This window comes from Bos grunniens, chromosome 11 (genome assembly GCF_055505025.1).
Source record: "Bos grunniens cultivar Pamir isolate PY7600 chromosome 11, Bosgru_T2T1.0, whole genome shotgun sequence".
NCBI lineage: Eukaryota > Metazoa > Chordata > Mammalia > Artiodactyla > Bovidae > Bos > Bos grunniens.
In genome coordinates, this window is record NC_141175.1 from 11,468,456 (window position 1) to 11,956,042 (window position 487,587).

The 487,587-nt window shown below is 43.1% G+C and overlaps 10 protein-coding genes, 2 long non-coding RNA genes and 2 other non-coding genes across 80 annotated transcripts in view; 8 read left to right on the plus strand and 6 right to left on the minus strand.

Moving 5' to 3' along the window:
- Nucleotides 1-52,437, plus strand: part of MAPKAP1 (MAPK associated protein 1) — a 233,864-nt gene extending 181,427 nt beyond the window's left edge. For 35 of the 37 annotated variants that reach the window (XM_086325179.1, XM_086325173.1, XM_086325189.1 and 32 more), the window contains 4 exons: nt 7,810-7,950; nt 23,482-23,619; nt 47,191-47,288; nt 51,887-52,437. In XM_086325179.1, coding sequence (XP_086181305.1) covers nt 7,810-7,950; nt 23,482-23,619; nt 47,191-47,288; nt 51,887-52,012 — 503 coding nt within the window. In that variant the 3' untranslated portion in view covers nt 52,013-52,437. Of the gene's footprint in view, nt 1-7,809; nt 7,951-23,481; nt 23,620-25,863; nt 26,226-47,190; nt 47,289-51,886 lie in introns of those variants that run through there. The other 2 variants (XM_086325190.1, XM_086325191.1) reach the window with 1 other exon arrangement.
- Nucleotides 52,438-54,907: 2,470 nt separating this feature from the next.
- LOC147362533 (uncharacterized) lies at nt 54,908-69,699 on the minus strand. 3 transcript variants are annotated; one of them, XR_015136336.1, is made up of 5 exons: nt 69,573-69,699; nt 69,276-69,343; nt 66,781-67,078; nt 58,189-58,259; nt 54,908-56,395 (listed from the first exon to the last, which is right to left on the minus strand). It is a non-coding gene; the product is annotated as an uncharacterized LOC147362533 (long non-coding RNA). The 3 variants fall into 3 exon arrangements; XR_015136334.1 differs by lacking the exon at nt 54,908-56,395 and adding an exon at nt 56,434-56,601; XR_015136333.1 differs by lacking the exons at nt 54,908-56,395; nt 58,189-58,259 and having other exon boundaries at nt 66,556-67,078.
- LOC147362534 (U5 spliceosomal RNA) lies at nt 66,510-66,622 on the minus strand. The gene has a single exon (XR_015137476.1). It is a non-coding gene; the product is annotated as a U5 spliceosomal RNA (small nuclear RNA).
- An 18,046-nt stretch (nt 69,700-87,745) lies between the features above and the next one.
- LOC147362535 (U6 spliceosomal RNA) lies at nt 87,746-87,849 on the plus strand. The gene has a single exon (XR_015137540.1). It is a non-coding gene; the product is annotated as a U6 spliceosomal RNA (small nuclear RNA).
- A 31,094-nt stretch (nt 87,850-118,943) lies between these two features.
- Nucleotides 118,944-187,310, minus strand: GAPVD1 (GTPase activating protein and VPS9 domains 1). 11 transcript variants are annotated; one of them, XM_086325214.1, is made up of 26 exons: nt 187,175-187,310; nt 162,453-162,670; nt 160,358-161,201; nt 158,542-158,628; nt 157,460-157,594; nt 157,121-157,310; nt 154,465-154,625; nt 153,940-154,006; nt 152,652-152,777; nt 150,729-150,902; nt 148,616-148,756; nt 147,140-147,274; nt 146,536-146,655; nt 142,593-142,670; nt 142,091-142,464; nt 140,356-140,443; nt 139,285-139,365; nt 135,817-135,939; nt 134,413-134,539; nt 132,296-132,405; nt 130,365-130,524; nt 128,555-128,742; nt 127,835-128,048; nt 125,807-125,879; nt 124,428-124,625; nt 118,944-123,151 (listed from the first exon to the last, which is right to left on the minus strand). In XM_086325214.1, exons 2-26 carry the CDS (start codon nt 162,635-162,637, stop codon nt 123,011-123,013), a joined length of 4,320 nt encoding a protein of 1,439 aa, XP_086181340.1. In that variant the 5' UTR covers nt 162,638-162,670; nt 187,175-187,310; the 3' UTR covers nt 118,944-123,010. The 11 variants fall into 11 exon arrangements, 8 of the variants coding, with proteins under 8 accessions (XP_086181340.1, XP_086181339.1, XP_086181338.1 ...); XM_086325213.1 differs by having other exon boundaries at nt 134,413-134,542; XM_086325212.1 differs by having other exon boundaries at nt 153,877-154,006.
- A 23,379-nt stretch (nt 187,311-210,689) lies between these two features.
- HSPA5 (heat shock protein family A (Hsp70) member 5) lies at nt 210,690-214,987 on the plus strand. Of its 2 annotated transcripts, XM_086325228.1 has the most exons (9): nt 210,690-210,746; nt 210,828-211,053; nt 211,152-211,383; nt 211,791-211,928; nt 212,222-212,334; nt 212,429-212,819; nt 212,943-213,180; nt 213,491-213,658; nt 214,078-214,987. In XM_086325228.1, exons 2-9 carry the CDS (start codon nt 210,929-210,931, stop codon nt 214,638-214,640), a joined length of 1,968 nt encoding a protein of 655 aa, XP_086181354.1. In that variant the 5' UTR covers nt 210,690-210,746; nt 210,828-210,928; the 3' UTR covers nt 214,641-214,987. The 2 variants fall into 2 exon arrangements, with proteins under 2 accessions (XP_086181354.1, XP_086181355.1); XM_086325229.1 differs by having other exon boundaries at nt 210,690-211,053.
- A 1,230-nt stretch (nt 214,988-216,217) lies between these two features.
- RABEPK (Rab9 effector protein with kelch motifs) lies at nt 216,218-238,904 on the minus strand. Of its 2 annotated transcripts, none has more exons than XM_086325230.1 (8): nt 238,861-238,904; nt 237,626-237,684; nt 235,059-235,216; nt 226,045-226,197; nt 222,082-222,243; nt 218,837-218,986; nt 216,812-216,961; nt 216,218-216,532 (listed from the first exon to the last, which is right to left on the minus strand). In XM_086325230.1, the coding sequence occupies exons 2-8, from the start codon at nt 237,676-237,678 to the stop codon at nt 216,240-216,242; spliced, it is 1,119 nt and encodes a 372-aa protein (XP_086181356.1). In that variant the 5' UTR covers nt 237,679-237,684; nt 238,861-238,904; the 3' UTR covers nt 216,218-216,239. The 2 variants fall into 2 exon arrangements, with proteins under 2 accessions (XP_086181356.1, XP_086181357.1); XM_086325231.1 differs by having other exon boundaries at nt 238,594-238,904.
- A 13-nt stretch (nt 238,905-238,917) lies between these two features.
- LOC147362539 (uncharacterized) lies at nt 238,918-243,314 on the plus strand. Its single transcript, XR_015136349.1, has 4 exons — nt 238,918-239,036; nt 240,491-240,630; nt 241,565-241,802; nt 243,145-243,314. It is a non-coding gene; the product is annotated as an uncharacterized LOC147362539 (long non-coding RNA).
- Nucleotides 243,315-244,861: 1,547 nt separating this feature from the next.
- Nucleotides 244,862-287,807, plus strand: PPP6C (protein phosphatase 6 catalytic subunit). Its single transcript, XM_086325232.1, has 7 exons — nt 244,862-245,007; nt 269,722-269,817; nt 279,436-279,501; nt 280,534-280,675; nt 283,544-283,623; nt 283,798-284,007; nt 285,115-287,807. Exons 1-7 carry the CDS (start codon nt 244,933-244,935, stop codon nt 285,361-285,363), a joined length of 918 nt encoding a protein of 305 aa, XP_086181358.1. The 5' UTR covers nt 244,862-244,932; the 3' UTR covers nt 285,364-287,807.
- Nucleotides 287,808-288,884: 1,077 nt separating this feature from the next.
- Nucleotides 288,885-410,113, plus strand: SCAI (suppressor of cancer cell invasion). 7 transcript variants are annotated; one of them, XR_015136344.1, is made up of 19 exons: nt 288,885-291,493; nt 292,214-292,258; nt 349,929-350,060; nt 364,833-364,928; nt 365,462-365,548; nt 367,015-367,113; nt 370,291-370,387; nt 371,531-371,629; nt 371,783-371,935; nt 372,825-372,926; nt 373,847-373,948; nt 375,247-375,325; nt 377,163-377,262; nt 379,296-379,377; nt 379,516-379,642; nt 390,022-390,094; nt 393,088-393,261; nt 393,451-393,551; nt 406,370-410,113. XR_015136344.1 is itself a non-coding variant. In XM_086325227.1 (19 exons), exons 4-19 carry the CDS (start codon nt 349,954-349,956, stop codon nt 406,514-406,516), a joined length of 1,698 nt encoding a protein of 565 aa, XP_086181353.1. In that variant the 5' UTR covers nt 291,306-291,493; nt 292,214-292,258; nt 349,214-349,300; nt 349,929-349,953; the 3' UTR covers nt 406,517-410,113. The 7 variants fall into 7 exon arrangements, 3 of the variants coding, with proteins under 3 accessions (XP_086181351.1, XP_086181352.1, XP_086181353.1); XR_015136343.1 differs by lacking the exon at nt 379,516-379,642 and adding an exon at nt 390,863-391,048 and having other exon boundaries at nt 406,370-406,538; XR_015136342.1 differs by lacking the exon at nt 379,516-379,642 and adding an exon at nt 390,905-391,048 and having other exon boundaries at nt 406,370-406,538.
- Nucleotides 410,114-419,588: 9,475 nt separating this feature from the next.
- On the plus strand, nt 419,589-463,585 carry GOLGA1 (golgin A1). 6 transcript variants are annotated; one of them, XM_086325223.1, is made up of 24 exons: nt 419,610-419,766; nt 420,134-420,234; nt 420,592-420,641; nt 421,510-421,808; nt 426,967-427,057; nt 429,069-429,143; nt 430,078-430,175; nt 431,749-431,781; nt 433,890-434,018; nt 434,508-434,677; nt 435,125-435,236; nt 441,334-441,459; nt 445,762-445,857; nt 448,405-448,500; nt 449,368-449,517; nt 450,071-450,166; nt 454,607-454,696; nt 455,632-455,734; nt 455,839-455,993; nt 456,391-456,537; nt 459,561-459,620; nt 460,161-460,331; nt 460,848-460,934; nt 461,380-463,585. In XM_086325223.1, the coding sequence occupies exons 4-24, from the start codon at nt 421,674-421,676 to the stop codon at nt 461,458-461,460; spliced, it is 2,301 nt and encodes a 766-aa protein (XP_086181349.1). In that variant the 5' UTR covers nt 419,610-419,766; nt 420,134-420,234; nt 420,592-420,641; nt 421,510-421,673; the 3' UTR covers nt 461,461-463,585. The 6 variants fall into 6 exon arrangements, with proteins under 6 accessions (XP_086181345.1, XP_086181348.1, XP_086181350.1 ...); XM_086325221.1 differs by having other exon boundaries at nt 419,626-419,766; nt 420,592-420,716; XM_086325219.1 differs by lacking the exon at nt 420,134-420,234 and having other exon boundaries at nt 419,589-419,766; nt 420,592-420,716.
- Nucleotides 463,586-464,456: 871 nt separating this feature from the next.
- Nucleotides 464,457-473,144, minus strand: ARPC5L (actin related protein 2/3 complex subunit 5 like). Of its 6 annotated transcripts, none has more exons than XR_015136347.1 (4): nt 471,387-473,144; nt 467,300-469,115; nt 466,151-466,327; nt 464,457-465,010 (listed from the first exon to the last, which is right to left on the minus strand). XR_015136347.1 is itself a non-coding variant. In XM_086325234.1 (4 exons), the coding sequence occupies exons 1-4, from the start codon at nt 471,653-471,655 to the stop codon at nt 464,948-464,950; spliced, it is 462 nt and encodes a 153-aa protein (XP_086181360.1). In that variant the 5' UTR covers nt 471,656-473,144; the 3' UTR covers nt 464,457-464,947. The 6 variants fall into 6 exon arrangements, 4 of the variants coding, with proteins under 4 accessions (XP_086181360.1, XP_086181363.1, XP_086181361.1 ...); XM_086325234.1 differs by having other exon boundaries at nt 467,300-467,371; nt 471,506-473,144; XM_086325237.1 differs by lacking the exon at nt 471,387-473,144 and having other exon boundaries at nt 467,300-467,447; nt 468,656-468,704.
- A 3,743-nt stretch (nt 473,145-476,887) lies between these two features.
- Nucleotides 476,888-481,018, plus strand: RPL35 (ribosomal protein L35). Its single transcript, XM_086325239.1, has 4 exons — nt 476,888-476,932; nt 477,341-477,477; nt 478,548-478,629; nt 480,828-481,018. Exons 1-4 carry the CDS (start codon nt 476,930-476,932, stop codon nt 480,975-480,977), a joined length of 372 nt encoding a protein of 123 aa, XP_086181365.1. The 5' UTR covers nt 476,888-476,929; the 3' UTR covers nt 480,978-481,018.
- WDR38 (WD repeat domain 38) lies at nt 481,014-485,818 on the minus strand. Its single transcript, XM_086325233.1, has 7 exons — nt 485,443-485,818; nt 484,749-484,869; nt 483,080-483,196; nt 482,866-482,963; nt 482,447-482,527; nt 482,089-482,220; nt 481,014-481,966 (listed from the first exon to the last, which is right to left on the minus strand). The coding sequence occupies exons 1-7, from the start codon at nt 485,509-485,511 to the stop codon at nt 481,712-481,714; spliced, it is 873 nt and encodes a 290-aa protein (XP_086181359.1). The 5' UTR covers nt 485,512-485,818; the 3' UTR covers nt 481,014-481,711.
- Nucleotides 485,819-487,587: the final 1,769 nt, after the last annotated feature.

Here is a 487,587-nt window from a genome sequence, read left to right on the forward strand (position 1 = left end):
AGGCTTTGGAGAGATTACTACACGGGGCATGGGAGTGCGCATGTGTGTGTTACAGTATATCACCTATTGATTATTTTTTAGAGACCAGCAAAAATGACTAGTAGCCAAAGGGAAGTGTTTAATAGAAGAGAAGTTTGGGGCTTATGAGTCTTTGGGGACTTAAAAGGACTTTGGGGAAAAAATGTGATGGATATAGAATGCTAAAGGAGAGTTTTTTCTCCGTGACTCACTCGTGTACTAGCTTTGAGTCTTACCTGAGGAGAGAGAGTTAGGTTTTATCCCTGATTGTACTAGCAAAGCCAGGCATAGTTGTATTCTCCTTAGGTACTGTTATGGCCCATGAACTTGTACATTCCCAGTCCCCCTAAGGAACATTTTTTACCCAAGGGGTTATGTGGTGGTTAAGGGCACAGTTTTGCAGTTAGGGGGGTTCCTGTCCTAACTCCAGCTGATGTTAGTTGTATGACTCTACTAGCAGGATGACTTTCTGAGCCTTGTTTTTCTCACTTGTGCAAGGAGACTATTAGCCAACTTAAAGGAGCATTGAGAAAATGAAGTGAGATAATGTAAGTGCCAAGCGTAGTATCTGCCATGTAGTAAGCACTCAGTAAATGTTTGCTGCCACTGGAGTTGTTGCTGAGGCAGGGTCCCTGCCAGGTAAGGCGTCTGAGTGGAAAAGTAGGATTGGTGTATCAGGTTTTAGTAACCGAGGTAAAACTCAAGGGATGGTGTACAACTCAGATACTGTTATGGTTAATATGTGACATCAACCTCATTCAAGCCACCAACAGCATTTATTGAGCATCTGCTCTGCACTCTATAGGATGGAATGTTCTTGCCTTCAAGGAGCCCATAGTCCAGAAAGGGAGTCCAGATACTTATCATGTAAGACACTTATCATGAAAGCCTTCAGCGAAGGGTGACAGGATTTCAGGGAAAAGATCAGGGAAAGACTCCATGTGGATTAGACTTCTAAGTGTATAAATTTTAGAGTGGAAAGGACATTCTGGCCAGATAGTGTAACTGGAACAAAATCCAGTTTGGCTGAAGCTGGCATTGTTCTATCTGTGGAGTAGCAATAAGGCTACAAGATAGAATGGGGCAGAAGGTAGCTTGTTTACTCTTCAGTCATTTGCATAACAGTATTTTACTGCATGTCAGGTCCTGCTCTCTGAAGACTTTTCCCCTCCACCCACACCGTTTTATTTTCCACCACTCGCCTTCACAGACTCTTTGCACCAGCCAAGTGCGAACCCTGCTGCCATCCTCCAGTGATCCCAAAGCACGAGCACAGCTTCTGGCACACGGTTGGTGCTGGGTGACTGGGAGGAAGGGTCACCAGGGCCATCATGCTGCAGAGAGTGTACATATGAGCTACTCTGCTGCTTGGTCACTCAGTTGTGTTCAACTGCCCGCTAGCCCATAGACTGTAGCCCACCAGAGACTTCTGTCCATGGAATTCTCCAGGCAAGAATACTGGAGTAGGTTGCCATTCCCTTCTCCAGGGGATCTTCCCAACCCAGGGATCGAACCCAGGTCTCCCACACTGCAGACAGATTCCTTACCATCTGAGCCACCAGGGAAGCCCACAAGTAAGAACTTAGCAGAGGCCACTGAACTTCGGTTGAGCTCTAAAGTTGGCGAGGATCTTTTTGGAGATGAAAGATAGAAGTTGCTTTAACTTCTAACTGGATGAGGCCTTTTAGATTTGACCTGAGACTCACTGAATCATAAAACGAAGTTTGATGTTCCATGTAGTTTGTGTCCAGGAACATAAGACATCTGCTGGAGGCGTACATCAAGTTCATCTGAGCTTTAATTTAATCGTTAGTGCTCATTTGTCTGAAAGAAAGTTATGTATGTACTGCCTCTAAGTGTCTCCCTCAGCTCCAGTGAAATCATGTAGTATACGAAAACGCTTCTTAAACAATATTAGTTGTAATTAGCCTTGATCTGACACCTGGCAGGAAGCCTGTTACTCTAACAGTGTACGTACAGGCTCTCTGTTTGTGGTTGTTGTCAGGGATGTAACACAGGTACAGAGCTGTACTTGCACTTTTCTTTCCCATCATGGTTGTCCAGATGGGTGTCCAGGGACAATGAGGACGTGGCGTAAGAACCAATACAGGCAGCAATTCCCAAACTTTTTGGTCTCAGGACCTCTTTATATGCTTAAAAATTATTGAGACCCCAAAGAGCTCTTGTTTATTGGGTTATCTCTGTATTAGGAATTAAAAACTGAAAGATTTTAAATTATTTATGAATTTATTAAAAACAGTGGTAAATCCATTATGTGTTAACATAAGTAACATGTTTATTAAAATTTTTTTAAATAAAAATATTTTCTTATAAAAATGTAATGATAAAAGCAACACTTCTATTTTGGCTTGGGTTTTTTTTTTTTTTTTCCTTTTCTTTTCTCTGAAAAGCATTTATTTTTGTACCATGAGGAAGATAAGTTATTGACTAATCTTCTGAACCAATGGGCAACTGTTTTCTGTTTTTGCAAATTGCTGTAATGTTTGACTTGGAAGACACCAGGATTTTCATACCTACTTCTGCATTCAGTCTGCTACAACACGTTATTTTGGTTGAAATAGTCACAGAAAATTTGGCTAACATAGATCCATTGTTGGAAAAGAGGAGAGTATTTCAATAGCCTTTTCAATAAGGGTGCATATGAATTTTTGTTACTCTACCAAAACTCAAGTGGTAGTTACCTAAAGGTTGGTTGCAATGTGGAATCAGAAACGTTATCAATGAACTTCTTATTACCTTGTGCACTTCCAAGAAAATAGGTATAAAAGGGCAACTCATGTCTTACTGTCATTATTATGAAAATAGTATTGAGGTTATAGACCCCCGCCCCGACCCCCCCCACCCCCGCCGCTCCAACTTCCTTCACCACGCCGGGGGCCCTGAGCTGACTTAGAGGTGACAGTTACCCACACCTTAATCCCTGTCCTTGCTACTGCTCATAGGAGCGTGGTGACTCGGGAGGGGAAGAAGGGACAGGGGTCTTGACAGATCTGTCCCAGCTCTGTCTCTTCCCAACAGCGGAACCTTGGGCAAGCTTCTGGCCCGCTCCGGACCCTGAGTGCCAGAGTTCGGTTCGACTCTGTGTCTCTGAACGCAGTGTTCCGGGTTCTTTGCGGTGATGCCAAGCCCCAAGGCCACACCTTAGCCCTCGCGCGCTCTCGCCTCCTCGCTCTTCCTTTACCTTCCCTTCTCCCCTTCCTTTTGCCCCTTCTTCCCGAGCCTGGTTTTGCCTTTGAGACAAGTGCTGCTCCTTGTTTCCTCTTTCCTGGTTCCTTACTCCAGGCACCTCAGCTCCTTCCTCTCCCAGACTTTCTGCTTGTCCCTCGGTGCTTTCCGTATCCTGAAAGTGCTCTCTGTCATCCTTCCAGAGCCTGTTGTCAGTCCGTTTGAGCTCCAGTGCTCAAGTCACTTTTAGGCCCCACCCCAAAATTTGATCTATCACAATACATCTTTGAGTTATTGCAGCCCGAGCGTTTTGACACGATACATTATGGTAATCCATGGCACATAGAGACGTGAACACTCCCGACTTTGACAAAATGCGGTGTGAAGTCTTTGAAGGCACTATTACAATTTATCTTGTCATTCACGAGGAGACCCAGTTCAGCATTAATGTAGATGAACACAGTGTGGCTTTTGTTTCGTTTAATAGCTTGTGACCTTTTTAATTGCTAATTTAACAAAATACCAAAGGGTTATATTTCAATTAAATTAACAGTTTGGGGAGTGGTTTTTTAATGTTTATTTTTAACATATTTGGGTTCTATTTTTTTTTACTTCGAGTAGATAAAAATGTCTTCTCTTAACAGAAGTAGTTTTGAAATGTGAAGTTGATCATACAGTAGTATTTTTTAATATGCACATGGTGCAGTGCCAGACATCTTTCATGTGTGGTTGGACTCATGCCTTTCCAGAAGGATCCAGACAGTAAAGGTGTACATGCAAATTCAGAACTTGTCCGGCTAAAAAAAAAACTAAAACATGCTTTTGGTGTAGCAGTCTGCTTCAGATGTGTGCCTTTAGATGGTGTGTCTGCCGTGTGCATCATCGGGGACGTCTCTTGGCCTTGGCGTGTTTTCTTGGTACCCTGTAGTGAGTTTGTAAGCTCCTGAAGATCAGGAACCCTGCCTTCTCCTCAAAAGTGTCCCTTCCCAATCCAGCACGCTGCAGGCACGGGGACAGTAGTTAGAGGTTGGATGGCTGACTGATCTGTACACACACACATGCCCCCTCCAAGCACAGGCACTCCTGAGCCTACTTTGAGAAGTGGCACCAGAGTTCCAAGAACAGAGGCTGTTCTCATTCAGCAGAAAAACCTGCTTTAGGGTAAGTGCACGTGTCAGAGGTGAGTGCAGGGCTGTTCCTTCCTTCTCCACTTCTCCAGTGCAGTTACCCTTCTGATCATAAACGTAAACATGCCCCTTGTCAGCCAGGGCCAGGCTCAGAACTCACCCAGGTATCAAGAGGACTTAAACCCCCAAATGGGGTATGAATTTACACTGTCAGAGAGTAGAAGGTCAATGCGAGAAGCATTAGTGCGTTGAGCCAGCTCCAGCTATCTACGTCTTGAACAAAATTAATACGAGGAAATTGACAAGCCCTGCTGGTTATTCCATAGCTTTAAGACCTCTACTAAAATCCTATCATCTCATCTGCCCATTATTAACATTTCAGCAAAATATAAAGTTTTCATTAATCTCCCACAGCAAATTTAGGAGTGAAAACTGGCACTTGTTTGAGCTTTTAGGACTACATTAGCTGGTGTATTAAACAAAATGTGTCATTCTTCAGTAGCTTCTGCAAGAAGCTAAATCAATTTCCAGCCATATTTATGCACCACTTTATCTAAAAGCATCTGAATTATCATTTACAGCTAAGATGCTTTATTAGCAGCTGGCATTGAAATTGCTCAGTAAAAAATTATATGTCACGTTATAGTAATTTTTAAATTGGTTTTAATCCAACATCATAAAATGTAAAACTCTTAAGTATGGTTTTTTAAAAAAATAATTGGCATTTTAGCATAAATGGACTGTTACCTCTTTCCAAATCAAATACCTCCAATATTTAGAAAATACTAATTAGTAAAGAAAACAGAAGTTCTTGAGCTAGGTTGTATCTAATAATGGCATTTTTCTCAGAAAAGATGGCTTTCAGTGATTTAAAACATGAAAGGATTTTAGTATTTCTCCAAAATTCTCAATTTAGGAGGTTCTAAAATAAAAATAAACACAACTTGGCAGTTCTGTTTTAGTAAAAGGTATATTTAGAGAAAGTGAATAACTATTCAATACTTTAATTTCTCCTCTTGGCTTGCAATGTGGATATTACTAGGGAAACCATATGATCACAGCATCTCTGTCCAAAATCACAAGTGCTCCAGAGAAAGGGGGCAGGGTTACCCAATGGGCCTTGCAAAGGCTGAATGCCACTGTGCCCATCCTAGCAATGTGATGTTGGTTAAGTCGCGAAACCTCTCTGATCCCGAGGATATAGTGTTTAGTATTCATCCAGTAGATTGCTATTGAGCTCTTGCTTTATTCTGTACTTGGTAGCACTAGCAGGGTCTGGGCGATGGTGTTTAATAAAGCAATCACTCTGTCTCTGCTCTTGGGGTTACAGTCTAATGGCAGAGACGGGCGATTACTATCTGTGATAAATAACCTGAAGGGAAATGCAGGGTGCAGTGACAGGAGGAGCTGAGCTAGACTCAGGCTTCCTTGGAGTGTCGCTTGAGCTAAGCTCATCAGAGGGATGGGGAGGAGGCCTAGAGGAACAGGCCAGGAGGGAGCAGAAAGGGGAGAAGGGTGACCTGGGCAGAGAGGTCAAAATGTGGACCGTGTCCCAGGCATCCAGTGACTGGTGAGGCTTAAAGATGAGACTGCAGCCTTTCTGAGGGGAGCACGTCGTTGTAGGTGCTAGGATGGTCTAGGCTGGCAAGAGTTGTCGTGTTTGAAAATAGAACATCCAGTTCCTAATAAATCAGTTCAATGTGAAGGCATCAGAAGCCAGCTTTGACTTAAAAGCCTGCCCTGTAAACAATAACTGTGGGAAGGAAAGTGTGTAATTGGCAGGCATAATAGAATTTTCCAGTTTTATGCCCAAACCTAGAGTTTTACATCCCTCCAACCCTGTGCCAAGGAGTTCTCTGTTTCCCTGTGGACCCAGCTCTGGGTTCTCATCACAAGGCCTCGGGCGCCCCACTCTGGTTGGCCTTTTCTAGACAGGTGCGTCCTCCCCCCAGCAGCTGCGCATTCAGAGGACCACATTCCAGACTTGGGAGTAGGGGGGGGGTGACAAGAGTTCCAAAGCCTTGGCTTCTTCATCTGTACGACATGAAAATTCTAGGAACTACCTGCCAGGTTGTCTTGAGACTTGAATGCATGTGTGAAGTACTCGGCGCCATGCCTGATGCATGAGTACTCCCATGTACTATTAATAGCTGTCATCATTATTATTGATTTATTTGTTTAGCAAAATTTAATGAGAGCATGCCAGTTGCCTGTCCTGCATGCAGGAGAAGATGTAGAGATGAATAAGAAACTTCCCTGATCCTCACAAAGGTCCCAATTTAAGAGCAACCACTCAACAGTTCTAGTGCAAGGCTGGACGTGATCCACTGTGACAAGGGAATAAAAGTAACCATGACTGCTGTTTATTACGTGTGTTGTATGTTAGATTCTTTCAGTACATTTTGATATTCTATGGATGGCAGAGTCTAGGGTTCAGAGAAATAGTCACATGTCCAACATTATTCTTGGAGACAGAGCCAGAAGTTGAGCCCAGGTCTTCCTGGCTCCAGAGTCCAGTATAAACCAGCTGCTGTGGAGTTCAGGGAGAGCTGGAGTCTGACTAGCCTGGGCAGAGTTTTGACAGAAGGGATGTTCTGGGCCAAGAGCACCACATGAGCAAGGGCCCAGAAGCAGAGAAACCTGAACCTGTACACAGTCTGAGGAGTTTGAGAATTGCTTAGAGAAGGTATGTGTGAAAAGTGACAAGTGGGAAGCTTTTGTTTCAGTAAGACTGGACAGCCTTGATTGCTTGACTGAAAAGAGTGCGCTTCATTCAGGAGGCTTTGGGAAGCCAGGGAGGATTTCTGAGTTCCAGTGTTCTTACTTGTCCCCAGTATCTGAGTATTTGGTGTGCACAAAGCTCTGACTAGATGTTTGATGAGTGAATAACTGATCAAAGCTTTAGAAAGACAAACTGGAAAGTCCTGTAGGAGCTGGATTGCTGAGGAGCCTGGTGGCCAGGAGGCCACTGAGGAGACTGCCACGGCCATCTAGGTGTAAGCAGGCTCGTAGCTGAACCAGTGGAGGCTGCGGGCCACGGGCCACGGAGCTCATAAACAGACGGTTTGAGAATCTTGGAAAGGACAAGCATTCTTCAAGGAACACGGATTACTCTTATGATCAGGAAAATTATTAGAAAAAGAAGCAAGAATCTGAGTAACCATATTTTTGTGACTTTGACTTACTCTTGTGGAAACACAGCTTCTGGTGAGCAGGGGTTTTTCTGCCCTCTGTATGGCTGCTGCCCTACCAGGGGGCTGCCGTGGAACAAGGCCGTGTTTGTGGAATTAATTGTTGAGTGATTAATATGTTGCCGTGCTCTGTTTACTGGAATGGCATTATTAAGTCATCACTCAGCCTTTTCTTTTCCAAATTAAATAGCCCATATTATTTTAATTTATCCCAAAGCATTTTAAAGCAGACACCATTTGCCAAGCCTCATGTATCTTTATGTGTTAAACTGCTCTTTCCTCCCCAGGTTCAAGGGCAGACGGGGTTTTTGAGGAGGATTCGCAGATTGACATAGCTACAGTACAGGATATGTTGAGCAGCCACCACTACAAGTCGTTTAAAGTCAGCATGATCCACAGACTCCGCTTCACAACCGACGTCCAGTTAGGTAAGTGCGTGGACAAATGACGGACTTCCTGTAAGTGGTCAGAGTCGGAATGGGGAGAGAAACCGCCTGCCGCCTTTGTGTGGCCTGAATGACAAGCGGTAGTTTGTTTTCAGAGCACATGTTGAAACAATGAAATTTAAAGGCACTCCTTTTTGCCACCTGAGAGCTCTGTCTTGTCTTCTTTTTTATGAAGCGGAAGATTAGAAATAGAACTAACTCGAGACTCTTTTCAGACTGATTGACTTCTGTGGAGTTCCATGATTCCCATTCTGTAATTTGCTCACATCCTCTCCTTAGAGCTGCTTTGTAACATCACCACTTGCCTGTTCTCGTTCTGTGAATTCATTGCTAGTCATTCATGCCTTTATTCAGGAGGCTTTTTTTAATGATCTCAGAAGCTATACTTGGATCCACACCAGATAATCTGGAACTAAAATTCAGTTAATATGTGGGGTCAATTTGTTTCCATGAAGCGCTGAATTTCTATTATGACTTACACCTAACAGGAGTAGAAAAAATGCCGTGGTTGTCAGCATGATATGAACACCACACCATCCTCCTCCTCATGGCTGTTACCTAGAGATGTCCTCACGTGTGAGTGCTGTACATGCGTTACTAACCTACCTAAAATGTAGGTACTTTTACTGTCTCCATCTGGCAGAGAAGGTATGAAATAGATGAGGTGCATAGAGGTGATGTCTCATGCCCACACTTACACAGCAGGTGGTTTCAGGGAAGAATCCTGGTCTGGCTAATGTGAGTGCCCCCATTTCCTAACAGAGGATGATGGGAGGGGGGCAGTGGGTACAGGTGCCAGGCTGTCTCAGTCAAGGAGCTGGCCTCTTCCCGGGCTCTGCTGGGACCTCAGCCACACCACCCCTTCCTGGGCATCCTTTACTTCATGTGTAAAGGGAGAAAGCTTGAATTCTAACTCTAAGACTCATGAATGTTCTATTTCTCACAAAGGTTTCATATGTGTCTCATAATAAAACCTTTTCTTACATGGGCATTAGTCCAGCTAATTTGTGATAAGTTTCAAGAATCTCTCAAATATCTCTTACCAGCTTGACTGACAGGAGCTTGAAGTAAGCTGACAGTAGCTTAGTAATTAAGAGATGAGCACTGGAATCACATCTGGTTTAAATTGTGACTCTGTCAACAACCAGCCATATTAGGCAATGTCTTAATCTTTCTGAGCCTCGATTCTGTTCTGTTTAAATGAGAATGTGAGTGTGCCAGCTTCTTAGGATTACTGTGGGGAGCAAGTCAGATACTCCATCGAGCTTAGCCGAGGCCTGGCAGTTGGTAGACCCTCTTAAGCAAGATCTGTTAGTGGAGATGCCACACAGTGGAAGCTTGGAGGACAGACCCAAGAGTTAGAAGTCTCGGTTCAAACCCTGACTCATTCGTTAGCTGTATCAGCACAGGCAAGGGATGCAAAGCTACAGTCTCCTCCTTTGTAAGATGAAGATAATAGTCTCTATCTCACAGATGGGGTGATTATGGGGACCAAATGTCTTATCACACGTGGAATACTTAGAAAGGCCCTGGCACATAGCAAGTTCTCAATAAACATCAGCTTCTAAGATGATGGTTATTATGACAGACGAAATAGAGAAATTAGCACCAGTGTCTTAGAATCAGAACACACAGAACCCATCTTTTTTCCTGCTCTGTAGACCTCTTTATCCTTTATCCCTCCTCACAAAAAACCTCCAAAATGGTACAAAAGGCTTATTTAATTTTGATTGTTAAAACATAAGGTTCTTCAGTGTTTTTCTTCCTAAAGGTGCTTTTTCTGGTATCTCTCATAGAAGTAAAAATAATGAGGCTCAAAAACAAGCCAGAAAGGGGGTGAAAGCACATGCTGTACGGTTCCATCTATATAATGTTCAGAAATACACAAAGATAATCTGTAGACGTAATGATGGTGGTTATCAGGGCTGAAGAGACTACAGCGACTGGAGAGGGAGCATCTGGGGTGCTGGTAAGGTTCTGTTTCTTGGTCCGGGTGCTGATTACATGACTTCTGTAGACTTGGTGGGAAAGTCAGGTTTTATATAGTCTTAGGCTTTATGCACTTTCTGTTTGTATATCCTCAGTTAAAAGTTTGCGAAGATAAGAGTGCTACTCATACATCGTTCGTGCTTGCCTGCGATTCTTTCCCAGTAACAGAAGGTCTGCTTTTTCTGAGTGGTTCCAACTTTAAGAAGCCCAGAAATTTAAGAATTTCTAACTAGCCTGACTGCAGTCGAGATAGAGGTCCAGGGTGCAAGGCGGGGATTCTCCCAGGCGAGCATAATCAGCAAACCCATGCCTGCTGTTTCCCCAGGTGGAAAGCAGTGCCTTGGAAAGATAACCGATAGTGTGGACTTCTGTCCCAAAATTTTTTCTGAAGGGTAAAAGCCAAACTTGAATTCATCAGATTCTGATCTGTATATTTATTCAAAGGGAAAAGTTCACAAGAGGATCTGTGCCAAGACACCCAACTCTGCAGGGAACAGTGGGTTTGAATCCCAGCTTTACTGCTTACCTGCAGCTTACCTAAGCTTAGACAAGTTCCTTCCTTTTTCGGTCTTCATGTTTGTCATTTATGAAGTGGGAATTATAATGTTTACCTTTCAAGACTATGTATGAAAGTGGCCCACAGGAGTTTATCTTAGTGTTATCATTGTCTCTAATATTTATTTTATTTATTGCTTTCTCTCCTGTTCCACCATCTTGAAAGTATTTAACCAGATCACTCAGATTAGGTAGTCGCTCTATTGGCAAGGGGCTTCCCTGTGGCTCAGCTGGTAAAGAATCTGCCTGCAATGCGGGAGACCTAGGTTCGATCCCTGGGTTGGGAAGATCCTCTGGAGAAGAGAAAGGCTACCCACTCCAGTAATGTGGCCTAGAGAATTCCATGGACTGTACCGTCCATAGGGTCAGAGAGTTGGACACAACGGATTGACTTTCGCTTTCACTTTCTATTGGCAAAGTCATGGTGTGGACTTGTCAAGTAGGCATGGATGATGCTGGTAACCCAAGTATCTCTCTAGAGCATTGGTTCTCAGAAGCAAGATGACTGGGAAGCTGGTTGCAGTCAGCTCTGGATGTTTCCAGTGACACCCATAGCGCCCTCTGGTGGACAGTCACAACTGAGGCACTTCTAAAATAGGTCTCAGCATTTGTTTCCATTATGAATCTAAATTTAGTCTTTAGCATTGTAAGCAAAAGCTTCATTAATTAATCTTAAGTACAATAATTTTGTGACAGTTGGATAACCATGCCAATCAGTGCTATATCATGCAGTGAATAAGTCCACTTCCTGTTCCCATGTACGTGAATTCAGATACAGACTTCCTCCTTGGAAAGCAAATGGTAACACCCTCTTATTCTCACAACAACAAAAGCCTGCACGCAGCAGTCTGGAAATTCTTCCTTTCTGAAACAGAATCAACTGCGAAGTCCAGGGCAGCACACAGTCTTTATGAGCAGTCAAGTGAGCAGCTGGATTCTGAGATCAGTAAATAATTTATTTTATTTCAACTGACTAGCCAGGTGCTTCAGATCTTTCCTGACACTGATGGATGGTCTCCTCTGCTCGTCCATCCTGTGTCAGTCAGAGCAGAGATTTCACTTGCCCCCTGTGGCAAGTTCTTCTAAGCGGTAAGTGTCTGTGTGCGGCATTCACCCAGCAGCGCTGCCGATCCCAGAGAAGACCAGCCGTGCACTCTGAGTGAGTGGTACCTGAGAACACGTTGCCGCGGCTCAGCATCCCCGGGCTCCACGGTGCCGTCACAGCGGCCTGCCTCCCAATTGAGGAGCAGGGGCCGATGTTCCAGTTTTAACCATCTGCCACTTGTTTCTGCAAAAGTCAGGGAATAAGAGACTCAGATTTTGATCTGCAGCACCCCAGATTCAATCAATTTTCCCCAGACTTTTATGTGAATGAAAAACTTTATCGGAGGCCATTCATGAAATGTAGGGCAACGATCTAATCTTTTTAAATAGTTAACAAGAAAAATTATAATTGTTAAAGTGAAGTGAAAGTTACTCAGTCACATCTGACTCTTTGCGACCCCATGGACTATACAGCTCATGGAATTCTCCAGGCCAGAATACTGGAGTGGGTAGCCTTTCCCTTCTGCAGGGAAATCTTCCCAACCCAGGGATCGAACCCAGGTCTCCCACATTGCAGGCAGATTCTTTACCAGCTGAGCCACAAGGGAAGCTCTATAATTTTTAAAAGCAGATATAATTTATCAAATGCTTGCTATATGCCAGGCACTCTGCTGGTCATTCTTACATGCATTGTCTCCTGGATCATAGGCCTTTATTAGATAGTACTGATATTATCTCTATTTTTTTATGTGAGAAAAGTGGGGTGTAGGGGAAATCTAGTAAGTAGTGAAGCTGAGATCAGAACCCAGGACTGTCTGAGGCTGAGGTCTCTGGCTAACCACTGGATCATTCCTTGCAAGCAGATCCTCCTTGCACCAATACTCTATTCCTATAACAATGTATGGTATACAGTGAACTTTCACCCCTTTACCCTATTTAATTGACACAGCACATTGACAATGCTATTCCCATTTCATGACAGAAAACTGACATTTGGAAGCATTAATGAAATCCTGTGATGCATATAAAGCACTTAGTGCTTACTGGCACTTAGCTGTTACTTAACAAGTACTGTCTTGCCCTCCCCCTCAGTCATCACATACACAGTAGGATATCCATCCCAGTAGCAGAACTGGGACTGAAACTCAATCCTGTACACTCAGTCCAGTCCATCACATGACAGACACCTTGGTCATTAATAGTGTCCCTTCACCAAGGAAGTGATTACTTCTAGTTGGCCCATTCCAAACATGCTCTGCATCCTTTACTCTTCTCCGTCCCTTAGCATCTGGAGGTCGGTGTCAGGGTAGCGTGTGTGCTGCTAGACCCTCCTCCATTCACACTGCTGACCAATCACTGCACCTCTTCCCTCTGGCACAGACCTGACCCCTTTCCAACACAGCCCAGAAGCAGCACCCACCAATCAGTTGGTATTGGTTCTTAGGCTGAAATCTGTTTGCCATCCTTGCTCTACCAGCCCAGAAAACTCACCAGACAAGGCCATCATGCCTGACCGTTCCTATATTTCCCAAAAACGTTTTTGGATTTTGTTTTCATCTTGTCTGCTTCCCTTCCATGTTGGGCCTAAAAGCACAGATGCCCTTTAAGGGTAGACCTTGCTTGAACTTATGCTAAGTTGAAATTTTTTTCCATTAACTTGAGCTCCTGTATGCTTGACCGCAGGATCAGGCACTAAGACATGTTGCTGCTGCTGCTGCTGCTAAGTCGCTTCAGTCGTGTCCAACTTTGTGCAACCCCATAGACGGAAGCCCACCAGGCTCCCCTGTCCCTGGGATTCTCCAGGCAAGAACACTGGAGTTCTTGAGTACACTGGAGCGTACTCAAGAGTGTACTCAAGGAGCCTAAGTACACTGGAGTGGGTTGCCATTTCCTTCTCCAATGCAGGAAAGTGAAAAGTGAAAGTGAAGTCGCTCAGTTGCGCCCAACTCATAGCGACCTCATGGACTGCAGCCTACCAGGCTCCTCCATCCATGGGATTTTCCAGGCAAAAATACTGGAATGGGTTGCTAAGACATGGTTGCTACCCAAACATCCCAAGGCTGGCAGGTTGAAGTAGGTTTAGGGAAATTGACTCTACAACATCAAAAGGTAGACTTCCTTGATGGTCCAATGGTTAAGTCTGAGCCTCCACTGCAGAGGGCATGGGTTCCATCCCTGGTTGGGGAACTAAAATTGCGTTTGCCACATGATGTGGTCAAAAAGTTAAGAAAAGGATCAGATGGCGAATGCCAGCCATGATCTAAGAAGCCCATAGTATACTATCAATAAGTTCTTGTTATCTGGCTTATAGAAACTGAATTAATTATGACACACCAGCCACAGGGCTGCCAATAAACCCATGTAAGAATCAAGACAGGGAAGGCCTGTCATTTACATGCTACTGTAAAGCAGCAGTTCCTACCATGACCGTGTATCAGAATCACCAACTCCTGGCCTCGTCCCAGATCTGTTGGCTCAGAATCTCCTCTTAATTGTGCGGTTTGGGAAATGCAGTCTCACAGTATTCAAAGGACTTTCTTGCCCCTTATCTCTTTGTCCAAGGCTTGTTTTTACTGATTGGGCAGGTCAGCCTGGTTTTCCCAGCACAGGGTCTCAGGCTGAGAAGTGTTTTGATAGTCATGCCACTTGTGCTAACTTGAGCCCTTCACCTTCTCAATTGCCAGTATTGACCATCTCCACATCACTAAAAGAATATATCACTGAACATATACCATGAATTCCATCCATGTCATTATTGTGTAAAATTATAAAATAACCTCTACCAAAAGTTTCAATGGTTACCTCCGTTCTCTCTTCATAAAGCAGTCCATAGGCATAATCATAACACTTCTGATCACAGTATTTTGTTAACAGAAGTATCAAGTACAGTAGCACATACCTTAGAGAAGCAAAGAGGGCTTTGTCTTACACCAGCTCCAGTCAGGTTTGTAATGACTGCCCAGAGCATTGCGCTGAGGTAGCATCTCAGGCTGGATCTGAGAGCAACGTCAACTCGGTGATTGATTAAAAATGTCTGCCCTGGGCCTGAGCATGACGAGAGGCAGCGTGTTTGCCATTTGTTGTCATTATTTAATCCATTGGCCAGTACCTACAAGCCAGCCCTCAAGAGAAGACCTTATCACAGTGTTACTTATACATAGCATGCAAACTTAAGAACACATTACAACACAGGACTGCCTGAGTGAAATCTACATCGGTGGCCTGGGCTGATTACTCTTCAGGCTCACTCTGACACTAAAAGTAGTTCATGTGGCTGTTTGAATAAAATATATGCCCCTGTTACTTTCCGCTGGAGTACCTGTGGAGTATATAGTTCAAGTAATGACACAATCCTGAAATGTGTGGTCTTAAGAAACGGACCAATCTTCCTTCCATGTTTCCATCTCAGATTGAATACTAAGGAGATAACCCTTCTCCGTGCAGAGACACTAAAATGTTCATGGGGAGACATGCATTGTGCTTAGCTCCAAGATCCCTGGATCCGCTGAGTAATTTGGAATGCAAATTCTAGCATTCTAAGTACTCGTAACAATAAGGTAGTAAGAAATTCTAGTATTAAATGATGGTTCTCTTCCTATTGTGGCAACATTTTCTGAACCAAAAGTTGGAACAGAATTTAACAAATCCTAGTGAACCTGTGAAGTAGCAGGACAGACACTGTCAAGACTTCCTCCAGAAAATGTCTTTACCGCATTAGTGCTTAATGCAGTGATCAAGTCAAGGGAAAATCTCCTGACGGAAAATGTCAGAAGCTCGAGGGGCTTCTTCCAACTGTATGCTTTCCTCTCCACTCCCAGATCTTCTCTTTTGAGAATCCCTACTGGGTAATCCAGGATTACTAATGACAATGTGCCAGGCTCCTCAGATCGCTAAGAAAGAATTAAGAACTGGAAAAAGTGGATAACCATTGGCATAATGGAAGTTAATGGGAATCAGATAGGTGAAAGTTGACCAAGGTTCCATATTCTTTTTACCACTTCCTCATCCTTGGCACTTGAGCTCCACCAGTGTACTGAGCATGGGGAAGATCTGATGTTTCCTCATTCTGCAGGTGATTAAATATAAATTCTCTTAAGAAACAACATTACTGCTTCCTCACATTTAAGTTCACCTGAGGTATATTTGCTAAGTCGCTTCAGTCGTGTCTGACTCTTTGCAGTCCTTTGGACTGTAGCCCACCAGGCTCCTCTATCCATGGGATTCTCCAGGGAAGAGTATTGGAGTGGGTTGCCATGCCCTCCTCCAGGGGATCTTCCCCACCCAGGGAGTGAGCATTGGCAGGTTCTTTACCACTAATGCCCCCCGAGAACCATGTATTTACCAGGAGAATATTTAGTTTGGGAACCTAACTTTGCCAGTATAAAATCTTTGCAGCTGCCTTCTCTACAGCGAGAATTTAGCCCTCATCCAAGGATGGGTGTTACTGAGATTATAGTCCAGGGTCTGGTTTAGTAAGCTCCTTGTGCTGAGCACCGTGCTGAGTTCTGCTGTACAGACATGGGCTCATTTGTGGTCAGGCCACCTCTGCGTTTGCACTCCAAGGGTAATAGTCTAGTCAAGTATAGCAGACTTGTTCCCAAGTCTCTAACTAATCTTACATTGAAATTGGCCACATTTAGCTCTGGATCCCAAGTGATTTGGGGATGTTTTTCCACTTAACAGAACTAGTGATCCACTTGATCTCAAGAATGTAAGGTTCTGCTGATCTCGTTTTGGATCCCTGATAAATTGTCGGAGACTGTGCATTTTATGCTGCAATGCATTTGACCATTATAAAAGTGCATAGTGAGATACACTGGGTCTTTGTAAGCCCCAGCTTATTCGTTTGGGGATATGAATTATGTTGTAGCTCTGTCATTAATGGGTGACATCAGACAAGGCATATCCCAGCCCTGAGCTTCAATTTCTTTGTATGGAGAATGAAAGTCCCAGACTAGGTGATCTCTCAGGTCTCATTAAGCCCAAACAGCCTGTGTATCTGATCCTGTGTGTAAATTCAGAAAAGTTTCAAAGACTTCCCTGCCTGCTCTGTGGATGCTATTGATTGCTATATAGATTTAGCAAAATCCACTCTGGCAAGGAGTTGTTCAGTGGCCCTCCCAGGGGGCTTTTCCAGGCTTTCGCAGGCTGTAGGTAACCGGAAGACAAGAGGATTGTAGAACTGTGTAAAAAGAGACTCTGGGGTTTACCAGTGGTGGGGCTTTTGTCGTCTCAGACTCGCGGTTGTAGGAAAGTGATGAATGAACCACAGCTCGTGATGTCTGAGCAAATAAGCAGTAACTCAGGAAAACACTGAGGTGTGGGATGCTAAATGCTGAAACACACTGGTGTTTCAGCTTCTGGGAAGGGCGTTTTAAGTGTGCCCTGAGGGGGGCTGTGCCTTCTAAGAGCCACACATGGCCCTCGGGGACAGTAGGGAACAGCTGAGGGGTCAGAACACACACTGGACTTGGTCCCATAGACCTGGGCTTCAGCCCCAACCTCGCTGTTTACTGACATGGTTCACCCTGGGCAAGTGTGGCAGTTCACCTTCCTGCGGTCGTTTTAGTAGTAATCCTCATACTGATTGAGCCCTTACAATGTCCCAGGCGCTCTGCTCTTTTCTGCATGCTTAGGCCATTCCACCTTCATGATGCCCTGCAAGTTGGTACTGTTCCCCATTTTACAAGGGAGGAAGCTCAGGCTCACCGAGGGAGACTGCCACTTTGCCCAGGATAACATCAGCAGATCAAGATCTCCAGATTAATGACCTGGAGACCATGCAGGGCAGGGGTTCCCTAGCACCAGGGTTTCCACAGCTTCAGGTGTGAAAATGTTCTTCCTGATTTTGAATTGATCTCTTGGAGGTTGCCAGGAAGAAGTTTGCCCTCTTGGGGATAGGAGGCTATTGCCAGGATTCATGGGGTTGAGAGCATTGGTCTCCGCAATTGGACAGTCATTCTGGATCCTGGTGTTTCCCATACTGGGGTATAGAGTGGCTCCCCAAGAGAATCACCCCCCACCCTCACCCCAGACTAGAGCCTGGCAGGTCCCTCGTTCATATCCCTCCTGTGACTCTCCAAGCTCACACTCGTCCTGACCATCATCTCTTGATCTGTGTCACATCCCTTAGCCTAGTGCCTGACTCCGGATAGCAGCAGTCATGAGAAGTAGTAGTAGGTGTCCCTGTGTATGTGAATTGCTCAGTTGTGTCCAACTCTTTGCAACCCCAAGGACTGTAGCCCACCAGGCTCCTCTGCCCATGGGATTCTCCAGGCAAGAATACTGGAGTGGGTAGCCAGTCCCTTCTCCAGGGAGTCTTCCCGACCTAGGGATCAAACTGGTGTCTTGTGCATTGCAAGCAGATTCTTTACCATCTGAGCCATGACAGAAGGCCGCTAGCTATGGATTAAGCACGATGGCTGACACTTTTACAAGTCTTATTTCATTCAATCCTTATAACAAGCCCATGAGGTGGATTCTATTATTGCCAGTTTTTTAGCAAGTTTCCCAAAATCACAGCATTAGAAAATAGGGAAGCTGATCCCCAAAGTCAGGATCAGGAATGTCTGACTCCAGAGTTCCCTGTCCCTAACCTCTATGCCACTGCCTTGAAATACAAACTGGGCTGCTCCTGCCTTCCTGATAGAGATATGCTGAGCTTGTGATAAGTTGCTACACATGAAAGGACCCAGCACAGAGATTGTCCAGGGTAGGTGCCCAGTCTGTGTTAGCAGAAATAATGCACAGGGCTAATTTCCTCGTAGGGAAATCTTTCAGTTAGCTAAAACAGACACAGGTCTCCTGGTGATAACTCTAAGGCCTTGGACAAATAGTCTCCCCAGAGAGTTGTATATACGTTAGAGTTGCATTTTTGTTTATTTTGAGCTGTCTTGTTAAGGAAGGATTTATACGCTGGCGTTGATGTAGGACAGCAATCAGGCAGTGTTTTCTGCTTTGACAGTTGGTGTGATAGTTTGCTCCCAGTGAAGTTTGACTCACTGTATCTGGAAGCTGTCAGAAGTGGGAACATGAAAAGGTCATGACGGATGGCTTTGGATAAGTGGGTTGGGGAAGAGAGCTGGTAAAGGAGACAAATGGCCTCCCTTGTTTCCGAGGGAAGGGGCCAGCCTGCGTCCTGTCTTCCTCCTCACTGGCCGAGCCTGCTGAAGTGGAGCCTCCCAGGCACCGTAGGTCAGAGTGGCACCCCTGTTTGCAGCCCTGTGGGTACCGCAGGACTGCTCGGGGGAGGTCGTCTCCAGTTTAGAATCACTTCTCATCATTACCAGTTACAGAATTTAACATACTCCTGTCCTCTCATGTTTTAAAAATTGGGAAAGCGTTCTGAATTCTAAAGTAGAAACCAACCCCCACCAAAAAAGTCAACTTTTAAAATGATGTTTGTTTTTATTTTGGTGAAATTACCACTGGCCAGAGTTGACTTAACCTATGAAGCATATCCTTTTGACCTCTTTTCTATAAATATTTTCCCTGTCCTTTTCACCTAGCATCATAAGAATTTTTCCAAATCAGAGCTTTGTTTATGCTTAGTTTTTCATGGTTGCATTGTGTTCCTACATGGTTGTCTTAACTAGTCCTCTATTGTTGGCCGTTTAAGTTAGAGAAATGTAAACTTAATAGAAACCAGCTTTCCCTTCTTTTCTTGGACATAGATTTACCATTTGAATTGCCTGTTAATCATGCATAAACGACACTTCAAGGAGTGCCTCTGCCTTTCCTTTAGAAGAAAGTGAAATTGTTAGTCGCTCAGTTATGTCCAACTGACTCCGTGTGACTCCACGGACTGTAGCCCGCCAGGCTCCTCTGTCCATGAGATTCTCCAGACAAAAATACTGGAGTGGGTTGGCATTTCCTGCTCCAGGGGATCTTCCCGACCCAGGAATCGAACCTGGGTCTCCTGCAGTGCAGGTAGATTCTTTACCAGCTGAGCCACCAAGGAAGCCCTTTTCTTCAGAGACTTGACACAAAACTCTAGCCAGGGAAATCAGAACATGCTCAGCGGTTGAACAGAAGAATATTGATAGAACTTCATGCTTCAGTTTGCCACATACGAACAAAATTAAAGGTGTGCATTTATTGGCTGCTGCTGCTGCCAAGTCGCTTCAGTCATGTCCAACTCTGTGCGACCCCATAGACAGCAGCCCACGAGGCTCCCCCGTCCCTGGGATTCTCCAGGCAAGAACACTGGAGTGGGTTGCCATTGCCTTCTCCAATTTATTGGCACATTTGAAAATTATTTGTTCCTTGGTGAAAATGAAGAGAGAAGATTAAAGACTGGGTGAGGAACGATGGGGTAAGTCCCACACTCGGGACCCGGATGGCTCTGGGTATGAACACGGCTTTCCCACTTAAACACTCCCCAGCCTTAAACCAGCGCCTTCCCTTCTCCTAGCACAGGTTATATACAGCTCCTCGCACAGTTCTGGCAGAATAATGCTGGGGCTGAGAGGACACGTTCTGGAACCAGGTTACCTGGCTTTCTTCCCATTCCGGCTCTGCCCCTTGGCAGCTGTGTGAACTTGGGCAAGTTACATCTCCTCCCCGTGGTTTCGAGTTCCTCATCTATAAAATAGAAGAAAACACAGGAACCGACCTCATATGGTGGTTGTGAGATTGGCATCAGTGCACACAAGGGGTTCCTACCCTTTCTGGCACAGAGTTGGTACCAGTTAATGCCTCACCACCCTTTGCCCCCGACCTGGCCTGTAGCACCAGCCTCCAAACTGCTCTCCTCTCCACCAGGCTGCCTTGTCCTTTCAGCTCCAGGCCGGGGCCCCAAGAGGTCTGTTTGCTTCAGGCTAAATTCCGCAGTGGAGACTGGTGGGTGTGCTCAGGAAAGTGGGCTCCGATGGTGCTGCCGCTTGTCCGGCAGAAGCGAGCAGGGTCCTGTGAGGCCGTGTGCCCCGCTTTAAGAAGCCAGACTCACACATCTTAAGGAGGGGAAGATTATTTAATGTAGAAAAGGATTTTTCCCATCAGGAGAGATTCCCCTACAGGCTTCTTTAAATAGTGACTCCTCTAGGCAGGCAAGTGTTTTACAGATCATTAACTGCTTGACTGAAAGCCTGCAGGGCAGAGAAAGTTAAAACTAAAGTGTTGGGAGCCCCTGCCAATTACAGATCAATCCAAAATGAAGATAAAGTATCTCTGAAACTAGAAGTCACTGGGAAAATGTGATTTGATTCAGAAAAAATCTGATTTCCACGCAGCTGTTCTGAAATATACCGCTTGTTTCAGTGGTGTTCCACCTGCCTGCCTGTCTTGATCCTAATGCATTCAACTCCCACATCTTCATCCCCAAACCGCAGACTTGGGGGTTCCCCCTGGTGAATGGTGACTACACAATAACCCCAGGGAAGGGTGTGTTTGGGAAAGTGTTCTTGTGGTGGAACAGAGCTTAGGCTACTGATGCTAAGATACAGCCCATAATGGATGAACTCTACAGGAACAATTTGCAGATAAAAATAATAGAAGTTAAAGTGTACTTTACATGATAAAAGAAAGATGAAAGAGGACGAGAGTCTGTTACATCTGAGATGGTTACAAAAGTCCTGCTTTGTGAAGTAGGCTCTGTTGAAAAGATTGATGCAATGGGGAGTGACCTTGGCTTGGAGCAGGAGCTGGTGATGTATGTATGCGCATCCCTCTGCTAAATGGACCCAGATTTGTAGCACTAATATACATGGGAGCCCAGAACCAAACTCAGTACGGCAATAAATCAACAGCCACTTTGGGTGTCATTTCTGGTTTATATTCCACTATTGTTCTATCACTTTAATTCATGTCACTATCATCTTTTCATCTGGAACAGTTTTATATAATTTTCCAGTGGAGTTACCTGACAAATCCTATCAAATTAACAAGCTACATTAACAATATTGACTGACTACGGCTTCAGGAGTTGCAGGGCCATAGAACAAAATTTTAAAACCGTGTCTCTCTGATGATGATTTTCCCCCTCCCTTTCTGAGAAAGGAATGTGGGGCAGAGTTTATTCCACAGAAGAGATATGCACATTTATTTTGCTCTGCTCGTTTTGACTTTTATAAATGTCAAAATAAGAAGCAGAGGAAGGCAGGGAATGGGGAGCCACTTACAACCAACAATCATGGTGTAAGTACTTTTCTTCTTTCAGGGAACTATAGAAATGTCCAGATCTTTAACAATTAATGACCAAATTGGAGGGAAGAGTGTGACTGGGTAGTCATAATCTATTTTAAGTGAAATGTAATAAAATCAGTCTCCTGATGCATTCTCACCCTCCTGAAATCATCTAGACCTGAACGTCCAGAGTCAATTGGGCTGATGACATTATGCCTAATTGAAATATGGCATTCCTGAAAGATGCCTAATGACAAATTCCAGCATTCGATTAATTAAAAAAATACCAATTGCTCATCTTTTCCTGAGACCACACAGTAGTGACTGGGGTTAAGCAACTGAACTGCAGGGTCTCCTTCAGATACGGCAGGTGACACTGTGCTGCAGTCTGTCCAGCCTCCTGCCTTTGTCTGGCTGCTATCTGGGATTTCTTTATTCATAAAATAAAATGGAGACAAGTGGAGTGTGTAGCACAACTCATCACTAGGATTTTGTATTTCCGTTCTTTTTTAATTTTAAATTTGGTCTGACTGTGGTCGTTGTGATCTCTTGGTTTTTGTTTTTTAATGTAGCTATTTCTTTTATCTGCCTTATCTTTTGGCCTACCAGGTTTTCTTACATGATAGTTTAGAATTCCTGAGCGTGATCCATAGGATGAAATACGTTAACTGTGGTTGTCTTTTCTGTTGCAGAATGTACATTCGGTGATTTTACCGGTTTCTTATGTCTTCATTTTGCTTGTTCTCACTTTGACCCTGACCTTGAAACTGTGGCCTAAAAATTAATTAATTTTAAGATTCCTTCTGGGGCCTACTCTGGAAGGATATTGAAGGGTTTCGTTTCACTTCATGAACAGATTCCTCAATTTTCAGTAAAACGGAAAAGAGAGCTTCTAGCCTAGATGTTATGTGTCAGGCTGGGCACCGTCTGCTTGGAGATCCAGGAGAGCGTTGCTGTGGTTTCCAAGGTGGTCCCAGGACACCCTGCCTCCTTGGTGCTGTCATGGTCGTCCCAACAGCTTTGCTCCCGGTCACTGCGCAGTGTGTTATGTCTCTCAGGGCTCTGAAAATGAAGCCTGAAGTCCCCATAGTTAACATTCTGGTTCCCTGTTAGAAAGCCTTTGTTGCATAAAGTGCACCCAGGGCTGTCTCCCTTAGCGGAGGAGCAGTACCTCCACAGCCTGAAGCCTTGCGCTTGGAAGGTTTTGCGTGAAGCACCTTGTAGTCCTCCTGTGATTCCCTTTAGATATGCTGTGGACAGTTACTTAGTGTCAGAGGCTTCTTTAGCGAGAGAGCAACTTCTCCTGTGTTTAGTGTGGAAGATTTTTCCAGGTCAGAAGCTCTTCATTGGTAGCCTGGCTGTTTAGGCATAGGTGATTTGACAGCTCTGTCTGCCCAACCCAGATCTTCTACAACAAAACACAGCAGAGACCACTGATCAGAATTGTTTAAATGAACCTTACCTTACAGTTTATTTCACTAATGATATGTAGGTAAGCTCTATATTATATCTTTTCCAAGAAGGAAGGCTTCATAATACCTTCGTATATGGATTTTGGTTGCTGCCCCTCTCCCCACCCCGACCCTGGCTCACCCACCCAGGAGGCCAGACGGGCGGCTTCTCCTTACCATTTGGAATCTCCTTACATCTGTCTTAAGAAGCCCATGGCATTCCCCGAAGCCCTAGAGAGAGTTCATGCTCGTTCAATTTAGGATTTACAAAACAGGTCAGGTGATTCCACTGAAATCACTTACACCTCACACTTCTCGTGGCTTCTCTTCTGTCCTCCCCTCGGCCTTACAGGTATCTCTGGAGACAAAGTGGAGATAGACCCTGTCACGAGTCAGAAAGCCAGCACCAAGTTCTGGATTAAGCAGAAGCCCATCTCGATCGATTCTGACCTGCTCTGTGCCTGTGACCTTGCAGAAGAAAAAAGCCCCAGTGAGTAGTGCCTTTTATTTATGTCCCCGTTCTCTCTCCCCCCCGCTTCCCCTCTGTGTGCTGGGTTCCAGGAGAATATATTGCCACCGTGTCCTTTTTTCCTTGGGTCTCTTTAATTCATTACCAGAAATTTCTTTTAATCAAATGGGATTGTGTTGTGGTACCCAGAGCCTGACACGGGCCCCTCTTCTGCTCAGTCTTGATGGCAGTAGAGAGGCTCACAGTGGCTCCTGACCTCAGTGCCCCCCCACCGCCACCCCCGATGGGGACTAGGGGCTGGGGGCAGCTTCCCGCCAGGAATCTGCACTCCCCAGAGCCCTCATTTCACTTTGTGTTCCCTTCCTCTGCCCGTTTGGGGGGCTGGATGAGTCAGACCCGGACCTGCCTGCCTTCCTGGCCAGATCAAGGGGAGCTGGAGAATTTCCCGTGGCAGCTGAAGACTAGATTTAGATATCCATCATGCCAGAGGTGTCAACACCCTCCAGATTATTGGCAGCTGCATGACCTACCAGCTCGTAATTAAACCCCCGCCTGGTGCTGTGGAAGAGATCACTGCTGGGCTGGCACGCCTCTGGTTAAATTACCAAAGTTGACACAGTCCAAGTGTATATTGTAGCATATATATTTTTGCAGTTCAGTAATTGAGGATAGCCTTTAGATTAATCATGTTTAGGACTTCAGTCCCATGAAAAGACAGAAAGGACACAGGTCATACTGATACTCCTCCATGGAAGAAAGGATTTGTTGTTTGGCCTGGAGAAGGCTATAAGACGCTGGTTCTCACCTTCAGAGCCTGTTAGAATGGAGCCACCCAGCACGCACCCCAGTAGCGTAGCTTCCAACTCAGTAACTTGGAGCACCCGATTTGTGTTAGTCTCCTTTGTTCCAGTGTCTGCTAAACTGGGAACAAATACAAGGAACAGTAAGAAATCTAAAGGCCAGCAAGTGTCTGTAATGTGGCTCCAGTTTTTGAGATAAAACTAACTAAACAGGGACCTAAAGAACAAAACCTGGGCCTGTATACCACCTGGCCTCGTTTATGCGGGGGTGTATAATTGTTTTGTTGAATCCAGCCGTACTACATGGTCTCCTCCTGTCAGCTCCGTAGCCTACAGCTGAGCAAGAAGGGGGACCCTAGTGGTGCAGGGAAAGGAGGAAGGCCGTGCTCACCCCTACCGTCCCACCACCCTGTCGTCCCAGTGAGGCCTCGGTGGCTGCAGAGACAGCATGGCTGCCAGAAGGAGTGGTGAAAAACCGCCTGCTGCTCTGGGGCCCTTGCCCAAAGGCCACCAGAGTCCCTCCTCCTTTAGATAAACATCTTTTTCCTAATCCTCTTCCTCAAGCTAGTCAGCCAATAAAGATGTCATCATTCTAGCATCTTTCTTCCCAAGAACTCAAGATGCTTTGAAAAGTAACATTTTATAAATGCTGCATGTCTCTGAGAAATGAGAGCAGTCCACTTACATGTTACACAGGGGGTTACGCTGGAGTGGAAAGGTTAGGGAAAGAGCTAGAAACAGGATTCAGATTTCCCTTATATTCCTACCAAGACACTTTGCAAGCCAGGCTGGGCTTCAGGCATCAGAAGGTAAAGGATGTAACACACCCAACCTAATAGGGAATAAAGCAGAGATGTACAGCCACTCCTCCTGTTGCCTCTTGAGGCCACTCAGCCAAGAAGTACTTCTCACACATCTCTGAGGGTGAGGCCAAGTTCCAAAGTCTTAGGGATCCAGAGCAGACCTGGGCCCCACCATTTCAGTATTGACGGCCCAGCAGGAGAGTCTTTTGTCGTGTGCTCAGACCTACTTGATGGCTCTGTGTAAAACCTGCACGTGTAGGTCTTGTAGAAGTTCCCCCTCTCACTCTGGAACTGTGACCCTTTGTGAGCAGAGAGGCACGCTGCCTGCCCCAGTAAACACTTCCTGAATCCTTGTCTCCATCACAGCACTTTCAAACCATGTCCCTTAAAACTCTGGGTTCTCGGGAGACCGCCGGGTCCTGTGTGTGTGTCTGTGTGTTTGTGTGTATATGTATGGGTGTGTATGTGTAGGACACAGTTGGGCATGAGGCTTCCCCTTCACCCAAAGGATTCTGCATTTAACTCCAACCAGTTTGAGGATTCTGCACTTGAAAAAGTCAATTGATAAAAAGGATTTTGCTGTTTAAAAAAAAAAATATATATATATATATATTTGAAAGTTGCAGGCTCACAAAATGAAATTCAGACATTGACTGTTTCAGGCTGGTGGCCCATAATTTCCCATCGTGAATTTGGACTGTAGTCTCTGTGAACTACCAGCACACAATCACACGTGGAATTTTGTGCTTCTGCTCTCCCCTCTGCCTGGAATACACCTCCACTCTGACCCTTTCTCTCATTTATGGACACCTCCGTTTCCTCACACCCAGCCCCCTCATTTGTCAAGATCCAGCTCCCAGTGTCAAGACTCTTTCTGTAATTCTGCCCCCTGGAGTTTGCACACACCCCTGGTAAAGCAATTTATACACACTGTGTGTGTGTATTTGAACTCCCACCCCCATCTCCATGCTGAACTCACAGACTAGAGACTGGTTTCCGTAGCCTTGTCCCCTAGCTCAGCACCTTCAGGGTTGTTCTCGGTGAGTGTTCACTGTTGTGAAATAGAACTCAATGAGGCCACAGTTTAGAAATCAAAAGTTATTCAACGTCATTTATATTGTAAAGTGCCCAAAGACGTATTCAATGAATCAGCTTGATGCTGTTACTGTTTTATGATTTCCAGTATCTTCATCAAATTAATTCATTGACTTAATCTAAAAAGTTCATCTTCAAAACCATCATTAGACCACAGAATTAATCTATGGGGCTGCTGCTTCATTTTTTTAAAAGGATTAATGGTAACCCTTTTTTATCTTCTGTGTCTGTTGAACCTTAGAAAAAAGTTATTTTAACAGCACTAAAGAAATGAAAGTCAATATATTTCATAAGTTTAGCCTGTGATTTTTATCAGCATAGTGATGTATGTTTGTAGCTGAGTTTACATCAAAAATTATTCTTGGGGCCTTCTTGAATGAATTATGGCAAAGAGAGAGAGTCTAGAAGTAGATAAGGTTTTTTGATTTCTGCAATATATTTCCTTTTTCATGTTTTTATCTCTTATAACACAAGTGTCTTGCCGAAGACTGGAACGTGTGACCAACTGGAATAATTTAGTTGTGAAAACAGAGCAGACGTGCTATTAAACAGCCCTCTTTACAAAAAGGCAGTAAGTGTTGGGAGGATAATGAAGTTGTCCCCAGTCCTACTTGAGACATGTTTGTCAGAATTTTGAACAGAAAAGAAATGGTTTTTTAAAACCTTCGAGTATGGCCAGTTTGCAGTGTATATTGAGAAAGCTGCTGTCAAACCATTAATCTGGTCGTCATAAAGAACACAACTCAAGTTTAATTGATGCCGAATCCAAAATGTATGTGAACAGCTGACTTGGCAAAGGGACTGAGCGTTGAGAGCGCCTGCAGTGAAACACATCGTTACGTGCACTGTGGAGTCAGAAAGGCCCGGGCTCTGAAGCCATGCGCCGTAAATAGCCATTCTGTGACTCTCTCTGCTCCCCTCGCTTCTCCCTCTTTGGCCATGTTCTCCCAGGGATGATTTATTGCTCTGTCCCTGTGAGTGTTTAAGACTTGGAACTTAATCACTAAATAGATACATGCCTTTAAAAAAAATTGTACATGTAAATATGGACTCTTAACAAAAGTTAGTTGAGAGAAGCAGTGTGTCCACCACCCTGAGAAATTAAGAATAACTTCTGCCTTTCTGGATTTTAAAAAATGCTGTTTGCTGCTATTATTATTCAAATCAGTGATGTCTAAGTCAGATTTTGCCACTCCTTAGGGTATCTTTTGCTGTTTTGAAGGATGTCACTGACCTCTCAAAGATGAATTAATGTGAATTCATTTTAACTGAACAAAGATTTGTATACAGCGTATAGAAGAACGTTTCCAACAGAAAAAAATACAGTTGAATTGTCTCAGAAATATTTCTCTGTCCTTATAAGGTCTAGACATAGGCTTTAAATGTGGTGGGCACTCTTTTTAAGTCCTGGTTTCAAATTCCAATAGTCAAACAAAAGCAAGGACCCTTTCTGTGAAATTAGCACCCATCGGGGACTCTGAAGCTGTATTTAAATAAAGTACCAGACTCAAGGATGCCACGTCTGGTTTTATAAGAAGGTTGTGCAGGTTTAGTCTTTAAAGGAAGCAGCCTATCATTAAGAAATCAGATTTAAACTTTAATAAAGTAGCTGTCGTCTTTATAGCTGAAAAGAGCTCTGTATCTCAATTAAGTATAGATGATATAAAATCTTAAGGAAGCAACATAATAGAAGTAACCTGATTACATTCTCTTGCAATAGTATAATTTAAAGGAAATCAGATTGCATGGATGCTGGTTGTGTTGGGGGTGGATGGGGGGATTGTTTGTTTGGTTTTTTTCGGGGGGTGGGGGGCGGTGGTTCAAAACACTGGATCCAGGGCAGGAACTCTTTGAGATTGTGAGTTTACCAAACTGCAGGAGACTGTTAAGCCCTGGTGAATAGAACCTGCTGGATATTTGAGCTGAGATTCAGTTAAGGTTTTGAGTTAAATTTGCTGGGTTTATTGGTGACCTCCCACTTAAATGAATCTTTCTTTTCATAAGTACTTGACAAGATCTGTAAAGTAGTGTATTTAATTTACTAATTAAATTAAAGCTACTGAATAATGATTTGTCCACATTGATTTAGCTTAAATAGGAAAGATCAGCATTGTTGTGATCTTCAGCAACCTTAATGGCCGAGCCAGTTAAACACAAAGGCCTCTTGTGTTTTATAGGTCAGGAGTACATAGGTAAGCCCTGGCTATAATTGAATTGCCTGCACTGCACCCTGCCGTTGCAGATTTCCTCTGCCTCCGCGCTCCATTGTTGCACTGGGGCTTAAGAGAATGTTAACGCCGTAATAGGCACAGGGCCTTCCCCGTTATACGTCTTGCTATCGAGCGGTTCTGCATGACTAGTTAAAGAAGATGGCAAGAAGATTAATGAAAGCCGGGCTAATACAGAAGGGGGTACTTTTGCAAGACTTCTACCGAGGAGATATTAGAGCTGAACCAGAGCTTGGCTTTTTCTTTATCCTGTGACCTTTGAACCTGCCTGACTGTTGAGAGCTGCCAGGGAAGTCGACATTTTGATTGATGTTGGTACACGAGTCAGTCTTTCCCATTGAATTCCACATCTGCACGAAAATAGCTTTTCCAGCAGAATTCATACTGGCTCGAAGTGATAGCCCAATTGATGGCTGAACTGCTGTTACGTAGTTTTCATTTAAACCTAAAAGTATCTGATGGTTTAATTCACTATCCAGTTTTCATAGATTATAAGCCTTCACTTATATGTTCTTAATGGGTTTATCAACCCATGGTGAAAGAGCAGTATTAAGGAGTGTTCAAAGATTTGCAAACAGAGCTACAAGGAGGTTTTATGGGGGAGTAAAAGCAGTCATCAAACAAACCCTTCACCATCCTTAAAAAAGAAAAATCAGTCTGAGGGCCCAGGCAGACTGACCTTCAGGTTTTTGTAAATAAAGCAAAGTGTCTGTTTCTGGAAAGCTTTCCATGGGAGGGTCTGAAACCCTGCCTCCGCACTCCACCTGAGCCCCAGCTTAGAGCTGCTGTTGATCCAACCAGATGCTAGTTTCCCTGAACTTGACCTTGGGACACTAGCGTTCTCTCCGAAAGGGATTATTATGGTCTGCTTATAAGATGGTACAGTGCAGATAGAAACCTCTTCATTTGTTCTCACTAATTTTGTTACTTTGTTTGTGAAGCTGCACGCCTCATGTGTGTGTGTGTGCGTGCACACGCATCTGTGTGTACAGCCCCCACCCTCTCTCCCAACAAAGGCAAGTGAGGAGACTGGCAGAAGGACTCTGGTTTTGTTACTAAAATCAACTTGGGCACATTGCAGCTCATACATTGAATCCTCTGACCACCTGATTTCTTGTCTCCCTGCTTGACAGGAGTAACTCTAACAGACACACACACACACACACACACACGTTGATGTGACAAGTATCTCAACTCCTAAAAGAGGTGGGACCCAGGAATTGTGTCATATTCTTTAGAGGCCCCTGAGATTGTGGGAGGGACATGAGGGTAAGCATTCAGCTACCGCTGGGTGAAAGAGCTGCACCCCGAGGTGTGTGGGTGGGTGGGTGGGTGTCCCTGACCGTGCAGGTGGACTTCTTGCCCCAGTAAGTAAGGCGCTTGCATTTATAGCCACATCCTCAGACTCTGTTGATTCCTAGGAGGTCCAGGATACTTCAAACATCAGGTGAGCAAGCTATGTTGCGTTTTTACTCTCTGACAAGGAGTTATTTCCTAAGTTCCATATCAAATATGGTAAGTACTGCTCGATTACAAAACACAGCCGACTCTAACATATTAAATACCCCAGTTATTGAATCGCCTTTTCATAAGAGTACTCTGGAGCACAATCAGGAGCAGGCAATGCCTCGTCCTTTTAACAGATATGTTTCCTAGCCCTATTAAAAGGGGTCTTCATCTATCCTGTCAAAGGGAGTCTGCTGGGGTTTTTTAGTTTAATTACACTATCCAATTAAAACTCCTTGCTGCATTTGGATGCGCCTCTCCTTGGGCCTGAGTGGATATGACATTTACAAGGCTCGCCTTTCAAGCAGACAATAGTGTGATTGATGAGGTGCACGTTCAGTGAAGGAGGCGAGTGCCTGTGGAAGTGCTGCTTAGTGCATTTTGATTTATTTATCATCTTCTTCCAAAACAAGGGAGCTGCCGGGGAAATGGGTTTTAGGCAATCGGGGGGGACCACCTCAGTCTTTGCAAGTGTGTGGTAAGGAAAGGCCTGGAGTGTGCCATAGGATAAAGGTGGAGAAACACTGTTAAGCGTGGGCCCAGCTTGCATCATCGAATGCCAGGCTGCATTCTTAGGTTCTCTGACCCAGTTTGGTTTCCAGTACCCTCCAGCTGTGGTCTGCTGTTAAGTAGGCCATCACTGTGTTTTAGGGAACAGTTGCTGGGGGTGGATAACATTGGCCAGATCCCTGAGAACGCAGCCTGTGGGAGCCAACCCAGCATGTGCCCTGTTGACTGGCCCAGTCATCATTAACCGGAACCTGACATTTGTACTGAGCATGCCTGTTTATGTTCCCAGCTGCATCCTCCAGCAGTCCAGCAGCTTCTTTCCAGGAGTTAGCAGTCAGTAGCTCTTCCTCTAACTCTGCCTGGCCACACTGAACATTAAAAAGTTGCTTCTTGAATTTGGAATTGGCCAAGAGCAGGTGAGGCTCTTCAACAAAGACATACGGAGCCACAGTGGAGAACTTCTCAAAAGCTGCAATGACAGGGCAAACCCAGTCATGTTAAGCACCTTGTTCTTAACCTGCTCTTCTGCATACCCTCAGCATATGGTAGTCAAGACTAGTGTGCTTATCTCTGTTGTTCCTGGAAAAGAGGTATTTAGTACAGTGTGGGGCCTCTCGAAGGGTCAGCACTCCTGAATTTAGAGGCAGGTGATTCTGCTCTGAGCCCTAGACAGATGATAAGAACAGTAAACCTCTCATATCCATTACCAGGTACTACAGTTGCTCATGAGGAGCTGCTGGGGGCACGTCTGCTAAGTTTGTAACATACAAGAATGTCTGTGTTTGTGAAGAAAATTGACTGGTACTGAGATACTCAGTGGGTTTTCTTACACTCTCTGTAAACTTTCTTCATCTTTCCCTAGGACTTACTAATAAACAAGAATTTCCTTGTGATGATTGGAATATTGGTATCAGAGTAAAAGACATTTGGAGGTATCACCTTTTTTTTCCTCCTGGGAGAAGCCTCCTTTTTGCTATTAAATTTTCACTTAATTGTTGACTTGGGCCTTATGAACCTATAATTTTTTTTAAAGAGTTATATAAGTATAATGGAAGGTTTGCATGCATTTACATTCTCCTTGATTTTAATTATCATTTCCTCAAGTTTTTTTTTGATTGTAACACTAGAAGAGATCCTAATTGAGAAGAAGGTAAGGGGAGAGATTGTTTTCTACCAAAGAAATCTGTGGGAAAGATTTCTCAGCTGGATAAATGATTGGAAAAATCTGTTTCCCTTGCCTCCTGCCAAGCTCCAAACTGTGCTTTCATAATAAATAAATGGAGTGCTTAGGTTTTAAGTTATTCCTGTAGATGTGGAAAAAGTTAGGCATTCTTTCATTAAAATCAACATATGTATTGCTTACAAGACTCCCATAGGCAACTTCCAGGACAGGGTAACTGTAACCAGATTAGCCCTTCTATCATAAATGACTGGAAAACTGCACAGAATGTAAGAAACTGTTCTCAGACTTTGGAAAACAAGCAGTACAGGACTGTGAACCCCGGGAGAAGTGAAACAAATGAGGTGAGACCTACGATCACCTCAGCTTTCTTCCAGGGTTTTCCAAGGAGAGGAGAGCAGTCTCACTGAGCTAAGAGACACAGATCAGAGTTAGGAGAACTAAAATTAGCAAAATTGAGTATGGAGATTGCCTGGAGTATCCCAGAGGAACCTGGCAGGCTACAGTCCATGGACTCACAAGAGTCGGACACGACTTAGCCACTAAACCGCTGCTGCCACCAAGTACGAAGGGGAGGGAGCTATACCGAGAGAGCTCTAGGAAGAAGCCCTGTAAAGCCCTTTACTCTTCTGTTGTATACTAAGCTCTGTGTGTCTGTGGTGGATCTCACGAATCTGGTCAAAAAACAACTGCTGGGAGCTAGAAACTAACATTCTGGCCAAAACTCAAGTTTATAGCTCCCCAGTCATTGAAGCATCCAGGACATTTCGTCATGACTCTGGAAAGGCCATATCTTAGGAGTAAGGCTAAACTAGCCCTAGATTAAAGACTGCTTTAATTCTTAAGAAAGTTTTAAAAGGAGACTTGAAAGGATCAAACTGATCCACATGTAAATTAACTGACTGCCAGAACAAAGCCCAACAGTCTCAAAAGATGGTGACAAGAGGCAGGCATCACACAGAGCATAGTGTTCAGAATACCCAGCTTTCAGTCAGAAATCACATGGCGTGCAAAGAAGCAGGGAAATTGTCCCATAACCAGGAGAAAAATCAATCAATAGAAGCAGAGTCAGGAGTGGAGAGAGAACAGAATTGGCAAGTAAGTACTTAAGAATTCTTATTATTATAAGTATGTTCAAAGACTTAAAGGAAAACAGCTCAAAAAGAAGAGAAATGGAACCTTTAAAAAGAACCAAATGAAAATTCTAGAGCTGAGGAATACAATACCTGAATCAAAACACTGACTGTGGGAGCACATCAGGAAGATTAAGAGAAAAGGTCAGAATGTTGGTTATCTGTTGCCACATAACAAATTGTCTCGAAACTCAGTGGCTTAAAACAACAGTAACACTTACTGTCTTGCAGTTTCATGGGTCGGGAATCCAGCACAGCTTAGCTGGGTCCTCTCGCACAGGGCCTCTCCTCTGGCCGCAGTCACCTCGGGGTTCAGTAGGGGCAGGGTGTGCTTCCAGGCTCACTGAGTAGTTACTGGCAGAGTTCATTTCTTTGTTCACTTCAGTTCCTTACCACATGGGCCTCTCCACAGGGAGGCTCTCAAAATGGCATCTGGCTTCATCCAAATAACCAGAAGCAGGAATGTACTAGGAAGAAAGAAGTCACAGTGTTTTATAACCTAATCTCAGAAATACAGCCCAGCGCTTTTGCTATACTTTATTCATTGGAAGTAAGTCACTAGGTCTAGCCCAAAACAAGACAAGGAGGTTACACAAGGCCATGCAAAGCAAGAGGTGGGATCCTTGAAAGTCATTTCAGAATCTGCCTATTGCAATCAGTGAACTTTAAAGGACAACAGAAAATATTCAAAGTGAAGCACAGAGAAGAAATGGATGAAAAGAACAAAGGCTGTGGAATAATAGCAAATGTTCTAACATACATGTGTTATGTTATGACTCTCAGGGATGGTAGGGAAAACTGTTCCAGATTTGTTTAAAAATACCAGTCCACCAACCTTAGAAGTCCAAAGATGGCCAAATAGGATAAATATAGAGAAAACCACATCAAGGCACATCATAATCAAATTGCAGAAAACCAGTGATAAAGAGAAAACTTAATAAGCAACCAGAGAGACCAAGATAAGAATAATTTCCCACCAGAAATAATGCAGTCCAGATGATGGAATGACATTGCTTGCTAAAAGAAAATCTTGTCAACCAAGATTTCTATATTCAGTGAAAAAATCCTTCAGAAATGAAAGTGAAGACATTTCCAGACATTAAAAAAATGAAAGAATTTGTGCCATTAAACCTTCACTATAAGAAACATGGAAGGCTAGAGGGGGGAGAAAATTGCCAGATACAAACCCAGATCTACACAAAGAAATCAAGAGTACACAAAATGTCACCATTAGCAACTATACAGAATGAACAAAGAAAAAGGAAATAAGCCAGACCTCTTTGAACAGAGATTGACAAACTCTGGCCCACAGGCTAAATCCAGCCCACCGCCTATTTTTGTATGGCCTATGCACTAAGAATTGGAGAAGGCAATGGCACCCCACTCCAGTACTCTTGCCTGGAAAATCCCATGGATGGAGGAGCCTAGTAGGCGGCAGTCCATGGGGTCGCTAAGAGTCAGACACGACTGAGCGACTTCGCTTTCACTTTTCACTTTCATGCATTGGAGAAGGAAATGGCAACCCACTCCAGTGTTCTCGCCTGGAGAATCCCAGGGACGGGGGAGCCTGGTGGGCTGCCGTCTGTGGTGTCGCACAGAGTCGGACACGACTGAAGTGACTTAGCACCATGCACTAAGAATAGTTTTTAACGTGTGAATATTTGCAATTGATTTGATGATATGGAACACTAGTTTTGAATTCCATTTTTTAAGCGAAACATCATCTCCCATCAAAAAAAAAAAAATTCTGTCCTCAGGAACAGCTTGTAGTACCCCCTCAGAAGATACATTTGATTGTTACATTTTGAATTTTTTTAATTTAAAAATGTAGAATTTTTCTCTTGTTATAAAAGTGTCTGTTAAAGAGCCATACTTTGTCTGTTGGCCCACAAAGCCTAAAGTGTTTACTTTAGGAAAAGTTTATCTTGGTGAGTGAGAGTGAAAAGACAGAGAATCTACCAAGTGTCAGGCAGTGTCCCAAGTGCTTTATATGCACTGCTTAGTTCTTGCAACAACTCTCTGAGGTGTATGTACATGTGTTATAGAAATCTCAGTTGATTTTATCCTAGGATTGCTTAATCTTAGTAACAACTCTGTGAGACAGACATTATTCCCATTTTATAAGTGAGGAAACTAGGACTCAGAGAAGTTATGTAGCTTGTCTGAAGTTACGTATGAGTGGTGACAGAGACTTATTCTCTTCCCTGTGCACTCAACCAAAGCCAGGGCACTTAAACCTCTGTGCTTTTTAGATGGAAGAGTATCCCTAGGCCCCCAGCTCATAAAGTCTTTCTTTTTTTTTCTTGCAAAATACTCTCTATTGATAAATTTATTGACTATTTTGAGGACTTCGGGTTTTATTTTATTTTTAATTGGAGGATAATTACAGTACTGTGCTGGTTTCTGCCATACATCAACATGAATCAGCCATAGGTATGCGTATATCCCCTCCCTCTTGAACCTCCCTCCCACCTCTCGCCCATCCCACCCCTTTAGGTTGTGGCAGAGCACTGGATTTGAGCTCCCTGTGTCATACAGCAAATTCCCACTAGCTATTTATTTCTTAACAGATTTTAACTATGCTTCGTTATCTGGTTTCTCCTCCTAGAGGATATTAAATGCAAAAAAATATAAGGGCGAGAAAGAATTATAGAACTTAATAATAAAGACAGTGGAAAGTGAAAACTGACAAGAGCTGACCAAAAATGAAACAAAACAAAAAATGTTAAAAAGCAGTCCAAAAACAATAAGCACAGTAGTATGGCAATATCTTAACTATTTTGCAGTGAGATGTAGCCCTGAGGAAATCATGATATTCAATACTTATAAAGATGAACATGGTAACACAGTATTTATTTTCCTTATACTCTAATACAGGGCTTTCCTGCTGGCTCAGATGGTAGAGTCTCCTGCCTACAATGTAGGAGACCAGGGTTCAATCCCTGGGTCAAGAAGAACCCACTTCAGTATTCTTGCCTGGGGAATTCCATGGATAGAGGAGCCTGGCAGGCACTAGTCCATGGGGTCATAAAGAGTCGGACACGATTGAGTGACTAACACTTTCACTTTCATACTCGAACATGGGAGGAAATTTTGTAGTATGGAGTTTTTATGCTTAAGGTGGAAAAGGTATGTTTTTTGCATAAAGGTCACTCAAGCTGTCTGCTGCACGGGTTGGATAGCTTTTATCTAATTTAACCCTCCCAAGAGAACCTGCAAACTCAAACTTGCTACAAACTGAGGACAGAATTTTCAGATACAGAATTTGTTTCTTGCTTGTCTGCCTCTTTAATGCTAAAGAATGAAACTCAACCAATACTTGGTTACTGAAATGCCATATTATATTTTGTTAGAACAACTGACACATGAATCAAAGCATCAAAAGACCCCATAAATATTGTTTAATTCTTTTGCTGACATACATCTGCTGCATAGGAGGGTAGAAGACCTGTCTCAAGGAGAAGGACTTGTGAAATTGTGTGAGTTGCAAGCTGAACTAACCATTCATTTCATGGAACTCAGTTTATACTTGAAAGAGCAACTGACAAACTATAGTTATTCAAGCCTAACTATTTAGCATACATTTTCTTGAAAATGAAGTACTCCTGCCATTTCACAGAAAGTAAGTTAGTATTTGATGCCAGGGATGAAATTCAGGCTTTTGGATGAAAATTAGAGTCTCAGAAAATTTGTATCCATCACTGTGGACTTCACTTCTCATTACTTTTCTGAAGAGATCAGTGGCGATAGTTAATGAATATTGAGATTTTTTTATATTGTATAATGTGTCAACATATGGAAGACCTGTGTATTTTCTAGACTACTGCATGTTGTTACAAAACCATCCAAGAGTAAAAACGTCATTTAGGGGCTTCTCTGTTGGACTGCAAGGAGATCCAGCCAGGCCATTCTGAAGGAGATCAGCCCTGGGATTACTTTGGAAGGAATGATACTAAAGCTGAAACTCCAGTACTTTGGCCACCTCATGTGAAGAGTTGACTCGTTAGAAAAGACTCTGATGCTGGGAGGGATTGGGGGCAGGAGGAGAAGGGGACGACAGAGGATGAGACAGCTGGATGGCATCACTGACTTGATGGAGGTGAGTGTGAGTGAACTCCGGGAGTTGGTGATGGACAGGGAGGCCTGGTGTGCTGTGATTCATGGGGTAGCAGAGTTGGACACGACTGAGCAACTGAACTGAACTGAACTGATGGTCCAGTGGCTAAAACTCCACGCTCCCAATGCAGGGGGCCCAGGTTCAATCCCTAGTCAAAGAACTAGATCCTACATAGCACAACTAAGAGTTCACATACTGCAGTTAAGGTTCCAAACGCCACAACAAAGACTTGATGCAGCCACACAAATTAATATTTTTCTTTAAAAGAGTCATGCAAAGTGCAAGACAGACCAATGAATTTAAGTGTAACAATACAAAAAGTTTATTCATATGGTTTTAGATTCCACGTTGCAGCTAATCTTTAAGGAGATATCATTTATCAAGTTTTGTATAATATCAAAGAATATTTGCAGATAATATTAAAAATACTTTTTTCAAAAACATATCTATGTGAGGCTGACTTTTTCTCATATGCTTCAACCTAAGCAGTCACAACAAATCAAATGCAAAAACAGAATATAATATAGCTATACTCTGTCAAACCAAATATTGATATTTTATAATTTTCAAAACTATACAGTAATGCCAGGTTTTTCATTAAAGCTTTGTTGTTTGAGGGAATATAAGGGTTTCACCATTAAAAAATACATTGTGTTAACTTGCAATAAGTTTATTATTTTTTAATGGATTAATAGTTTTTAAATTTCTCAGTTTGAATTTCTAATATAATAATAATAGATATAATCCACATAAACAAAAGCTTTTAGGGCTCCTCAGTAATGTTTGCGTGTAAGGGGATTTGGAGCCAAAATGTTTGACAACTGCCAATCTAGGGTCTCGAAAATCATCTAAGAAGTTTGGACTTTATTCTGAAGACAATAGGGAAAGAAACACTGTAGAGTTTTACGTCGGGGAGTAATAGGACCAGATGTGTGTTATAAAAGGACGACTCCTCTAGGTAGACCTTTGGGTCTGAAGAGGACGTGACCTAAAGAAGGAAGACCAAGAAGCAGCACCAGATGGTCAGGACTGGGTGGAGGGCGGTGGTCACAGGATGAGAAGGGATGGAAGATAAATGTATGAAAACTATTTAGGGGACCAAATGCTTGGGACTTGGTGAGCCCTCCAGGTGCACTAACAGAGCTTTGAACACTTATTTTTTGCCGCGTCAGGTCTTAGTTGTGGCATGCAGGCCTAGTTGTCGCGGGGTAGGTGTGATCTTAGTTCCCTGACCAGAGATGGAACCCCCGTCCCCTGTATTGGAAGACAGGTTAACCACTGACCATCATAGAAATCCCCAGAGCTTTTGATTTAAGGGGAAACATAGACTTCAGTTCTGGATGTGCACCACTGCAGGCCATAGAGGATGGTGGATACAGTTGGCTCTGAAAGTCTGAAGAAAGGTCTCAGCCAGACACCTGCTGTGGGATCATCAACATCTGACCCTGCTAAGTCACTTCAGTCATGTCCGACTCTTTGCAACCCCTTTAAGAGTGTAAGGGGATTTGAAGCCAAAATGTTTGACAACTGCTAATCTAGGGTTAAATAGATATAAGGGACTAGATCTGATAGAGTGCCTGATGAACTATGGACAGAGGTTCGTGACATTGTACAGGAGACAGGGATTAAGACCATCCCCATGGAAAAGAAATGCAAAAAAGCAAAATGGCTGTCTGAGGAGGCCTTACAAATAGCTGTGAAAAGAAGAGAAGGGAAAAACAAAGGAGAAAAGGAAAAATATTCCCATCTGAATGCAGAGTTCCAAAGAATAGCAAGGAGAGAGAAAAAAAAGCCTTCCTCAGCAATCAATGCAAAGAAATAGAGGAAAACAACAGAATGAGAAAGATTAGAGCTCTCTTCAAGAAAATTAGAGATACCAAGGGAACATTTCATGCAAAGATGGGCTCAATAAAGGACGGAAATGGTAGGGACCTAACAGAAGCAGAAGATATTAAGAAGAGGTGGCAAGAATACACAGAAGAACTGTACAAAAAAGATCTTCACAACCCAGATAATCACGATGGTGTGATCACTCACCTAGAGCCAGACATCCTGGAATGTGGAGTCAAGTGGGCCTTAGAAAGCATCACTATGAACAAAGGTAGTGGAGGTGATGGAATTCCTGGAGCTATTTCAAATGGAGCTGTATCATTTGGAGCAGAAAGATGATGCTGTGAAAGTGCTGCACTCAATATGCCAGCAAATTTGGAAAACTCAGCAGTGGCCACAGGACTGGAAAAGATCAGTTTTCACTCCAATCCCAGAGAAAGGCAATGCAAAGAATGCTCAAACTACCGCACAATTGCACTCATCTCACCTGCCAATAAAGTAATGCTCAAAATTCTCCAAGCCAGGCTTTGGCAATACGTGAACCATGAACTTCCAGATGTTCAAGCTGGTTTTAGAAAAGGCAGAGGAACCAGAGATCAAATTGCCAACATCCACTGGATCATGGAAAAAGCGAGAGAGTTCCAGAAAAATATCTATTTCTTTTATTGACTGTGCCAAAGCCTTTGACTGTGTGGATCACAAGAAACTGTGGAGAATTCTGAAAGAGTTGGGAATACCAGACCATCTGACCTGTCTCTGAGAAACCTGTATGCAAGTCAGGAAACAACAGTTAGAACTGGACATGGAACAACAGACTGGTTCCAAATAGGAAAAGGAGTATCTCAAGGCTGTATGTTGTCACCCTGCTTATTTAACTTATATGCAGAGTACATCATGAGAAACGCTGGACTGGAAGAAGCACAAGCTGGAATCAAGATTGCCAGGAGAAATATCAATAACCTCAGATATGCAGGATATGACACCACCTTTATGGCAGACAGTGAAGAGGAATTAAAAAGCCTCTTGATGAAAGTGAAGGAGGAGAATGAAAAAATTGGCTTAAAGCTCAACATTCAGAAAACGAAGATCATGGCATCTGGTCCCATCACTTCATGAGAAATAGATGGGGAAACAGTGGAAATAGTGTCAGACTTTATTTTGGGGGGCTCCAGAATCACTGCAGATGGTAACTGCAGCCATGAAATTAAAAGACGCTTACTCCTTGGAAGGAAAGTTATGACCAACCTAGATAGCATATTCAAAAACAGAGACATTACTTTGCCAACAAAGGTCCGTCTAGTCAAGACTATTGTTTTTCCAGTAGTCATGTATGGATGTGAGAGTTGGACTGTGAAGAAAGCTAAGCACCGAAGAATTGATGCTTTTGAAGTGTGGTGTTGGAGAAGACTCTTGAGAGTCCCTTGGACTGCAAGGAGATCCAACCAGTCCATCCTAAAGGAGATCAGTCCTGGGTGTTCATTGGATGGACTGATGCTAAAGCTGAAACTCCAATACTTTGGCCACCTCATGCGAAGAGTTGACTCATTGGAAAAGACCCAATGCTGGAAAGGATTGGGGGCAGGAGGAGAGGGGGACGACAGAGGATGAGATGGCTGGATGGCATCACCGACTCGATGGACGTGGGTTTGGGTAGACTCTGGAAGTTGGTGATGGACAGGGAGGCCCGGCGTGCTGCGATTCATGGGGTCGCGAAGAGTCGGACATGACTGAGTGACTGAACTGAACTGAATCTAGGGTCTCAAAAATCATCTAAGAAGCTTGGACTTTATTCTGAATACAGTAGGAAAAGAAACACTGGAGAGTTGTAGCCCACCAGGCTCCTCTGTGCATGGGATTCTCCAGGCAAGAATACTAAAATGGATTGCCATGCCCTCCTCCAGGGGATCTTTCCGACCCAAGGATCGAACCCACATCTCTTATGTATCCTGTATTGGCAGGCAGGTTCTTTACCACTAACAGCACCTGGAAAGCACCATCAACATCTGGGTAGTAATTAAAACCCGATGAGCAAACCTGACAGGAGAAATGGAATTAGAAGTGATGAGAGTCAAGGACAGGACACTGGGGAAGACCATCATTTAAGAGAGAGAGGAAGGACAAGATGGCCACAAAGGAATATAAGAAACGGGTTGACTGGAGAAGTCAGCTGAAGAATCAATTGACTGTGGCTTCATGGGAAGAGAGGACTTCAAGAGAAGTATCAGATACAGTTGAGGAGCCAAGCAAAATAGAAGCCAAGAATTATCAACTGGATCTCTCATAGAGGTCGTAGTGACCTTAGCAAGAGTGTTTTCAGTAAATTAGAGGAAGGAGGGAAATATCATTGCCATGGGAGTTTTTATAATCAGCTTTAATTATGTTTACAGGAGCGAGCCAAAGGGGTGGGGGGGGCGGTGAATAACTCAGGCAAAAGTGTAAGTGGATCACTCTGTCCTGCTCCAGAGGTCAAGGAGCTCATTCCAGTTACTGGGGCCTCTGCCACTATAGGGGGCTCGGAAAGGAGCACCACCCTTGTGGGTTCAATTAAACTGAACTGAAGCTCGTATGGGCAGCTGGGCATGCTACTTGCAGTGGAGGGTTTTCAGCCCAGAGACCAAAGCATCCCAGGCCATCCGTTTCCCTCAAAAAATCCAATGAGAGCTTTCCACCCACTTCTAGGCCTGAGGGACCAGAAAAGGTCAGACCCTGAAAGCCCACTTCTTAAAAGTATCTGTGTCTGATGTAAAGGAATTCAGAAACAATCCAGGAGGGCAGAGATGTCCTTCATAGCCTTACCTATAATACTGTCAATATTGTAAGTAACTTAAATGCCCAGCACAAAGATGGTAGCATGAGCCATGGCACATACCTACTTAATGGAATAAAAGGCAGCCACTGAAACATATGGTTGTGGAGATGATGTCAACAAGGAAAAGGCTATCATAAAATGTTAACAGCAGAAATTATCCCCCAATTCTGGTATACCGTCTGACTACAATTGTGTAGAAACAGACATGAGGATGATTGGAAAAGAGATCTTGCCTGTCACTGTGCCGGTGTTTGTATTATGGAGGTCAAGGGTGGAAGTTTTTCCTCTGTCTTCTCAACGTCTCATGATTTTAAAATATATTTTATATTTTTTAATTTAAAAAGAAAAAAAATTCAAATTTACTTTTGGCTTTCCTGGCAAGCGATGGCCCCTGGAGGGTTTTGGACACAGGTGGGCTGCCGACTCGATTTAGAAGTCCCACTCTGACCCGTCATTGACGGCCACAGTCAGTGCCCACAGGTCGTTTAGAAGGGAGCCTCCTCTCAAACCACAATCTCAGGTCCCTTGGCAGTGGAGATCTGGGGCCCTTCTTTGAGCAGGAGTGTGTAAACTGCTGGCCCTCTGCTTCAGCTGTCCCATCTGTGACAACAGCAGCTTTTTCTGAATGGCCACTCCCCTCCATTGACCAGAAGAACCTGTTTTTCAACACAGCCTTTTGTTTAAGTTAAAACTCATAATGCCGATGATAAATTACAGCACAAAAGCTCAAAGATCTTGGTTTCTGACATCTGTGCTGCTAATTAGTTTCTGTTCAGTGTTACGTTCCATCTTCTCTGTTTTCCTTTGGGAAAAAAAAAAATACGTAAATGTAAATACATTTTCACATATCCAGACTTTCATTTCAATATTCAGAAGCAGACATATAGTTTCAGTGCCCTGAGCAAATCTGGATATGCGGCCAGGGATTGGATACTTCATTTTATATTCCATTATATTGCATTTTTATTCCTACAGCTCTGAAAGCAAGTCTGCTCAAAGAAGGCCCAATTAAAAACCAGATCTTCAAAATAATGAGGATTTTAGCTTCAAATACCAGTTCCATCACAGTTGTAACAATGATGGTCACTACCCGCCTTGAGCGCCCACTGCATCTGAGCACCATGTGAGGTGTCACGGGTGCTCCTCCCAGGCAGACCTGGGCTCTGGGGGCAGTGCCTCCCGCGGTCTCAGCACTGGAACTCAGCACACCTGGGTTTCTTCCCAAGTCTCTGCCCAGCGCTCACATTTTCCCCCTCTGCATCCCAGGCTTTTGTTATGCTTTAATTTCCAAACAATTTAACAACCCAAGCAAAATCTTTTGGACTAATTGAATATCAGGCTTTGTGTTCTCTTTTACGGCATTACTGATACCCAGGCATGCCTCAGAGGCGTTGCAAATTGGGTTCCAGGCCAACCATAGTAAAGCAAGTCAAAAGCAAGTCACGCACATTTTGGGGGGTTCCCCAATGCATATAAAAGTTATATCTACACTATATGTAGTCTGTTAAGTGTGCAATAGTAACATTATGTCTAAGAAAATAATTTATATACCTTAATTTTAAGATACTTTATTGTTGAAAAATGCTCACCATCATGACAGTGCTCGGTTGCCACAAACCTTCAATTTGTTTAAAAAAAAAAAAAAATGCAGTATCTGCAAACCACAGTAAAGGAAATAACCGTGTAACACCATCATTCTTCCTCAGCTGGCGTGTGTACAGTTTGCCCCTATGGCTCATTCCTTGCCTGTGAGAGCTGCTCATTTTCGTTGAGTTTCCAAGAGTAACCTGCCCGCCTCTTGTTCCCTGTCACATCCCAGGACATGGAAGGCTGCAGCCGAGGAGGGCACTTGAGCCCTCTTGCCCATTTACCTGAGGTGAGCCTCGAGCCGCCCGAGGCTGAGGAGGGTTTGGTAACAGACTTCTGTCACTTTGTGTCTCTGTTCTGTTCAGTCGGTGTTGAAATGCCAGTGATTCCATCTACCCAGACAGCACTGGTGGAAATTTACCACGCAGCATAAACTGCTCATGGTTACTGATAGATTCATTTCCAGAACTAGGTCAGTTAACTTGTTTCACTTTAATCTGTGGGCTTTGGATTGGGTGAAATTATACAAGTGTGAATTCTGCTTGTTAACTATTCTATTGTAAAAGCATTTCCAAGTCCTGCCACAGTTCCTTCTCTACGGTTCTCAAGTTGATCCCTTTCTCGGCATGCTTTTTGCCCCCGTCCAGCTCAAAACCGAGTGAGTATGCTCCTACCTAGAGGACTGTGGCAGTTGGTCCCCCAGCCTCTAGGCCCTGGGGAGTCAGGGTGAATGCCCCAAAGCACAATTTGACCATTTACTGCCCAACTTAGAGCCCACTAGTGGCTCCCTCCGCAGCCCTTCAGTCTGCCCTGTGTCCCATCACCTCCTGCCTGTCCACTGCTCGGAGCGCCATCTGGAAGGCCTGCTGCCTTTTGTCCTGTAGGTTGCTCTGTCCTTACCCTGTTAAATCCTTCTCCACTCCACCTCTACCCAGCTGACCCCCCTTCCTCCTCTAGGACGACTCAGACAGGCGTCAGCTTCTGTAGGAAACTGCCTCTGATGGCCCTTCTGCCTCCAGGCCAGCCTGCTCCCCTGGGGTCTCCCTGCCATCTCCCTGTGATCCCCTTCCTAATCCTGCTCATCGTCCTTGTCTCTCAGTGTTCCTGATGTCCATCCCTCTGGCCCGGGCATTCGCCTGCGCTCCTGGCAGGATCTGAGTGAGTCAACCTGCCCTTCTGGCCACCCAGCAGCACAGGGATCCCTGGAGCAAGGGGAAGAGCCGCAGAGTGAAAACTCTCATGGAACGCCTCGACCACATGCTCCAGGGCTCCAACAGGGCTGACAGCGTGATTCCAGGTTAACTCGAGCTCGCCGCGCCCCGAGTCCTCCCACTGAGCAGGAAGGGGCTGTCAGCGGGGATGTCCCCCAACCTCCTAACGCAGTTGTTGGCTCTATAAGAGTCCCTTGAGGGCCGACTTGAATTCTGATGCGGGCTCCCCAGATAGCGTTCTCTGTATCCTCCTCCCTCGGTGATGGGAATGTTTTCCTGGAAAGTCCGAGGCTTCAGCCACGTGGGGTGCACTCTTCATCACTCCCGCTTGCTTCCCTCTTCCTTGGGGGTCTGGAAAGAGCACTGGGGACAGACAAGGGATGCTCACAGCCTCCGATCTCAGCACGTTTGTAGCCTCCTGACCCAAATATGCTCCCGTCCCAGAGACTTGCCATGGGACGATAGTTTGCTTTTGCCCTGTGACTGGTGTGTAGGTGAACCACAGGCCTCTTTCCGTGAGCCCATATGATCCCAGGGGACAGTGTGGAGGCTTCCATCAGAGGCCCGAGGTCCCTGCAGACCGCGTGTCACATGTGCCGTGTGTGGGTCTGGCTCTTCCTGAAGAGCGCCTGCCAGACAGGTTTTTAATGGTGTCTCAGTTGTTCAGGCAAAACACGCTCTAGTGACTGGAGGTGTTGGTTTTGTTTTGTCAGTGACGAGTGGGAGCAGGTGGGATAGACAGTCCGTGAGATCACTTATCAGAGTGGTCAGTGAACCCCGAAGCTCCGGGTCCACGGGTCTCCCTAAGACCTTCTGGTTCTTTGCAGCCCCAGGCGCTGGAGTCTGTGTCTGTCATGGCCAGGTGTCAGCAGCAAGGCCTCCTGGAGGGGGCGTCTCTGTTTGTCCTTCACAGCCCTGTGACCTTCATAGACATCTCTGCTCGGTCACAGCATGGCCATCAGAGAGATCCGCATTGTTCTAACATGGCCGTATCACCACCAAGACTCAGATGGTTCCGAGCTGAATCCTGTGAGATCAGGAATACACACGCGCGCACCCTGACATACAGATACACCCTCTTAACATGAGATCCACTTCTCAGAAACAGGTAATTTATACATTCACAAAATGATGAACTTTCAGCTAAGAATTCTAACATTTCAGTACCACGATTGAGAACCAGGCTACATTTGTCAAGTGACCGAAAGCGAGGTTTTTCAGAAATTATTAGCTAGGTTTTTCAATATTGAATTTATAGTCATGGTGAGTATATCACCGTGATGTTTCCAGGATAAAATACCGGCACTTTCACTTTTCTGGCCCCAGACATTCAGCATATATCAGTTTATTTGGGGAGATCTGAAGAATTAGCTACTGTAAATAAAGTTTCCAAGAAGGTTTCTCCGGGAAAGAGGTGAACTTACAGTAATATGGGTGATATATTATTAATTAATAACTATGACCAGCCACTGCTTCAATTAAAAGGACAACGGATGAGAACGCCTAATAGGATATGCTGAATCTTAGTCTCAGGAGCACCAAAGTCTGCAGAGCAGACGGGGGGAGCGTTGTTTCTGAGGCTGGTTAGCAGGAGGCCTCTGGGACCGAGGTGTCACCAGCTGCCCCTTGGTCTGGGAATGTTTGCTGAGCTGTGACTGCACATCTCTCTGGAGCAATGCTCCTTTGGTTGCCAGAAGCGGAAACCCACTTCAGAACAGCTCAAGGAGAAAGAGGACTTTCTGGGAGGGCCACAGGGGTCTCCCAGAACCCAAGGACAGCGTGCCCTGATGGCCAGGGAGAGTGTCACGTGGGGCTGACACAGGCAGGCGCCTGGAGGAGGGAATCTGATTGGCACGTCTGGCCCCAAGGACAGCCACGGGGGTGTGGACACGGCTGCAGGTGGTGTGACACATAGGCGGGCTTCTCTGACAGCCGAGCACTGTGTGGGAAGACGTCTAGGAATGTGTCCCATGGAGGTGCGGGTTGAGCTGGAGGGCCAGCATGGGCAAGTCTTTTAGAGACAAGTTAACAAGCGAGGACATCCCCGGTGTGGACAGGTGGGTGTGTGCGGTGCCCCGGGCTGGTCTGTGGCACCAGAGGGTGTTGGAGTGCGATGAGGCCAGACCAGGAAGCAGTCCCAGCAATGACAGGGTTACCCTGAGGGTGGTAGGAAAGGGGTGTGGAAGAATTCAGATCTCTGGGGGTTCGAGTGTTCAGAGGATCCGGCCTCCCAAGGTCAGTCTGCTGTGTGAGGCGGCAGCTTTCAGAGCAGCCTCTCTGTGTGCTCCTCTACCCCCAGCCCACCCATCCTCCCAGGAAATGACCAGAGGCCTTGGGAGCAGCCTCCACACAGGAGGGGTCACACGACCCGGACTCCCCGCCCTCAGGAGCCAGCCCTGGAGACCCTCGTAATCGCGTTACTATCGGCCTTTCCCCTTCCTGTTGCTCATTTATTTGACTTTAAGCACAGTTATTTTATTTTTAGAGGAATAATTTGGAGTTAATTGGCCTTCTGCCTTAAAAAATACCACCATTTCCATATGATGATCGTGTTGGAGTAGTTCCATAGAACCTTGCACCCACCCTCTCTGCCATGGAGCGGGACCTGACTCTCCCCCCACCCCTCAGCCTCTGATGACGAGGTGAACCGCTCCAGGAAGAGTGGCTGCTGGGCAGCCTCCACCTGCTGTCCCAGGAACTGGACGATGAAAGGAGAATCTGGGGGGCCGCCCCCGAGGTGATCTGCCAGAGCCCCTCACTCCACCTTTTCTCTCTCCCTGCAGGTCACGCAATATTTAAACTCACGTATCTAAGCAATCACGACTATAAACACCTCTACTTCGAATCTGACGCCGCTACCGTCAATGAAATCGTGCTCAAGGTGAGTGTTCCTTCTTGGCCCAGGCCCGGGGTGTGCAGGGCTGCACGCTCCCCCCCTCGCACCCCCGTCCCACAGCACTGATGAGGCTCCCGGGCCAGTTCTGCAGAGACGCTGCACTGGCTACAGGTCGCCCGGCTGTTGCGCACCCAGGCCTGGGCCACGTCATAAGTCAGCTGCTCTGCGCTGAGGGGCTCCCACCCCTCCAGTGTGTGACTCTGGCCAGTCATATCACCTCTCTGGGCCTCTGTTTCTCCTCCTGTAAAATGGGGATCATGTTAGCTACCCTGCTCCACCCCACCAAAGGGCTGCTAGAGAGAATATTAAATGAGATGCGGTGAGCCTACCTAGCTAAGTGATCATTCATTTTCCTTTTAAGAGTAGACATCATCAAGTATTAATAATAGTAGTACAAGTACTAAGATCTACTGAAGGGTCCAAAGTGCAGGATCTGAGCCAGGCACTTGACCTGTCCCCTCTCAAGGAGCCTTCACACCTCGGTGAGGTAGTGATATAAAATCATTCCCATTCCCTAGATGAAAACCGAGGCTCAGGGGAAAACACTCAGCCAGGATTGGGACTTGGCAGAACCGCAGCCTGACCCCAGGTTTGGGGGATTCTAGAACCTGTGCTCCTAAGGCCCCAGGTGTGCATGGCATTCAGGAATTTAAACAGGAGATTTCGGTGAAATGAATTGTTTCACAGAAACATTTTGAGTTTACAAAAGATTTTCAAAAGTGGTAGATGAGAATTAAAAGGATAAAGCTGCCAGGAGGAGAATTTAGAGCCGAGACAAGAGTATTGTAACCAGTTGGATGGAAAGCAGAGGATTTGTAGACTACCCCAGGTCAGAGCCCATCAGAACAGCCAGCGGGCGGTGCCTGCCTGGAGTGCTTGAAACCAGTGATCTCAGAGTTACCTGCCCACGTCCCCAGGCCACCCAGGGAGCTCATGCCACACTCAGGGGCCAGGTAGAGAAATACTCCCATTACCCCGTCAGGGCTGGCCTTTTTTTTTATAGCCAACATTAAAATATTCAAGACTTGAGAAGGATTCTAGTAAAATTATAATCCTGTATTTGACATCAAAATAATTTTCACAACAGCAGATTGATGACAGAAACACAGGTTTATGACTTCAGTGCGAGACTGCGGAAGAACAAGTGCAGAGAAATCATTTTCCAGGACCAAATGCTCCCTGGAAGCAGATGCTTTTCTGCAAAATCCCCGAGGCCTAGCGCCTTCCCTAAATTGTCTGTTTTCATATGAAAATGCTTGTAGAAATATTGCATCGTGCTCGAGTCTCCAGGAGAGTCCCAGCCTGATTTACTTAGAGAAGCTAATGGTCGCGATCCTGATGGAAGATTAAATTTCACATCTCCAATCTCCGATTTCTAAAGCAATTTAAATACTTATCCTGATCTGCCACTGCCAGTGTTTTCGTGGGGCTTTGCACCGATACTCAGTGACTGTGGCCCCACTTGGTGGAAATGCTTCCGTCAGAGGTTCTTCTCAAGTTGGTCATAGACACCAGTAGTGTATGTGGTGGTTCTAGAATTAAGGAGTTTCACAGAAAACAAGAGCTTTAGACTGAAACTGAAAGGAGGAAACAAGGATGAGAGGCTGATGTCAGACCATTACAAATAGGCAACTTGCCATCAAATTATTTTTATCTCATTGTCTTTTTCCCCATGGGACCCATTTATTGAGCACCAACTGTCTACAAGACCTTTGATGTACATGATCTCATTTCATTCTCACAACTGCCCTGCCCCATGTAGACATTATTGTGTATGTGTGTGAGCTCAGTTGTGTCGGACTCTTTGCAGCCTCATGCACTCTAACCCGCCAGGCTTCTCTGTCCATGGGGTTTCCCAAACAAAAATACTGGAGTGGGTTGCCATTTCCTACTCCAGGGGATCATCCTGACCCAGGGATCGAACCTGTGTCTCTTGTGTCTCCTGCATTGGCAGGTGGATTCTTTACCACTGTGCCACCTGGGAAGCCTGTGGACACTATTACCCCCACTTTATAGATGAAAATATAGAGGCCCAAGGCTCCAGAGTGCACAGAGGTAGCGCACAGCTGAGCAGTCCCAGACTCCCCCACCCCCACCCAACCTGAGATAGAGTTGAGCTAAGCCACGTGTGGTCCCTAATTCTGCAGGCTTCGAGATGAATCTCAGAGGACTCATTGGTCTCTTCAGGTTGGGTTCTTCTCATGATCGAGTGATGGAGGCTGTGACTTTATTGACCATGAAAACTCCCTATATTTTTATGCCTTAAGCTGTAAAATGCATTGAAAGTGAAACACTCTATAGTGCATAAAATTGTGCAAGTTTTAAGCCACAGCATATTAACCAGCTAATGGCAGACCAAAGGGCGTTTTTATCTTTTGATTATTACATTAATCTTCCATTAAAATTATCTATGTGATTATCACAAAGCATTGAAGATAATAAATTTAGGAAATACTTGGCCTGTTAAGGATCATTTTTAAATGCTCTTGTCAAGTTACATGTGCCAAAAATACACTGAAAACAGTAGGCTGGCTGATTGTGCAAACAACTGAATCCAAAGATTGCTCTTATTAAGCATGATAAAGCCCCTTCTTTCCATGCATCGTCTGTGGTGTCCCACGTCATCACCCGGCCCTGCCGGCCTCATGATTTATTGCTCTCAGCTGGTAACTTGGCGAGGCAGCGGGCCGAGCGTGTCAAGCCTTCTGTACTCAGACACCAGCCCTTAACGCCTGCTGCTGGCGACTATCAGAGCAGAAAGTTTGGAGGGGATGCCATGACAGAGCCCCAGCCCCACACGAGCCAGGCCGTCTGAACTGCTCCCCACCCCCAGCACCTCCGTTCTTCCTCGATCAGCAGAGGCCTCTCCCCTCGGGGCAGGACACGTGGCCCCCAATGTAGAATCAACAGAAGGGGTGGCTCAGTTCTCTAGCCAGGAGTATTCAGGTTTCTTAACTTTCAGATCTTTGAGGTTGGAGAGAAACGGTGTTGGTTCACAGACAGGCCCAGCCAGAGGGCTGCTGGGGCAGTAGGACAAGGGGAGTCTGAGGAGGTGAGGGGATGGGGGGCTCTGAGAAGGTGGGGAGCCAGAGAACTGATTCAGGTTCTAACCCAAACTCTTACAAACTCCGTAACCTCAAGTAAACGGCATTACCATTCTGAGCCTCAGTTTTCTCCTCTGTACAGTGGGGATAACAATAGCAGCCACCTCCTCCTAAGGCCGTTGTTGTTGTTTAGTTGCTAAGTCATGACCGACTCTTCACGGCCCCATGGACTGCAGCACGCCAGGCCTCCCTGTCCCGCACCATCTCCTGGAGTTTGCCCAGGTCCACGTTCATTGAATCGGTGATGCCATTCAGCCACCTCATCCTCTGCCAGCCTCTTCTCCTAATGCTGTTGTGAGGGTTAAATGAGGTCATCCTTGAAAAGTGCTCCAGTCATTGCTGCTGCCCTGTGCCCCTGCCCAGCCAGGGGCTCACCCTCGCGCCGGGCGCAGGTCTGATCACAGCACTGCTGCCCTTCCCTGGCTCCTCCCTGCCTCACTGTGTCTGGCCCCTCAGCTTCTGAATGGCCGTGAACACCCCCTTGCTGTGTCCCACTGTTGTGCCTCGATGCATGCTGGTTCTCCCTATCCCTTGTACACCCCAAACTCCTATTTATCCCTCAAACCCCAGCTCCTTTATCCCCTTCCCCCACATGTTCCCATTAGTTACTGTCCCCGTTCCTTTTTGCTCCTTCTGTATCTGTTGTCACGCTTGTTCTGTTGGTCACTCACTAGGCTGTGAGCTCCTTGGGTCAGGATCCAAGTCTTAATTTTCCCTCTGCAACGTGAGCCAAGCATGGGACGAGGCTCAGACAGGACAGGAACTCAGTGCCAGAGGTGATGCTGGCAGTGGCCACCCAGCATGGGGGGATCTGAAAAGAGCCCAGGAGACCTCAGGGGTAGCAGCAAGGTTGACACTTGGGAGGCAGCCCAGCTGTGCCCCTGCCCAGGGTTCCCACGGTGCCTGTGCCAACTTTGCCCGTGACCTCTTGGTAACCCAGGGCATCTCGGTCCCCTTCTCTGAGCCTCACTTTACTTTTTATCAAATGAGCCACAGCTAGTGGGGCGCTTTTGAGCTTGGAAGTACCCCAACTGCTGGGAGGCTGAACACAGAGCCTTATTTTGGTTTGGTTTTCATCCCTGTGATGTCTTGTCTTTCAGGCAAGCTAAGCGGGGCTCGGGGAAGTTGTGTGTGAGCCCAGGGCCGCACAGCAGGCGGGGACAGAACCAGGGAGGTTCTGGGAGGCAGCACATGGTAAGGAGGGAACTCAGGCTCAGGAATCAGAAAAGCTGCACCAGAGACTCAAAGGCCTGCACAGCCACGTGTCTTCTTCAGACCTGTTTCCCCATCGTGCAGTGGGCTTTGAGCCCACCCTTCAGGGTCGTGGTGATGACCAGACTCTGTGCTCAGGGGAGCACCGGACCCAGGGGAGCACCGGACCCAGGGGCTGCCCAGCCCAGGGCCGGGCTCTTCCCTCGCTCGTCCTGGGTGAGCAGAGGGTGGCTGGAAGTGACTGGGCTGTGTCCTCTTGCTTTCTAGGTTAACTACATACTGGAATCGCGAGCAAGCACTGCCCGGGCTGACTATTTCGCTCAAAAACAAAGAAAACTGAACAGACGTACAAGCTTCAGCTTCCAGAAGGAAAAGAAATCAGGGCAGCAGTGACGGCGTTCTCCAGCTTCAGTCTGCTGCCGGAGCTCAGAGCTGCCTGCTGGGCCAGGTGGCTCTCGCCCATCCTGTGCCCTGCAGTCCTCGGAGGGGCCAGGCTCCCGGCTCACGGGGACAGGGCTGGTGGGCTCCAGGGGAAGGGGGCGCACCCCCTCGGACAGAGCTGGGGACGTTTCCACGGGACCGAAGCCTGAGTGACAGCGGCTTCGACGAGCAGTGCCCGGGGCCGGACGACACGGCACGGAGCCATGAGAGGCCCCGCCATCTTCACTGCCTGATGGCCCCACGCGAGGATGTACATAGCTGCGCCCAGACGTGTCCTTGCAGCTTGATCAAATTTCCTAAAACAAGCAAAGAACAAAAGTGTACATTTCTGTTTTTTTTTCTTCTTCCTTTTAATAAACTCTTTATCATGGTTGGTATGACGGACCATTCTTTGGGGCAGGATTGATTATGTTATTCTCTTTAAAATCTGCTCCCCATATTGAACAGGCAGATTGGAAAAGCTATGGCTCGATTTTTCAGAAGAAATGTTTAGGGTTTAGTCAATAGTTTTAACTATGCCATTTGTTTAAATGAGCGTGTTGCTCTGAGGATAGCATCTTACTGAAGTTCGGGAGGGGACGTAGTGATGTGTGTCCAGGGCTGCGCCACCCACCCCTTCAGAAGCCTTCTCTCCTCAGCTTCTCCAGCACCTCTGACTTCAGGAAGGCAGGGCTGCGCGTCAAGCTCGGGGCGCGGGGAAACGGGGGTCACGCCGAGCTGCTGTTTCCTCAGTAGCCAGGCTGAGTTTGAGCCGACGGTCAGACCCGCACGTGGGCTTGCCCTGGACTCTGAAGACTCTTCTCTCTTCACAATGCCTGCCCCCTGGTCTCAGCGGCAGGAAAGCCACTGCTTTCACTTCATCGGAGGCCTCGGGGTGGGGGAGCTGCTGCCAGAGGTCCCACTCCTGGGGGTGGGGGCAAGGGAACGGGCGTCTGCTGACACCCACCCCTCAGGCCAGCCTGCTGCCTCGGTGGTCCCTCCCAGGGTGACATCCGTTCGCTCAGTCCCCAGCCAGGGTGGCGGGACCGAGGTTTCACCGAGGAACTGCATTTCAAAAATATTTTTTTTTAACTGTCGTACAGGAAGCGACATGGCTGAAACAGCCTCTGACATTCGAGGGTCCATTTGCACAGGGGCGTCCTAGTGACTTCCGCCTTCATTCTGATATTTGTTCAGCCAACAGAAGCACCCTTTTCTAATGCCTTCCATTGCTACCCACCCCAGAAACAAAAGAAATATTATTTGTAGCTTGCTATCTGTATTTGAATTTTTAGCAATTTTATATTTAGATATCTTTGAAAAATATAAATGACTAATTTGGTCATTAAATCTTGTGACATATTCAATATTAAAATAAAAGTCATAAACACCTTCTTCTGCGTATTGCTTTGAATTCTTGAAGTCTCGAGCACATGTTGGTAAAGAACGGTGACCACCATGGATCACGCTGGGTGGTGACGTTTGCTGACAGTTGATGTACCGAGCGGCTCTGAAACCCTCCATGGGTCTCCTTTAATCCTGAGCAAGACAGGATGATCCTCTTCACTCAAGGCTGACATTGAAATCATTACCTCCTTCCATTACAGAAGCAACACCATTCTAGTATCATGGAATACAGCTCCGTACAGTTGGCACAGCACACACTTGAAGGAGTAATTTAAGAGAAACACAAACCACTGCCCAGGTCCACCGAGACTGGTAAAACTCAGTTTTTCCTCTGCTTCTCTCACAGCCCACACCTGGATTTTAAAGTAAGTCTGTGAGCATCTCTTACCTGTCTCCCAGGCTTTACCAAGCAGCTTGGCACACCCGGCTTACACTCAAGTGACCCAACAGGCCCTGCCCCCTCCTTCCAGCGTGTCCCCTGACCTGGCCCCAGGGTGCCCCTCACTAACCTGATGGTGACTCGGGACAGGGCCTTTACCGAGTCTGGATGGCTGACAGGCCCAAGCAGTGGTCCCTGGAGCCCTGGCCTCCACGGGTTACTGAGCGGCCCCCATCGTCAGGCAGGCTGTATGCCGGCCCCTTGTGAATATGCACAGGCCCAGGCGACTGCAGCCAGCCTCAGGCAGGTTCTGTCACCACCACCATTCCAGGGATGAGGACTCGGGGCTCGGAAGGGTCTCGCCTTCCATCCAGGACACAAAAGCGGATGAACAGGAGCTGTGCCCTGAGACTCCGGGCCTGCCCTCCATGGCCACGGGCTGCAGATCTGCTGGGCGCTGCCTCCTAGGGCCTCAGTTTCCTCATCTGTTAGTGCAGGTGCTGGAGTAGGTGGTCCCTGTAGACCCTTCTGGAGAATGTCTTGAATGTCTCAGAATCACAGTGAGCACAGACTTCCTTCCAGAGGTTTCTGTCCTGCACAACCTGCAGGAGCTCCACTGTGTCTGGGCAAGAATCCTAAGAGCTGAGGCTCACTGAGCGCGCTCCATCCAGCCCCTCCCTGGAGCAGCAAGTGGACGGTCCCTCCCAGGCTGTGGTCCTCGGCCTGCAGACAGCACGCTGCCCTCAGGTCAGCACTTGCCCTCGGTGGCCTCTTCGGTCTCCCCTCCCCAGGACTCCTCAGCACCCCACGCCGGGCTTCTCTCCCCACCTGGAGCAGCGGCTCCTCCTGACCCCTCTCCTCCCTGGTCCCCGGGACCAGTGTCCCCGCTGCCTTGGGAGGCCCCTCAGCTAGGTGGAGACCACGCTGATACCCCTCCGAGTCTTCTCTCCATGGGTTAAAAAACTGGAAGGGGCTTCCCTCCGCTGTCACGTCCCTCGAACCTGCCAGCTGCCCCCTGGGGTCCCCAGTTCCCCAGCTGAAGGACTGGGAGACCTCAGGATAGAAGGGAGCAGAGACCTGACCTGGTCATCATGACGCTCGCAGCCCGGTGAGGCCAAGGGATGGCGGGTGAACCCCCAGGCTGCCCCGCAGTGAGCACCGTGCGAGCCGCGTGGGGACCAGCCTGGGCCTGGCAGGTGCTAGTGGAGAGAAGAGCAGTGGGATCCACAGGGGGCTGGGGACCTGGGGACATGAGATGTGGGGGGCAGCAGACAGCGCCAGGCCAGGCCATCTCGTCAGGCCCCTTGGCAGCCCTGCTGAGCGGGACAGGGTTGGCTTCCTGAGCCGCTGCAGCTCCCAGGGGAGAAGGAAGCCCCTGCTTCCCAGTGTCCCCGGGAGGAGACGCGGTGGCTTCACCACCCGGCCCAGCGTCAGCAGCGTCTGAGCTTCCTCAACAGCGAGGATGGCGCTGCCGTGGGGGCCAGAGAAGGGGCCCTGAGACGGGAGAGGAGGCAAGGCGGGGAGGAGGGCCAGTGCCTCTGCCCCCCGCCCCCGCCGCCCCCGGTCTGCTCCCTGTGCCCACATTGGCGCCCCGAGGGACCACCGCGGCCTCCTGGCAGCCCTGGCAGGACCGTCCCAGCTCCTGGCACGGCTCCCACCACCTCCTCTGGTGCTTCCTAGGCTGTGCGCCTCCTTCCAGGAGAAGCCGCAGGAAAGGAAGGAGAAAGCAGGGGCTTCCTGGCTCGGGGTCAGGGGGCAGAGCCGGAGTCAGAGGGCTCAGGGGGCAGAGCCGGGGGCAGATCCAGCCCCCACACCCGGGCCCGTGAGCTGAGCCTCCTCACTGGGCACAAGCAGCACACCCACCCCAGAGCCTTGCAGGGACCACGGGCCGGGTGTGGGCTGGGTCACAGGCTCCACAGCCTGGCCCCAAACCCGGCCCAAATCCCAGTCCTGTACCCCGCAGCCTCGCTCCTCCAGGTACGAGGCCGGGTCCTCTGTGCCCCGTCTGTATGGTGGGGTGAGACGCCCACTTGCAGCGCTGGAAGCAAGACAGTGAGATGGCAGGTGCCCAGCGCATGGTGCGTGAACCCCTGATAAGTGGCCACACGATGTCGGCGTCCGTCATCTCACTTAGTCCAATTGCCCAGATGCCACGTACTCCTCCAGCAGTGCCTTCCCTGAGAGGGGACCTGGCCAGGCCCGAGCTGTCCCCTCCTGGAGTTGCAGAGTCCAAAGAAGCTGCCATGACAAGTGCCAAGACCAGCTTCCTTGGTGTCTGGAAGGGGGCCACGCAGGAGCCGGGCTTTAGCCCTCTGCCCTGGGGACAGACAGCTGGATCTGGGGGCCCTGCTCTGCAGGCCTGCACCCTGCCCAAGTCCCAGAGCCAGCCTTGGGGGCCCTGCCCTCCTGTCCTTCCTTGCCAACTGATTCCGTGACATGAACGCTCACTGAGCGCCCTCCTATGAAAGCAGCCCCTGGGGTCAGGCAGACAGCGCTCAGATTTCAGTTGTCTCCTGGTCAGTGTGTCCTCGGATGAGCTGCTTTACTTCTTTGAGCCTCCGTCTTCTCTTCTGTAAAATGGGACAATAAAGCCTTCTTCAAAGGAGTCTTGTGAGGACTGGATGAGTTTACTAGGCCAGACGGGCTGGGCTACAGTGACACCAACAGCCCAAAGGCCCCAGTGGCTTTAACACAGCAAAGGCTTATTTCTCGTCAAACAGAGTATGGTCCCGCCATCCTTGGTCTTCCACTGAAGCCTGGGCAGGGGACAGAAGGGCTAGAGAAGGGCAGCAACAATGAGATGCTATGGGTCAAAAGCAACCCTTCCCACCTTCGCTCACATTTCATTGAACAGAATCAGCCACCTGGGGCTGCCTCCTTCAAGGGGACAGAGGTATGTGACCACCCAAGGATGGGGAGTCACAAGTGCTTATAAGCAATTGCAATGTCTGCCACCAAAGATACCCATTCACAGGCCTCCCCCCAAGATTGCACCTCATCTGCAGTGCAATATTTTCCCTTTAAACTGATCCAGGCTAACACTGTTCTCTACCTTAAAGTGTTAGTTGCTCAGTCGTGTCCAACTCTTTGAGATCCCATGGACTGTAGTGTGCCAGGCTCCTCTATCCTGGGATTTCTCAGGCAAGAATACTGGAGTGGCCATACCCTTCTCCAAGGGATCTTCCCAATCCAGGGATCAATCCCAGGTTTCCCGCATTGCAGGCAGATTCTTTACTGCCTGAGCCACCAAGGAAGCCTTCTCCACCTTAAAGTGAAGGTTGCTCAGCCATGTCCGACTCTTTGTGACCCCATGGACTAAACAGTCCATAGAATTCTCCAGGCCAGAATACTGGAGTGGGTAGCCTTTCCCTTCTTCAGGGGATCTTCCCAACCCAGGAATTGAACATGGGTCTCCCGCATTGCAGATGGATTCTAGGGAAGCCCTAATAAAGCCAGGGAAGTTTCTCTACCTTAAACCTCATCCTGAACAAGAATGGCTGTGGAGTCATGGATTCGATGTGCAGCATGTATGCATGTTGGTGTACATTACAATAAAAACATAACTGGGACTCCCCTGGTGGTCCATTGGCTAAGACTCCAGGCTCCCAGTGCAGGGGGCCCAGGTTCAATCCCTGGTCAGGAAACTAGATCCCACATGCTACAACTACAGATCCTGTGTGCCTCAACTAGGACCCAACACCACCAAATAAATAACTAAATAATCCATATATACATAACTGTTCAAACTGAAAAATCTTCCCGTACCTACCCCTGAAATCACATGTGGGACCACAGTCACGCCTCCCATGCTGATGAACATAAGCTAATTTCACACTTTGTCAGTGCCCGCCCCCTGCCTCTTATGAGGCTCTCGACCAAGGTTAGCCGCTATTTTATTCACCATTTCCGGGGTCTAGCCTCAGGCCCACCGAATCCCCATTTTCTAGATGAGGAAACTGAGGCAAAGAGAAGCCTCAGCTGAGGCCATGCAGTTGGAAAGTGATGGAGAGGTTTCCCCACCTCCCACCGACCCCGCATGCTGTCCCCAGCCCTGTTGGGCCTCCATCTGACGCGGCCCAAGTACCCTGGATCCTGAAGTTTCCCCGAGGCCTCATGGAGAGGCCCCTGCTCTCTGGAAAGGCAGGCAGGAGATGGAAAGGGTTAAGCCTGTCACATTGTGTTCCCACCAAACACCTCTGCTTAAACGCAGAATCCCAACAGGGTGGTGTTTGCTGTAAAAGCCCTAAGAGTGATTTGTGAAGTCTCGAAGGCCCGTAATCTCGTCAGCGTAATGGGATTATATTTCAAATCACCACGGCCTGTTCATTACCCATTTAAACTCCTCTGACAGAGGAAAACTTACATAAAACGCACACGGCAGCCCTTGCCGACTTCCCCACTCTCCTTCCTGATTAGACAAACAGATGCTGAGGTCTGGAATGAAAAAATAATGTGCCCATTTATTCATTTTTCTGACAAGTCACAATAGATTTTTAACTGCCAATGAGTGACCTCCCGGAGGGGTGGCAGCTGGGAGGTGGCCGCCGGGCAGCAAGTGGTCATTTCCTGGCCTGGCTGGCAATGTCTCTCGGGATCACAGCTCAGCCAGGCTGAGCCCCACTCCTTGCCCTGTCCCAGTTGGGGTGGGGGACTGCCTGCTGGGCCGCTCAGCTGTCACCACCCAGAAGGGGCCGGGGAGCTCCTGAGGGCAACCAGGACCCAGCCATGGCCTGAAGTCACAGAGCCCAGGCAGGAATCCCAGCCCTGCCTTGATCAGCAGGGTGACTGAGGACACGTGTCATCTCTTGGAGCCTCAGTGTTCCTGTCAATAAAATGGAGACAGCAAGACAGCTCATCTCGGAGGTGCGGGCTCTGGGCGTGTGGCTTCCCAGGGACGACATCCAGCTGGCACCGCCGGCTCTGCCTGGCCTGCCTCCACCGTGACCCCTGGCAGATGGGGCTTTGCTGTCACTTGCGGAGTCTGTGTCACTCTGCTCTGAGACGGTGCCTGGAGCAGAGGTGGGCGGGCGGAGGGGCAGCTGAGTCAGGGACCCATCTCTGTCTGCCCCCCTCCTCATTCAGAAGCCGGACGCTGTCTCTGAAGACTGGTGGCCGGGCGGCCACCAGCGAGATGGGACCCTATGGCAGTGAACGGAAAACGTCTCCCTTCCATCTGTCGTTCAAGGCCTCCCGCCCTCTCCCAGGACACTGTGGGCTCAGCCTCAGCTCGATGACCCTCAAGTCACCTGGTGTCTGGTCACTGGTGCCTGCTTCTCACCCTCCCCCAGCTCCTGTCTCCGATGCCCTGACCCCGCAGACCAGTGGGGAGGGCACCAGCGTGGCTAAACAATGTGCCCCTGAGACCCGGGTTCAATCCTGGAACCTCACACACTTGAACTGTTAAAGGCACAGTCACATCTCCCAGCCCTCTTTTCCTGGCCCTCCAAAGACTCTTTCTGGAAAAAACTCAGTCACAGACTTCCTGAAGGCAAACCCCAGTACTAGGGGATAGGGTAGGCCTGAGTTATCTTTGGGTCCAGCCCAGGGCCTGGCCTGGAGGTGGTAGCAGCAAGCACTCGCTACGTGAACTGACCCTTTCAGCCCACAAACATCTGAGCCCAGGGCCTGGGCAGGGCCTGACCCTCAGGCTGCAGCAGAGACATAGGGGCTGACTCCTCCAAGCCCCCTCTCCTGGCAAGGAGGGTGCACTTTATCTGAGAGGCCTTGGACAGATGAGAGCCAGCAGCTGTAGTGGGAGTGGATTGCAGGCCAGGGCTGGTACCCAGGGAAGCCCTGCTCCACCCACTGGGAGCCACTGAGGGAGGGGGTGGCCAGGTGGGTGAGGGCCAGCCTCAAGACTGAGCTAAGAATCTGCAGAAGAAGGAATGAAAATCTGTTTTCTTGCTGTGTAACCTTGGACTCATGACTCAACCTCTCTGAGCCATCTTCTCATCTGCACAACTGGGACAAAATCTCATCTTCAGGGTCACTGACTTGGTGCACCGTAGGGGATAACAAGTAGCCAGTTGTCAACGGTCAGAGTTGGACCATTAAGAAAGTTGAAAGATGAACTGATGCTTTCGAACTGTGGCACTGGGGAGTCCCTTGGACAGCAAGGCAATCAAACCAGTCAATCTTAAAGGAAATCAACCCTGAATATTTATTGGAAGGACTGATGCTGAAGCTCCAATACTGTGGCCACCTGATGCGAAGAGCCAGCTCATTGGAAAAGACCCTGATACTGGGAAAGATTGAGGGCAGGAGGAGAAGGTGGCGACAGAGGATGAGATGGTTCGATGGCATCACCGACTCAATGGACATGAGTTTGAACAATCTCTGGGAGATAGTGAAGGACAGGGAAGCCTGATGTGCTGCAGTCCATGATCTGCAAACACAGAGAGTCAAACACAACCTTCCAACTATACGACAACAGCAACAAGTAGCCATGGAGATGGTGCCAAGTCACGTACTGGGAACATGTGTGCCAAGGCCTCCCCCTGCCAGTAGGCCTCAGGGGGCATCTCCAGAACCCCAGGGAAGTCCCTTGACCCATCCAGCTGGGGGCCTAGGCCCCCTCCCAGGGCCCTACCACCAGCCCTCTCCCCTCACCGGCACTGCCTGCCTTGCTGAGTAGCCCCGGGCAGGGTTCATATCTTCATGCATTAACTCTATGAATACGTAAGAAATACTGTGAGGCTAATTCTTTTTAAAATGATAAAATTTGTCTATATTATAGCATTCCAGCCCCCAGCTTCCTGAAAGCTAAAACTATTTTAATGTCATATTCCCATGTAAATTTCAGTTTAGAATTTAATACCCTTTTAACATACATTAAATTTTTAGCATTCTTCAAGCCCTTGGTTCTTCTAAGGGCTTAGCTGCTGTGCGTTAGAGGAAAGGGCTGGGGAAGGCTATAAATTAGGAGAGAGAGTTCTAGAATTAGGTTACCCCCAAACCTCTGTGCCCATCCCCATTGTGGGAGTTATTCCTCTGGGCTGAGGAGTATCTGAGTCAAACCCTGGAGTCCTGGGAGGTGTCAGAAGTCTCAGTTTCCTTGCTGGTGTGGCTGTGATTTTATCAAATAAACACAGGGGTGGCTTTATGGGAGGACTCCTCACAACAGCCCAGGTCAGGGTGCCAGATGGCCTGGCGCCGGCCACAGTCAGAAGCCTGAGCTCTGCAGTCCAGTTGCCCAGCTCAGATCCGACTTCCGCCACTTGCCTGAAGGTGACCTGGACGTGTTCTCTGTGCCTGTTTTCTGGCCCCAAAATGGGGCCATGTCGGAGTCAGTGCACAGACTATGTTATGAAAGGGGAGGTTATCAGCTTTGCAGAGGTGACCGCCAGGATGCACTGGCTGGCCTGGCTAAGGGCTCCAGGGTGATGACGTATGGGAGCCAGAGCAGATCATTTTAACTGATCTGTATCCCCACTCCAGCTCCTAGACTAAGACCTAATCCCCCAGCCATGGAGATGCCCAAGGGTGTCTCTGCAAAGACCCGTGATTGGCCCATGGGCTGTAGCTTCCCACTAGTCCCACCAGTTCCCTCTTGGAGCAAAGCCAAGGACAGCCAGGGGAGGCTCTGAAAATGACAGGGAGGAGTGTTCATGGCAGTCTGGGTGGAAAGCAGGGTGGGGTCGTCATGCCTCCCTGGGCTCAAGGGCTGAGGGCTGCCTGGGGCACCCAGCCCACCAGCCTTGAACTCTGGGGTCTCGGGCTGCTCTGGCCTGCCCACACCCCCTGCCATGGGTCACCATGCCAGGCTCCTGAGTGAATCCCTCCATGTCTCTGAGCACCCATCTGTGAAATGGGGTCAGAAATAACAAAGCCTTCCTGGTGAGAAGACCCAGCACAGTAGGAGTCATCACCCACAACTCGATGTGTGGTGAAAGGCTCGCCTGGCCATCCGTCCAAGCAATCATTAACCAGAATGAGAAATTTACAGTATGAAGACCTGAAATCCAGTGAGATGATGGCTCTGCTTTCTAATCACTTTCAGGGGATGATATAATGCATTGATCGAAGGAGATGAACCACACTTTGGGCTCCGACCAGTGTCTGCAATGAAAGCAGTAGGCTTGTTAACCTAGATTTACAAAGTGCATCTCCAACCTGGTGAGAAGGAAGGCCTGGCGGGAGGAAGATGCTGCCAGTGTGTGATAATGGGAGGACCCGGGGTCCAGGTAGGGATCCCCCTTGAGCCTGCCCCAGAAGAGGCCCAAGGGATCCCTCTCCAAGCAGCCACCAATGAGTTGGCTTCCTGGTGCGGAGTGAGTTCCCCGACTCTGAGGAAGGTAAGTGCTCAACCTTCAGTCAGGAAGTGTCCACTAGTGCCTACCTTGTGCCAAGCCCAGCTCCGGCCAGAAGGTACAGAAATGAGCTGACCCAGAGCCTCCCTTTGGGAACTTGTGGACAGCAGGGCCAAGAGAGTCCCTGGAGCGTGGGTGACCAGAAATGGAACAAGAGTGGAGGCAGACACCTCCTTCCCCTCATAGAGCCCTTTGCAGCTGGGGGCTGGGAACACTCCTGGATCCGGTGGATCCAACTGGAAGATGGCAAGCTGGTGGACGCCGGGGGAGGTTAGATTCTGAGGCAAGAAACCCCAAGAGGAAGAAATCAAGCAAGTGGAAGGAGAGCAGCCAGAGAGTCCAACCCCATCCGTGTGGATCAGCGTGATTGAGAAAGGGCTCCTCGGCTCCCTGTGGGCTTAGGAGTCCTCGCTGCTGGGGACCTTGAGGCCCGGGGACTCAGTGTGCACAAAGACCTCTGCCAAATGGCCGTGTTGATCATTACCCAATAAATCCTCCCTGTACTGTGGAAGGTAGGGCTCCTGAGGGCTTCTGCCCAGATCACTGTTCTCTCCCATCCGTGTTAGGAAAGGAAGCCTTTGTCTCTGGGGAGGGTCTAATCTGTGCCCCTCCCTAGGATGCTGTGAGGGGCTCTTGGGAACAAGACCGACGTCCTAGGCTCTCACAGAGCAGTGCTAAGATGACACTCGCCTCCCATAAGACCAGCCTTTCATCAGCGTGCGTGTCAGCAGCAGACAGACCTTCGGCCAATGCCTGCGTCACCCTGATCACCCGCAACTCCACTGTCCCATGTCTGGACCTCACTCTCTGCCCCAAGAAGGGCATCCTCCAGGTCAGCTCCAGACTGTTCCAGGCTTTGGAACCTCAGAAGGAGGGACTTCTTATCCCCATGCATATACACAGGACAGGACAGGGGTCTGGTTGGCCTGACGGCAGCCACATGTTTATCCTTTGGCCAATCCCTGTGGCCGGGGGCGGGCCGCTGTGAATGGCAGCGCTCCCAGGACACGGGGATCGGGGCTGGACCCCAGTCACCAGAGCAGAGGAAGTGGGGCAGGTAGAGTCCATGGATCTCTTCAGCAGTTGCCGTGTACCAACCACTGTGCTAAATACCTACTCAAACAGTATTCTCAAAATTCCCCTGAAGCAGAAGCTCATGGCATCCTTCCACAGTAACAAGACCTAAAGGCTAAAGAGGCTTTGCCCCGTGAGGAGGACCCACTTCTGACTCCAACCCCAGTGCTCCCCCTCGTGGGCCACCTCCTCCACATGGGCACGAGGGAGGCGAGGCTTCCCTCCAACCACAGCGTCTCTGGGGAATGGTGGGCTGTGTGAGGGTGTGTGTGTGTGGTGTGAGTGTGTGTGCAGTGCACGTGGTGTGTAAGGCGTGTGTGTGTGTGGTGCGAGTGAGTGTGGTGTGTGTAACATATGGTGTATGGTGTGTGTGGTGTGAGTGTCTGATGTGAGTGTGTGGGGTGAGTGTGGTGTGAGTGTGTGTGGTGTGTATAACAGGCAGTGAATCATGTGAGTGTGTGTGTGGTGTGGTATGACTGTGTAGTGTGTGTGGTGTTTGTGTATGGCGTGTGTGGCACGAGTTTCTGGTATGTGTGTGTGATATGAGTGTGTGTGGTGTACAAGGTGTGTGTGGTATGTGTGGTGTGTACGTGTGTGAGGGAGCATTTACTCCATGAGCCGCCTGCCCCTGCCCATCCCTGCTCCCCCCGTCCTCACACACCTGTGCTCGGGGCACAGCGAGCCTGGCGGCGTCTGCTCTCGAAGGAGGCCGTGAGGGTCTCTAAGCAGCCCCTTCCCTACCGCCGAACAGCTGGCCACCATCTTGGCACACATTCGCCTGTCACATCTGATTTGCAAAGTCGTGTCTGTAACAGACCCACAGGAGCGTCCAGTTGGGGCTTTTTCAGGTCAAGGAATATTTTACAGAGTCTCTAGTTCTTCAGAGGAAAAAAAAAAGTGTGAACAGCCCTCCTTCTCCATTGCCAGATTGACACTCTTAGCGGTGGAATGGTCCTCCCAGCCACCCTGGGCTAAAGCCTTGAGAATCACCTGAGGTTCTGGCATGATCCCATTTTACAGATGAGGAAATCGAGGCTCAGAGGAGTCCTGTCATTTCCCCAAGGTCACATAGTGACTAAGAGCAGAGCCAGGATTTGAACAGGGCCCCTTTGGCCCCTCAAGCCACAGCTCATCGCCATCATGTCCACAGCCTCCCTGCAGATTCCTGAGCTGAGCTGTCCTTGCTGGTGTGACTCCAGGACCTCCTCCTCCAGGAAGCTTGCCTGAGCTGTCATGGTCCTCCTTGGCCCTTCGAGCTTTTACCACTGACTACAGTCTCTGTTTTCCAGAGCATTCTGGGAGGGGCCCACCAGAGCTGAGCACTTTGATCCCTTGAAGGCATCAACTTGGCCAAGGTGCTTCCACTGCCTGGAGCAGAAGCCCAGGAGGATGCAGGCTAAGCAGGTTCTTTTCCTGCAGGAACCCCCAGAGCCCTCAATGGGTACCATGTACCATGCGCCAGGAAGGACTGACATATGCAGTGTTTCCCAAACACCATTTTTTTTTTTTTTTTGCCAGAGCCACATATGGGTCACTCAGAACTTAGAGTGACCATGCTGTTCCAGGCAGCTCAAGGTAAGCAGGGTCAGGTGCAGCCTGAGAGCAGACCAACTCTGCCACCTCTTAGCTGTGTGGCCTCAGGCAAGTTGCTTTACCTCTCTGAGCCTGTTACTCTCTACACTTCCACGTGGCTCATCAGGGCCACTCCATCTTCATCCAGGCAGCCATCATCACCATCATCCAGCAAAAGCCTCTTCCCAGGCCTCTCTCGCTCCCGTCTGTCTCTCATTCCCAGGTGTGATCTCTGGGCCTGGAGGACTGAGTTTGCCTTGCTCTGCACTCACAGTAACTCCAGCACCAGAGCAAGCCTGGCACAAAATAATGTTTGTTTAATGGATGGAAGAATGAGTATTCCTACATGAGTGCTTTGAATTTAATACGAGGCAGGCATGGCCCGGCACAGCAGCCCACAGCCACGCCCCTCTCTGACCCCCATCCCTATCCTTCTACAGTTCAGTCTGCTCTGAACCTTAAAGGAAGTCCAAGTCTCATTCAGCAAACATTTATTCAATTTGAATAATTATATCCTGTTGGGAGTTGGCAGATGGCAAAAGATGACTGGGAGAAACTCTTTGTCTTCTCGTATAAAAAACAGCCTCTCTCTCTCTAGAGGAGACGAGAGGCTCCAAGCCTGGGCTCTGCGCCCCCAGGCTTCATGGGCTCCTTGCCTCTACACTACACCACCGTGGCAGGATCATAGCACCTGTGCCCATTGCACTGATGAGGAGAGTAAGACTCAGAGTTCTCAGTAAGTCGCCAAGGTCATACAGCTAGGGGGAAGTGGGGCAAAAAATTTGACCAGGTTTCATCTGATCCCAACCCTGCAATCTCAACCCTTCATAGTTCTTGACTGAGAGGCATGTGACACTGTAAATAATGCCATTCTGTCCTAGGTTGCCTAGCTCTGCTTCACTCCCTATTTTTGTGTGACACTAAGCCAGTCATTTCACCTTGATGAGCCTCAGTTTCCCCATCTGTAAAATGGGGCTAATAATCCCTCCTCTACAGAGTCATGACAATTACATGAGCTAGTAGATGGGAGCAAGATGTCAGAGGTAGAGCCAACTTTGTGACTGTGTATGGTCAGAGGGGCAGAAACAGCTGGGAAGTGTTTGCCTCAAAGATGAAGCTCTTGGCTGAGCCTGAGGAATCAGTGCCAGTGCAGTGGCCAGCATATAACAGGTGATCGATAAACTTTGATGGAATGAATGACTACCTTCTGCTGGTGCTGCCAACTGTCCTGGAACATGGACAGAGGCACAGAGCTTGAACAAGGGTTCCCTTGGCTAGACACTTAGAATACAGGGGATGCAATGGAGCAGGACAGCCAAGACCCATTCTCCAGCCTAGGCCAGGACAGCCTAGACCCATCTTCCAGCTTCATGGGCTCTGCGTGGGCACATGAGCCTCGGTACACATGGCCAAGACAAGTGCCACACAATCAAGATGGCTGCCTCAACACTCAAGATGGCCACCACACCTGAAAAGATGGCTGCCACACAGCTGCCACAGCTGCCCCAAAAACCAGTGTCCACGGGGTACCAAGAGCCCCACTGTGACTGGATTCAAAACAAAAAAAGCATTAAGTGTTAAATTGTGACCAGACTCCAAATAGAGTGAGTCAAAACTCAGGCAGGGCAGCCTAAACTCTCTCAGGAATAAGAATCCAGTCAGCCCATCCCTGTGCCCCTGAGAATGCTGGGTAATTACTTTTTCCCTTTTGTCTGTTTTCTTTTCGAAGAACCACCAAGAAGCAGCCTCAAAAATCAGTTAAAGCTTCCAAAGTGCTTCTTTCCCCAGAAATCTTTTATAAAAGGTGAAAGATTTACAAGACCTGAAGAGCAAACCAAGCAGGATAATTGTTTTTGGAATGACCCCAATATTTTCACCCTGGCGACCCCGGCTGGGCATCTTGCCCCGTATTTATGGTTCCTGGTCCTCTGCGCACCACCGAGTGACCTTTCTGAGCCCCCTCTGTGAGCCCCCAGTCCCTTATCGGGCCTGTAACTCACCCTGACGCTATCTCTCGGGAGGGTCTTCTGCACTTTAATTTAACTCCCCTCATCGTTATTTCCCGGACTTCAAGGTTTTCTCTTTCGAATTGCCCTTCCTGGGACAAGCATAATCTGTTTGCCATCAAGCCCAATAAATATGTTTGTGCGGGAGATGGAACCGTTTGGGGAGAGTGCTCAGGCCCGGGAAGCCGCCTCCGGCTCTCAGCCCCTTCTGGGCAGCGATGGCTGGCATGTGTGTCCTTGAGCCTTGGTCCTGGCGGGAGCCACTGCCTCAATTCTGAGGCCGAGTGGCCGGCTGTAACAAATAAAGATATAAGACACCTGGTTAAATTGGAATTTCAGATAAACAATGAATTTTTTTAGTATAAGTATGCCCCCATTCAATATATGTTTTAAAAAAATTGTTCACTGTTTATCTGAAATTCCAATTTAACTGGGCATCTGGGTTTTATCTGGTATCAGCTTCTGGGGGCCATCTCTCTCACTCCCCCGAATGTAGATGAATACACTGGAGAGTGTTTATTTACCAGTGTTGCCATAACAAAGTACCAGAGACTGGGTGGCTTAAACAAAAGAAATTGTTTTTCTCATACCTCTGGGGGCTGGAAGTGCAAGATCCAGGTAGCCAAGCAGGGCTGGTTTCTTACAGTCTCTCTCCTTGGCTTGCAGATGGCCCCCTTCTCCCTGAGTTCTTACACGGTCCTCCCTCTGTGAGTGTCCTAATATCCCCTGCTGAAACAGTCCTGTTGGGTCAGAGCCCACCCTAGTGACCTCACTGTAACTTAATTACCTCTTCGAAGACCCTGCCTGCAAATACAGTCACATTCTAAGGTACAAGGGTTGGGCCTTCAACACATGAATTTTGTGGGGACACATTTCAGTCCACCACGAAGGGCGTTTAACTCCCTCCCACCAGAAAGCTCCAGAGTCTGGGCTTACTTCAGGGCAGCCCTGGAAGCCAAGAACCTTGCCTGTCCACCCACCGTAGGTTCTGCAGAGCCTGCAGGGCCCTGGCTCAGAGCAGGCCCAGCACGAAATCTGTCAGGGTCCTGTCAGATTCACCCCCACTCTCTCCCGACTTCACCATCCTGGCAATACTGAGGGGTGCCCCCACGACCCTGCAAGCAGGCACCGTCAGTCAAGGAGTGCGGAGAAGGGATGAGGCACAGGAGCACAAAGGCAACTTGAAATTATTGAAATTATCCAGCCCTAAAGTGTTCTTGCCTGGAGAATCCCAGGGACAGGGGAGCCTGGTGGGCTGCCATCTATGGGGTCGCGCAGAGTCGGACACGGCTGAAGCGACTTAGCAGCAGCAGCAGCAAAGTTGTTCAAACCTGCCTACCCTGGTGTTTTGATACTGTATCACAGCCATGAAAGATATTACCTTTGGGGATAGCTTTGGGGGAACGGTATCCCAGACTCTTCATACTATTTCCCAATTTCCTGTAAGTCTATGAACAGTGAATAGTGCGACCCCATAGCCCAAGAATTGAACCAGGGTCTCCTGCGTTGCAGGCAGATTCTTTACCAGCTGAGCTATCAGGGAAGCCCCTGTAAGTCTACAATTAATGTCAAAAATTTTTTTTTTCATTTAGAAAAATTTTAGATGAGAAATGTGTTGAAGAAATCAGAGCCAAATCTATGTTTGCCTGTGTGCGAGCCAAGTCGCTTTGGTCGTGTACAATTCTTTGTGACCCTTTGGACAATAACCCTCCAGGCTTCTCTGTCCATAGGATTCTTCAGGCAAGAATACTGGAGCGGGTTGCCATGTCTTCCTCCAAGGGATCTTCCCAACCTAGGGATCGAACCCGCTTCTCTGATGTCTGCTGCACTGAGGCAGGTTCTTTACCACTAGCATCACCTGGAAAGCCAAATCTATGTTTACATGAAGTTTATTAAACCCCAGTGAGAACAGAAAACATTCTAATGATCCAGGTTGAACTATGAAAATATGATAGATACAATTTATAAACTCAAAGAACTTGAGTGGGAAAGTTAATACATAATAAGTGGGCCGTCTCTGGGGTCACACAGAGTTGGACATGACTGAAGTGACTTAGCAGCAGCAGCAGCAGCAGCAGTGTAAAAGAGGCAACACCAAAACAAAATAGGAAAAATGCATAAATATTGGCTAATTAATGGATACATAATAAAAAATAATTTAGTAAATAAGAAATAGATAATTGGATAAAGCAATCACCTCGTATCTTAATGCTGGCTGATTTTCTCTCCTAACCCCAAGACTGACAGATTTTCTTTGCCTTTATCCAGTCATGTCTCTCTTTGATGTGAAGGTTTATTTTTACTTATTTTTAGAATAGCCCATTAGCTTCTAATATTTCTAAATATTATTAAATTAGTGTCGGCTTCTGTACTAGATAATCCACATGAAATAAAAAAACAAGTGGAAAAAAGAATGGAACTACGCCTTAGAGAAAATGGTACAAGAGCAGGAAAGTTTAATCAGGCAGTGTGATGAGACAAAGGCTTACCCCAGGAGGAGCGGCTGCCACACAGGAGGGCCTGTCTGTCTGTCTCCTCACCTTCTTATTCTCAGAGCCTGGCACAGAGAAGGCATGCAGTAAATATTTGTGGAGTGACTGACTGACTGAGTGACGTCTTGGTTGGTCGTCTGCTCTTGGCTTCCCTGGCTGATGAGCCCCCACAAGCTGGGCCCCTGAGGCCTGGTCTCCAGAAGCAAAGTACAGCCATTCCACTCCCACCAAGGCCCTGCCTGTGTCCTGTAGCCAGGGGCAGCCACCCCAGTCCCTTCCCCAGTGCCCTGGCACCTGAGCAACCACCTCTCTGGGTCCCTGGCTGCAGCAAAGGGAGGTTGCCCAGGGCAGAGAGCCAGCCTGTGCCTGCCCAGGAGGCCCGGCCCAGCTGTTTGGGGAGGCCACGGGCCTGTAAAGACACAGTGCTTCCGCGAGGTTCTCCTGATACAATAAAAGATTATCAGCTAAATAAAACAAGGAGTGACTGGGGCCACTATGCCCTGTTGGATTGAAATCGTGTGAGCAAAGTGGTTTTCTCTGAGAGATTTATTTCCTGCACTGGCTTCAGGCAGCTAGCCCAGCCGGAAAGAACAGGGTTGGTCTCCCTCCATTGGGGTTGGTGGGGAGGACACGCGTTTTTATTTAATCTTCCAATGAGCTGGAACAGTGAAGACAGCGTGAATGGACATTAATTCTGAAACAAATTATTAAAGTGCGATCTGGGATTCCGGGAAAGCCATCTACCCCCTGCCTGTCTGCCACTTCCCCTCACCCAGGCCATAAAATCCCTCCCCTCCACTCAAACCCCAACACAGGGTTTCCCATCCAGAGAAGACAGGCCTGGAAGTGACCTGAGCCCAGGGCCAGTGGAGTATCGGCCTGGCGGGATGGCCTCTGCCCTCCAGCTGACACCATCTTCCTGCTGGGCCTTGGCCCCCCAGAGGGACTCCCTACATTTTGTTCCCTCATTACCTGTATCTGTGATCAAGGATGCCCCAGGCAGAGATAGCCACCACCTCCTTCTCATGGGCTCAACCTTCATCGGCCTCCACCAGCTCTGGCCCCCTTCCTCACACCCAGCCCAGCCCCGGCCAGCAAGGACCTCACTACCATCCTAAACTGTCTGGCATTCCACACTCCACTGCTGGGCACTGCCCAGGCCCTGCTCATCTGAGAGGAAAGTGATCTGGAATTCAAGGAGGGAGCCAGAAAGCATGAGCTGGGCGATCCAAGGCCTCTGGGTGGGTCATGGACACAGAAAATGTCAAGCCCAGCATCCCCTGGTGGCCAGTCTGGGAGAAGGGAGGCAGCCAGTACTGAGTAACCTCTGTGGAGAGGGTACACCAGGCACAGGGTGGTAGACCAAGGGGCATCTCAAGTCAGTTGAGTGCTGGAGGAGTTCAGAGGGGCTTCCAGAGACAAGACCCCTGACCTGGGCATGGAAGGAGGAGGAGGGGTACAGCACCCAGACCCAGAGGAAGCAAAACTTCAGAAGGTCTGGAGGTAGAAAGAACATCTACTGCTGCATTCAAGACCTATTACAGTAATGATAATCACGATGGTTAAAATGCACGGAGCACTTCCTGTCTGCTGTGTCACATGCTTTACACGTGTTCTCAGATTCTAATCTTCCCAACAACCCTACAAGGATGCTACTGTTGTTTAGTCACTAAGTCTTCCCTGGTGGCTCAGTGGTAAAGAATCTGCCTGCCAAGCAGGAGAGGCAGGTTTCACCTGTGGGTCAGGAAGATCTCCGGGAGAAGGAAATGGCAACCAGTATTCTTGCCTGGGAAATCCCATGGACAGAGAAGCCTGGTGGGCTACAGTCCATGGGGTTGCAAAAGAGTCAGATATGACTTACCAACAAACAACAGGGAGGTAGGAACTACCAATATTCCCATTTTACAGATGAGGAGACTGAGGCTCAGAGAGGCCAGCTGCCCAAAATAGTATGTGGGAGAATTTGAACCTAGGTCTCTCTGACTCCAGAGACAAGGCCCTACCACACCCTGCCTCCCCTGGACCCCATGCAGGCTCCCCCCACTGGTCTATGTTGGGGTGGGCAGGGCAGCATGCAGATCAGCAGGCTTTGAAGCCATGTCTGCACCAGCAAGTCAGAGCATGGTCAAACCCACTTGGCCTGGCCTTCCCTCTTTCCTTCATCCCTTCCTGACTCTAACAACAGAGCCTGTGTCCGTGGGTGACAGGGGTTGGGTGGGAGTGAGAGATCCCGGCCAGGTAAGTTCTCCTGCCTGAACCCATCACAGCCATGTGCATAGACACACCTGCCCAAGACTCACCTTTTTTAATGATCACAAACACATTTTATCATTATTACTATTTTAGTTTTAATATATTTTTCAATTTTTTGGCCACAAGCAGCATACAGGATCTTAGTGCCCCAATCAAGGCTCAAACCCATGCCCCCTGCAGTGGAAGCTGCAGTGGAAGCCTCCAAGGAAGTCCCAGTAATCAGAAATCTCTTGAGGCCCACATAGCCACGTATCATACCCTACCTGTCCAAGGTAGACAGGCCGCTCTGGGCTCCTGATTCCCAGAGCCTTGCATGGATCAGGGCCGAAGGTTCAGAGGGCTCCTTCAGGCCAGGCTGGGGGCCCCACCTTCTGTTCCTCCCAGCAGCAACGCCTCCATCCACTCAGCTGTACAAAGCTGGAAGGGCCTTCCCGCCTCCCGTCCATCACCCCATAACCAATCCATCAGCAAGTGTCTGCGTTATGCTGTGCTTATTTGCTTGGTCGTGTCCGACTCTTTGCGACCCCATGGACTGTAGCCTGCCAGGCTCCTCTGTCCGTGGGATTCTCCAGGCAAGAATACTGGAGTGGATTGCCATGCCCTACTCCAGGGGATCTTCAACACCCCAACACAAAGCACACCCCCAGTCGGTCCACTTCTCCCTGCTCCACCACCTCCTCCCTGGGCCCAGCACCCCATCTCCCACCCTTCCATGACTCCCAACCACACCCTCCTCAGCAACATCTGATGGGTGTCAGCGATGGGATCGCAGACAGAAACGTTATGTGTGTGGAAAATAGATCATTCTCTTGTTCTCTGATGATGGGAAAAGGGGTACATTTTCTATCAGCCTAGACAACAAAAACGATGGAAACCAAGCATTCAGTAAGGATTTAGTTAACAATGACCCTTTAATCATGTCACCTCTCTCCAGCTAATGTCCTGCACACCCCTCTGCCCAAGCTGGTTTGCTCAGGTCAAATTTGCTCACTCAAGACTTAAATGTCTTCCTCCCTTTATCCAGGATGGGATGGGGAGTCTTTCTTGATCACTGCAATTATTTTGAAAATGCTGTCTCTTTATCCTCTGGGTCCCTCTCGGGGATCTCAGCCCCCAGGGACCAGGTGCTCCATCCTCCCTTCCCCATCGGGTCAGAGCTTCTGGGAGGGGTAGCTGGACCCACAAGCAGCCCCCATGGGTGATGACAGCCCCGCCCCAAAGATTCCGGTCCTTCCACACTTATGGGAACAAAGCCTTGAGGGATGAGGGAAGAGGGACAGCTAGTCTGGAGGGGAGACTTGGCAAGCCAGAGATTCCTGGAGGGCTGGGTTAAGAGGCTGGGATGACTTCCTTGCACAGACACCGATAATAATAATAATAGAAGCCTGCCATACACGGGTCTGGTCCTTTCCGGTGCTGGGCCCTGTGCTAACACTCTGCGTGCCCACACCTCCCCACTGAGGTGGATAATTGTGTTATTTTCCTGTAGACTGGGAAGCTGAGATGCAGAGAGGGTGGGCACACAGCTAGCAGAGTCCTGATTCAAATCCCAAAGCCTGGCCCCTCACCACTGTGCTCCAGGCCTGGCGCTCAGCAGTTGGGAGAAGCCAGCACATAAGGATGGGGAGGAGGCCAGTGAGAGGGAAGTGGAGGGGCAGGCTGGGCCCTGAAGGTGGGCCCGGGACCAAGTCAGGACTCGGTCCAAGAGCAACAGGAATTCACGTTTGGGCTTTAAACCAGAGAGGTTCATGGTCCTGTTTGGGTTTGGGTTTAAAGGCTGCTTGACTGTCCTGTGTCAAGTGGATAAGAGAGAAAGAGACTGAGGCTGTGGGGGCAGGAAGCGGAGGGGAGAGAGAGGAGTGAGAGAGAGAAGGCGGAGGAGGGAGAAATGAACAGATCTCACGGATGCCACCACTGTAGTCACTGGAGGAGCTGGTGACCCGAGCTGGCAGGGGCTCTGGGTGTCTAAGGCTCAGAGCCCCCCTGCAGCTACTGCAGCACCCCACTTTACCCCCACCCCCCCACCACCAGTGTCCCCAGTCCAGCCCAGCAACTATTCAGCCTCCTCCTTCTTTCCTGCTGGATCCTCCAAGGGTCCTTGTCCCCCCTGACTCCAGGGAAACTGTCCAGAGTCCCTCAGGGAGAAGCTGCAGAGATGGGGACCCTGAGGTCTGTCTGACTCCCGACCTCAGCTCTTGCACCTGCTCCGTGTGGCTGCTGCCAAGAATGAACCAACCTGCACACAAAGCAGGCCCTCTTGTATTTCTGAACTGCTCAGGACTTGCCCAATAGCAGAAACAGTGAAAATGCAAGCTTTCTAAAGTCAGTAACAGGTTCAAAAGCCAAGGCAAGAATAAGTGGTGACAATTCCTACAGCCTGTCCTGCGGGAAAGCCTCTGGCCAGGAGTGGGGTCCTGCGCCTGTATATGAACCAGTCACAGTGCCAGGACGGGGAACCGTGATGTGCTGGGCCTGGAAGGCACCTTCTTCCTTGTACTCAGTGGTGGGTGCTGGGTTTGCCACCACTGGGAAGGGGGAAATAGTGTGGGACCTCAAAATCAAGTTACTACAAAGCCTGTTTCACGAACATCTCAGAGAGGTTAAGCAACCCGTCAAATCAACCAGCTTCCCCTTCCGTTGCTCTGAACCTGTGTTCTGAATCCCCACCTGCAGGGGCGGGGCAGGTTTTGGAGTAGGGACAGGGCACATTGGTGGCCCCTGTGAGAGAAAATCCAGATTTCCTTTTTTCTGGCTCTAAGGTCCTGCGAGGCGACCCCACTTCCCGTTTCCCCCTCTGACCACATCCCTCCTACATGCGCTGCCAACCTTTAAGTCCTACCAGCTCTGCTGGACTGCAATGACCTGGCGGGGGCGGGGCCTCAGTCCTCTCTAAATCTCCTCTCCCTTCCCTCACCTTTCCCAGGGCAGAGCCTGGCTCAGGACAAGTGCTTCTGAAAGGTTCTGTGTGGATTCTCAAAGGTTCTGTGTGAATGAGCTGGAAAGGACCTATAGATAGTCCCTGGGCTCAAAACCTCCAGACACACAGCTCACCACCTCCAAGGCCCCCTGCTGTTGCTGGTTTCAATTCCACTTCCTCCCAAATCAAGTCTCCCTGTCAAGTCTCCAAGTCAAGACTCCCTGGCAAGTCAATTCCACTCCCTCCCAAGGCTCAGGTCCCCACCAGGGCATGCCAGGGGTGAGCCTTCTCCCTGGGACCTGGAGTGATCGAATCCCTAGAGATCAAGAGCTTTCTCCGCCCAAGATTCATGGGTCAAGAGGATACCGGAACACACACACATACACAGCTCCATTTCTTCCAGGAGGAGAGGAAACTCCCATTCAGGTCTTCTCTTTGGGGAAGGAGGCCAGGGAACCTGGAGATGGGAAGGGGAAAGGGAGGAAGAGATCTCCTCCTTCATCTGCCTGCCCTTGTGACCGTCTCCCAGGCCTGCAGATTCCGGCCTGGGACCCCCACTCCTGCTCACCCCCTCCCGGCCTGTGGGGAGGAGGGGCGCCAACAAAGGAAGGGTCCCCAGCCCGCCAGGACCCGGCGCACCCGGCCCGCCACAGCAGGTCTCCCCAAGGACACACACGCTGGACGCGTTCCCGCCCGCGGCCGCTGTCACACGCGGTGGATCCGCAAGGGCTCACACACACACACACCCCGGACCCCGCGCACACCCGCTGCCACGCGGAGCCGGACACACGCGGCGGGAAGGCCTTGCGGGGGCCACGGTGCACCGGGTGGGTCGACGATCGGATGCCCGCGCATCCGTCTGGGCCTGGGCCTCGTTCGGCGGGGGCGCGACCCCAAGCGCCCCAAACACCCGCGGGGGTCCCGGCTGCCCGACGGCGGCGAGGCGGGACGCTCGGCCTCGGGAGCTGCCGAGACTTCCGCCCCGGCCCCGCGCCGCCCCTCTCCGCCGGGCTGCGGCAGCCGCCAGGGAGGCCCAACCGCGGCCTCGTGGCGCCCCCTGCGGTCGGCACTACGCGGGCTCGGGCCGGGCGCCCGGGGGCGTCGGGGTGGGTGGTGGCTTCTCCTCTCCCGGGCTCCCCTGTGGCCGCAGACACTCTGTCGGAGCGGCCGCGTGTAAGGGCCGGCGGCTGCCGCCGCGCCGGGGCCCGGAAGCCGGGCCAGAGCCCCGCGGCCGCTGCCTGCCCGGCCGGTCCCGCTCGCACCCCAACCCGGCCACGCGCGGGGGCTGCCTCCTCCTTTGACAGAGCGGGTGACCGAGGCGGTGCGCACAGCCGGGACGCGGGGAGACCTGGCTGGGACCTTGACTCTGGGGCATGTGAATGGGGGTCTCCGAACCCGGCCGGCCACCTCTGGGTCGTATTGGTCTCATCCTGGCACTGCCTGCCTCTGCCCGCCCCAGCTCTCCTCTGAGCCCACCCACCCACACCCTGCCCATCTGTCCAGGAACTGCCGGCACCCACTTAACACTCTCCTGGAGTCTTAAAATTAAAAAAAATCACATGCGTGTGCGTGCCATGTCGCTTCAGTTGTGTCCGATTCTTTGCAACGCCATGGACTGGAGTGTGTTGCCTTGCTCTCCTCCAGGGGATCTTCCCCACCCAGGGATCAAACCTGCATCCCATGTCTCCTGCATTGGCAGGTGGGTTCTTTACTACTAGCTTTCTGGAGTCTTAAAACAAAAATCACACCAGGAAAAAACACCTTAGGAGCCCCAACCTCAGGGTCCACCTTGGGGCCAGGAAACCCATGAGAGCCCCTTAGCTTTGGCCTGGTCTCTGTGAGTCAGTCTGGTTGTCTAACTACACTGAGATCCTTTAGGACCCCCTCTGCCCCCTTCTGTGCCAGCAGGGAGGTGGCACCCAGATTTTTGCACTCATGACACATGTTCTGGGCCAGGCCCTGTGCACCTGTCCTGCGATCCTCACAGCAAATCGACCCTCTGGGGTGGTATTATTGTTACTGCATCCTACAGATGAGATCGAGGCCCATGGGGTGGGAGGCTTGCCTGAGCTCACACATAGCAGATGAGTGGCAGAGCTGAGATTGCAGCCCTGATTCAAGACTCACTTCAGAGCTCTACAAGCCCCGTCTCCCGTTACCATGTGGAACCCATGCCAGGCACCACCACTGGCTCTTTGATGTGACCCACCCTGACATGGAGAGTGGCCACCCCATCACACCCACCACAAGAGTCACAATCACACTGGTAAGGCTCCAGACCAAGCCTGGCCCTCAGAGTCCCTAAGAGTCAGATGCCTCCAGACTGCCCTCCCATTTTACAGATGGGCACACTGAGTCCACAGAGACACAGGGTCTTGCTCAGGATCACACAGAGCAGCTGTGGTCTAGGCTGCTCAATACCCCAGGCAAGAAAAGAGCTCAGGTCCCAGGCTCTGACCCATCTGTGCTTCAGGGCCGCAGTCCTCATTGTAAGATCAACGGTTTAGCTGAAGTTCTGTCTGGAGGGAGGGATGAAGAGCAGGAGACAGACACTAACACAAAACAAGGACAAACCCAGAGATCAGAGCTGAGATGAGGGCTTGGCTGGGGTTTGGGGAAGCTCAAAGGAGAGACTGGACATAGGGGTCAGTCAGGAAAGGATTCCCAAAAAAAGTGACGTCAAGTGGGCTTTAAAAGGATGCATAAGGGTTTGCCAATGGAAAAATGCAGGCAGGGATATTTCAGGAGAAGACGTGGAGCTCAGAGGCCTGTTCCATCTGGGCCTTGGTAGTGAAGAGTATGGGACTGGGTACTAGACAGTCCTGGGTTGGAGTCCCAGCCCCGCTGTGTGACTTAACCTTTCTGAGCCTCCATTTCCTAGGCTATAAAATGAGAGTGGGGATGATCTTCTCAGTAACGAGGCAGTTGCCGGGTGATCAAGGGGCACGGCACACAGGAAGACAGGGACTAGAGACTATTGTAGGGAGCAGATGGGGACTGGAGGAAAGAAAGACATGGCTGAGGCGGTCATCTGTCTTCTGAGGACAGACATGTGAGGGACCTTGAATGTCAAGCTAAGGAGCTTGGCTTCGTTCCAAAGGCAGTGGGGAGACATGGAAGGGCTTTGAGTCAAGGAGTTACAACTGTGATTTGTGTTTCAGAGGATGCCCACCCAGAGGTGCTAGGGTGTCCTTGAAGCAGGACAGGGATGAGGCTCCTGATCGCTAAGCCCACCCATGTCTTGGCACCTGGGATCCCTCCAGCCCGCCGCCTTCTCCCTCCCTCAGCTCTACAAGGCTAAGAAGTTGCCCTGCCCCAATTCCAAGGCTGGTCCAGGGCCGAGGAGGCAGGCGGCCTGCAGCCCCTACCCTCACTGCCCTGTGGTCCCAGACACCCCTCCCCAGGAACCCACAGCCTCTGTGACCAGTTCTCTGCTTTCCTCGAGCTGCCCTCCCCTCTACACACACACACACAGAGACACACTCCACAGTCCCCATTACAGAGAAAGGACGGGCAGCACCGCCATAATTTCTATTTCCTTCTAAATAGATGCTCCCGGACCTGCTCCCACAAAACCAATTAAAGCACCTGCCGAGGACGGGGCTTTGTCAGCAAATTATTTCCAGGCTTCGAGACTCGGGAATAAATCTCAGAAGGATGAAGTGAATGGAATGAGTAGGGGAGCTAGAGATAGGGGGGCTGAGCAGGCGGGGGGAGGAGGGTCACTTTGGGTCCAAGCAACTGCAGGTGGAGTCTTCATTTCTGCCACCAGACCCTCAGCCCAGGTCCCAGTACTGGCTCCCTTTACAGTCCTACCAAAGAAGCGGCCTCTAAAGAGTCGGACATCCTGGCTCCAAGTCAGGAATTCCCCTGGAAAATTGCCTGGAAACAACTTCCAGAACCACGGGGTGGGTGGCATGGCTATCTTTATGTCCTTGTCCCCTCACTGCACCCCTTGGCTGTTTCCCCACCATAAAGGAAATGGTACCAAAGCCTCGGTGGGGAAACAGTATGTCTGGGCTCCTAACTTGTCTGTGGGGACCTCAGACAAGTCCTTCTCTGATCTGAGCCTTTGTGTTTCTATCTGCAAAGTAGGGGTGGATGGAAGTTCAGCCAGCCCTCCAGCTTCAACTCTTCAGGTGCCCATGAAACTTCAGAAGGCCTCCTGGTTCAGGCCCAGCTGGCCTTCTGGGATGCCCGTGGACTCTCTCTTTGGGCAGGCAAAGGCCAGGGAGCAAGTAGAGTTCCATCCAATGCAGTCATCATGGCCCCCATCAGCTCTCAGACTGGCAGCGGGGAGCAAGGCAGTACACCCTGCCCATAGTGTGGCCTCAATAAATGTGGCCATTCTTACTGTTACTATAGCAACACTTGCCTCTCTAGACTACCAGGTCCTTCAGCTCCAGGTCACATTCCCATCACTCCACCAACACCCACCTTGGTCCAATCAACAGTAAGGACTTGCAGGACTGAGACCTCGAGGTGGGTATCATCAGAACTACCATCTTACCTGAGGAGACAAAGCCTCAGAGAGGTTAAGCCACATGCTCAGAGTTACACAGCTTGCCCAGCAGGACATGATGCCAAAATGGAGCCCAAGCTAATTCCCCAGATGAATCTGAGTTGGGAATCTGAGTTGAATGCACAAAAGGGATCAGACCTGAGAGGTGGAGATGCCAGGCACCAGAGCTACAAGCTTACCAGGAGCCTCCCAACCATCCCAGATTAGAGGCCATTCATAAGGGCTACAAATTAATTAATTAATTCAGAAAAGAATGCCCTGGAGGTCCTGTGGTCAGGACTCTATGCTTCCACTGCAGGGCACCCGGGTTCCATCCCTGGTTGCCGAATTAAAAAATAATAATTAAGGGCTGCAGACTACTTGCCTTCACAGAAGTTAGCTCCACAGAAGTTAGGGTGCCCACCCGTCATCCCAGCACCTGGCCTGGGGCACCTGAGGAGCCCTGGAATCTGGCCTTATACTTCCATAGGCCACAAGGGACCCACTCAGGCCACAGATTGCTGGCAATAATAACAAAACATTAACAAAACAATAATTATAGGTGGTACCCGTCCTCTGGACCTTTGAATTAGTTGAAGGAACCCTGATAATACCCCTGGCATAGGGACTGAGATTACAGGTAAGAAAACTGAGGCCTGTGAGAAGTCACATGTCTGGGATCACTCTGCTAACAGCAGGAGCACAGTTTTCCTGGCCCCTATCATCAATGCCTGAGTGGGCAGTGGCCCATGGGCTCCCAGGAGCATTTTTCCTCCAATAGTTACACGTTTCACTTCATATGTGTCAGGAAAAAAATAGAACCAGCCCTTCAAGCCCAAATAGTTTATGGATATGAAAAATGGACATATTTTTTGAAACAAGAAAAATCCCAAGTCAATGAGAACAGGTGGTACTTGTCCTGGGCAAAGGTGGATCAGTAACTGAAACACAGCATCCACATTCCTCCTCTGCATCCACACAGCTGGCCGAGGCCCCAGAGGAGGAGGAGATGCAGACACAAGAGCTGAATAGGCTTATCGGGGTGACTGCGCTCCAGGCTACGGGCAGCACTTTGACCACTGTGCAGTCACGCCACCGTTGCTGCCTGAGGTGTGTTCATGCTGCCTCTTCGGGGATCTGACCTTTAAACTTGACTTCTCTCCCGTAATGAGGAGAGATCTGGGCTCAGAGAGGCTCATGCCCAGGGGCTCTGAGCTCCTAAGTTGAGGCCTGAGATTCCAGGACCAGTCTCTGTGCCGTCCAGGGGCTGAGAGAGGATGGATTTGCCTGAGGGAGTTTTCCAGGCCTGAAGGGCCAATCCAGATCCTCAGGATCTTGCCCAGGATTTGTTTCTTGTTGCTTGTCTTTAATGACTTTTCTTTCTAACTATACGTGCATTCTAAGTTGCTTCAGTCGTGCCCAACTCTTTGTGACCCTATGGACTGTAGCCCACCAGGCTCCTCTGTCCATGGGGTTTTCCTGGCAAGAATACTGGAATGGCTTGCCATTTCCTCCTGCAGGGGATCTTCCCAACCTAGGGATCGAACCCACATCTCTTGTGTCTCCTGCACTGACAGGCAGGTTGTTTACCATTAGCGCCGTCTGGGAAGCCTTCATTGTAACTAACGAGGTAACTGAACACAGCAGCTCAATAGTAAGAGCTCAAAGAGCTTCTGAGCATTGTGACAAGCTGTATGACTTTGGGGTGTGTTACTTAACTTCTCTGAGCATCAGCTTCCTCATTTGCAAAGTGAGGATCCTAATATCTCCCTCAGAGGGGCATTTTGAGAGTAAAATGAGGTCATGTGCTTCCGTCAGCATTCAACCATGAAAACAGTACTTCAACAGGTGGAATTTGATACAGGCAATTAACTGCACAGGTAACCGAAATACTGAGATGCCAATAGAAATGGAACAGAGACCCAGAGATCACTGAAGCAGACAGCCACCTTGCCACTGTGTGGGCAGCACAAAAGGAGGAGATGGGGTTCACAAGGGGCCATGGGGGTGGAGCTGCAGAGACAGCATGGTCCCTATCAGAGGCTGCCAGGGCAGGACGACAGGGGGAGAAATACCCTGGCTTCTCCCTTCTCCTGCTGTCCTGTCTCCCCCAGGGCCTCCCACTGGCCATTTGAGGGGCCTGGGAAGCTCAGTTGCAGGGCAGGGCAGACCTTTGCAACACCAGGCAGGGCGGGAATAACCAGGCATGGGTCTGAAACATTTGCACAGGCCCGGGGCCGCACAGTATGCAGTGTCCTGCCCAGTCAGTAAATGACTGTGATCTCTATAGTGTTCACTATATTAGGACTATTTTGGTTCCAACAGAAATCCATTTAAGCCAGATTCAACAGGACAAAAACGGAATTTAACAGAACACTACAGTGAAATCTCCTAAAACCCAAGGGCAGGACCAGGAGAAGGCCTGGCAGGATTGTCAGGTGTCCCCAGAGCATCCCTGCTGTCTCCTGCTTCTCTTTGCGAGGGCTGCTCCGTACTCCTCGTGGCACACAGGTTCCTTAGTCCACTGGGCAGAGGATGGCCAGAAACAGTTACCAGATTCAGACAGCCCTGGGATTCCTTAGTCTCTTTTCCAAATTCCTGGGGCAGCCATTCTGACTGGCCCAGCTTGAGTACCTGTGTCCTCCTGATCCAATCAGCTGTGGCCAAAGGGGTGGAGTCACAGGTGGGGAGCACAGACCCTCCTACCAAACTGTGTAGGAATTACAGAGAGCCTTAAAATGCAATGTATTGTTTTATTTTCGGATTCTTCTATTTCGGTGTCCCTACTCTTATGTTTAGGGCTTCTCTTGTGGCTCAGCTGGTAAAGAATCCGCCTGCAATGCGGGAGACCTGGGTTCGATCCCTGGCTTGGAAAGATCCCCTGGAGAAGGGAAAGGCTACCCGCTCCAGTATTCTGGCCTGGAGAATTCCGTATAGTCCATGGGGTCGCAAAAAGTCGGACATGACCGAGTGACTTTCACTTTACTTTTATGTTTAACATAAATAATGCTGCAGCCCCACCCCCACATTTCCTGCGGATGAATTCTTAAGGGTGACTCAGCTAATACCGAGAAGGCCCTTTACTGCCCCCTTCGCATAAATGCGCAGCAGCTGGTGGGACGTCTTTAAATGATTGTTCTTGAGGGTTTCAGAAGCAAAAGACAACCAGGCCCCACTGCAGGCCATCCCCTCCGAGGTTTTATTTGGCTTTCTTACATATTTGTTTAATTAATTATTATTTGATTATCGGATTAATTATTATTCCAGACTCCAGTAATCCATAATGCAAAATCATACAGATGCTGGACTTAATTAAATGGACTTTTTGCCTCATTTGGGAGAAAAAGAGTTTATTTAACAAGAAAAGAAGGTAAAGCGGTTCAAGGCAGCCAGTTGGGACGATGTTTTTTCTTTCCAGTTTTTATTATGAGCTTTCAAAACAGGAAAGCTGAAAGGACTGCACACTGAACTCTTGCATGCCCTCCAGCAAGATTCAACAACGATTCATACTTTTCCCACTTATCTCTGTTTCTCTCTCTGGGTGTCTGTCTCTGTCTCCCTCATTCTCACTCTCTCTCTCTATATATATATGTACACACATATATATTATATATATATCATATATTATAAATTATACATATTAAAATATATAGCATTTATATATAAATATATATATATGTGCTGAATTGCTTCAGCTGTGTACAACTCTTTGCGACCCTGTGGATTGTAGCCCTCTTTGTGTGGATCACAATAAACTGCGAAAAATTCTGAAAGAGATGGAGACCACCTGACCTGCCTCTTGAGAAATTTGTATGCAGGTCAGGAAGCAACAGTTAGAACTGGACACGGAACAACAGACTGGTTCCAAATAGGAAAAGAAGTACGTCAAGGCTGTATATTGTCACCCTGCTTATTTAACTTATATGCAGAGTACATCATGAGAAATGATGGGCTGGAAGAAGCACAAGCTGGAATCAAGATTGCTGGGAGAAATATCAATAACCTCAGCTATGCAGATGACACCACCCTTATGGCAGAAAGTGAAAAGAAACTAAAAAGCCCCTTGATGAAGGTGAAAGAGGGGAGTGAAAAAGTTGACTTAAAGCTCAACATTCAGAAAACTAAGATCATGGCATCCAGTCCCATCACTTCATGGGATATAGATGGGGAAACAGTGTCAGACTTTATTTTGGGGGGCTCCAAAATCACTGAAGATGGTGACTGCAGCCATGAAATTAAAAGACACTTACTTCTTGGAAGGAAAGTTATGACCAACCTAGATTGCATATTGAAAAGCAGAGATGTTACTTTGCCAACAAAGGTCTGTCTAGTCAAGGCTATGGTTTTTCCTGTGGTCATGTATGGATGTGAGAGTTGGACTGTGAAGAAGGCTGAGCGCTGAAGAATTGATGCTTTTGAACTGTGGTGTTGGAGAAGACTCTTGGGAGTCCCTTGGACTGCAAGGAGATCCAACCAGTCCATTATGAAGGAGATCAGACCTGGGATTTCTTTGGAAGGAATGATGCTAAAGCTGTAACTCCAGTACTTTGGCCACCTCATGCGAAGAGTTGACTCATTGGAAAAGACTCTGATGCTGGGAGGGATTGGGGGCAGGAGGAGAAGGGGACGACAGAGGATGAGATGGCTGGATGGCATCACTGACTCGATGGACGTGAGTCTGAGTGAACTCCGGGAGATGGTGATGGACAGGGAGGCCTGGTGTGCTGCGATTCATGGGGTCGCAAAGAGTCCGACACAACTGAGCGACTGAGCTGACTGAACTGAACTGAGGCTCCTCTGTCCATGGGATTCTCCAGACAAGACTGGGGTGGGTTGCCATTTCCTCCAGCAGGGGATCTTCCTGACCCAAGGATTGAACCCAAGTCTCTTATGTCTCCTGCACTGGCATGGCAAGTGGGTTCTTTACCACTAGCACCACCTGAGAGAAAAAAAGAGTGTATATATAATATATGTAAATTACTTTCCTGGGCCATTTGCAAGCGAGGGACAGATATCATGACGGTTCACCCACAAATTTCTTTTCATCTCCTAAGAATAAGGACATTCTTCTACGTAACTACAATGCTATTATTATGCCAAGAAAATTAACAATGATTCCATAGTTCCATTAAACATTTCAGAAGGACTAATTCAAATTTCAGGGAGACTAATTGCCATTGATAAGCAATTTCAAGAAATAAATAATATATATGAAAGTACCCGACATAATGTCTGGCACACATAGGAACTTAGTAAATGTCAGCATCCCCTGCCCCCACCCTCTGCCACCCACACACACGAATTTCCATCACCACCATTTTTAAAACCACTGAGTAACTACAAGCAGCATGGTTCAATGTGATGCGACATCAGAAGAGCATGATCAGACCACCGGAGCCCCAGATGGGGCTCCCCCAACTCTTCCCCGCAGACACTGAAAGCAAGAGGAAAATTGCTGGAGACAAAAGACAGAGTCACAGGGCGCTGAACTTGGCCTCACCAGCCTCGTAGTAATGGCGCCAGGGAGGGGATCGGTGCCAGCCAGTGCTGCTCAGCCACGACGTGGCAGACAGAGCTGGGCTCCTGGCCGGGGTCCCTCCACTTACCAAGGCAAGAGCAGGGGTTTTTTTTTTAATTGTTTTCAAAACAGATTTCATGTGGTCCCAAAATGAGACCATGATTGTAAATTAAAGTGTAATTAGCCTTTACGCTTTTATATTCATTAACTCTTCTCTGTTAATGATGCTAGGCTGGAGCAGAAGCCCTGCATTACGAAACCACATCCAGGAAATAAAATAGTGATTTAGATAATGGCCACAATGCATTGCTACTTACACATAATTAAACAAATGCTCCATTTAAACTTGGAAACATGACTGAATGTTGATTAACCCTCGCCCAGCAATTCTGCTCGGAACTGGGGAAGGGGAGGCACCGTGAGCTCGTCCGTAACAAAGTGTCGGGACCAGTCACGTGTGCCCACTACACTGCCAGCCATGCCCACCAGCCCCACCTGTGCCGGCTGGGTGGCTACAGGTCTCATGCCAAGGACTGTGGCCGTGGATGGAGATGACCGTGAAAGTTATCCCGGGACCACTTAAGAAACCACAACACTAAGTGAAACAAGCCAGACGCAAAAAGACAAATATTGTATGATTCCAAATTTATAGAAACAGAAAGGAGAAAGGTGACCACCCAGGGGCAGAGGCTAGTGCTTAATGGATACAGCATTTCAGCTTGGGGTGGTGAAAGATGTTGAAAGATTCTGGAGATGGATGGTGGTGATGGTTACACAACAATGTGCACACACTTAATGCCACTTAACTGTATCCTTTAGAATGGTTAAATAGTAAATTTCATGTATAATTTACCACAATTTTTTAAAGCTTATTTAAAGCATTAGGAAAAAAGGGAAAAGTCACCACACCCCAACTCTACTGCCCACAAATACGAAAAGTCTGAATCTCACCTTCTCAGAGATCAATTCACATGGTTCATCACGACTCTGATAAGACCTGACTCAAAGTTAGGAAAATGGAAATTTTTTTAGGTTTTAAAAATTATAATGAAGTATTGCTTAACATATAAGCAATAATTCAGACATATAATTCAATAACATATAATTCAGACATGTATTGACTAAAAAGTAAAGTTTCTGATTCTCAGACCCACTCCCAAAAAAGAAGCACCCAATAATTTTTATGTTTGTCCTTTTTCTACATGTAGCTTTTCCACATAATGTGTTGCTCTGCTGGGTCCCCCAGAAGCAGACCCTGGGACAAGAAAGGGAGGGCAGGTGGGGGATGTGGGGGGTGATCCCAGGAGAAATAAGTAGGCAATAAGACAAGGAAAGAGAAGACTAAAAAGTGCATGACCCTATCTATTATTTATTGCTGCTAACAAGTTATTCCAAAATCTAGTCACTTCAAACAATCACCATTACTTGACTGTTGATTCCTGTGGGTCGGGAATGCAGACAGTTTGGAAGAATTGCCCCTATGCCACCAGGGTCTGAGGCCTCAAATGGAAAAGTTCAAGGCTGGGGCTGGAGTCATCACGAAGGATGCCTGCTCACACATCTGATCACTGATGCTGGTTCTCTTTGGGGGACCTAGCTGGGTGGGGAGCTGGAACACCCCAGGTAGCCTCTCCAGGTGGCCTGGGTTCCTGAAACATAGTGGCCAGGTTCTAAGAGCAACCACCATGCAAGTGAGAGAGAGAAAAGGGTGGGGGGCAGCGAGAGACAGAGAGAATGAAAGGCAGAAACCAGACTGTTAGGACCAGTCTTAGGAGTCACATTGTATCACCTCCACCACCTGTGATGAAGGTCTGCCCAGGCTCAAGCAGGCAGGAACGTCAATGACGCATTGTAACAAGAACATGCTGTTGTTTATTCTCTAAGTCGTGTCTGACTATGTTCAACCCCATGGACTGTAGCTCCTCTGTCCGTGCGATTCTCCAGGCAAGAATACTGCAATGGATTGCCATGCCCTCTTCCAGGGGATCCTTCCAACCAAGGGATTGAACCCACATTTTTATGTCTCCTGCATTGGGAAGCAGGGGTTCTTTACCACTAGCGCCACCTGGGAAGCCCAACGAGAGCATGTGGGAAATACGATCTGCCATGGCCAGGCTAAGTACATTTGCAGGCAACTGGTGCTTGATTCCAGTAGGGACCTCTGGGAGGTAGCCTGTCACCCTAATACTTATGGGGTGGTCACTATGGGTCAGGCTTCCCAGGTGGCTCAGTGGTAAAGAATCTGCCTACCAATCCCTGGGTGGGGAAGATCCCCTGGAGAAGGAACTGGCAACCCGCTCCAGTATTCTTGCCTGGGAAATGCCATGGACAGAGGAACCTGGCATGCTACACTCCATGGGGTCGCAGCAGTCAGACACGACTTAGCAACTAAGCCACACCACCGTGGGTCAGGACTGTGCTGAATGCACACACATTCTGTCATTTGCTGTGCAGTGGCTGCTGCCACTGCCCCATAATAAAGATAAGGCAACTGAGGCTTAGAGAACGCCAGGCAGAGACAGCCCATCCATCCACCAACTCCTATCTCTCCTGCTTCCCATACACACGGCTAGAGCACGTCTCCCGGTGTCTTCACGGTTAGGTGTGACCGTATGACTAAGCCGTCTGCAATGAAATATGGGCCAAAGTAAGGGGTACCCCGTCCTGGCCAGGGCCGTAGGTTGTCCCCCATGCGCCTGTGTGCTCTTTCTCCCATCTGGCCAGAATCAACATGCAGCCTTGGAAAAGCACCTGCTGAAGATGTCAGACTTTTTCTCAGTGTGGTTCCCTGAACCGCCTCCTGGAAGAGACCCCCCCCCGCCCCATCATTTATCTCATCCCCCTTCAGCCTGTGTTAAGCAACAAACAAACCTCTGTTGTGTTTGCCCATTACATGCTCGGGTCTGTTTGTCACCACAGCGCAATCTAGTCTAACACAGGTGTGTAGTATGAGATGGAATCCTCTAAAACTGCCATGACAACTTTGTAAATCAACAATGGTCAAATGTTAGTAATTCCAGATAATCAACCTCACACACGCAGTTCTTTTCACTTGTTCACTCCTGCATAGTGTTCCACTTATTATTTAACCACTTATTTAACCACTCCCCCTTTGATGAACAGCTGTGTTTTTTCCAGGTATTGTCTTTACAAACAACACTGCAAGGACCATTCTTAAATATTTATCATTATGAGTTTTATGAAGCTGTCCATCAGACAGATTCCACAAAGTAGGACTGCTGAGCAGGTGCTGCACATTAAAAAACTTTTATTTGTGTGTGCCCACTTTAGTAGCATAGATACTAAAACTGGAACAATACAGAGATTAGCATGGTCCCTGCGCGAGGAGGACACAAAAATTTGAGAAGCATTGCATATTTTTATCCTGTAATAAACCATGATAAAAGAATATGAAAAAGAATATATATGTATAATATATATTGTATAACTGAATACCTTTACTGTACATCAGAAACTAATACAGCATTGTAAATCCACTATGTTCAATAAAAAAATAAATCTTGGGACTTCCCTGGTAGTTTAATGGTTAAGACTCCAAGCTTCTGCTTTGGGGGCACAGGTTTGATCCCTGGTTTGGGAACTAAGATCCCACATGCCACACAGAGCAGTCAAAAAATAAATAAATAAAATATCTTTAAAAAATAAAATAATAGTCATGTGGCAGTTTAAATAAATAAATCTTAATGGATAACAAGGACCTACTGTATAGCACAGGGAACTCTGCTCGGTATTATGCAACAACCTAAATGGGAAAAGGATTTGAAAAAGGAAAGATACATGTATATGTATAACTCAATCACTTTGCTGTGGGCCTGAAACTATCGCAACATTGTTAACCAACTGTACTCCAATATAAAATAAAAAGTTTAAAACATAATAATATAGGACTTACTATGTGCTAGGCAGTGTTCTATGTTCTTGACAAATAGTACTTAATCCTTACCACAACCCTGTGAGGTAGATACTATTATTATCCCACTTTATGGGTGGAGAAACAGGCCAAGAAAGCTAACTTGCTCAAGGTCATGCCCCTGGTACGCGGTGGAGCTGGGATTGGAGCCCAGGCACTGGGCTCTGAGCGGCTATTCAGAAGCACTAAGTCGTCTGCATGTGAGAGTGAGGCCCGCCCTGGAGAGGCCCCTCGGACTACAATGTGGCACCTGGGCCCGCCCAGGAGCCTGCACTCGTCCCTCTAAGGAAACGTGAGCAAACAGCAGCAGGGTTGCTGCCGCCGTGAGCACTGGGCCTGCCCTGGGGAAAGGGCTGCACAGAAGTTTTTTTTTTTAATTGCTTAATCATGTCCGACTCTTTCTTTGCAACCCCACGGACTGTAGCCCACTCTCTGTCCATGGGATTCTCCAGGCAAGAATACTGGAGTGGGTTGCCATTCACTTCTCCAGGAGATCGTCCAATTGAACCTGGGTCTCCTGCACTGTAGACAGACTCTTTACCATCTGAGTCACCAGAGAAGCCCCGCATGTGCTTAATAGAAGACAGCTAATAACCTCAGATATGCGGATGACACCACCCTTATGGCAGAAAGCGAAGAAGAATAAAGAGCCTCTTGATAAAAGTGAAAGAGGAGAGTGAAAAAACTGGCTTAAAACTCAACATTCAGAAAACTAAGATCATGGCATCTGGTCCCATCACTTCATGGCAAATAGATGGGGAAACAGTGGAAACAGTGGCTGACTTTATTTTGGGGGGCTCCAAAATCACTGCAGATGGTGACTGCAGCCATGAAATTAAAAGATGCTTACTCCTTGGAAGAAAAGTTATGACCAAACTAGACAGCAAAAAAAATGTGAGGTTTGGACTATAAAGAAAGCTGGGCACTGAGGAATTGATGTTTTTGAACTGTGGTGTTGGAGAAGACTCTTGAGAGTCCCTTGGACTGCAAGGAGATCAAACCAGTCCATCCTAAAGGAAATCAGTCCTGAATATTCATTGAAAGGACTGATGCTGAAGCTGAAGTTCCAATATTTTGGCCTCCTGATGCAAAGAACTGACTCTTTAGAAAAGACCCTGATGCTGGGTAAGATTGAAGGCGGGAGGAGAAAGGGATGACAGAGGATGAGATGGTTGGATGGCATCACCGACTCTATGGACAGGAGTTTGAGTAAACTCCGGGAGCTGATCATAGACAGGGAGGCCTGGCGTGCTGCAGCCCATGGGGTCACAAAGAGTTGGACACGACTGAGCGACTGAACTGAACTGAATTGAAATCTGAGTAACTCGCAGGAGTCCTCTCCCTGATTTTCTTTATTCTCACTCAGACTCCTGGCTTTATTTGTTTATCGGTCCCTGGAATTAGACCAAGCTGAGCATAGTCAGTAGCTTTGTGCCCTTCTCTGAGCCTTTGTTCTTTTGTCTAAAAAGTGGAGATAAAAAAAGTGGGGATAATAACAGAACTTACCTTAAAGTTTTCAAAAGTAACACAAGAACAAACTAAGTGAAACACCACAATTTCAGCCACTCACTCAAGGATTTCTAGAGCCCCTACTGTGTGCCCTGCAGAGCTGTGGGTCGCTCTACCCCACAGAGAAAAGCTCCCCACACCCCCACCGAGTCCAGCCAGGATAACAAGTTGCCCCAGGAGTCCAGCTCAGGCTGCTGAGCAGGGTTCCGTGGTGAACAGTGATGATCAGGGAGGCCTCTAATGTAACAAACATGATGACTAGTAAGTTGGGGAGTTCGAGGGGATCCCTGGTCCAGGCTGGGACAGGAGAGGCTGCTCTGAGGAGGCAGCATCTAAGGGGTGAGGAGTGTTCTGGGTGGGGGGCAGGGCAGCCCGTGGGAAGATCCAGAGGTGAGAGGATGACTTTGGACTCATCTTAAGGAGGCTGCATCATATCCCAAGGGCAATGGGAAGCCATGGAGGGATTTAGAGGTTTCCCTCTGGCCCCCTTGTAGAGCATGGACCAGAGAGGCTGAGCTCGGAGACAGGAGTGAACTCAGGAACTAGGTTTCTGTTTGTGTCTCCTGTTTACACCATGAAGATTAATCTTAACATGAACAAGACCATCCTCTTTAACAGCAGAAGTCATCCGAGTGGCTTCACTGATGGTCTGTGTGAATAAGACTCTGTGCTTGTGATGCAGGGGGTGCTGGTTTGATCCCTGGTCAGGAAACTAACCACATGGCCAAGAGAAAAATGTTAATAAATAATTTTTAACAACTCAAAAAAAATTATCAGGAATCATTCTAGAAATCAAAACCTAGAAACAGCCTGAAGTGAGGGCAAAATAAAAACCTCACTCTCTCAGATGTGTGCCCTGGGTTCGCATCTGCACAAGCCTTTTCCTCCCTCTGGAAGGCACACCTAACTCCACCTGTTTCAGTCTCCCTGCTCAGCACCCCCTACAGGAAGTCCTCCAGGATTCACTGGCTGGCGGGGCCTCACTGCCTCTGAGCTCCCTGCTGGGTCTCTTCCTGGGTTCGTTCAAGGGTACTGGACACATTCACCCATGTGTGTTCTGGTCACTCACAGGTTAGCTCATCTCCACCTCCCTCCACCTCCAGCCTCTCCCCAGAGTCATGCAGAGTATAAGTGCTCAGTACCGACGGCCGCAGCTAGCCTCCTCCCTGTCTGATTTTTTCTCCCAGCTTTCCTAGAACCCAGCAACTATCATTCATTCATTCGTTTATTCACTCACCCATTTGCAAACGTATATTGAGCGCCACTCTGTTCCAAGCTTGTGCCAAGTGCTGGTCTGACCGTGATGAGTCGGGAGACTCAGCCCAGCATCTCAGAGCTCACAGTCTGCTGGGGGAGGCGGGGCAGGCATCGGGCAGGTGTGGGAGGTGCTGGGACTGGGAAGCCTGGCCTGGGAGAAGGAGACAGGGGAGATGCAGGGATGGAGTGCGCTGATGGTGCTAACGGACGTTTCTCAGGATGCCTTCCTGTATGGTGTCTGTACATGAGGCCGGAAAGCAGAGGTGAAGCAGTGATCTTTACTCTCTCAAGGTCACAGTCGTCAGATGTGGAGACGGGCAGACCCAGAGTCCCGAGGGGTCCCGCTTGTCCTCACTCCCCTCACCTCTGTGTCTAGTTCCGTGTCCTGCCTGCTGGCCCTGCTGACCATCAGCAGCCCCCTGCCCACCTCCAGAGGCTCAGCCAGGAACCCCCAGAGGCCACAACTCCCAACAGGCTCTGGACGTGCCCAGCTTCTCAGATTGCCTGTGGAGGCTCTTTCTCTGACCCTCCAGTTCCCGCTCTGGACCTTCATCTGCCTAGCTCCTCCCACTGTCATGTCAAACCTAATCCCCATGATAAATCCATATCCCATAATACTCACAGAGCTCAGCCTCCCGACCCAGTGCTGCCTGATACAGTGATTAGCGATGGTGATACTTCCAGTGGAGCAGAACTGTAAGGAGGGGAGGCTGGCATCGATGCTCTAATCTGTCGATTTAGGGGCATTTTAAGGACCTGGCTTCTGGGGTAAAGGGGTCATTGGTGGTCCATGGCATGCAATGTGAAGCCGACACTTAAGCGATCACCTTTTGACCGTTGGGGTGATGACCTACAGAAGGCTCTGGGTGACCAAGCAGCTGCTGGCATAGAGCGTACCTGGAAATAAAGAGCATCAGGACCACGGGGCTGCTCCTTTGCTTCTAAGTGCACCAGAAAACTTAGAGGGAAAAGATGAGCTCAAGGGCTTCAATTCCCAAAGTCTGCGTAAAGAGCCAGAGGTTCTCTTTGTGCCTAGAGAAGCTCTAGTGGCCAAGGGATAATGCTTCTCAGACTTAAGACCCAGCAAGTTTCAGGGTATCAGGAACACAGTGTGACCCATGAGGAGGCGTGTGTGTGTGTGTGTGTGTGTGTGTGCTCACTGGCTCAGTTGTGTCTGACTCTTTGTGACCTCATAACTGGAGCCTGTCAGGCTCCTCTCTGTCCATGGGATTTCCCAGGCAAAAATACCGGAGTGGGTTGCCATTTCCTCCTTCAGGGGATCTTCCTGACCTAGGGATCAAACTTGCCTCTTCTGTGACTCCTGCACTGGCAGACGGATTCTTTACCACTGCGCCACCTGGGCAGCCCGGAGAAGGCATAGTACACACCAAAGAGCTGCAAGATGTCTCCAGTGTATATGAGCAGGGAAATGTGTCTGGGAATGGACACTAAGTAGCGCATTATAATGAAAGGAGTATCACGTGTTGAAGTGGGTGGATGCATTAATCATAGATCCTGCATTGCTCCTGTTAGCTCAAACAGCTGGGGATGGCTCTAAAACAGTGGTCCACCCGACCAGGGACAGGTTTCATGGAAGACCATTTTTCCATGGACTGGGGGTGGGGATGGTTTCAGGATGATTCCAGGGCATGACATTTATTGTGCACTTCGTTTCTATTATTATTACGTTGTGATATATAGTGAAACAATGATATAACTCACCATAATGCAGAATCAGTGGAAGCCCTGAGCTTGTTTTCTGTAACCAGACGATCCCATCTGGGGGTGCTGAGGGACCAATGGGGAGTGGCTGTAACATGGCCTGGGGCTTGCTCTAAAGGGTTGCTTGGTTGATTCATCGAAGGCTGGTCCCAAGGCAGCCTACACTGAGTGAAGCTGAGAGGCCAGGATTCCTTTAGTAGAGTGTAGAAGGAAGGGTCCAGAAGATTCCAGAGATTGCTCAAATGCTGAGTGGACTTTTTTTTTTTACTGTGCCATTTGACTTACAGGATTCCCCACCAGGGATTGAACCCAGACCCTCGGCAGTAAAGTGCACCACCAGGGAATTCTCGGCACTAATCACTGCACCACCAGGGAATTCTCTGAATGAATTTATTTAATTTCTGCTCACCCACCTCACCACCTCACCATTGTTCTCCAGTTGTAGAGGGTGGAATGCAGGGGAATGGAATTATTAGTGATCGACTGATTGATCAACCAGTTATGGTGCTCCCAAGACCAAAGTAAGTGGGCAGCCTAATAAAATCTTGATTTGCTGAAGCAGGAAAGTTCTAGGTCTGCTGAACAGAAGTCTGAACTAAAACAGTATAACAGAGAATGTGAGTCAGTGCCCACCCACGCTAGGACCAGGCATTTCATGGACACAGAGCCCCTTGAATGAAAGAGGAGGCTGGAGTCACTTGAGGAAGGACCCTACACAGCCAAGACTATTTACTATACATTCTCCTCCCAGTGTTCCCCTATGGGACCTGAGGCCTGAGTGACTGAGTGGGCTGGAGAAGGCGAAGTGCCAGCTATTTTAGAGATTACTGGATGCTGGTTCTGAGTTGACACTAGTTCCAGGAGACCCACCATGGTTCCGTCAGAGTAAGGGCTTCTGGAGGTATTGTGGACATCATTTCTGAGTAACAAACCACAGACATTGTCTTATGCCCTATTATCTCATGGGTGAGGAGTTCAGGCAGGCCTCAGTGGGCATTCTCCTCCTTTGGGTGTCAGCTGAGATCACTCAGCGGCACTCAGCTGGCAATGGGCTCTTCTGGAGAGTCTGAGATAATATCTCACATACTCAGTGCTTTGGCTGCCATGGCTGGTGGGCAGGACTCAGCTGGGACTGTTGATGAGGCTTGGCGTGGTGGTCTCAGAGCGGTCGTGATTCTTACTCAGGGACTCTGGGTTCCATGAGCAACAGAACAAAGTCAGCAAACAAAGTGAGAGGTCCATGGCTCAGAGGCCTAGCCTTCAAGGTCCCATAGCAGCATTCCTTTATACTTTATTGGTCAAAGGAGCCGCGAGCCCCCCCAGGTTCAAGAGGAAGGGACACAGTCTGCACGTCTTGATGGGAGTAATGTTAAGAATGTATGACCGTGTTTTTGTATTGAGTTTGCATTTCTTGTTTCTTTATTTTTTAACAATTTTTATTGGAGTATAGTTGTACAATGTGTTAGTTTCAGGTGTACAGCAAAGTGAATCAGTTACACACACACATATACCCACCCTTTTTCGGATTCTCTTCCCACGTAGGTCATTACAGAGTATTAAGCAGAGGCCCCTGTGCTCTACAGCACTTCCTTATTAGTTACCCATTTGATATACAGTAGCGTGCATACGTCGACCCCAATCTCCCAATTCATCCCTCCCACCCTTCCCACTTGGTAACCCTGTTTATTTTCTACATCTGTGAATCTATTTCTGTTTTGTAAACAAGTTTGTTTGTACCATTCTTTTGGATTCCATACATAAGTGATATCACATGCTATATCTCTGGGTATGGTCATAATTTTAAAATACTCTTGGGTAACCAGGAGAGTTGGGTAACTAGGAGAGTCTTGTTCACATTCAGCTCATTTGGACCCAGTGGATCCCTGCACACAGCTCAGGGATCCTTTCCCAGTTCTGAAAGCAGCTGGGAGGAAAGGTGCATTATGGGAGAAAGGCCAGATGGAAGCCCCTCCCAATCGGGTAAACCAGGAGCAGAGCACATTCCTGTTGGTGCCTCCATCGAGGACACCACGTCGCGAGGGGCTGTCACATCCCCTTTCAGCTCACCTCCTGGGTCCGCACAGAAGACCTTGGAGAATGGCAGTGGACGATCATCAGCTCCATCACGTGGTGATTCCCACTGCAGCTATTGTTCTGACGCCATTTCTTGGCTGGAGCTCACCATCAGTACATCTTGTACCTCTTCTTTTTCAAAAAATGTTTTTTATTTATTTGGCTGGGCCAGGTCTTAGCTGCAGCACCTGGGATCATCAGTCTTCGATGAGACATGCAGGATCTTTAGTTGCAGCGTATGAACTCTTAGTTGCAGCATGTGGGATCTAGTTCTCTGACCAGGGATCGAACCTGGGGCCACCTGCATTGGGAGCTCAGAGTCTTAGCCACTGGACCACCAGGGAAGTCCCTCTTAGCAGCAGTTGTTCACGTCCAGTGGGTGGGGCCAGTAATATACCTTCAGCTTTCCAGCCCTCTTCCATAGTCCAGACCACAGGAACCTTGACTGGCGTTTCTTCCCTAAACCATCACAATAGAGCTCATGCTATGACACCACTCCCCAAGGAGACCAGAGCACCCTGGTCGCAGACAGATTACAGAGCACACACTACCGTCATAGAAGGAGCAGCACTTCGTGCTTCTTGGCATAAACTTCTCCTGAGTATAGATTTGCTTTCCCAGCCCCAAATGCTCTGCTAAAACCACCACCCATGGACTTACAGAATGCCTCATCCACCAACATGGTATTCCACAAAGCTTTGCTTCAACCAGGACATTCACTTTGTAGCAAATCAAGCCTAGCAATTGGCCCATGGGATTCCCTGATCCATGTGGAATTCCCTATCCTGCTAAAGCAGCTGGCTTTGGAGAAGGGTGGGATGGGGCCTTCCCTGATGGTCCAGAGGCTAGGACTCCGAGCTCCCCATGCAGGTGGGTAGGAAGGATGGGATTCAATCCCTGGTCAGGGAACCAGATCCCATAAGCCACAACTAAAGGTCCTGAATGCTGCAACTAAAGACCCCACATGCCACAACTAAAACCCAGCACAGCCAAATAAATAAATATTAAAAAAAAAAAGTGGGATGATCTTCTGGAGACACTGTTTTTGACACTGGGCATGCGTGCTAAGTCATTTCAGTCATGTCTGACTCTTTGCAACCCCATGGACTATAGCCTGCCAGGCTTCTCTATGGAGTGTTCCAGGCAAGAATACTGGAATGGGTTGCCATTTCCTCCTCCAGGGGATCTTCCCAACCCAGGGATTGAACCCAGGTCTCCTGACCTGCAGGTGGATTCTTTACCGTCTGAGCCACCAGAGAAGCCCTACCAACAGCCTAGCCTTTACTAACATGATACCAGACTTGGGAGAGGGGTCTCAGACTATCATTACACTGATGATGGTTAAGGGACTTCATTTGATCACAGAAAGGATCTTATGTCTCCTGTACTGGCAGGTGAGTTCTTTCCTGCTAGTGCCACCTGAGAAGCCTGAAAAATAAATTTTCACTTTTTGGCCTCATGGCATGTGGGCTCTGAGTTCCCCAACCGGAAATTGAACCCATGCCCCCTGCATTGAAAGCACTGAGTCTTAGCCACTGGGCCACTGGGGAAGGCACCAGTGTGGGGCAACACCTCACAGGCTGGGTCAGGATCCTCCAGGGTGCAGGCTGTGATCTGAGTCAGCATTCAGCACACGGGCCGTCTCTCTCACAGTCAGGATTCACGAGTGTAGGAGTCAACGCTGGATAGAACAGGGAGTAGCTCTTCTCACCATTTCCTCTCGTGGCCCACTAGCAAAGTGTTTGTTTCCCATCCCTGCAATTTTGAATTCCCAAAGGAGAAACATTCGCACTGGAGGACATAACAATAGTTCCACTAAATCGATGCTTCCTTCTGGCTATTTTGGGCTCGTTATGCTGCCAAATCAACAGCCAGAAGGGGGTGATTGGCCCTGTCTGGGGAAATAGGGCTGCTAGGTACATAATGGGGGACTTCCCTGGTGGTTCAATTGTTAAGACTCTGTGCTTCCATAGCAGGGGATGTGGGTTGGATCCCCGGTCGGGGAACTAAGATTCTGCATGCCGCGTGGTACAGCCAGATACATGCAGATACATATATACATATTAATACGATGGGAGTGAGGAGGGATATACGCACTCCAGTATTCTTGCCTGGAGAATCCCCATGGACAGAGGTGCCTGACGGGTTGCAGTCCATGGGTCAAAAGAGAGTCGGATGGGACCGAGTGACTAAGCACACAGCGCAAGGAGGGATGTAGTTGGAATGGAAATTACAGCTCAGTATGGGCAGGAACACTGACACATCTTCAGGAGGAAAGGCCTGGCTCCCTCCACCAGTTAGGAACCGCAACCAGCTGGGTGCCTGATGCAGGCAGAGAGAATGTGGAACGGATGACGGAAGAGGAATTAATGCCAACTGCAGCCCTGAGGCTTCTTGCAGAAACAAGGACTGCAGGAGCCACTGGTACGTCCCCCTTGTCCACCTATGAGCGTGTTGTTTTTGTTGTTCAGTCGCTCAGTTTCATCTGACTCTTTTGCGACCCCATGGTCTGTAGCCTGCCAGGTTCCTCTTGTCCATAGGATTTCCCAGGCAAAAATACTGGAGTAGGTTGTCATTTCCTTCTCCAGGGCATCTTCCTGACCTGGAGATTGAACCTGAGCCTCCTGTATTAGCAGGCAGGTTCTTTACTGCTGAGCCACCAAGGAAAACCACCCGTGAGTGTACTGCATAGGTAATCGATTCTTTTCCTTTTCCCTTTTCTTCCTCTCTCATTGCCCCTCACGTAACAGAGTGCACTAATAGCAGTTACACTTTCGTCAGTGCTCAAGTTCTAGGGTATCAAAGGGCAAGTGTGACACAGCTGGGAGAGGAGTTAACAGCCCCTGAGATGGATGGAAGGGACTTTGTGTGCCTTGTGGGTACACGGCTGCAGAGCCAGAGAGGTGGGAGCTACATGCAGACTTCTGGGCACCTCCTTCCCAGTCAGGGGCTGGACGGCTGGACGGACCTTCCTCCCCAGGTTGGCTGGTTGTGATTCTTGCTCTGATCCCCCAGTTCCTCCCTCAATCATCACTGTCCCAGCTCCTTCCACGACCCCATCAGACCTCATCCTAAACTACCCACCCCCATCCCACAGGACCTGGTGGCTCCAGATGGACACTGATTGGCACAAGGGGTACCTGTGCAAGGGCTTGGAGGTGACTGTGCAGGGGGAGTTCTATGGGTCCTGGAGTGAGGGGGCGGGCAGCAGGGAGTCACTCTGGGAGGGGCTGCAGACAGGAGGGTCTTGGTTCCCCCAGGCCTTGAAACCCACGCCAGTCAGCACATGCTACCAGAGGGAACGGACGAGACATGGCCTCTCACTGGCACAAAGCCCCCCAGCCCTATGGACCCAGGCCTGTCGTTCCTCTCTGTGTGGCCTTGGGATGGGCCTTGCCTGTCTCTGTGTCTGTTTCCCCAATTATACACATGGTGGGAGACTCATCTACGAAAGCTTTGCCAGCTTCCAGACTTGCTGAGTCTCTTACAGGAAGTACTGGTTTGGGAGAACAGTGCTGTTTTTAGTGGCTCAGTCATGTCCAACTCTTTGAGACGCCGTGGACTGCAGTCCACCAGGCTTCTCTGTCCATGGGGCTTCTCCAGGCAAGAATACTGGAGTGGGTTGCCATGCCCTCCTCCAGAAGATCTTCCCAACCCAGGGATTGAACCCAGGTCTCCCCCATTGCAGGCGGATTCTTTACCATCTGAGCCACCAGGGAAGCCCTGTGAGAACAGAGCCCCTCATAAAAAGACAGAAACACCAACAACAAAATGGGTGGTCCCTGACTCAAGTCTTGGGGGGCAGGGACCCAGGCCTGGGCAGCCCCACAGTGAGCCCCTGGACCCTGGGCCATGTCTGAGGCTTGGAAAGTGGTTGGCAGGCAGTAGACTCAGGATGAGCAGAAGGAAAGGATGCTTCCCGTCCAAACTTCCAGGCACATGACCCGGTGACACTGGGGGCCTGGCTTCCCAGCCCTTCCCAGTGAATGCAGTAGGCTTGATGGTGCTGTTTCCTAGGGCTGCTGTAACCAATACCATACGCTGCTGCAGCTGCTGCTAAGTCGCTTCAGTCGTGTCCGACACTGTGCGACCCCATAGACGGCAGCCCACCAGGCCCCCCCGTCCCTGGGATTCTCCAGGCAAGAACACTGGAGTGGGTTGCCATTTCCTTCTCCAATGCATGAAAGTGAGAAGTGAAAGTGAAGTCGATCAGTCGTGTCCGACTCGTAGCGACCGCATGGACTGCAGCCTACCAGGCTCCTCCATCCATGGGATTTTCCAGGCAAGAGTACTGGAGTGGGGTGCCATCGCCTTCTCCGATACCATACGCTAGGTGACTTAAAATCTAAATATAGTTTTCATAGTTTCAGGGTCCAAAAGCTTGAGGTCAAGGTGTCAGCAGGGTTGGTTCCTTTCCAGGATTGTAAGGGAGAATCCATTCCTCACTTACAGTGGTTTGGGGACAACCTTTGTGTCCCTTGGCTCTTGGAAGCACCACCGTAATCTCTGTCTCCATCTTCACAGGCCATTTTCCTGTACAGTCTCTGAGTCTAAATTTCTCCTTTTAACTGGATTCTAGGACTTACCAGGTGGCTCAGACGGTAAAGAATCCACCTACAATTCAGAAGACTTGAGTTCGATCCCTGGGTTAGGAAGATCCCCTGGAAAAGGGCATGGCAACCCACGCCAGTATTCTTGCCTGGAGAATTTCCATGGACAGAGGAGTCTGGAGGACTACAGTCCATGGAGTTACAAAGAGTGGGACCACTGAGCGACTGATAGCACACAGCATTAGATACTAGTCCCCACCAGGTGGCGCTAGTGGTAATAACTCACCTGCCAGTGCAGGAGATAGAAAAGACATGGGTTGGATCCCTGCCTGAGTCAGGAACATTCCCTGGAGAGGAGAATGGCAACCCACTCCAGTGTTCTTGCCTGGAGAATCCCAGGGACGGGGGAGCCTGGTGGGCTGCCGTCTATGGGGTCGCACAGAGTCGGACACGACTGAAGCGACTTAACAGCAGCAACAGCCACAGGAAGGACTTCCTTATTTGAAGACAGGCTCTTTAGAGAGAGAATCAGGTTTTTAACTTTACAGAGACAAGGTTTTTGTTTGGTTGGCTTTTGGGGTTTTTCTTTTGCTGCACGAAGCATGTGGGATCCTAGTTCCCCTATCAGGAACAGAACCCAGGGCCCTGCACTGGAGGTTTTTAACTTTACAGAGACAAGGTTTTTGTTTGGTTGGCTTTTGGGGTTTTTCTTTTGCTGCACGAAGCATGTGGGATCCTAGTTCCCCTATCAGGGACAGAACCCAGGGCCCTGCACTGGAAGTGCAGGGTCCCAACCTCTGGACCTCCAGGGAAGTCCCCAAGGCAATAAAATATTTGAACTTGGGGTGATGTCCCATCACTCTGTGACTCTGGGGTGAGGCATAGATGAGGGTTGGGGTTTGCGTTGATGGGTAATGTGAGCCAGACTCCTTATTGATGAGTCAGGGATAAGGGGTCTCCAGCACTGGGGCACCCAGGTGTTGCTCATCCCTGACTCCCCTGCTCTGGCCCCTTAGATCATCCAAAATCCCGCAAGACCAGGCTTCCTTGGGGAAGAGTGGTCACAGCCGCAGGGCCTCAGGCCTGGTCCCGCCCTTCTCGAAGCTGCCCCAGGGGCTCAACCTGTCCCAGCCCAGCATCTCCCAACCCCTACCCACCCCACACTTACTTCTCCCTCCCACACACAAAAAGTGTTTTAACTTAATTACTACTGAAAGATCTTGTCTCCCGATGAAGTCACGTTCTGAGGTCCCGGGGGTTAGCACTTCCACATGTGGGTTTGGTAAGGGGACAGGATTCAACTTTAACAGTGACTGAGGTTCGGATTTGCTAACCTGACCCTGCTCTGCTCCAAATCTCCCCAGGATGGTTCTCTTACTAAATTCATAGGACGCTGGTCTAACTTCCTTCAGGAGGCAGAGGGCCAGGTTGCCCTGCCTGGATGGAGTACAGTGAGCAGCCACGGGCACCCCAGGGGGCCTGACAGACCAGCACAGCAACTTCTAGGCAAAGCGGACTCCTCTTCACCCAGCTCTGCCCTTGCCAGTGGCCTGGCCCTGTAGGCACCTCACATATCCCCCCATTTGCCCCTCACAACCACCTGCAAGTTAGGGATAAACTATTCCCATTTTACAGATGAGAAAACTGAGGAGGGAATTCACCTCCCTATGGTGTCCCAGCTGATAAATGTCAACACCAGCCAACCTGGCCTCTGAGCCTGAACTCTCACACTCAGCCACACAAGTGGCTCCGTCCCCCTCCTGTGGATCTGCTGGCATGGAGTTGATCTCGGTGGCCTCGGTCTGCAGTGACTTACAGCAGGATTTCAGTTCCTGACCAGAGATTGAAGTCAGGCCGTGGCAGTGAGAGCGCTGAGTCATTGCCCCTGGACCACCAGGGACTAGTGTCCAGCGACAAGTCCCTGGCCCATCAGCTTTGCAGAAATAAGTTCCACAGAGAGACAGAAATTAGTGAAACAAGTATAGTGTTTATTTAGAGGAAAAGGAGTACGTGTGAATAGGCACACACGAGCAGACTCAGCCAGCCAGGCCTCACAGTAGTTTGAATCACTCATATGGGCCATTTCTTCTGGGTTTCCTTTGGCCAATCATCCTGTTTCTCCTGGTTCTGAGTCCGTATTAGATTTTTCTCAGGGTCCTCCCTGTGTGTGTACATGCATCTCTTAGTCAAGATGGATTCCAGGAAAGAATCCAGGAGGTTGACATCACTCCATTTTTGACCCCCAGGGAGCTTTTCTGCCCATGTACGGTGGGAAAGGTCTCCACTCGAGAACAGGAAATATGTGATCTCCATCTTTTCTCTGGGCAGGGCTCAGCTTCTCCTATTATCCTCCTGCTATTATCTTCATCTTGGAGTATCTGTCCACAGGGACAAACTGCAGCTGTTTAGCCGGGGGTCCATCTATCTCCTGCCTCAGGGTGGTGAGCAAGGTGGAGGGAAGCGGAGGCCCAGTGACTACAACCCTGGCCACCACCTCCAGGCAGGGCCCAGCTGCCAGAGGTACCTGGCAAGGAGCTGGACCCGGGCCGGAACTGCCTCTCCAGCCCTAGTGGGCTGGTCTTCCTATCCAAGCTCAGGCTTGCTACTATACAGTGGAGACCGCAGTTCCCAATGGCTCAGGGGAGACTCCAGCGAGAGCCACCAGGACAGCCCTATGTCCCAACAGGGCATGTGCTCCATGTTGTCCCCTTCTGGGCCCAGGGGAGCCTGGCACACTGAAGGCACCGACAAACACACAACACCAGACTTGTGGTTTCCAGAAAGGTGAATAATTAGTCAAAACCCTCAAACTCTGGGTGTGGGATAGAAACACATCCTGGGCGCAGACCCTTAGACCTCACCTGCCATCAGGTGAGCGGCAGGGTCACCAAGATCCAGCTCCTGCCTGTAAAACAACAATGAATGCTCCTCCCCCAGCCAGGCTAACGAGGCGCAGCTAGAGGAGGGGCAAGGCCATGGAAGTTGCAGAGCCAAGTACAGTAGGCAGACTGGAAGCTGAGAGTGGAACAGACACGGAGAAAACTCCTGTGGCAAATCAAGCCCAACCCTTAAAACACAGAAACACTGAAGGAATGTTAAGCAACCCAATTAAAAAATGGGCGAAAGATTTGAATAGACACTTCATCAAAGAAGATATGCATGCAATAAGAACATGAAATTGATGCTCAGTATTATTAGTGCAGAGGAACTCAAAAGCCTCTTGATGAAAGTGAAAGTGGAGAGTGAAAAAGTTGGCTTAAAGCTCAACATTCAGAAAATGAAGATCATGGCATCTGGTCCCGTCACTTCATGGGAAATAGATAGGGAAACAGTGGAAACAGTGTCAGACTTTATTTTTCTGGGCTCCAAAATCACCGTAGATGGTGACTGCAGCCATGAAATTAAAAGACGCTTACTCCTTGGAAGGAAAGTTATGACTGACCTAGATAGCGTATTTAAAAGCAGAGACATTACTTTGCCAACAAAGGTTCGTCTGGTCAAGGCTATGGTTTTTCCAGTGGTCACGTATGGATGTGAGAGTTGGACTGTGAGGAAAGCTGAGCACCGAAGAATTGATGCTTTTGAACTGCGGTGTTGGAGAAGACTCTTGAGAGTCCCTTGGACTGCAAGGAGATCCAACCAGTCCATTCCGAAGGAGATCAGCCCTGGGATTTCTTTGGAAGGAATGATGCTAAAGCTGAAACTCGAGTATTTGGCCACCTCATGCGAAGAGTTGACTCTCTGATGCTGGGAGGGATTGGGGGCAGGAGGAGAAGGGGACGACAGAGGATGAGATGGCTGGATGGCATCACCGACTCGATGGACGTGAGTCTGAGTGAACTCCGGGAGTTGGTGATGGACAGGGAGGCCTGGTGTGCTGTGATTCATGGGGTTGCAAAGAGTCGGACACGACTGAGTGACTGAACTGAACTGAACTATTAGTGGAGCCAGTAATGCTAGAGGGATGTGAGGGTGGCCATAACAACGTGACCCAAACTCAACTCAACTCCCAGTCAGAATGACTCAAATCCCAGAAGAAAGGCCTTGCAAAAGAGGAAATGTGTCTATTTCCAGATTAAATACCATTTACCAGATCAACAGCAATGGTGGAAAGCAGGAGACAATGGAATAAACTCTCAAAATTATCTGGGGATGTGACTTCCTACCTAGAATATCACACCCAGCCAAACCATCAATCACACAAGTGCATGGTGTAAAGCCATTTTCAGAATCACAAGATCTCTATTATACTGCATGGAAAACATACTCCAGAGGCGTTAAAGAGTTGGGGAAGAATTAACAATTGGGACATTAAAAAAACTAATCAAACGAAAACATGAGGATCCAAAAAGCTACCAGAGAAAGGAAATGTGATCAAAATTTCTTACAAGGCCCAGATGTGAACAAGACTTACATAGATGCTGAGTCCTGATTTAATATTGTTATATACCTACACTGTGAGCAAGGAAAAGAGAAAGGTGAGGGCAGATGAGTAAGAGAATTAAATTTTCATGTTCCATTGCAGGAAACGAGTAGAAAATGTCTGAAGCTGTTGGAATGAGAAATAGTGGTACAAACGAATTATTGACAAATATTAATTAAGTGCCTGTAAATTATTTAAGGTCTTCCCTTGTAGCTCATTTGGAGCAATTGCCTTTGGGGAAAGGGACTCGGGAAGGAGGCAGGAAGGGGTCAAGGGACAGCTGGCTTTTGTTAGGAGCTGTTAGTACTATTTGACTTTTTTTTTTTTAACTATGTGCTTATATAATTTGGGAGAAGGGGGATTGAAATAATTAAAATACAATGAAGAAAATGATGAGGTTGCACTGATTGGTCTCAGAAAGACTTTCCAGTTCTGCCAATCTGTGGTTCTACAACTGCCATGGAAAACGAGACCGTGAGGGCCATCAGATCTGGGCCAGCCCTTGACCTCAACATCTGAGAATCCACTCACAAATTCTGCCAATTGTACTAGTATTTGACTAATATTATCATTAATATTTTAATTACATGGATATATTTCAGAAGGTGTTATGGGTTAAAGTGTGTCCCCTAAGAAGGTATATAAATAAGGCTGAGCACCAAAGAATTGATGCTTTCAAACTGTGGTGCTAGAGAAGACTCTTGCGAGTCCCTTGAACAGCAAGAAGATCAAAGCAATCAATCCAAAAGGATATCAACCCTGAATATTCATTGGAAGAACTGATGCTGAAGATGAAGCTTCAATACTTTGGCCACCTAATGTGAAGAGCTGACTCTTTGGGAAAGACCCTGATGCTGGGAAAGATTGAGGGCAGGAGGAGAAGGGGACGACAGAGAATGAGATGGTTGGATGGCATCACTGACTCAATGGACATGAGTTTGAGCAAAATCCAGAAGACACTGGAGGACAGAGAAAGCTGGCATGCTGCAGTCCATGGGGTCGCAAAGAGTTGGACACAACTTAGCAACTGAACAACAGCAAGATACCCTGAAATCCTCTCAGCACTTGTGAATGTGGCATTTTTGGAAACAGTCTTTGCAGATGCAATCAAGTTAAGATGTCATTAGTGTGGAACCTAATCCTATACGACTGATGTCCTTATAAGAAAAAGAGACACACAGAGAGAAGAAAGCCATGTGACAAGAGAGGCAGAGGCCAGAGTGATGAAGTTACAAGCACCACCAGAAGCTGAGAGGCCAGGAAGCATTGACCCAGAGTCTCAGAGGGAGCATGGCCCTGCTAACACCTTGATTTCAGACTTGCGTACTCCAGAACAATGGAACATACTGAAGCTGAAACTCCAATACTTTGGCCACCTGATGCAAAGAGCCCACTCACTGGGAAAGAGCCTGATGCTTTGGGAAAGGAAAGATTGAAGGCAAGAGGAGCAGGGGGTGGCAGAGGATGAGTCACCGACTCAGTGGACATGAATTTGAGCCAACTCCGGCAGACAGTGGAGGACAGAGGAACCCGGCATGCCGGAGCCCGTGGAATTGCAAAAAGTCGGACACGACTTAGCAACTGAACAACGACAATCTTCCAGAACTGTGAGAGGATACCCTTCTGTTGTTTTAAGCCCCCCAGTTTGTGGTACTTACTGATGGGAGCCTTAGGGAACTAATGCAGAAGAAACCAGAATATTAGCAGGAATTTGCCATTAAATCTAAGATCACTGTAGAAAGACTGCATTTTTATTGCAATGCTTATAATGTCTGGCACCACAGATCTTGTTCCTGGAAGTGGCTCAGTTTCCTGCCTTCTAGGCCATGCCTGGCTTTGGGATACCTGAGGAACTGGGCTCACAAACGTGCCATTTCTCCAGACACCGTGCCACTGACAGGCTTGAATGTGCTCATTCTTTTCTTTTAAAAAATATATATATACGTGCATATATATTTTTTCTGTATTTCTTTCTCTTTGGCTGTGCTAGGTCTTTGCTGAGTTTCAGGCTTTCTCTAGTTTGGGCAAGCAGGGGCTACCCTGTAGTCATGGGCTTCTCATTAGGGTGGCTTCTCTCGTGGATCAAGGGCTCTAGGGCACACAATCTTCAGGAGTTGCAGCTCATGGGCTCAGTAGTTGCAGTTCGAGCGTTCTAGTAGTGCACAGGCTCAAGAGTTGTGCTTCACGGCTCAATTGCTCTGCAGCATGTTGGACCCTCCCAGACCAGGGATGGAACCCATGGAACCCATGTCTCCTGCACTGGCAGGTGGATTCTTTACCACTGAGCCACTAGGGAAGCCCTCTTTTTTTTTTTTAATTAATTTATTTGCAGCCTGTGGGATCAAACACAGGTTCCCTGCATTGGGAGCACAGAGTTTTAGCCACTGGACCATAAGGGAAGTCCCCAAAGAGTTCTTTCTGCTCAAGAACTCCTGCAGCTCAAGAGCTCTGCTCAAAGTGGGGCTCCCGCAGCTCTCAGCCCTGCTCTCTAAGTAGAAGGGCAAGATAAATGTCAAGAGGGAGGCACTTTTGCAGCCCAAGCAACTGCACACGACCATAGGTTCAGTTCAGTTCAGTCGCTCAGTCGTGTCCGACTCTTTGTGACCCCATGGACTGCAGCACGCCAGGCCTCCCTGTCCATCACCAGCTCCCAGAGTTTACTCAAACTCATATCCATTGAGTCAGTGATGCCATCCAACCATCTCATCCTCTGTCGTCCCCTTCTCCTCCCGCCTTCAATCTTTCCCAGCATCAGGGTCTTTTCCAAAGAGTCAGTTCTTCACATCAGATGGCCGAAGGATTGGAGTTTCAGCTTCAGCATTAGTCCTTCCAATGAACATTCAGGACTGATTTCCTTTAGGATGAAGTGTTGGATCTCCTTGCAGTCCAAGGGACTCTCAAGAGTCTTCTCCAACACCATAGTTCAAAAGCACCAATTTTTCAGTGCTCAACTTTCTTTATGGTCCAGCTCTCACATCCATACATGACTACTGGTAGACTCTCCCTTTATAAAATATATATATATTATTTTTTGGCTGTGCCATGTGGCATGTGGGGTCTCAGCTCCCCAACCAGAGATCAAACCCATGCCCCTCACAGTAACAGCACAGAATCTTAGCCACTGGACCACCAGAGAAATCCCATAGGTAGGCTGTCCCTTGAAGAGGTTCTCTTCTCTGTCCCTCCCCCGCCTCCCCCCAGTGTCTTCTGGCCCCCATGCCTCTGACTCAGTGAAATGAGCTCATCTGTCTGGAAGGCAGGCTTACAGAGAGTTCCAGAGCAAGGGATGGTCTGGAAGGGGGTGCAGGCCAATAGGAAAATGGAGCCTGAGGTCATGAGTAGACTCTCTGGAACTTGGCCTGTGTGTGCGTGTGTGTGCATTTGCGTGTGTGTCCTATGTGCACGTATGTGAGTGGTTATGTACGTGAGCGTGCATGCACTTGTGATTAAGCACATGTCTGTGTGTGCATGTGCATCCATGCGCCTTGTCTGAGTGTGTATCAGGCTGGAGCAGAGAAGCTCTGTAAATCCACCTAGGCCCACCCCAGAAGGCTTTCCACTGACAAACTTTTGGCCCAGGGTGTTCATTTAAACATTCTTCCACCTCCTTTCTTTCCCTCCATCACTATTGATCACGAAGATCCCAACCTCCAGGTCCTCCTTTTGGAAAGTCTTTTTCTGCCTGGTGCTCACCAGCTCCTGACCAACTTCCAGGTAGAGTAAAGGATTAAATGGAAGGCACAATAAGAAGTGAAACAATTAGAATTTCTGCCTCATTATCATGGTAATCTTATCAGTCGGATAATGAGGTATTAATGGAGATTTAATGTGCATCTCATAACAGAATCCCTTGGAGAAAACACACAGGGAAATTGCTGTAAATCCACTTAATGATGGAGAAGTCCCAAAACACCATATTCCAAAGGATGAAAAATGCAGGATGCAAATGAGAAAGAATCAAGGTCAATAACACCACGGGGACAGGCCTAATGGCAGATTTGGAGATATATGTAATAAAAATTGCATGTTGCTTTTAAACCTCACCCTCTGTTGTTTTCAAATGTGCATTCCTCGTAATGAAACACAGAAGTGCAGCCAGAATGATTTGTATGTTTTAGAAACCATAGGGGGGATGGAAACGCATCTTGCAACCCATCAGTTCCCCTGTGGGGAGCCACGGGAGAAACGGGGTGCTTCACCAAGAGGCCTCGAGAGGAGGGCAGAGGGAGAGCCCCTTGCTTAGCGGAGGGGAAGCAGCCTGCCTGAGTTCAAGGTCATTTGGGAAACACTAACAGAGAGAGCCACATTTATTCATACTTCCACTCCTTCAGTCAGTCAGCATTTGTCGGGCGCCTGCTGCGTGGCTGACCACAAGCAGCTCAGAAAGCTGAAGGACACAAAAGATACAGGCTGAAAATAAAAGCTCTAGTTTGAAGAGCACCTACTAAGAGCCAGGTATTACTGAAATGCCTGATACAAGGATGATCTCATTAATCCCAACAGCAACACCGGAACGGAGGAACTTAATTAAGAGCCCCACTTTCCTGATGAGACACTGAAGCTCAGAAATATTAAGTAAGTTGTCTCCAGTTGCTCATGGCCTGAACTTCACCGCTACTATCTGAGGTTGAACCCTAGGAAAATGATGATACTGGACTGTTGGGGATCCACAGAAAGACTATTTTCATATGGTTCAGGCTAACAGTTTACTTTCTGCCTAGGGACCCTTTCTGGATGTGGATGCCTCTAACAGAGGCAGGAGGGAGGGACAGAAACATGACCTGAGTTGAGAGTGACAGAATTCAAGGAGCCTCACAAGGGACCGGTGCCCTCCTTTCTTTGCCCCTGATAGCCTGTGTTCCCATACCAGCCCTAGGGGCTCAAGCTGTGGACGCTGAGTAAGTGGAAAGAAAGCCCTGACACACTCATCCTGCAAATTAAAAGCAGTTTGTGGATTAAAAAACACTAAGCAAATGTTGGCTATTTGGTTCTTATAATTTATTGATGATAATAAATAACCCTTGGGCTTTCCACACGTTTGCAAGCATTGAAGGTAAAGTTAGCTCAATTTTTCATTTTAGGGAACTTGGAAAAGCAGAGTTTCATGGGACTTTGAGGGCAAACTGACAGTCCCTGTTTTAGTCCTAAAAAGCCCACATCCTGGGAACATCCTGGGCAAACTGAGACTGTCAGCCGCATCATCCCAGAGGGACACTGGGATGCCCGGGGTCGTGGACAGGAAACACCAGGCCAGTTCCACCCAGCGCTGGGCAAGCAGTCCCTATGTGCCAGGCTCTGTGCTGGGTCCCCATGGTAGCAGCAGATGCAGATTTGCCTTGTTCAGGGCTGTCTGGGGGACCCTGGGGCCTGCGTCTTAATGGCAGCCCAGAATGTAGGGGGTACAGAAGGAATCTTCACCATCCAGTTTCTGACTGGGGCCTAGAAGAGCCGCTGAACACCCATCCCAACAGCCAGAGGATCACAAACCCATTATACAGATGAAGAAACTGAGTCCTTGGTGCTGGTGCTGGCACTTGCTCAGAGTCACAAGCAGTCTGTGAGTGCATAATAGCTGAAGAAGGATGACAAGACCCCACTTGAGGGTAGAAATGGCCTCCAGAGAACAGGTCCGTCTGAGCTAGGACATAAAGGCGGATGGATATTAGGCAACATTTCTGGAGTCTTGCAGCTGTGTTTCGTTTAATCACAGACTGCAAATTGAATGAAGTGAAGACAGTGTTGCCTCTTTGAATTTCCCCCAGGCCCTGTTTAATGAATAAATAGGCATGATTTGTAATTAGCTGATCCGTTGTGCCAACGCTGCGAGAACACCTGAAGCGCGTTAAACATGCCCCCTGCAATCTGGCCGACAGTATTAATACGCCCGGCAAACCTTCCCTCCTGGTCCACGGTGCATGTCACCCAATGATCACACGCATTGCTTTGAAGTGGACGTACTGAGGAAAAAAAAGGGGATTTTTTCAGCCTGGAAAGATGAAGACACAGGGTCCTCATGAGCCCTGCCTCCCCATGTGGAATTTTGGAAGCTACAAGTTCAATTTGTTGCCACCCGCAAGTGCTAGACAACCCACAAAGTCATCTCACCTCCGCACTCTCAGCCAGCCTTTCAGAACCCCACGGCTACTCTCAGGAAACCCTTCTGGGCAGGACCCCCTGGTCGAGGGGTCCACGGCTGGGCCGGGATCCTCAGCCGTGCGGGCTGCGTTTCTTTGTGCAAGCTGGCATCTGTTTGCAGGGGCCGTCTGATACCCACCCGCAGCCGCTGAGTCCACAGATTCCTGCCAAACTAACGGGCATCCTGTATCATTTATCCTCTAATTGGGGCTGCTTATCACGAGTTTTGCCTGCTTTCCGTGCTAACCATGTGGCTGGTGCTGAAATTCCGAATCCTAACATTTCCCTGCACGAAGCTGGTAGGAGGGCCCCCGGCCCAGGTAGCGTCTTGATTGCCGCCACATTTTCCAGCAAAGGGGTTTCCATTCATCTTCATCATGGGCTCAATCTGTGCGCCGAAAGGAGGCGGCTGCCCCTGTGGGTCCTCTCCACCCAGTCACCTGGAGGCTCGCTCTCATCTGTTCCTCCGCGTTCACAGGCGCATTTATATTCCGCCCGCCCTACTGCTTTCTCGGGGCCTGCGAGGGATCTCCCGCCACGAAGCCCTCTCCCTCTGGGCCCTGCGTGGGAGTCCAGGTGCCAGCCTATTGCAACCAAGGAGGAAGAGAAGGTCACCCCTTCCTCTGAATGAAGTGAATCAGGAGGCAGAGACTGACTATCCTTGCCTCGACCATGAACACTAGGAAGTGGACCTGGGCCTCATGGGGATGGGTGCGGAAGTGGGCATTTCCCTGCTCCCCAGACTGCCCATTGGGTACCAGGCTCCGTGCTGGGCCCTGAGGATGCCATGAGCATCCAGCCCTGCCCTCAAAGGGCTCACACGCACAAAGGGAAGTGCACACCAGGAGCAGGATAATAATGCACTGTCAAGGGCCCCGTCCTCTACAGTTCGCAAAGCTCTCTCCACGCCTGCTTGATATGATTCTCCCATAATCCTATGGGGCTGATATGTTGCAGAGAAGCAGACAGGGTTCCCTAGTAGCTAAAAATAAGGACTCAGGGGATTTCCCTGGTGGTCCAGTGGCTAAGACTCCACACTCCCAATGCAGGGGACCCAGGTTCCATCCCTAGTCAGGGAACTAAATCCTACATGAGCGTGCATATTAAGTCGTTCCCAAGTTTGCCACCCCACAGACTGTAGCCCACCAGGCTCCCCTATCCATGTCCATGGGATTTTCAGGCAAGAATACTGGAGTGGGTTGCCATTTTCTCCTCCAGGGAATCTTCCCAACCCAGAATCAAACCCACATCTCCTACATTGGTATGGGTGCTAGTCGGAGGGATTCTTTACCTCTGAGCCACCTGGGAATCCCATATCTCACCTGTGGCAACTGGAAAAGATCCCTCATGCCTCAACTAAAGATGCCCATGCCACAACAAAGATAGAAGATCTCACATGCCCCAACTAAGAACCAGCACAGCCAAATAAATAAAAATAAATATATATTTTTAAAGATTAATATATTAAAAAAAAAATAAGGATTTGTGAATCCTCCAGACCTGGATCAGATCCTGGCTCTGCCATTGATTTTCTGGGTGGCTTTAGATGAGCCACTTCACCTCTCTGAGCCTCAAATTCCTCACCTGTAACATGGGGCTCATAATGCTGCCCGGCTCACAGGTGAGGGTTCTGTGAGATACTGTAAAGCACACAGCTCTGTGCTCAGCACCAAAAAATGAACTCAAGGCATTCCTGTGGCCAATAATACTTCCACCCTTGGCAGCACCTCCCTGGACAGTGGGGTACACGACACCTGCGGCTCTCAGCCCTATGTCCGGCAGCATGCTGCAGCCTGACAAAGCTGGGCTCCAGTTCTGCTGTGGTTACTCAGGGCTGCTGCCTCATCTGCAAAATGGGAATAATAACCTGGTCATTGTGTGCTAGTCACTCAGTTGGGTCCAACTCTTTGCGACCCCATGAGGCTCTTTTGTCCATGGAATTCTCCAGGCAAGCATTCTGGAGTGGGTTGCCATTCCCTTCTCCAGGGAATCTTCCTGAGCCAAGGATCACCTGCATTGCAGGCAGATTCTTTACTGTCTAAGCCACCAGGTCACTAGCTTGCTATATAATGCTAATTTGCCCCAATAAGGTGTGGGCCAAGAGGAACCCAGTATATTCGTGTGTCTAGCTCAGGGGACACAAGTGAGTTTGGGGGTCTGCCTGGAGCTGTCCTAGAAAAGAGTTCGGTGAAAGGGTGGGTGCAAGGGGGCTGGTTGCGGCTTCTGAGTCCGAGAGCCTCTGGCCTCCTCCAGAGGAGCCTGAGGGGGGCCTTCGTTCTGCAGCCTTTGCCGCCGCGGGTCTGTACCCGTCCTTGGCCACAAGATGTCGCCCAAGCAACAGCAAAGCAGGGGCCTGGGCTAAACCGGCCAGTTCAGAGTCGACTCGGCGAACAGCGAGGTCCAGCCGCAGCCCTCTCCCACCGCCCCGCAGCTCTGGGACGCCTCAGGGGAGGAACCCCTGCTGCCTTGGGTTCAAATCCCAGGATTTCCTACCCAACACGATACTGCTGCCCCCAGAGAACACCGGTTTGTAGACCCCACCTAAAGTAATAAATAGAGATAATAATTACTCCTACTCCTTCACGGTGTAGGATTAACCCGTGCCTGAGGAACAAGGAGGACCTGGAGGCGGTGCAAACAGAAGACCACGTGGCCCGATTCGGGGCTGCAGCCGGGCGGCACTCCGCAGGGCACCGGAGACCCTCCATCCCCGCCCCGTGCCTCACGGGGGTGCGGAGCAGACACCGGACAGGCAACAGTGTGGCACGTCCTCGGACCCCGGGGCGGCCCCAGACGGCCCAGCAGGGCCCACACTTCTGCGTGGCGGCCACCTGGCACCGGGATCTGGGCCGCCAAGCGAGGGAGGCAGGGTGAGACCCCCGGGCTCGGCTCCCCGGAAGCAGCTTGGACCCCGAGCGCAGCCCCGGGCGCTGGAAGAGCCGTCGAGGGCCGACTGGAGCTGGAGAACCGCGTGCGTCCTGGACGGCCAGCCTGACCTCCCAAACTCTCCGCCGGCCGTCCGCCCGCCCGCCCTGGACTTGGCGCGGCTGTGCCGGCGCTTCGCTGGGTGGGGGGGCTCCTTATCCGACCCTCCATCAGCTCGAAGGACCACCTCGGTGAACCGGCCTCTCCCGCTGGGGATGCGCGGTCCCAGCAGGGTGAACCGGGGGCGGGCCTAGACACAGGCGCGCGCAGCGGGACGGGGCCGCCGGGAGCCTGTGCTCACCTCCGTCTCCCAGGTAGAGGTCCGGGGCTTGGGGCGCAGTGTCTTCCCCGAGGACAAGCAGAGCTTTCGGCCCCGGACCACGTGAAGGTGGGGGAGAGAGAGCCCCTGTCCCTGCACAGACTGAATCTGGGAGGAAAAAAGAGTGGAATCCCCGCACCCAGGGGCTACTGTCTGACTACCTACCCTCCTCCCCGGCCCCCGACACTTGGGGACACCTGCCAGCTGGTGATCGGACAGTCCCTAAGGAGAGCTCAGGTTCCAGAGAGATCACTACTTCGTAGAGAAGTGTAGGGGGATAAGCCTCCTAGGAGGGGGAGGGAAGGATGGGGACATCTGGGGAGTTGCCCGCCCAGAAGAGCTGCAGAGCCTGCTTAGGGAGAGCACTGAAACCAGAGGGCCCTGCAAAGGCGGAGGCTTGGGGGCAGGTGTTGACTGGAAAAAAGTGCACAATCTGAGGGTTGTGAGTTGTTTTATTTGGGGTCAAATGAGGACTATAGCTTGAGAGATAGCATTTCAGATGGCTCTGAGAAACTGCTTCAAAGAGGGTGGGGTGGGGGGAGGGCAGTATGTGATTTTATGCAGGGCAAGTACATGCAATCAGGCACATAATTTTTGCAGAACGTTTCTGCTAGCCACAAGGAGCAGAGGTCACCGTGAAGGAGAGGAGATGCAAGAATTGGGCTCATAAAATCATCTCCTGAAATTATCTGTCTGAAGACTCGTTCCGCCAGTTTTTCACAGAGCTCAGAGGGCCTCATTCCTCCTGATCTCCACCCTGAACTCCCTTCAGGGGGGTGTTGAAGGTCAGCAGCTGCAGTGGTTCATAATCTGATCCTTGCAGAGGTAGAGGGCCAGTGCCAATTTGTGGGTACTGCAGGTAAAGCATGATTTACTTTGAGAGGCAGGAGTGGAGCTAGACGGAAAAAAGGGACAGAGGCATGAGGATGAAAATGCAGGTTGGAAGCAAAATAGAAAATGTTCTGGAGAGAAGAGAAATCTGATCAGACTTGACTGACTCTAGGAGAAAGAGGGGAAGGGAGGCATGGAAATCCACCAGTTGTGATCATGGAGATGAAAAAAAAAGCACATTAGAGCTGTTTCCTAAGGAGACTCTTCAGGAGGTGTGAGTGATCCAGGGATTGGGGCAGTGAGGAATAGGAGAGGTGGGTGGACTGGAGCACTAAAGATTGAAATAGCCAAATGCAGAGAAGAACTGACAACTAAAAAGTCACTCGCCATCTGCTTTTAGGAGGGTTAGGTCATAGCCACTGCAGCTGCTGACCTTCAACACCCCCTGAAAGGAGTTCAGGGTGGAGATCAGGAATGAGGCACTCTTTCATCTGGAAAAACTGGCAGAGAGATATTTTCAGGAGAAAATGTCTTGAACCCAATATCTTGCATCTTCTCACATCTAGAAAAATCACTAAAATCATTCATGGAGACACCTTCTCATGACTAGCAGAAACCTTTTAGTGAGATGTATGCTTCACTGCATGCACCACCTTCACCAAAATCACATATGTATCAGCCTTCCCCTTCCTCCAGAGCAGGTCCTCAAAGCTGCTTGAGAACCATCTCCTCAGTAAGTCCCCAAATAAACTTGGACTCACAGCTCTTACGCTGCACTTTTTTTCCAGTCAACAGTATAAAGGGAAGTTTCAGAAGTTGTGTCAGTATTATTCATGACCACAGCAGCACAAGCTTAAGTGCACAAGGGAAGCTTTTAGTTAAAAACAGGTGGAGTGGTTTTTGTGTTCATAGGTCGTTCCGGTGTTCCTGGGATGTCACGACGCAGAACCAATGCTGCCCCTCGGCTCTGCTGGCTGATGTCAGAGAAAAGTGCTTCTCTAGGATTACCCAGCCTGTACCTGGTCACCCACAATACATCAGTCCTGGTTCAAGTTCATTAAACCAGATTAGAAAGAAGCTGGGTGCCTAAACTGGTGTTCACTGGCTGGAGCCTCAAGTCCCTCCTTGAATCAGCTCAGTGGGCAGCCTCTTCCATCAGGGCTTCCAAACACCCATGGTCCATGCTGGCAACCTCCGCAGTGTCACTGCACTCTACTACATCCCTCGGTTAAATGCTGGCACAGGAGAACTATTTCAAGACCATATAAATACACACACACACGTATACACATACACATGTATATACACACACATATTTATATACACCCACATATGTATATACACACATGCCTGCCTGCCTGCTAAGTTGCTTCAGTCACATCCGACTTTGCAACCCCCTGTAGTCCACCGGGCTCCTCCTCTGTCCATGGGATTCTCCAGGCAAGAATACTGGAGTGGGTTGCTGTACCCTCCTCCAGGGGATCTTCCTGACCCAAGGATCAAACCCTCATCTTCTGTGGCTCCTGCACTGCAGGAGCGGGTCCTTTACCACTGAGCCACTGGGGAAGCCCCATATACACATACATATATGCATATATATACATATTTGTATATCCATGTATAAGTCTGTGTATACATATATATTCACCAAGACTGGATGTCCAGGACCACTGAGGTAGTAGAGCCCAACTCAGGAAAAACCCTTCTAAGAGGTTTTCATTGGCCTTAGAATTGATTAGTGGCAGGTCTAAAACAAGAACCATTTTCAGGCTCCTGGACCTGACATTACAACCACATACCACTTGAAACCAGTGGCTTTCCAGGAAGTAGCAAGAATGATCTGGATGATCCCACTGGTGTGGCCCAGCTTTGCTGTGGAGGAGGTGTTTCGGGGCATCACTGTGACACTGTGCTGTGGGATGATGGCCTTAGCACCTCCCCTTCCTGTCATTTGTGACTTTCTTATGCGCCTGCCTCTCTGTCTCCCCCCACCCCACCAGGCTGGCTCACTCCCAGACTGCTACCCCTAAGCTGCTGCAGAAAGAAAGTAAAAGTCGCTCAGTCACGTCCAACTCTGTGACCCCATGGGCTATACAGTCCATAGAATTCTCCAGGCCAGAATACTGAAGTAGGTAGCCTTTCCCTTCTCCAGGGGATCTTTCCAACCCAGGGATCGAATTTGGGTCTCCTGCATTGCAGGCAGATTCTTTACCAATTGAGCTATCAGGTAAGCCCAAGCTACAGCAGACACAGCCTCAACTGTCACCATCACAGCCACAAGAGAAGGAAAAGAATGTTGTTACTGATCAAAAAGTGAGAGAGAGAGAGGAAGGGGCTGGAACTCACGTATCGACTGAGAGGATCAGAAATAGGAGGGGAAGTGGCTGCTTATAGGTTCTCTCACTTTCAGCAGAGGGCAGGCCGGGAAAAAAATCTAGTTGGGGGAAAAAATCCAGTTGGAAGCTGGGGCTGCTAGAAACAATGCTGTTACTTAACATGGGACAGCAAAGGCAACAGAAACCAAACAGCCATTTTAAAAGCTAAAACAATGAGGAAGGAAGATTAGATGATACGTTTTCACTTAGAAATTCGAACACCGTGATTATCAAATGTTTAGCAATTTGAGGTTTGAGAAAGAAACCTTTTATATAACCAGAAAATTATCAGAAAACATTTGGATTTAAGCAAAATTTTAAAAAAAGAAAAAACTGTCCTTAAAGGATATCAGCTTGGCTACTAGGTCCTTTATCCCTTTTTTTTTGGCCATGCTGTGCGGCATGAAGGCTCTTAGTTCCTTCATCAGGGACTGGACCTATGCCCCAGCAGTGCAAGCGCAGAGCCTTAACCACCGGACCGCCAGGGGAGGCCCTGCCAGGCCCCGTATCCTTTAAAAGGGGCTCTACCCACCTTGGGGATGTGGAGCCAAAACTTGAGGAATTGAACACCTTTCACAGATCACACATTTTTTAGCATCAGAGAAGGGGAGTTTGCTAGGCATGCAGATTTTTTCTCTGTTCTTCCCCCAAAATTGATTCAATGTGCCCTGTGAGGAATAATGAATCAGCAGTTTATCGTCCCAGGTGGACAGTGCACGTGGTCCTCCAGCTCATTCTCTGTGAAATGCTGACTCATGGTGCTGCTCTAAGTCCCACAAAAATAAGTCACCTGGAGTTCTTGTTTAAAGATTCCTGTCCCATCCCCTATGCACGCTGATTTATCAGCAAGAGCACCAGGTGATTCTTAACAGTGAGGTTTGAAAACAATGTTTTACAGAACTGCCTAGAGCACTTAAAAATGGACCTGTTTTGAGTACCACCCCCAGATTGTGGGCTCCCCTGGTGGTTCAGATGGTAAAGAATCTGCCTCCAATGCAGAAGACCTGGGTTTGCTCCTTGGGTCAGGCAGATCCCCTGGAGAAGGACATGGCTACCCACTCCAGTATTCCTGCCTAGAGAATTCCATGGACAGAGGAGCCTAGTGGGTTACAGTCCACGGGGTCACAAAGTGTCAGACACAACTGAGCAACTAACATTTTCATTTTCCCAAAGATTGGTTTATTTGGTCAGTGAGTCAGATCAGACAGATATCTTGACTACATTCACTAGGTATTACTGATAAGAAACATCAGCAGTTATGTATATTAACCAACAGTCTTGGTGACAAAAGTTCTGTCAAAACTGCAAATTAGTAGGGCTAAGGAGAGTTGAAGTAAAATGGTCCATGTTTAAAAATCACACTGGATACTCTTTTTTACAGGAGCATAAAATTTAATGATTTGGGCCAGCAATATGCTGAAATCCTAGTTAACAGAAATGAGATTACCATGGTTTTCATGTTCACTGTCCACAACATGTTCAATGACAGAATTGTGAGCTTTTTCCATTTTAGCACAAAATGTGGAAGATGCTTCCTGGATCCTCATAACCAGATTTTCCTGCCTCTCTGATCAATGTTTTTCCCCCCTGAAGTCTTTGTACTGTATTTTGGTAGCCTAAGAAGATGGAATAGGGTTCTTCTGGAATGAAATGACTGACTCGAAAGCCCTTCAATGAATACTTAAATCTCTAGGTAGAGACGCATTTACAGCTAAGAGGAGCTTCTGACCTGATTTCACTTTCCAGGATCGTGACATATTTTACAGGCAGCACTGCAGGGAGGCCTAGCTAAACATCACTAGCTCTGCATCCTCAGGGAAAAGCCACAGAGCCGCTTACTTAGAGAGGGCTGAGCAGGCACAAATATAACAAGAGTCCAGGTGACATAGGGAATTCCAAATTGGCAAGAAAAGTTGAATTCTATTTTCAGTTCTAGGAAAGTCATAGCATTAATTTTAATAATGAACAGACTGAGTGAAAACTGAATCCTAATCCAGTTTTTAAATGTTTCCAACCAAGTTAAGTGCAATCAATATGAACAAAGTGCTTTTCCATCAGCAAGTAGAATGAGCTGGCCTCTGCAACAAGGGCTCCTTGGCTAATAGAAACTTCCCTCAACTGAGAGGATTAATCAAGGCTCCCGTGAATACCATGATTAGGACTTCTGCGCTCAGAACTAAGGCTGATGAATAGCTAACCAAATACAGGGTTCAGACAGGAACCGTGTTAAAGGAGTGAATGTGCACCATCTCATTAGCAACTGCTGGATGATTCCAATTCCTTCCTGTACTGTAGTTAACAAGTAGATGTTCAGATGAAAAGGACGAGTGTGAATTCATGGAGAACCTTAGTTACATCTGAGAAGTCAGAGAAATTTTCAGAAATGCTTCCAAATACAAAAGAGATGATGGAAACATAAAACCCAATGAATTCAACTGCTCTCCCTTTTTAATCAATTTTACACAATGATATTGTACATGAGTAATCACATTAGGAGACAGGATGGGTTTCCTGTACATATACAAGATGGTGCAAGCTCATTCACTGAGGCTTATAGGTTTTTATCAGTTTCAAGAGGAGAGGCAGTACAAAGCTTTTTCACACAGGTGAAACACAAGACGACGGAAGACAAGACAGAACATTAACTCAGCAGAGGTGAATTCTTAAGGCGTGTGGCTCCTGCCCACAGAGTCTGCCACGAACCAGGTGTAGAGGACTTTCTTTCCCGGGGATTTAACCTTTGATGAGCACAGGCCTGTGGGACATGCAGCTTTGTGGTGATGCCACAGCTCAACCACACCAACCTTGACACTGAAGCAAAGCGTATCTTCCTTTCTCCAAGTATTCTCAAGGGTAATAAAGCAATTCCTGGTCACCCTACTCCTTGGGTAACCCCATTCTAAAATATATGATTATTAATCTGGCAACATTCTCAAGTGTTTTGGCAAAGTACCTCAAACATCTCATCACTGTGCATCTACTCAACTAAAAATTCTTTGAGCTTCAAGATCTTTCTGACTTCCCCCCTAAAGTTGGCAATTACATATAGAATAAACTTACTAGTTAAAAGAACTAAACAGAGGGCAGACTTTTCCTTACGAAATAAAGCAGGAATGGGAAGGGAGGAGAAAGTCTAGGACGCACATCAACGGAGGAAGCTAAGTCCACTAATGACTCTATCACTTCGACACAACCACTAACAATTCTGAGCAAGTGTGTTCCTACTTTCCTTTTTCACACCCAATCTCATCAGACACAGGAACTGTTAAATCTTCACGATGTTGATCTTCACTTGGCCACGGAATTCCCACGGCAGGCAATGGGGAACAGTGCCGACCGGCATGCACAGTCAGGTACAGCTTCTTGTGGCCAAAATTAGACCTTGTCACTGACTGGGACGGGTTTTAGTTCTCTCGCTTACGTACCTCAGGAACATGTAGGTTGAAAGTCTACATTAAACAAAGGCTTCCAGGACACAACAGGGAGAGAAAAACCCATGCATCTCATCCACATCTATTTTCCATCCTTCACAAAGCCCAACCCTCTTACAGTGATTTCATATCTGTATAAAATGGCTTTTATAAACAGGTTTTTAAAAAGAAAAAGGAGAAATCAGTTAACTGTGGCTGAGATTTGACCTAGAGAAAGAAAACAAAATGTTTACTAGATTTAAAAAATAACACTTTTACAAATAAAAGATAATCTTCAATCTGTAATTCTATTACTTAATCATCTCTGGAAGCAGAGTATTAATACAAAATAGGAACTGATTTTTTTCGTGAGATAATTCCACAGAATTTCAGTGAACATTTAACATTCATTTTCTTTGTAAATTCCATGTAATAATCAGTGGCTACTGAAGGTTTCCTACATGTGATTTTGTATTTTTGCACACTCCTTCATAGGACCTATGTCCTGGGAGGATCTGTGGTACGAAACAGCTGAAGGACAACTACTCCTTTCCTGAAAGAGTACAATCGGATTACTCCCTATCTCACGCCCACCGCTGCCACACACACAGGTGTTGTGTAGTCACTGAATTGTGTCTGACTCTACGTGACCCAATGGACTGTAGTCGGTCAGCCTCCTCTGTCCATGGGATTTCCCCGGCAAGAATACAGGGGCGGGTTGCCATGCCCTTCTCCTGACCCAGAGATCGAACCTGAGTTTCCTGTATTGGCACGCAGAGGCTTTACTGCTGAGCCACCTGAGAAGCCCATGCAGACAGTTACCAATTCCTAAACTCAGAACTCAACACTACTAAACCCTGTTACGACGAAACTACCAGTGACAGTTAACGCTGAAATAGTCCTTACTCCTGACCGGCTTCCCGAAGAAAACAGCTTAACCTTAAACAGCTGGGCTGTGCGCTTCTCTGCTGGCACCTGAGTCAAGACACAAGCACCCACCTCCATCTCGGACGTAACTGTGATGCCAAGTCTCTGAGGTCCTCCTCTCACAACTGTCTCAAGCCCTGCAGAGCCCTACCTCCTGCCTCTAGGAGATACAAACTCACCACCTTCTCCACAGAAAAGAGCCCCATGCAGTGTCCACATCTTCATATTTATTTCCATAGTAACAACATGGAAGTGAGTTAGGAACCACCACGGGGGTGAAAAACTGCATTGACTTCTGAGTTAAATCCCCAAACAATAAATTTCAACTATTTCAAGACTTCTGTTGACTTAACATTTATTGAATCAAATGCTGAACTGCCCCCCTCTGCCTTAGAAATCATGTTAAGACAGTTTGTTTGTCTTGTAAAGTATCTACGGTGGGATCTGACTTCTAAGACCTAAATGAGCTTGACCGTTACAGTCCATGAAGCATGACTGTACATAGATTTCTTGATCTAACGTTCAAGAGGACATTTTTCAGTACTACTTTAATTTTGATCTGCCCCTAAAAGGCAGAAACCTCATCTCAGAATCCTCTGCAACTTATCTCAGTATTTTAGAGTAAAGGAATGAGAAGAGGTCAAGGCATAAAGAAAACCCAGCTTCTTTAGGCACAGTGGAGCACAGAGCTCCTGGAGAGATAGCCTCTGTCCTTATCTGCTCAAGGCTGTTGGTCACAGTTCCCTTAAACATGCCTGGAAATGCTGCCAGCAACAAGAGACTCAAAGGAGGGGACCAATTTTCATAAAAGAAGTTAACACGTTTAGGAAACACACAGAGCGAAACCAGTCGGCGACAGCCTACGGGTAAGACTTGTGCTCGGAGCTTTGGTGGGCCTCCTTGGCCTGTTTCTCAGACACCAAAACCCATTCCTGATGAATCAGCAACACACGATCAAACCAAAATACAGAAAAACATACTTTTGTTCAGAAGAGGGAAACAAAGGCACAGAAACCTGCCAAAACAGATTTTTTCCCCCCCGTAAGAATAGTATGGTTGATTAAAATAGTTTATCACTAGTAAAACTTGTATCACTAAAGCAGACAATACAAATTAGTTTTTTAAAAAAATGACATTCACTGAATTCCTGGTCTGTGCATTCAATGTGAATCATCATTTCAAAAATATATTACAGTTAAAGGTTTGTAAGGAGTTCTGGCTGGGGTTTCTACACTATATTTAGCATTTCAGATGAGAAGTACCACAAGGGTGGGTTAGGTATCTACTGTCCCTTTGTATGCCTCGTATGGTGATTAAACAAACAGTCTATCTCCTACTGCAGGCTCAAAGACGTCCAGGGTGAGAAGGTCTAAGTGATATATTCAATAAGTTCTATACCCCTCATCAAAGGCAGCCCTGTGCATCAAATTCCATACCTAGAAAGTTCAATAAACTGTGTTACACTTTAATAAATACTTCTGCGTATTTGTTCGCCTTCTGCTTTTAAGCTCAGCTTAAATGTTGTCAAGGAAACCATTTCACAAGAGGGTACATGACAACCTACCATCAGCAATATTCCTTGTTTATTAGAATCTGAAGATGTCCATATTACATCAAATATAAATATATATCATATTTACATTTCCTTCTTAGCTTTTCAATTTAGGTGAGTGTATTTATAGATAATGCCACTAATGTCACCACTATTTTAATCCTCAGTGCAACTGGTATTTTCCTTCTGTTAGATGCTTCCAAGATTAGACAGCATCTTAAAAGAGGTGTACTGTTCTTTTTTTTTTTTAATGAAAAGAAAGAATGAGTATCCATAAACAGAGATCTAGGAATTTTCTAGATTTGGGTTTTTTTTTTTTGTATTTCAAAATACCTGAAAAATGTGGTCCCTTTTTGCAGTACTATTCTCTATGTGGGGACAAGAAATTAATGAAATATGCAACTCAGAAAGGAAAAGAACCCAAAGAAAAGAGAACCTGCTTGTTAGCTCATTAATCTGTTTAGTAAAGATCTGTTTTAAAAGGTCTGAACACTGTACAATATTATACAAAAACAATCTTCAGCCTTCAAAGCAGCTGGTACGTTTTCTGAGAGATCTGTGTGCCCCGCCAACAGTCCGCTGCCTTGCTGGGCCTTTGTCTCGGTCACTTTCGGTCATCGATAGTCTTAATGAATTCCACGGCCGCCGTGAACTGCATCCACCAATAGGACTCCTCTCCAGACAGACAGCTGGCATAAAAGCTACTGATGTACTGAACAGTGGACAGCAAACAGGGTGGATTTGCCTAGAGAAGTGAAAAACAAAGTCAACTACTCAGCCGGAAAAATCATTTATGGTAACATCTTTCAAATGTTTTCCTGTGAAAAAGAGATACCAGTCCTTTTCAAAATAATCCCCCAAATCCTTTTTGGAACTAATTTGTAAACCCAAGTTACTGTGAGGAGCAACAGTGTATTGGAAAGAAGACTCAGGTTCTAATCCTAGCTCGACTATCTAGAGCTTTCTAGCCTAACAAAGCACTTGACCTCACGGGTCCTTAGAGGGGCTGCACTAATCCCAGTGGCTTTACTCAACATCCCAGGATTCCAGATAAGGAAGGAAATGCTGCAGACAAATTGAGTTATATCTGTTTAGTAAGTAAGGATAGAGCAGAGAAAGAAAAAAAACTAAAAAAAAAAGAGTAGGCCCTCTGCTGCAGGAGGCAGCACAGAAACTCCTGCTTTTCACCTCCAGGCTCAGGTGTGTTAAATCAGGAGGGCAAGCTAAGGCCTGCTCCTTAAAAGGGGCTTAGACTGGCTCTGCATAGAGACTAAACACATCACCTGTGGAAGGGAGCTGAGCTACGGGCAATAGGAGGAGTGAAGCAGGCTCATCGCACACTGATTCAGAGTCAGGGTTCTGACTCTGAGCTAAGAGTTCAGGCTGCAGAAATACCGCAACATTAAGAATTAGTAAGCTATATGTCAAATACACTTTAGACATCACCAGAGGGCTGAGCTGACTGGAACACATACTGGCTGGCTGTTGTGCACCCAAACTGCAGGGTCCCCACCTCCAAACCAAAATGTTCAAAATAAACCATTTGAATGGTGACACTTTAAAGTCAAAAAAGGACAAGAGGTGTCAGTGCTTTTAAAAACAATATGGTACAATTAATAAAATGTGAGGTCAAAAGAGGAGAAAGATGACAGGAAAATGTAGTAGTTTATGTGATAACCACTATGAAGAATTCAACATGAAAGAAGATGGTAAAAACATGACCAGAGAACCTGCCCTCATTCATTCATTCAGTAATTACCTACTGAGCTCCAAGCAAGACCTTCAGGCACTGCTTTAAAAAGCTGAAAATGTTCATCTAGGAATCTAGCTCTTCCTTTTCTTTGGAAAACCCTAACTTCAGAACAGAACATAACTTGACGTTAACTACTTTCTTCCTGGGTATCACAGAGCTGGAAACTTGTAAAAGAGTCAAAGTCTGTTAACACCTGGCGACCCTCTGCACAACCCCCCGAATCAGGATGGCAAAGAAACTCTTCTCACGGGTGGTAGCGAGGACCTACCTTGATCAACACAAACACTAGCACAGGGACGAAGTCATCTGCCCCTGGGACGGAGTCCTCGTTGGCCAAGCTCAGGAGGTTCATGATCGTGGAGCACATTCTCAGGATGCACTGCACTTTGTCCCGGGGCGTCTTGTAAGCACTTATTGTCCTGATTTCTGACTGTGCCGAGGGCCACGGTGCCTCCTTAAGATAAACCTAAGCGAGACCACACACAGACTGTCATGCAGATGGGAAGCAGTGACCAGAGCAACCTCCACGTCAGGAGGCAGATGGGTGAAGCCGCTGCCTTTTCCCTTTTTCAGAAAAACCAAATTGCAATTCCTCCCCATCCTCCCACTTCAGGATTGAAGCCTAACTTTTAAGCTTTTAAATTATTTGCTTTGCATTTTAAAATAAAACCACCCAGAGAAATGCCCTGGCCGTTGAGTAGTTAGGACTCTGAGCTCTCACTGCCAGGGCCCCAGGTTCCATCCCCGGTCACTGGGGAACTAAGATCCCCAAGCTGCATGATGCGGCCCCAAAGGAAAAACAAACAAACACACAAACCCACCCCGAAATATAGTAATAGAGGCATTTGATAACACAGAACCTAGAATTCATAAATTTAAAACAATTATCTTTCTTAAAAGAGCTAGAATGGGACTTATCTATGTATTGCAGCTGATTCCAAAAGCACCGACAAGCTACTTTTACAATAGCTTAAAAATTAGTATGTACCTGTGTTGCAGCAGCTCTAGAAATCAAGGACAATTAAAAATTTTATGCCAATTAATATCCAGATTCTAATGAAACAACCAGAAAACTCATATACCTAAAACTTTCCTGTTTCCTGATTTTGTAAGAGGTGTAAGACAGGTAAAAATGTACTATTAGGAACTAAAAGGTAATTCTGAGGTCACATTCAGATTCAGTTCCCTCTTCTGGACAGGAGTTTCCACACTCTCTTTGAAGTTCCACCAGATCCTTTCATATGGGACATTCCTGCAGAATGTTCTGGAAAGAACACTGGCTATTGAGTGGTTAGGACTCCAAGGCTCTATATGATAATAAAAGCATCAGTGGAGTGTGTGGTTGCCGCAGGAGGAGTGAGCTGTGAGCAGGAAGCCCTGCCTACAGGGGGTGGTGTCAGGGCGGGGGCTCCCCCAGGCTGGCCCTCCCTCCACTCACCTCTCACTACTAAGGTCCCTTCTCAGGCTAGGGAATTTTAATCCACGGAAAGACCTTTGAGAATTTTATTGGCTGAAGGACATCCAGTGCAAGTGGTTTCTTTATAACTTACTATATTCTGCTTCCCTGAAAAATTGGTAACATGTACATAGCACACCAAGACACTTTTAATTGAATAATACCATCCATACTGTATAAACTGTTATTACCTCTGGTATCTGCAGAGCTCTGTGATTTGCAGTCACTACTTTAGACAATCTCTGAATATGTTCATGAAGAACCCTGAAAATGCCCCGAAACACATATGTAAATATATAATTCAGAAAAGAAGGTATGCAGGTAGTCATAATCGGTTTCCTCAAAACACATTTAAACCATTTTAGACTCACTTCCAGATACAGATTACCATTACAGTTGAGACTCTCTCTTAGCTATAAGTATTCTGTCTTGGTCAAAAACTCTCACATTTAGGATCTGCTTAGAAAGGCTCAGGGAGCCAAGGGGATGCAGGGGGAAGAGTGGGAACCCCTCCTTTCTGGACCAGGGAAGTGTCCACAGGAGAAGTGAGGGGACTCCTTAGCCTAGAAGCTACCTGGACAAGCTAACTGGTGAACAGGCTAAGAAGAAGTGGAGGGGTCAAAGGCCAGAAACTGGAGAGCACAGACGCTTTGATGGAGAAGGGATGCTGAGGACGCTCACCTCTCATTTCAGAGATGACAATGATTAGGCCTAAAAGGTGAAGGATTTCCCTAAGGCCACACAGTGGTGAGCAGCTGAGGCTACGCCCAGTCTCCTGCCTTCGAGTGTCCTTTCCAGAACACAGTGCTAACTCTCTATAAACCTGCGAAGATGACACGGAGGGGACAGAGGCATACTCGGCTTCAAAGGTGCTCTCTGCAGTAAGCAGTTTGAATGTTCCCATTCCTCATCCCACCCTGGAAGCCAAAAACTGGGGCTCTGGAGAAAAAACAGAACCCAGTTGGCAAATTGCATACAGAAACTTGGGGAGGGGTAAAAAGCCCGAGTCTAGGAACAAGTGAGGGAGGCAGGTGGGAACGATCCTAACCCACTCAAAGGAAAGTGAGCTCTCTCAAATATACAAGAGAGATCTTAAAATTTCCATGAAAAAAAAGAATCTTACAGAAACCACCAGTGTCCCACCCTGAGGTCCTATTACATGGGCCCCTCAGGGCCGCTGGCACAGTGAGTCACTGTCACTGCTCGGGGCACACGGTGGCCACTGAGCAACACACTCGGGGACAGAAACCGGGTCATAAAATGCAGAAGAGGAAAAAATTAAAATGCTGAGTCTCACTACCCCCAAATAACCACTGTTACCCTTCTAGATTGTTTTTTTCAAGATCAGTATTTTTAGGATTGTTTTTAAAAATAGGCTTTACTGAGATTTAATTCATATGCCATATACTTTTTGATATTTTGATATTCAAATACATATCATTCCCAATAAATAAAAAGAACATATCAGAAGTCACACACTGTGCTTGATGCCCCAGTGGAGAGATGAATGAAGCGTTGTGTTCCTGGACTCAAGGAAGGAACCATCCAGTGGAGGACAGAGGCGTTCATCAAACAATCACACAAACCAGTGATCCGGAACAGAGGGCGGTTCTGCCCCCAAGGGGCACTTGGCGGTGTCTGGAGACAGCGTGGTTCTCACAGCTGGTAGGGTACTACCGGCCAAGGCTAGCCATGACGCCACATGTCCCACAAGGCACAGGACAGCCTCCCACAGTAAAGAATCATCTGGCCCGAAATGTCAGCCATGCCAGCTTGAGAAACCATGACTCAAGTGTAAAACTGCAATGGTGGCAAGTGCTAAAGAAAGGTACCCAGGCCCGAGGCAGCCCTGCCCTGCCAGGGCATCTCACCCAGGCAGACAGGCTAGGAAGGGTTTCCCCCGAGGAAGTGAGGTCTGAGTCCTGATCTGAAGGGTAACAGTAGGTAGAAGAAAGAAGGGAAGAATAGCTGCGGCAGAGTAAACAGCAGTGCCTTCCACAGCGGCCAGGCCAGTGTACACAACCCTCCAACCCAACTCCCAGCATCTCTGAGAACACAGCGCTTTCCTTCTTTCCGGTCTGGTAACTCTGAGAGATGCAAAAAGGAAACACGTATCTTTTCCTTTACTACTCAGATACCACGTCTCATGAATACCTTGTCTAAACTATGGGGCTGGCTGGGATAGCCCTACTTAGTCCATCACAGGCAGGAGCACTCACTGGTCACGGAGTATGTCCCCGTCCTGATTCGGGTAGAAGGCAAGTTTGAAGATCCGGTTCATCACACTTCTCTCAATGGCCAGCTGAGCGTCCTGAAGCTGTTCCTCACTCGCGTTCTGCCATATGACGTCCTGGGCCATCGCGCCGTACAGGAACTGCAGAAAATCTTCCACTTGGGCGGTTTTATCATCAGCGGCTGTGAGTTTCTGAAAGTCTCCAATGCAAAATAATATGCTTTAAAATAGAGTATTTGAACGATTTTAAATAGGAAATTATTAGAAAGTAGTTAAAAATAGAAAACTATTAGAATCATAATCTACTACTGTGCCGCTACCATGCTCTCAAAGCCGGAAGTATCTGGGCATTGTTTCATTTGGGGAGAAAATACATCCAAATCATTAAAAACAGGGGAAAGGTAAGACACGTGCAGAAGTTTAAGAACAAGAGGTTTGTTACAAAATGATATGCTTTGTTTAAAAAAAAATAAGAAAAATTGGGTGCATCCAAAACTTTGTTAATTTTGCCAACTTTTTAATAAACCATAGATATTCAACCAGGATAAACACGACATTTATTGGTTGAACATCAAGGTTTAATTACTAAGAAATAACTGGGAATTTAAGGAACTGCTCTTAGACAGGTAGGTACTTAAAAAGTAGCAAAAGAAAACTTCCCAAATCTTCCCGCTAACATATGGCTTCACCGAGGGTCTCTGGTTACCTTGAATGAATTCCCTGATCTTCTTCTCTTTGCTCTCAAGCAGCAGCCTCACACAGACGGTGGTGAAGTACCGATTGGCCACCTCTTTGTCCCGAAGAACCCTCTGCAGTAGCCTTTCCAGGTGAGCCTGCGTGGTCTGCAGTCCTTGTCGACAGCGAGTGAGGTAAGCAATGTAGGGGGCCCGCTTCCTGAAAGGAAAGACACTGCAGGACGCCAGACACACACAGCGCACACCTTCCTTGGAGATGAAGAGTCCTGACTTTTCTCCAAAGGAAAAGAACTACCCCAAAGACTCTGGTTTTACAGATGAGCCTATCGGGCTGCAGACAACCATCCTGAGAACTGACTATTTTGCCAGGTCAAGAAACAGAGTCAGGACTTCCCTAGCGGTCCAGTAGTTACAAGTCCGCCTGCCAAAGCAGGGAACATGGGCTCGATCCGCAGTGCGGGAAGGTGTCACATGCCGAGGGGCAACTAAACGTGCGTGCCACAGCTACTGAGCCTGAGCTCTAGAGCCCGTGTGCTGCAACTCCTGAAGCCGGCACACCCTAGAGCCTGTGCTCTGCAACAAGAGAAGCCTGTGCTCTGCAACAAGAGAAGCCGCAGTGAGGAGCCCACACACCACATTAGAGAAGGCCCTCACGCAGCAATGAAGACCCAGTGCAGCCAAAACTTATGCAAGGGTAGAACGTACACTACAGAGAACAGACCCAACATTTTATAACGACTTTAACTGAAGTATAATGTTTAAAAAGCGCATCACTACGTTGTACACCTGAAACTAATTTAACACTGTAAATCAACTGTATTTCAATTAAAAAAAAAAGAAAGAAACAGAACCATTTACTGGTCCGAACACTCAGCTCCCTAACTCCCTAAACACTACCAAATCTCTTCCCATCACTGGTCTGTTCTGCACTGGAGCACAGTCTCCATGCTGGTAGAACCTCGTACTTGACAGGAAGTTGACTGCTACAAAAGACTAAAATAACAACAAAATACAGGCTGATATATCACAAGATCACTAAATATACCACCAATTATCTGCTTATAGTCTAAACGCAACAATCACTAGAGCACCCATTCCCTAAGCCTCTTTACTTCCTAAGCTTCTCAACTTAAATGTCAGCAGTGACAGGCAACAGGCAAATGGTAACAATTCCTAGGACTCCTCCTGCTTCCCTGGTCCGTGGAAGCAGTCTTTTCTATCACCACTAAAAGAGGGAAATGACATCCTAGTTATCCTGGCCCCACCTCCACCAAAGATGCTTTTGGGCAAAGCTGAAGTCAACTGTACTCTGTTACTAAGATCTGAGTGAGTGAGTGAGTGAAAGGCGCTCAGTCGTGTCTGACTCTTTGTGACCCCATGGACTATACAGTCCATGGAATTCTCCAGGCCAGAATACTGGAGTGGGTAGCCTTTCCCTTCTTCAAGGGATCTTCCCAACCCAGGGATCAAATCGCACCGCAGGCAGATTCTTTACCAGCTGAGCCACAAGAAGCCCAAGAATACTGGAGTGGGTAGCCTATCCCTTCTCCAGCAGATCTTCCCCACCCAGGAATTGAACTGAGGTCTCCTGTGTTGCAGGCAGATTCTTTACCAACTGAGCTATCAGAGAAGCCCTAGTAAGAGCTGCTCGCTTACAACTACACTTCCAGACTAAATATCCACATATGTTGCTTGGAAATCTACATCCAGGAAAGCCCAGCACTTTGCAGTGAGCCTAGATTCATTTCTGAAATAAGGGCTGAGAAGAAAATACTTGCAGCTGAAAACAGTTATACAAGTGAAACAGGCTGGGGATGTTACCTGTAGTCCTCGGCGATGGACGCCAGCAGCTTCCTACAGGTCCGGTTATCAAAGCGGCACACACAACGCATTGTTTCCTGAAGCTGAGCCATTAAGTTCTTATCTTGTAAGTTAATTGCTTCAGCTATTTGCACTTTTAAGAAGCAGACAATTTCATTGTCTAAATAAAAAAACATCAGAATTCTGTTACTGTTGAGAAGTTCCACAAGCTTTATATAAGCTGAAGGTCATCCCTCAGCCTGTGGGAAGTCAGTTATGTCTGTATCAGTAAAACTAAGCAGAACCAATCAGAGAACATTTTCACAAACCACGAGTAATCCAAGTGCCCTTCACTTCAGTTCAATTCAGTTCAGTCGCTCAGTTGTGTCCGACTCTTTGCGACCCCATGAATCGCAGCACGCCAGGCCTCCCTGTCCGTCATCAACTCCTGGAGTTCACTGAGACTCACGTCCATCGAGTCAATGATGCCATCCAGCCATCTCATCCTCTGTCGTCCCCTTCTCCTCCTGCCCCCAGTCCCTCCCAGCATCAGAGTCTTTTCCAATGAGTCAACACTTAGCATGAGGTGGCCAAAGTACTCGAGTTTCAGCTTTAGCATCATTCCTTCCAAAGAAATCCCAGGGCTGATCTCCTTCAGAATGGACTGGTTGGATCTCCTTGCAGTCCAAGGGACTCTCAAGAGTCTTCTCCAACACCACAGTTCAAAAGCATCAATTCTTCAGTGCTCAGCCTTCTTCACAGTCCAACTCTCACATCCATACATGACCATAGGAAAAACCATAGCCTTGACTAGACGAACCTTTGTTGGCAAAGTAATGTCTCTGCTTTTGAATATGCTATCTAGGTTGGTCATAACGTTCCTTCCAAGGCGTAAGCGTCTTTTAATTTCATGGCTGCAGTCACCATCTGCAGTGATTTTGGAGCCCCAAAAAATAAAGTCTGACACTGTTTCCCCATCTATTTCCCATGAAGTGATGGGACCGGATGCCATGATCTTCATTTTCTGAATGTTGAGTTTTAAGCCAACTTTTTCACTCTCCACTTTCACTTTCATCATGAGGCATTTTAGTTCCTCTTCACTTTCTGCCATAAGGGTGGTATCATCTGCATAGCTGAGGTTATTGATATTTCTCCCAGCAATCTTGATTCCAGCTTGTGTTTCTTCCAGTCCAGCGTTTCTCATGATGTACTCTGCATAGAAGTTAAATAAGCAGGGTGACAATATACAGCCTTGATGTACTCCTTTTCTTATTTGGAACCAGTCTGTTGTTCCATGTCCAGTTCTAATTGTTGCTTCCTGACCTGCATATAGGTTTCTCAAGCGGCAGATCAGGTGGTCTGGTATTCCCATCTCTTTCAGAATTTTCCACAGTTTCTTGTGATCCACACAGTCAAAGGCTTTGGCATAGTCAATAAAGCAGAAATAGATGTTTTTCTGGAACTCTCTTGCTTTTTCCATGATCCAGCGGATGTTGTCAATTTGATCTCTGGTTCCTCTGCCTTTTCTAAAACCAGCTTGAACATCAGGAAGTTCACAGTTCACGTATTGCTGAAGCCTGGCTTGGAGAATTTTGAGCATGACTTTACTAGCGTGTGAGGTGAGTGCAACTGTGCGGTAGTTTGAGCATTCTCTGGCATTGCCTTTCTTTGGGATTGGAATGAAAACTGACCTTTTCCAGTCCTGTGGCCTCTGCTGAGTTTTGCAAATTTGCTGGCATATTGAGTGCAGCACTTTCACCGCATCATCTTTCAGGATTTGAAAGAGCTCAACTGGAATTCCATCACCAAGTGCCCTTAACTGATGCTAATATAAATGTGTTACATTGAACTGCATGGAACTGCTGTATAGTTTAAACACAGTTGAATACTGGCAGTTTCATATGGTTCCTATAAAGCATAGGGAAAAAACAAACTCTCATGTAGCAACCTACCTTCTGGGTCTGTATGGTCTGGTAAACCGTTTCTTGTTGAGTGGGTTAGCACTGGGAAAGCCACAGAATCCGCAGAGCAAAGAGCGAGCCTCAGTTTCTTTTTTGCATCTCTAAAAAACAGATGAAAATACAGTCATTTCTTTGTCCAGATATGGTCACATTCTATAAACTATTATCTTATTTACTATACAAATTAATGGGCTTCCCAGGTGGTGCTCGTGGTAAAGAACCTGCCTGCCAATGCAGGAGACATAAGAAACATTTGATCCCTGGGTCGGGAAGATTCCCTGGAGGAGGTCATGGCAACCCACTCTAGTATTCTTGCCTGTAGAATCCCACGGACAGAGGAGCCTGGTGGGCTATGGTCCAGAGGGTTGCAAAGAGTCAAATACGACTGAAGCAACTTAGCACACACGCACATACACAAATTAATAGGCTAGCTCAGAACTCAAATGTTTCAAATGGTCATAAATAAAAGATAATTTTTAACTTACTGACACCTTGCTTAAGGAGTGGGCTTTCTGGTTACCTGAGAAGCAAGGTTGTAAAGGTGGCTCTGAGCAAGGACCATTTGGTAAAGTCACTAGAATCAAACAAATCCTTTCTGATGTTCCAACATCCACTGAATTCTATGCTAAACGTGATGACAAGTCAGAAAGCCAGATTTTGCCCAAGCTGGGAAGGAATCCACAGAAGTCATCAGGACCATCTCAGCACTCAAACTAAGGAAGCCTTCCACCACATTTCTCAAGAAATGTTGATCCTGCCAGAAGACAAGCTTGTGACAAGAAGACCTTTCTGTTGCCCTGTTGATCAAAACTTTGTATTGAACCAAAACCCGCTCAACTTCTGACCACTGAACCTCCTGCTACCACCTGGTAGAGCACCCTTCAGCAAGCCATCACCCTCCTCAGCAACGCAGTCCTTCATGCTGGGAGGGTCTTGGAGGGCAGGGATCAGAGCTTCTTCAGAATGGCTGAGGCTGCCTCCCAATAAAAGGAGTCAAAACACCTCTGAGAGCAAGCCAGAGTTTGCTCCTATTGCAGGATTATCACTTGTCCACCTCACCTGACTGGTTCTGAGACCCACCTTAATGGTTTGCTTCCTTGAAAATGAGTAACTTACGAATCGGCTCAATCAACTGTAATATTTGCCTACTTTGTAAAGACTCCGAAATATAAAGCAGTGACATCATGGCTGGAAAATAAAAATTGTCTCCCACTACACCCCACGCCGTTTTACCATAGGAAAAAAGTATAAACTCCATAATATTTAATGATAAAATGATATGTACAGCACAAGGAATATAGTCATTATTTTATAATAACTGTAAATGGAGTATAATCTTTTAAAATTGTGAATCACTATGTTGTACCCCTGAAACTTAAACAATATTATAAATCAACGATACCTCAATAAAAGTAAATAAAATGATATGCTATTAAGAGTTTACTTAAATTAAGTGGGGGAGGAAGTAAACATGAAACAATACTGGCCACGTATGAGTAACAGATCTGGGGAACGGGTACATCACTGTACTTTTCCGTTTTGTACAAGCTAGAAAGTTTCCAAAATAAAAAGTTTAAAAAGCTAGAAAGACAGACAGAAACGGAGAGATGGACAGATAATTAATGCTTTAAAACTGATAATCCGGGGGCTTCCCTGGAGGCTCAGTAGGAAAGAATCTGCCTGCCAATGCAGGAGACAGGAGTTCAATCCTTGATCCGGGAAGATCCCACATGCCTTGGAGCAACTAAGCCCGTGCACAACTGTTCAGGCTCCTAAAGTCATTTTCTCAAACTGTGTTAGAAATCGAGGGAATGAGGAAGATGATAAACTGGGAGGGCTCCAGTAGGCTTACTGGGGAAGTGGGTTACTCAACAATATGTGGTCCCTGTGAGCCCATGAGGTTTGCTTGGCTTTTTCATTCTCTGAATTAAAGCCTTTGTATATGACATCCACAAGGCGAGCAAAGTCTTCTCAGTGCACAGCGTTTCGTTCTTACCTCCCTGCTCTACATGTTTATTAAGGGACTCAAAGAAACACCTGACTTGAAGTGACTGCAATGGTGATGACAAATTCAAACCCAAAGATTCTAAGTCGTATACAAGAAATACCTGTAAGAGAAGGCTGAATCCTGAGGGTGAGCCGCTTGGCTCGCAGAATCTGGGAGATCGTCAGCGGAGATGTTCTGCAGGGTTTCGTCACGAGGAGAGTCGTGTGCGCTTTCACCGTCACCCATGACTTCTAAACAAATCCCACCCCCCGCAAAAAGGATAAGCAAGTTAATCCGGAATATTCTAGTACTGGTAGGTATTCAGAGCAACTCAACGATAAATTAAGCTGTGCCTTCTGAAAAGAGTTCTTTGAGAGAGAAAGGGAAAAAAAAAAAAGAAACTTCAAACATATAAATAAACTGCCTGCAACGATAATATATCAAGAGAGCAATTGAGAATAATTTTACTTCTTATCCAATTATAATCCAAAACAATGAAAACCTTTATTAACTTAATAAAGATAATACTCTGTAACCACAATCACTGAACCACAGAACTAAAAGGGGGTCTCAGAAATCATTTTATATAACACCCTCGTTTTTCAGACGTGGAATCCTGCCCAGTCAGGAAGGAGCTGGCTGTGACCCTCTCGGCCAGGCCACACTGAGACCCCTCATCCTCACTCCAAGGGACACCCCCCCAATCCTCCCCACCTGAGAATGAGCTGGGGACAAACTCACAAATGCAGCCAGCACAGACCTATGGTGCCCCCACAGTTATTTTTATGTTTCTAATTTATCCATTTAGATAATACATGCATGTATACAATCAAAAGAAATGAGAAGTTCCTTAGTGTAATAAAGATACTGTGCCTATGTGGAAAAAAAATCTCTATTCTTAGGAGATCATTTCAAATACTTCAGGAAAAAAATACATATAGAAAATGTGGCAAAACATTAACAACTGGTAAGTCTAGGCAGATGGAATATAACAGACCTTCACTGTACTATTCCAACTTTTTTGTTATTTTAAAACTTAAAAAGAGTAGGTGGTTTTCTCAGGCTCCTGTGAGTCCCCCTTGAGCCAACTCATGTTCAGTTTGTCAGACTCTTCCAGAGACGCTCTAATATTAATCTTGGGGATTATACCATGGTTTTTTGACAACTGTTTACGGGAGCTACTAAAGGGCTACTTGGAAGAATGGATACGTGTGTACGTATGGCTACGTGTGTACGTACGGCTACGTGTGTATGTATGGATATGCGTGTGTACGTATGGCTACGTGTGTACGTATGGCTACGTGTGTGTGTATGGATACGCGTGTGTACGTATGGATACGTGTGTACGTATGGATACGTGTGTATGTGGCTGGGTTGCTCTGCTGTGCATCTGAAACTACACTGTCAATTGACTAACTCCAATGTAAAAGAAAAAGTTAAAAAAGAAAGAGGCTACTTTCAGTTCAGACCACTTTCATGGCAGTGACATAAAAGTTCCTATTCCGTTCTTTATCAGGATGGTCACCTGCACTTTCGTAGTTTGCCAGAGCTCCCTCACTGGGGCTGGTGCGTTTGATGGCATTCCTGTATTTGTCCAGAATATCCTCAGCGACCTGAGCCTGTGCACTGAGTCTCGGGCTGGGATCATCTGCGGGAGGGAAAGGAGAGGAGGAGAATTAGTGCCCCTTGGTTTGCATCCACTCTGATGTTAGTACGACACCAGTAGCATAATCCCAAAGGCGGATTAGGAGGTAAGACTTTAAAAGAGCACATATCTCAGTGTTATAAGAGGCACCATGCAGCTGCCTACTCATCCCAGGTCTAGGTCTGAGAGCCTTGCCAAGGCATGAAATCGGGACGAATAGCTCCACTTTCTCATCATCGTCAGATTTCTGCATGACATTGTCAAACAGTTCAGTGCAGACTGAATGGATGATGGGATCCTACAGTGTTTACACTCAAATCACTGTTATTAGCAATGCATGCTAACAGAACTTCCAACAAGGCGTTTTTATACTCAGGCTTCATTTATTCAGACATCTCTATGCTGAAGGAGGAAAAAAACGTATTCAGACTTAAAACTTAACCCTTTTAAATACTTTTAAAATGCCTTCCTCCACTTTTCCTTCGTGAATTTTTCTCTCTACACCGTATTTAAAACCTTCAGGTAATTCATATTCTATCTCACTGAATCTCACCATGACAGTTACAGGTGCTGGACTAGAGAGCACTTTTGTGCATGCAGTGGCGTCAGAGGCACTCCCAGAGAATCTAGACATTCTGGGAGAGTGCTTGAATTGTACCTGGCGTACACAGAGAAAAGGTTTACCACCATCACAGGTACTGACAGGCCCACTATCCTGTCAGCAAAATAAGCACATCAGTTATGTTTTCCTGGAGTCAGATGGCAATGTCACTAATTAACAGTTAACAAAGCAAAGAAGTGCTACAGATCTATGGGACAAAACATAGTTCCACGGTGAGATGTGAATTCCTGAGACAGATCTAGGCCAAGCAGGTAATATCCACACTCTGGTAGAATCCCATTTTTTAAAAAAGTCTTAAAACATATATTTTTAAAAAATCACTAGAATGTATATATTCCTATGTGTTAACTGCAGCTAGTGTGAATAGCAGCTGACATTTACTGAGCTTAGCACGTGCCAGGAACTGTGCTGAACAATAACCCTACAAGGGAGGTACCATTACCACCCCTATTTTCAAGAAAAGGAAATCTAAGTAGAAAGAGGTTAAGTGGCATGCTCACAGGCTCTTCTTCTCTTTCTACAAAAAACAATATTTAGTGTTTGTGTCTCTGTAAAATTGTGGTAAAACTGTAGGGAGAAACAACTGCCAAAATAATTTAATTTCTGCTATAATAATTTCAATGCATGGTAAGAAAGTCCTAAACAAACATGATCTTCAAAATGAAAACTTACAAAACCTTTATTGTTACAAAATCTTCTTTCTGCTATTGGTTTTGAGTGCTGTTGAAAGCTCTGAAAAAAGGCTAAACATAGTGAAAGCAATAATGTCGCTTATAACCTTTATTTCTATAATGCCACTTAAAAAAAATTTATCTGAGGACAATAAACAACAAGAACAAATAACTAAAACATACAAAAAATGCTATATGTACAAGGGGATGAGTGTTCCAACTTATCTTAAGTAGTTTTTCATAGTAAAAAAAAAAAATTGCATATGATTAAATATCCAAAAGCAAGAAAATGGTTTACATTGCCATAAAATCATGATAGATGATCCAAGAGCCAATAATGATTAAAAAACCACCTATGTCTAGGAGAAACTGGGAGAGGGTTTATGAAATAACGTGTGGTAAAAGGATACAACTCTGATTTAATCATGAAAAGCCGTGTCTAGGTATGGAAAGATTCAGAGAGAATATGAAAAAAAGAAAAGGTGGCGAGATGATGGACAGACTGTTAAGAAATTCATAACATTCCAAAAAATTGATTTAATGATACTTTTCCGTGAGTCATTAATTAAGAGTGTGTAGAAATTTCTGCACCAGTCGGGCAGCTAAACTGCTTGAATCAAACACAAACAAAATGGAATATTTTATGGGAAAAACTTAGTCAACTTAGCTTCTCCTTTAGGCACCAAGAACTAATAAAAATGTATTGCCTAAAGACACGAATAAAAAATAATTTAAAACTTCTCCAAAGTTACTAATTCAAACATTTTGAAAACCTGAGATTTCTTCATTGAGTATTCCACTCTGTAAATGGTGGTGGTGTTCTAAAACGAGGAGCATGGTAAGAAAACACGGAAATCTTGCCCAAACTATGCCTTTCCAATTCTTCTCAATCAGACTAAGTGCCAAGATTCATGTGTGATTTGACTTAACACCCACAACCCTTAGCACAGTGCCTGGCATGAGTCAGATGTTCAACAAGTGTTTGCTGGTTGAATGAGGCCTGACTGCTCTCAGCAGGAAACCTGGCCTGAAAGCACAGCTACTGCTGATAAAAGCCCTTTATTCCAGGAAAGTCATTTCATTAAATAAACAGGAAGGGACGCCGGGGCATAGAACCGTCTACATGTATTTCAGAGCTAGACATGATGGGGCTATGCGGTGAAATGGGATTCTACCTGTACTATGCTGAGCTCTTTGAGGAGGATGTTCTTTTGAAACTTATCCCATTTTTAAATAAAAACCTTCTTTTTACCTGAGTAGGATAACATAATTTAAAAATCAACACAAGAAAAAGAGAGACGAGGAATTAATTTCCCTCCAGACGCTCTGCAGTCACTGGAGACAGTACACAGCTATCAAACTCATGGTTGGCTTGTCAATACTACCTCTCATACTTTTTCCTTTCAGGGTGTTCATTCATAATATGCCAAAAAGAAGCTGCAAAAATACAAATGCTGCATGAGGTAAGAACCCAACCCCTAGTTATATATTCCTTGGGTCAGATAACAATGTTAAAATGATTCAAGCTGTAAAAAAACTGGTCAAGTTTACAAATCTACTGATGTTGTTTGAACACTTCTCGGGGAAAAAAGGAAATGATTAGGTAAAACAGAATTTCAGTGATCCTGAATAATCAAGAACTATAGATGGAAATAAACTGAGACTTCTACAATCAACGTTAAAGGAAACTACCGTCAATGATCCAAAGATACGGCATGCACAACGCTGAAACCGTCACCACACTTTCCTCAAAGGCATGGGAGGTCGTCATCCCACTAAGATGTCGGGTGCTAGGGCAGGCCCAGAGGCTCAGGGTCAGGGGCCTCATCATAAATGCAAGTTATGACAATGAGGATGATGATGGTGGTGGCGGTCTGCAGGAAGAGCACACTGTGGCCGCCAACTGGAAACCACAGAGCTATGAGAACATACTCCCCACTGTACACACACAGACACACTCGTCTAAAAAGGCAACGCTTATGGCACCCAAGAGAAAGTGTTATGAAATATGTGCTCTGGGAATGAAGGAGCCAGGAAGTCCATGAGTCTACAAACCTGTGAGTGTTGAGAATCTGTCAGGCCCCAGATCATCTTTGTCTTTTTCTTGTTTTTCTTTCTTTCTAAATGGTATAGGAGCTGGAAATTAAATAAAGTCAGTAGTGTGACATATAACATACTGCACTACTCGGCAGACAGCAGTCATTCTGGAGTTAACTGGTGTGCCAACATTTCTAAGTGGAAGGAAGGTGAAAAGTTTAAAAGCTAAGAAATCCCGAGTGTCCACTGATTATCATTCTTAACATAGCATTGAAGGTTCTTAAAGAAGTTTTCAGAATCTGCTTTGAGGTCATCTGCCACAGGAAGAAGGATTTAACAGGAATCTACTGGCACTGAATCAAAACCACTGCCTCTTAACCTCTGCTCAAAAAAACACAACACGTTCAAAGCTCTGAGCCTCATTCTCTCCTCCTCTAGTGGGCCTGAGTCTGGCGTGAGAGCAGTGCTCCTCAGCTCCTGAGCACCACAGTGCCGAGAAGCGGCCTTCGGAAGCAGCCCCTCCCTTTAGTTCTGGATAATCTCTCCTTCCTAGAAGAGATGCTTTTGCCAACTCAGATTTCAATACCTATTGGAATGATGCCAGGCTATTCACACAAAAAAAGCAAACAATGTACACAACTGCCTTCCAGAATAAACACTAATATTCAGGGTATTATCATTCTCAATGATTATAAACATAAGAAGCTTAAGTTTATTCCAAGAATGTAAAGAATGAATTTTCAACGTTTATTAATAGCATCCCTTTTTCCTGCAGTAATTATTAGCAATACATATGTCAAAAGTCCTACATGTTTAACTTCAATGGAATATAATATTTAAACAACTGTGGCCTGCCTGACTTTCATTTATGAAACCATTGCCACTTCCTGCAAAGAACAGGAACTATCACTTCTAAAGCTGTACCTTAGCATTCACCTGAGTGAAAGCATTTTCTATAACCTCAAAACAGCATGAAACTCAGGCCCCACAAGAACCTCCCAGAGGAGTTGAAATTTTAGCTCTCTGAAAGAGATTTGGGGGCTTTGCTTCTTGTTGCTATTATTGCATTCTGATATCTTATAAAATTACCTTTGGGCATGGCAGAAACAAAACGTTTTCTCCACCAAGGTCTGTTCCTGTCTGATTTCTCATCATCGCTATCTTTGCGTTCTTCAGTCTGTAGAAAAAGTTTGATGTTTTATTTGTAGTTGGACAGCAGGATAAATTACTATGAAAAGGATTTTAGTTAGTCTGTAAAATACAAAAACCACTCATTTGTCTTCAAAGCAAAACTGTTCTTATTGTGGTACAGGCAGCTTCTGGAACATAGACGTATACCTTTCAAGCACTAGACTGATTGATTACTTGAGGGCAGGCATTATCTCACTACTATCAGTAAGCCAAAAGGGTAATAGAGTCCAGCATAGAGTAGGCACTCAATAAATACTCATAAGGGATGACTAAATGCAATGCAGATAAAATCTAGAGATTTGGAGAGAGGTAGCAGTAGTATTAATAATAAAACTGAGTATGTACTGTGTGCCAAACACTGAATGAAAAACATGTATTACCTCATTTAAACTTCACAGTAGCCTTGTGGGTGCTAAGTGGCTTCAGTCGTGTCTGACTCTTTGCAACCCCACGGACTATAGCCTGCAAGGCTCCTCTGTCCATGGGATTCTCCAGGCAAGAATCCTGGAATGGGTTGCCATACCCTCCTCCAGGGTATCTTCCTGACCCAGGGATCAAACCTGGGTCTCCTGCATTGCAGGCACATTCTTTACTGTCTGAGCTACCAGGGCAGCAAAAGGGCTTAACAATAATATTTATAGTCTCAGGAAATAAATATTATTACTAAGCCCTCTTTATAGATGAGAAATATGAGGCTAAAAAAGGTTATCTCCCCACGTTCCCCAAAGTTATTCAGACTGGATGTGGCACAGCTGCTCAAAGCTAGATGTGACCAATTGCAAAGTTGCTGCTTTGACCATCAATTATGAGTTATCATTAAGACTACATGTCAAAAGGCAGAGACTATAATTCCTTTACTAATCTATGATATGACCCTAGACAAATCATTTTATTTTTGTTTTCTCATCTACAAAATTGGAACTAAAAATACCTTCTCTGAGGGCATCCATGTGAATGGGATATCAGAACCTAAGAAGGGAAATGAGGGCACCCAGGGAGGGTTCAGTGGTGGGGGTGGGATATTCATTACATGAGGGAGACTCATCAATTAAGTACCTACATGAAGAATCATGAAAGCAGGCTTCTCACTGCTGGAGAAGGGAATTGCAAACACAGAATGAGAGACATGAATTCTGCTGTTCTTGAACTGGAAATGTTTCTCTACATAGAAAGATAGAGAAATATGCACTGGAGCATCGGGTTGGCACCTAAGTCTCACAAGGCTGGGGGAGGGAGGCTCTTTGTGTCTCATTCCAACTTTTTTTAGTAACCCTGTGAGTGCTGAAAAATTAAAAATAATAACTTATTGGAAAAAGAAAAAAAGCAGTTCCTCTATCCATCTCTGAAGGAAACCGTGAGGTTTAAATGAGATACAAAATCACTTGTAGAAAAGTTAAAAGTATCATAAAAATGCAAGATACTACAAAACCAAAGTAGAGGGATTTTTTTAATGGGTTAAGGTGCTGGACATACCAGACTGACAAACCACCTTTAGACATGACTACTGTCCCTCCTTCACCCTAGATTTATATATTCCGCATTAATTTCAGGTATCAAGAGAACTAGGCAGATGGAACACTAACTGTAGCTGACCATAACGAGCAAGCTCTTCTGCATGGCCTGTGTCCCGTACCTCTCCTCTTGAGGAGTCCTTACTCGGGGATGAAGATGAAGAGTGAGGCGCAGCCACCAAAGAAGTAGCACCAATGGCTGCGGCTGGAGGGAGTTCTCGCTCTTCATTCCCTGGGCGTCGGTTCCAGCTGGGGTCGCTCATCGGGCGCCGGACAGAAGACACGACGTCGGAGCTCCTGCTGCGAACTAATCTCTCGGGGTACGAGTGCCTTTGCTTAAACGCCTCCATCTCAGCTGGAGTCAGGATATGGGAACCGAAGGTAGGCAACCTGGCCTCGTTTCCTCCCACAGCTCCTTCCAGGATCGGGGGGTCTGGGGGTGGGTGCGACGGCCGGGCATAGTGAACCTTCGGCCTTACCACAGCAGAAGCTCCCCCTGCAACACAGGAAAAACGTTCTCAGCTGAGACACAACTGGTCCCAAAAGGCATGAACAAAGGGGTTGTAGTTCTGCTCTTCTGGCCGTGATAGAACAGGAGCCAGAAAGTTCACCCGACTACTTTACCTTCGTGCGAAGACAATGGATCAAACATGGCAAGCAGAGACTCTGACTGAGACGGAGGAGAGGTCAGCTGGTGGGCACCTGAAAGACACGGGCAGACGGTGTGACCAACTCAGGAGTCATGACTCAGAGGCGGTCTCCACGCAGCGAAAAAGGCTCTCTCTTCCACAGGTTTCCTTTTTGACCAATCAGAACTTGAGGGGCATACCAGAAAAAACAGTCTAATAAATAGTATATTCTGATTACGTCAAATTCACTTTAGGTTTTTATCTACATACATGGATTTTAATTATGTTTAAGTGGTCTAGTATCCATATGCCTATTACTTTTAATGGCCAAATTATATTGTGGTTATTGCAAAGAGCAGAGTCAGAAGATGAAAATCATCAAAACTTTCAGAATGTTTTAAGTTTCCTGAGTCCACTTTGCCTTCACCTATAAAAACAAATACTACCTACAGAAGGAGCATAAATTAAAAGTTCTAAAACTTGAAATTCACTATTGTTCTCAGCAACAGAGAACTCATAACAAAAGTGAGTCAAGCTACATTATACCACAAAACAAACTTGAACCTCTAAAATACGTTATTTTAAAGCTACAGAGTAAAAGATGATTCCTCTGAGCTTGAGTGCTCAGTCGCTCAGTCATGTCGGACTCTTTGCGACCCCATGGACTGTAGCCCACCAGGCTCCTCTGTCCATGGAATTTTCCAGGCAAGAATACTGGGACAGGTTGCCATTTCCTAGTCTAGAGGATCTCCCCAACCCAGGGATTGAACCCATGTCTCTTGCATATCCTGCACTGGCAGGCAGATTCTTGACGCCTGTGCCACCTAGGAAGCCCCCTCTAAGCATATGTCTAAACAATCAAAATGAGAGACTATTAAAACACATAAGTATGTAGAGACTAAAACTCACAAATATATGAAAGAAACTGTTGCTCTAAACTTTCTAGTCTGAGTTCTTTTTTGATAATGAATGATACTATGATTTTTCCAATTGATTTTCCTTTTGTTCTGTCTTATAATTACTTTCCTTTCTAAAAACTACAGAAATAGTTTATCATTAGGAAAGATAGCTTAGAATTATCAGTTTTCAAGATTTTGGTCTTAGGTCATGTAAAACATGCTTAATTTCTTTAAATTATTTTTTTATATTTTGGCTGCACCACACAGCACATGGTATCTTAGTTCTCCACCCAGGTTCCAACCCACATACCTGACAGTGGAAGTGTGGCGTCTCAACCACTGGGCTGCCAGGAAAGTCCCTTACAATTTCTTAACCCTAAAACCTTACTTATATGTAAGGTTATATATAATACTATAACTAATATAAGATATATTATAAGATATATAATAAGATATATCTTATATATCTCATATAAGGTTGGTTATATCTAATATAGTTAACCATACTAGCAATTAAAACTGAAAAGAATATATAAATAAAACATTTAAACTTTTGATAAATTTTATATTAAAATGTTACATATATTAATTCAATTGAATACACTCATTAAATGGTAACACAAATAACCTTTTTAGGTGAAAAGTAACTATATTTTCCAAAATAAAAAGCCAGAAGAGTGACACGTTTACATTTCTGCAAATTCCTTCATAGAACACAGCTAAATTCTCATATCTGCTTCTGCTTTCCATCTGTTGCACTGTGCTGTTGTGGTTGACGTATATAAGGAAAAGCTGATCACACAAAGATATGCAAGTAGAAAGGAGATAATATTTTAACAGCCTTTTCAGGAAACTGTGGATATTACTCTTCAAATACTATACCAAACCTTGGCAGTAATAACTATTTTTTAAAGGTTAGCTACAATTTGGAAGCTGAAACCAGACCAACGAACTTTTTTGTACTGTTACATTAAAATTCAAGTGGTCTGTCTTGCACTTTGAAGGAATCTTTTACCCAAGCATGATTTTGTTACATCATGTGTTGGTCATCTGGAAAATACTGGTTCAACTAGATAAATGCAGATCTTCCAAATGTTGACACCATTCATCATATAATATCCAGAAAAAATGACACTCTCAGTATCACCACCAATCTCACCAGAAAAGTTTTTAAATAGCAGTAATCTGTCATGCTCATGGAGGTAGACACAAAGCTTTCAAAAATTCTGATTTCTATCTGAAAGCCTGAATTTTATCACTGGCAACAAACTCTACCCTGTAAGTTGTTTTCCTTGAAATAACAGGCTCATTTTGTTAATTTTCAAGAAATGTCTGCCAAATACCCAAGTACCAATAACTACAGCTTATCATTCTTTCAAGTAAAAATGATGTTTCATGAAAAAACAAACAATGAAAAAAGAAAAAAAAAAGCTACTTCAGCTCATAACTCAATCATATAAGCTTTTCCTTAGACATGCCATCATATTTCAGAATGCAGCAAAAATCCATTAGGGATATTTCCTGTGTCTTCAGAATATTAGACAGATGTGTACTCAAGGGTTGAGATATAAAATTAAATAATTTTTACTGCTTTATCAAACACATTCATAAGTAAAACTTTTATTTTTTTTAACTCTGAGAAAAGAATACAGTGACTGGTAGCCTGGTCCTGCTGTCCTGCTTTGTCCTAAAGGCCTCGGCAAATTTACCCATCTTTGCTTGTGTACTATCAGTGCAACGTCAGTATGGTACAAAGGACAATAACCTTTTATTATATGAAACCAGTTTTGACCTCATACCTCCCCAACCCCTTGAGAGGTCATAAGGGCCCTCAGTGGACCATGGACACGACACTCTGAAAACTGCTGGTTTAGAACAGTGGTTCTCAACTGGGGCTTACTGTACCACCGAAGTGATCATTTGGCAATGATTTTTGGTTGTTCCCCGATAGCTCAGTTGGTAAAGAAGCTGCCTGCAATGCAGGCAATCCCAGTTCAATTCCTGGGTTAGGAAGATCTGCTGGAGAAAGGATAGGCTACCTACCCACTCCAGTATTCTTGGGTTTCCCTTGTGGATCAGCTGGTAAAGAATCCGCTTGAAATGTGGGAGACCTGGGTTCAATCCCTGGGTTGGGAAGATGCCCTGGAGAAGGGAAAGGCTACCAACTCCAGTATTCTAGCCTGGAGAATTCCATGACTGTATAGTCCATAGGGTCACAAAGAGTCAGACACGACTGAGCAACTTTTACTTTTGGTTGTCATGACTGCACAAGAAGGGGATGGTACGCTTCCAACAGAGGCCAGAGATGCTGCTAAACATGCTACAATGCACAGGACAGGCCCCACAGCAAAGAATCACCTGGCTCAAAATGCCATAGTGTTGAGGTAAGAAACCTTGGTTTAGAATAAACAAAAATGTAAAAATAAAAGTACTTCAAAACCCAGTACCCAAATCCTGTAAAGCAATTATCCTTCAATTAAAAAACAAATTAAAAAAAAAAACCATTACACAGTATATAAAATCACTACTTACTAGCACTCTGGTACTTCTTCCCAGTGCTTTCTTTAGGATAGGTTTTTTTTTTTTTACATTTTATTATCTTATATATAAAATGCTTTAAGATAAAATTTCCAAGTGATATTATGTTCTAGGTATTTCTCCAAATTATTTCATATTCTTTAAAGTATTTAAAAAACAGCTGTGCAAGTTCTAATAAGTGGTTACTTCAAAATTCACTTAGCCATTCTATTTTTCAGTTCTTAGGTTGTTTTACGTTTTCTGCCAATATAAATATTATGAAGAATATCTTGGTGCCTAAGACTTTCTCCATACATCAACTGTTTCCTTACGACTGATTCCTACAATGGATTAACTGAATGAAATTTAGTCTGTGAACCTTATTTTAAGGCCTTATACACATAATGCCCCAAAGATGTATAACAATTGATATCACCATCAGCAATGTGTTAAGGTTGACAGTTTCAGTCATGGATGTGATCATTTCTATTAATAAAAGTCATTCTCATTTCCCCTTCTTACCATGGGTGACTTCATCCATGTCTGGACTAGTGACAGAATCTTTACCCCCAAAATCAGAGCTGCACTCAGATCTCAGATCTTCAATCTTATTGGGAATATCCTCAGAGGTTGCACTTATGCCTTCAGAAAAAAAAAAAATATATATATATATGGTAAAAAAATTAACAGCAAGAACAACAAAATAACCACACAAAAAGTATATGAAGTTTGGAGAAATGTATATAGTCTCACATTCTTTTGTGTCCCAGTTCTTTACAAGGGAGTTGTTTGGTATTATATCCTTTCTCGTACTATTGCTTAAATATATTTACTTTGATTTGTACAACATAATCAGAATTACCACACGACAGCTAAATACAGTAGCAGAGGCTACCAAGAACAGATAGTTATAGAGGGAACACACACAGACTGTCTATCAACCACTCTGACAAGTTCTATAAAGGCACATAGTAACTTCTCACAGATGTCAGATCCCGAAGAAATAACTGTTTCCTGGGAGTTACTCAGATCTTAAACAAAATATATATCTTTGCTATTGACTTTATAAAGGGGGAAGTGGGAACACACCTTCAAGTCCTTATTCCTTAAAACAAGACAGACATACCCGACACAACACTGAGGCCTGGTGTGCTGGGGCGGGAACTGACCTCCCTGACATCCGTATCATCAGATGTGCTACCCAGTCCAGAACAGCTCTCCAGTTCCTGCAGTCGCTCTTCCTGCTTTAGATCTGGGGCCTCTAAGCAGAAGAAGTGAGGTACCACATTAGTGATTCTGCTAGCACATCACAGTTTCAGCTTTTGTGACCCAGATGAAGAAAGCTACTGGGGCATGAACAGACTCAGTGCAAACAGACTTCCAAGTCTGGGCCAGTTAGCAAAGCCAGTTAGATCAAGTGTTAAAGAAGTCAAGGTTGTGGTTTTTATCCCGATACAGGCCAGTTCACTGTGAACAGATGAAAACTCTGCTTCCAGATCACTAATCTCAGAGTATTTTTTCTTCTGGTTAAGTAAACTAAAGAATACAGGCGAGCCTGCCATTAAATCAACCACTTTCTAAAAAAATAACTCCAATGGTGGCTCAGATGGTAAAGCACATGTCTGCAATGCAGGAGACCCGCGTTCGATCCCTGGGTTGGGAAGGAAGATCCCCTGGAGAAAGAAATGGCAGTCCACTCCAGTAGTCTTGCCTGGAAAACCCATGGACAGAGGAGCCTGGTAGGCTACAGTCCATGGGGTCATTAAGAGTCGGACACGACTGAGCGACTTCACTTTCACTTTCCTGGATGCTTGGCAGTGAGCTAATCCTACCATCTCCTTATGGACAGGTCAGCATGTCTGAATGTGGTAAGGTTAAAAAACACATATCAAAATCACTTCATATTTTTGAGCCAAGCAGATGAAACAGAATGTAATTCAGATACCCAGTTGCTTATATTTGCATCCTGGTAGTTGATACTTAGTTGAAGCCAAGGATTTAAATTCATAAGCAGAAAAAAAGCAGAAATGCAATACATAAGAGAAAGTACAAAATACACCTAGCAGGCTACAGCCCATGGGGCTGCAAGAGTTGGACAGGACTGAGCAACTAAACCACCGCCACGTTTATAATAACCCTGCACAAAAGAATTCTTGGGATTCCAGAGTCTCAATTTCAATGCATTTCAAAAATACATTCGGTATCTTTGGGTTAAATTCTCCAAATCTAAACATGCTTATTACCAGGTATTCAACCACTCAAGGTTCAAGCTGTGCTGCTATTCTTCTCTTGCAGTAAGTTAGTAAGAGACATTGAACTCAATGTCCCACATAGAATCCTGATGAGTTACTAACAATTGCTTTCAAGATAAATGAACCAAGTTAGAAAGCACCTGTTATCAGCCTCTGCCATCCAACTACATTTTTTCTTGATGGATGCAAAACATCCTAAACTAATTTATCATTTGAAGTTTTTAGCAATGTTATTGCCTCATACTTGTCAAACGTATATCTGACAAAAGGTATACATAATATAGAAATTAGGATGCCTTACATTTAAAACTTCTGTGCAAATCAAAAGCAAACAATGACAGCATACTAACCTGAGTCACTTGGCAATACCTCTACACTCCAAGCTTCGCTTGTTGTCTCTGATATGGTGGAACCAGTGCAGGGGTCAAGAAGCACTGACCCCGAACCTGGCAGGCACAGTAAACTGCCTAACATGTTCTCTGCTGCTGCACCTGCATAACCAACGGGGAGCAAAGGGTTAACAAAGATCCTCAGGGAAAGAGCAGTGATGAAGGAAAAAGGGCAAACACGAAGCTAACAACATCTCTCTACTCACAAGAAAAAGGCCAAGGTAAGAGTAATTTCAATCAATAAAACCACTAAAAACACACATTTCCCACTTGGGTCACAATAGCACGAATGCCTTTTCATCAGTTTCCTACTATTCACCTTGGTCTCCACTGAGAAAACACAGTTCATTAGGTCAAGTCATTGCAACGAGCTTTCACTCTTGTTTTTCAGCAAATTTTGTGTCCTCAGCACTTCTCTAATAATTATAGTCCTTCAGGGATTAAAAACACTCAGAGACATTTAACCACAGAAAGTTATACTGGCCAAACGTTTTTTTCTGGCACATTAACCACATATTCAGAGCAATAAAGTATATTTGCAGGAAAATACACATCTCCTTTGTAGCATTCACTCAACTGCAAATACAACTTATTGCCCAAATACAGTTCACCTATAGGAAAAATATCACTTTGACATCTGGAACAAAATAATGCAAAACCAATTGGGAAATCTATTTATACGTCTTAAAAATACAAACAGAAAGATTAAACATTGTTGTACATCTGTGTTAAAAATAGTCAAGTTCAGAACACTCCACTACTTCTGATTAAACCTAATAAACTTCTCACTTTGACATCTGGAACAAAATAATGCAAAACCAATTGGGAAATCTATTTAAACGTCTTAAAAATACAAACAGAAAGATTAAACATTGTTGTACATCTGTGTTAAAAATAGTCAAGTTCAGAACGCTCCACTACTTCTGATTAAACCTAATAAACTTCTATTTCAGTAGATGAAGAACTTTTGGAAAAAGGTTACTGGCAAAAGTTACCTTTTAAAGATACGTCACAGTTACCAAGGGGAAAAGATGGGGGGCAGGGATGGATAAGTTAAGAGTTTGAGATTGGCATATGCACACTACCATATATGGAATATATGGTCATTAGGGACCTATCATATAGCACAGGGAACTCTGCTCAATGTTCTGTAATAATCTCCATGGGAAAAGAATCTAGAAAAGAGTAGACAGATGTGTATGTGTAACTGAATCACAACTAACAAAACACTGTAAATCAACTATACCCTGATGTAAAATTTAAAATTTTTTAAATGAAAGATATGTCATGAAATAATCACAAATAAAATAATGTCTGGAACATGCCTAAACATAATCACATAATCAGGAGAGGGGATGAAAAGGTGGGAGAAGAGATGAAACAACTGGCCAGGTGTGTATGTGTACTGTTGCATCTGGGTGACGGGTAATGGTGCTCAGTGTACTGTTCTCTCCTGTATTTGTTTGAAATGGTCCATGATTTAAAAAGAAAATAAAGATGGTGATTACAAGACTGTGTGACTCTTTCAGAAGGGACAGAACACTATCCTTAAAAAGGTAACTTTTAACATATGGAAACTGTATCTCGATAAACCTGATACTAGAAAAACAGAAAAAGAGAAAACTGTTCCTTCCTTGGAGCAGAATTAAACCTTCCAGAAGTGAATTCAGGTTTTAGAGAATCTCAATATATTACTCTGAAAGGCTTTACGGCTATAACCCATAAGAATTTTCATTTTAAGGCAAAGTGTTTAGTTTCAAAAGAATATGCTAATCATAGACTAAGAACATATCCTAGGCTCTGTAAACAAGAATTGACAAGAAGATAATTCAAAAGATTGGTTCTTCTTTTTTGTATGGGGAAGAACCCTTAAATGCAGACAGAGAAAACACTACCTATATTTCAATAAAGAGAAAAAAAAAAAATACACAAATGCCTTGTCACATACAATTATCTCAGTTTTCCAGTTATTAACATACACACCATGTTAGAGCACAGAAGCTCCCTCCCATGAGGGGTGGGTGGATACGAATAACCGAACAGCAATCTTCCAGAGACATTCACCAGCAGTTACCTGCGATTTCTTGCAAGCGATCTTCATCAATGTTAGGGTCAAAATCACTTCCCAAGACATCCGTACTCCACGTCTCACTCACTGTTTCTGATATATCCCTGTCATCCGTCAGTCCCATCATGTCACGGATTTCAAACTTCCGGAGCTTATCATCAAGATTATCCTGCGTGGTAGCTAGCAAAAGCAAAATTAAGCACTTTAAAACTCACAGCATAGCTACCATTTTTAAAATCAACTTTAAAGAACTTTATGTGTTTGAACTCCAAGTTATGTATTTGAACACGAACATTCAGCACACAGTACCAAAACACGGAATTATTCCCTCATGGATGTACTCTTTCCCTCTCTGAACCAAGCTCAACATATGTCCTCCCCCTTCTGGTCAGTTACTGTCTCCATGTCCTCAGTAGTGTGACACTGTTCAAGAATTGGGATATATGCCCCCTTCTTCGAATTTGGACGGGCCTGGTAACTTGCTCTGTCTGAAAGGATAAAGAGGAAGTGAGCCAGTTGCGAGGTTAGGCTTCAAGAGATCTCACAAGCATCTGCTCTCTCTCATCCTTGCTTCTGCCCCGAGGACAAGCTGAAACCAGCTTTTTAGGGGAGCAGGAACCACACGGAACAAAGGAAAGGTCATCCTAGACTAGCCAGCTCCCCACTGACCAATAGACGCCCAGCTAAAATTAGCAGAGCTCCCTACTTTGACTACAAGTGATCCAAGATGCATGAGGGTCCAGATTCGATCAGGGAACTGCATCCCACAAGCTGTAACTAAGGGTCCTTCGTGCTGCAACCAAGACCTGGCATAGCCAAATAAATATTTTTTAAAAAGAATACCAGAATCACCTAAAAGGTTTGTTAAAGAAGTGATATTCTTTCAACTTCCATCTTAAGCTAATATTATTTTAGGTTTCTGCTTTTTGCAGAAAATTTAATCCTAAATAACACAGTGACAAACTGATTCAGTAAAACTCAGCCTTACTTTTATTCAACCCACATGTAACCTGACTGGCAACCCTCTTTTCCCTTCTAAAAAGAGATTAAACCATGATTTCTAGAAATGAGACATGGGAAATGCCTTTTCTTTTTTTTTCCTTTTTTCCTAACTCCTCAGGTGATTTTTACACCCACTGAAGTCATTGCCTCAAATCCAGTTGAGGGCAATAAACATTCCCATAAAATCCACCAGTGATCTTTTTCTACAAGGACAACAGGGATCCATCTGCTTTTCATCCTAACCTCACATTATCACCCTACTTGACAGTTCCTGAGAGAGTACTATGGTTTCCCAGCTTGCTTATACTATTAATATTACTTTACCTAGAGTATCTCTAGTTTCAGCCAATGCCAATGCCAGCCAGGCTTCAAGGCTAGTATTTTCTCCCTATAAGCTTTTCCCTACACTTTGAACCACATGTATTTCTTACCCAGAACTGCCAATGCACTTTTATGATAATTTTAATCATTTGCCTACCATTTTCTGCCTATTCTAAGTTCCTTGAGCCCTCAGAATTTATCTTAGCACCGCTTAAAATTGTAATACTACAGAACTGAAATACCAAGTATCACACAATTCAAGCAATTCATTTTAGTTCTTCTATGTAATTTAAGCCTAAATAATCCACTTAGCAACTAAACACTTTTTTTTTTCTGACTCCACCATGCAGCTTACAGGATCTGAGTTCCCCGACCAGGGATTAAAGCAGGCCATCACAGTGAAAGTGCCAAGTCCTAACTGCTGGGCTGCCAGGGAATTCCCAACCAAACACATTTTTAAGAAATGTAGGAACTATGAATAAATGCCAGTTTAATGGTCATTATATAATCAACTGAACACAGCCAACTCACAGGAAAACAGATTGCTTATTCTGTGACCAGGTAAATTCTCTGCTACTTGAGCAACTGAATTCAACCTCACTTTACCTTGCTCATGCTCTAACAGCTGTAGAGCTTCAACTCCATTACTCCCAGAAGGTCCTGCTCCAAGCTCTGATACAGATTCCCCCTCCAGGTCTAGTGAGGACACTGAATTAGAACGATTTGAAGGACCTAGAGAGACGTTTATACTGTGAGTGAACTTTACAAGACAGTCATGAGCTGCCATGTACTGTTTCATGCCTTGATAAGAAAATAAAAGACTGATTAAAGTGCTTTTAGTGCTGTTACACCCTAAAAATAAACACACCCTTTAGCCAGAAATTCTGCTTTTAGACATTTATCCAAAGGAACTAATCAAACTCCATCTAAGGTTGCTTGTTGCAGGACTTCTTATAATGTCTAAAAAGTGGAAACAATCTACTTGTGTAGTCACAGAAGAAAGTTTAAATATATTATGAGAAATGCCCATTTGAAGTTAAAGAAAGTAGCCATTAAAAACTATGTTATTTAAGAATGTTCAATTACAAAGGGAAATGTTATTGTTACACTGTTAAACCAAAAAAGCTGCAAAACAGCATAAGCCTAATTTTGCTGTAAATAAACCAAAATGTTAACTGTTATTAATAGAAAGATAAGGTTACAGATGGTTCAATTTTTCCCCTTCATTTCATTCTCTAGAATGAATGTACATTACTTACATTTTTAAAAGTGAGGGGGGAAAAGGAAAAGTCACCACTGTTTATGTTACCCTAAAATGTCAATCAGCTTGGGACTCTTCCATTAATAAAGCCTGTCCTTGCACATGGACTCACATATTCTCACTTTACAATCTTGCCTTTTCATTTCCTTTTTAATTCCTATCCTATTTCCATTGTATCTTTCCACTTCATTAAAAGGTTAAACGGATACACACTGTCCTGAAATATTATGAGTCCATTTTTTCCATTTACACATGCATTAATCCCTCTAAAGGAGCTCTATAAGCTTTGGTATATTTTAATACTAGTGAAATAAAACTCGGTATTATTCAAGTCTCAATAAAGACATACATCTTCTCTACTTTATATGACCAAAGGTCTCTTGCCATCTTAATTTTATTCAGAGAAATCATCTTTACAGCCAACTGTTCGAGATCATTAGAGGAAAACTTCATTACTCTCCTCGGTGAGAGGCACAGATGGCATAATTATAATTTATAAGGCTCCTTTAAAGAACAGAAAACAAAATATTACTTGAATCACACAACTCCTTGAATGAAGTAACCCTTCACCTTCAGATATTCCTTCCAGATTATCACTGCACAGGGAGAAGCGCAAGGTTTTATCAGGTTTACCGTGGAGTTTGTTTTCATCAACAGGGACGTCTCCTTGTCCTCCATCCGAAAGCTGCATGTTGAGGACCTGAAAAATAAAACGCCATTAGTTTATCACAACGGAAAGATTGCTGATAAGAAAAACAAACCATGGCAAATGCATATTTAATTTCTTCTTAACATTAAATAATCGTTTTTTAACTAAAAACCCATTTACAGGGTCTAAGTGCCCCTGGGATGAAAGTACATCAAGAAGAACTGAAGAACTGAACCTATGCCTTTCCATGACCCCACTGATGTCAGTGACTCAACAGGCAATCAGCTGCCAATGGGCAGTTCAGGGCTGCAGGAATCCGAGGCTTCAGGGTCAGCGGTCTGTCCCTGATGGTTCAGAGGTTAAGACTCCCAGCTTCCATTGCAGCGGGAGTGGGTTCAATCTCAGGTTGGAGAACCAAAATCCCTCATGCTACACAGCATAGCCAAGAAAAAAAAATCTAAATTTCTTAAGGTTAATAGCTATAAGTGTGTGTAACAATACAATCATACCTCATTTTCTGACATCATCCCTGGAGTAAGCTGGGGACCTGTTCCTAAGGAAATGACCAACACCTCTTCCGGCTGCACCTCCTGGATGGTTTCTTGAGCTGATCCTTCATGGTCCATATGCAAGTCCATTAGCACGTTAGTGCGACTTCTGCTCCGAGTTGCTAACAAAACAATTTCAAGTATGATCATTTACAGAAAAAACAAAATGAAGAAAATGGCACATTAATACAAAAATATATTTTCTATTAATGTAGAACACTTGCACATGCACAAAAAAAGACTGGTGAGAATGTGAATAAGAAAAAAATATATATGTCCTCCCAGGTACTCATCTAGTGACTGACACAAACTCTCCTTCAAAACTGATCCACAGAAACAATGATCCATGTTCACCTGACAGGGAGTGACAGATTACACCTGCAGAACAGCAAACACGCCTCCATCACTTTAAGACTTGGGGGTGACAAGAAAAGCATTATTTTATTCTTTTACCTTTTCAAGATATCTTCAACTACTTCTACAACATAATGACTTAACTGCCACAGGTCTCCCATACTCATAACTACACTCACAAGCATTAGAAAATTTCGTATGGAAATCTGATAGCCATACAAAGTTATACGCATTAATTAGGCAACTGTTAATAAAACAGAATCAAAACATTGTTTTTTCTGAACTGTATTAACCTCTTTTCAAAGATACAGAAGAGTTCTCTGTTTGAATACACATTTCCTTTCTGCTTTATGGGAACAGTCTGAACTAACAAAGGATCTAATTATTTTGTGGTGCTTTTTCCTCTGTCTATAAGTAAATAAGTAATAGCTTTAGAAAGTATTCCATCCTACAGATCTTGTAAGAACTTTGGAAACTGAAAGATTTAGATGGTTTGTGACAAATTCTCTATGAGTTTCAGTCCTCTGTGATAAGCTTCAGTTTTCTTTCAGAGGCCATTACAATTCGATACAACTAGAATACTAAATAGATAATCTTTCTGTACAAAATAAAAAACACAGACAAAGCCAAAACACTCAATAATAACAAAAGCCTTTCACCTTCAGTTTGAGTGAAAGCTGACCTACTTGAAGACAGAAATATAAACAATCATGTTCTCTCCACAATGCTGTAGATCACTTCATCAATCACTCGAACTTTCAAAAACTCAAAGTACACACCAACTTCCACAAGTCTAAAACAGGTTTCACTCACACCTTTCTTCGCTGACTCTGTCTTCTCTCGAATTGTAAGCTTAAATTCAGCTTTATGAACAACTACATGAAATCTTACGGAATAAACTTTACAATTTGTAAAAATGCAAGTAATCAAAGTTCATGTAGCAATTTACATAAAGCAAAAGCAACATGCACATGGAGCACGATTTCATAAACTATTTCTTAAATAAAAGTTGTGTAAGAAGAGGAACAGCCTATTACCCACCAAACGGGGTTACTAGAGTAATATGAGCAGTAAGACTGGTGGCTGAGGAATCCCAGGCAGTGATGGCTGCTAACTGTTGTCCTGGGTTGCGAAGGCATTAAACAGAAAGAAAATCGACCCTCTGAATAACGGACATATCTCTTACAATAGGAAGTAAGTTCAACGACCAGGTCACACAACTGTACAAAATCACAACGGGCAAACATTTGAAGTTTACTTTCCATGATACTTTTCCTTTTATATAATGACACTTCTGAATGACAAGAAATGAAAGAACTAATGTACACGAGTGAATCATGGAAGAAAAAAAAATCTCTGGTTTACCAAACACCACTTGTTTCTTAATGCTAAAAAAAAAAACCCCGCAAATAAGACTATAATACTGAATGTCAAGTTTTACTTTTTTCTTTCTCTAGTTCTGAAAATTGACATTTTGGGATGACGAAAGCCAAAGACTTGAAGAATATGATGCCACATTCCTACTGATGTGTATGCTCAGTTATGTCTGATTCTTTGCGACCCCGTGGACTGTAGCCCACCAGGTTCCTCTGTCTATGGAATTTTCCAGGCAAGGATACTGGAGTGGGTTACCATTTCCTACTCCAGGGGATCTTCCTGACCCAGGGATTGAATCCATGTCTCCTGTGTCTCCTGCATTACAGGTGGATTCTTTACCACTAAGCCATCTGGGAAGCCCAGTTCTTAATATGCTTGACAAAATAAAATGAAAGTTTTGCCTTATTTCATAAAATAGCAAAGATTTTAACTCAGTCATAAAAGATTGACTATTACTAATAATGAAAAATAGTAACTATATATTTTCAACTTTACCAAGAGAAAACTTCTAAAATAATATTATTTTATTATATTATTTAGAACTTTATGGAAAGAAGAGGTCTACCTAATTCAAATAATGACCACTTAGAGCAAATCACATTTTCAAAATTGTCCAAGACACTGAAATATAAGTATACTGTAAGGGCCATGATTCCAATCAATTATGAAAAGTATGTTTAGATAAAGCTAAAGCCTACTGATGAACTTTAACTAATCTGGTGCAATATTTTTTTAATGTTAAAACCTGAATTACTCCCAGTAAAAATGAAGAGAAGAGCTTCTCCAAATTACTGAAAACTATACCCCTAATCACTAAGCAATAGCCTAGCCTAATAAAGAAACATTCAATTTAAAGGAAAGCCTCAATATGAGAAATTCTCTTTACCTATAGGCAACCGATTCTTTTTATTTGCTGGAGTGGCTGCTGGAGACAGCTGAGGAGTACTGTAGGGGGTCATTTCCAGACTGCTGCTTTTTCCCGGCTTTGCCTGCGGTAGATTTGCCAGTAAGTTGTCAAGAGCCATTCTATCTTCTCTCAGTTGATCTCCAGACATCACACTCTTCATAAAATTCACCTGGCAAAAGTAAAAAGGACATTAGCTTGTGAGATCAATTTTTCAAACAGTGTATATTTCTCACACAATGTATTCATCCATGGGTCTGCCCACGTTTAGATAAATGACTTTTGAGGAAAAAAAATTCTATTATAGAATAAAGCCATTACCAGAGTAATAAGCTGACTGTAGGTTATATAAACCACAGTTCTGCTCAACCCTTCCAGGAGATTAACGGAGGACATTGGCGGGGTCTCCACTGCACGGCCTCCAATCACAACATCAAGGAAAGCAGCAACACAGCTCTGTTCAAACAGGAGAAAAAAACCACTGTGAAACACTCTCCCTTTAAAGTAAGGGAACAGATGGGGACACATGTACACCCGTGGCGGACTCATGTCAATGTATGGCAAAACCAACACAACACTGTAATTAGCCTCCAATTAAAATAAATAAATTTAAAACAATAAAGGGAACAAAATTTCTGACTAAGACAAAGAAGCACGTAGAAAGCTTTTCTTCTTGAAAATTATATTAAACCCAATATTTGAAAAAAATTAAACTCTATAAATTGATATAAAATAATCAACAAGATAGTCTGGTATGTGAAATAAACATGAGGCACACAGTACACACAGTCCTACCACTTGTAATTAGGAAAAGATATTCCTAAAAATATATTAGGAATATACACATAGACTTCTTGAAGGACGCACAGAAGATTGGTAATATAAAGAACCTTTAGAAGAGGAAATGAAGGTTAGAGATCAGAGGTGGAAGGGAAACTTCACTACATAACCTTTGAATTTTAATCTAGGTTGAATGTACAGCCTACTAAAAATATGATAAATTTTTATTTAGTTAAATCAACTGAACAATGCCACGTTAACTTATGAAATCCATTTAAAATTATCAATCATTGCTGATTCATATATTCATAGACTTAATTTTGTAACAATTTTTAAAAATCGAACTTTAAAAAATAATCTTAACAGCTGTTTGGCTCTCATTACAATGGCATCGCCTCAACATTTCAGCAAGTGAGCATTAGTAATCTTTGATGACATCTTCCTTTAAATGCTACTGATCCAACATTGTATCCTCTACAGCCAAACCAAGCATAATTAAAAAGAATATTTAATTTATACATCACTGAGAGATAAGATTTAATAAAGAGAACAGTTAGGTTCACTAATATTTTAGCAGAACTTTCCATACAGAGTCCTTCACATGACATAGGATCCACTCTTACTTTGTCAAATTTTCCAAGGCTGCTCTTTGTCCGGGGATCTCCCTCTTCAGAGCCAGTCATTGCTAATTGCTGCAAAAGGCGGCCAACCTGCAACCCAGAACAGAGGTGGGAAGACGCAGGCTGGAGAGACAGTCCCCACTGTGAAAGCATCTCCATTCTACTCTAAACATCTGTTTCATAAGAATATTCACATCACCTAACTAAGCATACAAAATGGGATCCCCAATAAAATATGCATCTTGACTCTGTCAGCTTTTACTATATTTTAAGGACTTCTGTTTTTTACATTTTTATTTATTTATTTATTTTTGGCTAGACTGCGTCTTCATTGCCGCACAGGCTTTTTCTCTAGTTGCAATGAGCCGAGGCGTCTCTTGAGCTGCAGTGCGGTGGCTTCTCTGGAGGCAGAGCACAGGCTCTAGAGTGCAAGGGCTCAGTAGTTGAGGTGCACGCATCCAGCTGCTTCCCAGCAAGTGGGATCTTCCCAGACCAGGGATCAAACCCGTGTCTCCTACACTGGCAGGCAGATTCTTTACCACTGAGCCACCAGGGAAGCCCACTGTATTTTATTATGTTTATACTGAGCTATAATGAATAAGTAGAAAATTTTGCTTTGTCTTTAATGCATATTATATCGACAATAGGAAATGAAGGTACATGACCTTTGTTTCTGCTGCTGTACTTACCGTATCTTTAAAAACTTAATTTGTAAAAGCTGACAAACTATCTCAAGTTATTATTAAGTACTTTTTTCTATAGTTCATAAAGTACTCAAGGTAAAACATTTTTTCTAGACTTGAAAGCAAATAATTCCTACAGAACATAAGCTGTTTTGAAAGTAAATATTAACTCTCAGAGCCGGATCCTTACTGCAAAAAGTGAACTGTTAATCTACTCTCTAAAGATATTTTGCTGAAAGTTATCATATAGCATCATCTTCAAATCTGGGACAATCCCTCTTTTTACTCATTTTGAAAGCATGTGATTCTATCTCTACTGGAATGACAAAAATAAAACTATAATGATGTTATCGTAAGAATAAATTTAGTGTTTCAGAGATGACAAAGAAATTCTAATTTTATTTTAGGGATGTCTATGTAATTTCTAAACACCCCAAAATGACAGAACTAATCATGAAAAAAAAGCTTATCATTAAAAAAATAATCATCCAAAGATAAGATATATGGTATTCCAAATAAACTCTATCTTCTTCACAGTATTTTTGGGAATAACATATAATTAAAAGAATCCCTTAAGAAATAAAAACATGATTTCAGTAGTTTAGATGATTAGGGGGGAAAAAAGTGCTAACATAGATCCAAAAATCTTCTTTTGAAAACGTTTAGGTCCAGAAGAGTTTCAGATTTCAAAATCTGGAGATTTTAGAAAGGCTGGTAACATACATACGTAACATGCCCAGTATTTAGGGTGGCATCCTATAATCAGATACATTAACATTCCCGCAGCAAAACACAAATACTCATTAACACGAAATGGACTATAAACAGCCTCTTGTTAGTTCAGGATAGGTTTTGCTACCAAAGGAAGTATAAAAGACCACCTCAGTTTTTAATCATTCTGAATTGTGAAATCATGGGAAAGGGATGGTGGTCTTGTTCTAGAAAATGGAATCATCTAAATATTTAAAGTGTGTGAGGACTCCATTTAAAAATGAACACAAAACTTAAGAAGCAAATATTTGGGACACTTTGGGGAAAAGAATGTTAAGAATATACGAACAATGTCATCATACTTTCCGTTCCCACCCCAATGCCCAATCAACTGGTTTCACACTGAATGCCCAGGAAAAGCATACCTGCATCAGGTTAAATCTCGCCACCTCATTAATGGGAGCGTCGGAGATTATTCCATACTGTTCTGGATTGACGACTGCAGGACAAATGAAGCAGGCCAACAGGAGGTCAGTGCACATGGCCCTGACCTCCCCAACTTCCAGTCTGTCTACACAGGAGAGAGTTTTGTACATTTGTGACACAATCCACCTCAGACTATGTGGGAAGCAGTAAGTGTTCTGTTTGAGATAACCAATAAATTTGTTCACCAAGGCCACAAGTTTGGCCTCATTGGAATCCACCATCTCTTGAACCTTCTGCCTAAACCTGTCTGAGCCTTTCTCTCCAAAGAGTTTTTCCTGTTGAGCTGGGGAGAACCTCTCAATCAGCTTGTTTGGGTCTGTCTCCAGGTGATCTTCGTCTTCAACAAGCAGTTGCATGATCGGCTCATGTAAAGTAGCTGTGAGGAACAGTTTGGCAGAAAACAGTCCTTCAGAAAAAAGTTTAAATAAGATGCTGAAGGCACAGGTTCCTCTCCTCAAAAGTCTTCTGGGGTTGTCACTTTCTTTAAGTTCAAATTCAATCAAGTATCTCAACACCTGAAGGAGGTAGCTTTCATCTTCTTGCATAATGCAGTTGCCATAGAGAGAGGTAAAAACTGTGTAAATGACACTCTGTGTGTTCTCCTGATTAAGTTTCTCTCCAGCAACCAAGGAGGAGGCAATAAGACGAGGATTTTCCCTTAGTCGACTCAAGAATTCTCCATAAGCAGTCTCCTGAAATCCCAGTTGCTTATACCCATCAACAAACTGTGTGTCTTCCAAAATCTTAGCATGTTGGCAACATTCAGCAGGGGAAGCTTCAGCACTAAAAAAAAAAGAGCAAACAAGCAAAATAATAAAATTAACAACAATAATAATATAACACATATACTATACTGAAGCATGGAAACGTGAGTTGGTTACAGTCTCACCAATGAGATCACTAGGAATTGCTAAAATCTTTTAGACCACCAGCACCTGAATATGTACAGAAAGTCAAAACCAAAAAGTACAAAGGAGAACAGATTTCTCATATTAAATCAGGTTCCATGAAAAATATTGAGAAATAACCGTTATTCTGATTTCTATCATTGAAGATTGTTGTTGTTCAGTCGCTCAGTCATGTCCAACTCTTTGCGACCCCCATGGACTACGGCATGTCAGGCTTCCCTGTCCTTCACCATCTCCCAGAGTTTGCTCAAACTCATGTCCACTGAGTCAGTGATGCCATCCAACCGTCTCATCTTCTGTCGTCCCCTTCTCCTCCTGCCTTCTATCTTTCCCAGCACCAGGGTCTTTTCCAATGAGTCAGCTCTTTGCATCAGTATTGGCGCTTCAGCTTCAGAATCAGTCCTTCCAATGAATATTCAGGGTTGATTTCCTTTAGGAATGAAGATTAGTCCTGCATTTTTTTGAATTTCATATTTATGGAATCATAGAGTATGTACTCTTTTATGTCTGTCTTCTTTTCTAGACACTATACCACAGCGTCAGTATTTCTAAACTTAAAAACCGCTTCTTGAGGGACTTCCCTGGTGGTCCAGCGGTTAAGAATCCACACTTCCACTGCAGGGGGCATGAGTGCAATCCCTGGTTGGGGAACTAAGATCCCACATGCCCTGTGGTGCAGCCACAAAAAAAAAAATTGCTTCTTGGAACAATAGAATAATGAAGTATTAACACAGTGAAAAATGAGGTTTCTAAAACTGCAAAGTAGATACACAATAGCAAAACATGAAAATGTATATTTTAAATAATATTAGGAGAAAAGTAGGAAACAAGATAACTTACTCTCTATACAAATAAAATGTTATATAATGCCAATGTACAAAATTAAACGCTGTGGTATAAAATATTAATGCTGAAGTTGTAATTCTCTACAACAGTGCTTAGGTCAATACATTAATTAATAAACAAAATAAGCAAAGACTCACCATTGGGATGCTGATTTAAGTTATCTTAAACGATGCACTTTGTTAGAAATATATTTGTTTATTTGCAGTTAGCAGTTATGTAACTGCCATAAGCAGAATTATAGCGGTTTATAAAATTTCTGAACTCAAAACCTTTTCTTTACCTGGTGATGATAAGCCGATCCAAATTAATTCTCTGCTGCTTAGCAATCCATGCTGTACGATACAACTTTTCGGCTGTCTTAAGTACATCTGCATTAAGCCTCTGAATGAGCTGTTTCTCAGAGTTCACGTATAAGCGTTCCTGCTTGAGGTGATGGGCCAGAGTATGAATATCTAGCTTCACCATCTTCAAACGTGGAGAAGGTACAAAGGCTGATCACTAAGAGTAAAAAAGAAAAAAAAATTATTTTTATTTTCGGGTCTCTCTGCTCAAATGTCTATTGAGAAAGCTCTTCTAAAACAACTCATTCTGAAACAGAGAAAATCACTTCTTACTCCCTCTTCTGACCTTTTATTAAGCATTTGCCCCTACTCAGCATATATTACATGCATGTTCAAGATGCTTAGAGTGGGGCTTCCCCACTGAAAGGCAAGGACTGCCAAGACCAAGGCTTGTCTGCTTTGTCAACTTACAGCTGTAATTTCGGGGCTAAGGAGAGGGCTTGGCTCACGCCAGGAGGTAAAGAAGTATTTGCCACAGGAATGAATGAAATCACACAATTCTTGTTCATCTAGTAGCTAAACAAACTGATAAAAATAGCACACATATTTTAGAGCATTATTATTTAAGCTATACCCTTGAAGTTAGAATGCCTGCCAGACCACAAATGTTTGATATCAGCAATAGAAGCGTTTGTGGCCCAGATAGCAGAATACAACGTTGTGTCCAGACAGCAGTCATTAAGTTAGAAAAATGCTCCTCATTAAGAATTAAACATTAGTGGTGGGGAAGAGAAGGACTGGGAGTTCAGGATCAGCAGATGCAAACTGTTACATACAGGATGAATAAACAAGGTCCCACTGTATAGCACAGGGAACGATATTCAATGCCCTGTGATAAACCGTAATGGAAAAGAATACTTATATCTGAGTTACTTCACAACACTGTACATCAATGCGGAATTTACACTTGAATATGTTGAATTTACATTTAAATCAATGTTGAATCTATACCTGAATAAAAAATTTTTTAAAGAATTAAACATTAAGATTGTATACTTAAAAGCTGCTATGAGAGTAAAGCTTTAAATGATCTCATCATAATAACAAGAAAATGGTAATTACATGAGGTGAAGGATGCATTAACTAACTTCACTGTGGCAAACTTTTGCAATATATGTGTATCAAATCGTTATTATATAACTTAAACTTACACAATGCTATGTCAATTATACTTCAATAAAGTTGTGGAGACAGCTGTCCCCCTCCAAATAAAAACAAATTTAAAGAAAAGAAATATATTAAAAATCTTTTTAAAAATGTCCCAACCAAACAAATTCATAATGGATTTATTTGGAATTGATAAACTATAATTTGCAGTGAATTCAGCTTTGGAAAGAGGAACGTAGCCCACAGAACTCTCAATATGTTTACAGACCCAATGAAAATATGTTTATATATATGAAATAAGTATTTTTGTGCTAAGACTTAAAAAAATACCAAGAATTAAACATTATGAGAGTCAATGGAAATATATTTAAAGACACTTTTAAATTTAAAAAATGAAACAGATTCAACAATTTTTAAAATAAGTTTGATTTCAGAAATTTTTAACCTTTATTTTAATGAACTACTGATTTCTAGGGAAGTTTCTGGTATTATCATCTAACCTGAATTTAACTGCTTTCAAAAAAACACTTTCTTGTACTTTATCAATTACCTAGCAAACTATTTCGGAGAAGGAAACGGCACCCCACTCCACTGCTCTTGTCTGGAAAATCCCATGGACGGAGGAGCCTGGTGGGCTGCAGTCCATGGGGTCACTGAGGGTCGGACACGACTGAGTGACTTCACTTTCACTTTTCACTTTCATGCATTGGAGAAGGAAATGGCAACCCACTCCAGTGTTCTTGCCTGGAGAATCCCTGGGACGGGGGAGCCTGGTGGGCTGCCGTCTATGGGGTCGCACAGAGTCAGACACGACTGAAGTGACTTAGCAGCAGCAGCGGCAAACTAATTCAAGTCTCCTGTATTAAGTCCCTCAGACTGCTTTCCTCTCAAAGATTTTAAATATGTCTGCTTCACCAAGATGATTCGTTATTAAGTCACAAAAACATCCATGTACATTCAAAAAAACTGGTGCCAAACATATATAATCTTATTAACTCAGTCTAAAGAAAACACACATGACTTTGTAATCTTCCATGAGAGAATTCTGGAGAAGGCAATGGCACCCCACTCCAGTTCTCTTGCCTGGAAAATCCCATGGATGGAGGAGCCTGGTGGGCTTCAGTCCATGGGGTCACTGAGGGTCGGACACGACTGAGCAACTTCACTTTCACTTTTCACTTTCATGCATTGGAGAAGGAAATGGCAACCCACTCCAGTGTTCTTGCCTGGAGAAACCCAGGGATGGGGGAGCCTGGTGGGCTGCCGTCTATGGGGTCGCACAGAGTCGGACACGACTGAAGCGACTTAGAAGTAGTAGTTGTAGTATGAGGGAATTCTAACATCCTCTAGGGGGCTCTAAATCCACAGACTAAGAACAGAATCACTGAACAAATGGTTGTAATTATGAGAAGTATTATAGTTAATGAAAATAAAACTGAAATGGGCTCTTAAAGATATCTATGTTTCATTAATAGTTCTGTTACCTTGGGTACATAATGCATATTCTCTAAACTTCAGGTTTTTTTCTCCTAAAACGTGGACACAATACCTATATTTATTTTGTGCCTGGCATGAGCAACACATTAGGTACAAGGGATACAAAAAAAAAAAGATAAAACCTAGTCCTCAAGGACTTTCTAATTTAATAGAGCCCCCATTCTATTAGACATGCAAGTTAGTGGCTGCCCCAAAATATGGATAATATGCTGAAGGCTGTACAATGTAGAGCAGGGACAAAAGAGAAGGAGTGACGGAGAAGTTAGGTACCCGAGTCTGGTCTTCAAAGACAAGTATTTGGGCGGGGAGGCAGGGGTGGGATAAGAATTTGCCAGACAAAAAGAGGATTTCCTCAGCGATCAATGCAAAGATATAGAGGAAAACAACAGAATGGGAAAGACTAGAGCTCTCTTCAAGAAAATTAGAGATACCAAGGGAACATTTCATGCAAGGATGGGCTCGATAAAGGACAGAAATGGTATGGACCTAACAGAAGCAGAAGATATTAAGAAAAGGTGGCAGGAATACACAGAAGAACTGTACAAAAAAAATCTTCACAACCCAGAAAACCACGATGGTGTGATCACTCACCTAGGGCCAGAGATTCTGGAATGTGAAGTTAAGTGGGCCTTAGAAAGCATCACTACAAACAAAGCTAGTAGAGGTGATGGAATTCCAGTTGAGCTATTTCAAATCCTGAAAGATTATGTGGTGAAAGTGCTGCACTCAATATGCCAGCAAATTTGGAAAACTCAGCAGTGGCCACAGGACTGGAAAAGGGCAGTTTTCATTCCAATCTCAAAGAAAGGCAATGCCAAAGAACGCTCAAACTACCCCACAATTGCACTCACCTCACACGCTAGTAAAGTAATGTTCAAAATTCTCCAAGGCAGGCTTCAGCAATACGTGAACTATGAATTTCCTGATGTTCAAGCTGGTTTTAGAAAAGGCAGAGGAACCAAAGATCAAATTGCCAACATCCACTGGATCATGAAAAAAGCAAGAGAGTTCCAGAAAAACATCTATTTCTGCTTTATTGACTATGCCAAAGCCTTTGACTGTGTGGATCACAAGAAACTGTGGAAAATTGTGAAAGAGATGGGAATACCAGACCACCTGATCTGCCTCTTGAGAAATCTGTATGAAGGTCAGGAAGCAACAGTTCAAATGGACATGGAACAACAGACTGGTTCCAAATAGGAAAAGGAGTACTTCAAGGCTGTATACTGTCACCCTGCTTATTTAACTTCTATGCAGAGTACATCATGAGAAACGCTGGGCTGGAAGAAGCACAAGCTGGAATCAAGATTGCCGGGAGAAATATCAATAACCTCAGATATGCAGCTGACACCACCCTTATGGCAGAAAGTGAAGAGGAACTAAAAAGCCTCTTGATGAAGGTGAAAGTGGAGAGTGAAAAAGCTGGCTTAAAGCTCCACATTCAGAAAAAGAAGATCATGGCATGTGGTCCCATCACTTCATGGGAAATAGATGGGGAAACAGTGGAAACAGTCTCAGACTTTATTTTTTGGGGCTCCAAAATCACTGTAGATGGTGACTGCAGCCGTGAAATTAAAAGACGCTTACTCCTTGGAAGGAAAGTTATGACCAAACTAGATAGCATATTCAAAAGCAGAGACATTACGTTGCCAACAAAGGTCTGTCTAATCAAGGCTATGGTTTTTCCTGTGGTCATGTATGGATGTGAGAGTTGGACTGTGAAGGCTGAGCACCGAAGAATTCATGCTTTTGAACTGTAGTGTTGGAGAAGACTCTTGAGAGTCCCTTGGACTGCAAGGAGATCCAACCAGTTCATTCTGAAGGAGATCAGCCCTGGGATTTCTTTGGAAGGAATGATGCTAAAGCTGAAACTCCAGTAACTTTAGCCACCTCATGCGAAGAGATGACTCACTGGAAAAGACTGATGCTGGGAGGGATTGGGGGCAGGAGGAGAAGGGGATGACAGCATGAGATGTCTGATGGCATCACTGACTCGATGGACGTGAGTCTGAGTGAACTCCGGGAGTCGGTGATGGACAGGGAGGCCTGGCGTGCTGTGATTCATGGGGTCTCGAAGAGTCGGACACGACTGAGTGACTGGACTGAACTGAACTGACTTCCAGATACACAGAGCCAATCAAGCAAAAGCACAGAGGTGTGTGATATTCAGAGAACTACAAATGACTTCCTACAGTTTGGGGACATGTGTGTTTGTGTGTGTTAAGAGTGAGGCTGGAGGCAGAGGACTCAATGTATAATGAGATAAGGCTACAGACAGACTGCACACAGAACCCAGTGTTAAGAAATTGGACTGTTAAAAAGAAAAGAAAAGAAAAAGAAACTGGACTGTAGGAGATGGGGAAAGAGTTTAAATGGATTAACATAATTAAATTTATATTTGAGAACATAAACTCTAGCAGTAAGGAGAAAGAGGAGATAGGGATGGAACTAGATGAAGAAACACTACAAACTTGATAGGCAAGAAATACTGCAGTGGCAGTGGAAAGAATCGGACAGATGTGACAGACACTGGAGGCAGAAAATCCCTGCCTGCTGACACTTGTACATGGCGATGGCCAGGCAGGTGTTTCCAACTCCGGTGACAAGGGCTGGCTGTGGCGGTATACACCAGAATTGAGTATTATGTCAGAAAACCACTTCATAAACTGAAAATTGTGCCTGGTGTGGTTCTAAGAACTTTACACACTTCATCCTCATAACATCCCTCTGAGATAGGAACTTTGCAGCAAAGTGAATTAAGGCTCAGGGACGTTAAGTAACTTGCATCAGGCCAAGTGGGTGAGAGGTGACAGAGCCGGTACATTTTACTATTTCCCTGATCTCTACAAGAATGGCTCAGAAAAATCCTGTGGTTACACAGGAGAACACTGTATTTTTCAGAGATGCACGCTCAGGTATGTAGAAGTGAAGTGTCAGGATATCTGGAACTCACTTGTACATGGTCAAAAAAAAATTAAAAGATTTGTAAAACACTGCAAAATATAAACACTGTTGAATGAATCTGGTTGGTGGGTATACGGTGATCAATGTACTACTCTTCAACAGTTTCTTTATGTTAGAAGTTTTTCATAATAAAATGATAGAGGAAAATATTTTGGCGATTCTCAAACTGTACCTTTCTTGCTGCCTTAATACAACTTAACAAAATATCTTATCAACTATTGTTGGAACCTAGCCAGGCCCCCTAATCTCAAGGAGCTCACAGTCCAATTAGAACTGAAATTCTGTTCAAGATAGGACGCATAAAATGTTTCCAACGACATAGCAAAATGTGAACGAATCTATGCAATTTAGAAACCAAAACCTTCAAGCAAACCCTCACTTAAAAAAATTAACACATGTCCGCAACTGAGACCCAGCATGGCCAAATAAATAAATATTTAAAAATTAAAAAATCACATGAAGGTAATGCTTCAAATATCTGAACAAGAACTCACCTTCTAAACCCTTCGAAGGCCCAAAATGTCTTCAAAGACATTTCTGTGAACATATTTTAAATAAATCCAGAACACTAGGTAAACTTGCTAAGCATTTTCTTTCAAGTTCATCAGACTATATGACCTACTATTACCCACCCTTACTGCTATCATGTACTACAGTCTCTCTCCTTCCCCTACAACACTCAAACTCCAATGATCATTTGACCCCACCAAGAATTTCAAGCCATTAAGCCTATTTTATATATATATATATATTTTTTTTTTCTTATAACTAACCTTCAGCCTCCTTCTGTCCCTGCTTCCCTCCTTACCCAACTAGCATAAACCCCATAGTCAATCATTATGATCACTTGCCGAATGCACTCTCAACTTGCTCCGTGCACGCATGCTAAGTTCTTTCGTCGTGTCCGACTCTTTGTGACCCTATGGACTGTAGCCTGCCAGGCTCCTCTGTCCATGGGATTCTCCAGGCAAAAATACTGGAGTGGATTGTGCTCTTCCAGGGGATCTTCCCGACCCAGGGATCGAACCTGCATCTAGTACATCTCCCTGCACTGGCAGGCAGGTTCTTTATCACTAGCGCTGCCTGGGAAGCCTGCAATTTGCCCTCACTTGACTAACCCTCAATTCCAGTTGAATCTAATGCTCTCCCAACTCCTACTTTATACCTGTGAATGAGAAAACCGACATACACAACCATGCTAGCATCACTTCAAACTCACGATCACAAACCCTACACGGGCCCTCACTGACGCATGGCACACGCACTGGTACTCCCCCAAGTCCCTCCACCACTCCCCAATCCCCCAGGCAATGAATCCATACCATCCTCTCTCCTCAGATCTCCAACTTCTTCCCCTCTCCTTATTCTCAGCCCCTTGCCTCCTACTTCACTGAGAAAACCGAAGCATCGGAAGCGATTTTCCACAAGCTCCCTGCTTCGGTCTTTGCTCTCGGCCTATTCTCAACACAGTGAGCCTAAGCGAAAGCCTGTGAAAGCCTAAGTCAAATAACATCATTGTACTTAAAATCCGCCAAAAGCTTCTTTTCTTGGCTCTCCGTGGTCTACCTCTATTCCCCTTTAGCTCTCTGACTTCACCTCCTATTACCAGACCACAGAACTTACCGTCCGAACTGGGACACTACTGGGAATGAAAGCAGACACTATTAATAATTTCATCAAGACACACAAAGAAGGACATTAGATCACTCTCCTATCAACCCCCACATTCATTCTGTTTCAGCCCGATTCTCAAACCTGCCGGGCATACTTCCACTCTAGTATCTTTGCACCTGCTTCCCACCCGGGTCTCTTACTTCCTTTGGGTCTTAAGAGTCATCTTCAGTGAAGTCTTTCTCGTCCACTCTACCTAAATTCCAACCCTCACTCAGTCACATGCTCATTTTATGTCTCCCTGATTTCATTTTTCTTGTTCAGTTCAGTCACTCAGTCGTGTCCAACGCTTTGCAAACCCCATGGACTGGAGCACACCAGACTTCCCTGATCATCACCAACTCCTGGAGCTTGCTCAAACTCACGTCTCTTGAATTGGTGATGCCACCCAATCATCTCAACCTCTGCTGTCCCCTACCCCTCCTGCCTTCAATCTTTCCCAGCATCAGGGTCTTTTCCAATGAGACAGTTCTTCGCATCAGGTGGCCAAAGTACTGGAGCTTCAGCTTCAGCATCAGTCCTCCCAATGAATATTCAGGACTGATCTCAGGATTGACTTGTTAGCACTGGTTACTATACATTTCACTTATCTATCTTATGTATTCACCATCTCCCCAAGAAAATATACACTCCCTAAGAGGAGGGATTTATGCCCAATTTGTTTCCAGTTCTGTTCACACTGACTAGAATCCATCACATCATGCACATCAGTACACATCTGCTAATGAATATATGAATGAAAAAGAGGCATTTCAGTAACATATTCATGTTAGAAACCTCGTAAGCAGAGGTAGAAATAACATAGGAAGAACAAGCATGTAGTCTCTGATGGACAGGAAAAGAAGAGAGGTAAATACTATGAAAAGCATCAATACATGTTAACTACAATAAGCACACTGTACTGAAAACATTAAAAATACTACACGCTCAAAATTAACATTTATTCCTTACTTTTAGAGTATTATTTGTCTATACAAACCCTCGTATGCCTCTTCATTTTTATTTTCAACTCACCTTCATCCTATTTGCTCCTTTACATTTTCAAGGCCTAGCTCAATGAAATCTTCCTTCCCAACCATACAGTTTGCCCCACTGATAAATTCCAACTTTGAACTCCTAAAGCAGTGCTTATTCATACCATTACATTGGAACTGTTATTTTTTGTTTTCATCTTTAATGTCTATTTTCCTTCCAGCAAGAATGAAGGGTCCCCTCAAAGGATGAGAATTCTCTCTTAGACCTATGTATGCCCAGCCCCCAATACCACAGCCGAACACAGAAGTTCTCATACAGGTTTGCTAACGGCATTATCACAAGTCGCTCTGAGAAAAAGAACTTAAGTAAAAATCAAAGACTTTTTAAATTAACTTTAGGTATATCTCACAGTAACAAACTGGTTTTTTCCCCCTGAAAGCTGCAAGCATTTTCAAAGTTAGATAATCTCTTTTTGGAGGGGTCAATAACTGAACTTTGAAAATCTATATTAACCTCAGTTCCACTTACCCACATTTTCTACAAAAATAAAGTCAATTATACCTATGCATCAGAGAAGGCAATGGCACCCCACTTCAATACTCTTGCCTGGAAATCCCATGGATGGAGGGCCTGGTAGGCTGCAGTCCATGGGGTCGTGAAGAGTTGGACACGACTGAGCAACTTCACTCTCAGTCTTCACTTTCTTACATTGGAGAAGGAAATGACAACCCACTCCAGTGTTCTTGCCTGGAGAATCCCAGGGACGGGGGAGCCTGGTGGGCTACCGTCTATGGGGTCACACAGAGTCGGACACGACTGAAGCCACTTAGTAGCAGCAGCAGCAGCATACCTGTGCGTGTTAAGTCAGATTTTAACCTTTTCAACTCATGTTAGGAAGACTTATCACTGAGAGCCCAGAGGGAGATTTTAGTTGGAAGAATGAAGCACACTGGGCTTTTGTATCGTTCCTACAATTGTGTAGAGGAGAGGCTGCCAAACTACAGCCTGTGGGTCAAATTCAACCAGTTGCCTACTTGTACAAATAAAGTTTTACCAGAACACAGCCATGCACATTTGTTTATATATTATCATTGGCTGTTCTCAGGCTACAACAGCAGAGCTGAATAGTTGCCAGAGTCACCAGAGTCCATATGCCACAAAGCCTAAAACGTTCACTATCTGGCCTAAAAAGCCTGTCAACTCCTGATAAGCACGCATACCTACTCTAACACAGAGCATGGGGAAGGAAGCACAACCAGATAAAGTGAAATGCGTGGATTAGAAAATGCATTCAAAGTTCCACGGAGGAAACGCGTATCACACATGTCAGCAACTATGCCTGAACTCCCGTGACTCAAGGACTCAAAAGTAGGGGGAAATCATTTCAAATGTTTTATGGAATGAGAATCATGTCTGATTATTTCACTGATGAAAATTTTTAATCAGAAGCATCCCAAGTTAATGATATGCAGCTAAGAGTTTTAAACTTATAAGTAACAGCGAGAGTTTATCTAATCATCTCTCTCTTGTTGTTCAGTTGCTCGGCTCTTTGAGATCCCATGGACTGTAGCACGCCAGGCTTCAGGAATTTAATAAACTCAAGATCAACTCTATAAGTCAGTAACACAAAAACACTCACTACTTTATCATTTTTTATAGAAATTATTTCATACAAGACAACAGAAAGGATATTAAAAAAAAAAACAAACAAACAACTACAATAAGAAAATCTGAGGGATTTAAGACTGGGCTCTGCCTTCTACTGGCACCGTGATCTGTAGCTAGTGATTTCAGCTAAGTTTCTGCTTCCCCATCTTCAAAACTGGGATAATGCTCTTACCTCTTACCTACTTCATATGCTCAATAGTATAGTTCACATGAGAAGATTGTGAAGTATAAATAATCTATGATGTAGGACATCACTATTCTTATCAATTAAGAGGTAGGGCAGGGAATTTCCTGGTGGTCCAGTGGTTAGGACTCTCTACTTTCACAGCCAAGGGCCTCGGTCCAATCCCTGGTCAATGAGGTAAAATCCCACAGGCCATGTGGCACAGCTTGTGGGATCTTAGTTCCTCCACAAAAAAGAGGCAGAGTAATTTTTATCATTTCGCTAGGACACAATGAGACATACTCCATGTCCTTCACGTGACAGAGGCGACCAAAATGAACCTTTCCATGAAAGTAAGCGTGAAATATCAAACATTTTGCGTTAGGAGGTTTCTGTGTTTTGTTTCCGATCACAGTGAACTGAAAGAAAAAATATTCTTACCTTTTTAGTTAAAAGGTAAGACAGACTACTTGCTAACATGATGAAACCTATACTAATAAAGGCTTATTAAAGGTGAACTAGCTTCAAGCAAAGAGCATTTTTAGTAACATAATATGCCACACATAGGTATGGCTTCGAATTTTGAGAATAAAGCATGTTTTGCAAACAAATAATTTGGTTAATTAAAATGATCCAATCAAAAATTACAGAGATAATAACAACTAAATGTAACATATCCTGAATGAGATCCTGGAACAGAAAAAGGACATCAGGTAAAGACTAAAGAAATCTGAATAAAGTATGAACTTTAATTAATAATAATTATCAATACTGGTTCACTAATTATAGCAAATGTGCCATATCAACAGGAACTTGATACTGGGTGTATGGCAACTCCTTGTACCATCATCTAGGTTTTTCTGTAAATTAAACTGTTCTAAAAAGTAAAGTCTTTTAATTTTTTGTTGTATAAATAACATAATTCTAAATCTAAGCATACAATTTGGCAACTTCTCTCAGTAAGAAAAAGTGTACGAATTTGAGAACTGCACATGAACACTGTAATTTATCATCAACTGATGTCACAGAACCCACTAACATCTGGTAACATACTGCACTGTTTAAACTATCATTCTAAGAATATTTTTTCTTTCAGTTCACTGTGATCGGAAACAAAACACAGAAACCTCCTAACGCAAAAGTTCCACAGGTGTATTAACATTTTGCACTAATTCCTAGTCAAAAGAAGCAAGGCAAATCAGCCAGAATTGTTTAGGAAAAGTCAGTTTTCATATTAATTTCCACTTAATAGCAAAATTTTTAAAAAGCCATTATAAGTAGTAGTGGTTGAGCTTGAAGAGGAGAGTTTTGGCTGGTGGTAGTAAAGTGTACGTGTGCCTAGGAAACAAAAACAATAATAACCACTGGGCCTTTCAGGATTGTCATTCAGTTCAGTTCAGTCGCTCAGTCGTGTCTGACTCTTCGAGACCCCATGAATCGCAGCACGCCAGGCCTCCCTGTCCATCACCAACTCCTGGAGTTCACTCAGACTCACGTCCATCAAGTCAGTGATGCCATCCAGCCATCTCATCCTCTATCGTCCCCTTCTCCTCCTGCCCCCAATCCGTCCCAGCATCAAAGTCTTTCCCAAGGAGTCAACTCTTCCCATGAGGTGGCCAAAGTACTGGAGTTTCAGCTTTAGTATCATTCCCTCCAAAGAAATCCCAGGGCTGATCTCCTTCAGAATGGACTGGTTGGATCTCCTTGCAGTCCAAGGGACTCTCAAGAGTCTTCTCCAACACCACAGTTCAAAAGCATCAATTCTTCGGCACTCAGCCTTCTTCACAATCCAATTCTCACATCCATTCATGACCATGGGAAAGACCATAGCCTTGACTAGACGGACCTTTGTTGGCAACGTAATGTCTCCACTTTTGAATACGCTATCTAGGTTGGTCATAACTTTCCTTCCAAGGAGTAAGCGTCTTTTAATTTCATGGCTGCAGTCACCATCTGCAGTGATTTTGGAGCCCCCAAAAATAAAGTCTGACACTGTTTCCACTGTTTCCCCATCTATTTCCCATGAAGTGATGGGACCAGATGCCATGATCTTCGTTTTCTGAATGTGGAGCTTTAAGCCAACTTTTTCACTCTCCACTTTCACTTTCATCAAGAGGCTTTTTAGTTCCTCTTCACTTTCTGCCATAAGGGTGGTGTCAGCTGCATATCTGAGGTTATTGATATTTCTCCCAGCAATCTTGATTCCAGCTTGTGTTTCTGGAATGTGAGGTCAAGTGGGCCTTAGAAAGCATCACTACGAACAAAGCTAGTGGAGGTGATGGAATTCCAGTTGAGCTATTTCAAATCCTGAAAGATGATGCTGTGAAAGTGCTGCACTCAATATGCCAGCAAATTTGGAAAACTCAGTAGTGGCCACAGGACTAGAAAAGGTCAGTTTTCATTCCAATCCCAAAGAAAGGCAATGCCAAAGAATGCTTAAACTACCACACAGTTGCACTCATCTCACACGCTAGTAAAGTAATGCTCAAAATTCTCCAAGCCAGGCTCAGCAATACATGAACCGTGAACTTTCTGATGTTCAAACTGGTTTTAAAAAGGCAGAGGAACCAGAGATCAAATTGCCAATATCCTCCGGATCATGGAAAAGGCAAGAGAGTTCCAGAAAAACATCTATTTCTGCTTTATTGACTATGCCAAAGCCTTTGACTGTGTGGATCACAAGAAACTGTGGAAAATTGTGAAAGAGATGGGAATACCAGACCACCTGATCTGCCTCTTGAGAAATCTGTATGCAGGTCAGGAAGCAACAGTTCGAACTGGACATGGAACAACAGACTGGTTCTAAATAGGAAAAGGAGTACGTCAAGGCTGTATATTATCACCCTGCTTATTTAACTTCTATGCAGAGTACATCATGAGAAACGCTGGACTGGAAGAAACATAAGCTGGAATCAAGATTGCCAGGAGGATTGTCATTGCTAGGGACTAACTAGGTACTTTATATGGAAATTTGCATTTCATCTGTGTAACATTCCTGAAAGGTATTCGTACCCACCTTTTACTGATGAAGAAATTAAATATTCTGCCCAAGGTCAAATCAGTAACTAGCAAAGCTAAGACTAGAATCCAAGTGTACCTGGCTTACACAGATTTTAACCACCGTGCCATGTGCCTCCCAAAAATGAGTGCTTTAATTCACCATCAAGGTCACTTCTTCTACTCACCCCACTCTTCCAACTATTAATATGTCAGTCAGTAGCTGGACAACTCCCCTCTTCTTCGAAAGTTTCAAACTGTCTGACAAAGTTAAGTTTAGTTGGACTTCAGGACTAAATAACCTAAATCCTACTAAACAAATGGTATATGAAAGTTTTGAAAAAGTTATTAGGGACTAATCTAGATTTAGTTCAGTCACTCAGTCGTGTCCGACTCTTTTGCAACCCCATGAACTGCAGCACGACAGGCCTCCCTGTCCATCACCAACTGCCGGAGTCTACCGAAACCCATGTCCATTGAGTCGGTGATGCCATCCAACCATCTCATCCTCTGTCATCCCCTTCTCCTGCCCTCAATCTTTCCCAGCATCAGGGTCTTTTCAAATGAGTCAGCTCTTCGTATCAGGTGGTCAGTCCTTCCAATGAACATCCAGGGCTGATCTGCTTTAGGATGGACTTGTTGGATCTTCTTGCAGTCCAAGGGACTCTCAAGAGTCTTCTCCAACACCACAGTTCAAAAGCATCAATTCTTCCTTAAGTGGCACCAGAACATCTTGGTCACTTCACTCTCTTTCTCTAGAAGCTAACTGGGATTTCCTGTGGGCAAGTGACCTCAGAGAGTAATCAATATTGTCAAAGTGAGCTATGCTCTGAGTGTATCTTCTGCCTTCTTCCAATGTGAGAGAACAGAAAATCAAAATGGCCCTTTATTGGGAAAGGTTAGGAAAATTCAAGATTATCATCTTCCTCCAGTCAACCCTTCAGACTATGAAGAGTCTCATCATTTGAGTAGTCTCATTCCTGGACTCTCCTCCCTACTGCAGGAGAGACATAGGAGACATGGGTTCAATCCCTTGAGTCGGGAAGATCCCCTGATGGAGGAAATGGTAACCTGCTCCAGTTTCCTTGCCTGAAAAAAATCCCATGGACAGAAGAGCCTGGCAGGCTATAGTCAACGGGGTCGCAAAGAGTCGGACACAGCTGAGCATCCACATGCACACACGCACATATGCACACACACGAAGCCTATATCCTCCCTATCTTTAAGTGAACTCAAATTTCTCCTTTGAGGCCCAGCCCCCAAATCTCTTCCCACTGCTAAGTGCTGGGGGAACTGCCTCTAACAAATAGGGTTCGTCCTTCCTCCCTTATGACACTGAGTGGGAAAGTTACTCCATCTTAAAGTCTCTTTCAGTTCTCCTATTCACATCATGGAGAAAACCTAAGCAAGGCCCCAGTTTGTCTTCAACATTTCCCTAACACTTGCTGTGCTGTGCTTAGTCGCTCAGTGGTGTCTGACTCTTTGTGACCCCATGGACTGTAGCCTGTCAGACTCCTCTGTCCATGGGGATTCTCCGGGCAAGAATACTGGACAGGGTTGCCATGCCCTCCTCCAGGGGATCTTCCCAACCTAGGGATCAAACCCAGGTCTCCTGCATTGCAGGCAGATTCTTTACCAGCTGAGCTACCAGGGAAGCCCAACACCTGCTAATCTCTCCTTTCATTAAAGGACAGCAGATCTCAAAGTCAGTACTCTTCTACAAACAGCAGTAAGCAAAGTTTTATAACACTGCCGTGTTTTTATTATATTTAACTTGGTTTCTATTTAGGGCAAGAGATAGTAGCCTCTCATTATGGTAAGAACATAAAGCTTCTTTAAAAATATTTTTAAGGGGTCCCCAAAAAAGACATTTCAAATAAACAACAGTAAAGCAGTGTGCAGATTCAGGAAAAGTTCTGATGTTACTCGAGAATCAAGCATGGTAAACAGTTATATACTACTGCCTAGACCTTGACAGAACTGTCAGTTACTTTTTTTGTTCACTATATACGTACATTTCATCATAATATTCATGTACTATTTATACTAATGTGAAAAGGCAAAAAAATGACCGTCATTTTTAATGACCTACTACAATGTTAGCTGTATAGGATTTTAAATACCCACCACTTTTCAGGGATGTATCCAACCCATACCAGAGATGGGTGTTCACTGCAAATTTTTTTTTTAAATAAATATAATCATGTTGAATTACAATGATTTGTCTGCATGTGTTTCCCTTTGCAAGACTTACCTCTTTCGATGCAGGAATAGTTTCTTACTCATTTTATGTTTCTTTAAATTAACATACTCTAAACATCATCAGGTATTAAAAATAATGAGCTCAGCTCTTTCCAAAAAATGGACAGACAAGGACAGTAAGGCTTTATTTAACACACTCGTTTCACTCACCCAGTCAACAAATGTTTACTAAACACCTATGAAGTGCAAGGCGCTGATGAACATGACAGGTTAAGGTCTGCTCTTGAGGGACCCGCATTCTCACAGGGATACATGACATTCTGATGACAATTTTGAGTCACTGTCAGAGACTGGATTTCTACACGCCCTCTGTTTAGAATCCTCTGCCTACTCCTCTTAGTGGCCAATTAAGTCCCACTCAGGCAGCGGGGCCCAGCCCAAACTGAGAAGCCTTTACCAGCCTCTTGAGTCAGACATTTTCTCATAGACTATTTGCAACAGAACATTGTTTTCTCAACAAAACTTCAAGTGCCCTGAAACAGGGACACAGTCATCTTGGTATCTCCATTACTTGGCAGAGGAACTGATGTTTAGCAGGTACTGAATCAACATATAAATTTATAAATAATTAATAAACAAGCGACTGAATGATGAAGAGCAATGTTCCAGTTAGGAATCAGCCAAGCTGCTGCTAACTCAGTTCCAAAATGATTAAAGAACAGCAACCAAATTTAAGTTGGAGACACCTATTAACTTCCCAATGAGTATGTCTGAAATAACTATTAAGGTACCAAAAAAAAGGACATTTCTTCACAATGAAGAAACGTATATCATGAGGGAAAAATACGGAAACGACTGATACTTTCTAATATCTTTGGTTGACATTTTTGAAACAAAAGTAAAACATTGTTTAAAAAAATAGACTTGGTACCAACTATTCCTGGCACGAGCACAAGGAACTGAAAGACACACAGCTCTGAAGACGTAAGTACCTAATTCAAAGTCAGATAGTACCCAAAATTCAGAGTACAGCACTTTGTGTTATGACACCAAAACTCCAAACCCTACCAAAAGTAAATAAAATCCAAAGGTCAATTTTACCCCCCCCAGATCTATTAATTAATTTTCCAGAGCTAAAAAAGAAAAACCATGAAAACAATGAAATCCAATGCATAACAAACAGCTTGTGGATTAAGCTCAAGTTTTATTAGACCACACAACTGACAAAATAAAACACCTGGACAGCTAATATGCATTACTTAGTAAATACTAATGTAGACTCACTATTTTCATTTAAAAATCTTGACTTTTTAAAATCTTACTTGAAATCATTACTAATGAATAGTTAAACAAGATGAAGCATGAAAGACATTAAGTAAATTATGGTAACGCCTTCCATGGACTTGCATAGTTGCTAAGTCATGTTCTTTTGTGACCCCTATCAACTGTAGCCTGCCAGGCTCCTCTGTTAAAGGGATTTCCCAGGCAAGAATACTGGGATGGGTTGCCATTTCCTTCTCCATGAGATGTTCTTGACTCAGGCATCGAACCTGCGTCTCTTCTCCTGCATTGTCAGGCAGATTCTGTACCGCTGAGCCACCAGGGAAGCGGCTTTCCATGTACTACCACATCATTACTAAGAAGGAGGTAGAGGTTCATGGGACGATGCCTATCAGGTTCCACCAAGTGAAAAAAAGCAAACTGCAGGATGATATGCAAGGTAAGATCCCAGAGGCAGTCCAAGGTTAAAAGGCAAATCCCAGAGCAAGACTTCTTGAGCTCAAATCTCGGTTTTGCTGCTCACTAGTTACGCAGCCTTTTGGAGAAGGCAATGGCACCCCACTCCAGTACTCTCGCCTGGAAAATCCCATGGGCGGAGGAGCCTGGTAGGCTGTAGTCCTTGGGGTCACTACGAGTCGGACACGACTGAGCGACTTCACTTTCACTTTTCACTTTCATGCACTGGAGAAGGAAATGGCAACCCACTCCAGTGTTCTTGCCTGAAGAATCCCAGGGACAGGGGAGCCTGGTGGGCTGCCATCTATGGGGCTGCACAGAGTCGGACACGACTGAAGCGATTTAGCAGTAGCAGTAGCAGTTATGCAGCCTTTGGCTAATTACTTTTCCTTGCCTCAGTTTCTTCATATGCAAATGGATGTAAAACTGAACCTTTGACAGGTATGTTCATAAGGTTTAGAGGGTTTAATGGGTTAACATATGTAAAGCACTTAACAAGTGTTAACTATAATTCTGGGGGAAAAAAAATTCCAAATCATATAGCATGTGCATATACAGGTAGGGAAAAAATTTTTCATTTCTGCATTGTTTTTAGTTTTGTTTTTTAAACAAAGAATATTTATTACTTAAGTAATTCAAAAAAAATTTTAAGGAAAACATAATAAAAACTTGGCACTAAAAGCTCCCCTGCTTAAAGATCTGCTAGTACAATTACTTAAACACTCAGGACCTGACAAATTTTGTGAATAATTAAAACTGTGAAATTTTCAAGTCCAACAAAAAGGACACAGTACTTAATTTCTTGGTACATCTGAACAATAACACACTATACACTAATAAGCAGAATTTCAATGGTATTAAAATTATATCCCCTTTTCCTCCAAAGGCAGTAAGTAACACAAAAAATATCCACCTGATCTAGAAATGTATCAGGAACTTCCATGTTATGTAAGCCTTAATTAATTTCATTAGTCCAAAGTTATATACCACCAAATCTAATTTCCTCCTATTCACCAATCTCTAACGACAACTCACTAAGACATACAGAAATCTGTAGATCAAGGCAAACTAGTGAAAAAAATCCTAAAACCCTTAAAACACTCTACAAACCTCTGAGAGAGAGATTTCACCACCCACATGCTTTGAGGAAGCTTTCGTCCCCAGCATAAACTTAAGTTTCTTCCCTAAATACAGTGGGTGCACAAAACTACCAGATAGAAGAGCAGAAAGAGAACTTTGGGCTTCAGCTGCATTTTTGCTGAGCTGTAATACTGGTAAAGCCTGTTTCAAGATCCAAGAGTACACCCTCAAATTTAAGGAAAGCATGTAAACAGCAGACTGACATGTCTGTGTCATCACATTTACCAAAACGGTACTTCATAAAATTACAAACACTATCAAACTTCAAACAGTATTATTATCACTGTGTTCTACCTAAAAGGAACATTCTGGACCACAAAAAAAAAAAAAAAAAATCTCATTAGTCAAACAGCTTTTCAAAAATAAATGAACCATTAAGATGCCTCCATAGAATTATGGAACTTTTAACTTTAGTTTACATAATGCCTACAAAAAAAGAAGTCAATAAATGTTAGGTATTGTTGTCATTATTGCTATCATGATGTTTTGCAATGATGGAATAAAAACTTTACATGAATTTGAGCAAACTCTGGGAGTTGGTGGAGGACAGAGGAGCCTGGCCTGCTGCAGTCCATGGGGTTGAAAAGAGTCAGACTTAGCAAATGAACAGCAACAAACAGAAACTTGGAGGAAAGCTTACTTAATAAGTTACTTTCCATCAGAATCCACGTTGGCCCACCAGGCCCTTGAATAATTCGATATTAAAAAGCACTTTGTTTTAGAGAAATCAAAGTTAGATTCCTTGAGTTCTAAAGAAGGTAAAGATGAAATAAATTCTGTAAAAAGAACTAATCTATTCTTCCCTAAGCCTTTTGGACACAGAAATCCATATTTGTAAACATTTTGCAATTCTGCCATAAGTGCTATGACTTTCAGACCTAATGTATTTTTGTCAGGTAGTCAGGATTTATAAACAGTGGAAGTAAAATTAAGACATGGGTCAGAGTTCTCCATTAGAAAGTGAAAGGAGACAGTTCAGAGTGGGCTGAAAATAGATGACTTTACCCTAAGTCCTAAAAACTTTTAAAATAGATGTACTTAGATAAAATTTGAATTGCTTGGGAAGATAATTTGATTCTGATCCTGAAAAAAAGGGAATAGGCTAACATCCCTTGATTAAATATTCTGTCTTTTAAATTTCCCAATATTAATCCTTTCAAAGACTCAGAGAAAATAAATTGAAAGTATAAATTAGGAAGAGAAAAAAATAGAACTGAACACGTTTGATGACTAGTCTCCAGCGTGGGTGTACAGGCGTTACATGGGAGCAAGACCAAGCAGGCACCCTTTCAGACAGACATCTTAAATTAATGAGCAGACATCTTGCCTGTTTATACAGTTACAGTCTGCTTAAAGCCTTGTATTGTTTATCATCATTTTATTGAAGTATAGTTGATTACAATATTGTGTTAATGTCAGGTATACAGCAAAGTGACTCAGATATGTATATCTATCTATCTTTTATCTATTGGCAAAGAATCCACCTGCCAATGCAGGAGACCCAAGACACGAGGGTTTGATCCCTGGGTGGGAAAGATCCCCTGGAGTAGGAAATGGCAATCTGATCCAGTATTTCTGCCTGGAAAATTCCATGGGCAAGAGGAGCTTGGTGGGCTACAGTCCTTGGGGTCATGAAGAGTCAGACACAATTGAGCACACACACAAGTAGATACATACATATAGAAATCTATCTATATATTGATAGATATCTTTTTTAAGATTATTTTCCATTATAGGTTATTATAAGACACTGGTTATAATTCCCTGTGCCATACAGTAAATCCTTGTTGCTTATCTATTTTATGTACAGCAGTCTGTATCTGTCGATCCAATATTCCTAATTTATCCCACCAACCCCCTACCCCCTTTCCCCTTTGATAACCATAGGTTTATTTTCTATGTCTGTGTTTTTGTTTTGAATATAAAGTCATTTGCATTATTTTTAGATTCCACATATAAGTGATATCATATATTTGTCTTTCTCTGACTAAGTACAATATTTTCTAGGTCCACTCAAGTTACTGCAAACGGCAACATTTCATTCTTTTTTATGTAGTCTTGTCTTTTTTAAATGGTTTACAGAAAAGGTGAATACAAAGATAATTTTGGCTTAATATATACAATTTAATTACACTGTTAGCATTAAGTTATATTTTCCTTTTGGGTATACATACTTAACAAGTATTTAGTTTATCTTCAAACTTAGAAAAGAAAAAAGACATTATAAAGACCCTTAGGAAGTCTGTATTTTCTTAAACATTTGCTCAACCATTTATTTATTAAATATGAGAACTTGAAGTATCAATAGATATTCATCACTTTTTTTGACCTTTGAATTGCAGAGTTCAAAACTGGGTTTCAGCTTAGAAACAGTGAAGAACTTCCCTTTTGAAAATATTTTTACAAAATCGTAATACATACTGAAACATAATCCAAAAAATAAGAAAATATAGGTAAACACAAAGAAGGAAATTTTAATTATCTATAATTTTACAAGCCACAAGTCAAACAATTTGTGTCAAAAGCTTTTTCTGTACACAAAACAGAAATTGTTCCTTTACAAATGAAAATATCTTGATTAGGATTTAAGAGTTAAAGCCACAAATAATTCTATGCAAACATATAGAATTTGTGTTCTAGGCAGTTCAAATGTAAAAAATCAAAAACACAGCTAAAATCCTTTCTTACCTAAGAAAACATTAACTACAGAGAAGGAAAGCTGAAGGGGAAATTTTAATTAATCACTTGAGAAGAAATTGTTCTTCAATTATTTTTGGTCTTTCCTAAGCAAGTAAAAAGGATTCCACTTATTTTTTAAAATTTATTTTTAATTGGAGGATAATTGCTTTATAATGTCATGCTGGTTTCTGCTATACAACACTGTAACTCTGCCCTAAGTACACATATATCCCCTCCCTCTTGAACATCCTTTCCATGCCCCCAATCCACCCCAAGGATCCCACTTATATCAGACTTTTTTATTTTAAATTTATCAGACTTTTAACACCTCAAAAAAATCATACTTTATCCTGGAGAATGTGTAACCAACGCCCCAATACACTCACTACTAAAAATAATAATAATAAATAAAAGTGAAACATCTTACAATTGGGAATGTATCTACTTTCCTGCTGCAATTTTCTGCAAATATCAGGGGCAATTTTTCCAAATAAACTAATCTAAACTGAAGCACATTCCATTTAAAGAGTGGCAAATTTTGTATTGTTAGGGGCACCCAACAAAAGTTAATACATATTGTTGCCATTTCCAGAATGCCATTCTCAGGCAGTATCACCTTGTATGGTGCTAAGTGTCACCACTGGAAAATTGCTCACAAACTCACAGTAAAGCCGACTGGGTGAAGTGGGAAGTGACATCATTGTGACAGTGCCCGAGAAGGCACCAGAGAGCAGTGGCTGTTTTAAGGTCAGGGACGTGGCATGAAGGTGGAAAAGGGTGAAAGCACGTTGAAAGTTGGAATGCCAAAAGATAACTAGCAATTACTGAGTGAAAGCCATGTTCCTGAAGTTACTTCTGGGGTTAATCCTATATGACAGCTATTTATCACCTCCATTATACAGATGAGGAAATAGCTTTAGAGAAGTCAAATAACTTACTGCCTAATCATCCAGCTATTATGCAGCAGACAAGGAATTCAAGACTAGATCTGTTTGACTCCACACCCCACACTCTTCATTTCCCCAGGCTGCCTCTCTGGTTCTTCAGCATAGAGACTTCAAGTTCCCTGTGAGCAATGTCACTGTGGTGGGCTCTAGGAGGGAGAGATCCATCTGGAGGCAAATGGTCACATACTTTCATGGGGAGCCTAGATTTCTCAGCCTCTGTTCATCCCAAACTGCCTTTATACATAATCTTTTCTTCCAGTTTTCCTGTTACAGACCTAACGCGCTGGTTGGATGGATGGATGGATGGGAGTGAGGTGGGGGCGAGCTGTTGATTTAGATGTTTATTTGATTTACAAACTCCTCTGTCCTTGTCTTTGTTCAAGTTGTTCCCTGTACCCAAAGCCTTTCTCCAGTATCCCTGTAGCTAATCACATCTACGACTGAATGTCCAGTTCAAATGACATATCCACACAGCATTCCCCAATCTCCACTCTCCCATTTAGTAGTAGTAGCTCCAATCTAAATTCTCTTCATCTTTTAGGTATAAATATATACAAATATACAAATAATACGATGCCAGATAGGTACACGCTATAAATAAAATAAAGGGGCAGGGGAGAAAGAATGACGAAAGAGGCAGTGTAAGGTCACAGAAAGATCTGGCAAGACCTCCCCAAGGCAGTGATTTTAATACGGTGTGTTTAAGTCAACACAAAATATTTCAGCACCAACATCTATTTCACAAAAGACTCTTCCTCAGCTTTCCATACCCTCCCCTAATCCTTTCTAGAAAAAGTCTGCTGCACTGGTTTTTCATTATAGCTATTATTTTAGAGGGGAAAATATCTCACACAAGATGCTGACAGGTGCTTTACAAACAGGTGCAAACTTCCAGTCACACATATTCTGAAAAAATGTTAAGAGTGATTTGTCAGTGAGAAGTCTGAGGCCAAAAAGAAGCTGAACTACAAGAATTTAAAATGAAATTTCAAGAAAAAGACTTAGTAACTCTTCAACTCTAAGCTGTACTTTACTGTCTGTCATGTATGAAAAGAAGAACGGCAACAGGAAAACAGACTCGAAGAGAGATCCTGCAGTTTTTCTCTTAATGACAGAAAAATTAGTCTGGGGAATTCCCTGGCAGTCAGTACTCTCACCGCCAGGGTCCGAGTTTGATCTCTGGTCACAGAACTAAGATTCCACAATCCTCACGGTGTGGCCCACCACCCCGCATCCCAAAAAAGATAGAAAAATTAGAATATCCTCCCCCCCTTTAAAAGTCACACTACCTACATGACTTAAAGAAAAACAGCACACACTAAAATTTTCTTTCACGGACTTACACAAGAGTTTGGAGGGCTCAATTCCTTTAATCACTTAGAACCAGGAGGTGCCTTTATACAAAAATCTAAGGGCCAAAGTACTCACTTCCCTTTCTTCCTCAGATTATTTTGCTGATTCCTCAGTACCTTGAGTGAAATATCTGTGGTCCATACTATTTTTCAAAACTATTACTCTGATTACAGTCAGATTTTTTTATTTCCCTGAATACAAAAATTCCCTCTTTCATCTACACTATTGTCGTATCTGCTTTGACTTTTTTCTTATCTAATGATCCAAATATTCTTGAAAGCCAAATTACAGATCCCCAAAACTTACTTCTGCTTCAGAAATTCTTAGTCTTTTTGAGCCGTGGGTCTCTTTGGTAGTCTAGTGAAGCCTACGGACCCCCCTTTCAGATTGCTTTTAAATGCATAATTAACTATATGTGACTACAAAAGAAACTAATTATACTGAACTATTAGCAAAAGAATGAAAAAAAACCCTGATATTGTAATATATGTGCACCTTTATTATCAAATTAAATAACAAGGCCTAACAGTGGGTCTGATAATACCATAATCCAAAGAAATTATAAGCATAAATGATACTTTTTTTACTGGAGTGTATCATAAATGATATTTTGAGATACCCGCAACACCTGTAAACATGACACAAAAATACCTATTATTTATATTGGTGACAAAGTCACAGGCATCGCTAACTCTACTGTGGTTTGTTGCTTATATTCATAAGTGAAGAAATGACAATACAGTCATCAGATAATAAAGACGCGTTTTGTTCTCATTCTAGTTCAAGGAGCTCCTGAATTCTATCCACCAACTGGTGAATTCCAGGTGTAAAATCCTTTCTAGTTTAAAGCCTCGCTCAAACTGATTTTTAGCACAAATTTAAAAATAAAAACACTGAGTTCTCCTTTGACTAACCTCTCATCTGAACGGACCACCACGCCTTCCTGTTTTTACGCAGATTTACAGACAGAACTACCTGTTTATTTCTCTTCTTTGCTTAGCCAGCACTCGTTTACATTTTGCCAGTCAATGAAAGACGAAGTTGAAGGAAAGGCGATGGAAGCAACCGACAGCTTCATATTTACAGACCTCCAACAGGAAGTGGAAAGATGCCAAGTATGGTGTGTATGTTTCTGGTAGGTGGGCTGCCCCTCCACCCCCAGACCTTTGAGTCCAGCTTGACAAGAGTCTCCGAACCAAGACATCTTCACCAGCGGCACTCAGAGGACACTGCACCTTCTCGACTCCCATTCTCAGTTCTCCAGCTGCCAGGTCGCTCGCCTCTGGCTCTCCTTTCCCATCCCATCCCCCACGCGTCCCTCCCTCTTGTCCGCCCCAGGCTGCCTGGTCCCCAGCGCGCCGCCTCCTCTCCCCTCTGGACCGAACCGTGTGCCCCCGGCACCACGTTTCCCCTCGCTAGAGGGAAAGGCCCAGGGCCCAGGGGTCAGCTGGACCCGGTGGCCCGCCGTCAGGCGCAGGCTGCGGCCCTAGGCCGGAGCAGCACCGCCGCCAGGCAAGGAGCCCGCGCACTGGGCGCGGGGTGATCGGGGACGTGCACTTACCGAGAAGATCATGCGGAGGAAGGCACCGAGGTGTGCGTCGGACCGTCACTCGGCCTCGGAGCCGTCGCTCTCGCCGCGAACTGCCACCGCCGCTGCCCCTGCCGCCGCCACTCGTTAGTTGGCTTCCCTGCGTCCTGCGGCGGCGCTGCCGCCAAGTCATCGCGCTTGCGCAGAGCCGCGGGGACCTCTGGGACTAGTAGTTCGGACCCGCGACCAGCGGCGCCTCTTCCGCTTTTACCCCCCACCCCCCGACCCCGAGTCCGCCGCGGGCTGGAGCTGTCTTCAGCGGCTGGGTTACCGCGAAAGGGCTTCCAGAGACTTGTTCGCCAAAGACTCTCTCTTGCTTTCGCGTAGGGTACCGCTGAATGTTAAAAAATCCGTCTGAGCAAGTATGTGTAAAGTAAAACAATTTATAGCAGTTATGTTTTAGGTGACAAGTGTCACTTGACCAGAACACATCATTCCAAACCCATATAGCTCTCTCTTCTTCCTTTCTGTTAAAAGTGTCACTAATTGCCTTTAATGACATCTGGGTTTTCAGTCTTAAACCTGATTTCCCACTATGTTTATCAAATTTTACTTACTGTAAACTTGACCATACAGTTTTTAGGTCGATTGACAATTTAATACAATTTTTAAAAAATAACAATTCACATATATTCAAATGTCAGGTTAACTGAACACTCCTATAAACCTTAGAATTGGAAGACAGCTTAAAAGTCATTAGTCCAACTTCCTCCGGGCATGAATTCCCTCTTGTACACTCCCACCAGATAGGCGTCCGACTTCTATTTCAACAGTTCAAATTTCAGAGCGCTCACTTACTTAAGTAAGACAGCCTGCTCAACTGTTGGGCAGTGTTTAATGTTAGAAAGTTCTCCTGCTGAACCAAAATCTATTTCCCTTTTACTTCCTTCCACTTCTAGTAGTTATGCTGCTTAGAGCGATATAGAATGTTTTCCCCTTGAGTCTTTCAAAAACTTGAACACAATAATTATATCTTCCAACACTAGGCGTCTCCAGACCAAAAAAAAAAAAAGTGATAATTGTCAGTTTTGCAGCAACTTAAATATGATTCAGCTCCCAGACTGCTTTCCATTTAGTCATTCTCCTTGATGTATTATCTTTATGTCAAAATTTGCCTCGGATTTATTGCCTCTTTTTTTTTTTTTAAATCACAAGAGCATTCTGTGGTAAGCTCACCAGGTATTATTGCTATCATATTGCCATTCAACTGACTCAAGAATTAGATTAGAAATTATTCCACAGCTGTATTATAAAACATTGTCCAAAGCAACCAGAGGCTTCCCTTGTGGCTCAGATGGTAGCTGCTGCTGTTAAGTCGCTTCAGTCATGTCCGACTCTGAGCAACCCCAGGGACGGCAACCCACCAGGCTCTGCTGTCCCTGGGATTCTCCAGGCAAGAACACTGGAGTGGGTTGCCATTTCCTTCTCCAATGCATGAAAGTGAAGTCACTCAGTTGTGTCCAACTCTTTGTGACCCCATGGACTGCAGCCTACCAGGCTCCTCCATCCATGGGATTTTCCAGGCAAGAGTACTGGAGTGGGTTGCCATTGCCTTTTCCATCAGATGGTGGAGTCCGCCTGTAATGCAGGAAACCTGTGTTCAATCCCTGGGTGGAGAGGATCCTCTGGAGGAGGGCATGGCAATCCATTCCAGTATTCTTGCCTGGAGAATCCCATGGACAGAGAAGCTTGGTGGGTGCATAGAGTCAGACATGACTGAGCAACTAACACACACACACACACACGCACACAGCAACCAGTGAATGAAAAAAGCAACAGAATGTGGTTTATTATTTAGGGTAAAAGGATAATCACACAGATTAAGGATCATAAATATAAGCTGTTATAAAGTGCATTCAGATTCCTGGTGAAAATATTCATCACGTTGATGGGCCATGACTTTAGGCAGGAAGTAACACTTCAAATTTACTGAATGGTTGGATTTCAAGAAAGAAATGGCATATCACTAAGGAAGAGTCCAGCAAAATGAAATGCATTCACAGTTGGCTCTCACTTAACAATGAGTACAGTGCTATAAATGGGCTGGAGCACACAAGCCAGGTTAAAGGGGAAGGAAATAACCCCCGAAGTTGTGAAAAGTTCTTAAGGGTTGTGAAGAAATTGCAGTGTGTAGTAAGTAAAAAGAATACCGGGATGGTCAGTTAGTCATTCTGAGTCCTCTGTCAATCTATAAATGAAGAACTTGACCTAGATAAGTAGTTCTCAATATTTTCTTCCAGCTAGTACATCCAAGGAACACAACCTGCACATCAGAACAAGGGATCACCGGACTCCCTGGTGGCACAGTGGATAAGAATCCACCTGCAAATGCAGGGCACTCCGGCTCCATCCCTGGTCCAGGAAGATTCCACATGCCACAGAGCAACTAAGCCCCAGAGCCGCGACTACTGAGCTGTGCTCTAGAGCCCTGAGAGCCACAACTACTGAGCCTGTCTGCAGCCTGTACACCTAGAGCCCAGGCTCCACAACAAAAGAAAGCAGCACAATGAGAAGCCCATGCACGGCAACAAAGAGTAACCCCCACTCACCGCAACTAGCTGTGCAAAGCAGTGAAGACCCACCGCAGCCAAAAAAAAGGAGAAAAGGATCACTGTAACGGTAATTCTTATGGAATATGAAGATTATCCTGAACACTTTTTACACAAAGAAAAGTGAACTCAGGAGGTGAAAAGATGCTCAGAATCAATTAATAGTACACTTTACGGGAAGAGAGGGCTTCCCTGATAGCTCAGTTGGTAAAGAATTTGCCTGCAATGCAGGAGACCCCCAGTTTGATTCCTGGGTCAGGAAGATACCCTGGAGAAGGGATAGGCTACCCAATCCAGCATTCTTGGGCTTCCCTTGTGGCTCAGCTGGTAAAGAATACGCCTGCAATGTGGGAGACCTGGGTTTGATCCCTGGGTTGGGAAGATCCCCTGGAGAAGGAAAAGACTACGGACTCCAGTATCCTGGCCTGGAGAATTCCATGGATTACAGTCCATGGTATTGCAGAGTCGGACATGACTGAGCGACTTTCACTTCACTACAAAGGGAGAGAACCCCATTTTGTTCACCACTGTCTCTCTGGAACCTGCCATACTACCTACTTAGAATGTAATACATATTTTCTTTTTTTTTTTAATGAATGGGATGAATAAACAGTGAGCTGTGGTCAAAGCACTTTTCTTTCTACTACATCACGGAACTTTCCTTGACATACAGAGAAAATGAAATTACTTGTTCATACCCACAGAAATCATGCCAGATCTAGATTAGAGCTCAGTTCTTGAGACTCTCGACCTCATAATCCCCAGACTACTCTGCCACAGAAGCAGAGAGCAGTGACAAACTCAATCTTTTTTAAGTGTTCTCTTTCCTTTTGTTTGTGCACAGCCAGTACTTGGAGGCAAGACAAGAAAGCAGGTGCTACGTCAAGTGATTTGAGGGGCTTTTGGTATTTCCAGACAAAAATATTTTTTTCTCATGTCCATGATAGCTCCCTGAAATGTCATCATTAGTGATAGAAACATTGAATCCTGGATGTTAGAGCTGTATCAGAGATCACCTAGTCCAAAGTTGCATTCATTTGAATTTAGAGGCTGTCCCTCAAGAGATCCTGATTAAAAACTACATGCCCCTGGAAAAAGTAAAATTTACATTATTGTGCATCAATATGTAGGAGAAAAAGCAAGAGAGTTCCAGAAAAACATCTATTTCTGCTTTATTGACTATGCCAAAGCCTTTGACTGTGTGGATCACAAGAAACTGTGGAAAATTCTGAAAGAGATGGGAATACCAGACCACCTGACCTGCCTCCTGAGAAATCTGTATGCAGGTCAGGAAGCAATAGTTAGGATTGGACATGGAACAACAGACTGGTTCCAAATAGGAAAAGGAGTACATCAAGGCTGTATACTGTCACCCTGCTTATTTAACAAATGCAGAGTACATCATGAGAAACACTGGGCTGGAAGAAGCACAAGTAGGAATCAAGATTGCCTGGAGAAATATCAATCACCTCAGATATGCAGGTGACACCACCCTTATGGCAGAAAGTGAAGAGGAACTAAAAAGCCTCTTGATGAAAGTGAAAAAGTTGGCTTAAAGCTCAACATTCAGAAAACGAAGATCATGGCATCCGGTCCCATCACTTCATGGGAAATAGATGGGGAAACAGTGGAAACAGTGTCAGACTTTATTTTTGGGGGCTCCAAAATCACTGCAGATGGGGACTGCAGCCATGAAATTAAAAGACGCTTACGCCTTGGAAGGAAAGTTATGACCAACCTAGACAGCATATTCAAAAGCAGAGACATTACGTTGCCAACAAAGGTCCGTCTAGTCAAGGCTATGGTTTTTCCAGTGGTCATGTATGGATGTGAGAGTTGGACTGTGAAGAAAGCTGAGCGCCGAAGAATTGATGCTTTTGAACTGTGGTGTTGGAGAAGACTCTTGAGAGTCCCTTGGACTGCAAGGAGATCCAACCAGTCCATTCTGAAGGAGATCAGCCCTGGGATTTCTTTGGAAGGAATGATGCTAAAGCTGAAACTCCAGTACTTTGGCCACCTCATGACAAGAGTTGACTCATTGGAAAAGACTCTGATGCTCGGCGGGATTGAGGGCAGGAGGAGAAGGGGACGACAGAGGATGAGATGGCTGGATGGCATCACCGACTCAATGGACGTAAGTTTGAGTGAACTCCGGGAGTTGGTGATAGAGAGGGAGGCCTAGTGTGCTGCAATTCATGGGGTCGCAAAGAGTCGGACACGACTGAGTGACTGAACTGAACTGAACTGAACCCACTCCAGTATTCTGGCCTGGAGAAGTCCATGGATTACAGTCCATAGTGTCGCAAAGAGTCAGACACTTTCACTTTCCCACCTTTCCACTTTGGTGACCATAAGTTTGTTTTCTAAGTCTGTGAGTTTCTGTTTTGTAAATAAGCTCATTTGTATCATTTTTTAGAATCTATATATAAGCAATATCACATGATATTTGTCTTTGTATGATTTACTTCACTAAGTATGATAATCCCTAGGGCCATCCACGTTGTGTATCATATATGTATTTTATAAGAACAAGAATGAATATATTGCTTGTTGGATTGAAAGTAGACTTTATACAAGAAATGTAGTAAACAGAAAACAACTAAGTTAGCCTTTAGCATTGAATGTTTGCCAGCTGTTTGAGTTTGAATTATGTCAAAGTATAACATTTATATTTTGATTTATGATAAAAAGCTTTGACCTGCATCCTCTGGTTTTACCCTAATAACAACCAAATGGGATAGATAGGATTGGTGATGTCTCTGTTTTACAGTTTTACACCAACACCCAGAGTTTACTCAGACTCACATCCATCGAGTCAGTGATGCCATCCAGCCATCTCATCCTCTGTTGTCCCCTGCTCCTCCTGCCCCCAATCCCTCCCAGCATCAGAGTCTTTTCCAATGAGTCAACTCTTCGCACGAGGTGGCCAAAGTACTGGAGTTTCACCTTTGGCATCAGTCCTTCCAATGAACACCCAGGGCTGATCTCCTTCAGAATGGACTGGTTGGATCTCCTTGCAGTCCAAGGGACTCTCAAGAGTCTTCTCCAACACCACAGTTCAAAAGCATCAGTTCTTCAGCACTCAGCTTTCTTCACAGTCCAACTCTCACATCCATACATGACCACTGGAAAAACCATAGCCTTGACTAGACGGACCTTTGTTGGCAACGTAATGTCTCTGTTTTTCAATATGCTATCTAGGTTGGTCATGACTTTCTTCCAAGGAGTAAGCGTCTTTTAATTTCATGGCTGCAGTCACCATCTACAGTGATTTTGGAGCCCCAAAATATAAAGTCTGACACTGGTTCCACTGTTTCTCCATCTATTTCCCATAAAGTGATGGGACCAGATGCCATGATCATCGTTTTCTGAATGCTGAGTTTTAAGCCAACTTTTTCACTCTCCTCTTTTACCTTCATTAAGAGGCTTTTTAGTTCCTCTTCACTTTCTGCTATAAGGGTGGTATCAGCTGCATATCTGAGGTTATTGATATTTCTCCCGGCAATCTTGATTCCAGCTTGTGCTTCTTCCAGCCCAGCGTTTCTTATGATGTACTCTGCATATAAGTTAAACAAGCAGGGTGACAATATACAGCCTTGACGGACTCCTTTTCCTATTTGGAACCAGTCTGTTGTTCCATGTCCAGTTTGAACTGTTGCTTCCTGACCTGCATACAGATTTCTCAGGAGGCAGATCAGGTGGTCTGGTATTCCCATCTCTTTCAGAATTTTCCACAGTTTCTTGTGATCCACGCAGTCAAAGGCTTTGGCATAGTCAATAAAGCAGAAATAGATGTTTTTCTGGAACTCTCTTGCTTTTTCCAAGATCCAGCGGATGTTGACAATTTGATCTCTGGTTCCTCTGCCTTTTCTAAAACCAGCTTGAACATCAGGAATTTCACAGTTCACGTATTGCTGAAGCCTGGCTTGGAGAATTTTGAGCATTACTTTACTAGCATGTGAGATGAGTGCAATTGTGAGGTAGTTTGAGCATTCTTTGGCATTGCCTTTCTTTGGGATTGGAAGGAAAACTGACCTTTTCCAGTCCTGTGGCCGCTGCTGAGTTTTCCAAATTTGCTGGCATATTGAGTGCAGCACTTTCACAGCATCATCTTTCAGGATTTGGAATAGCTCAACTGGAATTCTATCACCTCCACTAGCTTTGTTCGTAGTGATGCTTTCTAAGGCCCACTTGACTTCACATTCCAGGATGTCTGGCTCTAAGTGAGTGATCACACCATCGTCATTATCTGGGTCATGAAGATCTTTTTTGTACAGTTCTTCTGTGTATTCTTGCCACCTCTTCTTAATATCTTCTGTTTCTGTTAGGTCCATACCACTTCTGTCCTTTATCGAGCCCATCTTTGCATGAAATGTTTCCTTGGTATCTCTAATTTTCTTGAAGAGATCTCTAGTCTTTCCCATTCTGTTGTTTTCCTGTATTTCTTTGCATTGATTGCTGAGGAAGGCTTTCTTATCTTCTTGCTATTCTTTGGAACTCTGCAGTGGGTAGCCTTTCCCTTTTCCAAGGGATCTTTCCAACCCGAGGATCAAACCTAGGTCTCCCACACTGCATGCGGATTCCTTACCAGCTGAGCCACAAGGGAAGGCCAAGAGTACTGGAGTGGCTAGCCTATCCTTTTTCCAGTGGATCTTCCTGACCCAGGAATCACACTGAGGTCTCCTGCATGGCAGGTGGATTATTTACCAACTGAACTATCAGGTAAAGGTGGGGGAGAGGGATAAATTAGGAGGTTGGGATTAACATATATACACTGCTACTGCTGCTGCTAAGTCTTTTCAGTGGTGTCCGACTCTGTGCGACCCCATAGATGGCAGCCCACCAGGCTCCCCCGTCCTGGGATTCTCCAGGCAAGAACACTGGAGTGGGTTGCCATTTCCTTCTCCAATGCATGAAAGTGAAAAGTGAAAGTGAAGTCGCTCAGTTGTGCCCGACTCTTAGCATCCCCATGGACTGCAGCCTACCAGGCTCCTCCATCCATGGGATTGTCCAGGCAACAGTACTGGAGTGGGGTGCCACTGCCTTCTCCGCCAATATATACACTACTGTACATAAAAAAGATAAGCAATAAGGACCTGCTGGATAGCACAGGGAACTCTACTCAATACTTTGTAATACAGAAAAGGAATCCAAAAAATAATAGAAGTATGTATAACTAAATCATTTTGCTGTACATCTGAAACTAACAAAACATTGTAAATGAACTATACTCCAATATAAAATGAAAAAATTTATTTTAAAAAAATGAATAAAAAAAAGAAAATCAAAAATTTTAAATGTATACAATATAAAGAGGTCAAAAATTCCTCTTGATTCCCATCCAGTTCCATCCAGGAGCCGAGCTTGTCAACTCGATAGGTATCCATCCAGATTTGGCAAATGGTGGGGTGTTTAACACAAGTAGAATCACATTGTACATATTGTTCCATGTTCTGTAATACTTTTTCCATGTAATAATAAATCCTGGCATCTTTCCATATAGATACATAAAAATCTACCTCATTGTTTTGAACCTCACACAATATTTCCATAGTATACTCTACCCTAGTTTAGTTTAGCATCTCCTATTGATAGGTCTTTAGGTTGACTCATCACACTTTGAGTGACAAAAAAATACATGTGAATTAACTATATGTTATGTCTTAATGGGAACATTTTTCTAAACCTCTGGAAAATCCAAGAAGACAGGCATGGATGCTGTCCTAATCACAGGTGGCAAAGAGTTCCTTCACAAAACCCTTTTTTGCACGTGTACAGTCCAGTTGCAAGTAGAGAACAAGATTGCAGCCATAGCCTTATTCCATGCTCTGTGCCCTTGCTTGTCCTGCACTGGCCCCCACTGGCAGGTTCAGAAATACAGATATTCAGAGGTCGATTTACTGTGAAGCTGATGTAGCTTTTGATTTAAGGCAATGTATTAATGTATTCACATAGTCATTTAGTTTGGTAACATATGCCAAGGAATTTTAAATTATTGGCTAAATTGAGAACAACAGATAAAAGCCTAAAAATTGAGACTACTGGAAATGATAAAAATGACTCCTGTAGAACAGGATCATAAATCATGCAACTCATATTTCAGGGCAATGAAATCTACTATAAAACTTATTTTTCTACCTTTGCAAGTTATGTGCAGAATGATAGGAGCTATAATGTTAATGCAACATAAAACTTTGGTGCATTATCTGTATTTGAATTTAACTGACGACTAATTACAATGTATGGGCTTCCCCTATGGCTCAGCAGTAAAGAATCCACCGGCAATGCAGGAGACACAGAACACATGGATTTGATTTGATTTCTGAGTTGGAAAGATCCCCTGGAGGAGGAAATGACATCCCACTCCAGTATTCTTGCCTGAAAACTCCCATGGACAGAGGAACCTGGAGGGCTACAGTCCAAAGGGGTGCAGAGTTGGACAGGACTGGGCGACTAAGCAAGCACTCAGTTACAATGCATGAAAAATCTTTAAAAAAAATTTTTTGTTGTTTTTATTTATTTGCCTGTGCCGAGTCTCAGTTGCAGTTGAGATTTTTACTTGTGGCATGTGAACTCCTAGTTATGGCATATAGGATCTTAGTTCCCTGAGCCAGGATCAAACCCAGGCCTCCTGCATTGGAAGCATGGAGTCTTAGCCACTGGACTACCAAGGAAGTCCCTTACAGTGTATGAAGTATCTTTAATGTAATCATATCTTATATCTTTCACTGATGACTTGTTTCACTGTCTTGTATTAATCTTAGTTTTAAGTTCTTCAGTTCAGACCAGTCGCTCAGGCATGTCCGACTCTTTGCGACCCCATGAATCGCAGCACGCCAGGCCTCCCTGTCCATCACCAACTCCCGGAGTTCACTCAGACTCACGTCCATTGAGTCAGTGATGCCATCGAGCCATCTCATCCTCTGTCGTCCCCTTCTCCTCCTGCCCCCAATCCCTCCCAGCATCAGAGTCTTTTCCAATGAATCAACTCTCGCATGAGATGGCCAAAGTACTCGAGTTTCAGCTTTAGCATCATTCCTTCCAAAGAAATCCCAGGGCTGATCTCCTTCAGAATGGACTGGTTGGATCTCCTTGCAGTCCAAGGGACTCTCAAGAGTCTTCTCCAACACCACAGTTCAAAAGCATCAATTCTTCAGCACTCAGCTTTCTTCACAGTCCAACTCTCACATCCATACATGACCACTGGAAAAACCATAGCCTTGACTAGATGGACCTTTGTTGGCAAAGTACTGTCTCTGCTTTTGAATATGCTATCTAGGTTGGTCATAACTTTCCTTCCAAGGAGTAAGCGTCTTTTAATTTCATGGCTGCAGTCACCATCTGCAGTGATTTTGGAGCCCCCAAAAATAAAGTCTGACACTGTTTCCACTGTTTCCCCATCTATTTCCCATGAAGTGATGGGACCAGATGCCATGATCTTAGTTTTCTGAATATTGATTTTTATGGCAGAAAGTGAAGAGGAACTCAAAAGCCTCTTGATGAAAGTGAAAGTGGAGAGTGAAAAAGTTGACACGACTGAGTGACTGATCTGATCTGAAGCCGACTTTTTCACTCTCCTCTTTCACCTTCATCAAGAGGCTTTTTAGTTCCTCTTCACTTTGTGCCTTAAGGGTGGTGTGATCTGCATATTTGAGGTTATTGATATTTCTCCTGGCAATCTTGATTCCAACTTGTGCTTCTTCCAGCCCAGCATTTCTCATGATGTACTCTGCATATAAGTTAAATAAGCAGGGGGACAATATACAGCCTTGACAGACTCCTTTTCCTATTTGGAACCAGTCTGTTGTTCCATGTCCAGTTCTAACTGTTGCTTCCTGACCTGCATACAGGTTTCTCAAGAGGCAGGTCAGGTGGTCTGGTATTCCCATCTCTTTCACAATTTTCCACAGTTTCTTGTGATCCACACAGTCAAAGGCTTTGGCATAGTCAATAAAGCAGAAATAGATGTTTTTCTGGAACTCTCTTGCTTTTTCCAAGATCCAGCGGATGTTGGCAATTTGATCTCTGGTTCTTCTGCCTTTTCTAAAACCAGCTTGAACACCAGGAAGTTCACGGTTCACTTACTGCTGAAGCCTGGCTTGGAGAATTTTGAGCATTACTTTACTAGCGTGTGAGATGAGTGCAATTGTGTGGTAGTTTGAGCATTCTTTGGCATTGCCTTTCCTTAGGATTGGAATGAAAACTGACCTTTTCCAGTCCTGTGGCCACTGCTGAGTTTTCCAAATTTGCTGGCATATTGAGTGCAGCACTTTCACAGCATCATCTTTCAGGATTTGGAATAGCTCAACTGGAATTCCATCACCTCCACTAGCTTTGTTCGTAGTGATGCTTTCTAAGGCCTACTTGACTTCACATTCCAGGATGTCTGGCTCTAGGTGAGTGATCACACCATCGTGATCATCTGGGTCATGAAGATCTTTTTTGTACAGTTCTTCTGTGTATTCTTGCCACCTCTTCTTAATATCTTCTGTTTCTATTAGGTCCATATCATTTCTGTCCTTTATCGAGCCCATCTTTGCATGAAATGTTTCCTTGGTATCTCTAATTTTCTTGAAGAGATCTCTAGTCTTTCCCATTCTGTTGTTTTCCTCTATTTCTTTGCATTGATGACTGAGGAAGGCTTTCTTATCTCTTCTTGCTATTCTTTGGAACTCTGCATTCAGATGCTTATATCTTTCCTTTTCTCCTTTGCTTTTTGCTTCTCTTCTTTTCACAGCTATTTGTAAGGCCTCCCCAGACAGCCATTTTGCTTTTTTGCTTTTCTTTTCCATGGGGATGGTCTTGATCCCTGTCTCCTGTACAATGTCACGAACCTCCGTCCATAGTTCATCAGGCACTCTATCAGATCTAGGCCCTTAAATATATTTCTCACTTCCACTGTATAATCATAAGGGATTGATTTAGGTCATACCTGAATGGTCTCGTGGTTTTCCCTACTTTCTTCAATTTCAGTCTGAATTTGGCAATAAGGAGTTCATGATCTGAGCCACAGTCAGCTCCTGGTCTTGTTTTTGTTGACTGTATAGAGCTTCTCCATCTTTGGCTGCAAAGAATATAATGAACCTGATTTCGGTGTTGACCATCTGGTGATGTCCATGTGAGAGTCTTCTCTTGTGTTGTTGGAAGAGGGTGTTTGCTATGACCAGTGCATTTTCTTGGCAAAACTCTATTAGTCTTTGCCCTGCTTCATTCCGTATTCCAAGGCCAAATTTGCCTGTTACTCCAGGTGCTTCTTGACTTCCTACTTTTGCATTCCAGTCCCCTATAATGAAAAGGACATCTCTTTTGGGTGTTAGTTCTAAAAGGTCTTGTAGGTCTTCACAGAACTGTTCAACTTCAGCTTCTTCAGCGTTACTGGTTGGGGCATAGACTTGGATTACTGTGATAGTGAATGGTTTGCCTTGGAAATGAACAGAGATCATTCTGTCATTTTTGAGACTGCATCCAAGTACTGCACTTCGGACTCTTTTGTTGACCATGATGGCCACTCCATTTCTTCTGAGGGATTCCTGCCCGCAGTAGTAGATATAATGGTCATCTGAGTTAAATTCACCCATTCCAGTCCATTTTAGTTCACTGATTCCTAGAATGTCTACATTCACTCTTGCCATCTCTTGTTTGACCACTTCCAATTTGCCTTGATTCATGAACCTGACATTCCAGGTTCCTATGCAATATTGCTCTTTACAGCATAGGACCTTGCTTCTATCACCAGTCACATCCACAGCTGGGTATTGTTTTTGCTTTGGCTCCATCCCTTCATTCTTTCTGGAGTTATTTCTCCACTGATCTCCAGTAGCATGTTGGGCACCTACTGACCTGGGGAGTTCCTCTTTCAGTATCCTATCATTTTGCCTTTTCATACTGTTCATGGGGTTCTCAAGGCAAGAATACTGAAGTGGTTTGCCATTCCCTTCTCCAGTGGACCACATTCTGTCAGATCCCTCCACCATGACCCACCCATCTTGGGTTGCCCCACGGGCATGGCTTAGTTTCATTGAGTTAGACGAGGCTGTGGTCCTAGTGTGATTAGATTGACTAGTTTTCTGTGAGTATGGTTTCAGTGTGTCTGCCCTCTGATGCCCTCTTGCAACACCTACTGTCTTACTTGGGTTCTCTTACCTTTGGGCATGGGGTATCTCTTCATGGCTGCTCCAGCAAAGCGCAGCCGCTGCTCCTTACCTTGGACGAGGGGTATCTCCTCACCGCCACCCCTTCTGACCTTGAACGTGGAATAGCTCCTCTAAGCCCTCCTGCTTTAAGTTCTTAAAGTTTTCCAAGTTTATTAAGCTCCTGATAGATAAATGGAGATTTTTTAATAGCAAAAGAGTCTAGACCAAAAAAGTAACATGCTTACAATTTATGTACTTTTTGAAAATCATAGATATCAACACTTTTAATGGCTACATAATATATCATACTGATAAATCATAACATCATTTCAAAATGGAAATTGTTTACTCCTGATAGCAAATTTTAAATGCAAAATTCATGCAAATTAAAGAACTCTACAATACAGAAATAAGTTAAATAGAAAATTAATACTTTATAAAGCTTATTTTAAAAATAAATGGCATAGGACTCATTGAGTAACTTAGCTTTTTTATTTAATAATTTATTTTCCTAAGTTTATAAGTTAATTCTAAAATTTTTTATGAGGGACTTCCCTGGTGGTCCAACTAATACTCCATGCTCCCAAAGCAGGGGGCCCAGGTTGGAGCCATGGTCAGGGAACTAGATCCCACATGACACAAGACCCAGTGCAGCCAAATACATAAAATTTTTTTAAATAAAAAACAAAATTTATATGGAAATACAATTACCATGATTAGCCAAGGACACTCCTGAAGAAGAGCAGTGTGGAAGGACTTGTCCTACCAGATATCAAAATTTGTTACAGTTGACTCTTGAACAATGTGTGGGGTTAGAGACACCAGCCCTCTGCATAGCAGAAAATCCAACTGTAAGTTAGCCCTCTGTATCCACAGTTCTACATCCACAAATTCAACGAACCTCGGATTCTGTACTACTGTAGTATTTCTTATTGAAAACAATCCATGCGTAAGTGGATCCATGCAGTTCAAACCTGTGTGTCGCTCAAAGTCCAGCTCTATAAAGCTATAGAAATTAAGACAGAGGCTCACAAAACACTGATATGAAAAATGGTGTTGGGACCATTGAGCATCCATATGGAAAAAAATTCATTTTACTCACAGTATGTATAACTCACATATATCAAAAAATAAATTCCAAGTAAATTATATAGATCTGAGAGAGACAGGTTTAAAAATGTAAGTTTTAGGGACTTCCCTTGTGGTCTAGTGGTTAGGACTCCGCACTATCAAAGCACCAGTTTAATACTTGGCTGAAAACTAAGATCCCACATGCTGCAGGACGGCCAATTAATTAATTAAAACAATAAAAAGTAAGTTTTTAGCAGATAATTAAGAACAATATCTTCTTGATCTCAGGATAAGGAAAGATTTCTAAAACGACATAAAAAGCACAACCATAAAAGAAAAAAAATTGATGTTTTCTGTTTGTCGAACTATCTGGCCATCAAAAATAGAATTAAGTTCTAACTTAATTTTAGTGATGGTTACATGAATCTATCCATCAGATAAAACAGCATAAGACTGCTTTCTAGCCTCTGTTCTCAGTAGGGATGTTCTTCTCCAGAGGTTCGAGTGGACTGGGGCAAGCTGCCACCAGGCCTCTGAGGGCCAGGTCCCTGGCATGCAGACTCCCTGGGTCTGGAGAGTTTCCCGTCACAACCCTGCTGGCCCGAGGTTTCTGCATCCTGAACACTGGAGGGCAGCATTCCGGTGTGGCCTCCACCACGCTGACGGTGAGAACTCAGGAGGCCCCAGGTCTGCTTTCCACGTCAGGAGATGGAACGATGGGGGTGAGTTTATTGCTCATCGATTGTATGTCATGGAATTTTGAATAGAAGAGGGGATTTCTTGGGTGTGAAAGGGAAAGGCTTCACAGGATAACTGCAGGTATGTTGACCTTGTCACAGTGTGAAATCAGGTCAACGCAGAAGTGCCACTTAGGGTGTAGATCTTGATAATGGTGTCATGGTGCAGAATTTGGCAGAAATGAGTATCACCAGCCTTGCAGGTGAAAGATGGAGGCTTGAAGCACAGATGGCTGCCAGGTGAATACTTACTATCTGGGAGCCCACAGATTATCTAAGGCTGTCCTTGGTGAGGAATTTGACAACTTGATTTCAGGAGCTGCTTAGAGTATTTAAAACTTCCAAGGTTACTAAAAATACTGCTTTGGGACAGTCCATAAATATACATATAAAACAGTGGGGCTATAAATAAAAAATAATGCTTCTTGGGGAAAAAAAACTGTATAGGATTACATGCAAACATACACACAGGCTAAAAAGATGGTAGAAACTGAATACAATGTGTGGTCTAGTTAAAAGTAATGGTCTGATGTCAACTTCCTAGTTTTTCCAACTATGTAAGATGTCACCTTACATCTTACCTCCTCCATCTTACATTGGAGGAACCTGAGTGAAGGGTACATGGGATTCTAGTATTTTGCTGTTGTTTTTGTTGTTCAGTCACTCAGTCATGTCCAATTCTTTGTGACACCATGGACCACAGCACTCCAGGCTTCCCTGTCCTCCACTATCTCCCAGAGTTTGCTCAAACTCATGTCCATTAAGTCGGTGATGCCATCCAACCTTCTCATCCTCTGTTGGCCCATCTCCTCCTACCCTCAGTCTTTCCCAGCATCAGGATCTTTTCCAGTGAGTCAGCTCTTCGCATCACATGGCCAAAGTATTGGAGCTTCAGCATCAATCCTTCTGATGAATGTTCAGAGTTGATTTTCTTTAGGATTGACTGATTTGATCTCCTTGCTGTCCAGGAGATTCTCAAGAGTCTTCCCTAACACCATAATTCAAAAACATCAGTTCTTTGGCACTCAGCCTTCTTTATGGTCCAACTCTCACATCCTTACAAGACTACTGGAAAAACCATAGCTTTGACTGTACAGACCTTTAATGGCAAAGTAACTTTCTGCAAGTCTGCAATGCTTTCACAAGTAAAAGGTTTTTAAAGACACTAGGAAGAGAGTTGAAAACAAATGCCACAGTGTAGTTAAAGGATATTTGCAATACATATAACTGAAAAAATGACTAATATGTAAATATAAAGAATTAACTAATTACAAAATAAGAAACTCTAAATAGAGAAATGGACAATTTCAGAAAATAAATCAAGAAAGACAAATATGTCATATCGTGCATGTGTGGAATCTAAAAAAAATTATACAAACGAACTTATTTATAAAAACAGAAACAGATTCACAGACTAAGAGACTGGACTTATGGTTACCAGGGGGTAGGGAGGGATAGATTGGGAGTTTGAGACTGACATGTGCACACTGTCATATTTAAAGAACCAATAAAGACCTACTGTATAGCACAGGGAACTCTGCTCAGCACTCTGTAATAACCTAAATGGGAAAGGAATTTGAAAAAGGATAGAAAAAGGAAAAAACAAGAACACATGCCTGGGGTTTTTGAGCCACATTGTACCAGTTTGTCTGGTTTATACTAACAAGTATGTATTCTCTGGTGAACATCTTCTCTCTGGATATGCACTGTATACCTGATTGACCCCCAATAAAAATCCTGGAATCCTAGGCTCAGATGAGCTTCCTTGATTGGCAACATTTTGTACATGTTGTCACACATCGTTCTGTTCAGTTCAGTTCAGTCACTCAGTCGTGTCCGACTCTTTGCGACCTCATGAATCACAGCACACCAGGCCTCCCTGTCCATCACCAACTCCCGGAGTTCACTCAGACTCATGTCCATCGAGTCGGTGATGCCATCCAGCAATCTCATCCTCTGTCATCCCCTTCTCCTCCTGCCCCCAATCCCTCCCAGCATCAGGGTCTTTTCCAATGAGTCAACTCTTTGCATCAGGTGGCCAAAGTATTGGAATTTCACCTTTAGCATCAGTCCTTCCAATGAACACCCAGGACTGATCTCCTTTAGGATGGACTGGTTGGATCTCCTTGCAGTCCAAGGGACTCTCAAGAGTCTTCTCCAACACCACAGTTCAAAAGCATCAGTTCTTAGGCGCTCAGCTTTCTTCATGGTCCAACTCTCACATCCACACATGACCACTGGAAAAACCATAGCCTTGATTAGACGGACCTTTGTTGGCAAAGTAATGTCTCTGCTTTTGAATATGCTATCTAGGTTGGTCATAACTTTCCTTCCAAGGAGTAAGCGTCTTTTAATTTCATGGCTGCAATCACCATCTGCAGTGATTTGGGAGCCCAGAAAAATAAAGTCTGACACTGTTTCCACTGTTTCCCCATCTATTTCCCATGAAGTGATGGGACCAGATGCCATGATCTTCGTTTTCTGAATGTGGAGCTTTAAGCCAACTTTTTCACTCTCCTCTTTCACTTTCATCAAGAGGCTTTTTAGTTCCTCTTCACTTTCTGCCATAAGGGTGGTGTCATCTGCATATCTGAGGTTATTGATATTTCTCCCAGCAATCTTGATTCCAGCTTGTGCTTCTTCCAGCCCAGCGTTTCTCATGATGTACTCTGCATAGGTTAAATAAGCAGGGTGACAATATACAGCTTTGACGTACTCCTTTTCCTATTTGGAACCTGGAGCAATTAAGCATGTCTTATGTTACCCCACTGAGAGCGGATTCTTGGAAACCTGGCCTTCTGATTTCCCCATGCCTATTTTGCTAATTTTATTTTGTCATGCTTGTTCAGTCGCTAAGTCGTGTCTGACTCTTTGAGACCCAGTGGACTGCAGCACACCAGGCTCCTCTGTCTTCCACTATCTCCTGGAGTTTGCTCAAATTCATGTCCATCAAGTCGGTGATGCTATCTAACCATCTCATTGCTATGTTATGTAATAAACCATAACTATGAACCCCATAAAAGAAATCAAAATGACCAATAAGTACACAACTCCATTTATGATCAGAGAAATTAAAACCATAATGAGAAGCGAGTATACATGCCTCAGACTGTCAAATAAAGTATATATCAAGTGTTGACAATGACATGAACACCTGGACTTCTTGTAAATTTCTGGTGAGAGTGTACACTTGCAAAGTAGTTCAACATGATCTACTATATTTGAAACATATTTAAACCTTTTGAAGATATTTAAACCCTAGACAGCATGTTAAAAAGCAGGGCATTACTTTGCCAACAAAGTTCCATATAGTCAAAACTATGGTTTTTCCAGGCTTTGGAAAGGAAATCGGTCCTGAATATTCATTGGAAGGACTGATGCTGAAGCTGAAGCTCCAATAGTTTGGCCACCTGATGTGAAGAACTGTCTCATTGGGAAAGACCCTGATGCTGGGAAACACTGAAGGCAGGAGGAGACGACAGAGGATGAGATGGTTGGATGGTATCACCGACTCGATGGACATGAGTTTGAGCAAGCTCTGGGAGCTGGTGATGGACAGGGAAGCCTGGTGTGCTACAGTCCTTGGGGTCACAGAGTTAGACACGACAGAGTGACTGAACTGACTGAAACCTTTTGATCCTTGTGTATACTCAGTCGCTCAGTTGTGTCGGACTCTGCAACCCAATGGACTGTAACCCATCAGGCTCCTCTGTCCATGATTTTTTCTGGCAAGAATACTGAAGCATGTTGCCATTTACTACTCCAGGGTATCTTTCCCACCCAGGGATCAAACCTGTGTCTCTTACACCTCCTGCATTGGGAGGAGGGGGCCCCTCCTCCTTCCAATGTGTAGCCTGGGAAGCCTCCATAATACACACCTGATCTTAGCCAAAACCCTGGTCACACACCCTAGAGAAATTCATATGTGTGTGTACTAACAATCATGTAGAATAATGTTCACAGTAGCATTGTCCATAATAGCCAAAATACTAAATACAACCTAAATTGTGCTGTCTTAGGGATACTAAACAATTGAAAGTGAATGAATTAGAGCTACACATAACAATAAGGATAAAACTTTAAAACAATGTGAGTGAAAGAAGCCAGACACAAGTATACATATTCTTGGATTCCATTACATCAAGTGAAAAAATACAAAGGAAACTAAACGATGATGTGTGAGGAGGTATTTTTACATGGTTAAGTTCTGAAGACTGTAACAATAAAGTCACTTAAAAAAATATATATATATATGTATTTATTTATTTATTTATTTTTGGCTGCGCTGGGTCTTCACTGCTGCGGGCAGGTTTTCTCTAGAAACAGTGAGCCTGGGCTACTTTCTAGTTGCCGTGTGCGGGCTGCTCACTGCAGTGGTTTCCCCTGTTGCAGAGCACACGCCCTAGGATGCGCAGCCTTCAGTTGCTCCAGCTCTTAGCACACAGGCTCAATAGTTGTGGGTACACAGGCTCAGCTGCCCTGTGGCATGCAGAATCTTCCCAGACCAGGGATCAAACCTGTGTCTTCTGCATTGGCAGGCAGCTTCTTAATCACTGGACCACCAGGGAAGCCCAGAAGTCACTTTTTTTTCATGGAGGAGGGGACTGTGATCAGCTAGCGGAAAAAATGAGGACTTCTGGGTACTGACAACATTCTATTTCTTGGCCTAGTTATTGAATACTTAGGGATTCACTTTATGTTTTTCATTAAACTGTACATTTGTGTTTTCTGTATCCACATTGTAATTTATAATAAAATGGTTTAAAGTGTATAAAACACTCACCATGTAGTAGATACTCAATTCAGGGCACCCAGTATGACATTAAAAAAAAATGGAGGCAGCTGATTTGTGACAATCTCCAAGAAACATAGCCAAGTGGATAAAGGAGCAGAAACCACTTGTGCACTATCCTCTACCATTGGTTTTAAAACTGGGTTGCACTCACACACATTGCATGTGAATAAAACATCTCTAGAAGGCACTATCAGAAGCAGTGACAGCAGTAACCTTCACTTGTGCAGGGTAACAGGGCTGGGGACTGGGTGGCAGGCCACCTTATTTTCACTGTATACTGTATCCGTTGAATTATACGCTATGTGTATATATTTCCTATTTTAAAAATTTAGAAGTTTAAGACATATCAAATCACTCAAAATCAATAGGCAGCTCCTTATGCTCAGGCCTTCCTCTTCTCTTTTTTACATTATTTGGCTGCCCTGGGCCTTAGTCGTGGCACGTGGGATCTAGTCCCCTGCAGACCAGGATCAAACCCAGGCCCCCAAGCCTTGTGAGGGTGGAGTCTTAGCCACGGACCACCAGGGAGGTCCCCTCCGTAGCTTACTGTACTTCAAAGGAAAACTTAAGACAGAAGAAAAATAAAAACGAACATTTTATGTATAAAGTACTTTATAATTAATCAAGTACCTCAATCATAAGTAGCTTTGTGAGGAGGCAGAATTACATCCATTTTACAGACTGAGGAGGCAGAATTACATCCATTTTACAGACTAGTAAACAGAGCTTTAGAGGGATTAAATGACTTACCCTAAGTCATAGCCAATTCGTGACAGAACTGGACCTCATTTTTATGCCTGCGAACTCCATGATCCTTCTCTATCACGCTGACACAATATACCCTCCTAAATGCCTTTCACCAAAAATATTTATGTGAAGAACAAAAAACACACCATCTGTTACTTTTCACTTGTGCGTGGGGAAGGTTCTCTATTAATTATTAAAGTCACTTTTTAAGTGAAGACAAAGAAACTTATTGAATGGCACATTGCACTATCAGAAGTACTAAGACAGCTTATAGGATTCATACTTCCTATTACTCCCGGCTTGGGTATTAGGGAGATATACTTTTCTCTCACTCTCTTGTTGTTTAATGAAGGCTGAGGAATTATCCCGTCTCTTAATCAAAAAAGACATCTTATGCAGCCAATACAAGACAGTAATTAGATGTAACACTTTTCAAAGCATTTCCAAAAATTTTTGTCAAATTCAATGAGATCACCAAATACTATTTCCCTTAGAAAGTAATTTTGAAAATTCACTCTCAAGAGGTGCTTTGCTTGAAGACTTCTAAAATTTATTGTTTATTTACGATAAATAACAGCGTTACCACTACTGTACAACTTTCACATACAATATCTCATTTGATCCTTGAAACAAGCCACCAAGACAAGGAGGGACAGAAATTTCCTGACATTCAATAGATGAAAGAAGAAACTGAGGCTCTGGGAGGTTGGGTGTTTCCACGGTCATATGCCCTCTTAGCTGAATATTCTCTCCAACAAAATATGTGAACTTACCAGGGTCTAAATATTCAACTTGTCGATTACATTGGCCTTTTCCTTCTTGCTCTATGCCTTTAATTCCCTTTCAGAAAGGAAGATTTAGGACCTAAATAACATCCAATCCTAATTAATTGTAACTCTGCTTAGCTTTCTGAGATCAGATGGGAAATAGAAATCTATTTTCTTACCCATAAGAGTAAAATGAGCTTGTTTAAATTACTGGATAAAAATTTACATTTGTCTATCACCGATATCAAAATACTTGTACTATGTAACTACTCTATATCCTAAAAACTACAGAAGTCTTATAAACTTGAAGTTCAGGATGACAACCCAGACTACAGAAATTAAAAATTAACCTGCCAAAGCTCAAATTCTGGTTCTGTATTTTCTCAGCTGTGTGATCTCCTGGCCAAATTTCTTTACCTCTTAGAGCTTCATATGCCTTATCCCCAAAGTAGGGGTTTTAAAAATATTTTCTTAAGGATTAAAAGAAATACTGCACTTACAGCATTTTGCATAGTGTTTAGCACTTAAATAATGATAACTTAGCACTGTTATTATTATTGGTATTTAACATTCAGCAAACTAGATTTATTTACTGATTTTCCTACTCAATCCATAAATGATTGCACTTTGGAATACACTATAATTTACCTAATATATTTGACTTTTAAAAATACTACGACCACCAATATGTTCAATTCTCTTTAGCAGTTAGCTAGATACCACTTTTCTAAATCTCAGAAAAGGAGAGCTGCAAAGGTTACTCCATCAATCAAGGATGAGGCTGAAATTGAGAGCTGTTTTTAATGGATATGGACTATGATACATACAGAAAATTTGCTTGAAATGATATGTAACTGCAATGTGGTGGAATGGTGATGTCTATCTTGATAATGGACTGATGTAACCTGAAGAAGGGTAGGTGTTACAGCAGTATTACAAGCCCTGTGAAAGAGATGCATGATGCAACTTCAATTGTAAGAACGGAGTCAACACTGAGTCACCAGCATAACCTTTGAGGAGCACTAAAGGAGAAAGAAAAATTCCTGAGTACTGACTCCTAGGCTCAGCATCTTAGTCAACTGTGCGTAAGATGTTTCAGTGCTATTTGGACATACTATTGCTCATACCAATGAATCTCAGGAACCCATTTAGTGCAAAAAATACTGGAGTCACTAGCTCCTGACTGTGGTAAGTCCCACAAATTTTCTGTAAGCATCTCAAAATATTTTGTATCAGGCCTTTGACCCATCTCTAGTAGGGCCTCTAAAAATTTGTTGAATAAGTGAACTTAATTTTAAAAAATTGTTGGGAGCCTCCGTGGCAGTTCAGTAGTTAAGACTCTGTGCTTCCAATGCAGGGGACATGGGTTTGATCCCTGTTTGGGGAACTAAATACCCCACATGCTCTACACAGAGGCCAAAAAATAAACAAATTAAAAAACTTATTATGAGCATTGGCTACAGAGTCAAGCTTACTTGGATATCAATAATAACTCTATCACTTAGCAGCTCTGTGACAATTAATCTCTTTGGTCTCAATTTTCTCATCTGTAAAATGGGAAATGCCAAGTATTGAACTGTAAGGACCGAAAGGTAAAAGAATAATGCTTGGCACATAGTAAGGCTAAAGTAAATAGCAGCCTTTATACTTTTTGCTACAAGAGTATGGTATTATCCAGAGGTCTTTGTCCATTAAATATGTTTAGCACAATCAGACCTTTTCCAGAAGTGAAAGTAAAAAGGTATCAATAAAGGATGAAGAAGGCATTGTAAATGATAATCTGAGCCACAAAAGGAAATGATGGCAAGGAGAGAGAAGACAAGGGGTGACAAGCTAGAAAAATGATGCATCCCAAGGTGGGAGTGATGGCATTAGCACGCTCTTAAGTGCAGGGCTGCCATATGTGTAGGGGACTCTGTATGGGAGCCAATTACTTTGGTCAGGTCTGTCCTGGGACTTACCGTGGGGCAAGGCAATGTGGGGAGACCTGGGAAACACAACGGGATAGCGGGTGCCGGGGCATGGAAGTAGAAGGAGCCATGATTCGCGACCGGGCAGTGCGCAGCCTAGGTCCCAACTCAAGAGCTGCGGCCTGATGAGCAACAAAAGACCCCAGGACACTAGTACCTGTGGCAGCTATAAAGGACAGAGAAATTTGTTCGGAGGTGATCACAACATCTACGCTGACACCTGCCTGCCAGGGACGGGATGGAGGCAGGGAGGAGAAAACAGCCGCTTCCCTCGAGAGGGACGGAGGAAGGTCACGCGGGCGGATCGTGAAGAAGGCACGGACTCAAGTCCTACTGCCTTGAGGGTATCTGGCACGCCGGACGGGCCCCGATCCCCTCAGGGCCCAGCGTGGAGGTGGGACCTCAGCTGTTACCGGCGGAAACCACCTCGGGGTGAGAGATCCCGTCACTGACAGGCAGCTGCTAAACCAACGGAGCTGGAGCCCGAGGCGGATGTTGTGTCTCATTGGTGATTGCTGTGCGCGCCCAACAGCCAATGAGTCAGCTCGGGGGGCGTAGCGATGACGTTAGCTGCGGAGGAGGCCGCTTCGAATCCGCAGCGGCCAGCTTGGTGGCCTGGACCAATCAGCGACGTCCAACGAGCTGCGCCTTCGCCAATCGGAGGCCTCCACGACGGGGCTGGGGGGAGGGTATATAAGCGGAGTAGGCGACGGCGCGGTAGACGCTGACCGAGACATCACAGACACATCAACTTAAGCTTTTCGTGCGTTTGAGAGGTAGGTGCCGCGGCCTGTCTTTTCGGACCTGCCCTTCGCATTGTCCACTGTTCTCCTGATCCCGGGCCCTGTCATCCTCAGCTCAGTAACCTCGGTGCGCTCCTGTGTTTGCGGCCTGTGGCTGGTTTTCCTGCGAAGCCCTATAGCTGCCTGCTGACCGACTGGCCGACGGCGCTGGAAAGATGAAGCTGTCCTTGGTGGCTGCGGTGCTGCTGCTGCTGCTTGGCACGGCACGCGCGGAGGAGGAGGACAAGAAGGAGGACGTGGGCACGGTGGTCGGCATCGACCTGGGTACCACCTACTCCTGGTAAGTGGGGTTTGGGGAGAGGGGAAAATGGGGCGTGGCCTCCTGGGCTGCCCAGAGCATCGTGGTGCTGATTCCTTCCGTTCGGTTTTTTCCGCCAGCGTCGGGGTGTTCAAGAACGGCCGCGTGGAGATCATCGCCAACGATCAAGGCAACCGCATCACGCCGTCTTATGTGGCTTTCACTCCTGAAGGGGAGCGTCTGATCGGCGATGCAGCCAAGAACCAGCTCACCTCCAATCCGGAGAACACAGTCTTCGACGCCAAGCGACTCATCGGCCGGACGTGGAATGACCCGTCCGTGCAGCAGGACATCAAGTTCTTGCCTTTCAAGGTTCGAACCGGTTTTTTTCTTCTAAATAGATAGTGGGTGATGGTGATGGGAGTATTTAGAATTAAAAAGTTTAGGCACAAGCAAAGGGGATATAGATGTCGTGTGTGTGTAATTTTATTTTATACTCCTAGTATATTTCAGAACTGAAGATAGTAAACTTGGCAAGGAAATTTCATGCATAACTATTCTGTCGACAATAGTTTAGAATTAAGAGACTGATTAAAACTGAAGTGGCTTGTAATTGTAAGGCACCTTCTACACCTTAAATATTTCTGCCCCAAATATTCAGCTCAAAGGGTCCAAAATAAACCCAACTTTGGAGAGGGAAGTGAGTCTCAGTCCTCTTTTAAAGTTTAAAATGTCATTGCTCCTATGTCTGAAAATAATAATTATTCTCTCAAATTTAGGTGGTTGAAAAGAAAACTAAACCATACATTCAAGTTGATGTTGGAGGTGGGCAAACAAAGACATTTGCTCCTGAAGAAATTTCTGCCATGGTTCTCACTAAAATGAAGGAAACTGCTGAGGCTTATTTGGGAAAGAAGGTAGGTATTTTCTAGAACCGTGTTGAGCAGTTTTATTATTACCGATTCTGATCGTGTCGTGTAGATGCTTTCATCATTTTAAAAGTCTGACATCCATGTATATCAGTTTTAATTACTTGCATGTTTTACTGGAGATCAAACAAAATACTAGAGTCTTTTCATTTATCACTTACTGCTTGCAAGTCCACATACATATAATTATCTTAAAAATAAAGTGATAGTTTGACTGTAACTTAAATAAAGGTTAAACTGTATGATAAAACATGTCTAACTACCTTTTGTTATCATTTTAGGTTACTCATGCAGTTGTTACTGTACCAGCATATTTCAATGATGCCCAACGCCAGGCAACCAAAGATGCTGGAACTATTGCTGGACTGAATGTCATGAGGATCATCAATGAGCCGTAAGTGTTAAATTCAAAAGTATGGCACATTTGCCAAATGTGGAAAGGTAAAAGTTAAGTAAGGTTTGTTTTTTCTTTCTCATTCCCCTAACAGTACAGCAGCTGCTATTGCTTATGGCCTGGATAAGAGGGAAGGGGAGAAGAACATCCTGGTGTTTGACCTGGGTGGTGGAACCTTTGATGTGTCTCTTCTCACCATTGATAATGGTGTCTTTGAAGTCGTGGCCACTAATGGAGATACTCATCTGGGTGGAGAAGACTTTGACCAGCGTGTCATGGAACACTTCATCAAACTCTACAAAAAGAAGACTGGCAAAGATGTTCGGAAGGACAACAGAGCTGTGCAGAAACTCCGGCGTGAGGTAGAAAAGGCCAAACGGGCCCTGTCTTCCCAACATCAAGCAAGAATTGAAATCGAGTCCTTCTATGAAGGAGAAGACTTCTCGGAGACCCTGACTCGGGCTAAATTTGAAGAGCTAAACATGGTATGTTCCTTGTTTTGCTAATGAGATCTAGTTAGACTCTGAGTATGGGACAGTGCATTTAAGGATTTCGACTATTTGTGGGTATGACAGACATCATCACAGTGATTGTGTCTCTTACTCTAGGACCTGTTCCGTTCCACCATGAAGCCTGTCCAGAAAGTGTTGGAAGATTCTGATTTAAAGAAGTCTGATATTGATGAAATTGTTCTTGTTGGTGGCTCTACTAGAATCCCAAAGATTCAACAGCTGGTTAAAGAGTTTTTTAATGGCAAGGAGCCATCCCGTGGCATAAACCCAGATGAGGCTGTGGCATATGGTGCCGCTGTCCAGGCTGGTGTGCTCTCTGGTGATCAAGATACAGGTAAGTCTGTCAGCATTGTCCACAGTGTTTCAGTAGCTGAATGGGAAAAGTATTAGCTGTTGCTTTGGAAAGCAATAGAACACAAGCAGCAAGCTCAAAGAGCTAGTGAGGGGTACAGTGATGACAAGACCTGGAAGTCTCAACATCCTTAGCAGCTGTATTTAATTCACTGCTTCTGAAATGATTTTGCATAGAACCTAACCAAGTGGCAAGATGGAGAAGATGAAGTTTTATTGATCATGGGGACTGCTTGGTATTGCTCCTATGACTCCTGAATTGGAACTTACCTCAATTAACTTACTTTTGCCAGGTGACCTGGTACTGCTTGATGTATGTCCCCTGACACTTGGTATTGAAACTGTGGGAGGTGTCATGACCAAATTGATTCCAAGGAACACTGTGGTGCCCACCAAGAAGTCTCAGATCTTTTCTACAGCCTCTGATAATCAACCAACTGTTACCATCAAGGTCTATGAAGGTAATTGCTTACATTTGTTAATATCATGGTATGTGTTTGAAGAGTTTGACTTTTTTTTTAATATACGCTGTTGAAATGACTAGGGAAAGAAGTATCTGCTGTTTTCAGGTGAGAAGACCTTAATTTAGTGTTGTTTGGTAGAGCAAGGACTAAAATCTGTTTTTTGTCTGGCACTCTTTCCCATTAAAAATGCCTTCTGAGCTGGCTTCTAAAATACAACAAGCAAAGTTCATACTGCTATAAAATAGACGAAATTCGATTAACAGTACTAGTAACTTAATTCACTGCTCTTTTCAGATCCAGTACCACCCACTTTAAGTTGATAGAGTGCCCTTGCCACTGCAGACTTAAAAGTAGAAATCCAAATGTACTAACGTTTATCAGTGACAACTAACAATTTTTGTGTGTGTGACTTCTAGGTGAACGACCCCTGACGAAAGACAATCACCTTCTGGGAACTTTCGACCTGACTGGAATTCCTCCTGCACCCCGTGGGGTCCCACAGATTGAAGTCACCTTTGAGATAGATGTGAATGGCATTCTTCGAGTGACAGCTGAAGACAAAGGTACAGGCAACAAAAATAAGATCACAATTACCAATGACCAAAATCGCCTGACACCTGAAGAAATTGAAAGAATGGTCAATGATGCTGAGAAGTTTGCTGAGGAAGACAAAAAGCTCAAGGAGCGCATCGACACAAGAAATGAATTGGAAAGCTATGCCTACTCTCTTAAGAATCAGATTGGAGATAAAGAAAAACTGGGAGGTAAACTTTCCTCAGAAGATAAAGAGACCATGGAAAAAGCTGTAGAAGAAAAGATTGAGTGGCTGGAAAGTCACCAAGATGCTGACATTGAAGATTTCAAAGCTAAAAAGAAGGAGCTAGAAGAAATTGTTCAGCCAATTATCAGCAAACTCTATGGAAGTGCAGGCCCTCCCCCAACCAATGAGGAGGAAGCAGCAGACAAAGATGAGTTGTAGACACTGCTCTGCTAGTGCTATAATATTGTAAATACTGGACTCAGGAACTTTCGCTAGGAGAAAATTGAGAGAACTTAAGTCTCGAATGTAATTGGAATCTTCACCTTGGAGTGGAGTTGAAAATGCTATAGCCCAAGTGGCTGTTTACTGCTTTTCATTAGCAGTTGCTCACATGTCTTGGGGTGGGGGGCAAGGAGGAATTGGCTATAATCAAAAGTGGGTTAAAAAAAAGCTGGGTTAGGGCGTGTGTTCACCTTGAAAATGTTCTATTTAACAATTGGGTCATGTGTATCTGGTGTAGGAACTTTTTTCTACCATAAGTGACACCAATAAATGTTTGTTATTTACACTGGTCTAATTTTTGTGATAAAGCTTCTAATTAGGTTAGTCATTTAAGGTTAGACTCTCATGTGTTGGGAGTGTTCAGGGTTTTGAGGTAAGGAAACAACATTTCTGTAAATATTCAGTCATTTTGGGAAACCTGCCTAACCTAAGAAAAGGGGTGGGAGGTTGGTTCATCCATATGCTTAACTAGGCAAGGACCATTTCAAGAGCGGAGTTTTCTTGAGCATAGTGGAAACTTCCTGCTTCCCCTTACCTTTGAAAAACTTAACAGTGGCCTTCTATTTATTCGTAACACTTTACAACTGCTTGGATTCTCTTGAGATTTGATAAGTGATGAATCACTGATAATTTTACACACCTGGATTCAATTCCTAATTTTAGGATGTGAGGGTGTATTTTTGAATCTCAGCCATGTCAATCTCTACCTCTGGTACAAGAGTGGGAACAATTAAGTATGATTAACGAAGGGCAGGCTGTCGTGCTAACATGAAATCCAGTTCAGTCCAAAGATAGACATTTTATACATGGGGCAACCAGCTGCAAGGTTAATTTGTGGAACTGAGACCTGATGTGTGATTTACTCTGAGGCCTGGACCTCTCTTGTGTTGCCCAAAGCATTTGGACAGGAGGTTCTTTCAGATCAGTTTCCATACAAACATTAAAAATGACCTGAAGTGTTGTGTGCAGAGGGGTAGGGGTTGGTGGGGAGAGACGAGAGCCAATCTTTGCCCCTGTCCCCAGTGGCTCTCCGTACCAAAAGTCAACAGTACACCTCTTTCTGAGGAGCTGCTAATATTGAAAGCACCTCCCTGGATTTCCCTGGGGGCTGGTGGCTAAGACTCCATGCTTCCAATGAAGGGAGCATGGGTTCCATCCTTGGTCAAGGAACTAGATCCTGCATGCTGCAACTAAGGCCTGGTGCAGTCAAATGTTAAAACACCAGCTTGGGAATGTCCACTCACTAATTTCTACAACTTTTGTTGTATCTTGCAATTAGGATATCTGCAACATTTTTGTGATTAGTATTCATAACCAGCCAGTTAGTTACCTGGACGTATTGCTGATAAAAAAAAACCTTTATTAAGGTTTTTGCCCTGCCTGGGCTATCCAGTTCATCTCTTCACCTACCACAGTAGGTAAGAGCCAAAGGGATACATACATAGTGCAGACAATTTTGGAGATATGAAAACAACTGTTTCACTGAACTTTTCTGCAAGTAATTGACATTTAAAAGCAGTAAAAACATGGGTTTTATTAATCAACTGCAGTCACAATACAATCGTCATAGATTTCCCCCTCTGTATTCATTCCACCGAACACAAAACAGAGCAGTGTGTCAGCCTGACTTTCCTCCCGTGAGTCACCACCTTGAGTCACTCCTTTCTCAGTGGAATCCCCTTTCTCAGCATCACGGTTTACAGTGGCAGAATTTGAATCTTCTTTCTCAGAAGTACCCGTCCCTGGCCACGGAATGATACACATGGAATGGTCCAACCGTCCAGTGGGTGGAGAATTCTCAAATTTAAGCAAGGTCCAATGCTGCTTTTCTATTTTGGGGGGAGAAAAAAAGTCTGTTAAAAATTTCCAAAAATGTTCAGTGATGTGCTATATCACCTGAGCCCTAAAAGAAACAGGAAAAGTCGGGGGCAGGGGGGTGGGGTACCCTAATGATACTCTTACAGCTTTGATGATGTCATTCCCTGAAAGTCTGGTTTTTATTCCTTCGGCCTTGGATGTGGAGTGGCCAAATTGAAAGACCGAAGCATTGTGATAGTTTCAAAGAAGGGTGATACTTGTTTAAAGACCCACAGTGAACATCTGCTCACCTATGTGATACTGGTACATTGTATTCAGGGCTCCTGTGGGAGTCATTCCTCCGAAGACATACAGGTGTTTCCCCACAGCCACAGCTGAGTGGGCAGCACAGCCTGTGGGAGCTGCCCCAGTGGGCCTTAGCTTCTGCCACTTCATGTCACCTGCCAAGAGATGGAAAGTGGGCAAAACCTGGCCTAGACAATGGTTTCAGACGGAACCTGTCAGACGTCTGCAGTTTGCAAACCAACCCCTGAACTTCACTCATAAAGAGTTCTCAAGATAATAGAGCAAGGTTTGGCGTGCACAAAAATTCCTTGGGGGAGCTTGAAATTCTGTCTGGATAGTCCAGAGAGGGACGGAGGGAGGGGGCTCAGTCATCTATAGTTGTTAACAAGCATCCCCAGGTGATTCTGATGTAGGTGGTCTTCAGAGCACACTGAGGAATGTGATCTAAGCTTTGGTGACCATCACCATTAACTCCGTAGGAGCCCAGGAGCAGGTAAGGGTGTGTGTGTGTGTGTGTGTGTGCACACACATGCATGTCTGAAACAGTAACAGTTACTTTGCAACTTTGTGAGTGCTGACTAGACACTTCAAAAATCTGGTTTACTTTATTCTCATAGCTGCATAAAATTGCTACTACTCACTTCTGCCTACTTTCTTTGTTCTTGAAGATGAAGAAACAGGATTAGAGAGGGGGAAGAAGTCCCACAGCTAGCAGGTGGCACAGCTGGAACCGCACTCAGGTCTGACTCCCAGATCTGTGTTCTCTACGCTGTAACGTGCTGCCTCAGCGCCTATTTCCTACCTATTTCTGCAGATAGTTGCAACTTTTCAGACAAGCATTTAAAGGAGGCAGGACCTCACCGGATTTTAGGTTTTAGAGAACAGCCTGGGTAGGAAAGGAGGAAAAATAGCTAGGAAATAGTTCCTCCTACAAGAGAAAAGGACTTTCTTTTTTTAAAATAAGCATTAAAACCCTGTTTGCCTGCCTGCAAGGAATGCTCCTGTGAAGATATTTTCCATCTGTCAGTTCAAGGCAGGGGTCCAGCAACTGGGTTGGAAGGGAGAATCACCGAGTCCAGCCAAATATCCTTGCCAGTGTCAGCCAGCCACCAATGTCACCAAATCAGAGAACCCACTGTTTGGCAAGGTAGCCTGATACTTGCACAGCAGTTCTCATGCCTTCTGCCCATGGTTCCAATTCCTGTAGTCTGGAGCACTGCAGATTATGTTCATTTGTTTTTCTGTCCACTTTTTTTTTTGGTTGCACCGTGTGGCAGGCAGGACCTTAGTTCTCCAGCAAGGGGTCATACCTCTGCCTCCTGCAGTGGAACCGTGAAGTCTTAACCACTGGACCACCAGGGAAGTCCCTGTCTGTCCACTCTTAACAGATATACACGCATCATCTGCGACCCGCCAGACATTGTACTCAATGATGGAAATACACTAAGGGAAAAAGAGACAAAGTCCCTGCCCTAAGGGACTTCAGAGTCTGGAAGAACGACCCCAAAAGTGTCCAGCCTCTCGGGACTTTTTTGAGGTCATTCAAACGCTTAAAGACAATACTCATGTTTATTCCTAACTTTCCTTTTCTCAGCATTTTTTAACAATTTAGCATGACAGTTCTGGTTGTCCACCTCCAGACACACTCTAAAAGTTATCCAGAGAATTAAAGGCTACAACTTGAAAGAAATCCAGTCCTTCGGGAAGCACAAAACACAATGAATTTTAATGAAAGAGAAGGGTTGTTGGAAGGATAAGAAAGAATTAATGGATAGGTCTTGGGTTGGCCAGAAAATTCATGATGAATTTTCTGTAAGATCTTACAGAAAAACTTGGACAGACTTTCTGGTCAACCCAATACATGGCAAACACTTAGGAAAGACTTGCTTTTATTATTATTATTATTCAGGTCACATTTGAGAGAATCTAGCAAAGAGTCTACTGGCTGGTTGAGAGCAAGGCTCTAGTCAAAGTATATTTTATTTAATTTTAAGCAGACAAGCAAGCCCCATGCCCCCTACCCTACTTACTGATATCAATGCAATGGAGATCATCATAGAAATTGTCCCCTGCCAAGCCACCATGGATGAAGAGCTTTGTCCCTGCTGCCACCATCACGTGACCATGTCGGGGGGATGGAGGTTTTCCATGTGTCTCTGGTTGTGACCAGGTCAGGGTGTCTGGAAAAATAAATCCCATGACATAAGGTGACAAAAGTATGAAGCAAAAATGTGAGGACTATACCTAAGCCTCACCTCCCAGCAAGTGGAGATGCGCTGAACAGAGAGCGGCCTGGGGGTCATTCACTGTGACTTGCCAGCCCAACCCAGGCCTCCCTCCATCCACAACCTTTACAGCCTCTGCTGATGTGTGTCCAGGACTAGAGAACTCACTACCTAATATGCCTACCCCTTCCACTGGGCATTAACGAACCACTTTGTGTTTTGAATTTAAAAAATACCTCCCTTAAGTTTCTTTAACCTTGAACTGCCCCAAAATTAAAAAGAGTGAGCTTCCTTCTTCTGGGACAGACCTTCAGAGTATTCTCTTTTTCAAAACACTATCCTTAATTGATTAGCTGGAAGAGTAGGGGAAAAAAATTTACTACTTTTAAAGTTAGCAGGGCCTCCTGAAGTGGTTGTATAGGATAATGATTAGAATATAGGATTTGGAGTTAAAACTGGGTTATTTCACTGAATAATTATATGGCCTTGCACGTGTTAATTTTCTAAGCTTCAGTTAGTGCAGCTATAAAATGAAGAGAAAGAGAGTACCCGGTAATACCTACCTCTCAGGGTTGAAGTGTGGATTAAATGAGATGATACATGTAAAGCACAGGCACAAAGAAAGGACTCAGTACGAGAGTTATTAATATGAGTATGATCCTAATAGAGCGGATGCATTCTACCTGTTGATAACCCTTCATATCTTCAAAATTGTACATGTATAGAATTGAGGAAAATCAATCACTTCAACATACCAGAAAAGTCTTAAAGGAGTGCTACAAAAATTACCTTAGACAAAAGCCTGACAAACAATTTATCTCTGAATTACCATTTACAACATGCCTGAAGGTTGTTCACAGAGCCCTCAGTGTTCCAAGAAATACAATTTGAAATAACCTGAGAAAGTTGATGCATATGCATACTTAAGTGGTAAGTATGTTTACCACAGTATTGTTTATATTAATAATAGGGGAGAACCAGAAATAGCCCCTAAGTCCATTAACAAGTGAATGAGTGAGTTATTGCTACAGTCATAATAGAATATTATGTGCTCATTAAAAACACTGAGAAGATTCATTTTGATATATGGCAAAACCAATACAATATTGTAAAGTTAAATAAAATAAAATAAATAAAAACACTGAGAAAACTTTGTGATTACTGGGGAAATGCTTAAGTGAAAAATACAAGACACAATAGCACATCTAGAATTATCTCTACTATTTTTAAAAAAAGGACCATAATTGCACTGAAATGTTAACAATTTTGAGGTTATAGAATTATATATATATACACACACACACACATATATGTAGGCATATATATATGTACATATATTTTTTCTCTCACAGTTTTATGTATTCAAAGCCAATATTTTTTTAAAACTGCTTTAAAAGAATCAGAGTCCATTTTTTCTGGAAAAATTCGTATTGTGACATGTATTAATTTTAATTTAAACTTTAAGTTTTCAATTTTGCTTATTGCCTTTTTTCAAAAAAGGTGTAAAAACACAGGAAAATTATTTTTGTTACATGATATTTGTAAAGCGTTATTCATAAATGCCCACTACTAAAAGAAAGAAATGTAAATAAACACTACTTAGACAAAAGATTGGCAAAAGGTCTTACAATATTAAATATATTAAATATTCATACCATTTTGACCCAGTGATTCCACTCCTCAGCATCTATTCCACATTAAATGTTGTGTGCTGTGCTAAGTCACTTCAGTCATATCTAATTCTTTGTGATCCTATGGACAGTAGCCTGCCAGGCTCCTCTGTCCATGAGATTCTTCAGGTGTGAATACTGGAGTGGATTACCATGCCCTCCTTTAGGGGATTCTCCTGACCCAGGGATTGAACCTGTATCTCTTGCATCTCCTGCATTGGCAGGCGTGTTCTCTACCATTAGCACCACCTGGGGAGCCCTAAACATTGTAACACATACATAAATTAATGTATATATTCACTGTAACACTGTCAGCAATCTATAGGAAAATGACTGAATGAATAAAGGATGCCCACAGAAAAATATGCTTTGCAAGGAAATTGTTGGCTTAGGAGAGATCCATGATGTGTGATTAAATGAAGAAATAATAATAATACAGTGAAAATTTATTAGGTGTTTCCTATGTGTCAGAATGGCTATACACTATTACATTATCTCATTTAATCTTTCCAATTCTTTGTGTTAGGCACTATTACTATCTCCATTTTGTAGCAAACTAAGGCCTAGAGAGATTAAGAAATTAGTCTAAAGTGATACAGAAAGTAGATGTCAGATCTGGTTCCAAGTCCACTTCCTGTGGCTTCAAAGTTTACGCTTTCAACTAAGATCTACCCTTGTATGCATGCGTGTTTAGTTGCTCAGTTCTGTTCGACTCTTTGCGACCCTACGGACTATAGCCCGCCAGGCTCCTCTGTCCATGGGATTCTCCAGGCAAGAACACTGGAGTGGACTGCCATTTCCTCCTCTAGGGAATCTTCCCAAACTAGGGACTGAACCCGAGTCTCCTGCACTGCAGGTGGATTCTTTACCACTGAGCCATCAGGGAAGCCCCTAAGATCTACCCTTAGACCCACAAAACTAAAAGTCAGAACAGTATTTATAATTAGTATTTTCATGTATGTGTTTTAAGTTTTCATATAATTTCAAAGTTCATAGAAAATTCATAGGTGTTCACATATACATGTGCATATGATTTATAAATGCACAGAAAAATCTGGAAGTTAGACTATTAGGAATAGCTAACAGTATTTACCTCTGTCTGGGCAGTGGGAAGGAAAGGCCTAAGGAGAAACGTTTTTCTCTTTTGCTTGATAAACTATACTGTCTACATTTTTTAAATTGATCAGTTATTCCTCTTTAAATGCAATTTTAGCTATGGGTAGAAGATACCAGCTAAGAGAAATACTGAAGAAGTCTAGAATTGAGACCCACAGCCAGGTTGTCATTTTCTAATCTGTTTCCTACATCAGGTAAGCTGCAGGCCAGGGCAGCCCTGACCAGGTAGGAGGTGGCCCCAGGGGTCTCCCACCCCATTCATACTTGCATCAAACACATGAAGCTGCACATCCTGCACGGGCTGGGCACCTCTCTCTCCGCCCCCAAAGACATACAGCTGGTCTCCAATGGCTGCCGATGACGTGTGGAAAGTTCTTGGGGATGGCGGTGGGCCGGTCACCTCTGGGGTAGTCCAAGTCCTGGTATCTGGTCCAGAGAGAAGGTAGGCATCTAAATCCCCAGGCTGAGGGCCTCAGACATTGAGGCTGGGTAGGGTCACTTGGCAAACCCCAATCCCCAAGAGGGACAGGGTAGGTCTAGGCAGGGATCTCCTGCCATCAAATTCAAGGAGGGGTAGGGGACAATACTCAGAATGTGTCCAGATAGACCCAAATTCTCACGAGTGAAAAGCCACAGGTATAATTAAGGAGGACAATTTGTTTTTGGAAGCATTAAACATCCTTTCTGCACCCTATTCCCCTTTGCTGACTATCCTGCCCTGTGCCCACCCAGAGGAGCCCAACATTGAGCAAACTCATTCCCACTGGATGCAAGAAAGCAGGATATGTTTCTCAGGATATGTGGCCATTAAAAAAAAGTGGACAATATCATTACAGTCTTAGTAGTAGTAGTAGTTGTAATAGTAGTAGTAGTAATTGTCCCCACTAAACACTATGTGCCAAATAAATATTTCTTCCCCCATTTACAGATAAGGAATTGAAGCAAAGATAGATTAAGTCACTCATTTAAGATGGCATGACCAGTAAATGGCTGAGCTGGAATTCAAATTCCATTTCAACATCAAGATCTATGTATATTCCACACTTCTGACTTGAGAATGAAGTTCTACAACCTGGGCGGGTGAACAGAAGCTCATTTTTTTTTCAAAAGGAAGCACACATTTTACAGAAACACAAGCGGTAACTGAGCACCTTCTGTGGGCAGAATCACTGCCCTGAGCACCCCACCATCTCCATCATCCTCGGGCAATCCTGGGAGCAGGTGGAAAGTATCCCCACTTGGCAGATGAAGGAACTGAAGCTCAGAAAGTTTAAATCCTTTCCCCCAGTCACAGTGTTGGTGAGTAGTAGGGCAGGGCTCTGAACACAGATCTGTCAAAACTCCTACAGTCATTCCACTACTTCTTTTCTTTCTTTCTTCCTTCCTTCCTTTCTGCCATGCTGCATGGCTTGTGGGATTTTAGTTCCCCAACCAGGGCTTAAACCCGAGCCCACGGCAGTGAAAACTCCAAGTCTTAACCACTGGACCATCAGGGAATTCCCAGGAATTATTTCTTGACTGGGAAATTCTGTGTCTCGTGTAAAGGTCTTCATTCAATATACAAAGTGGTGCATGAAGCATTTGTAGTATGTGTGGGACTCAAAACATGAACCTGGAGACCAAACAAGTCTCAGCCTATATCCAAAGGATAATGGGGACTTCCCTGACAGTCCAGTGATTAAGACTCTGGGCTTCCACTGCAGGTGTCTTGGGTTCGATCCCTGGTTGGTGAACGAATATCCCACAAACTTCATAGCCAAAAAAAACAAACAACAAAAACTAAAAGCTGAAATAACAAAGCATAATGTAATTGCCTCTATAGCTACAGATCTTGGGGAACTTTTAGATCTTAGGAGGAGTTAGAAAGCATACAACCTTCAGAATAAAAAACAAAACAAAACAGAGGAATTATGGTACTGTCATAAAATTGAGATTGTGTGGCTGCCAAGTCAAATGCTAGCACAAATAATCAGAAAGGAATCCTAAGACTGAGGAACTTGCCTTAGTAACACAAGAAATTAATGATGCACTTATATCATTCATATTTCTTGGTCATGGTGTCAAACTATACTTTCCAGGACAGGAAAGGATCTGGTGGAAAGTCACTTTCTTTGACAGAAGCTTTTCAAATTCTTACTGTATTTTATTTAAAATAGATGCCATCACTGAAAAATTGAGAGGCCAGGGCTCTGGAACTGATTTCCATCTGTCAAACCATAGCTACATCAACCACAACAATTACTGAATGTTAACTATGAGCCAGACGTGAGTTAATTCTTGCCAAACCTAACAAGACAGAAATTATTACTGTCCCAGAATGACAAAGAAGACGAACTGTCATACAAGTAAACCTATCGTTGACACAGGTAACCAGGCAAGAGCTGACTGTTACATGAAAAATGTCCAGGTTACTAGTAATGAACAAACTGCATATTTAAACAATTAGATACAATCGTTTGTGTTTTTTTACTTTTGCCCATCAAATTAGCAGTGCTTAAACATGATAAATTCAGTGCCAGTCAGGAGTGAAACAAGAACTATTAAACTCAATTGGAGAGAGGATAAGTTGAAAAAAAATCCTTCTAGAGATGGAGTCCCCTGGTAGCCTAGTGGTTAGGATTCTGGGCTTTCACTCTCTGGGACCGGATTCAATCCTGGGTCAGGGAATTGGGATTGCACAAACTGTGCAATGTGGCCAAAAAAGAAAATTAAAAAAAGTCTTCCTGGAGAACAATTTGATAGCATGTACTAAAAGCCTTAAAGTAACAAACAAACAAAAAAAAAGCAAAGTCCAGGGTTTTATCTAGTTCTTTTATTTCTGGGCATGAATTCTAAGGCAATAATTTGAAATACATTTTCAATGACTTCTGAACAAAGATATTCACTACTTTGTTATTTATAATGATAGAAATCTGAAGACAGCCTACATGTTAAAAAAAAAAAACAGAGGACTTATGGTATCATCATAAAATTGAGTGTTATACAGCCATTAAAAATGATTTTAGCAAAGCTTTGTTGATAGGGAATCATTTCTGTGCTAATTATGAAATTAAAAAGACACAACAGTGTAATGGTAAAATACAAAGATCTCAGGTTTACAAAAATGCAGAGAAAAGACAGAAAGGAAGTACACAGAACTGTTATTAATATTAATAGCCTTATATACAGGCTATAGCAATATAGCCTTATATTGATATTAATATATTGATATTAATAACCTTAATATCATAGGATTGTGGATGGCTTTTGTCCACTTATTTACACTTTTTAGACATTTTTCAATGCATATTGAAAAATTTACAAAGAGCAAAACAACAAAAAAGTGTTTCTAACTGACAGAAAGTCAGGTCCACCCCCATGGGTGGCTCAGCAACATCCTTGCAGCAGTGATGTCCCCAAACTGCTTCCTCTGTGACAAAACTGCCAGTGAGACGAGTCAGGAACTTTGTACTTTTTGGCTAAAAGAAACATACTAAGAGGATCTCGAGCAGGGTTTCTAAACTTTGGCACTATTGACATTCTAGACCAGACAATTCTTTATTGTGAGAGGCTGCCCTATGCATTATAGCAGGGGTCCTCAGCCTCCAGGGTCTAATGCCTGATGATCTGAGGTGGAGCCGATGTAATAATAATAGAAATAAAGTGACAATAAATGTAATAAGTTTGAATCATCCCCAAACCATGACCCCACCCCGCTCCCACCCCTGTCCATGGAAAATTTGTCTTCCACAAAACCAGTCCCTGGTGCCAAAAAGGTTGGGGACCACTGCATTACAGGATGTATGGTAGCATCTCTGGCCTCCACACATTAGATGCCCTGCCCCAAGGTGCAACATGCCAATTATCTCCTGGCGGGCACAATCACCCCCATTTGAGACCTCTGATAGAGTGACTCGGATTCGAGCCTGCTCACGGCTCTGATTCCCCGATGACTTTAGGAAAGTCACCCCCCGTCGCTAGACCAGGTTGCCCACTTGGCATAACTGTTTTCTGAAGTCTCTTTCAGCTTTGACTTTTCAGAAGTTGATACTTTGTGGAACTTAGGAGGAAAACAAAATATCATTTATGATTTTCAGATTCTATTCGAAGTGGAAATGTCTCTTTTTCTATGAGGTTAGCAAAGGTTAAATGGATCAGTCAGTAAAATCCAAATGGGACTTTGGTACAGGAATGGAAATTGGATTTACTTATTCATTTTTGTAAATAAAATAACCATCAGCTACTTACCAGGATTCAGAACTTGCAGGCAGTTTCGATTTCCTGACTGGTCGGCCCCTCCAAACACCCAGATGCTGTGAGGTGTGCAGGAGGGAATGAAGCTGGTGTGCTCGTACCGGGGCAGGAGGCCCTCTGAGGTGGCTAAATCCCACTGGTGTGTTCCTAGAAAACATTTCACCCAGTTCCTAGATTGGGGCTGCCAGTGGTTTATAGTGGCTGACAAACTTGGGGGAGGGTGAAAAAGGAAAAAGGGGTTAAAAGTGTAAGTGAACAACCAGCAGATCACTTAAAGGGAATGTGGTCAACCTCCAGAACATTTTACATCAGACACTTTGGGGGCTGTCGGCCTGTCCATAAACCGTATTCTATGGGGTCAAGCTGGTTTTAGAAAAGGCAGAGGAACCAGAGACCAAATTGACAACATCCGCTGGATCATAGAAAAAGCAAGAGAGTTCCAGAAAAACATCTATTTCTGCTTTATTGACTATGCCAAAGCCTTTGACTGTGTGGATCACAATAAACTGTGGAAAATTCTGAAAGAGATGGGAATACCAGACCACCTGACCTGCCTCTTGAGGAATCTGTATGCAGGTCAGGAAGCAACAGTTAGAACTGGACATGGAACAACAGACTGGTTCCAGATAGGAAAAGGAGTACTTCAAGGCTGTATATTGTCACCCTGTTTATTTAACTTATATGCAGAGTACATCATGAGAAATGCTGGACTAGAAGAAACACAAGCTGGAATCAAGATTGCCGGGAGAAATATCAATAACCTCAGATATGCAGATGACACCACCATTATGGCAGAAAGTGAAGAGGAACTCAAAAGCCTCTTGATGAAAGTGAAAGTGGAGAGTGAAAAAGTTGGCTTAAAGCTCCACATTCAGAAAACGAAGATCATGGCATCCAGTCCCACCACTTCATGGGAAATAGATGGGGAAACAGTGGAAACAGTGTCAGACTTTATTTTCTGGGGCTCCAAAATCACTACAGATGGTGACTGTAGCCATGAAATTAAAAGACGCTTACTCCTTGGAAGGAAAGTTATGACCAACCTAGATAGCATATTCAAAAGCAGAGACATTACTTTGCCAACAAAGGTCCGTCTAGTCAAGGCTATGGTTTTTCCTGTGGTCATGTATGGATGTGAGAGTTGGACTGTGAAGAAGGCTGAGCGCCGAAGAATTGATGCTTTTGAACTGTGGTGTTGGAGAAGACTCTTGAGAGTCCCTTGGACTGCAAGGAGATCCAACCAGTCCATTCTGAAGGAGATCAGCCCTGGGATTTCTTTGGAAGGAATGATGCTAAAGCTGAAACTCCAGTACTTTGGCCACTTCATGCGAAGAGTTGACTCATTGGAAAAGACTGATGCTGGGAGGGATTGGGGGCAGGAGGAGAAGGGGACGACAGAGGATGAGATGGCTGGATGGCATCACTGACTCGATGGACGTGAGTCTAAGTGAACTCCGGGAGTTGGTGATGGACAGGGAGGCCTGGCGTGCTGCGATTCATGGGGTCGCAAAGAGTCAGACATGACTGAGCGACTGATCTGATCTGATCTGATCTGATGGGACCTGCCCCATCTCCCCATCCCAGAGATAGATCCCAGGAGACTGGGTTATACTACACCTTGACTTCCTAGCTTTAGCTGACAGGGCCAAAGGTAGTCATCAGACCCAAGACGAGCCCATCAGAGCCTCTCCCCCAAGAATTTGGAATTCAAATAGATTTCTGGGTTTGGGCGCCCATCTTCTACCATATGTGGAGAAGCAGAGAAAGCCACGGTGTGGAGAAGAGAAGAATGAAACATCTACATAAAGGAGCAGATCCCCCTAGAGACTCCTCTGGTGTCCAATGACTGGGACTCTGAGCTCCCAAAGCAGGAGGCTGGGTTCGATCCCTGGTTGGGGAACTAGATCCCACATGCCACAGCCAAGAGTTTGCATGCCTCAACTAAGACCTGGTTCGGTCAAACTGAAAAAACAAACAAACAAACATATTTCCCCCATCTCCCTGCAGAATAAGGGAGAAAATAGGCAGTTTTTGTCAGCTTTCTAAGTCCCGCCTCCACTCTTTCCAGAGGCTAGGCCAAATTCCCTGCCCATGGATTCTCTCTCTAGGTTTTTTAATTTTTTTTGGTTGGTGAAGACAGTTTCTATTACCTCTAGGTAAAGGACTTCTGGCTAAAACAATTCCACAGACTATTAATACCTGACTTCTTAGTGATTTTAATTAGTAAACCACTCACATAGGGCCTTCACAGGCATTGTCTTGTTAGATCATTACAAGTGCCAAGTGCAGCGAGTTATTACGGGACACTGAACCCCAGATGGTTTAGGTGGTTTAGCCAGAGTCACAAAAGTAGTAACAAGTCGCAACAGAATTATAACTGTACTAGATGGTAAACTTCTTGAGAGATGAAAGAGATTTAATTTACCTTTGAAATCCTAGTACAGTGTGTAGAAATTCAAATGCCTACAGAGAATTGGAGGAAATTGTGGAGAATGGGAACCCGGCAGGTCAGTTGCAAAAAATTGTCACCATGCAGACATCCAGGCCTACTGATGTCAGATCTTCCAAGACTACAACAGAGGCCAAACAACTTCAAGTTTTACAAGTAGACTCCTGAACATGTGGTTGATACACAACTAAGATCAAAACAATAACACCCATGTTACAGGAACCTAATAAAACACGTTAACAACACATTTTTGAACTGTGGTTCTGAAGAAGACTCTTGAGAGTCCCTTGGAAAGCAAGGAGATCAAACCAGTCAATCCTAAAGGAAATCAACCCTGAATATTCATTGGAAGGACTGATGCTGAAGCTGAAGCTCCAGTACTTTGGCCCCCTGAAACAAAGAGCTGACTCACTGGAAAAGACTCTGATGCTGGGAAAGACAGAGGGCAGGAAGAGAAGGAGGCGACAGAGGATGAGATGGTTGGACGGCATCATCAACTCAACAGACATGAGACTGAGCAAACTCTGGGAGATAGAGAAGGACAGGGAAGCCTGGTGTGCTACAGTCCATGGGGTCACAAAGAGTCAGACACAACTTAGCAACTGAACAACACCACACCAGTTTTCTTTTGCCATTATGTAGTACACAGTAGTCACTTGTTAGTTCATTCATTCATCCAAATACTTATAAAGCACCTACTCTGTGCCGGGTGCTATGATAATGGCTGGGGATGCAATGAGAGGTAGTATAACGATGTTGAGAGTTCTCTGATAGCCTAGAGGTTAGGATGTGATGCTTTCACTGCCGTGAGCCAGGCTCAATAAGCTGCATGGCAGGGCAAAAAAAAGAAAAAAATACATATTTATAACCATGTTCCCTGTTTCCAAGGAGCTTATACTTTGGTAGGGAAGATAAACAAGGAAACAATCCCATGTGAACAGGGTTGTGAAGAGGGATAAAGATCAGAAAGTACAGGATGCTATGGAAACACAGAGAGTGATTGTGTCATTGTCATTTATGTTAGGAAATATATATTTGACCTTCATCTGTTCTAGGCAAAGAGCTCTGAAAACCTTTGTGATGACCTAAGTAATAAGACTGGTAAGTGTCTTTTGTTATTGATGACAAACCCCCTGTTAACCACACCTGAGTTTATGGGGGTTTTTTGGCCACACCATGAGGCATGTGGAATCTTATTTCTCGTACCAGAGATCCAACCCACTCCTGCTACACTGGAAGTACAAAGTCTTAACCACTGGATCACCAGGGAAGTCCCTGAGTTTATGTTAATAAGGTGACTTTTGGAAAGCCCCTAAAGATGGGGGCTGGTTGCCAGGGGAAGAAAGCGTGAGACTACAAGGTTAGAACTTTCAGCCACAGACAACCCCACCCCCAGCTCTGGGGAGAGGAGACGGATGGAGGTTGATAATCACCAACGGCCTTAATGTAATCAATTACTCCTCCAGAAAAAAGGCAGGGTTCAGAGTTTCCGGGTTGGTGAATACATGGAAGTGTTGCAAAGGTAGGGCACCTGGACGGGGCACAGGAGTGCCTTTCCCCACATACTTTGCTCTAAGCATCTCTTCTGTTTGGCTGTTTTCCTGAGCTTGGTGGCCTCTTGAGGAAATTAACCAGAAATTAATGGAAGCTGAGGAGGGTGTCTATGTACTTCTATGCGGACTACATCATGAAAAACGCTGGGCTGGAAGAAGCACAAGCTGGAATCAAGATTTCTGGGAGAAATATCAATAACCTCAGATATGCAGATGACACCACCATTATGGCAGAAAGTGAAGAGGAACTAAAAAGTCTCTTGATGAAGGTGAAAGAGGAGAGTGAAAAAGTTGGCTTAAAACTCAACATTCAGAAAACGAAGACCATGGCATCTGGTCCCATCACTTCATGGGAAATAGATGGGGAAACAGTGGAAACAGTGTCAGACTTTATTTTTGGGAGGTCCCAAATCACTGCAGATGGTGACTGTAGCCATGAAATTAAAAGACGCTTACTCCTTGGAAGAAAAGTTATGACCAACCTAGATAACATATTCAAAAGCAGAGACATTACTTTGCCAACAAAGGTCCGTCTAGTCAAGGCTATGGTTTTTCCTGTGGTCATGTATGGATGTGAGAGTTGGACTGTGAAGAAGGCTGAGTGCCGAAGAATTGATGCCTTTTTTTTTTTTTTTTGAATTGATGCTTTTGAACTGTGGTGTTGGGGAAGACTCTTGAGAGTCCCTTGGACTGCAAGGAGATCCAACCAATCCATTCTGAAGGAGATCAGCCCTGGGGTTTCTTTGGAAGGAAAGATGCTAAATCTGAAACTCCAGTACTTTGGCCACCTCATGCAAAGAGCTGACTCACTGGAAAAGACTCTGATGCTGGGAAGGATTGGGGGCAGGAGGAGAAGGAGACAACAGAGGATGAGACGGCTGGATGGCATCACTGACTCGATGGACGTGAGTCTGAGTGAACTCCGGGAGTTGGTGATGGACAGGGAGGCCTGGTGTGCTGCAATTCATGGGGTCGCAAAGAGTCAGACACGACTGAGCGACTGAACTGAACAGAGGAGGGTGTCAGGGGACCCTCCCATTTAAAGGGGTTGGTCAGAACTGCCTGTGGCCTTGTGATTGGCATCTGAAAGGGAGCAGGGAGAATCTTGTGGGTCTGAGCCCTTCACCTGTGGGCTTGGAGTCTAACCCCAGATAGAACTGAGCTGAGTTGTAGGACATCCAGCTGGTGTTGCAGAATTATCTGCTGTGGGGAAAAAATCCCCACATATTTGTCAGTCAGAAGGCAAGTACTGAAGGTGTGTCAGGAGGTGGCACAGGAATAGAGACGAAAAACAGAAGAGTTGCCCCTTTTCAGTGGCAGTACCTAAACTAGTCCAGATATACCAGGGCAAGCTTCCTAATGAAGTGACTTTTCTTTCATTCATTTTTGTTTATTTATGTACTTTGGCCGTTCCACGCTGGCATGTGGGATCTTAGTTCTCTGACCAGGGATCAAATGCGTGCTCCCTGCATTAAGAGAGCAGAGTCTCAACCACCAGGGAAGTCCCTGGAAGTGACATTTAACCTGGGGTCGGAAAGATGGAAAGCAGTCAGATGACAAGGAAAAGTGTCCCAAGCAGATGGAACAATATATGCAAAGGCTTGGAGACCAACAGAGTTCAAGAAACCAAAGGATATTCAGTGGAGCAAATGCGGTTTCGGAGAGCCAGGAGATGAAGCTGGGGAAGGCCTGAAACTGAGGAGTGACATAATCAGACTTATATTTTATCAAATACTCACCTGAGTACTGGAAATGCACTGCACAGGGGGTAAGTTTGGAAGCAGGCAGATCCGTAAGAAGGTTGTTTTAAGAGTGTAGCTGGGAGACACTGAGGCTTGGACCACAGTAGTAGCCATGCAAATGGAAAGACATGGATGAAAATAGAGATGTTTAGGATTTGGTGATGTGGATGTAAGAGGTGAAGGAATCAGTGTCTCCTAGAGAAACATCTGATAAATGAGTGGCTGGCTGTCCAGGGCTTCAAATGGACTCTTTGCCCCAAATCAAGGGCGGCTTAGTTTGGTGGATATATTCCTGGAGTCTGTTGAGTTTTTAGGGACTTTTCAGTGATGTTCAGTGAACTAAAATGGACTAGAATGGGTGAATTCAATTCAGATGACCATTATATCTACTACTGTGGGCAAGAATCCCTTAAAAGCAATGGAGTAGCCCTCATAGTCAACAAAAGAGTCCAAAATGCAGTACTTGGATATAATGTCAAAAACAACACAATCATCTCTGTTCATTTTCAAGGCAAACCTATTCAATATCACAGTAATCCAAGTCTATGCCCCAACCAGTAACGCTAAAGAAGCTGAAGCTGAATGATTTTATGAAGATCTACAAGACCTTCTAGAACTAACACCCCAAAACTATGTTCTTTTCATTATAGGGGACTGGAATGCAAAAGTAGGAAGTCAAGAGATACGTGGAGTAACAGGTAAACTTGGCCTTGGAATACAAATGAAGCAGGGCAAAGACTAACAGAGTTCTGCCAAGAGAACGCACTGGTGATAGCAAACACTCACTTCCAACAACACAAGAGAAGACTCTACACATGGACATCACCAGATGGTCAACACCGAAATCAGATTGATTATATTCTTTGCAGTCAAAGATGGAGAAGCTCTCTACAGTCAGCAAAAACAAGACAGGGAGCTGACTGTGGCTCAGATCATGAACTCCTTATTGCCAAATTCAGACTTAAATTGAAGAAAGTAGGGAAAAGCACTAAACCATTCAGGTATGACCTAAATCAAATCCCTTATGATTACACAGTGGAAGTGACAAATAGATTTAAGGGATTAGATCTGATAGACAGAGTGCCTGAAGAACTGTGGACAGGGGTTCATGACATTGTATAGGAGGTAGTGATCAAGACCATCCCCAAGAAAAAGAAATGCAAAAAGGTAAAATGGTTGTCTGAGGAGGCCTTACAAATAGCTGAGAAAAGAAGAGAAGCTAAAGGCAAAGGAGAAAAGGAAAGATATACCCATCTGAATGCAGAGTTCCAAAGAATAGTGATTAGAGATAAGAAAGCTTTCCTCAGCTATCAGTGCAAAGAAATAGAGGAAAACAATGGAATGGGAAAGACTAGAGATCTTTTCAAGAAAATTAGAGATACCAAGGAAACATTTCATGTAAAGATGGGCACAATAAAGGACAGAAATGGTATGGACCTAACAGAAGCAGAAGATATTAAGAAGAGGTGGCAACAATATACAGAAGAACTATACAAAAAAGATCTTCATGACCCAAATAACCATGATGGTGTGATCACTCATCTAGAGCCAGACATCCTGGAATGTGACGTCAAGTGGGTCTTAGGAAGCAACGCTATGAACAAAGCTAGTGGAAGTGATAGAATTCCAGTTGAGCTATTTCAAATCCTAAAAGATGATGCTGTGAAAGTGCTGCACTCAACGTGCCAGCAAATTTGGAAAACTCAGCAGTGGCCACAGGACTGGAAAAGGTTAGTTTTCGTTCCAATTCCAAAAAAAGGCAATGTCAAAGAATGTTAAAACTGCTGCACAATTGCAGTCATCTCATATGCTAGTAAAGTAATGCTCAAAATTCTCCAAGCCAGGCTTCAACAGTACGTGAACCCTGAACTTCCAGATGTTCAAGCTAGATTTCAGAAAAGGCAGAAGAACCAGAGATCAAATTGCCAGCATCCACTGGATCATGGAAAAAGCAAGAGAGTTCCAGAAAAACATCTACTTCAGCTTTATTGACTATGCCAAAGCCTTTGACTGTGTGGATCACAGCAAATGTGGAATATTCTGAAAGAGATAGGAATACCAGGCCACCTGACCTGCCTCTTGAGAAATCTGTATGCAGGTCATGAAGGGACAGGTAGAACTGGACATGGAATAACAGACTGGTCTCAAATAGGGAAAGGAGTACGTCAAGGCTGTATACTGTCACACTGTTTATTTAACTTACATGCAGAGCATGTCATGCAAAATGCCAGGCTGGATGAAGCATGAGCTGGATTCAAGATTGCCTAGAGAAATATCAATAACCTCAGATATGCAGATGAAACCACCCTTATGGCAGAAAGCAAAGCAGAACTAAAGAGCCTCTTAATGAAAGTGAAAGAGGAGAGTCAAAAAGCTGGCTTAAAACTTAGCATTCAAAAAATGAAGATCATGGCATCTGGTCCCATCACTTCATGGCAAATAGATGGGGAAACAATGGAAACAGTGAGAGACTTTATTTTTGGGGGCTCCAAAATCACTGCAGATGGTGACTGCAGCCATGAAATTAAAAGATGCTTGCACCTTGGAAGAAAGCTATGACCAACCTAGGCAAGATACTAAAATGCAGAAACATTACTTTGCCAGCAAAGGTCCATCTAGTCAAAGCTATGATTTTTCCAGTAGTCATGTAGGGATGTCAGAGTTGGACTATAACGAAAGCTGAGCGCTGAAGAATTGATGCTTTTGAATTGTGGTGTTGGAGAAGACTCTTGAGAGTCCCTTGAACTTCAAGGAGATCAAACCAGTCAATCCTAAAGGAAATCAGTCCTGAATATTCATTGGAAGGACTGATGCTGAAGCTGAAGCTCAACTACTTTGGCTACCTGATGCAAAGAACTGACTCATTTGAAAAGACCCTGATGCTGGGAAAGATTGAAGATAGGAGGAGAAGGGGATGACAGAGAATGAGATGGTTGGATGGCATCACCAACTTGATAGACATGAGTTTGAGTAAGCTCCAGGAGCTCACACACAGTAATTTCCCACTGGTTACTTATTTTATATATGGTAGTGTACATGTTTGAACTAATAATCTTAGGAATGATCATGGCCAACAGCACAAAGCCCTGCTCTCTAGCCAAAGGGCACTTGCTCTGTAGCTTCTGGTCTTTTTTTTTTTAACCATGCCACATGGCAAGGTATCCTTGTTCCCCCACCAGGGATCAAATACATGTTCCCTACAGCGGAAACTTGGAGTCCCAACCACTGGACCGCCAGGGAAGTCCCCTCCACTGCTGGTCTTACCCAGATCTATGGTGTGCACATCTGAGAAGCTTCTGTTTGGATCTGCTCCCCCAACAATGAAGACCTTCCCTCTCTCGGCATCACCAACAGGGGGTAAATATGAGCAGCTGTGACCAACCCGTGCACAGGGGCTGTCTCCAACCAGGGTCAGGGTGTACCTGCCAAAGGGAGGATATATTCAGGAGGCCTGAGCAGAGAATAAATGCAGCAGTGTGTTCTTTGCACTCCTCATGGAACAGTCACCAGAGAGAAGGGTCTTATACACACAGACTTTTAAAATAATACCTAGCAAAGCAGCATTTTTCTGATTAACAACAGTACCGTCCCTTTGCACATAACCTTTGATTTTTTACTTCTGTCCCTACTTTCATCTCACATTAACCTCCTGAGGATGCCCTGGACTAGTTATTGTCCCCATGTGGTAGAGGCAGAAACTGATACACAGAAATGTTCAATGGTATGTCCTGGCACAAGATGATACTTATGAGCACGGCTTGCCCATTCAGACAGACTTAGTTCAAGTCCTAGTTCTCATGCTTTCTCCAGGTATGCCCCTTTAGAAGTCACTTTAGTTTCCTCATTTGTAAAATGAAGACAGCAATAATTATACCTGTGAAGAATGAGATGCACTCTTGTTACACAGCAGGGAACGACTTAGTAAATGATAGCCGGAGCTTTATGTATAATCACGTGAGAACCAACAGCACCAAAGCTCCCACCACTAGCCAGTAATGCTTCCCTCTGCCAAGTAATATTCTCCATCCTTCATTGAATTTTAAGAGCTTTTCCAGATTACTCATAAAGCTTGACCTGATGGAAGCCAAAGCTAGCTCTTTGAAAAATCAAATACAGGATCCATTCATTCCATTCTGTAAAGTTATTCTGAATGCAGACACTTCAACCTTTCTGGTTGGAAAAGAAAATTCTGTAGCTGTTTTTCTGGCATTTGGGACTCTTGGCTCTTCCCTCCTTCTCGCACCTTTCTCCTGGCCTGGCTTCCCCACTCTTTCCTTTTGGTTCTCTATCCACCTGTCTGGCTGCACTTTCTGTTTCCTTCTCTGACTCCTTTCCCTCCAGCTTTCTTCCAAACCCCCATGGATTCTTTGTCTTAGTCTAGGTTTGCTTATCTGATCAATTCTATATGTACTGATGGCTTCAATTACCACCTATCTACATGTTCATCAGTGATTTCAAAGTCTGTTTCTTTTCCAGATCTCTCTTTTGATGTCCAGATTCACGTATCACATTACTGCCCGAATGACTGCTAACCATGTACCATGCCTACCGCTAACTTTGCTACAACTCTGGTTTCACTCAACTTGTACAAAACCCCTTTGAGGACAGTACCGTTATCATCAGAGTTTTACAGCTACGGACCTGAGGCTTAGAAAGGTTAAATAACTTATTCAAGGGCACACAGCCCTCCAGCTACATGGTGAATAAGACAAAAGAAGTCCCTGCTTCATAGCCCTGCCAGACTAGTTGGGAAGAAAAACACTAAACAGGTAATTTCACAAATAACCACTTCATTTCAACTGTGCTATAAAGGATAACTGGATATACAGTATGAGAACATATCACAGGGGGTCCCTCCTCTGTAAGGAGAGTTGGGTGGGGACAAGAGTGGTCACAGAAGACTTCCTAAAGGAGCCCCATTTTAACTGAGATCTGAAGTATGAGTAGAAGTTATTAATAGCTGGGTAAAGAAAGGGACAAAAGATGGGGGGAAAGGGTGATCCAGGTAGAAGGACCAGCCTGTTCAGTTCCTCAGTGGGAGAGTGCAAACCACGTTAAAGGAAGAGAAAGAGAACAAAGGGTGAGCAGGGGGTCGTAAAGTTGGAAAAGTAGGTAGGGACAGATTATGCAGGGCCCAGCGGGTCATTTTATGGACTCTGGTTTCTATTCTAAGACCAACACAGAGGAACAAAAGGCTTTTAATCCAGAGAATACCATGATCAGATTTTTGATGGGTAGAGGGCAAAAGTGAACACAGAGAAGGCAGATCAAAGGCTCTCCTCCAAGGTCCTGCAGAAGCACTGCCTCCTCTCTACAGCCCTCTATGAGCCCTGCTTCAGCACTGATCGCTTTTCATCACCATCACCACGTTAGTCTGCAGCCGCCCCCACACTGAGACTATTCATTCACCTTTGTACCTTCAGCATCTACACCGTAACTGCCCGTCAGGCCAGTGTTAGTTGTTGAATGAAGGGTGAGTTGAACAAGCACTCAAGAAACAGTGAAGCCAGTTTAATCTAATTCCCTGAAAACCTTAAAAAATGAGTCACAGCTAGGGGGAAGACACAGTGCTGGAGCTGAGGATGCCAGATGGCCAGTGTCTTACTCGTCTTGGTAAATGGATTCTAATAAAATCAACATCTGCTCTGTGATAATTATTGCCCCACTACCTTTCCTCCGAAGACCTTCTCAGACAGTTTGAGTCTAATTACCAGAAACTGCAGACAGTTTTATCTCTACTGTTTTTCATAGATGATCAAATATGTTAGTAAACTACTTATAAATGAAACAAAAACTCATGTGTTTCTCTGTCTGAATCCTTCCTTACAGACCATGTTTCTTTCCTGGGCTTGTCTCCAGGCTCCAAGACTGGCAGCTGCTTCATGATGTCCTATGCATAAGACAGAAAGGCACTCTTTAGACATTGACGATTATCTTCTACCTAACACACAGAGATTACTTCCCATTTTAAAAAATTTCCTGTTGATATACCCATTTCTAGGGCCAGAACTGAAGCACTACCAACCTTTTGATAAAAACTTACATTTGGAAGGCAACAATAACACAATTTTCTTAATCCAATTAGAGAATTTTTTTTGCTTGAAGTTTTCTGTGTCTATGGTTTTCATGGGTAAATGGCATATATCAAAATAATTTTGGAGGTCATAAGGTATTTATATTTATCAAAACATAAAACACTTTAAAAAGCTGAGAAATACCAAACTCTAGGATAACTCTTGGCCCCAGAATGACATTCAAAGCCTTCTGGTCTCAACCTTTTCAGGAGTTCAACTCTAAATTTCTTGCTATATTGAGCTGTTCTTACTATATTTGTTCCTTTGAAATGTCTTTCATAACTTGCATCTTAGGCTGCTTCCCTTACCTGAAATGTCCCTTCCCTTCTGGTCAACTAGCAAAGTCCTAGTTAACCTCCAAAGTCCAGTTCAACTGTCCCATCCTTAGTGAAACCTTCCTTTATTTGTTCCTTTCCTCTTACATTCTCAAGTTATTCTCCATCCGAAGGTATCCATTAAGCTATCGTAATTGCAGGATCACCCTTAATGTAATTATCTATTTAAAAGTCTCTAGACTAGATTCTAGACTAAATTCCAAGGGAGCTGGGCCTCTCCGATGCATTCAGAGAACCAACTAGTGCCCGGTATAGAGCAGAAGTGAGGGATGAGTGAATGATGAAAGAAAATAGATAACATTTCCGGGACGTGAATGGATAAATCCAACCTTCAGCCTAAGCCACTAACTGCTGTTCCCAAAGCCCAAAGCTCAGTGGCATAAACTTCACCTGGCCCGGGACCTCCCGCAGCAGCCCCTGCCAGTCCCATCCCCCAGTCCCATCCCCGCGTGGCAGCGATAAGCGATAGGAGACAGGGTCAGGAGAGAACCGGCTGGTTCCTGTCCGTCAGTGTGGCTGGGCCGGAGCCTGAGGAGGTCTACCCGGCGTTTTCTACCCGGCCTAGCTCCATTCCCCTAAAAGATGCAGCCGCCCCCGCCCGGGATCGCCTCCAACCGGGGTCCCGGAGCACCCCGACTCAGCTCCAGACTGCATTACCTGCGACGGTTTAGGCCAGTCCTGGGCCGTGGCTCCGCCCCAGTGGGGGCGGGTCTTAGACCTTCGCTCCTCCTCCAGACCCCGGAAGAGCGCGGCGGCCAACCGCTCCCAGCCTGGAGGACTGGGTCCCCGGGGCGCGCCCTTGGAAGGGAGCGTAAGGGGTCCTGGTGTCCCAGGTGAAGACCTGTTTGTGTATTTCTCCAGAGCTGAACTGGCCAGGTCTTCCTGCGGGCCCTACCTCCCCGGCGGAGTAAATAAGGCAGGGCTACTTGGAAACGATTTCCAAGCGAAACGCCAGGGGTTGGGCATCTGTTTAGGTGACCCAAATCCCCATGGGCTATCTTAAAGGAGCTAGGATATTTTCATTTCCAGCGGTTGTTAGAAATGGTTTCTGAAAGGGAGAGTTGAGGGTGCTTTCCCGGGTGTAAATTTCTCTGCGCGATCTTTAGGCCAATTCAAGCTTTGGCGCTTTAAAAAGCTGACTCATTCCACAATTAGCATTTGTAACTCTGGCAGGCACTATGCTGAACCTGCAAGGAGATCAAACCAGTCAATCCTAAAGGAAATCAACCCTGAATATTTATTCATTGGAAGGACCGATGCTGAAGTTGAAGCTGGAATACTTGGGACACCTGATGCGAAGAACCAACTCATTGGAAAAGACCCTACTCATTGGAAAAGACCCTGATTCTGGGAAAGATTGAGGGCAGGAGGAGAAGGGGAGGACAGAGGATGAGATGGTTGGATGGCATCATTGACTCAATGGACATGAGTTTGAGCATGTTGGTGAGTTGGTGATGGACAGATAAGCCTGGCTTGCTGCAGTCCATGGGGTTGCAAATGAGCATCCGAACAACAACAGTGCTGAACCAGGCAAACTTGCCCCCTGGCCTCTTGGAGTTTACAGTCTTAACTAGAGAGAGACGGAAGGAAGGAGGGAGGGAGATGAAACAGAAAAACCAATAACTAGGTACATTCATAAAAAGTGCAAGGAACAAAAAGTTCATCAAGAAGAGTATCTATTCTCATGGAAGTTACTCTTCTTTGGCCCCATTGTCACCGGTCTGTAAAATGGAGCTAATAAGATTTCTGTCACAAGGCTATGGTGAGGAATACACGAGCTAATGTATATAAAGTGCTTAGTGCCCAGTGACTGACACAGAGCTTGTTCAGTGTTTAGCCGCTGAGTCGTGTCTGACTCTGCCTCCCTGTAACTGCAGTATGCCAGGCCTCCCTGTCCTGCACCATCTCCCAGAGTTTGTTCAAACTCATGTCCATTGAGTCCACGATGCCATCCAACCATCTCATCCTCTGCTGCCCCCTTCTTCTCCTGTCCGTAATCTTTCTCAGTATCAGGGTCTTTTCCAATGAGTTGGCACTTTGCATCAGATGGCCAAAATATTGGAGCTTCAGCATCAGTCCTTCCAATGAATATTCAGGGTTGATTCCTTTAGAAATGACTGGTTTGATCTCCTTGCATTCAAGGGACTCTCAAGAGTCTTCTCCAGCACCACAATTCGAAAGTGTCTGTAAAATGTAATGCTATTCCTAGCTGTAAATGAACTCTAGACACCAGTCCTGAGTTAGAAGTGTTCATCTGCATTATTGTTGGTCTCTTTCATAACCACAGGTTGCCGGTGGTTTTCCAGAAACTGGAGAGCTGGTTCAACTGTGTCTATGTTCCTGAGAAACCCACAATCAGGAAGATTGAGTTATATCCTGGGAACTGGAAGAAAACAGCTAAGGAAGGAAACCACAGAAGCTCCTGTGGTACAGAGCTTCAAACTATGCTAGCAGAGTGGGAAGCGGACAGACGTACTTGGGGTCACATCCAGGCTCCAGTGCTAACCATCTGAACTTGGCATCTGGCAAGTTCATTATCCTCTCTGAGCTCTAGGTTCTTCATGTCTAAAATGGAAATAGTAAATTATCTACCTCAAAGAGGGAGTAGTTGAGAGTTAATAGTACAGGTGAAAGACCAGCTTGGTAAATCTTTTTGCTACTAGAATCTGTAACAGACATATTTATTTACTGGCCACACTTTGTGGCATGTGGGAGCTTAGTTCCCTGAGGGACTGAACCGATGCCGCCTGTAGTGGAAGCGTGGACTCTTAACCAGCGTATTGCTAGGGAAGTCCTTCCAGCAAAAATTTATTGACAAAATGGAATTTGCAGTCTGCAGCTCTCTCTACAGCTCATGTATCTATTCCAAACACCTGGAGTCTTTGTGAGTTCCCTTATTAATGGAGGAATTTCCATGACTGCCAAAGAGGAGTTTCCTTCTCTCCTTCAGGAAACAAAACTAAAGGCCAGGTTGGCCCTGCCATATGTCCATGTGCATGTAGATGGAGATTTCTGCTCATAGCTGCAAATTGCTCTGGTGTTCCTTGTGTCTTTGAGATAAATCTGTTTCAAGGTGCCATGCTGGAGTTGCACATAAACAAGAAAAATTGGAAGAGGTTTGTGGGCAAAATAGCAACCAGTTTTCTTTTTATTATTGGAGTATAACTGCTTTACAATGTTCTGTTAGTTTTTGCTGTACAACAAAGTGAATCAGCTATTAATATATGTATGCATATATCCCCTTTCTCTTGAGCCTCCCTCCCACCCTGATACAACCAGTTTTCATTGTGGGACCTGTGCTTTCAGACTAGAAATTACATTTCAGAAAGGTTGGAAATAACTTTTTTTTTTTTTTTTGGAGAGAACTTTTGAGATCTATTTGTAAACTGGAAGTTGAGGCCCAGAGAAGTTAAAATGACTAACCCACTGAAATGGCAGAACCAGGAGCCCAGATCTCCTGTTTTGTGCAAGGAAGACTAAGAACATATTCCAGTCAGCAAGCTCTGTACTCTCTGTCGCAAACCACTCAGTGTGCCCGTCAACTCTTCTAAGAACTCATCCAACACTGAGACTGTCAAGAGTGAGTTTTTCTGAATGAGGTGAGTCTGCCAGGAGGGAGCTTCTAACTGCCAGACAATTTGGTAATGTGAGGACTGCCTCTTATTTTCACTGGAAGGGGATACCATCTGCCTTCATTACCTACCCGTTCACTGACTTATCAACAAGGGAAGCAATGAGGCTCATGGCACCTTCCTTTCAAGCATTTTATTGTTTTAAAGAATGTTCATATCCATCTCCCTGTTTTTCTCCCTTTCCAATTCTGAGAAGAAACCTTTTTTTTAATTTTAAAAAATATTTATTTATTTGCCTGTGCAGAGTCTTAGTTGCAGTATGCGGGAACTAGTTCTTCGACCAGAGGACCAGAGAGTGAACCTGGGTCCCCTGCCCTGGGAGTGTGACGTCTTAGCCACTGGACCACCAGGGAAGTCCCTGAGGAGAAATCTTGAATAGGATTAATTCCCAGCTACTGAGGTTCAAAGATAAAAAGTGAAATGTCAGTTTTTTCAAAGAGGACTGTAAAAAAAAAGAAAAGTCAAACACCAATAACATCTTTTCCTCTTTTGGGATTTTTTTTTTTCTTCAAAAAATTCTGAGCCTATTATCTCTATACTCCCCACCCAAAGTCATGGTCATCTTTTTTTAAAATGTTTATTTATTTGGCTGTACCAGGTCTTAGTTGCAGCATGCAGGATCTTCTATCTTCGTCATGGCATGCAAGAGCTTTAGTTGCGGCATATGAATCTTGGGTTGTGGTGTGTGGAATCTGGTTCTCTAACCAGGGATGGAACCAGGGCCCCTGCATTAGGAGCATGGTCTTAGCCACTGGACCACCAAGGAAGTCTCCTGCTTAAAGTCTTATATGGTACCTCTTTAGAAAGACCTTTTCTGCTCAGCCAATATTCAGAGCTAACACCTTGCACTCACTGTACACAACATTGTTTTAAACCCTTTCTATATACCAACTCTATTAAACTTCAGTACAAGCCTAGAAGATAAGTATTCTTTTTTCCTCCACATATTGAGGGAGAAGGTAAGTATTCTTATTCGCTCCCTATGAAGCAAGCACTGTTATTATCTCCACATTGGACCTGAGAAAACTGGAGCACAGAAAGGATAGATAACTTTGCCAAAGTCACACAGGGAGTATTAGAACCTGGGTTTGAACTCTAGCCATTTGGTGCTAGAGTCTGCACACCTGATGTCCATATGTTGCCAACATAACATAGGCCTCTTCTATTCCATTTTTCTTACTCGTGGCACCCCATTTTCTCCCTTTTTACCATGAATTATACTTTGCAATTAATTCTTGCTCATTTATTTTTGTTATTAGAATGTATTACCCATAGGGCAGGAATCTTACATGTTTCATTTATATCATAGGTGTGTGCCTGCTAAGTCACTTCAGTCGTGTGTAACTCTGTGACCCTATGGAGTGTAGCCCGCCAGGCTCCTCTATCCATGGATTCTCCAGGCAAGAATACTGGAGTGGGTTGCCATGCCCTTCTCCAGGGTCACAGGTACTATATTAATTGAATAAATGAAGAAATGTATGCTTGTGGGTGCCATTCTGCAACAAACTTTTAAGGATTAATTTTACTTTGAAACAATTTCATACTTAAAGAACAGTTACAAGAATAATACAAAGAACTTCACCCAGATACCTCAATAAAATTTAGCTAGATGTCATCAAAATACACTTTAGGGCCAGAGGATCGATCCAGGATGACTTGAACAACAAATATTTCTGGAGGACCTGCTATTATTGGGTTATAGAGCTGTCTCCTAACTGGTCTTTCAGCCGCAGTTGCTGCCTCCTAGTCTTACACAGCAGCCAGAGCCATCCTTTTAAAACAAGTTAGATCGTTACTTCTCTGCTCAAAAGTCTGCAATAATTCCTCATTGCATGAAAAGTAAAAAATCAGTGTTCTTTTCTCTCATCTCCTCTCCCACTCCTCTCACCTTGATCCAACCACACTAATCTTGCCATTTTCCTAAGATTCTAGACATGCTTTTTTTTTTTAATCGTAGAGTCTCTGCATCAGCTGTCTTTGTAATTTTTATCAAGTAACTACAGAGCTATCTCCTCTGCTTCTTTGTTGGTTCCTAAACATGCATCACTACATCTCCTTTACTCTGCTGTGTACTTTTTTCCCCCTAGCAGTTACCACTTTCTAATATACTCTACAGTTATTTACTATAGTTATTGTTCTGCCTCCTTTACTAGAATATAGATACACGATGAGAGGATATCTTTTTCTATTTTGTTTGCTGGATACCCCAGGCACCTACAGGGTACCTAGCACATAAGAAGGGTTAATAGCTGTTGAGTGAAGAAATGTTGAAGGTGTACTAAGTGCCAGGTCCTGATTTAGGTGCTGAGGCTACAATAAAGAAACTCTCAGCCCTCGTGGGCCACGCAGACCTATTCCAGTCTTGGCTCTCCCGCCTATCCCTGTGAGAGCTGGACAAGTTACGTAACCTCTCTGAGCCTTCCTTTCCTATCAAGTGTTATGAAGATTAGACAGAAAAACAGCATCTGTATAGCATTTGGCATAAGAAGAGTTTAAACATTTGTTTCCTTTCTTGCCAGACTGGAAAGTTGGTAGCCTGACATCTCTGCCAAAGGTTTATTTAGGCAAGGTTTTCATACTGCCTTGGCAACCGTGCAAACAGGTTACTCTCTGGCCAGGCTTACCCGATTTTTAATTGAAGATATTCTGGCGAAGAGAATGCTTAAAAGCGTAGGAATGAGAAACCAGGGAATGGCTAACGTCACCTGCTTCGCCGTTTTGCATCGTTAAAGCCCCCCTGGGTCCCCAAAGAGGTGAAAGTCAAGACGAAGAGAAGGAAAGGAAAAGAGGACCAGCTAGCCACTACAGAAAACTACAAATCCCAGCACTCCCTGCGGCAGATAACTACGGGTCTCAGCGGGTTCCGAACTCCGGACCCAGGGGGCCTCTGGGGGGGCCTGCAGCCTGGGTTCAGCGGGAGAGGGCGTGGGGCGTGTCGAGGCAGTGGGGAAAATCGGGTCAAGCTTGACGCCGCTGCGCAGACGCCTCTCACGGGCCGGACGTGACGTAGGGAGGGTTCCGGCTTCGGCCTCCGCCGCTGCCGCCGCTAGTACCGCCGCGGATACCGCCGCCGCCGTCGGGGCTTCTTACTTCTAAAATGGCGCCCCTGGACTTGGACAAGTACGTGGAGATAGCGCGGCTATGCAAATACCTACCGGAGAACGACTTGAAGGTAAGCCCGGCCGAGGCGGGAGCGCTGCTTTCGGGGCTCGCCCCTTCCGGCAGTGGGGCGCCCGCCGGCCCGCCCTTCCTCTCTCCGCGGGACCCCCCGGCGGCATCTCGTCCCATTAGGGTGGAGGGCCTAACGCGATGTGAGGAGACCGGGTCCGACTTGGTGTCACGCGGGGGGCGGGGGGAGCCCGAGACCTCCCGAATGCTGTCCCGGTCCTCTCGGCGGGGATCCCGAGGGATGTCGCGGCCTCTGCCCCCGGGTTTCCCCCTCAGCCCTCACGGCTTTGCTTGCAAGGCACCTCTTCTTTTACCCCGATTTCGGCTCTCGCGCCCCGGGGTCATCCACTCCGGGGGCGGTGACGGGAGCGCGGGGTGGCCGGCGTCTGACAGGAGATGTCGCCGGCTCCCGGAACGTAGCCCCAGTGTGTTCAGGGACCTGAGGAATGGGTATGGGAAGGGGCAGGTGGGGGACCGGACGGTCTGGTGGTGATGCGAGAACGTCAAGTCGTCCCTCTTTCCCGGGAGCTTCTCCCAGTTACTTTCTGAGAGTGTTGGTTTTCTCCTGATAATTCCAATATGAACCCGTTTTCGAGTACATCGTTGGGCTATAGTTTAAGTGGATAAAGTAGGGGGCTGTCAATAAATACAAATACTTTTCTGTCAAGTCCACCCTCCCCCGAAATCTCTTCTTAGCTCAAGATTGCATTTTCTGAGTTTTCCAAGGGAGGAGAGTTGTTCCTTGTACTGCTGAGTCCAAGTAACAGTAAACCTCTGTTTGAGTAAAGGAATGAGTATAAGAATAAAGGAATGTAAGTCTTTGGGCTACTGCTCTTTTTGACAAGTGTTTCTTTGCGTTTGTTAAAACCACTTCTTAAGCGACCAGCAGTTTTTAGCCGTTCCTGCTAGTGCCTGTTTTTTTGTTCATTTAAGTTGATTTGTTGTGTGCTAAGTGGGTAAACTGTTGATAGTTTTGAGTTCATTTTATTCTTTAAGCTATGAGTTTAAAGCAGTTTATCTTTGTGAGTTTTCTTCTCTTAAGGAAGATACTACTTTTTTTTTTCATCTTTTGGTACAGGAGAGTTGAACGTCTGTTAACAGTATGCAAAATGCTTGAGGCCACAGGAGCTGTTGTGAATATAACTTATTTGTACTTAGATGTTAATTATATGTGCTATTTGATAGGGATGTCATTCTTGTCCATTTCCCCCTTTTTTAGCAGGATAATTTAATTAAAACAGGGACAAAGCCAGTAATAATAAAAATTAACTTTTATGCTCTTTTTTTTAAAAGTTAGTTTTATTTATTTGTTTGGCTGTGCCATGTCTTAGTTGCAGCATGTGGGGTCTTTAGTCGTGGCATACAAACTGCTAGTTGTGGCATGTGGATCTAGTTCCTTGACCAGGGATTGAACCCAGGCCTCCTGCATTGGGTGCCACTGGATTACTAGGGAAGTCCCTAACTTTCATGCTCTTATGACAGTAGTTTTGAAGCTTCTTTCCGCTGTATGACTTTTTAGGAAACAGGAATTTTCCTAAGAAGAAAAAAAAAAAGGAAAAACAAAGCAAAACATTGCAACCCAGTTCGTTAGAAAACTAACCAGTTGTCTTTTAGTAGCATTGTTGATTCCATTGGCGAAGTTGACTTTTGCATGTCCGTGAGATGAAGTGGCGTTTTCTGTTCTTTAGCAGTTTTAACCTTTATGTTTATAATGAGTAAGGTGTTGCTTATTATGAAACATATCTTGATCTTGGGTATTGAAATGATAGGAAAGATAGGTCAGCTGAATTTTCTTTAGACCTCTTAGTTTTATAAACATCAGATTTCCTTCCCAGCCTAAAATAATGTATTTGTTAAACCATTTCATTTCCCTTTGAAGCACAATGGGACTGTACTTAGCGTGTATCTGTTTCCTAGTAAATTCCTCCCCACAATACTAGAAAAAAAAAGAATTCTAAATTTTTCTATGTAAGTAGAGGCTTTTCTTCTTTGTCTTGAAAATATTCTTATCAGATTAATTTTCTTGTGCTGCATCTCTGGTGTATTTAAAGAAATTTAATTCTGTTTCTCCCTCTTGGCATGAAGTGCAAACTAAAATTAGGTGGGCCAAGAAAGTATTCCAGGAGCATTTCTTCTGAAGCTTTAAAGCCAAAATAAAATATTCTATCAAAGGAAGAAAAGAAATCATTGGGGCCACTTAATGATCATTATGGAAAAGTTTTGTTCTGGTAGGAAAATAGAAATTTACCTGTGTTTTGAATTGACTGGAAGTTGGAGATACTAAATAAAATAATAAATGCATAGGATGTTCTAGATCTAATCATGATCTCTCCGTATCTACCTTGGAAGTGGTCAGATCACTAGTCCTGGATCAAAAGTACATAACTGTTTTAAGAAATAAGGATGATACGTGAAAGTGTGCGGACCACAGGGTAAGCTTTCTTAAAAAAAGAGTTCATGTGATTCTCACCCACTATAAAGATTTCAGAGAGGATCATAGAAGACACAGATTTCATATCTGGCCAAGTGGAAGAAGGAATGATAACAGACAGGCTTACCGAATACTTACACTTAAATATTTTGGCATGAGAAAGGATCTGTAAAGTGGAGATTGTCTGATCTCTCTGACAATTCTTAAAAGTGCCATGTAAGTAAAGAAATGGCACACCCAGTTGACATTCAGTTCTTTCTTTTTTTACTGAAGATCTGAAGACGATTTCTGTAGTCGGGGTTGGGAGAATCCTAGTGTCTGCGTCAGACATACAACGCAGAAATAGTAACCATGTCTATGGATTAATAATTTAATGCAATCTTTTTTGGAGCTCACTTTTATGTTTACTCTGAGCCATCTGTTTTTCATGTAAGACCACCTGCTCTGCAAAGGTGTACCTCTGTTTGAAATGCCTCCATGAAGCCTCAGAGAATCCTCCCTTGCTTTTTTCTGAGATTTGATGGAGAACCTTTTGCACCTCCTTGTGTCGGCCTCTGTCTAATTTAATAGATTCTCATATGTGGTAGTCATGATCCTTCTAGGCCTGAAGCCTGTTAGTCTTGCCACTCACCTTATTGCCTGTCTTATTGATCATTCTGTTTACCTGAGTTATTTGGTTTTGCATATTATCTTTTCAGGTATTGCAAGGAAAACTGAACGCAGTACAGCAGTTAGGGATAGACCATGGCTTTGTATAGGGCTAAAATAGTGTTTTCAAGACCTTTTCTGATAATGCTTGGCATTTTGTCTTGTCTTTTTGGCCATAGAATCACATTCTCTCAGATCTTCTGAAAACAGTCTGTAGTAGTGCTGTCTAATAGAAAGAAAATGCTCATAAATGTGAGTGTCAAATTATATTTACATTTTTATTATTTTATTTTATTTTTTTACTTTTATTTTTAAACTTTACATAATTGTATTAGTTTTGCCAAATTTATTTACATTTTTAAAAGTAAAAACATATACAGGTGAAATCCATTTTTAGTAGTATTTTATTTAATGCAATTTCAACATGTAATTAATATAAAATAACTAGTGTAATATCTTGTCTTTTTTGTATTAAATCTATGAAATGTGATATACATTTTACATTTATGTTAGTAACACATCCCAATTTGGATCAGCCACACTTTAGGTGCTCAGTAGCTACATGTGGCAGTAGGTTTCCTATGGGACAGTGCACGCTGCTAATGACTCCCCAGCCCCTTTTCTAGAATTTCAGAACTGAGAATCAGTGTTTACCTAGTTCTGTATCCTCACTTCGCTGACGAGAAACTGAGCTTCGTAGAGTTCATGATCTGCCTGAGGCTGTCCAACTAATAAGGAATTAAGTTTGAAAGCCTCTTTGTGCAGAGCTCTTTCTGATATAGTTAATAACCTTTTTAGGGTGGCAAGTAGCATATTTTTCTAAATACTGTATGTCTTCCACTTCATCACCTTCTTTTACTTTCCATTCTGAGCACATTGGAGTACTCTCTTCTGACTATGTGCCTCGTACTTCCCTGCATCTTTGCGTCTGCTGAGTCTCTTTCTTTCACCTACTTACTTAATACTTACATGGCAGAGATGTTAAATTATTTAATATTGTGTAAGTTGGGTATTAACATTTGCCCCATTTTACAGACAGGTAACTCAAACAACAGACAAGTAACTTTTCAAGTCATATAGCTAGTAATAAGTAAGTGGAGAAGCTGGGATGCAAACCTAGGGAGTCTGGCACTAGGGTTCACATCCATAACTACCACTTATGCTTCCTTTATACAACACCCTTTATGCCCCTTTGTTTTATTTTGAAAAATAGTAATTGTTTTGGTCTCATCACGTGGCTTGTGGCATCTTAGTTCCCTCACCGGAGGCTGAACCAGGTCCACAGCATGAGAGAGCCGAGTCCCAGCCGCTGGACTGCCAGGGAGTTCCCCTCCATGCCCCTTTTTAGCTCTAGCTCACATGTCACTTTCTCCATGTAGGGCTCCTGGATTCCGCAGTCAGAATGATTAGTAATGGTTAGAATTTACACAGCTACTTAATTTTCAGAGCACCGTTCTGTCCATTCTACCACTGTGATACAACAGATATCAGAGCCAGGACTTGATAAGGTTTACGTGATTTTTGCCCTAGTGAGTCAGCAGAGTACATATCTGAATTTATTTGCTATTAAAAATTTCCATTCTCGAATTTCCTGGCTCAGTGCTTTCACTGCCAGGGTCTGGGTTCAGTCCCTGGTTGGGGAACTAAGATCCTGCAAGACACTTGAGATCCTGCAAGACACTTGGCAAGGCCAGAAAAAAGAAATTCCATTCTTTTTCTATACTGACCTTTGCCCCATAGCACTTTCTGTTCCATTTTACTACCATTTGTATGGTTCTTTCTTGTATGATGGTAAGTATACCTGTCTTCACCATTAGATTACCAGCTTTATGAAGGGCCAGGATCCTATCTTGTTTATTTTGGTATTCTCTACAGTCTTAAACACTACCTTGTATGTACTGCTTTACAACAAACATTTCTTTAAATGTCCCCTTGTGTCAAATAGTATTCTCTGTGGATTCTTGAGAGAGAATTTGGTACTTCTCAATGTCTTTGAGGGGCTTTCAGTATAGTAAAGGAGGTAGAAGGGTAAACAAGTGATCATTGCAGCGTGTGGTAGCGCTAAAATAGAGAGCTGTTCATCATATCAGAGAACATAGACGAAGCAGCATCTAACTCTCAAGCACAGATAGTTTCACAAAAGGAGGAGCAATGAGAGAATGAGCCGAGTTTTTTCAGGTAGACAAAACAGGAAGGAAAGAACATGAAGCAGAAGAAATACCGTGTACAGTGGTATAGCTTAATCCCCAAGAACACAACTCGAAGTAGTTTGGTATGGCTGGAGGCGGTGCAGCGAAGACAGGCAGAGGCCACATCTTGGAAGACTTAGGCTGATACACGTGGATTTTTATCTTTTAGATGGATAAACACTTCCAAAAGTTTTTTTTTTTTTTTAATATTTGTTTACTTATTTGGCTCTGCTGTGTCTTCGTTGTAGCATATGGGATCTAGTTCCCTGACCAGTGATTGAACCCGGGTCCCCCGCATTGGGAGTGCAAAGTCCTAGCCACTGGGCCACCAGGGAAGTCCCTTGAAATGTTTTTATATTTTAGGGAAAAACAAATAATCATACTATGACTATGTGCTGTCTTTTAAAAGATGGCTAACTAAAAAAGTAAGTTGAAAGAAAACCATTTGAAGGATACACTATTGTATACAGTAGGAATGTGACAAAATCAGAGATGATATCTGAATGGAATTTGGGAAACACTGCATAGACAGAAAACAACCTTAGAGGAGTGTCCTCGAAAGGTTTTTGAAGGAGACAGTGACAGGTTTTAGAAATATTCTGGCAGCATTGTGGACTTTGGACTGGAATGAGAGAAAAATGTCATCGAAGCAGTAGACCAGGTGACACGAGAGCTTTAGAAGTAAGCCAGTGTCAAGTGGTTGTGGTGTTTAAAAGGACATGAAGAAGGTATAATAGGACCTGTTGACAGAGTATATATCTGGGTTATGAGAGAGGAGTTCAGGGTAATCTCTTAGTTCCTGGCATGGATTACTTAGTAAATACAATACCTGGATTAAGGAATACAAGGGAATTTGGTTTGGGTCATACTGAACTGGAGATGCTGCCAAGCCAAGACACTGAGTTAGAAATGTTGAGAAGACTGTTGGATCAGTTATGTAGTAGCCATTCATTGATTGCCAAATGTGCTGCAGACATTATTCTAATGTATTAAACTCACGAGAAAGGTCTAGATCAATTGTTCCTAATTGGAGGTGATAGTGCCCCCCGCAAGAGGATATTTGGCAATGTCTGAAGACATTTTTAGATTTTCACAGCTGGGGTTGCTGTGGCTATCTAGTGGATGTAGGGGCCAGATGTTGCTCAGTCAGTCACTCAGTCATGTCCGACTCTTTGCAACCCCATGGGACTGCAGCACGCCAGGCTTTCCTGTCCATCACCCACTCCCTGGAGCTTGCTCAAACTCATGTCCATTGAGTCGGTGATGCCATCCAACCATCTCATCTTCTGTCGTCCCCTTCTCCTCCTGCACTCAATCTTTCCCAGCATCAGGGTCTTTTCCAGTGAGTCAGTTCTTCACATCAGGTGGCCAGAGTATTGGAGGTTCAGCTTCAGCATCAGTCCTTCCAATGAATATTCAGGATTGATTTCCTTGAGGATTGACTGGTTTGATCTCCTTGCTGTCTAAGGGACTCAAGTGTCTTCTCTAACACCATGGTTCAAAAGCATCAATTCTTCTGCGATCAGCTTTCTTTATAGTCCACCTCTCATATCCATACATGACTACTGGGAAAATCATAGTTTTGACTAGATGTATCTTTGTCTAGTCAAGGCTATGGTTTTTCCTGTGGTCATGTATGGATGTGAGAGTTGGACTGTGAAGAAGGCTGAGCACCGAAGAATTGATGCTTTTGAACTGTGGTGTTGGAGAAGACTCTTCAGAGTCCCTTGGACTGCAAGGAGATCCAACCAGTCCATTCTGAAGGAGATCAGTCCTGGGATTTCTTTGGAAGGAATGATGCTGAAGCTGAAACTCCAGTACTTTGGCCACTTCATGCAAAGAGTTGACTCATTGGAAAAGACTCTGATGCTGGGAGGGATTGGGGGCAGGAGGAGAAGGGGACGACAGAGGATGAGATGGCTGGATGGCATCACTGACTCGATGGACGTGAGTCTCAGTGAACTCCAGGAGTTGGTGATGGACAAGGAGGCCTGGTGTGCTGCGATTCACGGGGTCGCGAAGAGTCGGACACGACTGAGTGACTGATCTGATCTGATCTTTGTCGGCAGAGTAGTGTCTCTGCTTTTTAATATGCTGTCTAGGTTGGTCATAGCTTTTCTTCCAAGGAGCAAGCGTTTTTTAACTTCATGGCTGCAGTCACTATCTGCAGTGATTTTAGAGCCCAAGAAAAAGTCTGTCACTGTTTTCCATTGTTTCCCCATCTATTTGCCATGAAGTTATGGGACTGGATGGCATGATCTTTGTTTTTTGAATGTTGAGTTTTAAGCCAACTTTTTCACTCTCCTCTTGCACTTTCATCAAGAGGCTCTTCAATTCCTCTTCACTTTCTGTCATAAGGGTGGTGTCATCTGCATATCTGAGGTTATTGATATTTCTCCCGCAGTCTTGATTCTAGCATGTGCTTCATTCAGCCTGGCATTTTACATGATGTATTCTGCATATAAGTTGAATAAGCAGTGACAGTATACAGCCTTGATGTACTCCTTTCCCAATTTGGAACCAGTCTGTTGTTCCATGTCCAGTTCTAACTGTTGCTTCTTGACCTGCATACAGATTTCTCAGGAGGCAGGTAAGGTGGTCTGGTATTCCCATCTCTTTAATTTTCCACAGTTTGTTGTGATCTACACAGTCAAAGACTTTAGCATCGTCAATGAAGCAGAAGTAGATGTTTTTCTGGAATTCTCTTGCTCTTTTGATGATCCAACGGATGTTGGCAATTTGATCGTTAGTTCCTTTGCCTTTTCTAAATCCAGCTTGAAAATCTGGAAGTTCTTGGTTCATGTCCTGTTGAAGCATAGCTTGGAGAATTTTGAGCATTACTTTGCTAGCATGTGAAATGAGTGCAGTTGTGCGGTAGTTTGAGCATTCTTTGGCATTGCCTTTCTTTGGGATTGGAATGAAAACTGACCTTTTCCAGTCCTGTGGCCACTGCTGAGTTTTCCAAATTTGCTGGTGTACTAAGTACAGCACTTTCACAGCATCATCTTTTAGGATTTGAAACAACTCAACTGAAATTCCATCATCTCTACTAGTTTTGTTCGTAGTGATGCTTCCTAAGGCCCTCTTGACTTCGCATTCCAGGATGTCTGGCTCTAGGTGAGTGATCACACCATCATGGTTATCTGGGTCATTAAGATCATTTTTATATAGTTTTTCTGTGTATTCCTGCCACCTCTTCTTAATATCTTCTGCTTCTGGTAGCTCCATATCGTTTCTGTCCTTTATTGTGCCCATCTTTGCATGAAATGTTCCATTGGTATCTAATTTTCTTGAAGAGATCTGTAGTCTTTCCCATTCTATTGTTTTCCTCTGTTCTTTGCATTGATGACTGAAGAAGGCTTTCTTTCTTTCTTTTTTTTTTTTTTGAGGGAGGCTTTCTTATCTTGCTGTCCTTGCTATTCTTTGGAACTCTGCATTCAGATGGGTGTATCTTTCCTTTTCTCCTTTGCCTTTTGCTTCTCTTCTTTTCTCAGCTATTTGTAAGGCCTCCTCAGATAACCATTTTACCTTTTTGCATTTCTTTTTCTTGGGGATGGTTTTGATCACAGCCTCCTGTACAAAGTCATGAACCTTTGTCCATAGTTCTTCAGGCAGTCTATCAGCTTTAATTCCTTGAATCTATTTGTCACTTCCACTCTGTATTCATAAGGGGTTTGATTTAACCCCTTTCTTCAATTTAAGTCTGAATTTGGCAATAAGGAGTTCATGATCAGAGCCACAGTCAAGTCCCGGTCTTGTTTTTGCTGACTGTATAGTGCTTCTCCATCTTTGGTTGTAAAGAATATAATCAGTCTGATTTTGGTATTGACCATCTGGTGATGTCCTTGTGTAGAGTAGTCTCTTGTGTTGTTGGAAAAAGGTGTGACCAGTGCTTTCTCTTGGCAAAACTCTGTTAGCCTTTGCCCTGCTTCATTTTATAGTCAAAGGATAAACTTGCCTGGTACTCCCAGTGTCTGTTGACTTCCTACTTTTACATTCTAATCCCCTATAATGAAGAGCACATCGTTTTTTGGTGTTAGTTCTAGAGGGTCTTGTAGGTCTTCATAGAACCAGTCAGCTTCAGCTTTTGGCATTATTAGTTGGGGCATAGACTTGGATTACTGTGATATTGAATGATTTGCCTTGGAAACGAACAGAGAACATTCTGTCATTTTTGAGATTGCACCCAAGCTCTGCATTTTAACTCTTACTGACTGTGAGGGCTACTGCATTTCTTCTAAGGGATTCTTGCCCGCAGTAGTAGATATAATGGTCATTTGAATTAAATTCACCCATTCTGGTCCATTTTAGTTCACTGATTCCTAAAATGTTGATGTTCATTCTTGCTATCTTCTGTTTGACCACTTCCAATTTACCTTGATTCATGGACCTAACATTCCAGGTTCCTGTGCAGTGTTGTTCTTTACAGCATCGGACTTTATTTCCATCACACGTCACATACACATATCGGTGGTGTTTTCGCTTTGGCTCCATCCCTTCAATCTTTCTGGAGTTACTTCTCCACTCTTCTCCAGTAATATATTTGGCATCTACTCACTGGGGGAGTTCATCTTCCAGTGTCATATCTTTTTGCCTTCTCATACTGTTTATGGGGTTCTCAAGGCAAGAATACCAAAGTGGTTTGCCATTCCCTTTTCCAGTGGGCCACATTTTGTCACAACTCTCCAGCATGGCCCGTCTGTCCTGGGTGGCCCTACGCAGCATGGCAGGACAGCAGACCCCTACGACAAAGAACTACCAGGAGTGCCATGGTTGAGAAACTCCGGTTTTTACTCAAGATACAGATATTTCCTTATGGATTGTAAGAGTGTGGATGTCATTATCATCTTGGATTTCCACTCTTCATTCCCAGTGATTTGTATTCTAGTAGAGACTCTATTCAAAGGCTGTATAAAATATAATCTTAGATTTTTGTTTCTTAAGAAATTTTATAAATCCCAGTATGTGAAAGTAAATAAAGGAAATAGTATGTTTTATATAACAAGATCAGCTAAACAAAGAATTACAAAAATTTAAAACCTACGGTATTTGAGGGAACAGGGGGACAAGCAGAGGATGGAATGGATCTGTAAACAGGTATCTGGAGGAAAAGGTAAAGGAGGGAGAAAAGCTCTGCTAAGAATGGGCCCATGAACCTGTACTTACTACTATTATTAATTTTGGGCCATACCTCACATTATAGGAAACTTTGCTGAGCAGGGATGGAACGTGTGCCCCCTGCAGTGGAAGTGCAGAATCCCAACCACTGGACTTCAGGGAAGTCCCAACCTCTGCTTTTTCAGGGATTAGGGATTAATTAGTCACTGTGGGGAGAAATGGATAGTTTGCCCTAAATTTGGGATAAGATTAAGAATCTTGCCTCAGTGACTGTTTGGGGCAGTAAAAGAGAAACCAGGCTTCCTACAAACCAGGCAGCAAAACAAATCTGTGAGGGACTGTGGAGGAGCTTCTCCCGTGGCAGGGCTGGGCTCTGTGAGGCCACTGTGTGCGTCGTTTACTGACATACGTAAAACTTGTACTGAGATTTCACAGACTACTTATTTTTATGTGTGCTTGACATGAATTTATAAGCTGCTGCTGAACTGGAGAGATGAGAGGCATGGCTTTGGCTTAGAGGCTTAGTGCTCTAAATCCTCGGTTGGGACTGCAGAAGTGGCAGTTACAGGAGACAGCTGTTCCTGTACTCAAGTTCGTGTGCCTGGCCCCGGGTTGGAGATGCTGCCTAAGTGGTTCACATGGTTCCCTGGACACTCACGACTTTTGAGATTGGCAGGGTTTCACAGTGATGCTCTTTAGCTTATGGTCTGCTGTTATTCTCAGATCAGCGCTGGGAGGTATGGGCCGGTCACCAGGGGTGACTTGCAGTTCAGGAGCCACTATGGGTCAGGAGACCCGTCATATTTGGGTGCAGATTCTGGCACATTCATAATGGGAGCTGTGGAGTCCCTCATGAATCTGTGCTGTGATTAGTTTCAGAATGTTAAATGAGAACTCACTTTGTTCTAAAAAAGATACAGAGTGCTTTACAAAGAAGCATTCAATATAGCAAGAGAAGTTATTTTTAGAATAAGTAAGAAAAATGAGACAGAGAAAATAAAGATAGGAACTAGGGGCCAGTTGTAAAAGTAAGAAAAGTACGGGTAAAATAAAAGCTGTGATGATCAAGTTACTTCTTTGAGATTCAGAAAGATGGAAACTGATCAATTAAAAAAATTTACAGAGTCTGTAAGATGATAAAAAATCATCTCAGGGAAATCACGTCTATTCCTGATAGAAGAAGCACAGGGACATTCCTCCGCCAGTCCTCCTTGAAGGCAGCTGTTTAATCACAACATCCTATGCACCTTGTTTATAGTCCCCACAATGACAACCTCAGTAGGGGACTGTTTCCTAGTCCTTTACTGCATACAGGCTGATGGCATGACATTAAAGTACAATTTGGGAAAAAGCAATTGAGGAAGGAAGCAGTGTAAGGCAGGGTGAGGACAGGCCTCTCTAGAGGACAGTCTGGCTTAATTCACCAAGTTGATAAGTAGGCTGGTTTGTTTGGGTAACATCTTAATATCTGCCCTTAAAGGGATGTATGGGTTCCCAGGTGGCTTAGTGGTGTAGAACCTGCCTGCCAAGGCAGGAGACATGGGTTCGATCCCTGAGTCAGGAAGATCCCTTGGAGAAGGAAATGGCAAGTTGCTCCAGTATTCTTTTCTGGGGAATCCCATGGACAGAGGAACCTGGCAGGCTACAGTCCATGGGGTTGTGAAGAGTGGGACAACAACAACAAATGCTGTATTACGTGTGGGCTTTGACCTTCACTGTTGAAAGTTAGGCCTGTTCTTAAAAGATGTGAAACCTGAAAGAGAGACTCAGTGGGACAAGTGCCTGAGAACGTCCTGGCAACAAACAGAAAACTCTGCCCACTCTTGTACAAATTACAGCAAAACAGTTCTGCAGGTACCTTGGTGGAATTCCCTTTGAGGAGGCTTGGTGAGTGTACCTGAAAAAAATCGCAAATACTGAGTAAGGCATTAGATCTAAGAAAGGTGGGTGAGTTCCTGAGATGTTTTCTTTTAAAAATTGTATAGTTTCAGTATAAAACTCTTAGAGGAAAACATAGGCAGAACACTCAGTGACCTAAATCAAAGACCCTCTATGACCCACCTCCTAGAGTAATGAAAATAAAAACAAAAGTAAACAAGTGCGACCTGATTAAACTTAAAAGCTTTTGCGTAGCAAAGGAAACTATAAGCAAAGTGAAAAGACAACCCTTAGAATGGGAGAAACTAACAGCAAGTGAAACAACTGACAAAGGATTAATTTCTAAAATATACAAGCAGCTCATACAACTCAATACCAGAAAAACAAACAACCCAGTCAAAAAGTCAAAAAAGACCTAAACAGACATTTCTCCAAAGAAGACATACAGATGATTAACAAACACATAAAAAGATGTTCAACATCGTTCATTATTCAGATCAGATCACATCAAATCAGTTGCTCAGTCATGTCCGACTCTTTGCAACCCCATGAATCGCAGTACGCCAGGCCTCCCTGTCCATCACCAACTCCCGGAGTTCACTGAGACTCAGGTCCATCGAGTCAGTGATGCCATCCAGCCATCTCATCCTCTGTCGTCCCCTTCTCCTCCTGCCCCCAGTCCCTTCCAGCATCAGAGTCTTTTCCAATGAGTCAACTCTTCGCATGAGGTGGCCAAAGTACTGGAGTTTCAGCTTCAGCATCATTCCTTCCAAAGAAATCCCAGGGCTGATCTCCTTCAGAATGGACTGGCTGGATCTCCTTGCAGTCCAAGGGACTCTGAAGAGTCTTCTCCAACACCACAGTTCAAAAGCATCAATTCTTCGGCACTCAGCCTTCTTCACAGTCCAACTCTCACATCCATACATGACCACAGGAAAAACCATAGCCTTGACTAGACGGACCTTTGTTGGCAAAGTAATGTCTCTGCTTTTGAATATGCTATCTAGGTTGGTCATAACTTTTCTTCCAAGAAGTAAGGATCTTTTAATTTCATGGCTGCAGTCACCATCTGCAGTGGTTTTGGAGCCCAGAAAAATAAAGTCTGACACTATTTCCACTGTTTCCCCATCTATTTCCCATGAAGTGATGGGACTAGATGCCATGATCTTCGTTTTCTGAATGTTGAGCTTTAAGCCACGTTTTTCACTCTCCACTTTCACTTTCATCAAGAAGCTTTTTAGTTCCTCTTCACTTTCTGCCATAAGGGTGGTGTCATCTGCATATCTGAGGTTATTGATATTTCTCCCGGCAATCTTGATTCCAGCTTGTGCTACTTCCAGCCCGGCATTTCTCATGATGTATTCTGCATATAAGTTAAATAAGCAGGGTGACAATATACAGCCTTGACGTACTTCTTTTCCTATTTGGAACCAGTCTGTTGTTCCATGTCCAGTTCGAACTGTTGCTTCCTGACCTGTATACAGATTTCTCAAGAGGCAGGTCAGATGGTCTGGTATTCCCATCTCTTTCAGAATTTCCTACAGTTTATTGTGATCCACACAGTCAAAGGCTTTGGCATAGTCAATAAAGCAGAAATAGATGTTTTTCTGGAACTCTCTTGCTTTTTCCATGACCCAGCAGATGTTGGCAATTTGGTCTCTGGTTCCTCTGCCTTTTCTAAAACCAGCTTGAACATCAGGAAGTTCATGGTTCACATATTGCTGAAGCCTGGCTTGAGCATTACTTTACTAGTGTGTGAGATGAGTGCAGTTGTGTGGTAGTTTGAGCATTCTTTGGCATTGCCTTTCTTTGGGACTGGAATGAAAACTGACCTTTTCCAGTCCTGTGGCCACTGCTGAGTTTTCCAAATTTGCTGGCATATTGAGTGCAGCACTTTCACAGCATCATCTTTCAGGATTTGAAATAGCTCAACTGGAATTCCATCACCTCCACTACCTTTGTTCTTAGCGATGCTTTCTAAGGCCCACTTGACTTCGCATTCCAGGATGTCTGGCTCTAGGTCGTTATTAGAGAAATGCAAATCAAAACTGCAATGAGATATCACCTCACACCGGTCAGAATGGCCGTCATCAAAAAGTCTACCAACAATAACTGCTGGAGAGGATGTGGAGAAAAGGGAACGCTCTTGCACTGTTGGTGGGAATGTTAATTGATACAGCCACCGTGGAAGACGATATGGAGATTTCTTAAAAAACAAGGAATAAAACCACCATATGACCCAGCAATCCCACTCCTAGGCATATACCCTGCTGCTGCTGCTGCTAAGTCGCTTCAGTCGTGTCTGACTCTATGCGACCCCATAGACAGCAGCCCACCAGGCTCCCCTGTCCCTGGGATTCTCCAGGCAAGAACACTGGAGTGGGTTGCCATTTCCTTTTCCAGTGCGTGAAAGTGAAAAGTGACAGTGAAGTCGCTCAATCGTGTCTGACTCTTGGCGACCCCATGGAGTGCAGGCCTACCAGGCTCCTCAATCCATGGAATTTTCCAGGCAAGAACACTGGAGTGGGGTGCCATTTCCTTCTCCCTGAGGAAACCAAAATTGAAAAAGACACATGTATCCCATTGTTCATTGCAGCACTATTTACAATAGCTAGACCATGGAAGCAACCTGGATGTCCATCAACAGATGAATGGATAAGGAAGTTGTGGTACATATACACAACGCAATACACAATGGAATATTACTCAACCATAAAAAGGAACACATTTGAGTCAGTTCTAATGAGGTAGATAAACCTAGAGCCTGTTATACAGAGTGAAGTAAGCCAGAAAGAGAAAGATAAATATTGTATACTCAGGCAATGGCAGCCCACTCCAGTACTCTTGCCTGGAAAATCGCATGGATGGAGGAGCCTGGTGGGCTGCAGTCCATGGGGTCACTAAGAGTTGGGCACGACTGAGCGACTTCACTTTGACTTTTCGCTTTCATGCATTGGAGAAGGAAATGGCAACCCACTCCAGTGTTCTTGCCTGGAGAATCCCAGGGACGGGGGAGCCTGGTGGGCTGCCGTCTATGGGGTTGCACAGAGTCGGACACGACTGAAGCGACTTAGCAGCAGCAGCATGCATATATACGGAATCTAGAAAAATGGCAGCAGTGGAGAAACAGACATAGAAAATAGACTTATGGACATGGGGAGACGGGAGGAGAGGGTGAGATGTATGGAGAGAGTAACAGGGAAACTTACCATATGTAAAATAGATAGCCAAGGGGAATTTGCTGTATGGCTCAGGAAGCTCAAACAGGGGTTCTGTAGGCACCTAGAGGGGTGGGATGGGGTGGGAGATAGGAGGGAAGTTCAAAAGGGAAGGGATATATGTATACTGATATCCCCTCTGATTCATGTTGAGGTTTGACAGAAAACAAAATTCTGTAAAGCAGTTATCCTTCAATTAAAAAATGAATAAATTTTAAAAAATTGCATGGTCAGAAACTATATTTAAAAGTATAAGTTGCTTCTCTACTAGGCTAACTTAGAAAGAGTAGTGCTCTGTATTCTGACTGATTGAGAAGGGAGGTTGTGATGGAATGCTATAAAAAAAGTATAGGCCAATCATGGCATATTTGTTCTTTGGAACCATCCTTAAGCTAGACGTAAGTGAGTTAGGGTTTAAAAAAATGCAAAATGTAAACTTTGGGAGCTAATTACAAATAATAAGAAATTATATATCACAAGTCTACTGGATTAAAATAGAAATAGGTTGCTGTACAACATTGATCTTTTGAGAATGGAAGGACAGCTACCTCAATCCACAAGAAGTAGATTGAGTGGTTAAGATCAAGGTGTAATTATTATTTTTAAATAGGTAGTATATATTACTAATTAAAAAGTAATAGCTTTATGAGACATAATTCACATAAAATAAAATTTTAAAGTATATAATTCAGTGGGTTTTTTTTCTCTACTGGGTTTTAGTATATTTACAGAGTTGTGCAACCATTGCCATAATCAATGTTAGAACGTTTTTATCACCCCACAGAGAAACTATACCCATTAATAGAAATTCCCCATTTCCCCTTACCTCAAACCTCAGCCCTAAGCAACCACTAATCTATTCTGTATCTTTTTTGTTTGTTTTTAAAGTTTATATGTATATATTTTTACCACTTTTATTTATTTTTTTAATCAAATAATTGCTTTACAGAATTTTGTGGTTTTCTGTCATACATCAACAAGAATCCGCCATAGGTACACCCACGTTCCTTCCCTCCCTCTCTCCTGTTTCCCTCCCCTCTTATGAATTTGCCTTTTCTAGACATTTCAGGTAAATTGAATCATATATTATGTGGCCTTTTGCGACTAGCTTATTTAGCATATTTTCAAGATTCATCTATGTTGTAACATGTATCTGAACTTTATTTCTTTCTGTGGCTGAATGATATTTCATTGTATGGATATACCACATTTTCTTAATCCATTCATCTGTTGATAGACATGAGTTGTTTCCCCCTTTTGACTACGGTGAATAATGCTGCAGTGAACATGGGTGTACAAGTGTCTGTTCAAGTTCCTGCTTTCAGTTCTTTGGGTGTGTACCCAGAAGTGGACTTGCTGGGTCACGTGGTAATTCTGTGTTTAGTGTTTGAGGAACTGCCAAACTCTTTTCCAAAGTGGTTGCACCATTTTATATTCCTACCAGCAATGTGTAAGGGTTCCAGTTTCTTCACATCTTTGCCAACACTTGTTATCTTTTGTCTTTAAAAAATTATAGCCATCCTGGTATGTGTAAAGTGGTATCCCGTTTTTTTTTAAAGTTTTATTTACTTTTGTTTATTTGACTGCATTGGGTCTTAGTTGCAGCATGTGGGATCTAGTTCCTTGACCAGGAATTGAACCCAGGCCCCCTGCGTTGGGAGTGCGGAGTCTTAGCTACTGGACCACCAGGGAAATCCCCCCATTTTGGTTTTGATTTATATTTATTTTCCTTATGACTAGTGATATTGAACATCCATGTGGCTGTTGGCCATTTGTATTTCTTCTTTGGAAATGTATCCAAGTCCTTTGGCCATTTGAAAAATTTATTTATTTATTTGCCTGGCTGCCCCGGGTCTTAGTTGTGGCACACAAGGTCTTTGACCTTCACTGCAGCGTGCTGGATCTTTAGATGTGGCATGTGCTATCTGCTTCCCTGACCAGGGGCGGAACCTGGGCCCCTTGCATTGGGAGCACAGTCTTCCACTGGACCACCAGGGAAGTCACCTCGTATTTTTTAAGTTAGTTTGTCTTTTTGTTGTTGAATTGTAGGAGTTCTTTATATATTCTGGGTATTAAACTCCTATCAGATAAATGATTTCCAAATATTTTCTCCCATTCTACAGGTTATCTTTTAACTTTGTTGATAATGTCCTTTGATGCACACAATTTTTTTATTTTGATGAAGTTTTATTTTTTCTTTTATTGCTCATGCTTAAATCCAGGATCATGAAGATTTATCCCTATGTTTTTTTCTAAGAGTTTAATAGTTCTTAGCATTTATATTTACGTCATTGATCCATTTTGAGTTAATTTTTGTATATGATGTGAGGTAGGGGTCCAGCTTCGTTCTTTTGTGGAAATCCAGTTGTCTTAGCACCCTCTGTTGAAAATATTGTTCTTCCTGGTAACATTTTTAACAATTTTTTTTGTATAGATAATACATTGATATGGTTCCAAACTTAAACAGTGTAAAAGACTATATAAAAGTTACATCTTCCTCCCATTCTTGCCTCCTACCACCCAGTCACCCAGTTCCCTTCCTCATATTGGATAGCCAGTATAAGGATTCTTATGGATCCTTCCAGAAACAACAGTTTAGGCATGACAAGTAAATATAAGCAAGCGTGTGTATTTATGTGTGTGTATACTATATATATTTTGCTTTAACAAAGGAGGTAGCATATGTGTTATTCTACATTTTTTCAATTAAGGCTCTTTTCTTTTCTTTTTTTTTTTTAATTTTATTTTTTAACTTTACAATATTGTATTGGTTTTGCCATATATCGAAATGAATCCGCCACAGGTATACATGTGTTCCCCATCCTGAACCCCCCTCCCACCTCCCCCTCTTTACCCTCCCTCTGGGTCGTCCTAGTGCACCAGCCCCAAGCATCCAGTATTGTGCATCGAACCTGGACTGGCGACTCATTTCATATATGATATTATACATATTTCAATACCATTCTCCCAAATCATCCCACCCTCTCCCTCTCCCACAGAGTCCAAAAGACTGTTCTATACATCAGTGTCTCTTTTGCTGTCTCGTATACAGGGTTATTGTTACCATCTTTCTAAATTCCATATATACGTGTTAGTATACTGTATTGGTGTTTTTCTTTCTGGCTTACGTCACTCTGTATAATAGACTCCGGTTTCATCCACCTCATTAGAACTGATTCAAATGTATTCTTTTTAATGGCTGAGTAATACTCCAAGGCTGTTTTCTAGTTTCAAAATAACATTAAGTTTTTTGCAAAAGAAATGCAGTATCCACAGGAAAATATGAAGGATAACCTACAATATACCTGTTTCCTTCCACCGAGAATAAATTTTTTTCACGCTTTTTAAATTTTTTTATCCTTAAAAAAAAATATTTATTTGATTTATTTAGCTGTGCCAGGCCTTAGTTGCAGCACGCTGGGTCTTCTTCAGTTGCAGCATCAGACTCCTAGTTGCAGCAGGGATCAGACGTGGGCCCACCACATTCGGAGCGTGGAGTCTTAGCCAGTGGACCACCAGGAAAGTCCCTTTCAGGCTTTTTAAAAAAGTGAAATAAATAAAGAGGAAGGTGGAATTCCTTTTGTTTGACATCTCTAGCAGCTGCTATTTCGGGTTTGATATATATTCTTCTAACTCATACTTTATAATTCAGTGTATGCTTTTATGTAGTAGATTTTGTATATGACTCTGTGTATGTAAAGCTCCATAGCGTTTTTTGCATGCACTGGCATTAATCCTTAGAATATCCCCCGGTTGGTATTTCTGTTTTGTGGACAAGGAAACTGAGGTACAGAGAGATCAAGTAAATTAGCAGGGTTATACAGCTAAGTAACAGACAGTAAGCTAAGTAATAAGTAGTAAAAATAGTGTGTGCCCTTAACCTCTGAACTATGCCATGGTATTACTTGTGTATGATATTCTCCGATTGGTACTTGTTGATTTAGGAATAAAGGAGTTTTCCCTCTTGGCCCTACTCTGTTTCTTCAAAATTTGACCTTCCATCAGTGCTGAACATAGTTGATCACTCCGCTTTTGAAATGTTTTCCTCACAGGACTTCCGTAATACCACACTCACATGGTTTCCTTTGTACCTCATCAAGCAGTCTTTTCTGCTGGTTCCCCCTTCCCCCCGCTAACTTCTATGGGAGGTATTAGGACTCATGTTTGTTTGAACTTACCTTTTCTCTGTTTATAAGCAGCCACTTTAGTTGTCTCTTCTAGTCTCATGACTTGAACTGGATATTTTCTCACAGTCTCCAGATGGGTCTCTCTAGTTTGGATACTTTTCCTTGAAAACAGGACTCATTTGATTAGCTGTTTAAAGCATGTCTTAAGTACCTTGAGATCTGATAGGCATCACAGACTTACTGTGTCAAAATCAAGTTCTTATAGCCAAATAGTGGCAACAACCCACATGTCCAGCAACTGATGGATAGATAAGCAAAATGTGATAAACATATACAATGGAATATTATTCAGCTATAAAAAAGAACAAAGAAATAATGCGTGTTACAATGTGGCTGAACTTTAAAAACATACATTAAGTGAAAGAAGCCAGTCACAAAAGGCCCCGTTTCCAGATGTCCAGAATTAACAGATCTGTAGACACAGCAGACGAGGTTATGGGAATTGAGAGATCCATGCTGTTGAGTACATTAGTGATCTTTTTGGGGTGATCAAAATATTCTAAAATTGATTATGATGATGGTTGCTTAACAGCGAATATGCTAAAAACCATTGAATTTTACACAGTAAAGGGGCAAATTTTATGATATGTGATTTATATCTCAATGAAGTTGTTAAAAAGACCCCTCAAATTCCTAGTTCCTCATCACTCAAACCAAACCCAAACAAATCAAAACAATCTACTTATGGAAACATAATTGAGAAGCTCTGGGCTTTCTAAAATCAAAACTTTGGTTTGCAAAAGACACTGTCAAGAGAATGAGAACGTGAGCTACGAACTGGGAGAATATATTTGTGAAAGACGTATCTGATAAATTCAACAGAACAAAAACAAACAACCCTATGAAACCTTATTAAAGATGGGCCAAAGACCTGAACAGGTACCTCACCAAAGAAAAACAGATAAGCATATGAAAAGGTGCTCAATAGCTCAATATCATATGTCATTAGGGAAATGTAAATTAAAATAACAGGGTCATACTCCGACACACCTGTGACACTGACACACCGGCAGAAGCAGAAGCTCACTGGTTGTTGATGGGGATGCAGACTCGAGGAGCCACTTTGGAAGATCTTTTGTCACTTGGGCTTCACTGATAGCTGAAAGCTCAGCTGGTAAAGAATCTGCCTGCAATGCAGGAGACCCCTGTTCAATTCCTGGGTTGGGAAGATCTGCTGGAGAAGGGATAGGCTACCCACTCCTGTATTCTTGGGCTTCCCTTGTGGCTTAGCTGGGAAAGAATCCGCCTGCAATGTGGGAGACCTGGGTTTGATTCCTGGGTTGGGAAGATCCCCTGGAGAAGGGAAAGGCTACCCACTCCAGTATTCTGGCCTGGAGAATTCCATGGAAAAGTCCATGAGGTCACAAAGAGTTGGACACAACTGAGCGACTTTTACTTTTACTTTACCAGGCTAAACACCCTTACATATATTGTATCAGTCATGCTCCTTGATGTTTATCCAAATGGATCGAAAACATGTCCACCACAAAACCTATACACAGATGTTTATGGCAGCATTATTCATAATTGCCCAAATTTGATAGCAACCAAGGTATCATTCAGTAGATGAATGGATACACTGGTACATTGAGACAGTGGAATGTTATTCAGCGCTAAGAAGAAATGATCAAGCCATGAAAAGACAGGATGGAAGCTTAATTGTATATTACTTTGTGCAAGATGCCAACCTGAAAAGGCAACATAGGTATGATTCCAACGACATGACATTCTAGTAAAGGCAGAGCTGTAGTAAAGGCAGAGCTGTGGTGACAGTGAAAGATCAGTTGTTTCCATCTCTTCCCTATACCTTGCCCTACACATTCTTCCATCTAGATGTTCATTTGTATCCTTTTATCACATCCTTTAATAAGCTGATAAATGCAAGTGCTTCCCTGAATTCTGTGAGCTGCCCTAGCAAAAATTCAAACTCACGGAGGAGGTCTTTGGAACCTCTGATATATAGCTGGTTGGTTAAAAGTGCAGGTGATATAACCTGGGCTTACAACTGGTGTCTGAAGTGTGTGTGTATGTTTGTTGGGGAGTTGAGAAGGGCAGTCTTGTGGAACTGAACTCTTAACCTGTGAGATCTGACACTATCTCTAATAAATAGTGTCAGAGTTGAGTTAAATTGTAGGATACCCAGCTGATGTTACAGAGAATTGCATATTGTAGGGAGGAAAAAACCTCCATACATTTGGTGACCAGAAGTGTCAGAAATATGAGTGTTCCGTGTAACCAGGAAAGGAGACTTAGACAGATTGACACAGTAGGGAAGAACTGAAATTCTCCCTACATGGGGAGGAAAAAGCTGAGTTTGTTTTTTTTTAAACAAATGGAAAATAGAACTGAAGGACTTTTCATCCGTATCTTTTCCTGGTATGAATAATGAATGGATTATATGTCAAGACTAAGGACTGTTTATTGAAGCCTTTGAGGTTTGTAGGAAATTCAGCACAAGAAAGAGCTCGCTACTCCAGGGCCAGAAGGACTCCAGGCCAAAAGGAAGATCTTTCCTTTGAGGTGCTATTTGAAGGTCAGAATTTATCCTCGGAATAAAAATGACTGTTTTTATTTTGAACATTTCTAAACAGCTTGGTTTCCCCTCATTTTCTTTTGGGGGGCCTCTCTTCTTACTCCTCCTTCCTCCCATTGTGGCTGCTTTCTGGTGCTTACCTGTGTATAAAGTATTGTGGCTATAACTGTTAAAGTGTACCTCTGCTATATTTAAGTAAGTCATAGCATTTAGATTCCATAATTCATGTTTAAAATCATTTCATTATGTTTGTGTAGTTTAATTTGTCCTTTCTTGGCTTCCCTTATTAAAATCTAATTTTATGAGATTTTAATTTATACAGCGTCTGACTAGTATTAACTGGTCTTAGATGGAAGGAGGTTCCCCCTCCAGTTCTCTTCACACAGCAGACTGTACCCCTCCTTCTCCAGAGAACTATTGTTAGAATTGTTTTCCTTCTGTGAAATCTTTTGGTTTGAGTGCTTTCAGAGGACAAATATTTTTAAAATGCAGACATTTAGAGCTCTTTTTGAAAGGTAGAGTGACTCTTCAATTTCAGATTTATATTTTATAATTAATTTTAGTTAACCTTTTTATTTTGAAATAATCGTAGATTTATATGCATTTAATAATATAATACCAAAAGATCCCATGTACCCTTTTTCCAGTTATTTTTTAAGTTTATTTATATATTTGGCTGTGTGGTTTTCAGTTGTGGCGTGTGAACTCTTAGTTGCAGCATGTGGGATCCAGTCCCCCGCCAGTGATCGAACCCGGGCACCTGCACCATGCGTTGGGAGTGCGGAGTCCCAGCCCTTGGACCACCAGGAAGTCTCCCTTTATCCAGTTGTCCCTGGTAGTAACATCTTGTAGAACAGATATCACAACCAAGATATTGACATGATATTGACATTGATAGACCCCACGATCTTGTTCATCATTCTCCAGTTTTACTTGTACTTAATTGTGTTCTTTGCAGTCTTACTATATCTATAGTCTCATATCCAATACTACCTTTAAGACAGTTGCGTCACCCCAAGGAATCCACGTGTTGTCCTTCTTATAACTGTACCCACTTCCCTCCTGTTGCTCCTAACTCCTAGACCCTTGGCAGTCAACCAATTTGGTCTCCATTTCTGTAAATTTTTTAATTTCAAGAATGTTACATAAATGGAGTCATACAGTATGTAACATTGTGGGGTAGGGTCCCCCCCGCCCCCCCCACTGAGCATAATTCCCTTGAAATTTATCCAGATTGTCATGTGTCAATAGTTTGTTTGCTTCTATTTCTGAATAGTATTCCATTGTGTGAATGTACTGTAACTTAACTAGTCATTGTGGAAGGACATCTGATTTATTTCCGGTTTTTGGCTGTCATGAATTAAGCTTCTGTGGACTTCTGTGTACAGGTTTTTATGTGATCATAAATTTTCATTGCCAAGAGTGCAATTGCTGGATCATATTTGCTACATGCATGGTTTGTAATTTACTTAAAAAACTAGCAGATAAAGACCTTTTCCTTTTAAAATGATTGACTTTTACTTGTGTTTGTGTGTGTGTGTGAAAAACATCAGCTGACAGTTCCTTGCAAAGCTGTCTGTCTTTTAGCTACTTGTGTAGCTGAGCAGTTAAACTGAACTGAACTGAACCTGTGTATCCAGGGAGTTTGCATTTTGGAATAGGCATTGTGAGAGGAAGGTGAAAGCCGACAGATCAAATCCCAGAGTCATCATAGAGTGGTTTCCTTTTCTGTGAAACAATACATGTATTTTGTTCAGTTGCTCAGTTGTGTCTGATTCTTTGCGATCCCATAGACTACAGTACACCAGGCTTCCCTGTTCTTCACTATCTCCTGGAACTTGCTCAAACTCATGTCCATTGAGTCGGTCATGCCATCCAACCATCTCGTCCTCTGTCATCCCCTTCTCCTGCCTTCAATCTTTCTCAGCATCAAGGACTTTTCTAAGAAGTCGGCCCTTTATATCAGGTAGCCAAAGTGTTGGAGCTTCAGCTTCAGCGTCAGTCTCTCCAATGAATATTCAGGATTGATTTCCTTTAGGATTGACTGGTTTGATCTCCTTGCAGTCCAAGGGACTCCCAAGAGTCTTGTTCAGCACAACAGTTCAAAAGCATCAGTTCTTTGCTGCTCACCTTTCTTTATGATCCAATTCTCACATCCATATATGACTACTGGAAAAACCATAGCTTTGACTATACGGACCTTTGTCAGCAGAGTAATGTCTCTGCTTTTTAATACACTGTCAGGGTTGTCATAGCTTTTCTTCCAAGGTGCGAGCATCTTTTACTTTCATGGCTGCAGTCACCATCTGCAGTGATTTTGGAGCCCAAGAAAATAAAGTCTCTCACTGTCTCCATTGTTTCCCCATCTATTTGCCATGAAGTGATGGACCAGATGCCATGATCTTAAGTTTTTTGAATGTTGAGTTATTACATGTGTTAGTTCTTGTCTTTTTTGCACTTGGTCTTCAGCTTTAATGTTCTAATAAAAGGTTGCATTTTATTTTCTCTTCTTACAGCGGCTATGTGACTACGTTTGTGACCTCCTGTTGGAAGAGTCAAATGTCCAGCCAGTATCAACACCAGTAACAGTGTGTGGAGACATACATGGACAGGTAAAATTTCATGAGCAGAGTTTTAGCTTTTGTACCGTCTGTCCATAGTCCACGTGTGTTTCCACTTGTGCTGTAAAATATTAAAAAACAACAAAAAAAAGAGCAGCTAGTGGTTGGCTAGGATACCTCAGTCTGTGTGACACTAATGATTCCTGGTTACTGTTAAACTGAATAAAAGCAGTAGTCAAATTATTCAGGGACTTTGTTGAAATCACACTTAGGAAGTGAACTGAGTGAAGCATTATTGTTCTGTGGACAAGAGGAGATAGAAAATAACTACAGACTGACTGCTCATTGTTATTATGGTTGATAGGAGATGCTTTGGTTTGGGGCACTAATTTTCTATTCATTCTACGCATTGCTGTTGTATTCATTCTGTTCACTTAATGTCATATTTTATTGAAAATTCATCATTTCCTTAGTGGGAATGAGAATAACAACTGTTCAGAAAAACTATTGGTGCATGATTTCACAGCAGTTCTGTGCTAGAATGGAATGAGAAAGACAGCTCACCTTTTCATCTGCTGGGATTTTGTTTTTAAGAGTTTCAGAGCATTGAAAAGAGGGGTACACCTCATTTTTAGACTCTTACTGTTAGTGTTTAGCCTGATTAGGAAACTGTGTATTTGTGGAGTTTTTTTTCTTTTTTCCTGGGTAATGAAAGCTGAACAAAACACTCATAGCCTGCTTTATGCATGCAGTGGAGTTGGGGCTAATATATTGTGACATAATATAATACATAATTATAATAATAATATATTGTGAACAATGTTGGATTTATGAATGCCAGCATGACCTTAACTATGACTGCCTAAAGGAGCAGAAAGGTGTATAGATTATTTGTGATTGAGTTGGGTTTTTCAATCTATTCTCTGAATGTTTGAGGTTATAGTAACTGACACCTGCATGTTATCAGCTTCTAAACAGAAACCCCATTATGTCATATTTGATTTGTTAAAATTCTAGTTCTCTAAAGTAAACCATTAGGAGCGTATTTCTTGATTTCTGTGTTACTTGTCTGCTAAAGTATAATAAACATTTCTATTTTGCTAACATAAAGGTATTAATATAGGCAGTGCCTTTAACATATTTGTAAAAGTTGGAATAAACCAAGCAGTGTTTTCCTTTGATTATAATATTAAAATTGAGGGGTTACCTGTGTTTGGCTGCACTGCGTAGGTCGTGGGATCTTAGTTCCAGACCAGAGATTAAATCTGCCCTCAGATTCAATCAGCAGTGAAAGTGCAGAGTCCTGACCACTGGACCACCAGAAAGTTCCCCAAGGACTTTTCAGTATATGAATTACAGTCATCCGGATCAAAGGTCCAGAAGGTAGAGAAACTGCATACTACTAAAATTAATAAATTTACACTTCTGTAATATATATCAGATCAGATCAGTCGCTGAGTCCTGTCTGACTCTTTTTGACCCCATGAATCACAGCACGCCAGGCCTCCCTGTCCCATCACCAACTCCCGGAGTTCACTGAGACTCACGTCCATCGAGTCAGTGATGCCATCCAGCCATCTTATCCTCTGTCGTCCCCTTCTCCTCTTGCCCCCAATCCCTCCCAGCATCAGAGTCTTTTCCAGTGAGTCAACTCTTCGCATGAGGTGGCCAAAGTACTGGAGTTTCAGCTTCAGCATCATTCCCTCCAAAGAAATCCCAGGGCTGATCTCCTTCAGAATGGACTGGTTGGATCTCCTTGCAGTCCAAGGGACTCTCAAGAGTCTTCTCCAACACCACAGTTCAAAAGCATCAATTCTTTGGTACTCAGCCTTCTTCACAGTCCAACTCTCACATCCATACATGACTACTGGAAAACCCTTAGCCTTGACTAGACGAACCTTTGTTGGCAAAGTAATGTCTCTGCTTTTGAATATGCTATCTAGGTTGGTCATAACTTTCCTTCCAAGGAGTAAGCGTCTTTTAATTTCATGGCTACAGTCACCATCTGCAGTGATTTGGGAGCCCAGAAAAATAAAGTCTGACACTGTTTCCACTGTTTCCCCATCTATTTCCCATGAAATGATGGGACTGGATGCCATGATCTTCGTTTTCTGAATGTTGAGCTTTAAGCCAACTTTTTCACTCTCCACTTTCACTTTCATCAAGAGGCTTTTTAGTTCCTCTTCACTTTCTGCAGGGTGGTGTCATCTGCATATCTGAGGTTATTGATATTTCTCCCGGCAATCTTGATTCCAGCTTGTGTTTCTTCTAGTCCAGTGTTTCTCATGATGTACTCTGCATATAAGTTAAATAAACAGGGTGACAATATACAGCCTTGACGTACTCCTTTTCCTATTTGGAACCAGTCTGTTGTTCCATGTCCAGTTCTAACTGTTGCTTCCTGACCTGCATACAAATTTCTCAAGAAGCAGGTCAGGTGGTCTGGTATTCCCATCTCTTTCAGAATTTCCCACAGTTTCTTGTGATCCACACAGTCAAAGGCTTTGGCATAGTCAGTAAAGCAGAAATAGATGTTTTTCTGGAATTCTCTTGCTTTTTCCATGATCCAGCAGATGTTGGCAATTTGATCTCTGGTTCCTCTGCCTTTTCTAAAACCAGCTTGAACATCTGGAAGTTCATGGTTCACGTATTGCTGAAGCCTGGCTTGGAGAATTTTGAGCATTACTTTACTAGCGTGTGAGATGAGTGCAATTGTGCGGTAGTTTGAGCATTCTTTGGCATTGCCTTTCTTTGGGATTGGAAGGAAAACTGCCCTTTTCCAGTCCTGTGGCCACTGCTGAGTTTTCCAAATTTGCTGGCATATTGAGTCCAGCACTTTTCACAGCATCATCTTTCAGGATTTGGAATAGCTCAGCTGGAATTCCATCACCTCCACTAGCTTTGTTCATAGTGATGCTTTCTAAGGCCCACTAGACTTCACATTCCAGGATGTCTGGCTCTAGGTCAGTGATCACACCATTGTGATTATCTGGGTCGTGAAGATCTTTTTTGTACAGTTCTTCTGTGTATTCTTACCATCTCTTCTTAATATCTTCTGTTTCTGTTAGGTCCATACTATTTCTGTCCTTTATCGAGCCCATCTTTGCATGAAATGTTCCTTTGGTATCTCTGATTTTCTTGAAGAGATCTCTAGTCTTTCCCATTCTGTTGTTTTCCTCTATTTCTTTGCATTGATCGCTGAAGTAGGCTTTCTTATCCTTCAGTCAAATGTACAACTCTTGCTTTCATTTATCTTGTGTTTTGAGATTAATAAATTTTGAGATAAATTATGCTTTCTCATAAATTCCATGTCAGTTTTTTTTTTTTAAGGGTTCCATGAGATTGGATCATTTTGTGGAGAGGGACTGAGACTGAAAAATTGAGGAATTAGCCTAAATTCACATAGCTACTAAGGGACAGAGCTGAGATTTGAAACTCATATAGGTGCCCAATAGCCCATGTTACTATTATTATTATTTTTGCCTGCACAGTTTGCTCACCCACCTGCTGTCACTTCCCAGACCGGTATTTGAACCTGGGCCACATCAGTGAAGGCTCAGAATCCTAACCACTAGGCCACCAGGGAACTCCCAGTCCATGTTAAGACTGCCACCAAACTGAATAGTGTTTCTCTTGTACTTGACCCTTTAAAACAATTGCTCATCAAAAGCATAGGGCTTGAGAAGTTCCTAAATGTCTGTAGAGTAAAGTCAAATGTAAGATGTGTCTTTTGGGACTTGTACAGTTGTCTTCCCCTTGGGCCAGTTCTGGGATTGCAAGATTGGATTATGACTATAAATAAACTCATGGAAAGTGTTGGCATTTGTACAGTGCCAGGAAGCATTGAAACAGTAATAATCTAGTGAGGAGGTTGTAGAGTTGAGTGACAGACAGAGCTTGATTTAAGTCCTGCCTGGGTACATAATAGCTGTTTAAGAATCCACTTCAGCTAGCTCTTCAGTTCTTTAGCTATGTGGACCTTTGAGAATCTGTAAGATGGCACAAAATCAACTGAGGGTAAAACTGCTGGTGCCTCCCTGATCCAGGGAGTGTCACCAAGCCTATGCTGGTTGTCCTTGTATTCTTCACCGGCATCATGCATTTACAGTAAAATAAAGTGCCAGTATCATTTAAGAATGTCCTTGATGAACTAGTAATATTAATTAACAGTAACTCTTAACCATTGAGTAGATACATTTTTTGAACAGCCCCTGTGATGAAATAGGAAGTATGCATAAAGCACATCTGCTGCATGTCAAAGAAAAATGGTTTTCTCAAAAGAAGATTACTTTTGCAGTTTTGTATCTCCATCTGAAATAGCCTCTTTTTTTTTCTTTTTAATGGAATGCTATTTTTACTTGAGAGAATGAATGACAAATTATGAGTATTTGGCAACTATTTTGCAAAAGTGAATGAAGTGAGCCAGTCACTTTAAGAGGAACAATTGATAGTATTTGTTGCTGATGCCAGAATTTGAGTTTTCTAGAAAATAATTGGAATTTTAGAAAATTTGAATTCACCACCATGAAGCTCCTAGCTTCTGATACCTAAAAGACTTTTCTGATGAGATGAGTGATAATATTAACAAGTATTTTTTTTAATGATTATAAGGAAATACTATTTTTCATTTTCCAAATAACCAGAGTGTATTACTCACTCAAAATGTTAGACCAGCCTATCTAACACAGTTTGAGAAGAGACCAGTTGTCCAGTTTTGATTTGTAAGAAAAATATGCACCATTATCTCTAAAGGTTATTAAAATTCTTCTCCCTTTTGTAACACATACCTGTATGAAGCTGGATTTCCTTTGTATACTTTAAACAGCATATCCCAACAGATTGGCTGTTCAGTTCAGTTCAGTTGCTCAGTCGTGTCTGACTCTTTGCAACCCCATGAACTGCAGCACACCAGGCCTCCTTGTCCATCACCAACTGCTGGAGTTTACTCAAACTCATGTCCATTGAGTTGGTGATGCCATCCAACCATCTCATCCTCTGTTGTCCCCTTCTCCTCCCGCCTTCAGCTTTTCCCAGCATCAGGGTCTTTTCAAATGAGTCAGTTCTTCGCATCAGGTAGCCAAAGTATTGGAGTTTCAGCTTCAGCATCAGTCCTTCCAGTGAATATTCAGAACTGAATATTCAGATTGGCTGTAGAGGCACGCTATGAGAACCCAAGCTGTGGTCTTTTTTTGCCAGGCATTAAAGAGATTTGCAAAAATGTAAAACAGTGCCATTCTTTTCATAAATTTGTTTTGTTTTGCTTTGGAAAACAGTTTATTTTTCATTAAAAATTTGTGTATGTTACTACTTAGTGAGTTACTGATTTTTTTTTTAATTTAATTTTTTTATTTTGGGGTATTGTTGATTTACAGTGTTATGTTAGTTTCAGATGTACAGCGAATTGATTCAGTTATACATATACATATATGCATTCTTTTTCCATATAGGTTATTACAGAATATTGAGTAGCGTTCTCTGTGCTATACAGTAGGTCCTCACTGTTTATTTTATTTAAAGTAGTATGTATATGTTAATCCAAAACTCCTAATTCATCCCTCCCCGATTTTTAAAATGAATTTCAGTTCAGTTCAGTTCAGTCTCTCAGTCGTGTCTGACTCTTTGTGACCCCATGAACCACAGCACACCAGGCCTCCCTGTCCATCACCAACTCCTGGAGTTCACTCAGACCCATGTCCATTGAGTCAGTGATGCCATCCAACCATCTCATCCTCTGTCATCCCCTTCTCCTCCCGCCTTCAATCTTTCCCAGCATCAGGGTCTTTTCAAATGAGTCAGCTCTTTGCATCAGATGGCCAAAGTATTGGAGTTTCAGCTTCAGCATCAGTCCTTCCAATGAACACTCAGGACTGATCTCTTTTAGGATGGACTGCTTGGATCTCCTTGCAGTCCAAAGGACTCTCAGAAGTCTTCTCCAACACCACAGTTCAATCACATCAATTCTTCGGTGCTCAGCTTTCTTTATAGTCCACCTCTCATATCCATACATGACTACTGGAAAAACCATAGCTTTTGACTAGATGGACCTTTGTTGGCAATGTAATGTCTCTGCTTTTCAATATGCTGTCTAGGTTGGTCATAACTTTTCTTCCGAGGAGTAAGCGTCTTTTAATTTCATGGCTGCAGTCACCATCTGCAGTGATTTTGGAGCCCCAAACAAATAAAGTCTGCCATTGTTTCTACTGTTTCCCCATCTATTTGCCATGAAGTGATGGGACCGGATGTTATGATTTTAGTTTTCTGAATGTTGAGTTTTAAGCCAACTTTTTCACTCTCCTCTTTCACTTTCATCAAAAGCCTCTTTAGTTCTTCGGTTTCTGCCATAAGGGTGGTGTCATCTGCATATCTGAGGTTTAAACATTAACAAATGATCACTTTAAAATTCTAATATGGTTAATACTGATTCATATAGTGTAAAAACAAAAGCCTTTGAGGACCTGTAATTTTTAAGGCTATGCTTGGGTCCTGAAACCAAAAAAATTAAAAACTACTGAGTTGACCAACTATTTCCTTGCCTCTAATAATGGGGTAAAATCCACATCTCAGGATTCGTTTTGTTTTAAAATAAGAACACTTATAGAGTGTGTGTGATATGAAAAACATACACTAGATGGTAGAAATTATTTGTGAAATAATGAGATGTGCTCCCAGTAATGTATGACAGTTATTTGTCTCCATATGTTTTTAGTAACTCTTTATTATATATATATTTTTAATTTTTTTTATTGAAGGATAATTGGTTTACAGAATTTTGTTGTTTTCTGTCAAACCTCAACCTGATTCAGCCATAGGTATACATATATCCTCTCCCTTTTGAACTCCCCCCACATCTCCCTCCCCATCCCACCGCTCTAGGTTGATACAGAGCCCTTGTTAGAGTTTCTTAGCCATACAGCAAATTCCCATGGGTATCTATTTTACATAGGGTACTGTAAGTTTCCACGTTACTCTCTCCATCCATCTCCCCCTTGCCTCCCTCCCCTCGCCCCCCCCACCCCCTCTCCTCTCCTCGCTCCCCCTCTCTTCCCCTCGCCTGCCTCCCCTTGCTGCCTCCCCTCGGCCCCCCTCTCCTCCCCTCGCCCTCCCTTCCTCCCCTTGCCCCCCTCTCCTCCCCTCGTCCCACCCATCCCCCACTTACTCCCCCCCTCACCCCCCTCACCTCCCTCCCCTTGCTCCCTCGCCTCCCCTCAACCCCCCTCCTCCCCTCGCCCCCCTATCCTCCCCTTGCCCCCCCTCGCCTCCCCTCACCCCCCCTCTCCCCAAGTCCACAGATCTGTTCTCTAGGTCTGTTTCTCCACTGCTGCCCTGTTTAAATTCTTCAGTACTAGTTTTCTAGATTCCATATATATGCATTAGAATACAATATTTATATTTCTTTCTGACTCACTGTAGTAACTCTTTATTATATTAAAGAATTTTGGAAAACACTTTAAGTGTGGAGTAGGAACTATGGGTCCCTGAAGCAGAATTTTTGGTCATCCATTAAATATATATAAATTAAATGGAAACTTACAAAGCTTTTGTTCAAGAACATGTTGCTGCAGACATCCAGAGTAACAACGTCTGAGGACACTCACTCTTCTACAATACTTTTAAAGATGCAGCTATTGGTGTGGAGAAAAGGGAACCCTCTTACACTGTTGGTGGGAATGTAAACTAGTACAGCCACTATGGAGAACAGTGTGGCGATTCCTTAAAAAACTGGAAATAGAACTGCCATATGACCCAGCAATCCCACTGCTGGGCATACACACCGAGGAAACCAGAATGGAAAGAGACACGTGTACCCCAATGTTCATTGCAGCACTGTTTATAATAGCCGGGACATGGAAGCAACCTAGATGTCCATCAGCAGACGAATGAATAAGAGAGCTATGGTACATATACACAATGGAGTATTACTCAGCCATTAAAAAGAATACATTTGAATCAGTTCTGATGAGGTGGATGAAACTGGAGTCTATTATACAGAGTGAAGTAAGCCAGAAAGAAAAACACCAATACAGTATACTAACACATATATATGGAATTTAGAAAGATGGTAACGATAACCCTGTATGCGAGACAGCAAAAGAGACACAGATGTATAAAACAGTCTTTTGGACTCTGTGGGAGAGGGCGAGGGTGGGATGATTCGGGAGAATGGCATTGAAACATGTATAATATCATATGTAAAATGAATCACCAGTCCAGGTTCGATGCAGGATACAGGATGCTCGGGGCTGGTGCACTGGGATGACCCAGAGGGATGGTGTGGGGAGGGAGGTAGGAGGGGGGTTCAGGATGGGGAACACATGTATACCCGTGGTGGATTCATGTTGATGTATGGCAAAACCAATACAATATGGTAAAGTAATTAGCCTCCAATTAAAATAAATAAATTTATATTGAATAAAAAAAAGCAGCTATTTTATAAAACTTTTAAATGTTTCCTTTCAGACTTGTGTGTACATACTCAATATTTTACAGAGTAAAATTGTATAGTTATAGGTGTAATTTTGTGTTCTGTCGCACTTTGCTACATAGTTTCCATTATAATCATTATTTATGACTGTGTGAGGTCTGGGTCTTACTAATATTCCTCTATGTTGGTCATGAAGGTTGTTTCTTCTCTTATTAGAAATGGTGCTATGATGCATTTTCTTTATGTTACACACCTTTTTTTTTTTTTTCCCTTTGAGGATATAGTCACAAAAGTGGAATTACTAGGCCAAAGTAAGACACACACACACACGTGTGTGTGTGTGTATTACATATACACATACATACACTAAGTGTGTATAAATATATATACTTATGTTTTACTGCTTATATTGTGTGTGATTGTTTATGCATATGTGATATACACATGTATACATATATATGAGGTGGGAAGTGAGAAGTAATATTACTACGTAAATTTTACTTTCAAATGTAAACAGTAGATGTGAAGGAAATTATTAATAGTAGTTGGTATAGTCAATACCTTTAATCCAAAGTTGTTTTTCAGAAAAACTGTGATGTTTTCTTTAGAAAATAAGATTAGGATAATCTAGTTGACTGAAGTTATCAAGCACACATTTTTGTCAGTTAAATTTTCAGGCAAATAGAGTATGATGAAATATACTTTTTTTTTTTTTTTTTAATATACTGATTATTGAGAAGACTCTCCACAGCTGTAGAGCCTAAGGGTACACATCTCTGAAAGCAGAGTATAAGAAGGTAGGTTGATCTGCTCTGTAGGACACGATGAAGTGTCATGTAAACTCATTCTTTGAAAGAAATTCTTATGCACTTGTTTCCTTAACGTTTGTCTCTTTAAAATAGATGCAGAATGTGGGATAAGATGATTGGGTTAGCTTCTCGACAGTTAGGTAACAGGTACATGATTTCAAATTCTCTAGTGGTAGACGGGGAGATGCATGAAAGAAATTTGAGGGGTTTGCCATGACACTGATGAGCTAGGAATGACTTTAGTGATAACCGAGAGCTTCATTTTTTTTAAGGCTCGGAAGCTGTGTGCTTGGTAGTTTAGTTTGCACTTTCTTTCTTTTTATGAATGTACATATTTGAAGTCTTAATTCACCGCTTCTTTACACAGTTTGGCCTCAGTTTCATATTTTACTCCTTCACAGGAATTTGTAATCAGCATATATTGCCTTTCTTTTATAGTTTTATGACCTTTGTGAACTATTCAGAACTGGAGGTCAGGTTCCTGACACAAACTACATATTTATGGTATGTAAACACCAGTGATAACAACTACTTATTTTATTTTACATTTTTTCACCTACTTATTTTAAATGGAGATCTGTCTTACTACATGTAGATTATATAATACTTTCATTGCCATGTGACAGTCACTATTTAAATATGTGAAAAAGTGATTCAATACTTTGCTACATTTTGCTGTGTCCTTTAGTTGAGAATAATAATTTTTGTAAACTGCTGTGCAGTTAGGACTGGATTGTAGCCTTCAGTAGTGGTTAGGCAAAAACAAAAAAAAAATAGCTTGGAACCTCAGGTTTAAAGCATGAATTTTCAATTTACTGTTATTTTGTCATTTTTTTTGAGTATTCATTTTCATCTGTTATTAATCTGGATTGAAGAATATACATATTTACTATTAACGTAGATACTTGCTTTCTTTTTGGAATAAAATGTTACTGTTTAATTTTTTTTGAGTCCTGTTAATTTCCTTCCTTCTGAAAATTTCTGGGTTACTTTCTTATTCTTTTAGCTGTTTCCTATGGTCTAATATTGGCCCAAGTAAACATAAATGGGAAGTGTAGATAGTATGTCATTATATGCAGTTGTTAAATACAAAGCTGAGTGTAGAACACTGTTAGGGTATTTGCTCTAAAAAAAAAAAGAACTATTTTCAAATTGACAGCTCTTTTGATACAGTTAAAAAGATTTTTGAAATTTAAAGTTTTTTGATTCACACTTTTCTTTTTTTTTACAAATGTTTATTAATGTAGGTAGTAGAGAATTGAAAAAATGGTGGTTTTATAGGGACAGTCCTTGAGAGAACTGCACATCAGGTTGCTGTAAGCCTCCGGTAGCATAAAACTAGCACAAACATTTAGTAGGAATAGCTTATGTACTTCCATTTCAATTTTTTGTCAAAACCCAGTTTCCAAATAATTCAGTGTGTGACTCTTCATTTTTGCTATTTTGTACTGTCTCTGAGTTTGTGCACTTTGGTATAATTTTTAAAAAATGTTGTTGCTATTATATTGTTTGTAACTGTAAATTTTTACTTTACAGGGTGATTTTGTAGACCGAGGTTACTATAGTTTGGAGACCTTCACTTACCTTCTTGCACTAAAGGCTAAATGGCCTGATCGTATTACACTTTTGCGAGGAAATCATGAGAGTAGACAGATAACACAGGTGTATGGATTTTATGGTAAGATTTTCTGTTCTCTGACTGAATATTGTCTTACCTTCCTCTTTGGGGAAAAAAGGCCACATATGTCATGCATGTGCTTTTAATAGTAAAATTAGAAAATACAGATAATCTTTTTCCACTCTCATTTTTAACTCCATTTTTTCCCTCAATCAGTTGAAAATCTGACTATGTAGAGAGAACCATTCTGTTTTTTCCTTTTTTTACTAAAGTATGTAGTTGATTTACAATATTAGTTTCAACTGTGCAACACAGTGATTCAATATTTTTATAGATTATACTCCTTTTAAAGTTATTATAAAATACGAGCTATATTGCCTGTGTTGTACAGTGTATCCTTGTAGCTTACTATTTTATACCTAGCAGTCTGAGAGAACACTTTTTAACTTTTTGGTGTATGTCTTTCTAGATCAGTACCTCAGAATGCAGTCTTCAGTTTACCTCGCTGGAATTATCGGGGCGCTTGTTAAAACTGCAGACTGCTGGGTGCTGCTATAGGTCGTTTGGGGCGGGGCCTTGGAATCTGCTGAAAAGGAATGTTTTGCACACTCAGTATAAGAGCCTATTCTGTGTACAGTGTGTGTTTGTATACATATCTGTGTATGTGTACATCACATCAAGCTAAAATGTGATCATACTTGGTTTTTTAATATTGTGGCCAGCTTTTTCACTTCATTAATGTTGTTTTCTTAGCTGCACTGTAATACACCATATGGATGCACTGTAAATCTGTGTACTTCCTCCAGAGAATACTGGAACTCAAGTCATTAAAAGCCAAATAGTTACTTCTATACAATTGTGTATGATTGAAAGCTTTTAAAAATGAGATTTGGAGCTCTTTGAAGGAGGTAGATAGAACTGTTGAGATATTAATATGAATTTCTTTGAGCACAATTAAGGCAAATATTGAGAGATTTAAAAATATTAATCTCATAACCATTTAGTTTTAGACTATATTTTGAATTATCTTCTGTCATTGTAAAGATAAATTGAACTCTCTTACTGCTCATTTTGTCAGCCATTGTCAGTTATTAAACTGAGAAATTTTGACAATTGATTGTTATTTATTTATTTATGGTCACCCTTTGTTTCTTGGGGGACCTTAGTTCCCCAATCAGGGATTGAATCCAGGCCAGGCAGGGAAAGCCTGGAATCCTAACTACTAGGCCACCAGGGAACTCCCTGAGAATTTGTTACTTATATAACTTTCTTAATAGAAATTGAAAAGTTAGATGGCTAATATTTATCTCCTTTCTACAAGTTACTTTTTATTTACATTCTCAAAATGCCAAATACCATTTGGAATAAAACTGATTGATGCTTTTACAAAGTAATCACTATTTTGGATAACATATAATATGATGTTAGCTCAGTGAAAGCAGCTGACTGCAGCTGTCCAAGATTACTATTATGCATATACTTACACCCCAGAAATTGACCAGCATTATCACTGTAGGGCAAAAGGAGTTAACAGGGGGAGAGGAAGGAGGACATTTTAATCACGATGCCTTGACTGCAGAAAATGACAGCAGCACAGCATCTAGTACTGGCTGTTTTTGATCCAGGCTGTGCTCTAGTGCTCGTAGATGGTTTTGTTTAGTAAGAGGAAGCCCATCTGCTCCTCAGGAGGAAGATAGATTTAGTCATCATGGAACTTAATACTGATTTTAAAGTAAAAATGTCCACATACAGCTATTATCTTGGGCCTTCAGTTCATCCTGATAAACATGGTTGTAGTTAGCAGTTATTATGAACCAAGTGCTTTGCTTATGTGTCAGGGTGAAAAATTGACAAGTCGATTCCTACTGGTAAACTGTGCTCAGTGTTAAAGATGTCTCCTGAGACGTTACATAAGGATCCTGCCCCACGTAAAGGTACAATTTAGAAAATTATGAGGGTTGACAGTACCCCACAGTATCATTTTCAAGTGTACTTAGGACAATAGTGATATTTTTTTTCCCCCAAATTAAGGAAGAAACCAAAGAGCATAGCTTCCTTGGTATTAACTGAGAGAAGAGATTAATAAACTCTATTAACTGTTGTAGATAGCAGAGAGAATGTTCAGCTGAAAATATATAAGACCTAGTGATAACTACCAGGGTACTTACTAGAACTCAAGTGTGTAGTTGCACAATCTGCAGAAAATCTCAAGAGGCAACGTAGGCCTGAGAAATGTTGAAAAGGGGATTACCCATGTTCTTATGATTAAGGGTCCTCTAATGTGTTTGATTATCCTGCTAGCATAAAGTAGTCACATTAAATATGTCACTGTGTTTGATGGAATTGCCCAGAATTTTTTAAAAGTTTATTTATTTGACCACACCATGTGGCCTGTAGGACCCAGTTCTCTGACCAGGGATCAAAACTGCACCCTTAGCAGTGAAAACAAGGAGTCCTGACCACCAGGGAACTACTCCCAGTATTAATGATAAGACAAAAACGTTTGCTCTGGGTTATATGAAATTAATATTTAGCTCTTCTTGATTATAGCATTTGACCAATAATTTCAGCTGCTCCTTAGGGCCACTTTTGGAATGAAAAGTAGGACCACTTTCCTAGACCAGTTAGCTACTAGTCTCCTGACTCGATGGAGGATCTACCAGGGCTAAATATGTGTCATAACTTGCCATCCTAGTTGAAGCACAAGTTCTGTTGTCCTAGTGTCAGATATGTCCTTTATTTATTTTATTTATTTACTTTTTGGCCGCGCCTCACATCTTGCAGGATCCCCAACCAGGGATTGAACCCAGGCCACAGCAGTGAAAACACTGAGTCCTAACCACTGGATCTCCAGGGAACTCCCTTGTATTCTTTAGTTTTATCAGCATATTCAGAACTTCATTAATGAGAACTCTGTTTCTCTCATAGATGAGTGCCAAACCAAATATGGAAATGCTAATGCCTGGAGATACTGTACCAAAGTTTTTGACATGCTCACAGTAGCGGCTGTAAGTTTATGTAAATCTTTTAAAAAGCTTAAGTATTTTTCTGCCAGTAACACTTTGCATATGTTTATCTAATTGCCATCTCAATTATATTGATATCATTAGCACTCATTGATGAATTTAGGTATGACTGAGTTTATTGTTATATATTCAACTCTTTGTTATCTTTTTTGCTAGTTAATAGATGAGCAGATTTTGTGTGTTCATGGTGGTTTATCTCCTGATATCAAAACACTGGATCAAATTCGAACCATTGAACGGAATCAGGAAATTCCCCATAAAGGAGCATTTTGTGATCTGGTTTGGTCAGATCCTGAAGATGTGGATACTTGGGCAATCAGTCCCCGAGGAGCAGGTTGGCTTTTTGGCGCAAAGGTCACAAATGAGGTAAAGCCAACATTTTTGTAAAAGTGGTTTGTTGGTTGCTAATGGCATATGTAAAGAACTATGGTTGATACAGATACCAAACTTCTAGTCTAGTTTACTGAAACTGTGGTGCCTGTGGTTGTCTGGTTTATCATATGTCTTTCCTTAAGGTTAAATGAGATCATGTAATAAAAGCACCTCCTTTAGCATCCACTGGTACTATGTGTAAAATAAATTTTCCTTTTCTTTCAAACAGTGCAAGCAATGAAATAACAAGGGCAAGATAGGCAACTTTTTAATATGTATTTCTAGGTATATATATATATTTTTAATTGAGATATAATTGACATATAACATTGTATTAGTTATGTATACAAAATAATGATTTGATATGTGTGTTTATTGTGAATAGGCAGATTATTTGAGGTTCAACTATTTTTATTTAAAAATACACACACATACACAGGGTGAACTAATCCAGCATAGTGGATGGAGTCAGAGAGCTAGATTTATCCTGTCTGAGCCTCTGTTTCTTTCAGTTGCAAGAGAAGGATAATAAATCTCTTTCCAAATTTTTTAAGAGCCATACTGAAGCCTCAGTAAATGATTGATATTGATAGTAATATGTGTGTGTGCTCAGTCATGTCCTACCCTTTGCAACCCCATGGACTATAGCTTGTCAGGCTCCTCTGTCCATGGGATTTCCTAGACAAGAATACTGGAGTGGGTTGCCATTTTCCTCCTCCAGGGCATCTTCCTGATCCCATGTCTCTTGTGTCTCCTGCATTGGCAGGCAGATTCTTTGCCACTAGCGCCACCTGGGATGCAGCCTGATAGTAATATATTTATTATTAAACCATAAAAAACTTTGCTTCATATCTGATTGTACTTACAGAATGCTTTTCTTTCAGAAATTTGTGTCTAATTATGTGATTATTTCTATAACTCAGGCCAAAGTGGCTAACTTATGGAAGTTAGTGGGGAATAACAGTAAAACGGGTTCTATAATCATGAGAGCTTTAGTAGATACAGGATTTATACTTTATTTAAATGCTTATTTTCTTATATATGTAGGTTGATTTATTTAAAAATGTGCTGGCTACTTAACAGAACCTTTCTAAATTGCAGTTTGTTCATATCAACAACCTAAAACTCATCTGCAGAGCACATCAATTAGTGCATGAAGGCTATAAATTTATGTTTGATGAGAAGCTGGTAACAGTATGGTCTGCTCCTAATTACTGCTATCGTTGTGGAAATATTGCTTCAATCATGGTCTTCAAAGATGTAAATACAAGAGAACCAAAGTTATTCCGGGCAGTTCCAGATTCAGAACGTGTTATTCCTCCCAGAACGACGACGCCGTATTTCCTTTGAGGCCTTCGCCCCATCCTGCTGACCCATTTTTCTGTCCTCTTCTTACCCCAACTTTTGTGTATTACCCTCTACAATATACTTTTTATTGAGCACTTTGCTGCTGAAATGCTGCCTCTTGCCTTTTTTTTTTTAATTTTAAATTATCTAAAATTTATTGTTTGTTATGGTGTCTATAGCAATGTTTTTCTATCAGTTTTCTCCCCCATCCCATCCCCGCCTTGGACTCATTTGAGAAGACTTGAGAAATGTCTTAATACTCACACTGCTGCATGTAGCTCTTGCTTATTTACCGGTCTGAGGGAAACAGAATGTGTTTCCTTTTTTAAAAAGCCAATTGACAGAACAGACTACTCTGAAATACTCTTCCTTTTGTATTATTCAGTCTTTTGTTTTAGTTTGGTAAGTTTTAAGAAATTTCAGCAGCAAAGTTGTTATCCAGTGGGCACGATGGACTGCAAATGACTCGAGTTATGTATACCGTCCCAGCTGTAAACTTCATTGTCCTTTGTTGGATGATATTTTAAATGGATATAAAATAAATTGGTCTAAAGGGCTGCCCTTTGTTGTGTTTTTAAATTTTAGTTTTAAAACTGCTATAGCTTATGACTTTGTACATTAAGATAATTGTATTGATCTTTTTCCAGATTCCTTGTATTTTTTAATAAAGTAATCCTAAATAAAACTCAGATAGGTTAAAGTGTTAGAAATTTTAAACAGCATACGTTGTTAGCTTAAAGTTATTCTTTCTTTTTTCCTAATCAGAGTTCTTGACCCTTTGGCTATTAAGTTTAAAACTTCAACTGAAATTCAGTACTATTTATTTTTTAAAAATCACTAAACTGTGCCTAAATAAATAACTGCCATATTAATGTTTTGGTTTATATCCTCTCTAGTAATAGAAAAACATTTAATACTTGTAATGCTGATATGTTCATTTGATACCAGTTGAGTAGAATGTGATCAATCCAGTTTACAGTCTACCATGAGTATCATTAAGTAAAATATATGTACTTTTCAATGGGAATCATTCTTTTCTTGCTGTAACACTTGACCTTAACTTTTAGAAAGTGTTCATTTTTTAACTGCAACTGGAAAGGTTGAAAAGTCAGGACTCTTGTATTTGTGGACTGTAATCTGAAGCAGATTTTTTAAAGTGTAGAAAAACCCAAATTGTCCTTTTTGTAAAGGTCTGTGATACCATGTTTTGGCTTTGTGCGAGTAATTTGAATATCCAAAGGGTTGTGATGATCAGTTCTTGATATGCAACTGTCCGCCTAATAAGGACAAGTGTTCCAGTGTCTCTTATGACTTTGGTCATAAATGATGCTAGAATTAACCATTTTGTGAAATAGTTGGTATCCATTTACTACTATAATTAATTTTTTGTCATTCCAGGAAATCTTTGTGAAGCCAGCCAATTAATAAAGCACTTTAGCATCTGTTCAGGTAGTTTTGAAAACCAACTTTTTCCCATTCAGGATAAGAACTTCCAGGTTACCTAAAAATGCAATAAAAATCTTTATAGTCTAAGCTTCTTGGCACATAATTTTTCATCAGGGCTTTTCCTTTATTAAATGAGCACAATACTGTTTTAATTTTGACCCCCTTAACCACACAGGTCCTTGTATAGTTTTTAACTGTACAGCTGTAAGAAAGAAGTGACTAACACATTTGCTGCAAACACTTGAACTGTTGGGTCAGTAGCTTTGTGTTACTGCCCTGACCCCAGTGTAATTCAGGGGGAAAGGTATTTTTTATCTTACAGGGATATGTAGCTATGTATTTTACTAATTGTGAAACACTGGAAATTAATGATGCACACAACTTGGTGTAGTCTTGGAATAGCTCTCTGCAGTATTTTTTTTTTTTTTCTGTTACCATAAATTGTATTTAAGTGCTTGCTTTCATCTGCTTTTAAGTTGTACCAATAAAATCAGTAGCCCTCAGCCCTTCACATTTGACACTGCTTAGCTTAGATTGATGTAGTTGTTTTAGTTATCCGTGTAATGTGACTTTTATTTTTAAGTCATGGTGTACTGCATTTGTTTGTCACTAGTTGGGCATGTGCCAATATTTCTGTCCATTCCTTAACTGCCATCTCTGTTTTGCCTGATTTTTTCTCTTCAACTGAATAATGGCTTTTTGCATGAAAAAAAGTTATTAATATTAGACATGTAAAGGGAAGAGAGAGTGAATGTATTGGACTTTGTAAGCCTAAAAGGAATATTTGGATCCCACTAATAAAAAGGGCTATGTACTATTTAGAGTAATCATGTGGTGGAAAATACTTGCAAGTCACAGATTTGTAGGCAGGAGGCTCTGTTACTCCCTGTGTCTAGGCTGAATGTAAAATCCCTTATGTTGTATTAATGGGGGTAATAACTATTTTTATTTGCCAATGATATACTTGGTTTCTAATAAAATGTCCTAGGCTCTAGTGAGAACTGTCTACTTTTAATTGCCAATTACTCCCCTTTCCTCATTTTTCTGATATGCTCTTGGCTAGCTTTTTCTCGGTTAATGCTTTTTCCTGAAAAATCTCACCATTTTAAATGTGTTTATTCAAGTGTGATCCTAAAAAGCCTGGATCAAGAGCACATCTCTAATATGCAGCCTGCATCAGCTCCTACTCCATCTGGATGTCTAAAACTGTTGGACGATTTTGATGTCTTAAACCCTGGGTTTTGCTTTTGAAATAAGGTTTGAAATACTGTTCTTCGCATTAAGATTTGTGTGTTTTTGCTTTGTAAGCCCAGCATCAGGTTTTGGAAAATGCCTGTACTGTGAAAGCAAATCCGAACTCTCTCTGAGCCTCTTTTATTGTCACAAATAGAATTGCTTTCCATCAGCCTCCAAATAACTGTATATCTGGAGTGGAAGAGATTTAACAGCAAAAATCCAGATTTTTAAATGTACTTGTTTTCTAAATGCCAATGTTTGTAAAGCACCTTCAGTTCTTTGGATGAAAGGTGCTATATTCTCTCAGTGTAAATTAATAAAAAGATTATAGGAAGTTTGTCAAAAAATTTTATCTAATGCAGTCTGTAGTATGTCCCAACAAGAAGTTAGCATTTTATATAACACAGTTTTTAAAAATGCTTATTCCTTTACTTGGTTGCTTGACTAGTAAACAGAAGTGAAACTTTTCTTGTTCTGCATTTGACTCCAAGTGTCCCAGTTCTTTAAAAGCAACATTCATTGTTCTGTCCTGGATCCACTGCCCAGAACCCTGCTTCATGAGATCGTCACAACTCTTTCACTTGCGTAGTTAAACCGTGTGAAGTCATGCTGATGAAATATACAGTAGTGAAACACCGAACAGGAGCATTTGGAAAGTCCCCTAGCATGAAACCAAACACAGTGGATGCTTGGGGAAGGAACCTGTTCCCCTCTTACTAGTTTTCCTGTTAATCACTTAGTGAATATGTGCCTTTTTCACCCTTGTGATAGTAAGTTTATGCTGGTTTGGATCATTCAGATGTTTTCTTAATTCAAAAGTGCATGAAGTTTATGAATTTTTTTTTGCATGTGTGTCAACAGAAATACTACCTAAGTGTATTCCACTCAGTCCTTGGGGATCCACTGTTCTCGGCACTTTGCTCTTTTTTATATAAATGGAAATGCGTTATCAAAGACTGAATGCAGGCATTATGGAATAGTGGAAAGAATACAGGTTTTGGGATCAGTCTAGGTTAAGAACCCCAGGTCTGCCAGGCAGTAAGAATAGCTAACCTGTATTGAGCACACTTAACTGAATACTGTACATGCCCTATTTTGTGTCATCCTTAAAATGGCTCGATGACTATATTACCTCTTTGTTCATTTTTTCTTCAGATGCGGAAACAGATCATAGGTAACCTGCCCAAGTTTGCGCAGGAGAGCTGGAACTTGAACCCCTTTAGGGCATCCTGGAGTAGTACATCTTACACAATGTTAGTTATTGTAGCTGTGTGACCCTCGGGCAAGTTGGATTTCTAATCTTAAAAATTCTGTGTCTAAGAATATCGTACAGTGTTGGTCTCAGGATTAAAAACAGCACTCAAAATACCCAGTCCCTGACCCAAAGTTGCAGTTTATTGAGAGCACACTTAATGCCATTTGCCCAAATTCATTGTAGTTAGGAAGTAAGAGTAATCCAAGGTAATATATAATTGCTGACATAGTGTAGTTTATATAAGTACAATAAATTTGGAGAAGGAAATGTTTGATTAGGATGGAGTAGTTGGGGAAGGCTTAAAAGAGGAAGTGTGAATTAAAAGAGGAACGTGTACCAGAATGATGGGCCATGCATTTCATATAGTAGAAGCACAGAAACAGGGATTACTAGAACTTGGACACGATTTAAGAGATAGAATTGAGGGTACGTACTTCTTGGGAAAGCTTAAGAAATGAATAGCTGCAGCTCTGTTGACAATACTGTGTGTTACAGAAGCATTGGCTAATTGTGAAAAACCTTGAAAACCAGGCAGGATAGTTTTAAATCATGTTTTGAGAAATAGTGAATGACATTCAGAATTAGTCTTCCTAGTAAGTTGATCCTACCAGGACTCCTACCCCATCTTCCCCAGTCTTTGACAAATTATTCTGGGGTTCTTTCCTTTTTCTGGCTTGGTAATAGGGTGGATACTACTGGTTGGGAATTAGGTGACTATGGTTCTGTAATTTGAGGATCATGTAAAATACTAATTTGGGAAGCCAACATGTCAATTTTTCCTTGACAATGCCATTTTAAAGATTTCATTACAATTTGCCATTATTTCACTGAAGGAAGTATGTAAAAAGAGCTGTCTCAGAATAAAGGACAGTCCTTTACACCAAATAAATTTGACTTTATGAAAAATTAGTATTCTTATTTTTGCCATTTGTGGAGATAAGAGATTTGTCCCAAGCCTTTTGGGACAAAAGGCTTAAGCTGTTATATTACTGATGCACAAAAGCATGTTCCACTAAAACAGAAGTAGCTTAAGAGTTTTATACCTCCTCTCAGCTCCAAATAGATTCTGAGGATCTACCAAACAAAAATTACAGAGGAATGCAGCAAGGGGAAGGGGATTCCACCAAAAAGGAAGAATTTTGTTAATATGTTAATGAGTTAGGTCTTATTTTGAAGGATGGTCTTGTTAAAGCAGAAAAGATGTGCTGGTAGTCTTGCATGCTTAGGTCTAGCAACAACACTAAAAATACAAAGAAATTTATTTTTAAATCGATTAGCTGGAGCAGAGGTTACAATTACCTTCAGTATCACAAGATGGTTAGCAACACATTCAGGGGTCAATTCTGTATAGGCATTTGAAAACGGAGCCCATTGCTTTTGATTATGGCATCAATTCTGTTTGCAGGGTTGATTTTCCTTTCTTGGTAATTTACTTTATAAACCTCTTGCTTTCTTGGAAGCCTGCACCCAAGCCTGTGATCTTTTCTGCAGAGTACTGAGCACATAAACCACGCTTTATTTTGATAAGATTCTTACAGTTTTCTTGCTGGATTCTCTGAAGCGCCTCTGAGTTCTGACCATTACAGCATGATGTAGTCAGGGACCGGATATGAGGTGGTTCAAAATGAAGCTCAGTTTGGAGACTTCGCTCACTGTCGCACCTGCCAGAGGAGTTTGGGAAACTGCAGCGCTTGGCTGTTGGGTCTGGCGTAGCGAGCGCAGTGTCGGGGGGGGCGCCAGCAGGTGTGTGGGTTGCAGAAACCTGAGCCAAAAGAACCTGCCCGCAGGTGTCTGGCGCCGGAGACGCAGTTTCTACTTTCGACCGCACGGTGGCGCTTAGATATCCCCGGCCTTGCTAGCAGTCTCTAAGGCACCTCCGCCGCCACCTGCAGTCTCAACCAAACTCTAGGTGGCGGGATGTGACGGCCCGAGAGCCCAATCGACCGCCAGGTTTTCGGCTACACTACAACTCTAGCCAATGGGAGCCGAGGAGAGGCGCGGAGGAGGTGGGTCTCGCGGCAAGCCTGGCAGAGGCGCGAGGCCCTCCGCCCGCCTCTCCGCCTACTCCAAGCCTCCGCCGCCTCAGCTTCCCGAGCGAGCCCTGCGGCCGCCGGAGCAGCTCCCGCGGCGGAGCAGGAGCCGGATGGTCAGAGGAGCCCGGCAGCCCCAGCAGCCGCGGAGTCGCCTGGCCCCCAGGTGGGGCGGGGGCTGGATGGAGGTCGGGCTTGGGGATGGGGCGGGGGCGCGGGAGCGGGCCCAGGGCAGCAGCTTGGGGCCGTGAGAGATTCGGGGGCGCCGAGACTGGTGGGGAGGGGGGTTCAGGTTCGGGGAACTCGGGGGTCGCCTAGGGGGCGGCGGAGCGGGCTGGCCGGCGGTCGCACCCTCCCGGCCGGATGAGAGGGGTGTGTGAGGGAAGGGGCGCCGATGGGTGAGACTCGGTGCGCTGGGCCGGGAGGGGCAGGAACGCGCGCGCCCGGTGGAGGGGGCCGTGGAATGCGGGGGGCGCCGGGCCTGGAGGGGCGGGGCTCGGAGGGCACTGCACGGGCGGGAGGGGGTGGGCATGGGGAAGGGGAAGCGGAGGGGTTTGCGGGGTTGATGAGGCAGACAATGAGTAGGAGGTTGTGGGTGGTTTTGGGGAGATGGGCTGTGACGAATAAGGATGAGGAGGAGTGAGAGACCAGGAGACAGAGCAAGGTTTGGGCAAAGCAGATATTAGGGGAACGGTGAGTCCCGGGGTCGCTGGGTTTCGGGTTAATAGGGGAACACAGCATAAGGCATTTTGTAAGGTCAGGTATGGGCTTAGCGAGTCTAGGGTTCTCGAGGGCGGTCCGTTGAGTTGTTGACTGGCATAGTATGGCCCGCAGATGTGTTCTGGTATGTTACTTTTAGTTACCATCTTATCTGTTTGGTCTGTAGACTGACTGGCACAGTGGAGAAACCACCCCGAAAACGGAAAAGCAGGTAAGGCAAAATGCCTTCCTAATTTTTCTTCGTATTTTTCCATTTGCTTGGCTGCATCTGTGCTATACTGCATAATTATACACTGTCAGATGAAGTTTTTTATTTAGCTCCTTTCTTAATGAATGTAGCTGTCTGCAGGATCTCTCTTCTGAGGACCTCAAAGTATTACCTGTGTAAAGTATTACCTGTACCTTTTTTTTGTATCTAAGATTATATGGCAAACAGATGTGGATAATTGAAAAGTCCTAGTTTTTTTTTTACATTAGCCGTAATTTCAACTTCTTCACCAGCTCTGTTTAAAAGCTAAGGTTTATTGAACACCTACTATGTGCCAGGTACGATGTGCAGGTGATTATTTGTATTATCTTCTGTAATCCTTGAAGCTCCCCAAGGAAGTGTGTACACTGTTTTACACAGGAGAGAACTGAGACACAAGAGAAACTGGGCATTTCCCCAAGATCATACATCTAATCAATGATAGAACCAGGATTTGAGTCCTCTTAGTCTGACTCCAGAGCTGAAGCTTTTAACATTATAATGCCTCTAATAAATAAATAATTGAAAATAGGTAACTTTTAAAAAATTCATTGTACATAGAGTGTAATAAACAGCTGAACCACAGGAAAATAGATACAAAATAGTCCGCAGCAAGTGCATTATTCCGTGCGTGCGTCGGTTCCATTTTCTGAGCACATTCCACGTGTCAGGTACTTGATAGCAATTCTGTGTAGTCTTTGAAGATTCCTTTTTCACAGATGTTGGCACTGGCCTAGAGAAAGAAAGCTACAGTAGTGAGGATGTGACCAGTAGGACCGCTGTAATAGTACTTGCTAAGTTATCCATGTTAATACCTGGAAACCTTAACAGTAAGTAGATATGAAATGCTGATGGTGGAAGGCGTCAGTAGCCGAAGTTCCCTTGTCACTCTTTAGGCCTGTACTGGGCAATATGGTAGCCTTGTGTGGCGCTGAACACTCAAAATGTGGCTCGCATGACTGAGAACCTGAATTTTTAATATTATTAGTTGTAATTAATTTAAATTTAAAAATGGATACTTAATTATTGGAAAATGTTTATATCTGGAACAACTTGGGTATGTGAATCTGCTTTTTCATCTGTAAATTATGAAATCTAAATACAGATCAAATTTATCCAATGAAAAACTTAATGTCCAAGGTGAGGCATATATTTTAAGTATTAAAAAACACACCAAAAAAAAAAAAACACACCAAATTTCAGATTAGTACAAAAAGAGCATGGCAAATTTCTCATTAGTAATTTTTATGTTGATTACTTCATGAAATAATATTTTAGATATATTGGATTAAATAAACTATTACTCAAATTAATTTCAGTTTTTTCTTTTTACTTTTTCTAGCATTACTGGGAATTTAAAGATCACAAATATGGCTTACATTTACTTTCTTTTCAGTAACCCTTGTTTAACTCTTATTACCCCATTGCCAGACTCTTAGAGTAGCCTCCTGACTGGGTTCCTTACCTTGAATCTGTAATTGATTCACATACTGTGCAAGTTGATCTTGTAATTCTCAAGCTTAAGGTCCTTATGTGGTTCCCCTTGTTTACTGAACATAATTCAGACTTTGTAGTATCATCATGAAAAGAGACTGCCCTGTATTATGATAAACCATAAAGGAAAAGAATATTTAAAAAATGAGTGTATGTATGTACATATGTGTGTGTATATATATAATTTTAACTAAATCACTTTGCTATACAGCAGAAATTAACACAGCATTGTAAATCAACTATACTTCAGTTAAAAAAAAAAAAGGAAGAGACTGCCTTTATTTCACTCCTCCCTATCTTCCCAGCCACAGTTGAGTTTTGTGGCCTTGGAAATTCTCCGTAATGGAACTACTATACGTCTCGTATTAAATAACTTTCTGGTGAACCCTTCACAATGAATTAATTGCTGAATATAACTCTGTGTTCTGTTCGCCATTCCCAGAACTTAGGTTTAGGTTTTTGCATGATTCCTCTTTCTCTCTGGAATACTTTCTGTTTGCTCCTTGGCAAGCTCCCCCCTTTTAAGACTTCCCTCAAACATCGCGTCTTCCACGCAGACTTTACCCTGTCCTTCACCTTCTTCTCTGCTTAGTTCATTCCTATGATAGCCTGTAGATGCACCCATGTTTAATGGTTTGGGCTGAATTTGAATCCTAGCTCTATCAAATACAAGTTTTGAGATGATATACAAGTTAATAAGCCTCTCTGAACCCCAGCTTCTTCATTTGTATAATGGAAATAATAACAGTTCAACCCTGATACGGAGAAGGCAATGGCAGCCCACTCCGGTACTCTTGCCTGGAAAATCCCATGGACGGAGGAGCCTAGTAGGCTGCAGTCCATGGGGTCGCTAAGAGTCAGGCATGACTAAGCGACTTCACTTTCACTTTTTACTTTCATGCATTGGAGAAGGAAATGGCAACCCACTCCGGTATTCTTGCCTGGAGAATCCCAGGGACAGAGGAGCCTAGTGGGCTGCCGTCTATGGGGTTGCACAGAGTCAGACACGACTGGAGCGACTTAGCAGCAGTAGCAGCAGCAGCAACCCTAATAGGGTCATTAAGTGTTCAATATAGTGCCTGGCACATAGAAAGTATCCAATAAATTTTAGGTTAAAAAGCATTAAATGCCTTTCATTTCCCACCTCTTTTCTAAACATATATAGTAAAAGGATTGAAAATAAAGATATTAAGGCAAAGAAGACACGAGAGAAGAATAATAAAATTAAATCAGTGGCGAAGTTAGTATATAGACTAGAAAGTATTTCACAGTTCCCAAAGGTTGGTTCCGTATTTAGCTCTCAGTTTCCTAGAACAAAGCTAAGAAGAAAATAAGGCTCAACTTCCAGATTCATGCAATCTGTAAAATCAAAAACATGTTCAAGGGAGGCACACTTTTTTTGACTCTTAGAGAAAAATTTCTCTCATTGATTTTTATAATGGGGACACTGGTTTTGTGGGGGAAAACCCCCAGTGATAAATATACTAGAGAGTTTTTTTTAAAGATTGCTTCTTATAACGCTGCTCAGTCCAGGTTTAGGTGATACCAGTGAACATTCTCAGAGAAGGCAATGGCACTCCACTCCAGTACTCTTGCCTAGAAAATCCCATGGGCGGAGGAGCCTGGAAGGCTGCAGTCCATGGAGTCGGTGAGGGTCAGGCACGACTGAGTGACTTCACTTTTACTCTTCACTTTCCTGCATTGGAGAAGGAAATGGCAGCCTACTCCAGTGTTCTTGCCTGGAATCCCAGGGACAGGGGAGCCTGGTGGGCTGCCGTCTATGGGGTCGCACAGAGTCGGACATGACTGAAGCGACGCAGCAGCAGCAGCAGCAGCAGCAGTGAACATCCTGCAGAGAGCCAAAGCCCCTGGGTTTAGTGTACTGCCTGCTGATGGTGTGGCTTGGTTCAGAGACAAGGAGGGATGCGTGAACTACCAGGACTCTGCTTCTCCTCAGCACCCAGAGTGGTTCCTGGCACCTAGACAATGTTTGATTGAATTATGGAATGAATGAATCTGTAAATAATTGGTTTCATGACTATTCTTTCTTGTAACCAGGTTTTGGTAAGCATCAGGCAGCACAGAGTTTTAAATTCTTATTCTCAGTCAGGAATCCTGAGGGTGCACATTCTGCATATCTGAGGTCAGATCCTGATCGAGTCAGCATTTTGACCTGAATAGACTGCCAGTATATATCTCTAAAGACATCCTGTGGGCAGGACCAAGATTTTTCTCAGAAAACAGTTCTGGGATTGCTCTAAAGGTAGAAAAAATAATGGCCAGACAAGCTCTAAAGATAGATTATAGAGAGAGGATATAATGGTTGTAGCCAGAAATTATTTATAGCTGTTTTTATGAGTTGTATACTGTGGCCATAAAATCCTCAATATCAAATGATGGAACTTCCTGGTGAACATTTCAATATGAGTTAATTGCTGAATGTAGCTGTAAGTATTCCTTTAAGTTGGCCTGCTGTGTTGAGTTGTGGACTATTACACTGTATATCCTATCCCATTTTAGGAAACAGTTGCCAAGTGTGATTTTTATTTTAGGATAGTTGCTGTGAAGTCATTCTTTTTGATAGACATTAGTTAGTGGCTGAGTTATCTTTTGAGAACATTCCTAGTAGACTAAACTATAAGACAGTTGGAGAAAAACTTCAGATGACTTGAGATAAGCACCTCATAACCCACTGTTGCCATTTCTTTGTTCATTCTGCCTGCCCACCACCCCCAACTAAAACTCTTGTTTCCTTGTTTTAGTTCATCTTTGTACCCCTAGTACTGAGGGGTGCTCAATAAAAACTTAGGGAAGTAACAGATGAGTTGGTGGTAAGAGGGAGTTAGTGCAGGATGGGGCTTTGGTGGTCAAAAAAATGTGATACTGTTTAATGCCCCTGAAAAACTGTACTAGGCTGAAAGGAGTTTTAAGATTAGGAAACTTAATCTCTATCTGGTTTTGAAAAGTTCCAAAGGCTTCAGTATATCTGTTAATAAGTTTTGGATTATGAATTAGAGAATCCTTTCAGATCCTGTTAGGAACAGGACCCATTTGTTTGGATAAGATTCATGTTGATTTAAGCTTTATTGTGTGATTTGGATTTTGTGTGTGTGATGTATTTAAAGCAAAAGGATCCATACATTTTGGAGGTGTATGTAATTTGTTTAAATTACATTTGAATTAAAAAACACAAGAAAACAAAACCTTTAAATGCTTTCTAGTTCTGGGTACTAGGGATATAGACATGAATCTGGCCCCTGCTGAGGAAAAGCTCATATCTTAGTGGGGGAGACAGATGCACAAAAATGAGATGATGTAATTGACTTTGTATATATCCAAAGAGTTTATAGTAATTTTTCGTATTGGTAATGAGGGCAGTTTCTACAGACATTTCATCTAAGCTGTGAAGGTTTAGAGGATAAATTTTGGCAGTAGTGTGACTGTTGAAAATGACAAGCTAGAGCTAGGATGTAGGCTGAGTATAACGCAGTCTTCAGTGTTGTTTAGACACTCAGTCATGTGACCCCACAGATCGCAGCCCGCCAGGCTCCTCGGTCCATGGGATTTCCCAGGCAAGAATACTGGAGTGGGTTGCCATTGTCTTCTCCAGGGGGTCTTCCCTGACCCAAGGATTGAACCTGCATCTCCTGCCAGTGCAGGAGATACTGGCAGATTCTTTACCACTGATCACCTGGGAAGCCCTAGTGATGAAGTCTTAAGAGAGATGAATTCAGAACAAGTGTCAGGTGTGGGAAAAAAGAAGTTTTTAAATGCTTGGACTATGATGTCAATTTAGAAATTATGCAGTAGTTCTCCTTGAGGGGCGATTTTCTCTCCGAGGGGCCTTTGGCAATGCACGACAGAGGATGAGGTAGGGGTGGCATCACTGGCTCAATGGACATGACTTTGAGCAAGCTCTGGGAGTTGGTGATGGACAGGGAAGCCTGGTGTGCTGCAGTCCATGGGGTCACAAAGAATCAGACATGACTGAGCAACTGAACTGAACTGAGAGACATTTTTAGTTGTATAAATCAGGGCATTTAGTGTTGAAGAACACTGCTAAATACACCAGCATAAAGGATAGCTTCCCAACCAAGGAATTGTCCTGCTCACATTGTCTGATGCTGAGAAATCCTGAATTAGAGTTTGAATCCTGGCTCTTCCTAATACTAGCTTTGGGCTCTTGGATAAAGTATTTAACCTCTGAACCTGTTTACTGTTTTGCCCAATCCAGTTAATAATAGTACCCACTTTGTGGAGTTATTACCCTCCTCTAATAACATATAAACTTGTCTGTTTTCCTTACTATTCTGTTCCCAGCACTTAGAACAGTGCCTCATGTGTAATAGATACTCAGTCACTCTTTGTTGGATAATTCAGTGAATGACTTATTGAGGGGATTCATTGAAGTAATGAGTGTAAAATACATGATACCATTCCTGACATCCATTAAGAAATCCATTAAGATTGCTGTGTCTATCCTTAGCTTAAGTATCTTTATTTTGCCTTCACTTCCAGTGTTTTTAAAAATCAGCTTTATTGAGGTATTATTTACATATGATAAAATACACCAATTTTAAGTATACAGTTTGAGGAGTTTTGACAAATGTATGCAGTTGCATAACCACCCATTGCAATTATGATACAGAACATTGGTATCCTGTGCTTCTTGTACGACTCACATTTGTTCATGTTTCCTTGCAGTCATGGTTCTGGCAACCACTGGTCTTTTTTTCCCTGTCCCTGTAGTTTTGTCTTTTCTAGAATTTTATGTAAGTGAATCATTCTGTATACGGTCTTCTGTGTCTAGCTTCTTCCACTTTGTATAATGCTTTTGAGATTCATCCGTGTTACTGTTTGTAATTGTAGTCAATTTCTTCTTATTGCTGAGGAGCATTTCATTGATTTTACTACACTTACTATTCACCAGTTGATGGACATTTGGCTTCGTTTCTAGTTGGCTAGTATGAATACAACTGTTATGAACATTTGAGTTAAAGTCTTTGTGCACACATATGTTTTCACTTCTCTTGAGTAAATGCCTAGGAGTGGACTTGCTGGGTCTCATGGTAAGTGTAGTTTAACTTTTTAAGAAATTTCCAAAGTGGCTGTACTATTTTGCATTCCCACTAACAGAATGTATGGGATTTTATTTGCTCCACATCCTTGTCAGGACTTGGTATTCTTTTTCTAGTTATATTGAGGTATGTAATTGGCATACAGTAAGCTGCATATACGGAGAAGGCAATGGCACCCCACTCCAGTGCTCTTGCCTGGAAAATCCCATGGACGGAGTTGCCTGGTAGGCTGCAGTCCATGGGGTCGCGAGAGTCGGACACAACTGAGCGACTTCACTCTCACTTTTCACTTTCATGCATTGGAGAAGGAAATGGCAACCCACTCCAGTGTTCTTGCCTGGAGAATCCCAGGGATGGGGGAGCCTGGTGGATTGCCGTCTATGGGGTCACACAGAGTCGGACACAACTGAAGCGACTTAGCAGCAGCAGCAGCAGCAAGCTGCATATAAGGCTTCCCAGGTGGCTCAGATGGTAAAGCATCTGTCTGCAGTGCGGAGACCTGGGTTCGATCCCTGGGTCGGGAAGATGCCCTGGAGAAGGAAATGGCAACCCACTCCAGTCCTCTTGCCTGGAAAATCCCACGGATGGAGAAGCCTGGTAGGCTACAGTCCATGGGGTTGCAAAGAGTTGGACTCAACTGAGCGACTTCTCTTTCTTTCTTTAAGCTGTGTGCATTTAAAGGTGTACAGTGATAAATTTTGGCATTTATGTGTCCCCTTTGCCATTCTGGGGATGTGTAGTGACATCATTGTGTTTTTGTTTGGCATTTTCCTTTAAGTCCTTTTGTAATTTTCCTGTTCAGATCTTTTGCCCATTTTTTTGGTCAGTTATTTGTCTTCTTATATAGTTATAGGAGTTCTTTATATTGTACTGAAAATTCTTCATCAGGTATATGTTCTGCAGATTTTTTCCCCCAGTCTGTGGCTTGCCATTTCCTTTTCTTCACTGTATCTTGAGGAGCTTTTAGCTTGAATAGTAGGTTGGATGGGAACACATTTAATTGAGACAGCAGATGCAGGATTACATTCGGGTAAGAGCATGAGTTTATCCTGGCTACGTGGAGCATTAAGTGCTGCAGTGTGCCATCTTTAACAGGCTAATGAAAACAGGGGTCTGGAGCTGAGAGGAGAGATTAGGGCTTGAGATGCAGATTCAGAAGTCAGCAGCAGATACTTAGTGATCCGAGTCATGGGAAGGAATGAGATAACCCAGAGAGATCGTGTGGAGCGGGGCGTGCAGACGGCAGTAGACAGTTGCAGTGAGTGCACGGTGAGGAAACAGACCGGACGGCTTTGTCTCTTAGATGTTGTCTCTCTGCCGTATTATCTGTCCACTGCAGTCTTCTGTAGGTGGTCATCAAATGAGGAGTGTCTATTTTTGGGAGACAGATCTCTGTACAAAGGGTATACTCTTTGGTGAGAAACACATTCTGGAGGTAGTTATGTGGAAAACTGGGGGGATGTCTTCCAATCTACATTGAAATGCAGGAATATTAGGGAGTTTCTTTGTGCTGATGTTGGCCTAGGCAGTATCCCCAGGAAAGGCAGTGGCTGTGGTAAGGCTGTTTCTTGTGGGCAAGTGTCTGTGAGAACCTAAGGTGAAGTGCCAGAATTAAATTCTGTGAAAGCACACTCGGGGTCGGGGGGTGCCTAAGAGTGGATGGTCAAAGTAGTCAGTATTTCCATGGTAATATTTTATTCAAGAATTATACCTAGACTAGCTTAAGCAGTGGTTTTCAAGGGTTTTTGTAAAGAGCCCAGAGGTTCCTTGGTGATTCAAGGGCTCCTGGGGGTAAGAGTGCCAGGAGGAGGCAGAAGAAGATTAAGCAGGCCAGCTTGCCTATAAGACTCTACATCTACTTTTCTGTACGTATGTGTATATATTTTAAAATTTTTATGTGTTTATTTATTTGGCTGTGCTGTATCTTTACTGCTTCACCCAGGCCTTTTCTAGTTGTGGCAGGCGGGGCTACTGTCCCGTTGCACCGTGCGGGCTTCTCGTTGCGGCGGCTCCTCTTGCTGCAGAGCACGGGCTCTTGAGCACAGGGGCTTCAGTAGTCATGGTGCATGGCCTTCATTGCCCCGTGGCATGTGGGATCTTCCTGGTCCAGGGACTGAACCTGTGTTCCTCATGTTGGAAGGCAGTTTCGTAACCACTGAACCACCAGGGAAGTCCTCTTATATATTTTTAATATGGAAAATTTCAAATAACAATAGATAATCTTTAGAATAATAATCTTAGAATACTACAGTGAACCTGAATTGTTCGTCACCCAGCTTGAACAAGTATCAGCTCAATCCTATTTCATGTGTATACTTAACTATTCCACCTGAAGCGTATTCTATACATATTCATCTGTAAATGATTTAGTATGTATTGTTGAAAGATAAAGACTCTTCAAGCACATAACTGCAATTCTATTAACAATAACTTAAAAGTTAGCAGTATTTCCTTAGTATCATTAAATATCTCATCAGTGTTCAGATATCCATGGTTGACATCATTTTTAAAAAATCTATTCAAATCAAGATCTAAATAAATCAGGACTTGCAATTTGTTGATTAGATCTTAAGGTTTTTTTTTTTTTTAATCTATAGTTTGGCCACTCCATCTCTTTTCTCCTGTGCTATTTATTTGTTAAAGAAAACATGCTTGTTATTAAGAGTTTACCACAATCAGAATTTTCAATTTTCTAAAAGGTTGGGGTATGATTTATAATGATGAAACTCACCTATTTTAGTGTTCAGCTTTGTAAATTTTGACAAATGCACACACTTGTGTAACCACCACTACAGTCATTATATAGAACATTTTCATCACTCCCCCAAATTCCTTTCTGTCCCCATTGACCAATTGGCAACCACCAACCAGTTTTTTCACAGTCTGAAGTTTTGCTGATTCGGTCCCTATGGTATCGTTTAGCATGTTTTTCTCTTCCCTGTGTGTCTTATAAATTGGTGGTTGGAACTAGTTCTAGAGACTTGATGATATAGATTTAGGTTTTGCTGGTTCTTTTTTTTTTTTAAAGAATGCTTAATAGGGGTGGTATGTAGTTCTTTCAGGGCCTCTTTTTTTTTTTTTTTTTTGCTGTTAGGAACTCATAGTAATCAGTGTCTGTAATTTCATTTGAGGTTACAGATGGTGACATTCTAAATCTTTCATTCCTTCTTCATTGCTAGCTGGAATGCTTTTATAAAAAGAAGTTCTCTTAAATTTTTTTTTTTAATTTTATTTTTGAAATTAACATACAGTCAAATGAAAAGTTCTATGACATTTTAACACATGTACAGAGTCCTGTAACCACTGCAAGAAGAGTATGAAACATTCCCATTACCCACAGAACTTTCTTCTGCTGTATTATCGGAGCCACGTCCTCCTTGCACCCCCAGCTCCCTGGCAGCTGATCCGTTCTTCATTGACTGTTTAATTTTCCTTAGGTACATTTTGTAAAAGGAAAAGCAGAATAAAGGCTTGTCCCCTTACCCCTTCTTTTTTATAATTTACACCAGATTTCAATATGAATTGCTTTCCTGGCATGCTTCACAGGTGACTGACTTTCTTCTTATCAACTCATGGATTTAGACATTTCAGTGAATTTCAACCCATTGTGCTTATTTTTCTTGATGATCATATTGACCAGTGGAAGCCTCTTCTAAATTGGCTCTTGGGTTCTTTTGAGAAGAATCCAGTAGACTTTGGTAGCTTCCTTCCAGACCCATCGTATGTTTTCTGCTCAGGCCTATAATCAACCATTCCACAGAGAGGCCTATTTTTTCTAGCATCTCTCAACTTCTGACTCCTTGTTTTATATCCTCAGAGTCTATCTGAAAGAAAGGATTGTAGAAACTACAAGTAGTTTTGAAAACAACAAATCCAAAAGAATGGATTATATACTATATTCTTTCATAATCTACCAGAAATGTATTTTTTCGTTTAGATTTTTTTGATAAAAGTTGACTAGCACACAATTGGGACATATTTTAGGTTAAGGTCCTGAAATATAGGTAATCTTCAATGCTGTTTATGGTTGGATCTGTTGAGAGATTAAGTAAATGACTTGTGAATCATGCAGTAGACTTGATTTTTCTTTACTGTGGAAATTGTGGGTCCCTAATCTAAATGGGTGGCTTTCCCACAAGACCAGGATTTTTGCAGGGAGGATAATGAATTCAGGCAGATATACATGGTTATGTAACTTATTGCTTAATATTCTATACATTAGGAGAGTGTAACCTGGAAAATTTTGGGAGTAATGTATTAGTGATAGAAAAATCTTAGTATTTTGATGAAGCAACTTGTCTGGAGTTTTTCTGAAACCACCAAGATTAGTGAATTGTAAAAGATATCTATAAGGTAGTAAATTAATTGACCATATAGTCAGGAGAAGGCAATGGCAAGCCACTCCAGTACTCTTGCCTAGAAAATCCCATGGACGGAGGAGCCTGGTAGGCTGCAGTCCATGGGGTTGCGAAGAGTCAGACACGACTGAGCGACTTCACTTTCGCGCATTGGAGAAGGAAATGGCAACCCACTCCAGTGTTCTTGCCTGGAGAATCCCAGGGACGGGGGAGCCTGGTGGGCTGCCGTCTATGGGGTCACACAAAGTCGGACACGACTGAAACGACTTAGCAGCAGCAGCATAGTCAGTATGAATCTTATCTCACAAAATCAGGTAACCATGAATCGTTACTGTATATATATTATTTATTTTTGACTGTGCTGGGTCTTCGTTGCTTTGCATGGGCTTTCTCTAGTTGCAGCAAGCAGGGGCCACTCTTTGTTGTGATGCTCAGGCTTCTCATTGCGGTGGCTTCTGTTGTGGAGCTCAGTCTGTAGGTGAGTGGGCCTCAGTGGTTATGGCACATAGGCTCAACAGTTGTGGCTAGCAGGCTTAATTGCTCCATGGCATGTGAAATCTTCCTGGACCAGGGATCAAACCTGTGTTCCCTGCATTGGCAGGTGGATTCTTATCCACTGCACCACCAGGAAAGTTCTGTATTATTTATTTTAAATGAAATTAAATCCAACCTTGAGACATCCCCTCTGCCCCAACTCTCAAACTCATGAGAAATTCAGTCTCAGGGATTAAGAATGGCATCCAGCCCTCCTCAGGGCTGTACAGCATCTGAGAAGCTTGGGAGGAACCAGGAGAAGAGCGGAAGGTTAGTTTTCAGTCCACTGTGGCTGTGAGTGGTGGTCATCTAGGTGGGTGTGGGTCCTTCAAGTTTGGTGGCTCTAATGGTTATGACTGACTTGAAGAATCTTTGCTGGGTATGGGGGATCTGGTGTAAAGGCTTCAGCTTTCCCAGGTACAGTGCACACCCGATTCCCTGTGAAGACTTGTCAACTCCTAGAACATTGCTAGGAAGTGGAGTTGCAAGTCTCTTTTTGTGAGTCCCAAAGCTCTTCCCCTTCCCAATTAAATTACCCTCTTTTTTTCTTCTTATTTCTACCTTTGTGCCCTCAAAGGCACTTTCTTTCTTTCCACCCTTCCCTCAGCGTAATCTCCTCAAGGAGTTCACATTTTCAGAAAACAAACACAAACCTCCCTTGAGGCAGGGACTGTTTCTTAGGGATTGAGGAATACAGTGAGAGTAAAACATCCATTGGTGTCTTAATAACTTATCCAGCTACTTAATTTCTTTCTTTTTTCCTCTCAACAATTCTTTTACTCCCTGTGGTGGTTTTAAAGAACTGTATATAAATTCTTTAATTCTCCTTTCTTTAAAAGATGGAGCTTGGGAACTTCCCTGGTGGTCCAGTGGTCAAGACTCCACACTCCCAATGCAGGGGCCGTGGGTTCAATCCCTAGTCATTGAACTAAGATCCTGCATGCCACACGGCATGGCCAAGAAAGAAAAAAAGATGGAGCTTAATTCTCCCCTGGAGTGTGGGGTGAACTTGGTGACTCACTTCTAGGGAATAGAATACAGAAATGATGAGGTGTCCTTTCCCAGATCAGGTTATAAGGAGTCTTTATCTTCATTCTTGGGTGTTCTCTCCTTTTTCCTTCCTTCCTTCCTCCTCCTCTTGCTCTTGGCTCACTCCCTCCGGTGGACGCTGGCTGCCATATTGAGAGGGAGCTACTTGCCATGTTGTGGAGACACTCGGGCAGCCTATGGGGAAGGCCACATGTTAAGGAAGCAAGGCCTGCCAGCAACCACATGAGTGAGCTTGGAAGGGGATCCTATATTAGTTGAGCCTTGAGATGACTACAGCCCTCGCCAACAGCTTGACTTATTATCCTGGTGTCACAAGGGCTGAATTACATGAGTCCATGATTTTTTTTTTTTTTTAAAGAGTCTCTTCCAGCACTGGCTCTATTGTACCCCAAAGGGCCTTAGTCTCTCTCTCGAGCTTTTTCTTCTTCTGGATAGGTCTCTGATGTGGAGTGGGGTGGGGCATGTGTGTGTTTTGGAAGCAGCTGTTTTTTGATTAAAGGCATTGAAGGATAGTTTACTTTCAGGCAGTCCAGCCAATTGTGCATTGTCGTCTTCAGAGCCTTTGCTCTCTCCCTGGACTTTGGTCCCACAGATTGAGAGGTAGTCCCCTGCTCACATTCACTGTTATTAAGGGAAGAGCAAAAGGTAGTTGTCCAGTGAAAGTGTATGTGTTAGTCACTCAGTCGTGTCTGACTCCTTGCGACCTCATGGGCTGCAGCCTGCCAAGCTCCTCTGTCCATGGAATTCTCCAGGCAAGAATGCTGGAGTGGGTTGCCATTTCCTTCTCCAAGTTGCCCAGTGAAGGGGTCAGTTTTCCTCTGCCTGGTACCTGTCACTGGATTTTGAACTCTATTTCAGCTCTTTCTTAGTTGTCTGGGAAGAGCAGGCAAATCAATGTCAAGTAAGCTGTGATGGTGGCTGATTTTATGTGTCAACTTGACTTGCCTACAGGGTGCCCAGATAGTTGGTCAAGCATTATTCCTGGAGTGTTGGGTTGTCTTTGGGTGAGATTAACTTTTGAACCATAGTCTTAAGTGGTACAGACTGCCCTCCTCAGTATGGGTGGGGCCTTATCCAGTCGACTGAAGACCTGAAACCAAAAGGCTGAGTAAGAAGGAACTCCTCCTGTCTGACTGCTTGAGTTGGGCCCTCAATCTTTTCCTGCCTTTGGATGCGAGCTGGAACCTTGCTCTTCTTGGATCTCGAGCCCGCTGGCTCCCAGACTGGAATTTAAACCATCAGCCCTCCCGTTTCTCAGGCCTTCAGAGTGGAATCATGCCATCAGCTTTCCCAGATCTCCAGCTTATTGACTGAGGATCTTGGAACTTAGTCTCCCTAATTGTGTGAGCCAATTCCTTATTATCTGCACACACTCACACCCCTTCTTGTTTCTCTTTCTCAGGAGAACCCGGGCTAATACACAAACCTAGTCTTTTTTATGTCCTTCTTACCCGGTTTTCCGTAATGCACCTTAAGCTGTCATAGCTTCTGCGTTACTAGCTGTGGGTTCTCTTCATGGATGCAGTCTGCCATGAAATGGTCATCTTCACCACGACTAAGCTTGTGTTTTCATGAACATGGCTGCTGCTTTGGAAGCATTTCACTCTCAGGCTAGGCACCATTCTTTATATTCTCGTTTTACAGTTGGGTTTCTTTCGGTCAAGTTCCCTCCATGTATCCCATGGGCCTTGAAAGCATATGTGCCTGTTGGCAGTATCCTGAGAGTTCTTCCTGGATGGGTGGCCCATGTTGAAAGTGCTCACACATGGTTTCCCAAAAGCTTGCAAAGTGGCTGTCAGAACTCTTAAACTATTGTGATCATTTCCAAACTGTAGAGTTATTACATATAGATTTTTAGAGAACAGCTGTCAAAACTAAAGATTTTAGATTTAGCATTGTTGCCATTAGCCTGTCTTGTTAATTGATATCAAGCCATTTACCTATTAGAGTAACTTCTGGCTGGTGATAATAAAAGTGTCATCCACAAGTAAGAGGATTCTTGCTTTTTTGTAAAATAGGAACATGCATCTGTATTGTCCTAAGCCAGTTTTGTTTTTACTTTTTTTTTTGCCTGCGCTGGGTCTTCATTGTGGCTCGTGGGGGCTTCTCTCGCTGTGCTGCTGGTTTAGTTGCCCTGCTGCATGTGGGATCTGCATGTTCCCAGCCACAGATAAAACCCACTTCCCCTGCATTGGAAGGCGGATGCCTAACCACTGGGCTACAAAGGAAGTCCTTCCCAAACCACTTTTAAATCTTCAAGATATAAGTTAAAAAGAAGGGAAATGCTTTTAATAATTTATAAAAGAATCCTAGAATTTGTATTGTAAGAGATTAGTTATTGAGTCCAACCATAAGCACAGCAGGAGAAATCCTACCATAACATACCTGAAAAGAAAGTCCTGAAAAATGCCTCAGTCTCTTCAAATATGGTTTACTTGGTGTTTACCAACACCGGACATGTATTCAGTGTTTTCTGAGATTTTCACCCGAATCACCTGAATGTCTCATGTACGTGGTCTTGCATATTCATGCCCTTGTAACAAGACCAGTTCCATTCAGTAGCGGTGTTAGTGAACTTGTGGTACTTCTGCCATTATTGATTTTTCTCAATAACCAGATAAAAAAATCACAACCATTTTCATATGGATGGCCACAGAAGCTTTACTTTTAAAAAAGAGTTCTTACACTTGAAAATGTTCGAAACCACTGAATTAAGTATCTCTGGAGCTATTTCTAGCTCTAGTTTGTGGAGAAAGGACTGTGGTTCTGGGATGGAGTCTTTGTATAAATGTGTTCAAAGAGTATATACTGTAGCATTCTGGTGAAATCCCCAGATCTTTGCCTGGTTTCTACCCACCCCTTTTCATTTTTTTTTCCTTGCCTACCTCAGGGATTTATCTCCTCCCCACCCCACCCCCAACTATTATGTAATGTATTATTTTCTCTGCCCACAAACCCTCCTTGAAACAGGATGCAGGTACCTCAGCTTTTCCCTTACCCTGTTACTCGGAACGTATCTGATGCATTTTCATTTTTACAGATGTTTTACTCTCAGTGACAGTAGGGAGTGGATTGAATGCACAAAAACTTATGAATTTTTGAATTAGAGTTTTACTAAAATGACGAGATTCCCCTAATCTTCACTGTAAGGTACATGAGAAAAGCTCAGTTTTCTGGTAATTGCTAGAATTAAAGCAGTGGACTAAGTGATGTCAAAGTGTGTTCCAACTCACGTATGTTTAACTTTCAATTGCTCAGTTTCCTTATTTTATCTTTTTTTTTTTTTTAATTCTTAGAAGTAGCTACGCATCTTTTCTTCTCTTTTTCTATATCATTTGGCCCTGAAGATGGTCACTCGCAGGCCACTGAATTCATTTCATCACAGAGGAGAAGCTCAAGGTTATTTTCAATTTCTTAGCCATTGCTTTTTGCAGGAAAAGTCTACTTAATAAAAACCAATAACCACCAACAAAAAGTCCACTTGAGTATATTCTGAACATAACCATTCCGTTGGCGTGGTAGACAGTGTTTCCCAAAGATGTCTGTAGGCACGTCCTTCATCCCACATGCTCTTACGATGTGACCTTGACCTGCCTCCCACCCAGTGATGAGGTCCATGTCCCCGTCTCCTAACCAGCACAGGCCTTTGCAACTGTCTCCACCAACAGAGCGTGGCTCCAGCAACACTATGTGATTTCCGGAGCAAGGTTATAGAAATGCCATGTACCTCCACCTTCCTCTCTCGGGATAGGGGCTTAGAACCTGGCTTCCAGCCCCAGTGAGTGGCTGAAGCTCCTGGCCCTCAGCCCCAGCTGAGCTCCCAGCTGCCATCAGCATCAGTCCTAAAAGCGGGTTGTAATCCTCCAGATCCCCATCCCAGTGCCCCAGTGAGCGCCCACAGAGAGCAGAGAAGAGCTGTCTCTGCCAAGCCCGACCCAAGTTGCCAACTCACAACCACAATGAAGGATTGTTTTAAGGCACTAGATTGTATAACAGAAGATAACTGGCATTCTGTTTTGCCAGAGATTGGAGTAGAGACCATACTATATATTAATATATATTATTTATATATATTATAATTTATATATAAACATGTATTATATAGTATATATATTATTAATTTATATATATTAATTTTATATAACTATATAAATTGTATATATTTTAAGAGTAAGAGTAATTTTAAGAGTAAGATACATTTCTACCTTCAGGAGCACTGTCAGTATCAGAAGAAAAACAGATTCTTTATCTTCTTTCTTTATAGACTTTTATCTCATTGACTTTCATTTTATATGTTTATTGTATTTTGGTTTTTAAAAAATTAGTAAGTAGTACAAAACAGCAAAACTGAATAATCTCCCTGCCCAGATAATTCCATTCTTGTGTCCTTGTAGTTCAGAAGGTTATGGCATGTTAATAATGTACAGTGACTTTGAAATGACTCTGGTCAGATGTGTTACCTTGGAAAGCAACATCCTCTTTGTGAGTCAGTTTCTTTATCTATAAAATGGTTTCTACTTCATAGGGTTGTCGAGAGACTTCAGTGATTTATACACATGCAGTGAGAGTGCCTGTCATAGAATACTGGCTGTTCATTACTATGCCCATCACTACTGCTGTTATTGGCCTTACTATTTTTAGACTAGGGAGGGGAAGGATAACCAGCAGAAAGATTTCAGTCTGAAATGATGAAGTGAATACTCCAGAGAAGTTAGGGACAGAGGGATGTTGGGAAGCCTGAAGGGACTTGGGAATTATTTAAAATGTTTTAGATTTTTCAAGGCTTAAAGGTTTACCTGAAAGGTGAAGAGCAGAATGACCTTTGGGAAAATTGATGAGAGACAGTGGTAGAGAAATTTCAAAAATGGTGAGGGACTGATGCTGGTTTTTGGGCTTCTTGATAATGACTGGCATTTAGGGATTAGGCAGTGATGTCTCAAATATATTACCTGTAGTCATTAGTTTATTTTTTATCAAGCCCTTTCAGTTCATTGATGGATACTTTGCATGCAATAAAATGTATAGATGGAAAGTGTTCAGTTCACTATGTGTTTTTATCAATTCTTAATTGTTTAGTGTTTCGGTTGATTACAGAGTAGAGTAAATGAACTAAATGGAGGAAGGAGACCTAGGGAGGATAGCTTAATCCCTAGGGTTCCGGTGCTTATTAGCAGATCAAGTTTATATTTTTTCTTCATTAGAAGACAGATGTTATCATTCCCATTTATAAATAGAGAAATTGAGGCTCATGAAAATAAAGTGATTTACCCAAAGTATCATAGCTAGAAAGTGGCACAGTTAAGGGAGAATAGTTTTTGTCTGACTCTATAAATCTTTTTTGCTATTACAGACTGAAACAGTGACATTGGAATTTGTTTTTTTAAAACTTTGCTGGAGGTAATTTCCTATGAGGGTTTATTAAAGTCCCATAAGAAAGTGAAAACAGTTCTTGATGTGGATGTCTTTTGGATTCAGATGTTTCAGACTTCCTTAAAGCTTCTAAAACTGCTATTTTCTATTTTGCCAATTTTTATAATTGATATAGTGTAGTTTTAGCAAGTGTTCCTCTCCAGTGGTTCAGGTAATTAGATTAAAGTAGTTGTGGGCAACTTAGTGCATTTTTGCTTTCAAGTATCAGAGAAAGTACAGACCATTAAGAACTAAAAGAATTCTGTTCCTGGACAGTTCATGCTATTGCAGGACTTGTAGATACAAGATTTAAAAGCAGAGGTTTTTAAGTGATGTTCATTCTACTGGATAACAGCCAAAAGCCTCATGCTTGAGACTGGATGATGGACAAGTAATTTGCCATGTTACCGGGTGAGGAACATCTTTAGGTACAAAAGTGTAGTCTCTAAGTCAGTCAGCCTAAAGTTCCTGAATGGCCCAGCTTTTTCTTTCTTCCCTCATATTTTATTTAGATCTCTTTATTCTTTGTAGCATGTTCAGTTTTTTTGTTGTTCTATTTGAAATTGACATCAGATAAAGAAATATATACAGTACGTGAAAGAGTAAATGAGAATTCAGCCATTTTCTTAAAAACTTTGCTTCTTTATTTTATGAAAAATACTAGCACAGAAAATGAGACAGTTAAGACAGATTTCATGTGCAGAAAATCATTTGTTCAATAGATACTCTCAAAGTATTTAGATATGTCAGGCTTTTTTTCTTATTTTTTTTTACATCTGAGAACTTTTAATGGGTAACTAACTTACTTGACATTCTCAAGAATCCTGAAAATGGAGAATGGTTTTAATATATCGTCGATGGTTTCATCTCTTAGTTTCTTACAAACTGGTGCAAATCTAAGAGTTTTTATTTGTGATAAAAATTTTAAACATCTGTGAGATAATAATAGAAAATATCTATTGGTCTCTGCCCTCAGTTCCTGACATGGAACCCCTGAAACCTTCATAATTTCCTGAATGATGAGTGTCTTTGTTCTGATGAAGTGACTGGTTGGGCTCCTGGATGAGGGCTGGTGACCAGAAAGAACAGGCCATGATTAGAAGCTTGGTGTTTTCAGCCCTGCCTCCCATTCCTTTGAGAGGGGAGTAGGGCTGAAAATGGAGTTAATGATCAGTCATGCCTGCATGATGAAGCCTTCATGAAATCCCGAGTATGGGGTTCAGAGAGTTTCTAGGCTGGTGAGCACAGGGAAGTGCGGGAGAGTGGCGTGGAAGCCACTGGACAGGGCCTGGAGCTCCATACCCCTTTGCATACCTGTGCATCTCTTGCATCTGGCCTGAGTTGTATCTTTTTACAGTAAACTTGATCCAGTAAGTAAAATGTTTCTCTGAGTCCTATGAGCCACGCTTAACAAATAAATCAAACCCAAGGAGAGGGGTCATTGGAACCCCTAGTCTGTAGCTGGTTGGTCAGAAGCACGGGGGGTGACTTGTGCAGTCTCTTGGGATTGAGCCCTTCACCTCTGCAATCTGATGCTTGCTCCAGGTAGACAGTGTCAGAATTGAGTGTAATTCCTGCAGGTGACAGGGAATTGCTTGGTGGTGTGGGGGCAAACTTCCACACAATTGGTGACCAGAAATGAAGTTTTTGTGTGAACAGTAAAGGAGATTCATAGGAAAGAAATAGTAGGGAAGAACTGGATTTTTCCCTACATAGAAAGGAAGAAGATATTTTTTTTTCTTTTTAACATCCCAGGTGAAATCCAGTGAGTATTTCCTACTACCATTTACTCTTTCTATGTTCTTACAATTTAAAAAAGTGTGTACGTGTTGGCAGGGGATACACATTCATTCATTCCGCATTTTATGTTCTCTCTTCCTCCTTGGCTATCATATAATAGAATATTAGCTCTGTGAGGGCAAGAATAAAATAAAGAGCACTCAAAATATCCAGAACATAGTAGGTGTTCAAGAAATATTTTGTTTACTAAATAATGTTTAAGTATTTTAAAATGAAATCTAATATGCATACAAAAAGTATATATGACATATGTGTACTTTAAAAAAGAATAATAAATTAAAAACCTTTGTTTCCACTGACTGACTTTAAAAATAGTTCATTGTCAATATTCTTGAAAGTTCCTCCTATGCCTCTCTTTTGTGGCATTCACTTGCTTCCTTTCCCAATCACTGCTTTAAAATGGTTTTTATTCTCTTGAATTTTCTTCATGGTTTTACATATATGGATGTAAACTTGCCAACAAAGGTCCATATAGTCAAAGCTATGGTTTTTGCATTAGTCATGTATGGGTGTGAGAGTTGGGCCATAAAGAAGGCTGAGCACTGAAGAATTGATGCTTTCAAATTGTAGTGCTGGAGAATCCCTCTTGAGAATCCCTTGGACTGCACAGAGATCAAACCAGTCAATCCTAAAGGAAATCAACCCGGAATATTCATTGGAAGGACTGTTGCCAAAGCTCCAATACTTTGGCCACCTGATGCAAAGAGCTCACTCATTCCTGATCCTTGGAAAGATTGAAGGCAAAAGAAGTGGGCAGCAGAGGATGAGACGGTTAGATAGCCTCACCGACTCAATGCACATGAATTTGAGTAAATTCTGGGAAATAGTGGAAGACGGGAGCCTGACATGCTGCAGTCCATGGGGTCACAAAAAGTTGGATACAACTTAACAGTGAACAGCAACAATGTACTTGTAAATATTCTGCTAAGTTTTAGGTTTGTTAAACTTTATATATATATATATATATATATATATGATGATAGTGTTCAGTCGCTCAGTTGTGTCCGACTCTTTGCGACCTCTATATATGTGTATATATATATGTATATATGAATATATGAAATCATACTGCTTGTTTTCTTGTCAGTTTGCTTCATTCATTCAGAATTAGGAGCTTGAGATTCTTTCATATTGACACACATAGATGGATAACCTTATGTAGAACTCAACTACATGTCTGTGCCACAATTATCCATTCTCTGATCTACGAGTAACTGAACTGCTTCTAAGTTAATGAACTTAGATGTACATATGAAAGCAATTCTTTAGGGTAAATATCTAAAGACTTCCTGAGTCACTGGGTTTTGTCAACTCAGCATTGACGTCGTTTTCCTGAGTGGTTATACCAGTTTATACTTCTGTGAGAGTTCCAGTTTCTCTACTTTGTTGCCAGCACTTGGTGTTTTAAAATTTTAACTGTTGTGGTAGGTGTATAATAATATTCCTGTGTGTGTGTGTGTTTTAAGAAAACATTTGTTGTTTCATTCTTAACCACAATTACTTCTTGGGCATCTCACTGCTTCTCCAACCTTGGGGTCATACTGGACACCATCACTTCATTTCCTCTACCACATGATTTTCATGTGGTATTTATTTTTTTGTAACAAGCAACCTCTGAAAAAACCAGCTTCAGCAACCTGGATGTCCATTGGCAGACAAATGGATAAGAAAGCTGTGGTACATATACACAATGGAATATTACTCAGTTATTAAAAAGAATGCATTTGAATCAGTTCTAATGAGGTGGATGAAACTGGAGCCTATTATGCAGAGTGAAGTAAGTCAGAAAGAAGAACACCAATACAATATATTAATGCATATATATGAAATTTAGAAAGATGGTAACGATGATCCTATATATGAGATAGCAAAAGAGACACAGATGTAAAGAACAGATTCTTGGACTCTGTGGGAGAAGGCGAGGGTGGGATGATTTAAGAGACTAGCATTGAAACATGTATACTATCATGTGAAACAAATAGCCAGTCCAGGTTTGATGCATGAGACAGGGTGCTCAGGGCTGGTGCACTGGGACGACCCTGAGGGATGAAATGGGGAGGGAGGTAGGAAGTGGGGGTTCAGGATGGGAGACACATGTACACCCATGGCTGATTCATGTCAATGTATGGCAGAAACCACTACAGTATTGTAATTAGCCTCCAATTAAATAAATTAATTTTTAAAAAACAAAACAGCTTCATAAAGAAAGGGCATTATGGAAAGGAACCTAAAGCGATACAGTGTTAACACTGAGCTGCTGAACCCTGAGCTTGTAGTTTGTGGAGTATCCGACAGATGTCACTGTGTTTCCCTTGAAAGTTTAAAATAGCCCATGGCATCCTTGTGTGTTTTCTGTGGTGCCCTGAGGTGTGTGAGTGCACAGTTTGAGAACCATGGCCTTGGAATATTAATCATGGTTATCTTTAGGGAGTAGGAGTTTTGCTTACTTTTTTTACTTTCTGGGTTTTCTGTACCTCTTTTATAATGAGCACATAGCACTTAAGAGACATCAGGAAAGACATTATATGTGCACTGTTTGTAAAATAAATTATTAACCAAAGTCTATACTTTTTTTTCCTCTTAGTTTTTACCTAATGCCCTTTTTCTGTTCCACATAGGATACCACATTAGTCATCATGTTTCCTCAGGCATCTTGACAGGGACAGTTTTCAGGTCATTCCTATTTTTGATGACCTTGACAGTTTTGAAGCATATCAGTCAAGTACTTTTTTCAGCTTTCAATTGGGGAAAACCACAGGGGTAAAATGCCATTCTTATCATATCATATTGAGGGTTCATGCTATCCATGGTCCCGGCTATCCACATAACATCACTGTTAATGGTAATTTTGACATCTGGCTGAGAATCAGAGTTCTCCATTGTAAAATTATTCCTTTATTCCCCCCTTTAATACTGTATTCTCTGGTAGGAAGTCACTACCTGCAGTCCACACTCAAAGAATGGGTGTCATACCTCACTTCCTTGAAGGCAAAGTACATAAATTATGTTAAATTCTTCTTTGTGGGAGATTTGTCTGTTCTCCCAGTTATCTATTTATTACTTATCTGTTTATGTATTCAACTATTTATATAATTGAACTCATGAATTTTTTTTTTTATACTTCGGGTTATAATCCATTACTGTTTTATTTTTTTGTTGTTGCTGAATAGTTCCAGCTTGGCAATTGAGAGCTCTTCAGTTGGCTGCTGTATCCTTTTGACATACTCTTGCCATTGTGGGTTTATTAATAAAATGAAATAAAATTTTTTAGATCACTTTCTTACTGTCTAGCAGTACAAGATGCTCCAGGCTCATCCTGTGTATTTCTTGGCTCAGTTGTAGAATCAGACATTTCTCCAAGGAGCCTTGTTTCCTTTTATTAGAGGATGGTATTTGCTACTGGGGTACATATAGTATTAATTAATTTGCATTCCTCTTATGATTGATGAGGTCAAGTACCTTTATATATGTTTATTGGTTGTTTGTGTATCCTATTTGTTATGTAACAAGCCTGTTCAAGACTTTTGTCCAACTGCAGAGTTGAGTTGTTGTAGCAGAGTGTATGACTCACATACCTAAAATATTTACTATCAAGCCCTTTATAGGACAAGTTGCATACCTTTAGAGTTATGAAAACTATTTTGCTGTCAGTTCTGGGTTGGTTTTGATTGGTTGATTTTTCTCATCAACCAATGATGATTTTCCTGCATCTTTGGGAATGCCTGATAATCTTTGACTGGTGCCATACATTGTGGAGGGTTTGAAATTCTGTTCTGTTGCTTTTTTCTTTTTTTCCTTAAAAATTTCTGAAGATTTTTCCCAGAGATGCAGTTAAATTATTTGGAATTATCTTGACCCATTTGGGTCTTGGTTTTAGGCTTTGTTGAGTGGGACCAAGACAGCATTTAGGGCTATTGTCACTATGGCTTATCATTCTCTACTTCTGTGGCAAGACCCTTATGAATACTCCACCTGGGAATTAGAAGGTTTTCCAAGTCTTGCTGGTGGGAACAGACACCATTGTTGGCCCTGTGTAAGCTCCAGGCATTGTTCCTTCTAATGCTCTCTGATGACTCTTTCCTCTCTCTTTGGTGGTTTTCTCCCATTCTTGGGCTGATGTGTGTTCAGTGGAATACTGGAGAGGAACTCCCGGAAGATCTCCAGCACTGTCTCCCCTGGGCGATATGCTGCCCTGTAAACTCTAGCTCCTTTGGTCTCCCTGGACTCTCAGGTCTGTCTTTTCCCCTGATGTTATCCCTTGGGCTCTGCCTGGGTTCCCCTTCCCTGCACCACACCCTGGAAATGCTCTCAAGGCAGTGATTTGGGGGCAAGTATAGGACTCACTTTTTTTGTCCTCAGAAGTCACTGGTATTTTTTTTTGTTATTGTTGTTGCTTAATGCACAGTGTCTTGAAAAACCATTATTTATCTATTTTGTCTGCTTTCTTTTGACTGTTTAATGTAGGAGGGTAAATCTGGTCCCTGTTACTACATCTTGGCCAGTATTTGAAATCTTTTTTTAAATCCTCAGTGGGTGTTTAATTTTGTCAAATTCTTTTTCTGTGTCTGATTTTTTTCTCTCTTTTTTTCCCCTGTTAATGTGTGTTGAATTACATTGATTTTTTCCCCCCAATGTTAAATCAACTTCACATTTCTGGAATAAACTCCTCTTCCTCATGATATGTAATCCTTTTTAATATATTTCTGTGTTCAATTTACCAATATATTTTTAGGACTTTTGCATCTGTGTCTATGTTCCTATACTACCCTTCCTTAAACATCAGGGCTATCCTGGTTTATGAAATGGGTAGGGAAACATTCCTTCTTTTTCTGTAGAAAACTTTGCTTACTATTGGTGCTTTTTCTTCCATATATGGTTAGACAAATTCTCTGGTGAAACAATGTGGTGATTTTATTTGGGAAACTGTTTAATTACAAATCTGTGTTTTTAATAGATATAGGACTGTTGAGATTTTATATCTTTTTAATTGAGATTTAAAATTTTTATTTCAGTTTTGGTCAGCTGTTTTTCTAGGAGAACAAATGAGCCTTTCAAGGTCATACATCTAAAAATGAATAACCCTTGCAATCATGTGCTTTTTCAAACTATGTCATATCATCTTAATATATACTTGTAAATTTGGATACTTTTTTTATCCTCTCCAGTAGATAGTAAACTAGCAAGCTGATTCTATCTCTGGTAAAACTCAGTGTCATCTGAAGCTTTGGACCAAATAAATATTTGAATTAAATTAAAGTGTGTGTGTGTGTGTGTGTGTGCACTAAGTCTCTTTAGTCATGTCTGACTCTTTGAGATCCTATGGACTGTAGCCCTCCAGGCTCCTCTGTCCGTGGGACTCTCCAGGAAATAATACTGGAGTGGGTTGCCATGCCCTTTTTCAGGGGATCTTCCTGACCCAAGGACCAAATCCATGTCTCTTACATCTCCTGCCTTGGCAGGCAGGTTATTGCTAATGCCACCTGGGAAGCCCAAGTTAAAGCATACTTGGGGTTATTGGATTTTAAGTGGTTGTTTCAGTACTTCATTTGTGCTCTGTCAGTCTGTGAAATACACATTTTACCTCTTTTTCTGTGGGTAATGTTGTTTATAGAGTATATATTGAATAAAAAGATAGGTATAATGAATTGAAAGTATAGTTTTTAAATTTTGGAAGTACTGTTTATATTATTTTAGTTATTTAACTCTAGTTCAGAATATGATTTACCAGAACCATTTTTTATTTCTGTTCAAGAGAGATTGTAACTTGAATTCTATTATCAGGAAGATTTAGTGACTATCTGACATTTCAATACCTTAAAATGTGTCCATCTTTTTATAGTACATCTAGTTTAAGATTCACCTGTTAGGGAAGAATATGAGTTTGAAGTGGAGAGGGTTCAGTTGAAGGTCTGTTTCTATGAAGAATGTAGTCTGTTGCCAAAAGAAATATTACCTAACAGCAGTTTACATGCGCCAAGAGAGGCCAGAAGAGTATTGTAGTAGAAATTGTGCAGGAGAGCTGTCAGACTAGATCCCTGAGGATGTCAGGCTGGAAATAAAGCTTATCATGCTAAAAAAGATTTCACTGGATGGCTAGGCCATTGGAAATGAATCTTCCAATTCTTGTATTTTTCGTTGTCTTCTACGTTGAATAGACAACCAGATTTACTTACACTTAAGTAATTTAAACTGTTTAAAAATTTTAAATCAAGGTTTTCTAAGATCATATTGAATAAATATTATCTTATTTATATCTTTTTCCAATGAGTTATTTAATTTTTGGAGATTAAGATTTGGAAATGCATTAAGAGAGGGGTTTTAAGTTCCTGGGGATAAAATAGAGTAAGTAGTTGAAGCAGCTTTCTTTTCTGTGCCAAAAATGGAAATACGGAAAACATAAATAGGCACTTATACCAAAGTATTTATCTGTGGTTCGACTTCTAAAATACAACATTTCCTATTTCCACTGTACACATTCAGATATACTACTATACAGAATGATTGAGCCTAAAAGACTTTGAAGGAACATCTGTTGGGATTGCTTTATTTTGTGGGAGGAGAAACAAGGCAGGTCTGTTGAGATCCACGTAGTTCACCCAGTGTCATGAAGGGAACAGAGCAGTTTTAGCACTTGGGGAAATAGAACTTTTCCTTAATTACTGATGTGTTAGTGAGTTATTTGAAATTTTATATGTGAGGTGATGGCTTGGTTTTCTCACCACCAGATGGCTTCTCAAAGTTGGTGTGTTGCTTTTAGTCACTGCCAGCAAAAGTAAAACTGTCAAGCCACTTTGAAGGTCGTTATCATTTAGGAAATAGCAACAGTGTGGATACTTTAAATAAGAGTAGTTTTAAGTTCTTAGAATTGAGAGTAAGTTATTATGAAATTATTTAAGCTTTCTAGGCTGCTTCTCCCCCAGTGACACACTCTTCTCTCTTAAATTATGTGTGCGCCTTGAGGTTCACAGATAGATTTTAGCCTCAGGTTATATATGTATATACTAAAAGGAATATAGATGGTCCTGTAACTTCAGTTATATGCAGTCTTTGTGACTATTGTATGTTGAAATCTTCCTTACGGCAAGACTTAAAATCAGTCTGGTTCACTTCTGGGTCATAGAACATTGATATTAATAATTTAAGAAATATATTCAACTCATAACATCATTAAAGAAAATTTTGGAGAGACCCCCAAAAAAGTGTCACTTAATTTGAGAAAATTTTCTTTTTATAAAAAAGTTTTGTTTTAAACTCAGGTGGCAGGTGTATTATAGCCTGTACAGCAGAGCAGCTAGGATTCTAGTGATTGCATGAAATCAAATGGAAAAGAAGTAAAGTCCTGTATATGAAACTGAGTATGCTGAACACATACCTCTGAAAATGTGTTATGTAAGTAGCTGAACATGCTGATTTCTTTTGAAATTTGCTGAGAGTAAGTTTGAAATCAGAAAAAAAGAAGTCTTCCTGTAATTGGAGTTTCTGCATACTCTTCATGTATTTCTTAAAAACCTAAGTGTTCAAAACTTACTACAAAGCTACAGTAATCAAAGCAGTGTGGTCCTGGCATAAAGATAGGCATATAAATCAATGGAATAGAATTGAAAGCCCAGAAATGAAACCTGTACATCTCTGATTTCAGTAGGAGTGTGAGGAGAAATTGGAGTTGAAATGGTGTTATATCTATCAAGAAGACGTAGAAGTAAATCTTTGTGACTTTGGATTAGGCGGTGGTTTCTTAGATCTAACACCAGAAGTGCAAATGGCAAAAGAAAAATAGATAAATTAGTACTGTGTGAAAATTAAAAAAATTTTTTTTTGCTTCAAAGACACCTTCAAGAAACTGAGAAGACAACTCACAGAATGGGGGAATTATTTTGCAAAGCATACATCTGATAAGGAACATATCCAGAATATTAAAAAATTCTTACAACTAAGCAATAAAAAGACAAATAATCCAATTCACAAATGAACAAAGGATTTGAGTCATTTCTCCAAAGAAGACACGTATATGGCCAACAAGCACATGCAAAGATATTCAGCATCATTAATCGCTAGGAAAATTTGAATCAGAACGGTGAGATACCACTTCATACTACTACGATGGCTATAATAAAAAAGAAAGACAATTACAAGGGTTGGTGAAGATAGGAAGAAATTGTACCCACACTACAGGCCTGGTGGGATTGTAAAGGGATGTAGGTGCTTTGGCACAATTTGGCAGTTCCTCAAAAAGTTAAGAACATAGAGTTATCATGTGACCCAGCAACTCCACTTCTAGGTAAATACTCAAGAAAAATGAAAACTTATGTTCACACAAAGACTTGTACACAGATTTTCAAAGCAGCATGTTCATAGTAGTCAAAAAGTGGAAACAACTCGAGTGTTCATCAACAGATGAATAGTGAAATAAGATATGGTATTTCTATACAACGGAATATTACCCAGTCATAGAAAAGATGAAGTATTGACACATACTACAGTATTGATGAATCTTCAGAACATTATGTTAAAGAAGCCAGTCATTAAAGTCTACATTGGTGATTCCATTTATATAAAATGCCCTGTAGAGGCACATCATTAGAGAAAAAGTAAATTATGGTTGCCAGGGTTAGGAGTAAGGGAGAGTGAAGAGTGATGAGTAACAGGTGTGAGATTTCTTTAGGAGGTGTTGAAAATATTCTGGAATTAAGTAGTGATGGCTGATGTAGAATTTTTGTGAAAATTAAAAACCAATGAGTTGGGTAGTTTAAAGAGTTACGCTATATGGCATAGTGGATTATATCTCATGTAAGCTGTTATTAAAAATACCCTGAGTGTTATAAATAGCTTACTGTAATTACTAATCAGAGATTGCTCATGATAGAATGTGAATTGGAATCATAAAGCTGTTAACCACTTACCACTTCCAGATCAGGTGATGACTGAGAAGCAGCTGAGAAAAAAATTGCATGAGCCTCCAGCAGACCCCAAATAAAACTTGGCATTATAGAGTAGCTGCTGTCTGGTAAAACATAAGGTAGCATTTTTGTTGTTTAGTTTAGACTTTTGAGGGATAGGCAATTTTTATCTAAATTGAAGACAGTTCGGAGTTTGAAATACATATTTTGTGCTTGTAAGAGGTTTTTGGGTGGGTTAAAACAATGATGCCAGTGTTTTATGCGACAAGTTGAAACCTTGTATTTTTAATTCTTTTTGTTGTCAAATCATTCACTAAAACAAATGAGAGAAAGAACTGTTTTGGTCACAAATCCTACCTCATTAATGCCTAGGTAGAAATAGATGCTGTCTTCTGGGAAGCAACTTGAATTATTTTCAAAAAGATATCTGGTGATTTGCCTGATTGGATCAGGCCGCTATTTTTATCTTTGACATTTGCTATTTCTGATGAGTATTTGTTTTAAAATATGGTTGAGCAGTGACCTGAGTTTTTGGAATTATACCAACTCTGCTATTGTAATTTTATACAGACATTTCCTGAGCTTTATCAACTTTCATTTATTGCTAGTCTGTACTAGATTTTAATGATAGTGAAATTCAAAATTTATACTCGTGATTATCCACTTTGTTTCCTTTAATCATTAAAAAAAATGAACTTAGTTTTACAGTATGATTTGACCCATGGGGTTATGATATTTGAAGTAATGCCAAAACTCTCCTAACTTTGTGAAGATGCATGTCCAAATGGTTAATTTGGGAAAGTATTTGACTTCAGGGCCAATTAAACTTTTGTGTTGGCTCTAGTCAGTATCTTTGAGATAATTATCCTAAAGTGACTTTAACTTTCTTCTGTAATATGCAGAATTAGGAAATCTTTGGGGGGAATTGTGAAATGTTTGGATCCTCAAGCCTGGAGCCTCAAGATGTGTTGGCAAGGGTAAAACTGGAAGCCTTAAAAAGTTACTCAGTTAAGGTGCATTCATGACTGTGCTTCATTAAGATTTGGACTTAACTGTAATTAGTTACAGTCAGGTAATGGGTATACTGCCTGCTGGAAACTCCTTTGTCATTTTTCTTGTTACTCTGCCAGACGGGTTTTAACATAATAGGAAGACTATGATGTCAGTTCTTTTGTACTTTGGACTAGAATGATTTTGGTCCCTTGTCAACTTGACATCTAGCCAAAGCCCTTTTTAGTGACTGGCCTTAGTTTTTGATTATAGATTTTTGTGTGCCTTTCTACTTGTTCTAATATCCTGTTAGGATGCATATTGCCAATTGTATGTGAAGGTGTAGCTATATGGAGCATAAAATTAGATCCACTTCCTTCCTTTGGCTTACAACCTAAATTTGGTAGGCGAGAATCTCCTTTCCTAGATGTCATTAAAAATAGAAGATACCCATCTGTCTGGAATGGTCTAGATACAGTTCTGCCTACAGGCTTGGGGATGAACTATATAACGCAGACTTTCTTTCAGCCCTAGGATTCTTAGAAAAATAGTTATTTTCTTTGATCCAGAGGTCCAGGTGTATACAGTTTCCAGCGCTGATTTTAAATTATCCTGTAAGTTTGTAAAAATCAAGAGGAGCTAAGAGAATTGAATTTTGAGGAGAGATTTAAAAGATAATATGAAACAATATACTTGATTTAAAAAAACTGGCTTTGAAGTAAAATCTAGTTCCCATGCTATACTTAAATTTTACTAGCTATGTGAGAAAGTTACTTCTTTGAGATCGTAACCTCATTTATAATGTTGGAATAGTAAGCCGGCTTCATAGGATTGTAGAGGAGTAAATTAAATGAGTTAATAGTATTTATAAAGCACTTTCTTCAGTGCCTGTGTGTAGAAGTCATTTCTTGGTGGCAGTAACTGTTTATGGTAATAACTACTTTTTGTTCCTTTTATTCAAAATTATAATTTTGAATATATAGCAGCCACCTTGCCATTAAAAAATCTTAGTTTAGAGCTCAGGATTTAATGTGGGCTCAGAGATGAACAGGGAATTCCTAGGGGTATTTGGAGTCATGGAGATCATTTAGAAGAGTAGTAATGAAAACCATCCCCATAGGTACCTGTCTTTAGGGATGCAGAAGAAACAGAGAAAGCCGTCACTAAGGGGAAAGAGAGCCAGGAGAATAACATCATGGTGAAATTGCTCCCCAGGTCAAAGATTTTCTCCAGAAGTTCATTCAAAAATATTTTAAACACCCTGTGATGTGAGTTAAGGGAAGGTGGAATCTTTGAGAAAATAGAAAAACAGCTGTAGACCCAGATTTTCTTGGGTAGAGAAGTAAAAGTATAAAAGTAGTGAAAGTGGAAAAGTGGAAGTGGAGCCCATGAGTACAAGAGGGATCCTACGAAAATTTGGTTGCATAGAGGAGGGAGACAACTTGAGGGGGAGGAGAAAGGATTTGGGTTTGTTTCTTTTGTTTAGGAAAGATAAAAGTGAGCATGTTTGGAGTCTGAGGGAGAAATTAAACATACTGTCCAGAGGATACATGTGGGCAGGTGGTGGTGTGAGGCAGGTAGGAATGGAATCCAGTACACGGGTGGAGGCTGAGAGGAACAGCTGTCCTTTGGCAGAAGAGGAAGACGGGACACGGGGAGGTGTGAGGCGGGAGGCAAAGAGGACATTCCTGTCTGATGACCTCTGTTTAAATGGGGAAACAGACGGTAAATTCACTGACATTATAACAGACCAGTGGCCCTCAACCCAGGATGGTTTTACATTTGGTCATGTCTGGGGGCATTTTTTAGTTTTGGTTGCACCAGGTCTTAATCGCTGTGCATGGTCTTTCTCTAGTTGTGGCGAGCGGGGGCTACTCTCTAGTTGCAGCGCGCGGGCTTCTCATTGCAGTGGCTTCTCTCGTTGCAGAGCATGGGCTTGAGGGTGCGTGGGCTTCCGTAGTTGTGGCCCACAGGCTTAGTTGCCCTGAGGCATGTGGAATCTCCCTGGACCAGGGATCTAACCTACATGTCCTACACTGGCAGGCGGATTCCTATCCACTGCACCACCAGGGAGGTCCAGGAGACGTTGCTCATCATCCTAAGGTGGGGATGTGCCCCTGGCATCTAGTGTGTGGAGGAGAGGGACGCAGCTGGCCTGCTGCAATGTCCAGGACAGCCTCCCCCATTAGAGTGCTTAGAGTGCTGCCATTGGAAACCTTGCCCTACGTCAGAACGTTTCTGCAGCGTGATCTTCAACAAAAGGCAAAACACTTGAACATCAGCTCAATGTATCCCCTCTTAGAAAGTCACAGGATGTATTAAAGTCGGAAAAATCCTCAGGAGACAATCTAAACTGACCAACTTGACTCCCCCAAACCTCTAGTACAATGACTGTTAACCTTCTGAGACATTTAGGAAAAGATCGTACTTTAATTCTTGTCTGGCTAGTACTGTGTGTTCATCCTTATACTTAGAGCTCTTAGCTCACAATCTATCAGCAGGTGATAGCTGCTATTATTACTGTTTTCTCCCCCCTTTCAAATGTGAAATCCTGGGCCACTTCTGACAAGTGTTACAAGTTGAAATTTTGAGGTAAATATAGGCAATGTGAGCAATCAACACAAAAAATAAGAGCTGCTTCTCATATGTCTGTAGAATACACTAATAATTGTGCTTTAAAATCTTACATTGTGTGGTGGTTCCCCAAAGATTTAGACATAGAATTACTACGTGATATAATAATTCCATTTCTGTGTATATAATAATTCCACTACGTGATATAATAATTCCACTTTCATCAAAGGATGAAGGCAGGGCCTTATAGACCCCAGTGTTCATAGCCACATTATTCACAATAGTCAAAAGGCGGTAACCACCCAAATGTCCATGTACGAGTGAATGGATAAATGGAATGTGTTGTACACATGTAGTGGAGTGTTATTCAGTGTCATAGGGGTTGAATTCTGATACATGCTACAACATAAATGAACCTTGAAGACATCATGCTAAGTGAAATAAGCCAGACACAAAAGGATAAATACTGTATGACTCCACTGATAGGAGGTACTTAGATTAGTCAAATACATAGAGACAGAAAGTAGAATGGTGGTTGCCAGAGGCTGGGGAAGGAGAAATAGAAAGTTGCTCAGTGGGCACAGAGTTTTGGTTCCGAAAGTGGAGAAGTTTAGGACATGAATGGTGGTGGTGGTTTCACAACAGTGTGAATGACCTTCATGCCACGCCACTGGACCGTATAACTGAGGAATGGTTAAAATAGTTAAGTTTTATGTTCTGTATAGCCACAGTGAAACAAAAACAAAAAAAACCCCTCACATTAGAATATTTAACAGTTACCACAAAGCAGTCAAGGGCTTTACTGATGGTTTTAGGCTGTGCTTAGTCACTCAGTCGTGTATGACTCTTTGTGACCCCATTAACCGTAGCCCACCAGTCTCCTCTCTCCATGGGAATTCTCCAGGCAAGAATACTAGAGTGGGTTGCCATGCTCTCCTCGAGGAGATCTTCCCAACCCAGGGATTGAACCCAGGTCTCCTGCATTGCAGTTGGATTCTTTACCATCTGAGCCACTAGGGAAGCCCGATGGTTTTTATAGAGCTTCACAAAGGTCATTAGAGACTGGTTTTAAACTACAGATACTGTTCCAATCAGACAGTTGCTCATAAACAAAAAATAATTGATTTTTTACCAGTGATTAATATAAATTTAACACCCCTTACTAACATGCATGTAATCTTCCCATGTTCATTTGCTCGATCTGCTTTTTAAAAATTGTCTAAAAATGTTTACATCAAAAGTAATATTGAATATTTATCCAGGGTAATGGTTTTTCTTAATCTGTGATTTTTCCAATAGACAAGAAATGGGAAAAAGTAGTGAGAATTTTGACATCGTAAATGTGTTTACTGATTAAGGGCTAAGAGCACAAGTACACAAACCCAGGAATTATCTTACTTCAGCTAAAACAACAACAACAAAACCCTCAAAGCTCCAGTTCTAGCCTCTGTAATTGCTTTTGGCATAATAGCTATTACCTCCGATAGACTGAAAGTTTAATAACTAGATTGGAGGTTTCCTTTGCAGTAACAAATAGGAAAAACACCGCCAAAAAAGTTCTCTCCCACATCTGACCTCCATTTCTTTCTTTTTTTTTAAATTTATTGAAGTATAGTTCATTGACAATGTTGTGTTAATTTCTCGTGTACCACAAAGTGATTCGGATACATACACACACATACATATATATATACATGTGTGTGTGTGTGTGTATAATAGCTTGCATCTGCTAATCCCAAACTCCCAGTGTATCCCTCCCCCATCCTCTATTTCTTAATTTACCAGCATCTCACCACCATGCCTCTCTTTCAGTTATAGCATTTTGGGTTATTGGCCCACCAAATTTTTTTGGTTATAACACTGAACAGTGCCAAATGATTTTAAAACAATCTTGTCATTGAAAGAGTTTATCTTTGAAGGCTTATGTTTGATTTTGTGCACTAGTATAATTATTTCATAGTAAATAAATGTTACAGTGCTTTAGTAAGTCTCTTTTAATCCAGATTTAACATCCAATAAGAGATCATTTTTATTGTTGTATTTTCAGTTATGTTCTAAATATGTTTATATGCGTAAATGTTGATATTGAAATGTTGAAATTTCTATTGCTCGTTGACTGTTATTTAATACTTAAAGGCTTATGAAGCATCTGTAATCTCTTCTTCTTTGAAATGTAGGTATATTTTAAGCAACATATCCTTCTGAAATATCCAGCATATTTTTTGCCAATAAGAAAAGACTATTCCTTGGGGGACCAAACTTCAAATAGGAGTTAGAGTAGACTAACAATACACATACAATTCACACAATTCTTTCTCTTCTTCCTGCCTCCTTAAGTCACAAGACTCAAAGGAATAACATCCTGATTTTTAATATGAATTATATATATATATGGAGAAGGAAATGGCAACCCACTCCAGTATTCTTGCCTGGAGAATCCCAGGGACGAGGGAGCCTGGTGGGCTGCCGTCTATGGGGTTGCACAGAGTTGGACATGACTGAAGCGACTTAGCAGCAGCAGCAGCATATATATATCTAGGTATATTAAATATTCATGTATTAAATGTAGAATAAAGAAAATAAAATTTACCTATTTTTAGCAAATTTTGCATTGCTTCTTTTTTCACTGTTCCTAAAAGTTAGCAGTTTTTCTTCTTATTGAGGAGCAGAATTACAGAGATAAACCAAAGAATTTTCCCCACTCCTTTACAAATTCCTTCTTTACTTCTATCCCCCCCAAATATTTTTTTTTTTGGATACTGATTTATACTTTATAGGCAACCCATGCATCTTTAAAATTTTTGAAGTATATATAAATTTTACTGTCGTGGAATATGATCCATGAAATATTTTAAATGAAAAAGGCAAGGTGAATAGTTTGTACCATATAATTACATTTTCATTTAAGAGAATCACCATATATTTGATCATGCAAAGAAGAAGATTTGAAATGGTGTACAGTTGTCATCCTAGAGAATTGAGATGGTACTCATTGATAATATTCAATGACTACTGCCTCAGATAGGATTCCCCAGAAGCAGAACTTTGGATGAGGTTTCATGGGACAGTGACTTCCCTAGAAATAGTTTCTGGGAAACCTGGTAGAGAGTGAGGAAAAGGAAGCTGAGGCTACTAAGCAAATGTAAAGCAAAGCCCCAAGGAGGACAACTTTGGCTTAGTCTTTCCGGGGAGTTCTGGAGCTTATACCTAAGTGCTGCCACTATCGGGGACAAAGAAAGAAAGCAGAGACTTTATACTTCTGTTCCTGTCCGTCATTGCTGAAGGACCCCTCCTGATGGGGAGAGGGGGATAAACGTGCTGGCAGCCTGAGAGTAGCCCTCCTACAAGACCTGCAGGTGCTGGCTGTTGGAAATGAGAGCACCGGGTTAGGGGGAGATGTAAATAGAGGAGTGAAAGCAGTTGAGCTGTCACCCAAGTTATAGAAGTTTAAACAAGCTAGAGAGTTCTTTCGGATATAATAATCCAGTTTAAACAGTCCAGGGCTAGTGTGGTGGCTCCACAGGGTTCCAGGCTCCTTTTGCTTTGTTGCTCTAGCATCACTGGGTTATTGCCTGCATCTGCATGGTCCAAGATGCTGAACATTTTGTCCATATTCCTGTTCACAAAAAGCAGAAAGATCAGTTGTAGAGGGCACTTTACTTCTTCTAAGGACAAGTTCTGGAAGTTATACACATCACTTCAGCTCAAATCAGATTGGCCATAACTTGATTACTTGGCTACAACTGGATACCCAGAATAGTAGTTTTTACAGTTGACCTTATGCTCTGTTGAAAATAGAGCAGTCTGTTATTATGCAGCCTTTTCTGTAGGAGAGAATGCATATTATAGGCCTATTACAAGGATGTTCATTTTTACTTCATAGGGATGTGGTTTTTTGACTTTTTTTTTTTTTAGTTTCAGCAGCAAGCATCTGTTTTTTCTTTTAACTGTCACAGGTTGGGGTCTTCTGGAAGCAGAATTTGAGACAGAATGTAATCTATGGGATGTTAAGGAGTGTCCAGATGTTTAGCACCTGTGGAAGAAATAGGAAAGAGTTAGGATTTGGCAAGTAGAGAAGTTGAACTGTGATGTAGTCGTAAACCACATCTTGGCTGACTCCCCAGAGAGCTCTGGTGCTAAAGTGGCCTTTTGGAATTGTTCTGCATTGGGCTGTCTCTTTGGTTGACTTATTTCACTTAGCATAATGCTTTCGATATCCATTCATGTTGTCACCAATGGCAAAATTCTTTCTTTTTTTTGCAGTTGAATAGTGATCAATTGTGTATATATACACACCACAGTTTCTTTATCCATCCATCCATTGATGGATGCTTAGGTTGCTTTCATATCTAGACTATTGTAAATAATGCTGCAGTGAACACAGGGGTGCATATATCTTTTTGAGTTGGTATTTTTATTTCTTTTGGATGAATACTCAGATATGGAATTGGTAGATAATATGGTAGTTCTATTTTTTAATTTTTTGGAACATCTGTACTGTTTTTTATAGTAGCTGCACCTATTTACATTCCCACAAACAGTACACAGGGGTCCTCATTTCTCCATATCTTCAGCAGTACTTGTTATTTCTTGTCTTTTTGATAGTCATTCTAACAGATGATAAGTGGTATCTCATTGTGGTTTTGATTTGTATTTCCCTGATAAGGGCTGCTACTGCTGTTGCCAAGTCGCTTCAGTTGTGTCTGACTCTGTGCGACCCCACAGACGGCAGCCCACCAGGCTCCGCCATCCCTGGGATTCCCCAGGCAAGAATACTGGAGTGGATTGCCATTTCCTTCTCCCCCTGATGAGGACATCTTTTCATATTCTTATTAGCCATGGTCTTCCTTGGAAGAAAGTCTGTTCAGATTTTCTGCCCATTTTATAATCAACATTTTTTTTTTTTTTTTTTGCTATTGAGTTGTATGAGTTCTGTCTATATTTTGGATATTAGCCCCTTAGCAGATACATGGTTTGCAAATATTTTCTCCCATTTGCCTTTTCATTTTAATGGTTTCCTTTGCCATGCAGAAGCTTTTCGGTTTGATATAGTCCCACTTGTTTAATTTTGTTTTGTTGCTTTTGTTTTTCATGTCAGATTCAAATAATCACCACCAAGACCTATGTCAAGGAGTTACCGCCTATGTTATCTTCTAGGAATTTTATGGTTTCAGGTCTTATGTTCAAGTCTAATCCATTTTGAGTTGATTTTTGTGTATGGTGTAAGGTAGTGGCCAAGTTTCATTCTTTTGCATATGGCTGTTCAATGTTCTCAACACCATATGTTAAAGAGACTGTTCTTTTCCCATTGTTCACTCTTGGCTGCTTTGTCATAAGGAGTGTGTGTGTGTGTGTGTGTGTGTGTGTGTGTGTGTGCGCGCCATATGTGTGTGGGTTTATTTCTGGGCTCTCTGTTCTTTTGACATATGTGTTTGTTTTTATGCCAAATTCCATACTGTTTTAATTACTATAGATTTTTAACATAGTTTGAAACTAGAAGTGCATGATGCTCCAAATTTGTTCTTCTCTCTTTAGATTGCTTTGGCTGAGAATTTTTAAGTTGGGAGATAATGATAACAGTTTTGCAGTATAGAAGAGATGATTGGTGATGCTGCAGAAAGAGAACAGTTGCTGGGCTGATGTCCTTAAATAATAATAGGGATGTGAGAGCTAACACATAAATAGAGATGAGTGCAGTTCAGTCAAGGTAATAGAAGACTGAGAAGTGTGTATGGTTACAGGTGCAGGTAGGTTGGTGCAGATGTGGTTGAAAGTCTGTGGAACCATACTTTCCTGATTGCCTCTTTTTTCAGTGAAATACAGAACAGCTACCATCAGCTGCAAAGTGAGGATGGGGATGTGCTGTTGGATGTTGAGGAGCAAGGAGGAGGTGTGGCATAATGCTGTAGAGAGATAAATGGTGAATGGACTCGGGAAATCTAGTGGAGTGCCTGGTTTGAGGTCATAAATTGAAAATGAGACCAGTCAGCTTGATTGTCTGTTTCTTCAGCCATAGTTAGCTGACCAGATGCAAGCTCAGAGGAGATGTTTAATCAAGAAATAAAATGGGAATTGTTCATTTTGAAAGCTGTTTTCAGGAGATTAGTGACCTGCATGGTATTTAGAATGTCAGCTTTTTAATTATACCCATTTTTGGAAGGCTAAACTTAGTGACAGGTCATTTTATAAAGGAAAAAAGCACGGCATTGTTCCAAAAAGTTTTCTTGGTTGAGAATTACAGGTTCTGATTCCAGCCAGCTTATGCAAAAAAGGAATTTATTGGAAGATTGTCAAGTACTTCATAGCACTTGATGAAAAGACTGGAGGATCTGGTTCAGAAAACAGGCAGGAACAAGAGACTTTGTCAAAAGGCCTGGAATTACTGCCAAAGTCATACCACCTGAAGAGAGCTGTATGCTTAGTGATACTGTAACAATCTGAGTGTGTTCCCCTAAAATACATGCATTCAAATCCTAACCCCCAGAGGTGGTATGAGTAGGTGGCACCTTTGGGAGGTGCCTCTGTCGTGAGAGTGGAACCCCATGGGTTAGTGCCTTGTAAAAGGGGCAGGAGAGAGATCCCTTAGTGCCTTTCCATGTTTGAGGATACCACAAGAAGTGTGCACCCAGGAGAGTCCTCAACCAGCCGTGCTGGCACCCTTGTCTCAGACTTCCAGCCTCCAGCCCTGTGAGAAATAAATGTCTGCTGTTTATAAGCCATCCAGTCTGATATTTTGTTATAGGAGTCCAAATGGACTAAGACAGATGCTGCTGCCACCTTTCTGAACTCTGCCTGTGCATCTGTTGCAGGAATGACTTCTGAACTTAGTGATTTCTGGGTCTGGCTCTATCTCAAGGAACTTTAAAAAGATTACTCTGGCTCTTTGATCAAGAAGGCAGTAAGGAGTTCAGTAGTAGAAGTGGGGAGAACCAGTTGTGAGACTGCAGTATAAATGATATTGATTTAGATTAGGATAGTGACAACAGAGAGAAAAAGAAATGGACAGATTCATGAAGTAGCCCACTCGGCTGCTATTGAAATTCTTTTTTGGGGAAAAATTCTTTCTTTTTGTCCCTTTTCCTCCCTTTTTCTCCACCTCTTTTCCTACTTCTCTTCCTTCTTTTTCTTTTAAATTCCAGGCCTTTCTAGAGGCTTTGATGCAGTCTTATCTTGCACAGAGTAGTGTAACAAATCTAGTAGGTATTTCATAAAATCCTTAATTCTTTAAGAAAAATTGTCTAAGCTCCACTACGCACACTGAGTTGCTAAAGGAGGTTGCTAGCTCTAGTCATTCTAGAAGTGAGTTCACGTCTGGACACTCAAGAAATGATTCCTTTCTTCCAGGCCACTACACAATTGCTGAAGAGCTCACCAACCTTTTTTCTAGGTGTGGTGAATTGACATCACTTAATCTCACTTTCGGAGAAGGCAATGGCAACCCACTCCAGTACTCTTGCCTGGAAAATCCCGTGGATGGAGGGGCCTGGTGGGCTGCAGTCCATGGGGTCACTAGGAGTCGGACATGACTGAGCGACTTCACTTTCACTTTTCACTTTCACGCATTGGAGAAGGAAATGGCAACCCACTCCAGTGTTCTTGCCTGGAGAATCCCAGGGACGGGGGACCCTGGTGGGCTGCCGTCTATGGGGTCGCACAGAGTCGGACACAACTGAAGCGACTTAGCAGCAGCAGCAGCAGAATCTCACTTTCATCTAAACTTTTTTCCCCAGGACTCATTAGTCCCTTTCTTTGTTCTTTTATTATCTAGCGGTTATTGAAATAGGCCAAATGCATTATTTAAAAATGTAATGAGAAAGAAAATGGTATCTTTTTTTAAAAAAAGCTCCTAAGACAGTGATTTTTAAATGGAACTAATCATCAGAAATGGCTCAAACAAAAAAAAAAAAAAAAAGGAAATCCCAGCTGTCTTTAATCATGATATCTGGAAGTAGGTCCCAGAAATCTTTATCTTTTAAAAAATAAATATTCCAGGATAATCAGCCAGGTTTAGGAACTATATAGCTTTATGTTATTCAGATGAGCTTTACTCTTTTCAAGGACAGAGTTCTTCTTTCTTAATGTAAGATTTCCATTATAGATTACTATTTGGATTTCTCAGCTTGATTTTAAAATAAGGCTTTGAGATTAGTTTCATGAGATTAGGCTTCCCAGGTGGCTCAGTATAAAGAATCCAGATAGGTTTTTTTTGAGGGGAGTGATGGAGGTGGATTCCATTCGTTTTTCTTTTACCCTGTGTTGCTGTTGTTCAGTTGCTAAGTTATATCCGACCCCATGGACTGCAGCCCACCAGGCTCTTCTCTCTTCCACTGTCTCCCAGAATTTGCTCAGATTCATGCCCATTGAATCAGTGATGTTACCTAACCATCTCATTCTCTGATGCCCCCTTCTGCTTTTGCCTTATGCTGAAGCTCCAACACTTTGACCTCCTGATAGGAAGAACCAACTCATTAGAAAAGACCCTGCTGCTGGGAAGGATTTACCCTGTGACTGTTGTGTAATTATACAGTTCTTCTTTCGTCTCCCTAAGTATAAGAAACTTGTTCTCTGTATTATAAGAATATAGCCTTCTAAGCTTCAGCTTTGAGAAAGTTGGTATAAAGCTAGATCACTGCTTCTCAGACTTAATGTGGGTATACATCACTTGGGGAGCTTTTTAAAATGCAGATTCTGATTTAGTAGGTCTGAGAGGCAGCCTGGGATTCTACATTTCTGACGAGCTGTGCTGTGATGCTGATGTTTCTGGTCTGCAGATCTTATTTGAGTAGTAAGAAGCGAGATGATAGTTGTATTATTCTTTAAGCTTTCATCTTTGTGTGAGTTACTCTCCTTTGGGGCATGTTTGGGGACTGTTTAGTTTGACCAAAGGTTGGGAAGTCAATTTTAAGAAGATTGGATTATGTAACCTTTTAATGCTTTTCCCCCCATATTCTTGAAGGTTTTAGTACTATATATAGCCTGAGGCTTTTAGTTTCAGGCTTTGGAGCTAAATAAAAGAAGTGTCAAAAGTAGTATAATGTTTACTGAATCACTAAATGTGCAGCAGCAAAACTGGTTTATCTACTTGAAGTAGTCTGAACTACAAGTAGAGTATTTAGAGTAAGAGAGCAAGTGATACAGTGTTGAAAATTATTTTTAGATATGCAGGCTATATCTAAGGATTGGGAAATTTGTGTTTTACAGAATCGAGAATGCTTCGGCTGTTATATGGTATGTTAGAGCAATGGTTCTTAAGGGTGGTTTTACCTTCCAGAGCACATTTGGTAATGCCCACAGGTGTTTGCAGCTCAGATGGTAAAGCGTCTGTCTACAATGCGGGAGACCTGGGTTCGATCCCTGGGTCGGGAAGATTCCCTGGAGAAGGAAATAGCAACCCACTCTAGTAGTCTTGCCTAGAAAATCCCATGGATGGAGGAGCCTGGTGCCGTCCATGGGGTCGCAAAGAGTTGGACACGACTCAGCGACTTCACATCACTTCACTTTGCAGGTGTTTGCAGTTGTCACGACAGGAAGAGTGGTAGTGGTGCTACTGTGTCTAGTGGGTGCAGGACAGGAACGCAGCTAACACTCTAGAGTGCACAAGAAAGCCGCCCACAACCAGGAATTATTTGGCCCCAGTTGTTAGTGCCAAGGTTGAGAAACCTACGTTAGAGAATCTTCACAAGTACTTGATTAATGTTTACATTAAAAATAATATAGAAAATACAAATAGAATATAATGATCCATACACCAAATTTAACCAGTGTTAACATATTTGTTGTCATATTGGACTTTAGGCTTTCAATTTAAGCACTATCACTCCATTATTTGGGGGCAGTTCAGTTCAGTTCAGTTGCTCAGTCGTGTCTGACTCTTTGCGACCCCATGAATCACAGCACGCCAGGCCTCCCTGTCCATCACCAGCTCCCGGAGTTCACTCAGACTCACGTCCATCGAGTCAGTGATGCCATCCAGCCATCTCATCCTCTGTCGTCCCCTTCTCCTCCTGCCCCCAATCCCTCCCAGCATCAGAGTCTTTTCCAATGAGTCAACTCTTCGCATGAGGTGGCCAAAGTACTGGAGTTTCAGCTTCAGCATCATTCCCTCCAAAGAAATCCCAGGGCTGATCTTCTTCAGAATGGACTGGTTGGATGTCCTTGCAGTCCAAGGGACTTTCAGGAGTCTTCTGCAACACCACAGTTCAAAAGCATCAATTCTTCAGTGCTCAGCCTTCTTCACAGTCCAACTCTCACATCCATACATGACCACAGGAAAAACCATAGCCTTGACTAGACGGACCTTTGTTGGCAAAGTAATGTCTCTGCTTTTCAATATACTATCTAGATAGGTTGGACGTAACTTTCCTTCCAAGGAGTAAGCGTCTTTTAATTTCATGGCTGCAGTCACCACCTGCAGTGATTTTGGAGCCCAAAAAAGTAAAGTCTGACACTGTTTCCACTGTTTCCCCATCTATTTCCCATGAAGTGATGGGACCGGATTCCATGATCTTCGTTTTCTGAATGTTGAGCTTTAAGCCAACTTTTTCACTCTCCACTTTCACTTTCATCAAGAGGGTTTTGAGTTCCTCTTCACTTTCTGCCATAAGGGTGGTGTCATCTGCATATCTGAGGTTATTGATATTTCTCCCGGCAATCTTGATTCCAGCTTGTGTTTCTTCCAGTCCAGCATTTCTCATGATGTACTCTGCATAGAAGTTAAACAAGCAGGGTGATAATATACAGTCTTGACGTACTCCTTTTCCTATTTGGAACCAGTCTGTTGTTCCATGTCCAGTTCTAACTGTTGCTTCCTGACCTGCATACAAATTTCTCTAGAGGCAGATCAGGTGGTCTAGTATTCCCATCTCTTTCAGAATTGTCCACAGTTTCTTGTGATCCACACAGTCAAAGGCTTTGGCATAGTCAATAAAGCAGAAATAGATGTTTTTCTGGAACTCTCTTGCTTTTTCCATGACCCAGCAGATGTTGTCAATTTGATCTCTGGTTCCTCTGCCTTTTCTAAAACCAGCTTGAACATCAGAAGTTCATGGTTCACATATTGCTGAAGCCTGGCTTGGAGAATTTTGAGCATTACTTTACTAGCGTGTGAGATGAGTGCAATTGTGTGGTAGTTTGAGCATTCTTTGGCATTGCCTTTCTTTGGGATTGGAAGGAAAACTGCCCTTTTCCAGTCCTGTGGCCACTGCTGAGTTTTCCAAATTTGCTGGCATATTGAGTGCAGCACTTTCACAGCATCATCTTTCAGGATTTGAAAGAGCTCAACTGGAATTCCATCACCTCCACTAGCTTTGTTCGTAGTGATGCTTTCTAAGGCCCACTTGACTTCACATCCCAGGATGTCTGGCTCTAGGTGAGTGATCATATCATCGTGATTATCTGGGTCGTGAAGATCTTTTTTGTACAGTTCTGTGTATTCTTGCCACCTCTTCTTAATGTCTTCTGCTTCTGTTAGGTCCATACCATTTCTGTCCTTTATCGAGCCCATCTTTGCATGAAATGTTCCCTTGGTATCTCTAATTTTCTTGAAGAGATCTCTAGTCTTTCCCATTCTGTTGTTTCCCTCTATTTCTTTGCATTGATCACTGAGGAAGGCTTTCTTATCTCTTCTCTTGCTATTCTTTGGAACTCTGCATTCAGATGCTTATATCTTTCCTTTTCTCCTTTGCTTTTCACTTCTCTTCTTTTCACAGCTATTTGTAAGGCCTCCCCAGACAGCCATTTTGCTTTTTTGTATTTCTTTTCCATGGGGATGGTCTTGATCCCTGTCTCCTGTACAATGTCACGAACCTCCGTCCATAGTTCATCAGGCACTCTATCTATCAGATCTAGACCCTTAAATCTATTTCTCACTTCCACTGTATAATCATAAGGGATTTGATTTAGGTCATACCTGAATGGTCTAGTGGTTTTCCCTACTTTCTTCAATTTAAGTCTGAATTTGGTAATAAGGAGTTCATGATCTGAGCCACAGTCAGCTCCTGGTCTTGTTTTTGCTGACTGTATAGAGCTTCTCCATCTTCGGCTGCAAAGAATATAATCAATCTGATTTCGGTGTTGACCATCTGGTGATGTCCATGTGTAGAGTCTTCTCTTGTGTTGTTGGAAGAGGGTGTTTGCTATGACCAGTGCATTTTCTTGGCAAAACTCTATTAGTCTTTGCCCTGCTTCATTCCGTATTCCAAGGCCAAATTTGCCTGTTACTCCAGGTGTTTCTTGACTTCCTACTTTTGCCTTCCAGTCCCCTATAATGAAAAGGACATCTTTTTTGGGTGTTAGTTCTAAAAGGTCTTGTAGGTCTTCATAGAACCGTTCAACTTCAGCTTCTTCAGTGTTACTGGTTGGGGCATAGACTTGGATTACTTTGATACTGAATGGTTTGCCTTGGAAACGAACAGAGATCATTCTGTCATTTTTGAGATTACATCCAAGTACTGCATTTCAGACTCTTTTGTTGACCATGATGGCTACTCCATTTCTTCTGAGGGATTCCTGCCCGCAGTAATAGATATAATGGTCATCTGAGTTAAATTCACCCATTCCAGTCCATTTTAGTTCTCTGATTCCTAGAATGTCGACATTCACTCTTGCCATCTCCTGTTTGACCACTTCCAATTTGCCTTGATTCATGGACCTGACATTCCAGGTTCCTATGCAATATTGCACTTGAAAGCATCAGACCTTGCTTCTATCACCAGTCACATCCACAGCTGGGTATTGCTTTTGCTTTGGCTCCATCCCTTCATTCTTTCTGGAGTTACTTCTCCACTGATCTCCAGTAGCATGTTGGGCCCCTATTGACCTGGGGAGTTCTTCTTTCAGTATCCTATCATTTTGCCTTTTCATGCTGTTCATGGGGTTCTCAAGGCAAGAATACTGAAGTGGTTTGCCATTCCCTTCTCCAGTGGACCACATTCTGTCAGATCTCTCCACCATGACCCGCCCGTCTTGGGTTGCCCCACGGGCATGGCTTAGTTTCACTGAGTTAGACGAGGCTGTGGTCCTACTGTGATTAGATTGACTAGTTTTCTGTGAGTATAGTTTCAGTGTGTCTGCCTTCTGATGCCCTCTTGCAACACCTACCATCTTACTTGGGTTTCTCTTACCTTGGGCGTGGGGTATCTCTTCACGGCTGCTCCAGCAAAGCGCAGCCGCTGCTGCTTACCTTGGACAAGGGGTATCTCCTCACTGCCGCCCTTCCTGACCTTCAACGTGGGATAGCTCCTCTAGGCCCTCCTGCGCCCGCAGAGCCACTGCTCTTTAGGCGTGGGGTTGGTCCTCCAGGCCACTTGCCCCTGGCCTCCAGCATAGGGTAGCTCCTCCCGGCCGGCTGCCGCCCCTGACCTCGTTCACGGGGTATCTCCTCTCGGCTGCCACCCCTGACCTCGGACGTGGGGTAGCCTCTCCCGGCCACAGTCCCTGACCCCGGACTTGGGTAGCTCCTCTCGGCCATTCCTGCGCCGTCGCAGCCTGACACTCTCGGCCGCTGCCCCTGACCTCAGACGTGGGGTAACTCTTCCTGGCCACTGCCCTTCGGGCATGGAGTCCTCCCGGCTTCTGCCCCTGACCTTGGACGTAGGGTAGCTCCTCTCGGCCGCTCTTAGCACGCCGGTCAGTTACCTATGAAATTTGGGGGGAAGTAATCCATAATTCGGAGAAGGCAATGGCACTCTACTCCAGTACTCTTGTCTGGAAAATCCCATGGATGGAGGAGCCTGGAAGGCTCCAGTCCATGGGGTCGCTGAGGGTCAGACACGACTGAGCGACTTCACTTTCACTTTTCACTTTCATGCATTGGAGAAGGAAAGGCACCCCACTCCAGTGTTCTTGCCTGGAGAATCCCAGGGACGGGGGAGCCTGGTGGGCTGCCGTCTATGGGGTCGCACAGAGTTGGACGCGACTGAAGCGACTTAGCAGCAGTAGCAGCAATGCATAATTACTACTTTGAGTTCAAACAGTGTAAAAAATTCAAGGTTGAAAGTGTTGACACCTCATTGACACGAGGTGAACATTAGCCCAGATAGCTTTCCTTGCATATATACAGAAGAGACATGCTTTTATAAAATTAAGGCCATACTGTGTATGAACTAAATGTTTTTTCTTTTGAAAAATTTTAAATCTAGAGAAAATTAAATGGAATAGAAAATTAACTCCAGTATACTTATCACTTAGCTTCAATAATGATGAATTCATAGCCAATCTTACTTCATCTATATCCACATCCACTCCCCTGACCCTGCATATTTTGAAGCACATCCCAGACAGCACATCATTTCATCTGTAAATGTTTCCATACCTGTCTCTAAAACATGAGAACTCTTTTTTTTTTTTTTGAGACATTAGACATCAGATAGTTCATTTCCCTGATTTATTTTCTCTCCTCCTCCTTTCTCTCTCTTGAATTATGTTTTCTTCCAAATTGGGTTTTTTTGTTTCTAATGAGATCACATGTAATGGAAGAGCAGTAATTGTGCAAAGAAAGAAGTGGGTGCTGCGTAGGCCAAAACACAAGCTGTCTGCCACAAACAGGTTTCTGTGGGTTTTGTTTTTTCTTTGAAGAATGTCTTAAACTATTTGGCAATGCCATGTAAAATAATGAAATACTTTATTTCTCTTTTCTGCTGTGTTTTCTTTTTCAAGTCGTCTTTTCATCTTTTTCAGTATTTCTCTGAGATTGCTTCCCGCCTTGATGTGTTTGCTATAGCGGTGGCCTCTGGGGACGAGTGGAGGAAGCTACCTGCAGGGATCATTTAACTGGTGGTTAGCTTCTTGAGGGCTAGGAGCAAGTCTTACCTTACAGCTTACCTAACCTAACAAGCAAGGTAACCTTTCTGCTTGTTGCCATTATCATGTCCTTGGTATTTGTTGGATGCTTGTTATTCATCTTGAGGGGTTGTGTCGATATTGGTATATTACCATTGAAACCATTTACAATGAAAAACTAAGTATGCTCATTTAGCTTCAACATATGTGCATGTTGACTATCAGTGACTCTAATTCAGTTGTTAACCTTTGGTATCTGCATCTGTGGCCGGCCTCCATGCAAAGAGGTGAAGCAGGGAGGTAGCTCAGTAGTAAAGAATCACCTGCCAATGCAGGAAATGCAGGTTTGATCCCTGAGTGGGAAGATCCCCAGGAGAAGGAAGTGGCAACCCACTCCAGTGTTCTTGCCTGGGACACCCCTTGGACAGAAGAGTCCAGGAGGTCTACAGCCAATGGGGTCACAAAAGAGTTGGACATGACTTAGCAGCTAAACAATAATGTGCATGTTGAGTGTAGGTAACTCTAATCCAGGTATCTTTGATATCTGCGTCTGTGGGCGACCTCCATGTAAAGAGGCGAAGCAAGGAGCTCTGCTTCCTCCAGCCACAGTCTCTGGTTTCTTTTAACACTTAACTCATGGCATGACCATATGTCCCAGTTCGCCTGATGCAGTCTAAGTTATTGCACAGTCTTGATGTCATCCCTTTTCATTCACCAGATTGTCCCAGTTTAGATGGTAAGTTAAATGGTCATCCTACGATAAAGGCATTTAATGTGTGCCTGGCTCTCTTTGGAACACTTTATTTACATGCATTCTCATTTAATCTTCATGAAATCCTGAAGAGGTAGATCCTTTTTCATCCACATTATACATATGGAGAAGTTGGGGCACAAAGAGGTTGAGTAACTCGGCTAGTGTCCTGAAGCTCTATTTACTTAGTGACAGAGCCAGGACTGGAGCACAGGCAGTTCAGCACCAATGTCCTTAACCGCTCCACTATGTCACCTCCGTGCTGGACCCAGATATATCTTTGTAGAACACATGCTGATGTATCAGAAGTCAGTCTCCTGATAGTTCATCTGCGTATCTTTAGATCAGAAGTCTGCTGAAGCATCAGGGAATTGGAGGGATCTCCTTGTCTTCACAATATACTTGTACCACTACCCCAATCTGATTATAAACTTTTTCTCAGAAGAGTGAACATTTACCTTCATTCTCTGGGTGCCAACTGTTTGGCATTCCTAGATGCTCACGTGATGAACAACTCCAGCTCTTGCAGATTCTTAAGTCTCTGCAACAGTCATCTTTTTCTTTCTTCTGGTCATCTTGGGTATCTTAAATTTACACACACACACACACACACACACACACACTACCGCCAGCACCCAGAACAGGGCCTGACATATGGCATACACCTACCTTTGATCAGTTCATTTTCTGGAGTTGGGTGGGAACAATATTCAAAGCCGTTGCACAAGGTGCTTTGAGGAAAGAGATTTCAGACAGCAACTGCTTTCAAGTCCCTTACAATTTAGTAAGTGTAGATGAATAACTGGTATATGGCAGCTGAGCTATAATATGAGAGTAATTTAGAGTTCAAAGAAAAAAATTTTCTGACAGTGTTGATCAGGAACATTTTGAGAAGATGGAGACACATAAGTCAGTCTAATGACTTCTAAATTGGCTAAAAAAACAAAAAACAAAAAAATTGCTGCATCCAGACCTGAAATTTGGCAAGAGTAGAGGGCTGTAGAAGAATAAGATTTGATCAGCCCAAATGAGAGGACTCGGATCAGTTTGACACTTGATCCTCTCATGGAAACCCTCAGTCAGCAGTGTTGCCCTGTTTTTATGGCATCACTATCATCATGGCACATGGACCCTCTAGGTGGGTTGGAAGCAGTGAGAACAGATGGAGCACCTCAGCAGCAAAGAATTTGATTTTTTTTAAAATATGGAAGCCTGGTGTTATTTGATTTTTTTAAAAAAACCTTTAGAGTTTACTGTCTATTGATATATACAAGATTTTTTTTCTTTAATAAAACCAGTGTCTGTTTTTATTTTAATATAATTGTATTTGCTTTTTTTTTTTTACTTGATGTCTTAAAAAGAAAAAGTATTTCCATTTGAATAGAATTTCTCACAGTGGTGAGATAGGGCAATATTTGTTATCCTTACCTTACAAGTGAGTAATCTGAAGTTAGGTTAAACTGTCAGCTGAATGACTTGGGGAAAATGGCACAATTGAGACTTGGGTCTTCAGAGTCCAGATCCAGTATATATCACCCAGCCTCATTTTAACTTATTAGATTAAAATTTTTATCAAAATGAAGAAGAACAACAAAAGTTGCGATTATCTCACATTATAACTCTTTGTTAATAAATGTCATTATAGAATCTAGTTCAACATAATTAGTCTATTTCCGTTTTTCAGTTGACAGGCTTATTAACACCACTTTGATGATTGTAGATCCAATAAACTGTTCTGAAATGAAAGTCCTATAGGAGGAGCTTCAAGGGGCTTCCTTGGAACCTATGTGCAATTAGAAAAAGGCAGTCTTGGGAATCGCCTGGTCGTCCAGTGGTTAGGACTTGGGAGCTTTCACTGCTGGGGCCCAGGTTTGATGCCTGGTCAGGAAACTAAGATGCCACAAGCCATGTGGCATGGCCAAAAAGAAAGAAAAAACCCGTCTCTCTTTAATATGCTGTCTCGGTTTGTCATTAGTCTGGAAGAAGGGCCTGAGAAATTTGGTACCTGGGCATTTCTTTTTTTTTTTTTTTAATTTTTTTTTTTTGGGCATTTCTCTTACAGTTGTCTTTCTGGGTAGATGGTCAATCAGAAAAATGCATGCCGCGCCTGCAGTTCAGTGCCCACCAGATCCTGGCCTTGGGAATTGAGTATCTGGATTTCAGTCTCTGCTCTGGTGCTTCTATGTAGTGCTTGAAAAGCAGCAGCCATGAATCCTATTTACATTTATTTATGAGGAGCTGGGGTTTCCCTGGTGGCTCAGATGGTAAAGAACCTGCCTGCAATGCAGGGGACCTGCGTTCAGTTCCTGGGTTGGGAAGATCCCCTGGTGGAGGGCGTGGCAAACCACTCCAGTATCTTTGCTTGGGGAATCCCATGGACACAAGAGCCTGGCGGGCTACAGTCCATGGGATTGCAAAGAGGCAGACACAACTGAGCAACTAACACAGACAAAGTGATTTGGTATGTGTGTGTGGGGTGTGTGTTGTGCTTACAGACAGGCCCTTTTGCTCTTCCTGTGTGTGTGTTGGGGGTGTTGCTGTGGAGGTGTGTGTGTGTGTGTGTGGTGCTTATACACAGGCTCTCTGGCTGTTCCTGAGTGTGTGTGTGTGTGGTGCTTATACACAGGCCCTCTAGCTGTTCCTGAGTGTGTGTGTGTGTGTTTGTGTGTGTGTGGGGGTGTGTGTGTGTGTGTGTGTGTGGTGCTTATACACAGGCCCTCTGGCTGTTCCTGAGTCTACCAAGTACATTCCTGCCTCAGCACCTTGTGCTGCTCCGTCTCCCAGGACCCTGAACCTCCCTGATCCTCACTTGGTACATGGTGTCACTTTATCCGGGTCTCCCTTCCAGTGTTACCTTCTCAGAGGTCATCTCACTTACTCCAACTAAAATATTACCCCCCCATCACACTCTCCATTGTGTTTTCTTCATAGTTCTTCTTAGCCACTTGTTGCTAGTTGTTCTTTCTAGATGGCTGCCTGAGCGACTTCTATCAGTGATGTCTCCGCTTTTAATACACTGTCTAAGCTTGTCGTAGCTTTCCTTCCAAGGAGCTAGTGTCTTTTAATATCATGGCTGCAGTCACTGTCCACAGTGATTTTGGAGCCCAAGAAAATAAAATGTCACTGCTTCTCCTTTTCCCTTTTCAAAAGTCTAGGAATTACACTCATTCTTTGATGTGATGATCAGATAACTAAAGTCATAACTCAGTAAAGTTGTAACATATTTATTATACATATATCTCCAGTTATTGCTGAAAGAAACAATAACTTCCTCTTTTGTTGAAAAGTTTATTATTTTCTTTCTTCTGCTTCTAGCTTATTGCGGGTAAAAAATGCAATTTAGGAAAGCAAGTTACAGTATAAATCACCACTATCTTTTGATGTTTTTAAAAAATTCTTCATGTTACAATACAAATCAGGTAGACATCACTAACATTTGCTTGTCTTACAGACTTCTCTCAGAATATACTGATATGTTGGGTTTTGGGTAGCCTCAAATGATCTTCAGAGTACCCATTTTCAGCTTCCTAACTCCATGACCTTTGACTCCTGCCAGCTTTGTGATTAAGAAGGAAAAGTCTGTGTAGCCTGCACTTCTTTACCTATTGAACAAGAGTAGTGCCCTGGTTAGGAGTAGTACATTGGTCAGTGATTGGGACTCTTGCCTGAACGTCTTGCTCCCTCTTGAGTTTTTGTGTTGTGGTTAAATGACCCTTTACATCAAGCTACGTTGTATCTGACTGCTGCCTCTTTCGGTTTTCCACCCAAGACAGTTTTTATGATTTATGAGCCTCAGGCTGCTTCAAGTTGTGTTTCCTCACATCATTCTCCAGAGTATAAATATTTGTTTCTTTCATTTTGTATAGTTTTGTGTTTCTTGCCCCATTAGCTTCACAAATAATTTTTTGCATGTATCTTTTTGATCGTTGTTCTTTTTAGATGGCCTCCTGAGCTACTGACTTCCTTTCCTTTTTGTTAGGCTGTGTGCTGTGTCCCAATTAAACAAGTACTGGAATTTTCGTATGCGTACGTATTAGGTAAACACTTCTGTTTCTCTTCATTTGGTAGGCAAAATGATACCTTTGTAGCCTCCTGGACAATATCTTACAAATGGCCTCCTGGTTTTGTGTAAGTGTATCACCACTGTTCCATGCCCGCACTCCTTTGGCTTTTTTTCTTAACCTCTCTTTGCCCTCAGTTCATCCAATTTCTATCTGTACTGAACCATGAGAAGCTTGGTACCTGGGCATTTCTCTTAAAGTTGTTATTATAGCTTAGAACATAACTGCTATCACATGTTGGAATAAGTCAGAAAAAATAGTTCTCAGAAAGTAATCTGTATATAATTTAGGATATTTTTCTGTTCTCTTTGATAGATGAAAGTGCTTTGCACCCTGGTTCCTATTATATAGAGAGATGCCGTCTGCACCAAGCCTCTTGTTCCTTTTTCATTGAATATTTCAAAACCATCATCATTGCCCCCACATAAACACATTCAACATTTATTTGTACTTGGTATTTTTCAATTTATACTCTGTTTTGAGTGCATGTGTAACAATTTTACAGTACATTATAATTCACAGGGCAATCTTATATCCATTAGTTCATTTTATTGTCCAACAGCTTTATGAGGAAGCAATTATTAATATTCCATTTTTATAGCCGAGAAAATGTACCTGTGTTTGTTTTCTCAGACATCAGAAAAATACTGATGCTTAATTATATAGCCATTTCCTCCCTTTTACCTTCTTAAAAAATCTGAATGCATAAGAAAATGATCGCTTTCCTACCATGTGATTTCTATAAGTATCTTCTCTACTTTGTCAGAATGAATCTTTTCATTATATTTTGGTTTCACTTCCTGTATACTTCCATTCTCCTCTGGGCCTATGTCCCTATTAAGTCTAATCACAAGGTCATTTCGTATCTTTTTGAAACATCACTAAGCTGCAGAATAATAATGATGGTGATGTTATACATTATATAGTGTTTTCAGACTTCTTTCACACCCGTCTTTCACAACAGCTATCTGAGGTAGGCAGAACAAATGTAAATTGCTTGTTTTTGTGGATTAAAAACCTGCAACTCTAAGTGTTAGCTAAAGTTACTTGTGTGTTTACAGTCACAAAACTGGGAAGTGTTTGGAACAGGAATGCCTCTTTTGTCTGAGCCTGGGGCCCTTCCACTGCTGTTGCTTCCTGCCATTTTCTCTCCGCGTTTCCTTCATGCTTTTGTACTGCCTACCGTTTACTTAGAGTGAAATCCAGAGTAGCAGTTTCTCTTGTAGCTTTGTCAAGACTTCCTATAAAAAGAAATTTTAAACAAAGCAGGTCCATAATTTGCCAGATGCTCTGTGCTTAGGTCTTTGAGCACCTGGTGCTGTTTTGCTCCTGCGCCATGATGTCATATGTTAGGACTGTGCTGTGTAGGGATTGGTGTCCCAGGGCTGCTGTAACCAACCACCTCCAAACCTCGTGGCTTGAAGCAGGAGGCACTTGTGCTCTCACACGGCAGGAGGCCAGCAGTCCAAGATCAGGGTATTGGCAAAACAGGTCCCTTTGTAGAAGCTCGGAGGGAGAATCTGTACCATGCCTCCTGCCTCACTTCTGGTGAATCCTTGGCTTGTATTCAGTCAGTTCAGTCACTCAGTTGTGTCCAACTCTTTGCGACCCCACGGACTGCAGCATGCCAGGCTTCCCTGTCCATCACCAACTCACGGAACCTGCTCAAACTTAAGTACATCGAATTGGTAATGCCATCCAACCATCTCATCCTCTGTCGTCCCCTTCTTCTCCCGCCTTCAGTCTTTCCCAGCATCAGGGTCTTTTCAGATCTTTTCAGTTCTTCGCATTAGGTGGCCAAAGTATTGGAGCTTCAGGTTCAGCATCAGTCCTTCCAATGAATATTCAGGACTAAGTTCTTTTAGAATGGACTGGTTGGATCTCCTTGCAGTCCAAGGGACTCTGAAGAGTCTTCTCCAACACCACAGTTCAAAAGCGTCAGTTCTTCAGCTTGTATTAACAGCTGTGTAATTCCAGTCTCTGTCTCTTTCATCATTTGGCTCTCTTCCCTCTGTCTGTGACTCTGCATGGCATTCTCCTCTCTGTGAGTGTCTGTCTCTGCATCTCTTTTCCTCAGCTTATAAAAACACCAGCCATATTGGATGAAGGGCTCGCTCTGTTCCAATAGGACCTCATGTTAACTTACATCTTAATTGTATCTCCAAACACACTGTTTTCAAATAAGTTCACATTGACAGGTACAAGGGGTAAAGACTTCAACATATCTTTGGTGGCACAATTCAGCCCATAACAAAATATGTCCTTTTCTTGTCTCTGCTTTTATTGTTACCTATGTATGTTTATACATATGCTTCCATAAACATTTATAGAACTAGCCTTATTTACAGATTACCATGTGGCTTTTCCCTCCCATAATTGATATAGATATGTATATATTTCATTCATAAGTCTGAATTTGCCATCTACTTTGTAGTAAACCAGTGAAATTGTGTTCAGTACTTTATATTAAAATTTCAATTATCCATGGTCTATTAATATCACAAACATTGGAGACAATGACAACTGGTTATATCATATGGACTTTGTCTTATAATTTTGCTCTTTTGTATTGCTCTTCTATAAACGCTTGGTGTCAAGATTGTGTTAGCTTTCTTAAAATGAATGCTGGAAGGGAAGTATATTCAGTGTTACATTTTTTAAGCATTTGATAAAACTTACTTTTGAAACCAGTGGGCTTCCCTGGTGGCTCAGAGGGTAAAGCGTCTGCCTGCAATGCAGGAGACCTGGGTTCGATCCCTGGGTCAGGAAGATCCCCTGGAGAAGGAAATGGCACCCCACTCCAGTACTCTTGCCTGGAAAATCCCATGGACAGAGAAGCCTGGTAGGCTATAGTCCATGGGATCGCAAAGAGTCGGACAAGACTGAGTGACTTCACTTTTGCTTTTGAAACCACCTGAGTCAGGTGTTTCTGCTCCTTCTTCCTTTTCTTGTGCATAATAAACGTATGGCTCAGTGAATTTTCACAGTGTTAACTCCAGGTCAAGAAATAAAATACCTTTAGCATCCCTCTTATTTCCTCCCTTCTTGCTAAAAGTAACTCTCTTGATCAGCGTGTCAGTACCTTAATTCTAGTTTTATCTGTTTTGTGCCTTGTGTATTGGAGTCATATGATAGGTGTTCTTTTGGGTCTGCTTCTTTTCACTCAGCATTATGCTGGATCCATCTATATTATTGCAGGTGGTTGTAGTGTGTTCGTTTTCATTATTCTCTAATCTGTCTGTACAGCCAGTCTGTCGTGTATTAGAAGGGCCTTCCTCTCTCTCTGAAAGCACGCAAACCACACACAGGATGTGATTAAGCAAAGACCAGAGATCTGTCTCTCCTTTTAAAAATCCATTAGTTCACCCGTATCTCCAGCTTCAACCCCCAGTTTATTGTAACCTTTTCCCTTTCCATGTTTGTGTTTCCTTTGTCTTACAGAGAGAACTCTGGGTCCCCTTTTCCCTGATAGATTTCTTTTTTCTCTGTAAATTTTATTTATTTGGCTGTGTCGGATCTCAGTGGCAGCACGAGGGACCTTTGCTGCATCATGTGCGGTCTTTTGTTCCGGCCTCCCCGGGCTCTCTGGTTGCAGCACGCGGGCTTAGTTGCTTCACAGCCTGCGGGACCTTAGTTCTCTTGTCAAGGATTGAACCATTGTCCTCTGCATTGCAAGGCAGATACTTAACCTCTGGACCACCAGGGAAGTCCCTAGATTTTCTTATTTGATGAATCCCCTGTGTACGACATATCTCTTTCCACCTTTGAACTCTTCTATGTGGAGATGCCCTCCTCACCCTGCTCAGGCTCTCATTCCTCCGGCCAGTCCCCCCTCGCGGTATCGCTCCTCAGTGCTCCCAGTCTCCACCATCCCATGCAGGCCGGCCCTTAGGATGGATGTGGATAGTCTCACAGTCTGTGCTCTGATACCCAGCAGGCCACCCTCTGTGTGGTCATCTGCTGTCCTCTGCCCTACCTCGGGCTGTAGGACTGGACCATCTGGGAATGGGTGAGGGCCTCTCTAGATTCTTAAGTTTCACTTTAATGTTTCTGGCTGTGGGGTTTTTTCTTTCTTTCTTTCTTTTTTCCTTTAACATTCTTCACATCCTTTTAGTTTGAGGTCTTATATTTTCTCTAATTCTGGAAAGTTTATAGAAGTTTATCTCTGCAAGTATTTCATCACCTTCATATACTTTTTTCTCTTCTATATATTCTGTGATATGGATGTTGATTCCTTCATTTCTCTATTCCTTATCTCTTCAATTTTCTTTTGTGTATGTTATCTCTTTCTGATGTCTTCTAGCAGAGTAGAAGACATGGTGGTGTCTTAGCTTATTAATTTAAATGTTTTATTTTAGCTTATTAATTTGTTCAGCTGTATCCTTGCTGCTCTTCGATCTATTAAGTGCATTTCCTTGGTTATATTTTTCATACACAGTATTTTTATTTGCTTAATTGTGATATTTTCTTCTTGCTTTGTATCTAATATCCTTTCATATTGAATTTATTTTGAAGTTTTACTTTCTGATTTTCTCTTGTGAACTCCTGTGTCCTGGGGATATAGACACCTTAGCTCATGAACTCTGTGAGGAGGGGTGGAAAAAGTCCAATTTGCGCCTCATTTGTGCATCATTTTCTGGGTTTAAAGAGTGAAGCCAGGGTAGAGGAGTCGCTTGGGGGAGATGACTTACCAAGGGTCACTATAGTGTGGAATCCCTTCCCAGACTCTGCACTCTTCCAGGTCTATTTCCCTTTGTTAAGACCACCTAGGGCACGGAGTGTAGAAAGAGGTGGTGGGAAGAGGAAACTTGTGACCATGTAGGGACCACCCAGTGAGGTCCACAAGGTTCTAAAGTACTTTTCCACCAGCTGACTCCACGGCCACCCACATGTTACCCTGCAGCCCCTCGGCAGATCTAGGCTTGCTGACGGTTTTCCTGCCTTGCAGCCACAGTTGTCTGAGCCTGTTGGAGGGAAAAATATTTGCCAAAATAACTGTACCACACCCTAACTCCCATCTCTGGTGTCGGGTCCTTGTCTTCCCTGCCTATTTTTTCAGTCTGTACTGGGACCAAATTTCCCTTTGTTGTCCCAGGGATTTCTGTGTGTGAACACAAATGATTTTTTTTTTTTCCTTTAAAATAGGTTCATGCAATATATATGATCTAGCAACTTGCTGTTTTTAAAATGGCTACATGATTGATTACACAGGAAAATAGCTTGGATTCAAGGGTAAATAGCTTTAAAATATATGTATGTATAAGTGTATGAGTATGTGTGTGTGTCTGGTTTTATATCCCTTTTATAATGAACTATATATAAATTATTGCCTTATCATCTTAAGTATAATTGTAAGTTAGTGATAGGGTATAGAGTGTAGTCATTCATGTTCTGTGACACACTTAGCCATTTCCCTCTTTTTTTTTTTTTAAGTTTCTTAATAGCTTTTAAATATTATGATACTGAGATAAACCCGTTATAGACAAAGGGTTTTCCATTTGTATTAATAGGATTTTTTTCCAGGATGGATTACAGAATGGATCAAATAGATAAATAGGTTAAAGGATTTTTTTATTCTTAACCATGTAGAGGAGTGCCTGAAACATGTTAGGCATTCAAATAATGTTTATTGGATGGAACAATATTATAAAAACTGCTTTTTAATATGGATGTACCAATTTTGATCCCCATACATAAGATGACATTTTCTGTTCTGCACCATCCTATAATTTTTGGATGATTTGATTGTAATCAGAAGATGTCTCTATCTTTAAAAAAAACTGCTATCAGATAATATATGTAAGGTCTGTTTCTTTTTTCTTTTTGCCTGCTCAATAAATGGACACATGTTTTCTTGCAGAACTGAATTTGCTCTTAAAGAAATCATGTCCTCTGGAGGTGCTGAAGATGACATCCCACAGGGAGAGAGGAAAACAGTGACAGATTTTTGTTACCTTCTGGATAAATCTAAGCAACTGTTCAATGGGTTAAGGTCAGTGGACTCTTGATGCCTTAAACTTTTATCTAGTTCTGTATCTTTTTTTCCCCATGGCTGATGCGTGGTAAGTTTCTGAAAATTATGGATAAAATGTTATATAAATATCTGTTCTAGAAATGATGATGTTTTTGGTGGTGGTTGTTTCTTTCTCAAATGAAAAAACAATAGGAGAAGAGTATATCTTATATTGTTTTACTCAGATTGAGTGAGCTGTTTTTTAAGATGGTTTTGTGTGCATTACTCCACATCATACCTGTTTTACATCTGATTTTACACTTTGTGATATCTAAGGAGCCTGGGATGCATGTACAAGTGAACCTGGGGCCTCTCTTTTGTTACCTCTTTTTTGTGTACTTGGTTATTTGCTTACTTGTTTTATCCTTTCTTTTTCTTAGGATAAAGTATCTAAAGTAATGATGACTAAAGTAATGATGGAGTTTTTCAAGACAGTGTCTTTCTTTAGTTGTGCATACCCTGACTAGTAGCAGAAGCTATATGCATTTTTGTCAAAATGTGACTTTAATTGTGTATTCTTGAGGGTGGCAGGTAAATAATTTTGTACCATTTTGTATTATTTAAATTGTTTAGCCATATTTTCAGTTCATGAGATTCTTAAGATACTGATTTACTTCAGACTTAAAGCTTCATTCTATAGGTAAAATACTAAGGATAAATAATTGTGGGGTTTTTTGGGAAACTTTATATGGGAGTGAATAATTTTAAAGATAGTGAGTTATTTTTAATTATTTTTTGTTGAAGTATAGTTGATTTACAGTGTTGTATTTAGTGAGGTATTTTTAATTTGCAATTTATTTCTGAATAAAATTGCAGTCTTTTCACATAGTTTATCATTGTTTTCTGCTATTTGGAATTGTACTGGAGGAGTTTATTTTAAAGAATTTATCTTTAAAAAACATTTATGGTCAAAAAGATAATACAGGGTCATCTAATCAGTCCTCCATGACCACTCTGTCTAAAGCTCTGCTTTCAACTGCCCTCTCATCTCTGTATTCATTTAATCTTCTACATAAAAGTCACCACTACCTCAAGTTATCTTATTTATTGCTTATGAGTTTTTTTTACGCTAAAATGAAATGTCCCTAGGACACTGTGTGTCACTGTTCTCTACTACCTAAGCCAGGGTTTTGCCCATTACAGGTGTTTCACAAATATTTGTTAAATGAAGGGTTCCAAAGACAGTGTTCTTACCTCCTACACTCTGCTGCTTCCTTTTTGTGCTACAGAAGAGGTCCTTGGGATCAGCTTTTTCTTTTGCTTTATAGATTAATTACATCTTTTTAAATAATTATTTTCTTTCACTATTATAATTCAAAAAACAACCCCTGTAGGCCCAGGTTTTAAGTCTTTTTTTTTTCTTAGAATGTTGTAGAACTTTAAATTGCACAAAGTTTTTTTTCTTTGTTCCACTTCATTATCCAGGTATATCTTGTTTTTCCAACATTTACATAGCCTCCAGTATGTACTATATTCTATATTAGGTATAGATAATTTGAAAATAAAACTGACAGTCCCTGCCCTCAAATAATCTGTGAAGAAATTATAAAAATACAAAATAGAAAAAAAAAAACAAAAAACAACCAACCCTTCAAGCCCATGGCCACATTCTACTCAATGCTAGCCTCAGATTTACCCTATCTGTTAAGCAAATTTCCTGCATATCTCCATGTTCTTGTTTCTTAAGGCAGTAAGAAAACTTAAAGCATTGGTAGCTTTAAAGAATAAGAAAGCATTTAAAAATTTGCATGAAAATCCCTACCGTAACTTCTGACATGTGCCTCTCAAACTCCTTATTCTCAACTCTTAAAACATTATCATTTTTACAATAACTCTGACACCTTCGTTTATGTAGTAACATGTACCAGTACTGTGTTCCTTTTATTAGACATTAATATACTCTTGTACAGATTTGTTTATCCAGTCATGAGTTGTTGAACATTTATTTTGTACTTTGTGTCTGTTATGAGTAATACCACATGAACATTTGAGTACAAGGTTTTGTGTGGACATGTGTTTTCAGTTCTCTTGAATACATATACCTCAGAGTGAAAATGCTGGCTCATATGGTACACTAACCTTTAGAGAAAACTTGTAGACTGTTTTTCAAGGAGGCTGTACCACCAGCAATGTATGGGGTTCCAATTTCTCCACGTCCTCCAACACTTGTTTTTGTCTGTCTTTATGATGATAGCCATCCTAGTATGTATGAAGTGGTATCTCCTTATGGGTTTGTTTTGCATGCTAAGGACTAATGATATGAGCATCTTGTCATGTGCTTATTAGGCATTTTTATGTCTTCTTTGGAGAAAATGTTTAGTCTAATCCTATGATCATTTTTCAAATAGATTTATCTTTTTATTTTTAAATTGTAGTCATTTTCTATATATTGCGCATACAGCTCCCTTGTGATGTGTAATGATTTGCAGATATATGTTTTCCCATTCTGTGGTTATCTCATCAATTTCTTAATGGTATCCTTTGAAGCCCAAATGCTTTCATTTTAATAAAGTCCAACTTGTCATTCTCTTTCATCACTTGTACTTTTGGTGTCACAGCTAAGAAATCATTGCCTAACCTGAGGTCACTGAAATGTTTTATTCTAATAGTTTTGTGGTTTTAGCTCTTACACTTTGATATGTGAACCATTCTGTGTTAGCTTTTGTATATGATATGAGATCGTAGGCATTTCTTTGTGAGAAAACATATTTTTATGGTTGATTGTATTTCTTTCATTTTTTTTTCTTTGTTTGTTCCTTGTTTCTCATTACCTGTTCATACTTGTAATGCTTAGATTGAATTTCCAATTTAAATCCTCTAGAACCTCTACCCTCTTTTGATTTTCATCTCTATTTGTTTTCTCAGCATTTTTAGAAAATGTCTTCAATTTTCCCGTAATACGCCCAGCACATTCAACTTGTCATTTCGTATCAGTGGTTTTTGTTAGACTGCTTTTAAAAAAACCAGATATTGTATATTTGATCCAAAGTTTACTAACTTTTCTACCTATATATGCAAATAAGACAGACACTAAAAATTTTGATGTGTTTGTGAACGGAAATTGTTTTTTTAGTGTATCTGAGAAGCATATTAAATTTAGCAGTGGCATTTCTCTTCTTAGAATTATTTTCCTAATCTGATTCTGAATCATAAATGAATCATAAAGTTCCAGTGTCTCCTGCTGGAGACTCTGCTGCACTCAGTCACCCTGTGGCTGCCGAAATAGTAATGACAGAACACATATCCATACGGCACTCTACAGTTTATAAGTCTTTCAGCTGCATCTTTATCCTTTGGCCACATACCAAAAATATGTAGCCTAGAAATGAATTGTTTTGTGCCAGCCCACTGCCAGACCCAGGCACCCCCCTGCCTCCAGACCCCACGGCGCCGAGCCCAGGCACAGTCACCCCCGTGCCACCCCCACAGTGAGGAGCCAGCCCGACATCTCTCTCCCTCCTCACCCCCAACGGAGATCAAGGTTCCAGGAACAGCCCCGTCCCCACCACTGGGACCCTTCCCCAGCCTGGAGAGCTCATCACTACGTAAGGAAAGTCCTCCTGCCCCTCCAAAGCCCCCACCGTGCCTGTCAGGGGCAGGCATTTTTACATTGGATGATTCAAGGACTTCTGTGGAAAAGATGTTTCTAATGTCTGGGAGAGAAGATAGGATGGGGACACTGCCCTCAAAGGAAGGGCTGGGCGAAGGTGTTTCTACAAGGTCCTAATTAACCACTGTTAAGGGTACATCCCCACAAAACTACTGCATTTTTTATGGATTGAAAAAAAAAAGCCCTTTAAAAGGAAGTAGAGATTTTAAAAAGCCCTCCAACCAGTGAGAAAAATCCAAGTTTTACATTTTTTGGAGGAGGGAGGTGAGTTTTAGGAAAGGGGTATCTAGGTTCTGGGGAGAGCTCTGATAGAATAGGGTGCAGGCTCTGTCTCCTCCAGCCCCTCGTTAGTGACTGAGTCAGCTCCCCACACCCCTCGGCTGCCCCATTTATTCCCACTCCTCTCTCCCACTGCTTCCTCAGTGTTGCTGTTTAGGCCACCCAAGCTCAGCCAATGACCCCCTTCCCTCTGAATGTCAGTTTTGTGTTTTTAAAAGTCTCCTGCGTAGTTGATGTCAGCGTATGTCTATTTGGTGGGGAAATGTCTTGGGGACCCCTGTGGTAGGTAGTGGAGGAAGAAAGGGCACGTGGGGCTTTGTGGCCTCCTCCCCGGGCTCTGGCTCCCAGAATATGCGGAGAGGGGAGCACTAAAAGAATGGGAAGTTTTAAAAACGTGGAATTGTCAAAAAAGCACTTAAGCACCTCCTTCTTATGACGTGGTGGGTCACTCTGTCCCCTCTTCCTCCCACCATGCCCATCATGGCTGGTAGCGGGGAATTCCCTGGGATTTGGGGCAGCAGCTGGGTAGGGGTGCCTAACCTAGGGGCATGCCGACCCCCTGATGGCAGCTCGTGGCTCAGCTCTGCTCCCCAGATTCCAGTGCCCCCAGTACCAGCTCTCCTCTCTTCATCCCTGATGTGAAGACAACAGTGATTCCAAGGCTTTCCACCAATTCTTGGTCCCTCCCACCAGGCCCTTTGTTCCTCGTGTCCCCGTGTTTCTCTTCCTCTGCGTCTTGGCACCTTTCTTTTGTTCAAAATTTTCTGTAAATTTTTTCTTTTTCTTTTCCCTTTTTTTTTTTTTATAAATTAATTTGCTTTCAAAAAAAAAAAAGAAATGAATTGTTTTATTTCACCTTCTTTTTCAATGTTTTGCTTATGTAAATATATTTTACCAGCTCAAATCTGTTACCATTTTTATTTTTTGTTTGTTTGTTTGTTTTGACTGTACCTTACGGCTTTTAGGACCTTAGTTCCCTAGTCACGGCTTGAACCCCAGCCTGTGGCATTGATAGCACTGAGTCTTAACCCCTAGACTGTCAGGGAGTTCCCTCATTTTGATTTTTTTAAAGTGCCATTTTAACTATAACACAGGTTTTATTTATTTTTAAACCAGCTGCAGAGTGAACTTGTATCTGTGGAAATAGGAGGAAACCTTAATACATGGAAAAATTGTGTGAGATCTAATCTTTAGGGCTGTTTATTCACTGTCAGAGAAATTTATTATAATGCTTAGGATACCTTTTTCAATTTAGTTCTTGTGTTAGGGGGAGAACACACTGAAACTGCCCACCCTGGCTAGGCACCATAGTAACCATTTACATGAGTTACTTAATGACAGGAGGTCCCAGTAAGGAACATGATCTAATAACCCACCACCAACTGGAAGAGTTCAGGAAAGGTCAAAAGGGGGACACCACATGTCTTACCACCTCCCAGAATCCTTCTTGCTGACATCCATCTTGGCTGAGCAATCCAGGAGGGACTCTGAGTCAGAATGATTGGTCAAAGACAACCCAGAAATTAATCCTGTCACCATAAAACTGGAGACTGCAAGCCACGTGGCAGAGCAGTGCAGTCCTCCTGGGTTCCCTTACCCAATAAGAGTCTCTTGCTTTCTCAACACGTGTGTCTCCTCAGACAATTCATTTCCAGTGTTAGACAAGAGCCCCCTTTTGGGACCTGGAAGGGGTCCCCCTTCCTGCAACACCTGAGCACTTAAAACAATATTGAATTCAGGGATTTATCTTTTCATACAACTCAATATCAAAAAAACCAACAATCCGATTAGAAAATGATCAGAGGATCTGACTTGTTCTTTTTCCAAAAAAACACATACAGATGGCCAACAGATACATGAAAAGGCTCTGAACATTGTTAATCATCAGGAAGATGCAAATCAAAACCACATGGGATACCACCTCACACCTGTAAGAATGGCTTACAAAAAGACAAAAAATAACATGTTAGTGAGAATGTGGAGAAAGGGAGCCCTTGTACACTGTTGCTGGGAGTATAAATTGATGCAGTCACCATAGAAAACAGTGTAGAGGTTCCTTGAAAAGTAAAACTACCGCAGCATCCAACAATTCTCCTTCTAGACATTTATGCAAAGAGAATGAAAACACTAACTTGAAAAATTATATACACCCGCATGTTCATTCAAACATTATTTATAATAGCCAAGTTATGGAAATAATGTATCCATTAACAGATGAATGGGTAAATAAATTGTAGAATATATATATGTGTGTGAATATTCTTCAAGCATTAAAAATTAAGGAAACATTGGAATTTATGATAACCTGGATAGACCTTGAGGGCATTATGCTTAAGTGAAGTAAGTCACACAAAGAAAGACAAATACCATACGATCTCACTTTATGTAGAATCTAAAAACAACAACAGCAAAAACCAGGACAAAAAGCCAAAGAAACAACTGAGCTCATGGGTAGGAGGACAGACGGTGATTGCCAGAGACAGGAGATGGGGGCATGCATACAGTGGGGAAAGGAGGTCGAAAAGTACAAACTTTCAGCTATATTTATACATAAATATGTCATAGGGATGTAATGTACAGCATGGAGACTATAGTTAATGGTTTTGTTGTTTAGTTGCTAAGCTTTCTGACTCTTTGCAACCCCGTGGACTGTAGCACACCAGGCTTCCCTGTCTTTCACTATCTCCAGGAGTTTGCTCAAACTCGTGTCCATTAAGTCGGTGATGCTAGCCAAATACCTCCTCCTCTGTTTGCCCCCTTCTCCTCTTGCCCTCCAGTCTTTCCTAGCATCAAGGTCATTTCCAATGAGTTGGCTCTTAGTTGGTGATACTGTGTTGAATATTTGAAGGTTGTTAAAATGGTCGATCTTAAAGCTTCTTATCACAAGGAAAACAATTTTGTAGCTGTTAAGGTAATGGATGTTATTATTGTGACTTACTGTGATCATTTCATGGTATCATTTTGACTGAGAAAAGTGGGTAAGCAAATTCACCAGGGATTTATTTGCAGTGTTTTGTGTGAAGGGTTCCCTCCATTTTAAACAAGCCTTAATTATTTCTACAAAAACTATATCTTGGATGAGTAACATAGATATATTCTGTCTGTGCTCCTGGGGTTCTGTTGAGAGGGATGTGGCCAGTGGCAGTGCAGGCCTGCAGTTTACTGGAAGATTAATATTCTTTTCAATTTGAAAGAACTTTCATTTCACACACACAGAATAATATAGAACTATTTTTAATTTATTTTTTAATTTATTTGCTGCACATAGGATCCTTAGTTGTATTTGGGATCTAGTTCCCTGACCAGAGATCGAAGCTGGGCCCCCCTACATTGAGACTGTGGCATCTTAGCCACTGGACCACCAGGGAATTCCCTAGAACTATTAAAAAGATGTTGGTGGAGATAAAAAGGAAAAGTTGACCACACTATATGGTTAAATTTAAAAAAGCAAATTGTGAAAATAGTATGTTTTACATACTATCTTGTTTTATCAGAAATTCTCTGTCAATATTACATTCTGTAAGTCATACTAACTCTTAGTGGGGACTCTCTGTTCTCAGCTTTTGGTCTCTTTTCTAGGGTACTGATTTTCTCACGGTGTCTGGTGCGTGTGAGTGTGTGTGTTTCCTGTGCTTGCTTGTGTAAATGCAAGTGTTCTGTTTGGTGTTCGGCTTCAGTTGAAGCGACTGGGAGGTCTCTCCTGATCAGCTCTGTAGGTCTGTGCTGGCTGCCCGTGGTGGTGGCGTGGAGGACTGTGTGGCGTTCTTCCCCACACTAGTCTCCAGAGAAGCTCTTTGATTTATGGAAATTAAATGTTTCTGCTTTCAAGTGTTGATGTAGTTTTTGTGCATTTCTTTTGAAATAGAAGAGATTCTTTGGGAATAATTAAAAGAAAGGTTCTTTTTTTGCCCCTGCCCCCCATATTTGTGTTGGTCTGAATAGAAAACAGGATCACAGTGCTTACAGAGAACAAGAAATATATTGGTAGTGGTTCTGTACCAGCTTTGGAACTTGGGAAAAAGCAGTGAGGTGGAGTCTAGTCGAAATAGCATCAGCTTTACCATGGCACCTGTGATCGCCCCCCCACCCCATCACTGTTAGTGCTTGTCTTTTGGTTAACTTTCCTTTGTGTGTTTTCTTTTCTTTCTTGAGTTTGTTTATTGAAGTGTAATACACTTGCAGAAAAGTACATGTATTATAAGTATAATTTTTGCAAACTGAACATTTTCATGGGGCTTGTACTTGCATGATAAAACATACAGCACAGCAGCAACCCCTTTATATTCCTTCCTTTGGGCTTTTTAACTGTATATGAGCAGAGTGAAAAAGTGAATTTTAGTGCATGAAAGGCTAGGGTTTCTATATATTGTCTTATTGGGATACAATAAACTTTCTCTTTACTCTTGAAGGTGTATCTTTCTGCCATGTACATATTAAGCTATTCATCCAAGTTGTCAGAGCCTTTTCATTTTCCCAGCCATGAATATCTTAATGGAGTATTTTTCCTGACTGAAAGTACCTTCTTGTAATATGTACATAGTAAATAATCTCTTCTATCCACTCACTGTGTAAGAAAACACAGTCCAGAGAGTGAGAAATGGATAAAATGAATGGTGTTTTGCTTATAATAGCTTTTGCATGTAGTTACAGTAGTAATGAAGTGAGAATGATGTTAGAAATAGCTTTGAAGACTGTCAGAAAATGATCAAAAGCCTAAGCGCTTGCAGGGTTCTAGTTACCATGGTGACTAAGACTGTCAAAGCAGGATGGAATACTTGGTGGGATTATATAAGGCAGCGTCTTGAGACATGTATTTCAGATATGCAGCTGTGTCTACCAGTAGTGTCCTTGACTTTTGAAACAGCACAGGCCCACAGTCACTAAGTATTTGTCCCCAGGAGAGCAAATGCCCAAAGCCAAAATAAATGTTGGAAGCTATAAACAAACAAACATACATACATATGCAAAGAAGTGCACCAAAGTGAAGTGTATTGGTCTTAAATAAAAATTATGGCAGAAATTTGTATTAAACATGCTCCTTAATATTTCAGAATAAAGAAGAAATCATCACCAGTGCTTTATTCAACAGCCTATTTTTAGGATGCCTTGGTTGCCGTGTAGGTAGGAAAGGATAAGTTCGTGCCCTTTCTCCCCTCTCATGCTCTTTCCTCTCTCTTCCCTCTCTTTTTCTTCCTCTTTCTCCTCCTTCTTCACAATATTAATGCTTTCCTAGAGGCAAATTTCCACAGACAGGCAATAGTAAAGTGCATGTTATTTCAGAAGTAATACCCTAAACTATCTGTACAAGCTTGTGATACCTGCTTTTATTTTGTATGGTTTGCTACCTGGAAACAGTTGCACTTGCAGTTGAGGTAGACGGCCACCAGGGTGCAGTAGATGTTGTCATCCTGTGATCTAGAAGACCATTGACTGACAAAAATTTAATGAGCCACAGATGTGGTTAAAAGTTTTTCTAGTAGCCAGATTTTAAAAATGTAAAAGAAAAAAGCTCAAATTAATTTTAACAGTATATTTTATTTTATTCAGTATATCCAAAATATTTTCTTTCAACATGTAATCGATAATAGAAAAAGTATTGAGATCTTTTACATTCTCTTTTTTTTATACTGAGTTTTTGAAGTACACTGAATAGTTTATACTTTCACACATTTCAGTTCAAATTAGACATATTTCAAGTACTCAGTAGCCACACGTGGTTATTGGCCCAGGCAAAATTCCTCCCCCTTTTAGCTTCTGTCCTCAGAATGGTCCACTGTGCTTTCTGGTGAATACATGCTGGCTGTTTTGGGGATTTTCTTCTTCACGGTCCATCCTCTGTCCCCATGGTTTCTGGTCTGTCTTCCTGCACAGATGCTGATAGCCTTCAGGTCTTTTGGCTATTGGCAATTTGTTCCCACCCACTCGTATTTTGGGATTTGAAGGCTTCCTTATCACTTATTATATTAGTTTGCTAGGGCTATCATAACAAAATGCCACATACTAGGTAGCTTAAACAATGGAAATTTGTTCTCTGACAGCTCTAGAGGCTGGAAATCCAAGATCAACATGTTGGTAGAGTTGGTTCATTCTGAGGCCTCTTCTCCTTGGTTTGCAAATGGCCATTTTCTTGCTCTGGCCTCAAGTGCATCCCGGGTGACTCTCTGTGAGCCCTAATCTCCTGCTTATTAGGACACAACTTGTTGTCAAAACAAGTCAAAATGTTGTTGTCAATGGCATCCCAAGAGTGAGCTCCCAGAGAAGGACTTCACTAATGTAGAATCAAAATCTGGGTTGTTTTTCTCTATGGCAGAAAGGAGAGAGTATTAGATTACAGATTCAAAGGGGTTATGAATTTCAGTCATAGCTCAACAGTTAACTGGCCATGAGTTCCTGGGCAACCCATTTAAGCTCTCTGCTTCTCATTGTAGTATGTATGTGTATTTACATATATTTGCACATATCTGCCTGCAGTGCAGGAGATGGCAGGGACGGGGGAGCCTGGTGGGCTGCCGTCTGTGGGGTCGCACAGAGTCTGACTTGACCGAAGTGACTTAGCAGCAGCAGCAGCAGCCCAGGTTCTGTCCCTGGGTTGGAAAGATCCCCTGGAAAAGGAGATGGCAACCCACTCCAGTACTCTTGCCTGGAGAATTCCATGGACAGAACAGCCTGGAGGGCTACAGTCCATGGGGTCACAAAGAGTTGAACATGACTGAAGCGACTAACATTTTGCTGAAGAAGCCATGCATTTTAGGACCAGACTAAAGAAAGAGGAGCTAATGAAAGAGACCGTTAGAACAGAAAGAAGAAAGAATTACAAGATGCTGAAGAAGTGGTGAGCCAATAGGGAACCTCTAGGAAGGTGACCCTCTAAGGAGGACTGATCTGAGGACTAGAAAGTGGCTGTTGGATTAGGTGTCAGTAGGCATCATTGTGGATGAATTCCATGGACAGAGGAGTCTAGTGGGCTACAGTTCATGGGGTTGCGAAGAGTCGGACGTAACTGAAGTGACTTAGCATGCACGCATGCTACAGGTATCAGTGATCCTAGCTAATTCACTTTAGTAAAGATGGTTGATTTGTAGAAACTTGTAAGAAAGTTCCTATGATTTGACATCTCAACTTTACATTTGAATCATCTCTCAGAAGTAGGTTTAATCATCTCCACTACATTTCTTCTCATGTTCTCCCAACTTTTTGTTGATAGAATTGAGGATTTTAAAAGAGAGTGAGATTAGTGTCATACTTTCAGTTTTCTCTCAAGACTTGTGAAAAGAATATGACCAGCCAATTTATAACATAGGTGCTTTTGCAAAATGTGAAATATAAGGTCATTTAGCTTATGGGCTAATTCACACAGCCCCATTTAATTTAATTCCATGGACCATTAATTTCCCATCTCTACTGACAGTAATAATGACCAAATGATATATTCAGAGTTTAAAACTAGAATCAAGCTCTGAATAGTAGAGGAATTTATCTAAAACTCTTTATAAGGTATATTAGTTAATTTTGTTTAGACTCATCATATGAGAGTTGTTTGAATATTAGCTTCTATGGTATGTTTCACTAGAAAAAGGGTGACCATGGGACTTGTCCTTTAGGAGGTTTTTTTAAAAAAAACTTAAACCGTATTTTGAAAAAGAAATTGCTGTCTTTATAGCTGATACTTCATATTGGAGTGGTAGATGCTGTAAATTCTTTCAATGAAAATAGTATAGAATCTAGTCAACATTGTTCACAGCTATAAATCAGAAAATACTTGTACATTACAACTTATGTTTGGAACCTTGTTCTAATCTTTTAGACCACTTTTTTGTGCTTTTAGCCTTCATGGAGAAGTCCCTTCCCCTAAAACCATTTCCACTAAACACCTGAAATTATGTAGTCGTGAAATAAAATACTGAGCTCTAATTCTGTTTTCTCCCTTAATATGATGTATTACTTAGGTTTATTAAATCTGTCAGTTTTGAAAATGCAAAAGAACTTGTAGGCAAATGCCTAGTTGAAAATTTGCCTGGAGACTTTACATGGTATCTCACAAACACTCAAGGGTTGTCAGTTTCCCTGAAGTTAATGTTGTCTAAAGCTTTTATATAAAATACAGTCTTCCTAGCAGTAACTACTTGATAAGAGTCTTAAAGATTCTAGCAGCAATTTCAATTTAAAAATAACTTATTAGCTCTTCCTAATGCAACGTCTCACTAGAGATCCATGGAGATGTAAAAAAGATAAAAACTTGGTGTGAATTTAGAAATTATCAGTAGTATCTATAGTTAACCTATTCTGTAATCTGAAATGAGTTTCTCCTTATCCTAATAGGGTAATGGAAATAAATTTAAAACTGAAGTTACTAGCTCACTCTTGTAGTATCTGAAAAGTTTGGGTAGAAAAACCTTTTGCTTTTTTCCTCATTGTCTTAACATCTGGTATGTATGTATGTATGTATGTGAAGTCGCTCAGTCGTGTCCGACTCTGCGACCCCATGGACTGTAGCCTACAACGCTCCTCTGTCCATGGGATTTTCCAGGCAAGAGTACTGGAGTGGGTTGCCATATGCTTCTCCAGGGGATCTTCCCGACCCAGGGATTGAACCCGGGTCTCCCGCATTGTAGGCAGATGTATTACCATCTGAGCCACCAGGGAACATCTGGTACAGAAATGCAAATCTTCTTTTACTCATTCCACTTACAGAAATTTGCCTATTATTCATATCATATAACTCTTCAAGTTTATTAGTAGGATAATGTTTATTGCAGCATTTTTATGACAGGGAAAAGCTGGAAGCAGTGTAAATGTCCATCAGGAAGAGATTGGTTGAGTAAATTGATTCATTATATACTATATTATACACAGTAAATATTGATATAACTCTATCTGCATTAAAGAAACATGTGATATATTAAATTAAAAAGGCATGTTACAGAATATTATATTTAGTGTGATCCCACTTATGTAAAACAATAGAAAGACTGACATATTTAAATGTATATAGAAAATGCATTTTTAATTGTGGTTATTTCTGGGGACTAGAAGGAAAAAGCAATAAGCTATTTTTTTATTTCTTGTTTTATACACTGTATAGTATTTTTGTTTTCTAAGAGACTTATTTTCAAAATTGAAATAAAAGAAAAAGTCTCTCACAGATTGTTTATAAAAGTCATTCCCTTCCCCTTGTCTATGCCCATGAGTTATCTCCCTCTCACACTGACACTGGGCTGGGCCATGAATTTGCTTTGGCTGATGGGACAGTACAAATATGATGCAGAGACTTGAAAAGAAAATTGCACAACAGAGCCACCCTCTGTTTTGCTACTCTTGGGATCCTTGCAACCACCCTCGTGTAAACAGAGGTAGCCTGTTTTATGATGAGAAACACGTGGCCCGGCACCCTAGCCACCAGCCAGGCTGGACATTCAAGGGAGACCATCCACTACTGGCTGTCCACAGTTGCATGAGTGAGATAAGTGTACCATGCTCTAATCAGTGAGTGATTATTATTCCTTTTTGACATGAAATGCTCTCAAGATTTCGTTGGCTCTATCTGTTTGGTTTAGGTTAGCCTCCATGTACCAATAGCTAAACCTACAATATTTTGAGACACTTCCCTCTTTCTCTTGTAGACTCTGTTACAAATACCTTGAGTTTATCAGGCTTCTACAAGACAGCCAAATCCTTTGATTCTTTCTCCACATCTATTTTGTCCCTTTGAAAGAATGTACTTGGGGCCACTTTCATAAATGTTTTCACAAGCTTTCATGAAGAGGTTTTCCCCTAGGGATGAGACTGTCTTAGGTGGCATTTATAGCTATCATTTCTCAGTTGGGTCTTTTACATCTAACACATTAAAAATTGTGCTTTTCAGTATTGAAAGTTCTGGAGTTTATGGATTTCCTCTTTTCCTTTTCAGCCCTACTTGCAGCTAGTTCTTTAGTGAGTTTATCTTTCTGGTATTTTGTGAAGTGTGTCTAATAGCATACTGTTCCCTGGTGTATTTGTATAAATCCACAAGTTCATTAGTCACGTTATCTACTTTCCAAGTTATTGCAGGCAAATGCATTTTGCCTCTGTATTATATGTTAGCCTTCAGTAACAGTTTCAATCCCAGTGCCGGTGTCCCATACTATTTCTTAGGGCAATAACTCAGTCCTGGTTCTGGTTTCTTTTTTAGCAGCTTTTCCTAAAGAAGGCTGCTGTAATAACTCCAAAATTTTAGTACCTTACTAGGGATTTCTTTCTGACTCTCATGTTAAGCTACAAGTTGTCTGCAGTTCTGAGGCCCCATTAAATGTGTTTAACTCTGTGTTCCAGGCTGAAGAACAGCCTTATCTTGGTCTTAGTTCAGAGAGAAAAGTAAAAATGCTGAATCATGTAATACTTCTTATATCTTCTTCTCAGACATGTTGTAGATAACATTTCATTGGCCAAAGCAAGTTATATAACCAAGCCCAAGGACAAGGATATATAGTTTCACGTTTGGGAGGGGCGGGAACAGTTGAGAACACCACCACCACCTGCATATCCACTTCTAGATTTACTCCCGAACGCAGTGTTTTTCCAAGTGCTAAGTTCTTAGCTGAAGACAGACGTGGAAGTTAACAGTATATAAGATCACCCAAGGTCAGGGGAGAGGATCTACAGAGGAGATGAAGAATGAACTGTTAGAGGCAGGAAAGAGAAACAAGAAAGAACGTGTCCTAGACCCCCACAATACAACTGTTTTTGCTCTAAAAATTGTAACTTTTAAAAATAAATAAGCCTGAATTGAAAATGCTTTAAATCTGGCCAGTTTGTATCATCACAAGACTTAATTTCCAAGGAGTATCCGAGTTTTAAAATTAATAGATGTTTACTTGTCATTACAGAGATTTGCCACAATATGGACAGAAGCAGTGGCAGTCCTATTTTGGAAGAACTTTTGATGTTTACACCAAACTCTGGAAATTCCAGCAGCAGCATCGGTAAAGAATTTTTAAAGTTTTTTTTGTTAGTCACAGTTTTGACTGTTACTACCTCAGTGCTTTTTATCTCTTCGTGTATCTCATTTCATCTTTGTTACCAAAAGAAAATAAATTGATTTTTTCCCCCTATTTATTTAAGTTTTTCAAGTGTAATAGTATCTGACTTTTAAAGACAATATCATATTTGAAATGATTCAGATTAAGTAGGTAGGCAGATTCATGATTTCATCCTGAAATAGGTCTTGTTTATTGCCCAAAGCTATTGGGGGAGGGGGTTGCTTCTAATTTCCATGAACGTAGCTCAGAGAAGTTTATTTTTGTATTTCAGTATACTCTAAATAGACACTTTATAAATGGTTTTTGAATTTGAGTGCTTATGTTAAAATCTCATGAAAAATTCATGAATTTCAGTTTATGTACTCAAAATTTCATGGTGAATTGGGTGATACTCTATCCTGTGAAATTAACACATTTGGTTATTTTTTAAATTTATAGTCTCTCATTTCTATTTTCTTATCTCCTGTGTAAAACAGACAAGTCTTGGATAATCGGTACGGCTTGAAGCGGTGGCAAATAGGGGAAATTGCTTCTAAGATCGGGCAGCTCTACTACCATTATTAGTAAGTGAGCTGCGAGTGGGGAGATAAAGCGCACTCCGGATTCAAACACAGCATGCAGGAGTATGCATCAGTGCATATCCAGCAGGAGGGAACGCGGACGAGTTACACTTGAAATTCTAATAGTTCAGATCATCTTGATTAAGACAGCATTTTAAAGTGACCTTCCATAATCAAAGTGACATTATTTGCTTCAAAGGCTCACCTTCCAAACAGTTCATTCGGTCAGATTCATTTGTAAACTTAAAGGAGTATGACCCTTGGTTTTAGATAAGAAAAATACTAAATGAATTTATGGTTCTTAATGGCGTCACTTGAATCTTGATCCTTTCCGGAGACATAACATAACTGGTATGTTTGTTTGAATGAGTGGTTTTCAGGAGGATACTTTAAAACCAATCCTTGTATGCTATGTCTGAAAGGTACATGAAGTCAATAAGGATATTTTGACTACATCTGTATAGTCCCACCCATGTGTCAGTGAAAGAAGAGAGCTCCATTTAGGATCCAGACATCGCATTATCATTAAGTTGTATCAGGCATTTCATAAAAGGCTTGGACCATTTGTAGTTTAGTTGGCCAGAAAATTCCTTCCTCTTCCTGTCTTTTGGCATGCCACTCAGATTCCCACCATTAAAATCACTTTTCCTGGTAGGATATTTTCTTAAGAAATCCCTTGTAAAACTAGCGATGTTATTGTGTGTAACTATGTGCTGTGCTTAGTCACTCAGTCATGTCCAACTCTTTGCACCCCCGTGGACTATATAGCCTGCCAGGCTCCTCTGTCCATGGTGATTCTCCAGGCAAGAATACTGGAGTGGGTTGCCATGCCCTCCTCTAGGGAATCTCCCCAACCCAGGGATTGAACCCAGGTCTTCCACATTTCAGGTAGATTCTTTACCGTCTGAGCCACCAGGGAGTCCCAAGAATACAGGATTGGGTAGCCTAATGCCTTCTCCAGCAGATCTTCCCAACCCAGGAACTGAACCGGGGTCTTCTGCATTGAAGGTGGATTCTTTACCAGCTGAGCTACCAATTATACTTCAATTAAAAAACAAACAAACTAGAAATGTTGAATAAAAAATCCAACTTATCAGCATCCTATGAAGATTAACACGGATCAGGGTCCATTTGTCAGTCCACTGGTCCCAGGCCTTTAATCCCAGGAAAGATGTAAGTGAGTAGAATGCTGTTTGGAGAAGCCCTTCGAAGAATGAGAATAATGTGTACTTTGGGTTGCTGTCAAAAAAGGCTTGGGAGCAGAGGGGAGGTATTTTTTTTTTTAAATTATAATTATTATTCTTTTCATACATCTTATGGGTAATACGATTATTGCTTTGGTGATTCAAATCTAGTGTAGTCGTTCCCATCCCTTCCAGTAGAGGAAGAGAGGAGTAACAAAACAAGTATTTATCACGGTGAAGAGTCTGAGACACTGTCATACTTAAGTTTTTCTTTCTCTCTCATAGCCTACGCACATCTGAGACCAGCTATCTGAATGAGGCTTTCTCCTTCTATTCTGCAATCAGACAGAGATCTTACTATTCTCAAGTCAATAAAGAGGACAGGTATGCACCTTCTGTTTTAGAAAGAGGAAGATAAAGCACTGAAACTTTTTAGTGTGTGGAAATTAGGCAGAAAAGCACGCATTTGTTTATAACTTTTATTCATTTAATGGGCTTTATTGAGTGCCTGCTATATATGAGGCCTTCTTAAGCATATGGAAGTGTGTTACCTAAAAGCAGTAAATATCATGGATGTTGTGAGAGATGTCACAATACCAGGCTAGGGTCAGAGCCCAAAGAAGGGTGGGTTATTTCTTTATCAGAGATTGGGGTCACATGAAGTTTCATAGAAAAGAAACAGCTCCAAAATGAGGCTTAGCTGATACCTTTGTTCTGTAGCCTATATCATCTTAGTTTGTATACATTCAAAACCTATTGGAAACTGCCACGTAGGGACTAAAGAAAAATGTATAATGGTGTTTGATTTTTCTTTTATAAATCCAATACCGTTTTACAGTCATGTAGCTTCACTGTTATGGAAAAAAAGTCATGTTAAAGTTATTCATCCCCACTTATTATGTGTCCGGCTTGGGTGGGAGAAGAAAATGAAAAGAAGCTGTACAATCATCTTTTTTAGATGATTACCTTTTCATGGGAGTCTCAGACACATTTGGGGTACAGGTAGATTCAGATGAGGATAGAGTTGTTGAAATCAGGAATCTGCTGGAGAATCTTTGTTGCTAGGATTCAAGAATTGTTGAAAGATCTGAATATTCTCCCTACTCCCAGTAACAGAACTCAGTCATTATCTAAGTGAAAAGATTATATTCTGTTAGAAAAAGAATAAAATGTAGTTTTGACATTTTTCTAGAGAATACTTTGTGGTTGGCTGTCATAAGCTTTCCAGCTAAATAGCAACATTTTGGGGAAAGCCCCACTCTGGTAAATCCCCTTCATTCCCTTGCAAATCTTGTTCAGACTTGTCTGGAGAAATTTGCTTGAAACAAGGTATGTAGACGCTGAATTCTACATTTTCCCCCCAGGTCTTTTTGGCTTTGCCTTACTTCATGAAGTTGCATCAGTTACTTTTCTTTCAGAATTTCTTATGGCTTGCTTCACATATTTTCACTACAGATACATTTCTTCCAAGTCCCCCCCCCTTTTTTTTTTTTGCATTCATGTTGTATAATTTCTCTGAATTCTTGATGAGATAAATTATCTCTCAAAAATACAGAAGGGGTATGTAACACTTTATTGAGTGAAAAATACATATAAGCAAAGACCTATTTTAAGCAATAGTAAAATACCTTGCATAATTCACTTTTATGCATTTTCTAATTTGACACAAGGGAAATTGGTCTTAGGTCCCTTGGCTTAAAACCCAATAGTTTGACTTAATAAAATCACTTACTGTCCTAAGAGCAAACCAGCCCATATGACTTGTTTCTCTGTGCTGCCTCCTAGAGCTGGGCAGATGAACTGAGCTAGAATTGTTTGGAACCAGGACAATGAAATCTCTTAGGCTCAGAATCAAACTAACTTAGAGTCAAAGGACACTTCAGTATATAAAATCTTGATTTTGTTCCCTATACTTTAGGAAGGAGTTTGTTCAGTTGGTAAAATTGGTTGTTTCTTAGTTCACACAGGGCTGGGGGCCATCAAGGTAGCAGTTGGTGACAGCTGCTAAAACCAACAGCTGGTAGATTAAAACTAAGTAAGAAAGTATTCCACAGTTTCACAGTTGCTTTAAGAGGCATCTCTCCTCCAGAGGTCAAGTTCTCCCTGCATTGTCTCAGTACCGAAGGAATATGTCAAAGCCAGGAGGAGTGGTACGTTCCACCGATCACCACGGTGACTGCCTGTCACCAAATACAGACAGCTCTCAGAATGTCTCTGTTCCACGGCCTGTCCTGTTGAGTGTAGGAGACGTTTGCACATAATCACTTGTCCGAGCTGTAAGCCCCAATGGTTATGAAGGACGAAGGCTGAACCTGGTTAGAGTTAAGATATGGAGAAGGTGAAGTTTCTGAGTGTACAGAGGCTGGAGGGAGACGTTGCAGTCTCGAAAAACAGTTTCTCAGGCAGATGTGTCAAGAGTCAGCATCTTACAATTAGTGGTCCTAGCAGGTTGGACAAGGCTGCAATTCTGGCATGCCAGAAGGACTTTGTCAGAGAGAGTCTTGATGGCCCCTCTGGCAGTGACAGTACTGGAGTTTTGTTTGATAGTGGAAAATGTGGATCTGAACTTGAAAACTTGGCCGCATCCCAGTCTTAATGCTTATGAGGAGGACTTGATGTGGACCCTTCCCAGTGAGATTCACATGAGGACTTCTTCTGCAGCAGGCAGGGCTGGGGGCCGTCATTCAAGTTTTCAGGCTTGATAGGATTGCCTCTCAAGTGTATTGAGTGGGTGACCTCGTATTTTCCTGCCTACTGTCTTCTCGTCTTCCTATTTATTGTCTTAATATAAACATTACTCTCTCTGGGAAGCCTTCTCTCACCAAGATCCAGTTCTGTGGGCTCAAATAGCATGTTTTGTTTCTCCTATTGATGCTGCCAAAATCTTGACTTCTCTGCCCTCTGAAGCCGAATTAAAAAAATATGGAGACAGAGTTTGGAGGAAATAGAAAGGTGGCTTAAAATCCTCAGCCAGCCTAGGGGAGAACACAGTAGGCTTCTGCCTCCAGAACTGTGTTATTCCCCCGCCCCGTGAAGAATCTGGGGCAGAAAAGCAAATTTAGTTACAGGCTGCAGATTAGGAATGGTTAAAATAAAAACTAGATGTGACCAGGCCTGCCCCCTCTTCTCTTTCTTCATTCTCAGGAAAGAAAAGAAAAACGCATTCCTCTTCTTTTCCTTTTCACTGCAGCGCTATCATTGTAATATTTATTCCACTGTTTTAAGTATTTATCTGTCTCCTCTATATTTTACATACGTTTCTGTCTATAAGATCTGTGAGGAAGGGACTATGATATCGTTTCTTTTTTTAATCTACTATTTAACATGGTACCTGGTGCATCTAAGTTTCAGTAGATAGTTGTTGAATAAATTAATGTATGAATGAACAATGTAATGAATCATTGGTAAAAAATGTATTTAAAAACTATAGATTATATGAAACTGTTTATAACTGTGCAAAACAGGATCAAAAGAGTTTAAAAACTATCAGAAAGTTAGAAAAATCAAGTCACATAATTTTGTTTTTAATGTAATGAATAATTTTCCTTTTATCTACCACAGACCTGAGTTGGTAGTTAAGAAGCTACGATACTATGCAAGATTTATAGTAGTTTGTCTTCTTCTCAACAAAATGGATGTTGTGAAGGATCTGGTAAAGGTAAATGTATTTTAATTAAAATCCTGTTTTCTAATTATTTTTTGGTAATTTTGTTTTTTAAAATAGATAAGGTTAAAATAATTTTGATAATCTAAATCATTACAACTTTCAGAGCATGGTAACTTCTGACAAGGGTAATGACAAAAAATTTTTGCAACTCTCTTCATGTTTCAAACACACTTACCAGAGATAATTGTATTAATTTCTTGCTTTTGTCCCCTCAGCTCATTTTACATTTCATCATTCATTAATGAATGGTTGGCAAATGCAAACAAAAGTTAAAATATTTAGTTTAAGATAAAATAATTGAAACATTAGGTTAAGAACAAGTACAGAATGTTTTATAAAGGTGTTGTATGAATGAGTTTTGGTTATTCCTTCTTTTAGTATGTGTTCTTCATTCTGTCCTTCAGTAATTCAGGTAATCAGAGTTAACTGCATTCTACATTCACTTAATCTCTGTAATTATTCCTTGCTACGTTCTGGTTACACTCTGTATTCAGTTAGTGATTTCAGTGGTATATGTCTTGATTTTTTTGGTGCTTAAGTATAACATGCTAATTTTTTTTAATTGAAGTGCAGTTGATTTACAGTATTGTCTTATTTTCAGGTATAAAGCAGAGGGATTCAGTATAACATACTAATGTTTTTTTTTTTTTTTTTAATGAAGTATAGTTAATTTACTGTACTGTGTTAGTTTCAGGTATCTAGCAAAGTGATTCAGTATAACGTGCTGGTTTTGACACACTTTCTTCCTGTATCGCCAGTTACTCATAGGACTGTTTCCAAAAGAAACAGTATGATGTGAATCCAAAGAATTTGTGTTCATTTTTTTAATGTTAAAAATTGGGGGGTTTACCTTTAAGAGTTTCTTTTTAATAAAGTCATTGCTGATTAGCACTGAGTAGTATGTGTCACTAGGTGTCTATGAAGATCTTATTGATGTGTATCATTTTGGAATTTTTGATTTTGAAGCAAGTTCATGTAATTTTCACTCTTTGTTTTGGTTGTAATTGGTACTGTATATTGATAATAATCAAACTTCTTAACTATAACAGTTTCCATCAGGATTATAGTACAATATAGCTATCTTTTGTGTTTTTTTCCTGTAACCATTTTTCCTTTGTGATACTGGGAAATCAGGAACTGTCAGATGAAATTGAAGATTATACTCACCGCTTTAATACTGAAGATCAAGTGGAATGGAACCTGGTACTTCAAGAAGTAGCAGCTTTCATTGAGGTCAGTTCTTGGCAAGAAAGGTTGTCAGAATTATTTAAGTAAATGTATATGTGGTGTACATATTTATTTGTATATGTAAAAAAGAAGGAATAATTTCTTACATTGATGTTTTGTCTTGGCTATAAACCACTTACAGTATTGCTTGTTCTCCAGGCGGACCCTGTAATGGTATTAAATGATGATAATACCATTGTTATCACATCTAATCGCCTTGCTGAAACAGGAGCCCCATTGCTGGAACAAGGCATGATTGTGGGACAGTTGTCTCTGGCTGATGCACTCATTATTGGTAATTGTAATAACCAGGTAAAGAATTATGAAGGAATTATGCTTAAAATTCACCTTAAAAATAGCACTTTTGATTGTTACAGAATTATGATTTCCTTGTAAATATCCTAACATCTGTTCAGTCCCTGGTTGGAGAACTTAATCCCACAAGACCGCCCAAACCCCCCCAAAATTAAAACCTTGCCTACATAAAGTTCTGTAGAAGTATTATTTAATATGAAAAAGGATATTTGTTTTTTTGCCATGCCATGTGGCTTGTGAGTATCTTAGTTCTCCAACTAGTGATTGAAATCAGGGCCTCAGCTATGAGAGCTCTGAGTCCTAAACACTGGACTGCCAGGGTATTCCCAGGATACAGACTTAAACATTATGTGGTGCCAAAATGTAATACAGTGATTTTAAAATGGGCCATGGTTGTACTTCAGCCTCATTGTTTTGCCAACAGCCAGCATGTTTTATGGGATATAATATAGGTCTCTGTGTTTACATGACTGTTTTTTACAAGAAAAAGAAAAAAATCTGCCTGTGGGGGGACTTCCCTGGTGGTCCAAGTGGTTAAGATCTGCACTTCCACTTCAATACCTGGTTGGGAAAGATCCCTCATGCAGTGTGGTGTGCCAGGAAAAAAAAAAAAAAAAAACTGGAAATTGATGGATTAATAGATAGGGCAAGATGTTACAAAGCAAATATAAAGAAATGCTAACGTTATAGAATCTGGCTATTGAGCATTTGGGTGTCACTGTATAATTTTTTTCAACTTTCTATCTTTTAAATTTTTTCATAATAAAATGCTGGAGAATAAACTATCCAGTGTCATCAGGTACATATGAAAGTCAAAAGTAACAATGTGATTGAACACTTTAAGGTCTGTGTACTACATTAACGGTCAGACTTGTTTTCCTTGCAGGTTAAGTTCAGTGAACTAACTGTTGACATGTTCCGGATGTTACAAGCCCTGGAAAGGGAGCCAATGAATTTAGCTTCCCAGATGAATAAACCAGGAATGCAGGTGATTTTTCTCCCTACATTTGCAGTTTGCTGCTTCTGCTCCTCATAAGTTCAGTTCAGATCAGTCGCTCAGTCGTGTCCAACTCTTTGTGATGCCATGAATCGCAGCACGCCAGGCCTCCCTGTCCATCACCAACCCCCGGAGTTCACTCAGACTCAACGTCCATCGAGTCAGTGATGCCATCCAGCCATCTCATCCTCTGTCGTCCCTTCTCCTCCTGCCCCCAATCCCTCCCAGCATCAGAGTCTTTTCCAATGAGTCAATTCTTCACCTGAGGTGGCCAAAGTACTGGAGTTTCAGCTTTAGCATCATTCCTTCCAAAGAAATCCCAGGGCTGATCTCCTTCAGAATGGACTGGTTGGATCTCCTTGCAGTCCATGGAATGCTATTATTCAGCAAATGCCACGAGTGTGAATAAAGAACTCTGATAAGACACAGGAGAGAAAGATCAGCATAATGACAGTTTTAAAAAAAGATATTTGATAAAGAGGAGGGTAAAAGTAGACATTGATAATTCACGCGTCAGGTGTGTTTTGTATAGTCATTCCTCTGTATCCACGAGGCACTGGTTCTAGGAACCTTCTGGATACCAAAACTTTCAGATGTTCAAGTCCCTCATATAAAGTTTTTGCATAATGTTTACATATAACCTATACACATCCTCCCATATACATTGAATCATCTCTAGATTACTTATAACATCTAACAGAATGTAAATTATATGTAAATAGCTGTAAATACAATGTAAATGTTATGTATATAGTTGCTGGTGCACAGCAAATTCAAGTTTTGATTTTTGGAACTTCCTGGAAAATATTTTTCGAATATTTTTTATCTGTGGTGGGGTGAATCCATGGATGCGGAACCTACGGATGCAGAAGACCAACTGTGTTTGCATTGTTTTCTGTGTGTAAATATAGGAATCAGCTGACAAGCCTACCAGGCGAGAAAACCCCCACAAGTATCTGCTCTACAAGCCAACCTTCAGCCAACTATACACTTTCTTAGCAGCATCTTTTAAGGTATATATCATCCAGTACTTCCTACTATGTAAGGGAAAAATATGGCTTAAATGGAACCTGAGAGTCACTCTTCTCTCGAATATTTGAGTCAAGAATTTAGGAGAAATATGAAAATGAAAACTGCCTTTAGAGTATCCTAATCATAGCTATTTTTGGAGTAGAAATTGCGTATGACATTAGGAATGATCCCTACCATTAATTAATGAGAATATTGATTAATTATCATTCTACTTCATCTGGATTTTTCTTACTCAGCTGCTTAGGCCTAACAGTCAGTGCAGAACTGAAAAGCAGGAGCAGATTGTGTAAGTGTGTTCCAAATTCAGGCTACTCTGGGAAACATTTTGGTCATCTGAAAGAACCACGGAGTAGGGGATTCCGCTCAGTTTGTATAGAGAAAGGCACAGACGGAAGCTTGTCTTTTAGACCTGTAGTCGGGATCTTTATGTCTCTGATTTAAGTTTTCAGAGAACATTCTTTAAATGATGTTTTTGAAGCAGAGAATATCTTCAAAAGTTTGGGCTGTAGTTACAGATTAATGAATCTCTGCTGTGTAGACAATTGCAAGTTGGAAGTAACAAGAATGATTTTTCTCTTGAAGAAGACCATAATATGTTAAATTAGGTCCTCGTTTCCCCCACAACTTGCTCGTGTATTTATTTTCGGCTGTGCTGTGTCTTTGTCGTCACACGGACTTTTCTCTACTTGCAGTGAGCAGGGCTACTGTCTAGTTGGGGTGCTCGGGCTTCTCATTGCAGTGACCTTTCTTCTTGCGGAGCACAGGCTCTAGAGGGCACGGGCCCAGTAGTTGTGGTTAGAGGGACAAGTGACGTTCAGCCACCCAAGATTGAGCAATACCAGGTCTGTGACGCCCTTAGACGTCCGGGGCTGCACGCGCACTACACTGACTGGCTCAGCGTGTGCCTACCCTATGCTGGCAGGCGTGGGTAACCCGTTGAACCCCGTTAGTGATGGGATCAGGGATTGCAGTTATTCCCCATGAATGATGAATTCCCAGTAAGTGCGGGTCATAAGCTTGCATTGATTAAGTCCCTGCCCTTTGTACACACCGCCCGTCACTACTGCCGATTGGATGGTTTAATAAGTCCCCGGGCTTAGTTGCACGTGGAATCTTCCCAAACCAGGGATCGAACCTGTGTCTGTTGCATTGACAGGTGGATTCTTTACCTGTGAGCCTCCAGGGAAGCCCTCCTCACAACTTTAAAATGTCACGAACTTTCAATGAAACTGTTGTTTTCTGTTTGTCGTTTTGTATGTGTGATTTTCTTTCATTTCAGGAGCTGCCTGCCAATAGCGTGCTTCTGATTTACCTGTCAGCCACTGGCGTTTTCCCCACAGGTCGTTCTGATAGTGAAGGTACAATAAAGGAATGCTCCCTGTTGTGAGCAGGGCTTGAATTCTCTTTATTTTCTACAAGGCGATGGCCCGTAGCCCACGAACCGTCTCACGCTTTCTAGAGAGGCTCCTGAATTTGAAACTTGGTCTATTTGCTGAATTGGCAGTCTTGTAGATACCTATTTTATTTGCTGAAGTCTTATACATGAAGTTAAAAAAATCATCAGTAAATTCACATGTTGCATACATACGTCGCTAACAAATTTGCTAAAAGCAAACATATATATATTTATATTATACAGGGACTAACCAATTACTGCTTCACATCATTGAATTTTTCTGAGCCTTTTGTGCGTTAGAGAATCTGGTCAGAGGCTTCACTGTGGCTGACAGTCTTGTAGAAATCAGTGCACTTTTGTACCTGTGAAAGTTCAAGTCCTTGACATGATTTTGTTTTGTGTCCTTTCTTTGGTCTTACCAATTTAATCTGTAGAATATTGGGATGCTATTTCAGAATAAAACCGTGAAATGGTCCAGAACATATGAGTTTAGAATATATGAAATTGGTCGAAATTGATGAGTAACTTGGAAGTAAACAAGGCAGTTAAATCCTTATCTGGACAGAAATTTTTTTCTTAACATCCTTAGCATTTTCCTCCTCATTTGTTTGTTGAAATTTGCATTCCTTTATACAATGCATGTCCCTGCCATCTTCCTTGCATGACCTACAGATCCTCTTAAAGTGTTAAAATGAAAACAAAACAAAATAAATCTCAGTATTTTCACTGCAGTAGTTTTTTAAGGGGTAAAGCATAACATTAATATTAAAAGTGTTGCAAAATCATGAACTAGTTTTTTGGTAATGAAGTTAATGATTTTATTTGTAAATAATTATTTCCATGTCTTATAACATGGCATTAAATCAAATATTATGCACCCCCACCTATCACGTTGATATCTCTTGTTTTGCTTTTTTCAAAGTACAGTAGGTACTAACTGAATGGGCCTTTGAGAGAGATTTTTTCTCACATCTCATACTTGCTGTTCCATTTACACAAGAGTTTAACTAACTGATAGCACCAGTGGGAAAAGGCTAATTCCTGAACTGGAATTACAGTGGTTGATAAAATAGTAATGATAATGAATTTTCCCCCTACACTGATATTTGACAGTTCTTTTTTTACATGAAGTTTTTGTCAATGAGAATTTTCAAGTCGTACTCAAAGATTCCCCTACATTTTACAATTAGTGACTCACTTAAAATTAAATTTAAGAAATCATTGAACCTTGGTCTCCCACATTGCAAGCAGTCTTTACTGTCTGAGCCACCAAGGAAGCCCTAAAATTATATTTTAAAAAATCATTAGGACTTCATTCTGCAACTCTTTTATCTAAGTAATTTTATTTGTTGAACTTGAGATTTTAATTTTGCTTGTAATGAAAAGATCATTTTGAACATCCCAGATCTCCATTGCTTTTTTTTTTTTTAACCCAGAATAGCCCTGCTCTCAGTGTCTATGCTGAGAGCTTTGTACTTTCCTTCTCTCTAATAAATCCTATTCCTTGCTAAAAAAAAAAAAAAAACCAGAATAATGGGATACAGTAGATTTTTGTTTTGTTTCTCATTATTATCTGAAGAACTAATGATAATGATCTTTTAAAATGCTGAAACAGGCAACATGCTGAAATATTTAAATTCTGTGTTAAATTGAAGTGTTAAATTTTAAATTAATAAAAAATTTTAAAATTATCTTCCACTTGTATCAGTGAGAGATTCACCCGGTACCTTTGTATTTGAACATCATATTAGTGTTACTTTCCAACTGAAGTCTAGGATTCTTCCCTTCTATTTTTATAGGTCCTTATGATTTTGGAGGGGTACTTACTAATAGTAACCGAGATATTATAAATGGAGATGCCATCCACAAACGAAATCAGTCCCACAAGGAAATGCATTGGTATGTATTCAGGTGTCTTTCCCTATTATAAAAATTAAAGTTCTATCTTAAGTGAAGTGGGGACTGTTTTCTAGTACTAGAAATGTCCCCTCAGACAACTGTTCATAACACTTATCTGGATTCCAGCAATATTTCAGGCTCTGACTATCTTAGGCATTTAGAATTGTTGGCTTATATTTAAAAAATTTTTATTGCCTATTTGTTATATGTCAGGCATCATTAAGTCACTGGATATCTATTCATTCAAGTTGGAAGAGGCAATAAATATGTACATAAATAATAATTCAGGACATGATCCATGTTAATATCAACATAAACATTTTAACATAAGATTCTGTTATAAACCTTATAAGGTTCTGGTATAATACAGCAAAACTGAAGTTAGCTGTATGATTTCAGGTAAATTTCATCCATGAATGTTTGCTCAACACATTCACTGCTTGGGCTGTTTTTGGCTCTAGGATTTCTCTAGCTGAGAGATAGCAATTTTATTACAGAGGAAACTGGACTTGCTTGAAACTGTGTTTCTAATAACACTTTACATAAAAACATAACTCTTCAAATTAAAGAGTGGCTAAGGAAGGGCAGAGAGGGAAATGTTTCAATTATTATACATGTAATAGTGAAAGATTCCCCAAGCCATGTGTTGGTGCTATAGTTGACCTTACTTGTAAGTGATTTATATTAGAAAAACCTGTATTTGAGATATATTGGGGTTTGATGATACTGCTCATTGACACATCATTTTGTATATTTACATTTACATTAATATTTATACACATACATGCATTGTCCGCTAACCCGGGGAAAGAGCATGCACACCGATATTGTGATCTAAAGAAGTGACCCTCAAATGCATGTTACTGGACTTTGGGTCCAGTAGTTCTTCCGTGGACCAGTGAATCTGTATCTATAACAAGCACCCCAGCTGATTCCAACGCAAATGTTCAGGGGAAATGTAGGCAATAGTAAGGGGGGAGCCGTCACTTACTGTCTGCAAAATTGAGATATAGCTTAAAATAGCGGTCCCAAACCTTTTCAGCACTAGGGACAGGTTTTGTGGAAGACAGTTTTTCCACGGCACAGGGTGGAGGAGATGGATTTTGGATGATTCAAGCGTATTACATGCATTGTGCACTTTATTTTTATTATTATTATAATATCAGCTCCAACTCAGATCATTAGGCATTAGATCCCAGAGTTTGGGGACCCGTGGCTTAAAACATTAAAAATATTTAAATTGGATATGGATTTTGAAAGACTCATTGAAATAGAAATCTGGTTGTGTTAAATGGCAACCCACTCCAGTCCTCTTGCCTAGAAATTCCATGGACTGAGGAGCCTGATAGGCTACAGTCCATAGGGTCGCAAAGAGTAGGACACAACTGAGCCACTTCACTTTCACTTTCACCTGTTCTTAGGAGGAACTTTTAAAAATATTAGATAAGTCCCTAAATGCTGACTTCTGAGATTTTCATGTGTGTTTAATCCATCTTTAAATGTATAGACTTCTCTTTAGCTTGAATATTCTCTTCTAAAAATACTTATTTATTATTCATCTGGCTGTGTCAGGTCTTCTTGCAGCAAGCAGAAGCATTCATTGTGAGACGTAGGCGTCTCTCTGGTTGTGGCTCGTGGGCTCTAGCAGGCAGGCTCAGCAGTTTAGCACAAGGACTTAGTTGACCTGTGGCATGTGGGATCTTAGTTCTTTGACCAGGGGTCAGAGCCACGTCCTCTGCATTGGAAGGCGGATTCTTAACCACTGGACCACCAGAGAAGTCCCTAGCTTGAATATTCTTGAATAATTATTATGTCTTTTTTTTTTTTTCTTTTTCCCCCAAATAAAACTGCTCACTTGTCTACCCCAATAGATACAGACTTTTTTGGTCTTCTGCTTAATTAACCTTTGTTTTTCTCTCAGTGCTGTGATGAAAAAGAGATGTGAGTAGACCAAACTGAAGAATAAGATTTCTGAGGCTCGGCCGATAGAGTTGTACAGTCATTCACTGTTCCCGTCGTTGTTGTTTCCCCAGCCTCCATCCTGGAGACCTCTACCCCTTCACAAGGAAGCCGCTGTTCATCATTGTCGATTCATCCAACAGTGTTGCTTACAAGGTAAGTTCCGTGCACTCCATCGCACGTTAGACACTACGGCACCACCCCGAGGTAACCAGCCTGAACATGTGCCTTTTTATTTTGCTTTATTTTATTTAATTTTACACAATTTGTATTTAGTCTTTCTTTTCTTTTGAGGTTGTGCATGCTAGTCAGGATCTGGTGCTATGACTAGAAACAAGAAGAAAACGCATGAATGGACACTCAGTGGAAACTAATAAATCCTCCTGCAGGAAAAAAATATGCAAGATTTCCAAGATCTCTGGTGGGAGGTTTATTTTTGTTATATAATGCAGAATAATTTTCTTTTTTAGAGGTGGAAGTATATGGGCAAATTTTCTTTTCCAGTTTTCATACTTTTTCCCCTCTACACACTGAGCTACTATAGTTTAAGTGAAATTTCTATCCCATGTTATGTAGTTAGAGTCACTGAATATCTACACAGATTGTTTTAGATGCACTTAATTTATTTATTTATTTTTTAATTTGTGACAGTAAGTGAACAATGATGACCCTGGATGCTGAAATAAGTAGCAGGGACCGAATGTGAAAATTCCTTGTTTTGTATTTTGCTGTTGAAACAGGTTTTCAGTGGTAGTGTAAAGAATGGCAGCAGCAAGACCCTTTAAAGTTGGATGTTATAATTCAAACTATATATTTTACAGGAAAATGAAAACAAGAGCTTTTGGAGTCCTTTGTATGTAGTTAGAATATTTCATTAGTGGTCAGTATGCTCAGAAATACGCTAGAAACACTGATATGCCAATTAAAGTTATTTCTTTTGTGGGTATTCATATAAATAAATGGAGAAGCAAACATTAATAGGTTTATATCATAGGAGCAGTAGAAATGTCTGCTAGCCAAGAAAGCCGACCCGATGCTTATGTTTTCCATCGAATTTTCATGCTTAGTTTCACTTTTTAAAGTCTGAATTCCAGGAGCATCCAATCCTCCCTAAATTGTTCAGTATGTTTCCTGCTACCCATTCCATCCAGTTTAACATTACAGCTTTTGATTTTTAGGAAAATTAGCTATGTACTTTCTGAAATCCTGTGTGTGCTGTTGTCATTTTTTATCTTTTTGAGAGAGTGGTAAGTTGCTGAAGGAAAAGGTTTATTCACTACCCCAATTAAACATACAAGCCAGAGGAGTCCAAGCATTTTGTGTCTTCAAAATGTGTTCAAAAAAGTGTTCTGTGTCTTTGTCAATGAAAAGGAGTCATTTGCTTCAGTTTAATAATGTAACAGAGTATGTTGATGCACCAGATCAAGTGAATTGCTTACTATGATCTAATGTGCATTTAAAGTATTTTAGCAGTCTGTTAATTTCTACTTAATTTAATTGGACATTATTTGATACCATCTTTTATAATCTCAAGAATATCATTTATGTTATGTACCTGTTCTTTCCAGTGTCGTTTGGATGTAGAATGAGTATTGGATGTTGATTGTTAAAAAAAACACCACTGTGCATAATTGGAATTATATATCATGATTTGATTCTAGATTTCTATATCCTTAGCCCCAGGATAACAGTGGAATAATGGAAAGATTTTTGTGTTTGTTTGGTGTTGATGGCACATGCACTATTACTTCTCTAAAAACTTAAATTATCGAGAACAAACTGATCATTAGAAATGAAATGGGGAGCCCATATACAGTGGGCAAATCAGAGTCTTAACCAATGGACTGCCAGGAAAGTCCTGTACAATGGTTTTAACAGCTAAGCCACACAGTAAAGTTTTTCTTTCCTGTGCAACTTTCTACTTTGCCTGGAGCAAATAATATTATCTTTGCTCCTTATTGGGTTTTTTTTCCCCTGAACTATCACAGATTCAACCCCAAGCTCCTCACCAGTCGTCTTATCTTTCCAGCTGTTCAGATGCATCATTTTATCTCTGGAACAAATTATCTCCCAGAGCCTCTGGACCGGTACCCTCTACACATACTACATAGCTCTCATCCCAGAATCTCTTTTTATTATTATTCTGGGAATTCTTTCTCTCTCTTTTATATTGGATCCCCTGTTTCCTGAATCCCCTATCTTCCTCTTGGACACTGTATTACTGTCTCATTTGGTTTGTTTTTTCATTTTGGTGCAGCATCTCTAGCAAAATCGAGCCTTCTGAGAAAGGATGAATATGAGATAAAACAATCGAAGTCTCACACTTCTGCAAATGTCTTTGATTTACCCTCACACCTGAACGATGGTTTTGGTGTCAGAAGTTATTTCCCTTCAGAATTTGGGAAGCATTGTTGCATTGCTTTCTATCTTCAATATTTCTAGTATTTCTCTCTCTCTCTTTTTTTTTTTCCCTAGTATTTCTTAAGAAGTACAAAGCATTCTAATTCTGGATCTTTCATCTAACCTTTGTTCAGTCCCTGGAAACATATAGGCTCTTCTCTTTGTCACTAGGGTTTTCAACTTAACAGAGTGCCCTGGTCTGGCTTTACTTTTAACTATGGTACTTGGCATGTACTTCGTGAGTCCTTTCAGTCTGGAAATTCTGCCCATTTTCTTGAGTTTTTTCAGTGATTTCCTCCCCTCTGTTTTCTTCTTTTGAGAATTTCTGTCATTCAAGTATTGGACCTTTTGGTCTAGTCCTCAGATTTTTTTTGCCTTTTATTTTCCAACTTCCAGTCTTTTGCTCTTTAGGAAATTCCTTCGCCTTTATCTTCTAAACCTTTTATTGAGCTTTTCATTTGTTTTCTGGATGTTTCTTTCATGAAGACATGGACGGGTGTGTGTAAAACATATATACGTGCACATATATAATTGGTTTTTATCCTGATTGAAATACACTGTCTTTCCTTTGAGAATGTCAAGGATCATTTTTAAAGTTCTCTCTGCATGGTATCTCTCTCCTCCATTATGATTTGCTTCTAGTGCTTTTCCTTCATATTTCATTTTAGAGACTCATAATTTTTGCTTTTCCAATCAGATTTAAGAATGGAAGCTAGCAAAATGGTTGGAATCTCTGAGGTTGTAAGGCAGGGTCGTCACAGTGAGCTGCTCAGTGTGACAATCTAGCTCAGGAGCCATGGACCAGTACCTCCTGTCAGATCATCAGCAGCATTAAAATGAGAAATAAATTTCACAATAAATGTAATGCTCTTGAATTATCCCGAAAGTATCTCTGCACCCCTGGTCTTCCACGAAATCAGTCCCTGGTGCCAAAAAGGTTGGAGACCGCTGGTCTAGCTGGGCCTTTTCATTGAATCATTTCGGGTGTCAGTATCTTGAGGTCTTTCTTCCTGGTCTGGTCATACTCACTGGAGCAGACTCAACTGTTCTGCCCAGAATGTAAAGATCTATTAGCATTATGCTCTGTTCTCCTTGAAGTCTATGTGAGTTTATATTAATATCTGCTTATATATGTATCTCAGAGAAGGCAATGGCACCCCACTCCAGTACTCTTGCCTGGAAAATCCCATGGACCGAGGAGCCTGGTTGGCTGCAGTCCATGGGGTCGCTAAGAGTCAGACACAACTGAGCAACTTCACTTTCACTTTTCACTTTCATGCATTGGAGAAGGAAATGGCAACCCACTTCAGTGTTCTTGCCTGGAGAATCCCAGGGACGGGGGAGCCTGGTGGGCTGCCGTCTATGGGGTTGCACAGAGTCGGACATGACTGAAGCGACTTAGCAGCAGCAGCAGCAGCAGCAGCAGCATACATGTATCTTTATATACCCAGTGCCTCATACTTTAAAAATTCTTAATAAATGTATGTTGAATGATTATTTGAAGATAGGCACCATTATCCTTATTTTATAGTTGAGGAAACTGCCCATGGAGCTTAAATATCTCGCCTGATTGATTCCAGCAGTCTTTCTCATTTCAGTGCTCAGGCTGTTTCTACATTTGGAAAGAGAGGTGCTTTTCATGCTAGTCTGAGTCTCGTTTCAGAGGAGATGGATTGAAATGCTAAGATCTCTTAACAGAACAAGTGTGTCCCACATGTTGACTCTCAAATTTCCATCAGGGTCTAGGCCTCATCTATAGTGATGTAGTACTAGTGGGGTTAAAAAAAACAACTATCATTTTGTCCAACATTTCTTTCAGTTCTGCTTTTTTTTCCCTCCCTTTGGAAGAAGAAAATCCTTTGAGTATTTAATTATTTATGACAGAGCTGGATGCCTGCCAGTGAACATGACTTATACATTTGTCAAAACAGTCATATTTATCTCAGCAGTTTTTGTCCTAAAGTGTTTGGCTGATGGCTGTACGTTGCTGTGGTCTGTGAAGGCGTACACACAAAATTACGTAAGGGTTCTTCTGACAGTCAGCCTCACTCACTCCATTTCCTCCTTGCTACTTTGAAAGACCATCTCCTCATTTGTGTTGTGTGGTTACCTGGGTTTTGTTTCTTTTATATTTAACCTATTTGGAGTTGCTGGACTTCTTAAATTTGTAGGTTAGAGTTTTTCATTACTGCTGGAAAATTCTCAGCCATTATCTCTTCAGACCTTGGCCATACTCTGGCTTCTCTCTCATCTCTTTCTGGACCTCTAATTTTACATACATCATTCTCACTGTGTCATCCACGTCTCTTGACCTCTCTTCCATCTTTTCATTTCTCTGGCTGAAACTTGGATGATTTCTTTCAATTTAGCTTTCAGTTCACAAATTCCTTTTTTTTCAGCTGTGACTAACTTGGATATTAAACTCATTTATTGAGTTCTTTGTTAGTTGTGGTATTTTTCATTTCAGAAAGTTTTGTTTGGTTCTTTTTTCAAGTGATTTATTGCCCTTTTTATAGTTCCCTATTTTCTGTTTTCAAGTTTCTTCTTTATTTCTTTAAACTGAATAGGCCTATTTATCATATTATTTATTATCCATCTGGTAATTCTTACACCTGAAATGTGCTTTTGCTGCCCAAAGATGCCCATTGCTGTTTCTGTATCCCGGTATGCTTGATTATCTTTGATTCGATTATAGTTGTATCCTTAAAATTCTCTGCGATAAATTCACTGAACCCTAGAATGATGATATTTTCATCTAGAGAGGATCTGCATGTGCTTCTGCTACAGAGGCACAGCTTGGGGACTATGTGTTTGGGATTACCTAGGTGGTATAAATTTGGGCTGCAAACATGCAAGAGGGCTGGCTTATAGTTAAAACCCTTAGGGCTGTTTGATTCCTTTGCTGGCTCTTTCTCTATTCTGCTCAGCACCAGGAAAATTTTCTTTGTGATCTGTTGAGGCTTGGTCATGGCAGGTAGGGAAAGTGTGAAATTTGGTTTTTGTTCACCCTAACAGTGAATTCCATGGACTGTATAGTCCATGGGGTCAAAAAGAGTCAGGCACGACTGAGCGACTTTCACATACATACCTACAGTAAAAGTATAGCCCTTTGGGATTCCGGTTTAGCAGGGCTGGTTTTCTATTAGACTCTCATTTTAGACAGACCTTGAGCTCTGACTTCTGTCCCCTTCTCTGTAAGGCCTTTAAAGTCTAAATTCAAGTGGCTCAATTGCCTCAGGGCAGGGGAGGCCTTGTTGTTCTTTAGTTGCTAAGTTGTGTCTGACTCTCTGCGACCCTATGGACTGCAGCGCACCAGGCGTCCCTGTTGTTCACCGTCTCCTGGAATTTGCTCAAACTCATGTCCATTGAGTCAGTGATGTTACCTAACCATTTCATCCTCTGCTGTCCCCATCTCTTGCCTTCAGTCTTTCCCAGCATCAGGAACTTTCCCAAAGAGTTGGCTGTTCGCATCAGGTGGCCCAAGCATTGGAGCTTCAGTTTCAGCATCAATCCTAAAGGCCTGGTGTCAAGCTTATTTTCTTAGTCTCCTCTACTGGTTTTTCCTCATCTCCCTGACCTATCACTGGAGTATTCCTGGGCTCCATCCTTGTTCTTCTTTTCTAGCTACAGCTGACTCCCTAGATGCCCTTAATAGTTTCATGACTTTAATTACTATCTCTGTGCTGACAATTTCCACATTTATATCACCAGCCCAAATCTTTCTCAGTTAACCCCAGACTTGAATATAATCTACGTACTCCACATCTCTCATTGGTGACTCTAATAGAGATTGCAAAGCTAACATGCCCAGGACAGTTTCTAGACCTCTTCTGTGTCCAACTTCCCCATATCAGTTAATGACTATTGTCCTTTTATAGTTGCCCTAGCTCAAATCTTTAGTTTCATTATGAACTTTTCCTTCCCTCACACCTCCATCCATTTCAGAATATTTTCTTGGTTATAACTAATATGCCCAGAATCTTACTACCTTCACTGCCACCATTGTCTCTCCCCTGAATTAATGCAGTAGCCTCATAACTAGGCTTCCTCCTCCTGCCCTTGCTCCCCTACAGGGTGTGCCTGTAAATCAGATTATGTCACTTATCTGCTCTGAAGGCTCCTCATCTCACTAAGGGTATAGGCTTCATGCTTTCTGCTCTCATGCTTCTCCCCCACCCCCCAAATGCATCTCTATCTTCTCTTGTGGTCTCCTTATCACAGTTCTCTTTAGCCACACAGACCTTGCTCTTCCTCAGACATACCTGGCAGTCTTCTGCTTAGAATCTTTGTGTTCTGTTCCTTCAACCGTGAATCCTCTTCCAAAGAACACTTTTTGTTTTCCAGGTGTTTAATCAACTGAAGCCTCTTAATAGAGCTTTCTGTAATTTTGTTGTTGTTCAGTTGCTCAGTTGTGTCCAGCTCTTTGTAACCAGCTCTTTGTGTAGCTCTTTGAACTACAGCACGCCAGGCTTCCCTGTCCTTCACCATCTTCTGGAGTTGCTCAAACTGATGTCCATTGAGTCAATGATGCCATCCAACCATTTCATCCTTTCTTGTCCCCTTCTCCTCCTGCCTTCAATTTTTCCCAGCATCAGGGTCTTTTCTAATGAGTCAGTTCTTTGCATCAGGTGGCCAAAGTATCGAGCTTCAGCTTCAGCATCAGTCCTTCCAGTGAATATTCAGGGTTGATTTCCTTTAGGATTGACTGATTTGATCTCCTTGCAGTCCAAGGGACACTCAAGAGTCTTCCCCAACACCACAGTTCGAAAGCATTAATTCTTTGGTGCTCATCCTTCTATATGGTCCAACTCTCACATCTGTACATGACTACTGGAAAAACCATAGTTTTGACTATATAGACCTTTGTCAGCAAAATGATGTCTCTGCTTTTTAATACATTGTCTAGTTCGTCATAGCTTTTCTTCCAAGGAGCAAGGGTCTTTTAATTTCATGGCTGCAGTCACCATCTGCAGTGAATTTGGAGCCCAAGAAAATAAAGTCTGCCACTGTTTCCCCATCTATTTGCCATGAAATGATGGGACCGGATGCCATGATCTTTGTTTTTTGAAGGTTGATTTTTAAACCAGCGTTTTCACTCTTCTCTTTCACCTTCATCAAGAGACTCTTTAGTTCCCTCTTTGCTTTCTGCTATTAGGGTGGTGTTATCTGCATATCTGAGGTTATTGATATTTCTCCTAGCAATCTTGATTCCAGCTTGAGCTTCACCCAGCCTGGCATTTCGCATGATGTACTCTGCATGTAAGTTAAATAAGCAGGATGACAATATACAGCCTTGATGTACTCCTTTCCCAATTTTGAACGAGTCAGTTGTTCCATGTCCAGTTTTAACTTTTGCTTCTCAGGAGATAAATAAGGTGATCTTGTATTCCTGTCTCTTTAGAATTTTCACCAGTTTGTCAACACAGTTAAAGGCTTTAGCGTAGTCAATGAAACAGAAGTATATGTTTTTCTGGAATTCCCTTGCTTTTTCTGTCATCCAGTGGATGTTGGCAATTTGATTTCTGGCTCCTCTGCCTTTTCTAAATCTGAAAGTTCTTGGTTCATGAACTGTTGACGTCTCACTTGGAGAAATTTGAGCATGACCTTGCTAGCCTGTGAAATGAATCTATTGTGTGGTAGTGTGAACATTCTTTGGCATGGCCCTTCTTTGGGATTGGAATGAAAACTGACCTTTTTCAGTCTTGTGGCCACTACTAAGTTTTCCATACTTGCTGGCATATTGAGTGCAACACTTTAACAACGTCATCTTTTAGTATTTGAAATAGTTCAGTGGGAATTCTGTCATCTCCACTAGCTTTGTTCATAATGATGCTTACTAAGGCCCACTTGACTTCACAATAAGGAATTAATGATATGAGCTACAGTCAGCTCCCAGTCTTGTTTTTGCTGACTGTATAGAGCCTCTCAATCTTTGGCTACAAAGAATATAATCAATCTGACTTCAGTGTTGACTATCTGGTGATGTCCATGTGTAGAGTTGTCTCTTGTGTTGTTGGAAGAGGATGTTTGTTATGACCAGTGCGTTCTCTTGGCAAAACTGTTAGCCTTTGCCTTGCTTCATTTTGTATTCCAAGGCCAAGCTTGCCTGTTACTCCAGGTATCTCTTGACTTCCTACTTTTGGCATTCCAGTCCCCTATGATGAAAAGGACATCTAATACATTTAATCCTTGCAACCCAATGTGTTATTTCTGTTAACCCTGTTTTACAGATAAAACCAAGGCACAAGATGGCTGATTTGGAATTGAAATGCAGTCTGATTATGAATCTTTGCTTTACTGCCAGCTGTACTCTGCTGTCTTTGCATATGTAGCACTTGTCAACCTCTGTAATATTATATAACTTTATTTTGTTCATTGCAGGTTGCTACCTGCCACCTCCACCCCCATCTAAATGTCAGCTCCAGAAAGACGGGATTTTTTTTTTAATCTGTTTTTTTGTTTGTTTTGGTTTGTTTTTTCTTACTGCAGTACCCCTAGCACCTACAACAGTATCTAGTTTGTAGGTTCAATGAGTATCTTTTGAAGAAAAGAGATCTTTGAAAAGGTACTATGTAGTATTTTAAAGTTGTAAAGTTGAGTTCACCAATAAGCTCTTTTAAACTTTTATAATCTATACAATTCTAGAGCAGTGTAAAATGTCAGAAATACCCAATTCATTCTATAACAGGCCAGAAGACATTTATATGACCTTGAGCAACTGAACAGCAGCAAATACACCTACTAATAGAATAATCTGCCAGAAGAGTTTATCTGAAAAATGCAAGGAGATTGCATATATGAAAATCAGTCAGTACTGTATTCCCTGTTACCTTTTACCCATTTTTCTATTGAAACAGTGGTCTTTTTCTTATGGATTTGGAAAAGCTCTTTCTATATTAAGGAGATTAATCCTTTGTAAAGTGAGTTGCATATGTTTTCCCCAGTTCAGCTTCTTGCTTTTGCTTTAGTTTATGCTGTATTTTACAGTTCACAAGCCTTTGGTTTTTGTAATGGGTTTGTCAATCTTAATTACAACCGTCAGGAAGATCTTCTACATTAGAGAAGTTACCCTTATTTTCTTATATTTTCTTTCAGCACTGTTGCTATTTAATTTTTTACATTTAAATTGATTATATTAGGAATTCATCCTAGATTTTGGTATGAAGTATGGCGTTTTCTAGATAGATGTCAGTTTTTCCTGCCAGTCCCAACCATCATCCGTATCATATATCCTTAAGCCTCATCTATTTCGGGGTCTAATTCTGAACTCTTCATTTTCTTCCATTGGTTTTTCTGCCTCCTTTTATGCCAAGGCACATATTTTTAATTACTGAGGCTTTAAAGTATGTTTTAATAACTGGTAAGTCTAGTTTCCCCTCTTTACTCTATTCAGCTTTATTTTTATTTATTTTTTGGCCACATCACATTGCATGTGGGATCTTAGTTCCTCAGCCAGGGATTGATCTTGTGTCTCCAGCAATGGAAGCACATTATTCAGGAATTCTTAACCACTGGACCGGAAAGCAAGTCCCCCTGCTCTTCTTTTTCACAATTTTCCTGGCTAATGTGTCTTATCCAAATGCACTTTATAATTTCTTTGAATTGCAGGGGGAAAAAAAATCTGTGGCCATTTCTGTTAAGGTTGATTTAAATTTTAATAAATTAGTATAATGACATCTTTAGAATGGGTTTCCCTCTAAGAACATAGTATGTCTTTCTGTTTGTTCAAGTCTTCATGTTTATCATTCAAAAGTATTTTTTAGTTGTTTTGGTGTTTTTTCACTTAAGTTTACTCCTAGGAGTTTTCTCTCTCTTGTTGTTTTACCATACAGTTTATGATTCTACTTCTCATGTAGCTCTGCCGTTATGGAAAGGACAGTATTAATCATGCAGCAGTAGTGAGTGTCAGTTTAATTCTCACCGTAAATTAACACATTGACCTTCTGGTTTTATGCATCATTCTGTACAATCTATTATCATGATTCACAGCAAGAGATGAATCCAGCCTTCCCATACCTGTAAGTCAGGTTTTATAGCCTGTGAGGCTGGGAGCCAGATCCTAGATCTTGGCAAATCTACCCTTGTAAATCCTAGGTGTGCTGCTCAATGGAGTGGCCTCTTAAACAGCCATGTGACCTCTCCCTGTAACACTACAACCATGTGTGTGCCTTTACTTTAAAAATCAATAGTTCATTTAATAAATGTCACCATTTTAAGAAAGCCTATTATGCATATTAGTTATACTTGAACAACAGCCTCTTCAGCCGTTACTGATGTTTCTGCATCTACTTAAGAGTAAAAGAACCTGATCTATACACTAGTGATATGCTTTGGAAAATTACTGAGTAACTGTCATTGGTCAAATCTTTAATGAAAGTTTTAAACTCTTGTATATTACAGAATTTCACAAACTTATTTGGACAGCCACTAGTCTGCTTGCTTTCTCCTACAGCCTACCCAAAAGCTTTACAAGGTATGTTCTTTCATTCCCTGTTATATCCATAGGTCGCAAATCAACTTATATCTTCATCTTGAATAATGCTGTTCTGATCTTCGTCTCCCCCATCTATAGTGGTCAGTTGTAGGTTTATAGTGTTGAATGTGGCAAGTATCAGTCTGAAATAAACCCAGAAGTCTTGCCAACAATCAGACTTCCTGAATGGGCTACAGTCAGGCCTTGAGATAGGTCTAAAAGAAATGATAAAACATCCTTGAGAAGAGAGTGGTTTTGGTTCCCTTGCTGTTGGGGAACTTCATGTTGATATATGGCAAAACCAATATAATATTGTAAAGTTAAAAAATAAAATTAAATTAAAAAAAAAAGATATTGTTAATTAAAGCCAGAAAAAAAAAATTTTTTTTGAGGGTGTGCTTGTCTTCATCCACATAGTACTGTTTCTTCTATGTCTGGCTGTGTATTTTAAGTATCTTTTAAGACCATGAGAAATCTGGTCTAGGACACTTCTTAATCCATGCCCAAGGATTAGGATAACCTAGCTGGCACAACTTAAAGGGTTTCTTTTATTCACATTTTTACATCACTGTATTTTTAACATTAAAAAAACCTCTTCTCAATGTGCCAGAGAGACAGGTCAGTGTTTTGCCGTTTCTCAAGTGGCTGAGAAATGAAAATTTTTTTGTCTTAAATAATTTGTCCTCAGTAAGCAACACATAAAATCTGATTCTAACGCCTAGTCACTAAGCTAGGTAAAATACTAAACAAACCTTACTCCTGTTTTAGCAGTACTTGTCACTGTTTCACTATCTTCCTAACCGTGAACAGTGCTGGTGTCTCTCTGTGGGGGATGGCATTTTACTGCTACTTCCCAGCCAGAAGTCCTGTCTGCTGATATAGTTTGACACAGGAGGTGATGGTCAGCATTTGAATGCCTGAGAGAAGCTGGAGACTTTTCACCGTTGTTTTAAGGTAAGTTCTGCTATTTAACAGGGAAAAACGTGTAGACATACTAAGTTCATGTATCTAGAAGACAAATCACTAAGGAATAGAACTTACCTTCAAACAACGGTAAAACTCTCCCGCTTTGAGGACTTGGTTAACCGGTTTCTTACCATTTCTGAAGAAATGTAACCCCTTCCAATGGCGAGTACTTTTTGCTATCACTTTTTTCCTATCATGAAACAGCTTTATTTTAAATTGCATGAACAAATGGGTTAATACCGATTATTTAATCAGAAAGGTTTTATTGTGAAGAGGGTAAAAACACAGACTCTAAAGGCAAATTGATCATATTTGAATCCCAACTCTGCCCCCTACGAGCTGTGTGACCTTGGGAAGTTCCTCAGGCATTCTGTGCCTCAGTTTCTTTGCTAATAAATGGAGATAATAATAGTACCTACCTCCTTAAAGAATTCTGAGTACACAGTAAGTATTCAATATGTGTTAACTAGTGTCATTATTGTAATACGCTTAATTTAAATATATGTCCTTAACGTGTCTTAGTCTAGAATCCTATCTGGTGTGCTATGAAAGTAGATGAAATGATGTCCCAAGTGAAGTTGAAGGATGCGTAAAATTAGACAGGTAGATAGGAGTGAAATATGGTTGAATAAGAGTGTTTTAGCAAAGAAATCGGAGAAGGCAATGGCACCCCACTCCAGTACTCTTGCCTGGAAAATCCCATGGACGGAGGAGCCTGGTAGGCTGCAGTCCATGGGGTCTTTAAGAGTCAGACATGACTGAGCAACTTCACTTTCACTTTTCACTCTCATGCATAGGAGAAGGAAATGGCAACCCACTCCAGTGTTCTTGCCTGGAGGATCCCTGGGACAGTGGAGCCTGGTGGGCTACTGTCTATGGGGTCTCACAGAGTCGGACACGACTGAAGTGACTTAGCAGCAGCAGCAGGAGCAAGTGACCAAAAGGCGGCCTTCAAGGCTTGTTAGCTGGCTTCAATGGCTTGTTAGCTGGCTTCAGAAGATAATCGTTCCAGAGAACCAAGAGGACTTGGTGATAGACAGGATGACGGAATCAAGGAGAGGAGGGAAACATGGACTTCCAGGTTTCTGGCTTAGGTGCTGGTAGCAATGATAATCCTGGATAAGATTTATAAGAGAACAAATAGGGGGAAAGAATCTGCTTCTGAGTGTCAAGTTTAATGTGTTGAGTTTGAGGTTACCTTTGAGAGTTAGTTTAAATGTCATAGTCGGGAGCTACTGTGTCCAGTAGAAATATAGGAATCACATGTATGATTTTAAGTTTTCTAGTAGCTACTAGAAATACCTTTTTTTAAAGTCTTTAGAGACAAACAGGTGAAATTAAGGTTAGTGGTACATCTTTTTGTACTGAGGCTTTGAAATCCCATGTATATTTTACACTTCACAGTGAGTGTCAGTTTGGACACTCTTTGAAGTGCCTGGTGGCTGCTGTGGAATAGTGCCATTCTGGACCTAAGGAGCTCAGTTAGGCTGCAGCTAGAGAACTCTGAATTAGTAGGCACATAAGTGATAACCAAAATCATGTGCATAGGGGACATCAGCAACGTGTAGAGAGAAAATACTGATGTTTATGGGATAGGTAAAGAAAGAGCAACTAACAAAGGAGAATGAAGGTGACTGGCAGCTCTAGTGCTCCTCAGGAGGTTCCATCAGGAACTGCCCATGATCCAGCACTTGCCATATTTGCATGGAAGTTGTTAGCTGGAGGGGAAAAAGCAAAGGAATATGTTTGTTTTCTATTTCTCTTTTAAGTTGATGAGGTTCTATCTTAAATTTGTTTAGCAGAAAGCAACATACTTGGGCTTTGCTTTTGTAGTTCTAAGCCAAATCTACCTGGCTGAATTATAATTTAATGATATACGTATATATATTATGAATGTTATATATAACATTATAATGTTAACATTATTATAATTAACATTAATTTTATACATATATATTAAAATGTTCCTCAAATGCCTCTCTTTTGTGAAACTGTTTTCTATATATTTAACATGTTTGTTATTACAGATCAATCTCAACGAGGTAGCCTGTTCACTCTGTTTTTGAACAATCCTCTAATGGCCTTCCTATTTGTCTCTGGACTGTCAAGCATGCGTAGAGGCCTATGGGAAAAGTGTCAAGAATATCTTCGAAAAATCAACCGTGACATTGCCCAGCTACTGACCCATTCACGTTCAATAGGTACCCTACTACTATAACTGCACACTTAACAAAATGTACTATCCTGGTTTAAAATTGTTTAAATTGTTTGATGTAATGGTATTTGTTGAAGGTAGGAAAGTTGAGAAGGTTTTCCTGAACATTTCTTCCCTTTTGAAGTGTATTTTCCACTTAAGTATCCTTTTACTATCACTTTTCTCCTTTTTGCAGATCAGGCATTTCTCCAGTTTTTTGGAGATGAATTTCTTCGCTTGCTTCTCACGAGATTTATCTTTTGTTCAGCCACCATGAGGATGCACAAGATTTTTCGGGTAGGCAAACAATATCATTAAAGATCAATCTTGCCATTTTAGGTATTTAAGAATCATGTTTTACCTGTATTAAGTAAACTTTGAATAGATCCAAAATAATATTCATACATTAATATGTAAGGTATGAAGATGAACAGTATCAGGCACATCTGAGTATCTACCATTCAGTTTAAGAAGCGGAAAGTTTTCATTACTTTTGAGGCCCCTCAAGGGGCCTTCCTGATCTTATCTCCCTCTCAAATGAAGCTAAAACCCTGAATTTTGTAATTGTCATTATAGTTTTGTCACATGTCACTCATTATCTTCTGATAATGGCCCTTTGGGTTGTGTCTGGTTTGCTATTGTTAAAAATGACACCACTGTGAAATCTTCCGTCGGTTACCTGGCACACATACAGATTTTCTCTGGGGAACGTACCTAGTAGTGGATTACAGGGTCAGACACTGCAGGTGTATTCAGCCTTACTAGTTAAAGGCCTGGCTGCACCAGTCCACAGTTGCACTAGCCATGTGTAAGAGTTGCCGTTTCCAGTAGTCATGTATGGATGTGAGAGTTGAGCCATACAGAAGGCTGAACACTGAAGAATCAATGCTTTCGAACTGTGGTGCTGGAGAAGACTTTGAGAGTCCCTTGAACTGCAGGGAAATCCTACCAGTCAATCCTAAAGGAAATCAACCCTGAATATTCATTCAAAAGACTAATGCTGAAGCTTAAGCTCCAAATCTGGCCACCTGATACAAAGAGCCAACTCATTGGAAAAGACCTTGATGCTGGGAAAGATTGAAGGCAAAAGGAGAAGGGGATGACAGAGGAAGAGATGGTTAAATGGCATCACCAACTCAATGGACATGAGTTTGAGCAAGCTCCAGGAGATGGTGAAGGACAGGGAAGCCTGGTATTCTGCAGTCCATGGGGTTGCAAAGAATCAGACACGACTGAGCGACTAGATAACAACAATCCTTGCCAACACCTGTTGCTGTTATTCCTTATGTTTCATGTGAATCTGGTGGCTGTTAAGTAGTAGGTCCTTGTGGTTCCAGGTGTCATTTCTGGGATGACTGTTGAAGTCGAACAACTTTTCATATGTGTTCTTTATGAAGAGTGTGTTCAAGATTTTGGTCTGTTTTGCTCTAAGTAGTTTGGTTTCTGTGTAGTCGTGTAACTATTAACTTGTAACATTTATCAATCTCTTTTTTCAGTCATCAGTTCATCTCAGTTTTTGATGCATTTTGAAGTAAACTGTGGACTTTACCCCTCAACACTTCATCATGCAAATAAATAACTGGATTTTATAGTTATGTATTTATTTTTTTACTTCTTTTTTTAATGTAAACTTTACATATAATGAAATACACAGAACTAATGTGTACCATTAGGTGAGTTTTAACAAATATATATATATTGGGATTTCAATAAAAATAAATAAATTTTTTAAATACATACACCTTTGTAACTCAAACTTCAGTCAAGTTTTACGACAGCATCATTCCAGAAAACTTTCTCCATATCCCTTTCTAGTTAGCCTGCTACCCGTTATCCCAGAGGCAGTGCTGTTTTTATTATTTTCATTTCAGATTAGTGTCAGCTATTTACACAATGTACTTGAATTAAACTGTGTAAACCTTCTTTGATGAAGTGTATTCTTAAGATTTATCTGTGTTGTTTCATGCAGAAGTAACTCATTCTTTTGAGTAGTTCCGTTTTCTGAATGTGTCACAGTTTATTTAAGCCTTCTCTTTTTGATGAATACTTGGGCAGATTTAAACTTTTGACTTTTATAGATAAAGTGGCCATGAACGTTCCCATAGAAATCTTTTTTCCAAAGACTTCTGTTTTGAATTTTCTTGGCCATAGGATATGTATGTCTTTAGTTTTATAAGAAACTGCCAGATCTTTTCCTCAAACTAGCTGTACCGTTTTCTTTTCCCAGCAACTGCATATAAAAGTTGCTTTGCACCCTTGCCAACACATGATGTTGTCAGCCTTAAATTTTTTTTTTTAGTCTTAAATTTTTAAAAAATTTATTTATTTTTAACTGAAGGATAATTGCTCTACAGTATTGTGTTGGTTTTTACCAAATATCAACATGAATCAGCAATAGGTTTACTCATGTCCCCTCCCACTTGAACATCCCTCCCAATCCCACTCCTCTAGGTTGTCACCCAGCCGGGTTTGAGAACCCTGAGTCATACAGCAAATTCCCATTGACTGTCTATTTTACATATGGTAATGTATGTTTCCGTGTTACTCTCTATACATCCCCACCCTCTCCTTCCTGCCCCACCCAGAATTGTCCATAAATCTGTTCTCTATGTCTGTGTCTCCTTTCAGTTCAGTTCAGTTGCTCAGTTGTGTCCAACTCTTTGCGACCCCATGAACCGCAGCATGCCAGGCCTCCCTGTCTATCACCAATTCCTGGAGTCCACCCAAACTCATGTCCATTGAGTCGGTGATGCCATCCAGCCATCTCATCCTCTGTCATCCCCTTCTCCTCCTGCCCTCAATCTTTCCCAGCATCAGGGTGTTTTCAAATGAGTCGGCTCTTCGCATCAGGTGGCCAAAGTATTGGAGTTTCAGCTTCAACATCAGCCCTTCCAATGAATATCCAGGACTGATCTCCTTTAGGATGGACTGGTTCGATCTCCTTGCAGTCCAAGGGACTCTCAAGAGTCTTCTCCAACACCACAGTTCAAATGCACCAATTCTTCGGCACTCAGCTTTCTTTCTAGTCCAATTCTCACATCCATACATGACCACTGGAAAAACCATAGCCTTAACTAGACAGACCTTTGTTGATAAAGTAATGTCTCTGCTTTTTAATATGCTGTCTAGGTTGGTCATAACTTTCCTTCCAAGGAGTAAGCGTCTTTTAATTTCATGGCTGCAATCACCATCTGCAGTGATTTTGGAGCCCAAAAAAATAAAGTCTGACACTGTTCCCACTGTTTCCCAATCTATCTGCCATGAAGTGATGGGACCAGATGCTATGATCTTAGTTTTCTGAATGTTGAGCTTTAAGCCGACTTTTTCACTCTCCTCTTTCACTTTCATCAAGAGGCTCTTTATTTTTTTTTAACCATTTATCATTTATTTATTATTATTATTATTACCTTACAATATTGTATTGGTTTTGCCATACATCAACATGAATCCGCCATGGGTGTACATGTGCTCCCCATCCTGAAACCCCCTCCCACCTTCCTCCCCATACCATCCCTGTGGGTCGTCCCAGTGCACGAGCCCCAAGCATCCTGCATCGAACCTGGACTGGCGATTCGTTTCTTATATGATATTATACATGTTTCAATGCCATTCTCCCAAATCATCCCACCCTCACCCTCTCACACAGAGTCCAAAAGACTGTTCTATGCATCTGTGTCTCTTTTGCTGTCTCGCATACAGGGTTATCATTACCATCTTTCTAAATTACATATATATGCGTTAGTATATGATATTGGTGTTTTTTTTTCTGGCTTACTTCACTCTGTATGATAGGCTCCAGTTTCATCCACCTCATTAGAACTGATTCAAATGCATTCTTTTTAATGACTGAGTAATACTCCATTGTGTATATGTACCATAGCTCTCTTATTCATTCGTCTGCTGATGGACATCTAGGTTGCTTCCATGTCCTGGCTATTATAAACAGTGCTGTGATGAACATTGGGGTACAGGTGTCTCTTTTAATTCTGGTTTCCTCGGTGTGTATGCCCAGCAGTGGGATTGCTGGGTCATAAGGCAGTTCTATTTCCAGTTTTTTAAGTAATCTCCACACTGTTCTCCATAGTGGCTGTACTAGTTTGCATTCCCACCAACAGTGTAAGAGGGTTCCCTTTTCTCCACACCCTCTCCAGCATTTATTGCTTATAGACTTTTGGATTGCAGCCATTCTGACTGGCGTGAAATGGTACCTCATTGTGGTTTTGATTTGCATTTCTCTGATAATGAGTGATGTTGAACATCTTTTCATGTGTTTGTTAGCCATCTGTATGTCTTCTTTGGAGAAATGTCTATTTAGGTCTTTGGCCCATTTTTTGATTGGGTCGTTTATTTTTCTGGAATTGAGCTGCAGGAGTTGCTTGTATATTTTTGAGATTAGTTGTTTGTCAATTGCTTCATTTGCTATTATTTTCTCCCATTCTGAAGGCTGTCTTTTCACCTTGCTTATAGTTTCCTTTGTTGTGCAGAAGCTTTTAAATTTAATTAGGTCCCATTTGTTTATTTTTGCTTTTATTTCCAGTATTCTGGGAGGTGGGTCGTAGAGGATCCTGCTGTGATGTATGTCAGAGAGGGTTTTGCCTATGTTCTCCTCTAAGAGTTTTACAGTTCCTGGTCTTATGTTTAGATCTTTAATCCATTTTGAGTCTATTTTTGTGTATGGTGTTAGAAAGTGTTCTAGTTTCATTCTTTTACAAGTGGTTGACCAGTTTCCCCAGCACCACTTGTAAAAGAGATTGTCTTTTCTCCATTGTATACTCTTGCCTCCTTTGTCAAAGATTAAGGTGTCCATAGGTGTGTGGATTTATCTCTGGGCTTTCTATTTTGTTCCATTGATCTATATTTCTGTTTTTGTGCCAGTACCATACTGTCTTGATGACTGTGGCTTTGTAGTAGAGCCTGAAGTTAGGCAGGTTGATTCCTCCAGTTCCATTCTTCTTTCTCAAGATTGCTTTGGCTATTTGAGGTTTTTTGTATTTCCATACAAATTGTGAAATTATTTGTTCTAGCTCCGTGAAAAATACCGTTGGTAGCTTGATAGGGATTGCATTGAATCTATAGATTGCTTTGGGTAGTATACTCATTTTCACTATATTGATTCTTCCGACCCGTGAACATGGTATATTTCTCCATCTATTAGTGTCCTCTTTGATTTCTTTCACCAGTGTTTTATAGTTTTCTATATATAGGTCTTAGTTTCTTTAGGTAGATATATTCCTAAGTATTTTATTCTTTTCGTTGTCAAGAGGCTCTTTAGTTCTTTTTCACTTTCTGCCATAAGGGTGGTGTCATCTGCATATCTGAGGTTATTGATATTTCTCCCAGCAATCTTGATTCCAGCTTGTGCTTCCTCCAGCTCAGTGTTTCTCATGATGTACTCTGCATATAAGTTAAATAAGCAGGGTGTCTCCTTTGCTCTGCAAATAGGTTCATTGGTACCATCTTTCTAGATTCCATATATATGTATTAGTATATGATATTGGTTTTTCTCTTTCTGGTCAGTCTTAAATTTTAACCAGTTTGGTGGATTTATAGTGGTATCTCCGTGTAGTTTAAACTTGCGTTTCACTGATGAAAGAAGCTATTAGACATCTTTTCAGGTGCTTATTAGTTATATTTTATCCTATTCTGTGGTATGCCTTTTTGTTTTCTTAACAGTGGCTTTTGAAGATCAAACTTTTAAAATTCTGATGAAATTTGAACTGATCTTTTTTTTTTCCTTTTGTGGTGTGTTTTATCTGAGAAATCTCTGCTTAGCTCCAAGTCACAAAGATTTTTCTCCTATGTTTTCTAGGAGTTTTATAGTCTTAGCTTTTATATTTAGTTCTGAGTTAACTTTTGTTTACAATGTGAAGTAAGGGTTAAATTTTTTTTTTTCAGTATGTATGTGGAGTTTTTCTAGTGTCCCTTGTTGAAAAGCTTATCCATTTTTCATTGAGATAATTTTGTTTTTTGAAAATCATTCAGCCATGTATGTATAGCATTATTTCTAGATTCTAAATTCTGTTCCATTGACCACTAGCATTTTTTTCTCCAGTATACTACTTCCTTGATAATTGCAGCTTTACAGTAAGTGCTGAAATCCTTATAATCTAAGTCCCTGCTACCACCAAAACGCCTTAAGTGTTTTAATAGTTCTAGATCTTTTGCATATCTATGTGAATTTTAGCATTAGGTTTACATTTTGATTGAGATTGCATTTATTCTATGTAATCAATCTGTGGAGAGTTGTATTTTAATAATATTAAGTCTTCCAGTTAATTAATATGTTATATCTCCCTATTTATTTAGGTCTTCTTTAGTTTCTCAGCAATATTTTGTGGGTCTTATCATATAGGTCTTATATGTGTTTCATTAAATTTATTCTGAAGTATTTTCAGTTTTGGGATGATTTGTAAGTAGAATTATATATTTTATTTCACTTTCCAATTTTTGTTGCTAAGAAATAGACATACTGATGTCTTGTAAATTAACCTTGTATCCTGCATCTTGCTGCTGCTGCTGCTAAGTTCCTTCAGTCGTGTCCGACTTTGTGCAACCCCATAGACGGCAGCCCACCAGGCTCCTCTGTCCATGGGATTCTCCAGGCAAGAACACTGGAGTGCGTTGCCATTTCCTCCTCCAACGCATGAAAGTGAAAAGTCAAAGTGAAGTTGCTCAGTCGTGTCCACCTCCTAGCGACCCCATGGACTGCAGCCCACCAGGGCTCCTCCGTCCATGGCATTTTCCAGGCAAGATTACTGGAGTGGGGTGCCATTGCCTTCTCCAGCGTCTTGCTAAATTGAAGTATTAATGTATTCCTTAAGATTTTTCTATGTACATGATTACGTCATCTTCAGACAAAAGCAGTTTTACTTCCTCCTTTCCAATCTGTGTTTTATTTTATGTATACATGTGCTTTATTTATTTCAGTGTTACAGCAAAATGGTTAATAGAAGTAATGAGAATGATTAGCTTTGCATTGTTCATGATTTTAAGGGAAGATTAATCATTTACCATAAATTATAATGTTAATTGTTAGTTTTTCGTAGATATCCTTTTTCAGACTGACTGTTGTTGTTTAGTCGCTAAGTCATGTCTGACTCTTTGCAACCCCATGGACTGCCGCACGCCAGGCTTCCCTGTTCTACACTGTCTGCCAGAGTTTGCTCAAACTCATGTCCATTGAGTCGGTAATGCCATCCAACCATCTCATCCTCTGTTGTCCCCTTCTCCTCCCACCTTCAGTCTTTCCCAGCATCAGGGTCTTTTCCAGTGAGTCAGCTCTTTGGATCAAGTGGCCAAAGTATTGGACCTTCAGCTTCAGGATCAGTCCTTCTAATGAATATTCAGGGTTGATTTCCTGTAGTATCGACAGGTTTAATCTCTTTGCTGTCCAAGGGACTCTCAAGAGTCTTCTCCAGCACAATTGAAAAACGTTTCTTCGACGCTCAGCCTTCTTTATGGTTCAACTCTCACATCCATACACGACTACTGGAAAAACCATACTTTTGACCATATGGACCTTTGTTTGCAAAGTGATGTCTCTGCTTTTTAATATACTGTCTAGGTTTGTCATAGCTTTTCTTAAAAGAACAAGTGTCTTAGTTTCATGGCTGCAGTCACCATCTGCAGTGATTTTGGAGCCTGAGAAAATCTGTCACTCTTTCTACTTCTATTCCTATTGCTGAGAGTTTTTTTGTTTTTTTTTTTACCAGGAATGGGTATGAACGGTTGTCAGATACTTTTTTCTGCATTACTCTGATATATATTAATTCTGTTAACATAGTGAATAACATTGATTGATTTTCTAACAGTAATCAACATTGTATATCTGAGCTAAACATATTTTATGGTCATGTATTATCCTTTTGCATTGCTGGATTCAATTCGGTAATACTTCATTGTTGATTTTTGTGTCTGTTTTTATGAATAATTATGGTATTTAGTTTTCTTTTCCTGTGATGTCTTAATGTGATTTTGTTATCAAGGTAGTGCTGATTCATAAATTAGGTTGGGATGTGTTTGATTCTCTTGTCTTTCTTAAAGGGTTTGTGACTGAAATTATTTCTTCCTTGAACAATTGATAGAATTCATCAGTAAAACCATCTGGATCTGGAGTTTTCTTTTGGGGAATGTTTTAAATTATGAATTCAATTTCAAAGACTATTCATGTTTTCTCTTTTCTTCATAGTCAATTTTAATCTCTTACGTCTTACAAGTCATTTGTCTAGTTTATTGCTAAAAAGTTTTTGGTAATATTTTATTATCCTTTTAGTTTCTGTAGAATCCCTAGTGATCTTTCATGCCTTGTATTGGTAATGTTTCTTAAGTTTCTTTTTTCTTTTTCAGTCTAGCTAAAGGATTTTTTATTTTAATGATCTTTGCAAATAAAAAGCTTTTGCTTTCATTGATTCTTTTTTACTACTATTTGTCTCTTTTCTATTTAATTTATTTCTATTAATACTTTATAAGTTTTCTTTTTGATTACTTTGATTTTAATTTGCTCTTTTAATTTCTGTGATCTAAAACCTTTTTTATCTTCTAATGCAAGCACCTACTCTTTTTTTTGTGGCGGGGGGGAGGCGCTGCACGGCATGTGCAATCTGAGTTCCTTGACCAGGTATGAAACCCATGGCCCCTGCATTGGAAGCAGAATCTTAACCAATGGACTGCCAGTAAAGTCCCCAGTCACCTCCCTAGGGACAGTTGAAATGAATGTATATGCTGCTACTGTTATATGAGGAGTTCTATAAATATCTATTAGATCACATTGGTTTATGTTATTTGAGCTATTTATATCCTTACTGATTTTATGAATAATTGTTCTATTATTGCAACATATAATGTGTATCTTCCTCTGGCTATTTTTAAGGTTTTATATTAGTCTCCTACAGTTTGATTATGATGTACTACCTGAATATGCATTTCTTTGTTGTTTTCTTCCTGCTCGGGGTTTGTTTAGCATCTTGAAGCTGTCTAAATATCAACCTATTCAAGATATTTGGAATATTTTCAGCCATAATTTATTCAAACGTTTTTTCTTCACTCCTCTCTTTCCTTCTGGGACATCAATTACATACATGTCAAATGACCTAATAGTCCTTCAGTTCCTGATTTTCAGTTCAGTTTTTCTTTTTTAAAGTGAAAGCAGGTCTATTTAGATGCTTTTCACTTTTTAAAAAATGTCTATTTTCTGTCTAAGTTTCTGCTGCTGTCTTCAACTTTACTGATGTTTTCTTCTGCAGTAACTGATATTCTTTTAATCCTCTAACCTTTGAGTTTTTCATTTCAGGGATTATATTTTTCTCATCTGTAGTTCTTTGTGGTTCTTACAATATTTTCCATTTTTCTCCTCCTCATATTTATCTTTTCTTTTGTTCTCTAAATGAATAGGAATAGCTAAAGTTTTTACCTTCTAATACTATATTCTCTATCATTTATAGGTTTGTTTTTATTGTTTTTTTAACTAGTCAGGAGTCTCATATTTATAATTCTTTGTATGTTTAGTAATTTTTGTTAGACTGTGAGCACTGTAAATTTTCTAATGTTGAATTCTGGATTTTGTTGTTTTTCTTTAGAGTGTTGGGCTTTGGTTCTGGCAGGAGTTAAATTACTTGAACATTTCTTTGATATTTCCATGGCTTGTTTTTAAGCTTTTTAAGGGGAACTTTAATAAAGTGATGTTTAGCATACAGGTGCAGGCTTATTTCAGCCTATTATTTCTCTGCGTTCTCTTTCATATATCCATGTTTCAATACATATTCCCCGCTCTAGAGGTGTGTGGTCAGAATTTAGATGTGTCTGAGCCTTGTGCAAGCTGGGAGAATTGTTGAGAGTACAGTAACCCCCTACCAGTTCCTGGTTTTATTGTTTTTTGTTTTTTTTTTTAGGAATTTTGAACTTTTCATTATTGTTACTCCTTATAGTATTTAGTGTGGTAAAATGAAAATTTGGTCTCTGTAATATGTAATTACTGATGCCTACTGATAGAAATATAAATGACGTTAGAATATATGGACCGTCAGATGTATCGAAAAGTAGTTATTCAGTTTTTCAGTAAATTTTAAATGTTTGACAAAATTGTAGTCTATCAGATCAGTCGCTCAGTCGTGTCCGACTCTTTGCGACCCCATGAATCGCAGCACGCCAGGCCTCCCTGTCCGTCATCAACTCCTGGAGTTCACTGAGACTCACGTCCATCGAGTCAATGATGCCATCCAGCCATCTCATCCTCTGTCGTCCCCTTCTCCTCCTGCCCCCAGTCCCTCCCAGCATCAGAGTCTTTTCCAATGAGTCAACACTTAGCATGAGGTGGCCAAAGTACTCGAGTTTCAGCTTTAGCATCATTCCTTCCAAAGAAATCCCAGGGCTGATCTCCTTCAGAATGGACTGGTTGGATCTCCTTGCAGTCCAAGGGACTCTCAAGAGTCTTCTCCAACACCACAGTTCAAAAGCATCAATTCTTTGGCACTCAGCCTTCTTCACAGTCCAACTCTCACATCCATACACGACCACAGGAAAAACCATAGCCTTGACTAGACGAACCTTTGTTGGCAAAGTAATGTCTCTGCTTTTGAATATGCTATCTAGGTTGGTCATAACTTTCCTTCCAAGGAGTAAGCGTCTTTTAATTTCATGGCTGCAGTCACCATCTGTAGTGATTTTGGAGCCCAGAAAAATAAAGTCTGACACTGTTTCCACTGTTTCCCCATCTATTTCCCATGAAGTGGTGGGACCGTATGCCATGATCTTCGTTTTCTGAATGTTGAGCTTCAAGCCAACTTTTTCACTCTCCACTTTCACTTTCATCAAGAGGGTTTTGAGTTCCTCTTCACTTTCTGCCGTAAGGGTGGTGTCATCTGCATATCTGAGGCAATCTTGATTCCAGTTTGTGTTTCTTCCAGTCCAGCGTTTCTCATGATGTACTCTGCATATAAGTTAAATAAACAGGGTGACAATATACAGCCTTGACAGACTCCTTTTCCTATTTGGAACCAGTCTGTTGTTCCATGTCTAGTTCTAACTGTTGCTTCCTGACCTGCATACAGATTTCTCAAGAGGCAGATCAGGTGGTCTGGTATTTCCATCTCTTTCAGAATTTTCCACAGTTTCTTGTGATCCACACAGTCAAAGGCTTTGGCATAGTCAATAAAGCAGAAATAGATGTTTTTCTGGAACTCTCTTGCTTTTTCCATGATCCAGCGGATGTTGTCAATTTGATCTCTGGTTCCTCTGCCTTTTCTAAAACCAGCTTGAACATCAGGAAGTTCACAGTTCACATATTGCTGAAGCCTGGCTTGGAGAATTTTGGGCATTACTTTACTAGCGTGTGAGATGAGTGCAATTGTGTGGTAGTTTGAGCATTCTTTGGCATTGCCTTTCTTTGGGATTGGAATGAAAACTGCCCTTTTCCAGTCCTGTGGCCACTGCTGAGTTTTCCAAATTTGCTGGCATATTGAGTGCAGCACTTTCACAGCATCATCTTTCAGGATTTGGAATAGCTCAACTGGAATTCCATCACCTCCACTAGCTTTGTTCGTAGTGATGCTTTCTAAGGCCCACTTGACTTCACATTCCAGGATGTCTGGCTCTAGGTCAGTGATCACACCATCGTGATTATCTGGGTTGTAAAGATCTTTTTTGTACAGTTCTTCTGTGTATTCTTGCCATCTCTTCTTAATATCTTCTGCTTCTGTTAGGTCCATACCATTTCTGTCCTTTATCGAGCCCATCTTTGCATGAAATGTTCCTTTGGTATCTCTGATTTTCTTGAAGAGATCCCTAGTCTTTCCCATTCTGTTGTTTTCCTCTATTTCTTTGCATTGATCGCTGAAGAAGGCTTTCTTATCTCTTCTTGCTATTCTTTGGAACTCTGCATTCAGATGTTTATATCTTTCCTTTTCTCCTTTGCTTTTCGCTTCTCTTCTTTTCACAGCTATTTGTAAGGCCTCCCCAGACAGCCATTTTGCTTTTTTGCATTTCTTTTCTATGGGAATGGTCTTGATCCCTGTCTCCTGTACAATACAAAGTACCAAATCAAGATGAATTTCCAAGTGAGAATCACTTGATTCTTGAAATTATTTCCTTTTGCTTCCATTTAATTACAAAAACTACGTTGGTCCTTTTCTGTCCTTTTTTTTTTCCCCATGATCTTTCATCTCTCTTTCCAGGGACTCTTTTTTTTTTTTTCCACTCTCTTTGCTAATATGCTCAGAAATCCCAGCCATTTTCATAGCTTTAATATTTATCTTTATACAGATTATATCAGTGTATTTATTATGTGTGCATATAGTATATGAATACATATATGTGCATATGGAATAATATATATGCATATAGAATAGTATATCAAAATAGTATGACAGACTGCTCAAACCTGTCTTCTGAGATACAGCCCTGAATTTTCAAATTCTGGTTGATGGGCAGTTCTCTTTGTATAGCCCATTATCTTAAATAAAATATACCTAAAACCTGAAAGTTATGTACTATCCCCAAAGTATCTCCTCCTTTACATCTCTTTTTCTCTGAGTAGATCTCAACTCTTGTTTCGAGTCATCCTTTCCTGAAATCTTAGTCATTTTTGACTCCTCCTTCTCCTGTAATTAAAATGCAGAGGTCCATTAATTTGACCTTTTCAAGCTTTCTCATGTCTTTTCTCTCATTCAGATTTCCACTATAACATTCAGTTATTTATTCGTTAAATAAGTATTTGTTCAAATTCTATATATGCTAGCATTTCTGCCCCCCAGCAAGTAGGAATTATGTGGTTTCCATAATTTAACATAGAAATGATAGGTCCCATTAAATACTTGTGAAATAACTCGCTAAATGAAAATATTGGGTTGAACCATAAGAAATTATTGTTTTTCTAGGGTCAAAATGGTCAAGTGTCAGCAATTTTGTATACTAAACAAAAATATTTCTGATATGAAGGAGAAAAATACATATCAAGTTACTCTTAAATAGTAACTTAATGACAAGTTCAAGTATGTTAACAGTAATATTAACATGAGTACAGTAATATTAATGTGTATAATTAATGTTAACAGTAATATTAACATGTAAAATTTTGTTTCTTCAAACTATGTAACTTGACTTTTCTCTTATTTGTTTACCAGGAAACACGGAATTATCCAGAATCATATCCACAGCTGCCAAGGGATGAAACAGTGGAGAACCCTCATCTCCAGAAGCACATTTTGGAATTAGCATCCATTCTGGATGTGCGAAACGTGTTCCTTGAGAATACCATAGACGACTATTAAAGCAAAAATCCTCTTGTTGAAACACGTTTTCATTTGCCACAGATTTTAAATGGTGCAGTTTTCTAATGTGATGACAGATACATAGTGGTGTTATTTAGTTTTTATTTTTCAATTTAGGACCACCATTTTAAAAACAAACTGAAAAAATCGTTCAAACTTTTAGGGTAACTTTTAAAATACAATCTTTCAGGTGTTTTATTAAAACCTCGATTAATCTTGGAATTTTTATTTTTTGGTTTTGAGGTATGGGTACTTACCTCTAACATCTAATTCTGCACTCAAATAGTTACTGTTCTCACCCTGAGAAGAGTAAATCATTTATTTTTGTATAATGAGGAAAATCCAACTCTTATACTTGGACCTTATATGTGTGGATTTGGAAAATACATAATTGTTCACAGAAGTGAAACTAGCCAGCATGGACTACTCAAAATCAAGATCATAGCCCTTCCATAATATTTCTTTTCATTCCAAGTTAGTATCAATAGATAGAAAAATGTGTGATTCTTTGAAGCATAATCAAGTTATAGTTCTTGAAAGTGTTTAATTCGTTTAAATGCTGTCAAAATTTCAGAAACTGTAAAGCATTGATTTGTGTCTGAAAAGCTAAATCTTTAATTGGGGTCTTTAGATGATAAATATCATTTGGAATGTGTGAGTCCTGTGCTGTCATGATATATATTTGCATATTTTGTTTTCTTTGTAGTTTTTGAATGCTGGAAGTGAAAAGGAAGTGAAAAAGAGCAGCTTTTAAATCTTTCCGTCAAAAAAATCAGATTGTTGGTTTCATGATCCAGTGTTTCCATAGGAATTCCATTTAAACTCTTATTAATGAGATCAAGTTTGAAGGCTATATAGATTGAAGTTTGTGGCATACACTGCAGAGTTGGTCATCTTTTTGCCTGGTTCAGATTGATGAAACTTCAAAGTAAGTCAGAGATGTTATTAATATTAGTTGAGGGTAACTGAATTTATTATTTAACCTAAAATGGAAGTTGCTTTTGCATTGACAATTTGGAAGTGAAGTTTTTAGAAACTCCATATATTCACTATTTTCTACTTCATGCACAAGTTTTTTTTTATTATTTTATATAGGACTCGGTGTATAATATTTATAAAGATTTTTTAGTTGTTTTCTTCCTTTTTATCCCCTTCATAAAATTCACAGGCACTAGCTATGATTTCTTACCCCTCTTCTGACTCCACAGCTTTCAGATTGAGAAATCTATGAATCAGAAGCCCTTCTACCTAATTTTCCACACAGGCTCACAGTCTACCTCTGGCAGTCCCAGGGGAAATGAGGTGTGTGCTGTTGGTGCCTCTCTACTATGTTCCTAGGGAAATTTTACTGTAATATTTTAAACTTGATTTTCATTTCTGACATAGAGAATTATTTGGATCTAAGTTATGCATATACCTGTTCCACTTTGTTGATTTTTCATCTGAAGTCTTAAAGCTATTGTTCTGGGGTTGGGGGACTTTGTGGGTTTTTTAATTAACTTTTTAAAAGTCAATTTTGTTTGTTATTTTAAACATTATTTCAGAAGTCTTTGGAAAAGCCCCAAAGAGAGATTTTCTTTGCAAGTGGGTTTTCATTGTCAGATAAGGACTACTTTCTTGTTTTTTCCCCCAGTACGTTACTAAACTTCATCATTTTCTTTTCATAACTGTTCACCTGGACTACAGCAATAGATTATCCTTAGTTATCTGACCTCTTGTTTCAATTCCCTTGAAGTTCTGTGCCAGTAATGTTCCTAACAACACATATTGTCCTGTTCTCTGATGCTTAAAATAATATTTATCACCCTAAGCTTTATCCTCACCTGATTAACATAAAGAACAGTGGTTTGAGAACTGGGAGATCTGAGTTCTAATCCTGGCTTTCCTGCTAACTAGCTGCTTGTCCTTTGACAAATGTCTTCATGTCTGCTTTTTAGCACTCTGGCCTGTTAAATGAAGGCTTTGGCCCAAGATTCAATCCAGTTCTCTGGTTCTGTAATTTGAATTCTTGGTTCTGAAAGACTGATTTTCCCACCCCTGCCGCTTGGAAAATTGGTTTCCCTTATTATGATGTACACAGTATTTCCTTTCCTAGATCATTTTTACCTAGTTTTTGTTCAAGAAAATATTTGAGTCCCACTTATTGGTTGTAGAAAGTAGTTCAGAGACTTTCCGGAAAGAAATTAGAGGTTATGTTAGTAGAAACACGTTTGTCTAAGAACAAGGGATCTTAGAAATCACAGCCAGTGTTTAGATGATGACATTCCTCCTTAAGCTAATAGTAGTGTAATTCCTTACCAGTGGTGAAAAATTTTAAGTGAACTGATCTTGAGAGGAAAGCTATACAAGAAAATTCTAAACTATTGTTTCATTCACGTGTATTGAGCAACAGCTGTTCTCCAGATTTGGTCCTAGGCATTAGTCAAACAGACAAAGTAGACTTAACCATCCTCGTCTTCATGGAGCTTATATTCTAGTAGAAGAAATCAGGCAATAAATATAATACATAATTTATGTTAGAAAGTTTTAAACAGTATGAAGAAAATTTAAGAGTGTGCTAAGGAAAATGTTTCCTTTGTTTTTAGAGAGAGAATAGAATTTCAAAGACCGATCAAGGTAGGCCTTCTTGGAAAGGTTACATTTGTGCAAACATGTCATATTCCTTTGTCTTTTCTTTCTTTTTTTTTTTTTTTTACTTTTTATCTTTAAAATTTGAAACATGCACAGTGTTTAATGAGTGCTCTTGGACCCATTACCCAGCCTCTACATTTTTTTTTTTTTAATATATATTTATTTATTTGGTTGCACTGAGTCTTAGTTGAGGCATGTGGGATCTAGTTCCCTGACCAGGGATCGAACCTGGGCCCCCTGCATTGGGAGCCCAGAGTTTTAGCTACTGGACTACCAGGGAAGTCCCCCAGCCTCTACATTTTAAGGCCTTACTTTAATAAAGGAAGAGGAAATGAAAAAGGACAATCACTTAATGGTAAGGTCAAGATGGCAGTGGCAGAGAAGAATCTCATTTTTTTCAATGTCCTGCCCCCCCTTTATGAATATTAAAATGGCAAATCCTTTATTTATTTTTAGAATTCATAGAAATTTAAATTTTGGAATGAAAAACAAAGCAAAGCAATGGGAAAGAACACTTTTTTTGCTTTCAAATCACACAAACTCCCCTCCTGGAGATTCTGATACAGACTCTCACCTCACTTAAGAATCACTATAAACAAAATAGTATAAAAGTGCAAGAAGTAAGTTATGTACAAATAAAGTGAAAATTAAATACAAAACAAAATTAAGCACAATGAAATTGTTTTCTTTATCTATATGTTTCTGAAGTTGGTAAAGCAACTGTCTTCTTTGTTTTACAGAAGAGAAAACTCAGACCCTCAAAAGTTGTCAGTTTTTTCCATAAAGATTGAGCCAGAACTAAAACTCAGATCTCCTATTCTCAGCCCAGTCTTTCCCAGTAGCTCAGGTTACTTTCTATGACAAACAAGAAAGAAATAATTAGAGATTTAGATTTTGGCACAAAAGTTATGGTATTTGTTTAATATATCAAATATTGAAACCAGTAAATCAGTCCAGCCCTAGCAAAATTTTATTTATTAATTATTTTTTAAAAATCCACAAGTCAGACATTTTATCTTTGATTTTAGCCAGGATATATTCGTTGTGTATGTATATATGTGTGTTTTCTTCCTAGGAAGTGGTGCTCTCAAAAACCTCTCAAAGCACATAGAATTTATTGTTCTCTTTATATTTTTACCAAGTTGAAATGTTTTGAGATTATAAAAGGAAAGTGCAATCTAGTCATGACTGAAATTTTCCTAGTAAAGGATCTGAGTTTTATTTTTTTCTCACTGTGGCTACTATGCTTTGTTTTCTTCTTGCAGTAGAATTCCCTGTAAGACATTAGGTGGTTATTGAACTGAATTTCTTTGAGGTAAAGGGAAAAGCAACAAATCTGATTTATATATCAATTAGGGGAGCTTTTGTTGGTATTCTTTTCCCAGTTTAATCTCTGACCTGTGTGAGTTAGTAACTTTCTGTGTCTTAGAAGGGTTTTGGACTCAGTTGAAAAATCTTGTACTTAGTTATCCACAGAGACTTGTCATCAGTCTGATAGAGAACATTGTAGACAGGAAATATAGTAAGGTACCAAGGTCCGCAAACTTGGCTACTGCCTGTGATTCAGAACCACCTCCCCACCCTAAGTGAGTAAACAGATTTGATATGAATATGAATGTTATGAATCTCCTGGTGATATTTTGGGTGTTTATGTTCCTGTATGTGTGTTTGGAGAGTATTAAGGATATTTACATTGAGGGCTCTTTTGTTGTCCTTATTTATTTTAAATTCTTATTTTATTTGCAATGGCATGTATATATTTTGGTGATGCTGAATGCAATCTCTGTGTATACTTTTTGTATATATGTACATAGCTGTAAATATATGGTATGCAATGATACAGTATGTGTATATTATATACCCATACCCATTGTGGGCTGAATTTATTTAAGTTCTGTGAGGACATCATAGTGGCATTGTTCATGCTGCTGTATTAGGTTGTGGCTGTATCTCAATCATGAGCCTCTATTTTGAGGGGCTTGTGTTTGGGTAAAATGGGCTATTTTGGAGTTGAAATTAGGATATGAAGATCTTAACAGAAAGCTGGATATTCTTAGCTTTAAAAATCATCTGCCAGTTTTCATTTAAACTGATGATAAATTGTGATATAAACCTGAAAAACCTAAGTATGTGAAACTGAGACACCAGCAGGTTCTTAAGCTATATTAGTCCTTTATTTTCTTGACTGTAGTTGGGTATTATTACTTAGTAACACATGTATTTATATTGAGAATCAAGGGGCAATGGAAAATACTACTTTGATCACATTTCAAAATAGATAGGAAATAGGGAAATGTTCCTAATTGCCATTTTAATACCTGCTACCACAGTTTAATTTTGGAAGAATTTTTTTTTTCACTAGTGTGTCTCATTTTATATGTCTCTATGAGGCAAAAAAGGGGGCATTAGGTAGAAGGCTTTACTTAGGTGGGGTCGAATTTAATGAGGAACAGGAGGTTGATAAACCTGTATATTTGCAGCAGCTGTGATTAAGTTCTGTCTTGGCATTTCTAGCTATAGATTTTTCTTAATTGGAATTGCATATCAAAGATGAGTCCACTCATCTGCGAAAATGCTTCCAGTGAATAAAATGCCTCCAGATGTATTTCTTTGTCTCTGTGAGACCACTGTGTTCTGCAAATTGATATATTCACGCGTGAAGCAGGATTCTTAACAGTAGGTATGTGGCGTGCTATATATAAAAGCAGGGCCTTCAAACCTCTCCCAAGAATGACAGGTACGGGAGGATAAGAGGGTAGTTTGTATGTGCAGTGCCAATATGTGAACCTATGGAAAATCATGGAGATCAGTGCTCGGCTCCTCCTGTCTTCACTGGGCATGTTCATTTGCATGGAAGAGTGTAGGAGATGTTTTAATATACACTTGAATATATTCACCACAAAAATTAAGTGGGTTTTTTTTTTGCATGATAAAGTATAACTGCAAAAAACTGTTTACCCTATTGTTCTTCAGAAGATTAAATCCATCTGATCCAACTTGAAATTATCTTAAAAAGTCAGAAATCAATTCTGCCATCCCCCAATATGTTATGTTTGCCTCTTCACTGTAGTTTTAATATAACAGCCAAGTAGTCATAACACTTCTCAATTAAAATATTACATTTCAAATAGTTATAATAACTTTTTTCTTAAGCACATAAAATTTGGCAGTGTACTATTTCTGAGAAAATCAGTGAAAACATTCATAGTGTCTGATGTTTTAGTAACCAAGTTATTTATTGCAACTGGAGAGTAGCAGAGCAGATGTTATGCTATTTAAAATTCATGGAACTGACTCACGCTTAACGTGGACATTGATTTGAGAAGAGCAGCAGCAACAGAAAGTGTAGTAGATGAGGTTGACATTATGACTGTGACCTCTGGCTCTCTAACAGTTGTCAAGCCAGTTACTTTGCAGTTAAATAAAAAATTGCTTAGAAAACCACGCCCTCTCCCCCTGTTCTCCTGCTGTCTTAGACATCGATACTTTATACCTGTTCATGCTGTACCTCCAATCTGTCACTGGATACCGTGACCACTTTACCTTAAAAAAAGTTTTTTTTTTTTTAAGGCAATTCATCTTACTCAAACTAGAATTTCAAAACATAGTATTATACTGTGTTCCAGCTTCACTGAATTTTTGAACACAGAGATTTCTTAAACATGCCTTGTGTTTAAGGAAGAATAACTGGTATGTGAATGGAAACAATCACCTTTTGAAGGGAAGGATGTCAGAATGGTGCTGGAGGGACATGCCCTTAAATGAGTATAAAGACAAATGTAATAAGTGGAACTAGTTTGTTGATGCCATAGAAATATTTCCTTTGGAATTCTGTAGATATGAATTGTTTTCTTAAGCTAAAATTGATATTTTTCCCTTTATTGGTTTGGTGTACTATTGACTTTTGAGAAAAATTCCATTTAGTATAACATTGTTCCTTAATAACTGAAGCACCATTTCTTAATTTAAAAATATTTTTGTTAATTTGTGTTTTTTAAAGTTATTTTTTAAATTAATTATCAAACTATTCTAAGCAGTATGATTTTTTAAAAAAACATATTTGAACAAGACTTCAGAGATTTTTAGTACTTTGAGATATAGTAATTCTGCACTCCAGATTCACTTAATCATCAAGCTGGAATTTGGTCATAGAACAGACTATAAATTGGGAATGTTTTCCTATTTTGGTGGTTAATTCCTGTCTATATCGTAAGACAATCATCTTTTTAGATGTAGTATTGTTTATTGAGATGTTGGTAATTTCAGGGTTCAGATTTTATTTTACTTTTCTGATAGGCTTATGAAATAAAAGTTAATAGCCTGAGGGTTTATGTCACTTTTCAGAATGAGATGGTAAATTATAGCTAGCCTTCCTTTAGGCGTGCAGTAAACATTTGAAATTTTGTGTTATATCACTAATATTCTTTTCTCTTTTGAAACTGTTGTGAATGTCCACTTATCCATGATTGAAAATTAACATTTGTAAACATTATGATTTGACCCCTAAGTCTTCTGAAACATCAAATCAGTGAGATCAACCATTGTAAAATACAAACTGGTCATATATGTTAACCCAAAGTAATCATTTCCAAACGATATCAAAATAAACTCTAAATACAAAAACCTTATTCCTACCCTTCTTTGCATGTTACTTTTTTCTAGATTATGTGTTGTGATGTATTAAAAATCTGCAGGAAAAATTGCTTAAAATATTTTAGGGCAATAATTTTTATTCCTATTTCTTGCAGAATGAGTTTTTTTTAAAAAAAGAAAAAACTCTTGTTTACCTTTTATTAAAAAGAACTCAATGGTTCAGTAAAATATCTTAGGATTTTATGTTTGTGGCTTTTTATAGTTATGTGGTTACATTCCTTTTGTCCCATAGATCATATGGCTAGTTCTCCAGCTGTTTTTTATTTATTGTTTTTTAATAAACCTTGCCACTCAACAATCAGATATATTTTGGAGGCTTCTTCCTGTCAAAGTAGAAAGGTTTTAGGTAATAGGAAAGGCAGATGCAATGTCCTACATTTTCATAGTAGAGCTTACAAGTGAAAGAATTTATTCAAATAGGTTATCTTCACTGTGTAGCACCAGTAAAAGTAGTGGTTTCATTAATCATTGAATGTGATAAAGCAGTTTTAAGTCATTTCCTACTTAGCACTAAAGAATTTTGTCATTTCAGGCCACATTATTATTTTCTCTGAGTAGTTTTCCATTGTAAGGTTGAATATCTTTTTATTTATATCATCACTAAGGGTTAAGATAATCAAATAGGAATTAAAATGTTATACTTGATCTTTTTTCCCTGAAAATAATTGTGAACCTATTGTCTATATTATGGATATTAGGCAGAAATGCACTTGTTTCGATCATAGAAGAAATTACATTTGGAAAATATAATTATTTGATTTTCTAGTGGTGTGAAATACTTTTTAAAAATTGTGCTTGTCTGTAACTGAAATGTTATAGAATTGTACACTATAAGGATTCTAGAGTTATATTTATTAGCTCTCTTTGAGAGATTGAAGCACAATAATTTTCACGTAACCGTACTTACCAAGTGCTGCTAATCTGTCGTGCAAATGATGAAACTATTTGGTTGCCTATCTAGCTATTCACAAATCACTGTAATCCTTGAAATGTAGTCTTGTTGCTCATCTGTATTAAATTTTGGGTATTGTGGGTTAATACTTTAGAACAAAATCCATCAGCTCAGCTCGGTGAGCCCAACAAACCGTTTGGATTCACTAGTTTTATATGTGTTCTCAATAGAATTACATTTGAAGGGGCTATTTACTACCAGTGACTAAGGGGGAAAATTACATTGTCAATATCATTTGACTTGAACAATTGTGGTATTGTAAAAGTCTTACCTGTTGTGTTTCTAAATTGCTTAAGCCATACATACTCTTAAGGATTTTTTTATTGTGTTCCTTCTCAGCAGCATTTTTCTGCTATGTCTGTTATGGTTAATATGTCATAGATTTTAGAAATTAAGAAGTTACCAAAACATTTTATTTTCCTGATCATCACTTTTGACTCTTGTGTGATATGTGATTTGTCATAAAGGATAGCAAGCCTTCTACTACTTCACTAAATGAATTTCAGAGTAAACACTGTGATTCTGCAGAGGATTCAGTAGGCCCTTGTTTTTCCAATGTTTTCTTCTGTTACATGGTGCCTACCACCTTGAGGGGCACTTAAATACTAGAGGATGAAGAGTTAAACATTGTTTTGATGTTTATTGAATAACAAGATTACAGAAGATTTGATTTTTGTCATCAGTGTATTGAAGACATTTTTGCATTGATAAATGTTCTCTCTAGGAATGTGATTACATTCATCAGGTGTGAACTCTTGTAAATGAATTTTGTATCTTGAATTCACATATATATTAAGTGTATCATCAATATAAAAATAAACATTAAAATTATTTGCTTAAAGTTTTTGTTACTTCTTCACAATTGCTAACAACATAAGCGCTAAACTGGACAGGGTTTGCTTCTTTTCAGGTAATTCTTCAGACAGTTGAAACCATTTGAGGTTTAGGATTCCTTGGTATTGTTGCAGTAAATTTCTTCTGAGTCCTAGTCTTGGTTTTTTCCCTGCCCTGCTCCTCGTGGTCAGAACTGGGACATGCTGAGGGCAGGATTGTTTCAGGGAATTGAGATAAAGCTGCTGGCGCTCCGGCTGGTGTTGGGTTTGGGCAGAAACACATAGAGCTTCAGTGTGGAATGTCTGCCTCAGCTGGCGTTGAGTCCGGAGACCCGATGTAGTTTACCAATTTGTACTGTACCTTTGTACAAGGCAGTTTTACCTGTCTGGACTTCCTTCATCTGTCAAAAGTTGGAGGCCCATTCGTGACTAGTGAAATGAACGTAGTGTGCTGACACTAGCGTGGTTTTTCTAATGATTCAGAGTACACTATATGAGATCAGATCAGATCAATTGCTCAGTCGTGTCTGACTCTTTGTGACCCCATGAATCGCAACACGCCAGGCCTCCCTGTCCATCACCAGCTCCCGGAGTTCACTCAGACTCACGTCCATCGAGTCAGTGATGCCATCCAGCCATCTCATCCTCTGTCGTCCCCTTCTCCTCTTGCCCCCAATCCCTCCCAGCATCAGAGTCTTTTCCAATGAGTCAATTCTTCACATGAAGTGGCCAAAGTACTGGAGTTTCAGCTTCAGCATCATTCCTTCCAAAGAAATCCCAGGGCTGATCTCCTTCAGAATGGACTGGTTGGATCTCCTTGCAGTCCAAGGGACTCTCAAGAGTCTTCTCCAACACCACAGTTCAAAAGCATCAATTCTTCGGCGCTCAGCCTTCTTCACAGTCCAACTCTCACATCCATACACGACCACAGGAAAAACCATAGCCTTGACTAGACGAACCTTTGTTGGCAAAGTAATGTCTCTGCTTTTGAATATGCTATCTAGGTTGGTCATAACTTTCCTTCCAAGGAGTAAGCGTCTTTTAATTTCATGGCTGCAGTCACCATCTGCAGTGATTTTGGAGCCCAGAAAAATAAACAGTTTCCACTGTTTCCCCTTCTATTTCCCATGAAGTGATGGGACCGATTGCCATGATCTTCGTTTTCTGAATGTTGAGCTTTAAGCCAACTTTTTCGCTCTCCACTTTCACTTTCATCAAGAGGGTTTTGAGTTCCTCTTCACTTTCTGCCATAAGGGTGGTGTCATCTGCATATCTGAGGTTATTGATATTTCTCCCGGCAATCTTGATTCCAGCTTGTGTTTCTTCCAGTCCAGCGTTTTTCATGATGTACTCTGCATATAAGTTAAACAAACAGGGTGACAGTATACAGCCTTGACGAACTCCTTTTCCTATTTGGAACCAGTCTGTTGTTCCATGTCCAGTTCTAACTGTTGCTTCCTGACCTGCATACAGATTTCTCAAGAGGCAGATCAGGTGGTCTGGTATTTCCATCTCTTTCACAATTTTCCACAGTTTATTATGATCCACACAGTCAAAGGCTTTGGCATAGTCAATAAAGCAGAAATGTTTTTCTGGAACTCTCTTGCTTTTTCCATGATCCAGCGGATGTTGTCAATTTGATCTCTGGTTCCTCTGCCTTTTCTAAAACCAGCTTGAACATCAGGAAGTTCACGGTTCACATATTGCTAAAGCCTGGCTTGGAGAATTTTGGGCATTACTTTACTAGTGTGTGAGATGAGTGCAATTGTGCGGTAGTTTGAGCATTCTTTGGCATTGCCTTTCTTTGGGATTGGAATGAAAACTGCCCTTTTCCAGTCCTGTGGCCGCTGCTGAGTTTTCCAAATTTGCTGGCATATTGAGTGCAGCACTTTCACAGCATCATCTTTCAGGATTTGGAATAGCTCAACTGGAATTCCATCACCTCCACTAGCTTTGTTCGTAGTGATGCTTTCCAAGGCCCACTTGACTTCACATTCCAGGATGTCTGGCTCTAGGTCAGTGATCACACCATCGTGATTATCTGGGTCGTAAAGATCTTTTTTGTACAGTTCTTCTGTGTATTCTTGCCACCTCTTCTTAATATCTTCCTCTTCTGTTAGGTCCACACCATTTCTGTCCTTTATCGAGCCCATCTTTGCATGAAATGTTACTTTGGAATCTCTGATTTTCTTGAAGAGATCTCTAGTCTTTCCCATTCTGTTGTTTTCCTCTATTTCTTTGCATTGATCGCTGAAGAAGGCTTTCTTATCTCTTCCTGCTATTCTTTGGAACTCTGCATTCAGATGTTTATTTCTTTCCTTTTCTCCTTTGCTTTTTGCTTCTCTTCTTTTCACAGCTATTTGTAAGGCCTCCCCAGACAGCCATTTTGCTTTTTTGCATTTCTTTTCCACGGGGATGGTCTTGATCCCTGTCTCCTGTACAATGTCACAAACCTCATTCCATAGTTCATCAGGCACTCTATCTATCAGATCTAGGCCCTTAAATCTATTTCTCACTTCCACTGTATAATCATAAGGGATTTGATTTAGGTCATACCTGAATGGTCTAGTGGTTTTCCCTACTTTCTTCGAGTCTGAATTTGGCAATAAGGAGTTCATGGTCTGAGCCACAGTCATCTCCTGGTCTTATTTTTGCTGACTGTATAGAGCTTCTCCATCTTTGGCTGCAAAGAATATAATCAATCTGATTTCGGTGTTGACCATCTGGTGATGTCCATGTATAGAGTCTTCTCTTGTGTTGTTGGAAGAGGGTGTTTGTTATATGGTAAAAGACCCCCTTGATGAAAGAAGAGAGTGAAAAAGTTGGCTTAAAGCTCAACATTCAGAAAACTAAGATCATGGCATCTGGCCCCATCACTTCATGGCAAATAGATGGGGAAGCAGTGGCTGACTTTATTTTTCAGGGCTCCCAAATCACTGCAGATGGTGATTGCGGCCATGAAATTAAAAGACGCTTGCTCCTTGGAAGGAAACTTATGACCAACCTAGACAGCATATTAAAAAGGAGAGACGTTACTTTGCCAACAAAGGTCTGTCTAGTCAAGGCTATGGTTTTTCCAATAGTCATGTGTGGATGTGAGAATTGGACTATAAAGCAAGCTGAGCGCCGAAGAATTGATGCTTTTGAACTGTGGTGTTGGAGAAGACTCTTGAGAGTCCCTTGGACTGCAAGGTGATCAAACCAGTCCATCCTAAAGGAGATCAGTCCTGGGTGTTCATTGAAGGGATGATGTTGAAGCTGAAACTCCAATACTCTGGCCACCTGATGCGAAGAGCTGACTCATTTGAAAAGACCCTGATGCTGGGAAAGATTGAGGGCAGGAGGAGAAGGGGACAACAGAGGATGAGACGGTTGGATGGCATCACCGACTCAATGGACATGGGTTTGGGTGGACTCTGGGAGTTGGTGATGGACAGGGAGGCCTGGCGTGCTGCGGTTCATGAGGTCGCAAAGAGTCGACACGACTGAGCGACTGAACTGACTTTAGATTCTTAAAACTTTTCTTTCAGTGACCTGGATTGCAATATAAAACGTGTAGCCTACAGTAGATTACAGGCACAAAACACAAGTGACAAAGCGCGAGTTCCCAACACTGACTGATGTATGGAGCCACAGGCTCCCGCGTGAGGAAGGTGACAGGGACATGCAGGGTGCAGACTAGGATGCAGAAAGGGAAATGAAACTCTGGGTCGGCCCAACGCAGCCACGACCTGAGGTTTCTATGAGACAAGCTGGCACCACCGCAGCCATCGGTTCTTTCCCTTTTGCCACCAGGCTCCTACCACTCCCCCGCTCCGCACCGTCCCCTATTTTGGAAAAAAAAAAAAGGAAAAGAAAGGCTTCTGCTACCCAGTCTTCCTACGCAGGTCTGGCCGCTTGCTGACGTGGCGGGCCGGCCTCAGCGAGCGGCCAGGCCCGCGCCTTTGCCCGCGCCCTCCAGCGGTTCCGGTCCAACCGCCATCCCGAAGCTCGCGGAGGCCGCGCTCGGCGCATGCGCGCGGTGGGCCAGCCCCGCGCGCAGCCACTTCCGGCGCTCTGGTGGAAGTGCGGTTCCGGGTCGCTGCTCTGCTCGCCGGCCGGCCGTGGGGGCTGGTGACGCGGGCCGGCGCTCACGAGAGGCCCCGGAGGCGGGGCTCTGCCGGCTGCCCAGAGAGCGGCAGGTGGGCGGGCGGGGGCCGGAGACGGGAGCAGGCCTCTATTTCCCTCGGTGGCCTCGGTGTGCCCCCAAAGCGGCGCCGACTGGGTTGCCCAGGACCCAAGCCGGGGGGGCAGTGCCAGGGTGCCGGACAGGGCGAGGGTGGGGGCAGAGGCGGGCTCTTCGGCCTGGGAATCTGGAACCTGGGGTCCCGGAACTCCCCCCCTCCACCGCTCACCTGCGCGACCTTAGACAAGTCACTCCTCATTTCTGGGTCTCAGTTCCCCTGCTGTCAAGTGGGAGAGACATTGGGTCCCTCCTGGCTTTGACAGTCCACGTACGGGCGGGTCTGGGAGGAGCCTGAGTGAGTGGGATCGAAACTGCCGTGGCAGGTGGCTGGCCCCCCGAGCATTTGGCAGTCGTCTTCCAACTTTGCCGTCCTTTTTCTCAGCGATTTTCTGAATGTGAATCAAGGCTCTGGGGTTCTGGCCAGGTAAATAGTATGTGACTGTCAGAATCAACTGAAATAAATACTGGCCCTGGGAAAACCTTAATCTCATTGAAGTTGTCGTGCTCAGGGCTCCCAAGGCGAAATGAGTTTACCCGCTTACTACAATGAGAGATTCTGTTCTTTGTGCCTTTAAGTGAAACTCTCAGGCAAATCACAAATGCAAAGACCAGGGTGAGGGAGGGTAGACCACTGAGGATTATGGTAATGACAGGTTTTCTCTCCCCCCACCCCCCACCTTGATCCTTCCTGCCTCCTCTTCCACTCTGCCCGTCCCCCCAACATTTTGACCTTACACTTGAGAGGAAATATCCAATGCATTTTATCTTTGTCTTCATGCAGGACAGAAAGCTTTGACCTCCAAGCTGTTTTAAATCTAATAGATAAGCCAGGTGAGTAGGTGGTTTACAGACACTGAAGGCAAACTTTTGAAGAATTGCACAGACTTAAATGGATGCTCAGAAGTGGTAAGCAGTCATTTGTAGATCTTAGAGCTTCCTCATTAGAGGTCTTAGAGCAGAGCTTAGATATCCGCCAGAAAACATCAGAAGTTAAGATTGGAACCAGAATGTTAATGTTTCATGCATGATGGGAGGAAAAGATGTTTGAATCTGGTGTGTAGTATCATGGAACACATTGTACAAAAAAAGAAACTAACGAGGTAATTTTAATCACTCTTTAAGAAAACCACACAGCATTTCCAGGAAACATTTAAGGATGTTTCCTGATACAGTGCAGTTGGCTGGCTTTCCTGTTTTTTTTAGAAAAAAGTTGTCAACATTTTCTAGTGAACAGCTGATTCCACACCATCTTGGAACATCAGAACATTACATCTTTTCCCTGTATTGAGTTACATGTTTTTGTCTAAACTGTAGTCATACTTAATATTATTAGGGGAAGAATTCAAAAACATTATGTTAATGTTTCCCCTGGGAAATTTTGCTTAATGTGTTGTATGCCACAGCCAATGTGATGTAATTTAAAAAAAGAGTAAAGACTTGTGGGTTCCTGGGTTCCAAAGCACTGCACTTTAGCCACACAATCTTTGGCATATTACTTCACCTCCCTAAAACTGGATTTTCTTATCTGTATATGCATCTGTCACACCTGAGTGCTTTGTAAATGTTTAGTAATTGTGTCCTAGTAAGTGTGCATGTAAAATTATGAAACTTAATTTTGAAACCTAAAGCTTAACAAAGCAACCCAGATAGGAAGTTTCTCTGATGTTTAATTAAGAGCTCTCTTTCATCTGATTTATAGATACTCCTGTGCCACAGACCTTTGGCCTTCATTTCAGTGGGAATGCAGCTAGTTTGGATAACTGGGCCTTTTTAGGCACCTGTCTCGGAATTCCTGGTTGCTGGCCTAACAATTGTTGTAGCGGTCAAGCACTGGTCATCAGTGTAGGAGAGCCACACAGCAAAATGTTTGCAAAACTGAAGAAGAAAATTGCAGAAGAGACTGCTGTCGCTCAGAGGCCAGGAGGTGCTACTAGGATCCCACGATCAGTGAGCAAAGAGTCCGTTGCCTCCATGGGAGCTGACTCAGGAGATGACTTTGTAAGTACCTTCTGTAGTTCTTAATATTTGGTACAGCCTCATTATATTTAAAAAATAGTATTTCACAGAATCATTCCGGTAAGTATTTTCTTTTAAAATTGCAAAGATGATTTGTAGTTTATATCTGATTCTTCTTACTCTGAGGTGCTTTTCTTTTTTTTTTCGCGGGTCTCTTTCCATATTCTCTACTTTCTCCTCTTGTACTCTTTTTTCCATCTATATAAAACCTTGTGCATCATCTTCTGTATTCTGTTTCTCAGAGTACTTTGGCCTGTTGTCTCTGCACGTATATATACTTTACGTCATTGTTACTTAGTGAAGTCTGTGCATTTGGCATGGAATTAGCCAGGGAATTACCACAGTTTTTATGGGAAAATTGATGAAAAGATGGCACTGATGGCTGCACTTTGTCCCTTATTTGTAAAGTATCTTTGTAGTTGGAAAGATTTGAGAATGCTACTGTGTTAAGTAAGTATCATGCCTTGGGATTAAAATTGTGTCTGTGGCATATGACAGGATCTTCTTAAAGTCAGATAAGTTAAAAGAAGTTATTTATAAAGCTTGATATATGTAAAAGAATGTATATAATGTAAATATATTGTATAGGGCATAAAAATAAAATGAATGCTTTTTAAGTCTGTCACTTAGGCAGAGAGCTAGATTTTTGTCAATACTGTGTGTTCCTTCCTGGTTCCCTTCCCTTTCCTCCCCTTCAGATAACCCATCCTACAGTTTGTGTATATTGTTCCTTTGCTTTTTAAAATATCCTGCCAGATACATATATATTCATAAACAACCTGTTGCTTATTTTCAGACTTTGTAAGAACAATGCACTGCGCGTGGCTCATTTATTTTTACTGCTGTGTAACACCCTGGCATTTGAAAAAGGCCACAGTGGGTCTCTGTCTTTTACTGGTGATAGATACTTGAGTTGTTTCCATGGTCAGATGAGTCGACCTCCTCTCTTATACTACCTGTTCAGGTCAGATTACATGGCAGAAGCTATTAGGTTATTGGGGTGGAATAATAGATTACCAGATCTAAATTACTGGCTCCTGTATTGAAGAGGAAATATAAATGCACATTTGAGCACCAGGCTGAAGGACGTAGTTTTAATGCTGAGTTCTCTGGCAGAGGTACTTGCCTTGGCATCATGCTGACTCGCTAAGTGAAGTCTCTCATCTCAAATGCATTCCAGATATAGAAATTGGCTTGAATCCAGGAAATACTTTGCTGTGTGACTTCTGAAGTTATCTGTTTGAATTTATTCAAATTCTGATTCTGATCCTCACTCCCTGTCTCCAGACCCTTGATTTCCATTACATATCTCTCTCCAACCAGGCACCTTTCCTCTGGTATTTCAAGTCCTGAATGTATTAACTCTATTTCCACCTTTGCACCTTTGTCCCCCAGGTCACCAGCAAGAAAGCTTGGCAACATTTTAGACTCTTCTTCACTTCTTGGTGTCTAGTCTGTCAGCAAGTATTTTGGTTTCCATCTCCTGTCTCAGACTTACCCTTTGTACTCCACTTACTAGTAGTCCATTTATTGTTGTTTAATTGCTAAGCCGTGTCTGACTCTTTGCAGTCCCATGGACTGTCGCCCACCAGGCTCCTCTGTCTGTGGGATTTCCCAGTCAAGAATACTGGAGTGGGTTGCCTCTATTAACTCCCCAAAACAGATCTGTTCATGTCTCTCCAATGCTTCAAACTTCTCTGTGGCTTCCCATCATCTTCAGGATGAAGTGCAAAGTCATTGTTATGTATAATGGTTAACCCCTGTGGTTGTGACACAGCTTACCCATCCACCTTATCTCACTCTACATTCCTACACCCTGTGCTCCCTCCATACTGAACTTACTGTACTTTATGGAACAGACAACTTTGCATCATGCCTACAAGTGTTCACATATGCTGTCTCCTCTCTGGAACTTCTCCTGTTCCCCTCCTCTCACTTCTGCATTTTTCTGGCAGATTTTGTTCATCCTGCAAGACTTGGCTCACATGTTGCTTCCAGGAAGCCCTTTTGACCTGACCTGCCCCCTCACCCCCTCTAACCTTCTTCCCTCCTGGCTGTATCTGTCTCTTGACCCTCTCATCCTCTGTAATAGCACCTATTACACTGCATTGTTCCTGATGATTTGCTTCTTTGTCTCTTCCACTAAACTGGGAGCTGCTTGAGAGGCAATAGAGTAGTGGTTGGGAGCCCAGGTCAGGTTAGGGAGGCAGACCTGGGTTTGATGGCTCTTCTGTTATTGTGTAACCTTGGGCGAGTCTTTTTCACTTTCCTGTGCCTTAGTTTCCTCATCTATAAAATAAGAACAATACCCATCTTTATTAAAGTCTGTGTGTTGCAGAGTCGTGGGGGGAGGGTTCTCCCCTAAGTTCAGTTATTCATTAGAAGAGTTCACAGGACTCAGCATATAGTGTTATTCACTGCTATCATTTATCACAGGGAAAACATTTATTACGAAGCATAATTAGCAAAGGGAGAATGTGCATGGGCAGAATCTGGAGGGAAGCAGGCACAGGCTTCCAGGAGTCCTTTCCAGGGGAGCTGCCTGGCGCACACTTGTTTCCCTCAGCAAGGAACTGTGACAGCACGGGAGAAGATGTTGTCTATCAGGGAAGCTCAGTAGAGACTCAGCGCTCAGGAATTTTACTGGAGGCTAGTCTTACAGGCACCTTCTGCCTAGCATTTACCACAATTCCAGACTTCTAGAAGGAAGACACGTGAAAGGGTTAATAGCCTCAGTAGGGAGGCCAGAGGTCCCCAAGTGGCAGGAGGAAATAAACTACAAGTGGCAAACGATTTTTTTTCCTTTTTCTTTTCTCTTCTAATCCTGTGTCATCATGGCGACAGCTGGTTCTGCCTGAACTTAACTTTATCTCAAACCTTGAGCTAACCAATGCTTTTTTTCTCATGGAAATGTCTTTCTTAAGCCATGTTAATGAATTTTGTATTTGCTTGGAAATCTGCCTTTCTTCAAGATTCATATCCATTGTTTTATTGTGGGTGGGGGGGTGACTCACCTGTGCCAGTGCTATCTCAAAATGCATGTTGGAGTGAGGGGGTGAGGGGCCTGGTGCAACTCTGCAGCTTGCTAGCAGGTATATAACTTCATGCTGAAAACTAACAAGGGGGCACTCTTTCTGTTCCCTTCTGATGTCTATGTCAGAAGCTTTCTCTGTCTCTTTTTATACTTTAATAAAACTTTGCTGCACAAAAGCTCTGAGTGATCAAGCTTCGTCTTTGGTCCCAGATCAAATTCATCTCCTCTGGAGGCCATGAATCCCAGCGTCATTCACAGCTCATAGCAGCAACCTTTCACGTGTTAGGCATAAATCACATTTTTTGTACAATTGGTTTAGGTACCATGAGCCATTCTTACCAGGAATGGTGAGAACCCTTGTAAAATCTAAGTTCCTGTGGGCTAGCCAGGGGGTCACCTTACAAGCCGGCTTTGCCAAGGACAGCAGTCTCAGGCCTACGACATGAGCTCTTTTCTGCACAGTGTGTGAAACACTTAGTAGTGCCTGGCTCTTAAGCACTTAGTAATTGGTAGTTGCTGCAGCTGCTGCTGCTTAGACAGGGACTCCTTTTCATCACTGTTCGCAGTGCGGACAACAATACTAAGAATAGGTGTCTCAGTGCCGATAATAATCATAGTTTCTACTGCTGTGTATTAAAGCTAATTATGTGCCAGGCTCTGTTTTAGACCTGACAAGTTTTGATTTGTTTACCTCCTCGTCACAGCTCTGTGATGCTGATTATGTCTGTTAACCACATTTTACATGTGAGGAAGCCAGTGCACAGAGAAGTTGACCAACTGGTCCAAGTTCTTATAGATTATAAGTGATGATGATGTAACTTTAGCCTGGGCCTGCCACCTCCTGAAACCCCCTTTAACCATTCCTGTGACTGGGTCTCCATAAATGTTGGATGAGTAAATGGGTAGATGGATAAATAAATATTTAAAATGAATTTTTGAACCACTCATTATTTTGCCAATAAATGGGGAAGACTGAGGACTGGATATTAGATACTATTATTTTTAATTTTGTTAGGTGTAATAATGGTATTGTGGCTATAAAGGAAAATGTTTTTATGTTTTATAAGTGTTTGTCAAAAGTGATTTATAGTACTATAATAAAATTTGATAAAACAAATATGTGAAAAATCAGCAGTTGTTAAAGTAAACCACTCTCCCTACTCTTACGTATTTTTAAAATTTTATAATCAAATGTAGGAAGATAAAGTGATTTATTTATTAGCAGTAGTAAACGTTGCCCAAAGTAATAATAGTGCCCATATGTTTTAATAATCTAGATTATTGGGAAAATTTGATGTCTCATTAATATAATAATTAACTGAATATATATTTTCTGCTAAAGGTTTTGACGCATTTTAGAACCATAGATTGATATCCCTTTGTTTTATAGATGAAGATACTGAAACTTTATCAATGTCAGTGATAGATTCTTTTTTAAAATATTTGTTCATTTATGGCTGCATTGGTTCTCAGTTGTGTCATGCAAGGTCTTCGTTGTGGTGTTTGGGATCCTTCACTGTGGCACACAGGCGTAGTTGCCCTGGGGCATGTGGAATCTTAGTTCCTGGACCAGGGATCAAACCCACAGCCTCTGCATTGGAAGGCAGATTCTCAACCACTGGACCACCAGTAAAGTCCCAGTGACAGACCACCCAGCCTTCAATCCCTTGCTAAAGAACCTTCCTCCCTTTACCCCAGGATTTTACCTTTGGGAAAATAAAGTGATTTACTTTTTCATCTGAAAATATATTTTTTGTGTTATGTACTTGGTACAGTATGATCATTGGTAGCTCAGCTGGTAAAGAATCTGCCCACAGTTCAGGAGACCCCAGTTCGATTCCTGGGTCGGGAAGATAATGGATTTGTTTCCCACCAGGTATTCCAATACCATGTGCACACACACACACACACAATTTATCTATTTTGCATCTTATATCTCCTCACTTTATAGATGGAGAGACTGTTGCTTCTTCTTTATAGGTAGAGAAGCTTTTTAGTGATCACTTAACGGGTAACCAAACCTGAAATAAGAGTTGTCGATTTCTGGTTATGTGGTCTCACGCTGCTAAAAATCCATATATGAATACAGCGTCTCTGTCTCAACAGGCTTCTGATGGAAGCAGTTCCAGAGAAGATCTTTCATCCCAGCTTTTGAGAAGGAATGAACAGATACGGAAATTAGAGGCCAGACTTTCTGGTATGTCCAGGAACTCATAAGAAGCAACCAAGGGAAAATTGCCTTGCACCTGACCCTCTCTCCCTATTAAAAAGCCACATAGCATAACCTTACAGTTATTCTAACATATTTTGATCTTCTTAGTCAAAAAGAAGCAACTTGTACCCCCTTTGTTTCCTTCTTTTGTTAGTGTATTGAATAGTGTAAATCCAAAACTGAAGTTTTAAAGTTAAAAAAAAACTTATGTTTTTCTGCTCCTGAGATTTCTAGCTGTGGATATAAATGTATTAAAAATTATATGTAGATTTAGCCATCTTTCTCCCATTGGCCAAGCTTGCTTCAGGTGGAAAGGGCTAGGGATAGCGTTTTCATGGTTTGGGCTATAAATACTGGATTCTTCAGCACCAGACACGGTTTGGTGCTCCATTGCCACTTGCTCAGATACATATCACCTGTGTAATATCATTCTGGGTCTTTGGGCTGCTCTTTAGTGGTATTTCAGACTTCAGTGCCTGTATAGAAGCTGTAACTCTCATTATGTCTTTTGTGTGCAGTTTACAATGTACACAACTCCCATTATAGTCTTTGCCTGAGCAGGGCATGTCTTTGATAGAGTTGTGAGTTCTTACTTTGGTTTCTGCCAGTGGATACATTCTGAAAGCTTCAGCCTGTGAAGTGGTCAGTGGTTTCTGTGTTTGTTTTTGTCCCTTGGCCTTAGGCCCATTTGACTGGAATGAAAGCACCAGACTACAGAATTCACCAAGTTGTGTGTGAGATATTTGTGTGTGTCTAGTTATCAAGGCCCGTAGCGTAACTCACAGCTACTAGACAGCCCATTATCTCATTTTGTTCTCACTCTAGCCTAACAAGACTTAGTGAGATTAAGGTCACACAGGTAGTAGGTGGTAAAGCTGGAATCCAAACCCAGATTTGCCTGATGCTAGAGTCCCTGCTTTTCACTACAGTCTGCTTGAAACTCAAGTGTCATTATCCTGTGACCTCTGCCTGTAAGCAGTATCAGTAACAGAGGTGAAATAACTTTACACTTGTTCAGTGTTGGGGAGAAAGCTGTAAGGTAATATGCATCTTCCCTAAATTGTTTGGGCTTGACTGATGTTAGAGAAGGGACAGGCAAGAAGACTGACAGTAATTAAGTGCATTTATGTTCTAGGCTCAGTATGAATAAGAACAACAACCACAATAGCAGCTACCCTTTATTGAGCATTGTATCCCACTTGCCTAAAGCACTTAGTTTATTATCTAATTAAGGCAATAGAACATTTCATTTATTATCTAATACATCCTTTGTGGTAGATACAGTTAATACCATAATTTCATAAATGAAGAAACTAATACTTAGGATCAGTAATTTGCTTAAGGTCTCTCAGCTCAGGACTGACTCAGTTGGGATTTGAACTAGAGCCTGTCTACTTTTCCACTATGCCATACTATCTTCTTTGGCTACCCAGGTAATTAATTCTGACTTTCACCTTCAGTATGGCATAGGCCACTCAGTTCTGTGGCTGACTTGATTCTAGGGAGTTCAGTGCTTTGATTGCACAGGCACTGCTGTGGTGGGGGTTTTGCTGTTGTCCTGACCACTGTCACTCAGTCGTGTGGACTGTAAGTGAGCTGTTCAGTGAATTCCTTTGTCTGTCCTACTGCCAAGAATGGGAAGGACAGTGCAAACTGAGATTTGGATTTCAGTAATGACAGAATAGTGGTTTTTGTGGCAGGGCATTTGTGATGGCCAGACCAGGCCCAATTCTTGTTTTTTCTCCAGGCTAAACAAACCTGCCTGTCTGTAGTCAACATTTACACTGTGGGTAGTTTGTACTATACTTGTTTGCCTGTGTTGTTCATTGTTAATGGGAGGCTGTCTACCCAGCGCTCCTTAACAGGAATGGTTTTCAGGTTGAGAAAATCATCATCATTTTCATTCATTTTTTTTGTTGTTGTTTGTTTTGTTTAATTAACTTCCTTTCCTGATGTTTGTCCATGCCTGGTATGTGCGTCACACTCCTCACCCAAGACTATGCTGAACAGGTCCGCACCTTGCAGAAGATAAAAGAGAAGCTTGAAATTGCCTTAGAAAAACACCAGGATTGTACGTATTTTTTTTTCCTGCTTTTTTCAATTTTTCCAGGGTTTAGTTTTTTGAAACAAAACAGTAGTGTGTGGTTAACTTTGCCTTTCATCATAGCTCAAGTCTTTATTATATGAGTAGCATACTTCTTAATTGAGTTGATATAACATTTATTTGATAGTTATAAGCATATAATTCATACTTATGTTGTCTTATGGGCATGTTTCTTAGGAGAAGGATGTTATGTGTATCATCCAGTTAACTGGTTTATGGGCTGCCCTTAGATTTTAGGAAAATCTAGTGCCTGTCCATGGGCCTAGATTAAGAAACTTTGGTTCTAGCCATAGCTTCGTAGCTGCTATGTTCAATAACTGGGGGAAATCTCTGTCATCACTCCTCCAACAATGGACATACATTTTGTTTAGTTTATCCTAAGTTATATGTTTTCCTTTGGGTTCAATCCAAGAAAGATGCTAGTAGAAGTAGAAAGTTATTTTTTATGGGTATAATATATGCTAAAAAAATATTTTTTTAAGGAAAATAAAGTGAAAGAAAGGTTTGTTTTGCTTTGTTTTGACTTTTGTTTTAATTCTATTGCATAGTAGTAGCCATCACTTAGCAATAGCGCTGGTATTTTCTGGCAGGCTACCTGACTCAGTGTTCTATCACTGTATCATTTTAAAAGCACCCTTTGACATCTTCCTACATGTGTATACTTGACTATAACAACAGCAACAACAGCGACCAACAGGAAATAAGCTAAAACAGAACTGAGGTTTATTACTAAGGCCAAAAGCTTCTGGGAAAGTCAAGATGGGTCAGGTTTTTCCCAGTCTCATAATCCACTTTTGTGACCGTGGCCTTTTTGTTAGGTGACAGTTATAACCACATGGGCTATTTGTCATGCTGTTTCTGAAATATCTCCATATCTCAAATAGAGCCTCTTTATTAACAGCTTCCATGAGGAAATTCCAAGAGCAGAATGAGACGTTCCAGGCCAACAGAGCCAGGATGGCAGAAGGACTGGCTTTGGCGTTGGCCAGAAAGGACCAGGTATTTTACGCGTGGCACTGCCTGGAACTGGTGGGAAGTCTCACGTGGTGACGTGCTTTCAAAACTCATGCCATAAACCTGGTAGCAAATATTTACAATCTAGGAGAAAAGGGTTGTGCTATGTAAGTTCTTTGAGAGTTCGTTTGGCTGTAGGGTGGGAAATTATCCAGAAGCTTTATAGTTGTGATCGTGAAATGTGTCCATATGTGAGAGTATCCTTTTCCAACTATGTAGCTGTGTAAAATAGACAAGGAAAGGAAGTAGTGTGTCCATAATCTGGTGGTGAGCCCCAAGATAAGGGAAAAAAAGTCTCTGCCCTCCAAAAACCTGTCTGAAAGCCTAGTCCCAAGCACTTACCTTGATATAGTGGAGAAGGTGCTGTTAAGCTAGCGGTCATCCATAATGTACATAGTTCTTACAACCTCTGTCTCAAGGTTCTTCATCCCCAACCAGCTAGACTGAGAGGAACTTCTGTAACCTCAATAGAACCATCCATTGAAAGATGCTGAATAAATGACAGTAGAAAAGGAAAATACTACTACTACTGGTTATTAATTATAAAGTTTATTTTGTTCAGTGGCATTTTAAATTTAAGATAAACATCAAATATTGTAATGATTGTGGAGAAGAAAATGGCAACCCACTCCTGTATTCTTGCCTGGAGAATCCCAGGGACAGAGGAGCCTGGTGGGCTGCCGTCTATGGGATTGCACAGAGTCGGACACAACTGAAGCGACTTAGCATGCTTGTATTATAATGATAATTTTGATTTATTAAGACGGGGTCAATGTATTGTATTACATTGCATTGAAGAAAACACATAATTTATTTCATCTTCAGTAAGTGGGGTGGTTGTTGGCTTGTTTTACAGTGTGCAGTAGTCATCTCAGACATTAACCAGCTAGGAGAAAACATCGTTCAGCAATACTTAGTGAATAACTGTGGTGTGAGTGTAAATGAAGGAATAATCAAGCACTGGTGGACTTGATTGTAGGCAGTTAGGGTACAGCCTTTTGTCCCAGTGGTTATTTTTTCCCCTCTTCTGTGATTGGTGAATAAGAGGCATAATCCTTTCTTCTTTAACTTTTACCAGATGGCAAGAAGGATATTGGTAAAAATTAAAATGAGAAGGAAAATAATGATCAGGGAGTCCTGAAGACCACCCTGTTCACCTCTTTTTCAGTAAATTAATTTTTGAGTATCAACTGCAGAGTTACCAACTCAGCTGCTCCCTGCTACCAACTCCTAAGAAATAATAATAGTACTCAGAGACAGAGACTCAGAAAGAAGCTGAAAGCTGCATCAAAAGAGCTATATAGCTTTATGTGCTCTTGGTAGAAGTTTTCTGGCTTATATTTGTGCTCTAGAATTTTATATAAAATTCATTTTCTTCTCCTTTTAGGACTCTTGGCTTTCTTACTGTTAAGCCAACATCGTGGTTTTTTTAATGTGCTGTTTTGTTTGATTGATATGTTGCTTTGGGTGGGATGGGAGGGTTATTTTGTTTTCTGAAAATCTTGATTTTATTGATACTCTTGCCTGGAAACTGTACTTCTTTATTGTTTTGTTTTAGGAATGGTCAGAAAAAGTGGATCAGCTTGAAAAGGTTAGTTCATCTTATTTTTGTCTCCTTGTGAATGTTGGCCTCTTCTCTGGGGCTTGGAAAATGCTTTCTCCAGTACCTAGTACACTGGTACCACTTCTTGGCAGCAGGGTGCCAGGTGATTAGACACTGACTTGGAAAGCTCTTGTCTTCGTTTTTCTTGGTGGGTGTGCTGGATGTCTGTTGTTTGCCCCTCTTGGTGTACTCTCTACCCATCCCCTGCCTTTCTCTGTGTGTCTGAAGGCCCATAGGGACTGCATCAGCAGGGCTCCATTGCCCTCTGGCTTGTAATTGAGGGCGCCAGTGGGGAACACCAAAAGAACTGGGTGGAAGAGTGTGATCAGAAGTTTATTCCCCCAGCCATCTCCACGTGAGGTCCCTTCTATTTGATTGCATCCCATCGCCAAAGGTCACAGCTTCAGTTTTACCTTTGGTTCACCCCCAGCTATGGTTTCTCTTTCTGTGTTTCTTGTCTCTTTCTTGTGTTTCTTGTCTATGCCTTTGCCCCCTTTATGCCCAATGCTTCTAGCACATTATCTCTTGTGGATTTTCTTACCCCACCCACAGCTTTGAAAAGTCTCTGTGAGACTCTTCAAAATCCCTAACTTGAGTCTGTTTCCTGCTAGAGCCCTGATCGACAGTGTTAACACTGGGAATACTTTTTGAGGATGCATTGGGGAAGGAGGGCATTTCTGAAGGCTTAATGCTGAGCAGATAATAGAACTTCTTAGCTAGACATAGATGAGAAGAATTGATTATTCCAGCACCATGACACTGTGTAGGTGCCTTATGTAATGTGTTCCTGGCTCTGAGACATGAACAGGAAAATGAAATTTCACACCTACAATTAGAAACACATTTTAATTTAAAATAATCAATTGTCAGTTTGCTCAACCCAAATTATATGCTGCTTCCTAATTCATTCCATCTTTTCATTGAGTACTAACTTACTCTTTATGATAGAAAATGATTTCTCAGATTGATATATTCAACTATAAAATATATTTACTGTTAATTTTATTAAAAGAATGAGTTTTATTATTGCACCATTCTTGGGATAAAACGCCAATTAAACCAGAAGTTTTCTTTGTGTGTTCTAAAGAAATCTGATTATACAAGCTATCAGAATGCCTTAACATATTTATGTAAGGGAAGAATTACAGAAAAGTCAAGCTATCTCCCAAAGAAACTTGTGCTTAAAAGAAATATGTATATATACACATACATACATATGTATAAACGTGGTGTTAATGATGGTCTTCTTAAATATAAAGGTATGGGTTAGGTTAAAGTTTTCTTGTCTTAAAAGAAGCTCTTAAGATTGTAGCAGTTAAATTCTCATTAAACTATTTTTTCATCTTTTAAAATTATGGTAAAGGGGGATGCATATAGGACTGAAGTAAATAAAATCTACTTCGATTTCCTGACAGCTTTTTTCTCCCCACTCCCCCACTGCCACAGGAGATTTTAGACCAGGAAAGATCTTAGACCAGGAAAGAGTAATGAGACATCTATGTAGGTCTTTTAAGCCAAAGTGATTTTTGGAAAAGTTATTTTTAGAGTGTTTTAATGTCTTTTCAATCAAGAATTGGAAACTGCAATAGCCAGAGTTTGTCCTGAAGAGAATTCATCTTAGGAAGCTATTCTTTAGTAAATTGTAACTTTCCAACACCAGTCATGTCTCGTTTTTGTTGACTTGCTATCTGAATGTACTAACTGAAACCAGTTCTACGTAAATGCATCTAATGTTTTAAGAGAATCAGTCTTATTCCAGTTATGCATGTTATTTACCCAGTTCAGTATGTCACTGAGATCGACTTGTCAAATGGATATCTGGAATTGCTAACCAAATGGAAGCACTTTTCAAATGTTAAGCTTTTGTAGCTCTTCTTCCTCTTTCCACGGCTATCATTTTTTTAAAAATCTATTTCTACCTTAAAAAATTTGTAGATGATTTTGTAAATAATTACCGTAAAGCTTCCCATTATCCATGTACTATTGCTACTGACAAGAAATTGCCTTAAGGTTTTCCATTGTTACGAATTCTGATTATACAATACAGATTTCTCATGTCCTGGTTGCCTGAGCTGATGTCTTCTTCTTCTGCATAGGATAAAAGGTTTCTGACAGCTCAGTTACAGGAAATGAAGAACCAGAGTTTGAATCTTTTCCAAAGAAGAGATGAAATGGATGAATTAGAGGGATTCCAGCAACAGGAACTGAGTAAAGTAAAGCACATGGTGCGCATTTTTGTCTTAGAAGCTACATCCTCAGATGATTAGTTACTCTGACTTTGCTAGTCATGACTCTAACTGCTGATAAATGTACCTTAGTTGTCTTTGATATTTATCACATTTGTGTGTCTTTCAATTTATTAAAATGGAGAAGTTCTGTTTGATATGTCTTTCCTTTTTCTTTTTAAACTACTGGGCCTATAAGATCACTTCTAAGCTCACAAAAATGTTATAAAAACTTGCCTTACTGGTCCAGATTTTTTTTAATTTCAATTTTTATTTATTTATTTGGCCGTGCTGGGTCTTAGCTGTGGCTTGTGAACTCTTAGTTGCTTCATGTGGGATCTAATTCCCTGACCAAGGATCGAACCTGGACGCCCTGTATAGGAAGCGCAGTCTTAGCCTCTGGACCACCAGGGAAGTCCGTGGTCCAGATTTTTTTTGCAAGGGTATTTCTTAGTAGTAGCCCAGTGAAACTTTGTGTCTTTGTATCAGCTTTTAAAAAAAGAAGAAAGCTTGGGGAAAATGGAGCAAGAATTGGAGGCACGAACCAGAGAACTTAGTCGCACCCAGGAGGAATTGGTGACTTCCAGTCAGATTTCGTTAGACTTAAGCCAGAAGCTGGAAGAACTGCAGAGACACTACTCAGCGCTGGAAGAGCAGAGGTTCTTGCTTGGTCTGTGGGGCCCATGGGAAGCGGTGTTAGTGTAGCTCTGGCTTGAGCCTACCTATCTTTCCCCATTGCTCACTGTGGCACTTTCTGATCTTAGTTCCTACAAAGTCTTCTGGATTTGTCCGTTCCCAAACCCTCACTCCTCTAACCTGTCGAGCTCAGAACACCTCCAACCCTGCCAAGCAATTTAGATTGTTTTAGTTGCTAAACTGTTGAGTAGCTAAAGGCAGATCAGGATTTCTTGTTCAAACCTGGGTGGAATTTTTCTCTTGGGACTTCTGCTTCAGAGAGAGTCAGGGAGTCTTATCCATGGATAATCTTCACATGGCTAATGTTTGCAGCCCTGACATGTAAAGAACCATGTGTATTTTTCCTGTGGAAGAATGTGTCTTAGATGGGGTATTCAAATTTGTTCATTATCTGCTTTCTTTCAATGAAGAGATCATGTGACAGCTTCGAAAACAGGTGCAGAAAATAAGATCACAGTCCTGGAGCAAAAGGAACAGGAGCTCCAAGCACTCATTCAGCAGCTTTCCATTGATTTGCAAAAGGTAAGAAGAGTACTAGGAATGGACCCAAGTTCCTAGGATTCATGAATAGGGTAAAAACTAAACCTGAAAAAATTTCTGTATCAGAGTATCTGGTGAAACTTCTGTTTCTCGTGCAGCCCACAATGCCCTAGTTCCTGGTGTAACAAGTCTGCCTCCACATGGGCTTAGTTGCCTCACAACAAGGAGCACCCGATAAATAGGTCTTATGTAAATGAATGACTGTGATACAAGTTTCATCTCCACATCAAACAAAAATCTAGATACCTATAGTGTTTTGTCTCAGAAGCTTACTGTTTCCTTATAGAACTCAAAACTTTCTGTTTGACAAGAAAAAAATTCACATCTCAAGAAGTCCCAAATAAGTGAATTAGATTTTTCAAATGCAGGATGTGTGCCATAGGGAGAGTGCATTTCCAGTGCAGTAATCAAGGAATTTTTCCTGGAGTAATTGGAATTTCAAGGATGGGTAGGACAGCCCGAAAGCAAAAAAGACAGAAGGGTACAGAATACATTTGGGACTTTGAGGCTGGAGAGGATAACAGACATAAAGCTTTGGGGTTTGTGGGACTGTTTGATATCAATTAGAACCATCCACTCATTTCATAATTGGAAAAACTAACTTTCCAGACTCTGGTCCCACTAAGTTACCTCATTCATTCTAAAACTATAATTTGAGCTTTATTATGTGTCAAGCACTGTGCTCTGTGCTAGATGTTATAAATACTAGGCTGAGCAAAACAGATATCAATCACCCTTGCCCTTGCAGAACTTAGTCTAGAGGAGCAGTGAGACATTAATCAATAATCACATAGATAATTGCAAACTATGATGCATGCTCTGACGGAAAACTGCAGGATGCTGTGAGATCTTTTAAGAGGGCATCAAATCAAGTCTAGTGTTGAAGTCACAGAACACTTCCTTTGAGGAAGTAATGCTTGAACTGAGATGAACTGCTGAAGCAGGTAGGCGGAGTGGTGGGGGGTGGTGATGGCAGAGAATTTTAAATAGAGAATAGCACAAACCATAAACCCAGACATCTGGAGGCAGCAAAGTGAGTGACACCTTCAAGGAAGTGGAAGAAGGCTGGAAGGGGCACACAGTAAGGGACGGAGTTGCATGGCTGTTAGAGGAAACACTGAAAGGGTTTCCAGCTGGAAGCTTTTGCATTGTCCAGGCATAACATGGTGGCTTTGACAAGAGTGGGCGGTGGAAATAATGGGAGAGAAGACAAACATAAGAAATAGTGAAGAGACAGACCTACTTGGTATGTGGTAAATACAGGAGAAGAGCGAGAGTAAAGGAGGTGTTAGGGGTGATTATTGGGTTTCTAGCCTAATCAGCTCGGAGAAGGCAATGGCACCCCACTCCAGTACTCCTGCCTGGAAAATCCCATGGACGGAGGAGCCTGGTAGGCTGCAGTCCATGGGGTTGCTAAGAGTTGGGCACGACTGAGCGACTTCACTTTCGCTTTTCACTTTCATGCATTGGAGAAGGAAATGGCAACCCACTCCAGTGTTCTTGCCTGGAGAATCCCAGGGACGGCGGAGCCTGGTGGGCTGCTGTCTGTGGGGTCACACAGAGTCGGACACGACTGAAGTGACTTAGCAGCAGCAGCAGCAGCCTAATCAGCTAAGTGGCCAATGTTGTCAGTCATCAGGCTAAGAGAGCACTAGAGGAAGGGCAGTTTTCTCATGAAAATGAGTTTAGAGTCAGCTTCTGCGTTGTGCTTGTTAACACTGAGTAGGTACGAAATAGTATTTATGACACGTAAGTAAGATCAAAAGCGTAACAAGCTAGTGAACCCCCACACAGCTACTATTCCCGCCTGCCATGTTAAGAAAAGGAATGTTTACCTTTGAGATGCTCAGTGTGCCCTTTCTATTCTATCCCATTTCTTTCTTAAGTCAGAAATTACATTGCTTTATAATTTTATCCCTAAACATCATCTTCTTTCCTGTATCATGCTTGTTGTTCAGTCACCAAGTCATGTCCAACTCTTTGCAACCCCATGGACTGCAGCTCACCAGGCTTAAATGAAATGCTGTAGGTATTTTTCTAAAACTAGCTTTCTGTGCTCAAGATTATATTTCTGAGACACATTCATATGGACACATGCCGCTATAATTTAATCTTCTCTCAACTGTATAGTATGAAATTACTAGAGTTTATTTATCCGTTCTATTGACAGTGAACATTTTTTCTGCTTCTTTACTTTTGCAAACAAGGCTGTTGTGAACTTTTGTCTGCCTCTGAAAGAGTTAACTCTGGGGCCTTCCCTAGTAGTCCAGTGGCTAAGACTCCACGCTCCCAATGCTGGGGGCCCAGGTTTAATCCCTGGTCAGGAAACTGGATCCCACATGCCACAACTAAGACCTGACACAGCCAAATAAATTTAAAAAAATGTTTTTAAGAGTTAACTCTGGGGTCTATTTGAGATGTGAAAAGTTTGGGTCAAAAGATTTGTGCTTTTCCACTCTATTAGATAATGCCCAGTTTTTTCCATAGTAGTGGTAGTTATTTACAAACTTGTACCAATGGAGTATGAAAATTTGGGTTGCTCTGCTTCCTTGACAAGGTGGGATATGGTCAGTCTTTTAATTTTTGCCAGTCTGGTGAACATGAAATGCATCTTCAGATTTTCTTACCATGATTTTTTTTTTGGCCACACTGTACGTCTTATAGGATCTTAGTTCAGGATTGAACCCAGGCCCTCAGCAGTGAAAGCAAGGAGTCCTCACCACTGGACCGCCAGAGAATTCCCCTCTCACCATGATTTTAATTTGCTTTTCTCAGATTATTAATAAAGTTGAGCATCTTTTTATGTGTTTATCTCTCGTTTAACTGTCTATCTAGGTGCTGGTTCAAATCTTTTGCCCATTTTCTATTGCATTTATGTTTTTCTCTCATTAATTGTTGGAATTCTTTATATATATACTGGCTACCATGCTCCTTTGTTAGTTGTACGGGTTGCAAATATCTTCTTCCAGTTTGGAGCTTGTCATCGTACTCTACAGCTTCTTCTGTTGAATATAAACTTTTCATTTTACTATAGTTGAATTTATTGTTTACCTTTAAGTTTATACTTTTGTCTTTTTAAAAAAATCTAAAAAAAGAATCTTTCCTCACTCAAAATCATAACATTATTCTCCTGTATTATTTTCTGAAAGTTTTATAGTTTTGACTATGTTTCTAGGTCTTTAACATGCCTGAAATGTGGTTTTCTGTGAGAAAGGGAGCCGTGTCATTTTTTTTTTAATTGTTTCAGTACCATTTATTGAAAAATCTGTTTTCTCACTGATCTGAAATGCCAGCTTTATCACAATTCAGTTTTGCATTTGTATAAAGAAAGCTGAGTGCCAAAGAATTGATGCTTTTGAACTGTGGTGTTGGAGAAGACTCTTGAGAGTCCCTTGGACTGCAAGGAGATCCCACCAGTCCATCCTAAAGGAAATCAGTCCTGAATATTCACTGGAATGACTGATGCTGAAGCTGAAACTCTAGTACTTTAGCCACCTGATGCAAGAACTGACTCATTGGAAAAGATTCTGATGCTGGGAAAGATTGAAGGTGGGAGGAGAAGGAGACGACAAGAGGATGAGATGGTTGGATTGCATCACCAACTCAATGGACATGAGTTTGAGCAAGTTCCGGGAGCTGGTGATGGACAGGGAAGCCTGGCATGCTGCAGTCCATGGCATCACAAACAGACATGACTGAGCAATTGAACTGAACTAACTGAACCATATATCCTGCCATCTTGATATACTCACTTTTAAGTTCCAGGGTTTTTGTTGTTGTTGTTGATTCATGTGGATTTCCTACACAGATGGTCATATCATCTGCAGACAAAAGCAGCTTTATGTTTTCCTTCCTTATCTCCGTTCCTTTTATTTCTTTTTCTTGCCTCATTGCATTAGCAAAGACTTCCAGATGATGTTAAAAAGAAGTGGGAAGAGGGGACATCCTATCTTTGTATCTGATCTTAGTGGGAAACCTTTGAGTTTCTCACCATTAAGTGCGGTGTTAGCTGTAGCACATTAAGTGCTGAGGGCTTGAAGTAGCACATCCAGAGGTGGGGAATCATTCCATGTGGGATATAGTGCACAAGAAAACTAACTGGAAATTGGCAACTGATTCTTTCTTCTGTCCCTGACTCTGCCCTACACAGTGACTTATATGAGACTTATTTGGTCTTTTGGTTTTTACTAGAAGGGGTCAGCTATATCTCTCAAGTTCATATTGATGTGTAGTGGACGTAGTACAGGCTTTGGATTAGGAAGGCTTGGGTTTTGAATCCTTGTTCTGTCAGCACGGTGTGTGCTATTGGGCTAGTTCCTAAACTTCAGTTTCCCTGTAAATGGTCAAGTAAAGGGTGATTGTAAGGACTAGAGGAGTGGAAAGTGCTTGCACATGCTCTGCAAACTGTAGTTGCTCCTGCACCATACTGTTTCTTACTCCTGTTGTCAACATTAGAAGGAAGAGACCCGTTAAAGATAGGTCAGCCTGACCAAAACTGCATTTCTTCCTATCAAACTCCCTCTTACCTGTGTTTTCTCTGCCTTGCATAATATTACCATTCAACCAGGCATCTGAGCCACAGACTTGGGAGTTGTCTTCGCTTCTTTCTTCCTCCACCCAGCCTCCTGGTCATGTTGAACTTGTCTCTTTACTCCTTTACACATACTGCCTTTTACACAGAAAGCTTGTTCCTCTTCCCCACCTTCCACCTGGACTTGCCTGCTTAGGAGGCCTGATGAGATTGCTGGGTTAATCCCTTCTGCCTCTGATGTCTCATGGCACCTTATATGTCCCTCTGTTGCAGCATGATTGTATTGTTTTATAATTAATTACGTGTATATCTCTGCCACCAGCCTCCATGCTTCTTTGGGTCAGTAGCTGTAGCTGATTATATCCCTGGGAGACAGCACAAAGAGTATAGGCTTGATGAAAGTTTATCGAATTATGCAGTCTTGAAACCGTTCTTCAAACTTCTGCTCTACTATATATGTTGTCGCCCCTGTGAGAAATCAGAATGGCAGAAGCTTCTTTCTAAAACCTTGTACCCAAGTAGCTGCATCTTATTCTGAGGAGAGAATTGGCTGAGTTGCAGTCTAAAGTTTGTGGCTTGAGTTGGAGCAGCAGAGCATAAAGTGAGGGAATTTGAGGAAGTGAATTATATATGAGGAGGATCTAGTCTTCACAATGAAATGTTGATGCTGTACGACCTTATTTTGGAGTGAAGAATGGGCATCTTCAGTGAACGTAAGGACCAGTGAGGAGCTAAGAAATGATACAGTGAAAGCTTCCTGGATCCTCAGTTTTGATGTTGCGCAGCATCGAAGATGGGCAGTAGTGAAGGGACAAAGTTAGTCCCAGCCAGCACCGCCATCACTGCCATCATTGCTGAAGAGGTAGACTGCAATAAATACGTGGGCAGCTGTGTTCCTGGGCCATGGTGTAAGGTGCTGCTGTGTGTGGTTCACCTGTGATTCCTGTGTTGTGAGCCAGGGTGAATACCACCAGTTGTTTCAATTCTCTCTTCAACCTGAAGGCAGCTACATTGTCATTATAAGGCTTCATCTAGCCCCCTGTTTCCAAGCATATTCTTCTGTAGGTCATTATAGGATTGGCCGGGAGCTTGAGTGGAATTACCTCCGCTGGTTCTTGGCATCTGGTATAAAGTTGTAGGTCCTGTTGGACTCTAGATTAGTAGAGTTAAATCTATGCTTGATGGGAGTGGGAGGAGCATTCCTTTAGCTGGTAGATCATGACAATACAAAGGTTATCTTAGAGAGGAGGAACATCTTTGCAGCGTCCTGGCTAGATTCCACAGAGGCAATAGCATCCTTCCTTCCCAGTCGTCAGTTGCTTAAATTGGGAGCATTTGCTGCTTACTGCACTAGGCCTGAAACAGATACCCAAGTGGTGTTGGGTTCTGATCTTGTATCTTTTCTGTTCCATTTTCAGGGAAGATTTCTTGGCTGTATGTTCTCCTAGAATGCAGTTGGAAACAGAATTTCAGAGAAACATGATGATTCTAGAGGAGGTGGTTAGGTAGGGAGAGTGAGTGTAACATAATCTCTGCTTTCACCTGCAGGTCACTGCTGAAACTCAAGAGAAAGAAAAACTCATCACACATTTGCAGGAGAAGGTTGCATCCCTGGAGAAGAGACTAGAGCAGAATCTCTCAGGAGAAGAACATGTGCAGGAACTTCTGAAAGAGGTAACTAGTCTGGAGTAAACCTCAAACTTAAATCCCCCACCCCAACCCAGATAAGTCAAATGCCACTGTCTGAATGACTCCACCCTGAAAAATACTGCCTACAGAATTAAGTTCAAGCTTCCTTCTATAACATAAAAGGCTTTTCTCATGATCTGGCCCTTTGCTTAACTTTCCAGTCTTGTTTCATGACCTGAACCCGTCATCACTGTGACTTTCAAGAAGCTGTAGTTCCCCAGATGTCCCCTGCTGTTTCACACCTCTAGTGTCTTACCTAGAGCCAGACATCCTGGCTGGTTCACCTAGAGCCAGACTCACCTAGAGCCAGACATCCTGCAGTCCGAAGTCAACTGGGCCTTAGGAAGCGTCACTATGAACAAAGCTAGTGGAGGTGATGGAATTCCAGCTGAGCTGTTTCAAGTCCTAAAAGATTATGCTGTGAAAGTGCTGCACTCAGTTCAGTTCAGTTTAGTCGCTCAGTCGTGTCCGACTCTTTGTGACCCCATGGACTGCAGCATGCCAGGCTTCCCTGTCCATCACCAACTCCTGGGGCTTGCCCAAATTCATATCCAAGTCGGTGATGCCATCCAACCATTTCATCCTCTTCGTCGTCCCCTTCTCCTGCCTTCAATCATTCCCAGCATCAGGGTCTTTTCCAGTGAGTCAGTTCTTCACATCAGGTGGCCAAAATACTGGAGTTTCAGCTTCAGCATCAGTCCTTCCAATGAATATTCAGGACTGATTTCCTTTAGGATTGACTGGTTTCATCCCCTTGCAGTCCAAAGGACTCTGAAGAGTCTTCCAACACCACAGTTCAAAAACATCAATTCTTCGGTGCTCAGCTTACTTTATAGTCCAGCTCTCAACATCCATACATGACCATTGGAAAAACCATAGCTTTATTGGCAAAGTAATTTCTCTGCTTTTCAATATGCTGTCTAGGTTGGTCAAAGCTTTTCTTCCAAAAGGCAAGCATCTTTTAATTTCTTGGCTGCAGTCACCATCTGCAGTGATTTTGGGGTGCAAGAAAATAAAGTCTGTCACTGTTACCGTTGTTTCCCCATCTATTTGCCATCAAGTAATGGGACCAGATGCCATGATCTTAGTTTTCTGAATGTTAAGTTTTAAGCCTACTTTTTCACTGTCCTCTTTCACTTTCATCAGGAGGCTCTTTAGTTCTCCTTCACTTTCTGCCATAAGGGTGGTGTCATCTGCATATCTGAGGTTATTGATAATTCTTCAGGCAATCTTGATTCCAGCTTGTGGTTCATCCATCCCAGCATTTCGCATGATGTACTCTGCATATAAGTTAAATAAGCAGGGTGATAGTATGCAGCCCTGATGTACTCCTTTCCCAATTTGGAACCAGTCTGTTGTTCCATGTCCAGTTCTAACTAGTGCTTCTTGACCTGCAAACAGATTTCTCAGGAGGCAGGTAAGGTGGTCTGGTATTTCCATATCTTGAAGAACTTTCCACGGTTTGTTATGATCCACAGAGTCAAAGGCTTTGGCATAGTCAATAAAGCAGAAGTAGATGTTTTTCTGGAATTCTCTTGCTTTTTCGATGATCCAGTGGATGTTGGCAATTTGATCTCTGGTTCCTCTGCCTTTTCTAAAACCAGCTTGAACATCTGGAAGTTCACGGTTCATATACTGTGGAAGTGTGGCTTGGAGAATTTTGAGCATTACTTTGCTAGCGTGTGAGATGAGTGCAATTGTGCAGTAGTTTGAGCATTCTTTGGCATTGCCTTTCTCTGGGATTGGAGTGAAAACTGATCTTTTCCAGTCCTGTGGCCACTACTGAGTTTTCCAAATTTGCTGGCATATTGAGTGCAGCACTTTCACAGCATCATCTTTAGGATTTGAAATAGCTCAACTGGAATTCCATCACCTCCACTAGCTTTGTTCATAGTGATGCCTCCTAAGGCCCACTTGACTTCGCATTCCAGGATGTCTGGCCCTAGGTGAGTGATCACACCATCGTGGTTTTCTGGGTCATGAACATCTTCTTTGTATGGTTCTTCTGTGTATTCTTGCCACCTCTTCTTAATACCTTCTGCTTCTGTTAGGTCCATACCATTTCTGTCCTTTATTAAGCCCATCTTTGCATGAACTGTTCCCTTGGTATTTCTAATTTTCTTGAAGCGATCTCGAGTTTTTCCCATTCTGTTATTTTCCTCTATTTCTTTGCATTGATCACTGAGGAAGGATTTCTTATCTCTCCTTGCTATTCTTTGGAACAGGCTTGTCTAACTCAATGAAACTATGAGCCATGCCGTGTAGGGCCACCCAAGTTGGATGGGTCATGGTGGAGAGTTCTGACAAAACATGGTCCACTGGAGAAGGGAATGGCAAACCACTTCCATATTCTTGCCTTGAGAACCCATGAACAGTATAAAAAGGCAAAAAGATATGACACTGAAAGATGAACTCCCTAGGTTGGTAGGTGTCCAATATTCTACTAGAGAAGAGTGGAGAAATAACTCCAGAAAGATTGAAGAGATGGAGCCAAAGCAAAAACGCCCATTTGTGGATGTGACTGGTGATGGAAGTAAAATCCAATGTTGCACTCAATATGCCAGCAAATTTGGAAAACTCAGCAATGGCCACAGGACTGGAAAAGGTCAGTTTTCGTTCCAGTCCCAAAGAAAGGTAATGCCAAAGAATGTTCAAACTGCTGCACAATTGCACTCATCTCACACGCTAGCAAAGTAATGCTCAAAATTGTCCAAGCAAGGCTTCAATAGTACGTGAACCATGAACTTCAAGATGTTCAAGCCAGAACTAGAAAAGGCAGAAGAACCAGAGATCAAATTGCCAACATCTGCTGAATCATTGAATAAGCATGAGAGTTCCAGACAAACATCTACATCTGCTTTATTGATTACATCACAGCCTTTGACTGTGTGGATCACAACAAACTGGAAAATTCTTCAAGAGATGGGAATACCAGACCACCTTACCTGCCTCCTGAGAAATCAGTTTGCAGGTCAAGAAGCAACAGACCTGGAACAACAGACTGGTTCCAACTTGGAAAAGGAGTACATCAAGGCTGTACATTGTCACCCTGCTTATTTAACTTACATGCAGAGTATATCATGTGAAATGCCGGGCTGGATGAACCTGAAGCTGAAATCAAGATTGCCTGAAGAAATATCAATAACTTCAGATATGCAGATGACACCACCCTTATGGCAGAAAGTGAAGAGGAACTGAGGAGCCTCTTGATGAAAGTGAAGGGTGAGTGAAAAAGCTGGCTTAAAACTCAATATTCAGGAAACTAAGATCATTGCATTCGGTCACATCACTTCATTGCAAATAGATGTGGAAACAGTGACAGACTTTATTTTCTTGTGCTCCAAAATCACTGCAGATGGTGACTGCAGCCATGAAATTAAAAGACAAGCATCTTGGAAGAAAAGCTATGACCAACCTAAACAGCATATTAAAAAGCAGAGACATTACTTTGCCAACAAAGATCCATCTGGTCAATGCTATGGTTTTTCCATTAATCAAGTATCAATGTGAGATTTGGACTATAAAGAAAGCTGAGCACTGAAGAATTGATACTTTTGAACTGTGGTGTTGGAGAAGACTCTTGAGAGTCCCTTGGACTGCAAAGAGATCAAACCAGTCAATCCTAAAGGAAATCCGTCCTGAATATTCATTGGAAGGACTGATGCTGAAGCTGAAACTCCAGTACTTTGGCCAGCTGATACAAAGAACTAACTACTTAAAAAGGCCTTGAAGCTGGGAAAGATTGAAGGCAGGAGGTGAAGGGGACAACAGAGGATGAGATGGTTAGGTTGTATGGCATTACCAACTCGATGGAAATGAGTTTGAGCAAGCTCCAGGTGTTGGTAATGGACAGGGAAGCCTGGCATGCTGCAGTCCGTGGGATCGCAAAGAGTCATACGCTACGGAACTGAACTGAACTGAACTGAACTGCATGTCCTCCCTCTGCCCAGGTGCTGTGGTTTGGCCCTGGCCAGCTATGAAGAGTAAAGCCTCTTCCTTTCCTGAGGCAGTGAGCATCCCCTGCTCTCTGCTGCCACTTTGTGAGCACTGTTACACTCTGTTATATACTCTCTTGGGTTAGTCTTTGCCGCAGCCTCAGTCAAAAACCTGTGAAATTCATCTTTGTATACTTTACAATATGTGAATTTTCTCTCTACTGTTTTGGAGTTTTTTGTGCATATTCATGTCCTTCGTGCCTCGCACAAATCATAATGTGTTGTAGATATCAGTAAATGTATATGCAATGGAGAAATGACTGTTTTCTTTTTCTCTTCTTTCAACTTACAGAAAACACTTGCTGAGCAGAATTTGGAGGATACCAGACAGCAGCTCTTGGCAGCCAGAAGCAGCCAGGCCAAGGCCATCAACAACCTGGAGACTCGGGTACTAACCTCAGTCCTGTGTCTGGGTGGTGCCCTGGTGCCCTTAGATGACATGGCTGTGGCTGAGACTTCCCTTGGGTCAGAGATTTTCTTCCAAAGGGTTCCTCTTTTGGGTTTTACTTGTAGAGAACTGAGGTAGTCATATTCTCCATTCTTGCCACATTAGCATCATTCTTCCACAGAAGATTGTTTTCTTCTCTGTTTCTTCCCTTTTATCTTCTTTCCCCATCCTCCCATAGGAAACCATTCTAATGTGGTAAATAGAGATCCTTTTATTGCTGGATAATCTTAAAACAGCTAACATTGTTTTATGTGTATGTTAATTTAGATAAATGATACAGCTGTACATGAATTTTCCTTCTTACTTTCCACTGCTCCATCGTCTGTATCCACTTCATTGTTCTTACCGCCTCTACTTCATAGTTATCTACTGGATGCTAGATATCCCGATTGCCACCTTCTTTCTGTCACTGCAGATTACCCTCATTTCTGTTGCCTTAAGAAGGATAGTGAGCGTGTATGACTTAACGTGACTCGGTAGGATAGGAACGCTCCCAGAGGGCTGCCCAGGATGCGAGAGAGTTCCTATCGATGCATCTCTGTCTTTTCTAGCACTGGCATTTCTCAGCCTTTTCGTTTTCTTGCCAGTTTCATGAGTGTGAAGTGGTAGAAGTGGCAGGGGATCTCTGTGAGGCCTCGTATAAGAACACTAATCGTATTCATGAGGGCTCCACTCTCATGGCCTAAGTACCTCCCAGTCACCTCACATCCTAACACCATCACATCAAACGTTAGGATTTCAACATAGGAATTCGGGGGGCACAAACATTCAGACCATAGCAAATGCTTAACTCATTTTTAAAGTCTTTCTTGTTTCTTGGTCAGTATTAATATATGTAAAGCTATATTTTTTCCTAACTACAGCTTTGTCAGCTTTATTGTAATTCAGTTCTATTTCTCAATTATCTTTTTTATTGTGGTAAAATACACATAAATGTAAAATTTACCATTTCTAGGTGTACAGTGGCATTAAGTACATTTATTTTTTGCACAACCATCACCACCATCCATTCGTAGAACTTTTTCATCTTCTCAAACTACGACTCTGTGCCAATTAAAACAATAACTCCCCATTCTCTCCTCTGTCCAGCTCCTGGCACCCACCATTCTAACTTCTGTTTTTATGAATTTGATGACTCTAGGTACCTCAAAAACTGGAATCATACAGTTTTTGTCTTTTTGTGTCTGGCTTACTTCACTTAGCGTAATGTCTTCAAAATTCATTCATGTTATAGCATATGTCAGAATTTCATTACTTTTTAAGACTGAACAAGCCTTGTTTAAGACCTTGATTCCATTCTAGATACAGCACCTTATTTATCCATTCATTTGCCCATAGGTACTTCGGTTGTTTCCTCCCTGTGGCTATTGTGAATACTGTTGCAGTGAATGTTAGTGTATGAACAAGGTTCTGTGTGGGCTTTTACTTTCATTTCTCTTGGGTATATTCCTAGGAGTAGAGTTGCTGGGTCATATGATAACTCCATGCGTAGCTTTTTGAGGATCTGAATCGTTCTTGAGTTCTGCCTGCAAATTGGAACTTGCATAGATATTTGCTAAATCCAGGAGTTTAAAAAGGCAAGTTTCAGTCCTGGCTCTGCACTGATAAAATTTGTGATCATGAGCAAATAACATAACTATTTTCTTCTGTGGAAGTGCTCACACTGTTCTTGCTGGGTTGTTTCCATGAAAACTTACCTCTGAACATATATGAGGAACCGTGAGGCCTAAAAACCTTCTTTTCTCATTTGGCTCCTCCCTCTCCTTGACAAAGCTGCAGCCTTCTATGTGCTTGTATTTTAATAATAAAGATACCCCAAGGAAGACTTTACTCAGCAAAAACTTTGTAAAAGAAATTGGCAAAGTTCGCTGGAGTCAGATGAAAAGATCATGTTGGAGGCCGAGTCTCGCTCAGTACTGGACGCTGTGTCATCCTGTCCACCCTGCGGGCCTCGTGTCCTAGGGCAGTGCCAGAGACACAGTCAGACTCGGTCAGTATGTGTGGAACGAGGGAAACCTAAGTTTGTCTCATGGGCAGTAATCCCACTTCTGGAAATGTATCCTAAGCAAGTGATTCAAACCAGGTCAACAATATTTACATGAAGATGTCAACTGCTGCCTCATTTTATCTGCAAAATGGGAAACAGCTGAGTTACCTGGACAGTAGGCAGCAGTTCAGGAAATTATACAACATCCTTTGAGGAAATAATCTAAGGTCTGAAGGCTACATGGAAACATAGACGGAAATTTGAGCACGGACGAAAAATACACAGTTTTACTAGAATTGTATACAAAGTTGTAAAAAAAAAAGTCAAAAAATGAAACTGTGTTAGAATGATAGTGTTTTATAATGATTGACTTATGAGCATCTTTTCTAATTAAAATTTTTTCTTTACCTGCTTTATGATTTAAATAAATTTGACTTTAAAAGCCGTTCGTTACTGCTCAGCTTCTTTTGAACAAAAGGATTCTTCTCTTTGCCTCTTAGGTGAAAGAACTAGAGCAGAGCCTGCAGGCCTCTGAGGAGGAGCTGAAGCGGAGCGGTGACGTGGTGGCAGCTCGGGAAGCTCAAATTCGAGAGCTCGTAAGTGGCGATCATGCCTGCTGTGTTCTAGGCCCCTGACTCTTCCTTTCCTTTATGCCCTTGAAGTCCCCGGACTCACTCCCAGCTCCTGGAATGGCATCTGGACCTTAGATACAGTTGTGGGCAGACAGGCAGTTGCAGAGAGAGGGAGTCAGGACCTGCTGGAGGGTCTGAGTTACCAGGAGAAGTGGTGACTGGCTAGTTCCCACCTAACAGCTGGCTGCAGGGCTCTGCCTAATTCTGGAACTGTTAAGTGTTGTGTGACCACTGGCTGTCAAACCTCATCTTGCAGCTGGGGGCTGTGGAGAACAGCTCCAGGCCCTGGGGAGAAGACAGCAAGGGCTCAGCCCGTAGTCACAGCCCCAGGTCGGGTGTGGAGCTAGAAACTAGAGAAGTGAAAACATTTGTTGCCTCTTTCCCACATGTGTTTTCATTTAGTCCTGGCAGCAGACCTCAGAGCCATGCACTGCTGTTCTCATTCACTAGAGGAAGCAGGCTGAGAAAGATGACCAGGACACTAGCCCAGGGTCTCCCACCTGGTAAATGGCCAAACCTGCATCCTCCGGAGGTCACAGCCCCTGCTCTTCATCCCTGTGTCGTGTGCCTCCCTAGGGAAGCCTCAGCCATAGAGGGCAGCACTGAGTAGAGTGAAGGAGGGCTGTGTCTTAGGACTGGTGCCCAGAGCTGTCCCCTAGCCCTGCACCAAGACCAGTCCCAGAGTCCAGCTCCTGAGCAGGCCAGGGGACCTCAGCAGCACCCAGGCTGGAGAAGGTCAGGAAGGAGAGCTGTTTCTACGGGACACTCTTCTTTGGAGGACAGGGTAGGGCCTGTGTCACCGGGAATAGCTGTCCTCTGCTGCCCCCTCAGGCCGCCGCGAACACGGAGAGCAGCCGTGCCCAGCAGCAGGCCCTCGCTCTGGAGCAGCAGCAGGCAGAGCGGATCCACGCGCTGGAGACCCAGCTGGCGGGCCTGGGGAGAGTGCGGGTGGCCGACCTGACAGCCGCAGAGCAGGAGCTGGTGAGTGAGGGAAGGACCGGGGATGGGAGCGCCCTGCTCACGCGCAGCCAGGCTGCCAGGCCATTTGACAGGAGGAAGACCAGCCTGCCTCTGAACTCGGGCACCACTTTTAGCAGAGTTTTTCTCTTTTAACAGCACACCTGCTCATGAGACTGGTTGTAAAAAGACTGCTTTTTACAAAAACCCCAAGCAGATGGTTTTTCCTTTTCCTTGAGCTGCACGTGGACTTCCTGGCACTTCCTGACCGGTCCCATCAGCTGCTTTCCTGTCTTCCTAAAATGTGTACTGCTCACCCCTAATTTCTTGCGCCTTTCCCTGGTCTCCTTCCTTGTTCCGTAGGCTTCAGAATCAAGTGCCTCAGTTCTTCTTGTGAGGAGAGTGTCAGGTGACTCTCCCTTTCTGACCCCAAACCCTATCCTCCTGTCCCACCCCCGCAGTGGCAACAAAAGGGAAGGGGGCAGTTTTAAAGGTTACATGTGAAAGAGATAGGCCTACACCCAGGGGAAATAGCGTAAAGACCTTTTATTTTATGTATACTTTCCTCAATTTGCAGAGAAAGCTGGAGCAAGAAAATGCAGCCCTTAAAGAAAGTAAGAATGAATGTGAATGTTCTTTACAGCATCACCAGCTTGAACTAAAGAAGCTGAAGGTATTTATCTAATAGCGTCAGTTTCACAAAGTCATGTCTTTTTAAAACATTTTTATTTTTGGCCGTGCTGGCCTCTGTTGCTGCATGTGGGCCTTCTCTGGTTTCGGTGAGTGATGGCTGCTTGTCATTGCGGTGCAAGGGTCTCTCATTGCAGTGACCTCTCCTGCTGCAGAGCACAACTTCTAGGTGTGCGGGCTCAGCAGTTGCAGCGCATGGGTTCAGCCACCTTGCTGCATGTGGAGTCTTCCAGACCAGGGATCAAAGCTGCATCCCTGCATTAGCAGGCAGATTCTTAACCACTGGACCATGAGGGAAGCCCAGGTGTCATGTCTCTGTGTGCATTTGCAGTGTCCGAGGGAGAGTTCTACACTGTGAGTAGAGAAGGGGCGGAACTGGCATTTGTGGATGGTTAGGGGGTTGTCGAGGAGGCAGCTGGAAGTTTTAAGCAGAGGGATGATGTGAGAAGTTTTGTTTTAAGAGGATTACTCTGGCTCTGTGTGAAGAATGCTCCGTAAAGGAGGCAAGTACAGAAGCAGGAAGACCTTTGAGGAGGCTTGTATATCACTGTGCTTGCTCTGTTTAAGAATATAAAAGGCAAAAGTGAACATTTTAGCAGGGATTCAGAAATTATAATAAAAGTAGTTTTGAAAAGGAATTAAATAAGAATTTCAAAACTGAAAAGTGCAGTAGCTGAAAGTAAAAATGCAGTAGATTTCCAAAGGACCTGAGGAAACTTTCTGGAGGAATAGGTATTTTCACTGTTTTTTTTGAATTATGGTTTCATCATAATTCATCAGTTGTACACTTTAATTATGTGCAGTTTATTATTGTCAATTATACTTAAGTAAAGCTCCTAAAAAACAACGAGCTTAACAGCAGATTAGAACTCAAGAGATAAGTAATGGAAGAAAGGGCAGAATGAAATGCAGGGAAAAAATGATAAAAGACAGGATACTGTGAGATGCTTTATCGTGTGTCAGTGGAAACTCAGAGGCAATGAAAAAAACTGAGAAGCATTCAAGAGATGATGGGTGAGAATTCTTCAAACTGATGAAAGCTGTCGAGTCACAGGGACAGGTATTAAGAGTTCTTCCAGATCCAAACAGGACAAATTTTAAAATCCATACCCAGACACCGTATTGTAGTAGCGCTAAAAGAAAAGCAACAAAACACCAAGAATTAGTTGATAACAGACGTGCACTAAGGAAGTACTGGAAGGAACATTCTAGATGTACAGAAGACGTAAAGAGAGAGGAACGAATGGATAGCAGTGCTTATTGCAAATATGTGCCCAGGACGAAAATCTGATGCACAGCACACTGTTCACGGCCCAGCTGGGAGAGAAGAACCACCCCAGTTATTTGAGTGAGAATTTATGTTCTAAGGTAAAGTTTCTTCTCCAGCACTAGAAACAGTTAAAAGATATCGCAAAGGTAGCAAGTGTAGGACTCAGCTTTCCAACTGTAGGACTAAGAGAAGAAAGTGAAGAAGTTGGAATTAACTAAATTCCAACTTATTATTCCAACAATTAACTTAAGTCCTCTTCTTAGGAATTAAGAAGAGGAGCTCCACAGATTTGCCAGTCAGACCTCTTATGAGGGGGCTCTGTACTACAGTTGGTGCTGGTGTGTGTGCTGGGCAATAGGGCCATGAGTGAATTCAGCTGCAGGTGTCAGAAGACTGCAGAGTGGATGCAGCTGCTGCTTCAGGAAGAACTTGCTGCTGCCAGGGCCAAGCTGCATTGCTGGCAGAAACTGCAATCTGATCAAAAGGAGGAGTCTTTTCCTCCCTCCTCCTGCATTCCAGTCTCCCTGGAGCTCCCCCTGCTGGCAGAATTGAGTATGGATCAATATCTAAGTATGGAGCCGGCTGAACCCGGAGGGAGAAACATGGTTTGCAGAATCCCAGGTTCAGCATCTAAGAGCAGAATATGAAATATTGGGTGTGGGCTGAGGCAGTAACTGAAAAACAGCAACACAGGCTTTTTCGGAGCGTGGTTAATTTTCAAACGTTTGGGTGAATTTTCTCAGTGTCTTGGATTTCTGGTTTAATATCATTATGGTCAGATAATATTCTGAATGATTTCAGTGCTTCATATTTATTTAGACTTATTTTATGACCCAACCTATCTTGGTAAGTAACTGAATGCACTTGAAGAAATATGTATAGTCTGCTCTTAGGGAGAGCGTTCTGCAAATGCTAAAGAGGTCAGATTGGTTAACAGTATTGTCCACATCTTCTGTAGGTCTTCTGATTTTGTCTGTTTGTTTTGGTCAGTGTGCCTCATCACTTGCTGAGAGGGGTGCTAAATCTTCAACTATGATCCTGGATTTGTCTCTTTCTCCCTCTGTCAATCTGTGCTTCAAGTATTTTGAAACATTATTTTAGGTACACACTTTTTTTTTTGTATTGTTCGGATCCATATTTTTCAGAACAGTCCTCTGGGAAAATCATTTCCAGGTGCAGAGAACTGTGCGTGTGGGTGGCCTGCTGACTTGCTCAGTGACCCTGAGCTCAGCCTCAGATCCTGGGTCGTGTGTGTTTCTGTGGCACTAGCACAGACTTTAGAACCACACAGATTCAGTTCTGGGTGCCACCCTGGCCCCTCACGAGCTGCTCCTTGAGGGAATCTAGTTTTCTTTTTTCAAACTGAAGGTGATGACCCTTGACCTCAAGAGGATGATACCGTGAGGATAAAGCATGACCATGGATGAAAAGTGCCAAGTGCAGTTCCTGGCATGGAGGTGCTTTGAGCCTCTGCTTCCTGCCCTGACACGCTTTCCTGTTTTCTTGCTCACAGCCTGCCTCCTGTCCCCTTAAGACAGCGTCAGTTGTAGTGTCTCTCCTGAACTTCCCCAGAAAAGGCTCCTGTAGGCATATGACGCTCTTGTCCCCCTTCCCAGCACCTGGGCCTGCAGGACCAGGATCTCATAGCTCGGCTCAGCCTGAAACCCCTTGTTCCTTCTCCTGTATCAGCAGAGCTTCTCCTACGCGGGGGATTGTCTGGGGTAGTTCAGCGTCCCACTGTCAGCCTCTTAAGTTCCACCACCAGTTTTCCTTCTCTACTAGAGGTGGACTCATGGAAAGCCAATTCTGACAGCTCCCCGGTAGACGTCAGAAGGGACAGGCCGTGAGGTTGGCATCTCCCTCCGTTCACCCCCCGGCTTGTGTAAGTGGAAAAGGAGATTTCACAGGTGAAGCTGAGCAGTTCACAGAACCAGAAAGGCTTGTCCGACTAGAATGGAGGCCTCTGGTCTCCTAGCTTGCCTCACCTGACTTACCCTGTGTCACCCAGCTTGTCCTTGCATTCCTCCATGATGGATGATAGGACATCACTTCAGCAACTCCACACTGATAACATTCCAGCTTAGCAACCCCAGGGGAACAAAGACATGTCCCGCTCAACGTTACCATACTAAAAAGGGATTTTGATATAAAAAAGGATTTGATTGGTTCATCTTGGATGACAGAGCCACCCTTGGACAGATTGATTTGGCCATGGGTATGAGGTACTATGATTGACCAGGCCTGATGAACATGCTTATTCCTATAGCCACAAAATGGGGGCATCATTATTGGCAGCCCTACCAGAACCATGTGGAATTGCAGGGCGGCAGTGGGGAATAGCAGTGATGAGACTTTTACGCCCAAAAGGGGTGATTGTGGGTAGATAGAAACACCAGACATTCCTGACCAGTGTGCAGGCACCTGAGAAGCCATATTATTATTCATCTGGGGGTTGATGAGTGAGCACAGCATCATGTCAGGGAAGAGGACTGATGTGTTTGTCAGGAAAGAGGCGCCGTGATCTGGGAAGGGCCAGTGGGGCAGCCCTGCTTGAGGTAGAAAGGCCTGGGTGGTAGAGTGTAGCAGCCAGAGCCTTGGCTCTGAGCTCAGGCACTGGCTTAAAACCTGGCCCTGCCACTTACTCGCTCTCAGACCTCATGCAAATTACATGACCTCTCAGAGCTTCAGTTTTCTGTCCTGTACTATGGATGATTTTGATGAATCTGACATTTGCTCTATTAAAATTTAGTAGTTGCTTGTTATCATTTCTGTAACCAAATTGTTCCAATCAGCTGCTCCGTTCACATGGGCCTGAGTCGTGTGGTTCTGTGTTGATTTCATTAGAGCAGCTCTTCAAGTCTGGGTCCTCTAGCCTTTGGCCTGAGTACTGACTGGCATGCTCATGGGATGACCAACCCTCAGCGGTATGCCTGTCCCTAGAGGGGTTAGTGGGCTGTGCACTGGGATAATTCTCACAGAGGAACAGAAGGCCGTGCAGCCAGAAGGTAGCCTGGGAACCTCGGGGAGCAGGAGAGCACTCGTCTGTTCCTGTGAGACAGTCCTCTCTCTGTGGGCTTCACCTGGTCTGTGCAGTGAAGAAAGTGGGAACTGGGTTTTGGGACTCAAATCTCCTACCCATTTTCTGGATTGTAGGAAGAATGGAGCCAAAGAGAAATCGTGAGTGTGGCAATGGCTCAAGCCCTGGAGGAGGTGCGGAAGCAGAGGGAAGAGTTGCAGCAGCAGGTAGGGCCCGTGGGATGCGGCCCCCAGCAGTCCCAGCCAGGACTGATCTACCTCCCATCTCTTCAGAGCAGGGGGTGGACACAGCTCTAGGAATGCTGCCAGCTGCTTGGTTTCCCTGGTGTCTCTAGGAAGGCAGGAGAAAACGTTAGAAACCCTCCAGACTTCCCTGGTGGTCCAGTGGTTAAGACTGTGCTTCCAATGCAGGGGGTGTGGGTTTGATCGCAGGTCAGGGGACTAGATCCCACATGCCGTAGAGTGTGGCCAAAAAAAAGACAAAAGGAAAGAAACTCTCACCCCATGGGATAACCTTTTAAAATTTTGATAGTTGGTTACTGTTACAAATGTTACCTGGAGGCAAGTCCACACCCAGGTTCTGATTCTGGGAGGTGGGCCCCACTGGCTGCAGGCCCCAGAGACCACAGTTGAGCTTTCAGCCAGAAGGGTGGGAGAAGCTGCCGTCTTCTGAGGACAGGCTCAGGCTCAGGCCCCAGGTCTGGGTAACTGGCTCTGAGGCTGTGGTAGGTTCTTAACAGGTCTGTTGGAGTTGCCTCTGAAAAGACCCTGTGATAATCACACCTTCATGAATACCACAACAGTGAAGTCGTGTGCATCCAGTGCTGGGCATGCCACAGGCACGCAGGACATGAAGTTACAGTCATGACAGCCTGTGGGAAGGCTGGGCTAATGGCCATGTCTGTGGTGGGCCCACTGCAGGCAGGGGGCCGTGGGGGCAGGGGCCCCTGTGCCTGCCGAAGAGAACTGACTTGCGCGTGTTTCTGTTAATAGGTGCAGAGGTTAGCTTGGGAAATGTTCTAGGCTGTGGCCTTCAGGGAGGGATTCATGGAGGACCCTGGGTAACGGAAAAGTGGAGACTCCTTTAAGGAAGATGTGATTGCTACTCCTAGCCTTCTCTCATATTGGGTTTTCTCTCCAAGGCCGCTGACCTGACAGCCATGATGGGCGAGAAGGAGCAGAGTCTGCAGGAGAAAATGGAAGTGATTCTCCAGAAAGAGCAGGAGATTCTCCAGCTGAAGAAAGGTGAGGCCCCCTGCCCCCGGCTGAGCCTTCTCGCCTGTTCTTGCTGGGGACCCCAGCCTGGAGGGGCCCAGTCAGTGTGCTCACTGCTTCTGTGCCTGGCCTAGGTCACGACTCTGCGCTGCTGCAGACACGCCAGCTGCAGAGCGAGCTGGAGGCCCTGCAGGGCCTGAGGGCCGAGGAGGCCACGGCCACGCGGGAGGACCTGCTGAGGCTGACGGGCCAGGAGCGGCCCCTGGTGCTGTCAGCCAGCAAGCCCCATGTGAGTCCCGCCTGAGCTGCTCAGGGTGTGGGGGCAGCGGGGGGGCAGCATGTCACCAATGGGCGGAGGCAGTGGGCAGGCCTGGGGGGCGCTGGGCAGCTTCAGCTTCCTCTTCAACGGGAGGGCACCTCCCTGACGAGGGATTTGTGAGCATTGAGGAGCCCATCTGATGCGACAACACCTGTCCGCGTTCAAGTGCTGAAGCCCTCCTTCCCAGCCGGCTCCTTGTATGGGAGGTTAATTGTCCCCCCCAGAGGGCCCTGAGGGGATCTCCATAGTCTGGTTCCTGCTGGTGCCTGGCGGACACATCAGTCGTCCCCTTTGCAGTGAGTCTGGCCCCGCCCCAGGAGGTCGGTGGCGTAGCTTGACCGTTACCTGTGCTGCCACCACCCTGTAGGTGACCTCGAGGGCCAGGCAAGACCCCGAGTACCAGCTTCCAGCTGTGGAGGGAATACCAAACGGAGAGATGGGGGCAGCCACAGATCTGGGGCAGCTACAGAAGGAAAAACAGGACTTGGAGCAGCAACTTCTAGAGAAAAATAAGGTGAGGATGCTTCACCTCAGCTGTTTATGTCTCCTTTCCCATCTTTGTGCCTAAAACCCTCCAGCCCCTTCTCCAGGCTTTGTGCTGATGCCCCTGGGCCGCGCTTGGGGGCGGTCTTACCTCCCATTAGAAGGCCTTCCTCCTGGCTCTTCTCTGCTTGCTTGCCTCGTGCATGGCCCTCTGCTTTCTCACTCCACAAGTCGTCTCCAGCCCTGACCTGAGGTGGCGTCCCGAGTGTCAGGGCTGGGGCAGTAGCAGGCCTCGGTGTCCCCGCCCCCTCTGCCCTCGCCAGCCGGTCCTAGCCAGTCCCCTGGCCTCTGCACCTTCTTCTCCAGCTGTGAAATGAGAGCGCTGATGCTTGCCTTGAAGCGGTTTGGGGGTTTTAGGGGGCGGGTATTGGGTGATGAATTGAAACTGTTAATTTCCTGTAAGTTTTCTGGTATTTGATAGAGGCTTAATAAATGTCATGATTCCACCCATCCTGCCTTCAGCACCTGTAAATGCAGGGGCTCATTTGAGCCTGGGTTTACTGTGTCCTGTGAAGTTAATGTATGGCCTGGTTAGTGCTCTGGCCTGAAATTCTGCCTGCAGATCGTGTGGTTGCTCTTTAACACGGGAAAAGGGGTTCCTTCTTTCTCTTCCCCGCCGCCACCTCCCTCCCTCCCTCGCTCCCTCCCTGTCTCCCCCTTCCCCTCCCCACACCCACTGATCCCTTCTGGGCAATACAGACACGCACACACTGTGTGTCCCTGGGCCCTGCCCTCACTCAGCTTCTCCAGGTCACACTCGCATCCTTGGTGATCTCACCCGTCCTGTGTGCTGCTGGCACCTTACCACGCTTCCAGTCCAGACAGCGCCCGTGAACTCAAGACTTCTGTATCTACCGTATTTCTCTGTGTCAGTGTCTGAAAGGCAGCTGAAATCAGAAACATTCAGAGCCAGACTTCAGACTGACCGCACTTTCTAGCATCCGCTGCCATCTTTTCTATCTCAGGAAGTGGCCAGAACCTTGCAGCCATCCCTGACCCCCTGTTTCTCTCACAGCCAATGTCCAGATCATTAGGAAATCCCTCGTGCTCTCCCTTCAAACTATACGCAGAAGGAGCTGCTTCTCCTCCCGCCCCTGCTGCCACCTGCTACCTGGTGACCACCCTGTCTTCCCTGGAGGGCAGGGATGGGCTTCTAACTGGTTCCCCTGTGCTTGTTTTTTCCAGCACTCTGATGACTCACTGTTCCCATAAAAGCCCAAGTCCTTACAGTGGCCGCAAAGCCTGAGTGGTCTGGCTCCTTACTGCCCTTCACCCCGCACCCTCTGAGTGGTCTGGCTCCTTGCTGCCCTTCACCCCGCACCCTCCGCTTCCCCTGCATTTCCTCACGTGCAGCAGCCTCGCCTTTCTGTGAATCCCAAGCGCCCTCCCGCCTGGGCCCTTGCACTTGCTGAGCCTTCTGTCTAGAAGATCCTCCCCCAGTCCCCTCGCCTCCTCCGTCGTGTCATTTTCTCAGTGAGGCCTCCCCTGCTGCTCTGCCGACCCTCCCCACCAGAACTCCTGTCCCCCCACCTTCCTCTTTTTCTCCAGGCCTCTTATACCTTGTGATACACTGTAGATTTGCTGGTTAACTTTTTCCCTCCAGAGGGCAGACATTTTTTCTTTCCTTTTTCTTCCCCCCCTTTTTTTTTTTCGCTGTTTCCTCAGTCTCTAGACCAGTGTAGAGACTCAGTATTTGTTGAGCAAATTAATGAATGAGTCAAAAACCTAGAAAATCAAGTAACATAAAATAGCAAGTGTACTTTTGGGGGAATGCCCAGCCCCGTGGTCAACCAGAGAATACACAATGAAACAGAATCTCACCATTCTGTCAGTGAGGTGTTGGAGGCAGTGTGACGTGCTTCACAGGAGCTGGAGGCGCTTACACAGTCCCCAGCCCAACCATCTTGTTCTCTAGAGGACTGTGGACATACCACTCTTGAGAAAATGAAGCTTATTACAGCTTTGTTTAAACATGGAAACTCAGGGAATTCCCTGGCAGTCCAGTGGTTAGGACTTGGCGCTTTCACTGCCATGCCAGTGGTTTCAGTCCCTGGTCAGGGAACTAAGGTTCCACAGACCAGGCAGTGTGGTCAAAAAAAAAAAAAGGAAATTTGGCTATATAAGAAGACATGGGGCATCCCCTAGAGTTACTGTCACATTAAAAGTTATTATTAGGAAAACTAAAGCTGTGGAAACTCTGATAAATGCAAAATACTATTCAGAGTTCTAGCTATTCAGTGCAAGAATGGTGACATGGGCTAGAAGTTCATAGGAAAAACTCTTTTTGATATGTTAGAGTTGTGAGGTTTTGGAAAAATTTTTATTTAAAATTCTTCCATGTATTGTTTATACAGTAAATGTTTTCATTGGAAAACAAAGTTCAGCCTTTCTGGTTATTAATGGAATGTGTAATAAATTATATTTAAGGCCTGTAATACTAATAATTAAACTCACCAAAAATAAGAAAATAAATGAAAGCTATAAAACCCAGCGTTGTTGGGTTATGCCAAAAAGCTGTGATCTCTTACACTGTTCCAGATCAGCTTTGAGAATTCTTACAGTATTCTAGGAGATCAGTGGTGGTGGTGAGAACTGTTCAGTTTTGGCCCAGGTAACCTCTTTTGGGGTGATAGCACGTAAATATAATTCTGAAGGACAGAATGTACTATGCAGAGGCATTTTGAGCTCTGCCACCTACAGGGGCAAGTGCCTGAAGCAGTCCTGAGGACCCAGGCCATAGTGGGGGCAGCACTGGGCCGTGGCCCGGCAGGGCCCAGAGAGCAAGTGCGTGCAGAGCAGCAGCATGTGAGGGGAGAGGCCACGGCGGCGGGTGTGTCGTAAGCACGAGCCTCTCAGGAGACGAGGCAGGGGCATCTGACAGGTGTATGCGGACCCAAGGGGTTTTCTGTCTGTGCTGTGGTCCTTGGCACCTTAGAGATGGTGAAACGTGCATTTAATGGATGGCTTTTTGTGGGGGTGGGACTTTGATCACAGACCATAAAGCAGATGCAGCAAAGAATGCTGGAGCTCAAGAAGACTCTGCAAAAGGAACTGGTGAGTGACCCTTCTCCCCGCTGCCCGAGCCCTGCTGGCTGCGTGGTCCTCCTCAGGGCCCTCACTGCCTGATGGTGCTCCCTTCCTCCCCCGGGACCGCAGATCTCTGGGAAGTCAGATGTTGGCTGGTGGGACAGTGGCCCTGCCACCTTGAACGTGCTCCTGGAAAGTGGCTCTGTGACCCCTGGCACAAGCCCTCTTTCTGTGAGCCAGTGTGTTTTCTGAGAGGTCAGTGAGGTGATGTGTGTAGCACGCATGCATGCAGAAGGCCAGGTCGGGTGCTCACTGCCCCAGGAGACGAGTCCTGACCCGGATAAAGGAAATGGCTGAACTTCCTCATGTCCCTCTATCCCTCCTCCCAGCCAGCACCCTACCTTCTCAGGTGCTGGCGCTTCCTTCCCAGCTGAGCCCCTGTCACCCTGCTGTGTTCTGTGTGTGGCAAAGAGCTTCAGGTGATCACAGCCTAGGCCAGGTGACTTTCCCGTGTCATTTTCAGATCTGTCTTGAAGGGCTCAATGTAGCATCTTTGGTTTTTTTCAGAAAATTAGACCTGATAATGAGCTTTTTGAAGTCCGAGAGAAGCCTGGGCCTGAGATGTCAAACATGGCACCTTCGGTCACAAATAATGCTGACCTGACTGACGCTCGTGAGATCAACTTCGAGTACCTCAAACACGTGGTTTTAAAATTCATGTCCTGTCGCGAATCTGAGGTAAAGGGCTTTTGAATTGCCCTTTGGGTACTGAGTTCCACCTGGTTCATTTGTCTGGGCCTCACCTGGCTTCCCACCAGTTCCATTTCTTTCTTCCTTTCCCACAGTCCACTTTGACCACAAGTGTGGACACTTAGTCATGTCTCCAGCTGGCATTGACCTGCTGGTTGAGCAGCCCGCAGGGGACTCCTAGTAGGGAACTGGCTCCTGGGAGGAGATGCGGGTTGGATGCCGAGGCCAGGGTCCAGGGAGCTGCATCTGTCCAGCGGTCCTGCCTCCTGCTGAAGAGCAGGGAGCTGCCATGGCCGTCCTGGTGATCTTGCCAGTCCCCAAGTAAGAGGTAGGGGAGAAGAGCCAGCAGCCCTCAGAATGCCCACCTCCACCCTCTATGTGGTCCTTGCCGACCAAGCCGGGAGTGCACCGGAGGAGCAGGACCGGGAGATGGCTACCAGTTAGCTGCTGACCGCCTGCTAACTCCCATCGAGGCCCATGGCAGCAAAACTTACTTTGTTTCAGGCTTTTCATCTTATAAAAGCTGTGTCAGTGTTGCTGAACTTTTCACAAGAGGAGGAGAACATGCTCAAAGAAACCCTGGAGTATAAGGTAGGGTTTCCTGGTCTGCTGTCTGCCTTCCAAAAACTAGTCAGTCGTCCCAGCCCTGGCAGATGAGAGCAGTGCACGGCTGCATCATTAGCTTGGAAGGTGCCTCTGGATGATGAACTTGATGGGGCAGTGCTGACTGAGGACACGCTCTGTGCCCACAGGTCTCTGCTGTACTTGACTAACAGGCCTGTGACAGCACTCCCATTGGTATCACTTCATCAACAGCTCAGGTCTGGCTAGCACCCAGACTTTTTAAAAAAGTGAAAAATACCCATAAAGGACCTGCATAAAAGCTGTAGTAGAAAACACTGAGCTGCTCCCACCAGAGTCAGGATCGTGGAGGGGAGGAAGGGCCAGGAGAGCAGGATGGGAGGGGAATCTTTCAGCTCCTTCTGCACCCAGTCCTGGCTCCTCATCTCAGGAGCCTTTTTTGTTTCAAACACAGATGTCGTGGTTTGGGTCCAAGCCAGCTCCCAAGGGCAGCATCCGGCCATCTATCTCCAACCCTCGGACACCGTGGTCCTAGGTGGCACTACCCAGGGATGGGGGCTCCAAGGGCTGACACTTTTTCTGTGAAAAGAACACTGACACACCACAGTCCTGGTGGGTTTTTAATCACTGTAACTGCAGTATTTTGTACAAGCGTCTGAACATTGTTTACAAGACTTAAGGCCCACTCCTGCAGACTGATACGAATCTCAGGAGGTCGCTGATCCTGACATCCTGGTTTCCGGAGAGCCCTGGCACAACCCACATTGCCACAGTGCTGCTAAAATCCCAGCTCTGGCCAGCACCCACCTGCACCTGAATCTTCTTTCAGTTAGCACTTAAAGCTGAAGCCCTCAGCCTGTGTCAGAGGGGAGGCAGCCAATCCATCATGTGGTGATGATGCTGGACAGACAGGCCTTCGAAACGGTGCCCAGGAGGGCAGACCCACCTGCTTCTGCCGTGAAGAGCCAACTCAGTGAGGCTGGCTTTTTTCAGCTCCCTTTCCCTGTTCGTAAGTTTGGGTTCAGGTGAGTTAGAAGAGGCTTTTGAGCGCTTCCGCCCAAGGAAACATTATTTCACCTTGCTACTCAGACATCCTAGAACTTCAGATGTGTCCATCTCTAAGGTACTCTGGGGCCAGTGTGGATTAATGAATATATGCACCTTTCTGACAGTATCTCATTTTACTGAAGAAAACTAGCAAATGTGTAAAAAGATTCTTAGTACCAAATACACTCAATTGCCTTTTTAATGAATGTACTTGTGGTGGATAGGTTGCTGGTAAACCATTTTAAACTATTTTTTATAGCTAAAGTTCCTCGCTATTATAAACATGTCTTCTGTATTATAAAATCCATTTAACTGGTGTGTTCTTAAGGGAAAATCAGAGCATCAAGAGGAAATTATTTCTAAGATTGGGATCCTTGTCCCAATCTGCCTCCCTCTGAAGCAGTGGTGGTATTTCACTTGCTTAGATCTTAATTCTGTTGTTATAACACTGAGCAAATGCTAATCAATGTTTTCTACTGCTGAGGACAGTCTGCTGTATTCAAAGGAAGCCGCAGCTGCTCCTCTCCTCCCCCCAGCCTTGACCAAAACGTTGGAGGTGGACTGCCCTTTAAGTGGAGCCACCATCTCCCCATCGCCGCACCCACCCCCGGATATTTAAGATGACACTACATTCACGTGTGGCGTCCAGGCGGCCCCTGCCTGGCTGCAGTGCTCGACAACACGCAGATGGCTCTGGGAGTGACTGATGAAATCTCGTATTCATCATCATTAAAGAAAGGGAAACACTTGCCCTGGATAAGCCACACTTTCAGATCTAAAGGGAAACTGTATAGTTTGATGAAAGTTTTATTGGTTAAATAAAAAACTGAGTTACTAACTGGAGCTCCTAGATTTATCATCAGTTACCCAATGATGTTAGGTTTCTCAATTGTTTAGGGCTAATATATATATAAAATATATCTCACAGGAAAGCAAGGATATGCAATTAACGTAAGACAGTCCCATGGCCCTCGAAGTACCAAGCAAGGGCAGCATTACCCACATCCAGCTCGGGCTCTGCTGCCCAGTGACGCTTGTTACCCACCTCCTCCTGCGGCTCCCCCGGCAGATGCGACCCACGTCTAGGAGCCCGTTTCCCATTATCTGGTGGGGACACAAACCAGGACTCCCTTCTGTTCCATCATTTTGACAAGTAGGAAGTAGCTCTTCCAGCTGTTCCAGGAAAGAGTTCCTTAAATTGGGTAGTTAGGGCGATCCCAGCACAGCTGTGGGAGGCCCCGCTGACTCCCGTGGCCTCTCCAGCCCTTGAGCTGGTCTCGACGCCCCAACACCCGCCGGCAGTTTTAGACACAGTTGTGGGGCCCCGTTAGGTCTGTTCTTGCACAGGGAGGATGCGTTCTGATTAGGCTTTCCTCCTGCATGTTGAATTTCCTTCAGCTTTAAGAGGAAGAGTGGAGTAAATACTCTTAAGTGATTTAATGCACTTTTACTTGTATAGAACGTTCTGTGCTAGACAGTACATAGAGCCCTTTATATGAGCATCGGATCTTGATCTCACCCTCCATGTTGTAAATAGGGATTGTATTATCTAAAACTGCTGTAGAAAATTCATTTGTGGTGCAATACACTTTTGATTAAAGCCCTTCAATCCAGATGCAGTGCATTTTACTTATCGGTTGGTGTCAGCATCTCCTCTGTGACTTGTTGAATTTAGTACCTTGTGTCTCACTTGAAAACTTCAAGGCTAGCTTCAAGGGCCTTAGAGCATTTGTCTTGCAGAAAGAACCTTCCCAGGTTAGGTTTGGGTGAGTAAATATTATATTTGTAGTTTAATGAAGCCAGCAGCCTAGTCCTACCTCCCAGGAAGGGTGGGGGTTCTGCAGAGGAGCTGGGAGGATCGTCACTTTGGTCAACATCCATCTCCAAGGCCCGCATGACTGGGGAGAGCTTCAGGAATACGAATGGGGTCCTTACCATAACAGAATGCAGACTACAGTTCCATGTGCTAAAAAGGAAAGACAAGCATCTGCTCTTCAGACAGGCCTACCGTCAGCGGTTACAGGGAACAAAATGTGCCTTGTCTGTGTACAGGCTTGTTCCTACCTGTTTGTCTCTTCCTCCTGTAAAGAAAACCCCTCAGCATCACAGTGTTCCTGGCAAACCGCCAAGCCCAGCGTCAGGAGCGGGTGATGGGCGCACCTGAGTGCACTCCCAGGACTCCAAGTGCAGTTACACAAACTGAGGATTGTTAAATAAGCTCCGAAACTAAGTCCAAATCAGAGGAGTAAAAACAACAGTTATTCAGCAAAACATGTCTGTGTAGCAGCCAGCAGCACTGTGGCCCAGGCTGAGGGACTGCTGCACCCAGACTGTGAGGAAGCCACGCTCGCTCCCGGGCAGCCCTGCAGGGACTTTTGTCTGTCTACCCCTCCACGTCCAGTTTCCAGAACAGGCCACCTCTCATTCATGACCATCCCATTTATTTCCCGTTCCTTTTATACACGTGAAACACACGGCAGAGTATATACTAATAAGCCAAGAGCTTTATTGATGCAGCAGGCACTTTACAATGAACCCAAGAGAGCCCGCCTTCTCTGGGAGGTTGGGGTGTCTGTACAAACCCTAGGGGGTTTCCGCTTCAAAAAAAAAAACCAAGCTCTCCCTTTTACGGCAGCCCTTGGATCTGCACCAGCCCAAATCACCCCTCCCTCCTTTTAAACAGGCAGTGCACACAGGTACCCCGGACCAAGGCAGGCCAGCCACTCTGGTAGACGGTCACAATGTCAGTTCTGCGTTACTCGTGAACAAAGGCATAGACTATCAGATCCTGCAAAGGATTTATGAAAACAGTTAAGACGATCTCTCCCTCCACCTTGAAAATAAAACACACTTCAGCGGATGCAGGTCCTGAAATAGTTGACTTGGGAGTTCCGAGGCAGGCGGCCCATTGTCAATCCCTTCTTCGATAGCCTGTGCATCCAAAATTCTCGAGGTAACATGAGTCTCTCTTTTTTTTAAACAGTCTTTCTTGCTGTAAGAACTCTTATAATGGAGCCTAGTCCTCCTACTGCTAATGCCTGTAGGGGCAGCAAAAGAAAAGGTGTCAATTGAGATCTGGTTGGCCAAGGGGCTCCTCGCTTCTTGCCAGGGGAGACGGGACTACACTCCTGACCATGTCACAGATCTTCTGAAAAAGCATTCCTGCAAGAGCACATAAGAGGTGCCAATAGGGCCCGCATTCGAGGGATCAAGCCCTTTCCTGGAACAAAGGGTCCCCAAAAGCCGTTGGCTCTTTAAGGCAGGAGAACTGGGCTTGCAACACTGTCACCAAGCTCATACCAAGCCCCCCAGCTTCCCTTTGACAAGCTCACTGTACCCAGGCACAGCCCTAGGCCCTAAAACAGACACTAGCCCACTGCAGTGGAAATGTCCACAAGCTCATGCATCCGGCTGCCATGAAGGGACCAGAGAGCGTGGCCCCCCAGACCACTCCGAGGTCTTTGCTCAGCTCCCAAGCACCATGGTCACCTCCGTGACGAAGCCCAGGAGCTCACCTTCTGGCAGAGCAGGCAGAACACCCACCAGCAGGACCAAAGGCCACAACCCAGCCCAGGCCTGAGGCCGGCCACGTGACTGACCCCTCAGTTAAGGGCTGCTCCCTTAGTACTCGGCAGAGCCTTTCATGAGGGACACTGGCTTGACAAGAGGTGCCCCCCCCAACACCTTGTACTAAAACAAGCAAAGGACAGGCCCAGCTTTTCCAGCTTCAGGAGGATGAAGGCCCTATTAAAAGACTGCCAAGATATCTACCACTGTTTGTGTGTGGCCTGGTGAGGTGAGGCGAGGCTGGAGCAGGAAGCCCTCAGAGCTAACCAGAGGGCTCAGCCTGCATCTAAGGCCCAGGACCACCACCTCCGCCAGCCTGAAGAAAGTAATCAAAGCCCTGCCACCAGCAAGCCTGCCTGAACCTCCCCAGCCAAGTTACAGGCCCGGAGGCCTGCCCAGCAAAACTCGCAGCTAAAGCAACGGCAGTGACCAGAGATGGTGGACCCCTACCAGTGCTTCCTTGGGAGAGGTAAGTGATCAGATGTCCCAGGTTGCTTGAGGCGTGGCCCTCATTCTCACAGGCAGCCCATCCTGTCTGTGTTTGGGACTGCCTGGCCTGTTGATCTGAACCCTGGGCTGGGGGTGAGCCAGTGGGCAATGTGTTCACGTACCTTTTCATGCCACTGGAGTAACACTGCGCTGCTATTCTCTGTGGGCTTCTCAAACCCTTTATAAATGTACTTCATTAGCAAGTCAATGCCATTTCTGTCCAGCGACTGCACAGCCTGCTCGATTTCGCTGCTCTTAAAGTTTGTAAGCACTTTCAGCACCACGCCCTGGGCCCGCTCCTACGGGGGAAAGAGAAAGGGAATGGGGTCTAGAGCCATGGCCCAGGCATACCCACATCCTGCACTGCAGGCTCTGAAACACCAAAGCAAGTAGTCAGAACTCATTAGGAACACTGCCCAATTTCTAATTCATTTGCAATGCTTAAAAAAAAAAAAAAAATATATATATATATATAGTGAAATTTTGTTTATTAAGTCTCAAAGTATCCCAAAGTATTCAAAGCCAATGATTTATTCCACTTATCTGAGGGGAAATAAGCAGTTTACTGGGGAGAAGAATCACTACTTCTGATGACACCAGCAAGGCCTTAAACTCCCATATTTAAAAAACAAACAACAAACCCCCCACATAGCAAAAAGCGAGTTTCCTTGGCCGTATCTTCTGTGCTCACTCCCAGTGGAACAAAGGGGCCATTCCCCTCCACGTTTGAGAGGTGCAGCCATTGATTAAATCAAGATATCATCACAACATAGGAAAAAACCCAGCTCTAAAGAGACCCCTTTCCCTGGACCAAATTTTAGATAGCCTCACTGATGAGATTTTAGGCAGCCTAACCGATGCAGTCTGCCCAAGTGTCTCATCTCACCTGTTTTTAAGAGGCAGAAATCATAAAACACTGAAAATCCTTATGCAAATAAAGCCTATTCAATAGCTTAAAAAAGCATAACCACTAAGTCCCATGTGGCAAGCTAATTTATAACTTTGTTCATCAGGAAGGGCTGGGCTGACTTCTCACCCCATGAGGCTTTGGGGAGGAATGAACGTTTCTTTGGGGAGTGTTTACTACAAACACTGACAGCTTTGGTGTCAGGGGCGCCAGGCAGCTTCTGTGGAAACACTGCCCGCTGCCAGCTCACTTCCCTGGTAGAGATTCACTGATGCAGAGTGAGACACATGCTGTCCAGAGCCCCGGGGAGCTCACGCCCTGGTCCCAACACCGCCCAGCAGCGCTGCGGCTCGACCCCCTTTACCTTCACGGCTTGGTTCTTGGTGTTGACAGGAGAGTTCCGCAAGGCTGCGTGAAATGCCCGGAGCATGTCCCCTGTGCACCAGCAGCGGTTAAGGACAGCTCGCCTCAGCACGTCCGCGCTTTTCTTAACAAACTCATTTCAGAAGGAGCTCAAGGGGGCAGAGACAAATGCCATCTTATTCACATCTAACCCCCCACCCACTGTGGCTTCTGGGTGGGCACAACCTGTTAATAGAGGGCAGTCTATAGCTCTCCTGAGCCACGCAGAGGGCAGAAGGGGCACCTCTGCCATACCTCTCCTTCTGCGGCCCCTAAACCTTCCCCTTCAAAGCAAGTTTGGACATGGACTCGCTCCCTCCCGGGAGGAGGAATAAAGTTGCTGCCCCAGCAGGGTGACTGGCAGCACTATCTGACAAAGCTGGTTGACATCTGCTTAGCACCGGGCCCCGTATCTGCCCTGCCAGACCCTCATGACCACTGTATGAGGTTATCATTTTCATCTTCGCATTCTCCAAAGGGAAGAACGAAGGCACAGATGGAGGTCCCTAATTCTTAATCCAGTGTGTTAAACCATTAAAGAAATTAAGATGTGCTAAAACTTTTATCTTCCAAAACCTACCCAAGTCAGGTCCCAACGGAGGGAAACTTAACAATCTCAAAGAACCTTCTGCCAAGAAAACAAACCAACCCTCCCCTTCTTGTTCCCCAAACCTTAGCAGGAGTCCTGACACATTCTTTGCTGAGCTCTGAATATCCAGCACGCAAAAGAAAATTACAATCTGGGTTAGGTCCCTAAAGGTGACACCTATTTTAAACTGAATTACATCAGCTGACTTTCATTTCCTCATCCGAAACATCAGCTTCAGCCAAAAAGCTTCAAAAATAGAACAAGAGGTGGCTTCTGCCCAATCGGGTCTCTACTCCTGTTCATGCAGCCATACCCACGTGTGAACAGCCAGAGCCTCCCGAGCACAGCCGAGTCCCCCGTCTGCCCCCCTGTGGCCTCCATCTTGAGTGAGTTGGGCCCACACACCCAGGGTGGAGCCCCCTAGCACCCTGCGGGGCTGTGGTCCACCTTGCAATGTGAGAGGCAGCCCACTCACACCCTGTACCTGTCAGCTTTGGAATTTCTTTCTCCCAGCCAGGCACGGGCCAGTCTGATATCAGTCACTGATAAAACTTCTACCTCAGAACTCTTTGTGAATTTGGCATCCCAGAGCAATAAGCAGAGTCCCAGTAAGCTTAAGAGGAACCGTACAACTGGCACTCCACTAACCAAGCATGGTTGGGAAACAGTACTTCAGAAGATGAACAGGTAAGGGTAGGGTAACCAGTCCACAGAGGCAAAAAGACTCACCACCCTGGAGTTCATCTCTGCAGCATCCTTCTGCCTATCATTCACTGTAGTGTTGAAAGGGCCTTCAGCAGCTGAGGCAACTAGGGAGCAGGGAGGAGCATACCATCTATCAAACTGGCCTCTGTCTAGGATAGTTTTAGGCCCTTCCAGAAAACCGGCTGTGGAAGCTGGGGAACGGTGCCCAGCTCCTAGTCTCCTCTAGATCAGGGTTTCTCAACCACAGCACTAATGACATTTTAGACCAGATGACTGATGTGGGGTCTATCCTGTGCATCTGACAATACTGAGCAGCACCTCTGGCCTCCACGCACTAGTTTCCAGTGGCACACCCCACCACATACCAAACTGACAATCAGAGTATCTCCAAACATGGACAAATTTCCTCAGGGGCAGCAGACACTGCAAAATCACTCAAAACTCTGCTCTGGACAGATCCTCACTCCAGAGGACCAGAAGGTGCCTAAGCAGGAAGAAAAAGAACCAAGTCTCAGATATGTGCCCAGGTGTTTTCACGTGTCATCTCATTACTGCTAACAGTTCTTTGTGACAAGAATCATTATTCTGATTTTAAAAGCAATGAATCTGAGTCTCAGAGAAGGAAAATGACGTGCTCAAAGTCACAAAGCTAAGCTGTCCAGCTGGTCTTCAAACCCAAGCATGCCTGACTCCAAAGTCAAGCTCGCTCTACAACCCTCTGCAGCCACTCCCCCGCAGACCCAAGTGGCATGCCCAGGATACTTGCTGTGGGTCCAGTACTGTTCTGAAGCCTTCTGGGATGCGATGCAGTAATGCTCCCATGGAACCTGTAAGCCCAGCTTGGTTCTCCTTTTAACAAAGGAGGCTACCAAGGTTCAGAGAGGGTAACTGACCTACTCAAAGTCACACAGCTATAACGTGACTGAATTGGGTCTGTGTGGGTACACAGCCCATGCTCTATTTCATCCATGACTTGCTTCCCTGTAACAGAACTAGGATGGGCCTACTCCCTACATTCTCCCACTCCAATCAACCAACCCCTATCCCTACTCCCCCCACCTCTGTTCTAAGACTCCTAGAAGCCTGCTCCATAGTTCAATAATCTAATCTAAATCCAATACCTGGCACATGGTAGGGACTGAGCAAATATTAGCTCCTTCCACCTCCCTTCCTGGGCCCTGCTCAGTTCTCATTTGCTAACCTCTCCTTCCCCAATCCCAAGAGGTACACTCTCCATGGTAACAAGGTTTCTGACACTGCCATTAGTGGAGAAACTACCATCCCCTGATGTGCTAAGCCTAGGCTTCCAAGCAGCCTCAAGGAACCTATCATGTCAGGAGTGTACCAAGAGGTGACCTTCAACAAGTCCCTGCAGCATGGGACCAAGACAGCAGATAACCAGACCTTGCGCTCCCCTTCTGTGGATGATCTGGGCCACAGGTCTGATGCTGGAGTCCTTTTGCCAATACCTGCCCATGAGCCGGGTTCTGCACCACAGTGCAGAATCAACCTTCCCTCATGGGGGCCATTCTCATGACCCCACTTCACCAACGGGGAAAGCATGGTGATCCTGACGGGGCAGGAAATAACAAGCTTGAATCCCCACCTTTGAAAATACATTTCTGTTCAAACAAAGAAAGGCTGAAGGTATTTGTTTCAAAGGCACATTGGAGGAACACTGCAGGACTCCTCCCAAAGGCAGTGAATGGGTTCAACTTCCCAAGCTGAGTCAACTGATAAAACACCCAGAATCTGATTTATATACAGTACAGCCTGAGCCTCCAACCCTGTCCTGGCCAGTAAGGGGGAGGTGGAGGCACTTCCTGTAACACCATTTGAATGAAGAAAAATCCTTCCTGTGAGAATAAGTCAGTTTCCTGTGCTCAAAGTGCTAAAGGACCAAGCAGGCTGTGACAACCACCTCTATTTTTAATCTTGTTTTCTAAATGCTTGTTTTCTGTGACCACAAACAGTCATTTCCAGTCGCGGGGCTCTACTTTTACATCTCACTTTATGCTGCTTGGTTTTTCTTAGCTCTAAACAACTCGTTTTTTTCCACTGCTTCCTGCACAAGAAGGCTATGGGGGGAGGGAGCCAAAACTCACTTGTTGAACGTGGCTGAGACCACTGAGGTCCAAGACCCAATGGTCACAGGAAACTAAGAGTAGGTGAGGAAGAGTGGCACTAAGCTGAAGGGTCAGAACGATTCTGAGGTGCGAGGTGAAATCTCAGACCTCAGGGCTGGACTAAGGCTGCAGCCTTCGCTCCCCCTTGGGTCCTTTCTTCCCAAAGACTGCCATCTACCACCTATTTTCAAGTGGTGCTGCGATCCAGCCCGAAAGGACTGTGCCTGGGAGCCGCCCTGGCCTCTCAATTACTCAGCGGTGGCTCACCTTGGCCCCTCCCGCCTATCAAGCCCGAGTAAGGCCCGGTTTCCTGCATGAGAGATGGAGTGATCGGGAGCCCAGGCAAGGGCCAGCCTGAGGGGACGGAGGGAGGAAAGAGGGGAGGCCTCCCGGGGCAATGAAGGGCCTGCGGGGCTGGAGGTCGGTCCGGCATGCTCTTGGGGCCGCCGAGCCAGCCAGCCCACCAGGATCCAGGAGCCGCGTGGGGCCGCACTGCTGAGGGAGGGTCCAGGGGCCCGGGACCAGGACAAGGGGGCCCGAGACCAGGACAAGGGGAGTGGGGAGGCCAGATGAAAGGGAACTGAGGATGCCTGCCCGAGGAGAGCCAGATCGGGAGTTGGGAGACTGACCTGGGGGGTCCTGGGGTGAGAGGAGCGGAGAGGCCGGCCTGAGGGGCCAGAGCCAGGGATGAGGAAAGTAGGAAGGCCGGGCCACAGGGGAGCCCGGGCCGCCGCGCGGGGGAAGGATATTGCCGCAGGAGCCCGTCCACCTCGCTAGGGTCCGGGCCTGGCTCGCCCGCCGCCGCCGCCGCCTCCTCCTGCTCGTCCACGAATTTGTTCTCATCAAATTCATCGATGTCCACCCGACGGAAGCGCGAAGACAGCGTGTTCCGGGCCATGGCGGGGACTCAGCGCCCGCTGAACCGGCTATGCTCCGGAGCAGACCTCCACTCTACTCCGCTCAGAACCGGCTCCGGCTCGGGGGCGGGAAGCGGCCGCCCGGCACCTCCTCCACCTCCTCCGCGCGCAGCCGCTGCCGCCCGCCCACTTCCGGTTCTCGCCGGAACCGGAAGTTCTGGTGGGAGGGAGGGGCGGGGTGCGTCGCTTTGGGAAGCGCTGAGAGACGGACCTGGCAGTCTAACCTGTGGACCACTGCGGGGCTAGTAATCTTCATGGAATCTCAGTTTACCCTTCTGAGAAGCGGGCGGCCAATCCTCCGCAGGCCCAGCACATAGATGCCACAGCTGCACTCTTCGGCTTCCCTCCTGCACCCGAGGAACCCCTGGCCAGGGCGGGCATAGTCGCGGATTCCGGGTGTCATCTCTGCCCAGACTGAGGGGGCACGGGGCCTCCAGAAGAAGGAGCCCTGCTCTGCCTGTCGAGTGCTGGCAGGCTTCTGGGAGAAGACAGCTTCGAGCTGAGGCCTGAGGGATGAGTAGTAGTTCTTATGCCCCGAGAGTGATTGAATGGGAGAGCCTAAGTCTCGAATTTGAAGACCTTAGGACGCCACCACAAGGAGCTCAGAGGAGGTTGCATCTGACCTTATTGTTGTAGTGACCCTATTGTTAATGGCCTGGGAGACTTTCAAGACGTTTAAAATGTATCGAGGGTGCTGACAAGACAGTGAAGACATTTGGATTTGAGTGCGGCGTCCCGCGTGTGTAGCAGTCTCCTTGACCCGCAGTGTAGGGGGCGGGGATAGGGGGATGACCCTGTGACCACCATCGTGGCAGGAAGGGCGAGGTCCTGGGGACTGAGAAATCTTGACTGGCTGGAAAGGCATATCCTGGAAGAAAAGGAATCTGCAGAATCTGAAGTGGGGGAAATGGGGGTGGGGAGAAATAGGGCAGAGTCAAGGACAACTTTGTGGTGTCAAGATTAGGTGCCTGGGCTGCTGCTTGAGGAGCTCTTGCTCTCGTTTCCGACTCTTTGCGACCCCCTGGACTATACTGTCTATGGAATTCTCCAGGCCAGAAGGGATAGGCTCCCACCCACCATCCCAGGGTAGCCTTTCCCTTCTCCAGGGGATCTTCCCAACCCAAGGCTCGAACCCAGGTTCCCCACATTGCCTGGGCCCGGGGTGGGGGGGGCGGTGATTCTTTACCAGCTGAGCCACAAAGTGAAAGTGAAAGTCCCTCAGTTGTGTGGACTCTTTGCAAACCCATGGACTATACAGTCCATGGAATTCTCCAGGCCAGAATACTGGAGTGGGTAGCCTATCCCTTCTCCAGGAGATGTTCCTAACCCAGGGATCGAACCAGGGGTCTCCTGCATTACAGGCGGATTCTTTACCAACTGAACTATGAGGGAAGCCACAGTGAGCCTTAGCCTGAGACTACATTGGGTCTTTGTTTCTATATAATGGTATTCCTTTTCATAAAGACCAGTAGTTAATGAAATGTGCGTGGGTTTTCATTTTTTCAAACATTTCTCATTGAACTCTCTACAGATCAAAAAATATTGCCCAGCTAAGGTGCTACCTAATATTGGGTGCTAAAGATAGACTCCTACAGTGAAACAGGTGCTGAATAAAAGTCTCAAGGGTCTTGGGAGACCTGCCTATCAGTTCCATACCTTGGAAGAAATCTGTGACCGAGGCAGGCAACAAGCTAACAGAAATTATATCCCCAGAACATTCTGATCAGAAGGAATTTCAAACCAGAAATGCTCATTTTAAAAGTAAGGAAATAGCTCCCAAGTAAACTAGTAAATGAAATAATATCACTGTTTATGATCATGGATCTGCCTTCCAGTCAGTGAGGCAGAAATTTAAAAATCCACACTATGTCAGGGATGACTGCATTTTGAGGAGGGGGAAAAAAAAAACATGCAGTTTCTGAGAGCACCTTGGATAAAGTGATTAAGAGAAATGTCCCTGAGGAGGTGATGCTGAAGTGGATCTGAAGGATGGAGCCAAGCAAAGGCTCAAACACAGGGCAAGCTTGGTGTGTTCCAGAAAAAGCAAGGCCATACTGGAGCAGAAGAGTAAGAAGAAACAAGATGGGGCTTCCCTTGTGGCTCAGCTGGTAAAGAATCTGCCCGAAAAACCTGGGTTCAATCCCTGGGTTGGGAAGATCCCCTGGAGAAGGGAAAGGCTACCCACTCTAGTATTCTGGCTTGGAGAATTCCATGGACTGTATAGTCCATGGGATTGCAAAGAGTCAGACAGGACTGAGCGACTTTCACTTTCTGAAATGCAAAGAAATCTTAACCTACGAGAAGAAACGACGACGTGGAAGAGGGAAGGGGGAGTGGCGGGTGCTGTAGGACTTTGAAGGTGAGAAAAGGATGTGGTCTTAACTCAGGACAGCCCTGGAAGTTCTGGGCAGAGAAGACACATGATCTAACTCAGTTTGAAAAGGGTCCCTTTGGCAGCTCTACTGAGAACGGGAACCAGAGCAAACGGAGGTGATTTATGAGGTGACAACAATGGTCCAGGAGACAGGCAACGGTGGCTCAATGTCCAGCAGGTGCCAATAACAGTGGTGGGAAGAGGCTGGGTATTTTGAAGATGTGCTGTGCTTAGTTGCTCAGTCGTGTCCGACTCTTTGCGACCCCATGGAATGTAGCCTGCCAGGCTCCTCTGTCCATAGGGATTCTCCAGGCAAGAATACTGGAGTGGGTTGCCATGCCTCCTCCAGGGGATCTTCCCAACTCAGGAATCGAACCAAGGTCTCCCGCATTGCAAGCAGATTCTTTACTGTCTGAGCCACTGACAGAAGCTATAGAATTTGGGGGTGGGTTGAATGTGGCATGTAAGAGAAACAGGGTAGTCATAGAAGGGGCGAAAGAGGAGGAGATGGTTGGATGGTATCACTGACTCAATGAACATGAGTCTGAGCAAACTGGGAGATAGTGAAGGACAGACACAGTCCATGGAGTCAAAAAGAATTGGACACAACTGAGCGATTGAACAACAACAATAGATAAAGTTCAGAAAAGCTGTACACAATTATTAACTTTAATAGAACTATAAGCATTTGGAAAATATGATAGCCACGTTCCTGTGCCCCATTCAACCTCCATTTATGACTAATCCATGCCAAGAATGCCCTCTGCTTCCTCTTACACCCTTCCCTCCATTTCCTAGAAGCCTGCCTCACTGTGATCTGAGACAAAGCTCAATTCAATTCATCCAACAAGTATCCATGTGCTGGGTCTGGAGGCGAGAGAAACCAAACCAGTTGTCAGCTATGGTTCTGCTCCTTGGGGAACTTCCAGGTTGAATGTGGGGGCAGACATATAAATTTCATTCTAATTCAATATATTTGGGGTTAGAGAGGTTTGATTGCACAGAGATCAACAAGGGGAGGTTTTGTCCCAATTTACTCCAAGGCTAAAGATTCATTAACAGAAACCCATAAGAGGGTGGGAGAAGGCTTCCTGGAGGTGACATCTGACAGCAACAAGGGGGCAACCTGCCTTTAAATAGAGCTCTAAGACGTGGGTGTGCCTTTGTTAATGGTAGTGGAGTGACACTAGGGCATGGATTCATGCTTGCTGCTGGGGGCAAAATGCAACTGTTCAATCAGAAAGCCTGAGCACTTTGCCTTATGAAGTCCCCCCTTTAACTTTCAGGGCCAATTTATGTGTTCATTTCAACTGGGAACATTAATATCAATGATACCGAGCAGTTGTTATGCATCAGGTCTTGTGCAAAGAGTTTTACATGTTATCTTCCTGATCTTCCTAAACACTACATTTCACAGGTGAGAAAACTGAGATTCAGGGGAAGGGATCTGCTGAGAGTCAGCTGGCACTAAGCAACAGAGTAAGAATTTGAAACCCGGTCAGGTTCACTAACAAAAGGCCATGAATGCCTTTTCCCCTAAATAACACATGCTGTCATTATAGCTGTCTACCCCACCCCTCCCCACCCACCATAGACTTTAAATTCCTCCAAAGCAGAGGCCATGTTAATTTATCTTCTAAAACCCTCAACCTTCATCCCCTGGACCCACCCAGAACACTGGCACCCAGCTCGGAGTAGCCCAGACTGGGCAGCCTGCAAAAGTGTACCGAATGAATGAATGAACAAATGAATGAATGAAGAACAAATAAATGAGTGGATGAATTCCAGTCTTACTAGTCAAACAGGTTGCCTCTCACCCCAGGGTGAAATTTCCCCACTGCCCTGTAGGAAACAGACCAAATCTAAGTTATTTTCCAGGAGAAACATCAACAACCTCAGATATGAAGATGATACCACTCTAATGGCAGAAAGTTAAGAAGAGCTAAAGAGCCTTTATGATGGCAGTGAAAGAGTGAAGTGGAAGCAGTGACAGATTTTATTTTCTTGGGCTCCAAAATCACTGTGGATGGTGACTGCAGTTATGAAATTAAAAGATGCTTGCTCCTTGAAAGGAAAGCCAAGACAAACCTAGACAGCGTATTAAAAAGCAGAGCACTCACTTTGCGACAAAGGTCCATATAGTCAAAGCTGTGGTTTTTCCAGTAGTCATGTATGGATGTGAGAGTTGGACCATAAAGACGGCTGAACACCAAAGAACTGATGCTTTTGAATTGTTGTGCTAGAGAAGATTCTTGAGAGTCCCTTGGACAGCAAGATCAAACCAGTCAATCCTAAAGGAAATCAACACTGAATATTCATTGGAAGGACTGATGCTGAAGCTGAAGCTACAATATTTGGCCACCTGATGCGAAGAGCCGACTCACTGGAAAAGGCCCTGATGCTGGGAAAGGTTGAGGGTAGGAGGAAAAGGGGATGTCAGAGGATGAGATGGTTGGATAGCATCACCGATTCAGTGAACATGAGTGAGCAAACTCGGGGAGATAGTGAAGGACAGGGAAGAGTGCCGTAACTGCACTTCATGGGGTCGCAAAGAGTCGGATAGGACTTTGTGACTGAACTACAACAAAGTAATTTTCAGCGCTCAAGAGAGAGACAGGCTCATTGCAGGGCGGGACTCCGGCTCCTCGGGGCGGGGACTCGGTTCCTCAGGGCGGGCGGGGGCTGAGTGGGCGGTACCAAAGCGCTCCTCGAGGCGTGGGGTAGGGAGGCTGGGCCCGCGCGGGATGGTAGGGGCGGAGCCAGGGCTCCCCCGCCGCCGCTCTATTGACCACGCCCGCCGCCACCCGGCAGTAGTTGTGAAGGTCAGCCCCGCCTCTTCCTCTTTCCCTCCGAGAAGGCAGCGGAGGCAGACTATACAGCCATGGTGAGTGTGGGGAATCGGCCGCCATCCGCGTACTGTGGAGCTTAGGGGCCGGGATGGAGAGCGTGTAGCGAGAGCTGAGAACCCATCTGCCAGCCTGACCTGTGGGACGCGTTGCGAAGTGGCCTAGCGCCACCTCAGTCTTCCCCCCACCTCAGGCCTGGGCCCCGAGAGGTACGCGCGCCCTCCCGGGGCCTCCGTCTGTCCGTCTGCGGAATGGGAGTAGGGGACCAACCTCGCAGCAGGACTGGGCGAGGGCGAGTCTCCTGGGGTCTGGGTTGCCCTGCCCGAGGCGGGTAGTGCTGGGTCTCCAGAGCGCTCTTGGCCCAGGGCAAGGCGCTCGGCCTCGAGGGGCGGGCTGCGACACAGGTGAAGGGGAGGTGTTTGACCCAGACCTTCCCTGTCGGGCAGGCCAAGATTAAGGCTCGAGACCTTCGCGGCAAGAAGAAGGAGGAGCTGCTGAAACAGCTGGAGGACCTGAAGGTGGAGCTGTCCCAACTGCGCGTGGCTAAAGTGACAGGCGGCGCGGCTTCCAAACTCTCCAAGATGTAAGTGAACTGGCGGCCAGAGTACGGGGACACACGTAGGGGAGTTTCGAAGTGGGCTTAAGGAGTTGGCCGTTTAACTGCCCTTTCCATGGCTCCGTGGGTCAGAACGTGGCGCCGTTTCTATTCAGCCTCTTTAGGTGCCTCTTTCTCACGCCGAGGCCTGTGGTGACCCGTTGCTTTTGACCTGTGGTCCTTTTTCCTGATGTAACGGCTTGACTGTCTAGAGGAAGAATTAAGTGCCCCCGACGTCCCGTTTTAATGCCTCCTTTGAGTGACTAATTGACCCCATTCCTCTGTCTCCCACCAGCACTTGATGTTTTTCCTCAGCCTCTTTCACTTGGTTGAGGCATCCCTTGCACCCCTTATTTTAGTTGTAGTGTAACTTACTGGTGTATGGGGGGCAAGAATCAAAACTTGAGAAAGGAACATAAGTTCGGAGTTAGTCAGCTGGGGCATAAATTCCACTTCTGCCACATTGTACCTGATGTGCAGGTTGGCACACCACCCATGTTTTTCCCCTTTCCTATAAAATGGGCCCCCAGTAATTTTCTTATGGTGGTGCATGCTGAATCAAAATGATGTTTACAGCCATTTACTGATCAGCCCTCATTCAGCATGAGGACATGTTTCACTTATCCCCAGCTTTTTCTTGTTTTCAGCCTTGTCCCCTCCCAGTGGCCCAGCTTGAGGAGTAAGGTCCTCCAGTGAGCTTATTCAGATCCACATTGCTTAGGTCTTTTTTGTAGCCCTTAGGATATATAGCCAGGAATGAAAGGTTTTTCCTGGCTGTCCTTCACTTCCCCTCATTAAGCCTCACTGAACACTTCACAGCTCTTCAAAAACACTGTTTGTGCCAGCTGCTTCATGTCCCCTTTCCTAGGATGCTCATGTATTGTTTCTCTTGCCTCCAGAACACCCTCCTGGGCTGGGTTAGGCACCTCCTGGGTCAATGTGGGTGAACTGATGGGCAGTGCCCCTGCCCTGTGACATCTTGGTCAGGCCCTGAAATAGATACCTTGGGGAGTGCTTTGTGTCTTACACATCTTCATTGATTGTCTCTTGTTTTGTAGCCGAGTGGTTCGTAAATCCATCGCCCGTGTACTGACCGTCATTAACCAGACTCAGAAAGAGAACCTCAGGAAATTCTATAAGGTTAGTGGAGAAGGGATAACGGTGCTGGGCTACAGGGAGCAAAATTCCAGCTCTCCCTAGGCCCGAAGGGTGGTATGGCAAGCTCCCACTGGGGTGCTTGGGACTGGGCTTTCTAGAGCCTTCTAGCATATGACATGCAGACAGCATGTGGCTGCAGTTGTCAAGGAATCAAAGGTGTGGGAGTCTGGATAGAGTTGGATTTTGAATAAAACCTCACCAGCTGGGTGAGTTTGGGGAGTCTATGAGGATTGACTGTTTAAATGTTTTTACTTGTCTTGGTGTGTCAGTCACCACCAAGTATCTGGCATTCTCATTTTTCAAATGAGGACCTCAAGACTTGGGTTAAGTTGCCTGGCATCACTGACATGCAGTAAATGGAGTGATTGGGCTTAGATTCCAACCCATAGGGTGGGGGTGGATTGAGTGCTTCCAGGAGATTGCCACAGGTGCCTGTCCCTCACAGCCTAGAGTTTTTAACAACTGTTTTCTGGGGCTTGTGCCTAAAACTAGTATTAAACTATGAAGCTGAACCAGTGAGAGATTTTATAGAATGCGTCCGCACACATGGCTTCCCTGATAGCTCAGTAAAGAATCTGCCTGCAATGCAGGAGACCCTGGTTCAATTCCTGGGTCCAGAAGATCAGCTAGAGAAGGGACAGGCTACCCACTCCAGCATTCTGACCTGGAGAATTACATGAACTGTATAGTCCATGGGGTCGCAAAGAGTCGACACAACTGAGCAACTTTCACTTTCACTTCATGCACACATTTGGTTTACTACAAGGAAATGACTTGTTTGTGGAGGAGGTGCCCTCTGTCTCAAAGGGAGGATCCTGAGCAAGGAGAGCTAAAGATTTGGTTGAAGCTGCTGCCCTCAAGTGGGATTTCTTGGAGAAAGCCACATCCCTGCCTTTAAGGCCTTTCGGCTGATTAAAGCAGGCCCACCCAGATTACTCTATAATCTCTTAAAGATTACTGATTAGGGGGCTTTGACTGCAAAATGGCTTCACATCAACACCCAATTAGTGTTTGAATGACTGGAGGGTTTGACATGTCAAAGTTGCCACTGTGTGCTGAGCTTGTTGCCATCCCTGGACATGTGTACGTTTGTGTGGCGGGGGGGGGGGGGTCTGTGAATTGGGTCTGGAACGTTTATCAGGCTCTGAGGGAACCGTGTAGAGGTATGGCCTGGAAGAACTGCCTCCATGACCATCCAGTGAGTACACTCCATCATACAAGCCAGGCAGGGCTCCAGGAGGTAGAGATGAGGTCTCTGTATCAGCACTTTTTGATAAATTAACCTCTGGTCCCCTGTGCCTGTTACATGGTTATAAGCACTTACATGGTTATAGGGACTGGAAGATGTAAACAGCGTGTGTGGCTATGGCTACTTTCTTGGACAAGCAGAGCTCTAGGTGCTTAGCAGATTGAAAGCAGGAAGCCCTGACCTGTATCAGCGGTATGAGGGGTGTGGATGGGCAGACTTTCAGGTTTCCCCCAGAGCTTGCCCTCATCTCCTGTGTAGCTTTTTCCCTGCAGTTTTCTGCCCCAAGGCTGTTCATGTCCTGAACCCCACACCCACCTGCCCTGTGCCTACCCCTCCAGGCTGTTGGCAGTTCCCGACCTGAGCTGTCACTGTGCAGGGCTTTCATGCCCACTCTGGTTTCTCGCTTTTGAGGCTGTTGTCAGTTGTGAGGTGAAGCCTTCCTCAGTCTCTTTGCTCCTCCACACCAGCGCACCACTTGTTTTCTGGTGGGCTGGGACCTCCTTGAGCAGGGAGCAGGTCTCATTTGTGGCTAAGCCAGCACACAGGACAGCGCTTCAAATGAAAGAGGCCCCAAGGGGCCTTGGCAGAACAAAGGGGACCATCAGAGCTGGCTTCACCTAAACTGACAGGGGAGGAAGTGGAGTGAGAGCAGAGATGGAGAGATGATCTATCTCCTGTTAAAGGCCCGAGAACAGGAGCCGAGGTAGGAACTTTGCCCCTCATAGCAGGATGGCCTTGGCCATGCCAGATCTTCTCCTTAGATGCATGTGTTCAGTGTTACTGTCACCACAGGCACCTGGCAGACATCTCCCCGACACACACTTCCCTCAAGTCACTTCCTGGCACCTCATTTCCAACCTCCGGGGTGCCTTAGGTATTGCAGTGCTCCCAAACCCTAGTCCTCAGGTTCCCCTTGCTTCCCCTCACCCAGGGCAAGAAGTACAAGCCCTTGGATCTGCGGCCCAAGAAAACACGTGCCATGCGCCGCCGACTCAACAAGCATGAAGAGAACCTGAAGACCAAGAAGCAGCAGCGGAAGGAGCGGCTGTACCCCCTCCGGAAGTACGCAGTCAAGGCTTGAGCATCCAGCTGTCAATAAAACAGACAGACCACTGGCTGGCATTGCTTTGTGTTTATAGGGGCTTCAGTTGTTGGGGAAGTGGCTATGGTTACCAGGTGCCCGATGGATTCCAGCAGGCTTGCTGCCCTGGCCATAGAGATCTGTTGGGTGCTCTATTATGGTTACTTTGGGCCTGTGCCCCCTGGGCATGGAGAGGCAGGGGTGGAAGGTGTGAGAGCTGTAGATGGTGGTGTTCGGTTTGAGCAAGTCAAGGTGATCTGTGGTGGACTTGACATTTTGTCTAATCAACAGCTCCAGACACTAAGAGTTTCCCGTCTGGCATAAAGGCACAGGCATGGGCCACGTTCAGAACCCCCTGCCAAAAGCATAATATTGGGCTCTGGGGGTGCAGGCCTCCCCAGCAGACCTTCCACTGCACCCTTGTTTGCTTCAGCCACGGACCTTACCTTCAGAGTCTCAGTGCACTTTCCTGTATTGCAGTCCCAGACTTTGACCTGGAAATAAAAAGGTGATGGGTAGGGAAGTCTTACAGGCTGGTGTCTTTGACAAAATTTTGTTGTCTGTGAGGTGTGTTTAACAAGGGCTGCATAATACACAGACATTTGGTGCAGTATATTCTTTGCCCTGAAATTGAGTCAGAAATGTCAGCAGCACTGATATTTGGGCCAGTGCAGACATGAGTGCCAGGCATTAGGTACAGAAGTGGTTGGTATCTGGGTTCTACCCCTGGTAGCTTACTGAGGGCAGATAGGGAACTGGGCATTTCTGGACCTGCTGAGGGCTCTGGGAGGGAAGGTGTGAGGTGGGAGTTGGCAGGAAGGCAGGCCTGGAGGGGTTACCATGTGGGAGTAGCCAGCACTGGCCAGCTGCTGCCCATCGGGGGAGAAAGCAATGCTCTTCACCCAGGTGATGTGGCCCTTGAGCTGGATGAGCAGGCTTCGGGTTGAGGGCTTCCAAATGTGAATGGTCTTGTCCCAGGAGCCAGATGCCTGGACAGCAGACAGCTCTAAGCATATAGGTTTGGGGACTGCATCCTCTGCCCACCAAGTGGCCCATGACCCTCAGAATTGGCAGTTGGCAGCCACCCCAGAACTCAGGCAGCCTAGCTCACCAGTAGGCCAGATGGTGAGTAGCACAGGCAGCTGATGTTCCCTCTGTGACCCTCCAGCTCCTGGTGGAAGATCCCAGGGGTCCCTGCCCGGAGGTCCCACATGCGGATGGTAGAATCCCAGGAGCCAGTGGCCTGCAGACAGCTGCCCTGAGTTTGGAGCCTGCTTCCTCAGCTGGCCACGCCCACAGGAAGCAGGCACCATTGCACCTGCAGAATCCCCATTTTATAGAGGGGACAGACTCAGAAGAGCTAAGTCAAGGTGTGAGATTTTAACCACTCTGGCCCAAGTGGGGAAATGGAAATGGGGGTGGGCTCCCAGTTGCCTCATCTTGTTGGGGTCGGGGCAGAGATGGCTCACCAGGCAGTCTGAGCTGGGTGCGAAGTCACTGCTCTGGACAGAATCTCGGTGTCCCACAAAGTGACGCAGCACCTGGCCTGACTGGAGGAGAGAACCCTAAGCTTTGGAGAGCTCCACCTTGGATGGGTCAGACCCCGGGCCCTCTATGTGAGCCTGCCTGGGTAGTGTCATGCTGCGTAGGGGTTGGAGGGGCTTCCAAGGCCTTGACAGAAGAGGGAGCACTTCATGGCAGAGGAGTTGGGGTACAAGGGTGGGTGGGGGGGGACCTGGGGAGGTGGCTGCAGCTAGATGCAAGGAAGTGGAACACCAGGTGTGCGCACGGGCAGTGGCGAAGATGGAACAACCTTTCCCGGTTGGGAAAGGGTGACCGTGTGGAGGGCCTCTCGGGATCCCAGGCCTCTGGCTGCCCCTCCACATACCTGCACCTCCCAAAGCATCACCCTCTTGTCCCAGCCACCCGAGGCCAGCTGCTTGGAGTCATGGCTGAAGCTGACGGTCTCCACACTCCTCTGGTGACCTGTAGACACCCGCCAAGTGTCGAGGAGAGGCGAGGTGGCACAGGACACGGCAAGGTCTGAACAGGAACCCAGGCCTGGCTGCTTGGCTCCCACTCTTCCCCCCCAGCCCACTTACCCTTCAGGACCTGTAGACACTTGGCATCTGCGGCATCCCACAGGCGGACGGTGCGGTCACAGGAGGTGCTGGCAAAGAGGCGGCCATCAGGGGAGAAGCGGCAGAACCTCACGGGGCCTGGGGCGGGTGGCCATGGTCAAGCAATGGGGAGCTACCCTCCACCTCCAGCCCTTGCAGTCTAAACCCCTGCTGATTTCTTCAGTTGCATTGCCTGTCTCCCTTCTCACTCCCTTCTAACCCTTATCCTCCAACCAGCTGGAAAATTCCTGGGCTTCCATGCCTTTGGTCTGAAATGGCAAACTTGGTTTGCCCATCTGGAAGGTGAATAAATCAAATAAAACACCTCCTTTCAGCCCAGCCTAGGTTCTACATTATCCTCTTTGACTCCCCAGCCCCTGGACTTTGCCTAGTATAACATGAACCAATTTGCCCTATAATTATCAGATTTCCCTTGTCTTTTTAATTATAATTTACTGAGTTCTTACTGGGAGCCAGGTGCTTTGCTTGCATTAATCTCATTCTATAGGATAGCAACTATTATCCCCATTCTAAAGAAACGAGGCACAGAGAAAGTGACAAGACTTGATTTCAATCACAGTCAAAAAAGTGGGTAAAGAGATGAATATAAAGGACGTTGTGCCAAGTGAAGTCAGTCAGCAAAAGAAATATTGAAAGATTCCACTTACACCAGGTATTTAGTTAAACTGGAGACAGAAGGCAGAACAGGGGTTGCCAGGGGCTGAGGAAGGGAGAAATGAGTTCAAGGGGTACAGAGTTGCAGTTCTGCAAAATGAGAGCTCTGGAGACCAGCTGCACAACAAAGTAAACAACGCCATTGAACTGTACATTTAAAAATGACTGAAACTGGCTGACTTTATTTTTGGGGCTCCAAAATCACTGCAGATGGTGACTGCAGCCATGAAATTAAAAGATGCTTACTCCTTGGAAGGAAAGTTATGACCAACCTAGACAGCATATTAAAAAGCAGAGACATTACTTTGCCAAGTCAAGGCTATGGTTTTTCCAGTGGTCATGTGTGGATGTGAGAGTTGGACTGTGAAGAAAGCTGAGCGCAGAAGAATTGATGCTTTTGAACGGTGGTGTTGGAGAAGACTCTTGAGAGTCCCTTGGACTGCAAGGAGATCGAACCAGTCCATCCTAAAGGAGATCAGTCCTGGGTATTCATTGGATGGACTGATGTTGAAGCTGAAACTCCAATACTTTGGCCACCTGATGCGAAGAGCCGACTCACTGGAAAAGACCCTGATGCTGGGAAAGATTGAGGGCAGGAGCAGAAGGGGACGACAGAGGATGAGATGGTTGGATGGCATCACCGACTCAATGGACATGGGTTTGGGTGGACTCCGAGAGTTAGTGATGGACAGGGAGGCCTGGCGTGCTGCGATTCATGGGGTCACAAAGAGTCGGACACGACTGAGCAACTGAACTGAATGTGGTATTACCGAGTTTTAAGTGGTAGGATTTGAGTCCAGGTCTGTCAAGAGTCAGGCTCAGGACCCAAGGGACCAGGTCCCATCTCCTTGCCCTCTTACCCCAGCCCTACCGGTGCTATCTGGCTGGAATGCCCAGCTCAAATGCTGGTAGACTCTGTGGAATGCAGAACAGGTCAATGGGCCTCAGTCTCCCCATCTGGGCTGAAGAGCCTCACCTTTGTGGCCACGCAGTCTCCACAGTAGCCTCCCGCTCTGGGTCTCCCAGCCATATACACAGCCGTCCTCAGAGGCCGTGAGCAGCCTCTGGCCATCGGGAGAGAAGGCTGAAGAGTTGACCTGGAAAGAAAGTAAAAAAGGCCTATCCTGGGGCAAGAAATACTTTTTGCTCATGCCTAACTCCAGACTCCCGAGCCAGCCCTAAACACTGTCCCAAGAGCCTGGGGTTAGAGCTTGGACTTCAGGCCTCTCAACAACCAGAACCCAGGAACCACTCTGCAGTAGAGTCAAGAGCTTGGAGCCTTCTCTGCTGTCTTGTAAAACCAGAGCCTGAGGCTCAGAGCTAGCCTTCTTTAGAAGCCAAGATCCCGTTTTAGAACTGCAGTCCAGAACTAGCTTAAAATCTGCTCTATGCCCTGAGTTCCCTCTTTTTTTTTTTTTTTTTCTTTTACCCTCCTCCCTCCTCCCTCCCCTACCCTCCCTCTGGGTCGTCCCCTCTTAAGCCAGAGTCCAGAGAACACTGGAATCAGCCAGGAGTTTGAACCCTCTCTGGAACCACAGTTGAGAATTCTAGACCCCATTCTGCACCTGGAGCTCAGGGAACACTCGAGCTCCCGAACCACGCAGAACCAGAAACTACTCGAAAGTCAAGAAGCCCAAAGTCTGTCTGGGGAAAGGTCGACAGAACCTCACCTCCCCGCGGTGCCGGCCGAAGAATTTCACTCTCCCCACGGCCAGCTTCCCTCGGGGCCTGCTGTTCATGGGCCTGCGGCCGCCCGCCCTGGCGGGCTCCTTCCTAGGCGGGCGCTGGGTCCGGCTTGCGGACCTGACTTAGGACAAGGTGGAGGGGAAGGGGGAAACTGTGTACAAGCGGTCTCCATGGCAATCGGGGAGGGGCGCGCAGCCGCTTTGGGGTCTCTGGGAAGCCATGAGAAGGGAGTCTGGGAGACTGTTCCTCAGCCCGGGGGGAAGTGGGACAGCAGCAGGCTGGACCGCGGATGGCTCCAAGAAGGAACTTCCCTGCCCTAACCGCTGGCAGTCGGACCTTGGGCAGCTCTGGCCGCGGAGGGGGATGGCGCGTGGCGGCCGCTAGAGGGCACGCCAGCACCACATCCCGCGTCAGCCTCTGCGGCTGCACCGAACCCAGGCACAGTGCTAAGGGCACATAAGCCTCTTGGAGAGGATCCTGTTTCCCCATCTGCCTAATGGGGAGTCCCATCCCTGCCCCTCAGGGATCCAGCATGACACAAGATAGGTGCCCATGAGGGCCCTCCCTGGACCAAAGACCCTTTTCCTCCAGGAGTGGCCAGTACCGGGGCTGACTGAAATGCCCCCATGGAACCTCTGGAAACGATATGATATTTAGATCTTCATCTCGGCCCTCCGGGATCTCTGGCTCTCCACGAGCCAGAGGCAGTATGCAAAGCACAGGACATTAAAAAGTGAAGTCTCTGATAACATTCCCAGCAGCACGAAGTGTTCCATCTGAGGACGTGGAGGGAGGCCCCAGGAGTTGTCAAGATCCTTGTTGGATAGCTCAGCTGAAACCAGAAAGAACAGGACTTGGTTTCAATGTGCATTTTTCAGATGAGGAAACTGAGGCTCCAGGAGGTGGGGGGACTTGCTCAAGGTCACTCAGCCAATAGGAAAGGAATTGGGACCTCATCCATGTCTCTCTGACCCTGAGGCCTATATTAGGACCACCTGCCATGAACTCCAGGGGCCTCACAGCAGATGAAGCATCTGACTCCTGGTACATCTGGGAAACTGGCCCTGGGGGGACAAACTTGGTCCAGTCTTCCAGCATTTCCATGGCAGAGCTGGGGGCAGAACCCAGCCCTCTCCCCACGGTTGGACAGGGGTGGGACTAAGATACCCCACTCTCCCACTTTCCAGTGTATTCCAGGCTCCCTGAGGGTGAGGCTGGGGCAGCTGGGCTTTGAGAGTTTCAAACTCAAGTGAAGTGTTCCCAGTGGTGATTCACACCCCTCCCCCCAGACCTCTTTGCCAGAAATTCTTCTCACGGAGATCTGCTGTTCTCCTGCTCTATTTTAGGTCCTAGACAGTCAGGCGGACAAGGGGGCAACAATGGTGGCTTTGAGGCTACCCCACCCCCACTCTAACTCCCAAAGGACCCAGGTCAGTGAATTGGCTCCCCAGGGATCCATCTGGGCCCATAGGGCCACCTCTGCCCCAGCCCCGCCCCAGCTCCAGACTTGGGTCCTGAACACGGCTCCCCCATCACTGACTCCCCAGACCCTCTCCTCCCTGTCTCTGCTTAGGCACCCTGCAGCCCATGCTGCAGCCACCTAGTTGCTCCTGCTTTACCTGAAGTGCCCAGAACCACACGTTCCTGAGCTCAGCCCGTCACTCCCAGAGCTCTCTGGATAGACCTTGTCCACCAGGCCCCACAACCATTCAGCCTGTAGCAGTGTGGCTGGGGTTAAAACATTTCTGCTTAACCCAGGAGTCTGTGGTTGGAATCACCCACAGTGAATTCCAGGGCCCTTGGACCAAGCATCGTGTTCACCTCTCCTGCTTCATTCTGCCCCTATTCCCCGGCCCCCTGCCACATCTAACTCCCTGAACTTATCCACAAGGGGCCCTTCTCCTTCTCTGCATCCCACCCTAGGCCTGTGCACACGGGGTTTCCCACCCTCTTGGCCTGATGCTTACCTTGGGATCATTGCTTCCCCTGGATGGACATCCTTTGCCCAGCTCCCAGATTAAGTCAGAGCTCCTGCCCCAAAGATGGGGCACTAAAGCCATGATTCTGGGTTAAATCCAGGTTCTGCCAGCTACTAGCTCTGCAACCTTGAGTAAGCTAAGTGGTCACTT

What these genes read in the sequence shown, in the direction of transcription:
- PPP6C (XM_086325232.1), top strand. Translation starts at nt 244,933, where the DNA reads ATGGCGCCCCTGGACTTGGACAAGTACGTGGAGATAGCGCGGCTATGC. An exon ending in TACCGGAGAACGACTTGAAG is followed by an intron (nt 245,008 to 269,721) that starts GTAAGCCCGGCC and finishes CTCTTCTTACAG; the next exon opens with CGGCTATGTGACTACGTTTG. An exon ending in ACAGGTGTATGGATTTTATG is followed by an intron (nt 280,676 to 283,543) that starts GTAAGATTTTCT and finishes TTTCTCTCATAG; the next exon opens with ATGAGTGCCAAACCAAATAT.
- HSPA5 (XM_086325229.1), top strand. Translation starts at nt 210,929, where the DNA reads ATGAAGCTGTCCTTGGTGGCTGCGGTGCTGCTGCTGCTGCTTGGCACG. An exon ending in CTGGGTACCACCTACTCCTG is followed by an intron (nt 211,054 to 211,151) that starts GTAAGTGGGGTT and finishes TTTTTCCGCCAG; the next exon opens with CGTCGGGGTGTTCAAGAACG. An exon ending in CTCTGGTGATCAAGATACAG is followed by an intron (nt 213,181 to 213,490) that starts GTAAGTCTGTCA and finishes TACTTTTGCCAG; the next exon opens with GTGACCTGGTACTGCTTGAT.
- RABEPK (XM_086325230.1), bottom strand. Translation starts at nt 237,678, where the DNA reads ATGAAGCAGCTGCCAGTCTTGGAGCCTGGAGACAAGCCCAGGAAAGAA. An exon ending in AAGCCCAGGAAAGAAACATG is followed by an intron (nt 235,217 to 237,625) that starts GTCTGTAAGGAA and finishes TCCCTTTGGCAG; the next exon opens with GTACACCCTGACCCTGGTTG. An exon ending in GCTTCATGTGTTTGATGCAA is followed by an intron (nt 218,987 to 222,081) that starts GTATGAATGGGG and finishes TTATTTTTCCAG; the next exon opens with ACACCCTGACCTGGTCACAA.
- RPL35 (XM_086325239.1), top strand. An exon ending in GCTTCCAAACTCTCCAAGAT is followed by an intron (nt 477,478 to 478,547) that starts GTAAGTGAACTG and finishes CTTGTTTTGTAG; the next exon opens with CCGAGTGGTTCGTAAATCCA. An exon ending in ACCTCAGGAAATTCTATAAG is followed by an intron (nt 478,630 to 480,827) that starts GTTAGTGGAGAA and finishes CCCCTCACCCAG; the next exon opens with GGCAAGAAGTACAAGCCCTT.
- ARPC5L (XM_086325234.1), bottom strand. Translation starts at nt 471,655, where the DNA reads ATGGCCCGGAACACGCTGTCTTCGCGCTTCCGTCGGGTGGACATCGAT. An exon ending in CCAAGAACCAAGCCGTGAAG is followed by an intron (nt 466,328 to 467,299) that starts GTAAAGGGGGTC and finishes TTTCCCCCGTAG; the next exon opens with GAGCGGGCCCAGGGCGTGGT. An exon ending in TACTCCAGTGGCATGAAAAG is followed by an intron (nt 465,011 to 466,150) that starts GTACGTGAACAC and finishes CTGCCCCTACAG; the next exon opens with GCATTAGCAGTAGGAGGACT.
- GOLGA1 (XM_086325219.1), top strand. An exon ending in TGAGTAAAGTAAAGCACATG is followed by an intron (nt 434,019 to 434,507) that starts GTGCGCATTTTT and finishes TCTTTGTATCAG; the next exon opens with CTTTTAAAAAAAGAAGAAAG. An exon ending in AGACTCTGCAAAAGGAACTG is followed by an intron (nt 459,621 to 460,160) that starts GTGAGTGACCCT and finishes GGTTTTTTTCAG; the next exon opens with AAAATTAGACCTGATAATGA.
- GAPVD1 (XM_086325211.1), bottom strand. Translation starts at nt 162,637, where the DNA reads ATGGTGAAGCTAGATATTCATACTCTGGCCCATCACCTCAAGCAGGAA. An exon ending in CGAGATTTAACCTGATGCAG is followed by an intron (nt 158,629 to 160,357) that starts GTATGCTTTTCC and finishes TCTGGGTTGCAG; the next exon opens with GTTGGCCGCCTTTTGCAGCA. An exon ending in ACAGTCAGCTTATTACTCTG is followed by an intron (nt 157,311 to 157,459) that starts GTAATGGCTTTA and finishes TACTTTTGCCAG; the next exon opens with GTGAATTTTATGAAGAGTGT.
- WDR38 (XM_086325233.1), bottom strand. Translation starts at nt 485,511, where the DNA reads ATGAACAGCAGGCCCCGAGGGAAGCTGGCCGTGGGGAGAGTGAAATTC. An exon ending in GTGTCTACAGGTCCTGAAGG is followed by an intron (nt 482,964 to 483,079) that starts GTAAGTGGGCTG and finishes GGGTGTCTACAG; the next exon opens with GTCACCAGAGGAGTGTGGAG. An exon ending in CACCCAGCTCAGACTGCCTG is followed by an intron (nt 482,221 to 482,446) that starts GTGAGCCATCTC and finishes AGCTGTCTGCAG; the next exon opens with GCCACTGGCTCCTGGGATTC.
- SCAI (XM_086325225.1), top strand. Translation starts at nt 291,276, where the DNA reads ATGGGAGCCGAGGAGAGGCGCGGAGGAGGTGGGTCTCGCGGCAAGCCT. An exon ending in TTGGTAATTGTAATAACCAG is followed by an intron (nt 371,936 to 372,824) that starts GTAAAGAATTAT and finishes TTTTCCTTGCAG; the next exon opens with GTTAAGTTCAGTGAACTAAC. An exon ending in CTACCCAAAAGCTTTACAAG is followed by an intron (nt 390,095 to 393,087) that starts GTATGTTCTTTC and finishes TTGTTATTACAG; the next exon opens with ATCAATCTCAACGAGGTAGC.